Here is a 576,716-nt window from a genome sequence, read left to right as displayed (position 1 = left end):
AGCACCTCAACTAGTCATTTTGTTAAATGAAATGCCTGTTCCCTAGGGTTAAAAAGAAAGAGATGGGCAGTTTTTGCATAGATATCCACACACTTGATTCCCCTCACTCACTTTCCCATTGGTGCTTTCTGTCTGGAACTTGCTTTCTCTCTCCTGGACCATTACAATTCAGCACAGTCAACTAGTTGTATATAGATACACACACACACACACACACACCCCAACCACCAAGTATTCAGACATCTGTGAATATTAGCTTTGTATAGCTGAGAAAAATTATCTGCACAGTCTATGTTGTTTAATCAACTTAATGTCTCTAGGCAGATTTACCTTCCCACATTGCTATGGGTGAGAGATCCTGTGTAAAAGTATAAAATGAACTCTCCTGGAACTCAAAGAAGTTAGAACTGGAAGAAATTCAGAAGTTCTCTGGTTCAATCTTCTCCTTTTACACATAAAAACTGAGGCTGTGAGAGATGAACTGATTTGTCCTAGGTCTCCTAGCTCTTTCGTGTCTGTTGAGGGTTAGGAGACTTGATTACAATCTCAAAATGAGTCAACAGGTAATATGTTTACTTCAAAAAATGGATTTAAAAAATAGACTTCATGATAAACAGTAAGGATTTACTTATAGCACAGGGAACTATATTCAATATCATGTGATAAACTATAATGGAAAAGAATCAGGGAAAAAAAGGATATAGATATATGCACATATATACATGTATAACCAAATCATTTTGCTGTACACCTGAAAATAACATAATATTGTAAACCGACTATATATACTTCAATTTAAAAAAATAGGCTGCATGAATTAACAAAGGCTCCCTTATTGCATCTTAGGTAGGTATATATGAGCCCCAGGAAGTGTAACAAGGACACAGTGGGGATGGGGGGGGGGGTGGGTTGGGATCTGTAGCACAGTATGACATTTTACTAGAACTCTTTGAATCATTTAAATGGATTTCAGATCCTCCCCTTCCTCTCTCAGTTGGCAGGAAAAGAGTTGGGTATAAAACTATTCCATATTCCAACTCAAAATTATCCACCTGAAGGCATCTCCTTGGCCATGGTGAGGTTATACAAAGTAGTGGGTTGCCTGCAGCCTCTGCAGAAGAATAATGCCTCTTGGAAGTGGCAAGCAATAAGTAGTTTAAAAACTTTTAAAAAGAGACATATAAACATACATACTTGAAGCTATACAAGGAATCTGCTTAAAACATGGATTCCTGTAGAGAATGGAATTAGTAGATAGTATTGGAAGGATACTTACTTTTATATTGTGCTCTTTGATTTTTAACCACAGAAAATGAATTACTTTGAATCAAGAAATAATTGATAAACTTAAACTTTCTAGTTGGGATACCTGGAGGATAAAGGGCAATAGTACTGGTTGTTTTAGTCTCCACCAATCGATTTAATTCCCAAGTAATCAATTCTTAATATTTACCTTTTAGTTAAAGCAGATCTTTAAAAAAAATAATCCTTTAAAAAAAAAGAATTCCCCCTAACCCCAAACCTAAATCATATCCTGAGAGATTGTAACCACTGGACACTACCTGGATATAACAATTACAAAAGTTCATCCCTACACATATAATGCTAAGATTTGGATTATCCAATTCTAGCTCTAAGACACGCAGTGTGATTCTTTGCAGGTGTTTGTTTGTGTCTTTGATTGTTTGCTTTGGTGTGAATCATCTTCAGATAAGCAGACTATGTGATAAACATTTTCAATTGAATAGTTGCTCTTTGTCTGAATCTCTTCTGCAATATTGGGCCAAAGGAACTATCTACCTTAATACCTTAAGAACTATATACCCTGCTTACCCACATTTATTCCCCTGAGATATCATGCATCACTCTCAACACAATGGGACATTCTTTCTGAGGTAGTACTAACTGATGCTCCAGATACCATCAGTTACTGTGATCCCTCACTCTTCCCTCTCTCCTCACTCTTCCCCCCTCTCTGTCCATCTCTCTATATGTATCTACATCTATGTCATACACACATGCTTCACTAGTTAGTGATAGTTTTATCCTTCTAAGATCAGATCTCTCATTCTGTAGAAAAGTCTTTAATCAACCTCTTTGAAAAAATCTCACTTCTCAATGCTATGGTTTACAGTTCTGAATTTTCTCACCCATCTGTAGGGGTGTAGGTTTAGGAATGCTTTTAGGGTTAAATAATTCACAGCTTCCACACCACCCACCTGGGCCCCCAACCCTTTTCCTATCCTAAGTAGCCTGAGCATACTTGCCAGAGACAGTATTAGATATCTGAGATGAACATCAAAGCAACATAGCTTCTGTATCTTTGTGCTAAGCCAAAACTGATACTAAATTCTGTAATTAGAGACTACAAAGGGCTCCTTCCCAGCACAGCCTCATAGAACCCAATTTAACACTGTAAGGACACTAATAAATGGTTGTATCACTCCACACCTAAACGCATTTTCCTCTCCATTCTCTTTGCTCTTATTCGGCATCGCTGATGTTAGAACTAAAATATCTTCAAGTGTGCTGTATCTTACCTGGACAATGGATAGGCTCACATTAGTGAAGAGCACAAGATTAATTTTTTGGAAGCCACCTTGTGTGTTACCCACACCCTACACACACATATACACTATTACAAGCTAGTATCAGCTTGTAATAAAATAAATAAAAATAAATAAATTTTAAAAACACCTTGGAGTCTGGCAAAGTCAGTACAGTCAATCCACTTGTTTTATTGATGTAGAAGCATGAGTTTTTTCCACCTCGCTCTAAATGTTTCTAAGAAACAGTAGCTCTGCCCTTCTTTAGTGCCTGTGGTGGCAGGATAATTCTCCAGAAATACTTTGAAGCCTTAGGCTCCCTTTAATCACATGGCTTTTGCCATTCTTAATAATTTCAATGAAAGAAAAATCCTAGCAAGAATATTTATGTGTTAATTCCCAAGTAACTAAACTGTACTTCATCTATAGGTCAAATTCTATTATGACAGAAACTACTTAAATAAATTTTTCCATATAAAAACAATACCCAGCTGATTACGTATTTCATCAAAAGTATAGTATAAGGACCACAGCCAGACTTATGTAGAGTTCACTGTAATAGGACCTGATTTATTGTGAGTCTGTAAATACTCTCATTCACATAAGCTATTTATAAGCAATCCTCTGTTTTCTGTATTGATGGTTTCTCTACCAGGGATAGATGACATCAAAATTATTATTCTCTTTGTGCAGTTCGGAAACACATAAAATTCATTGCTTTTAATCAAGTCATTTCCAATTCACAGACTCTTATTTGCTGTGAGTCCTATTGGTCATTAGTATAAATTAAGATGGGTCTACAATTGTAATGATCCATGCTTTATTAACCTCCTCCCTTTATCAAGCACTGTGATTTAAGAGATATCAGTTCAGCATACACATTCTGCAAAATTAACATTAGTCACTCTGGAAATAATTATGAAAGAAAGCATTTTGACAACAGAGAAAGAAATCCTGAGCCATATAGTACCATTAGCCATTTGTAAACTTAAAACTTATGTAAAGATAAAAGAGTAGAGCTCCATATGCAAATATGTATGCATCTATCCAGGAATATACGACTGTACTTGTGTTGGATTTAATTATTCCATACACTGGATTCTAAGCATATAAAAGGTCTGGGAGTAGGTTTTAAATGGAGGTAGCATGGCTTAATGGACTAAGCTCTAGGACTTAATGGAATCAGCAAGTGAATTTTAAAACCTGGTCTGCTACTAAAAGGTTATATAAACTTTAGGAGTCACTTAAATTTTTAGTACTTTCAGGCTCATTACTTCCAGTCAGGAACATCTGAAATATTGTCTGCCAAAATACACCCTGTTATCAGTTAAAAATTTACTAGTAGATGTTTCTGTCTTTACATGTGTCCTTTACTTATATTTTCATATTGATATTTTCTCTTTACCTACATACTTAAAGGACATAATTGTTAAACGAGATTTTACTTTTTACTTCTATTGCCTCTCCCACAGTACTTTTGTAAACCAATGGTTGTTGATGAGAGACAATAACCCTCTTTTTTTCGCTTAGACAACGGTAAACATTGAATCACTTAGATATTTATACTGAAAATAGTACAAAAAGGTAGATGTGGTCTGCCTCTTCAAGAAAATTCCGTTTTGACATTCTACCAGTCACATTTCCTGGTGTACTAATAATTAGCATAGAGAAATCATTGAGAAATGAACATAATCCTTAGGCAAGTTCTAATCATCTTGTCTCTGGATAGCAGTTTTGTAATCATATATGATTCTTCACATTCTCTGTCCCTTGGATTTATGTTAACTTAAGTCATTTAAACCATTACTCCTACCAATAGATCTCCTAGACTAAAATAATAAAAGGTGAACATTGTAGCGTGTGAATACAGACATCATAAATAAGACATCTCTTTCTTTGTTTATTTATAATTAATCCTCCAAAATATCCATCCAATACAGTTCTAGCAGCCCTTCTCACATTGTGACTTGTCTCCTGGAGTATGCAATTCCAATGGAGAGGTTATGCACTGGCTTAAACAGTTTCTCTGCTATTTACTCCATCATTTATTCTGCTAGACTGGTGATACAGAGGTGATAAGAACAGGAGGAAATCCTCATCTATTGGGAAAATAAACACAACACTAAAGTACTTTCAAAGATCCAGGTACTTTGTTGAGTGATTTAAGTGCTTTACAAGGATCTTCTCAGTTTATCCTCATAATAACCCTATTGGGAAAGGCACTATAATTGTCTGACACTTTGCAAATAAGGAAACTGAGGCAAAGGATAAATTATTTGTCTAAAATTATACGCTAGAAAGTGGCTAACCACGGATTTAAACACGTGTAATCCAGCTAAATATATGATTTGGAAACCCAAATTGAAGCCTGCTGGTTGGAACAATGATGCTTAACTGTAACAAACCATATTTATTCTCAGATAATCAAGTCTTTGCATTCCAAATGCCTCCTTAGTTCTGATGTAGGTCTAAATCAATTTTCTACAAAACCCACCTTGCCTAGGCAGTATTATCCTGTGGATCAATTCTCTATTAATGTGAACAAATCCATGTCCCATGTAGAGGGAGAAGATTTGAGGAAAAAGAAGGAGAAGGCAGCAAGCATTTATTGAATACTTACCTTTTGAAGGCACTAGGAAGCTATGTCAGCAAACACTTAAAACAACTCTAATTATAGGGACTGTCAACTCCATTTTACTGATGAAGAATCTAAATTGCCAAGAGGTTGATTAACTCCCAAAGATTATTCTGGTCAGAATCCAAGCGTACATATTTAAGATTTGGAAATATTCATGTTCTTTTCATCACATAAATAAAAACCCTAGACCCAACATCATTCCTTTCCACTTCCACCCCCAACATACAGAGTTAAAGCTATTTTTTCTTTTTAAACTTAAGTTTTATTTTGTAGGTTCAATAGAATTATTCCTAAGGAAAAATTTCACTGCTTAAGATGTAGTCTAGTTATAGAACAGGCTAAGATGCAGGTTGGGGATCAAAAAGAGTTCATTTGACCATATAATCCCTATTATCTATTAAAACAGATTACATAAATTGCACTCAATAAGACAAAGCCTTACCATTATTTGATCTGCAACAACACATGTTCACCCTTCAAAACACAAAAAGATGGCATAGGCTTTGGCAGAATTATGTGCAGATACCATAGCTAATCCCTTGAAAGAAATCCAAACTGATCACAAAGCATTTTAGAAGACCATAACAAAAAAAGAAAAGAAAAGAAAAGAGAATCAGCAACGTTAAGGGAGATGAAAAATATACATGCTGATCAAATTAGTCTTGGAATCCAGTACTTAGGTGATAAAATAGTTTTATTCTAGAGACTCTCGGGAAATAAATGGATAGCAAAGGTTAATATAAATGCAGCACCTATTAACAGAAAAGAACAACACCAGCCCTAAAGGTAGTCAGTCTTTCAACTGTATTTGAGTAAGGCTGTTCCTGTAAGTCCATGCCCTTAGTAACACTGTGCAATATTCTTATGTGCTTCCAGTGCTTAATGGGAACAAATTGAGAACTGGAAAGATCTGCCAACTCCTGGATTTGCAGAGTAACATAACTTTAAACCAGACAGCTGGAAATGGAAACTTAGCTGGAGCTTTGCACTGGTAACCATGAATCAGAGACATTGTCTTTGGTAGAGTGACAAGCATAAGCATGACTTTGAGTATACTAGATATCAAGATCCTAAGAATACAAGAACTCCTTTGCTTTGGTAAAACATAGCTAAACAAAAGGCTGCCTGAAACCTAATTTTTGTCAGGACCATAAGCAGAAATTCCTCAAATCCCAAACAGTCCTCATTTAAAGTTGGAAAAACCAGTAATGCCCCTAGAAACTAGGCAAAGCCATAAGCCATGCATAAAGTCAAAGATGGCAAGATAACCCCACTTGAGATTCAAAATTCACAATCAGAAATCACGCAATCTGTGGGCCTAAAGCATCCTTATGCAGTCTAGAGAGATGCAGGGATGTCAATAAAGCAGGTACATCAACCGAGAGTTGATATATGTGCCAAAAGTTTCCAGATAACAATATGGGACAATGGCCTTGGGATACATTGTGGGAATATAGATTTTGGCAACTGGTGATTTAACATGTCCTTGCCTTCTTGTTCCTGATAACACTTCTTTTTGTTAAACAACACCTGACATATTGTCAAGGAAAAGGCACCAGGCTCCCCAGTGCAGAGAACCTCCCAGGGTAATTATACTGTCACAAAAAATAAGTTGGCCCTTCTTGCTAAGGAAAATGGTATCAGAGACAACATATGTGGCTGAAAGCACACTGGGCTAGGAGAGAAGAGACCTACAGCTATACCACAACCCACTACAAATTAATGGATTTCTTCATTGGTAACTGCATCAGTGGTGTTAAATGACTGTATACCTGTAACCTTTCAGGAAACAAAACATGACAAAAAATAAACACATACATGCACAGAAGCGTGCACACACACACACACACATACATACATACACATGAATATATGGGAATTGCTGCTTCAGGGAAACAAAGATGAAGGGGCTGTCTTTCACATGCTCCTCTACAGTTGGTCTCTAAAACCCCTCTATAGAGACCCTGTGCCAGCTAAAAGCTATTTGAAGTTGCTAAGATGATTTTCAAATGTGTTACCAGAAGACAGTGGGATGTTAACAATAAGAAACCATTTCTTAAATTTGACTTTGAAACCCCAACTACACTGTGTTTCAATAGTATTTTCTGGAAAATAGTATGGGAAAATCTCTGAACTCCTTAGGACGTTTTAATTTATTTTTTTAACATCTTTATTGGAGTATAATTGCTTTACAATGGTGTGTTAGTTTCTGCTGTATAACAAAGTGAATCAGCTGTACATATACATATATCCCCATATCCCTTCCTTCTTGCATCTCCCTCCCACCTTCCTTATCCCACCCCTCTAGGTGGTCACAAAGCACCAAGCTGATCTCCCTGTGCTATGCAGCTGTTTCCCACTAGCTATCTATTTTACATTTGGTAGTGTATATATGTCCAGGCCACTCTCTCATTACGTCCCAGCTTAACTTTCCCACTTCCCGTGTCCTCAAGTCCATTCTCTACATCTGCGTCTTTATTCCTGTCCTGCCCCTAGGTTAATCAGAATCTTTTTTTTTTTTTTTTTACATTCCATATATATGATGTGTTAGCATACGGTATTTGTTTTTCTCTTTCTGACTTACTTCACTCTGAATGACACACTCTAGGTCCATCCACCTCACTACAAATAATTCATTTCTTTTTATGGCTGAGTAATATTCTATTGCATATATGTGCCACATCTTCTTTATTCATTCATCTGTTGATGGACACTTTAGGTTGCTTCCATGTCCTGGCTATTGCAAATACTACTGCAATGAACATTGTGGTACATGACTCTTTTTGAATTATGGTTTTCTCAGGGTATATGCCCAGTAGTGGGATTGCTGGGTCATATGGTAGTTCTATTTGTAGTTTTTTTAAGGAACCTCCATACTGTTCTCCATAGTGGTTGTATCAATTTACATTCCCACCAGGAGGGCCAGAGGATTCCCTTTTTTCCACACCTTCACCAGCATTTATTGTTTGTAGATTTTTTGATGATGACCATTCTGACTGGTGTGAGGAGATACCACATTGTAGTTTTGATTTGCATTTCTCTAATGATTAGTATATTGAGCATCCTTTCATCCATTTGTTGGCAATCTGTATATCTCTTTTGGAGAAAAGGACTTCTGCCCATTTGGGGATTGAGTTGTTTTTTTCTATGATATTGAGATGCATGAGCTGCTTCTATATTTTGCAGTTTAATCCTTTGTCTTTTGTTTGATTTGCAAATATTTTCCCCCACTCTAAGGGTTGTCTTTTCACCTTGTTTATGGCTTCCTTTGCTGTGCAAAAACTATTAAGTTTCATTAGGCCCCATTTGTTTATTTTTGTTTTTATTTCCATTTCTCTAGGAGGTGGGTCAAAAAGCATCTTGCTGTGATTTATGTCATAGAGTGTTCTGCCTATGTTTCCTCTAAGAGTTTTATAGTGTCTGGCCTTACATTTAGGTCTTTAATCCATTTTGAGTTTATTTTTGTGTATGGTGTTAGGGAGTGTTCTAATTTCATTCTTTTACATGTAGATGTCCAGTTTTCCCAGCACCACGTATTGACGAGTGTGTCTTTTCTCCATTGTATATCCTTGCCTCCTTTATCATAAATAAGGTGACCATATGTGTGTGGGTTTATCTCTGGGCTTTCTATCCTGTTCCATTGATCTATATTTCTGTTTTTGTGCAAGGACCATACTGTCTTGATTACTATAGCTTTGTAGTATAGTCTGAAGTCAGGGAGCCTGATTCCTCCAGCTCCATTTTTCTTTCTCAAGATTGCTTTGGCTATTCGGGGTCTTTTGTGTCTCCATACAAATTGAGCAACTTTTTCTTCTACTTCTGTGAAAAAATGCCATTGGTAGTTGGATAGGGATTGCACTGAATCTGTAGATTGCTTTGGGTAGTATAGTCATTTTCACAAGGTTGATTCTTCCAATCCAAGAACATGGTATATCTCTCCATCTGTTTGTATCGTCTTTAATTTCTTTCATCAGTGTTTTATAGTTTTCTGCATACAGGTCTTTTGTCTCCTTAGGTAGGTTTATTCCTAAGTATTTTATTCTTTTTGTTGCAATGGTAAATGAGAGTGCTGCCTCAATTTCTCTTTCAGATATTTCATCATTAGTGTATAAGAATGCAAGAGATTTCTGGGCATTAATTTTGTTTCCTGCTACTCTACGAAATTCATTGATTAGCTGATAGCTCTCTGGTAGTATCTTTAGTTTTCTGGTAGCATCTTCAGGATTCTCTATGTATGGTATTGTGTCATCTGCAAACAGTGACAGCTTTACTTCTTCTTTTCCAATTTGGATTCCTTTTCTTTTTCTTCTCTGATTGCTATGGCTAAAACTTCCAAAACTATGTTGAATAACAGCAGTGACAGTAGGCAACCTTGTCTTGTTCCTGATCTTAGAGGAAATGCTTTCAGTTTTTCACCATTGAGAACGATGTTGGTTGTGGGTTTGTCATATATGGCCTGTATCATGTTGAGGCAAGTTCCCTCTATGCCTACTTTCTGGAGGGTTTCTATCATAAATGGGTGTTGAATTTTGTTGAAAGCTTTTTCTGCATCTATTGAGATTATCATATGGTTTTTATCCTTCAATTTGTTAATATGGTTTATCACATTGATTTATTTGCATATATTGAAGAATGTTTGCATTCCTGGATAAACCCCACTTGATCATGGTGTATGAACCTTTTAATGTGTTGTTGGATTCTGTTTCCTAGTATTTTGTTGAGGATTTTTACATCTATGTTCATCAGTGATATTGGCCTATAGTTTTCTTTTTTGTGACATCTTTGTCTGGTTTTGGTATCAGGGTGATGGTGGCCTCATAGAATCAGTTTGGGAGTGTTCCTCCCTCTGCTATATTTTGTAAGAGTTTGAGAAGGATAGGTGTTAGCTCTTCTCTAAATGTTTGATAGAATTCGCCTGTGAAGCCATCTTTTCCTGGGCTTTTGTTTGCTGTAAGATTTTCACAGTTACAATTTCAGTACTTGTGATTATTCTGTTTATATTTTCTATTTCTCCCTGGTTCAGTCTCAGAAGGTTGTGTTTTTCTAAGAATTTGTGCATTTCTTACAGGTTGCCCATTTTATTGCCATAGAGTTGCTTGTAGTAATCTCTCATGATACTCTGTATTTCTGCAGTGTCAGTTGTTACTTCTTCTTTTTCATTTCTAATTCTGTTGATTTGAGTCTTCTCCCTTTTGTTCCTTCTGTTCTTGATGAGTCTGGCTAATGGTTTATCAATTTTGTTTATCTTTTCAAAGAACCAGCTTTTAGTTTTATTGATCTTTGCTATCGTTTCCTTCACTTCTTTTTCGTTTATTTCTGATATGATCCTCATGATTACTTTCCTTCTGCTAACTCTGGGGGTTTTTTGTTCTTTCTCTAATTGCTTTAGGTGTAAGGTTAGGTTGTTTATTTTTTATTTTTCTTGTTTCTTGCGGTAGGATTGTATTGCTGTAAACTTCCCTCTTAGAACTGCTTTTGCTGCATCCCATAGGTTTTGGGTCATCATGTTTTCATTGTCATTTGTTTCTAGGTATTTTCTGATTTCCTCTGTGATTCCTTAATGACCTCTTGGTTATTTAGTAGTGTATTGTTTAGCCTCCATGTATTTGTATTTTTTACAGTTTTTTTCCCATAATTGATATCCAGTCTTATAACATTGTGGTCAGAAAAGGTACTTGATATGATTTCAATTTTCTTAAATTTACCAAGGCTTGATTTGTGACCCGAGATATGATCTATCCTGGAGAATGTTCCATGAGCACTTGAGAAGAACATGTATTCTGTTGTTTTTGGATGGACTGTCCTATAAATATCAATTAAGTCCAACTTGTAATGTATCATTTAAAGCTTGTGCTTCCTTATTTATTTTCATTTTGGATGATATTTCCATTGGTGAAAGTGGGGTGTTAAAGTCCCCTACTATGACTGTGTTACTGTCAATATCCCCTTTTATGGCTGCTGGCATTTGCCTTATGTACTGAGGTGTTCCTATTTTGGGTGCATAAATATTTACAATTGTTATATCTTCTTTTGGATTGATCCCTCGATCATTATGTAGTGTCCTTCATTGTCTCTTGTAATAGTCTATATTTTAAAGCCTATTTTGTCTGATATGAGAATTGCTACTCCAGCTTTCTTTTGATTTCCATTTGCATGGAATATCTCTTTCTATCCCCTCACTTTCAGTCTGTATGTGTCCCTAGGTCTGAAGTGGGTCTGCTGTAGACAGCATATATATGGGTCTTGTTTTTGTATCCATTCAGCCAGTCTATGTCTTTTGGTTGGAGCATTTAATCCATTTACATTTAAGGTAATCACCGATATGTATGTTCCTATTACAATTTTCTTAATTGTTTTGGGTTTGTTATTGCAGGTCTTTTCCTTCTCTTGTGTCTCCTGCCTAGAGAAGTTCCTGTAGCATTTGTTGTAAAGCTGGTTTGGTGGTGCTGAATTCTGTTAAATTTTGCTTGGCTGTAAAGATTTTAATTTCTCCCTCAAATCTGAATGAGATTCTTCATAGTTAGAGTAATCTTGGTCATAGATTTTTCCCTTTCATCATTTTAAATATGTCCTGCCACTCCCTTCTCGCTTGCAGAGTTTCTGCTGAAAGATCAACTGTTAACCTTATAGGGGCTCCTTTGTATGTCATTTGTTACTTTTCCGTTGTTGCTTTTAATATTTTTTATTTGTATTTAATTTTTGATAGTTTGATTAATATGTGTCTTGGCATGTTGCTCCTTGAATTTATCCTTTATGGGACTCTGTGAGCTTCCTGTACTTGACTATTTATTTTCCCATGTTAAGGAAGTTTTCAACTATAAATTTTCAAATATTTTCTCGGACGCTTTCTTTTTCTCTTCTTCTTCTGGGGCCCCTATAATTCGAATGCTGGTGCATTTAATGTTGTCCCAGAGGTCTCTGAGACTGTCCTCAATTCTTTTCGTTCTTTTTTCTTTATTCTGCTCTGCAGTAGTTATTTCCATTATTTTATCTTCCAGGTCACTTCTCCATTCTTCTGCCTCAGTTATTCTATTGATTCCTTCTAGAGAATTTTTAAATTCATTTATTGTGTTGTTCATCATTATTTCTTTGCTCTTTAGTTCTTCTAGGTCCTTGTTAAACATTTCTTGTATTTTCTCCATTCTATTTTCAAGATTTTGGATCATCTTTACTATCATTACTCTGAATTCTTTTTCAGGTAGACTGCCTATTTCCTCTTCATTTGTTTGGTCTGGTGGGTTTTTACTATGCTACTTCATCTGCTGCATATTTCTCTGTCTTCTCATTTTGCTTAACTTACTGTGTTTGGGGTCTCCTTTCCGCAGGCTGGAGCTTCGTAGTTCCCGTTTTTTTTTTTTGGTGTCTGCCCCCAGTGGGTGAGTTTGGTTCAGTGGCTTGTGTAGGTTTCCTGGTGGAGGGGACTGGTGCCTCTGTTCTGGTGGGTGGGACTGGATCTTGTCTTCCTGGTGGGCAGGGCTATGTCTGGTGGTGTGTTTTGGTGTGTCTGTGAACTTATTATGATTTTAGCAGCCTCTCTGCTAATGGGTATGGTTGTGTTTCTGTCTTGCTAGTTGATTGGCATGGGGCATGCAGCAGTGGAGCTTGCTGGCCGTTGAGTGGAGCTTGGTCTTAGCATTGAGATGGAGATCTCTGAGAGAGCTCTCGTCAATTGATACTACTTGGAGCCAGGAGGTCTCTCGTGGTCCAATGTCCTGAACTTGGTTCTCCCACCTCAGAGGCTCAGGCCTGACACCTGGCCAGAGCCCCAAGACCCTGTTAGCCACCCAGATGTGTTACAGGGTCTTTCTTCTCCTAGGGACTTGGCCAGCATTTCAGGCAATGGGTTCTAAGCCCCAAAATTGCCCCTATTTGACACAGGAGAGGTTTCAATATTTTCTTGGAGTTGGATTTGCTCTCTTGTACTTCTCCCATTGCCACAAAAAATTCTTCCCTGAGTAGCTGCTGCTCGTTTATCCTTAATTCCCCAATTGAACACACTTGAAGGAGACCTGAGCCCAGCTTACAGTAGCTGGAAGGAGCCAAAACCAGTCTCTCCTTAGGACATTTTAATCTAATTCTATTGATTTCATGTTTGCTAGAGGAATCATAAAATTTCACTGATTTATTAGAGGAAAATGAGTAGAAGCACATACTAATTGAGACATAACTCTGAGTATGAGTGAATTAGATGCAGGATTCAATCTTTATGAAAAGGAAAATAATTAAGAGAAAGTAGTAAAATAGGGTTAAGAAGAAAAGAATATAATAACTTGTGTATAATGTCAACTTTTCTAAGAGAAGCAAAGTCAGATATCACCCTCTCTTGGGTAAAGTCACCTCAGGGTGGGGCGGATATTGTAGTATTTCATAAGTGAATCAGTGAGTTTCTAGCAAGGTGAAATCCCTTCACCTGAAATTGGAGACCTGTATCTCACCTGTGCAAACATACTGACTCAAGATAGTTATGGTAAAGACTATGTAAACAATGAGAATGCCTGTAGGGGTTCACTATTCTCAAACAATTAGAGAAAATTTAAAAATTACAACAGTTCTTTTCAGAAAAGTAAAAAGAAAATATTCCTTTTGCAATATCCGGGACCTCAAATTGAACAGTTATGAGCCACTGTTTTTTATATACAAAGAAGAGAAATCATGAGACTGTCCTAGTAGTGTGAGACTCATGAAATATGATCTACAAAATAACAGAATGGTAAATACAATAACAGGATAAACCCTGATCTGAGAAAACTAAGTAATTACATTATGATGGGCAATTTATGAAATTAGAAAAGAAAGAGAAAAAAATGCAAATTCAGAATAATTTCATTAGCAAAAGGTAACTAATCCCCAAAGAAACACGTCAATTATATCCTTGGTTCTGTCAGATTTGGGGCAAACTTAAATGGAGTAAATAACATGATATTCCAAAAATGATTTGAACTAAATTTCAACCTTTGCCTAGGTGTTGATCTTCTCATTAAACTAGCAAAGCTGTTTTTTTTTTTTTTAACTGAATGTCCAGAGGAAGTTTATTACTATTTTCAGTATGTGAAAATATGACTAAAAAGAAGTCCTGTTCCCTACTCAAGCCACATGCCTTATAATTACCAATTCATTAATTTATCCTTATTACTGTCATTCTCATTTTGTGTGTGAAGAAACTAAGAGACAAAGGTTTCAGTTCACTTGTTTAGTACAGCATATGGTATATATGATGACAAAAGAAAGGCATTCCAAAAACAAAAAGAAGCAGATTCACAGATATAGAGAACAAAGTAGTAAGCAGTAGGAGTGGGAAGTGGGGAGGGGCAATATAAGGGTGGGAGGAAAAAAGGGTCCCTATGGGATTATATGAAATTTTGTGTGTGAAACTTTTGAAAATTGTAAAACACTATAGAATTTAAAGACTCTATCATTTAATTTAAAAAAAAAAAAAGAAAGGCATTCCAGAGAAGGTAAAACATGAATTGCATATTGGAAAACATGAAGGAGCTAGCCTAGACAAAGGGATAGGTATGAGGAAGCCTTTCCCGGCAGATGGAGCTGCTTCTAGACAGAGGGAGAGAGAATGATACATTTCAGAGACTGAGTTTTTTTGGAGAACGAACATGAAGATGTAGCAACAGAAGAAGGTTTAGGGAGTCAGGCTGGTTCTGTGTCATGTAGTATCTTGAAGGCCATGCTTGGAAACGTATACTTTTCCCACAGACCACTGAGGAAACATCAAAGGATTTTAAATAAGGATATTTGCATTTCCAAATAATCTTTCTGGTAAAATGCTGAAAAGGATTTGGAAGACAATTCTGAAATTAGGGCATTCCATTATAGGATTCTTTCCTTTTTTTTCCAGCTTCACTGAGATATAATTGACATATAACATGATATAAGTTTAAGGGACACCAAGTGAGGACTTGACACATCTCCATCACCTCACATAATTGCCTCTGCCTGTGTGTGTATGTTTATATGTGTGGTGAGAACACTTAAGATCTATTCTCTTAGCAGCTTTCAAGTACATAATAAATTATTGTTAACTACATTCGCCATACTGTACAGTAGATCCCCAGGACTTATTCAACTTATAATTGAAAGTCTGTACCCAATACCCAACATCTTCCCATTTTCCCCCAGTCCCTGGCAATCACCATTTGATTCTCTGTTTCTATGAATTCAGCTTTTTTAAATTCCACATATAAGTAAGATTATACATTATTTGTCTCTCTCTGTCTGACTTTTTTCACTTAGCATAATATCCTCAACATCCAAACATGTTCTTGCAAATGACAGATTTTATTCTTTTTAATGGTTGAACAATATAACACATATATATACAAACACACACACACACACACACACACACACACACACACACACGCACCATTTTCTTTATCCATTCATCTGTCGAACACTTAGGTTGTTCCCGTTTTGGCTATTGTAAATAATGCAGGTGCACAGCTGGAGGGGCTAGCCCCAAGTGCATGCATAGCTGCGGGTCTCAGCTATGGGGATCTAAGGCCGGCAGTTTGCACTCACACAGCAGTCCACTCCTACTGTGTGGATGATACTGGTAGCCCCCACCTTCTTCCTTGTTCCAAGCCATCTCTATATGTCTCAGCTTTGCTGGTATCTGGGAATGGCAAAACTGAAGAGGGACCTTCAGGTACTGCCCTGAAAGGCTGGGAAGTTGTTTGTTTACCACCCACTCCCATTTTCAGAGAGGAGAACTCTTTCCAGCAGAGGAGTTCCTTCTTGGTGCTGCGCAGTGCCAGTCAGGGAAATGGAATGATACAGGCAAAATAAAGATGTTTTTCCTTACCATTTTGTGCAGTTATTTTCAGGGTTTTTTGTTCCACCGTGTTGCTGAAGTTTCTTAAATGGACTCCTAAGCTGTCCCAGAGCTACTTTTGTTTGTAGATAGCTGTCTGACTATTGACCTTTGTGTGGGGACAGAGTCTGCGGTCTCATGAGTCTCCATTTTGGTGACCTCACTCCATATCATATTTATTGATTTGCATATGTTAAACCATTTTTGCATCCCAGAAATAAATCCCACTTGATCATGGGTTATGATCTTTTGAATGTGCTGCTGAATTCGGTTTGCTAATATTATGTTGACAAATTTTACATCTATATTCATCAGGGATATTGGTCTGCAATTTACTTTTCTGGTAGTATCCTTATCTGACTTTGGTAACAGGATAATGCTGGACTCATAAAATGAGTTTAGGAATGTTCCTTCCTTTTCAATTCTTTGGAGGAGTTTGAGAAGAATTGGTGTTAACTCTTCTTCAAACATTTGGTAGAATTTAACCTAGAAACCATCTGGTCCTGGGTTTTTCTTTGTTGAGAAATTTTTGATAAATGATTCGATCTCCCTACTCATTAGTCTGTACAGATTTACTATTCCTTCATGATTCAGGCTGGTAAGTTGTATGTTTTTCAGAATGTATCAATTTCTTCTAGGTTATCTAATTTGTTGGCATAAAATTTTTCGTAGTAGTCTCTTTTGATCCTTTGTATTTCTGTGGTTTCATTTGTAATGTTTGCTCTTTCATTTCTGATTTTATTTGTCTTTTTTTCCCTTTTTTCTTACTTAGCTAAAGTTTTGTCAATAGTGTTTATTTTTTCCAAAAACCAGGTCTTAGTTTCATTGATTTGGGGGGGGGGGTCTCTATTTCATTTATTTATTTTGCACTTCTTGAAATGCTGCAGGATGGTTATGTAAAGGAGGTATAGTGCAGGTACTTCTCAAAGATACATATGGTCTGTTTGGAAAGGACACATCCACACAATATAAGGAACTGATTAAAAAGGACAGGATATGAATTAATGTGTGGTTGCTGATGAAGGAAGGCATGAGATTAAGCTTCAAAACAGAATGTAATGTTTACACATAGTGTGATTAATTTTCTTTCATGTCTCATTGTCAGAATGTTTCCTTCAATCTAGGGATAGAAGAACAGGCTATACAAGCTATATATAAGCCCTCTCTGTGCCACTCCTGGGAATAGACAGCAAAAAAAAAAAAAAAAAAAAAAAAAAAAGTTACACAAGCATTTCTCAAAGCCTGGTTTACAAAATACATGATGCTTTTCATGGAAAAGTTTTTAGATATTCACAAAGGACTTAAGAATCTTGAAGACAATGAGAAATTCTATGATAAAAACTCCTGCTTAACTTGTTTTAATGTAGCATTTCACAAAATTGTTTAACCACAGAAAAAGTTATCTATTAATGTCAGTTAATATGACCTATATTGTCATCGGATTATTATGGTATTAATATGAGTAATCTTTGGAATGCACTTTGAGAAATTCTAACTTCTATTACTTAGAAGTGCTTAAAGGGACCTTTTAAAGAGAAAAGGAAAGCCTGTGGCCAACATGATGCAGTTTTTCCTGAGTCAAACTGATCAGTGGGAGTACTGAAAGATCCTACATAAAATGGTCTTTAAGACTAGAAAAATAATAAAGCCATTGACCCTGTAACCATACATCTCAAGAGGAGACATATGGGAACTATGTTTACGCAGATAGAAACACTGGTCATGGAGTAACTTAGAAGTCAGTATATAACAGAGAAACTGAAGTCAGGATATATTATTCCAGTGTTCAAAATACAACGGTCAACAGACAAAAAGACAAATTACAGTATCTGGGTGAGACAGAGCAGCATGCCTCTTACTAGGCAATGTTGCAGAAGGAATATCTGTACTAATGGAAAAGTCAGAAACAGGATGGTGAAAAGAGCAATGTAGTAGCAACATCACCAGCCCAGTTAGGCCTTTTTATTTAAAAAAAAAAAAGAATAGAGACTTAAGGGAATACAGAAAGACTGTGATGAAATCCAACCTTGTGCTGAAGAAAACGTTTCATAGCACACATTACAACCATCAGACACATTTCTACTAGCAGGAGGGGATGGCCTACCTGAATACTAAGAGAATGAAAATAGAAAAAATGTTTCCTCTTCAGAACCTGTAGCTCAAAGAGTTTATCTATTAATCATGAAAGGAATAGTGATTAAATAGGTGTCAAACAAGTATCAGTTACTTAACAGGGATAAATTATACGCAAACCTGTACTGTTCAGCTATTAACTGAGATTATTTTCTCATTCATTCATAATTTGTTATTATTTATTGACCAATAGTATTCTAAAGTAATTCAAATTTAGGTTGTTTTTAAAATGGAAATGTTTGAACTTGGGTGAAGTCAAGTCATGATCTTGGTGCCTGGGTCAAAACTATTCTTGACTATATCTAAGAGATGAGAGTTAATCAGGTAATGAGACTGTGTGTACTTTCCTACCTGCTACATAATTGTGTTTCATATTTTACCTTCAAACAGATGACAGTATTGATCCATCTTCAATTAAGGATGAGTTCAGAGGTATTTACAAGGTGTTTTCCTTGTGCTGAGTTTTGGTTTTATACATGTGGAATATGATATATACAATCTAGCTATACTATTAAAAACAGAGTTATGTCCTAATTATTAGTACAGTGCTCTAAAACAACCATGGGCCAACATGAGAGTTGTCCTTTTAAGGAAAAGTTACACTTTCTAGGAAATATTCGTTGATCTTTTGTTTTTCTTTGATTATTTTTTTCAGTTACACCTGTTATGAAATGGAGAAGGAAATGTTATGCTTGCATTTTTTTAAAAATTTCAATCTGGCTAAATGTATCTAAAATATTCATAAAATTAAGCTTTTTCAGGATAAAAAAAAAGACATGGTTTTCTAAATTGTTTATAAGCGTGACTCTAAGCTGATGGAGATATTTTGAGCACAAGGTGCAGCAGAATTTTAAATATCTTCCTCTCACTCCTCATCAGTGTCTATATGATTTCTAATCATTCCTCTACACATCAGCTGTGATGAGAATGAATCCAGGTGTGATGAACATGATGTTCTTGTTATTCTGAAGGACGTTTATTTTTATTTATGCCATTGTGTTTAGGCTTCTCAAGCAATATTTAGAACAAATAGGCACACAAAGCTTCTAAGTTACACCTTCTACTAGCTCCATTTGTAGGGTGGGGGCAGAATCTCTTCTTGTTTGGATAAAAGTTTCCAGCTGGAATAGGATGAGTGAGGCCAGGACACTAATTCCCAAATTGCCCTTAGTCTGATATGGCATAAGGGAGTATTTTCTAAGCAGTAGTTTCATCTGAAGTTCCAGAAAAATTGAAAAGAAGAAAATACATATTTCCCAATGTCAACTTCTGTTACAAGAAAAACTTTTCAACCACAGATGTTGATCCATAGATAGAGTTGTTACGGCAAGAGGAACTTTCCATAATTATAGGTAATCACGCAAACCCCTTGGAACACAGATTCCTCTTCATTTTTTGTTCCTGAGATTACAGAGTCTTGGGAAAGGGGGTATTTTCACTTATTGAGCTAACAGCAGATCTTCTGAAAACCTTAGCGTAAGTTTTTTATTAGGCATATATTTGCTGACTAAACAAGTGATTCTTATTTCCACAGGATAATAATTTTTGAAGTTCAATTCATCCACATGTCTAATGCTTCACATTTGTTGCTGTGCAAATAAGAAAATATGAAGAACTAACTAAAGAAACAAAGCTTAATGTTAGGAGCCCACTTGATCACACCCAGGAAATGGTTATATTTGTTTGGCACTTATTAAAGCTGCATATTTAAGTCTATTAAGATGCATTTCATTACCTCTGCCAAATGCAAATAGGCTTTCAACCTTTCCAGAGCATCAGGATTTATTGTACAGTTCAAAGAATGATTGTATCTGCCTTCTGGGCTTGGTGTAGTCTAATTTCATAATATATATACAAATAGGATTTGTTCTCTGAGAAACATTGGGACAATTTCAGAGCTGTAAGTCAGGTGCTTGATGAGCTCCTGAAAATATTTGTTTAGTATTCTGAATAATACATATAATTTACAGTGTTATCCTGAGATAACAAGGAAATGTTATTTCAAATAACAGCTTACTTAGTAAACATGGGTGCCAGTGGAGATACTACCCAGCTATCACAAGACAACATACATTCACTTTAGGTAAGCCCATATCAATAACGCATATCCCAAGAAAATTATGAATATTCCTGTGAATTGGCTGACATTCTGCTCAAATAAGATTTCTCTAGCAGCTACAAAATTGTAAATGGATTAATGCAACTTAATTGCTTTGAAAATGCTTTACTGCATTGATAAAAATTACATTTCACTTGAAGTGAAGCCAGGGAAAAAATAATTCTTAAAGGCCACCAGCAAAGTGTAATCAAAATACATTTGAAATAATTATAATGTAAAGCATTAACAATATTTCCACTTTCATCAGAAGTTACTATAAAAATATTACACAAATCAATATTCACTTGAATTTTTAAACTTCATCTTTAAAAAATTTATACACTCCCACAAAAAATAAGGTATCTGTCTGCTCTGCATGTATCTCTTCCTACAGAATGACAGGCAGGCAAGATTGAAGAAGGTTGTAAGTCTTTTTAGTTTTCAAACTTGCCCAAGGCTTCAACATTCTGGAAACAACTGCATAGAATGACTAAATTCCTCCTTCAACACGCTCCAATCTCCTACTGGAACACAGGCCAATAAATATCTTCTCTTAAAATTGATATCAGTTATGTGAAAATTATTTCCAAGATTTGAAAATGGTTGTTGCTATCTTTGAGTCTCAACACTGACAAAGCAAAATGTGTCATTCATTCCACTGGTATGTACCAGGTGTACTCTACATTCTGGGTATGTAGCAGAGAACATATAAGAAGAGCCCTACTTTTACCCAGTTTCATTCTCATGGGGGTAAGAGATAGTCAGATTATAAGAAAACAAATAAACAAGATAATTTCATCTTCCTTAGCCTTAGCTTACCCACTGTAAAATTACTCATCAATTCAGCCAGTCATTGAAGATTTATTGAGTCTATAATTGGTGGGCACTGCTCCAGTAGTTGTAAATAAACACAAAAATCCAGGTCCTCATGCACTTACATTCTAATGAGAGGAGATAGATAATAAGCCAAATAAGCAGGTAAAACATATATTATGTTAGATGCTAAAATGTACCACAGAGAGAAAATAGCCAAGGATAGTGCATAAAGTAGGTTACAGCAATGGAGGCAGGGTATCAGGTTTCAATTTAAACTCAGATAGTCAAGAAATTACCCTCTGTGAATGTATTAGGAGAGCAGAATTCTGAAGGAGGTGAGAGAGCAGTACCTGGGAATCACCTGGGGGCGATGAATTACTGGTACCTGGGTTATTCCAAGGATAGTAAGAAACTCAGCATGATAGGACTGAGCAATCAAGGAGAATCATAGTAGAGGAAGAGGTGAAAGAGATAACAGCATGGTTTGGAGGGAGTGAACTGATGGTTTTAAACCTTGTAGACCATTCTAAGGACTTTGGCTTTTAATCTGACAAGACACTGGAGCATTCTGGGTAATAGATTTCAAATGACCTGATATGTTTTAATAGGAGAGAGTCAAGACAAACAATTAGGATGCTATTGCAATTAATTGGATGAGAGATGAACATGAGACATTACTGTTATTCCACCAAGAGTGTAGCAGTGGAGGTGGTGAGGAGTAGCTGGATTTTGAAGGTAGAGTCTATAGGATATATTGGTGGTTTGGATTTGGGATGTAAGAGAGACAGAAGAATCAAGGATGACCCCATGATTATTAGGCTGGGCCATAGAAAGAATGGAGTTGCCATTAACTAGGATGGAGAATCAGGGGAAGAACTGACTTTGGAGGAAAGGTCAAGAGTTCTGTTATGGATATGTAGTTTTAAGATGCTTACTAAACATCTAGGACATCTAAGTATGGAGATAATTAAGAAAACTGGAGCTCAGGGGAGAGCTCCACGTTGGAGGTATACATCTGGAAGTCATGACATTTAAAATTATGAGGATGAATAAGAAAAGTATGATAGTCTCATTCAACTACACCTTAGGGTATTTCTAAAGAAAGTACTCTTTTAGACATTTATACTGGACCTAACACAAAGTTAAGCCTTTAATAAATGTTAGCTATTATTATTATTTATGATTCTGCTTTGTATCAACTACTTCTTATTCATACTTTCCATAAAAGTTAGTAACTACCAGAAACCACAGTGTCAAGTCTGATTAAAATGTGCTTATACCCTTGGAATTGAGGTCATACATCACAGATTATACAGGGTTAGAATATAGGTAGAAATAGAAAACAACATCCCTAGAATAGTATGAGGGTGCAACACTATACACAGATGGCGGTTTCATGGATATTAACCCTGGAGTATAAACTTCTGATAAGAAATAAGTAAAGGTACAAATCAAATTAAGCACCCCCCACCCAAAAAAAGTAGTTTTATGTTGCTCTGTTACATGGGAATTTAGACTCAAAAGCAACTCAGAAGCAACTTCATTGGCATACAAAAATCATGAAAAAGTAAACTTGGACATATTCTGGATTATCAGATATAGAAAGTGTGTTGGGGGTACGCTGTGTTACCTTTTCTTTGTTTAGCTTTTCACTGGAAGAATTCTTCTATTTAATTAGTAAGGATAAGACACACTTAAGCATTTTCCAGTTATTTCAAAATATGACATGTCTTAAAATTGTTTTGAATTATAACCCTATTGAGCTATACTTAAAAAACAAGAGGGGGTTTCCCTGGTGGCGCAGTGGTTGAGAGTCCGCCTGCCGATGCAGGGGACACGGGTTCGTGCCCCGGTCCGGGAGGATCCCACATGCCGCGGAGCGGCTGGGCCCGTGAGCCATGGCCGCCAGGCCTGCGTGTCCGGAGCCTGTGCTCCGCAATGGGAGAGGCCACAACAGTGAGAGGCCCGCGTACCGCAAAAAAAAAAGAAAAAAAAACAAGAGGGAATATTAAAGAGCAACAAGTGTTCCCACAATAACATTATGTTGATCTTAAAGAATAGGCTTTATGGGTAGCAAGTGATCAAGAGTGATTTAAGTGCCATTCCCAAGGAAATACAGAATCTGTAGTCACATTTCCTGATCTTTTCATATTTTTGCCTTTATGGTTCAACCAAATTTGGCAAAGCAGATGATTCACACTCAAAAACACATTTTAAAATCAATATCAGTAGTTTTTCTTATCAGTTTTCTCATTTGAATCACTGTTAAATTGTAAAGCAGAGTAAAAATTAGTATTTTCTTGATCAGTCATTGTTTCCATAAAAGTTCCAACATGCAAAGTATAAACACTGAAGGGCGTGGTTATGAAAAAACCCTTACAGACCATTGCACTATCAGCATACTCGCACTAAAAAGTCCATTAACAAACATAACTGAGAGCATTAAACATTACAAAACATGTTACAAAAGCACCTATACCTTAACAGATATTGAAAAGCTGCATCTATTATGTCACCTAGTGGATAAAAAGAAAATAGCAAGACTACTCCCTATGTATTTGTGGGCAGCAAAATCAGGTCTCATTTCTGAGTGTATTACGGTACCTGAATAGAAAATTTGTAGAAGCAACTGGATGGTGGATATAGTGGCTTCTTGTTCTCAGGAGAAGGAGGTCATTATTCAAACATAAAGTTATCTCCAGTACTGAGAAAGAGAAAAATCGAGAATCAGGTGATTAGTCTTAAGAAGGATTTTGTTTTTCATAAAAGCCAATCCAAGTCCTATCCAAAGAGAAATGTGATATCAATATTAATAGAAGATATGATGTCCAAGCTGCTTCTAATTTTAGTTCTATGTGAGTTGACCCAAAGAGAATATCATTTTTACTTTCAGCAAATAAAGTTATCATTTCCCTAAGAAATGGGGAAATAAAGCCAAATCTTAAAATAGCAAAATCATAGACAGACATGTTTAGAGGTTTCAAAAACCAGCTTGTAAGGGAATTTTTAGACTATTCAAAATCCAATTACTCCCAGGAACAAATGTGATTGAAATACTTTGCCATAGAGAAAAGAGAAGGTACCTGATCAATGCCAAATATAAACTTAATTGATAGTCACAATTTTAAACCCCAAGACTGAACAATTGGTTAAGAATTTATATTCATATTGGGCACATTTTTAAAAATTGAGGTGTAACTGACTACAATATTATATCAGTTTCAGGTGTATAATATAATGATTTTGTATTTGCATATCTTGCAAAACGATCACCACAATAAGTCTACTTAACACCTGTCACCATACATAGCTACAGATTCTTTTTCTTGTGATGAGAACTTTGAGCACATTTTTTAGCAGTACTTGACTCTATAAGTTTTCAACCCTATGCTTTCCAACAGAAGTATATGATCCAGATATGGAGCTTACAACTTAACAGCACAATCCTCAGAACTGAGAGATACATCATGCAGTTTTATTTTTCTTTTTAAGTAATAATAATAATAAAAAGACTAGTTGTTGTTGGAGGAGAGTTTTACTTACTGGAGCAACAAACACAAACTTAAAGAAAAAAAGCTCGCATATTCTTATAGTGTCAAAAGAGGGCAGAAGTTTATATTCTAATCAATTTGTATGAACTTTTCTCTTCACCCCACTAATGAATACTTATGTGGCAGAAAAGCAAACATGAAATCTGTCAACAATTTTAACATGATTAGTTAAGGAGAACTGCTGCTAGGTCTCCTTACACTGATCTGAAGCATTGATATAGTTAGAGTGGGCAAGCTTGTCAACCAGGTCATCTGCCTTAGGCATGAACCTGGCATACAGCATTTTTGATAATCTTTTACTCGATTCCAACTGTCAAGCAACGCTAATGCTATTTTTCTTAGGTGTCAGTGTAATTGCTCCTGACTGAGAAGTGACTTCGTTTCTTGGTGTTCCACGTGTCTGTAGCTTCTTGCCCAAGGGACTTGTCCCAGGCTTCGTTCATGTCATGTTCCATTAGCTATGGTTCACTAGGAGTAGACTTAAATAGCCTATTTTTTCTACAAATGGATAAAGTAAAAGAATTGCATTTTCAATTAGTCACAAAGATTTTTCATGTAGGTGGCTATGTGTGAGGACTTTTGTACATGTGCACATAAATGGGCACCTGTTGTTTTTTTCGTCAATCTTTACTGATAAAAACAGGCAAGTGGTAGTGATAAGCACTTCAATATTATCATGAGCCTGGGATCCCTGGTAGTCCAGCAACAAGACTTCTGATTTTTCAATACCAAATAAAGGCTAGCAGATACTGCTATAAGTATTAAGGCAAAAATCTAGAAGCACTGCAATATTACATTTACACAGATTTAATCATGCCATTTTTGTAATAGTAATGAATGGAAAATAAGTATAAAGAACCTGTTAAATATTTAAAATATGAGAAAGGTCTAAATTTATTTAAATATAAAAATATTCATAATATATTATTAAATTAATAAGCAAATAACAAGCATGTATAATATGACTTCAAAAGGAAAATGATAAAGGAGCCCTGGGAGCAAAGGGTGGGGCTGGGAATTTACTAGAAGGAAAAGCTACCTATTTCACTGAGCAGCAGTGAAATCATTTTTCTCTGCTCTACCAATAGTGAATTAGAAATGTTCCTCAGGAAGAACACCAGAATAACCACCAACTGCTGAACAATCATCGACAGGAAGACACTGGAACTCACCAAAAAAGACACCCCACATCCAAAGACAAAGGAGAAGCCACAGTGAGACGACAGGAGGGGAGCAATCACAATAAAATCAAATCCCATAACTGCTGGGTGGGTGACTCACAAACTGGAGAACACTTATACCACAGAAGTCCAATCACTGTAGTGAAGGTTCTGAGCCCCACGTCAGGCTTCCCAATCTGGGGGTCTGGGAACAGGAGGAGGAATTCCTAGAGAATCAGACTTTGAAGGCTAACAGGATTTGACTGACAGAACTGCGGGAAAAAGACACTCCACTCTTGGAGGGCATACATAAAGTACTGTGTGCATCGGGACACAGGGGAAGGAGCAGTGATCCCATAAGAGACTGAACCAGATCTACCTGCCAGTGTTGGAGGGTCTCCTGCAGAGGTGGGGGTGGCTGTGGCTCACCATGAGGACAAGGACACTGGCAGCAGAAGTTCTGGGAATTACTCCTTGGCATGAGCCCTCCCAGAGTCCTCCATTAGCCCCACCAAAGAGCCTGGGGAAGGCTCTAGTGTTGGGTTGCCTCAGGCCAAACAACGAACAGGTAGGGAACGCAGCCCCACCCATCAGCAGACAAGTGGATTAAAGTTTTACTGAGCTCTGCCCATCAGAGTGACAGCCAGCTCTACCCACCACCAGTCCCTCCCATCAGGAAACTTGCAAAACCTTTTAGATAGCCTCATCCAACAGAGGGCAGACAGCAGAAGTAAGAAGAACTAAAATCCTGCAAGAAACATAGACAAGATGAAAAGGCAGAGGGCTACATACCAGAGGAAGGAACAAGATAAAACCCCAGAAAAACAGCTAAATGAAGTGAAGAAAGGCAACCTTCCAGAAAAGGAATTCAGAATAGTGATAGTGAAGATAATCCAGGACCTCGGAAAGAGAAAGGAGGCAAAGATAGAGGAGATGCAAGAAATGTTTAACAAAGATCTAGAAGAATTAAAGAACAAACAAACAGAGATGAACAACACAATAACTGAAATGAGAAATACACTAGAAGGAATCAATAGCAGAATCACTGAGGCCGAAGAACGGATAAGTGACCTGGAACAAAATGCTGGAATTCACTGCTATGGAACAGAATAAAGAAAAAAGAATGAAAGGAAATGAAGACAGCCGAAGAGACCTCTGGGACAACATTAAACACAACGATGTTCGCATTATAGGGGTCCCAGAAGAAGAGGAGGGAGAGCAAGGACCCAAGAAAATATCTGAAAAGATTAAAGTCGAAAACTTCCCTAACATGGGAAAGGATATGGCCACCCAAGTCCAGGAAGTGCACAGTCCCATACAGGATAAACCCAAGGAGAAAGACACTGAGACACATAGTAGTCAAATTGGCAAAAATTACAGACAAAGAAAAATTACTGAAAGCAGTAAGGGAAAAATGACAAATAATATACAAGGGAACTTCCATAAGGTTAACAGCTGATTTCTCAGCAGAAACTCTACAAGCCAGAAGGGAGTGGCATGATATACTTAAAGTGATGAAAGGGAAGAAACTACAACCAAGATTACTCAGCAAGGATCTCATTCAGATTCGATGGAGAAATCAAAAGCTTTACAGACAAGCAAAAGCAAAGAGAATTCAGCACCACCATACCAGCTCTACAACAAATGCTAAAGAAACTTCTCTAAGTGGGAAACAGAAGAGAAGAAAAGGACCTACAAAAACAAACCCAAAAGAATTAAGAAAATGGTCATAGGAACATACATATCGATAATTACCTTAAACATGAATGATTTAAATACCCAAACCAAAAGACACAGGTTTGCTGAATGAACATAAAAACAACACCCATATATATGCTGTCTACAAGAGACCACCTTCAGACCTAGGAACACATACAGACTGAAAGTGAGGGGATGGAAAAAGATATTCCATGCAAATGGAAATCAAAAGAAAGCTGGAGTAGCAATACTCGTATCAGATAAAATAGACTTTAAAATAAAGAATGTTCCAAGAGACAAGGAACGACACTACATAATGATCAAGGGATCAATCCAAGAAGAAGATATAACAATTACAAATATATATGCACCCAACATAGGAGCACCTCAATACATAAGGCAACTGCTAACAGCTATAAAAGAAGAAATTGACAGTAACACAATAATAGTGGGGGACTTTAACACCTCACTTACACCGATGGACAGATCATCCAAACAGATCATTAATAAGGAAACACATGCTTTAAATGACACAATAGACCAGATAGATTTGATATTTATAGGACATTCCATCCAAAAACAGATTACACTTTCTTCTCAAGTGCGCACAGAATATTCTCCAGGATAGATCACATATTGTGTCACAAATCAAGCCTCAGTAAATTTAAGAAAATTGAAATCTTATCAAGCATCTTTTCTGACCAAAGCGCTATGAGATTAGAAATCAATTACAGGGAAAAAAACATAAAAGCACAAACACATGGAGGCGAAACAATACATTACTACATAAGCAAGAGATCACTGAAGAAATCAAAGAGGAAATCAAAAACCACCTAGAGAGAAATGATAATGAAAACAGGACAATCCAAAAGCTATGGGATGCAGCAAAAGCAGTTCTAACAGGGAATTTTATAGCTACACAAGTCTACCTCAAGAAACAAGAAAAATCTCAAATAAACAATCTAACCTTATACCTAAAGGAACTAGAGAAAGGAGAACAAACAAAACCCAAAGTTAGCAGAAGGAAAGAAATCATAAAGATCAGAGAAGAAATAAATGAAACAGAAACAAAGAAAACAATAGCAAAGATCAACAAAACTAAAACCTGGTTCTTTGAGAAGATAAACAAAATTGATAAACCATTAGCCAGACTCATCAAGAAAAAGAGGGAGAGGACTCAAATCAATAAAATTAGAAATGAAAAAGGAGAAGTTACAACAGACACTGCAGAATTACAAAGCATCCTAAGAGACTACTACAAGCAACTCTATGCCAATGAAATGGACAACCTGGAAGAAATGGACAAATTCTTAGAAAGGTATAACCTTCCAAGACTGAACCAGGAAGAAATAGAAAATATGAACAGACCAATCACAAATAATGAAATTGAAACTGTGATTAAAAATCTTCCAACAAACAAAAGTCCAGGATCAGATGGCTTCACAGGTGATTCTAAAAAACATTTAGAGAAGTGCTAACACCCATCCTTCTTAAACTCTTCCAAAAAATGCAGAGGAAGGAACATTCCCAAACTCATTCTATGAGGCCACCATTACCCTGATACCAAAGCCAGACCAAGATATAAAAAAAGAAATTTACAGACCAATATCACTGATGAATATACATGCAAAAATCCTGAACAAAATACTGGCAAACAGAATGCAGCAACACATTAAAAGGATCATACACCATGATCAAGTGGGATTTATCCCAAGGATGCAAGGATTCCTCAATATATTCAAATCAATCAATGTGATACACCATATTAAGAAATTGAAGAATAAAAGCCATATGATCATCTAAATAAATGCAGGAAAAGCTTTTGACAAAATTCAACACCTATTTATGATAAAAAATCTCCAGAAAGTGGGCGTACAGGGAACCTAGCTCAACATAATAAAGGCCATATACGACAAACCCACAGCAAACATCATTCTCAATGGTGAAATACTGAAAGCATTTCCTCTAAGATCAGGAACGAGACAAGGATGTCCACTCTCGCCACTATTATTCAACATAGTTTTGGAAGCCTGAGCCACGGCAATTAGAGAAGAAAAAGAAATAAAAGGAATACAAATTGGAAAAGAAGAAGTAAAACTGTCACTGTTTGCAGATGACATGATACTATACATAGAAAATCCTAAAGATGCCATCAGAAAACTACTAGACCTAATCAATGAATTTGGTAAGGTTGCAGGATACAAAATTAATGCACAGAAATCTCTTGCATTCCTATACACTAATGATGAAAAATCTGACAGAGAAATTAAGGAAACACTCCCATTTACCATTGCAACAAAAAGAATAAAATACCTAGGAATAAACCTTCCTAGGGAGACTAAAGACCTGTATGCAGAAAGCTATAAGACACTGTTGAAAGAAATGAAAGATGATACCAACAGATGGAGAGATATACCATGTTCTTGGATTGGAAGAATCAATACTATGAAAATGACTATACTACCCAAAATAATCTACAGATTCAATGCAATCCCTATCAAATTTATAAAACTAGAACAAAAAATCTTAAAATTTGTATGGAGACACAAAAGACCCCGAATAGCCAAAGCAGTCATGAGGGAAAAAAGCGGAGCTGGAGGAATCAGACTCCCTGACTTCAGACTATACTACAAAGCTACAGTAATCAAGACAATATGATACTGGCACAAAAACAGAAATATAGATCAATGGAACAGGATAGAAAGCCCAGAGATAAACCCACACACCTATGGTCAACTAATCCATGACAAAGGAGGAAAGCATATACAATGGATAAAAGACAGTCTCTTCAGTAAGTGGTGCTGGGGAAACTGGAAAGCTACATGTAAAAGAATGAAATTAGAACACTCCCAAACACCATACAAAAAAGTAAACTCAAAATGGATTAGAGACCTAAATGTAAGACTGGACACTATAAAACTCTTAGAGGAAAACAGGAAGAACAGTCTTTGACATAAATCCCAGCAAGATCTTTTTTGATCCACCTTCTAGAGTAATGGAAATAAAAACAAAAATAAACAAATGGGACCTAATGAATATTAAAAGCTTTTGCAAAGCAAAGGAAACTACAAACAAGATGAAAAGACAACCCTCAGAATGGGAAAAAAATGTTTGCAAATGAATCAACAGACAAAGGATTAATCTCCAAAATATATAAACAGCTCATGCAGCTCAATAGTAAAAAAACAAACAGCCCAATCAAAAAATGGGCAGAAGACCTAAATACACATTTCTCCAAAGAGGATATACAGATGGCCAAGAAGCACATGAAAAGGTACTCAACATCACTAGTCATTAGAGAAATGCAAATCAAAACTAAAGTGAGGTATCACCTCACACCAGTTAGAATGGGTATCATCAGAATCTACAAACAACAAATGCTGGAGAGGCTGTGGAGAAAAGGGAACCCTCTTGCACTGTTGGTGGGAATGCAAATTGATACAGCCACTATGGAGAACAGTATGGAGGTTCCTTATAAAACTAAAAATAGAATTACCATATGACCCAGCAATCCCACTACTGGGCACATAACCTGAGAAAACCATAATTCAAAAAGACACATGCACCCCAATGTTCATTGCAGCACTCTTTACAATAGCCAGGTCATGGAAGCAACCTAAATGCCCATCGACAGATGAACAGATAAAGAAGATGTGGTACATATATACAGTGGAATATTACTCAGCCATAAAACGGAACGAAACTGGGTCATTTGTAGAGACGTGGATGAATCTAGAGACTGCCATACAGAGTGAAGTTAAGTCAGAAAGAGAAAAACAAATATCACATATTAACGCTTATATATGGAACCTAGAAAAATGGTACAGATGAACCTGGTTGCAGGGCAGAAGTTGAGACACAGATGTAGAGAACAATCGTACGGACACCAAGGGGGGAAAGCAGTGGCAGGTGGGGTTGGTGGTGTGATGAATTGGGAGTTTGGGATTGACATGTATATACTGATGTGTATGAAATGGATGACTAATAATAACCTGCTATATAAAAAAATAAATAAAATTCAAAAATTAAAAAAAAAGGAAAATTAAGACCCAAAGGAGCTGTCAGGCACAAAAGTTTATATACCATTTGAAACAAAGAATAATAAATTATGGAAATGTAACAAGACAAAGTGGTTTGGGCTAGGGGCAGTAAATTATGGGACAGTGACTAGGAAATATACGGGGAAAAGTAATGGAAGACAAGGGTTATTTTACTGGGTTTGTACAGATCCATTTGGTGTCAACTCCTAGTCTCTGGTGATAAGAATTTCTCTTTCTGGTACAGAGAGGTACTCTTTCTCATGGGAAATGTTATGACCTGCTTTTAGCTGGAAAGAGGGAGGTCAGAGAGCCCTTCCTGTATCTGCTCTTCCTCAAGTAACTTCAGCTCAAAATTCAATATGCCAAAGGGGGTGACATGCTCTGAACCCCTTCAGGATAAAAATATCTGAAAAGCACACGAAAAAATTATCAGTAGGATTAGGATAGAAGAATTCATTTTTTTTCAATTCAAACTCATATTTAATTTTAATTACATACATATGCAGTAAAAAATAATTATTATTCTCCAATATTTACTTTCCCTTTCTTCCTGCTCCTTTACCCAGTTCTAATAAGGCTCACAGGAGGCTGGCTAGGGACTATATTTCCCAGTCTCTCTTGCAACTAACTAGGATCATGTGATAAGTTCCTACAATGAAAAATGAGCAGAAATCAGGCATACAATTGCCTGGGCATTTTCTTATAACAAAATTGCTTGTTTTGTATCCTGATCTTTTCCCCTTCCAACAGGCTGTAGAATGGACTTTAGCCAGCTTTGGCCTGCAGTGAAGATAGCACCAAGGTGATAGTGCATTGTGAAGCTGAACTGAGCACAATGGAGCTAGGCATCTGCTTTTTATCTTCTTCAGGTCACTTGGAACAGTTGTTCTCTGAGGGAGAAATAAATACCTGTCTTTTGTGAGCTCTTACATTTTGAAATCTTTTTACAGCATCTTGGCCTATCCCCAAGCAACAACAGCAAGCATTTATTGTGTTTTAAATATAGTCTAAATTTTAAAAGTTTGAGATCAATGGAACAAGTATATTTTAAATTAAGATAAAGTGTCAATCCCATTACTTATTTACCCAGTGTGCATATGTCAATAACATTTGAAACTTCTATTTTAGAATGGCATAGTCACTTCATTGATTTTTATAACTCCTGTAATTTAATTCCCAAATTGTTCCTAATATAATTATGTAAAAAAATTGACCCATTGTATGTCCAAAGGAAAAGGCTAGTTCTTTTCATTTTATTTCAGAGATTTGTTTTGATATTCACATTTCTTCATTTTCCTAGACAACCTCTCACAGGATTATATTTCATTTTGACCGCTATGATATTGTTACTTGTTTACTTCTCATCAAATAATGGACTTTGGTATCTGATTAGCTTTATTCTATTCTTGAAAGAAGAATGTTATCCTCAGGCTAACATATCTTACTGATAGCTGTCAGAAAAATAACCTTTGACACCTTCTCAATACTGCTCTAACAACTTCCACAAAACATACTGCAAACAAGGCTAGCTGGATTCAAAAGTGGCATTCATAACAAATTAAAGTCTCCCAATAATTATGGCCTACAACTCTATAACATTCTTAAATTTGCAGGAAATGTACATGGCTTGTGAATCACTTAATAATCAGCCAATATAAAAGCTTTCACATCTTGTGTCACTATTAAAATGATTAGTATAGTGTCGTTACTTCCATTCAATTCTTCTAAACCATGAAATATTTTCTATCCTGAAACTTCTATACAGTGATTTCAGAGTTTTTAACATCAACATTTAGAAACACAACTGACTGTTTTTCAAACTCAGTATTCTGTAACCAAATAGATTATTGCTATGATTATTCTCATATTTATAATATGTTTACTTATAGGGGATTCTACATCTAAAAGTAAAGTTTTTCCTGAGAGTATTTACATAAGACATCTCTACCCTTATTTGGTCATCAATTTTATTATAAACTTACATCATTGTGAGAACTAAGATATCTCATATTAATGGGCTGCTATAGGGGATTGACTCCCTTTATGCTTAAATGATACCACCTGGTCCCTAAAATTCATTTTGGCTTTTTTGAGGTTATTGGTGTTGAGTTTATTTTGGAACTCTCATAAGTAATTTTTTTTAAATTGACAAGACAAGATCCTCCAAAGCCAGGCAAAGCCTAGTATGTGTTATGTAATGATGAAACATACATGAAGGCTATTGCACAACTCTAAATTTAGATGATGCCCAGAACCAAGGTATGATCAATGAAGATGAAAGGGAAGGTGCAGATGTGAGAAACACTAATAGAATCCATAATGATGGGTAACTAATTGAATATGGGTAATGAGATTAAAAACCGGTCAAGAAGGCTATGAGGCCTTAAGTTTGGCAAACTTAGATAATGGGGGAGATGTAAAATAAGCATTTGATGAATGAAAGTAAAAGCCATGTCTACCTTGGTTCGTAAATGGCAGGCAGAGCAGGACTGTTGCAGGAGTTCAATAAATTTGGGAATACTGTTAATGATAATAGATATTCAAATTCTTATGTTTAATTTACTTGGAATCATTCTTGTAGAAGGCACATCAAAGACTCTGACTTTGAGGCATGCCTTTCTTTCTGTTATAATTAACTGCTGCAGAAAAAATGGGGGTGATAGGCATTTAATATAAATTTTGAAAATCTATTTCCAACAAGAGATTTAAGAAAATTGCAATTCTACAATATTTACTTGAACATTTAGTTCTGGAGTTTGGGCTGGAGTTGTCCTTAAGGGGAAATTATAATTAATGAAGAACTCTAATAGAGCAGGGATTACATCAATTATTATAGGAGAAGTAACAACAGTGAACCATTGTTTTCAAATAAAATTTAGATCACTTTAGAGATACACAGAAAAAATAATTGGATCAGATAGCATTTCTGAGGAAAATTATGCTCTGTTGTTTACCCAACAGAGGTCCACTGTCTTGAGTCATGGAAATGTTTGTCACTGATCTATGAAGACATAAATACAGAGATTCAAAGACTTTAGAAACTTTTACAACCATTTAAAAATGTGTTTTGAATATCATAATGAATGTATAAGGCTTTTTATATTTATTTCATACTTCTAACAATTTATGTTTTTATATTGCAATGTTGGACTATGACTGAATAGAAACTTCCAAAAAACTGGTCCTTCATCACAGAGAGGTTGAGAAGCTCTGTATTAGAGGATGGGTAATGTTTCTATATAAATACGGAGGGCATTCCAAGGTTTTCACAAAGCAAAGTATTTCACATGTTCTAGGATCAGAAAGCAGCCTAGTTTCACTGAAGTACAGTGTGTATAAAGGTTTAAAGGTAGAGAAGGTTGTATGTTAACTTTAGATAACTTAGGAAGTCTTGAATGCTATAGTTTAATTAAAGAGAACTTTCCCAAGGTTTCATTTACTGAATGCTCATTTGATTAAGCATGAAGATCAGGCTGATGCTAAACACAACTGCAACACATCATTTTTCTATTAAAGGCACTTTGGTTTCATTAATGAGCATGTGTTATTTTCAAGTCACTCTCCAAATTTATTCCTTATTCATTTTCTCCCATTGGGTGGGGTACCATAATCACAAGGTCTTCTCAGTATTAATTTTTAAAAAAAGAATCCCCTGAATTAATGTTAATAAAGGATATATTTTTTAAAGGCAGTATAACTTGCATAGAAATATAAAATGAACATGTGCAAAATATTGTTTTACCTCATTAATTAATGAGGGAACCAGTAAGATGTTACAATTGGTTCAAAGGAGAATTCAAATAACTCACACATATAAAGTCAATCAAGAATACTAAAATAAACTTGCAAATATATATAAATCTGATGAATATCCATGAGGTAATAATCTACTGGACAAAATTCACTTTCATCTCTATGGATAAGAATTATTTGCATTACTAATAGCTCAAAGAGTATGAAAGGATCAGAACCAGATAGAATCAGATAACCAGGAAAGGTGATCTACCCAGAACAGTAAGTAATTTTTGATTTTTGTTCATTTTAATGCCTTTGGCAATTTTCCCCTACAATCCTATCAACTGAAACTTTCTATTTTTGTATGTTGTGTTTCGTTGCCATTGCTATTATTATTTCAATTTATCCTAAAGTAAGAAGAGGAGACTTATAGTCAAGCTTCCTTAAAAGTGGGGTTTCAGGGTTTCCCTGGTGGTGCAGTGGTTAAGAATCCTCCTACCACTGCAGGGGACATGGGTTCACACCCTGGTCTGGGAAGATCCTATATGCCACAGAGTAACAAAGCTCATGCGCCACAACTACTGAGCCTACGCTCTAGAACCCGCGAGCCACAACTACTGAGCCCATGTGCCACAACTACTGAAGCCTGCACGCCTGGAGCCCGTGCTCCACAACGAGAAGCCACTGCAGTGAGAAACCTGCACAACACAAAGAAGAGTAGCCCCTGCTCGCCCCAACTAGAGAAAGCCCACACGCAGCAACAAAGACCCAAAACAACCAAAAATAAAAATTAATGTTTTTTTTTAAAGTGGGGTTTCAAATCAACTGCTTTTCAAAAAGTTTAGCTGCCCGGCATTTGAGAAAAGGATGCGCTAAATCACTGTAGTTTCTATGCCTAACATCTTTTGGTGGCACTTATAAGTAGCCATGTGCTGTTTGTACAGTTTTCTTCCAATTCTCCATTCAGAAAATTCTTTTTTTTATCCACCACCATTTACTGGCACTTAAAAGATCATGTCTGTTTCAGAAAATCTGCTTGACAGCCTGTGGTTTACAAGAGAAATTTGGTAGACATTCTGTTATAACATGGCAGAAGAGAGTAGAGTGAGCATGTAGCATCTCGGATTAATAAATGGGAGTGTCAGCATGGAGTGGGATGTTTAAGCAGCAAACGGTTCCTATGGAGGAAGCCCATACCTTACTATGTCTACTCTACCTTACACTGTTGATTTAAAGCCCAGATGGAAGAGAGCCTCGGGTTGATTGGTACCCTCTAAAAAGGAGCTAGTGGTTTCCAAAAAGGCCCTATTAGGCAGGCATCAATTCTTCCTAGAAACCTGAAACGGATATCACAAGCCTAAGGGGCTTTCCAGTTTACACCTCTGAGACATGTTGGTTGATTAAGTTTGAGGGTCTTGTGTGAAGTGCTTTGGGGGAGTCCACACTGTGAGACTGGCAATACAATACTTCTTTTTGTGATTAACTTCCCCAGTGTTCTCAACTCAAAACCCTGCACTTGTACTCACTTCACTTAAAATTTTACAAAAGCCAGAACCCCTGAGACCTCATTGGCTTCTATAGAAATTCGTCTGTGCTGCCAAATATTTATCTTCTTTAAGAGAGGCCTATATCTTCCCACCTAGCTCCCTTTTGGAATACTGTCCAGCTGTGTATCAGACCTCATACGCTATCCTTCCGATAGCTAAGATAAATCTGACTCTGTGCATACAATCATTATGATTCAAATAATTGCATGCTTGGCTTAGTAGTGGGTGCCAGCCACAAATGTGATAATTTCTTCTTCCCACAACCTCACACAAAGAGGTAATTTGTTCCATGCCCCCAGCAACAGGTAAACGGCACAAAACATGAGCAATGCCTGCATAGAGAGAAAGGCACATTTTACAGATAAAATGGGTGACAGAGAAATGATCCATATGCACAATTACTAAATTTGCATTAATCATATTGGGATGGATGCTCTCATTGTATGAGTCTTGGGAAACCTGGCAGAGGAAAGCTGTTGCCTAGAGGATAAAAATAGCTTTATTCTTGCCGTCATAAGCCTGAGCTCTGGGGGATTCAATTCCCTTGCCAACTTTTTGAAACTCCAGCCCAAGGCACTAGAGTGTCACGTAAAGCCCTCCACTTCTTAATCAAACTCCAAGTTTTTCTTTTTCCAATACTTAGGTTTTATTTGCTCGCAAACAAAAGTGTCAAACTTGCCTTTCTCATGGCAATTATGTGCTGTTCTTATACCGGTATGAGAAAAAGTATCCCACAGGTAAATACATAGAAGGTGAAATACAGCTATTAGTATAGAAAGAAAGATTTTAGTCTTCTTACAAACCATTCATTCTGCTTCAAAAATAGTCAGGAAGAAATGGTCACTCCTTGAATGCCACTGAAACCAATTCTTAAGCCACTGATGAAAATGAAAGATCTGTGCCAGGAAGGTTGTACAAAGAAAACTATATATCTCAGCTGCACTACACCTACAGATGAACATTGAGAGGCTTGGAGGAAAACAAATTAAAACATAATAAATGGTGAATTACGGAACCAATCAGTACTTACATATTCTTAAGAATGGAGGTTATATCGTTAACTTTTTGTTCCAGTCCATGCCCACAAATTCAGACTGTCACTCTTGAATAGCTGCTTTCCATCACTCCCACAAACACTAAAAGCCTCTTCATGCCGCATTATGATCAGCCCCCATACACATACCCCTTTAAGATTTCTCTTGCCTCTACCTCCTATATCTGCATGTACCATCTTTGTAAGCACTGCTATAAAACCTTTCCATTGGACCCTGGACTTGCTCTAGAGACATGTTCTTGAAGCACGTTTTCAAACTCATCCGTCTGCTACTGAGGCCACTCTCACTTGCAAAATGAACTCTGGGTCTTCATTCTGTCTGTAGATGACATCTGGAGTAGGCCAAGGGAATGTGGAGTGCACCTACAGCATCTGTTATCTCTCCCAACTCTAGTGAGCTCTGTCTATCACTTCCATCTTTCAAAGCTTTTTTTTTTTCTCTCCATGAAACTAAGCAAGACAAGCAACATGCCCTGGTGGCAAGAGTTGTGAAGTGGGGAAATACCAATATTTTACAGAAAATAGGGGACTGCTAGCCATCTGTGGTAGGCAGAATAATGGCTCCAAGTCAACCTAATTGTCAAAGCTGAGGTCCACTATGAGGGAGCCCAGCTGAAATCAGCAAAGCTGCCTACCCAACTAGAAGAGGACACAGGTAGGTGACAGGGCCCAGGCAAACCCAGAAGAACTGCCTAGCAAAACCTCACCTGAATTGTCAAACTATAAAACCATGATCTACATGCACATTGTTTCCAGTAACTAAATATTGGGGTGATGTTTTGTACAGAAATAGCTAATTCCACACTAGTACCTCCATTATCTGCCTTCACAGACAGTTTGCATGCCTGGATATTTGTACGCCTAGATTCTTTTTTTTTTTTTTTTTTACATCTTTATTGGAGTATAATTGCTTTACAATGGTGTGTTAGTTTCTGCTTTATAACAAAGTGAATCAGTTATACATATACATATGTTCCCATATCTCTTCCCTCTTGCATCTCCCTCCCTCCCACCCTCCCTATCCCAGCCCCCTAGGTGGTCACAAAGCACTGAGCTGATCTCCCTGTGCTATGTGGCTGCTTCCAACTAGCTATCTATGTTACGTTTGGTAGTGTATATATGTCCATGCCTCTCTCTCACTTTGTCACAGCTTATCCGTCCCCCTCCCCATATCCTCAAGTCCATTCTCTAGTAGGTCTGTGTCTTTATTCCTGTCTTACCCCTAGGCTCTTCATGACATTATTTTTTCTTAAATTCCATATATATGTGTTAGCATACAGTATTTGTCTTTCTCTTTCTGACTTACTTCACTCTGTACGACAGACTCTAGGTCTATCCACCTCATTACAAATAGCTCAATTTCATTTCTTTTTATGGCTGAGTAATATTCCATTGTATATATGTGCCACATCTTCTTTAACCATTCATCCGATGATGGACACTTAGGTTGTTTCCATGTCTGGGCTATTGTAAATAGAGCTGCAATGAACATTTTGGTACATGACTCTTTTTGAATTATGGTTTTCTCGGGGTACATGCCCAGTAGTGGGATTGCTGGGTCATATGGTAGTTCTATTTGTAGTTTTCTAAGGAACCTCCATACTGTTCTCCAAAGTGGCTGAAGCAATTCACATTCCCACCAGCAGTGCAAGAGGGTTCCCTTTTCTCCACACCCTCTCCAGCATTTATTGTTTCTAGATTTATTTGATGATGGCCATTCTGACTGGTGTGAGATGATATCTCATTGTAGTTTTGATTTGCATCTCTCTAATCATTAATGATGTGAGCATTCTTTCATGTGTTTATTAGCAGTCTATATATCTTCTTTGGAGAAATGTCTATTTAGGTCTTCTGCCCATTTTTGGATTGGGTTGTTTGTTTTTTTGTTATTGAGCTGCATGAGCTGCTTATAAATTTTGGAGATTAATCCTTTGTCAGTTGCTTCATTTGTAAATATTTTCTCCCATTCTGAGGGTTGTCTTTTGGTCTCGTTTATGGTTTCCTTTGCTGTGCAAAAGCTCTGAAGTTTCATTAGGTCCCATTTGTTTATTTTTGTTTTTATTTCCATTTTTCTAGGAGGTGGGTCAAAAAGGATCCTGCTGTGATTTACGTCATAGAGTGTTCTGCCTATGTTTTCCTTTAAGAGTTTGATAGTTTCTGGCCTTATATTTAGGTCTTTAATCCATTTTGAGCTTATTTTTGTGTATGGTGTTAGGGAGTGATCGAATCTCATACTTTTAAATGTACCTGTCCAGTTTTCCCAGCAATACTTAGTGAAGAGGCTGTCCTTTCTCCACTGTACATTCCTGCCTCCTTTATCAAAGATAAGGTGACCATATGTGCGTGGGTTTATCTCTGGGCTTTCCATTCTGTTCCATTGATCTATCTTTCTGTTTTTGTGCCAGTACCATACTGTCTTGATTACTGTAGCTTTGTAGTATAGTCTGAGACAGGGAGCCTGATTCCACCAGCTCCGTTTTTCGTTCTCAAGATTGCTTTGGCTATTCGGGGTCTTTTGTGTTTCCATACAAATTGTGAAATTTTTTGTTCTAGTTCTGTGAAAAATGCCAGTGGTAGTTTGATAGCAATTGCATTGAATCTATTGCTTTCGGTAGTAGAGTCATTTTCACAATGTTGATTCTTCCAATCCAAGAACATGGTATATCTCTCCATCTATTCGTATCATCTTTAATTTCTTTCATCAGTGTTTTATAATTTTCTGCATAAAAGTCTTTTGTCTCCTTAGGTAGGTTTATCCCTAGATATTTTATTCTTTTTGTTGCAGTGGTAAATGGGAGCGTTTTCTTGATTTCAGTTTCAGACTTTTCATCATTAGTGTATAGGAATACCAGAGATTTCTGTGCATTAACCTTGTATCCTGCTACTTTACCAAATTCATTGATTAGCTCTAGTAGTTTTCTGGTGGCATCTTTAGGATTCTCAATGTATAGTATCATGTCACCTGTAAACAGTGACAGCTTTACTTCTTCTTTTCTGATTTGGATTTCTTTTATTTCCTTTTCTTGTCTGATTGCTGGGGCTAAAATTTCCAAAACTATGTTGAATAAGAGTGGTGAGAGTGGGCAACCTTGTCTTGTTCCTGATCTTAGTGGAAATGCTTTCAGTTTTTCACTATTGAGGACGATGTTGGCTGTGGGTTTGTAATATATGGCCTTTATTATGTTGGGGAAAGTTCCCTCTATGCCTACTTTCTGCAGGGTTTTTATCATAAATGGTGTTGAATTTTGTCGAAAGTTTCCTCTGCATCTATTGAGATGATCATATGGTTTTTCTCCTTCAATTTGTTAATATGGTGTATCACGTTGATTCATTTGCATACATTGAAGAATTCTTGCATTCCTGGAATAAATTCCACTTGATCATGGTGTATGATCCTTTTAATGTGCTGTTCGATTCTGTTTGCTAGTATTTTGTTAAGGATTTTTGCATCTATGTTCATCAGTGATATTGGTCTGTAGTTTTCTTTCTTTGTGACATCCTTCTCTGGTTTTGGTATCAGGGTGATGGTGGCCTCGTAGAATAAGTTTGGGAGTGTTCCTCCCTCTGCTATATTTTGGAAGAGTTTGAGAAGGATAGGTGTTAGCTCTTCTCTAAATGTTTGATAGAATTCACCTGTGAAGCCATCTGGTCCTGGGCTTTTGCTTCTTGGAAGATTTTTAATCACAGTTTCAATTTCAGTCCTTGTGATTAGTCTGTTCGTATTTTCTATTTCTTCCTGATTCAGTCTTGGCAGGTTGTGCATTTCTAAGAATTTGTCCATTTCTTCCAGGTTGTCCATTTTATTGGCATAGAGTTGCTTGTAGTAATCTCTCATGATCTTTTGTATTTCTGCACTGTCAGCTGTTAACTTCTCCTTTTTCATTTCTAATTCTATTGATTTGAGTCTTCTCCCTTTTTTTCTTGATGAGTCTGGCTAATGGTTTATCAATTTTGTTTATCTTCTCAAAGAACCAGCTTTTAGTTTTATTGATCTTTGCTATTGTTTCCCTCATTTCTTTTTCATTTATTCTGATCTGATCTTTATGATTTCTTTCCTTCTGCTAACTTTTGGGTTTTTTTTGTTCTTCTTTCTCTAATTGCTTTAGGTGCAAGGTTAGATTGTTTATTCGAGATGTTTCCTGCTTCTTAAGGTAGGATTATATTGCTATAAACTTCCCTCTTAGGACTCCTTTTGCTGCATCCCATAGGTTTTGGGTCATCGTGTCTCCATTGTCATTAGTTTCTAGGTATTTTTTGATTTCCTCTATGATTTCTTCAATGATCACTTCGTTATTAAGTAGTGTATTGTTTAGTCTCCACGTGTTTGTATTTTTTACTGATCGTTTCCTGTAATTGATTATCTAGTCTCATGGCGTTGTGGTCGGAAAAGATACTTGATACAATTTCAATTTTTTAAAATTTACCAAGGCTTGATTTGTGACCCAAGATACGATCTATCCTGGAGAATGTTCCATGAGCATTTGAGAAAAATGTGTATTCTGTTGTTTTTGGATGGAATGTCCTATAAATATCAATTAAGTCCATCTTGTTTAATGTATCATTTAAAGCTTGTGTTTCCTTATTTATTTTCATTTTGGATGATCTTTCCATTGGTGAAAGTGGGGTGTTAAAGTCCCCTACTATGAATGTGTTACCGTTGATTTCCCCTTTTATGGTTGTTAGTATTTGCCTTTTGTATTGAGGTGCTCCTATGTTGGGTGCATAAATATTTACAATTGTTATATCTTCTTGGATCGATCCCTTGATCATTATGTAGTGTCCTTCTTTGTCTCTTCTAATAGTCTTTATTTTAAAGTCTATTTTTTCTGATATGAGAATTGCTACTCCAGCTCCTTTTGGTTTCCATTTGCATGGAATATATTTTTCCATCTCCTTATATTCAGTCTATATGTGTCTCTAGGTCTGAAGTGGTTCTCTTGTAGACAGCTTATATATGGGTCTTGTTTTTGTATCCATTCAGCCAATCTGTGTCTTTTGGTGGGAGCATTTTCTCCATTTACATTTAAGGTAATTATTGGTATGTATGTTCCTATTCCCATTTTCTAAATTGTCTTGGGTTCATTATTGTAGGTCTTTTCCTTCTTTTGTGATTCTTGCCTAGAGAAGTTCCTTTAGCATTTGTTGTAAAGCTGGTTTGGTGGTGCTGAACTCTCTCAGCTTTTGCTTGTCTGTAAAGGTTTTAATTTCTCCATCAAATCTGAATGAGATCCTTGCTGGGTAGAGTAATCTTGGTTGCAGGTTTTTCTCCTTCATCACTTTAAATATGTCCTGCCAGTCCCTTCTGGCTTGCAGAGTTTCTACTGAAAGATCAGCTGTTAACCTTATGGGGATTCCCTTGTGTGTTATTTGTTGTTTTTTCCCTTGCTGCTTTTAATGTTTTCTTTGTATTTTATTTTTGACAGTTTGATTAATATGTGTCTTGGCGTATTTCTCCTCGGATTTATCCTGTATGGGACTCTCTGTGCTTCCTGGACTTGATTAACTATTTCCTTTCCCATATTAGGGAAGTTTTCAACTATAATCTCTTCAAATATTTTCTCAGTCCCTTTCTTTTTCTCTTCTTCTTCCAGAACCCCTATAATTCGAATGTTGGTGTGTTTAATGTTGTCCCAGAGGTCTCTAAGACTGTCCTCAGTTCTTTTCATTTTTTTTTGTTGTTTGTTTATTCTGCTCTGCAGTAGTTATTTCCACTATTTTATCTTCCAGGTCACTTATCCGTTTTTCTGCCTCAGTTATTCTGCTATTGATCCCATCTAGAGTATTTTTCATTTCATTTATTGTGTTGTTCATCGTTGCTTGTTTCATCTTTAGTTCTTCTAGGTCCTTGTTAAATGTTTCTTGCATTTTGTCTATTCTATTTCCAGGATTTTGGATCATCTTTACTATCATTATTCTGAATTCTTTTTCAGGTAGACTGCCTATTTCCTCTTCATTTGTTAGGTCTGGTGGGTTTTTATCTTGCTCTTTCATCTGCTGTGTGTTTTTCTGTCTTCTCATTTTGCTTATCTTACTCTGTTTGGGGTCTCCTTTTTGCAGGCTGCAGGTAAGTAGTTCCCATTGTTTTTGGTGTCTGTCCCCAGTGGCTAAAGTTGGTTCAGTGGGTTGTGTATGCTTCCTGGTGGAGGAGACTAGTGCCTGTGTTCTGGTGGATGAGGCTGGATCTTGTCTTTCTGGTGGGCAGGTCCACATCTGGTTGTGTGTTTTGGGGTGTCTGTGGAGTTATGATTTTAGGCAGCCTCTCTGCTAATGGGTGGGGTTGTGTTCCTGTCTTGCTAGTTGTTTGGCATAGGGTGTCCAGCACTGTAGCTTGCTGGTCGTTGAGTAAAGCTGGGTGCTGGTGTTGAGATGGAGATCTCTGGGAGATTTTTGCCCTTTGATATTATGTGGAGCTGGGAGGTCTCTTCTGGACCAGTGTCCTGTAGTTGGCTCTCCCACCTCAGAGGTACAGCACTGAGTCCTGGCTGGAGCACCAAGAGCCTTTCATCCACATGGCTCAGAATAAAAGGGAGAAAAAGAAGAAAGAAAGAAAGAAAGAAAGAAAGAAAGAAAGAAAGAAAGAAAGAAAGAAAGAAAGAAAGAAAGAGAGGGAGAGAAAGAAAGAAAGAGAAAGAAAGAAAAAGAAAGAAAGAAAGAGAAAGAAAAAGAAAGAAAGAGAAAGAAAGAAAGAAAGAAGGAAAGGAAGGAAGGAAGAGAGAGAGGGAGGGAAGCAAGGAGGGAGGGAGGAAGGGAGGGAGGGAGGAAGGGAGGGAGGGAGGAAGGAAGCAAGAAAGGAAGGAAGGAAGGAAGGAAGGAAGAGAGAGAGGGAGGGAGGGAGGGAAGGAGGGAGGGAGGAAGGGAGGGAGGGAGGGAGGAAGGAAGCAAGAAAGGAAGGAAGGAAGGAAGGAGAGAAAGAAAAGGAAAGAAAGGAAGGAAGGGAGGAAGGAAGGGAGGGAGGGAGGAAGGAAGGAAGAAAAGAAAGAAAGAAAGAAAGAAAGAGGGAGGGAGGGAGGGAGGAAGGAAGGAAGGAAGGAAGAAAGGGAGGAAGGAAGGAAAAAAAGAAAGAAAGATAAAATAAAATAAAGATAAAGTTATTAAAATAAAAAATAATTATTAAGAAAAAATAATTTTTTTTAAAGAAAAACGGACGGATAGCACCCTAGGACAAATGGTGGAAGCAAAGCTATACAGACACAATCTCACACAGAAGCATACACATACACACTCACAAAAAGAGGAAAAGGGGAAAAAAATCATGAATCTTGCTCTCAAAGTCCACCTCTTCAATTTGGGATGATTCGTTGTCTATTCATATATTCCACAGATGCAGGGTACATCAAGTTGATTGTGGAGCTTTAATCCGCTGCTCCTGAGGCTGCTGGGAGAGACTTCCTTTTCTCTTCTTTGTTCTCACAGCTCCCGGGTCTCAGCTTTGGATTTTGCCCCGCCTCTGCGTGTAGGTCGCCAGAGGGCGTCTGTTCTTTGCTCAGACAGGATGGGGTTAAAGGATCAGCTGCTTCAGGGACTCTGGCTCACTCAGGCCGGGGGGGGGGGGGCGGGGAGGGAGGGGTACATAGTGCGGGACAAGCCTGCGGCGGCAGAGACCAGCATCACGTTGCACCAGCCTGAGGCGCGCCGTGTGTTCTCCTGGGGAAATTGTCCCTGGATCCCGGGACCCTGGCAATTGCGCGCTGCACAGGCTCCCCGTAAGGGGGGTGTGGATAGGGACCTGTGCTCGCACACAGGCTTCTTGGTGGTGGCAGCAGCAGCCTTAGCATCTCATGCCCATCTCTGGGGTCTGCGCTTTTAGCCGCGGCTCGTGCCAATCTCTGGAGCTCCTTCAAGCAGCGCTCTTAATCCCCTCTCCTTGCGCACCAGGAAACAAAGAGAGAAGAAAAACTCTCTTGCCTCTTCGGCAGGTCCAGGCTTTTTCCCAGACTCCCTCCCGGCTAGCTGTGGTGCACTAACCCCCTGCATGCTGTGTTCACACTGCCAACCCCAGTCCTCTCCCAGTCAGCGCCTGAAGCCCAAGCCTCAGCCCCCAGCCCCGCTCACCCCGGCAGGTGAGCAGACAAGCCTCTCGGGCTGGTGAGTGCCCGTCAGCATCGATCCTCTGTGCAGGAATCTCTCCACTTTGCCCTCCGCACCCCTGTGCCTGCGTTCTCCTCCGCGGCTCCGAAGCTTCCCCCTCCGCCACCCACAGTCTCTGCCCGCGAAGGGGCTTCCTAGTGTGTGGAAACCTTTCCTCCTTCACAGCTCCCTCCCACTGGTACAGGTCCCGTCCCTATCCTTTTGTCTCTGTTTATTCTTTTTTCTTTTGCCCTACCCAGGTATGTGGGGAGTTTCTTGCATTTTGTGAGGTCTGAGGTCTTCTGCCAGCATTCACTAGGTGCTCTGTAGGAGTTGTTCCACGTGTAGATGTATTTCTGGTGTATCTGTGGGGAGGAAGGTGATCTCCGCGTCTTACTCTTCCGCCATCTTCCGCTCGTCCCCCTGTCTAGATTCTTACATTCATTGATTCCGTCACAAGCAAGCTCTGTGACCTCTATCAACTCATTTAGCTCTCAGTCTTTTCATCTGTAAAATGAGATGTTGCTACCGTTTGATAAACAATACCACATTTAGCTTTATGGATCCTTCAAGGATAAAAAGAGAAAAGGATTTCAAAATATTCCTTCCATTAAGACCAACAAACAAAGACAATGGCTGGCATGTCATCCACAAATTACCATTCATATTTGACTGCGAGAATGAATTTTAGCAACTCTGAAATCAAAATTAAGTCCTGAGTTGAATATATACATTCACCTTTCCTCTTCTCATTCATTTAAGAGCAGAGCAGAAGAAACTGCAGGATATAGTCCAGTAACAATAAAAGTAAACAGTAAATAATAAATAGACAGGAGTGTTTGAATTACCAAGCAATAAGCCCCATTATTAGCCCCTACTCAAAAACTAACACACTGCTCTCTGTTTCTATATAACTTAGTGACTTTGATTTGTATTGGGAAAGATGAATCTAGAAAATAGCTCTGTGCCTTCTGAAATAGACCCAGTCACCGTAACAAAATTTTGAATATTTACTTTAAATGTAAGACAAACAGAACTCTGTGTGTGTGTGTGTGTGTGTGTGTGTGTGTGTGTTATCAATTTATTTCCTCTCAGTTTCAAATCCATACTCTTTAACTCTTCTTTGTGTTGTTGACATTGGACTCTAAAATTTTCCCCATGCCAGCTGGCACAATGTCAGGCTTTGTCAATAGAGGGAGCTGAAGGGATGCAGCAAGACCAAAACAGAAGGAGCTCCTCTTCCGGATTTAGTAGGTTCTTATGTTGCAGCTCCCAGTAGATGGGTATGCAAGAGGCCCAGCGGCAGTCACTCTCTGGCAAGTTCCTCGGCCATGGTGGATTGCTCCTATGGGCTAACTCAGTCCATGGACACTGCAACAAGTTTCTCTGTCCCCATCTGACTGTTTTCTGTGGATGGACTCAAGTTCTTACTATTTGCATTCACTACGGTACATGAAACAACACGTGTATAATGTCATTTTGATCCTTTTTGACTAGCAGTCATTATATCAAAAAATTATCATATAAAAATTCATGAAAGTTAACAATTCATGCATCATTTCTAAAGTTTCAGAAATATGATTTCTGGGTCCACGAAGTGGGAAGCTTAAGTGTACTATCAAAAAATAAGCAAATTAAGAGAGTCACATTCAGGCTGATGTTTTTTTCTGGAGACTATAAGTTCACTGATTACAGTCAGAGGAAAGTCAGTAGACTTATTCTTTGTATGTAAAATATCAGTCATGGTTTTAGGAAGGTATCAATCTAAAATATCAGTAGTACAAACACTTAGTCTTACAAACATTGTGAAATTTTGCTAAAGAGAACTGAAACTTATAGCGGACATAGACTGGAAGAAGTTAATCATTTGGCTTATAGTTTCTTTTAGGCCAGGTTCCCCAGAAGCAGACCTTAAGAAGATTCTTTTGCTAGTGTTGTAGTAAGGAAATAATCCCAGGAGAAATCACTAAGAGAAGTTTATTGGGAACACAAGACAGAGAAAGGGAAGAAGGTAACCAAGAATGTAATTGCAGACAATGTCCCAGAAGGGTACCTGCAGCCTGCTACTACAGAACTCTGCAGTATTATGTTTCAGAACTGTCCCAAACTGAGGTGAGGGAGCTGGGTTGTCATACTTTCACAAGACTGGTCACTAGCTAAGGGCCTGCTAGAGTAAAGTCCCCTTCCAGTCATTCTGGGCTCTCTGCCCAAGTGATCAGAGTAGCTCTAGTAAGCTGAGGGCTGGCCTCTGTAGAAGACAAAAAAGCACACCAGAGCAGGGGGCTGCAGGTGTGGATGGAGTTAAGGATGAATCCCAGGGCATCTAAGGAGAGCAATAAGAGAATGTGATACTTAATAAAAGAATTCTCTCCTTTTCAGCATTTTTATTTCAGATGATTGTCAGAACTATCCTGAATGATTTGCAAAAGAGAAAAGATCTGGAATCAAAGATTTTATCAAAAGATCAGGCATGGTGTCCAGTAGTAATAACCAGAGATGGATTTAGTAATCCCACGATAGTCAAGACCACTCTTTTGTAAAATAAACAGAAATGGTCTAAGGAAATACAATATAAGAAATTTAAAGATTACATGAAGTTCTGTTTAAGTATAATCATTGGAGACTGTAGAGGTGAAGGTATTCTCCAGGGACCTCTAAGGTTTCTTTTCTTCTTAACAGTGTCACTTTATGTATTTGTTTGAGACTCCAAGCTGAACTCAAAGATTTAGGTATGCTTGCCAATTTGGGTTCAGAATATTTCTCTTTGCTTCTATGCAGCCTGAATCTGAATCGTACACATTCTCTGATGGTATATAAATACTGAAAGTAAAAAAGTGGAGAGAAAACTGCTAAGCCAGAGAATACAAAGAATGCAGGAAAAACATGGGTTGTTAAAGGTTGCAACTAAAAAGAAATTTGGCAACTGATAAAATTATTACATGAAAAATTTGAATTCCACCCTCATGGGAAAAAAATACAAGGACAAGCAAGATGACTTCAGGATGGCTTAATTGACTAAGGAGCTGCTTATGGATTAGAGAGCACCAGTATCCATAGTTATGTCAGGTTATGATATATCACTCATATCCAGAAAGTATATTTACCTGGAAATAAATCTTAGCTTTCAGTGACATTCTGAGAGGGTGGGATACACAAAAAATGCCTGGACTGATGTGTTACATTGTCAAATGGTTTTGTTTCTGGCAGATTTCCCCCTACATAAGGCAAATATGCCTGGGTTCAATCTTTGGCAAAGAATGAAAAATACAAACCAGATTCCACTCCTTTTCAAAAGAAATAGGATATAACAAGATTAATCAGATAAGTCACAATAATCAGGAAAACTCATCCTCAAATTAACAAACCTAAAATTATAAAGAATGTCAGTATCCTAAAAAATAAAGGAGGTATGAATAAGAAGAGATAAGAACAGCTAATAGAGACTTTAGTCATACTGAAATCAGACATCTCTATTCCTTCTTTCTCTCTCTCTCTCTCTCCCCCTTCCTCTTTCTCTCTTTCTCCCCCTCCTCCACCACTCCTCCTTTTTCTAATGAGGAATAAAAGACATATAATAAAGTGTACTAATCCTTAGCATACAGTTCAATGACGGACTTCACACACACACACACACACACACACACACACACACACACATACACACACACACACACACGTATATGGATCATTTCCAGCAAACTCCCAATTAAATCCAAGTAGCATATTCTAATTCCTATCATCATACATAAATTTTTTCTACCTTTCAACTACTCATAAGTAGATTTTTACAGTATGTATTTTTGCACATAACACTTTGTCCATGTTGTTGCACGTAGCAGAAGTTTATTCTTTTTCATAGTTGTGTGTGTTACGTTGTGTGAATAGCCTACCTTTTAAATATCATTTCTATTGTGAAGGAAATTATAGCTTGTTTCTTTCGGGGAGCTATTATGAATGCTGCAGCAGAATACTTTTATACATGTTAAATGGTGAACATTAAGACTCATTTCTGGAGGTAAGGATATACAGTGGAGAAAAGACAGTCTCTTCAATGAGTGGTGCTGGGAAAACTGGACAGCTACATGTAAAAGAATGAAATTAGAACACTCCTTAACACCATATCCAAAAATAAACTCAAAATGGATTAAAGACCTAAATGTAAGACTGAACACTATAAAACTCTTAGAGGAAAACATAGGAAGAACACTCTTTGACATAAATCACAGCAAGATCTTTTTTGACCCACCTCCCAGAGTAATGGAAATAAAAATAAACAAATGGGACCTAATGAAACTTAAAAGCTTTTTCACAGCAAAGGAAACTATAAACAAGATGAAAAGACAGCCCTCAGAATGGGAGAAAATATTTGCAAACGAATCAACAAAGGATTAATCTCCAAAATATATAAACAGCTCATGCAGCTCAATATTTAAAAAAAAAAAAAAAAACATCAAAAAATGGGCAGAAGACCTAAATAGACATTTCTCCAAAGAAGAAATACAGACAGCCAAGAGGCACGTGAAAAGCTACTCAACATCACTAATTATTAGAGAAATGCAAATCAAAGCTACAGTGAGGTATCACCTCACACCAATTAGAATGGGCATCATCAGAAAATCTACAAACAACAAATGCTGGAGCGGGTGTGGAGAAAAGGGAACCCTCTTGCACTGCTAGTGGGAATGTAAATTGATACAGCCACTATGGAGAACAGTATGGAAGCTCCTTAAAAAACTAAAAATAGAATTACCATATGACACAGCAATCTCACTACTGGGCATATACCCAGAGAAAATCATAATTCAAAAAGACACATGCAGGGCTTCCCTGGTGGCGCAGCGGCTGAGAGTCCGCCTGCCGATGCAGGGGACACGGGTTCGTGCCCCGGTCCGGGAAGATCCCACATGCCATGGAGTGGCTGGGCCCGTGAGCCATGGCCGCTGAGCTTGTGTGTCCGGAGCCTGTACTCCGCAACGGGAGAGGCCACAACAGTGAGAGGCCCACATACTGCAAAAAAAAAAAAAAAAAAAAAAAAAAAAAAAGACACATGCAGCCCAATGTTCACTGCAGCACTATTTACAATAGCCAGGTCATGGAAGCAACCTAAATACCCATCGACAGACGAATGGATATAGAAGATGTGGTACATATATACAATGGAATATTACTCAGCCATAAGAGGGAACGAAATTGGGTCATTTGTAGAGACGTGGATGGACCTAGAGACTGTCATACAGAGTGAAACAAGTAAGAAAGAGAAAAACTAATATCGTATATTAACACATATATGTGGAATCTAGAAAAATGGTAATGATGAACTGGTTTGCAAGGCAGAAATAGAGACACAGATGTAGAGAACAAATGTATGGACATGAAGAGGGGGAAGCGGGGGGTGGGAGGTGGTGGGATGAATTGGGAGATTGGGATTGACATGTATACACTAATATGTATAAAATAGATAACTAATAAGAACCTTCTGTATAAAAAATAAATAAAATAAAATAAAATAAAAAGACTCATTTCTGTTTGGTATGTGCCCAGGAGTGGAACTGCTAGAACAGAGGGCATGATGTTTGGCTTTGTAGATACAGTTTCCAAAGAGCCTGTTCCAATTTATATTTCCAGTAGCATTGTATCATTGTTTCAAATGCTCCACATTCTTCCTAGCACTTGATATTGCTCTCCATTTAATTTAATCATTCTGGTGAGTTTAAGTGGTATAGGTTTGTGTTTATACTTCCAAAATGACTGATGATATTACCTGCTTTTTTGTGTTTGATATCTCCTTTCATGAAGTGTCTGCTCATGACTTCTGCTCATTTTTTTAAATTTTAATTTATTTTTTATTGAACTATATTTGGTTTAATGTTGTGTTAATTTCTGCTGTGCAGCAAAGTGATTCAGTTATATATATATATATATATATATTATTTTTTAAATATTATTTTCCATTATGGTTTATCATAGGATATTGAAAATAGTTCCCTGTGTTATACAGTAGGACCTTGTTGTTTATCCATTCTATATATAATAGCTTACATCTGCTAACTCTAGCCTCCCACTCCACCCCTCCCTCAAATCCCTCCCCTTTGGCAACCACAAGTCTGTTCTCTATAACCATGAGTCTGTTTCTGTTTCATAGATAGGCTCATTTCTGTCATACTTTAGATTTCACATATAAGTGATATTATATGGTATTTGTCTTTCTCCTTCTGACTTCCTTCACTTAGTATGATAATCTCTAGTTACATCTATGTTGCTACAAATGGCATTATTTCATTCTCTTTTAATGTATGAGTAATATTCCAGTATGGACCACATCTTTATCCATTCATCCATCAATGGACATTTAGGTTGCTTCCATGTCTTGGCTATTGTGAATAGTGCTGCTGTGAACATAGGGGTGCATGTATCTTTTTGAATTATATTTTTGTTTGGACATATACCCAGGAGTGGGATTGCTGGATCATATGATATTCCTACTTTTAGTTATCTGAGGAACCTCCATACTGTTTTCCATAGTGGCTGCACCAATTTACATTCCTACCAACAGTGTAGGAGAGTTCCTTTTTCTCCATACCCTCTCCAGCATTTGTTCTTTGTAGAGTTTTTAATGATGTTCATTCTAACTGGTGTGAGGTGGTACCTCATTGTAGTTTTTATTTGCATTTCTCTAATAATTAGCAATGTTGAGCATCTTCTCATATGCCTATTGTCCATCTGTATTTCTTCTTTGGAGAAATATCTCTTTAGGTCTTCAAAATTCAACATCCATTTATGATAAAAACTCTTACCAAAGTGGGTATAGAGGGAACATATCTCAACATAATAAAAGTTATTTATGACAAACCCACAGTCAATATAATACTCAACAGTGAAAAGCTGAAAGCCTTCCTGCTAAAATCTGGAACAAGACAAGATGCCCACTCTCACCTCTTTTAATTCTACATAGTATTGGAAGTCCTAGCCATAGCAATCAGACAATAAAAAGAAATAAAATGTATCCAAATTGGAAGGCAAGAGGTAAAATTGTCCTTATATGCAGATGACATGATACTAAAGACTCCATACAAAAACTACCAGAATTGATAAATGAATTCAGCAAGGTAGCAGGATACAAGATTAACATACAGAAATCAGTTGCATTTCTTTACACTAATTCCTATCATTTAAACTAACAATTAAATATCAGAAAAAGAATGTAAAAATAACAATTACACTAACAATTAAATATCAGAAAAAGAATGTAAAAATATAATACCTTTTAAAATTACACTCCCAAAAATAAAATACTTAGGAGTAAACCTGACCATGGAGGTGAAAGATTTATACACTGAGAACTATCAAATATTAATAAAGGAAATTCAAACTGGTATAAAGAAATGGAAAGATATCCTATGCTCTTGGATTGGAAGAATAAATATTGTTAAAATGGCCATACTACCCAAAGCAATCTACAGATTTAATGTGATCGCTATCAAATTACCCATGACATTTTTCACAGACCTAGAACAAATAATCGTAAAATTTATATGAAGCCATAAAAGACCCAGAATTGCCAAAGCAATCCTGAAGAAAAAGAACAAAGCAGGAGGCATAACCCTCTCAGACTTCAGAAAATACTACAGCCACAGTAATCAAAATGACATGGTATTGGCACAAAAACATATATATGGATCAATGGAACAGAATAGAAAGCCCAGAAATAAACCCACACATTTACAGTCAATTAATCTTCGACAAAGGAGGCAAGAATATACAATGGGGAAAAGACAGTCTCTTCAGCAAGTGGTGTTGGGAAAGTTGGACAGCCACATGTAAATCAATGAAGTTAGAACACACCCTCTCACCACACACAAAAATAAACTCAAAATGACTTAAAGATTTAAGCATAAGACATGACACCATAAAATTCCTAGAAGAGATCATAGGCAAAACATTCTCTAACATAAATCCTACCAATGTTTTCTTAGGGCAGTCTCCCAAGGCAACAGAAATAAAAACAAAAATAAACAAATGGGACTTAATCAAACTTACAAGCCGTTGCACAGCAAAGGAAACCACAAGCAAAATGAAAAGACAACCTACAGAATGGGCAAAAATATTTGCAAACGATGCAATCTACAAGGGCTTAATTTCCAAAATATATAAATAGCTCACACAACTCAACAACAAAAAACCACACAATCAAAAAATGGGCAGAAGACTTTTGCTCATTTGTAAGCTGGGTAGTCTATGTCTTTCTTAGTAATGTGAAGTAGTTCTTTATATATTCTGAATATAAATCCTTTTCCAGATATATTTTTACAGACATCTTCTCCCATTATATGGTTTGCTGTTTTCATTCTTTCAGCAGTTTCTTTGGAAGAACAGAATTCTTCATTTTAATAAGATTTTATTTTCTTTTATGAATACTAAATATATTGTGCTGTTTATGAAAGCATTGCCTACTGAAAAATCATGAAGTTATACCTCGATAATTTCTATAAGCCTTGTAGTATTTTTTTCACATTTAGATCTATAATCTATCTAGAAACATTTTTTTTGTATATGGTTCAGGTTCTGGTTTTTCCGTATGGACATTTAGTTGATGAAAAACCACTTATTAGAAAAACTTTTTTCTTCTCCACTGATTGTATTGGCAAGTTTGTCACAAATCAGGGTATTATTATACTCATAGATTTCTTTCTTCATTCTAAGCTGTTCTATTGATTTGTCTTTTCTTGCATGGTATCATACTGGCTTAATTACTACAGTTTTATAATGTTCTTATATTCTGTGTTTTATGTTCTCAAATTTTTCTTCAATATTGCATTAGCTAATCTAGATTACCTGAGTTTAAACATTCATTTTAGAATAAACTTGTCAATGTCCACAAAAAAAGTAATGCTGGGGTTTTACCTAGGATTATCTGAAATCTATAGATAAATTTAAGGATACACATCTTAACAATATTTCCTCTTCTGATTCATGAATGTGGTATAGATCTTCATCTGTTTAGTTCTTGAATTTCTCCTAGCAATATTTTATAGATTGAAGTATACAGATTGTGCACATTCTTTATTAGATTTACTCTTAGATGTTTTATGCTTTTTGCTGCTATTAGAGATGGAGGGTGTTTTTCAAATGTCATTAAAATCATAATTTATATGTAAATACAGTTGATTTCTAAATATCAACTTTGTATCTAGCAACATTTTTAAATTCACTCTAACGTAGTTTTCCTCTTTTCCACATTCTTCCTTTCTCTTTCTTTTTTAATGTAAGACCCCTTCATTTGAAAAAAGAATTTTTGTAGCCCTGTTCAATGCTACTCACATATTTTTATACGATCCTTTCCACAGTTCTGTGATGATAATCAAGGATAAATCATTTAGATTTATGTCAATTGCTAAAATAAGACCATATTAAAGTGTTATTTGGAATATTTTCATCTATCTGAAAAGTTAATCCTTTCTATAAAAATGAGAGTAAAGGAGTCTTCTAAAAGTGTTGTCATCAGTGTATAGAAAAGAGAGATAAGAATGAAATTTTAAGTCATTACTATAAACAAATCAGTGTCCACACACACAATGCCAAGAATAGGACTGAGGTAATTTGGGGATGATTTAGATAATGAAAAATTTAATCGATTTTCTTTCTCCTTTGTATGTGGATCAAATTTTCTAGTGAGGATTCTGTATGTATTTAAATTTAGTACATAAGTTTATTCTTTAATTTGACAAACATTTATTATGTACCTACTAAGTACCAAATACAAGAAATAAGGAAGGATTTTTCAGTCTAGTGAGAGATATACAACTACTGAGGCAATAAAAATTCGGTGATTGTTTTCTTGATAGGAAGAAAGGAATTGATGCTTCTCAGTTTGGGAGGCTTCTCAGAGGCTTTCGGGCTTCCCTGGTGGCGCAGTGGTTGAGAGTCTGCCTGCCGATGCAGGGGACACGGGTTCGTGCCCCGGTCCGGGAAGATCCCACGTGCCGCGGAGCGGCTGGGCCCGTGAGCCATGGCGGCTGAGCCTGCGGCTGTGCTCCGAAACGGGAGACGCCACAACAGTGAGAGGCCCGAGTACTGCAAAAAACAAAAAAACAAAAAAAAAAAAAAACAGAGGCTTTGAAGGTACTGCCCTGTCTCTACAAGTTATTTATTCTCAGGAAGAGAATATCAAACCTGCTCCAATTCTTTTCAGAAAAAATGCTTCTTGCATGAGTTTTATTTTTAGAACCATATGCCAAAATAACTTTAATCTTCTGAGTCATTCTTAAAACTTTAAAAAATTTAAATTCTGAAGTATTCTCTTTGGAAAAAATAAGGATGGGATGGCAAGATGCTGGGCCATAAAGAGAACCTTCAGATAGGGCAGTCGGGGAGACAAATGAGAAATATTGCACAACTCAAACTTTATTGACCCAACAGATGTTTAGGAATTGTTCTTTAACCTTTCCATCAGTTTACAAGCCTTCACTGAAATATGAATATATCCAGAGAATTGAAACAAGATTTTTTAAAGTGCTGTCCATTGAAATTCATATTTAGAGAAATTTCTCAGATTCTAGGGCAGCTACTTTCCAGTGTGAATTATTATTATTTTTTTTTCCCTCTGAATGACACAATATTTTCTGCACACCTAGTTTTAAACTGTGAGAAAAAACATGAATACTATTTTATGCTAAATGTAACAAAAAGATAGCTATTTTCTATTTCAACATTAGATGTTTGCTTATAGTATGTCAAGTGTTTTGAGCAGTAAACCTGCACTCCTGAAACTGAAAAGTACTACCATCTCCTGGGTATTCATGAAAACTGCATAAATGATTACAGTGCTAGTTGTAACAACTCCTAATATGTTCACTACAAACTTGAAGATTCCTCTGCTGGGAGCTCTCACCCCAGTGAGCAAAGAGGCAAAATTCAAAATCTTTATTGAGGCTTTTCCAACTTTTTCAATCGGTCCATAAAGTAAAGTGAAATGATTCCACAAGTTTCAACTAAACAAATACTTCCAAGCAAATCAGTATAAAAGGATCATTTTTAATCCTGAGACATTTTCAGGTCATGTAAAAATTGTTTGTCAAATATAATTGTTCTTTGTCCCTTTTTAAACATCATGATGTTTGGCTTTGAAATGTATTTGACTATAGTAAAATTAACAGTACACAGCAATTTATATGTAGATTCTAAATTGGTGAGTACAAAGATTCAGAACCTCAAAGAGAGCCTGCAAAATATAATTATAAACTGGAACAGAAAGAATCCTCGGTTTCTGCAACCTACTTAGAGATATTCCTAGTAGAAATATAGTATAGAATATTGCAAATATTCCCATGACTACTGTCAGGAATTCACTAAAGTTTCTAAGCCTCCTTTTCCCACTGGGGAAGAAATAATTGTTCTTCAGACATAAATTATTCACAGAAAAATAATACTCCTTTATTTTATGTGCTGTTTAAAATCTTACAAAGCACTTAAATATGTGTTTAAATGTTAAACTAAATATTTATATACACATATATGTAAATATATATAATAATCATATGTAATACATCATAGATACATATATACATATATAAAATTTGGAACTCAGAACAAAATTATGTGATTGAGTTCACATTCTCACAGTAATGAGATTGATATTATTAATCACATCTTTTTATGAGGAATCTAAGGCTTACAATAATAAATTATCCAAAGTAACATAATTAGTAAATGATAGACCTGGATGCAAAGTAAATTCTTTATAGAGTTGATGTCCTATGAACTTTCCGGGCACCAAGAGAGGAAAATCTCCTAGAATTATTATTTTAAAAAGCACCGTAGAACCTAAATATTGAATACCAGAATGCAATACTTTGGGTTTCCGATTGCTGAAATGTCCCTGTGAGGGTCACCTCTTTTTCTACATCCTTACCAATCACGGCTCCAGCCTGAAGTGATTAGTCAGAAAGGTAAATGCAATAAATTAATTCTTAAACCACCAGGTGTAACTGCATAAGTGACTATTTTCAGAGGTTAATTTTCTCTCCTGAGGAAAGACTAGAATCCCAGAAGGAATTTGGACACCCTAATATATCATGGATTAAGCTCATGCCTTTGAAACTGCAGTGATTTATTCTATCCAAAGATAAGATAAATGGAAGAATACCAGAGGAAACAAAAATAGAAATTGGATTTACCATTTCTTTTTCCTAAATGAAAGGATTTACTCAGGAAGCTTTTTACCTAATCATCTCCCATTGAAAAATGTAAATCTCCTAAGTACTGCAATAGGAGTCATCTTCAAAGAATTCCAAATATGCCCTGGTTTCAAGGCATACCATTAATTTTACATTATTCATCATCTTCAATGTCAAAAGTTGTATTCTCATCTATTAGATCATCAGCTAGATGACAATTATTACTCAGCCATTATTCACTTCAGAACACATGCAACTATCTTTCCCAGCTGGCCAAAACGAAATCTAAGACATCTGAAAAAAAAATGCTGCAGCAGCAATGTATTTGAAAATGTACCAACAGTTTCAGAATTCATAAATTGTGAAATGATTGTGGTAATGGCCAGGATGAAGTGTAGCCTATAGCTTGCAATGGTAATAACTAAAACTCTAGAGGGAATACAAAGAGAAACTATGAAAGGCTCTAAAAAGAAACAGTAACAGACAGATTGAGGATGGAGGTCAAAACTTGAAGAGGGGCTTCCCTGGTGGCACAGCGGTTGAGAGTCCGCCTGCCGATGCAGGGGACGCAGGTTCGTGCCCCGGTCTGGGAGGATCCCACATGCCGCGGAGCGGCTGGGGCCGTGAGCCATGGCTGCTGAGCCTGCGCGTCCGGAGCCTGTGTTCCGCAACGGGAGAGGCCACAACAGTGAGAGGCCCGCGTACCGCAACAAAAATAAATAAATAAATTTAAAAAACTTGAAGAGAATCCAACGTAGTGGTGAGTTAATAGCTTTTTTCCCCCCTTTTTTATCTCCCATAATTGATCTGAGAGCAAGCTGGGCCCCATAACTGCATAGAAGCCATGGACAGTAAAATCTCCCAGAGAAGCCCCATTAAAAATGGGACTGTGAAAAGGAAACTCTTCAGCTGGAGAATGCAAGAGGAATCCCTAGTGGGATTTTATTGTTGTTGACTTGTTTTGGGTTTGTTTCTTTCCTGGACCTGCTCTGAAGTCAGCCAATATTAACTGGTTACAGCAGCAGAGAAACCTAAAATCTTAAGAGAAATGGATCATTCATACATTGCTGGTGGGAATGTAAAATGGTACAACCACTCTGGAAATCAGTATGGTAGTTTCTTAAACAAAACTAAACTTGTATTTACCATACAACTCAGCATTTGCACTCTTGAGTAATTATCCCAGAGAAATGAACACTTATGTTCATACAAAACCTTGTACAGGAATACTCAAAGCAGCTATATTCATAACAGCCAGAAATTGGAAACAATCCAACTCTTCAATGGATCAATAGTTAAACTGTGTTTTATCCTTACCAAGAATACTACTTAGTATTAAAAAAGGTTAAAAGCAATGATAAATGCAACAACCTGAATGAAACTCAAGGGAATTATGCTGGGTGAAAAAGACAATCTCAAAAAGTCACACACTATAAGATTCCACTTATGCAATGTTTCTTAAATCACAAATTATAGAAATGGAGAACAGATTAGCAGTTGATAGAGGTTAGAAAGCAGGTTAGTAAGGGGACTGGAAAAGGTGACTGTGATTATAAAAGGGGTAGATGACAGATCCTTGTGACAGAATTGTTCTGTATCTTGAGTATTATGGTAGTCATACAAATCTACACGTGATAAAATTGCACAGAACTACATTCACAAATTAGTGTATGTAAAACTAGTGAAATCTGGTATTGTCAGTAGACTGCATCAATTTCCTAATTGTGATACTTTACTCTAGATATACAAGATGTTACTATTGGGGAAAACTTAGTGAAAGGTATATAACATTTCTCTGTATTATTTCTTATACTTGCATCTCAATATACAATTACCTCAAAATAAAAAGTAAAAAAACCCACAAAACCCTGAGAGAAATCCTGTCTAGGCACATATAGCTAAAAATATCCCTTTGAACACTGCCTTTGCTGCATCCCATACATTTTCATTTTTATTCATACTAAACTATTTCCTAATTTCCCTTGTATTTTTTTTTCTTTGACCCATTGATTGTTTAAGAGTATGTCATTTAACAGAATCACAGATATAGAGAACAGACTGGTGGTTGCCAAGGGGCAGGGGCTTGTGGAGGGATGGAGTGGGATGCTGGGGTTAGCAGATGTAAGCTTTCATATATAGAATGGATAAACAACAAGATCCTACTGTATAGCACGGACAACTATATTCAATATCCTATGATAAACCACAATGGAAAAGAATATTTAAAAAAAGCATGTATATATATATATATATATATATGTATAACTGAATTACTTTGCTGTATAGCAGTAATTAACACAACACTGTAAATCAACAATACTTCAATTAAAAAATAACAAAAGAAAATTAAGAGTGTGTTAAATTCCACATATTTTAAAATTTTCCTGTTTTTCTTCTGCTATTGATTTCTAGCTTCATTCCATTACAGCCAGAGAAGATACACTGTATGCGTTCAATCTTTTAAAATTTATTAAGACTTGTTTTGTGGCTTAATATTTAATCTAACTTTAACATTATATTTGAAGCAACTTTCTTGTGGCAGCATATATTTGATCCAATGTGACAATCTCTGTCTCTTAATTGGTGTGTATTTCATGCACTTACATTTATTACAAGCCAACCTTCTAATTTATATGGAATTACAAGAGCCCCAAAGAGCTGAAACAATGTTTAAACAGAAGGATAAAGTTGGAGGACTCATGCTTCCCAACTTCAGAACTCACTACAAAACTATGATAATCAGAATAGAGTGGTACTGGAATAAGGATAGGTATATAAACCAATGGAATAGAGTTGAACCTGTACTTTTATAACTAGTTTTTGACAGAATTGCCAAGTCCATTCAATGGAGAAAGAACAGTCTCTTCAATAGATGATGCTGAGACAACTGAATTTTCACATGGAAAATAATAAATTTGGACCTCTACATCAAAGCATATACAAAAATTAACTAAAATTTAATCAATAACCTAAATATAAGAACCAAAACCATAAAACACTTAGAAGAAAACATAGAGGTAAATCCTCATGACTTTGGATTTGGCAATGGATTCTTAGATAGAACACCAAAAGCATGAGGAACAAAATTTAAAAAATAGATAATTTGAACTTTATAATAATTTAACGCTTTTGTGTATCAAAATGCATTATCAAAAACTGTAAAAAGACTATGTAAAGAAAGGAAGAAAATGTTGCAAATCATATATCTGAAAAGGATTTAATACCCATAATATATAAGGAAATTCTATAACTCAAGAATAACAGAAACAAACAACCAAATTAAAAAAATGGGCAAAGGACTTCCATAGTCATTTGCCCAAAGAAGATATATAGATGGTCAATAAGCACATGAAAAGATGCTCAACATAATTAATCATGAGAGAAATGTAAATCAAAACCATGATTAAATAGTACTTTACACATACTAGGATAGCTATAATCCAAAAAAAAAACAAAAGAAAAGAAAGGAAAAGAAAAAAAGTGTTGGTGAGAATGTAGAACGTTGGTGAGAAGGTAGAAATTAGAATCCTTGTACATTACTAGTAAGAATGTACAGTAAAGAAGAGCTACTCTGGAAAACAGTCTGACGATTCTTCAGAAAGATAAACACAGAATGACCTCATAATATAGCAATTTTGTTCCTAGGTATATACCCCAAAGAATTGAAAGCAGAGACTCATACCTATATTTGTACACCAATGCTCATTCCAGTATTATTCACAATAGCCAAAAGCTGGAAATGAGCAAAACATCCATCAACAGATGAATAAACAAAATGTGGCATACACCTACAATGGAATATTATTCAGCCATAAAAGAGAATGAAGTTCTGATAAATGCTACAACATGGATGAAACTTGGAAACATTATACTAAGTGAAATCGGCCATACACAAAAGGACAAATGTTGTACAATTCCACTTGTATAAACTATCTATAACAAGCAAATTCCTAGAGACAGAAAGAGATCAGAGGTTACTTGGAGCCGGGAAGAGAGGGAAATAGGGAGTTATTGCTTAATAGTTATAGAGTTTCTGTTTGGGGTGATGAAAAAGTTTGGGAAATGAATAATGGTGATGGTTGCACAGTATTGTAAATATAATTAATGCCATTGCATTGTACACTTAAAAATGATTAAATGGCAAATTTTATTATATAAATATACATTTTTATAGGATTGGAGGACAGATCTGTAGTTATTTGGGTTTGGGGATGGGGAAATGGCGTGTTTACAAAGGGTCAGCATGGGGGACTTCTTTGGGGTGATGGATCTTTTCTGTATATTGATTGTTGGTGATACACAACTCTATGCATTTGTCCTTACTCATAGAATTGTATACCAAAACACGTGAATTGCATTGTGTGTAAATTTAAAAATTTAATCCATTCCCCAAAATAAAAATACCTTAGAAATAGTTTCCAGAAATAGAACCCTTCTGCCCACTAAAATAGTCACTTGATAGGCTCCAATAATTTCCAAAGAACTTCCAATTTTTGTATGATATTCTTTTTATTTTACTGGGACTGTTTCCTTATACTTTAAAAATATTTCCAAATTATATTAAAAAAGAAAACCTGTAAATGCTTCATTTGTGGGGACCTTCGCTATCCACCCAGGTTATAATCAAAATTTACAGAACATGCACCAGTGTAGCATTCATGAAAATTGAACAAGAATATTATTAAGTACCTCATCAAGTAGATGGTATTTCATGATTTTCTGATGGACCAGGTTGGCTCAATCTTTAAGAATTGACAGGCCAAGTCTATCATCATATTTAAACCTTTACTTTGCCTCAGGTTCAGTTCTGTTCCTGATAAAGGACAATGGCTATTGGTCCTCTGAGCTCTGCCATTAATCATTTCTGAAGTCACGCCACTAAAATCTTTCGTAATTTTCATAAGATTGAAGAAGTGCTTTTTTTTCACTAAGATAAAACACTTGCTATCTTCTTTACTCTGTTTCTTCCTGAAGATTCATGAATCACATTATCTGTAACTATTTCTGATTTTCCATATTAGAAGTAATCATTTTTCTTCCAATGTATTTTTAATAAGTCCAATAGTGAAGAGTATTATCATTTCAGTTCTTTCAAAATGTCTAAAGTGAACAGTGGCTATACTTGTCATAACTGTCTCTAAGACTTTGCATTCTTTACCTATGAGTTCATATGCTAGTAACTTCCAAGATAGTCCTTTTTCAGGGAATCATTTCAAATTCCATCTTTCAATTCCACTAACTCCCCTTGCCTGTACTACTGATGCAGAATCCCTCTATAACTGCCACCTTGTATTTGATGAATACCAAGATGTGAAAAAGCTCAGGATCAACACAACCGATTCTTTATTAACAATGATACCTGATCTCCCAAAACAAAAAATAAAACTGTTTTATAACTCACAGAATTGCATTGAAGTCACAAATGTTCCTTTCAATGCGATATGGAAACAAGAATTTCATCATTGGTCTCACAATAAACATACAAATGAGATTTGTAGTTGTATGTCTGAGCTTGGATGATCTCTAGTAAGTAGGCCATCTTTATGGAAATCCCACTGAAAAGAAAACTCATGTGTATTCCTTTCCTGTATATAAGGTTGCTTTTATTTGAAACATTGTTCACCGAGCTGAAACTCTGTGCACTGTGATTTATTGTATATCATATCTGGATTTTACAGTTATAATCTAATGGTAATAGAGGCAGAGTTATCTACATGCACTAAAGGCCTTGTAATATTTTCCTCTGTCTTCTGAGGCAAGGCCTATTACAATGTATTTACATCTTATATTTGAAAACTTTTCAGTTATGCATTACATATTTATGGGTTTTAAATTATCCACATCTACTTGAAATAATGTTGACAAATCTTATGTTTCCTTTTGGGTCCTTAATAGAGCTTCTTCCTCCCCACCATCAGGGTTTAAACAAAGGTTTATGGGTAAAAACGATACTTACATTCTTTCTGCATTTGTCATCCATGGACACACATATACCAAGGTACTATAAGGTATAGAGATAAAATAAAAGAAGGTTTATCGGGAAAACTCACAAGCAGAGATACAGCAGAGTTCATGACTCCTCCATCCTCTTGGATCAAGTAGAGAGGCATGCTTGGGTAGAGCACAGCTGGAGAGCCTTTAAGCTTAGCTTCTGATACCCGGCTGTTTTACTATTGAGCTAATTCAAAACTACTGTGGGAGTAGCCTGCTAAGCTATCAAAAGAGTGTGGGAGTGGTGGGAGGGGGAGAACGAGCCTCAGACTCATCCAAATTTGTCTCTCCTCAGCCCACCCCCTAGCCCTTGGTGGCTCATTAAGTACGAGTCTTTTCATTAGCTCTCATGGATTCTGGGTAACAGTGATTCTTGCATAATTACCTAGTAGGTCTCTTGCAGCTGAGAAAGATAGCAAGCCATGGCTTGAAACAATTGTGAAAAACCATTTTGGCCTTTTCATCCATATCTAAAATAGGAAATCTACATGCACCAAACTTTCTGAGGTCAGAGGAACTTGTGCCTGTCTAGTTGAGGTCTGCTACTCCTCTTTGTTTATGTTAGGCTGTATATCCACTTTTAATTAAAAATAAGTTCTTCAGAGACTCAGAAATCACCCTTTTGTTATCAAAAGCAACTTCTGGGCATAGAAGAAGGTAGTTGTATAGCTATAAGAGGCAGAGCCACTATCTAGATTCATATCTCTCCAGATGTCCTTAATCTTGGCAACATACACTATTCATCCACTCACCAAAGTCATAAACCATCCATCCATACAGCATTGCCAAAGCAAACACAAATTTTGAAAATACTGAACATGGCTAAAATGTTCCTCCTCAAACTCTTACTAACTCATGACTTCGAGGTGCACTGCTGCTCAGCCAGGCAAACTAGATATAAAAGCATAGGTACAACTTTTAAAGAGCGGCAGGCAGCCGGCCCAGCCTCATAGATATAGTTAATGGAGAGGCTAGAATAGGGGCAAATAGAGGATACTCTGAGTGTCAAAACTTTTCCCATTGAGCATCCCCATCCATTATGGTGGTTCTATGCCACTTGTTAAAGTACAGGAGAAATACTTTATTCAATGGGAGTCATTACAATGGGTGTAGGGACCACTGCCATGGGGTCTTGTAGTGGGGAGAGAAACTGAACTCAACTCCAAATACAGCATTGGCAAGTGGGAATTTATAGCCAAGGAGCAGGGTGCAGGTCAGTGGATAGAAAGTTACTAAGAGAAAATATTAGGAGTAAGGGGGGATTCTGGCTAACCCAACTAACAAAATTCTTGTTGAAGGCAGGCCAAGGTGATTGGACATTACCTGGGGAATGGCAGAGGATAAGAAACCTGATTATTTGTCGAGGGTAATAGGATATGGAAAAAACTTTTTTAACCTGTAGAAGTAAACTTTTAATGGCTGGTTAATTATATCACTGCATTTTCTTTACACTATAGTACCTACTTAAGCACTTAAAAATGGAATGTGTATAATGATTAAATTAAGACACAATAAATTGACTATATATTTGTTTTTTGTATTAATAAAGGTCATAACCATACTGTTGATATGTAACTGTTATAACAAGACAGTTAAACTTGTGAGTCTATAACAGAAGTTGATAAAGACCATGTTAAAACACTAGGACTAACAGGTTGTGGTTGTAAGTAGCAACAAACATATTCACTCAGATCTGGAGTATTTTAAGTTTTATAGTTGGTGAGTTAAACCAAATTAGCAGGATTCTTTCTAAAATTGGACAGTGCAGAGACGAACGTGGAAGGTCTGGTTGAAAAGTTCAGGGGAGCCTGAGAAGAGTCTGGATCAGGAAGGATTCTATGTCATGTACCATGCATCAATGTAGATGTTTATTTTAGTCAATTTCAGGGATGCTACTCCATGGAGAACTAAAATTTTGTCCATACATAAAACTACTAATGCTGTGGTTTACCAACAACTTACTCCCATTATGTTTGGCAGATGGCTAAGGCATTCCATAGGGTTTACCCACCTCAGAGGAGGGCTGTTTTTTTTAATCAGTGATTCATCCTTCTCTTGCGAGGTGACATTATTTCCACACCACAACCTTGATAAACTTTAAGCAGTTCTGAGCCATTCAAATACTAGAGAAGCCACCAACAAGACTCACAATGTGTACATCTGATCCATAGGTTCAGGTACCCATGCGCTCCGTATTAATTAAAGGTAGGATAACACAAAAAACGAGCACAGTCCAGAAACCCCACCTTTACCAGGGCCCTCCCCCCAACAAAATAATTAACAACTAGATATAATAAAATAAGATTTCTTCATAATTCTCTTAAATTCAAGAATCCAGGTTTCACATCAAACCATTGGGTTGTTTACATTTTTCACGGCACAAATAGCCAAATAAATTCCAGGTATTGATATAAATCAATCGACCTGGATGCACTGCTGAGCAGCCCCTATCTTAGGTTATTCCAAGTATTTTTACTCTCTAGGAGAAGTGTATACATTTCTACCCCCAAGTACTGCTAATTTTTGTAATATTCTTAAATCTCTTTTAGGCCCCCTCATCCTCAAAGACAATCACTGGCCCCGAGCACAACTTCCCTCTGTAACTGTGTCAGTTTTCTGGTTTTTAGTCCACTTACAGGGAATGGGACTCTTCCTACTACCCAGCCTACCCCACCCCATTCCCAGCCCTGCCTTCTTCCCACTGGTTATTAACACCCTTGTTACTGTGTTTTATTTCTTTCCCAGGAAATCCATCATTCTGAGATTTCGGATCATTAATTTTGCTGTCATCTTTCCAACCACTGCATAGACTTGAACAGACACTACAAAGAACTTATTGTCTTTAGAACTTGGAACACCTAGGGCAACTCACCAATCTGGGTCTGTAGCCTATTCAGTCGCCAGCCCTCCCACTTTCCTTCCTCTAGGCAGGTGTATTGCCAAAGGAAAACTGCTACTTCCAAGAACAGCCCAGAATGCAGTGGTGTTTGTCCCTTCGTGGTTACCTGTTATTATGCAAAAAAATCATTGACCCACCACTCCAAATGTAAAATCAAGCTTCTTAGAGGAAAACTGAAGGCATTGATGGGGGAATGTATGTCATCTGTGTTTGCTAATTGGATTTACTCAAAGGAAAAGTAAACTCTCCCTTAGCTTCATAACAGGAGGTAGTTTTACAACTTAGAGCAAGGTATCCCCCTAAATTAAGCTCTTACTCTCCCACAGAGACTGGGAGACAGAGACACTCTCTGCCTTTGTGATTACATTTCAAAGGAGTGGCTCCCAGGTCCTTGAGAAAGACCATGCTGGGCTGTAAAACCGGCAAGAAGCTTTTAGAAGATTTACACTTCAAAGGGGTATGAAAATAATTTATAATTATTCATTTTCTAAAGTAAATGTTCCAAGAAAAGGGAGATCAGGGGCTTAGAGACTGGAAGAAACTTGTCTAAAGTTTAGTCATGCTGAGGGAAATGTTAAGGTCTTCTTGGTTACCAGGTATCCTGCCTGGACGTTATGGTCACCAACCTGGGAGCCAGAAATGAAGGAAGACTTGACTTTAAGCTCCAGCTCTGATCTATTCAAGTAAACATCTATTCATGTAAACATAATTCTGAGAAATACTGCACATGGAGCCAGGAACACTACACCTAAGAAATAAAGTCAGTATAAAAAAAAGTAATTTAGAATTGGAGATCCAAAACTTATCCACTTTGAGTAGAAAATGGAACGTGAGTCAGGCAAGGGAGCCAAATGTCAATGCGACGTCTCCTGGCTCAAGACACTAGGTTCTTCTGCCATCCACAGAACACCTCGTTCACAGCATATTTTTCAAAGACTCTGCCAACAAAGTACTCTCTTTCTAGGGATGTAGTAGTCTACTCACCCAACAGCTGCATGCTCTCTGATATGAGTGTTCTTTACCTGAAAAACCCTTTCAAACATACTTTAAGTTGCTCATCTAATTCATCCTGTTTGATGTCCTCAATTTACTGAGTCTCACACATATTTTGCAAAGCTACCAAGTCTTAGAGACTGATGCTTTTTTTCCTAGGCTACCCAGGAGACAAGCACAAGTCAACAGGGCATTTGCATGGAGTTTCCAGAGTTACTGGGGAAAACAAAAGTAGCAAACAGGTACAAGAAGTCAAGCAGAAAGTGAAAGAGAGATGCCAAACACCTCCCTTTCCTCTACCGCATTCACTAGTATACCTGGAATTAAGTCAGTTGACTGGTTTGCCATTTTTCACTACAAATATATTAAAAATATTTAATCTCAAAAGGAATGTTGAAATAGCTATTCTCCCTGCTTTCAATCCCCTCTCAATGCTGCCACTTAGCTTTTTAAAACTCAGAAATAATCTCTCAATCATTTCCTTAAAACTTAAGTGGTTCTTCCCAACTTCAGAAAAATGTCACTACCAAACTCCTTCACCTAACAAAAGGGATAACATGCCCCAAATATATTTCTTCTTCCCCTTTTCACCCCAGTGGGACCTTGTGTACTGCTGCCATGTGAAAGGCACCCGCTGGAATTGTGCACTATAGTGAAAATTTCCAACACATTCCTTTCAGCTATTTCCCAACTGACACTGCACTTCCATCCTACAGAAGACATTAATCATGAACTAATATGATATTTGCAGCAAAGGGATGGAACTTCCACTGTTAGAGTCAAAGTCTCTCTTCTGATCCCTCTTAAGAGTAGAACATAACCTCTTTAGGGACTGGATATATTACACTCATCTTTTGTCCACACTGCCTACGGTATAGAGCCTGGCTCATGGTTGACCCTCAATAAGGGTGTGCCAAATAAATGAAATAAATTAACTGTGAATGAATGAGCGGATAAATGACACTATGGAACAACTAGTTAGAATTAACTTAAAGCTCTGGAACAGAGAAATGCAAATGTGTACTCTAAGGGATCAGATTAATGAAGTTAACTGGTATTAATGAACCACAGATTCACCCTACACAGACAAACAAAACACTTATATGTATCCATGGAAAAAATGACACAATACCAAGGATTCTTTTATCTTATTCTACTTTGGGAAGCAGGAAAGTACATTCCATTTCTTGAAATCACTTTCCCTGACAATTTTTTTTCAGTCAGTTGTATTGATTGATCTTCATCAGTTTTAGCCTTGAAATGATAAAAAGGGTGGAATATAAACAAAGAGCTGCCTGCACAATATTTAGGTGGAGAACATTCATCAGTGTGAACAGCTCTAACTTAAAAGCAGTAAGAAGAGTATTCCCCCAATTCCCAAGTATAGTTCTCAGCTTTAATGAAAAAGAGACAATTAGAACAAAGGCACTTGCTCACTTCAAGTCACAATTCATCAAGCTGTCAAAGACAATAAAATGCTACACACCTAATCTTTCCTGTTAACCATAATGTAGGCAATGCAATTACATTGTTGCAGCAAATTGGCAAGAATTAGAGGAAGAATTAATGTAAAAACCTTGTGAAATTTTCTGTTCCAGTAAATGGTGTCATTCATATTTAAAAATCTGGTAAAGAAATAAGTATTAAGTGAATTAGCAATAAATACTTCTTTTTAGGCCCATTTTCTTGTTCAAAAGTATTAGAGATTTTTTTAACTATATAAGCAAGGAAAAATTAATTCATACCACCAAAGCCATCTAATTTTAATAAAAACAAAAGACAATTTTAGGTGAAATGGAATGTAGCAATACAAACACTCAGTAATACATAGACATGCAAGAGGACAGATAAATTTAATCTCAAAAATGGTCAAAATGCTTTCAGTGGACTTCTTTCATAAACAGTAGATCCATATGCACACAGAAGAGGAAACTAAGCTGATTACGAAATTATATGGTTAACTATAAAGAGTATTTTCTAAATGACTCTCTATTTTCCAAACTCAGCTCGTGGCACTATAAGAAATACAGAAAAATAAAGCAAAGCCCCCACCCTTTAAAGGTACAAACGTTAATTGAGGACTATAAATGCCAGCCCAAGGATTAAAAAGATGCAGAGAAGTCGTGTCTGATCTAGAGGAGCTCACAATCCCCTGAGGAATGCTGTGGATAAACTAATCATTGCTGTTTATACTTTACTGTTCATGTATGCCAAGAAAATGGAGGACATGTATTTGTCATGTCAATCTTATCTTGCTTCAAAAGTCTCCACCTTGGTGCATAACAGTGATGAGATTGGTTCTTCAAGTTTGCTTGACAGTCTCATTTTAACTTATTAATTATTCAGCTAACGCAAAGTTTAACCCCTATCATGCTGTTTCTCCTACTTCCACTTCTGTTTCTTAAGAAACCAATGCGTATATTGAGGGGTGGAGCTTGCAAGATTCCCAAGATTTGGACACTCTCTCCAATCTGCATCTTGTCTTCTGAATCCTGGCTGCTCTGTGCTGTGGGTTCACCAAGCTCAGTTCCCCTTTGCTTTCTCATCAACACCTTGATCCTTGTTGCCATTTGGGCTCTCCCTATGTTCTTCTTATAGCCTTGGCCGTGTGTGTACTTTGTCCCACCAGATCAAGCTTTCCTAAACACCCTCCCCCAAGCTCATAAGCCAGCAGTATCAGTCACCTTCATCCTTCCAAAATCATGGAGGGATGTTTCTATTTATCCCTTCTGCACACACACCCAAACTGTCACTAGCTCCAGCTCTCTCTGTCTCTGTCTCTCTCTGCTTGTTCAAATAGAACATACATCCATTTCTACTCTGATGTAGCTACCCCATGTTGAATTCTCATTTTAAATTCCAAATAGGAAATAGAACAAAAAAGCACTCCTTCCCTTTTTTTTCCCCTCAACAAAATGCTCTCTTACCTCTCTCCTATCTATACTATAAAACCTATACTTCTTTAGAGGAAAAGAAGATCTCTCTTATACTATTTTCTGTCACCAGATACATACCATATGTTATATTTTTCTTATGTTTCTTCCAGGGGGCATAAAGCCACATGCTTTAGCCCTAATTATGGACAGATTTTAAGAAGAGGAAATAATTCTTTCCAGTAAGCAAAATACATAAATTCCTCACAAGTTTTATCCCTGTAGACCATAATTTTATTGCAATATGGTATAGGAAGATAATGTTAACACTGTGAAAGCATAAATAAGAAAGATTAGCTTAATTTAAGAGACTAAAGAAGGTTTGGAAAAGAGGGCAGTTGATTACAATGGTAAAGATAAGTTGAATTTTCAAAAGTTGAAATGACCAACACTAAAAACCAAAAGATCTACTTACATTTATACAAATGTATTTATTGACCAACAAAACATAAGAGTTCTGTCGTATGTGCTGTCCAGAGGCACCTCTTCAAGAATGAACTTGCTGTTAAGCTACAGCATATTGAGCAAGTAGCCTTCAGCTCTCAGCTCCTTCAGGGTGTGCCCCAGTTTCAGAAGTAACACCGTTTTGAGCGCATATTTATTGCTGAGCAAGGTGAGGGTATGAAGTCCCAGGAATTTTGGCCTGATATGACACTCTGATGAGCATTACTCACTCTAGAACTCCCTGCCAATTCATCTAGTGCTTTATGGGGCCCACACTGCAATTCAACTCTTTCAAGGTCAAGTTTTGCCTCCTCCTTTTCCTTTCACAGAAGTTGATCCTTAATAAACACTTTGCACCCCAAGCTCTATCTCACCTCCTGGAGAACCCAGAAGTACAGTCTATGAAAGTAGGCCAAAAGATGGAGCTTTGGGGCTAGATGACTCAGCAACCTGTAGGCAATGAGGGTGCCATCACTAGTGGTAGGTCAAGAACATTCCTCCAACAAGGTGGCAGTCAATGTTTTACCAGTGGTGAATCAGAAGGGTATCCCAGGGAAGGGGGAATAAATTAGCACAGGTAAAGATCAGGCATTGCAACTTACAGAGAAACTTGTAGATGTAAAGATAACAGGATAGGCTGGCTATGGCTAAGAGCCTTCATGCTCCATTTGGAAAGATAACAAGCAGCAGAGGTAACAAGGAACCAAAAACCAAGTATGAAAGCCAGAGGTCTGCGCGGCTGCCCACAAAGATGCTCTTATCATCTGTATGACATGATAGAAAAAGCCAAAGACAAGTCCAGGACCTAATAGACCAAGTGGTTAAGTGTCCAATAACAAACAAGGTGAAATGCCAAACTGAGGCAAGTCAGTTACACCATGGACAGGGCTCTGAATAGGAAATCCTAGGATGCTGACACGTGAGATGGAGCTGCTGTCTGAGTATATATGAAGTAGATCCTATGGTGCAAGAGGTACACTGGGATAGATGTGATGTGGCCCAGATCCTCCATAAAGTCATGAGCTGATGTGGGAAGTATGCTCTGCAGACACCCTCCAGTTATCATCCACACTGGCTGCTAAGTGAGGAGCGGTATAAAGTTTAGACAGTTCAGCCTGATGCACATCACTCTGACAAGTGAACTTGCTCCAGAGCCCCTTGTTGGTTTGTTCTAAGTGTCTAGTTTGTTTTACCTTCTCCTTTGCCCAAGCTTGCCTCTTTCCCTTTCCTTTCACAGAGTTCTCTCTCTCATATACATCTTGAATCCCAAACTCCATCTTAAAGACTGCTTCCAGAGACACCATATTGTAACTCAAATTGTTCAAAGAGAAATTATAGTACCAGTATTAACATACAATTAGAAGGTATTTGTTGGGGGGCAGGTTGTTGCCTATAGATAATTGTTAATGACTATTTGATAGAAAGTATTTGAGGTGAATTTTTGCACTTCTAAGAGAATTTTTGTCATCTGTAAAACTATCCAATTCCTTGTAGGTTCTCAATCTCGGAAATTTCCCTGGTGAAATCTGAAACTGCCCTCCTCACCCCAGACAAGGAAGGCATGGAGACTTAAGAAACAGGCAGCCACTCCAGATTGGTAGGCGGCAGTTTTAACAAGCACAGGAACTTACTTACAGGACTTGTCTTGGGTGGCAGCAAGATGAGTAGATCTCCACACCTGCCAGGATCTTAGTTTATGTAGAGGCCTTAACTGGGTTCACTAACATATACTGTCCAGATGGTCTCAGCGCACATTGTTCTCTCGAGGCCTCATCCATGAAAATAGCTCCCGCTGTAGAAACGTTACCGACCTTCCCGAGTGGAGCCCCACCAAGGGTCCACCTAACCGGTGTCATTGGAACCAATAGAATGAGACTGAGTTCGGTTCAGAAGCAAAGGAAAGCTTTGTTTTTTGATCAAAGAATGGAGAGGCGCAAGCTCACGATCTGGAGCATATGCTCTCTGCCGGGCTCCGGGCTCTATGGGCGGGGCTGCTTTATCTGCAGGGATGAGACGCAGTTCTCGCGAGTCCTGCACAGTCGTGTCGCTCACAGCACCTTATAATGAAGCGCCTGGAGCGGTGTCTCTGCACACGGCCCGCCCTCCGCCGCCGTCTCAATTGGCGGTGTTGTGCGCAGTGCTTCTGCGCATGGCCCACCAAGTCCATGCATCAGGTGCAGTGGTTCTGCCCTGGAAACTCTGATCCAACGTGTTAGGTGCACGGCTTCTATACACAGCCTCCTACAGGCAAGTGAAACTAGACTAAGCACTAAGAGAAGAGGTTAGACCTTATCACCTAGAGTCCATCTTATTTTTCCCAGGGACCCCAGTGGACTTTGCTGGTGACAGAAGTGGCAGGCAGAATATACATTTCAAGGATGGGAGAGGGTGACGAGTCTCTGATGGGCCAGGTCCAGCTGGTGGGTCAACCACAGTCAGGTCCTCCCAACGACCTCATCCAACATTCCAACGCTCTTATGATCTCACCCACCTCCTTCTTCCTTAACGTGCCCCAAGAGGTCAGCAAGGGGTTTCACTAGCCTGGAGGTAGCTCGTTTGGCAGCCATCTGGCTGCAGTGGAAGCAGATGCCCAAGCAACAATCTAAGCACATGCGAGAGCAAACGCAGATTAAGATAATGATTTCTGATATAAGTAACAAATTTTTCAACCGAAAGGCCCATGATCCAAAACCACTGATTTACTAACTCCTCTATGCCTTCTCTGCCCCAGGCCGGGGTGGGGCAGGGTGAGGAGTTTTGGGGAGCTGGATCACTTAGAGCGTTCACTTGTATCCAGATTAATCAGGTATGAACATACGCTGTTTGGATAATGGCATAGATGCCTCCCTGTGAGGCAGTAATAATGTCCCAGGCCATTCTGTTTTGGGGGACAGCTTTTCTCATTAGAGACGTTTCAGTGTTCATTAAGGACAGGCTTTGCCAGCTATCATTTGAGGCAGGCTGGGTGAATTTAGTAAGGACTTCTATGTGTGCTATAACATCCTCCAGGCCCATGAAAGTACCAGTGGAAAACACATTACTTTCTCAAGTCCGTAGTCTTGAAACAGCAGTTAGCGTGGGAATGGTGGGCAGAAGGTACATTCCAAGGACAGAGGAGGGGGTAAGGAGCCTCCTATTGCCTGGGTCCATCCCACAGGTCAACATGCAGTCACGCCCTCTTGATGACTTCCTCAAACATTTTTCCAAGCCCCCAAAACAAAATATTGTACCATGAACTTCCATTTCAATTGTCCTTTATGGAGTGCTTCTGTCTTTGGTTCAGTCTTACTATTCTGTGCTCATTCTTAGTCTGAAAATTGGCAAACATTTGGATTCTCTCGTGTACCTGAACTAAGTACCATAAAGTTCACCTTTGTAACATATATAATGGATATGAATTGACTGAGATAGAGTCATATAAAGAGTATGAAGAGTAATAATAATTATCTCAGAGCCATTCAGTCTAAACATCTTATTTAGGGTCCAACAAAGGAAGTCATGAAATTGGACAATATGAGGAAGGGAATCAATGTAGAAAGAAAAAAGAGGACGTCTATGGACTTTCAGCATTAAAATGTCAGGGAGATAAAGAGGAACTGAGGATGAGCCGCCAATGAGGGAAAAGAGAAGCAATGGAGAATGCATGCCATGGGACCTGTGAACAAAACTCCTTATGAAGGAGGGAAGAATCAACTGTGTAAAATCCTTCTGAGAGATAAATTAAGATGAGAATACAATAGTAACTGGATTTTGGAGTGTGGAGATCATTGGTGGCCTTAACAGAGGGTTTTTATGGTGTGACAGGGTCAACATACTGATTGAAATGGGTGTAAGAGAGAATAAGAGAATACAAAATAAGGTTACATCTGTAAACAATGCCTTTTAGAATTTTTGTTACAAACAGGGCAGAGAAGTTGGAAAGTTGCTGAAGATAAAATGCGGAAAAACATTTTTTAAAAGAACGGATGAAAAGATGCAATTAAAAGGACTCTAGGCTCCCTTTTAACTTCAAGATTCAACATCATGATCATGTGAAGAACAGCAATGCAAATGCATTATTCTGCCTTACTGGGTCAATATTTTTTTCCATATAGAGCTCTTACCAAAGATTTAACACGTAAATGTCATTAAAAAGTATTCCTGGGCTTCCCTGGTGGGGCAGTGGTTGAGAGTCCACCTTTCGATGCAGGGGACACGGGTTCGTGCCCGGGTCTAGGAGGATCCCACATGCCGCGGAGCGGCTGGGCCCGTGAGCCATGGCCGCTGAGCCTGCGCGACCGGAGCCTGTGCTCTGCAACAGGAGAGGCCGCGGCAGTGAAAGGCCCGCGTACAGCAAAAAAAAAAAAAAAAAAGTATTCCTATTTTTCAGTCAAGTACTTTAAATTATGATCCACTCTCTTAAACACCTGCTCACTTCAAAACAGCTCATTGTTAAACACCCAAGTTAACTTACAATCTCTTAACAGGTTAAACACGAGCACTTAACTCCTAAAGTATATTAGCTACAAATTGAACATTAAGTAAAAAGCACTCAAGGCTATTTAAGGCTTTAGTGCCTTCTTATAAAGGTATGGTATTTGCAATTAGATATGATTTCCATTAGTTATTATGGAAATAATCCACAGAACAATGTTCCTAATTGGTATTATAATAAAATGCTTCTCTTTGGAGCAAGAGTGGAATCAAGGCAAAGATGTGGATTAAAGTAAATGGCTCCCTTACCTTCCGGGACCATTTACTTTTGTCTCTGGTTATTTGGCCAGGAATAAGCAGGGACCCTGGAATGCAGGTTATATTTAGTTGACCCTCTCTATCAGTAGCTGTTTGCTTTGGGAGGCAGGTGAGTGTCTGAATATCAGCTGCACCCACTGCCAGAGTAAGCAGACATCTAAGTACTCCTTTGGCTCCTGGCAGTAATTGCATTACCACTTTCCAATTCCTTGCCCTGCTGTCCAGAGATGAGTTCTAAATGCCCAGGGCTCAAGGTGAAGAGACAGAAGCTAAGGCAAAGAGTTATCCCAATATCCAGTGAATTTGTATTGTTAACAATTTAACTTTTCAAAGGATTTTAGAGTAAAGCAATCAGCTCTCTGCTGGAGTTGGGCAGGACATAAGGCTGAGACTGCTGAATCAATATGTGGAAACCTGACTGACAACTCAGGTAATTTGGTGCAGGAGTTTGGACAACAACTGGAGATAAATTACTTAACACAGTCAGGAACCAAAATTGTGTTCAGAAAGAGACGTATTTTCCTGAGAGAAGTGAGGAGAATTGTACTGACAGGGAACTGATGGGAAGTAATTATTTCATATGCAACTGTATAAGTTCTGATGAATATCTTTGAATTGTCTTTGTGGAAGGGTAGGGAAGTATTGCGAAATATATGTAAATTAAACTGTGATACAAATTCCTCCTCTTTAAAGTACGTAACTTTAGAACAGTTAGGGCTGAAATATAGAAAGATGCTTATTTTGTGGAGAGAAAACTGCAGTATAAAAAGTCGTATTTTTATCTCTCTAAATCATGACGCAATCCTTTTAGAATTCAATTTGACTTATGACAAACTGTGTAAAATACTTTATATAAAGTTTATTTGTATTTTTAACTAGCTTGTATTGGTGTGCTAAAGAAAGTTTCTTCCCCTCCTCCCACATTAATACCCCCCTATAATGTAATATACTCAGTAGTTGCAAAATCCAAGATGAATAGATCTAGCTACCTTACCAACCCTAGAATATGTGCAGTGAAAAAGGGAAGGAGGATGCAGAGAAGGGCAAACTCAATTGATTATTCACTGCTGTAGTCACTGCCAATCAAGAGGATCCTCCTGTTTTCACACGTGTGAGCAAACAATGTTTGAAAGCGTTATTTCATTTCTGAATTGCTTCAGTAAAGACTCTTAAGTGCCTTCCAGGGTGTAGCCGAGATTTGTTTTTGGCTTTTCAGAGTTCAATTCCCCTTTCTAATACAATCTATATATCCTTTTGAGGAATTACCTTCTCCAGTATGTTCTGCTGTTGCCATATTCAATAGATGACATGCTATATGAGCTAGGCCAATCAGATGCTTCCTCTTGAGCAGAAGGACAAAGATACCAGATGTAATTGGAACCTATCCCATTCTAACAACCATGACTCACCCAGATTATTACTCTTCCTAGGCTCTTCTTGTTCTGGCTTCCTAGCCTCTGGGACTACTTGACCTACTCATTTCCATGTGTCCCATGAATTTTTTAACCTCCATTATTTCCTCAATCAATTCTCTTTTGCTTAATTTAACCAGAGTTGATTTCTGTTGTTTGCAGTTAAATATCCAAAAATTTATACACAGGATAATAACTGGCTGGCCCCAATGCTGATAATTCTACTGGGTATTGTGCCACCATCCTAGCTCTCCATGAACATACATGGGTGTGTGTGTATAAGAAATCTCAATGTGAGCTGTTCAACACATGTTACATCTTGGCCACTTCTTTTAATGTCTTTAGCAATTTGTGCATATGGCTATGATACCAAAACTGATCTTTTTCCTTGGCATTCTTTCTTGATGAAATTGATCAACAAGGGTACAATACCAAATACCTAGGAATTAGCCTTTATACCTCCCTCCCCTTCACTACCTTTATCCAGTACCTTACCAAGTCTTAATGATTATAATTTCTAAATACTTCTCAGGTCTGTACATATAACTCCATCTCTACCACCACTGTTCTGGATGATTATCATTTCTCTCCTGAGCTACTGCAAGAGCTGCATGAAAGGTGTGCTTGTAATTATTTGTGTCCCTTTACAATCTATTCTCCACATAAAGCCGGCAGAATAACCTTAATGAAATAATAATTTAAACATTTCACACTCTGCTTTAAACACTTCAGTAGCTTCCCAGAACTCTTAGGACAATGTCCAAAATCCTTAATATATCCTTCAAGCCAAGTATTCTGACATTCCTCACTCAGCCCCTTACTTCACATAAAATGTGTAACCTGGTCACACTGATCTTTCAGCTCCAGGAAGGAGCTATGTTTCCTCCCATTACAGGGTCTCTGTACTTACCTCTACGCATTTTGCCTTTTCTAATTAAATCTTAAGAATCCTTCAGATTAGCATCCTTCAGATAGTGTTTCATGTCCCCAGAAACACTTCTCATCCTCACTAACTAGATCAAATCCCTCTAGTATAGACTCTTCAGAATCATAAACCTTTCTTGACACCACTTATCTCAGACACACTTGCATTGTAGGATTATATGATTATCACTTTTCCCCCTCTCCCAACAATGAAATCTAAGCTACATGAGAGCAGGGACAAAATCAATGGTTTTCATCATTGTTTCACCAGAACTAAGTGCAGTGTCTGACAGATGTTAGGCACTTGGTAATGGATGAATAAGGCCAATATTCTCTGTGAAAATATGAATTCCTTGAATTCTCTGTGGAATTATGAACTAGTGTCTGACACAAGTGCTCAAAAACTGATTGGGTTCTTCCACACTCGGGTTCAGTAAAGGAACTGCTGACCTTAACAACTGATGAAGGTTATAAACATTTTCTTTATCACTCAAGGTCAGGTACACATTTTGATCATAATCTGATATTGCATAATTTTAAAAAAATTATTCTCAGACTCCCTTTGAACAATCAGATTCAACATGCCAGGCATGGTAGTAGATCATCTTTCATCAACAGTCCATGATATTGTTTTTTGATAGAGAACATTTCACAAGAACTGAAATCATGTACTTCCAAAGAACATTTAACTTTTCCATTAACAGAGTACTTTATTTGAAATGCTTATTAATAAACTCAAGATATTTAAACAAAACCCTAAATTAAATATCAACCCAAAGCCAATTAACTCTCACACATGTGCCTTTGATTTTCTGGTGACAACCTAAAGTATAGATTCAGACTCAAATCCAATACCAAAGTCCATGATCCTCCCAAGGACTTAATGAGACTCATTTGGTCTGCTCTCATATTTACAGGGTTTCCCCTGGTTCTCAGATGCTGACTAGTGTTGGCAATTGTTTCTGACTGAAGATGAGCCACTTTTCCTATATAAGTGTTCCATTCTGAAAGTGTTCCAGATGTTCCATTCTGGAAAAAAATATTGAATCTTATGCCTAAGGGGCATAAGCATGCTTTCAGAAAACAACTATATCATCACTCCCATCTCTTGTCAATTCAAACCTGTTCTGTTGAACTACTTACTTCTAACCTTTAGATGAAATAGAATGCAACATATGCCTTTTCTCATTACTCTTAGATAATAAAATGGTTTTACTCTGGAAGTGTTGACAGTCATCTTCTGACATTTGAAGCTGAAGAAGGAAGCCAAAACCAAGAGAAAGAAGTTGAAAAATAGAACATTTAGTCCATGGTGAAATTTTTTAGCCGAAGATCACATTGTGCTCAGATCTATTCAATTATGTGAGCCAATAATGTTCCTCTTTTACTTACTTCAGTTTGGTGTTTTAGTTCTATGCATAACTGACATATGATCTGCCAAGTATGCCCAAGAAAGATCTCCCCCAGGTGGCTAACTGCTCGCTGGTACATGGTACTTAGAGATATCTTACTCCCAACTCCAAAAACACAAATCCACTCACTGAGGAAACAAAGACAGTGCTATCTGTTCTAAAAACTCAAAGAAGACCACTAGAGGTAACAGAGTTTTCTGTTCTTATTTCTTCACTTCCTCAACCTTGACAGTGAGGAGATCTTTTGATGCTGCCCTGTGATTATTTTGAAACGCTTAGGCCTACTCCTCCAAAGACATAAGGACATAATTGCTATCAGCTACATGCAAACCTACCCAGGATTTCCTACATGACATTGATGTTACAGCTCCTTGTCAAGATGAAACCCACATCCTAATATCCTGGCGAAGAGGGCACAGACAATTGGAAAAAATGTAGAAGAAACTAAGGCGTTGAGGATGAGGAACAGGAGGATGAGGAGAGAAAGAAGAGATGTCAGAGAAAGAGATGGTTTCCAAATGCCCATTTAACCTAGGCACGCCCTGTGTAGACTGAAAGGTGACAGTGTGAAAAGGAAAGAATATTTTTTATCATCTATCAGCCTCCATGTGCTTTCCTTTTTATGAAAAATGAGATTGTATTCCCTCCGCTAACAGATTGCTCATACAAAGCCTTTCAAATTGTACAAGATAGAGCAAAGCAGTTAGAAAATGAACACTCCTGGAACTTGTTTAAATATTTCTTCTCCATTCTTTCAGCCTTAAGTCCCATTTTTGGCTCCCCTTGGGGGTGGCTTTCCTCTCATATAATAAATCAACAACTATATCTAAATGCCATATATATACACACAAACATATATATGTAATTTTCTCCGGTGAAACCTTAAAATGGAAAGAAAAATAGCAGGTGTGCATATATATACATGCACATACATACATATATATACATATATGTTTACTTTTTCCAGTTGTCCATCATAAAATCTGTGCCAGAATCTGTACTTGGTCCAGCATATGAAGGACCCACTTCTCTATGCTTTGGATAAATTTCTTCTTGTTCATCTACTTTTGTAACACTTCCTCTCTACCCCTCCCTGCCTCTCAGAATTGCTGTGCAATTGGAAACTGTACTAGAAAGTGTACCAAGTTAGCACTTCATTGTTGCTTTTAAATACAATAATTATTTATGAATAAAATTACTATACATGCATAGAGTGAGCATTATATAGCTCAAGATTTTACAGATTCTAAAGCAACTCCTTCCCAAGTAGCAGTAGAGATGTAAATTAATTTCAAATACAGATACCACAAATTCAAAAAAACTTGGAGTGGGAAAAAGAGCAATGGGGATATATTGTCTGCCCTGTGTCTAGAAGGCAGTTGTTTTCTCCCCATTTGCCAAGGAGAGAAGTGAACTGAAAAGAAGTGCTTACCCAAAGCTGCCACAGTTATGTTAATGCTTTTGGAATTTTTCCAAAGATTTTAACCAAATATTCAATCCATAACAAGTATTCCCCGTGGCACCGTTGAAGCATGCTGCAGTTACACATTATAAATGAAAGCCAAATCACACACTTATGTAAAATGACTGGTACAGCAGAAAAACAAGTTATGTATTTAATAAGCAATCTCAAGCTTGTAATGTAGTGAAACCCACTTGTAATTTCTTTCAAAGTTTTTTTTTTTTTCCCTGCACACACTATTCATTTCTGAAGCTCTCTACAAGGCTTTTATAAAAATCAACCTAGCCAATATACCATCACTTCAATTTTCTTTGCCCATTGCTTTGAAAAACTGTACTCCCATTCACGAATATTAGTCATATCAAAATGCATGAAATGTGGTTGTACGGCATTCCTTGAAGCATGGTTTTTACTTATAAAATATGTATGTTAAAAAAAGAAGCCTTCAACACGTGCTTACACTCCATGTAGTAGACATGCTTTCTGTATTTATAACCTGTGGGATACTTTTACATACAAAAGCCATTCATCTGAATTTTGTCTACCAAATGAAGGTTGTTATAGTTCCTCACATTGACATTACCCATAATTCTGATTGCCTTAATGAAGTAGCATAATGGGCATTTTTGCCAATTAAACATAAGGCTTTTGTTAAAAATGAAAATACTGGACATAGCAGTCAATTCTGAAACAGACTAACCTGAAATTCTGCCAGCATATTTAAGCTGTCCATTTAAAGATGAAACTATCCATTTTTGCTTTCAGCAGGCCCTTTACTAGCTGGGTTCCCTCTCTACTGAATTTCTTCATTAATTTCTATGACATTTTACTTTCCTTTAATTAGATAATTATCTAATTCTATTTGAGCTATTTGTAAATGTGTTTTCATGCATCCAACTCCTCAGAACACATGGTTTTCTATCAGACAGGGAAAAAATATTATATTTATAATTAGTTACCCCATGGAACAGTGTTATAAGAAATTTTTCTCTGATCAACTTTGATTGAAAAGAAAGAAAGTCAGTATTTTGCCAGTGAGTGCATATTGGCTTAGGTTTTCAGTGTATTTTTGATTTATTTTTAACCTTGGCTTTCTGTTTGAGCCAGAAAAGATCATCTTCTTCTGAGGATTTTTCTCCTCTTTTGCTGATTAGCTATAGAATAAGGAGAAGCACCTGAGGGGCCACATGAAGAAGGATGCTAAGCGGTTTACAAGTCTCAGTAATTAATGACTATTTTTATCACAAAGAATATAGACTGGCTTCTTCCATCTATCTAAAACTCAATGTAAGCCCCTATAAGCCTCAATGCAGCATAATTGGTGCAACAGAGCTGAAAATGAGATGGAGGATATAATGCAGCTTCCTGCCTTTAGCTGAAATGGAACAGTAGAAGCCCCTGGCGGCCTCCAATGTGTTTGCCACTAAGATTTAAAGACAGCCAGCTGTTTAGTGTTCCTTGTAAAGCCCACATCACTGTTTATGTCCTTAAATAGAGTTCAAATGTTTTAAATAATGATATTTATGACAATGATTTACTATGGTAAACAATGTACTTCTCAGCCTTTTGGCTCTAATTGGGTGTTTTCTCTGATTAGGAGTAATCATAGACTGTGTACTTGTATTAGTTTTTATTCTGACCACACTGTGCTTAAAATGTGCTCTCAAACCTCTTGGGATGAACAAACGGGTTTTGCTTTCTCAGTGCTGTTATTAAAAAAACCCACTCTGCTGTAAATCATAATATGCTAATAATAGGTCTGAGGACTCAACTGGGAAAATGCAAAAAGCTTCACATTCCTGAAGGCATGCTAAGTGAGACCACAATAAGTGCTGGATAATGTGTTTGTTTTAGATGTGTGACCATCCCCTCTATAGCCTGGATAGCACTGTTTTGTCCAAACCAGCCATAATCACAAAATAAGCTCTTGGTAGTTTTCTACAATATGACTGGAAAGAACACTGGAAACAAAAAAAGCAAACAAAGGGAGGGGCTGGGAATACCTTCCAGAAGATTCTAAGACAAGCCAGGGTTATTTTCAGCCACCTCCTTGAATAGCACCTAAGCATTTCACTCATGTTCTTCCTCACAATGCTGGCACCACCTACTGTAAAAACAGAAAGACCGGTTTCTTCAAAAAAAGGCTATATTTGGAGGCCCATTAACAGCATCCTCTATGAGTATTATATAACAGCTGAATGCCACCTCTCTGTGGATATCAAAAATTAGAAGGTTTTTCTAAAAGCATCTCTTGAGGATATGCCAGAGGTATCCAGAATTGAAAAGATTCATTGTAGAAGCCAAATGGAATCGGATTAATCAGGAATATGGTTAGAGTTAACACAATAACAGAGATAAATCCAATGGACAGAGAAACCAGTTGGAGTTCAAATCTTTTAAGAATTACTATAGGGACTTCCCTGGTGGCGTAGTGGTTAAGAATCTGCCTGCCAATGCAGGGGACACGGGTTTGATCCCTGATCCGGGAAGATCCCACGTGCTGCGGAACAACTAAGCCCGTGCGCCACAACTACGGAGCCTGTGCTCTAGAGCCGGCAAGCCACAACTACTGAGGCCCCGTGCCACAACTACTGAAGCCTGCATGCCTAGAGCCCGTGCTCTGCAAGAAGTCACCACAATCAGAAGCCCACGCACCGCAACGAAGACCCAACGCAGCCAAAAATAAATTAATTAATTAAATTTTTTAAAAAAACATTACTATATAGAGCAGGGGTCCCCAACCCCCAGGCTGCAGACCAGTACCAGTCTGTGGCCTGTTAGGAACTGGGCCACACAGCAGGAGGTGAGCAGCAGGCTAGCGAGCGAAGATTCATCTGCCACTCCCCATCGCTCTCATTACCGCCTGAACCATCCCCTCCCCCATGCCCCGTCTGTGGAAAAACTGTCTTCTATCAAACCAGTCTCTGGTGCCAAAAAGGTTGGGGACCGCTGCTGTAGATGATAAAATTCTGTTAGGATGAGAGTCTAAAATACTACCTATTCCATTACCCCATGACATATAACAGGAGGGTTTCACTGTGAGACAGTCTCCTGAAAGACACTGTGTACTCCCCAGTTCACTGCTGCAGGAGTGCTTAGTAGGGAAACAAGTTCATAAGGAGCTGTGAGGAAGGTCCAAGAACAACTCCAACTATTGAATGAAAAACAGAAATGAAACAAAAGGAAAATCTGAATTTACTCATTGCAAACAAAACATTCATCATAAAAGAACAGATTGGGTATTTATCTCTTATTTTATGTTGACTCTTCTCACAAGGTTAAAAACTTTGGTAATCTGAATTGTACAGTTTCCTATGATAAAGATATGAGCACACCAAATGTTATTCCCTTTAAACATAAAGCTGAATCAAGTTACAGCATCTAGGCAATATTACAGAGGTGATGCAGCATAATGCTCAAGATTGCTAGACTCCAGACCTAAATTGCCTGGAAGTGATTCTTATTTCTGCCAGTTTTCAGCCGTGTAACCTTGGGCAAGTCCTTCACTTAATCTGTAAAATGGGGATAATAGTACAAACTACCTCAACAGATTATTGGGATGATTAAATGAGTTAATATATAGAAACACAGTACTATTTAATAAATAAGTAAATAGAAGCCCAAATATGTACATCACTTTTCCAAGATCACATACTTAGGAAATAGTGAGGGCAGGACAAGTATCCTGTGATTCTGACCTGTACGTCACTGAGACGCCCACACTGGCTTGATGAAAGTACTGATGATTTTGGTGAGAGTGATTCTGGTGATGGGAGTACAAGTAAATGTAGGAACAAGTAATTAGGAGAGGAAGATGCAACCTAGATTCTGAATAAGCAAAATGAAGGAGGAACACTGAAAGGATTAGAAGATCAAAGGAAGGTGATGAAATATTCCACAGCGGTGTCTGTCTGCCCAGGTGCTTGATTGGAACTATTATATATTAGATGAGGCGCTTATACTAAAATGGATGTGAACAACTGGTTCAGGTGAACAATATACAACTTATATTTGTACTTAGTTTTTTCCTGCCCTACACATCTATGCTATCTTTCATGCATGGTCCTGAAAAACTGCTAATTCCTCAGTCTCATCCAACTAGGGAATACAATCCTGTGACGGGCTAGTCACTCTCCTTCAAACACACCTGGATTCCTTTTAAGAAGATTTTCAATATTATAAAGAAGTGGATATTACAGTTGCCTTCTTCATAATTGTTTAGTTTCATGAGCTCTACATACTGTCAAAAAGCTACTGGCTATTCTGTATAAGAATTCTGATTACATTGAACATAATGCCATATATTTGATTTATTTGCCCTTCCAAAAAATCATTTCCATCAAACACTGTCTGTGACAGAAGTACCTCTTCTACTGTTTATATTCTCCAATATCACATGGAATGTTTTGAAATTTTTTTTTCAAAGTTTGGTACTTCTGCATCCAATTTAAAATGATTTCCTCACTGGATAACCTTGGCTACATCTGGCTCAGAACAATTCTTCACATTTTCTATAGGATTATCATACTATTACATGGTTCTATTGCTACAATGCTATTGCATTAAACTAATAATGCACCCCAGAGAGCATTCTAGATTATACATTTTTTAGGCAAGAAAATAAATAAATATTTTCCCGACCACTCTAGAATTGAATATTCTCATAAATTTACCTGTACACTAAGCTTTAGTTTTGCTTACATCTTCTTGAGCCTCACACTTTCTGTAAAGAGATTGTGACTTACTCTGGTTACTACAGAATTAGAATCAAAGGTGGGTGTTAATAATTTGTTAAGGCAAATATCTGCTCAATAATAGAGAATTTTAAAAATAGATAAAATAAAAATACAATGGTCCCTAATTGATATAGATACACAAATGCCTTAAAAGAAGGGAGTTGTCTGCTGTTTGAAATATTTAGAAGAAGGAACAAATCTATCACCAATACTGTAGAGAAGATTCCTGAGTCAAATGCAAAGTTAGACTTAGGGTCCTCTGAGATTCCATAATCCTAAACCAACTCACAGTAGATCTATCACAAGAGGTGGGAACAATTTTCAAGAAAAGAAGTCATAATTCTTAGTATATTTTCTATTTGATGTTTGGAAATTAATTTATTGTATTATTGTTTTAAGGCAATAGCTATGGACTCTGGAGTACTATAGACTTGGCTCTGAATGCCAGCTTTGACATTTATTAGTATGTAGAATCAGGCAGTTTACTTAACCTCTTGGAAGTGCTTTTTTTATTTTTTTTAATTTTTTTTTTTGCGGTACGCGGGCCTCTCACTCCTGTGGCCTCTTCCGTTGCGGAGCACAGGCTCCGGACACGCAGGCCCAGCAGCCATGGATCACGGGCCCAGCCACTCCGCGGCATATGGGATCCTCCCGAAGACATGAATTTGAATTTTGTATTCTCATTGCCTGGAGTTTACCCTTTTGGCAGAGAATACTACATATCTGCTATTTGGAAACATTAATTTTTCCTCTTCTTTTCAACACTGATCAATACAATCAATAGAAATTATAAATATAATAAGTTTTTATTGCTCACTGTCTTTTTTTAACATCTTTATTGGAGTATAATTGTACTCACTGTCTTAATAAATAAAAAATAACTGATGTCTGATGGTAATTTATAAATTAAGATTAAGTTGATTTCCTCAACAAATAACTCGTGATGTATTTAAAATTCGTATTTTAAAAGGACACAATCCCCAGCTTAAACCAATTATTCATTAAGTCGTGTTTTGTTATTTTTGTTGGGTTTCCTGGTTTCTTAATTTTCCATTTAGTGTTTAGGATCTCAGTGCTGATTTTTCTCCTTGCATTTCTTTAGAACCTTCATTTTGGGTAGCCAACATTTATTTCTATACTCAACACCAAACAGGTTCCTTCCAATGAACACTTCTACTACCCTTCCACTGTCCCCCAATTTCCTTCAGATTCTCCATCAAAGGTAATGATCTCTAAATTTATAGCTACTGAAAAAGGTAACTGCCAAACAAGAAAAACACAGTGCTAGATTCATTTTGAAGTGCTTTCAGAGGATGTCAAGATAAAGGAGTTGGATGACATAAGCAAACGAAATATTAACAGATCAAGAAGTCATAATTGAATCACAGGAATGAATATATTGATCTGATAAAAAATGGTTTAATCATTTTATAAATGAATTGGTTTTATGGACAACTTTGGCACAATTGCATTTTTATAACTTTTAAAAACATCCTCAGTGATATGGCTGTTTAAAAGTTTTATTTCTATTGATTTATATGTTTTATAATAGCAGCTATGTATAGTGCCCTCACTCCATGCTGAGAATTGTATTAGCATTAAAAGGTTATTTTACTCAATCCTTATACTAACCCTATGTAATAGGTATTATTAATCTCATTTTACCAATTAAAAAAAGCACTTCCGAGCTTCCCTGGTGGCGCAGCGGTTGGGAGTCCGCCTGCCGATGTGGGGGACGCGGGTTCGTGCCCCAGTCCGGGGGGATCCCACATGCCGCAGAGCGGCTGGGCCCGTGAGCCATGGCCGCTGAGCCAGCGCGTCCGGAGCCTGTGCTCAGCAAAGGGAGAGGCCACGGCCGGTGAGAGGCCTGCATACCGCAAAAAAAAAAAAAAAAAAAAAATTCTTGTCTTCTTTATATTCTCCAAAATTCATTTCCCTCAGAGTTTAAGTCACCAAACATTATTAAAGAAGAAACAATTTGCTCTCTTTGATCCCCTAGGTTGCTAAGTTGCTTCAGTAATCCATTGACAATAGTCATCGTCTAACATAGCTCTTTTGTTCTTCTACTGTATTCTCTCTCCATTGGTACCTGAAGATTCAAAAACCAAAATAAAAATAACAGCAATAGTTCCAGCCTTTCCCTATCCCCTTCCCACTAAAAATACTTCTGGCTCTGCCTGCTAAGTTTCTGCCTTTTCCCCAAACAATGAGGAGCATTCTGGAATTTGAAGCAGATGTTTGCATTATTGTGATGCATTATTATGGGAAAGACTGCGGAAGAAGTTACACTAGAGACTAGAAGTTTGGGGAAGGCATTTTTTAGTAGATTTAGATGTTAGAGTTTGATACTGGGTTTGTTGTAGGTGAAGAGAAGAGTAATATTACAATGAACCTCTTCTTGTGGAGTTTGAAACATGTAATCAACTTAATTCATTTGCACATTTGCACATTTCTTTTTAGTGGCCAGTCTTTGTTTTTTCTTGACCAACACAAGGCTAAGACTGGATGCTTGAATCATGGCTATATTATCTACACAATGAATTTTTTTAACCAGTTTATTGAATCCTTAGAATTGCAAATGAAGAAAACCATAAACAATGCAAAAGATGAAGCATATTGGGTATTGTTTTCAGTAAAGCTTGCCCAGCGCAGAATTCACCACCATTTACCTGGTAGTAGTACCCATCTGTGTGGTAATGCTGTTATAATGGTGCTTGGAAATTAAGTATAACGTACAGGCTGATCACATGAGGTCTATTTAGATCTATCTCGGGGGCTAGGTTTTGAATCAGGGTTAGTAGGCATTTGTGTTGAAGGCAAAACTGAAAAGTCATAATGAAAAGAATTTACGTTAAGTATAAGAAGGCCAAATTGCATCTGCAAGTTCAATTGAGCCCCAAGGTGCTGCACATAATTTGCTTTGCCTACTGACTCCAGTCACGTCAGTATCCACAATAAATCATAAGGTTGTAATCCATGAAGTTCTGCCTGGCCTACTGGTTGGTATATCTGCCTGGAAGGAAAACCCAAGAACGGAGGAATGGAGAAATCTCTCTTCCGAGGCCTTGTAAAGTAGCCTGGGATGACAGTGATTGTGGCAGCCCAAACTTTCTATCACCTAAAAGGGTAGTGAGAGTAGAAGCATCATGAGGATTATATTCCAAGCTTTCACTTTATCATCTCCTTTAACCCGTGTAACAACTAAATGCAATATGAACTATGTTTTATGTTTTATAGATAAAGAAACTAGGACTCTCAGAGTTATATGCTCCAAATCACTCAGCTAGTTTAAGGCCAGAATTTGAACCAAATATAACAAGTGCTTTTTATTCATATTACCCCACATCCTTTCAGATTTCTTCCCCTTCTTTCATTGTTTTTCCATCTATAAGAATATGCCTTCCGGGACTTCCTTGGTGGTCCAGTGGTAAAGAATCTGCTTTTCAATGCAGAGCACATGGGTTCAATCCCTGGTCAGGGAACTAAGATCCCACATGCCGGGGCAACTAAGCTGCACGCCACAACTACTGAGCTCACACGCCTCAACGAGAGAGCCCGTGTGCCGCAAACTACAGAGTCCGTGTGCCCTGAAGCCTGAGTGCCACAGAGAGAGAAAACCCGCACGCCACAACTAGAGAGATGCCTGCATGCTGCAACGAAAGATCCCACATGCCTCAACGAAAATCCTGTGTGCCACAATGAAAACCCAAAGTAGCCAAATAAATAAATAAATAAATAAAAAGAATATGCATTCCTAGACTTTATACTCTTTTTTGTTTTTCTATCAAAATTATTGTAAAAAAAAAGGGCAGCAATATTATTATTTAAATAATATGCCTCAGAATAATTCACTGAAAAAAAGTCTGAAACCTTGGTTGATATAAAACAAATTATTCTATAAGGCTTTTGTCCTAAATTTAAATAGTCAAATAACTTAAAAATTAATATTTTTCGCCAAGATTGCAATGCCATTAATGAAGATCCTAAATAGATGCAAGTTTTCTAAGTGGCTTCGAAGCCATTAAGGAAATATTAAAATATCTTTAATAGGTATCAGTGTTATGTATATCTTACTGCATTATAATATCTGGAACAATGTTCAGTTTATTTATGGTGCATGTTTATGTTACTCTCAGCCAATCCCCTGCATGTGACATAAATTAATTTAATAGAATAGAATAGAATTTATTATTTATTTAATAGAATTGTCTTTATTCAAAGCTATAGGGTCACTGGGTTTCTCCACTGCTTTTCTGTACTAAAATATTATCTTTTACAGTCCTAGAGATTATGGTACACAGTGAGAAGAGAGATATTCTTTCTACCAGGGTTGTAAAGTTTCCAAATATAAATTGAAGTAGAATCTGCATAAATATTTAAATGTTCCTTGGCCTGTTATTATCATTGTGTTCATAGTATGAGACTCATCTATGAAAGGAAGGCTGAATTTAAATTCTCTAACAAGATAATTACCCATTGCATCTAATTTTGAGGGTAAATTATTAAAGAAACTGTGTCTGCACGAATATTCGAACTGTGAAAAGTTACATGGTCATGATTCTGAAATAATCCTGGTGGGTGAATGTGGATATACCAGGATTCTCTGGTGATGTTTTTAAGAGATTCTGAATGGGTCTGAACTCAGGCTTTTAAAGAATTTCGAATCTGTATCTACTCCTGGTGCTGCCTGCCAGCTCCAGTTTCTTTACTTTAAAGAGCTAATCTCCTTTTAAGGAAGGGCATTAGCTCACCAAAAAGGAAATGGTGTGCTTGTAATGACAAATGACATGACTCTTCTCTTCTATTTGATAGAAGGGCACTTGTTCTGTCTAAATCGTATATTCTTTTGTAAACAGACTCTCCAGCCCTCTAGCTAGAGAAATCAATGCCCTGTGCAGACGGTGCCAGACCTTTATTCAGAAATGCATGCACTTGATTCATATTAAAGTTCTGATATTTAACCTTCTGTCTAAACCTTAAATCAGGACCCTAGGGCAACGTCAAATATCTTCATCTTTTTAAATTTAAAAATTTGTTTCAAACTATAGAAGAGAAATTAAAATCTCAGAATGATTTGAGTCTGTGAGCATAAAAATAGCCCTCTAGCATAGGATGCATTTATAACGAGAGTCATAATCTAAGGATCAGTCTCTCAAAATGAGAATGAGAATCAAAAAGAATTAGAGGAAAAAAGTTGTGTCTGTGGAAAGACATATATAAAGCCCTATGAATATAAAAACCAAGCCAAGCCAATTAAAATTCAAGCGTATTTAAATACAACTCTATACCCTGTTCTCCAACATACATACAAATATACACATAAAAAATATAATGTAACCTAAAATTATGCTATTTAGAATTTTTTTAAAAGTAATTACAGGACTTAACTCATATAGCAGCTAGGGAAATTATCACAGGTTGTAGCTACTGCCGCCATAAGAATTGGTTTCAATTCAGCCTTTAATGAGATCAGCTATTTCTATTCATTTTCATGGGTACCTACTTCTATAATGACAAGGATTAATTTGAAGTTCCTAGAAATGCATCACCTAGCTCACGTTGGAGGGTAGCTAGTCTGTGGGCCATAAATATAAATTCTTCAAGTAGTGGGTTGACTATTTCATTAAAACTGATGATGTTTTAGTATTTCATATGCAGAGCCATGCAAAGGTGGTATAAAGCAAGGTTTTAATATAGAAGGTATTTAAGGAGGAAAAGCTGTCACGGAAAGGTGATTGTTAGTTACTCACAGATGCACGAGTCGGGGTAGGGGGATACTTCCTTTGTCAAGCAAGTGCAAAATAATCTCTGAATTTCAGGTGTCTCTTATGGCTAAAACGGGCCTGCAAAACATATCACCACATTCAACATAGCCAATACAAAGGCAGGGGAAGGCTTCTGTGGCATGGCTACCCTTCAAATGTCAATGGTATTAATTTACTTCACTTTTCTTTAAGTAAAGATAATAATGATTGGAGGGTAATATTTGAGGTTTGGGAGAAGATAGTGCACACAGTATGATTACTCAGCCTCCTGTAGTTTAGCCCCTGTTTGTAAGTCAGTATTTCCCAGTATTCTTCTCTAACACTGTAACCAATGCCATTCAGAGAGACAGTGCTGGCAATGGCAGGCTACTGTCATGCTCAGCGTGAGGGAAGCTGCAAAACCGGCATCAGGTCCATAAAGCACAAGTTCATTAAATTCCCTGAGAAGCCCACAATGACTCAGACACTTTGTGTTATGTAAGTTATGCACATGTAATAACCAAGCAAGCAATTTAGCCTCCGTTTGATCAATTCACTGAGGAGAGAAAAATAAAAGAGAGCCATTGTGGTTTCATATGAAATCAGGGGCAATCACTGTCCTGGACTTCTCAATAAGAGTGTTATAGACATGTTTTCCAGATTCTATTCTTCCAGAAAAAGAAGAGTTGACTAGTATTTTTGAGAGTTAAACATTAAAAAACATTTAAAATATCAAGAATTATTTGTAAAATAGTAATAATCCACCTACTTTTAAGTGGAAATTTTATAGAAAATGATAAAACGTTTATTTCTTTCAAAATTCTTTCCAGAAGCTGTTCTGAATCTTAACATAGTGTTCATCATCTTGCAAGTGAATAATAACATATAATGATTCTTAGCCCTGCTGCAGAAATCCCACTTTGGGACCAGTATCCTCTGTGACATCTATAAACCAATGACAAGACAAGATCACCAATAATGATGTCCTGGACACCAATCAGCCACAATGTAGTGAGCCCGTCTGGGGTATTGTCCTCCCCTGCACCAGACAGGTGAAGAAGGGAGCTCATAATTGATGTATGAACCCTTCTGTTGTACCTAACAGAGGAAGAGTGTTTATCTTCCTAAATATCTGTTAGACTCCTGTCACTTAGATATATAATACTCCAAGAAGACGAAAGGAAGAGGAAAAAAGGAAGTTAAAAAAATGTATCTTTCGAGTCATTGTGCTAAGGAGTGTCAGGTCAGGGGTTACTGCCAAGTCTGAATAGCTCTTCAGTGAATATGTTTATGTAAAATGAAAACCACAAATTAATTCAGAGAGAAGAAACAAATGAAAAAAATTCCAGGTTCATTATTTCCATAATACAGCCCAAACCACTGGTTAACTTCTTTCACTCTCAAGTTTTGACTCGTTGGTTTTGTTACTATCCTGCTAATCCAAGGCACAACTGATAGACTATCATATGGAAAGGAAGAGCATTCATTTTTTTCTCAGCTTTATTAAGGTATAATATCATCTTCTCTTAAATATCTAAACTAGTATGGATCTTAACCTCTAAAAGAAAACACTGATTCCTTATCACTCTGATCCTTAGTTCCATCCATAAAATTGGATGAATAATTCAGCGGGTGGCTGCATAGATTAAGTGAAGTAACATATGTAAAGTGGCTAGGGCTTTGCAAGCACTCAATAAGTATTAAATATTATTTTTATTCCTATAGGCGTGCAATATTTCAGTTGATTTTCAGTAAACATCAACTTTTCCTTAATTCAGACTATGAGCAAGTGTTAGTTACAGTTTGAAAAAAGTGAAACAGAAGATTAAAAGAAACTGAAGATCTGGATAACTATTATTCACTATAATTGAATTTCCATTTGTGATTAAACTTCAGCTTCTTCATAACTGAAAAGATACTAGAATAGTAGGTCATAACATTTGTTGTGAATATTTCCACATGTAAAAAGACTGATTATTTCTGACTGCAAGGCCCCAGAGTACTTACACTGCACTTCACAATTAAGATCCCAATATCAGTTCCCAATTTCATACGTGAAAACAGCAGAAGACTGGACAATTTGAAATTCAGTGTGTGAACTGCATTTTTGTTTTCTTACGTAGCTCATTTTCTCATACAGTTAATCATTGATTTAGCAATATATTTGGGCACCTACTATGTGCCGAATATATAATGCTAGTACTAGCAAGAAATATTAGAGTTAATAAGACAAGATAGAGCTTACAACTGACACACACACTAAACACACACCTTTGCAATCAATTGAAAAACAAATATTGAACAAGAAAATCAACCACAGGTCCTAGAGTTGAGTGGGGTTTTGACAAGTAGAGCTAAAGGAGAAGAGAATTATGGGCAGAAAGAATAGCACAAACGAACGTCCGGATAATGGAAACACAAGATCTGATTTATCCTTTCTTTGTCTGCCAAAATCCCACTCTTTCTCCAAAGTGAAATACAATATTTAAACTGACTGCTTATCCCTTCCCGTATCTTCTTAATTGTTCTTCTTCCATAACATCTTTCATTTTGCTTTAGTAAGTTACACTCTCAAGATCAGGAACATCTGGAATCAAGAATATTTAATTCTCTAGGATCTTATATGGTACCTGGAACATTAGTCACTAAAAAAATGTTCATTCTATAATATAGAAAATGAGGGAAAATGAGAAGCTGTGATATGTGATTTATAATAAGAAATATATATTTGGTCTTCATCCCCATTTTTGGCTCCTAAAATCCTTGGAATTTCCTAAGTGAGGAGAGTGGAAAAGGTATCTTTTTTTATGTTAATGAGGTGACTTTTGGGCCCCACCTAGGGATGGGGGTAGGTTGACAGGAGAACCAACCATGTAACTTGAGGCTTGGGATTTTCAGTCCCACACACCCCTCCCCACCCCGCCTACCCCTCACCCCTCCGGACCTCTGGGAACAGGAGAAGGCTGGAGACTGAGTTCAAGCACCAATGGCCAGTGATATAATCAATTATCCCTATGTAATGAAGCCTCCATAAAAAACTGAAAGGAGGGTCAGAGAGCGTCTGGGTTGGTGCACACACGGAGATCAGGGAGAGTGGCACCGTCAGAGAGTATGGAGGCTCCATGCCCTTTCCCCATACCCTGTCCTACACATCTCTTTCACCTGGCTGTTCCTGTGTTATATCTTTTTTAGAATTAACTGGTAATCTAGTAATTAAAATGTTTCTCTGAGTTCTGTGACTGCTCTAGCAAATTAATAGAACCCAAGGAGGAGGTCATGAGAACCTCTAATCAATAGAGTCAGAAGCACCTGGGCTTTCGACTGGCATCTGAAGTGGGGAGAGAAGGGGTAGAGTCTTGAGGGACTGAACCCTCACTCTGTGGGATCTGATGCTATCTGGGTAGAGAGTATCAGAATTGAGTTGAATTGTAGGACATCCAGCCAGTGTCTGGAGAATACTTGGTGCTGTGCGGGAACCACATCCCCCCGACCCCACACACACCCATTGGAATTGGTACCAGAATCTATTTAGATGTCTAGAATTTAAGTTTCAGTGACTGAGTAGAAAGAGGTCAGAAGCGTGGAGTCCCTGAATAAGGAGGTAATTTAAGTTATTTGAGAAGAAGAGAATTATGATGATTTTAGTTTTGATGACAATTAAAGAGCCAAGTGAAGGTTCCGGCCAATTTTTGCATATACAGGACTAGAATTAAAAAGGTAGCCAGGACTGTAGAAAAATATTTGAGAGTTGTCCACATAGTGGTAACTGTATATAAAAAAAAGATGAGGAGTGTGCTAACAAAGAAAGCCTGAAGGACAACTATTTGGGGGACAGAAAGAACATGAGAATACAGAAAATTGAGAAAAATTAGAAAGAGAGCTAGGAGAGCTTATTGTCAGAGGATTCCATGGAGAACAAAACAGTCAAAAAGAAAGGAGAAAGATCAAGAAAAACTGAGAAAGAGTTATTAGAGTTGTGATTTCTGTGTTCACTGGATACCAGCAAAAATTATTTGGAGACAGAATGGAAGTCATTTTATCAGAAGGCATTTTTCTTCTCATGCTGGGTATACTTACATCTAAAACATGATATCGCAGAACAGAGTCTATAAAAAGTAATATGATATATCAATAGCTTTATGAGGAATGAAAAGAAAGTGTTTATTCAAAGCAATTTCAATATATTACTGTGATTTGCACATAGTAACATCATTTTAGGAGTGCATCAGATGAAGTTTTTGTACTTAGGACTTTATAATACAGTATTTTTTTAAAGCCTACCATTATTAACATTTCTGAGAGTTAGAAAAATTTACACCAACTATCACAATTAAACTACAATAAGAAATCAGTCCTGATGCAGAAATAAGAAGCCCGAATGCTATTTTGGAATCAGTAGTTAACTATTTTTATGAGGGAAAGTGGATGTACTTATACAATACAGTAGGAGGAGAATCAGACTACCTAGAGGTAGTTTAGCCTGCAGGTAGCCTGAATGTTTTGCATTTTAGAAATTGTGTATAGGTTGTGAGGACAGGAGTGTAAAAAGTGAGGAAATGAAAATAGATGACCAGCTACCCAGAGAATCTGCCTGATTCAGTTTGTAATTAGATGTTTAGATTATCACTCTTAATCTTTAAATTATTTCAATTCTGTTGAGAGTGGAAGTGAAATTACAAATTGTAGAATCTTGTTAGCTGAGCTAGTTTAAGACACAATAAATTCATACTGAGGGTGAACCTTCTTTCTATATCATATAAATATGCAAAGAAAACATTTCCCATAGTAATATGAAAGTTAGTATATTTTCATGGTGGAATTAATTTAGTAATCCAGATTCATGTCTTATGAAACCATATGGAAGTCAGTGTATTATCCTTTTCCCCTTTGGAGTAGGTATTCATTCAATCATCCACTCATTTACCCATTCAAATAATAATTGAATGCTTACTATACATCAGGCACTGTGGTAGGCACTGGTCATCCAATCATGAATAAGATCCATCCCTTTCTCTCAAGAGCCAAAAACCTAGAAGTGCTTTCTAGATGCTTCAAAATTTGTTAAAGAAAATTAATAGAGCAACTTTTAAAATCCAATATATATGCCATACAACTACCACTTAAATATCTCACTATATTAACCAACATTCTTTATTTGCCCTATATCATAGCCAATGTCCATAGCATACTGAATGCTCAAAAACAGGATCTCTCTTATACTCTCTAATACTTTTCCTTCCACTAGTAGAAGGTTTTCATGTTTTTGTTTTTTTCATCAAGCCTACAGTTTGGATTTGCTCCCAAACGTGTTTATATAAGTTATGCTCATGATCGTAATTATGCAATTCAATTAAATATTGCTTAAGCTGATTAAATACAGTTGTGAAAGTGTTTCTTTGATGCTGTTTCTAAGTTGAATGCTTTGTTAAGACAATAAAAATAGGTTACCAACAGGGCTGAATTAGTTTAGGAGACACAACTTTAAACAATTAAAGGGAAAAAACCTTAAACGTCTTAAAGGCTTCTCTACCTAGGTTAGATTACTTTGCAATGGTCTTTAAGTTCTTGGTCCACTTAAAAAAGAAAACAAAACTGACTTTCATACAAGATCTATTATGTGTATGATTTATGTGGAAAGATGAACTGTAATCATTGGGCCCATCCTTTAGGGAAAAAAAAACAAAAAATAACTTTGGTCTTATATTTAAAAAATAGTTAATGAACATTATTTGTAGGTTTTAGGCTAATAGAAAACCTTTAATGCATGCGTATAACATTATTTTGTGATTCCTCACTGTAACCAACTTTTTCAATTAATTGATCTACTACCAACCTTACCTGCATGTGATAGAAGGCTTTTTGCTGTGCTAGCTACAGACTACAATTCCAAAGACACATGGATGTGGCATAATAGTGTTGCATACTAATGGCTTATGTATAGATAGATATCATTTTGTTATTCTGAAACAGAGAAGATGTCTTCTGTTTCTCAATTTTAAAAAGGAATACTTTATTTAAAGGAACAGTTTTTATTGGGAAATACAAGAAGTTAGAACTTCATAGCCCTAAGGTGCTATTCTATGCTTTCTTCTTAGAGGCACAACAGTTCTCCCAGTTGATGGATAAAAAGTCCACAAAAGGGAGCCATGAGTTGGGTAGCATGTCCCTGGAAAGGAACGAGATATAACAGTTTGAAAATTGAGTTTTCTATCAAAAATGTTGAGTTATTTAATTCTCAGTGATTCAGTGTACTGATAAATATTATTTTTACTTGGAATGCATATCCTTGAATGTTATGTTGTAAAAATGTCCGGAAAATGGGATCTGAACAAAGCCATTTTTCTTCCATTACATACTAACAGAACAAAGAAAAACAAATGTGTTTACATACCCTATGCTTTATTAAACTACAAGGACTTCAGTTGTTGCCTGTGGGATTTTTATGAGAAACTTTTCTTACTTTGCTCACTCACGTGCAGGCCATTTAATGGTCTTGCTTAGCTCACACTCATTAGCAGACTTAATGATTTAGTGGATTACAACATAAAAACTAAAATAACAACAGATTAAACTATCCAAAAAAAGAAGAAAATTCCTCAGAAGGTTTTCTCTTGTGAATCTCTCTGGAAAAGCTAGAAGTCCTATTGTATTCAGTCTTTAGTCTAGAAAAGATATGTAATTCAAATTATGACTTCTCTGTACCATTTTTACTTCCTTGTTTTATCCCAGTTGCTGACTTCAATGAAATTGACATCTTGTTTAGCCATCTCCTCCATTTTACCCTTAAATCCAAATGTTCACCAAGTTTGCTTCTTCCTTTTTCACCTTCACAATTCTCAAAGCCACCCACCAAGTCAACGACCTCCTTAGCTGACACGTGGATTCACTTTAACTCGTGTTTCCTTTTGCTGTCCACACTGCACAGCACTTCCAGATGAATCTTCCTCAAACATGGTTTGTAACACTTAATTCTCCTGCTTCAGAATAAATAAAGCAATCTATTGACAACATCGTTTATCTAAATGTCTCTTCTTGTTATTCCAAGTCTTCTATAATCTGCTCCCACTCAATCTGATATTTAGTCTCTTCTAATCTATTTTTAATTAGCTGGGGGTTTGAATATATAACTCCTTAACCTCAGCATAAATCCCATAGCTTATATCAAGGGTCTATAAACTATAAGCTGTGGACCAAATCTTCTCTATCACCTTGTTTTTATACAATCCATGGGCTAAGTATGATTTCTACATTTTTAAACAGCTGGGAAAAATTAAAGGAATTCTATTTCACGATATGTGAAAATTATATCAAATTCAAATTTCAATGTCTATAAGTAAAGCTGTATTGGAACATAGCCATGCTCATTTGTTTATATATTGTCTATGGCTGACTTCACACTAGAAAGCTGAGTTGAATAATTGCAACAGAAACCACATGGCCTACAAAGTCTAAAATATTTACTATCTGACCCTTTACAGAAATATATATATTTCTCTATATATATTCATTTCCCTTTATTCAAAGCAATATATGCTAGCCATGTTATACTCTACTTCATAAGCAATTTTAAACATGAATCTCTTTTTGCAAACTTAGAAAAACATTTTCATCAAAATGCTACTTGGGGTGTAGTGAAAAATAACAGCAGGAGAAGACGGGAAGGCAAGAGGCAACATAAGCATGGAGAAAGTGGAGAATTTAGTGAAAGAAAAAGGTAAGTAAGGAGGGCAACAGGGAGCAGATTGTACAGACATAGAGGGAGAAAAACAGAATCAGAATTAAGTAAAAGTTAGAGCAATATCCCCAGTCAAGCCAACTCCTGCCATGCTGCCCTTTCTCCCTATTAAAAAGAAAAATAATTAGCTCTTACTTAAAAGATTTAGTTATTTATCAGTTAAGCCTCACAACAAACTGCAATTAAGGCAATAATCTTATTCTAAGTTACGAGATGAAGGGTGTGAGACCTACAGATGTTGACCAAGTGACAGACCTGTAACTGTAACTTAGATATGATACCAACGCCCATTGTTATAACACCGCACTGCCTTTCGTTATTCTTCAAGAGTTGTTCCTATTCAGGAGTGTATGTTTAGTTCTTTAGAAAATCATGCATTTTTAAAATTACTATGGAATACTATCAAATCTAAACTCAGCTTGCCTCTTACACTTAATAACTTCTTGTAAAATCCAGGTGTTGATTTTTACCTAAGAGGCTCCTGTGAGAAAGAGTAATCAAGAATTTTGTTGACCCAGGGAAATAAGCTACACTGGTAGGTTTCAAGGCTATTGACCAATGATTAAATATCATCCTAATAGTGAATATTTATTGACCTCTTACTATGTTTCGGTCATACCTTTCTCACAATAATCTTAAAAGTTATGTACAATTAATATCCCTATCTGCATCATCACAGAAAAGTTTTGAGTAAATTGCCCAAAGTTACAGAGCTCAGCAGAAGCTGGGATATGAACTTAAATGGACTAATACTAGAGCCATAAGATTAACAATTATGCCAGGTTGAGAAAATCTTTAAAAGATTTAAATATATGAGACTCATGAAAACCTAAATGTATGAGACTTACATTAGTGGTTTCTATTTTTTTAAAAAAATGAATTACCTTGCTTTGATAAGGCAACAATTTGAATTTATAAGACTACTGAAGTGTTATCTTTGAAGTCAAAGCAGCACAGCATCATGATGAACAAACACTCACATGCGCCTGTGCATGCATACACGCACAATTACAAACACAGTGGTAAGAAGTGCTACTGTGGTCGGGAAGATCCCAAATGGCATTAGGCTTATCAACTTAACAGTAAACAGGAACTCCTCTGTGATGAATAGCATGCTTGGACCATAGTGTGGAGTTGCTTTAAGTTCAAGAAGTGTCTCTCCTTCAGGCAACACTCCAAGCCAGCTTTCCTCATGATCAGATCTTGGGACTGTTAATATAAAATGTTTGCTATCGTTACTGGGCTGTGAATGGTGCATAATGAACAGTCTGCCCCAGGGGGCCACAGTTCATGTAGCCCCCAAACACTGATGAGGCCAGAGATTGAGATGTCTGTTCAATCTTATTACTATTTTTAAGTCGATTTCAAGATAAAAAAGTTCTCTGGAATGAGGCGGAGGAACCTCACTGCTGCTGGCATAACCTTTTGCTGGTACATTGTCTTGGATGTTTCATCATCATAATACAGTGTATTTCACAGGAACTGTACTATTTTAAAAGATAAATGCTAAAACTATAATGTAATATTTAGATACTCTTTTCCTGGAGGTCAATGTAAGGACACTGAGTAATTATATCATAACATGAGATACTTAATTACAGAGGTGCATATATATTACCTCTACTAGATAAAGCCATTTTTATTACAGCAATTTCTCATTTTTTAGAAACACTTTTTCCCCATTTAGGAAGTCTGACACTGGAATACATCTTAACATCACAAAAGCAGATATAAATGTGTACATTTAGGGAGGTGATACCCTACCCCAAATGTTGATTTGACATCTTAAACTAGAGGGTCTCTTAAAAAGGAAAAAATAATGCAATGATTTAATATCGGTATGGTATCAAATTATTTGTTTTTAATTTAAGAAAGCATTTTCAGGGTTTTCCAGGGCTGTTAAAAAGTGAACATATTTGTCCGGATCACATGGAATGCTCACCACCCTCTCCTGACAAAGTAAAGCATTAACAGTGGCAGCAACCATTAACATTCTTGTCTCTCTTACTGCTAAAACCAGCACCCTGCGACATAGTGAGAATTGAAAATTCCTGACCTTCAACTCGGTTGATTGGAAAGCTTTCATTAGAAGTTGGTTCTCTTATGGCCCCATAATCTATATTTTAAAGCTTATTATCCACTGTTTTAGCCATTGATAAGCTGACAGCTGTAAAACATTCATGAAAACACACTTGCAATCTTGATAAATGCCTCCACTGTGTAATCTATTGCAGCAGTGATATGTATTACAATTATTTCTTAAAGTACCCCAAATTGACAAATTCACCTTGTTTATACACACATACATAATGATGTAGTACTAGACCTAGATTTAGAATGATGCCCTTTTCTTTTATTATCAGGGAATTTTGCCTTCCCTACTCCTATAATTATTTAACATGAACAACTTTCTTTTTCCATCCATCAAACAGCAGTGCTCACCAGGAATACAAATAACCAGAAGACAGTTAGCCTTAATAGTCAACAAAATGTTAATCATTATATATACTATGGTACATTTACCAACCTGTAATGTATTGTTTTCCTTTTCTCATATAGTGTGAAGAAATTTGCAGGCTTGCCTAAAAGGTTTCTTACAACGTAACTATCAAAATGATTGTATAAGTAAAAAATAGAAGCAAACTTGTTTTTATTTAAAATTAAAAGTACAAAATTTAAAATATCCTGTGTAGATCCAGTAATAACTGAAATGTTCTCCTTTTACTTGAGTCTTCATTTGATTGAATATATTAAACATACAAATATCAGGACTTTAGATTATAGAAAATGTGTCTGAAAATACTTTCCAAAATATACCCCTGTAGACCTCTAGATGGCAAGCTTTAGTAAATTTTTAAAACTGGGCTGAATTCAGTTTCTTACCAACTCTGTCTAATCCACCTATTGAAATAATTTTCTGTTAATAAGCTACTCAGAGGTATTTGTGCTCTTATGAAACAATGCATGAAAAGAGAAAATTATATTTTTTTCTGAAATTTAATCCTCTTCTTTGGGATAACCTAATCGTATCTACATGGTGTACTAGCATCTTCTAGCAGTGTCGTTTTGGTGTATGGGATGTTCTGGAAAAGTTTTACTTGATAGATGATTTCAAGTGGTTTCTAAAATCAACTATTTATTTATAATTATAAAGATTAGCTACAGCTTTTATTTTAGGAATTTCAGAAACCTTATAGAATGACTTTTTAAAAGTCCTTTGAGAAACGTAAAGTATGAAATATGTGTGCATTTGTCATTAGAATTTCAATCATGCCCTTTACAAAACAAATACTAACAGAACAAATTTCCAAAGCATGAATCTTTTTGTGATACATCATTCATGTCTGTTTAATTCTATAATCACTGCTATTCCTTTAGTCAAGTTAAAAATATTTGTTTTGAATGCCAACTATATTCAAGAGTTGTCACGGGATGAACTGAAAAAAATTAGTAAGAGAGTTGATAATTAACATATATGCAAGTGGCGTTGAAAAGGACAAATTTACTTTGCATATAATATTATTAGCAAGAATGCTGAAATATGAACTCCAGTTATAGCTAGGATACATATGTTAAATCTTCAATGAGGACTTGAACTAATATCAATATCACTGGCTATGAGAAAATCCATTACGTAGTGTGCTGGATATTATAGATCCGTTTCTGAAAGGTAGCTCGTCCTCAAACACATAGTAACTATAGAAAGAATACTTAGCATCATGTCATACTGGCTACTGACCACAGCTGGGAATCTGCTCCAATTGGCATAAGCATCTGACAAAAGCTGGGACCAAGTTCTTTTCAAATTCCAGATTCGGGTCACTAGGATGGGTCCCTGATCCAAGATGAACCAAAAAGAGTCTTTCCCTAAAGATTATAAAACTAGAAAAAGGGGAACAAATCTCTCTCTACTAGCCGAAGCTATAATATAGAGAGATAGAGAGATAGAGACAGAGATAGATATATGTAGAGATAGAGATTGAGATAGAGATAAACATAGAGATAGAGATATCTACAGTTGGTGAGTTAGAGGCAACCACTTTTGCTTCAGATTGGAGGAGCCTAAATGGGAAAGAGTTCTGAGGGATTAACCACTGATTCCAGTTATTCGTGAGGCTGAGATATTTTCTTATCTTCCCAGTCTGTGAGACAGCCTAGAAGCCAGTCATTAAGTTCCCATTTTACTTCAGCTTGTTCAAGTTGTATTTGAACACTTAAAACCAACAGAATCTTAACTAATACATTTTGTTCTTTTGATAAAATAGTATCTTCTGTAGTTGTATTCCGAAGGTAAATCATTTTAGAGCTAAATCAAGCAGCTAGGTTTTTAATTCTTATTTATGTACATACTAACTGAGAGTGTAGACATCTTCTAAAATGTGACAGAACCAAGATATACCTTCTTATAAAATCCAAGTACATTAAATATTATTTATGGACAATAAGTAGAATAGTACATTTAACTTAGAAGACTTCAATACAAAGAAAACTTTGTGACCATAGAAATGTAAGAAGAACCCAAATGAATAAAGATAAGATTTTCTTTCATTCATAATTATAAGTGTAAATGAGTTTTTTGGGGGGATATATACATGTATCATCCAAGAAATGAAAAGATCGAGAATTTTTATAGCTCCTGTAAAATATTTTGATCTAGATTGTGCATGTTAAACTGAAATGAGGTACAGAGGTGAAGCCCTGGCTTGAGCTCATCACAAACCGGTGCCCTTTCACAAAATCCTTACAACTCAGTGTCACATTCTTTTCAGACAACAGACCTCCTTGTTTTCAACACAAAACCTTGAGATTTGCTCTGTAAATGCTTTTTAGATGAGCATGGATTTTCTCCTAATTTTGGATGGTGGAAAATACAGATGATTTCCACTAGGGGCTCCTAAAGTCCTACAACATGGAGAACACCTGCCTGAAGATTAAGTCAATTCACAGAGAGAAGCAGATCAGGTAAAGAGAGATGCAGCAAGGGTATCTCACTTGAGCACATAGATCCAGTCATGCTGAGTCAGTCCAGCCCCGTGACGTTACATTCATGTACACTAATAATTTCTCATTTTTATCAAACCAGCTTGTATATGGATTCATTAGGAACCAAAGGAGTCTTAAAAATAGCGTCAAACCCCACTTTTTTGACTCATGTATTTCAGTGGAATCTCTTATTCCTCTCCAAAGGGTAGAATCAGAGCTAGAGGATAAGAGAATCTTTAGTTTCATACAGGAAACTTAAAATGTTGATAGCTAGATAGAATGACATACCTAAAAGCAGCCAAAAGATTCATCAGATCACATATCCAGATGTCTGCGCTCAGGAAAATGTTATTTACATATAGTGATTGACAGAATAAGGTTTTCAAAAAGTTTGAGAAGCTAAAAGAAAAAGTGGGTCAAACTTAAAACATGAAATATCAAAGAGATTTATCTTTTTAACAGAAGATTAGTGAGTCCCACCTAACAGATCTTTGCAGGTGAAAAATATAAGAGGTTTTTGATTATTGCAGAGATGTCCAAAGTGGCTAATGTGACTTAACTGAATAATAACATTATAATAATGCCTTTAAGAGGAATATTTTGACTGTTTTTCCTTGGTTTTCTTTATTCTGTAACAAAATTTTGCTAAATTCTGAGTACAAAAATATGCATAAATTGAACACTTGTAAGAAGAGTATAATTGAAAGATTATATCCTGATAGTCAGCTAAAAACTGGAGTAATTCAGTTTAGAAAAGAGAAAATTCTGGGAAAAGATTAAAAAAAAAGATGTGATGTCAAAAAGCCTGAAGTTCTTGACCTGTCAGTTGCTAGAGAAACTGTCTTGGATAAACTGCCTGATATCGGTAAGTTTCAGTTTCCTCATCCCTAAAATTGGATTGATGTAGTAGATAACTATGTGCCTGTCTTCCCAACAGCTTTTCTTGGAAACTATCCACTATTTACTTGGGAACTATGATCAACCTTGTTTGTTTGCAACCTTGGAAATTTTCAGGGTGAGATATGAAGCTGGTCCCCATACACAAAGGGCAGGAAGAGGCTGAAGAAAGAGGCAGACCACTCCAGATTAGGAGGTGGTAGTTTTAAGGGAACTTACAAGGCTGGTCTTGGGTGATGGCAAGAAGAGTTGATTTCTGTATAACTCTGCTCAGTATTCTGTAACAACCTAATTGGGAAAAGAATTTGAAAAGTCATTGATACATGTATATGTATAACTGGATCACTTTGTTGTACACCTGAAACTAACACAATACTGTTAATCAACCATACTCCAACATAAAATAAAAAGTTAAAAAAAACACTGAATCAAAACTACAAAAAACATTTTTTTTAATTAAAACTAAAAAAAAAAAAAAGAAGAAGAGTAGATTTCTGCACCTGCCCACCAGAATCTTAAGAGTTTATACAGCGGCCTTAGCTAGGTTTAGTCCCCTTTTCAGTCCAGATGGTCTCAACAACATCTTACTCTCTCGAGGCTATGTCTCTGAAACAGGTCCTAGTGTGGGAACTGTGGACATAACATCTTCTCAACCCAGCCCTTGATAGGAAGAGAAGTTTTTACGATGATATGCTCTTTCTTACTCAGATGCTCTTCCTGGAGGAGCGCCGTGTACCCTGCTAGGAGCACTGAATAGTGAGCTCAACAGGAAGCCTCCTATCGCCTCCAAGAGCCCTCACCTGGAAGCAATCTCAGCCTGCAGCATACCTGGGGCATGGGAAGCAGCCAACCCATCAGGGATGGTAGGGAAAGGTGGGGCAGGTGTGAGCTGTTGTTCAGGTTTTAAGGCTTTGCACAGGCTGACCAACACAGCCTTGGGTGGATGGTCTTTTCAGGTGGGTCCCGGCAGCAATGAAGTCAAACCACACCACACTGCTTCCCAGCTCCTGTTACCACACACTTTAGGGGTAGCCTTTCGGCTTTTTCAGCTCCCTCTCTGTCTTGGGCCTTTCCCACAGCCTGTACCCATCCCCAGGATTTGTCAGTTTTCCCCAGATCAGCAATGGATTTTCCAACATCATAAATATCTTGTCCCACAACTGGGCTCAGAATGGATATCAGCTTTCCATACCAGGTGCTGGGGGTGAATTGGAATATTTTGTCCTTCATTCCTGCGGCAAATGTGGCACACTTAGGGCCTTTAACAATGAGCATAGATGGCCTGTTTCATTTCCAACTCCTAAGAATTTTTGGTGCTTCCTCTATAGATTGCCAAGGCCCCATGCACCTACAGAGATCCCCCTCACTGGGCCAAGCTTCCCTGTAGGATCGAATAGTCCAATCTACAAGGGAGTGAGTACCTTGAACCTCCCGAGTGCCATGCAGTCTCTGCCAGAGGACAGGGAGTGTGGGGTGATGTGCTTTGGCTTTCCTTTGTACCAGAGATCAGACGTCACAGGTGCTCTGTCCATTTCACTGTCGATCACAACATCCTCCTCTTCACTCTCCTCACTTTCCCAGGGATTCCACCTCTTACTGTCCTAACCAGGCTTTGTCACAAACAACTGGACCTTACTCCTCAGCAGTCTGCACCCTCCCAGCTTTGCAAAACACACACTAAGGTGTCCAACTTGTTATCCTGCTCTCCCACCTTGTCCGCCAGCCCCAATGCGAGCAGAGCAGTGGACACCCGCATATCCTTCTCTAACCTCAGCTCTCTGCCAGCTCTCTAACTGGACCTCAGCCTCTAGTTGGACATCGGTGGCCACAGTAGAGGCCAGTCCACTGTGGGGGCCATTTGTTTCCCTTCTTTGCCACAGCATGCTCTGTGCAGTTCCTCAGACAAGGATGTTAGACCAGCTGGCGATTTCAGGGCATCCGCAGACTCACAGAGTGGTCCACAAACATCTAACACAGAGGTCAATGGCCAAATCATGATTTCCCTGGAGGATGCCTCTTTCCTGTCAAAAGCTAATAAAAAAAACAGCAGTAAAACCAATGAATTGCTTAAGTAGTAATTAGTAAAAGTTTGTTGTTCACACACCAAAAAGAAACTATTTGCAAACTGGGAGCACTCAAACCAAAACATGGAATGAAGCTCAGAGGTGTATTGTCATAACACAGCTTATATAGTGCGAAAGCAGTTAAGTGTTTATTCTTTATAGGGATTGGTTATGTTACAATTTTCTTAAATAAATGGGAATTGGTTAGTGGTTACCACATTTCGACTTTGAGGAACGTCTTAAGTTCTGCTTATAATTTTCAGAGGCACAAGCAAGAAGTGGCCCAGGACAGGTTAACCTTGCTTGTCTGGTAAAATAAGCTAGATTAAAGCTTTGCTTGTATGACTAACTAGTTTTGTCTGCTCAGGGAATTTTCAAGTCTGGTGTCCATTCGCGCTTGACTTTAATGTTCCCAAGACCCATTTATTTGGTCTCTCAGTTGGCTCGCCAATCATCAGTTCTCGACCTCTGGAATTTCCCTAGTGAAATCTGAAACTGGCCTCCATACACAGAGGGCAAGGAGAGACTGAAGAAAGAGGTAGAGGACTTCAGATTGGTAGAGGGCATTTTTTTTGTTTTTTGTTTTTTTGCTTTTTCTGCATCTATTGAGATGATCATATGGTTTTTATTCTTCAATTTGTTAATATGGTGTATCACATTGACTGATTTGCATATATTGAAGAATCCTTGCATCCCTGGGATAAATCCCACTTGATCATGGTGTATGATCCTTTTAATGTGTTGTTGGACTCTGTTTGTTAGTATTTTGTTGAGGATTTTTGCATCTATGTTCATCAGTGATATTGGGCTGTAATTTTCTTTTTTTGTAGAATCTTTGTCTGGTTTAGGTATAAGGGTGATTGATGGTGGCCTCGTAGAATGAGTTTGGGAGTGTTCCATCCTCTGCAATTTTTTGGAAGAGTTTGAGAAGGATGGGTGTTAGCTCTTCTCTAAATGTTTGATAAAATTCACCTGTGAAGCCATCTGTTCCTGGACTTTTGTTTGTTGCAAGGTTTTTAATCACAGTTTCAATTTCAATACTTGTGATTAGTCCGTTCATATTTTTTATTTCATCCTGGTTCAGTCTTGGAAGGTTATACCTTTCTAAGAATTTGTCCATTTCTTCCAGGTTGTCCATTTTATTGGCATAGAGTTGCTTGTAGTAGTCTCTTAGGATGCTTTGTACTTCTGTGGTGTCTGTTGTAACTTCTTTTTCATTTCTAATTTTATTGGAGTCCTCTCTCTCTTTTTCTTGATGAGTCTGCCTAATGGTTTATCAATTTTGTTTATCTTCTCAAAGAACCAGCTTTTAGTGTTATTGATCTTTGCTATTGTTTTCTTTGTTTCTATTTCATTTATTTCTGCTCTGATCTTTAAGATTTCTTTCCTTCTGCTAACTTTGGGTTTTGTTTGTTCTTCTTTCTCTAGTTCCTTTAGGTGTAAGGTTAGATTGTTTATTTGAGATTTTTCTTGTTTCTTGAGATAGGCTTGTATAGCTATAAACTTCCCTCTTAGAACTGCTTTTGCTGCATCCCATAGCTTTTGGATTATCCTGTTTTCATTATCATTTCTCTCTAGGTGGTTTTTGATTTCCTCTTTGATTTCTTCAGTGATCTCTTGGTTATGTAGTAACGTATTGTTTACCTGCATTTGTGTGTGCTTTTTATGTTTTGTTCCCTGTAATTAATTTCTAACCTCATAGCATTGTGTTCAAAAAAGATGCTTGATATGATTTCAATTTTCTTAAATTTACTGAGGTTTGATTTGTAACCCAAGATGTGATCTAGCCTGGAGAATGTTCCATGCACACTTGAGAAAAAACTGTAATCTGCTGTTTTTGGATGGAATGTCCTATAAATATCAATTAAATCTATCTGGTTTATTGTGTCATTTAAAGCTTGTGTTTCCTTATTTATTTTCATTTTGGATGATCTGTCCATTGGTGTAAGTGAGGTGTTAAAGTCCCCCACTATGATTGTGTTACTATCGATTTCCTCTTTTATAGCTGTTAGCAGTTGCCTTATATATTGAGGTGCTCCTATGTTGGGTGCATATATATTTATAATTGTTATATCCTCTTCTTGGATTGATCCCTTGATCATTATGTAGTGTCCTTCCTTGTCTCTTGTAACATTCTTTATTTTAAAGTCTATTTTATCTGATATGAGTATTGCTACTCCAGGTTTCTTCTGATTTCCATTTGCATGGAATCTTTTTCCATCCCCTCACTTTCAGTCTGTATGTGTCCCTAGGTCTGAAGTAGGCTCTTGTACTCTTGTAGACAGCATATATATGGGTCTTGTTTTTGTATCCATTCAGCAATCGTGTATCTTTTGGTTGGAGCATTTAATCCATTCACGTTTAAGCTAATTATTGATATGTATGTTCCTATGACCATTTTCTTAATTGTTTTGGGTTTGTTTTTGAATGCCCTTCTCTTCCCACTTAGAGAAGTTCCTTTAGCATTTGTTGTAGAGCTGGTTTGGTGCTGCTGAATACTCTTAGCCTTTGCATGTCTGTAAAGCTTTTGATTTCTCCATCGAATCTGCATGAGATCCTTGGCGGGTAGAGTAATCTTGGTTGTAGGTTCTTCCCTTTCATCACTTTAAGTATATCATGCCACTCCCTTCTGGCTTGTAGAGTTTCTGCTGAGAAATCAGCTGTTAACCTTATGGGAGTTCCCTTGTATGTTATTTGTCGTTTTTCCCTTGCTGCTTTCAATAATTTTTCTTTGTCTTTAATTTTTGCCAATTTGATTACTATGTATCTCGGCATGTTTCTCCTTGGGTTTATCCTGTATGGGACTCTCTGTGCTTCCTGGGCTTGGGTGGCTATTTTCTTTCCCATGTTAGGGAAGTTTTCAACTATAATCTCTTCAAATATTTTCTCTGACCCTTTCTCTCTCTCTTCTCCTTCTGGGACCCCTATAATGCGAATGTTTTTGCATTTAATGTTGTCCCAGAGGTCTCTTAGGCTGTCTTCATTTCTTTTCATTCTTTTTTCATTATTCTGTTCCACAGCAGTGAATTCCACAATTCTGTCTTCCAGGTCACTTATCCGTTCTTCTGCCTCAGTTATTCTGCTATTGATTCCTTCTCGTGTAGGTTTCATTTCAGTTATTGTATCGTTCATCTCTGTTTGTTCTTTAATTCTTCTAGGTCTTTGTTAAACATTTCTTTCATCTTCTCGATCCTTGCTCCATTCTTTTTCCAAGGTCCTGGGTCATCTTCACTATCATTCTGAATTCTTTTTCTGGTAGGTTGCCTATCTCCACTGCATTTAGATGTTTTTCTGAGGTTTTATCTTGTTCCTTCATCTGGTACATAGCCCTCTGCCTTTTCATCTTGTCTATCTCTCTGTGAATGTGGGTTTTTTTCCCACAGGCTGCAGGATTATAGTTCTTCTTGCTTCTGCTCTCTGCCCTCTGGTGGATGAGGCTATCTAAGAGGCTTGTGCAACTTTCCTGATGGTGGGGACTGGTGGTGGGTAGCGCTGACTCGGTAGAGGGCAGTTTTAATAAGCAAGGAAACTTACTTACGAGGCTTGTCTTGAGCAGCGGCAAGAAGACTAGATTTCTGCACCCATCTGCCAGAATCTTAAGAGTTTATATAGAGGCCTTAGCTAGGTTTAGACACCTATTTTGTTCAGATGGTCACAATATCTTACTCTCTCAAGGCTGTGTTCTTGAAAGAGCTCTTAGTGTGGGGATGATGGACTGATGTACAGGATGTACATTCCAAGGACAGGAGAGCAGGTAAGGAGCCTCCCACTCCCAGGGTCCAGCTCAAGCATCAGCCAGCAGTCACATGCTCTTGATTGCCTCCTCCAACAAACCTCTAACCGTATTTGGTTGTAGCAGGTTCAGAAACCTCATGCCGATTAGTCCACTAGGCCCTTCATGGGATTGGTGAGCCAGAGAGGGGTCAGACAGTCTTCAATAGCCAAAGGTGGGAGATGACAGTTAAGGAGCTGCTATTGATGATAGTTACTGCCAAGGAAAGGCAGACTGCAATAGGAAAGAAGCTGATAAGCAGAGAGACTGACAGTTAAGAAGTAGAGAGTCATGTCGTTTTGCTCACTGAGTCATTCTAAGTTCAGCTCTCGAATACTATTTGCTTTGTTGTTCAACTTTTCCTTGCAATCACTTGCCAGTACATTTCTCTTTTTTTTTACATCATCTTTGAAATTGGTATCACTTGCTGCCAAGGAAACTCCTAATCTGATTAACTTTTCTAATTTTATGTATATATATTTTTAATAAAGAAATAAGATACTGGACATAACAGGACTTTGAAAACTTTAAAGCACTACCCAAATATAATACAGTGTTACCTTGTTTATTATATACAACCAACCGCAAATGTTTGAGGGACTGTCATGAAAAAGAAGGATTTCTTTTTATAAGTAGTTTCAAATGGAAATACCAGGGAAAATAAGATTTGGCAAAATTTAAAAGGAGGAAGATTTCAGCTCAATATAAGAAAGAGGGTTTTAAAAACTGGAGTCTTCTAGTTTTCTTGCATTCAACCCTAAAATTCTGTGACACTAAATACCTCCATGATTCTATTCCAAAGGCTACACCCATTCTAGTCAATGGCAACATTCCCTCAGCTCTATATTACTTTGGATAAAAAGCTATCCTTTCAAGTTTTCTACGACTTTTGTTTAATACATACATGCATACATACATACACATATATAAATATAAATTTTACATATATTTTAATTTTCTCTCTATATGTGTATATAGTTTCTAAACCAGTAACTCTCAGAAAACTGAAGTCACTGATTGTTATTTTCTCTCCAGCAACTACTCCCATTTCTTTTAGCAAGAATAAATAGTTAAGATTTAAGGGAACCATTCATCCCCATTCTTTGTCCATATTTTTTCATTGAAGCTGAATGTTGGGCTGGGATTGTTCAGGACTAGAGGATATGACCTCAATTAAGCCCATCAGTGTATTGAATTTCCTGCCCATAAAAATTGCTTAAGGGACAGGCACATAAACTAAGCTGGCTTAATTAGTGTCAAATCAGAAAGTTGCTCTGGACCAATTAAATGGCGCATCAGGAACTTTGCTGGGAATTCTGAAACAAAGATCCTTTCTTCAGTTGTAGGAATTTGACTCTGGAATCTGCCAGCAACCTTCATGTGTTTATGGGGGAAACAATCACAGAATAGGTTCTAATACATTAGAAACAGAGTGGAGAAATAACACTGTGTCCTTGATGACCAGGTTGAGTCACTGGATTAAATCTAATATTAAACCTTTTAAAAAGATGAACTTTTTATTTCCTTTTAGTGTTTAAGACAGTTTGAGCTCAACTGTCTTTAACTTGTAACTGAATGCATTTTAAGTAATGCAAGTGAGAGGAGTGATGAATGAAGGGTACCAGAATAGGCCACACCAAATTATGCCTCTCTGGCATATGGACTGTTTTGAGGTAATGGCCATTGAGAACTAGCAGATGCTGGTAAAGGACCCTTAACAACTCTTATCAATAGGGAAAACTTAAATCTGTATAATAAACCTTACTAAACAACCCTTGTTTACCATACTTTTCTGTCACCTTCTCATAACTTGTTCCCGCCTCTCAGAAGCCCCAAACCCTAAGATGGTATATGGGTCCAAGTTCTAACCAGCCCTTTAGGTTACTCATCATTGGCTGCTCCCATGGGTGTGCAGGATACACATGTTAATAAACTTCTGTTTGTTTTCCTTTTGTTAATCTGTCTTTTTACAGTCTAATTTACAGGGCCCTGCCAGAGATGGGCAAAGGAAAAATATTTTTTCCTCCCCTAAATGGACAACACTGTTCCCACTATGTTTGTTCAAACTCCACATACCTGCACAATCTGACATTATACCCTAGTGACAATATTCACACAATCCACCAAGGTAAGGACTGAGATGGCAAAATTTTAAAAATAAAAATTAAAAAGGTTTGAGTTATTAAAAATCACAATTCAACTGAGTAAATTTGAAGCTCTCATTGGTCTTATTAGGCAATTCATGAATTGGGCAGCATCCCATCTAGCAACTGAAAGGGCAGTCTAAGGTGTTCTACAAATGGAAGAATTTTATAGGAAGAAGCGTGGGGCCAAGGAGTTATTAGCAAAAAAAAAAAAAAAAGGATTTTTTTTTTTTAAGCCAGGATATCTTTTTGGGGGGAGGGGGAGGAAACAGCAAGGGTTTTATCACTGAAATTGCCTCTTCTTCCTATGGGGGATAGAGTGGTCCCACATGGCAGATTATCTCATTGGTGCTGACCAGAAAATTCCAGACTGGTTGATTAAAATGACATATTTGGTGAAGGTCGAAACTGCTGTTAGGTTAGGTTTTAAATCTAGGTTTGGTGCCTTGGGTTTCAGCACAAGTGACGCCATTTTGGGCCTGTGGTTTTTCTCTTTAACAGCATAAGATATTTACTCACATGACCATGGATTATGAATTGCCTACTAAATGTGACTGAGAATAATTCTGTAAAGTCTGGAGCTGTAGGCAAAATTATGTCATACAGAAAGTGTGTCTTCAGGACTACATTCCTCCCCTCTCACTATGAACCTACACCCTCTCCTCCAAAGAAACATGTACAGAATATTTATCTTTGCTCTCCAGTAACTACACATATATATGGAATACTTCCTGGATTCCAACATCTTTTTTTTTTTTTCTCTGCAATAACTACATTTGGAAGCGTATTGGAGTAGGAAGGACTTCATATTTTTCAACTCCCAGAGTTATTTGTGTTCCAAGAGAGCATGCCTGTGTAAGCCAACAGGAGTTGAACTCTTGTAACAAATGTTTCTAAGAACCGTTATAACAGAATATAACAGAAACTCCTATAGTAAATATGAACCCCACAGCCCACAAACTCTGGTGCTAAAAAAAAAACAAAAACATAAAACAATTTTTTTAATTACTTAATTTAATGTCTATCTCAAGTCCTCATTCTGCCTCATGACAGAAAACAGCCTATCTTAGCTTACTCTCTGCCTTCTATTCTTGCTCCCTTCCAGGTGGAGACAGTAGGAGGGTAGTAGATGCTGAGTCTAATTTGGAAATATTATCAAGAATAAAAAACCTGTATCAAAATAATTTCTGCTACACTGCTTTATCAGTAAAGTTCTAAGAATTCTAAATTAATCGGATTGTTGTATCTAATGGAATTTGATCTTAACCCAATCTTCTACCTAAAGCCTCACTTTACCAAAATAATATTGGTTTTTGAATAGAATTGGAAAGATACTTCTTAAGACAGCAGAATAAGTGGCTAATGGTGAAATCGCTAACATCAGTGATTAGAAGCCAGGGGACAGACTATTCACCCTATGCTAAAGAAATAATTCAAAAGAGGGGAGAGAAGTGAATGGTTTTCAAAGAAAATGTCTGAGAACCAGAATTTGCATAGTTTCCAGAAAACAGGTCTGATAAAGCAAGAATAGAAGATAATGAGCTAGGACATTTACTCCTCTCCAGCAAGTCTGCAACCTCATCAAGATCAAACATAACCTGGCCTGGCTAGAAGTCAATTGGTAAAATAAATTATCAAAAATATAATTAAGTAAGCAGAGAGGCCTAGGCAAGCTTCTTAGACTTTTTAATATCAAAGCTGTAAAAATGAAGCTTCCTGGGGTCATTCCATCAAAATCACTAACAAAGCCTACATCTGGCTTGACTCTGACCAGCGATCTTGCCTCAGAATCAATTAGGGCAATTACAAACTAGTGGAGCACAAGGGCTCATCTGTGGTTAATTGAGTAAAACATACTTCATCAACTTTCTGAGTAAGAAGTACATAGAAAATCAGAATCCCTCATGTCCACTGGTGCTTGCTCTGTCCTGTTACTTAAAATCTGGCTCTTTTATGGATATGAAGGGAAAATGTTTGAAGGAGGACAAAAAGATGGTATTTATAACCCTTCCTATCACCAATAAACAATTTCCAATATATCCGAAGACTATCTTTGTGCCCTAGAGAGAGCACAAACATGTACAACCAAAAACAATCAAACAAAAGCAGCTAAACCTCAAGATCTGGAATCAAATTGGCGGAGTAGAACCATGTGCTCTCTCCCTCTTGCGAGAACACCAGAATCACAACCAGCTGCTGAACAATCATCAACAGGAAGACACTGGAACTCACCAAAAAAGATACCCACACCCAAAGACAAAGGTGAAGCCACAATGAGATGGTAGGAGGGGCGCAATCACAATAAAAACAAATCCCATAACTGCTGAGTGGGTGACTCACGAACTGAACACTTTACCACAGAAGTCAACCCACTGAGTGAAGGTTCTGAGCCCCACATCAGGCTTCCGAAAATGGGGGCCCAGCAATGGGAGGAAGAATTTCTAGAGAATCAGAATTTGAAGGCTAGCAGGATTTTTTTTTTTTTTTTTTTTTTTGCAGTACACGGGCCTCTCACTGTTGTGGCCTCTCCAGTTGCAGAGCACAGGCTCCGGATGCGCAGGCTCAGCGGCCATGGCTCACGGGCCCAGCCGCTCCACGGCATGTGGGATCTTCCCGGACCGGGGCACGAACCCGTGTCCCCTGCATCAGCAGGTGGACTCTCAACCACTGCGCCACCAGGGAAGCCCGGCTAGCAGGATTTGATTGCAGGATTCTGACAGGACAGAGGGAAATAGAGACTCTACTCTTGGAGGAAACACACAAAGTAGTATGTGCATCAGGACCCAGGGGAAGGAGCAGTGATGCCAGGAGAGACTGAACCAGACATACCTGCTAGTGTTGGAGGGTCTTCTACAGAGGTGGTGGGTGGCTATGGCTCACCGTGAGGACAAGGACACTGGCAACAGAAATTCTGGGAAGTACTCCTTGGCGTGAGCCCTCCCAGAGTCCGCCATTAGCCCCACCAAAGAGCCTTGGTTGGCTCCAGTGTTGGGTTACTTCAGGCCAAACAACCAACAGGGAGAGAACACAGCCCCACCCACCAGTAGTCAAGTGGATTAAAGTTTTACTCAGCTCTGCCCACCAGAGCAACAGCCAGCTCTACCACCAGTCCCTCCCATCAGGAAACTTGCACAAGCCTCTTAAATAGCCTCACCCACGAGAGGGCAGAGAGCAGAAGCAAGAAGAACTACAATCCTGCAGCCTGTGGAACAAAAACCACATTTACAGAAAGATAGACAAGATGAAAAGGCAGAGGGCTATGTACCAGATAAAGGAACAAGTTTTAACCACAGGAAAACAACTAAATGAAGTGGAGATAGACAACCTTCCAGAAAAAGAATTCAGAATAATTATAGTGAAAATGATCCAGGACCTTGGAAAAAGAATGGACCAAAGATCAAGAAGATGAAAGAAATGTTTAACAAAGACCTAGAAGAATTAAAGAACAAACAAACAGAGATGAACAATACAACAAATGAAATGAAAACTACACAGAGGGAATCAATGGCAGAATAACTGAGGCAGAAGAACGGATAAGTGACCTGGAAGACAGAATTGTGGAATTCACTGCTATGGAACAGAATAATGAAAAAAGAATGAAAAGAAATGAAGACAGCCTAAGAGACCTCTGGGACAACATTAAACGCAACAATATTTGCATTATAGGGGTGCAGAAGGAGAAGAGAGAGAGGAAGGTTCAGAGAAAATATTTGAAGAGAATATAGTCAAAAACTTCCCTAACATGGGAAAGAAAATAGCCACCCAAGTCCAGGAAGCGCAGAGAGTCCCATACAGGATAAACCCAAGGAGAAACATGCCGAGATACATAGTAATCAAATTGGCAAAAATTAAAGACAAAGAAAAATTATTGAAAGCAGCAAGGGAAAAACGACAAATAACATACAAGGGAACTCCCATAAGGTTAACAGCTGATTTCTCAGCAGAAACTCTACAAGCCAGAAGGGAGTGGCATGATATACTTAAAGTGATGAAAGGGAAGAACCTACAACCAAGATTACTCTACCCGCCAAGGATCTCATGCAGATTCGATGGAGAAATCAAAAGCTTTACAGACAAGCAAAGGCTAAGAGTATTCAGCAGCACCAAACCAGCTCTACAACAAATACTAAAGGAACTTCTCTAAGTGGGAAGAGAAGGGCATTGAAAAACAAACCCAAAACAATTAAGAAAATGGTCATAGGAACATACATATCAAAAATTAGCTTAAACGTGAATGGATTAAATGCTCCAACCAAAAGATACACGATTGCTGAATGGATACAAAAACAAGACCCATATATATGCTGTCTACAAGAGTACAAGAGCCTACTTCAGACCTAGGGACACATACAGACTGAAAGTGAAGGGATGGAAAAAGATATTCCATGCAAATGGAAATCAGAAGAAACCTGGAGTAGCAATACTCATATCAGATAAAATAGACTTTAAAATAAAGAATGTTACAAGAGACAAGGATGGACACTACATAATGATCAAGGGATCAATCCAAGAAGAAGATATAACAATTATAAATATATATGCACCCAACATAGGAGCACCTCAATATATAAGGCAACTGCTAACAGCTGTTAAAAGAGGAAATTGACAGTAACACAATAATAGTGGGGGACTATAACACCACACTTACACCAACGGACAGATCATCCAAAATGAAAATAAATAAGGAAACACAAGCTTTAAATGACACAATAAACCAGATAGATTTAATTGATATTCATAGGACATTCCATCCAAAAACAGCAGATTACACTTTCTTCACAAGTGTGCATGGAACGTTCTCCAGAATAAATCACATCCTGAGTCACAAATCAAGCCTCAGTAAATTTAAAAAATTTGAAATCATATCAAGCATCTTTTCTGACCACAATGCTATGAGATTAGAAATCATTTACGTGGGAAAAAATGTAAAAAACACAAAAACATGGAGGCTAAACAATACGTTACTAAATGACCAAGAGATCACTGAAGAAATCAAAGAGGAAAGCAAAACATACCTAGAGACAAATGACAATGAAAACAAGACGACACAAAACATATGGGATGCAGCAAAAGCAGTTCTAAGAGGGAAGTTTATAGCTATACAAGCCTACCTCAGGAAACAAGAAAAATCTCAAATAATCTAACATTACACCTAAAGGAACTACAGAAAGAGGAACAAACAAAACCCAAAGTTAGCAGAAGGAAAGAAATCATAAAGATCAGAGCAGAAATAAATGAAATAGAAACAAAGAAAACAATAGCAAAGATCAATAAAACTAAAAGCTAGTTCTTTGAGAAGATAAACAAAATGGATAAACCATTAGCCAGATGTATCAAGGAAAAGAGGGAGAGGATTCAAATCAATAAAATTAAAAATGAAAAAGGAGAAGTTACAACAGACACTGCAGAAATACAAAGCATATTAAGAGACAACTACAAGTAACTCTAGTCCAATAAAATGGACAACCTGGAAGAAATGGACAAATTCTTAGAAAGGTATAACCTTCCAAGACTGAACCAGGAAGAAATAGAAAATATGAACAGACCAATCACAAGTATTGAAATTGAAACTGTGAATAAAAATCCTCCAACAACAACAACAAAAAAATTCTCCAACAAACAAAAGTCCAGGAACAGATGGCTTCACATGTGAATTCTATCAAACATTTAGAGAAGAGCTAACACCCATCCTTCTCAAACTCTTCCAAAAAATTGCAGAGGAAGGAACACTCCCAAACTCATTCTATGAGGCCAGCATCACGTTGATACCAAAGGCAGATCCAGATACTACAAAAAAAGAAATTTACAGACCAATATCACTGATGAATATAGATGCAAAAATCCTCAACAAAATACTAGCAGGGTCCAACAACACATTAAAAGGATCATACACCATGATCAAGTGGGATTTATCCCAGGAATGCAAGGATTCTTCAATACACGCCAATCAATCAATGTGATACACCATATTAACAAATTGAAGAATAAAAACCATATGGTCATCTCAATAGATGCAGAGAAAGCTTTTGACAAAATTCAACCCATTTAAGATAAAAACTCTCCAGAAAGTGGGCATAGAGGGAACCTACCTCAACATAATAAAGGCCATATACGACAAACCCACAGCAAACATCATTCTCAATGGTGAAATATTGAAAACATTTCCTCTATGATCAAGAACATGACTAGGATGTCCACTCTCACTACTATTATTCAACATAGTTTCGGAAGTCCTAGCCATGGCAATCAGAGAAGAAAAAGAAATAAAAGGAATACAAATTGGAAAAGAAGAAGTAAAACTGTCACTGTTTGCAGATGACATGATACTATACATAGAGAATCCTAAAGATGCCACCAGAAAACTACTAGACCTAATCAATGAATTTGGTAAAGTTGCAGGATACAAAATTAATGCACAGAAATCTCTTGCATTCCTCTACACAAATGATGAAAAATGTGAAAGAGAAATTAAGGAAACACTCCCATTTACCATTTCAATAAAAAGAATATAATACCTAGGAATAAACCTTCCTAGGGAGACAAAAGACCTGTATGCAGAAAACTATAAGACACTGATGAAAGAAATGAAAGATGATACCAACAGATGGAGAGATATACCATGTTCTTGGATTGGAAGAATCAATATTGTGAAAATGACTATACTACCCAAAGCAATCTACAGATTCAATACAATCCCTATCAAATTACCAGTGGCATTTTTTTTAAGAACTAGAAGAAAAAAATCTTAAAATTTCTATAGAGACACAAAATACCCCGAATAGTCAAAGCAGTCTTAAGGGAAAAAAGTGGAGCTGGAGGGGCTTCCCTGGTGGCGCAGTGGTTGAGAGTCTGCCTGCCGATGCAGGGGACACGGTTTTGTGCCCCAGTCCGGGAGGATCCCACATGACACGGAGCGGCTGGGCCTGTGAGCCATGGCCACTGAGCCTGCGCATCCGGAGCCTGTGCTCTGCAACGGGAGAGGCCACAACAGTGAGAGGCCCGTGTACCGCAAAAAAAAAAAAAAAAAGTGGAGCAGGAGGAATCAGACTCCCTGACTTCAGACTATACTACAAAGCTACAGTAATCAAGACAATATGGTACTGGCACCAAAACAGAAATATAGATCAATGGAACGAGATAGAAAGTCCAGAGATAAACCCACGCACCTATGGTCAACTAATCTATGACAAAGGAGGCAAGGATATACAATGGAGAAAAGACAGTCCATTCAATAAGTGGTGCTGGGAAAACTGGACAGCTACATGTAAAATAATGAAATTAAAACACTCCATAACACCATACACAAAAATAAACTCAAAATGGATTAGAGTACCTAAATGTAAGACTGGACAGTATAAAACTCTTAGAGGAAAACATAGGAAGAACACTCTTTGACATAAATCACAGCAAGATCATTTTTGATCCACCTCCTAGAGTAATGGAAATAAAAACAAAAATAAACAAATGGGACCTAATGAAAATTAAAAGCTTTTGCACAGCAAAGGAAACCATAAACAAGATGAAAAGACAACCCTCCGAATGGGAAAAAATATTTGCAAATGAATCACCGGAGAAAGTAGTAATCTTCCAAATATATAAACAGCTCATGCAGCTCAATATTAAAAAAAACAACCCAATCCAAAAATGGGCAGAAGACCTAAATAGACCTTTCTCCAAAGAAGACATATATATGGCCAAGAAGCATATGAAAAGCTGCTCAACATCACTAATTATTAGAGAAATGGAAATCAAAACTAAAATGAGGTATCACTGCACAGCAGTTAGAATGGGCACCATCAGAAAATCTACAAACAACAAATGCTGGAGCGGGTGTGGAGAAAAGGGAGCCCTTTTTCACTGTTGCTGGAAATGTAAATTGATACAGCCACCATGGAGAACAGTATGGAGGTTCCTTAAAAAACTAAAAATAGAATTACCATATGATCCAGCAATCCCACTACTGGACATATACCCAGAGAAAATCACAATTCAAAAAGACACATGCACCCCAATGTTCATTGCAGCACTATTTACAATAGCCAGGTCATGGAAGCAACCTAAATGCCCATCGACAGACGAATGGATAAAGAAGATATGGTACCTATATGCAATGGAATATCACTCAGCCATGAAAAGGAACGAAATTGGGTTGTTTTTTGAGACGTGGATGGATCTAGAGACTGTCATACAGAGTGAAGTAAGTCAGAAAGAGAAAAACAAATATCGTATATTAACGCATATATGTGGAACCTAGAAAAATGGTACAGAGGAACCGGTTTGCAGGGCAGAAATTGAGACACAGATGTAGAGAACAAATGTATGGACACCAAGGGGGGGAAGCGGTGGGTGGGTGGTGGTGTGATGAATTGGGCGATTGGGTTTGACATGTGTACACTGATGTGTATAAAATGGATGACTAATAAGAACATGCTGTATTAAAATATATATATATATAATTTAAAAATTCAAGAACAACAAAAAAAAAGCAGCTAAACCTGGAAGTTGCATTGGTCAATAAGCTGAACATGAGCTTTGATCCAAAATCCTAGCTCTTAAAATGTTCTGCAAGGATGTAATTTTATTTTCACTCTCTTGTGATGATACATTCTGAAAATTAAGTTTAAAAAATACTCCCAGATTAACTTAGCTCAGTACTCCCTTTTCTTTTCAACCTATTCCAAGAGACAAGTGCCAGCTCTAGCAAGACAGTAGAAAATACAGCTCATGCTGGAATCCAGCATTTTCCAAACAACATTCAGAGTCAATCAATCTCCAATGCATCTAATTTTTTGAAGACAGCTCTGTTACAGAAAGAATAGCCAAAAAACCACTTCTACTGGGCATGGGGGTGGGGAAGACACTACAAGTTACTTACCAGAGAATTGGGGCCAACCATCAAAGTATATAGGTTTCTATTGAGCAATGAAATTTCTAACCTAAGCTCTATGAGGAGTGAGTCCCTTATATCTATGGAAAGACTACCTTCTAATTCTAATCTAAAGCACCGGGTGAATAAGCAAGAACTATTTTAAAGAATCCAAACAGCTCATTTCCTCCTCCTGCTGGGTACACTTTTAACAAGTTGGCATTAGCACACAACTTCCTCTGAATGGAAGAGAACAAAGAGAAAGAATAAACGAGATATAAAACAGAAAACAAAAATGCCCTAGGGTTGTTCTGAACTCCAGCGGCTCAGACTAGGTGAATGGTGCTTCATCAGCACAGTGGGAAGTTCCCAAGCAGGCAGACCCCATGCCCTAGAAAATGCCTCTGATGTGGATCTGTAATCAAACTAAACAAAGAATTTTAAAGAGAGGATGAAAAAAAAAGTGGCATGTTTTTGTGGGAAGAATATTATGTTGCCTCGCCTTCTCTGGAATTGGTACTCTGGCACCACGCAACTGTCTGGAGTGTTCTTTCCCAGCAAAACAAGGCTCAAATTATTTATGTTTTCATTGTGTCACATTACATGAGGCTACAATGCAAAATAATCAACAAAAAGAAGCCTCAGGTGACACAGATGGTAGCACCAATTGTTTAAGAAAAAATACCTGATCACAAGCTTTGCATTAAAACTGCTCTGACAAATGAAATCATCATAAGAAGAAAATAGCACTTTGATTGAATAATAATTCTGAGTAAATGTCAACTTCGCCTATATCCATTTGGCATTAAAGATGGCTTTGGAATAAAATGAGAAGGACACCGTTTCTTGTTCCACATGAATAGAGATTAAGTAGTGTAAGATCTTTTGAGAAGCAAGGAGAGAGAATTCCCACAGGGTTTGGATGGGCTCAGATTTTTAAATACGAGGGTACATGTGTGTGCAGCCTATAAACAAAAAATCAAATCCTTCACACATGCACTGTTCTGAAGTGTTCAATCTCTGAGATATGTGGGAATTGAGGCCAAACAAGCTAGTAGAATAGCAGAGAAGAGAAGATACTAACCGAAGTTTAAATATATTTTCCCATATTTTATTGCCTACATAGAGGTGTCAGTGTATACAAAAATAACAGATACATAGAGCATTTAGATAACCTTTTCTGAAATGTCTGTGATCTCATGTTGAGAGTGTTGTTTGTACAGCCTTAATATTTAAGATGTCTCTGCAGCTCTTAAGCTTCTTGCCCCTTATACTCAACAATGATAGAGATGAGAGTGAGTATCAAATACAGCTGTCAAGTTTGATATGTAACCCAGGGTCCCTGTACAGCCTTGGGTTCGAGTGGCTGTAAACCTGGCATCTACAGTCATAGGCACTCGGGCAGGTCTTACCTCTGGGCTTGACATTGCCCTTGCACACCCAAGGTAGTTTCTCCATTCTTTTTTCTGTCTGCTTCTAGAGAGCTAAGCCAAAGATTTCTCTTTTGTGAGTCTTTAGGTTTCGTCATCTACCATTCTCAGCTGACCCCCTTTCTCATGCTATCCATAAGCTATTTTGTCATCTTGCTGTCTTCCCTCCCTTGCACGTGCCTTGCCTTGTGAAGCTCACTTACAGCTGTACACTTTCCATGCTGGTTGGCAGGCTGAGTGGTAGGATTTCATTTTTAGTGATTGTTGTGGTACTTGATGTCCCTTCTGATGTAAATAGAGCTCCACAGTTTCCAGGGAAAAAATGGAGGGTTCTATGTAAAGCCTTGTGAGTAATGGTAGAAAGCTTAAAGGAGATTTATGATTAGTCCCATCCCGGATGTCTTCCCCAAGTATACCCAGAGTGAAAAGCTGGCACCCTGACCTGCTCGATTGCCTCATTTTTCACCGTGTGGAAGGGTGGTCTTGGAAAAGGGGGTGATGCTTAATAACCCCCCATGGATTCCCAGGCTATTTTAGCACCCCCAACACAGGCTGGGTCTCTTTTCTCACTTATCACTATTAACCTTTGTCAGAAAGCTTACAAGCCGGCAGCATGTACCGACAGCTTTCATTTCTGCATCTCCAAGGACTACCTTTAGCATTACAAATGGTCATCACAGGTGTAAGCTGATGCTGTTATTTTGATCTCCTTCCAAACAAAGACGTTCTCCTAAGGATCTCTGCTGTGTGTGGCTGGCTCCATATTTCCAGTGAGTTATCGTGTATGCAGAATGGTTTCTGAGTGTTGTAAAGATGTCCATAATTTTTTGAGCTGAAAGAGCTTCCCCAGAGGCCAAATTTATATTCTGATAACATAATCCTCATGTCTCATCTCCCTAAGCAGGGCTTCAGGAAAAGATGATCCTGAAGCCAAATCTACAAACTATTCCTACTTCTACACCATTAGTAATAGGAAATGACTCTAACACAGCTCCTCAATTGTCACCCACAAGGCTACATCCTCATGTACTAGTTTTGCATCAGAATTAATTCTATTCATATCCACATCTGTTTAGAAGTACCTCAGTTCAGGTCTGCTAATAATTGAAAATATGTCTATACGAAGTTTTCAGAGATATATCCAGACAATTCATGTAACTTCTTGTATTTCTCTCCTATCAAGAGAAAACTGCCTCTACTTGCAGGCTAAAACTACCAGGGACTCTGGAAGACTTCTTTAGCACTGCACAGTAGCTGATTGAAAGCAGTTTATTCAGGGATTGTGCCAGTGCTTGAGAGAGGTGGCAAGTCCCAACAGTTGCTACGTACAGCTTTTTGACTCTTCTTTACAGACGGTGATGACAGTCATGCTGCATCCTGAGATGCGTTACCAGTGCTTTATGGGAAGAATCCTAGAAGATGTCTGAGGAGCTCCTTCTTCTTCAGAAAACCTTGGCAATGAATATGGCAAAATCCAAGGACTTCACTATTAGTCATCTGCCTGTCCCGTCAAGTTCTGGCAAAGCTGAATATTTTCCTTAGCACCTTCTTGAGTATTCTGTGTAATAGAAAGTCTTATGCATAATGGTAGAAGGCAATAAGGATACTGATAAACTATTACTCTCAAGGATTTCCTCTCCAAAGGCCCTCACAGTGAAAGAGTAGAACCCATATACTTGCTGTCATTTGATCCATAAGACACTCCATAGTACCACCAACAAATGGGGAGCCCAAAAGAGGTATGAACATAGGCAAAAAACAGAAATGACAAAAATGCAGTAGGTCTGAAGGTTAGTCCAGGCTACTTTAATCCCTGAGGGTCTATCAAGCTGACTTCCCCTTGGGAATGTTTTCTGGATAGCTCTGAAAGGAAGTGAACTTTGCAAGAAGAGTCTCAACATGAATATTCTGGGGCTTGGTTATTAGCTTCATCGTGAATAGGCTTTACCTTCTCGGATCCTACTTTTCTATATTTTATTAGGATATCTCACGTGACCATCTCAGAAAATCTGCTATTGCCCCTTTTATAAGTGTCCAAGTGTGGCTTACAATTTAGGACTCTTCCTACTTCTGAATTCAAAAGACCCCATGCTGTTGAGCAAAATGATAAACCATTAATATTTTTATAATTCTTCACAGACGTACAGAACCATACATCATGGATAAGATGAACATAGCATAACACTCATCAAGAGAAAGAACAATGAAAAAATTTATTAGACAAGGTTCTATTTGCATACAGGAACAATAACATTTATTGAGCACTTACTCCACATGAGGCACAGTTTTTTATATGCATTTTACATATATCACATATTTAATACTCATAACAAAACTTATGCAGTATATGCTATTATTTTCTACGTTTTATAGATGAGAAAACTGAAGCATGACACGAATCGGTAATCTGATCAATGTAAAATTATTGGTAAGTGGCAAAAATGAGGTTAAAGCCAAGCAGTCTGGCTTTGTAGCACACTACCTTAACCATCAGTCCATACTGCCTATGGTCAACACTAATCATTGCTTTGCTCTTACAAGGGGAACTGCTTGATTAAGATCACTAATGATCATGCATGTATCAATTCTGTATTGTGACAATGCTGCATAATAAAGCACTCAAAACTTCAGTGGCCTATACCAGTGAGCATTTATTTATCATGCATCACTGGGATTCAGCTGACCTAGGCTAGGCTTAGCTGGGCTTGGCTGGAATCATTCATTTTTCTGCAGAGTGGTTCTGCTTTGCATGCCTCTCCACCAGTCTCTGCTTGCATCTTGTTTACCAATATTCCATTGGCCCAGTGCAAGCCACATGGCAGAGTTCAAGAGTCAGAGTGCAAGGGCCCTACCAAAGGTGTATGGCAATGGACACAGGGAGAGGTAGAACTGGGTCATTCTAGAGACTGTCATACAGAGTGAAGTAAGTCAGAAAGAGAAAAACAAATACCGTATGCTAACACATATATATGGAATGTAAAAAAAAAAAAAAAAAGGTTCTGAAGAACCTAGGGGCAGGACAGGAATAAAGACGCAGACGTAGAGGATGGACTTGAGGACACGAGGAAGGGTAAGCTGGGATGAAGTGAGAGAGTGGCATGGACATATATACACTACCAAATGTAAAACAGATAGCTAGTGGGAAGCAGCTGCAAAGCACAGGGAAATCAGCTCAGTTCTTTGTGACCACCTAGAGGGGTGGGATAGGGAGGGTGGGAGGGAGGAGATATGGGGATACACGTATACATATAGCTGATTCACTTTGTTATACAGCAGAAACTAACACACCACTGTAAAGCAATTATACGCCAATAAAGATGTTAAAAAAAAATTGGGTCATTATGTAAGCCTACTATAATTAGTAACAAGGAATGTAAATTGAGTTGGAAGCCAAATTTTACTATATTTATTCATCCTTTTATCCATGCATTCAGTAAACTCTCTTGAGTTTCACATATAAGCACTGCCCTTACATCTTTAGTCATACCAAGATAAAATTCAGAGTTGCTCCTTCAAAAAGACTTGTAATTTCGTTGATGAGATAGACAAACCAACAGTTACCATACATCATGGTATTGCAAAGAATGTTATGAGAGCAAAGACTAGAGCTCCAAAGAAGGGTTGTATTCAATAAGGAGAAAGGATAAAGGGGAGGAGTGACTCCCCTAAGATAATGTTCAGGCTAAACTTTTATGTGTAGGTAGTTCAGATAATAGCAAATGTGCCTGCATTACATGCAGCAGGATATCAAGAGATGAAAATGGAAGTGAGATCATGAAGGGATTTGCATGTCACACTAAATAGCCCAAATTCTATCCTGAAGGCAACAGAAGGCTATGAAAGATTTAAGCAAATTATCAAACTTTGTAAAAATGTCTATACAATGCCTGACAATTTTCTGATGGGTAATTTACAAGTTGATATATAGGTAGGTAAGTGGTATTAGACAGAGATAATCCTTCTATAATGTTCCTTTATTTTGAAGTCCCCAAAGACACTTTCTTATTGATGTTCCAAAGTGTGATTAGTCTTTGAATGACTGGTTCACACTTACTAATAAACATGTAAGATAAATATCGAAGAATCAATTTATTTATATGCACTGAGAAATATAACTTTTACACAACCTATAAGTATTTGAGTCAGTAGGGTTGGCACATTGCTTCCCCAGGGCCAAACTATGTGGTCATGCAATAAACATTAACCAAAGTCTGTTTTAATAATTTACTGTGAAATATTATAGTGACAAGGACCATAAAACAGAGAGGCAAACGTGGAAATTAGATTTCTTGGTGAGCATGGAATCAAATCAATGGGAGTTAGATGAATTGAATGTTTAATGGCAACAGGTAAGAATACCTGTTGGTCATTTTCACAATAGAGTTGCACTTTCCATTCAGATCAGAAAGACCTAAGATCCGTCCCCTGGCTCCAAATCTTAAGGGCCAACCTTGCCAGTGGGACATAAGTAACTTGATGTCTAATGACTAGGCTCCCTTCTTCCTTTCATGATCATTACCTTTTGCCCAAAGTCTTGGTTTCTTTTCCTGCATTTCCACAGTTGACTGATGCCCCTTCTGTGTGGCACCTTTTTTCTTTAAATATGTTAAAACTTCAACCAGAAGCCATCTGGTCTGTCACAAGTCTGCTGATCTATAATCTAATATTGATTTTACCATTTATCTCCCACAGAGCCAATTATTTCCTTCACTGTCAACATTCCTAGTGGGCTTCTTATTGTAGCCTCTTAATACTAAAGAAAAAAAAACAAAGACACTAGAATGTGTAGTCAACAACTATTATACAAACATACCTATGCAGTCAGTTAAAAAAAAAAACAGACATTTTTGGTTATTTAATGATGTAGTTCCACTGGTGAGTTTTGACCTGTAATAAAAGCATATGGGTTTCCCTAAGTTATTTAGATCAATATATTCATGAAAACATGTTTTTTTATTCACTGGGAATTTTAACTTCAAGTAATGCATCTTTCTAATTATACAGTAAAGGGCAACAGACACCTCCAGGTAATCTTTGAAATAGGAGAAGAAACGATTTGTTCTCTGATTTTCCATTCTCCTTTCTTGTGCTCTTTATTACCATGAGCAAAGTATTTGAATGAAACAGAATTTTTGTTTACAGATGATTATCTTCTGTTAATGTCAAAAAAGCCTCCATGGGCTTCCCTGGTGGCGCAGTGGTTGAGAGTCCGCCTGCCGATGCAGGGGACATGGGTTCGTGCCCCGGTCCGGGAAGATCCCACATGCCGCGGAGCGGCTGGACCCGTGAGCCATGGCCGCTGAGCCTGCGCGTCTGGAGCCTGTGCTCCGCAACGGGAGAGGCCACAACAGTGAGAGGCCCGCGTACCGCAAAAAAAAAAAAGCCTCCTGACTCCTAAATAATAGTGTGATTACATTATGTATATTTTCTTGGCAAATGAGTGAAGTAAAAGGAAATAAAGTAAGCAATCTCCAAATTGCTCACTGATACTGGGCATTTATGGCTTCAACTATGTTCCTATGAGATAAGCAATTAAAATATGGTATTGCATGCACCCATAATATACAAGTCACGCAGGAAAGTCAGAAAAAGTTCACAACTATATAGAAATACTGCTGCTTATGTGTGTCTGTTTCTTTTTATTTATTTTTTTTTACATATGATTTAGGGATTGGAGAATGGAGGATTACTACATTTATCAAAATGCTTTTATTTGCTAGTAGTAGAAAACACAACTCAGGCTTAATTAATAAAGATAATTTATTGCTTTTGTGGCTGAAAAGTCTTTCAAATAGTGCTTGAACCACAGCTCAAAAGGTATTGCCCAGGACTTTTATTCTTTTTGCATGTCTCAACCCCTCTTTCTGGGCATTTCCCTCATTCATTAGAGGCTTCTCTCCTTATACTCCACGATAGATGGCAGTGGTTTCCAAACAATCATACTTCTGCATTCCTATCCAGCAGAGGAAAGCATTTCTGCCACAGTATCCAAACAAATGCCCTGATACTCATTCTGATTAGACCAGTTAAACCACAAACCCATCTCTGAACAAATCACCATGACCAGGGAGCCACCTCTGTACCTGGCAATGAAGTTAGCTTCCTGCACCACATGCCCTCCTGAGATTAGGGAGGAGATGTTCATTAAAATCAAGGTAGTGCACCAAGAAAAAGGAAATAAACTTAGGAGTCAAGTAACTGACTTTACAGTTTGGCTTTAACATCAAACAAAACACATTAAAAATTATTCCTATTTGCAGTAACATATTTGGTCAAGATGAATAGGGCACACAGAAAAATAATTTCACTGAAAAAAAAAGAAAAAAAATCACCTACGAAAAGGATTAATGGTAATAATGACAGACTTCATTGAATGAGATTGGGGTATTTGATATTTACCTTCCTCCACAACAGAACTCTACAACCATTTCCATTTGCCTTTTGGATATCCCAAAGTACCACTGCTAATCAAAAACTGCTGTAAGCCGCTAAGTTCAACTTCCCCTTCTATCTTCTAAGCAGCCACAAAACCCACTGTCCAGTGTTGTTTATTATCTTCTGTCATCATTCTTCTCTATATCAGTAGGAGGAACAATCGCATATCCCTGACAAGGAACACATAGCTAACTCAATTCCAGGGTGCTTTGCTTGAGATCCAGTTAGGAGATCTGGTCATTTAGAAACTAGAAAGCAACTATCACATGCAAATTGAGACATATATTGCTGTGTTGCAATGCTCTGCCTGTTTGGTGTTTTTCTCTACATTTTACCTTGTTTTAAATTGTTTCCATTGACAGATTTAAACCTTAGTTTTTTTCCCAAAAGAGTTACTAATTATCCTTACGTAGTGACTAAACCAAAGTCTTTTCCATCTTCAGGGCTATTTAAACCTGCTATATCTTTTTTTTCTATTTGCCAGAAAGCACTTATTCTATTTCACGTGGAACAGAAGGCTTACTGGCTCCTGTAAAAGTAAATACTTTTGCATGTCATCTAAAAACAAGGCAAAGTGACTTGACAGGTCTTTCCGCTTTACCCCCTTTCAGGATGGATTGACATTTTCCAGGTACTATCAGCCCTGAGCAGTGGGAAAATTTCAAGATGTCCACTTCATAGAATCTAGACTTCAATGAACTAAACCATCAAACTGTTTTGTGCATTAAATTAAGTGTGCATTGGTAATGAATATTTTTCCAGTCAAGGCTGGTGTTATAAGGATTTAAGATGCAGAAGCTCAGCAATAAAGTGTATATACAGCTAACAGCCTCGGAAAAGAACTGATTGAATGTGGGTTTAAAATCAAGTTTTACACAATCTTATGAGTGCTTTAATGAATTATCAGGTATTTTATTCTAACGAAAACTTGACTCTTATGCTAATCGGCCAAGGAAAGGTGTATTTGCTTTAGGTTAATACTTCTATATAATAGAACTTAACTTAGTTTCAAGAGCTCCTAGTTTAATTATTTACAGCTTGTACATAATAAAAGGAAAACACATATTGTGAGTTACTGTTAACTATTTGAACTAGTAGGATATTCTATTGCTTAATCACAACATAAAACTCCTCATCCGTAAGTATTTGTTATCAACACAGTTGACTTCCAAAGAGTTGTTGACATTAAATAATATTTATTTAATTGTGTATATTAGATAAAAACTTGAGATAAAGAAAAAGGCAATAAGGGGAAACCGATGTTCCACAGTACATTTTCATAATTATTATTCAAATTCTTTCATTGGCTCCCTATGTCCTTCCTACTAAAGCTGCCCTCAATATTCCTAACTCAGAAAAGAAGTCACTGCCCACAGCCTGATCTTTCTGACTTCACCTACTGATGATGCAGTGCCCCACATTTCTCCCTACAGGACTGAGGCCCTCATTTCCAACCACTGAGAGTCTAGACTGCTGGCAATTTTCAGCTGAGTCTCTCTCCAAAATTTCCTGAATCCTGTTGTTCTCAAACTTTAATACGTATTTGAATCATTGGGAGAGCTTAGAGCACAGACGGCTGTGCCCTCAGACTTCTGATTTAGTAAGGGATCCAATATTCTACCTTTTTAACAAGCACCAGGATGATGAACCACACTTTGAGAACCACTGCCCTAAGTTGAAAAGAGCTGCCTCACACAAGGTCACATCTCCCTCCCTGGAAGCAGCCCAGATCCATTGGGAGTAAAAAAGTTAGAATTTCTCGCGTCCAAGGAACAAATCTAAAGGGTCATCTTAGCTCCAGACATCCTGGTGGGATTGGCTGTGGCATTTATCACTGCATAGTGTTTCAGTAATTCCGTTTGTCCAATCCTATGTCCATTCTTGTCCTACAGCTGTGGATCCTATGTGTAATGCAAGGCCCAAATTGATCTACTTAAAATTCCTGTCTTGTTAATGGCTCTTCAGTATGCCTAGAATGCCATCCAAACTTGTATCTATCTTTTGCATTCTTCCCAATTCTGGATTACTTAGCTTCTACTGTCGAATGTTGCTGGAGAAAAAATGTACAAATTCATAATGTCCTGCTCCAAATTAGCCCTCCACACTGCCCGATAGTACTAGAATGTGTGGAGGTAATATTTTCTCTCTGTTTCCACATGAACTATCTTTTTCGCTTTCTTTCTACCTCCCACTCCACCATTTCCTAATATACTCTCAGGTGGCCTTTTCATCACCTTACCTAATGGCACAAAGCAGATGCCAAAGTTACCCTCCACAGTCCTTTTCCCTTATTCCTAATATCTCATCCAATATCAGGTCCTGATGATTCTATCTAGAAAATATTGCGCAAATTGTCTACATCTCTTCTTCCCAATTATCCATTCATGCCTCAATGCAGGCAAATATTATTTCTCATTCTGGTAACATTAAAGCCTTCTTGATTAGACCCAGGTTTTTGTTACCTCCCAACCATTCTCTACCTTGGCAGTGTTTCTAAAACAAAAACTTGATTTCATTTCTCCCTTTTAATACATTCTTTCCACACTCTTCTACCATAAACATCCTGATGACCCACCTCACCCCTTCTCCACTCCACATATATACATAACCATCTGAGAATAAAGCTTGAAATTCTTAACTTGGCTTACAAGACTGTTCATGATCCAACCCATGCTTATATCTCTTGCCTCATCCTGTGTTCCTACATATAATAAAATATGCTCCAGTACTTCTCTGGTGGTGTAGTGGTTAAGAATTCGCCTGCCAATGCAGGGAACACAAGTTCGATCCCTGGTCCGGGAAGATCCCACATGCCACAGAGCAACTAAACCCGTGTGCCACAACTACTGAGCCTGCGCTCTAGAGCCCACAAGCCACAACTACCGAGCCTGAGTGCCACAACTACTGAAGCCCGTGCGTCTAGAGCCTGTGTTCCGCAACAAGAGAAGCCACCGCAATGAGAAGCCTGCGCACCTCAACGAAGAGTAGCTCCCACTCGCCACAACTAGAGAGAAAGCCCGCGCGCAGCAACGAAGACACAACGCAGCTAGATAGATAGATAAATAAATATATACACACATAAATAAATAAATATGCTCCAGTTATGCTAAACAACTTGAAGATCCTAAGCCTTGCATAGGTCACTCATCCAGTAAAATGTGTCTGAGTCCCCAAGGCTAGGAACATTAAAAAAAAAAATCATGGCAACAAATTTTAAACCTTTCCAATCCTTGAGATATACCCTCAGACGCTGAGAGGTTGGTCATGAAATCCCAGGTTGAGAAACACTGTTATAGATGCAATCCTCTAATATAAAAGCAAAAGAATTGTAGAATTTTAGGGCTAGAATGACATTAAACAAAAGCAAGCCCAACTCAATTGTTCTCCAAATAGGGAAAATGGTGCTCAGAGAAGTTAAATCATTTCAAGTGGCTATTATAGGAGTCGGAATAGAATGGGACGAGGGTGGGAAAAGTTAAAGAAATCTATTAAATACCAAAGAAAATTTTTAAAGTGGTTGTGAGGTGTCACCATCAATTTTGAAATCCAGATGTGTAGATGTGGGACAGGGGACAGACTGAGAGGACAGATGCCACACTGGTCTCCAAGGCAGACATGGTTCCTTCCAGAAGGCATTGTTGCCAGTGCCTCCTGGTTGAAGTCAATGAAGACTTAGAATGAGAAGAGGTATTGTACTTACATCTTCATCCCTTTGAGCATGCTGGGTATAGTGCTAATAGGTAACGTCTCAGTAAGAAATGCATTTTATATTGTTAACTGGTAGACAGACACGAAGCAAAATACTTTTGCACACAACTAAATAATAACAATTTTCACAAAGCAAACTCTGATGTCTTCTATTTTGTTTCATTCTACATCATTAAGATAAGGGCTAACTGTGACCTGCTTAATTGTTTTCACAGTCCGTTAATGGGTTGTAACTCATAGTTTGAAAAATAATGTAGCCATGATTTCTCATTATTTAGTCTGAATTTGAGCTCTTCTTCATGTCCTTTCATCCATAACAGCAATAATACTTCATAATATCCCTATTATATTTTGCCTTCTTGGTAAATTGCATTTATCTCCCAGCAATCTTTCTTATTAAGATTAAGCCATGCAGTAGGTATAAGAAGGAGATATATATATATATATATATATATATATATATATATATATATATATATATATATATATATATTTTAGTCAGCTCAGGCTGCCACAACAAAATACCATAGATTGGGTGGCTTAAACAACAGAAATATATTTTCTCACATTCTGGAGGCTGGAAGTCTGAGATTGGGGTGCCAGCATGATCAGGTTCTGGTGAGAGCTTTCTTCTTGGCATTTAGACAGCCACCTTCTTGATATGTGCCCCGATGGTAAAGAGAGAAAGAAAGTAAGCTTTCTGTGTTTCTTCTTAGAAGGACACTTCTAAGAAGAAGTGACGCAAAAGCCCCACAATAATGGCTTCATCTAAACATAATTACCTCTCAAAGGCCCATCTCCAAATACCATCCATATGAGCTTCAATGTATGAATTTTGGGCAGACATAATTCAGTCCAAAGCTTAATGTAATGCAATGTTCTTTCAAAAAGAAAGAGTCTTCTATGCCTGGTGGAAAGGAAGACGTGAGGAAAGTGGAAGTGAAAGGTGAAAAAAAAATCCTATTTACCTTGGAACCAAAATTCTAGGATAGTCTGTTAGAAACATCCATAGAGAAGGATGAAGGGGATGAAGGGGAAGAAGGACGAAGAAGGGCTTACTCCTCGTTTTTAAGTTGTAACTTACAAAATTTCAAAACCCTTTGGAGAAGCAGCCTGACAACACAAGGTAGCTACCATAAAGTGCTGATGACACAGGCAGAGAACAGATCATGAGACTGTGATCTCTTCGTTCTCTACAGTCTGGGAAATGTATGTAAGAAATCCAGAAGTTTTTATGTGACATATTACAGAGTGTGTGGTAACAGCCGAAAGTCAGAGAATTTGATATCACAATGTCAGAAATTTTTGCTAGGATTTCTGCTAGGATTAACTGAGGTGTGTGTCCTGGGTAGGAAATGGCCAGCATCTCAGGAATTTTCTTGAGCAGAGAGAGATGACACTGACACTTCACGAAAGATACAAGGACGGAAACCAAGGCCTGAAACCAGGCAAGATGATCTATACCTTGACTGGAGATACTCAGAAGCAAACCAGATAAGAATAACGTAACAGTATGTGTGTGGTCTATGTGCCTAAAACCAGAGAGCGGAGTAGGAGAGGTGGGATGGAGACAAAAAGTCTGGATATGGACCACAATGATATAGAGAAAAACTGAAACAAATTGTTGTTAAACTGGAATAGATTGTGATATATTTAATTGCTAAGTTTGTGACTTAAAACGTGACACTATTATACTTCACTTTTCTTTTACACTCACTCTCCATTAAAATATTCTGACTTGTCATTTTAACTTAAGAAAAGCATAAGGTTATTTCTAAAAATATAACATAGGCTATCATAAGAAGCTTGGGTCAAAAACAATGTGATTGCATGCTAATATTTTTGGGACCAAGTAGTTAACTCCTCACTTTCATTTACTTCAAAAATGATAATAGATTGATCTATGCCATGCATCAATATCAGGAGTGTCACACACATTTGTGCAAAGTTCCCATTTATAAAACTAGTGTTCTTTGTACCATTTTATATAAAAACTACTCTATTCTTGGGAGTCCTCCAAACTATGTGAAAAGAAAAATGTGTAACAAAGGTTCAATCCAAGATAAATAGTGAGCCATTTCTGGATAAATGTGTAACTAAGAATAGAATGAACTCCACTGGCCAGGGCCCACCATTATACTACAGCCATTGGTGCTACACTTAGCTATTTCTAAGTGATCACTGACTTTTACTGTACACCCACTGTGTACTTATCACTGTGGTAAGTAGGCACTGAGGACACCAATTGAAAAGGACAGAATTCCTACCCTATCAGAGCTGATGGCTTAATCCCCAAAAGAGAAAAGAGGGACAGCTTCACAGAGATGATAACTGGACTAAATCTTATAGGGAGGAATATTGTGTTATGTTTTTTAAAGAAATATTGATTTTTTAATACTTAAGAGACCTGAATGAATCTAGTAAAAAATATTAGAATGGAGTAAGTTGGGGTCACAAAAAATCTGGAGATTAAATTTTGAGAACTTACCTCATGATTTCTTGGGTTGGGTTCTATGACAAATAAGCCATTTAAGGATAACTTTTAAAATCCATGCAATAGTTATTTATTTTGAGGAGACTGCAATATACATTTGTAAATATGAACAAATACTAATGGTCCTAATATTACCAGAATGACTACTTGTGGCTGGGAATAAAATATCTAGCAACAACATTATGTACCAATTCAAATATTTTTGTATTTCAAAATATTTAGACAGGTGAAGATGAAGTAACCTGAAAAACTCCTTGATGACTCAAAAATGGCTCAAGTGATGGTGATGAAATGAGATTTTAAATGCATATCTTGACCCAAGTTAGGTCAAACTCACTTTCTCAAGAATTTAAAATTGGAAGAGTTTCCAATGGGCTTTGGGTGCTGAACCCTGCAAAACGTGTAAAATTAGAACTGGAACAGTCATGTTTGCCCACCAGCTTTGTTGGACAAGCAGAAAGTCCAATTGCAGAAGAGTAAAGAACAGAGGGAAAGAGAATTAAAGGCCACGTGAACCCAACTGGAGGAAGGGAGAGACAGGGGTAAGTAGGTTACCCTGGTTTCTGGGTTGTCTTGACTGCTCTGGTTTGGGTACTCTTCATTTTAGTCCCTTGCAAAGCCTGGCTGAATTTCTTATCCTTGGATTTTCTGAAATATGCCAAGATTGTCCCAGGTTTTGCCTAGATAATTATGAGTGGATTTTTTTACATCCAAGCAAATGATTGACACACTGTGCCTTTAAAAAAAAAATTAAAAGGTAGCCTAAGATCAAGAAAAAAAGACAATAAATTATTTAAAGCATAATGTACAACATCTCTATCATTTTTACTATTGACTCCACTGAATGAAAAGCAATAGAACATAAATAAATTCAAATGCTGCCTTTCTATTCCTCTAGGGTACACAGTAGAACTAAAATTATATGTAATCTTAGCTGAATGAGATGACTCCGTAATTTTATCCACAATATGCAGTTTAGAGAAAAAAATGTATTCGTTTTATCATTTCCATGTTTATTCTTTTGTTAAGTAGATTAAACTAAAATTCTCAGGGTGATCCTAGAATTTCATTTGAGATTTCGCTTTCCATCTGGAAAGAAGGCTAAGAGAACAGTAATTGATTCTATTTATTTCCAAATAAATAGCCATTTATTTCCAAACACCCAAATATATTGAGAGACTAATTGAAGTTTTTTAATTATCCAGATGTTAGGCACATGTAAACTTTAAAAATAGGAAAAGGAACTGCTACTTGATAAGCCATAGGTTAGGGCAGCATTAGGAATAGAAAAAACTTTAAAGAGATGAGTGTAGCTTTAATGACATCAACTACATTTTCTTATTGAGTGGCTACTCTCACCATCCTATTCTATTATTCGATAACTTTATAGAGGCTCTCCTTGCTACTGGCCCCCTCTAAATTTCTTTTCTTATTAACTCTTCAGAAATTCATTCACACAAAAGGGATTGATAGTTGCTCAGTGTTAGCTTTCCCAGGAGAACTGTCACTTTAAGCCTTTAATTAAACAGCATAATCTTTTACTGCAGGATTTTTCAAAATGTAGTCAATAGAAAGGGAGTATTTGAGGAACAAGGAAGTTTCCCTGATGCCTCTTATCATACCAGGCAGGTAGCCGTCCACTCCAACCCTCTCCTTAACAAGTCAGGTCTTGTTTGGCAAAAAAGTATAATATTCAGCAGAAGTAATTATCATACTAATTCTGCCTTATCATTGTAACTGTTATCATTGCTATTCTCATTCATGAGTGAACTTTTTAACTTGAAAGTTTATATATTCTTCCCAAAAGAGAAAAAGAAAACAAAAAAGGAGAATTAACTCAATGAAGAATTAAGCAGATGATACTGAGGAGATATGGCACTAATAGCAATTTTTACAAACATATATAACATAAAATAATTATACAAACAGTAACAAAAATAGAAGACATTAACTTATTCAACCTGATTTCTTGCATGTTGATCTCTTGCAAAGTTCCATGAAAATTTGCAATACAAGCCCTTAAGGCAAATAATGCTGGTAGAGTTCTATGGCGGTGAATAGGTTGCCTACATATTACATCATATTTGTGTAGCAATAGGGATGGACTCTAATTCATAATTAAGTCAAGGGAGGAGCTTATATTCCCTGAACCAAGAGAGCTCAGGTGGCAGGTCATGTCATTGGTCAATACACTAAATAGCTGTAACCACAAGAAGGACCCCTGATCATGACAGGGAGAGGGATGATGCTTCATAACGGTACAGTGAGAAAAACCCACGGCCTAAGAGCTGAGGTCTGTCTCACAAGTCTGATATCTGTTTCATCCCAAGTGCAATGGGCAACATTAACCCCCACATCAGCAGCTCCTATTATTCTATGATTATTCTAAATAAGTAATTCCCCAGTAGGACAGGTATGTGGGAAATCTGGCCATTTGCCTTTGCTTTTATAAAAATATAAAATACAATATAGAGATTTAATATGTGGATAACTGTATTAATTCATCAAGTACTTACTATTCACTCATCTCCCAACAAATAATTTTGGGGGATAGCTGTGTCAGAAGCTGTGTTACAAACAACACATACCCAGAACTGGGACCCAGGACAGAGCACAGGAATGGGCTTTAGAATTCAGATGACTGGGTTAAAATCCCAGTGCTACTTAGTGATCAGCAGTATGACTTGCGCAAGCTACACATACTCTCTAAGCCACATTTTTTGTTCCACAAGATGGATATGTTTGCAAGTTTGTCATGTGGATTAATGAAAATATACAGATAACACCTTACATTAGTATAATGGCTACAGTATTCTATTTTGGTCAATTTGTTTATAACACTTTGCTTTGAAAAAAAATTCTGATAATCAGGATATGTAAATAGATTCTTAATTTCAGAAACATAAATGATCAGGCAACAAATTATAGGAATATTAGTACCAAATTTAAAAAAAACTCTTTAGTAAAACATGGGGGGTGCCTTTGGTTGAAATAGTCTATTAGAGCATGGATGCATAAAACTAAGAGAGTATTTGTAAATAGCTTCTTCCAAAAGAATGATTATTCACACTGATAATCATTCATTGTTAGGCCATTTGTCAGTGGGAAATATATCAGTTCCCAATGCTTAAAAAAAAAAAAGCAACCCAAAATTTTAAAAAGGGCTTCTTGAGAAGTCTCCTCACCTACAATTTCATAGAACACATCTAAATAAGTCACTAATGTGTGTGGGTTGCTAGGGAATGCTGTAGCTTAAAGCACTTACGTTATAGCTTTGAAAACATGGGTCCATGTGGAAATGAAATTGTAAGAATTAAATGGTCAAATCCATCCACAAACACATGTTTTGAAGATCCTGCATACTGTCATAGACTGAATCGAATCTTCCATTTGTAAACTGTAATCCCCAGGTGACTTCTGCCAGAGAGAGATGCCCACGATAGACCCAAGAGGACGCTCACCACTGGAACAGGAATAGTCTTCCCCATACCTTTCTGTAGTTGCAGGTTGAAGATCCTGAAATTTAGCAAACAAACCAAACGCTTCCAGTCCAGTGTTCTGAACTCAGAGATTGCTCCAGGGATGTTAAGTAAGAAAGGAACTAAACTGATTTATTCTGAAGGAATTCACTAGCTAAAAGTATTCCTATTCCTACTTCTTCTTGAACAATTTACTTCCCAAAACGATTGCAATACAATGAAGTTAATTTGGAGTATATGCATGGACAAGCATAAAGGAAAATGCATTTTTTTAAGAAAAAAATGAATTGCCCTGGCCGCCTGCTTTTATGAGCCAAACTTACTCCAAAAACTGGTCCAGGATGTTGCTAGCATCCAGTGGGTACACAGTCAGATATTTCCAATACAATTCACACTAATATTAAAAGTTCAATATATACAGGTGCTTTGGGGAAAATTAATAATTTAAATAATTGGAAGACATCATCCTCAACTAAGTACACTCAACTCTGCATCAACAGGATGTGGGACCCACAGATATCAAGGAATGATTTGTACTACGTCATTTTACATATGGGACTTGAGCATCTGCGGATTTTGGTATCCAAGGTGGGTCCTGGAACCAAGGCACTGTGGATGCTGAGGGATGACTGCACCAAGTTTAAAGGCATCAATCACTCAATCCCAAGCGTCTGATGCTTTAAATATATGATCTTTTTTCATCTCTGCCCGAATTCCATTTTACAGATGAGGAAACTAATACACAGAGACTCTTATTTACCCCAGGAAGCAGTGCTGGGATGCCAGTGTGCCAGTAGGGTCATACTTTTGAATCAGTCATCTTAAAAAGGGTGTAGGTGGAAATTAAAGGACGATTGAAGAGATACATAAAATACATTCACACAACGTAATAACAGAGAAAAAAAGATTTTTCCCATTACTGAGACAGAATAAAGAAAAATAATCTAATAAGTAGCTTCTAACCTGCTGGTGAAAAACAAAATAGGACTGAAGTAGTTGAGCTTGCATATGAAGGTACATACATTGTAAAGGGATAATTATTACTTTTAAATACCAGTTTTACCTTGAGGCATTGTCATCTATGCTACTTCCTTCCTTAAATGAAGATGGTTATTTACCTTCCCCTAAATTAAAATAAGGTTCATAGAAGGAATACATTTTTGAAATTAAGATCTATGATAAAGAATAGATTTTATAGAGCTTCCATAGATTTGCCATCGTTTTAGAGTACACAACTGAATCAGGTGAAGACTTAGAAAAAATACACCCCAGGGAGATATTCAGTATTGGCTAAAGAAACACATTCTGCTTTAATGTTTTGTTGTTGTTGTCGATTTCATCACTTTTTTCTAAAATGCTATGATCAAGCCCTTGGAAATCCAGGCTTCTCGATTTTTTTCATGGATTCTACGGGACTGCAGAATAATTTAAGCTTTCCATCTGAGTTAGGATCTTTACTTCTGCAGTTCATCAACCTCATCTGTCACGTATATGTCATGAAATGAGAAAAGCCTTAGAAGGCAGGAAGAAATTAAAAACAAATTAATGTGGGAAGATGATATAAATCAAGTGGTAAAGCCAAGAGTGAATTATCAAAAGATTTTTCATCAGGAGTGAATACATTTTCCTTTCTCAAGAAGAACCCATTACGTGTTTTTGTTTGCACTATTATACATCAAGTGGAATATTAAAGAAATAGATTTATTAGGATTTAGAATGTGTTTTACTCTGAAAGAAAGAGGAAAGAATAGCGGTCCTTCAAATTTAATTTGAAAACGCTTAAACCATGAAAGTCTACATAGGCCCTGGTTAGTAATGAATGCTAAGAAACACAAATACTATTTTTAACTTAAAACACATGAACAAATCCTCTCCCCTTAGAAAAAAAAATACCAAAACAATATCAAGTTAGAATAAGCATTATTTATTCTATCTAAAATCCTTAGAGTTGATTCAGTCAGCTATGACAGTTTGAGGTTTTTTATGGCAAATCATGCTCTGTTTACTGAGAGGGCAAAGAAACAAATCAAGGGTTGCTTGTGTTCTCTAAGCTTGTTTTTCTTCTGAGTTAAAAGGATTGGCTTTACCAATGGGTTTTGAAAGATAAGTCTATATAAAACAGAGCTCTCAATAAGGAGTTTGAGATTGCCAAGCAATTTGAGAGAACATAAAGGTGGATAGAAATTCAAAGATAAAGAAAAATTAGCTTTTCTGTGGTAAGCTACTTGTAACTTGCCTAATCATTCATCACACCTGTTATTTTATTAGAGAAACATAAGCAGCCATATTGGAGTCTACCTGGAGAAGTGTGTGTGTGTGTGTGTGTGTGTGTGTGTGTGTGTGTGTGTGTGTGTGTGTGTGTGTGTGTGTGTGAAAGAGAGGCAAAGAGACTTGTAGGGAGAAGAACTGTCTAGGCATTTAATTTGGCTTAAGAAAGGTATGTGGTAAGACTGGGGGGACTGATTATTGCAGTTGGAGAGGTGAACCATTATTGCAATAGGGAGAACATTCTGGACCAGAGATCTGCTAGTGTCTCAACAGTTAAGCAGGAAAGGACCTTTCCTTTCTAGCGAGGACTAAACAAGGCTAGGAAAAAACAGGTGTGGGCAAGTGGGATAAAGGGTAGCCTGATGGGACAACAGATCAAAGAATGTTCTACTGTGAAGCCCCCCTGTTCTTGACAGGGGCTCTTAAGGAGGGGTTGTATGTTGGCTCAGGCTGAAGGCGATCAAAATTCAACAACCTGGGGAATGGAGAGAAAATTAACTTTGAGTGTTCTGATTAATCAGTAGGAATAATCAGTTTAGCAAATCACTTATGAGGCAAAGAATAGAAATTTGGAGAGCCTGTGTCTGACTTGTCATAGGTAAATAAGATGCATCTGTGAGTTGTATTTAAATCACATGCAGCAGGGTGGTTCTCTGCAGTACGCTCTTTGCTAGAACACAAGAGTGGGGGATTTCTTTAACCTTCACTGTTTCTCTGCATCAAAGGGCCAGGACAAAATTCAACAGTCAGACTTAATGTCACCCCCAGCTCTGAGCCTTTCTTCTTGCTCTTGCCCTAAAAAAAAAATTTCCCTTACCCTCTTCTGCTACAAAGATCCTGGAAGAAACAGTTTGCTGTCTCAAGTGCTAAGGCAAGGGCAAGGATGGGGAAGGAAGATGATGTTGGGAAATCTTTAAAGAGGCCCTTGGACAACAACATCTGAGCTAAGGATGGCCTCCTAAAATGATCGTGGTCCCTCCAACAAGATAAAAAGCACCTAGAAGGGACATGTCATTTCATCAAACCCCTTCAGCTGACTTGGGGGGAGTCACTGCTGGAGTGTATCGTTTGTTTCCAGAGCTCTGAGCATGGGAGGCGCTACATGCAGCCTCTGGGCAGATGCAGGCTGGCAGAAGAGACTGCAGTGTACAACGAGTTAAGATATGTTTAAGTCCTCCTCCAGGCACATACTGGTGACTGGGCCTGGCTTGAACAAGAACAAAAAGGTCACATATGACCGCAGATCTCATCAGGGTGAGAAAGTATAGACCAGTGATTTTATTATGCCCCAGAGGCTCAGAGTCAGGAGGTATGTGAAATTAAGCGGGTGGTGATTTGTTTTCCCTCCTGGGAAATACATGCTGCATAAACTTGAATAAAGTTCATAAACCTTTGAACTCCTATGTCTTACTTTCTTAATCAAGAACACTACTTACAACTTTGATGACATAAGTTTATCCCGTGAATTCATAGGCCAATGAGAGCTTGAGAAAAAAGTTCTTCAAGATAGAACACCAAGTATCGTTACTGTTATACATACTACTACCATTAAAAGCAGCAACATACACCGTAAATTATATCATTAATTCCATAAGGGTGAAAAGAAATTAGTTCTGCTCATAAGTTACAAAATGCTGATAACTCTCATTCAATTTCACGATTTAGGAGCATTTAGAACTTTTATCATTATTGTGATAAATTAGAAGTGGGAATGTAGCCTATGTTTTCTCTAATTTTGTAGTAATAATGTCGTTTCTGACATACGTTGTCTCTGTCATCAAGGTAATATGATTTGCTTCTTAATTACGTTTCTGGGTGAAGGTAAAATAACAAAGAACCACACCAGTGAATTCATCTTTTAGTAGATGTTACAGTGATCTTTGGTTAATGCTAAAGAGATGGAGAGGAAAGAGGCTCAGGAAAGCAGATTAGACTCTCCTTTTCTCTGACTTGCCCTAGCTTACAGAATGTTACTATTCTGCATTCCATATATTAAATATAATTACATTTTAGTGTCATCCCCATTTCTCATAATGTTGAAGTGTTCATTGTAGCTTACCAAGAAGCCTTAAATCTGGTTGTATGGGAAGTTGGAATGAACAGAATTATTCCAATCCTGCTTTCTGTATCTCATTATCAAGGCTTCATTTAACCACTCTCCTAGAGGAGGGGCAGTTGCACTTAAATTATACCACCAACTAATGGAGACCAACTAGAGAGATGCCAAAAGTCTCATGCACAGTAATTTTTAGACGTTTGCTGTTATCCTTTATTCAGCAATATCCACCATACCTATCTTGGCATTTGGTGAATTATTCTGAATCTGAAGCTTCATTTTCTCTCCTAATCATCACACTCCACGGTCCAGGTAAGTTCTGTCATCCTGCAGTTCTGTGGCCTCTAAAAGCAGCCACCTCTTTGTACTGCTTCCACCATAGATTCAAGCAATAAGGTAACAGCAATAGAAAAAGCCCTTCTTCCTCCTCACTCCCAAACAGGAAGAGCCAGCTGAGGGCAATGCTGTTCAGCAGGATGTCCTCAACTGACACTCCAAAAACATTTATGTAGCACTGAACGAGATGTGAATAGAAATAAAGATAAGTAAAGGAAGGGCCCAAGCCCTGCAGAAGCTGACAATGTATTAATGCACTTGGGAGGATTCTGATAAGTTTATTCACACTAAACTGTTACAAGCTGACAAGTGTTAATTCCATCAGGTGCTATTGCAACAGGTTCCTTAGCAACCCAGTTCCTCCTTCCTTGGTTGGGCTGTAGCAGTGGGAGAAGCTGGTGACTGGGTATTGTTGTGTGGGAACAGCTTCTGAGGAAATCTGTCAGAGAATTATAAAGTTGCCCAACAGAGGCTCCAGAGAACAGGCTGTCATCCTACTTCATCCTGGACCTTTTAGAGAATGGGTTCCCTGAAATGTCCCTTAACAGATTCTCTGCCAAGCAAGAGGGCAAGTGTGCAGAGCTAACCTTGGAGCCAGAAGTCTCAAGAGACTCGTTTTCTGATTAAGGATTTTATTCCCTTTAAAAGCACTATAATGTAGCTTGAAAAACTACTTTCCTTTAAGAGCTTGTTTCACAGCCTGATGTACTTTGTGGGGTAATGGCCTCAGAATTTAGGTTCAACTGGCAGTAATCCTAAAGGGCACTATATCAAGTGTTCAGAGCATTAGGAATTTTAGGCTGGAAATAAAGTGGCCTCCTGAGTGAATTTCACATTTCAGTGAGTGGATAGAGGAGATTTGTCCTGAAAACAGGTTTTGGGGAAAAAAGTCTAGACAGTCTTTTAATAGGAGATTCGGTATTTCTATCTATGGATATACAGATATAAAAATATATGGATATAAGATATATTTTATAACTATATATCCTATAATACCATCTATGTACATATGAATACACAATTTCTTGTATTCAATCTGTGGTTATTCAACAGTAAAAAAATGAAAACCAGGGGCCAACCTACTTACACAAAAATTTATAGGATAGTTCTTTAATTTGGTCTATAATCATAAAACAATAAACTTTATTTTTTGTAAATGAAAACTAGGGGCCGGACCACTAATAGCAATTTAGCTGAAAGATCATGATGACCTGTTTTATCACTTAGGCAGGTCATTGAATACGTTTAGGTTTAAAATATACAAGGGCTGCCCTGAAGGTCAAGGCCTTGGCCAGTTAGCTTGGAACAAGGCTTCTTTTATCTGTGAACATATAGATCCAATAGACTATTGTTAGCAATGCATGGTATCATGTGTTCCTCTACCCTAATCCCGAAGTGTAATTTATAAAAATTAAGTAGGGAGGAAAACAAGAGCATGCGGTTTTCTATAATTTGTGTATTTTGTAACTTGTCATGAAATTTTTCACATACTTGCTACTATGTAATATCCAGTAGAAGACAGGAGATGCTCACTTCTCAGCGGCTCAGCTAGGAGACAAAATATTGCAGTTGGCTAGGGACATTGCCTGTCATCTCAAGTACAAAAGAGTGAGATGGATCATCTCAGGAGCAGAGACCGGATGTGTTGGAGGAAATTGAGGAAGTATGAACCGCTCTGTCTTGAAGAGGGCTAGGATGGGAGTGGCAGCCATTTCCAGTTCTGCTTGGAGCCTTCACCATCATGGGGTTAGAATCTAACGTACAACACGGTGACTACAGTTGGTGACACTGTATTGTATAATTAAAATTTTCTAAGAGAGTAGAAGTTAAATGTTCTCATAAAAAAACTAAATATGTGAGGTGATACATGTGTTAATTAACTTGATAAGAGGAATTGTTTCATACTGCTATATACATATATCAAATCTTCACATTGTACACCTCATACATCTTACAACTTTGTCAATTATACATCAGTAAAAAATTTAAAAAATAAACCATTGTGGTCCATATCTGAATCTTAAGGTTATCTGGAGGAGGAAATTTTAAAAATTTTGTTAGAAAAAAATCTTCTGACTGGCACCTGTCTCTTCAAGTTCTGAAGGTTTCATTCAGTCTTAGAAAAAAAAAAAAAAAAGGTATTAATTAATCAGAGCCTGAGAAGAAGGAAAGGGCTCTGACCTCAATCAAGCACCTCCATATGACATATGACAATAACATATGACAAAATTAATAGCACATGGTAGGCACTCAGTAAATGTATTTACAGAATAACGATACTAGTAATAATAGACAATGCCTGAAGAATTTACTGTGTACTAAACACCTGGCTAAACACTGTACTCAGGAAATTCCAGCTGAAACACACGTTTTTTCATGACTCAGTGGACAGCAACACCTGACCTGGCTTAAAGTCATTTGATGGAAAAACATTACCTGAACTGCTATGCAGCTGTTTCTCAGCTTTTTTTTTATTCAACTTAGTGTGAATATCCATATACTTTCCTGCAGAAATGTTAATATGTTTGTCTATACTGCTCAAACTCTGTCATGGGTATTGTATAATATATTACATATACTCCATTTAGCCTTTCTTTAAAAAATAAAAATGTCTTAATTCTAGGGTACATCCAGTCTCAAGGGCTTTAGACAAGGGTTGTAGACACTAAGTCCTTCCAATAACCTTTGATTTGGTATTACTACTATATTTATTTTATGGTTGAGAAACTGAAGCACAGAGAGATTAAATAGCTTTTCTAAGGTCACACAGCTGGTGATGACTGGAGTTAGGACCTGAATTTAGGCAGCTTGTCACCAAGACCTATAATCTCTACCCACTGTTTCATACTACTTCTTATATGGATAATGACACATAATAGAGAAACAATCAAGTTTAGTGATAGGATAATGGAATGCCTGCATGTAACCTATAAGAAAATATTTTATAAACAAGCAAAAACGCTTTCTGTTTCATTTTGGACAACTAGTCCAATGAATTGACTAAGAGCTACAGGAACTAGAAAGCAATATTGCATAAAAGAGAACAGAACAAGGCCACTTTGTCAGTGGCAGGTCCTGGGAAACTCAGGACATCAAAGAAGAAGCAATTATCAGGGGGAGATCTTAGGAATCTTTGTGTTAGATGCCTGGAAGAACCCCAAGGCAGCCACAAAAAAGCAGGGACCAAAGAAATCAGGAGAACCACAGACCACAGAGGTCCAAGAGGTGACTGAGAATCTCTGCTTCCTCTTTTCCTTCACCTGGACACTCCATTGGGATTACAAGGGTTGCACCCAGTTTGCTACTAGAAGCCCTTCCTCTTATTTCCCTCTGACAGGTGAACCATCTGTGAAGGCTAGTGCAGAGGTACTGGGGAAAAGAGAGAGAGAAACAGCTTGCATGAGGGTGAGTATTCATCTCGATAACATCTCATTGAAAAATTATCTTCAGGTTTATAATATTTAGAAATATACTTAAAATAATAAGAAAGAGGTAAAGAGATGTAAAGTGATGTTTTCAACAACAAAGGAGAGGGAAAGGGGCCCTCTGCAAAATAACTGGCTAATATGAAAGGGGCCAAAGGACTGTAAACAGATGCTGAGGGCAAGCAAGGAGGAGGTTGAAAAAACACACACTAATGGCCATAAGAGAAATGAGTTTTCCAGAAAGTTCTGTCATATCATGATGCATTCTGGAGTTAGAAGGGGCTAAGGTGAAGTAACTATACAAGTAAGTAGAGGATAATTAAGTTGGCTGGTCTCTGAGCTAAATGCTGGCCAAGTAGAATGGATTGCTTAATCCACCATCTGGAGTGGTGTCCAATTTATCCCCGGACTCTCAGGCCTTGACTATGAAATTAGGAAGGCAAGTTCTTAAAACTAAACAAAGATGGTTATTGAAGTGTGTGATGATTCATTTTCTAGCATGTCTCTATTAGGCAGTGGTATTAGAAAATAACACTTAGAGTATCCTGAGGACAGTGACATATTGTCGTAGCCACATTGATCCACAGAAATGTAAAGCCATTTTTCCCAGAGGTCAAATGGTGATGTTAAAACAAGCTTGCTTAATCTTGAGGTAATGTTGGAGATAATTTACATGTGGACTTCAGGTGATTTGTATCAGAGACTAAAAAACTATTAAAAAGATTTAAACTCTCCTCCCCTTTTACCCATATAAATGACCCTTCTCCAAAGAACTCTGATGAGGTTCTAACAGCAAGTTCTTACAAGGCTGACAAATCAGCTAAATGGACTTTTTTAATCACTATAAAAATGAAGCATACTTTCAGAGATCAGAATGCCAATTATTTTATCTAAAATTTCTTTCAGAGAAATTACATTATAAATTAGTGAACCCAGCCTAGAACTGCTTATAGCACAGCAATGCATCCACACGACTATCATTAGTGGCCAGGAAACGCTATTGAAAAGTCAAAAGATATACATTGTGTGATATCCAACCACATGTGTCAAAAGTTTTTTCTTTCTTTTTTTTTTTTTAAATCTTTTGGCCACACCATGCAGCATGTGGAATCTTAGTTCCCCGACTAAGGAATCGAACCTGTGCCCCCTGCAACAGGAACACGGAGTCTTAACCATTGGACTGCCAGGGAAGTCCTGTGTCAGAAGTTTTGATAAGACAGACATGATAAGGCTTCAGTGTTTTCTGATAAACTTTGAGGAATCACTTTATATTCAAGACTCCTTGAGTTATGTTGCAAGAAGAAACTGTGTCTTTGTTCCCTGGGACAGAAGGTAAAGGGTAGAATGAAAAGTTATGAAATGAGACTTCTTTTAAAAATAAGGACTTCAGCCTGGTCATCTAATTCAACTCTGATATCTCTGAACTGTAGTAACAGTCTCTTGTTTTTGTCTTCTCAGCGTGTATTTTCCTTTCTTTTTTTGGCAATTAAGAACTCTATTTTTCTTTGCAAAGTAATTCAGGTAAATCTGGCCCCATTCCATCCTGCTCTGAGGGGTGGGAAGTAGCTATACCCAGCCAAACACATTTACAACGAATAGCTCAAGGACCGTTATATGACCCTAGTTGAGCCAGGGAGTTAAGCCCTAGACTCTTTTAGAAATCCATGGAAAGAGAAGCTAAGTTAATAAGCCAAGAGCTGCCAACAGCCTCTGTATGGTGAGAGCCTGCCTGAGAATGAAGCCAACATAGAGAATAAAAGATGGGAAGAGGGGTGGGGGACAGGGGTGAGACCGAGGAACACTTGTTGATACTCTTTGGATATAACTCTTCCTAAAGCTGGCTCTCTTATTTCTGGATTTTTCTGTTATATAAACTAATAATACCTTTTGTATTTATTATTATTTTAAGCAAGCTTATAATTGCGAGCCTGTCACTTGAAGTTTAAAGATTCAAATTTGTAAAAACTGGTACTTGCAAGTGGGGTAAAGTATAAATTTTTGAATTGACTGAGTCAAAGTGGGATATGAGAAAGCTTGAATCTGTCTACCCCAGGAGATCACTGATGTTACCTATTATGCACTAACGAAGTAAATAGTCAAATTATCTCTTGCTATATTTTAGGAGTCTGGTGATGTGCCCACTGTAATTGGAATTTTAGGTTACTAGGTATAAAAATGTAAAGACAGCTAAATCTTTTATCCTATGTCCTTAAAGAAAGACCAAGCATGTGTCCAAATGTGGCACACCAGAAAGCAGGAATGAGGAAAAATATACTGTTCTTGTTTGTTTGCTTGTTGCTATGAAGCTACAGTAATCAAGATAGGGCAATGTTGGTAGAATGATAGACAAATAGATTAGTGGAAGAGAAAAGAAAATCCAGAAATAGACTGCTTTCTCACAAGGCACAGTCAACCAATTCAATAGGAAATGAAAAGTCTTATCAACAAATGATCTGAAAAAATGGAATAAAAGTATGAAAAAATATTAACTTTATTCATTATCTCACAATAAAAATTAATTCAAGATGTTCATAGACCTAGAGCATTAAACCAAAACTATAACATTTCTAGAGATAAACATGGACAAATATTTCCTGGAACCTTGGGTAAATAAAAATTTCTGAGAAAAGGCGAAACAAGCATTGACAAGAGAGAAAAAACACAATACATTGGACTTTAAGTTAAAAATGTCTGTTCATCAAGAAAATGAAAAGGCTGGAAAAATATTGGTAATACGTATACCTAACAAATGACTTGAATCCAGAATATCTAAACTCCTACAGCTCAATAACAGAAAAACAAAATATTAAATGGGTAAAATATTGAAAGATACTTCACAAAAGAATAAGCACATGGAAAGATCCTCGATATCATTAGTCACCAGAGAAATGCAAATTAAAACCACAATGAGATACCACGTCACATCAATTAGAAAAATCTTGAAGGAATTGATCAGACCAAACGCTGGCAAGGATGTAGAGCAGCTAGAACACTCACACATGGCTGGTGACAGGGTAAAACAGTAGAACCACCTTGGAAATATGTTTGGCATTTCCTATAAAGCTAAACATTAATTTACCTATGCCAAAGAAATTCCTTCTGTAGATACTTACCAAGAGAAATAAAAAAAATCTATTTTATACACAAAAGCTCATAAAGTTTATAGCAGTTTTAGTCAACTGTATCCCCAAAGTGGAAACAGGTTAAGTGTTGCTTAGCAGGAATACATAAAAACAATGTGTGGTATAGTCATATATTAGAATACTATTCAACAATAATATTAATATTAAAAAATAAACAACTGATACACTCAACACAATGAATGAATCCCTTAAAAATACTATGTTGAGCAAAGAAAAACGAGACACAAAAGATTACATACAATACAGTTCCATTTCTGTAAAGTTCAGGAGTAGATAGTTGCTCTGAAGCACACCCATCATGGCACTTAGCTTAACCCTAACCCTATCCCTAATAATATCACTTGCATTTCAGGCTCAACTATATCCAAGGGCTTTCTTTTTTCTTCCCAAATTAAAATATCTTCCTGCACCAATTCACTTACTCTCCCAACTGTCTTACCTTAGATAGAAAAAGGAGAAAAGGAAACAGAAAACTGTGGTTGATATACTCTTTTTGACTTAGATTCTATAAGATGGGTAGCAATGAAGAGCCATCATTCTGCAGTGAGGAGACAGAGCTTTTGGGGTGTAGTAGTAAACACTTAATGCTTTTATTATTTCTGACTTAGATAAATTGGCAAGAGAAGAAGACTATAAAAATACTAACTTATCCATTGTAAAGCAATTATACCCCAATAAAGATGTTAAAAAAAAAAATAAAGTACTAACTTATGATGGTAAGGTTAGAACAGTGGTTGCTTATGTCAGGTAGGGATTAATTTGAAGAGAACTGAAGGTATTCGTGACCTTGAGCGGGGGGTTGAATACATGGGAGTATACATTTTCAAAATTCATTGAACTATGTAGCTAAGATCTTTGCATTTCCTTATATTTAAGTTTTTCTTCAGTGAAAAATAAAAATGTATGTGCTTAACAATATTTTTTTTAAGTGTCAAAAAAACCAAAAAGACCTTAAGGCCATGGATTGCCATTTGTGACTAGTAATCTACGATGCCTACAAATCAAGTAATCAAATTTTATAGGATTGGAAAAGCTGAATTTTTCTCTGTGAAAAATATAGTTAGTCCTGGCAGGAATCAGGAGTAAGATTGAAACCAAAGAAGCCAGAGCTCGAGTCCTCATGCCATTTCTCTGTTTCCTTCCTGCTCGAGAAGATGGGGGATTACCACATTCACATTTCTGATGGAAAAGGCTTTCAACCTAAAATTACACTCAGTAAACTGGTTAATAAAGTGAGCAAGTAGAAAAGAACCATTTTCAGACATGGAAGAAGTCAAACAATCTAATTCTGAAGCGGCCTTTCATAGGAAGCTCTTTCAAGATGTGCTTCAAGCAAGGAAGGAAATAGATGAAGAGATAAGAAGGCAGAGCTCTTAAGAACAGGGGATCTCACACAAAATCAAGGAAGGAATACAAAGGACACCTCAGAATGACTATTCTGTACCAGGTACAGATGGTGTCCAGTCTGTAGGGGTCAGGTCACATCACCAAAGAGCACGTTATTCAATATAGGCAACCGTTCAGGTTGGAGATAACCGCAGACCCCCCAGAAAACCTCTAACGTGATCTCCAAGAGAGCCAGCCTGCCAATACCTACCACATAGGAGATACCAGTGACTGAAATACAAAAGTATCAATGACATAAGACCTTTGCCACTTTTGCCCTAAGCTCTTCACCCCTTTCATCCCCCCCTAACCAAGAAGCCAGGAAGTATGGAGGATGGGAGAGAGTTGGGGGGACAGTGAAAGGACAGATCCTATGATACTCCAGTGCAGGTCTCTGAGCCTAGTTCAGGACAGCCTGACCTTGGAGGAGGCGGAAAACTATCAACTAGAGATGATACTGAAGGTTTAAGTTGGAGTGGTCTGGACATGTACCTAAAAAGAAGTCACAGTTTGCTTTTTCTTAGGGGAAGGTGAAGGAGATCTGACAGAGCAGGTTTAAACACAGTAATGGGAAAATAATTACCTTTTCCCCTTGTTTTTACTCCACTGAGTTAACTGTTCAATAATCTACTTACAGTATCTACTACCTGCCTGTCATAATGACTGAAGATTGGGCTTTCCATTTTTCTGTTACCACCACCCATATTCCATTCCCAGTAACTGAATGGAGTTATTTTACAGTATTTGATTCAGCATATTTACTGTTTGTCTCACTGTGATTATGTAAATATTTTCTATTGTGGATCCACAAAGACAACTACGATCACACTTCTTAATGTTACAAAACTTTCCATTTTCCCCAGTTACATCTTGGCTTAGTTTTGCAAGACTCAACTGAGAATTTTTAGCATAATAAAGATCTTTAATAATAATATTTGGAAATGTGTGTATATTTGCTAAAATGCTAGGTAGACAGTAAGTTACATGTATTTGTATTGCTTGTTTGTTTGTCTTTGAAATAAAGGTGTTGTATATTCTGAGATACTGTTGTTCAATCCTAGCATTTTGATTGTTCTTTGCTTAAGCTTAACTTCTGGCCATTTGTGTTGTTTTATGGAGAGAAATTGAGTGAGTCTTCTTACGTAGGCTACACATGTGCTTAATCAGTTCTGCATTTACTTATTTTTTGTAGACACAAAAACAGATAGATGAGAGAGAAAGAGAGAGAGAGAGACAGAGATAGAAACAGACATACATATTTATATATAGGAATAAACATATAAATATTCCTTATGTATGTAATATTACTTGTAAAATTGAAATAATGTTACTTTATAGGATTGTTGAGGATTTACTGAAATAATTTATATAAAGAATAGTGCCTGTCGGGCTTCCCTGGTGGCGCAGTGGTTGAGAGTCCACCTGCCGATGCAGGGGACACGGGTTCGTGCCCCGGTCCAGGAAGATCCCACATGGCGCGGAGCAGCTGGGTCCGTGAGCCATGGCCGCTGAGCCTGCACGTCCGGAGTCTGTGCTCCGCAACGGGAGAGACCACAACAGTGAGAGGCCCGCGTACCGCCAAAAAAAAAAAAAAAAAAAAAAAAGAATAGTGCCTGTCAAATAACATGCTCAATAAACATTGTTTATTATTTTCAGAATAATATATAAAAATTATTCTCTAATCCCTTAGCATAGTCAAAAATATGGATGCATTCCAATTATTTAAAGAGTGGAGAGCACAATACTGAGGTTTAAGAGACCTAATTTTTAGTCCAGCCTTCTGTAACCTTCTCTGTGACTTTTACCAAAATGTTCTACTTCTATGGGCCCAAATTTCTTCCCCTATAAAACTAAAAGGTCTGTTATATACTTTCTCTTTAGAGTCTACTTCAGCCTTATACTTAGACAAAAAGTAAGTTAAGAAATGCATTTTCAGGCTTCCCTGGTGGCGCAGCGGCTGAGAGTCCGCCTGCCGATGCAGGGGACACGGGTTCGTGCCCCGGTCCGCGAAGATTACACATGCCGCGGAGCGGCTAGGCCCGTGAGCCATGGCCGCTAAGCCTGCGCGTCCGGAGCCTGTGCTCCGCAACGGGAGAGGCCACAACAGTAAGAGGACCGCGTACCACAAAAAAAAAAGAAAGAAGGAAAGAAATGCATTTTCTATAGCCAATCGTTCGATAGACTTGGGCAAGACAAGTTGAGCAGTAATTTGAAATTGTTATGTTAACAAGTACTTACTGAACACTTCCTATGAGCATGACGTACTGGCTCATGGCTGGGACCCAAAGGGATTTCTGCAAATTTGGAGACCATATCATGAATAAAATTCTGTATTTATTGATAACATATTTTTACAGTTACAACTATAGCACTTTATCTGTATAGCTATAACAATTTCTTTCTATAGGTCTATCACCTACGACTTAGACGGTTAAAGGACTCAGTGCTAAATTCTAGAATGTGCTTTTTTCCCCTGTGACATTTAGATCCAAGTCTGTCAATGGCCAACTCTGCAGAAGCTGAAAAACTGCTCTGCAACACTGCCAGCTCCTGCTTCAAGGCTGATTTCTAGCAGATGTCTTACCCTTGTCCATCCCCCCTCTTTATTTCAGCTGCCATCCTTTGCACTAACAAAAGGAGTCTTTTGGCCATCTGATATACCTGCAGGAAGCTACGCAGCCCAGTGCATGAGAGCACATCTGGATTAAGATTGCCTTTTTCCCCTGACATACAAACACAAAGTACCTCATTGCAGCTTGCATGCTCTGTTTCCAAGTTGCTTGCAAGGGGCCTGGCAATTTGACAGATTTAATACAATGACATTCTGATCACAGAACCACTGGACTGACGTTAAGGCATTAGGATGGATGTAAGTTGTCACCCTTAAACACTTCACAACCGACTGTGCAAAAATTTTTACCTGGGATGAACAAAGTGTTCAAGAGTGTTCAGGAGTTGAAGAGTGTGAAACACTCAGAGTAAACCACATTTGCTCCCTTTGGAATAATATTATACCTGCAGTCAGGATTCTGATTAGGACTGACATCAAATTCCCATTTTTAGGAAGGTCTCATTATCATCACCAACTGTGGCCAAAAAGGTAAAATAACATATGTTTATTTCATAAGGTAAATAATTTCATCTGGTAAATGCTGTATTCTCACACAGCTTCACAATAAGTACAAAGCTAAATAAAAATGGAAATTATTTTGCAAGCTTTCCTACAACTTAAAAAAAATGAAAGAAAGATACTTTGGGACTTATTTTCGAGATACATACAGATTCTTGAAATTCTTTATTCTTTTATCAGTTCTGTTGCCCAAGGGGAAATCTGTACGACAGGCATCGTATGTCTTTAATAATGAAGCAAATGTAGCTCAAATCTTTCTAGCAGCTAAGAAACCCAATTGTGTGTAGGAAATGCCAGAAGAGTTTGTTTTACTAGAGCTATAAATTCAGCAACATTCAAGGGTTAGGCTCATTTCAATCCAAGGCAGAAAGGCTAAACTGATGAAAACATTTAAAAGGATAATCCATATGGACTGAGTCTGAGGGAAATTTCCCATGAAGCAAATACCTTCCTTATAAACCAGAGCTCTAGAATCTTCCCCCTCCTTTTTTGTGTTTAGAGGCTCAAACTTTATGAGACTTCTCAAAACAAAGTTTCATCCTTCTTGAAAAAGGAAAATTGAGATATTTATTTTAAGTACTTCCGGCATAATTTCTCCAAGTGAAATGTTTTCTCTATGATCCTATTTAAAAATATCCATTTGCAGTTAAAAACTGCAAAACTGGAGTTAGCAAATTAAGATAGTAAAGATTTGTTTCTAATGACACTGTTACACAAAACAGTACATTATATGCCTTAGCTGATGGATGAATAATGGCTAAAAGCCGCTATTAAGCAAAGTAAATACATTAAAGATAACTATAAAAATAACTGTATTTAAAGCATCAAGAAAACATTTTAGGCATCATTTCCATATGGTCTTCTTGGTGCTTCAAATTGATGTCATAATAAATACTATCCATTGAGACTCAAGATAAAGTCAATTGAAAGTACTGCAGATTTTAAAAATATTTAGTCAATAGTTCATTTTTCTTTCAAAAACCCATTCAGCGGAATAAATGTGTAATTTTAGAGACAGGAAAGGAACATGTTTACTTAGATGTTTTCACATAGGAAACCCCAGCACTACAAAAACATTGTACTGATAACAGACCAGCTCCGTCCTTAGCTAGGCACAACTAAGGAACACCACTGAAGCTGGTGTGCGCTAGGTAAACTGAAGAATCATGTCATCTTGACTAATGAGCTTTTTAGCTGAAGACTCATCACAGATCTAAAATTTATATGTCACGTGGCAACAAGCCTACTTCAGGGCGAAATCAAATTAACTGAATGTAAATATTGTTCAAAACAATCCCATTAATTTTAAGAGATTTAACAGAAGAATTCCTTCCACACACAAGTGAGCTCTTTATTTTGTAATTAGAAAACGGTGCGAAAGTTCTTCCTGATCCTGTCTTGATTTGTACAGTCCAAACAAAAGAACTCAATGTTCTGTTCCAGAACTTGGTATGTTAGACAAATTTCTTACTAAAAAGTCTTGACTTCTTTAAACACGGTTCTAAAAAGTGTGCCTATTTGACTTTCTAATCCAAAACAGGTTAGAAGCAGAAAATCAGAAGGGGGCATGACTATATTGGCAGGCCATCAAAGAGCAGCAAGAAATGACAGCTGAAAGGCTGGTGGAGAGGGACAAGTCAGAGAAACCATAAAATACACAAAGTAATTATAAAAAGTAAATACAACAAACTGACCCAAGACTTTAAAAGGCATAGCATCTTGAGGCAAACGTCTCCTCAAATAATTACTTTATTATACACTACAAATTGATATGCACAATGATGACACAGAGTCATTAAGAAACATTGTTATGTGCTCTCCTCCAATAAGACAGGAAGTATTTAACACATCATACAAACATTCCCATAAAAACACTTAGTTTATTTTAAAAATAAAGCATGAGTATTCTGGGTAGCCCCTTTTGTGGAATATCTCATCCCAATGATGTCAGACCTCTGAAGCCTAACTGTGTTAATGTCAGACTATATGTGATACACAATATGACTGCCAGATGCTGACCGATAGTTTAGGTAATAAAATGTAAACAAACAATTTATTTTTAACCTTAACAGTAACCTATTGCTACATAGTCTTCATGATAATACCACTTAATGTTACTAAACAAAATAGTTCTCTGAGTGGATATTTTAAAACTTATTCTCCATTCCCCTTTGGTTGAGCATTTATATCGGTTGTAATGATATTGTAATTAGAGTTTCATGTCTCAGGATGTTTTGCAGTATAAATAACAGAAGAAAAGGCTACAAATAAATTTGTTTACCCAGTGGATACCCAGTGGCAGAACGAACTTCAGTTCTCTTTAATACAATGGTGCTGGTTTCATTTCTCTGCAGTTCCTCAGCTGTGCCCTTCACGGGTTTAGCCACAGGACCAGCTTCCTTTATGGTCACAAAATGCCGCTAGCAGTACCAGGCTTCACATGTCCACAAATCAAGATGTGCGGCAGAGCAGAGAATTTTTTTCCCCCTGATTTCTCTCTCACAAAAACTCAGAAGACTTCTTTCCTGTCATCCCCAGAAAAACTCTCCAAGTTCACCCTCATGAATTATTTTAATCCTGGTACCTGAGCCCTGTGGCTGGCAGAAGGCCATTCACTGATTGACTTAGGTCTGAGTCAGTGAACTAATCACTGTGGGATTTCCCTGAGACAATCAAGCCCAGGCCTGGAGGTTGCATTGGATCTCACCTTGACTGTGGAGGAGTCGACAACTATCTGAAGATTGGGTAATTATGAGGATGAGGGAAAAATATCTTTCATTTAGATTCCTTCTTTAGTATAGTTTGTCATACATAATACAAATATTTTGATTTCATAATTTAAACTGTTTTGGCCACAATGATTGGAACACATTTGAATTTGTTTAAGCAAGTGAGGAAATATTTCGGAGTATGTTAGATATACTTATTGTCTTATTTTTCCAGGACAGTACCCTTTCCCAGTATTGAGGAAAGTGTTTTGAAGGCAGCAGGCTTTTTTGTTGTTTACATGCTTGTACTTTCTTGGCAACAGTGACTGGTTGAAGGATGAGCATCTGATACAAGCATAGCCTATCATAGTTCTCTGTACCCTTGCTCAGTTGTGATTCATCCAGGGCACAGTCCCATGGTCCACGGCAGATTAGGCTACTTTCCAAAAAGCTTTATAAGTGGGAATCGTGGGAGCTGGGGGGGGTGGCCGAAAACTGATTTTGTTTCACCTTGAAAAACTGTACCCAGAGCTGCTGGTGACCCCGTTCCACCCTTGTGGAGAAAGCAGGTTTCAGAGACGCCAAGACACAAAGAACAGAAAGAAAAGGTGGAACAAACAAGTCCCAAAGGCATCGACAAAGGTTCTCTCCTCTACCAAACTCTACTCAGGCTGTCCTTAACTTTCTCAATTAGGTCTCTACTCTTAGACTTCCATGTTTGTCTCTGTATTGCCCAGTTTTAGCGAGAACCCTGCTAAGTTGGTTTAGCTAGAATTCTTCATCCTCCATATCCGATCACCTTTGATATCTCATTGGGTTCCTCATCCTTCATCATCCCTCAGTTGATGTTGGATCACCCTACCCCGCCTTCAGCAAGACTTCTGTAGGGTGGTTTGGGCAGAATTTCCCCTTACCACTGTTGTTTCCATATAATTTTCCGTACAATGACCCACATCCTGCTCTTGGTGGTGAATTCCCACCTACCCCTGCTGTATTTGGAGTTGAGCCCAGCCTTTCTCTCCCACTGCAAGACCCTAGTGCCATGGTTTCTACTTCTATCCTTTGAAAAAAGTCTTCTTTACCATCATTAACAAGTGTCATTGAATATTTTTTTTTTAACTACATGCATGCACCTGGTTCTAGCTGTGTCCAGTAACATGCAGGCCCTTCCAATGTATTGGGGTAGGAAGTTTCCAGAAAGTTTGTCCCCAATTACTTTTATAGGTATCTGATGCTTATTGCCAATTTGCTTTCACAAAATGTTGTCCTAGTGTATAACATATTCATCATAAATCTGTGTGCATTTGTTATTTAATAAATTGTACAATGAATACTTCTGAATTACATATACTGTAGTATCACAGAAAAGCAGCAGAAGTAAGAGGAAATCTGCTATAGTGGAAGGACTATAGTCTTCAGGGTCAAGCAACCCTGAATTCAAAACTCTACTCCTCCTGTTCACCAACCATATAATTTTTGGATAGTTACCTAAGTTTCAGTCACTTTAGTTACAAAAATAAGCATATAATGCCTAGCCAGTGTCCTATTAAAAACCCAGCATTTAGGGCTTCCCTGGTGGCACAGTGGTTGAGAGTCCGCCTGCCGATGCAGGGGACACGGGTTTGTGCCCCGGTCCGGGAAGATACCACATGCCGCGGAGCGGCTGGGCCCGTGAGCCATGGCCGCTGAGCCTGCGCGTCCGGAACCTGTGCTCCGTAGCAGGAGAGGCCACAACAGTGAGAGGCCCCCGTACCGCAAAAAACAAAAACAAAAACAAAAACCCCAGCATTTAATAAATATCTTTTTCTTTTTTCCCTGGAAGAAAAAGATATCTCCTCTTCTTAACTACAAATTGCTTGATCTAGGGAAACTCACATTATCCACATCTCTGTACATCATTATCTTAACTAAGAAATTTAAAAATCTCTTTAAAAGCTAATTTTTATAACCAATTTAATATCTTCAGATTTATAAATATTGTTATATCTAAATCAAATTAAAATGAATAATTTATAACTATGCAAAAAGGAAAGTATTTTTTTCTGGGAAAATTATTACTTAGAGAATAAGTATATAGTACCTGTCTCCATGGAATTTCTAACTTCTTGACACTGTTCAATTGCTTTTTGAACCATTCATGAGGCTGACTTTATTTGGCTGGTGTCATTAAGCCAAATGAAAGGTGACAAAACTGCATGAAGCTTTGGTATTTCTGAGAAATCCATCTCTGATCTTTACATTGTCTGCTTCTTCCTTTGGTAACACTTTGTTTCAATAAATGTATGTCTTGGGGAATTTAAGGGTACATTTAGAAAAATGGAAAATCTACCTGTGTGAAATCACTGGCTTTGTGAGGTTCCTAATTATATACTCAAAACATATACAACCATGTATAGTTCATGTGTTAATGAACTTTTATAGTAAAATCATGAATCTGCATGCCTTATCAGCATTTCTATATTGATAGCCATTTCTTTGTAGACTTTTCCAACTTAATTTGCAAGCTATATGGGAAATATTCATTAGTATAAATTCTTGAAGTTTGAATTATTTTTAAGGATTTAATGAATCATGTCAGCAAGTTCACTTTAATTCAGAGAGAATATTTTATTGCTTAGCCTTAAATTTTAAATTTACATGTATGCTCACTTCAGGAAACACCTCAATTATTTAAAGCTTTCCTTAACATATGCAGATATAAAACAATAGTTTTTTTGAACCTGGAAATGTTTTTACATCAGAAGAGATCAGAAAAAAATGGATAAGAGTAGAAACACTGCTGGTTTTCATTTCCTTACATGCATTTGTCAGCTAAAGGTTACTTTTCAGGTCAAGAAAACTTGTATGCTAATCCCTTCTGATGAGAGAATCAAGGAAACATGTTGGGATTTTGGCTTTCTTAAGTAAAAGAATATTGTAATTCTCAGAATGGTACAGACAAGTATAAATATGATGCTACATTTGAAGTGCCTTTCTTATCTTTATATTTTCATTTCGTATAATGTGTAATCCACAAATAAATATGCACATAGGACCTAACACTTATCTTTATTTTTTTCATTTATCTAAAATTTTGCTAAACAGCGGAGCAAAGTTTGCAAGTGCTAAATCCCTTTGTAATGCTTGCACTGCAACATGTAATCTGGAAAACCTTGGGACATTTTTATTTTAGGGGGAAAAGGAAAATATATTGCATAAAACTAGAGATTCATGGGGCAGAAACTTAAGTAAAAGATGTTTGAGGAAATGAGGATTGGTTTACAGTAAAATAAGCAAATTGATTCCTCTTTTATTTAATCTGTGTTGTCCCCTGGAAAGAAACACGCACTAATGTATACACATCAACATGCATACACACAGGGCTCACTGTAATTAGAGAAACAGCCATTGGTAGTTTGCTGCTTTTTGTTTTTTGGTTTTTTCAGATAGTGGGTAAAGATACTAAAAGTCGAAAACATTCAGCTTTATTTTCTTCTCTAGATGTATTCTTGGATATAAGGATTCCACTGAGGTTAAAGATCATGTCTATTCTTTTTTTTTTCCTCATATATCTTTTAATAACAGTAAATGAAGGAAACATTTAACAGCAAGTCCCAGGGTGAGGGCTCCTTTTGATTCAGCGATCTTCAACAACAGAAACACCTCAGACTAAAATTCAGAATGCTAAGTACACAAATTAATGACCAGTTATTTCCAAAGGTAACCACAGAAACCATTTTGGTAGAGTCAAAAGGTTTTACAAAACAGAGAAAACATTACAAAATGTCCCAAATTGGTGTGGGGCACAGAGCACCCAAGAGCCAGCTTGGCAAAAATAACTCTTCCTTGCAGCTGTTTCGGGGGATCACAAGACCGGTTCGAAAGGAAGCCACTGTGGGAGCAGGTGATGGAAGGGGTCTGCCCAGAGCATAGCAATCCCACCCTGGGAATGAGGAAGGATTAGGGTGCGGGAGGGCGCGACGACAGAGGCACTGCGAATTTCCTAGCAGAAAACATCACAAGTCAGACCATCTGATTCTCTCTACCACACTAACACCCATAGAAACGAAGAATTCTTTCAAATATAATACAAAACCAACACCGAAAGAAAGCAGGTTTCCAAAACAACAGCTTGGCTTGAAATGACTCTTTTCGTTTTGTTTCTTCCTGCCACAAGTAGCAAACCAGTGTACAAAAATGTCACAAGAGCAGCAACAAGCACACAAGTGGCTCACTCTATATACAGAAGAGGAAGGCTCGCACATTCTCACAGACCCTAACCACCCCACAAAGGGCAGGGCAGGGTGTGCAATGAGGACACTCCTTCCCAGTAGTCCGGGGCCTTGCCTGCGGGACACCTTCCCTTATGCCTGCTCCCAATTTACCAAAACCAGCACCGGTGGCCACGCCCACCCTTCTTTTCCCCTTGCCCACCTGCCCATCTCCCCTTCAGATGACTCGGGATTGACGTCTACAAATCCTAGGAAGTCTCTTTGGTTGGGAAAGGGGGAAAGGGTCTTCCGCCAGCCCCGCTGACAACCTGCTCTCTGTGCGCAGCTGTGAGTCCACTTCACAAAACATGCAAGTTATCAACGGGCACAAACGGCAAAACCCTGATGGAGGCTACAGCCAAAGGGATCATCGGAGAGCTGGACTTGAGGTAGCGGATGGGAAAGGGCCCCAACCGCCCCACACATCCTGACCACCCTGCACGCAGCTTCTGTGAATGCTGAGAAGTCCCAGGACAAAGAGAGAAGTCTGACTTGGGGAGACTGAGTCTGTGGCTGCCTCGCAAGCTGACAGAGGAACACGTCACTGGGCCTCCAGGAAGAAGATGGGCCAGATCATCATAGAGAACCAAATACCAGGGGGATGGGGGGCTACAAGCACGCGTGACCATCTCTGTTATTTTGAGTTGATGACACAAGTTGGCCAGCCGAACAGAAACTTCTCAGTGGCCCGGATCCTCAGCCGAGGCTGTCTGGGCGCTGGAGGGAACACTCCTTTACCTTGCCGGGGCCGTTTTGAAAGAGACTTTCCAGTTTTACTAACACTCTCCCAGACACACACGGAGCTCCCACACGCTGGCAAATGGCACGTGGCAATTTGGCCAGGTTGGTTGAGGAAGCTCCTTGGCACTGACAGGAAAGCCCTGGGGAGGCGCTGGGAAGCCCAGGCCCACAGGTGCGGGGGCCACCTTCCCAGGCAGGTCACCGTGGGTCTGGCCAGGTTACCTCTCTGCATGGGCCTGGCCCAAGGTAAGAGCCAGGTGCAGACCAATTCACACGCCTGCTGCTGCCCAATACCTCAAACACAGGCCAAGACTCTCCGGGGAGGAGGTTCGTTCTCTGTTCCCTCCCCGCACATGTTTCTAAGCCAATCCAGCCCCCAGAAGCCCCGCATTTCCCCTTCCCTTCCCCGGACAGGTGCATCTGCCTCCGGCCTGGCCAAGCCAGGCACATGGCTTCCACTTACTTCTTTCCTTCCAAGCAGCAGAAAAGTGCCAGCCAGCATGGGGCGCTGAGTTGTAGCCAGGGCAGAAGCGAGCTTTTGGAGGCACGCTAGTGCGGGGAAAGCTCGGGGCGACTAGCACCCCGCGCCAGGCCCGGAGACAGGGAGGAAGAGAGCCGCAGAACTGCTCTGCCACCGAGCCCTTGGCGGCGGAGCGTCTCTCCCACCCAGGCTGCTGGCCCCTAGCTGCGGCAGACTCCGCGTTCTGGCAGCGGGCAGGCCAGGCCAGGCCCCCAAGCGCTCCTCCCGAAACCTCCGTCTAACCTTCCGGCGCGTAAAGAGGCCTGAGGGTTACTGAGGTCTCGCGAGGTTCCTCATCAGCCACGCCTACATGCAGCCGGTGGGCGGGGCAAGTCCAGGCACTGCAGTGGTGCCTCTCTGGGAGGGCATCCCTCCAAGAACGAGGGAAATGAAGGTTGTGCGTCGCGAGTTGCCCCTGGGGAGTCAGCGAGCTCGGTGTTCTCCCTCCTGCAATCCCACACCCCAGGGAGTGATGGCCTCAATACAGCGCGCCTCTGCAAAGGGGCAGGACTGCCACAGTTGCTTCCCTGGGCGTTGCCATCCTCGGGGAGACTCTTCTCCACTCTGCTGCCTCCTGTTAAGTCCACTGGCCGAAATCACGACCCCCTAGTCACTGAAACTCAGTCTAGGTCTGATACAGTTAACAAGTGAAATACTGCACAGGCCCTGGGCAACTGGGTTGCCTACAGTGGGAGGGGGAGGGGGGCCCATCACGGGAGGCCACGGAACTAGCTTTTCTGTTCTTAAATCTAGTCTTAGTAAGAGCCAACAAGAGCATGGCCATTTTTATATTGTATCTCAAGTGGGTAAGAGGAGGTGGTAGATTATGGCATAAATTCAGTTTTGGAGTTTTGCTTTGTGGTATCACGGGAGGTTTGCAAGGGAGTTGAGGATATGTTATGTATTTCTGGTGAAAGCAGAAGTAGTTGATGATCATTAGGAAATTACTGGCCTTAGGAATGCAGGTGTGAGAGAGATTGAAAGAATGAGAGATTGTGGTCATACAAAGGTATGCTGGAGGGGCTTCCCTGGTGGTGCAGTGGTTGAGAGTCCACCTGCCAATGCAGGGGACACGGGGTCGTGCCCCGGTCCGGGAAGATCCCACATGCCGCGGAGCCTGTGCGTCCGGAGCCTGTGCTCCGCAACGGGAGAGGCCACAACAATGAGAGGCCAGTGCACCGCAAAAAAAAAAAAAAGGTATGCTGGAGTTCAAAATTTCAGAGAAGCAGCAGACCCTCATGTCAGATCTCAGTGTAAGGGAAGCGATGTCTAAGGTATCAATGCTTCCACATTTTTCGAGAGTAATAGATGATTGGAGAAGACAGCTGTGGGATAGAGGGATAGAGTGTGGCAGGAAACTCAAAGAAAGAAGGGGTTTTGCACAAGGGTAAAAGAATCAACATTGGGCAACTGCAGTGCTTTATGTCTTAAATGAAAAAGATTTGATCCCTGTTTAACAGTCATGAAGGGCAGTCTGTAAAACATAATGGGTACTCATTCCCTTGGCTCAGAGCAGCATCAGGTGAGGCCACTTTCCTGTTATTTGCTAGCCTCCTACATACTGGCTGGACATTGATACATTACCTTTTAATGAATAAATTTATTGAACAGTCAAGGTGGCAGAGCTAAGGAAACACACTGAACGTTTTTATTATTCATAGATATTTGGTCATTTGTAAGGTTGGCGTATTGCTGACTGTATTTTCACTTCCATTTTCTTCAGCTAAGTCATAGTGCTCAGTTGTTTCTTCCTTAAAATGTCTTTTATATTTATAAATTCTTCTCCATTCCATTTTTCTCAGCAGTAGTTCTGAGTTGGAAATCTCTATTTTCTCTAACTCTTGCCTCTCTCCTGTTTCAATCATCTTAATGCATCAATCGGATTAATCTTTGCAGAAGAATGATGTCAGTATCTAATTCCACTGCTCAAGAACATACACTGTATTGATTCTCCATTAGGTACATTATTCAGTTGTATTAAGTCCTTTGTTAATCTACATCTTCAGCCTTGTTCCCCACCACGCCCCACTAAGAATGGTCTATTCTCTTCTGGCTGTTGCCCTCCTGTGTCCTCTAACACATGATATTCATGCTCACATTTTTGTCTTCACTAATGCTATTTCATCTGCTTCAATTGACTGTGCTTCTTCCATCAGTGAGTCTGAATTCTGCCCTGTATTGTGGGCAAATTATAATCCATTTTCCAAAAACAAAAATTATCATTTTAAATATTCCATCTTACCACGACTTTTCCCTTCTCTCAATTTTAAACATTTAGCCATTCTCTTGTTTTATTTTTCCAAATAGATTCGAAGCTATTTGAGGGGAAGTGTCATATTATATATTTCTTGCCCACCGCCATAGTGCTCAGAAACACGATATTGGGAATCTATGATAAATCACACACAGATGGCATTGTGCTGTCAGTACACTATTAGAACACAGTATGTTTCTTGAATGATTGCCTTGGCATTTTTAAAAGAATGTCACCAAGTGTTGACTATTTTTTACATTGCTCAGTTCTATTTTGCATCAGAATTTGCCAAAAGTACTGCTAGAATCAGCTTGTAATAAACTCATCACTAAAATTATCAAGGCCAGAGCATAAATGGACTTTGATTATAGGTGGATGTTAACTTTCAAAGAGTAAGCTGTGACTATTCAATTCATAAATCTCCATTAAACGACACTCAGTGACCTTAGGTTTAAGCCCCAAGAGAGCCAATTCAATTTGTACTTCATAACCTAGGAACGCCAGATGCTAGTCTACTCAGTTCTGCGGCAGAAAGATATTTAGAAGCATCTGAAGGTCAATCATGAGGAAAAGCTCAAAAAAAAAAAAAAGAATAATTTAAAGTGACGCATAACACACCATTTTGTTTCAGTTAATTCTATTTTCTACCTCTTTACTGTAAGACAGGCCAAACATAAGAAATTCTAATTCTTTTCATAACCCAGAAAACATTTTTATAAAGAATTAAGTGTGAAAGTGACTTAGGTTTAAAAGTAATGAAATTATTCCTATGCCTCAAATTTGTATTGTAGAAAATTCAGGTAAACTAAATTTCTGCAGTCAGAGGAGGGAAAGTCAGACAACAACATATTTTGGGGTAGATGACAATCCTGTGTAAGTGTTACATGGCTTTTGTCCTGGTTGTTGCTACTGTTTCCTCTATTGTCTTCAGAAGTTAAAGTCATGAGTAAACATTCTTGTTTCCCCACCTGCAAAATAAAATAGCTAAATCATATCAGCCCTCCCAGTTTGAAACACTGCATAATTAAAATTAGATTATCATTTCAGTACATCAGAGTTGGTGAACTACATTGCATGAGCCTTTTGTAAGCAAAATATCAAGGGGATAAATGATACGTTTCGGAGAAAATTCTCTCTTCTTTGGCAAAGACTATTTGTTCACACAAAAATTAATTGAGCATACTCTCTGTGTCAGTATACGATACACTACATTGTGAATTTTAAAAAAGAGCCATAGTGTATAAGGAATTGAGCTTCAAGGTTGTATAATAATATGGTTAGGGAGACAAAACACACATATATAAAATGCTCATAGCAATGAAATACAACCCCTGAAAAAGATAAGTCACTGGGAAATGTTAAAAGCTATGAGTTCAGAAGAACGGGAAATCAGAGGGTCAAGAAATAAAGTTCATTTCAGCTGTTGCATTAAAAACCAATACACACCTGCATGCTAGATGCTTTTCTTACATTGTCTCCTTTAGGGAAATTCAAAGTGGATTTTGAACCAGCAGACTTTGGGTACAAAAGGAGGGATGGAAATCAGAAGTCTGAAGGCAGGATGACAGAAGCATGGACTGGCTAGCAGGAGCAAACTGAAGTTTGGAAATCAGGTGGATGGGAAATCAATCTGGGGGTGTACACAGAAATTTAAACACTCTCAACCCCCTCAGTATGGACAAAGTATTGTCCTCCCGAGACCCCTTCACCAGCTCATCAGCTTTGCAGGGTTTTTTGTTTTGTTTATTTGTTTTGTTTTTTTTTTACTTAAGACTGCATTAATGCATTTATTTTTTATATTTTTAAATTTTAAAATAATAACACACAGAAAAGTTGCAAGTACAATATAAACATTTTCCCCCTGAAGATTTGATCTGATGCCCCATCACCCCTAAATAAACGAGTGTATGTTTACTACAAACAAGAACATTATCCTATAAACCACAATAAAGCCATTAAAATCAGGAAATTGAAACTTTGCTGTTTAAAGAAACCTTTTTGAATTTCAAAAGCATCTTACAGTGAGGACCAGTTCCTTGTGGTTTGAGTCAGCACATAACTAGCAATTGTGATGTCAGAAGCACTTTTGAACCAAACTTTTGACTAAGTATGAACTGCTGTGCTTCACTGTGATGAACTCAGAAGTTTAGAGCCTGCACTTAAACAAATATGTTACATGTACATATTCACATATAGATTCACTTGTTAGCCATAGCTTGCTTATGCCAAGCTCTCTTGGCTGGCTACATCAGCATGCGTATCATTTCTTCTTCCACTGCCTCCTCAGACTGCTATGGACAGATTTCATTTCCTAGGCCAAAAGTCATATTGGTGAATAGAGTTGTTAAATCCAAAAAATTACTGTTATAACAACTTTAGCAAGTGTACAGAGTCTTCAGGTTGATTGTGACTATATTTACACCTTTCTTGAACATATCAAGATTCTAGTTCTTGATTTTAACATTTAATTCTGACATAAGTTAAGGAAAGCTCTTCGACCAATCTCCAGTTTAGGAGTTGATCCTATCCGTAAAAGAATTAACTCTCTTTATGCACATTAGCTCAAAACTTAATCCATCTTAGGTTTCCCCTCTTGAGCAAGGATTTTCTTTTTCTAGGTGGTTCCAAAGCACTTGATAGAACTGATGTATGTATACCCACACCAAACTCACAACATGAACAGATTACACTCATTCCCAGTTCATAGTTTATCAAACACCATACCCCAATGGAAATAATTATATAGAAGGAAAGATACTTGTAACTTGTTTCTTCCAGCTCATTCCCCAAAAGACACAAAGTTATTAGGTTTTATTTCTTTAAAAGAAAGGGGGGGCAAAATCTCCCTTTCACACAGTACGTTTTTTTCTTAAAGCTGTGGGAAAATCTATTTGATATAAAAGAAACAAAAATGAGTTACACTGAATAATGTCAGAAATAAATCCCATAGAAAAAAAGCTTCCTGAGAAAAACCCAAAGATCTAACAGTCTGACATAATTCTTTGAAAAGGAGATAAACATGCAGGGCTTGAAGAGGCACCCTAGAGTTTGAATGTAATTATGTATTTGAACTTGAGGATAAAGTATTTGACATTGGTGAACATTCACTGAACACCTGTAAAGACAATTTTTTAAGAATTGCTTGCCACTCCTTAATAAACTTGAACTTTTCAATCATCCTGTCCTCCAATCCCTATATATTCACAATTTTTTCAACCTGGTTTTACTCTCCTCATTCAGACATCCTTTTTAACAGTGCCTTTTCTAACACTCAGAGATCACTTTTTTGCTTAACTTTCTGCTATATCACTGTCCTAGAAATACTATCATTCCTTTTCTCCCATCCAGCTTTCAGGTTGATAAGAATTGTAACAGAAAAAAAATAATAAAAAATTCATCTTATCAATGGGTCAAATTCACATGCTCTAACCTATCAGAAGAAGTTAAACATCTACTAGGAAATTCTTCTAGATATGTTTAATCAGCTCCTGGAATACATATTAAAAACCGTTCTCAGGTTTTGCAAGTTTTCAACTTGATTCTGCAGTCTTACTCTTCAAGGTGAAAAGAGATGCTAGTAAAGTGTCCACCAGTTTCTTTCCTTTTCACCTAAAAATCTTATTTGATATCTCCTTCCTCTTTCCTGTCTCTGGAAGAATTGCCCAAATCACACTCAGCCTGTTCTCTCGACTCCAGTCCTTTCCACTTCTGAACTTACATCTTCAATTTTTATCTCTCTACTCACTGGCTCCTTCTCTGGCACTAAATATACACTCTCCTTTCCTAATGTTACCAAACCAGGCACATTTGTCAGACACACAGGAAGCCAAACACTGAGATGCAGAGGTTTGCAGCAGAGAAAGAGTTTGTTCCTGAGGCAGCCAAGCAAGGAGACCAGAGGACAAGTCTCAAACTGCCTCCCCAAAGACAAGAGGCTTGGGATATTTATGGGACAGAGAAGCAGGGTGGTCTGAGGCATGGAGAAAGATGACTGGAGGCAAAGAAAAGTTGAAGTAGTCAGTATTCTGAGCAGGCATATCTGAGTTACATGCTTCTTCGTGGGATGAATGCTCAGAAAATGGTGGCATTAGTATGATCTAAGGGTGGAGTTTTGACCCTCTGAAGTCAAAAGGTCATTCATTGGGCCCTTGTGCAAGCCCAGTTGAATGGTTGGTGGTCTCCATTGGTTTGAACTGGGCAAGACTAGCTCCAGGCTCCTGAAAAACTATTTAAGCAACTGTTACTATAGCGACCCATATATCAGAGGTGTTATCTATAAGGGGTGGTTAAAGGAGTCGTGTGATATATTGTCTAAGCTCTGTGAAGCTTAGAGGATATGCATTTTGCAAGAACAATTAAAGCAAAGTTAGGGACTTCCGTGGTGGTCCAGTGGTTAAGACTCTGCACTTCCACCCACCCCCACCCCCAAAAAAGAGCAAGCTTAGTCAGTAAGAGCAGGTTGTAGGATATTATTTATTGAGCAAGTTACAGTTTAAGGATCTAACTGATGATTGCCCTCAGTTTCACTAAGAAAGGGGATTATGCTTTTTACCTCCAGGTGTATTATCAAGCTTTTCTTTGTTTTTCTAACAAACCCACATTGGCCAGTCATTAGCTGTCTACTGCCCACTCACCAAATCTTCCCAGTCTCCTTCTCCTCCAACCTCCCAGCATTCTGTTGAGTTTTCCCTTAAAGAATCACCATTGACAATCTAAATGCAAGATCAAATCATGGCTTTTCACTTAGGACTTGTCTTACTCCTCAGCAACATTTCTTACCATTACCTACCTTTTGTCATTGCTGCTGTTACTTTTGTTCTAAAATCCCACTTCCTTTTGTCACATAACTTTGCATTTTCTGGATTCCCTTATGTCTCTCGAGATACTACTACCTATCCTTCTCTTGGTTTGTTATTACACACACCAAATACATGTGAGTTCTTAAAAAGGTCTGAGTTCAGAAATTTTGACTCCTAACTCCATTTACCATCACTTTATGGATGGTGTTCAAATTTATATCTCTGGTTCCTAAATTTCCTGAGGTAGAGACTGAAATTTTAACAGCTGCTAGACATTTCCACATGGATTAACCTCAGTACCTAAAACATAAGGGGTTCAAAGTCAATAACCTCATTTTTTCTCAATTTCTCTATTGTTTATGTCACTTACTCATGTTATCATTTTTCCTCTTTAAATTTTTAAAGTTATCAGTGGCTTTCATTTTCTTTTCAACTCTCACACCCCACACTATCACAGGACTCCAGCCAAACAGTCCTTCCTTTCCAATGTTCCAACATACAAGAATTTTAGTCACCATGTTTTAGTTAAATAATACCATTTCAAAACAACACAATTCAAATTACACTTACCATAACGTTTTAACCGAGTAATTGCAAAAAGTGAATTCTTTCATAGCTCTTCAGTCTAGAGGCAGACAGCAGAAGCAAGAAGAACTACAGTCCTGCAGCCTGTGGAACAAAAACCACATTCACAGAAAGATAGACAAGATGAAAAGGCAGAGGACTATGTACCTGATGAAGGAACAAGATAAAACTCCATAAAAACAATTAAATGAAGTAGAGATAGGCAACCTTCCAGAAAAAGAATTCAGAATAGTGACAGTGAAGGTGATCCAGGGCCTTGGAAAAAGAATGGAGGTAAATATCACGAAAATGCAAGAAATGTTTAACAAAGACCTAGAAGAATTAACGAACGAACAAACAGATATGAACAATACAATAACTGAAATGAAAAATACACTAGAAGGAATCAATAGCAGAATAACTGAGGCAGAAGAATGGATAAGTGACATGGAAGACAGAATGGTGGAATTCACTGCCACAGAACAGAATAAAGAAAAAAGAATGAAAAGCAATGAAGACAGCCTGAGACCTCTGGGACAACATTAAACACACCAACATTTGCATTATAGGGACCACAGAAGGAGAAGAGAGAGAGAAAGGACCCAACAAAATATTTGAAGAGATTATAGTCGAAAACTTCCCTCACATGGGAAAGGAAATAGCCACCCAAGTCCAGGAAGCACAGAGTCTCAGGCAGGATAAACCCAAGGAGAAACATGCGGAGACACATAGTAATCAAATTGACAGGAATTAAAGACAAAGAAAAATTATTAAAAGCAACACGGAAAACAACAAATAACATACCAGGGAAATCCCATAAGGTTAACAGCTGACTTCTCAGCAGAAACTCTACAAGTCAGAAGGGAGTGGCATGATATACTTAAAGTGATGAAAGGGAAGAAACTACAACCAAGGTTACTGAACCCAGCAAGGATCTCATTCAGATTCAATGGAGAAATCAGGAGCTTTACAGACAAGCAAAAGCTAAGAGAATTCAGCACCACCAAACTATCTTTACAACAAATGCTAAAGGAACTTCTCTAAGTGGGAACCATAAGAGAAGAAAAGGACCTACAAAAACAATTAAGAAAATGGTAATAGGAACATAGATATCGATAATTATCTTAAATGTGAATGGATTAAGTGCTCCAACCAAAAGTCACAGGCTCGCTGAATGGATACAAAAAACCCCCGCATATATTATGCTGTCTACAAGAGACCATTTCAGACCTAGGGACACATACAGACTGAAAGTGAGGGGATGGAAAAAGATATTCCATGCAAATGGAAATCAAAAGAAAGCTGGAGTAGCAATACTTATATCAGATAAAATAGACTTTAAAATAAAGAATGTTACAAGAGACAAGGAAGGACACTACATAATGATCAAGGGATCAATCCAAGAAGAAGATATAACAATTATAAATATATATGCAACCAACATAGGAGCACCTCAATACATAAGGCAAATGCTAACAGCTATAAAGGAGGAAATCAACAGTAACACAAGAATAGTGGGAGACTTTAACACCTCACACCAATGGACAGATCATCCAGACAGAAAATTAATTAGAAAACACAAGCTTTAAATGACACAATAGACCAGATAGATTTAATTGATATTTATAGGACACTCCATCCGAAAACAGCAGATTACACTTCTTCTCAAGTGCACAGGGAACATTCTACAGGATAAATCACATCTTGGGTCACAAATGAAGCCTCGGTAAATTTAAGAAAATTGAAATCATATCAAGCATGTTTCCTGACCGCAATGCTATGAGATTAGAAATCAATTACAGGGAAAGAAATGTAAAAAACACAAACACATGGAGGCTAAACAATATGTTACTAAATAACCAAGAGATCACTGAAGAAATCAGAGAGGAAATCAAAAAATACCTAGAGAAAAATGACAATGAAAACATGACAATCCAAAACCTACGGGATGCAGCAAAAGCAGCTCTAAGAAGGGAGTTTACAGGAATACAATCCTACTTCAAGAAACAAGAAAAATTTCAAATAAACAATCTAACGTTACACTTAAAGGAACTAGAGAAAGAAGAACAAACAAAACCCAAAGTTAGCAGAAGGAAAGAAATCATAAAGATCGGAGCAGAAATAAATGAAATAGAAACAATAGCAAAGATCAATAAAACTAAAAGCTGGTTCTTTGAGAAGATAAACAAAATTGATAAACATTTAGCCAGACTAATCAAGAAAAACAGGGAGAAGACTCAAATCAATAAAATTAGAAATGAAAAAGGAGAAGTTTCCATAGACACCTCAGAAATACAAAGCTTCCTAAGAGACTACTACAAGCAACTCTATGCCAATAAACTGGACAACCTGGAAAAAAATGGACAAATTCTTAGAAAGGTATAACCTTCCAAGACTGAACCAGAAAGAAATAGAAAATATGAACAGACCAATCACAAGTATTGAAATTGAAACTGTGATTAAAAATCCTCCAACAAAACAAAACTCCAGGACCAGATGGCTTCACGGATAAATTCTATCAAACATTTAGAGAAGTGCTAACACCCATCCTTCTCAAACTCTTCCAAAAAATTGCAGAGGAAGGAACACTCTCAAACTCATTCTACGAGGCCACCATCAACCTGATACCAAAACCAGACAAATATATCCCCCTAAAAGAAAATTACAGACCAATATCACTGATGAATATAGATGCAAAAAGTCCTCAACAAAATACTAGCAAACAGAATCCAACAACATATTAAAAGGATCATACACCATGACCAAGTGGGATATATCCCAGGGATGCAAGGATTCTTCAATATATGCAAATCAATCAATGTGGTACACCATTTTAAAAACTGAAGAATAAAAAGCATATGATCATCTCAATAGATGCAGAAAAAGCTTTTGACAAAATTCAACACCGATTTATGATAAAAACTCTCCAGAAAGTGGGCATAGAGGGAACCTACCTCAACATAATAAAGGCTATAAATGAAAAACTCAAAACGAACATCATTCTCAATGGTGAAAAACTGAAAGCATGTCCTCTAAGATCAGGAACAAGACAAGGATGTACACTCTCGCCACTATTTTTCAACATAGTTTTGGAAGTCATAGCCACAACAATCAGAGAAGACAAAGAAATAAAAGGAATACAAAACAGAAAAGAAGAAATAAAACTGTCATTCTTTGCAGATGACATGATACTATACATAGAAAATCCTAAAAATGCCACCAGAAAACAACTAGGGCTAATCAATGAATTTGGTAAAGTTGCAGGATATAAAACTAATGCACAGAAATCTCTTGCATTCCTATACACTAATAGCAAAAGATCAGAAAGAGAAATTCAGGAGACAATCCCATTCACCATTGCAGCATAAAGAATAAAATACATAGGAATAAACCTATCTAAGGATGTAAAAGATCTGTACTCAAAAAAGTATAAGACACTGATGAAAGAAATCAAAGATGACACAAAAAGGTGGAAAGATATACCATGTTCTTGAATTGGAAGAATCAACATTGTGAAAATGACTATACTACTCAAAGCAATCTACAGATTCAATGCAATCCCTATCAATTTACCAATGGCAGTTTTTTTAGAAATAGAACAAAAAATCTTAAAATTTGTATGGTGACACAAAAGACCCCGAATACCCAAAGCAGTGTTGAGGGGAAAAAAATGGAGCTGGAGGAATCAGGCTCCTTGCCTTCATACTATACTGCAAAGCTACAGTAATCAAGACAGTATGGTACTGGCACAAAAACAGAAAGATAGATCAATGGAACAGGATAGAAAGCCCAGAGATAAACACACGCACCTACTGTCAACTAATCTATAACAAAGGAGGCAAAGATATATAATGGAGAAAAGACAGTCTCTTCAATAAGTGGTGCTGGGAAAAACTGGACAGCTACATGTAAAAGAATGAAATTAGAACACTCCCTAACACCATACACAAAAATAAACTCAAAATAGATTAGAGACCTAAATATAAGACTGGACACTATAAAACTCTTAGAGGAAAACATTGGAAGAACACTCTTTGATATAAATCACAGCAAGATCTTTTCTGATGCACCTCCTAGAGTAATGGAAATAGAAACAAAAATAAAGAAATGGGACCTAATGAACATTAAAAGCTTTTGCACAGCAAACGAAACTATAAACAAGAGAAAGACAACCCTCAGAATGGGAGAAAATATTTGCAAACGAATCAACAAAGGATTAATCTCCAAAATATATAAACAGCTCATTCAGCTCAATATCAAAAAAAGAAACGACCCAATCAAAAAATGGGCAGAAGACCTAAATAGACATTTCTCTAAAGAAGACATACAGATGGCCAAGAGGCACAGGAAAAGCTGCTCAACATCACTAATTATTAGAGAAATGCAAAGCAAAGCTCCAGTGAGGTATCACCTCACACCAGTTAGAATGGGCATCATCAGAAAATCTACAAACAACAAATGCTGGAGAGGGTGTGGAGAAAGGGGAACCCTCCTGCATTGTTGGTGGGAATGCAAATTGATACAGCCACTATGGAGAACAGTATGGAGGTTCCTTAAAAAATGAAAAATAGAATTACCGTATGACCCAGCAATCCCACTACTGGGCATATACCCAGAGAAAACCATATTTCAAAAAGACACATGAACCCCAGTGTTCATTGCAGCAGTATTTACCATAACCAGGTCATGGAAGCAACCTAAATGTCCATCGATAGATGAATGGATATAGAAGATGTGGTATATATATACAATGGAATATTAGTCAGCCATAAAAAGGCACAAAATTGGGTCATTTGTAGAGATGTGGATGGACCTAGAGACTGTCATACAGAGTGAAGTAAGTCAGAAAGAGAAAAACAAATATCATGTATTAATGCATATTTGTGGAATCTAGAAAAATGATATAGATGAACCGGTTTGCAAGGCAGAAATAGAAACACAGATGTAGAGAACAAACGTATGGACATGAAGGGGGGAAAGTGGGGCATGGGGGTGGGGGTGGTGGGATGAACTGGGAAATGGGGTTTGACATATATACACCAATATGTATAAAATAGATAACAAGAACCTGCTGTACAAAAAAAAGAAAAGAAAAGAATAAAAAAATGCTGGCTGTGGGAATGTTGACAACTCCAACGTGGAAGAAACTCTAGATATGGGGCTAGATAGTCACTAGTTCACTGAATATGGGCTTATTGACACAAATGAGGAAAGCAGTTGCCACAGCAAGGATACAGCTTTCCTAGAAGTGATGCTGGCAAAACTACATTAAAGGAATTCTCAAAGGTATTTCATGGAACTGAAAATCCAAACTATAGAATGTTGGAAGCCGATCTAAGCTCAGAAAGGAGTGCAATTCACCAAGGCATATAAAAGATGTTTCCTCTGTATAGGAAGTTATATGACAAGAAGGCAAGCACTAATCAAGCTACTGTTGAAATGTTTTATACACAGAAACCAAGCACTTTAATTGTTTGCATTTCAAATGTCTTAAATTACTGTGTGCTAAATAAATATTAGTCTTGCTATTGTTTAAATTTTCCTTTACATTTATAATCTACAGTAAGAGGGATTTTAATGCTTTGATAAACATTTTAAAGGTTGTAAAACAATTGTAATTTTCTTTTTGATTATTGAGATTCTTTTGTATGGTTCAGCTTTCACAGTAATTTTATGATACCTCATCACTGTGCAAAACAAGGACTAGGTGTACTATTAATTCAGCTTCAGCATCTTCAATGTGTCCTCTGCTGCATTTTGGGTGTTCTTAATCAGGAACTTCCTTACTCTTTTTTTTTTTTTTTTTTTTTTGCGCTACGCGGGCCTCTCACTGTTGCGGCTTCTCCCATTGCGGAGCACAGGCTCTGGACGCACAGGCTCAGCGGCCATGGCTCACGGGCCCCACGCTCCGCGGCATGTGGGATCTTCCCGGACCAGGGCACGAACCCGTGTTCCCTGCATCGGCAGGCAGACTCTCAACCACTGCGCCACCAGAGAAGCCCGCCTTACTCTTCTTAGATGAAGGATATCTGCAGATGGCAGAAGGGGAGTTTTCCCAGGAGCTTCTAGGCAGTCTCCTGAGAATTACCCACTTTGGTGCTGTAGGCAGCTCTGATAATCAAGAGCAGCTTTCAGCAGTATCTGGGCCCTATCCTCCTGAGAATCACTGCCTTCGGTGCTGTAGAGAGCTAAGTTTATTAGCAGTGGCAAGTCTTATACTTTTGGGTCTGCTGAAAGTCAGAAGTAAGCTTCCTCACCTTTACTTTACCAGCCCTTGCATGTCCCTAATAATAAATCACTTTGTAATATTTGTAGTGATGTCTGTCTTCCTATCTGCCCCTGATTAATACAATATTTCGCACCAGAAGAATTTCCGAGGTAAGAGCCATCTAAAGATGAGTCTTTATATTGGTTATCTCACCTAGTGAGATGTGAAGACAGTAGTGAGTTTATTAGTGATAAATGAGATGGTAGTCCATAAGACAAGGTGAAAAAGTGTATAGGTCAGGATGCAACCCGGAAGAAGAGAGGCCATTATGAGTATTTAAAACACAGGGACTTAAAAGCAGGAATTTGGTTACACTGTTTATGAAAAAGGCTAGAATGCATTTGGGGGCGGTTGATACATCTTTTTACCTGTGTAGTTCTACTGAAACTACTCTGGCTTCAGGCCAATCCCATCTCTGGAGTAGCAATTTCATTCAGCTTTACAACTGATCTCCCGGCTACTGACATTTATCCCCTACAAAGTACATTTTAGAGCACCTTTCTGAGTTACAGCTCTTATGGGCACCATAACATAATGGGGGAAATTGGCTAATGTCCTATAGACTCATGGTCAAGTCCTAACCTGCAGTGAGATCATGGGCAAAAGGCTCCTGAGTCAAAATTTTCCAGCAAATACAATGAAGGGATTGGGGTAAATGGTAGATTTCACATCTTGTTAGCCTTAGAACATTTTGTTCAAAGAAGTGCTATGTGGACTTAGATAAAAGTAGAGTTGCTCTGAATGAGGAATTGTGGTGCTGTGTAGACTTACCCAGTCAGCAGCCCCGAATGCTTTGCCCCAGCCCCCTACTCACCAAGTAGTTCTCATGGGGATTCCCCAAATAGCAAATTATGAAAATCATTAGAGGAGTGGATTTTGAGGTCCATTCAGCTCTAAATATTATTTTTCTCCTACTTTGTAAATAATCCTTAATGACTGTATAATCAGTAAAATCCAGCCTTCTTAGTTTAGATATTGAAGGTCATTTATAAACTGGTTCTAACATCATTCCACCATCAAATCTCTTTTCCTTCACAGAGTCTGACTCTGAACTACTAATTCATGTTGAATGAATTAATAGGTGTTCAGAGAGCATTCAGTGTAATTTCTTAATTCTAATATAACAATATGCCTTCTTTCTATATATATATGACCTAATTCACCTACTTACTTTAACCTTACACATGCAAAGCCTAATTCTTTTTTTTTTTTTTTTTTTTTTTTTTTTTTTTTTTTTTTTTTTTTTTGCGGTACGCGGGCCTCTCACTGTTGTGGCCTCTCCCGTTGCGGAGCACAGGCTCCAGACGCGCAGGCTCAGTGGCCATGGCTCACGGGCCCAGCCGCTCCGCGGCATGTGGGATCTTCCCGGACCGGGGCACGAACCCGCGTCCCCTGCATCAGCCCTCTCAACCACTGCGCCACCAGGGAAGCCCTAATTCTTGATTTTTTTAATCAGTTAGATCGTTTAGTTTCATTGGTAAGTAAATCATTTAGGATTGGATTTGCTGCATTAACAGAAAATCCTAAACATTTTAGTACATTTATAAGGGCTTTTTTTTTTTTTTTTACATAAAATAAATCCACAGTAAAGGCAGGCCACTGTTGTATGATTGATCCATAATCACTGGAAATCTAGCATCTTCTATCTTTCCTATCTGCCATCGAGCATATTAAAATTTCTCATGACCTAACATGAAGGCAGACCTCCAGCCATTTTATCTGCATACCAACCAGCTGAAGGAAAAGGTAAAGGCTATTGTTAGTAAATGCCCTAGTTTTCTATTTTACCTTTTAAGGAGTCTTCCTGGAAGTTCTACCTAACTTCTTTCTTTGCTCGGAATTTAGTCACGTGGATGGAAAAAGGATGTCTTTTGGCACCTGAATAATTGTTCTATTATTGTAGAAGACAGAAAAATGGACATTGGATAGGAAACTTGTACACTCTGCCATGACAGCAAATCTATTCGCTCCTTTGAGACTAACAGCATACTAAATTGTGAAATTCTATTACTTATTTATCTTTACATTCCTAGAACCTGGCACAGTATCTCAATACATGAATTAATAATAATGAATGAATAACAACCTTATCTTACTTTAAACTGGCATTTGGCTAGCCTTCCAGAATGTCAAGAAGGGGCCTACATCATACTTGTTCTAGGAATGTGAGAAGTACTAGAAATAACTGGCCAGTGAGGACAGAAATGATTTGTATTTGGGAATTCTTCAAAAGAAACTACGTGAATATTACTGACTTTGTTTCTGTAACTGCCTGTCAATAAATATACATATCTCTCTATATATTTAACCCAAGTTTAGTTCTTAGTTTTGTCCAATATTTAGTTTATCTTAAATTTTTATATTACTTTCAGATTTCTAATATAACAAATCTTTAGTATCTATTTATAAAGGAATAGAAATATAATAAAAGATGTAAGAATTTATTGTTTTGTCATACAAAACAAAAAAATCATTTTTTTCATATATACTTTAAGATGTTTCACATATTATAATGCGATTTAACATCCTGCTGTCACAATATTGGGAAGAAATCTTCATGACTCTAGATAATCCAAGTTTTAGGCTAATGAAATATCAAGGGAAGCTCCTGTACTTCTCATTAGATCTAAGTAGTTCCTCAGCAACTAGTCACAATATGGAAACACAAAGCTACAGACTATGCCATCATGACAACCAAAGCTGTATTTTTAAATTTTGCCTATCTCTCTATCTATCTACCTATCTATCTATCTTCTATCCTATCATTCATATACCTACTTCCTTACTCCAAAAATGATTTAGATGCATTACAAATATATACTACAATAAGGGATATAAAAACAAAATTTAAAAGTAAGAATAATGAGAGCAAAGGAAGATTGTGGTAACAACAACAAAAAGCAGATCAACCCAGAAATTAGGTAATTAAATGAAATGCATAACATGAAATTATACTCATTTTATAGAAGTTGGACTTCAATCTGGTTCTAAGATTTCTTATAACCTTGGGAAACTCAGGCCAGAGAACTTTGAGATCAGTATTTGGGGATCCAGTTAAACAGCTATCAGGAGAATTCTGAACCTAGGGAAATTAGATTGTCCACTGACAATTAAATTATGAGATTAAGAAGTGGTTTTAATGCAAATATTGACTCCTAGATAAGCTGACCTTGAAGGAAAGTGAACTGAACACACACACACACACACACACACACACACACAGACACAGAGAATAGTTTGAAAGAAGAGTTATTGGTCATGGAAGCATAGAAAAAGAAGAGCAAGTTATCTTCAAGTTAGTGTATCATAACTATGTTTAAGCAAACATAGTGGGTTTTTTTTCCCAAAATGTTTATCGATGTTCCTTGTGGATGAGAACTGAGTTAAACAATGTTAAATAAGTTCTGGAAACACTGGTTAAATGTTAGACCAGTTTCCTTACTATAGGAATTCCCAGGGTCTTTAATATTTAATTTGCATTATGAGTCCGTAAGGGGGAATAAAGCATATAAGATTTCCCAAACTCAGTTGACAATTATGACAGATGCTATGCTATATTTTTATTGCACTGTTTCCCCTTCCTGCAAAAAGAAAGATCTAGCCTCCCCTGCAGTTAGGTCAGAAGAGTGTGACTGAATTCTGGCTAAGAAGGTGAAACAGGAAGGGTGTAAGCCAGCTCCATCCTGGATGTACTCTTGTAATTCTACAGTTTTCTCTTCCATTGTGACTTTGGAGGTCACATATTCCAGATGGCATAACTGCAAGATGGAGAGGGGTCACCTAGTCTGCACTGAAATGAGATATGAAAGGAAAATACTCTAGTTTTGTCCAGTTGTTAAGAGTTTAGGACTTACCTGTAATTTCAGCCTCACTTTGCATAGCCTGAGGATTGTAGGCAAGCTCCTAATTTTTGGAGAATATTTACAAATATAATTTCTTAACATGAAATGTTGTACCAAGGTAAATGGCTGAAAAACATATGCCTGAGTATCTGAATGAATTATTTTGCCTATGGGATGGATTACTAGTAAGTCAAACGTGGAACAAGTTTTACGAAAAAACCCCAAGTCTTGGTTTCCAAATGTTTTATTTGCTCACTTGCAGGCCACTACTCAAATAATTAAGTATAGTATCTCAGTAATCCAACACAGATCAACAAGACATACGTTTTAGACATTTGCTTTCATGTAGTCATGATTTTAGAGCTTTGCTTTGTCTGTTGGTCAGGGAAGGAGACGGGGAAAGGATGGTTGGTTATCATTATTTCAGCCACTTTAGAAAATTGCTTTCAAGCTCTTAGCCTGCAAAGTTCAGTCTCCTTTCAGTTTTGGTTTGTCTCCCTGGAACACTGGGTGTGATTTGTTGTAACACTACATTTCCTCTGTAAAGGAGATTTGTCTGTTCAGGCATCTCCTTTGACACAACTAAAAAAATATATTAACTAAACTCTACATTTTATTTGAATTTCACCAGTTTTTCCCTAATGTTTCTTTTCTGTTCCAGAAGCCATCTTGGACACCACATCCCATTTAGTTGTCATGCCTCTTTAGCCAGCTCTGGGCTTTGACAGATTCTTAGACATATCTTGTCTGGCATTTCCTTGTCTGGGTATGTGTCTCTATGATGGTTACTCTTGTCAACTTGGCTAGATTATAGTACCCCGTTATATAATGACAAGCTAACTTAAGTGTTACAGTGAAGGTATTTTGTAGATATGGCGGTTAACATCTACAGATGGTCCCAGTTTTAGGATGCTTCGACTTAACGACTTTTTGACTTACAATGGAATGAAAGCAATACACATTCAGCAGAAACTGTACTTTGAATTTGATCCTTTCCTGGGCTAGTGATAAGTGGTAAGATACACTGTTGGGATGCTGGGCAGCAGCAGCAAGCTCCGTGCCCAGTCTGACATGATCATGAGGGCAAACCACTGACATACTTAGCACCATTCTATCTTTCACTTTCAGTACAGCATTCCATAAATTACATGAGATAGTCAACACCTGATTATAAAATAGGCTTGGTGTTAGATGATTTTGCCCAACTGTAGGCAAATAGTAAGTGTTCTGAGCACCTTTAAGGTAGGCTGGGCAAACTGAACTGTGATGTTCAGTTTGTTAGATGTATTAAACACATTTTGACTTGCAATCTTTTTAACTTAAGATGGTTTTATTGGGCTGTAACTCCATTGTAAGTAGAGGAAGACCCTTATGATGACTTGATTTTACAGATTACTCTTGATAATGTGGGTGGGACCTCACCCAATCAGTTGAAGGCCTTAGGAGCAAAAAACTGAGGTTTTCCAGAGAAGGAATTTTGCCTCAAGATGGCCATATAAGCTCTTATCTGAGTTTCAAGTTTTGCTAGCCTGACCTACAGATTTTGGACTTGCCAGTCCCCATAATTATGTGAGCCAATTCCTTAAAGTAAATCTCTTTATATTTGCCTTATATATATTATATAAAGAGATATGCACACATATATAAAATCTTATACACACATACAAAATCCTATATGTGTAATCTCTTGATATATGATCTCCATATTGTATGTATGTACACAATGTATATGTATACACACATGTATATGTATTATATATACAACCCTTCATTTGTGTGTGTGTGTGTGTGTGTGTGTGTGTGTGTGTGTGTGTGTGTGTATGTGTGATATTTTTCTCATGGTTAGACTAGAATTATAGGTTTGGGGGATTGTATTTTTGCCATTCTCATCACTCTCATCACATCATTTCGAGAGTATATGTTATCAACGTGTCTTACTGATGATGCTAACCATGACCACCTGGCTGAGGTAGTTTTCCAGATTTTTCCACTGCAAAGTCATTATTCTCTTTTACCTACTCTGCTCTTTAGAAGGTGGTCACTAAGTGCAGCCCACACTCACAGAGGGAGTTGGGGGTAAGGAGAGTTAAGCTCTACCTTCTTAAGGGGGAGTGTCTGTGAAAATCTTCATCATTCTCCTGTACGGGAGATTTATCCCTTCTCCCCATTTATTTATTTACTCAATCATTTATATCAGAATGAATTCATAGGTATTTATTTTATACGTTACACAATAACACAATATTTATTTTATTGCTCAAATTATTTCAGGTATGACCATTGTGTGCCTTTCAATTAATCCCTGTTTCCCTTTGACACATTCCATTCTTTTGATTTGGGGGCATCTCCCTACTTTCTGGCACTATAAGAAGCCCCAGGCTTATCTTGTATATTCCCTACCCAGTCCTAAAATCAGCTATTTCTCCAAGGAATCCTGGTTCATTCTTTTAGAAAATAACACTAGAAACAAGGACCTGGAAGCTGGGTTCAAGCTCTTTTAAATTTTTGTTTCTATGCAACACATGACAAAAACTTGAATACTATCTGGAACTTGAATACTATCTTGCCACAGAGTGTGGGGCATTACATGCCCTAGTTTGGCTTCAAATGCCATCCACTTCCCCCAGTGAAGACATGCAAATCCAACTAAAGACAAACAAGAGAATTCCTTGGTGGTCCAGTGGTTAGGACTCTGTACTTCCACTGTGGGGGGCCTGGGTTTGATCCTAGGTTGGGGAACTAAGATCCCACAAGCCATGAGGCCAAAAAAAAGACAAACAAACAATACAAATGAGGGCGTCAAATTTTTACCCTTGATCCAGAGATCATCAGTGATCCATGATGGAAGACAGCAGAGTGAGTTGGATGGGCATGAGCCTGGACCCAAACAAGGATAATAATCATCATTTTTCAGAGTTCAGGAGACTCAGTGATAATGTGCATTAAGTGTCAGCACAGGGCATAGTAACAAGAAAGCACTCAACACATGGTAGCCAATGCAGTATGTCTTTAAAAAAAAAAAAAATATATATATATATATATATATATATAGAGAGAGAGAGAGAGAGAGAGAGAGAGAGAGAGAGAGAGAGAGAGATTGACATATAGATATGTATATCTGCTTGTAATTAGTAGAATTAGGCATACTACTGCTGTTTCTATATAGCTGAGTGATGCTCACTTATCATAAGAAAGATTAAAGGGGATAGGGAGTGACTCTGTGTGTATGTGTTGGAGGAGGGATCTCTGTATCATATGATTGGTTTTAATCAATAGTTGACAACATGGCTAGAGGCATCTGTGAAATGAAATTACATGCAGTGTTTTTCATTATTTATATTACTGGAGTGAATGGAAGGTGACACTACAAACTCAGTTAAAAAGAATCCTTAGTGGATATAAATAAAGAAGCAATAAAACTATTTCATTTCCACCCTCCTCTCTTTCTAGAGGAAAAATAAAAGACTTATAGCCAAATAGGCTGAGGTGAGAAATTCCCTAAAAGGATTAAGACACATATATTGCATTTTATTGCAAGATCTGCAAACTCCTTCGAATCCAAATGAAATCACTCTTGTTCAGATTGATGCTCTTAATATGGCCATATAAATTTTGGAATCAGTGAACTTTGTCAGTTTTCAGCTTACTTACAAATTATATGTATGTCTGTGTGTATTCACACACCCATGCATATACTATAAATACATGTATGTCAGAAGGGTTTTATTCATACATTTACAGCTGTTTCCCATATTAACTTAGACAAGTATGCACAAATAATTTGAACACTTACCTCGTTTAATTTATATCCTTGTGCAGCAAAGTAATTTGGCATGATAGCTATTTTGTTAGTTTTCTGCTTTCCATTGTCTCTTTGTAAGTACCAGACAACTGTGGAAATTACAGATTGGTGGCTGATAACTTTCTGCTTTCTTCAAGAAATTACTTTTGTGCAAATATTTACGTAATAAAGATGTGTGTTTCTAATGACAGTACAGACTTTCAATCCAAAAAATGATGGGCCAAACTGTTTCTAAACTATGAGCTCTCTTTTGCAGTTCTTAAGTTTCCTCTGCATTTATTCCTCCTGCCAGCAGTGTATACTGGGCTGTGAGCAGAAGGGGAAGAAGGGGGCTTCCCTGGTGGCACAGTGGTTGAGAATCTGCCTGCTAATGCAGGGGACACGGGTTCGAGCCCTGGTCTTGGAGGATCCCACATGCCACGGAGCAACTAGGCCCATGAGCCACAACTACTGAAGCCTGCGCATCTGGAGCTTGTGCTCCGCAACAAGAGAGGCCATGATAGTGAGAGGCCCACACACCGCGATGAAGAGTGGCTCCTGCTTACTACAACTAGAGAAAGCCCTTGCACAGAAATGAAGACCCAACACAGCAAAAATAAATAAATTAATTAATAAACTCCTACCCCCAACATCTTAAAAAAAAAAAAAGAAGGAAGAAGGAAAGAGAGACCCTCAACACCTGGTTGCTGTGTCTCCCTGGAGGGCACCTGTGGCTATTTCACTTTGTGTACGGTTTACCCTGATCTACTGGTTACCATTAAGAGGTTGCTAACTTTTCTTCATAAGGCTGGGTTACTTAAGAGCAGAGTCTGAGAGTAGCTGGGACAGTCCACTGACTGCATGAGAAGGAATTCACTGGGACTTTCTAGTGCCTTCAGAGCAGAAGCTAAAATTAAAAAATAAAAGCAGTGGTGGAGTAGGTCTGACGTTTCGGGCATCTGCAGTGGTGGTGGAAATGCGAAATCCCCTTCTCTGTAAAGCAGCCCACACCCCCTGCCTGGGACAGTACTGATAACAGTGCAGAAGCCTCGAAGGACAGACAAGTGGCAGGTGATGGGGACAGTGTGTTCCTGACAACAAACTTGGAAAATGTCTACAAATGCTGACTCACCATCCACGTAGCTATCGATCAAACAACAGCCGTTTATAAAACCAATGACGATGCTCTTTTTTACTAATTGTCTCAAAACCATGGAAAAGTCACTGAGTGCTTTCTAAAATGAGGCACTGGGAATTAAGAGCTATAACTTGAACTCAGGTCTTCTAACCATTATATCACACACTTCCTTTAAAGCTCAGTGCAGGTTTCTAAGTGAAACAGTCTATGCAACAGTCTTGTATGAGGGTCAAAGACCTCTCTCTGGTACAGCAGAAATGACAAAAAACCCTGTAAGTAATAAGTAAACTTGTGAATGACACGCCCTTTGGTATAAGCAGATCTATCACAAAATCCCTTTATTTCATGTAAATAAACATCACATTCTCTGCACAGTTTTTGCCAAGAGTTAAAATCCAGATGTAATATTTTAAATTATGGAGACAAAAATACTTATAACTACTGTATCTTAATTCCTCATACTACCAATTAAGAAATTCTGCCCTAAAGTATGAATGTTTCTCTGCAATTCTCTACAAATCACCACTAATAAGATAATAGAGCAGAAAAATTAGTAGGGAGTTCGTATGATTTTTCTCCCCCTGAAGGCTGGCTTTAGTGGGAAAATTTGTCTACATTTCAAGCCTCACGCATTGTGAATGATAAATGAACTCTATTGCGTAAAGGACATGACATTGCTGTGCCTTAGATTTCTATTTTCTTTCATCAGAATATTCTACCTAGCAAAGTTCATAGCTCAGTGCTTGTCTCCCTATAAGGAATGTGTAGATTAATGAAACCCCACCACTGTAAAGAACCGTAGTTAAGGGCATGATTCAAAACAGGCAAAAAGAAATAATATGAGAGGTGTAAGGCCAGGCAGAAAACTGCTTCCCTGTTTTGCTTTCTATCAGGTATGTCTGCTCTGGTTCATTCTAAACAGGAAGAGCAATAGCAAACCTATTTTATGATGCTTTCATCACCTGATTCAATGGCTGCAGGACCAGAGACAGTGAAAAGATATTTGCCCTGAAGCTGCAAGCAGAACACTAGAGGAAAACACATTACCCTTCATCGTTTCCCCCAGATCTATCTGCTCTCTCTCCTGTATTATTTGAAGAATAGGCTCCTTATCCAGACAGCCTCCTGTATGAGCCCGCATAGCAACGGCTATAACCCTGATGGGTGACAAATGTTGAGTTGATATTGCTAAGGGGAGTGTGGAGTCAAGAGGAAAAAATACATGCATTCTTTTACAGTTGCTACCATAAAAGTCAGTTTATTGTCACTGGTTATTTTTTGATCTTGAGGAACATGGTGGCTAAATCCCTCATTTTATGTTAGAGATGAATACATCAGCTAAGAGCAGGGCAAAGTGAGAAACATCAAAGGTACAGAAAAGAAAATATGAAAGGAGGTGACCCTCAGAGTTCAAGTGCTATAAAGTGAGAGACATTCCAGGAAAAATGTTTACAGTGCAAGTTTTGATTATTAAAAACTATGGTATTTTCTGAGTAAGCTAATATTAAACTAAAACATCAAGCATCATTAGCATGAGGGGTAAATTCTCTTTTGGATAATAGAGCAATTACTAATATTTGCTAATATTAAAAAATGATGGGAAGATATCTGTACTCATCCGTGTTTTCTAGAACATAAAAAATTAAAACAGTAAAAATATTTATCCTAAAAAAGCCAACAAGGATAGATCACTCTCATTTTTGATGTTGGTAATCAACACAGCAGAGGAAAAAGCCATTATTATAAGGCAGACAGAGTAAAATTTTGCATCTCTCTGTTGTGATTATTGAAAATGTTTAACCAGTAAAAAGAAAAAACTTCCCACTGGACTACATGATGATGAGAATGTTACTGAATCAAAAATGAAGATGTAAAGTGAAATATAGCACAAATATTAAACTGTTCTATAAAGGCTGTTTGATACAACAGGGAAGAAAAATCCAACTATTACATTCTACTTGGACTCGATATTTTATTTCTTTGCATGTATTTTTATGTTTCACACCTAAAACATCTGTTTATTGTTCTTGTGGCAGGGGAACACTTGACAAAGGCAATTAACTTACATTACATTGTTAAATTCGAACTTTACACTGTGAAATCTAAAGACCATAATAGTAAGGTCAATCAACATAATGAAAATATAGCATATAACTACTCTGGTCTTTTTACTTTCCACAGAGGTTGAAGTCAAAAAAACAAACAAACAAAAAAATGAGTTCTAGGTGTGAAGTAATCTGTCATTTTGTAAAGAGTCATGATAGAAAATTAGCATATCTCTTTATACATAAGAAATGCAAAGGTAAGAAATTATAAACTAGAACACAAAACATCATGGTTGTACGTCATGTTATTATCAATAACAGGCACAGTACACAAATCATGGCAGTGCTAAAACGTTAATAACACATCTGTAAGGGCAAAAGCATTACAGAAGGCTTTCAGTAGTCTTTCCTAATGTGTGTCATCATCATCTGGCATCACTGTCAGGAAATCAAACTATTACTGTACTTTTGAAATTAAGGCAAATAACATGTGTCAGACCTAGATGCAAGGCTTTACTCAGGTTATAAGAAAGATGGTTAATATGCAGGCTTAGCTATAAAAGGAAGTCTCTTTTGCTAATCTCTTCCATTACTGAAGCAGTTTTTAATAGACTTTCATGTACTCCTTATTAGTCATGATAATCAAGCTAAAAACAAACAAAAAAGAAGCAGTCAGTATTAATGTAAAGGAAAATATTAAATCTTTTAAAAAGTGACAGATACTTTATGCCTCATAAGTGCATCATAATTTCTCAGTTATGAATGAATTACCTGTGGCCTGCTATTTAATAAACCAAGGGGTAATTTCATGATGGAGTATCCCATGGAGTTGAGATAGTTAATTCAGCTTCTAAAAGCGTTGAGGTTTAGAGCTCAAAAGTAGCTTAGATATCTGAGTTATTTAGTATAATTTCAACTTACCAAATAGTACCTAAAGAAAAAAATAGTATTAATCCCCACGCCTAGTCCATCGTGCGATGTGCACATATGTGGGGAAGGTCTCAGAGTTGAGAGAGGCATTTTAATATTCACTTTAAATCAATCCCCATAACATCACAGCAAAATAAACATTATCAAAGGCAATTTTGCAATTTTTTTTTATTGACTAAAAGTAAAAGATAGTTTCTGAAATGTTACAATTACCAAGAAATGAAGATATTAGCATCTACCAAGATACTAAGTGAACAAGAGATCACAAGATAAAACTTATGCAAAAAAAGGCATGGATGAGTTCACAGGCAACAACTTTTATCTTTGACACAATCCTTAGTTTTATATTATTATTATATACTTATTACAGTATTTCTAAACACAATTTGAAAAAGGAGAGTAACAATCTTGGTATTTTGTAATTTAGATCAAGAGATACCAGAACAAATAAAGTCACCAGATAGCGCCTTAAAAAAGATGCTGTATACATTCAACAGAAATAATCAAACATGGCACATGATTCAAATCTGAACTTAAAAGGACTAAATAACTGGCTTGTAAGGCAAAATTGTTTGAAGACATGATATATCACACTTCATTTGAGGATCCTAGCTGTTCAGATGGCTGGAAAATATAGTCTAGGATCTCCAAAATTCCAACAAATATGTTCCCCTCTCCTCCTTAAAGAAAAGTTTGACATTCATTTTCATAAACCAGTATTGAATTTCAGACATCTGACATTTAGGCTAGACAAATATATTTTGAAAAGCTTACACATTACAAGCTCTGGGACAACAAGCGTGGGAAAACAAAGTGCACATCTTTCTTTGCTGGAGCTGAAATCAGATCTCTTCAGTTGGGCAGGTCCACATTCTGAAGGACGAGGGCCACTCGGTTTGGAATGTACACCTAAGACAACACAATAGAGTCAGTGCATTTGAAAGAAAAACTGGGAGTGATGTCATCATGTCAGAGTGACTGAGGCATGATGCAGTTTCACATTTGCCTAAATTACAGTTACCTTTACAATTCTACTGGCTCTGAGGAGACTCAAATCCCACAGTTCCAACAGTTCTGGCATCAATGTAAGACTCCTTTAAAACACAGTTCCAACAGTTCTGGCATCAATGTAAGACGCCTTTAAAACAGTCACCGCTAGAGGGCTCCATACGCTTTACAAAAACCAATGCTCCTCAGACACTAGGGACAGAAATAGCCCTCGCTGCTCCTTTTAGGCGCTATCAGGTGGTGAAGGAAGGCTGCCCTCCAGTTCACAATGTTATTCTATTCAGGGGAATAAAAGTAACATACAAAAGATTGCTCACATCAAGTCACTTTTATTATCGTTCTGGTTTGTGTTTTCTCCTGTTATTTTAAGAACAAAACCTTAATGGTAACAGTAAAAGGTATCCTAAGTGTATTTTAGGCCCCGATCCAATTTAAATCAATCAAGAAGCTTGCCACTGCACCGAAAATACAATCCACATTCTTTGCCTGCCCCGCGGAGTCCTGACTCAGCTCCTTCTTGAAAATGTACAGCTCCCATCTCAGATCTGCTCTTCACTTACCCCTTCTCCCCTCACCAGGCTCTGGCCACAGGGCCCTTTCTGTTCCTTGAACACTCCACATCCTTCCCTTCCTCTTGGTCTTGGCCCCTGCCTGCCCCTCTGTTCAGAACACTCTTTACCTGGCTAGTTCCCTATCTCTTAGATCTTGAAAAATCCCAGTTCCACGGAGACGTATTCCTTGATAACTCTATATCTGATGGTATCTCCATGCCATTTCCTATCACAGCATCATTTTTGTTTTTTTCTGAACACTTAACAATTTGTAATTCTTTTTCAAGTTTATGATCAGTCCTTCCCACTAGACCATGAGGTTTACCAGGGTATAGGCCATATATCTTCATATTTCTAACTTTTAGTAGGTGCCAATGGACAAAGTAGGTGCCAATGATGACTAAATAAAAGAATGAATGATGGAGTAAGTAATAGAGGGATCAATATGTGCATATTTCACAAGATATTCTTTAATACATTTAAATCTAAAATAATTTTCATAAAGCTGAGAACTGATTTGAACTGCTTGATGCTTATCTATGTGCTGTTTTACACATATTTAATTACACATATTTAATTACTATTAACAAAGCAAACAGTAAAAATAATATTACAGATTGTTGTCTTCATTGTGACAGTATCTCTCCATTTCTGACTTTGTGAATATTTTACTATTTTCAGTCACTTTAACTGAAAGCTTGACTGATGGTTAAAAAAAATAAAAGAAAAAGGCTTTTATAGTTTAGAACTGGAATGAAAAATGCAAAGCAAACAGGGCTTTAGGGAAAAAAAATTAAAGAACAGAACAGCTGATTTTCATTGACTGAGACCACTGTATGTCCAATGCATGTCAACTCTGCAAATGAACACAATGTTTTCCCTTGAGGTTTCTGTGATAAAGACCTCTTACAACTGTTTAAAAAAAATAAGATACACCAATACAGCTGGTTAGCTTTGAACATTAAAGATTAAAGCAGTTTTTAAATGATGGAATTTTGAGAAATTTATATTATGAATGTAACAACTAGGGAACAGTTTTTCTAATTTTGAATCAAAAGTAACAGTGATTTAGGAAAAGAACATGGTCATCTGAGAAAAATTTCACAAATGCTAACAGTTTACTGGATTACTCAATGTCTCACAGTCTGATTTGCAATCCAGTACTTCCAAAAGATAATATTACATCCTTGCAGTTGTTAAGTGTGGGGAACCCACGTATTTCAATGCCATAATCAGTTTCCCTACAATTTACACAGTTTTTAATGTCATATAAAACCACATCATGATTTGATTGCTAATATAATCTCTTCCATTCAATAGTTTCTTTGACTGTGATAGGTAAGATGTTATAAGATTGGTTCAACAAAAGGAAGCTGGAGGTACTCATGAACAAAGCAGGACTATTACCAATGGTCCCGACAAATCCAGTCCAAAGGATGCCCTATTTCCACAATGACACTACAGACTAAAGCAACAACAGACCAAAGCAAAAGAGGAGAAATAAAAGAAATCAACAATCAGATTCAATCATTTCTCTCTCCAGGTCTTCTCAAAACAGGCATGAATCAAGAGACAGTTGTCCTGCCCTTCTAAAGGAATTTGCTATGTATTTATTCTAGCTGTTTAGTTTGGGGAATCATAGTAACTAGGTGTAACTAATCAGTGGGACAGCAGGTTATAATCAGAATGGTTCTGATTTGTTCTGTCAGGGCCATTCTAAAACTGAAGACCAATCTAAATTTCTCAGCAGCACCGGAAACTGGAGAAAAGAATTTCAGTTCCCTTTACCTTAAAAACATGTCTCTGATATTATTTGGTCCTATATGCAGATAAAAATATTCTGATTAGCCCAAGTCTCCTAAGAAGCAATAAAACACACAAGTCAGGCCTAGGACAAAAAATGATAGGTCCGTGCTCAGTGTGGCACAGTGATATAGCAGGACACATCACCTCAATCTCTTACTGGATCTTATGCACTTTTGATATTTACTCTGATTCATAACCTCACACCGATTTCATTAATGAAATATGAATAACTATAGGTTGATAATTTAGAAGCAGTCTTACTCTCTGGTATTCTAGCTAGCCCAAATTTAAGTGTAAAACAAACTGGATGACATGAGAACTTCAAGGTTTGCAGTAAATGCATTGAGTTTCCTATTTTGTCATTTAATGGTTAAAAAAATCCTCCAAGAATTCTCTCTCAATGATGCTGGCCATTTTATGTAAGGACCTTTATGGTGCCAATTCCAGCCACACTTAGAGACCTCTTAATACTATCTGCTCAAAAACCATCAGTTGATAATTGTACAATATCATTAATGGGAATATTGTGTAATTATATTTTTTCACTGCATTGTTAATTACCAGAATGTGTTCATGTTGCTTTAGAGCCCCTGCAGTATAAACGACATGAAAGAATTTCCCCAAGCAATGGATTTTTCTTAACTATGGCTATTTATGGATTTTGGACTTTTCTTCTTTACTAGGGTTCTGAGTATATAAATCAGTGTTCTTAGTAGTTAGGAAACGACTACAAATTATACTAAAGGACTTAAGATAATTAGAGCTAATCCTTATGATGAGACAATTACAGACGTGAACAATTTGGGGACTCTATAATTTAGTGCTAATATTGGCTCTGTAAATCTCAACTTACAATTTTAATTCTATAAATAGTTTTGATTCATACGGCAAAAGAAATATGAACATATTTTAAGTAGATTTAAACATAAATGCTTATATTTAAATACGAACAACTCATATTTAAGTATATGTATATAGAAACCATTTAGTACACACATCACAAATAAAATATGCTGATAAACATGTTCACTAGGCTCACTTACTAACCATTAGGCCGTAAACATTTTGTAGCTAGAATCACATGAAGAACATGTGAGACAGCGTAATGTAGAGCCATGAATTTCATTGTTTCTAGCTATTTTTATAGTCCATTCTTCACAAGGAATCAGAATGTCACATTATAATCCAGTTCATTTATTAAGAGAGTCAAAATGCATGCTAATCTATCCAGTTATTTTGACTACCTTAATGACTTAATCACTATGCAAACCATTAGTATGGCTCAAAAAATAACTGACCACACAATAATCTACTATATTATGTCATTCAGACAAAGTATTATGTTCTTCTAGGGTCAAAATTGAGTTACACAATTTAATTACACAAATTAATTACATAATTTTTGCAAACAGTATGGCAAAAATTTGAAAACAGAAAATTTGAAAATAACTTTAAATAAAAAATACTTAGGGCTTCCCTGGTGGCGCAGTGGTTGAGAGTCCCCCTGCCGACAGAGGGGACACGGGTTCGTGCCCCAGTCCGGGAAGATCCCACATGCCGCGGAGCGGCTGGGCCCGTGAGCCATGGCCACTGAGCCTGCGCGTCCGGAGCCTGTGCTCCGCAACGGGAGAGGCCACAACAGTGAGAGGCCCGCGTACCGCAAAACAAAACAAAACAAAACAAAACAAAACAAAACAAAACAAAACAAAAAAATTTAAAAGGCAAGTTTTGAAATGTTCTTAGAAATTGTAAAAGTTAGCAATAGCACATAATCAGAGTGATAACATCATTTGATGAAAAGGGCATTAGACCCTTAACAATCTATATATATACACTTGTCATAAAAAATCAAAAATTATTTTGAAAAATAAGGGTGACATATATAATAATTTCAATTTTTACATACATGCTTTAGTTCACAAAATATTTTCTAAGAAAAAAATCTTATTAATGTAGAAGTATATATTATCTCATTTAATTTAGAATATGAAAAAGAGTAAACTTTAAGAATCAAAATTGATTTTGTCTGAAAAAAAAAACCTAAACATTTTCATAATTCTGGACAGAGCAAAAAACATTTCCCAACTTAATTTATATTTTCAATGCCTACAACTGAGGGACAATAAGAAAGATACCTCTATGCCAAATGCCCTATTTAAACTAGAAGTCTACCTTTGAATCACCAAATTTAGAATGGGAATAAACAGATCTACTTCCTAAGGATAAGGAGATTAATTGGCAAAGTAATAGATGCTAAAACTATTGCTTTATTCACAGTTCACCATTAAGACTGCTTAAGTTATTGTAAAGGAATCTAATTCATTTCAGGTTCAATAATCTCTGCTCTTCCATTTGTGCCATGGAATTTGAATTTATGAATCAGAAAAGAGACAGAGAGCACCCCTGCCCCTCCTCATGCACTGATTAAGATATAGGTTAATATAAGTTCCTATATCAGGAACCAAAATATAGAGAAATCATCATGCTAAAATGGAGTTCCAAAAACTGTCAGTAAAGAAGAATGGAAAAGTTCTGCCCTATAGCTTCTTGGCATTTGTGAGATACTCCGACCTTAGCATATACGTTTCAACAGTAGTACACATGCAGTTCTCCTCTGGCTTAACAGTTGCAACTGATGGAGCATATAAAGAAGACACTGGGATGGTACCTGGTGATGCTGCAGCATATATGGCTATTTTAAGATTCCTTTGAGCTCTGTTTGTTGCTATCTTTGAAAACAGATTTGACACTTAATCAGCAGATCCCTTGGATTATTGAGCTTGCAAATTAAGCTTTGGCAAATACAGTGTACTAGTTATGATGGACAGAAATTTCATGGAAAAGAAAAAAAATTACATTTTTTCTCCCCTTCCCTCTTTATTCTAGGCATGTGGGAGGCAGAAGGTGGTTGAATGAGACCTAGAGCACTTAGGGTCATGTTCAAGAAACCTGATTGGATCCCAGCGCATATTGATCAGTTTAATAAAGAGTTCCATTATGATGATGCATTCTTATATTAGGTATGTATATTAATGTCATTTTTTTCTTTGGCTCTTTGAAGGATAACTCTGGTAAGAATGAATCTGTTTTATTGGATTTTCAGGTCTACTTGGGCTCCCTTATTCTTTTAAAAAAATTTTATTTTATTATTATTTGTTTGTTTTTTGCGGTACACGGGCCTCTCACTGTTGTGGCCTCTCCCATTGCGGAGCACAGGCTCCGGACGCACAGGCTCAGCGGCCATGGCTCACGGGCCTAGATGCTCCGCAGCATGTGGGATCTTCCCGGACTGGGGCACGAACCTGTGTCCCCTGCATCGGCAGGGGGACTCTCAACCACTGCACCACCAGGGAAGCCCCCCCAAAATTTTATTATATTATTTTATTGCATTAATATAAATTATTACAAAAATCACAATGTCATATACAAAAATATATGAAATACTATAATGAATATTTTAGGTACACACACCTTGCTTAAGAAATCATCCCTAACCAACAACCAATTTTTTTTTTAATTGAATTACAGTTGATTAATTGGGTTCCCTTATTTTTACATTAAAACCAGTGATCACTTCATCTGGAGTCTAAAGACTTATTTAAAATGAGTCATTCCTAGATTGGTTCAAGATGGTGGAGTAGAAGGACATGCACTCACTCCCTCCTCCAAGAGCACTGGAACCACAACTAATTGCTAAACAATCATCAATAGAAAGACACTGGAACTCACCAAAAAAGATACCCAACATCCAGAGATGAAGGAGAAGCTGCAATGAAATGGTAGGAGGGGTGCAATCATGATAAAATCAAATCCCATAACTGCTGGGTGGGCAACTCACAAACTGGAGAACAATTAAACCACAGAAGTTCACCTACTGGAGTGAAGGTTCTGAGCCCCACATCAGGCTTCCCAACCTGGGGTCCAGCAATGGGAGGAGGAATCCCCAGAGAACTGGACTTTGAAGGCCAGTGGGATTTGACTGCAAGACTTCGACAGGACGGGGGGAAACAGAGACTCCACACTTAGAGGGCACACACAAAGTAGTGTGCACACCAGGACCCGAGGGAAAGAGCAGTGACCCCATAGGAGTCTAAACCAGACCTACCTGCTAGTGTCGGAGGGTCTCCTGCAGAGGCAGGGGATGGCTGTGGCTCACCACAGGGACAAGGACACTGGCAGCAGAAGTTCTGGGAAGTATTCATTGGCTTGAGGCCTCTGAGAATCCACCATTAGCCCCACCAAAGAGCCTGCAGGCTCCAGTGCTGGGTCGCCTCTGGCCAAACAACAACCAGGGAAGGAACACAGCCCCAACCACAGGTGGATTACAGTTTTACTGAGCTCTACCCACCAGAGCAACACCCAGCTCAACCCACCACAGGTCCCTCCCATCAGGAAGCCTGCACAAGCCTCTTAGAGAGCCTCATCCACCAGAGGGCAGACAGCAGAAGCAAGAAGAACTACAATCCTGCAGCCTGCGGAACGAAAACCACAATCACAGAAAGACAGACAAAATGAAAAGGCAGAGGACTATGTCCAAGATGAAGGAACAAGATAAAACCCCAGAAAAACAACTAAATGAAGTAGAGATAGGCAACCTTCCAGAAGAATAATTCAGAATAATAATAGTGAAGATGATCTAGGACCTAGGAAAAAGAATGGAGGCAAGGATTGAGAAGATGCAAGAAATGCTTAACAAAGACCTGGAAGAATTAAAGAACAAACAAACAGAGATGAACAATACAATAACTGAAATGAAAAATACACTACAGGGAATCAATAGCAGAATAACTGAGGCAGAAGAACAGGTAAGTGACCTGGAAGACAGAATGGTGGCATTCACTGCCATGGAACAGAATAAAGAAAAAAGAATGAAAAGAAATGAAGACAGTCTAAGAGACCTCTGGGACAACATTAAATGCACAAACATTCACATTATAGGGGCCGCAGAAGGAGAAGAGAGAGAGAGAGAAAGGACCCGAGAAAACATTTCAAGACACTATAATTGAAAACTTCCGTCACATGGGGAAGTAAATAGCCACCCAAGTCCAGGAAGTGCAGAGAGTCCCAGGCAGGATAACTCCAAGGAGAAATACACCAAGGCATATAGTAATCAAATTCACAAAAATTAAAGACGAAGGAAAATTAAAAGCAACAAGGGAAGAACGACAACTAATGTACAAGGGACTCCCATAAGGTTAACAGCTGATTTCTTAGCAGAAACTTTTCAAGCCAGAAAGGACTGGTACAATATATTTAAAGTGATGAAAGGGAATAACCTACAACCAAGAATACTCTACCCAGCATGGATCTCATTGAGATTGGATGGTGAAATCAAAAGCTTTACAGACAAGCCAAAGCTAAGAGAATTCAGCACCACCAAACCAGCTCTAAAACAAATGCTGAAGGAACTTCTCAAAGTCAGAAACACAAGAGAAGACAAGGACCTAAAAACCAAACCCAAAACAATTAAGAAAATGGTAATAGGTACATACATATCGATAATTACCTTAAATATGAATGGATTAAATGCTCCAACCAAAAGACACAGGCTTGCTGAATGGATACAAAAACAAGACCCATACCTTATGCTGTCTACAGGAGACCCATTTCAGACCTAGGGACACATACAGACTGAAAGTGAGGGGATGGAAAAAGATATTCCATGCAAATGGAAATTAGAAGAAACCTGGAGTAGCAATACTCATATCAGATAAAATAGACTTTAAAATAAAGAATGTTACAAGAGACAAGAAAGGACACTACATAATGATCAAGGGATCAATCCAAGAAGAATATATAATAATTATAAATATATATGCACCCAACATAGGAGCACCTCAATACATAAGGCAACTGCTAACAGCTATAAAAGAGGAAATCGACAGTAACACAATAATAGTGGGGGACTTTAACACCTCACTTATACCAATGGACAGATCATCCAAAATGAAAATAAATAAGGAAACAGAAGCTTTAAATGACACAATAAACCAGATGGATTTAATTGATATTTATAGGGCATTCCATCTGAAAACCACAGATTACACTTTCTTCTCAAGTGCACATGGAACATTCTCCAGGATAGATCATATCTTGGGTCACAAATGAAGCCTTGGTAAATTGAAGAAAATTGAAATTGTATTAAACATCTTTTCTGACCACAATGCTATGAGATTACAAATAAATTACAGGAAAAAAACCGTAAAAAAACAAACATATGGAGGCTAAGCAATACGCTACTAAGTAACCAAGACATCACTGAAGAAATCAAAGAGGAAATCAAAAAATACCTAGAGACAAATGACAAGGAAAACACAACGACCCAAAATCTATGGGTTGCAGCAAAAGCAGTTCTAAGATGGAAGTTTAGAGCAATAAAATCCTACCTGAAAAACAAGAAAATTTTCAAATAAACAATTTAACCTTACACCTAAAGGAACTACAGAAAGAACAAACAAAGCCCCCAAATTAGTAGAAGGATAGAAATCATAAAGATCAGAGCAGAAATAAATGAAATAGAAACAAAAGAAACAATAGCAAAGATCAATAAAACTAAAAGGTGGTTCTCTGAGAAGATGAACAAAATTGATAAACCTTTAGCCAGACTCATCAAGAAAAACAGGGAGGAGACTCAAATCAATAAAATTAGAAATGAAAAAGGACAAGTTAAAATGGACACTGCAGAAATACAAAGCTTCGTAAGAGACTACTACAAGCAATTCTATACCAATAAAATGGACAACCTGGAAGAAATGGACAAATTCTTAGAAAGGTATAACCTTCCAAGACTGAACCAGGAAGAAATAGAAAATATGAACAGACCAATCACAAGTGATGAAATTGAAACTGTGATTAAAAATCTTCCAACAAACAAATGTCCAGAACCAGATGGCTTCACAGGTGAATTCTATCAAACATTTAGAGAAGAGCTAACACCCATCCTTCTCAAACTCTTCCAAAAAATTGCAGAGGAAGAAACACTCCCAAACTCATTCTATGAGGCCACCATCACCCTGATACCAAAGCCAGATCAAGATACTACAAAAAAAGAAAATTACAGACCAATATCACTGATGAGTATAGATGCAAAAATCCTCAACAAAATCCTAGCAAACAGAATCCAGCAACACATTAAAAGGATGATACACCATGATCAAGTGGGATTTATCCAAGGGATGCAAGGATTCTTCAATCTATGCAAATCAATCAATGTGATACACTATATTAACAAATCGAAGGAGAAAAACAATATGATCATCTCAATAGATGCAGAAAAAGCTTTTGACAAAATTTAACACCAATTTACGGTCAAAACTCCAGAAAGTGGGCATAGAGGGAACCTACCTCAACATAATAAAGGCTATATATGACAAACCCACAGCAAACACCATTCTCAATGGTGAAAAACTGAAAGCATTTCCTCTAAGATCAGGAAAGAGACAAGGATGTCCACTCTCACCACTATTATTCAACATAGTTTTGGAAGTCCTAGCCATGTGAATCAGAGAAAACAAAGAAATAAAAGGAATACAAAATGGAAAAGAAGAAGTAAAACTGTCACTCCTTTCAGATGACATGATACTATACATAGAAAATCCTAAAGATGCCACCAGAAAACTACTAGAGCTAATCAACGAATTTGGTAAAGTTGCAGGATATAAAACCAATGCACAGAAATCTCTTGCATTCCTAGACAGTAACAACAAAAGATCACAAAGAAAAATTCAGTAACCAATCCTACTCACCATTGCAACAGAAAGAATAAAATAGCTAGGAATAAACCTATCTAAGAAAGTAAAAGACCTGTACTCAGAAAAGTATGACACTGGTGAAAGAAATCAAAGATAACACAAACTGATGGAGAGATATACCATGTTCTTGGATTGGAAGAATCAATATTGTGAAAATGACTATACTACCCAAAGCAATCTACAGATTCAATGCAATCCCTATCAAATTACCAATGGCATTTTTTACAGAGCTAGAACAAAAAATCTTAAAATTTGAGTGGAGACACAAAAGACCCTGAATAGGCAAAGCAATCTTGAGAAAAAAAAAAAAAAAATGGAGCTAGAGGAATCAGGTTTCCTGCCTTTATACTATACTACAAAGCTACAGTAATCAAGACAACATTGTACTGGCAGAAAAACAGAAATATAGATCAATGGAACAGGATAGAAAGCCCAGAGATTAACTCACACACCTATGGTCAACTAATCTATGAAAAAGGAGGCAAGGATATACAGTGGAGAAAAGACAGTCTCTTCCATAAGTGGTGCTGAGAAAACTGGACAGCTACAAGTAAAAGAATGAAATTAGAACACTCCCTAACACCATACACAAAAATAAACTCAAAATGGATTAAGGACTTAAGTGTAAAACCAGACACTATAAAACTCTTAGAGGAAAACATAGGAAGAACACTCTTTGACATAAATCACAGCAAGATCTTTTTTGACCCACCTCCTAGAATAATGGAAATAGAAACAAAAATAAACACATGGACCTAATGAAAGTTAAAAACTGTTGCACAGCAAAGGAAACCATAAACAAGACAACCCTCAGAATGGGAGAAAATATTTGCAAATGAATCAACGGACAAAGGATTAATCTCCAAAATATATAAACAACTCATGCAGCTCAATATTAAAAAAACAAACCACCCAATCCAAAAATGGGCAGAAGACCTGAACAGACATTTCTCCAAAGAAGATATACAGATGACTAAGAGGCACAAGAAAAGCTGTTCAACATCACTAATTATTAGAGAAATGCAAATCAAAACTACAATGAGGTATCACCTCACACTGGTTAGAATGGGCATCATCAGAAAATCTACAAACAATAAATGCTTGAGAGGGTGTGGAGAAAACGGAACCCTCTTGCACTGCTGGTGGGAATGTAAATTGATACAGCCACTATGGAGAACAGATGGAGGTTCCTTAAAAAACTAAAAATAGAATTACCATATGACTCAGCAATCCCACTACCGGGCATATATCCTGAGAAAACCATAATTCAAAAAGACACATGCACCCCAATGTTTATTGCAGCACTATTTACAATAGCTAGGTCATGGAAGCAACCTAAATGTCCATTGACAGACAAATGGATAAAGAAGATGTGGTACATTGGTACAATGGAATATTACTCAGCCATAAAAAGTCACGAAATTGGATCATTTGTAGAGGTGTGGCTGGACCTAGAGACTGTCATACAGTGAAGTAAGTCAGAAAAAGAAAAGCAAATATTGTATATTAACGCATATATGTGGAATCTAGAAAAATGGTACAGATGAACCTGTTTGCAAAGCAGAAATAGAGACACAGATGTAGAGAACAAATGTAAGGACACCAAGGGGGAAAAGCAGGGGGTAAGTGTTGGGGGGTGTGATGAACTCAGTGATTGGGATGGACATATATACACTTATATGTATAAAATAGATAACTAATAAGGACCTGCTGTATAGCACAGGTAACTCCACTTTGCTGTACAGTAGAAACTAGCACAACACTGGGAAACAACTATACCCCAATAAAAAAACATAAAAAAATTAAAGAATAAAATAAATGGAGTCATTCCTAAAGCATCAGTAGTTATCGAAAACAAGATGCTGCTGCTGAGAAGACAGGACCAATCTTTACCTTTTGACCGAGTTGGATCAGAATTCTATTATAGGCAGTGTTCTATTTCCCATGTGCTTGCAGTGCTGTATTCCTCTACCTCTTATGGAGACTTATCTGACCTTCTCCATTCCACCTGCTAATTTAGAACTGCACAGTCCATATTTGGAAGATCAATTCAATTAGTGCTTGAAAAGTAATCTCTTGACTGTTGCTGCCACTGGTTACTTGGCTTGTTTTAATTATATAGAATATCTTTGCTCTTAAAAAATCAAAAGGATGTCAAGATATTTTTTGCCCACCCTCAAAGGTTGCAAGCCCTCGCCTAAGATAATAATTTTTCCAAAATTGGGAGAATATCCTCAAAGCACCTAGTGTCTTGACACGCTTAAAATACCTAAATAATTATTGAATAGCCACAACAATAGTAACTTTTGAATACATGTGCAGTACCATTTTGCAGCTTCCCCAAAGCTTGGCTGTGTTAATTAATTTAGGCCCCGCAAGAACCTCTTGCTGTAGGCAGGATGCTATTATTAATCCTCACTATGCAGACAGGGAAACCGAGTCACAAAAAGATCAAATTACTCAAGTTCTCATAGCTGGTAAATGATCCCAAATTCCCTGCCATGACATGTTGTGGTCTTTTTTACTATATTACCAGGCTTCCCTTCCCAATAGAGCCCTCTTTGGATACACGAACCTTTAGGAAAGTTGGCTATATAACATTTTTTTTGTGTGTGTTATGTGGGCCTCTCACTGTCGTGGCCTCTCTCGTTGCAGAACACAGGCTCCGGACGTGCCGGCCCAGCGGCCATGGCTCACGGGCCCAGCCGCTCCGCGGCATGTGGGATCCTCCCGGACCGGGGCACGAACCCGTGTCCCCTGCATCGGCAGGCGGACTCTCAACCACTGCGCCACCAGGGAAGCCCGGCTATATAACATTTTTGCTATCTGAAACTTTCAAAACCCTTTCAGTCTAGTTCAACTGGTTCAAGTTCAGCTTTATCACAAGTGGGTGCTACTTCTCCATGACTCCTCTTTATGAGCTGTCACCTTCCCTAACCCCTCAGGGGTCTCTAACTCTTTTGGTTATTTCAGAGCTTTAAGACCGTTTTCTTGTTCATGTCAGAAACTATTTGTATCAGTCTTATTTTACATGTCAAAACTGAATGTTCTGACAAACTACGGCAATCATTCTTTGGAGATAGAATCCACTAGCAGCTTTGAGCCCTCCCTCTTGAAAATACATATGAATCTAGATCTCTATCTAAGCCATATCAACATCATCAACACCCCACCTCAACACACACATAGGGTAACACCTAGGTTTCCTAAGGCTACTGACTTTCCTCAGAGCTGATAATCAACAACTTAATCTTGCTCATCCCTGCTCGTTTTATTTATTTTATGCCACTGTCTTTGACATATATAATATGGCAGCTTACAAAGTAAGGTGCTGGTACCACCCTAAGAGTTGGGGATATAGTAGAAAAATGGAGGAGCCAGGGGTACCAAACAGAGTCTCATGCTTGACTTTTACCCAAACTTAAAAAAAAATGAGAGAATTTAACAGCAATAATAAAGCCATACATTTGTGGGATACATCCTGGCCTCACATAAGTGAAACAAATCTTTCCTTTTTTTTTCCTTCTTTTTCTTTATTGGAGTATAATTGCTTTACAATGTTGTGTTAGTTTCTGTCGCACGTTGAAGTGAATCAGCCATACGCATACATACATCCCCTCCCTCTTAGACCTCCCTCCCCCCCACCATCCCACCCAACGAGGCCATCACAGAGCACCAAGCTAAGCTCCCGATGCTATACAGCAGGTTCCCACTAGCTATCTATTTTATGCATGGTAGTGTATTTATGTCAAACCTTACCTCCCAATTCATCCACCCTCCCCTTACCCCCTCCGTGTCCACACGTCCATTCTCTATGTCTGCCTTTCTATTCCTGCCCTGCAAATAGGTTCATCTGTGCCATTTTTCTAGATTCCACATACATGCGTTAATATACGATATTTGTTTTTCTCTTTCTGACTTAAATCTTAATCCGAGACCTTTTATTGTGAAACAAACAAAAAAATGCAGATCTGAGACAGAGAGAAGAGGGAAGAGGAAGAAAGATAGATATATAACTAGTCAGGAAAAGGAAAACATACATAATGCAGATGTGGACTTGGCCATAAATTAAACGAAGAATTCCTCCAAATCTGCAGAGCTTCTAAATTCTACATTAATTTTTTTTATTGATATAGTTGATTTATAATATTAGTTTTAGGTGTACAACATAGTGATTCAAAATTTTTATATATTATACTCCATTTATAGTTATTATAAAATATTGGCTATATTCTCTGTGCTGTACAATATATCCTTGCAGCTTATTTATTTTATACATAGGAGTTTGTACTTCTTAATCCCTCCCCCTATCCTGCTGTTACCCCCTTCCCTCCCCACACTGGTAACCACTAGTTTGTTCCGTATATCTGTGACTCTATTTCTGTTTTGTTATATTCATTTGTTTGTTTATTTTTCAGATTCCACATATAAGTGATAACAAATGGTATCTGTCTTTCTCTGTCTGACTTACTTCACCAAGCATAATACCCTCCAGGTCCATCCATATTGTTGCAAATGGCAAAATTTTATCTACATTTTTAAAATAAATTAAATTTAGTAGTCTAAAGCAATATTCTTTCATTGTGTCAACATCACAAAGTAAAAGTTAGTTAATATAATACAACACTCTCCTCAGTAATATAAGGAAACCAGAGAATTTTATAACTAGAATGAATTCAGTCATCAATAACTACATGAAAGAAAAAGATGTATATACAGATTCTTTTAAGGTGTTTTAAATTAAACTTCATTAGATAACCAATAATGTAGAAATCTGCTTAATGTAAAATATTACAGAGAAAGCAAGAACAGAAAGAAAGTAAATTGTATAAAAATAGAAATATTCATAACAGAAAACTAAAATGTGCCTTCCTTTTATTTTTTGAGAAATAATTTTTAATCCTATTAATATTCAAATTTCCTCAATTGTCAGCTAAATATTCTGTATTATTTGTTTTTCCAAAACCCAGTTCAGTCTAGCACCACACATTGCATCTATTTTTTTAGTGCAATCCTATTACCCTACTCTCTGCCTTGTCTCCAAGTTGCTTACTTGTTGAAGAGTTGTTTCCTTGGACAAAAACACATCATTTTGAAAATACAGAATTAAATTTAAATGAAATGAAAATACCTTAAAAATCTTACTTACCAAAAGAGAATAAGGACAGTTGTTATGTTCAAAAGGTTTAGAAAAGAAATCGGTATTGTGGTCCAGTCTCTGGTGTCCTCCATATTCTGCTGCATCTGAATCTAGCACAATTTTGTACGTACAACTCTTAAGGAACCACAACGGTTTAGGAGTTGAATGAGACATTATAAAACATTTCTGAGACAGGACTTAAAAGTGAGTATTTTGAAAACTGTTTAATGATGATTTGTGCTATGTTCTCATTTCTTCTCTAAGATTTCTGAGTTTGAGTTTATCATGTTTGAAAGGGGCTTTATAGGCTATCTAGTCTGCACACCCGTGGGATCCTTGTTATCCTTTTATCACAGCTCGTCACATGATCATCCATACCTATTAACGAAGAATCTACTTTCCTCTTCATGTAACTAATTCCATTTGTTAGAAATTCTTCTCCATATTAAACAGAATTTTGATTTCTTGGGACTTTTTCTACCCAGAAAAGCCATAAAGAATAAGTTCAAAATACAGTAATTTTCAAATATTTAACAATAGCTATTTTGTCTCCATGTGTCCTCTGCATACATAACTAAATACTTACTAAATGTAATCCCAGAACCTTTGATCATTACTCATTTGATATGGCTTTTTACTATTTCCCTATCTCTGAATTCATTGCAGTTTGCCAGATCCTGGTTGATAAAGTGAGGAACACAGAAGAGAACTAAAGGTCCATGTGTGGCCTGAAGACCAAGTAGGCTCATTCTTTCCCCTTGGTTACAAGCAGCATGCTTCTATTAATGCACAAGATCATGCAAACATACTATCCATCATGCCACAGGTGGATTCATGTTGCAATCATGTGATCTGCTACAACTTAACATCTGATTTTTCACAATGAGCTATTATGCATGTTAGCATTATTGTATTTATAACAAAATAAGAGCTATGGTTATTATGTTCAAACTTATGCTCAGAAAGTCTAGAAATGATACTTGATTAAAAAATCCACAAGTAAATATAAATGGGTACCTAGAAATTTAAGTTTCTTCTAGCCTAAGGAGGGAGACAGATAGGTGTCTAGGTGCTTTGTATTTTCTTTTCCTCGTATATAAATATTTAATCTCAGAAACATTTGTACCTTTTCATTACAGCTAAAGTTATCACATTAAAAGTACATGGGAAAAAAAAAAGTACATGTGGATAACAAACTATGACCATATTTTCATGCCTAGGGGACTTCTGTGTGGGTAAGAGATGCAGATGGACGCACCACAGGAACTTTTGCTGGGAGTGGTGGCGCCATTTCAGTCAATCCAGGTCAGCCTACTCTGATGCAAATTTAGACTAATACCGTAATCAGCATGTTACTGTGTTTAAAAGAGAGGGAGAGGGAGGGGGAGAAAGACTGAGTTCAAAAGGTGACTACTGGGCACAAGCTCATTCTAAAGTCACTCAGTAGAGCTGCACATGATTTGAGCATATGGATTTATTTAATGGGGAAATACACACAGTGAAAATAAATCATTAGGGGCATGGTAAATAAATGAAGCATTGTGGAATGAAAGGAACTACTAAAATAAAAGTTTAGTTTTGGTTCTTCATCCTAGTTCATTAAATACTTGCACAGTCTTCAAAAAGCATTAAATAAAAACAAAAAGAGTACAATACAGTTTAGAGAATAATGACCTAGAATCCTTTCTAAAACACTGGAAATACAGTATCAATTATTAAATTATTGGTTAACAGCATAGATTATTGGTAGTTGTGACTGAAGACAGCAAGTATACCATGAAAAGCACCGATTCCTAACCTGTGGGTTGATAATCACTGGTCATTGTGTTATAAGGGTCTCACAGAATGAGTAATTATGTTATTAAAAGGGACTGGGATGGATTCTATATGTACATTGTCTGAAGACTAAATTATGTTATTATACCCATTTGGTACTGTATTTCAAAGAATATGCACTTTTTTGATTAATGAGATATAAATTCATTTAAAAAATCACAGAATTTGTAGTAAGTTTTTTGATATATTTTCTCAATCAAGGATACTGAAAGAACAATTGTTATATAAGAAGCAATTTTTTTTGACATTGAAAGGGGTCATCACACTGAAAATGGTTAGAATCTACTCACTTAATCTATAATTTATACCTATAAAGAAAAAGCTTACAAAAGCCATAAAGTTTCAAAATATCAGTTTAGACATATTTCTCTGATCTATAATTTAAAGAAAAAAATTTTGTTGTGGCCGCTTTCGGAATTCCCCAGCCCTGTGTCTCTATTACCCAGGGAATACAGCCATGTCCTTTAGAAAACACATCCCTTAAACTCCAGAAATTCCAACAATTTAAAACACTAGATTAAAAGTAATGATTGTGAAAGAGCTTTATAATTGTAAATTACTACAACATACTACTCAAGTGTCAACTTAAAAAAATGCACAATGTTAGAGTTGCTAGTTAAGTTTTATTTGGGGCAAAATGAGGACTGTAGTCTGGGAGACAGCGCCCCAGATAGCTCTGAGAAACTGCTCCAAAGAGGCAGGGGGGAAGGTCAGTATATATATGGTTTTGGTGACGGGGGAGTACATGCAATCAAGCGCATATTTTTTACAGAAGTTTTCTACTAGTCTCGTGCAGGTTACTGCTAGTCACAGGAGCAGACGTCACGATGAAGGATTTTAGTGCTTTTCTATATATGAGGAGATACAAGAATTGGGCTCATAAAATTGCTCCTGAAAATATCTAACTATCTGAAGGCCTGATCTGCCAGTTTTTCCCAGAGCACAGAGTGCCTCATTTCTGCTCTCCACCCTGAACTCCTTTCAGGGGGTGTTGAAAGTCAGCAGATGCAGCAGCTCATGATTTAATCCTTGTAGACGTAGATGGCAAGTGCCAATGGAAAATGCCAATTCATAGTTGACACAAAAATCAGGCAACCCCGTCTTTTAGGAACACTGCTTAACATAAACATTTTTAAAGAGGTTTTATGCGCAATTGGATTTTTGTTTTTCTCTTCTCTCACTCAGGCATTCCCTCACTCCCTATTTCTCATGTACATGTGAGCACACACAAACAGACACACAGATACACACATGCACATGACGTGGGACCCACACAGCACCAATATCCCTACAAAGCCCTGTCTTCCACTAAAGAACATCCCTCTGAAAATATAACTCAGAGCCAATTTACACTTAAACTACCTTCTTCATGTGGTTTCCAGTTCCACAGTGGATAAAACAAATTTAGCAGGACATCTCAACACCTTCACATCTCTTTAATTCATAGCTACCTCCCTACACCTAGCAGACTGCCTTCTCATAATAGCTTCTCAATACATCTTTCAAACTGATATTCAGGATGACAATTCTGATTCACCAAGAAAGGCCAAATTACATGTCTTATTTTTTATATTCGAGGGAAGTAGGAGAAATTATTTTCCCATTCACTTAATACACACAATGTAGGAGGCACTGTACAAGATATTAAAAAAAAATGACTAAGATGTGGTTTTAGTTCACATGCAACTCACAGCCTATTAAGGGGAGATTAGAAATGAATATGAATGTCTATAAATAAAACAGAAAGCAATATGCAATGAGAGGTAGAGCCAAGGAGGGAAGGTAGGATTGACAGTCTATATAAACAAAAACTTTTGAAGGCTAGGCTAGACTGTTAAGATTTATTTTGTAATTAAGTATGAGAACATTGAAGGTTTGTGAGAAAGGTTATGACAATCAAAAAAATTAACCTGGGGCTTCCCTGGTGGCGCAGTGGTTGAGAGTCCGCCTGCCGATGCAGGGGACACGGGTTCGTGCCCCGGTCCGGGAAGATCCCACATGCCGCGGAGCGGCTAGGTCCGTGAGCCATGGCCGCTAAGCCTGCGCGTCCGGAGCCTGTGCTCCGCAATGGGAGAGGCCACAACAGTGAGAGGCACGTGTACCGCAAAAAAAAAAAAAAAAAAAAAAAAAAAAATTAACCTGAAGGTTGAGGGTAGAATAGGATGAACAAAGGAAAGACTAAGTCAGAGAAACCAGCCAGGGACCTAACTGGTTCACGGATAGTAGTATGGCTAAACTTGGATAATGCAAATGGAGAGACATACATAAACCAATGAGATTTTGGATGTGCAACTAATGGTACTCAAATGTAAGGAAACTGATGCTCAATTTGGGGAAACACTTGGAAGGGGAGAATAGTTGTGCCCAAAGACACACAATAAGTTTAGTGGCAGAGCTGGGATGTAGACACAAGTCAAATTCAGATCTAATTACCCTACTCTCCTCAAGTGGATGCCTATTTTATGCCAAGAATCAGGCAAAGTGTTTTCGCAGGCAATTTCTTGTTTAATTCTAAATTTAGATTCTAAGCATAAAGAGGTTGGAATGAACATGACATGAAGAATAAAAACAAGGAAAATAGATAAAGTGATATCCATCTGAGTGTTTAATTAAATTTAAAAGATTGGTGTTAAAGGACTGTAATTCTTAACATTACTTAAGGAGTCTGGATATCTGAGGTTTATTGCATTTGTTCTAGATCAATTTCTTGTTTAGTTGGTTCATTTGGTCACTTGATTGGGGAACACAAAATTATTGAACTGAAAAAATGTACCTTGCTCAATTTGGGAAAATACAGCAGGGAAAGAATGATAGAATTTTTATAGAGATTTTCTTTTAAAAAAGGAGATCAAATAGATCCCTATCCATTTGGTCATCATTTTAAAATATTATTTCTTCTTATTTTAAATTCAAGAGCTTCCTAAGTATTTGATATATCTATCAACAGGTTGAAGTAGATAAGAAGTTTTAAGCATTATTTTATCATGTGTTCTTAAATTTGAACCAAGGAAGAGCCATGTTCTGAAGACCTGTACTAATAAGATTAAAGAACAGTGAAGACATGAAGACTCTTAAATTCAATGGCTCTTCAAATACTTCAAAAGTTGCTGTGTTTGCTCAGCCACTTGATAAAGTGTCTGTTCAAAGTATAAGGATTTTGATGTAAGAAGTACTATCGTTTAAATCATTCTGCACTATACTCACTTCACTCCTGCTGAAGAAACTAAGGACATTTATTGTAAGGTACAAACCCTGAGGTTTCAGACTGAGTGACAATAAAAGGGGTTCTCTAGTGACTAGGTGGCCATAAAGATGGCAAAGCTGGTAAGTTACCATATATCTTTAAATCTAAGACACCTTCAATTTTAAGATGAATTATTTTATACACCTCCAATAAAGAGAAAAATATCACTACCATGATAATCACTGTAAGATACATCCCAATTGAAGACATGTTAAAATGTGAAAAAAATGTACACTTAGAATATATGAATTTGGTACGTTATTTTTAGATCTGATTCTTTAATCAACCCACCCATAGTATTATGATTGCAATAACTTTTGGGAGTTAAGTGACCCCAGGAGAGAGAATCTGTATCAAAGGCAGAAAACAGTAGGTACGAAATTCTAAGGAACTGTGAACAAACATCTGGCAGTATAAGAACAGGTGGTAGAAAACAAAAATAATTTCATGTTTTTAACAGTCTAAAGATAACCACCCAGCACAGGACTTGCCTCAATGTTCTAACATAATGCTCCCCTTTCTATGTTTCATGAATTGAATTGTATTTATTGCCAGCCCTAATTCACAAAATCTTAGGTTATGGCTGTATAGCGTCTCAAATAGATCTGTCTCTCTATTTTATAAATATAGTTAAATTATACATCATTTATTGTCCTGAACTACAGAAATGGTCATAAATGACAACCTTTAGTTGCTCTCTCTGCTCTCTTTCCAAATATAGAAGTAGCAAAAACTTGTAATGTGTTGCTGTATGTTTTATGAATGTATGTGTGTTAGAGTGAGGCAGGTGTGCGTGTGTGTGTGTGTGTGTGTGTGTGTGTGTGTGTATCTGATTTAGGCATTTCTATCTTTAGCTCTGTCATCTAGAATATACGATGATTTAAAAATTCACCAATGGAAATGGAAATGATATTTTCATTATTTGTTTGAAACTATTATAGGGCGATGGACATTTATGAGTATATTACTTTCAATAGACAATATCCATTTAGTTTTTTGCTCTACCTAACTTTAAAAAAAAAACTCCCCCAATATTATACTATTTCTAAAATAAAATTAAAAGAGGGTAAAATAAAAATAAATAGGAAATTTACTACTGAATGTAGTCAAAGTATATTTTAAATATAATGAAAGGCAAGTGGAAATTCCCTTTAAGGGTACAATATATTTTTTAAAATTTTTATTAGTTTACATTAAAATTTTATTGTCCTTGAAAAAAGCAACAACTTCAACGCATGAGCTACACGTGCATTCAAGTTTGTGAACAATGTTTTCATTAAAAGTTTAAATGACAATCACATGTTTTAATTAAGTGAAAAACAAAAGTATATTTCTAGTATAATTTAGAATGTGCTTGTTTCATCAGTAGGTTTCTGATTTTAGCCTAAAAAATAAACTCCAACTCCTGCAAGCTTACTTCCTTAACTATACATTCTTAGAAATTGTACAATGCAGAATAACAATAAAGTAAACTCAAAGGATGAGGGGGTCAAATATAATCTACCATGTTAATTAACGGATTGCTATGCTTTTTGAAATGCATTTTCAAGCAAATTATTAGTTCATTCTTAGGCACCAAATTGAATAATATAAAATATTGAGCACTACATATTTCTCTATGCAAATAGAAATATTATTCTAAATACTTAACAGAATTCTTTGACTAACCTAATTAGGAACTTTTCTTTGTCCTAGAAGATTATATAACTTGAACTAAAAAATGTCACTGTTTCTCAGTAACTCAAGAAAGGAAAATAAGGAAAAAATATGCCCACACTTCTAGACTAACCTCCCTCTAAAACTGTTGGTCTTTGTCTGTGACATTAAAGATTATTACCCAAAGAACTTATAAATTCAATTATTTGATGAAGCAATAGCAATTATTTAGAACTGCAAAAGAAAAAACAACCAATTTTTATACATCTTTTAAACACATACTTTGTCATCAAAATGAGTTTTGACCATGCAGATGCAACATTTTTTACAAACATATTGTGCTTGTGCTTTTGAACTCAAAATAATTTTGACATAGGCTATAAAGAAACGTCTTCACCCAAACTTACTCTAATACATCCTTTAATAGAGTCCTATGCAATGTATATATAAATGGAAAATATAATTGGAACCTTCAAAGTTCCTGAAAAATAACGACAATTAGCGTAAGCATCATCTAAGCTATTTCATGCAGACAGACAAGAATAGGAGAAAGCATCCTAAAACAGTAAAATACAGTGGGTGCATGGCTTTGGGGTCCAACAATTGCATTCTAAACTCGATTCTGCCAATTACCAACTGTGTGTCTTCCAGCAAGTTACTGAATTTCCTGGAGGCTCAGTTTCTCACTGGTAAAATGGAGGTAATATATCAGAGGGTTGCTGCAAGGATTCACAGAAGCAATGTACATCAAGTGCTTAACACAGTGCCCAGTGCTGGGAAAAATGCTCAAGTTATTAGCTGCTCTTTATATTATTATTATAGACCCTGGACCATTTAAACTGCTGTCTAAAGTGATGAAAAATGTAAAAGTAGGTTGATTTACTTTCTTACTTTTTACGCCCAACTTGGCCTTTGCTTCCTTTGTGACCTTTTTTTCCATTCCTTTCTCCCATGTCTTTGTTCTCACTAGAATCTAAACACTTTTCCTGTTATTTAAACAAGCTGAACACTGAAGTTTGATTGGACAGTACATTGAACTATTTGAGGACTACACACTTTTTAAAATTTTATGATTTTTTTTTTTTTTCGGTACGTGGGCCTCTCACTGTTGTGGCCTCTCCCGTTGCGCAGCACAGGCTCTGGACGCGCAGGCTCAGCGGCCATGGCTCACTGCCCCAGCCGCTCCGCGGCATGTGGGATCTTCCCGGACCGGGGCACAAACCCGTGTCCCCTGCATCGGCAGGCGGACTCTCAACCACTGCGCCACCAGGGAAGCCCTAACATTTTATGGATTTTTAAAAATGCTCCTCATGCTTCTGAGAAAGATTGAGAAGCCTACTCTGAACATCCTAACTGAAAATTAAACACTTCCCCACACGCTCTTGCATTTGTCCTGATTTTTCAACACAGCATTATCAACTTTTATCATCCTATAAATTTAATTATTATATTTTCTCTCTTCCTTTAATTAAAATAAACCTCTATAAGAGAAATATGTCTTTCCCCATCCCCCCTCTTCCCCTCTACCTGGGACCTAGATTAGTACCTGGAATATTTATTGAGTGGATCTTCTTTTCATTATTTTCCTATGGTAGTATCCTCCTTGGGTTTTGATCTATGCATGCTCTTGCTAAACTTTAAGAAATAATTTAACACTACTTTAGTCATAAAAGAACAACCTTGATTTTCTTCCCTCATTTTATAGAGTTAATATTCCAGATCCGTACAATGTAACGTCTAACACAATCCCATTTCATTATCTATAAAGTTTTACTTGGACATTTTAAAAGATTTTTTTCCTTCTTTCTGGAACAGTCACAACAGTTAAACAGATGCATGTCAGCTTGAAGCAATTAATTCTCAAGTGAATAACTCTGATTGGTATGAGCCCTGGAGACAGACATTTTATATAATTCTTAGTTGAAGTGGATAAATGATTACATGTTTACTAAAGTCGACATATACTCAAAGACTTGTATTTTCAACTTGACTGCTTAGCCTTCTTTATACAGATGACTGAAGTTAAGCATTGAACATCAAAATGACTGTGAAAAATCATATATATATGATTTTATACATAATTTGGCAAGGCCAGGATATGCACTTAGGTATAATATTTTCTACACTCTACCACCATCTGCCAGTTAAAGTCTGCAAAGTAAATGAACATTAAAATACTTAAACATTTGAAAGCTTACTCTTTTAGTGTTGGTAGTAGAAACATCCTTTTTCTTTATTTGAAGTCAAAATTTATTAGGAGTAATGGATAGTCTATATTCATCTTTCTCTTTTAACTTTTAAGACCAAATAGAAAATCTAATACTTTAGGGCTTACTCAGTGCTTCAGAAAGGTAAATGAGAAGGGGCTGAGCTAGCTTTCCTTGAGAAACTGTCAAGTAAAGCTTACAGGAGTATGTGTGTATGTGTGTGTGTGTGTGTGTGTGTGTGTGTGTGTGTGCGTGCGCGCGCACATGCATCATTACTCCCAGTCATTCCTGAGCACTTCTGGGCACACAGTCAGTAACTATCAAAACTTTACCTAGGTTGATGATTGTGAGAAAAAAGATTCAAAGTAAACATTTCTCCACAGGCACCAAAAAAATTGAGTGAGAGAGCTTTAAACACACATACACATGTGATTGCTAATATATATTTTTTCCAGGGGTATAATAAATCTAGTATAGTAGTTTGCAATTATCTTGAAAACAATCATATTGGTTTAATCTTACTAGGTAGATGTGGAAAAGAATTACACAAGAAAAGAGTAAAGCTGCTAAGTTATTTCTGAAAAGTGCATTTTTGTACAATTCAAAACAAAATGAACCAATGTTTTGGCTATGATAGTCAAATATAAAGATGATTTACGTAATTGAAATGAGCAAAAATTCTGGCACATTTTGGATCAAATTCTATGTAGACTTAATTATTTATTTTTATAGTTATTTCACAAATGTTGAGTTTTATTTAGACTATCCAAATATTATTAAAATTCCAAAGTGATGTGACTACTATGGTCATAAAAGAGTTAACCAAATCCAGTAAGACAATTCTGTATATCCCTTAGGTAAGTTGTCTGAAGCTGTCAACAAACAAAATATCACCAGGAATAAATTTCCTACATTCAAAATTATTAAGGCAAGAAAAGGAAATATATACAATTAAATGAAAGAAAGCTGATGATAGCAGGATGCTTCTCTTTCACCTCTTTGTAAAGTGTTCTTTATTCTATGGGATTTTTAGTCCCCAGACTCTTTATCCTCTAACATCCTTCAGCACCTAGCATGACACTTTCTCAATCTGCACTTGAAGCTGAAATATACTTAGATTTATATCCTGGTTTAACAAATATTTGAGCAGTCATCTTTTTCCTTAGAAAATCATTTTATCCCTTTAAAGTGAATATGTTTATTTTAAAAATACTCCAGCTAAATTGATCTGTGTTTGTGTCAGAAACTAGGACAGTGTAACACTGCAAAAAATGACATTTAGTCAGAGACACCATTAACTTCTACAAAGAGAAGCAGAGAAAACAAATAAAATTATAAGTAGTTAGTGAGACACACTTTACTTATTTTAATGGTGTTTCTACAGGGCAATAAAAGGTGAATTATCTGGTGCCCAAGTAAAAAACTGTGCTGAACTTACAGGAACTAGACTTAAATCACATTTATTCACTTACTAAGAATATGATCTTGTGAAAGTTATAAATCTTTCTAATGCTTATATTTAATTTGAGGATAAAAATACTTGCCTGACCCCATCACTAAGATGATGTGAGGGCAAGATGAGTCAATATAAATAAAAGTATTCATACACTGTCAAGTGTTATGCAATTTAACTTTTGGTACTAATTTGGAAACCATCTCTAAAATACATCTGATCCAACCAATTCTATTTAATTGAATAGAACCAGGTCATGCTACAGTTCTTCTATCTTTCAAAAAGCTATGATTCCAGACTGCTCAGTATTTCCTAACAGTCATTAAACATCACAAAATTTCACTTAGTGAATAGGGGAAGACCATGGTAGAAGGGGCAATTAGGGATCATCTTCACAGAGCTACAGTTGAAGTTATGAGCATGTGTGAGTTCTTCAAGGGAAAAGAGCAAGAAAAAAGAATAAATGATTGGGTTTGGATCTGAGGGGAAAAAAGACAACACAAAGAGTGATTAGAGAAGAAAGGGAAATCAAGATAGTGGTGCAGCATGTGGAGAAAGTGGAGGTAAGGAAGAAAGGTGGGCCAATGGCACAAGAATGAGGAAAAGATATAGCAGGGAGCAGAAGACTTTACGACCATCGCAGCTAACAGGTACTGAGCTTATAGTATGTGCTGGACACTGTTGCCAAGCCTTTTACATGCCATCAATTCATTTAATTCTGACAATAATTCTACAAGTAGGTGTTTTAAAAATGAGAAAACTAGGAAACAAAGAAATTACTTTCATGAGTAAGTGGAAGAGATGGAACTTGAACTCTCAGATGGTCTTATTCCAGAGCTAATGCTCTTAACCACTATCCTAGGAAAAAGAGCAAATTTCTCAATGTTTACAAATATAAGACCCAGAAATACCTACTGCCATACACGTTACATGAGCCTTTGTGAGATAAGAATGTTAGGGTAAGAGAACAAACTGAAGAAAGGAATGTGTCAGAATCAGAAAAGAATGCTACCACAGAGAAACTTACTTTCCTTTTGTTTTCCTTAGGCTGAACAAAAAGGAAGAGCGTTAGAAGGGAAGGTAGTAGAGTGAAATTGACTATTTCCCTAAGTAATAAAGAGCTTATGGGGAAAAAATTACAGTAATGGTTATAATTTTACAGACAAAGAAAATAATCTTCTGTTTAAATTAATGTTCCTATCATAAATGTTAATTGTGTGCCAATAAAAGGTAATATGACTGCACTTAAGTTATATATTAAATAATTTTACTTAATAACATAATAAAGAATGCTTTCCTTATTCAACAGTTGGTATCATGTAACTACCGAAAGGATTAATTAGTTCCACAGATAAATTTCACAAATAAAATAGGGATTAATTAGGCATTTTGCCATCATTTAGGATAACAGATACCACATTAATAGAATTAGAGATGGTTCTTACACATGGTTATAACTGAAACCACTGTTTCCAAGAACACATTGTTCATGGCTTTACTTTTTCCACTTTTCTCTGGAGAGACACAACTTTCTTTTGGTTGTAGCACCCATATATCCTTAAGAGCCCTTAAACATTTATAATGAACCAGTAATTAGATAATGGCTTAATTTTAAGAAATCTTCTGGAATATTCAGGTACCATTTTCAAATACAGATGAAACACTGAGCCCTCAATTTGACCCTGTGAGATTCTGTGGGAGTTAGAACAGCTTAACAGAAAATGATGAAAATAAAAATATCTCACTTATAGAAGATCCAAACAGCTTTCTCGCAGGCAGGAGATGTTCACTGAAAAAAAAAAATAAAAGGGGCAGGGGTGGGCTAATTTCTACAGAGATGCAGAAGGAAAAAGTAATTTAACATTCAATATATTAGAAATTTATTTTAGATACTGAATGCTCTATTTTAAAAAAGCTGGCATCAGATATAAAGGTGATATGTATAATTTATTTTTCAAAATAAAAGAGAAAAATCCGTTCTGGACTAATTAAATAAAGGACAATTTAAAAAGAAAGTTTAGATATGAAATCTTTCAGGCCAGTGTTTTCATTGTGGATTTTTCCTTCCTCTACAGTTTGCAATGCTATTCCCTAGGAAAGGAAAAAGTTTACTAAATGAGATAGTGAATGTAAAGTGCTTGCAGCATGCAAAGCATATGTTTGTAAATAGATGGTAGGTCTTATTATGAAAGTCTGTTCAGCAAGTATTCTGACAGCAGATTCCACAATTTTAAATTCTACAAAATCATGATGTATGTTATTGATAATATTTTATCAATTTTTCCTTTCTACCATTTAATTAAACATCTGCTCTAAGGGAAAAGCAATAGATTATAGAAATCTTTGTGTTTTAATTACTTAATTTTGAACAACTTTAAGGGCTCTTCCACCATTAGGAAACTGTATCCTCCATCTATCCAGCCATCCATCCATACATCCATCCATCCATCAATCAACAATTTAGCTTTATGTTTACCTAATATATTCCAAGTAAAGATATAATTGTTAATATAAGAAAGACAGTCTTACCATGTATCTTGGAGTCAATTGCCATATAATAGTACCTCTTTTCACAAATTGGTAAAAATACTTATGCTAGGAACAAATGTTTTCCTCCCATTAATGACACAACTAGTAGGTGAGAATGTCCTGTTTTTATAGCATACAATAATATTTCTGATTTCTGTTTTCTCCAGAAAGACAAGAAATAGAGGAGAGAAATCTTGACTGAGCTATTGTTAGATGAATTTCTGGAACAAGAGGAGACTATCACTGAGCAACTGAGCTATGAACCAAAATCAGAAATGCTGTTGAATGACACTGAATAGCAGTCAGCTATTAAAAAAAAAAAAAACTAAAAACGTTTGTGTGTAGTAAGGGCCCACTCATTATTCATTACTACCTATGGTCCTCTGAATATATATTAAACCAATCTAAAAGTGTTACAGCAGTTGCAAAATATTTTCCTTACTTTGTGATTCATCTCAAATTCCTGAGTAGAAAATGAAGCTAAATCATAGGCTCTTTATTGCCAGTGGAGGTGGGGGGTACACGTTTGTCATTATCATTACATCACAGGGGTTTTTGGACAGCGTTTAACAATGAAAAATTACCAAAAGTACCTCTAGGTAATGAGGTAATGTTTAAAAGTATTACTTTCACCTTGAAACTAAAGAAGGCTAACCAAGGCCATGAGTGTACATCCATTTTGAAGCTACAGAAACAAAAGGAGGACTTACGTTAAATATAAAATTGTTAGTAGGATTACCTGTCCCCATTCGCATAAAAAGAGCTTCATCACTAAATGGACACAGAGTAAAAGCGCTTTTGTGCTCTCTCTCTCTCACACATATGCGCATGAGGAAAAGAAACATGCTTGCATCTGTTCAAAGTCACTATGTAGATCTTTTATGAGAAACCCTTGGACTTGTTTTTTTTTCTTCCTTTAATTTTTTACCAAAACATCTAAGCCTGGAAAACTAAAAAGTTAAGCTCTACATTTTTAGTCCAGAAATTAACCTTTACATATAAAATCTTGATAGAATGTGGCAACTAGCTAATCCTAAATTAAGTCCTTTGTTTTTATTTGCTGCATAAAGCCTAGATTCTAACAAACACAGACTGTTACATAACCACGCTTCAAAGGCTTCTGTAAACTAAGCAACTCACAACAACATCTCTGCCTTCGGCGATCACACTTCAGTGAATCATCCAAGTGACCTTATATGCTCATAAGAAACTCTGTGTGCAGGTTGCAAATGTCAGTGTCTGAATTTACATTTTAAAAAGTACATCTTTCAGCAGTTTAATGAAAATATTGCAAAGATCTTGAGTCAAATCCAACTATTTACTCATCCGTTCCCTTAGCTTTAAATATTTTTGGCCTGGATTCACATATTCTTCACAAGCTATAATTTATGACGATTCCTCTTAACATTTCAATATCGTAAGAGTTTGAAAAGCCATTTGGAAAGGGGGCTGTAATAACACTATTATTCTCACCCCACCTCAAAAGCATGCTGACAAATAATTTGAAAACGTTTGTTACTAGTGTTATTTACGCTCTCAGAGTGATAAGAATCTGTACATACCAAGACACATACCTTATAAATGAGCTGTGAGGGCTTAACATTCACATAAATATTTTACAGTAAACTTAATTGATGTGAAGCATCAGAAGGTTTCACTTTGAGCAAAGAACTATGGCACATTTATATTCTCCAGAATGCAGAGAAATCACAATAATTGACCTGAAGCAATTACTTCATGTTTTGCTTTAAAAAATATATATTTTTTAGTTTTTTCTTTTGGATGATGGCGACAGGGGTCACGAGGAAGAATATGTGGGGAAAAATTTGTAGAGCGTGATGGTGAGGTACTGAGGGAACCTGACGAGACTGAAGTCTGTGCCATGAAATTGTGTATAATTTTCTCATGCTACCTATTTTCCCAGAACTATAGCAAAATCCTTTTGAACATTACAGAAATAAGTCATCATCTCTAATACCACTATTGCTACCACCAGCAACTAAATGTACGCACCCATGAATGGCAGAAAGGGGCACCGTGGTCTAATAGAAAGAACATGGGCTTTGTAACACACTGCTCAACCTTCACCAGCCTGTGCTGGAGGGAAGTTGAAGAGTTACTTAAAGGCCTAGTTTCCTGATCTGGTCACATGAATCTAATACAACCTACCTTACGGGGCACCTGGGAATGTTAAGCTACATACTTAATAAAAATGGCTAGCAAACAGAAGGTCCTCAAAAGAGGGACCCTTCACCCATGCTCTCCCCTACGTCACTCAAAATGAGGCAGCATCATTTGTTTTATTCAAAATGGATTAGAAAGAGTAGTTTGTCCTTAGGGGCTCAGCAATTTTCCTTTTGATTCAATGCTGATTTGATAATGGTCTAAGTGAAGAAATGTGACCACAGAAATACAATAATGATTCTGATACTATAAAGGGCATTATGTTTCTTGCTTTCTCTCCAGCTAAACAATGTAAAATCATAAGCAAATACACCACATCAGGAGAATGCATTTTATCTTCCTGAGCATGTAACCTGCCAGTACATTGGGTCTCAGTTCTGCATCACCCACATTGCTATCCACTGTAGGAAAGAACGCTGGTGATTATTACACTGCAGATTAGTGGCTAAAAAGACAAATGGGAGACAGTGCCCAGGCAAAGGGTTTTTATTGTTGCTATTTCTTGTTTTCTAGAATATGGCTACAGATTCCTTTTGTAGAAATAATACGATGTCCTTTAGCAATCACCGTGAAGACCAGGTTCAAAACCTTAGTAATACAAAGCAGACAACCCTCTCAGCTTTCCAAATTTATCATCTTATTTTGAAGTGACAGCTAAAAGCATCCTTAAAGTGTTGCTTCTATTCTGCCTGGCATTGCCCCCAAAATAGCTCCCCTTACAACAGTTTCTTGGGAAGACAGTCAGCACATATGCTACACAGATCTGAGTGAAAGTTGATGTCTTGCTATTTGATATACAGGATACACAGGTTAAAAAAATGGAACTGCGCAAGAATTCAGACATGCTGCCTATTGCAGGTTTATATTTCATAGTGACAGAGGAAGTTCAAATGACTTCTTTAGAAACTTTAAATTTGTTCTGGTACCAAATCCTGCTTTTCTGGGAATTAAAAATTTGATGAATTTCCTGACTTGATTAATACATCCAATCTTGCCTCTGTGGATCCTTCACAGAGAAAAATCTGTATTCAATTCACTGGCTCAGTAGTTGGAAATACCAGTGTCATAGAAGAACACTTTGGTAAAGTCAGAAACTACAGCATAGAAATCCCAATGTTTTCGTACTTTCTATACCTGAAATGATTCTATAATGCTGAACTACAATGTTGTTTAAAGGTATAAGAACAAAGTCAGAAAGATGAAAGACCAAAAAGAAATGAGACTTGTAAAATGCTAAGGATAGTAAAAAGGACTGTTAAAGCTAAGCTAGAAACAACAAGAATCTGAAAGAAGAGATCTATCTATTGCTTAGGGGAGATGGTATGATCATAACATTAATACTCTCATGCTCTTTTATCTTCTCTATTAATAGTTTAGAGACAAAAAATAATGTTTTTTTATGTTCAATGTTAAATTTGGGATTTTAGTTAAAGTAGCTGAATAAATAAAGAATAAGGGAGATAGGACACATAAAGATAGGACACATAAAGAAAAGCTAAAGCTTTTTATTTGAAAGTGAATACAGTATGAGTGAAAAATGTGATGGCTGCCAGAAAAGCTGATGTAACTTTAACTCCATTAATGAGACAGCAGTCTCAAGATAAGAGGAGGTAATGGGGCACTCAATATCATACTTGCCAGACCATATCTGGAATATTCTGCTGTTAGTTCTGGAGACACAATGAAGAGGAGTGTGAACAATGCTCGGTGGATTTTGATAAGAGAGACATGATGGTAACAGGTCTGGAAAGTATCACAAGAATCTATTAAAGAAACCAGAGGTATATTTGGTCTGGAAGAGGGTAGACTAAGGAGAGGTGGTACTGTGAGGAACAAGTTAAATGCCTTTTTGATTTGAATAGCTGGCATATAGAACAGGCATTGGCCCCAGAGTACAGAATTAATGCACTTACATTTAAGGCTATATTAAAAACAAACAAACAAACTTGAATTGTTTACCTTGTGAAATAGTGAGATTCCTAAGATGGAAAGTGTTCTAATGACTGCTATGATTTGTGGAGGAGTATATAGGTGGGATTTCTGCACCGAACTGGGTCATTGGAGTATAAAGCATTTCAAACACTGGAAGTTTTTATGATTTCAAGCTAGGAGTTAGGGCTGGCAGTAGTAATATAGCTAATTAGAAAATATGGTTTAAGGTATGTTGGAAATGCTCTACTACTGCCTTCCTTTCCTCAAAAAAAAAAACACATCCTCATTATAAAAAAAAATATTCTACTAGATATCTAGTCCATTAGGTCTTCCATACTTTTGAGTATTCAAAGAGACTGTTATTAAAATGCAAATGTCCTTGGAGGAAGCAATAACATATGGGAATTAGTTACAGCTTGTTTACAGAAAGACAGGAATGAGAAAGGCAGCAAGAGTAAATAAGGTCCAAGTGGGCACAAGTCTGTAGAAGACAAAATCCTTGTAGTAAAAGAACCAAACAATATTTCTTCAAGGTTCTCTTAGAGACGCAACAGATGACTAAGGCTGCAACTATGACTTCTATAAAGATATGGCCCAATTTCCCAAGATCTGTATATCATTACAACATTTAATGAGTACATTTTCTGAAATGAGTCATTAATATAAAGCATTCAGTATTTATCAGTATAGAAATTTTCTGTATAACAGGTGCCTATGGGCATTTAAACAAATGGCTAAATTTCGAAAGATTCAATTTGTGGCAAGGTTTACCAAAACCAAACTAGACTTTCATGTACAGTGTAACTTTGTATCATTAAACAAAATTAACTTTTGGGGTGAATTTTACTTAGTAAAATATACTATGTTATTATATATATTTTCATTTAATAATATTGTTAAATTACACAGACTTCAGATAGGGGATCAATGTAGCTTGAGCCAAGATTTTTCTCCTAGACATCATCATTGAAATTCCATGTATTTCCATTTGTCAGTGATGCTAAATTAAGTTCATATTTTCTATTCCCCAAACTGGTTACTCCTCCTCCTTGCTTTGCTATCCTCAGTAATAATGCTACTACCATTCTTCTCACTCTTCAAAGTGAAACCTTGTATCTTCTTTTCTACATACAACCCGTGTCCAAACAATTGCTGAGTCCTTTCACTGCAAGAAAGTGCTTCATATACCTCTTTCTATCCTATGGACATTACTTTAGTTCATACCCTAATTCTCTTTTATGTGTACTTGAATTTTTCATAATTGATACCTGTACTTCCAACCTCTCTCCTCATAAAGGCTCTCTAACACCCTGGGTACATGAGAACTTTTCCAAATGCATACATTCTTATCAAGTAGCTCCCTAGCCCAAACCCTTCAGTGACTCACTATGAAACTATAGAAAAAAAGCCTAAACTAATTAATAAGGCATTAAAATATTCTATTATGTGATGGCAATCTGTCTTTTTAGTTTTATCTCTGAGTACTTTTCCTTCTGGTCCTCATTCTCCAGTTAATCTATGGTACTATCCATTATCTAAGGATAGTCTCTGATTTCCAACAGCTTGAACGGCCTTCCTCAATTTTTTCTACAATTTTATCCATTTCTCAAGGTCCACGCTTAAAGGTCTTTTCTTAATCAATCCATCAATCCACCAATCATCTCTCTCTCTCTCCTCCCCGATCCAGGCTTAAAAGTCTTTTCCTTTTCAATCAATCAATTAATCAATCTCTGTTTCTTTCTCTCTCTCTCTCTCTCATATTTACTTATTTTTCTTTTACTTATCCTCTGTTAAACATGAGGATAAGTTTGTGGAACATTCCTGCCCCATCCCCTTTACTGCATTATGCCTTACATCCTAAATTGGTTTTGTACGTCTCTTCTTCCCCACTTAGGGTCAAGGGCAGTACTTAACTAACAAACACTGCAATAGATCACAAGTGTTCTGTAATTGCATTTTGATCTGATAAAAATCAAAATTATGTCTTGATTATATGACATTATTAGATATAGCAGGATTTAGTCTAGGGGTATTACTTTTAGCAGTTTGTAGCTGAGAAGGCTTATGTATGAGTTGCTACATGTCTAGCATCTGTTTGCATTTCTTCATGGAGATGGTGAGAACATTTGCCTCCTGAACAGTACAGCTCTTCTTTAGTGCAGACAACCTCATTACACTGATTTCCATTATCTGAGCATTCTCTGTATTAACTGGGGGGCATATTTAGGCTATTAGTCACAGCAGTAGCCTTCCCTCCCAAATGCTCTGATGTCCTGTGGGATGGTGATCTGGGAGGGTTGGGGTAGAAGACAGGGAACATCTTTCACGACCCTCAATGTCACTGAGCAGCACAGATGCCACAGGCTACTTATCAGATAGTATGGCCCTTTACTCCTAACTGCCAAGAAACATTCTGTCTGGGCAGCCACTTCACCAAGGAGGCCACTTCCTGGAGACTCAGGGGTAATTCCTGATTAAGCTACTAATGATGATAGCATTCTCCTCCCTAGACACCTCTCTGGGGATATGTGACTGAATTCTGGTCAATGGGATACAAAAGGAAATTTGCTAAAGTGACTTCATTCTTGAAAAAAGACACAAATCTCTTTGCCTTTTGTTGTGTCTGAAGGTGACATTTGGAACCATGGCTGTTGTCTTGCAACTCTACCAGGTGCCAGCCTTTGGACACTGCTGGCACCCTGAGAGTTAAAAGCAGAAAGGCCAATGGACCAGGGAACTTGATGATATTGTCACAGTGCTGGGGTCCCCCTACCTCAGGGCTTTCATTGTTTGGCAAAATGCATTTTCCTTATTGTTTGAGCCAGTCAAAAAGGGGGTTTCTCTTACTGTAGCTAGAGACACCCTGACACGTAGGACTTCATGTTGGCGTCCGGCATCTCACTCAGGTGGCTGACATTAATCATTGTTAGGGCTTCAGGGGAAGAACACATTATTTCTACTGCCTGTTTAAAAATCTGTGCTGGTTTGTTGCTAGATCCTGAATCTGTCACTTTTTTCCATGGATTGGGTAAGCCATAATCTCTTTAAAATACACAGCAGGTTTCACTTTGTCACAATGATCACACTTACAATTATTAATGTTTGTCTTCTTCACTAGTTTAAAAGCTCGATGAGGGCAGTGACTGAATCTGCCAGGAAAATTCCTGTACTTCCAGCACCTAGCACAGGGCTGGCATGCAGGTGTTCAATAGATAGATGCTTAGTAAATATCTGTGAAATGAATGAATGGATGAGTAAATGAATGTTCAGACTATATCAAAACATTTTCCCTATTATTTCCTTTGCTTCCACCTCCCATGCCCTGATTCCTTACCAATTCAGGCCCACAAAAGCGAGCTATGTCTTGTATTTTAGGAGACGGGAAAAAGAAAGGGGAAGGAAGCTATCTTTACAGCTACTGTCTACTTGCTCACTCAGTGGAGAAGGGGAAAGGAGACAATTCTCAGGGGCAACTTACAAAATATTTTCATAAAGAGAAACAACAATTATCTCCTATACTATTAATAGTATATTAATAGTACATTAATCCTATACTACATATTGGATTAAAATATTACTTAAGAAAATATTAAAAATCATACTTTTTAGAGCCAGAATGGAGTTTAGGGTTAACTTAGTGTACCTGAATTAAGCAAAGATTTATCAACTATTTTAAGTCCCTCATTTTTCAGATGAAGAAACTGAGAGCTACCGTCACCAAGATCAGCATTAGTTTTTCTGACGCTCTATGATGCAATAAAAAAACTGAATGCAGACAGTCATATTCATTGGCAACAAAAAGGATATTTTCCTGGCACTGTCGTTCCAAGTCGGTAATCAGTGTAGCTGTTGCTTGGATGAAAGTTGAAAACGAAAAGAAGGCCTGCTCTCTCAAAAGCAATGATCTTATTGGTTTCATGCTGTTCACTAACATAAGCCTGCAAGAATTAAAACACATAATACATTTAAATAATACCCAGATGCTGCTACAAGTAAATTCTTTACAAAAAAGTTGTTTTTGTCTTTATTAACAGCCTTGTTAGTTATTAAGCCAAAAATGAAAATTCTAGCATGTTATATTTTTTGAACATGTTGCAATCATGCCGTATCAAACTCTAGGCCAACAGCAGTCTCAAAAAATTGCTTAAGGAGTATAAAAGCTCACCAGCAACTTGCCAACTTCAAACAAAGCACAGACAGAGGATTAGGGTTTTGGCTTAGGTTTTAGCTAAAAATATAGCACCTGTGCTATACATAAAGCATGTGTGTGTGTGTGTGTGTGTGTGTGTGTGTGTGTGTGTGTGTGTGTGTGTGTGTGTGTGTGTGTGTGTATTAGATCTACTTATAAGTGAATTTTCTTTAAGACTTTTGTTTTACTCCTTAATGAGGTAAGGTATATAAAATTACTTTTCAAAATATGATGTAACATTGTTATTATATCCAGATTTCTGAAGTTGTAGTTTTCTGAAAAACTTTACATTATTGCACGACTTTGTCAGATTCAAAAACAACCAAGAGTCCTTCACAGTATACTTTTTTTTTTGCCTAATAATAGAGAAAGTCTGAAAAGGAATTACAACATCTACAAGCTCTCTTATTTTATACACCACATTTTACAGTAGGTAGTGAGAAGGCTTTGTTTTCTCAACCCTACCCTCTTCCAGCCCCAGCTTTGATAGGACTTTTTCCATGCACGTCAGCAGCGCCACTCTTGGTAATTTAGAAATGTGAGCTAAGGCTCTAGAGCAAACAGCATGCCTTTTGGTATTCAACATTGTTCCTATTGAAAAGGCGCATCATTTTGCTCTCTCTTCTGGAAACAGCACTACTAATAAATGCGATTAGGGCATTTGTGTCATGTAGCCAATCTTACTGAAAATATAAGTACCTTTGTCCAACCATTAAAAAAAAATCAGAGACACCAAAGTAAAAACACATCAACAGTAATTTCAAACAGCACCAGTAGAAAGTAAATGGATTATAAGTAACACATATTATATGCTAATTTTTGCAAGAGAAAAAAAAACACTGTATAAAATCTGAACCTGTTAATTACATTTTCTAAAACTTATTGAAAACTGAGACTTTTTCAGGCTCATGAAAAATACAAAACAGCATGGAGGTATAATGGCATCTATTGAAATGACAAGTTAGAGACCAGTAAAGGAAGGAAAAAAAAAGGAATAAAGAAATCTCCATGTTGTCAAAGCAGTTTCTTTATGACAGCATAATTATTTATATAAAGAAAAATAGTCAAAACAATTAAGATATTTCCACAGCAATTTCCAAAGTGGATGCCATGCAGAGCTTTTGTCATTTATTTTAACCAACTGAAATAAAAATTACTAAATTTAAACAACGACAAGCTAACCAGGAATGTAAGCAGGGAATTATGTTTAAGATTTTCATTATCTATTGGGGAGACTTCAGTAACATGTTTTGACAACCTGAAGTATGTCACAGGGCACTACACACTGAATAATAAAATGCTGTTTAAAAGATCTGCATATAGATTTAAATCAATTGCCATTCTAAGCATGTGACTAAAACATAACATTTAGAGTAAAGAGCTTACCTGTGGAGCTGAAAGCCAATGACATCTTTCTTCCAATTTATTCATATCCCTGTCAAAGTTATTTAGGAACTTATAGCGGAGAAGGTCATCATCAGTTAAATGAAACTGCCTTCTTGCATAATGGTAGCTCTCATTATTTCCTTTCCTTGGGAAGTCTAACCATTCAGGATGCCCAAATTCATTACCTGCATTTGAAAACAAACATAAACATCACCCGGTAATATTAGCATTTCTTATTAAGATGACTAAATAATTGTATGTTTTAAAGTCTTTGAAATCAGTTTAGGTTATAATTTACTATAGCTGTGCCCTATAAATGATGCACAGCCCTGGCTTAGAAACAGCATAGTCTAGCATTCAGTACCAGCAGCATTTGGACTCAAAAGCCCAGGGCACAGTTGTAGCCTGGTCACACATTCCTTGTTCTACATCTCATTTTCCTCATGCACAAACTGAGAACAGTATCTCTGTCATACTTATTTCATCTCTGAAATAATCTCTGAAATCTCGGAGTAATTTTTGAGATCTCTATTTCTATAATCTCTGAAACCTGTACAACGCTTTGCAATTTCCAAAGGCTGTATGTACATTATTTTTTGATCCTCGAAGGAACTCTCTATAATATCCATTTCACAGATGAGAAATCCAAAACTCTATAGACAGTTAAGGGATTTGCCCAACCTCACATGGATAATAACTAGAAAAGCAACCATTAAAATTTAGTTCTTCTCATTAAAATCCAAAGTTCTTTCTACCTCATCACATCAGGCAAGTACGTTTTAAACTTCAGGTGCTACAGAAACCCAAGTCATCACTTTTATTATTCATTTTCCCCATCCCTTTCTCAGATCCATGTGCCACCATTAGATGTATATCTTTAATTTAAATGTGTGTGTGTGTGTGTGTGTGTGTGTGTGTGTGTACGGCTGAGACACTTAGTTGGGAACCCATTTGATATTATTTCTCATTATAATGATGAGAACCAGAAACCTGATACACTTTAAACATGAAATAAAATAATAACACCTACATATACATTCTTCCTTCTGAAAATCAAATTTAGATATTAGTGGTCTAATAGACTGGCTCCTATTGTTTTTCTCAGGTTAGATTTCTATTTTATGGCTTCTTTTTTTCCTCCTAAAAATTAAACACTACTTTCCAAAATTTACTTACATTTGCCACTTTAATGCTGCACTTTTCTAAGCCACAGGTTTCTCCTTTGAGTTGGAAAGTACCGTAGCTGATACAAGTGTGTCCTACTTTAAAGTAAATAGTTGCTAAGTGAAGTAAGTCAGACAGAAAAAGACAAATACCGTATGATCTAACTGATAGGTGGAGTCTAAAAACAACAATAACAACAACCAACCAGCAAACAAAGAACAAGTGCATGGAGACAGAGAACAGATCAGTAGTTGCCTGAGGTAGGGGTGGGGGGTTGGGCAAATGGGTGAAGAGGGTCAAAAGACATAAATTTCCAGTTATAAAATAAAAATTAAAAAATATGGGGATGTAATGTACAGCATGGTGACGATAGTTGATAATACGGCATTGCATATTTGAAAGTTAGCTAGGAGAGAGGATCTTGAGAGTTGTCATCACAAGAAAAAAAAATTTTGTAACTATGTAGGGTGATGGATCTTAACTGGACTGACTGGATGATCATTTTGCAATATATACAAATACTGAGTCATTGTGTTGTACATCTGAAACTAATGTAACGTTATGTCAGTTATACTTCAATAAAAAAGAAAGGCAGAAAAGAAGCTAGCATATTAATATTCTAATAAATAAAAACTAACAAGCTATGATGTAATTCAAAATGATTTACTGTAGAGTTGCTTTAAATGGTAAACTCTGCTAAGAAACACTGCAATTTACATTTAACTTTTCAGGACTATAGTCATCAAAATAAAAATAACATCCAAATATATCTGTAGCAGCTTCATAAAAATTACGGTGTCTGCAAAACTTTTCCTTAATTTGAGTATTTCAGTCTAAACAATACTTCTTATATTGTTGTCTGCTATGTGACAGAGGAGGGAACCAGATTTCTAACTCTGCGGGCCTTTATTTACTTTATGGTGTCTTAAAGTGATATGGGAACTTCCCTCTGCTACATTTAGGAGTCCTGCCTAGGTCTGGAGCCTGATTCACATCAGCCCATAGTGAACCCATGGCATAGCTTGCTCCATCATCCATTCAACCAGCAAAAAGATGCACCTCCAGAATTGTAGTCCAGCATATTCATTGCTGATACTGAAGGTACTGTCTGGAGAAAATTGTATGTCCTAGTACTAGTGGGATTTCAACTAGTTGGGAATTTAGGAGAGACCAGAAATGCAATAGGGTAGCTAAAGTATAGTAGCCTACAAACCGGATCCAAGCTCTCTATAGGCAAAAATACTTTTATTTTGGTATGACCATGAATCTCTGAGTTGACTCCAGTATTAATAAGCAATTTCTTTAGCCTTTCTGGGGGAAGACTGTTATATCACTGTCATCATGATTATCATAGTAGAATCAGCAACAAAAGCTTAATGTTGGCTTATTATTTGCCAGGCACTATTCTAAGCATTACACATGAATTAATTCCTTTCATTTTCAACAACCCTGAAGTAGTTACTATTATTGTCCCAGTTTTATAGGTAAGGAAACTGAGGCACAGAGAGTTATTAAGTAGTGGGGCCTATTAGCCCAGACAGTTCGATTTTAGCACCCTCACCCTTGGTTACCACTCTCCCGTATTGCTTAGAAGCAGATACCATGGAAATACAGTGCAAACATTGACCAAATTCTCATATGTGGACAGAGATTCCAAGATAATGGAATGATGTGCAAATGTGTTGAGTGAGAAGGTGAGATGTAGTAAGGAGTTTGGTTTAGCCATGAAATAGGGCTTGTGGTAAGGAGAAGAGGTGAGACAGGCAGGATGAAGCTAGATTAGGATGGGCCTTACAATCTTTAAACCTTAAGCTACTTTTAAGTAGGGGGATGCAAAGCTCAAATGTGTTTTTATTAAAGTATCTCTGGTAAATACAATGTGGAGGAGACACTGGATATTGGAAATAGCTGAATGGTAGGAAAGCTAACATGGAATTCAAAGTATAAGATAAGAAATAACCAGGGGAGTTCCCTCGTGGTCCAGTGGACTCTGTGCCTTCCCTGCCAAGGGCCTAGTTTTGATCCCTGGTTGGGGAACTAAGATCCCACTAGTCGCACTGCGTGGCCAAAAAAAAAAAAAAAAAAAAAAAAAAAAAGAGATGACCAGATGCAGTGGGAATGGAGAAAAGAATGGCATTTTTGAGGTGGAAATAACAGGATTTGATGACTGCCTGCTGCATGGATTTTAATTCCAATGAGGACATTTATGAGAAACATGAATTTAGGCAATTGAATCTCTCCGGGACTCAGTTTCCTCATCTGTAAAATAGGATAACAAGTTTCATAAAAGCTCTTTTAAGGTTCAAACGAGGTACGTTAAGGCACTTGGTACAGGGTCTGGCGGCTAAAGCTTTCAATGTTTGGCAGCTTTTACATTACACACTCATTTCTGATGGTGCTCAGAAAAGAATGACATAAAAGCCAATAAGTGAGAGTTACTATAAACCTAAAATTTCTGGCTCCCATCATTCTGAGGAGGGAACTAACCAGCCCAACTCTGCAGCAGACACACAAGCAACCAGGATGAATTCAAGGCAGCTATTTGGCCCTTCTTCACTTGGTTTCATGGTACAAAATTATTCTTCTCTTTAAAGTGTGGAAGTTCTATGCTGATGCGTTTATTCATATATTTTATAATACAAACACATTTCCCTAAGCCAAGCATTAATGTTCTTTGAATTATCTATTTTAGATCTTAAAATGCAGAATTGACTGTGAAAGTAATTTTTCTACAAGACACCCAGATTGATAGGGAAAATCAGGTTGCTATGTTAGGAATCCCCTCTCTACACTCTTCCTTCATTATTCCCACTACATGTTCATCCTGCAACCTCTGAACAAGCTCTCAGGGGTTATTTATAGTTATACTATATATTATACACACATATATGCTATATATTGTATATATTATGCTATATAGTATATATTTTTATAGTATATGTATAGTATACAGATGATTCTATTCCACCTAAGTTGAAATTTAATCCTCAGTATGATGATCTTAGGATGTGGGACCTTTGGAAGGTGTTTAGGTCATGCGGGTAGAGCCCTTATGAAAGTGATTAGCACTTTCATAAATACTAGACTCCACTGAGCTCCCTTTCTCCTTCCACCACAAAAAGATATCACTAGAAGTCTATGACCTGGAAAAGGTCCCTCTCTCAACCATGCTGGCACTCTGATCTCAGACCCCCAGTCTCCAGAAATTGTGAGAAATAAACTTTTATTGTTTATAAGCTACCTGGTCTTTGGCATTTCATTATAGCAGCCCAAGCGAAATGACATCACTGTTTCCCTGTTGATAAATATTTTATTTATTTTTATTTATATCTATAGCAATAGCTATATATATATCTCTATCTACATCCATACCTATACTTATATACATATCCATCTATCTATTTATCTATCTTACCTACCTACCTACCTACTTAACAACTAGTTTTTGAAAAAAGGTAGATATATTATATATTATTTTGACTTTTAATATAAACACTTTTCATGTTAATAAGTATATTATCACCATGATGGTATTCCATTTTGTACATAAAATGCAATTTTATTTAACTATTTTCCTCATGTTAGTCATTTTGGCTTTTTCTAATATTCTGGCATTATAAAAAAAGACCAGTCTTATAAATGCATCTCTGTACACTTGTCTGATATTTCCCTAACATCAACTGAATAAGTAAAATACTGGTTCAAAAGGTAAATAGCAGATAGGATTCTAAGAGAAAACATTTCCCAAGTTTTGAACATTGTTAATTATTTGAAGACACAGGCACAAGGTAGTAAATTGTTTCTCAAAATAATGTTTAACACACACGCAAATTATATTCCTTAATGTATATGTTTAAGTTTCTACTTTAAAAGTACTCTTTATTACTTAAATTTAAGACTTCATTTTAGTGCCTTCTAACATACATTGATCTTAAACATTCATTTATCTTTTCAATAACATCTAAAACTATTAACTATTAAGAAGAAAATTTATTACATGAGGGCAAATTAAGTACTTGGAAAAAATATAAGAAAGAAATGAAAGTGGTAAAAATGTTTGGTATCATAATCCAATTTAGGATTTTGTATGTCACTACTTTAAGGAACATTCCAATAAGCATACTTACATAATATGGAATATGAAATTAAACTTCTGAGTTAGAAAAAAGAACTGTTTAAAAAAATATGACATGAAGAAGACCCTATTCTATTAGAGAATAATTTATTAATCTCTATTACAGACTAATTTAGATTCTCTGAAAAATCTCCTGGAGAGGCTTCTTTTTAAATTGAAAGATAGAAAGTTGCATACAACAAAGAAATAGACAGAAAAATTCCATTAGTGATTGCAGACAAAACATTTTACAGAGTGGCTTTTGAATGTTATCTCTGTTGTAAATGATCTGACAAGGGGCAAATTAAGTTTAATATAGACAAATGCAACATTAAATTCATATTTGGTTCAAAACTGTAAACACAAGCATAAAATAAATGGAAGCAAATCGCAGAAAGACTTTCAAAGTGACCTTGGATAACAGTGAACCATTCTCAGACTGAAAAGAGAAAAGTGGAAAATGCCCGTTAGTATCTTACACTAGTTCTCAGCTCACAAACCTAATGAAGAAAAATATTATCATTAAAACAAGTTAAGAATGTTCTTCTCAGCTATGGTCTACAGATTACTTAGGAAATGTGGCAGCATTTGAGACAGTACAGTGAAACATGCTCACCCAAATAAGCTTATAAGTAAGGCCTGCTGTATATAAAGATGGATAAGAAATCTAAATTTATTCAGGTAATGGCAAAGAAGGTAATTGACTTGTTTTAGTACAGATAACTTGATGGAATGGGGAACACATGATCTGAATCAGCATTTTAATATAACCAAATTAAAAAATATGTGTGTATATATATTTCTAAATTATATATAAATATGTTATGTTTACATGCATACATAATATATGTATACATTCCTCAGTGAAAGCAACAGGCATTTACAACCTGGGGTTCATGCTTTCCTACAGACTCCTGATATTTTATGCAAAATGTTGTATGTATGTTCATCTGTGCATTTTTCTGAGGAGGGAAAGGTGTTCTTCAGATGCTCCAGGCGTCTGAGTCTTAAAAAGAGTAAGAGCTACTCACTGTATTAGAATGTTAGGAACTAGAAGAATGAAACACAAGTAAGGGTTTCTAAGCTACATAAAAAAGAAAAAAAAGTAGAAGCCTAAATTGAGGAAAGCATTTTAAAAATCTTCGGCTGGTTTACTCAACAGATAAGAGGCTTAGAAAAGTCACATTTAAACTAACTCTAGTGCAGAGAGGCAATGAGTGTGACTCCTGAGAACAAGACTTCCAAGTCCAAAATATGCATTACAAGTAACCTGGCACTAATCATCAAAACATGCTCTTTCTGCTCGTTAAATTATAATTATGATCACTAAGGTAATACATAGGATGGTACTCGTTTCAAAACGAAGGGAGGATGGTAATTTTTTGAGCTGCCACTTGGGACATTTTGTAAGAAAACTCACAGTTAAGGCCATGATTCATTGCATTCAATATAGTAACAGAAGTGGATGCTTCCAGAAATGAGAAGGCTGAAAGCTTTAGCTAAACAACTTTAAAACAAACACAGGGAAGCAAGTGACTAACATTGCTATGGTTAATTAATGCTTCTAGAAAATTCTACGCTGTTCCTTTTCTCCCTTTCAATTTCGTCTGTAAACAGCACCATTCATGCCTGGTTAATTGTGAAAAATCTCTAAGCGCGGAATTCCTATTGGGATTTCTTTTCCTGTAATTAATTTTTTGCTGTTTGATGTAAAGGTCCAAACTATAAATTGACAAGAAGCCAGCTGTTGCAGTGATGAAATTCGAGACAATACAACTAATGAAAAAAGCCCCAGCTCTGTTAGCTGAACATTTTGATTAGCCGGTTTGTATGTTTTGTTTCTCTAAACTGTAATACATACTAATTTTACCTAGGAATTAATTAAAGTCTATCACAGCCTCCATGCTGTGGATGTTATGTAACTCTTTGTTGATACCAAGTTTATGTATATATGAGAATAAGGTACAGTTTTAATGAGAATATAAAAAACTTTAGCTCCTACTTTTTTTTTTTTTGCAGTACGCGGGCCTCTCACTGTCGTGGCCTCTCCCGTTGCGGAGCACAGGCTCCGGATGCGCAGGCCTAGCGGCCATGGCTCACGGGCCTATCCGCTCTGAGGCATGTGGGATCTTCCCGGACCGGGGCATGAACCCGTGTCCCCTGCATCGGCAGGCGGATTCTCAACCACTGCGCCACCAGGGAAGCCCTACTTCTCTTAACTGTACTGAAGACTAACTCTTTTTAAAAGGAAGTATCTATTTTAAAATCAAATGCTTCTGTCTTTCTCAAGGCCATCAAGTTACCAGAAGGTGAGACACAGAATAAAATATTTTTCTATATTAGGGAGTGTGATTTCTCTTTTTAGAAAAATAAACTTGCTATCTACTGCTCCATCCCACCTTTGACACTGATCACTATGGCTCCGGGCAGGGGCTACACTACACTTCTCTTCTTCATTCTCCACAGCATGTTCCCGTGTATTATACCTACAACAGGGACTCCTTAAATATTTGTTAAGGTTGGATGTTTCCCTCTACAACTGATAAAGGTCTAACATCATCTCTTTTGAGGTACAGAAACAAAATATGACAGACTCAGAAGAGGAGATAAAAACAGGACGAACAAAACTCAGCAGTGCTTCTGGGATTTACCCTTAAAGTCTATCACAGCCTCCACTCTGCGGATTTTAGGTAACTCTTTGTTGATATCAAGTGTATCTATATATACACATATAATGTGTATAAATATATGTATGTGTGTATGTATATATGGTAAGTCCTAAAGAAAATATTTTTAAAAACCAAACAAACTTTAATGCCCATTCCTCTTACCTGTACCGAAGACTATTTTAAAATCAAATGCTACGGTCTCTGGGTGCTCTCTGGAGCCTCCCTCGTGTACACTCTTCCTTCAAAAGGTGCAAGTCAGTGATTATATTCTGAGCCTCATGACTCCCTATATTGACCATATGCTCAACTATAACACAAAATTCTAATTTTAAAACTACTGAAGTGTATCCTGTGTATCAGATAACGTGCTCAGTGTACATCAGCATGGTCCCTTTCCTCATAGAGCTTACAATCGAATGAGGAAGAAAGACAAATATAAAAATACACACACACATATATATATGTTTATATATATAAACAAATATAAAAATACATATTTCCTTAAAGAGAGGAAGTTGGGGAGAAGGCTCAGAAAAGGCTTATAGGATCAGTATGAGTTGAAATAACAAAAAACTGTAGGGGAGGAAAGGAGAGAATGGCAGCAAACCTCCTCCAAGAGCAAATATAAATGCCCAGAGATGACAGTTAGGGAGGACGGACTGAAAATTATGTCAATATACAGGGAAGGGGGAAGAGTCAGTCTTAGGAACTCAATCTTGGAATTCTAGAATTTCCCTTGGTATTAAAAACAAAACAAAACAAAAATCTTTGCATACTAGGCATGTATATAGCTTTTAGAAACATACCGGGTAACTGATGCCACGGAAGTGGATGAAATTGCCTGGGGAGAATACTCAGGGAATAGAGGCAGAAAAGAGAGTATAATGGGACAAAGCCAGAGGCACACTCATACGGCTAGTTGGGGTAGAGGAAGGGGGGCCTGGAAAAGCTGGCAGAGGAAGGGCCAGAGACAGAAGAGAAAAACCATGGCGGGTAGGAGACGGGAGACTGAGCCCTGAGAAGTAGTGCTTCCTAGAGGAAACAGTGCTCAACAGTATTAAGCGCTGGCGAGCTGAACTAAAACCTGAAGGCCTATAATAGACTGAGTAACAAGAGAGGGCACTGATGAAAGACAGCAATAGCAGTGATATCTGAGGGTATAACCAAAGAACTGAAAACAATACTGTGAGAAATGAATGCTTTATTTTTTTCTATTTGTTTATTCTATGATTTTCTGACAGGTAGTATATTTAACTAAACACCTGGGAAAGAATGGCTCACCTTAGTATGTAAGCTTTGCACTCGTAAATTTTAAATTCTGAGGCAGTTTATGGTATATATGTGTATGTATATATATTTCCTATTTTAAGACATTTAAAAAAAAGGGTTAGTATACTACTAGGTTTCCTTAAAATTCCTATAACAAATTTACAAACTAATATTTTGAACAAAAGACATGATAACTTCCAGTCCTTCATCCCCTAGATAAAGGGCATGGTGGCCTGAATCAAGCACTATAGCTTCTGTCTTCCTCCATCTAATAATACTGTCATGACTATCGTTCATGCCTCTGACACTGTGACAGCTTAAAGGGGCCAGAAATAATGCTTCTGTTGGAGCTGTGGTAGTGAGGCTGGTCAATACTCTCATTCTGTCCTGCTCTCCCCAGACTTCCCCCTGATTAATTATGCATAAAAAGTCTTGAGGCAATAGCCAAATGAGCTCTGGGCACTTGGGAAAACAATTTTCAACTTGAACTATGCTTGGACCATGGCCAAACCAATCAATACCTTTACTTATCTACATGATTACAATTGCTTTGGGTGATAAGTTCCCATCAATAAAGCACAGAATAGGGGGTGAACACTTGCTTACCTCAAGTGTTTCGATAAGAAGATTATCAAAATAAAACAAGCGAACAAACAAAAAATTCTCTTAACTATCAATGTCCGTAAGTACAAAATCAGATTAACTTTATATTACCTACAAGTGTGGTAGAATAAACGTAGACACTTTTATAAACCAGTCGTTTTAAATGCTGAAGAATTACCATTATTATATTCATGGGTAATTATATATTTCTTAATGCTTTCCTTTAAATCACGAAAATGGAAAAATGCTTTAAATAAATGAAATGTAATCATAAAACTATATTAAAATAATAAAAGCAATAGTAATTACTTGAGAGCCCTCTAGATACACAGACTCTGTGCTATAATTTTTAGCAGTTATTTCAGATAACAGTTGCAAAAACCCCTCAATATGGGAGGGGGCATTATTCCTATCTTCAGATAATAGATCAGGAAGGTAATATAACTATCTAAGGTTATAAGGTATAAAATATCAAAGTTAGTATTCAAACCTATATCATCTGTATTCTTTCCATTGTATCTGGCATTAGGTACTTAATTTGAACAACATTAGCTGGAAACCTACTATGAATGTACAGGCATTAGGGAAGGTAATGAAAGAGCTATAAAAAGGTGTAAAGGTATATATTTCCAATTCCACTCTCAAGTGTACAAATAAATTATACCTATTACTGACCTGTGCTCCGTTTGTGCCTTGTGTGTTCTGTTACTCCTGCTGTTACTACTCCAAGTGATAGCTGTTTGGTCTCCATGAGGCTTTTTTTAACTTCTGCAGGAAGGTTTTGGTGCTTGTGCTTCCACTAGTACTTAGATGTAAATTTTTCCCTTGTTAAAACAATTACTTAAATAGTGTAAAAATTTTTTTTTTTTTTTTTTTTCGCTTGTCTCAGACTGGGGATAGACATCCTATATCCTAGTTATCCTATATTTTTATTTATTATCCCTACTGCCTAATCTAATAACAGGCACAGAGTACCCATTCAAGGATTTATTAAACCTGTGTTGAAAGAAAAAAAATGAAGGAAACCTGCTTCCCTTAGTAGGCTATAGGTTGCTTATGGAAAGTTCTGCCTTACTTTTTGATTATACAGTTCACAGCACAGGAACTCAGATAAAGAAAGTATCTAACAATTTTTTTTAACTGATTGCAAAATTGGTCTTTATAAGACCATAAGAAAAACAGACAAAAGTGCTTTGGGATGGAAAGGGGATGGATAAAGAGGAGCATATCCGTGTCACCAGGGAGGGGAAGATGTATACCAGAAGATAACTTCAGCTCTCTGTTTCTCAGAGGCCTCCTCTGGCGTTCTTCTCTGACTGCCATGCCAATAGGAGGCAGAATTTCGAATTGTTCATGTTGCTCTATATACTTTGACATACATTCCATCTTCGTGGCACAATTTTGTTTTAAAATAAATAAAAGTATCACCAAACAAGGATAAGACAATGAACAAAACAAACGAGACTGAACTGAGAATGTGTTATTTTTATGCAAACACAATTTTTAAGAGCTAGATAATATTTTCTTGAGAAAATTGATAGCAACAGTAATGGACTTTTGCCATTCATTACAAAACCATTTTGATGCTACATGAAGCAGAGGACTCACGATACTCTTTGACAGGGAGTGAAGTGGGAATAAGGGAGAAATTGTGGGGGGAAAAAAGGGGTTCTTTAATAAAATCCTAACTGAATTCAGATTTTTCTGCAAGTAGTTAACAAATGTCTTAGAAAATGATTTGCTAATGGACAGCCTTGTAAAAAGTGTAAAAGTTTTGCATGCGAACAGGGCACCCACTGAAAGACTCCACACCTTTCTAGGTGGTAGAAAACAAGCGAGGAAGACAGTAATGTAAAAACAAAGAATATATTGGCTGATTATAAAATTGATTATACTTGTGGCTTTGTGGCTATTCTAACTTTAGGTTTAGACTCAAAAGTTTAGTAGTGGAGTCACACTGTACTATTTTCCCCTAAAATTTGCCTATAATTTAGGATATGTTACCACCAAGTCAGGGTCAGTTCCCTGTGGTCACACGAAACATACATAGTAATAGGGATTAACACACTTCCCTAATGAATTATTAAGAGCTAAGCAGATGCATTTAGAAGGGAAGCATATAACCACAGGAAATAAGATTGGAAAGAAAATGTTCATTTAAATCCTCTATACTTCATAATCAACATCCATTTAACTCAATCCTGGTACCATTCCCAGGCTAGATGAATATTTCTGTAAGAATCTAATGCTCTTTCAAGGCACAGCCTGGATATAGCTTTTCTGAGGTTCAATCTCCCGCAGCCTTTCTTCTGTAGGCAGCAACTCTAACTCCCTAGTAGAGAGATTTAACTACCTGCTTATAACTTAATCAAAGAACCAGTATCAGTTTGCCTTTGGATGATGCTTCTATCCCTCCAAGTTCCTGCCAACAGCTAGTTATCCTTCTCTACTTCCCTGCTGTCAGCTCTTGCTTTCCTCTCAGGCCGCTGGTGCCCAAGAAATGAGAAAAAAGTTCCCTAGCAGCACGGTGGCTTGTGGGAAACACTGTGAACTTCTTCCCCCAGCAAGAAGAAAGGTTCTCAGTAATTGTACTTGCTTGCTTCAGGTGTCTCCCTTTGCTCTGAATAAAATGGATTTCGAATTTTAAAAATGTCATGGCAAGTTTATGAATTAGCCTATCAACTGGCTTTGAAGGCAATTAAATGGGAGGGTTCAAAAACACAAACAATCTATGTCTTTAAAATAATAATATTTAAAATATTATGCACAAGTCTCCTAGAGAGGTTTGATGCGACGTAAACAACTGCCATCACCACCCTCCACACAGGTGAACCTTACAATCTTCCATAAGGCTGAGTCAGTCTCTACACTTCCATAAAAGTTTACGTTCTAATAAGAGAAAGGGTTTGGTAAAGAAAAGAACACGGAAATGAAGCAACACAACTAGTGATTTAATCAGTTGTGTGCTTAACTTTCATGGTATCCAGCCATTTCATTAAACTATTCCATGTGGAAATGCTCATCACTATTATTTGTCCCTGAATGAGTAGAGTTTCTTTGTTCGCCTTTAAGCTTTATCTCCCAATATACAGAACTTGCTTCAGGCAAACCAGATGACCCACAGTAATATGATACGGCCCATCTTTCCTGCTTCCACATCTTCTCTCCAGTTAGTCCTTGGCTTGTAATGCCTGTTACAAGTCAAAAAGGCAAACGCCTCCAGAAATTCTGTCCATTCTTCAACAACCAGCTTAAACATCATCTTCTATGTCAGAGACAAATCTCCTTCAGTCTAAGAAACTTACCTATTTTTTTTTTTTAGCTAGATAAACTGATGTCAAGAAAAGATACATTTCCTAACTTCCCTTTATGGCTCTCCTTTATGGCGCTGTGTCTAAGTTTTGTCCAAAGATATACAAGCAGAATTGTTTATGTGAAGATTCTTTCTGAAGAGCTGACTCAACTGGTGGATATTCACTTCTGGTTCCTCTTCCTTCTTCCTTATGTAGAGAGTGTTTGGGTACTTATCTGGATGACGTGGGAAGGGCAGCATTTCAGGTTTGTGACTTTTACTTTATACAATGAAATGTTTTGTACATATAGATACACAATTAAGTAAATTTAATGTAACTGTACCAAAAAACCTAAGGGTATGAAGAATATCTAAGTCAACTTCCATTCTTCAGGTTAGAAATTATATGTATAGTACAGAGGGAAACAATATGAACTATGCTATTATAGAACACATATCTTAATCTGAAATGAACATACTGTATTAATTTTTAAATAATATAAAGAAAGCTATTCAGAAATAAATGCTATAGCTTGCCTAAAGAGTAAAGAAATATAGCAACAGTAATGGACTTTTATTACAAGAGACTCTAAGAGACTCCAAGACTCCAAGAGACTCTAATTACACTAAAAATATATTAAAATAAGCATCCAGAATCATGGCTCAACAGTCCCTCACAAATTGGTACATGAATGTATATAAATACTGTGTCAAAGTTATCCCAAAACTTCTTGAAACTTTACGGAAAGTCATTGTGTCTTTTTCAGAGGGGAAAAGGAAACTTTTAACGTTCCAAATGACAGATGTCAAGACTCATGAAATACCTAAATATTCATAACTTAGCAGACATTCTAAACAACCATCCAGGGATATATACATATTTGCTTTAATGTTATTCCTGGGACCCATTTTAAACAAAAAACCGTATAGGAACAGTGGGAGCACAGAGTGAAAACATACTAAGAGGTAAACTCTACTAACTGACTTATATAACCACAAATTCCATTGCAGTTTTACGCTTTCAGATAATTTTCTGACTATAACCTAGCGAGTCTTCAGTAAATAAAGAATTTCTCTTACAGAAATTAGAAAATAGGCAAAAATTATGTGTATACAGTGAGTAAAACATGGGATATAGAAACAAATGACATGAATTTTAGTACTCTGTCACAATGTATAACCTCAAGTTGTATAATTTTTCATTATTTGTAATATAGTTAGAACTTACACTTACTAAACACTTATTACATGCAAGGCATAATTCCAAAGACAACATCACTAAATATTTTAATTCTTACAAGTGCCCAGTAAGATAGGTATCATTATAATCCCCATTTATGACATGATGAAGGTGAAGTTCCAAAAAAATTAAGTAATGTGCCACAGATGATGCAGCTAGGAAGTAAAGCAGCCAGGATCAGAATGTGGGCAGACTGTCTCCAAACTTGAATTCATAACCATTGTGTTATACTGCCTCAGAATGAAAATTATAAAAAGAATACTGACTTTGCAGGTTGGTTGTACTAAGTGAAGTTATGCATGCAATAATGCTTTATAAACTTTAGAAGTTTAAAGAAATGCAATATTAATAGAAAAATGGCATAGGAGTACAGGAAAAAGAAAATGAAGAATAAGGATGCTGTGACTTGGTTACTGGCTGAATGTTACAGACAAGGAAAAGGAAGGAGCAACTGAAATGACTCGAGTTCACCCATGGTTACTAGAAGAGAGATGATGATACTTATAATAATAATAATTTTTGAAAGGCACCACAATTTGTAGGGAGGATGATTACAGTTTTGGATTCAGTGGCTTCAGGAGCCAACAAGATACCATGTAGAGATCTCAGGCAGGCAGTTTCCAAATTTATATTTGTAGTTTAGAACAAAAGGTTCGATTCTGAGATGCAGATGGGGGGCGATTATTTGAATTAAAGAGATGGACAAAGCCTAAAAGTAGATGAGCTCTCTGAGAAAGAAAGAGTAGGGAAAAAGTAAAAGAGGCCCAGGACAACCCCTGAGGAAATATGTACGTTGTAAAGAGAAACAAGATGAAAAGGAGACTGTGAAGGAAACAGGGTCATAGTTGATAGAACAAGGAAGGCAGGGAGGGAAGACATGAGGCATATCAAAGAGAACCAGGTGATCAAGGGAGTTCAGGGAGTAGGTGCAGAGACCAGCAGGTCAATGATGGCCTTAGAAACCAGAGTTTCCAGACTGTAGAGACGGCAGTGGGAGGCCTACAAGGGTTTGAGTGGGCAAAAGAGTATGAGAAGGAGGGGTTAACACACATGACTACATAATGAAGTTTGCCAAAGTAGAGAGAAATAGATAAAAATACTAGTTAGTTTCACAGATTAGTAACCTATTTCTCAATTTGAAAAATGTACATTTTAAAGCAATGATTCAAGAGTTTTTGATAGTTTCTCAGATTCATTTCCTAGTTATTTTATAATTATCAAAATAATTAAAACAAATGTGTATAAAAATCATGGTGAAAAGAACTGTTTCCAGTCCAATGCTTACTGTTGATATTGTATGTTTAGCCACAGCATAAAAGGAGACATTTATTGTTTTATTTAAGTACAGTTGAAAAACAAAAACAATTTAGGTGTTACTAAAGTATATACCATCAAATTGCAGGGGAAATGCTGCTTGGTATAAAATATCTTGTGATAAGGGTCAGAAAACAGCAACCTTTTTTTCTAATTAAAATCCAAAAATTCTGTTTTTCTATCAGTAAGTCATAATAATTATATCCGCCTTTTCCAATTAACCTCCTCAAGACAAAACAAATATTAAAATATTCCTGACTCATAAGGAAACAAGTGTTTTATGTACTCATGGTTAGTTACATAGATAGAAACTGATTTTAGGAAACAAAACTATTAATAAAATTGGATTTCAGTATACTAAATACTAATGTGCATAATGATTATATTATTTTCTTATCCAAGAAAATAAATAATTTTCATAATATGCATATAGCAATATAGAGATATTAGAACTTTTTTCCAATTTAAACTTATGACCTTAAAGTCAACTGATTAAATATGAACAGATATCCTTGTATTTTACTAAAAATATGATGGGTGTCTATAGGAAAAAAAATTAGAATGTAAAAGTTTCAGCTCTTTATCTTAAGTTGTCTGGCCTTTGATGTTATATTTGCTCAGGCAACCATTGCCCTCATTTAGTCGAGGGCAGCATATATTGGCAAGGGAAAAAGAAAAAAAGTGGATAAGAATAAAAGAATTAAGTTGGAAGTAGGCTGGCGGTAACTGAAAATATTTTTTTCACTTTCAAACATATTTAAAACTTAAATCCCGTCTTTTTTAGCTACTTGAGAAATATCTTCCAAGGGAATAAGAACTCTCATCAATACCACTGTTAGGAAGAATATGAGGCCAATGTCTTTGTCTCATTTTACAAAAAGAACATTTAGTTACATGGGAATGGCCGAGCCAGGACTTTTTAAGTGTCTACTCTAAAAGTAGAATCTACACATCAAACTAGAAAACTGAAACAAATATCCTTGAGATACTATTGATACTTTGAGATAAACAGAATCTAGTGGGTGACACTTGAACAGAAGGCCTAGAGTTACGATGAATAATACAGTGTTTTTTGACCTTTTTGTCATTATTGCCCCCTGACCTATGACACACACACAGACACACACACACAAGCCTTTTAAGACATTTTTTCCTAATTGCTTCCACCCTGTGAAATTTAAATACTGCAGATCTACTGCAGATCTGTTTAAATATGCTATGATGCTCTGGAGGGCAATAACGATTATAATATATAAGTTTTGTTTGCCCTCCCTTAAGGATCAATTTTCACCCCTATTGGGGTGATAGCACCCTCTTGAGAATGCAGGAATAAGGCATGTTTGTGAAACCAGGAAGATAGGCATGTTGCTGAAAATAAATGCATGCATACTTCTCCGTGTAGAGAAGGCACATGCTGTATGAATCAGGTAGTCAAAGAATTGTTTGATTATACATGTTCCAAGAGTATATAAAAAGAGCATATCTGGTCCACGTGATCACTGCCCCCTGGATTTTATTCCCATCAGGCTCATTTTAGGAGCTGTCAGAAAAGTCTGGCTCTCACTTTGTTATACAGCAGAAACTAACACAACATTGTAAAAAAAAAAAAAGAGAAGAAGAAGAAAGAAAAAAAAGAAAAGTCTGGCTCTAAAAATATTGGGAGTGACTAACAAATATCATAACAGCAGCTTTTCGGACAGCCTCTTCAATAAATGGTGCTGGGAAAACTGGACAGGTACGTGTAAAAGTATGGGATTAAATCACTCCCTAACACCATACACAAAAATAAGCTCAAAATGGATTAAAGACCTAAATGTAAGGCCAGAAACTATCAAACTCTTAGAGGAAAACATAGGCAGAACACTCTATGACATAAATCACAGCAAGATCCTTTTTGACCCACCTCCTAGAGAAATGGAAATAAAAACAAAAATAAACAAATGGGACCTAATGAAACTTCAAAGCTTTTCCACAGCAAAGGAAACCATAAACAAGACCAAAAGACAACCCTCAGAATGGGAGAAAATATTTGCAAATGAAGCAACTGACAAAGGATTAATCTCCAAAATTTATAAGCAGCTCATGCAGCTCAATAACAAAGAAACAAACAAATCAATCCAAAAATGGGCAGAAGACCTAAATAGACATTTCCCCAAAGAAGATATACAGACTGCCAACAAACACATGAAAGAATGCCAACATCATTAATCATTAGAGAAATGCAAATCAAAACTACAATGAGATATCATCTGACACCAGTCAGAATGGCCATCATCAAAAAATCTAGAAACAATAAATGCTGGAGAGGGTGTGGAGAAAAGGGAACACTCTTGCACTGCTGGTGGGAATGTGAATTGGTACAGCCACTATGGAGAACAGTATGGAGCTTCCTTATAAAACTAAAAATAGAACTACCATATGACCCAGCAATCCCACTACTGGGCATATACCCTAAGAAAACCAAAATTCAAAAAGAGTCATGTACCAAAATGTTCATTGCAGCTCTATTTACAGTAGCCCGGAGATGGAAACAACCTAAGTGTCCATCATTGGATAAATGGATAAAGAAGATGTGGCACATATATACAATGGAATATTACTCAGCCATAAAAAGAAACAAAATTGAGCTATTTGTAATGAGGTGGATAGACCTAGAGTCTGTCATATAGAGTGAAGTAAGTCAGAAAGAGAGAGACAAATACTGTATGCTAACACATATATATGGAATTTAAGAAAAAAAAAATGTCGTGAAGAACCTAGCGGTAAGACACAAATAAAGACACAGACCTACTGGAGAATGGACTTGAGGATATGGGGAGGGGGAAGGGTAAGCTGTGATAAAGTGAGAGAGAGGCACGGACATACATACACTACCAAATGTAAGGTAGATAGCTAGCATAGCATAGGGAGATCAGCTCGGTGCTTTGTGACCGCCTGGTGGGGTGGGATAGGGAGGGTGCGAGGGAGGGAGACGCAAGAGGGAAGAGATATGGGAACATATGTATATGTATAACTGATTCACTTTGTTATAAAGCAGAAACTGACACACCATTGTAAAGCAATTATACTCCAATAAAGATAAAAAAGAAAAATAACAGCAGCTTTCCAACCTTGCAAGCAAAAGAACATGTTTGACTATTTTTATTTATTTATTCTGCTAATATTTCTTTGGCCTCATTTATAGGAGAGTCCATATACACACAGAATTTAAAAGTCTCCTAATTAAATGAGAGAGCCCTATCAGTTCACATAGCTTTCAGAAGACCTTGCTTTAATAAATAAAATGCCTTTCAAAAAGTCAATAAATGAATTTTTCAAAATGTACCAGGGTTATAAATGTTTATTTGCTCAACATGTAATAATCAAACTCTGTCATACTACTATTTTAAAGTCTATAGCTAGGCATAAAATAAGCTGATCTTTAAAACAATATGTTAAATGCACAGCATTTTTACATTATAGTAAAGAAAAAGAAAAGAAAATATAAAATGTGGAATGAATTGTTAACTACATAATGTAATTGATATTTTTTATTAAACTATAGATAATATATTGGAATAATCCAAGATATCTGAATGTCTTCTCATTTGTGGAAAGGTGTTATCAAGTATAACATGAAACTTTCACTTATGACTTTTATATAATCATAATGTATGTAAGATTAAAGCATTGAAAAGGTGTGGATTATATAGGTTTTCAAACTTCCATTTTTGTCATCTTTTCATCCCCAAATGGTCATCTCAGCACATCTCAAAATGGAACCTCTGAATGATGGTGGTTTTGTGTATGTTGGTGAAGCTCAAACACCTATCATTAGTTTTTTGGGTTTTTTTTTATTCCTTCACATTCCAAGTGTCTTTATTTTAATCACAGGCACCCCCTCCAGCTTTATTAAGATATAATTGACATATAACATTGTATTAGTTTAAGGTGTACAATGTGTTGATTTGATGTACTTATATATGCAAAATGATTACCACCAGAGCTTTTAATACCTCCATTGGGTCACATAATTAAGATTTTATTTTTGTAGTGAGAACATTTAAGATCTACTCTCTAAGAAACTTTCAAGTATATGGTACACTATTATTAACTGTAATCACCATGCTGTACATTTCCAGACTTGTCTTATAACTGAAATTTTGTACCCTCTGACTAATATCTCCCCATCTCCCTGCCCCTACCCAGTCATTAGTTTTTTTTTTGCTTTATCACTGTCCTTTATTTTTTTTAACTTTTAATTTTATTTTATTTACATTTTTCATTTTATTTATTATTTTAAAAAATAAATTTATTTATTTTAGGCTGCGTTGGGTCTTCATTGCTGTGTGCAGGCTTTCTCTAGTTGTGGTGAACAGGGGCTACTACTCTTCGTTGCGGTGCATGGGCTTCTCTTGTTGCGGGGCACTGGGTCTAGGGGCGTAGGCTTCAGTAGTTGTGGCACTCCAGCTCTAGGGCACAGGCTCAGCAGTTGTGGCGCAGGGGCTTAGTTGCTCCGCGGCCTGTGGGATCTTCGTGGACCAGGGCTCCAACCAGTGTCCCCTGCATTGGCAGGCGGATTCTTAACCACTGCACCACCAGGGAAGTCCCATTAGTTCTTTTAAAAAGTAATTCATAAGGGTCTATTAGACAATGGCGTACAAACAAAGATGCAGAGCAGTTTCTGGATTGTTTCTCTCAAGCTATAAAATTCCTCTATAAAAACTGAAAGTTGACATTTTTAAAGTTTAATAGTATAAGCTTTTTAGTTAATTTTCAATACATTTCCTGAATATGTTTTTAAAGGGCAGATAACTATTGTATTGTAGACTTTCTATAATATAGTTATGAACTGTTTAGGCTTTAAAAGTTATGCTATCGGACTTCCCTGGTGGCGCATTGAGAGTCCACCTGCCGATGCAGGGGACACGGGTTCGTGCCCCGTCCGGGAAGATCCCGCATGCCGCGGAGCGGCTGGGCCCGTGAGCCATGGCCGCTGAGCCTGCGCGTCCGGAGCCCGTGCTCCCTAACGGGAGAGGCCACAAGAGTGAGAGGCCCGCGTACCGCAAAAAAAAAAAAAAGTTATGCTATCATTCTTTTTAATTTATAATTTATGCTTCTACAGGTACAACTTACTTTAAGCAACTTAATGATATGAAAATGTTTTCATGAAAGACAAATCAGGTGGTAATTCTTTGCTATATTACAGAATTCTTTAAAATAACACATTTTCAATTGCATCTCAAATTATTCATTTTCAAACTCTAAATTAAAGAAAACTTTTCCAAATGATAGTTATTTCATAATGTGAGTTATACCTATACTACCTATATTTTTAAAACTGCTTAAATCAAGCACCTGGATCATTTTTGAATTATGAAATAAAATGCAGAGGTTGATTCAAACTTGCACAAAGAAACGTATCTTTTATATGACCTACATAGACCAAAAATTTCAAGTACTATTACTTGATTACTTTGGATATAAATATACAGTAAGAATAATTTACCTAAATAATATAATGATAGTTTTATCCTTATATTACATAACTTAGGTGGAATTAACAATTAAATTTCTCTTTCATTTTGAGGCAATAATCAGAGGAATCCTAGTATTTGTATGGCTCTGGAAAATGGCAGTTCTATTTTCCTCATAATCTTCAGAAAAATCTTTTTTTTTAATGAAGTAAATGATTTTGAACCCATCCACAAGAGATACATCCAATTTATTGACTGATGTGAATAGTGTGGAAAGAACTGAGACCTACAGTTTTAAACCAATTTTAAAGAACTCCAGTGACAGAAGATCTTGCAGTGCTATATTTAGTGTGAGGTCACTGCCCCCTTAAATCTATCTCTCACATTTTTAGTCCAGTAACATATCTAAACTGTGGATCTGACAATGTCAATCTCCTGTAAAAACCCTTCAATAGCTCTCTATGACTTGGCCTCTCTCTCATCATTCATGTCCTAAATTAATATGTCCCTCATTCTGTTTCACCTTCTTAGCTTTTCATAGTCACCATTCCAGTGAGGGACACTCATAGAGGATCAGGATAGAAAGGAATGGGGCACTTTAAACTGAACTCCCTTTCTGTAGGACACCCTCCCTTATAGCCCACTACTTCCACCCCCGTCCCCCGAGTATCAGTTTAGTGTTCTTCCCTGGGGTACTCACACTGCTCAATGCGGATCTTGAAGGTGACATTTATCACCCAACACACTACGGCTATCTGGCTTTGTCAGTCTCCTTCCTGGACACTCCGCTCCGTGAGCTAATGCCTACGTCTTCTCTTTGTAAGATAGGTCCTAGGCTGGTACCTGACCTGGCAGTAGGTGCTGAATCACTGTAGAATGAAGGAAGCATAGGGGACTAACAAGTCATTTGTAAGACTGGCTTGAAATTTGAGAATAAGTTACTTTCTCCCTTGATTTGTTTCAGATTGCTGCACAATATAAAATTTGGTTTGTTATTTTCCGCTTTGACTTACCTCCTCTGGAGGGATGTCTATAGCTAGAGATTTACCAACATCACTGACAATCTAAGCATACATTTTAGGTAAAATAATAATAGAGTTGGCTCTCCGTATCCCAGGATGCAAAAACCACTGATACAAAAGACTGTACTGCGTGACTGATTTTATGTAAGGGACCTGAACATCCTTGGATTTTGCTATCCTGGAGGGTCCTGGAAGCAATCCCTGCCCCGTCACGGGAACTGAGGGCTGACTATATTGGCTCATATGAAGTAGTGTGAGGCAGACAGAGCTGTGCTCAAATTCTGGCTCTTGTATTGATCTGAACAAGCCACTTAACCTTTCATGTCCTTTACGTGTGAAATGAAGGCAATCATTCCTACCTTTCAGGATGGCAACACAGGTTTAAATGAGATATTATATGTAAAGCACTTATTGTACTGCCTTGCTCAGGGTAAATATTCAAGATATTGGAGCTAGTTTAAGACTACCTTGTTCAAAGACTGTCAAATGAAGACAAGTCACCCAAATAATATGCATGCCCCCAATCCCTCAAGGAAAATATATTCCCAAAGAGAAACCTGTGTCTCTCCAGTGAGAAAGGAAAAAGAAAAGTTACTATATTTCCCAAGGAATTTAATCACTCTACTACTAACTGAGATGAGTGTGTATATTTCACCATCCTGCTTTGTTTGGGGGAGTGAGGTGGGGTGGAGAGTTAAAACTCAGATAATGATCTCAAGTTTTAGAGGCAAAGAAATTCACCTTCTAAATCCTATCTCCTGTTGGCAAGTTGCTCAGGAGAAACGCTGTCAGAGCAGATTATTTGTGTTTAGAGCAGTCACCATCACATCCCAAGAGATGACAGCCATACATAGCTCACCAGCTCTGGTAATATATAATCAATCACCTTTTGCATCCTATGGTTATAAGGATTTTTACAGCCTGCTTGAATAATACTGGAAAAGTCAGCCATTCAGTCTTTTAGCTAAAATAAACTCTCTGATCAATCCTGCTTGGAAGGAAGATCTGGGGGTTTCTTGGTAACCTCTAGAAGCCTATGAAAAGCTCTAAAAGGCTGTGAGCCAAATAACAAGACTTACTATCTAGTAAAAGTGGAGAGAAGAGAATTAGTAAAAGAGAGAAATGATTCAAGAGCCTAACGCCACAGCAGAAATACTGTGACGTGTAAAGAAAATCCATACCATGGGACCAGTGGGGGAGAGTGGGATGCTTATTCATTTATTGGCATATCCTTTAGGCAGATTCCACCAGTAAGATGAGGTTATCACCCAGGTGGGCCTTTGGGATTGGATCAGGGGGAGGTTTAAAGATATAACTCTAAATTAGGAATCCAGGGCTAGGTATGATGTCCATTATATATTAATTTATCTTTACTCACATGTCTTAGGATAATACCTTATTTTTTTCCCTTCTTAGGAAGATGAGCAATTTGACAGAGGATCCTGGACCTAGATGACTCCCTGAATTTAGAGGATTCTTCTGTGGGACACTGAAGCTCATAAAGTGAGGCTTTGAAGTTCTTTTAAAATGCTAGGTAACAAAGTAATAAGGAAGGTTTGATGAAATTTCTATCTTTCTAAATAATGTTAAATTACATAGTTCCTCCATTCTGCAAACTCCACCATCTACAACTCAACAATGGAGCTAGAGAAGTTTATATACTAAACTTTTAACCCAGGGCTATGTGGATAGTGAGTTCATTCAATGTTATATATACATACATGCATACGTACACATACATATACACACACAGTATACATACAATGTGTATTTATGTGTGTGTTTTTGTGTGTGTAGTAGCCTAAGAGCAAATAATTCAGATATTAACTTTAGAAAAAAATTGTGCTCTTTTCACTGGGACTTATTTTAAGGTCCAGGCCCATTTTATTGTTTTGTTACATTAGGAAATCTGCTATGCAGCCTACATGTTGAACTTCCTATTTGTGATTATCTCACCTTGAGGAGAGAGAGATGAAAAGAAAAATACGTGTCTCCCATATGTGGGAATTTTCTTTCTTTATAAAGATATGATCATATACCTTCTCACTGAGAAAAGTCAGTGCCCTAGATGGTAAGTTTTGGCTTAAAATCCATAACACATGAGGAATAATATTCCATTGATTAGCATGTTCTGCACAGAAGAACAATCTTATTTTCCCAGCAAGCCTCTCTAATGAAATAAACATTTGAACCAACAGTAATAATTAATATCTCTACTTTCTGATGCAGTTTTAGAGCAATAAACCAAAGAGAGAAAAAAAAAATTCTTGTTTCTGGTGTAAAAGGCTTAGAGGCAAATGACCAGAGAGCAGCAGACCTTGCTTAGATGGATAAAGACTGGGGTCCTGCAGTGGGTCTCATCTTATTGCTTTAACCATTTCTTTGGAACTTCAGTAGGACGTCAGCCCAGCTGAACAGTAGTTTAGGGAGAATCATTTACACCACACCCAATAACACCACTGACAACCACACAGACCCCAAAAGAAGAAATGCAGGGACTTATACAGATATCCTACCCTAAGATCAAGACGGGAAGAATTAAGGACACATAGGTTCAGTTGCTTCTGTTTTCCTCTCAACATCCAGATTACTAGTAGACCCTTTTCCTATGTGTAAAGGGTGTGATGTATTCAACTTGAACAATGTGAGTGGGCTAGAGAAAAATGTGGATAAATTGCATCAGAAACATTCTTCACTAGGTTAAGATGAACTTCTCTAAAGTGACTCTTCTCCCAGGTTATAATCGTCGGCAAGGATTTGAAGGTTCTTGTGTGAAAATTAACCTGTCAGAAAGAACACTTCTGGTACTGAGCGGGGTATTTAAATCACGTCGGGAAAGGGACAGGTGAGTCCCTCAGCTAGCCCCCAGTGATCCCAGCACAGTCTGGACCTGTCTTTGGCCCAACTTTCATTTTTGCATTTCCTTCCCATCAGTGGATCTCTATGTTCTATCTCCACAAGTTAATCACTTGGTGAGATTTTTTTTTAAAAACCACTAGTGTCACAGCCTCACGATCGCTGACTCTGGCGTGAAAGGTTGATGAGGCTCAGGGTTCAGTATTTTAAAGATCCCCAGGTAACTGCAGCAGTACTTCCTTCTTAGCCCCATGCTGTACTCATGTTCTCATTAAATGCCAGCCAAAATTGGTTATCAGTGTGCTGTGAATCAAATCAGGGCCATTACTTTTAAGTCTATGCCATTTAAAATAGATTCTATTTGTGTCTCTGAGCATTTTAACAGGGCTTCAAGCCATTTACAGCTGCTCATATTGAGAATTTTGCAGTTTTTCACAGCTCAGTTTTACAGACTTCTCCTAGCTGTGTCACATTCAGTAAACTTGCCTCAACAAGCTAAGAGAAAATGCCAAAAACCAGCACTCCTACTGTTCGGCAGAGTGCATTTTGTCCTCTTATAACTGCTTCAATTCCAGCACTTAGCAGGAAGACATTTAAATTTTTATTGTATTCCTATCTATCAGAAAAAAGAAGAATTTACAAGTTTGACACTAAACAATCACAGATGGAAGATGTGAAGTAGGATCACACATTTTACACTAAAGTATAATGCAGCTATCACTAAATGCAGACCGACACAAAATCCATCCAACTTTCCCTGTGGCTTTAGGGAGAATGTAACATATTCATTAAAGAATGTCCCACAGAATTTCAAATGTCAAAATACAATATAATCATATTGAGAAAATCCTTCAAATTTAGTAATGGAAATTTCATAATACTGCTGAGAGAGAAAATTGCCAGTTTGTAATTATGCCTCTTTCTCCGCAGGTACCACTCATTACAGAAACTAGGAAAACATCATGGTAATGAGATTCCTAAACAAGAAAGTAATAAAAACAGATGTATGCATACCAGATGACCATGCTGTTAATAAAAGACAGTTTACTCCATTGTCATGATTTTAGTTTGTTTATAAATAGAGAAAACAATATAAGAAAAGTACAAAAGCCTTCTCATTTAAATTCTATCTGTTGATAAAAATCTATTCGAGAAAGCTTCTCAATACCAACCAGGAAAACTCCAGAAGCAGCCCCATTCCTGTTTGCCTTGTTTGCTATGGGAAGTCCAAGTCCAGCTTCCTGGTCCTTCATTGGCCCTTCACTGACAGTTGGACTCACAACATACCCATCTGTCCCAACTTCCCTTCCTTGTACTGTGCCCTCTATGATTTCTGTTCTAGAACCAGAGAACTTTCCTATATCTTTTACATCCTCTTGGAATTCTCTCTTTACTTCCTAGCCTTAAGGAATCTTTAAAAAATTCCAAAGCCCAGGCTATAGCAAAGGCCAAGTCAATCACAATTTCTAGTATTTTTTGAAACTCTCCAGGTCATTCCAGTGTGCAATTTTGAGAATCAGTGATTTATGGGTTCTCTATTACATCAGCTATTTTCTAATACTTTCAAAATCCTTCCCTCTTTTGACAGATGCCTGACAAAATTCCAACCCTTGATCAACCATGGACTACTAGGAAAAAAAAAAATGTCACACAACAAAGAGGTTGATTTGGCTTATAATCTTGATTACAAATCTCAAATGAGCATTCAGTATTACCTAGATATCCTACTACAGTTCTCTAGTATTTTCACACCTGAAGATGTCCATTTCATACTTCTACTTTTTTTCTCAAAAGTCTCTTACTCCTTCCACTCTCAAATGATGACCTCACTGATAATATAAAAGTTATCAAGCATGAACTTCTTTGCCTTCACACAACTCTACTTACATCCAGAAATTGACATGAAAACAATTGGTTTAACTGAATGAATGAATAAATAAATGAGGGAACAAATCAATGAGTCCCAATGATTCCAGATTACTTCTGACATTTCAGTTTTATGCAGTAACAGCTGATGTCATGGGGAATATGTATTTTATGACTGCAACATGAGTTTTCAGTTTTCTGGACTACCATGCCATATTATAGTAGTGAAACATTGTTAGTTTTGTTGATTTTAACCCTGCTAGTTCAGTACTTTTTAAATGAGAAATTGGAATCACTTATGTTTTGACATAGACCCAGAGAGTTACATGCAGCATTAAAATTTCTAATGGAATGAAGGTGTACTCATTTAGAAAATGTATTCTATAACATAGAGTCCCCAGGAGGAAAAAGAAAATGGTAACCGGGAAAGCAAAGCTTCTGTTGCAAGAATGATTCTCACTTTAGTTCAAAGACTTTCTGAACAAGTGGAACATGAACATGACAGTATTGAAAGTGATTCAGATCACTCTGCATCTGAATCTCTATCTATATATGATGAAACTCAAGAAAATGAAGTCAAGTTGCTTAAAAAGATTTTCTTCAAGTTATAAGACACTTGGTTACATGAAAATGAACATATTTGGAGTTAGCTGTCCAATGTAACCTTCTCCTACCATTGCCCAGCCTAGGATAGGATTACAAAGAGCTTTCTGAAGAGCCAGAAAATTTTTCACAGAAACTGACTTGGAACTAACTCGATGATGACAACACTTTAATTCACGTTATTTTTGAAATTCAAATCTTTAAAAATGATTAAATAATATTATTTAGTTTTTGACTTTGAGATTAAATTTTCATCCTTTTGTTTGGATAGCTGATTCTTAAGATTATACATGTCTGCCAATATTTTAAATCAGCAAGATATGTGCTTAATATTTAGATTTTAATTTATACTTTACTTGATATTTTAAAATATGTACATGTTTATATTTTAAATGAGTTAAATACTTAGGTTCTTCTCTTTTTCTAGAATTCTAAGCAGTCTTTAATAAAGAATACCATCAATGCATTATTTTGGTATTTCAGTTGACTCTTGAAAAATGACAAAGTTTATCCACTAGTAACTTATAGTTAGCCCTCCATATGCTTAGTGCCTCCACATCTGTAGATCCAACCAACCACTTAGTTTGTAGTACTGTAGTACTAAATACTGAAAAATATTCATGTATGAGTGGACACTTGCGGTTCAAAATTGCATTGTTCAAGGGTCAACTGTATCTGGAATTAATACTGCAGCATCAGTATTGGTGTTTTTTTCCCAGTACACAATTACTGGACATAGTAGCCCATTTGCCTGCCTGGCCACACCTCTCTACAGCAGTTCCTGACAAGTCACATGACAAGGTCATGCAACTACTCCCTCTGCCTCAGTAAGCTGGGTTAGGAAAAGGTAGCACTTCCAAGATAACCAGAGAACCACCAGAAAATGGGGCAAAATATATCATTAACCACAGTTTCTTCTTCTTTGAATTGCTTTAGCAGTTTATCTACATACAAGTATAGGTACAGTGAGAAAGTACTGTGGGTTCAGTTCCAGACTACCTCAATAATGTGAATATTGCAATACAGTGAGTCACACAAATTGTTTGGTTTCTCAGTGCATATAAAAGTTACATTTACACTATACTATAGTCTATAGTAATAGCATTATTTCTAAAAACAATGTACATATCTTAATTTAAAAAATAGTGTATTGCTGGGCTTCCCCAGTGGCCCAGTGGTTGAGAGTCCACCTGCCGATGCAGGGGACACAGGTTCGTGCCCTGGTCCGGGAGGATCGCACATGCCACGAGTGGCTAGGCCCGTGAGCCATGGCCGCTGGGCCTGCGCGTCTGGAGCCTGTGCTCTGCAACGGGAGAGGCCACAACAGTGAGAGGCTCATGTACCACAAAAAAAAAAAAAAAAAAAAAAAAAGTAGTGTATTACTAAAAAGTGCTAACCATCATCTGAACCTTTGGCAAGCTGCAGTAGTAACATTAAAGCAAATCAAAACCACAATGAGATATCACCAAACACCTGTCAGAATGGCTATCATCAAAAAGTCTACAAATAACAAATGTTGGAGAGGATGTGGAGAAAAGGGAACCTTAGTACACTGCTGGTGGGGATGTAAATTGGTGAAGCCACTATGGAAAACAGTATGGAGGTTCCTCCAAAAACTAAAAATAGAATTACCATACGATCCAGCAATTCCAATCCTGGGAATATATCTGAAGAAAATGAAAACACTAATTCGAAAAGATAACATGCACCCCAATGTTCATAGCAGCATTGTTTATAACAGCCAAGATATGGAAGCAACCTTAGTGTCCATCAACAGATGAATGGATAAAGAAGATGTGATACAAAAAATATATATATATACACACACAATGGAATATTAGTCAGACATAAAAAAGAATGAAATTCTGCCATTTGCAACAATGTGAATGGACCTAGAAGGTATTATGCTTAGTGAAATGTCAGACAGAGAAAGACAAATACTCTGTTATCACTTATATATGGAATCTAAAAAACCAACAAATGAATATAAAAAAACAGAAACAGACTCATAAATTAGTGGTTACCAGTGGGGAAATGGAAGGGGTGGGGCAAAATAAGGGTAGGAGATTAAGAGATACGTATTAAATAAATAAGCTACAAGGATATACTGTACAGCTCAGGGAAATATAGCCACATTTTGTAATAAGTTTAAATAGAGTATAATCTGTAAAAATATTGAATCACTATGTTATATACCTGAAACTAATGTAATACTGTAAATCAGCTACACTTCAATTAAAAAAAGAGCACTGATCACAGATCACCATAACAAATATAATAATAATGAAAAAGTATGAAATGCTGCGAGAATTATGAAAATGGGATAGATACAGGAAGTGAGCAAAGGCTGTTGTAAAAATTGTGCCCATAGACTTGCTCAACGCAAGGTTGCCACAAACCTTCAATTTGTAAAAAACACAGTATCTGTGAAGTACAATGAAGTGAAGCGCAGTGAAACAAGGTATGCCTGCAACATATATTCACTGAGGTCATCCTATGTGTAAAGCAGATGTTTTTCATTCTATATTTATTTTTAACCAACAATTAAACATTAAATAACCACTGATTACAAAAATAGCATAGACATATCCACATAGATTATCAATAATCACATGTCTTATTTTTCTAATCTGTCTCCTTTTAGTTATATTACAAATAGATAAAAAAATAAACCATAAAGCTATTAAACCATCAGTCAATACCAGGCCTTTCTTACTGAAGAGTTCATGATGCTTTAAAGTGATTGAAAACCACATTTTTTCATTAAACTTGCCAATCAATGAATGATCTCTAAATTGATTTCTTCGGGCCCCAGTTTTTTCATTTATTTGAAATTTAATATTCCCAACTGACTTTAATCTCACTCCACTGCTTCAGTCCTACTCCTTCTTAGACTTTCCCTAAGTTTGTCATATGGCTTTCTTGTGCCTTTCTATTTTTCTATGTTTGCCTGGCTGAAGCAGCTGATAAATTCCACCAACAACCTAATCTCTTAACCCAGTTTCCTACACATTTACATGACATTCTCTGCTTATCTCTATCACTGTATCTAGTGAATGTACTAGGACAGAGATACTTGTCTGCTTACTTGTCTGGATCCCCTTTTGGGTTCTGAGACCTTGAGGGCAAGAACTCTTTTTCACCCAGGAATATCCACCACTTAGCAATACCTGGTACATAGTAGATACATATAAATGTCTGAAGCATGAAGGAATGTTATCAATTGTGTTAAAACACATTCTAGAATGTGTTATAAATATATTGTGTATAGTTTAAATTGATATATATGTCAAATTCACTAACTTTTTAAACTGAAGTTGCTTTATATCAATCTACATCTCTCTCTCGCTCCCTCCCTTCCCCCCTCTTTCTGTGTAAAATAAATCTCGGCACAGGTATTCCAGAAAAATATATTAAGTTTTTTTTTTTTTTTTTGCAGTCCGCAGGCCTCTCACTGTTGTGGCCTCCCCCGTTGTGGAACACAGGCTCCGGACGCGCAGGCTCAGCGGCCATGGCTCACGGGCCCAGCCGCTCCGCGGCATGTAGGATCTTCCCGGACCGGGGCACCAACCCGTGTCCCCTGCATCGGCAGGCGGACTCTCAACCACTGTGCCACCAGGGAAGCCCTATATTAAGTTTTATGCAATGCTCACACACACTCATACACAGATACCATATAATATATAATAAATGTTAACTGATTAATATCATATTGGCTTATCCTAGAAATGAGAATCAAGGCAAACATCACACCTCTTCATACGTGAAAGTTAAGTAAGATGTTTTAGCAGCAGCATTCAGCAGACATCACTATGAATTAAAAAAAATACGTAATCTTAACTCTTAGTGAGATTTACTATAGAAATGGCTTAACTTCTGTATAATTAACCACATAATACCACCTAGGAAAATGTCATTTGATTTTTAACAAAGAATTACTGCCTTTACTGATGTTTTCAAGAGGAAATGAATTAAATATTTTAAGAAACTTTTACATTAAACAATATACCATCATATAAGATTCTAAAGAAACACTCTTGGATGGAATTGAAACATCAGCGTTCAGGACCCATATATTCAATGGAATAGCTAGTAATATTAAAAATAGTAATAGTAAATTTAACTTCAAGTGAAATTAAATTTAAAGAAACATTAACTATGAGTTATGTGCCTGGCAATATTCTAAGTCTTGTGTACGTATTAAATCATTTCACCCTGAAAACAATCTTCTGAGGCAGGCATTACTCCATTCTACCACTGAGCAAACAAAGGCACAGAGTAATGATGCCCCTTACCCAGCTCACACAGCTAAGCTTGTATTCCCATCGAGATCGCTTTCTTAACCACTATGCTCTACCTTTTCTTTAAAAGATATTTATTAACCATATTTTGGTAGCTAATCTATACACTGATCTAATAATAATTTTCATTTCTAATTTTTTCACATTGTAAATAGAAGAAAAAGACAATCAGCTGCTGTCATTTTCTAGTTGTACAATATTAGGTGTGTCCCTTTTCCTCTCTGAGTTGTAGCTTTAGTAAAATGGGACTTGGAACATCTACCTAGATACCTGAATATTCTTCTTTCACCCCATGTTTCTTTGCAAGCCAGACAGTATTAAAAAAAAAAAAAAAAACTTTTATGAAGATTGAGTAAGATGAGGCATATGAAAATGTTTTAGAAAATATAGTATGCTATGTCAAATATAAATTTACTTTTGTTAATATTTATTATAACTCTTATGATCAATGATATAAAAGTAATTTAACTATCCCTGCTCCCCTCTTCTATATTTGATTCTTTCATATGATGATATGGTGGAAGAATAGGAAATATAAACCTATTTATTCATAATCAATTAAAATAACCTAGCAAATTAAAAATTAAAAAAACCTTGCAAATATTCCCCTGGCTTTAACCAGAGTGAAAGAACTTTTTTAAACTCAAGATTATGAGTATATAAGACAAAAACAAATAAAATAAAACAAATCAGCCAAACTGGTATCATTGTGAGAGAATTCATATTGATCTTAATTATTTTTGATAAACAGAACACATATCTAAATGCCTGATGAATTTAGGTAAATAGATTTAAATGAAAAACTACAAAAGTATGTTGTTTTCTTACTTCTTTTAAATCATTCTTTCTCTACTAGAGGGAAATAAAAATAAAATTCCAAAAGCTAGTAAGTTTTAAAATGCCTAAAACATGAGTAAACAACCAGATTGCTCCTTAGTCTTGAATTTCTTAAATTGATCTTTTTAAAAATTAATTTCTTACATGCCACTTGAAAAAAAAATAACTTTCCTTAAAACTACAACTGGGGCTTCCCTGGTGGCGCAGTGGTTGAGAGTCCGCCTGCCGATGCAGGGGACACAGTTTCGTGCCCCGGTCCGGGAAAATCCCACATGCCGCGGAGCGGCTGGGCCCGTGAGCCATGGCCGCTGAGCCTGCGCGTCCGGAGCCTGTGCTCCGCAACGGGAGAGGCCACAACAGTGAGAGGCCCTCGTACCGCACACAAAACAAAACAAAACAAAACTACAACTGGTGATTGCAGCTAATGAACTACTGCTAAAAATAATTACAAGGTAATTATATATATGCATATATGTATATATATAAATATATAAAATAATCCTTTTTTGGAAAAATGTGCAAGCCTTGTGATGTGCTAGATACTGTGCTAATTGCTACTAGTTCATGAAGATATAATAGTGAATAAGATACAGACGACCCCTATTTTCATTCAGTTTTAAATGTATCAAGGCAGCTATATATTTAATAGTTTTTGAAAATGTAATTTTGTTATGTGCCACAAAAGGTAGGTATAGGGTAATATAAAAATGTATAATAGGTAAAACTAGTGAAGTTTGAGGCTTTAGAAAAGACTGCCCTAAGGAAAAAAGATTTGCAAATGAAGGATTGTCAGGTATGGCAGGGGGTATCTGAGTAGAGTGATTTCAGAGGGGAGAACAGAAAAATATACAGAATTCATAGTGGAAGGAAGTTGGTACATTCATTGAACTGAAAGAAGGCTTGCTTGACTGGAGCAGAGCCATCAATGGGGAGACCCATGGGAGACCATTCATGCAAGGCCTAGAGGTCAGCTGGAGGACACTGCAGCCATTGAAGCCATTCAGCAGGAGAGTGCCATGATCAGAAAGTGGAAAAAAAATATTTAAAGTCATGATAGCTTACAGGGAAATATTAAATTTCATAAAACAACATCAATAATCAGAAATTATAGAGACTTTGGAGATTACTGGTTTCAAGGTTAGTAGAGAAATGCTAGATTTAGATAAGACATTGAGACAGAAGGATTTTTAAAAAGTGCTATATTGGAGTTAAACATTATAAGCCTTTTGAAGGACAAATGTAAGAAGAAAACTTCAAAAGATCTTTGAGTCCTGTATCAAAGAATAATTTCAAAATTATATTTGATACCACAAATATGGTCAATTTACAGACCTTATAGAGAGATGCTAGAAATAATTATGTTTATTTAGTTGTGTTACTATTGAAAGTTCCATGGGAAGAGTTTCCAAAACAGAATAGCGTCTTAGCCATCCTCAGGTTGAATATATACAGTTAAGAGTATATTAATATAAACATTTCACAAAATTTATGAAGTTACTGGAGATTTGTTAAGATCTTAGCTGTCCATGATCCATTTTTACCCTCAGGGAAAATATTGACCAAGACTCAATTCTCATTATGAACTTTCATCAGACCTTTTTTTTTTTTTTTTTTTTTTTTTTTGCGGTACTCAGGCCTCTCACTGTTGTGGTCTCTCCCGTTGAGGAGCACAGGCTCCGGACGCGCAGGCTCAGCGGCCATGGCTCACGGGCCCAGCCGCTCCGCGGCATGTGGGATCTTCCTGGACCGGGGCACGAACCCGTGTCCCCTGCATCGGCAGGCGGACTCTCAACCACTGTTCCACCAGGGGAGCCGCATCAGACCTTTTTTAATCTGAAAGTTATCAATATTAAATTAACTAGGGCCATTAATTCTCTGTCATCTGCAGATAGTTTTATTTTACTCTGATGCTCTGTTGCATGCTATGGGCTAGAATTGTCTTCAGCAAAGGACAGTCTCAGGAAAAGGACTCTATCAGGTACTTCAAACTACTGACACTCTCAACTCTTCGCTATAGGCTTCTGAGCTGATACTGCTTACACAACTTCCAGACTAAAGCAGTAAGCTAAGTCAGGATTACTAGAATTCTCGGATGCAGTTGGGCTTCAAGAATTAATGACAGGACGAACAGCATGAAATCAGAGGTCTTCTTTGATTTTATTTCTCTAACAGGAAAGTTGTTTTAGTTTCCACATATATAAGGAAGCTCTTTCATTTTCTTTTTAATCTATCTATATACACTGCAACAATTTAATAAACCCTGCTTTTGTAAATGAAATAAAACATTAAAAACTCTCTCACTTTACATGGTGACATAGCTGTTTACCTAAGTTCATTGACTCCACCTTTTCATCAAGATATAATTGAATAAACTGTGCGACTAAGGCCTTACTGGAAAAGCCATACTCATGAATGATGTTCATTGTGTGAAAGAGGACTAATTGCCTTTTAGGAACTGAGGCCGGTTTTACTTATGAATACAATGCCTGCAAAGTACACCCAGGAAGCCCAGCCTGGTGCCTGAAAGACAAAGTGCCGTCTCACAGGTCATAAGGGCCACTTCCTGACAGGTTGGGAATATTAACAAATGTTGGTGATCCTGAGAGGAGAGGGATGCACTGAAAGGTACAGGTTGTATGGGTGAAATCTGGTGTATGGTTTATTGGGTCTGGCTTCCTAATCTCAAGTTAGCAAACAGTAGAGGCTTTTAAAAGTCCAAGCTGAGATTTTTTTTTTTTTTTGCGATACGCGGGCCTCTCACTGTTGTGGCCTCTCCCGTTGCGGAGCACAGGCTCCGGATGCGCAGGCTCAGCAGCCATGGCTCACGGACCCAGCCGCTCCAAGGCATGTGGGATCTCCCCGGACCGGGAAGATCCGGGAAGATCTGCATCGGCAGGCGGACTCTCAACCACTGCGCCATCAGGGAAGTCCCAATCTGAGATTTTTTAATAAAAATTTCCAGATAGAAATGAACTAATCTGAAGCTCTACAGCTTTTATTGTAGAAAAATGTCAGTCTCCCATATGCATTTTCCAATCTTTCTAGCTCTCTCTAACCTAAAAACTGGTGAAATGTCCTAAAAATCAAATGGTCATGGTTGACGAAATAGAACTGAAAATGGTATTAGTTGATTTTTATGTTTTATCATTCAAGATCCTTCAGACAACAATGACCTTTGAATATTCATATTTTCCTATTTTTTAAAATAAATACATTTTTTTTCCATCACAGTATCTTGGGCGTTGGCTTCCACATTTATAATACAAGTATACTGGTATACAATTACCTCAAAGAAGACCAATAATATTAGCTCAATATGCTATGACATGACAATTATATCCTTCTTATGTTCAATGTATTACAAACACTATTTAATAAACTCAATGATTAAATTCAGAATAATAATTCTGTTTAAAAAAGTTCACTCCACTTATTGACAACAATATTAAATAAAATATCAGCCATTAGATTACTTTTGCATCATGTATTAGTATAACAATAATCTTAAAGCAATTTAATTTTCACAGTTTACGCTGTAAAAATAAATGACAGTGCTTTAAAGAAATAAAGTTATAATTTTCTATTTTAAACCTGAACAACCAAACCAAAATATTCTGCATAACTTATGTCATATATAATATTAGTTAACATTTTAAACACAGATTGGATATATGTTCAGCTCATACTTACCCATGAAATTGAGATAGCCTTCTCCGCCGAGTGCATGAGTAATGAGTCGAATCATTTTATGAAGCTGTATTCCACGATCAATAACTGGAGTAAACGGGGTTAGAACACTCATGTTGGTATACATTTCAGCATCCATCAACCAAAATGCCAGCGTCTTATCCCCAACGAGTGCCTATAAAAATAAAAGTCACTGAGATAAATGCAAATAATAGGTACTAAGCAGCTGTGATTTATACTAGAATGACATGCAATTATACAGAATGGAAACAATGCAGAAGAGGTGTGTGAATTAGTATTAATTTCATGTATTTTCCAACAGTCACTATGCTGAAGGTGAGCTGGTGAAATACATGAGAGATCTCATGTACCTATGTTTCTTTCATTTTTAAAATAGCTTGGTGAAAAACTCATGATAAGCTACCTGAATATTTGTTATAATAAGCTGATGCTTCACATTTTTTGAAGTTAGAATAAACATGTATTTTAATGTTGAGAATACTAACAGATATTTTTTCTTTTTCTTAGGATTTGAACAATGAATTTTTTAATTGAATGAATTCTTTAAATTCTATAGTGCTTTACAATTTTCAAAAGTTTCACATACATGATTTCATATAATCCCATAATCTTACATTAAACTATTAGAATACTAATAGATTTTTAAAAATATCTTGCATATCATGATTTTATTGTTTTGAAAGAATGGAAGAGTTTCCTAAAAGTAATTTATATGTATATGCATTTATATTTATATAGATGTATTTATATATATATAATATGTATATAAATACATTACAATGGACCCTCTCCCCTTCAGCAGCAAATTGACAACTTTTTCTTAAAATGTAAAATTTGCTTTCTCATTATATTTGCCATCTAATCTAAAATTAGTTTGTTTTATATGAAAATATAATAGTTGACAAATGGGGCAGGTTAACTCAGAAACACCCTGAGCAGCAGAAGAGGCCTCTTAACGATCTGAATTATTTATGGTTAAAAACAGCTAACTCTCGCCCCGTCAGTGCTCACCCTTCCCCCTCCCCATAACCTCAAGTACGTTCTCTAGGAGGTCTGCGTCTTTATTCCTGCCTTACCCCTAGGTTCTTCATGACATTTTTTTTTTTTCTTAAATTCCATATATATGTGTTAGCATACGAGAGAGTCATGGACATATACACACTAACAAACGTAGTAAGATAGATAGCTAGTGGGAAGCAGCCGCATGGCACAGGGATATTGGCTCAGTGCTTTGTGACAGCCTGGAGGGGTGGGATAGGGAGGGTGGGAGGGAGGGAGACGCAAGAGGGAAGAGATATGGGAACATATGTATATGTATAACTGATTCACTTTGTTATAAAGCAGAAACTAACACACCATTGTAAAGCAATTATACCCCAATAAAGATGTTAAAAAAAATTAAAAAAAATAAAAAAAATAAATAAACAGTTCAATGTTGAGGTTAAATTTTCCTATTAAAAAAAAAAAAACAGCTAACTAATGCCAAGTGTTATTTATTGACAAAAAATTATATATAGTGAAACACAGAGACTAAACCATAATCTCCTCACCCTATTACTGTATGATTATTTTCATTTTTAAAAAAATATTTTTACTTATAAACCTATTTTAATCTCTAAGCTATTTTCACATATATATTCATATTTATAATTTTTTATCAGGTTTAAAATTCAGTATACATTTGCTTTTATAGAAAGAACTAGGCAATCTGCATCTTTTTGTACATTCCCAACAATTTATAATACAAGGCAGAATTATGTGGATCTTTAAAGCATGAAATAATTCTTGGTAAATCCATACTGTTTCTGTACATTTGGGGAGAAAAATTATGAAATTAACCTACCAGTTTCATCTTCAATTTGTTTATTCCACTCATTTATTTATTCTTGTGTTCATTCATATAAAATACACATATATTGGGAGCTCAAAACATGCTATAACTGCTAGGAGTTTGTAATGGAAAGATATCATTTATGCATGCATTTTAATTTTCATATTGTTATGTATTTGGCAAGGGATTCCCCCAATCTTAAATTAATACTACTCATTTCTTATTTTGTTATGTTTTGGTTCTGGTTTCTTCATAGGTATTTATTTGATCTTGCTCCACAGCCAATTTAAGTTGAAAAGAAAGTACTGCTCCAACTAGGAAGATGCAAAACTTAATATATGTCTACTTTATGAGTGAGCAAACATTCTGTACAGGCCAAACAGTACATAGTGTAGGCATTGTGGGCTCCTTCCTCAGTCTCAACTACTTAAATATACCATTATGGCTCAAAAGCAGCCATAGACAATAGGTGAGTGAATGAACATGGCTGTGTTCCAATTACCTTTACAAAAACAAGCAGCAGACAGAATCTGGCCCATGGGCCTTGGTAGCTGACCTCTGGTCTACTTATACTTTCTTAATAGTTCAAAGGAGACACCTGAAAAACTACTGTCTACCTTAAATTGTCAATTTCTGCTGAAATACCGAGGAGCTAATTGTTTTAACTTTAATTTTCTGAATACATATACTGCAAATAATTTCAGACAGTTTTACTGTCTTTTTAATGTATAAGGAGTTCATTTTATGTTGTTTATGCTGGTTCATAGGCTTTATATAACTGAATGGCCTTTTCCTGCATTTATTTATGTTTATTGAGTGACTACGAGGAATAGCACAGTGCTAAGGCTGGAAATACAAAGGTATCAGAAGCAAATTTTCTGCTTAAAATGTGATGAGAAAGTGAAGAATGGGGAAACTATTTTTTCCCTATACACCTGGATGAAGGCTTCAAGGAGAGTATGTCTGAGCCAGGGCATTAGGTATTCACACGAGCTTCCCAGGTGACGTAGGCATTTGCAGGTGTGTGGGGAAAAGTACAAGATTGGAGCAAGGTTGACCTACTCAGGAATGGGTGGAAATTTAACAGTATTGAAGAATAGAACTCTTGGAGGGTTGAGCAGAGAATAAACTTTGGCATGAGCCAGGATATGACAGGCTGTGAATGAGAAGCTTTAACCAAAAGATCTGGGTTGACAAAATTAGCTTTGCCCTTTGGAAAATACCTCAGACTACATTACAGAGGATGGACTAAAATCAAGAGGGACAGAGGTCAGGGCGATCAATCAGCAAAAGATTTCAGTGACTGAGGGAAAAAATGATGAAAGCTTGTGAAAAGGCATAAAAGAAAACCTTTAGAAGGAAACCTAAAATGGAAATTAAAATTAACCTGGATTAGCACCAACATGCCTCTTGTGACAACAAAGGAAAACATGTAAGATAACACTTGAAACTGTCATTCACAATCATTTAATTACAGTTTGGCAGGGTAAACGTGGTACTGCATTTTGAAGCTGGAATTTATGGATCTACAAAATAATTTTTAAATGTTTTTCAAGTATGAATAGTTGTCACATAAAATAGACAGATAACACATTACATTAACTGTATTAAACTATAGAAATTTGTACTGTGATATGTTTATAATTAGGTATGTTAATAAATACAGACAGAGACAGAATGGTTTATACACATATTAATTTACCTGATCATGGCTCTCTGCATAAGCAATGCACTTTTCAAGGTAGCGTCTGTTTGTGAGTGTATACACTATATTGCCCATATTCCAATCTTCATCTTTATATTCTTTAAGTAACTAAATAAAAGACAAAAAATAATTCCAATACACCATTATCATCCTTACTTTAAATCCCAGTCTGAGGGTATACAGCATATCAATCCAAATTATTTGAGATGCAGATATAAGCACAGCCACAGAGCAAAAATATCTTTGTCAAAACTTTTACTGAAATCACAGCTTTTATACAGACTATCCAAATGACAGTGGTGTTGCATGTGTGTGTGCATGTGTTTTTCTGCAGATGATTTGATCACTGCATTTTAGGATTTTTGTAAACTTTTTCCTCTGTAATAGCTGCTACCTCTTGATTAATGACCACAGTGAAGTGTTGTGCAGTATGTCTTTCCGGAACTTCCACAAGGTAGAGATATACTTGCTACATTTTTAGGTTTGAATGAAAAAAAAAATTAGCAAGAATAATGTCTTGTTCCATTCTTAAAAAAAAAAATTAAAACAACTGTTATTTCAAAGTATAAAGCCTAATTATCATGAATAATTATCATCTTAACAGACCACACATTTTTGTTTCCACTTCAGCTGCTACTCAGTCTCCAGTGTGGCTTCTATGCCACTAACACCTCTTCAGTGCAAATGACCTTGCCAAAATCTCAGACTATGATTGTCTCCTAGGTCAGTAATTGCTCTTTCTTAGGCAAATGCTTGCAGTACATGATGATAATGCTGACCCTACCCCTTCCATGAAATGCTTTCCTTCTTAGTCTACCATTGCAAAACTCTTGACTGTTTTGTTTTGTTTTGCAACCACTCTAGACATCCTGTAAAATCCCTTCCTCTGCCTATCCTATAAAAGCTGGTGCTTCTCAGAGTTAATAGCGTAAAAATAGCCTGTCCTTTTACTCAACGCATTCTTTCTAAGTGGGTACATTTCTCTTGTCCAAAAGTGTCAAAGGCACGCTGATAGAAGCAGAATTCTAAAATGGCCCCTATGATTCCGGCTCCCTCAGATTCACATCTTTGTATAATCCTTAACCTGGAGTGTGGGAGGGTCCTTTGAATACAATGGGTGTCCTTAGAAGAAACTGTGAGATAATAACAGTAATGTTTTAAGTTGCTAAATTTGTGGTAGTTTGTTACACAACAATAGAAAATTAATGAAGATTTTGGTACAAGAAATGGGGTTCCAGCCTGCCTGTATCTTCCTTTGCAAGTTTTTTTTTTTTTTTTTTGGCTCAGTGGAATTCAGAGGTGCTTAGCCATCCTGCATAATTGCACTGTGAATCACTGAGAACCAGAGGACAGGCTGTATTAGGCAGATTAATGGCCACCCACAGGTGTTTACATCCTAATATCCAGAGTCTGTGAATATGTCACCTTACATGGCAAAAAGGACTTTAGAGATATGTCGAAGTTAAGGACATTGAAATGGGTAGATTATCCTGGATTATCTGGATGGACTGAATGTAGTTGCAGGCATCTTTCTTAAAAGATGCCTGAATTGTCAGAGTAAGAGAGAGATTTGAAGATGCTACCCTGCTGGCTTTGAGGATGGGGGAAGGGACCATGGACCAAGGAATACAGGAATACAGGTCCATGCTTTTACAGGCTTTTAGAAGCTAGAAGAGTCAAGGAAACAGAGCCTCCAGAAGGAATGCATCCTTACTAATGCCTTGATTTTAGCTTAGTAAGACCCATTTCAGATTTGTGACTATATGACAGTAAATTTGTGTTATTTTAAGACACTAAGTTTGTGGTACTTAGATACAGCAACAATTTGAAACTAATGTATAGACCTATACAAATATGCTCAATTAAGTTCAACTACTGTGTAAAAACAATTCAATGGAAGTAGGTTCAATGGACTTTTCAACAAATCATGATGAATGAGTTAGACATCTATAGGCAAAAGAAAAACAGAAAAAAACCCTTACATGTTGACTGAACAAAAACTAACTCAAATGGACTATGGGTTTAAATATAAAAGTAAAACTATAAAATGTTTAATAGAAAACATAGGCGAGTCAAAGAATTCTTAGGCTTGTCACCAAAAGAGATCTCTAAAAGGAAAAAAAAAATAAATTGGCCTTCATCAAATTTAAAGGAAACAAAGAACTTTTTGTTCTGTGCAAGTCCACATGAAGAGGATGAAAAGACAAGCAAAGACTGGGATAAAATATTTGTCAACCACATACCCCCCCACAAAAGAGTTGAATCTAGACTATATAAAGAACTCTCAAAACTCCACAGTAAATAAATGATCCAATTAGAAAATGGTCAAAAGACATGAACAGACATTTCACCAAAGAGGATATACAGAAGGCAAATTAGCACAGGAAAAGATGTTCATCATCATCAGTCATTAAGGAAAGACAAAGTAAACCCATAGTGAGGTACTTCTGCACATCTGTTAGAATGATTCAAATAAAAAACAGTACAATAGCAAATGTTATTGTTCAATGATGTACAGAAATTGGATCTCACCAAAGTGGCTGGTGGGAATCTAAAATAGTACAGCTACTCAGAAAAATACTTTGGCAGTTTTTTAACAAATTAACATCCAACCACTATAAGACCCAGTAATTGTACTTTGGGGCATTTATCCTAGAATAATGAAAATTTATGGTCATACAAAAATATGTACACAAATGTTTATAGCAGCTTTCTTTACAAGAGCCAAAACCTAGAAACAATCTAGATGTCTTTTAATGGACAAATAATTAAACTGTGATACATCCATGCCATGGAATACCATTTAACAATGAAAAGGAATACACTGAAGTAGAGTCACAGATATAGAAAACAAACTTCAAGTTACCAGGGGATAAGCGAGGGAGGGAGGGATAAATTGGGAAATTGGGACTGACATATATACACTACTATATATAAAATAGATAACTAATGAGAACCTACTGTATAGCACATGGTACTCTACTCGGTACTCTGTAATGGCCTATATGGGAAACGAATCTAAGAAAAGAGCGGATATATGTATAACTGATTCACTTTGCTGTACACCTGAAACTAACACAACATTGTAAATCAACTATACTCCAATAAAAATTGTTTTTTTAAAGTTGAAAAGGAATAGACTACTGATACATGCAAGAACCTGGATGAAATCCCCAGAGAATTCGATTGAGTGAAAAATGGCAATTCCAAAAGGTTACATACTGTATAATTCCATTTATATAACATTCTTGAAATGAAAAAATTATAGAAATGGAGATCAGATTAGTGGTGGTCAAAAGTTAAGGAGTGACTATGGGAAGAGGGAAGTGCGTGTGGTTATAAAGGCAACATTTGGGAAACTTGTGGTAGTGGAAGTGTTCTATATCTTGACTATTCCATATCACTATCCTGGTTGTGATATTGTACTATAGCTTTGCAAGATGTTACCATTGGGGAATACTGTTTAAGAATTCACACCAGATCTTACTGTATTATTTCTTACAACTGCATGGAAATCTACAACTATCTTAATATAAAAAGTGTAATTAAAAAAACTATATATAATGAAAAATACCAGATGCTCAATAAATATTTGGTGGAATTAATAAATGAATGAATTCAATTAAATACCTATATTACCTTTACATGAACACATCAGTTATTAGATAATAAAAATGATCAAATAAAATGAAAGAAGATACAGCAAATTTGGCATATTTTAGATAGGCAAATATTTGTTCAGTAAATGACTAAACTAATATGATATCCCAAACTACTGATTTTGAGCTCTACAAGTAGCAAATGGTAAATAATTTGTTTCTGAACAACAGAAACATGAATGAAATCTAGCATTCTAATCTAACGCATACTCTATGTGTAGATAAAATGCGTGACACATACATTCTGAGTAGTTGTCATTTCTATCAATACTCGTGTGTTTTATTGACATTTGAAGGGATGATAATCATTTATGGAATTTTTTTTAAATGCACAAATTATAAAAGGACTGGAAAGTCACTGAGTTTTTAAAAAAATATTATTTTAACTATCTCGTCTTATTAACTAAGGCTCCCACTTTGGTGATGAAAAAAGATGTTAAGTAATTACATAAAACAGAAGATGATATCTGTCTTCAGAGGCTTTACAAACTACAAAGACAAGATGGCCATATCCTAAACAGAGGACAATACATTTTTTTCTAATTATATGACGTACTGCATAGTATAGTATCTTGAGCATACAAGGTACTGAAATGTTTAGTAAGTTAAATTTTTTTAAAAACCTGACATGATTGCTCAGAGAAGGAAATATCCTACTGTGAGCCATGACTGACTGGAAAATAATTCTAGGTTGATGTACACCTTGAAATATCCTGGAATTTGCCCAAAGACTGATGAAGGCTTTTCAGTAAAAAAAAAAGTAAGATTTGGCACTTGTGAGGGGAAAAAAGTCTGTGTGGAAGATTAGAAATAATAAAAGATGGTGGGTGGATAAAGAACCTTCAACTAAGGTAAGAAACTTGAAGACCACAGCATTCTTTTAAGGTAACAAATACAAAGCAACTTTCCCAGGTATTAAAGTTGGAACACACATTTGTTTGTTCCTTTGATTTTTAAGTCTAATCGCCTCTGTAAAACCCTTGCTTTTCGACCTGACAATGTTTACAAAATCATTATAGATGGAGAAGCGGAAGTTGTGCTGGTAGAGTTTTAATGTCACAGCTGTGCACTGCCCAAATTGCCTAGGGATACAGAAAAGGCAATTAAGAGATGATTACAATAACTATTTCCTTCAGAGTAGGCTTTATGTTTTTTCTGTGCAAAGTTAAGCTCTTCTACCGTTGTGATCTCATGGCACCTGTTCATGTCTGTACTAAAGGGCTTAACAGAAAGCAATGATTATTTGATACGTATCTGACTCCTTATACATATTCAGCCTATGATTAAAGACTTGGACACTCAGAAATGTTCTACATCAAATCTATGTAACAACTTTAGTCTTTTAGACAAACATAAAATGAAACAAAATATAATCCAAACTACTTGAACTGTCATTAAATTTAATAAAATTGTATTAGAAATCATATGCAAGGTGTCATGTACAATTATTCATTCCTAGTGCCTAACACATGGTAAGGGCTTTTAAATGCTAAATGAAGGAATGGATAAATCCAAATCTGTTGAGAAAAAAACCATACTATGAAGCAAGTACTGGGAATTAAGGAGTGACTTCTACATTAATTGATGATTTGCAGGCAGAAATGGATGCGTTGATGAAGTTTAATGTGTTTTAAATATAGAACACCAAACTTTCATATAATTGCATTGATAAGGCAAAATTCCATTTACACAGATAACATTATAACAATCATATTTTCTCTGTGCCTGTATAATGCAAGTGTGAATACTTTACATTAGAACTTTTAGAAGTTTGAGAGGCACCTTATTAAAAAGCACAAGAAGCAACACCCTAATGAGAGAATACTTCAATTATATCTGTAACTACTGATCACAACCAAGAAATAAATCAAAGAAATAATAAATAAACCAACATAGTATCCGCAGGAAAAATTTTTTTTACATGAAACCTTACCTGGATCCATTTATCTGGAACTGCCATGGCTAATCGATAATCAAAGCCAGCCCCTCCCAGGGAAATTGGAAAACACAGAGCGGGCATTCCTGATACATCCTAAAATAAAGAGCATCAGAATTATCAGTTCATATTGCTTAAACTTTTACTATATATTCTTCTGACAGTAAAATCCAGGCCAAGAAATACAAACAATAAATAGGGGCGAATACTCTTGGAGTACTTTGGTAGCATAACTGTAAAAGTAGATAAAATTGTGATAATGTATCTCATTTCCCAATAAGATTTTGTGTAATGCTTTTCATTTCAGGACAAATTTGATCTCTTTTCCTTAGTAGCACATAGAGAACACAAAATAGTAAAAGTGTTATTGTTGAAACATAGCTTCTTATACTAATTTTTGAGTACTATATTTATTAACTACTTCTTTCATCAAACATAAAAATACATGTGCCATATATCTGTTATTCTTGTTCTCTTTGTATACAGCATGGACATATAGTGTATTTTGTGAGAACTTAGCTTCTGATGAAATGGAAAGTAGAGTTAGCACACTAAGAGCGAAGAAGCAAGATGGCTTTCACTATAGTCAGTTACACTTGGAAATGGTCTTTGAGGTTATCTAGTGGATTCTCTTCATTTAGAAGATACAGAAATCGAGGCTTATTGAAGTGAAGGGATCACTAAAGACATGTTTCTCCATGGTAGAGCCAGGACTCAGACATCTGGCCTTTTGACAGGGTCTTCCTACTGTCATGACACCACTAGATTATCAGTAATCAAATAAATATACAATCAAACAGATAAGTAAAAAAATAATGGTACAAGGACCCAAATGCAACAAAATACATTATTATAACAACTGTGGTAAAATATGGGACAAGTACTAGTAATTCTAACTCCACAATATCTTTCCAATAAATTCTTTTCCTTTGCTCCATTTCTACAGACACTATCTTATTTAACCTACATTACTGTTTGCTTCAACCACTATGTTTCCAAACAAAGTTCCCCATCTCCAGTTTCTCTTTACCCTAATTGCTGCTGAAGAGTCTGCTCCTATCACTGCTTGCCGATAGCTTTCAATAGCCAACAATAAAAAACTCAAATTCTTCAATTTAAGATATAATTCAACAATTATACTTTAAGTGTTGACAATATAGTTCACTATTTGACTATCGGCTTCCTCATTCACTGTTAAAATTTAAGATCCATGGAGCAGGACTTTTGTTGCTGTTGCTGTTGCCATTGTCCACTGACATATGCCAGGAATCTAGAATAGTAGAAGAGTCGCTGGCATAAGGCAGGAACTCAGTAACTCCCTGCTGAGTGAATGCATGAAGGTGCTGCCAAGGATTTCAAGATACATAAGACATAATACTTGACTTGCTGGATTCATGAACTAGGACCTAAATGAACATGCACACACATACACTTATCACGAAATGACAACGTGCGTGGCTGTCATAATTGTTAGCTGAAGTACACAGAAAGTGCAAGGAAGAGACCTCTATCTTTCCATCGTTATTTTTACTATTTCATTTCAAATATTCAATACCTCATCCACTTTGAAACATTTACTCTTCCCTGTACTTGTCACAAGCTTTTCTGTGTGTGTCATCGCCCAAATTCTTTGGATCATTTTCCTTACTTCCTATGAAAGACTATACTCTGAGCTATACTCTGACTATACATACTCTGAGTTCTCTGAGACTTAACTGCCTCTTCTTCCACAACACCTCATCCTCAAACTTGTCCCACAGAAAAGCTGGAAAAAAAGAAACATATGACCTCTCTGGACTTCCAAAATATGTATTAACTGTTTTCTAATGGAAGAGAGCTACAGTTAAATATAGTACATGGTGGAATATATCCATAAGAAAGTATTCGTCAATAATATCTTATTTCTACATACTTCCTTATAGTTTATAAAAGTGAAAAAAGATGAATTAAAAAAAGTGAAAAAGGATGAATGTTTAACAGAAAAGAAACCATTTTAAAGAATTATATTTATCAAAATATGTCACATTTTCACAGATATGATAGGTATTCAGTTCAATTCCTTATAAACACTGGCTGAATATGTATTAATCTCAGGCACCTGTGTTAGGCACTGGAATTACGGACACAATGCCTTCCCAAAAGAATTTTCGTAAGACCCAGAGTTTTCCTAAGACTAGTGATAAGATGACATTAAAGATCAAAATAATTTTTCTCAAGAAAACATTAAGGTACAGTCTATATTCAGTCTACAGGTAGTTTTAGCAAATAGTTTGAAAGGAAATAGAATCTGCTAAGAAAAATATTTGGACACCAATTGGTCGTAACTCCTAAATCTGACTACTAGAAGGCTGCCCCATTAATGCATATGAGATATTTCTAGCTCTCTTCTGGAAGTACAGAGTTAATGACTATTCTTATAAAATCTTAAAAGAAAAAAAAAAAGTAAACATAATGGTCACTAAAATAAATATGCTTTAAATATAAAGGAGTTGATGCTTACTGACATAGGATATTAAAATGATCATGTATGTTTCAAATGAAGTTAAAATAGTTTTAATTCTTTAATATCTAAAGATGACTCATGACTATTCCAGAGGGGTAAAAAGCCTCAGTTATGAAAAAAATATTTTTAATTAATACAGCAATTATAACCATGTATAATAGTTGATATACAGAAAAAAGTCTTCAATTTTAATAACTATTATTATAAATAAATTCAAATTTCTACTACAGGACTTTATTATAACATTGCATTATTTATTCATTACACCACATTCCTTTCTTAAAAAAAAAAGTTCATGAGGATCAATTCCACATTTTGAAGAGACTCCCACTAGACAGAAAAGTGATGTATTGAAATTGAAGTAGTTTTCAATTTAAGTAGAATAAATTGAAGATACATCTTGTTTTAAAAATATCTAAAACCAAGTAATATAAAGTAGGCTAAAGTCCCCAAGTTTCCTTGGTAGAAACACTGATAATCAGACAAGAGCTCCCTAGATGATGAAACTATTTTACTTGAAATGAATGGAAAGATCAATGTAACAATTTTAAGTTTCATGTATTAAATAATTACTTCTTTTTCTTCAGTACCCACTTCTGATTTGTGCTGTCATTAATTGTTTGTAGTAATTTGTTATATATAATGTCTCGGCTTCAAATTGCCATAAATATAATTGACAAAACTAATTATTTTTTTTGATGTTTAACAGATAATATTAAAATATATAAAGACAAAATAAAAGTTTAAAAGTACTAATTTACATTAAAAAATATTCAGCACAGAAAGTGTTAGCATAAGTACTAAAAAGACTTATAATTTATGACCAAATATAGGTAGGTAGAGATTGTGAAACAATACAGAGTATCAAAATGGCATTGTAATTTTGGGGTTTTTAAATTTTATATGAAAATTTACTCCAGGAATTTAGGATCTATTGCTCTATTCCTAGAAGATATTTAGGAGGCAAAAGGTCTCTGTTCTCGATCCAGAGATAAACCAGGAAATCATATCACCTAGTTTGAGATTTGGAGTTTTGAGAAATGATGTATAGAAAAAAGGCTATACAAATAATAAACACTACAGGAAGGAGACTGTCACTACTGCATATCATTCCAATGAACAAAATGCCAAAAATGTGAAAATACACCTTAACTCTGACTCTTTCAATAGCCTTACTACTTTTATATGCCAACCACTACACTTTGTATAGAACAGTTTTAACACACTGAGTTCAATTTTAATAATAATTCCTAGTTAGAGGACTCACAAAACCAGAGGGACTTTACTACTAAATATAAATTAGCATAAGCATTTAACAAACTTCTTAATTTATCAAATTTATCACCAAGAGGGGAATTGTCAATTATGCATATATCGAATTATATCATTACAGTGCAGCTTTGGGACAGTTAATCATGAACCTTCAGTAATCATGAATAACTAGTGAACATTTGGCAATTTCAGAGCAATAACGTAAACAAGAAAGGTAATAGCATCAGAACAAGAGAGGTTTCAGAGAAGCTCGCAGGCAGTGATCCATGCCATCTCTAATGATTAAACCAGAAAGGAAAAAAAAATTAAACAGCCAGACACATATTAATATTCAATTCTTTTCTGTGCTGAAGGTCACATGGCAAAAGGACCTGTCCACTGATTAGGGTATTTTACTTTCTAACCACTGGCAGTTTCTTTTTTAACAATGGAATAATGACAAGTAATTAGGGTACATTATCTGATAATAGGAAAACAGTGAATTCTGAATAATGTGCCATCCACACAAGGTAGCTGCACTATAGTCAGGGTATAATTGCACTTATGCAATTACTGACAACATAGAGATCATTCAAATATTGTATGCTGATAAAATGTTCTATTTTAAAGGGGGTCAGAGGGTAGACATCATTATAGCTTTACCTCAGCTATTGTTATAGAATCTGGATACAGCGTGTGAACCAAATGATTTGCCAACATGATATAAGTCAAAGCGTCTTCATCTACTTCTAGTCCAAAATACTCATGGTAGTCACCGGAAAAATTCTGACCTAGAGAACAGAAAACCAATATGGATGCATCATCTTAGCATGCAAGTCTTAACTCTGCACAAATGCCTCCACCAATTAGATGGTTGATATCAGTTTTGTTATCATAGCAAAATGTCATGAGCCAGCAATTATATGATTTAACTTACAAAAGTACTCCATATCTACATTCAAAGTTCAGACAATCTTGAAATTCAATTTTTGTTTTACAAACACAAACAAAACCCCTGTGATTTAAAATTTTAATTTAATTTGAACTGAATTTTACAGGAGAAAAATGAAGTAAAATGATACCAAAGAGGGCTTCCCTGGTGGCGCAGTGGTTGGGAATATGCCTGCCAATGCAGGGGACACGGGTTCAATCCCTGGTCCGGGAAGATCCCACATGCTGTGGAGCAACTAAGCCCGTGTGCCACAACTACTGAGCCTGCGCTCTGGAGCCCGCAAGCCACAACTACTGAGCCTGAGTGCCACAACTACTAAACCCTGCGTGCCTAGAACTCGTGCTCTGCAATGGGAGAGGCCACGCAATGAGAAGCCCATGCACCGCAACTAAGAGCAGCCCCTGCTCGTCACAACTAGAGAGGGCCCGAATGCAGCAACGAAGACCCAACACAGCCAAAAAATAAATAAATAAAAGAAATAAATTAAAAATTAAAAAATGAGACCAAAGAGATTCATAAATTTTGTTTTAGATACATTTTTTGTCACACTAAGAGATCTTAATGTTAGCTAGCTCCTATTCAATCCCTCTGAAGAAAAGGGAGGATTTTGTCTGTCGGTGGGCATTTAGGTTGCTTCCACGACCTGGCTATTGTAAACGGCGTTGCAATGAACATTGGGGTGCATGTATCATTTTGAATTATGGTTTTCTCTGGGTATATGCTCAGTAGTGGGATTGCTGGGTCATATGGTAATTCTATTTTTAGTTTTTTAAGGAACCTCCATACTGTTCTCCATAGTGGCTGTATCAATTTACATTCCCACCAGCAGTGAAAGAGGGTTCCCTTTTCTCCACACCCTCTCCAGCATTTGCTGTTTGTAGATTTTCTGATAATGCCCATTCTAACTGGTGTGAGGTGATACCTCATTGTAGTTTTGATTTGCATTTCTCTAATAATTAGTGATGATGAACAGCTTTTCATGTGCATCTTGGCCATTTGTATACTTTCTTTGGAGAAATGTCTGTTTAGGTCTTCTTACCATTTTTGAATTGGGTTGTTTTTTTAATGTTGAGCTGAATGAGCTGTTTATATATTTTGGAGATTACTCCTTTGTCCATTGATTCATTTGCAAATATTTTTTCCCATTCTGAGGGTTGTCTTTTTGTCTTGTTTATAGTTTCCTTTCTTGTGCAAAAGCTTTGAAGTTTCATTAGGTCCCATTTGTTTATTTTTGTTTTTATTTTCATTACTCTAGGAGGTGGATCAAAAAAGATCTTGCTGTGATTTACGTCAAATAGTGTTCTTCCTATGTTTTCCTCTAAGAGTTTCATAGTGCCCAGTCTTATGTTTAGGTCTCTAATCCATTTTGAGTTTATTGTTGTATATGGTGTTGGGGAGTGCTCTAATTTCATTCTTTTACATGTAGCTGTCCACTTTCCCCAGCACCACTTATTGAAGAGACTGCCTTTTCTCCACTGTATATCCTTGCCTCCTTTGCCATAGATTAGTTGACCATAGGTGCGTGGGTTTATCTCTGGGCTTTCCATCCCATTCCACTGATCTATATTTCTGGTTCTGTGCCAGTATCATATTGTCTTGATTACTGTAGCTTTGTAGTATAGTCTGAAGTCAGGGAGCCTGATTGCTCCAGCTCCATTTTTTTCCCTAAAGACTGCTTTGGCTATCTGGGGTCTTTTGTGTCTCCATACAAATTTTAAGATTTTTTTGTTCTAGTTCTGTAAAAAATGCCATTGGTAATTTGAAAGGGATTGCATTGAATCTGTAGATTGCTTTGGTAGTATAGTCATTTTCACAATATTGATTCTTCCAAACCAAGAACATGGTATATCTCTCTATCTGTTTGTATCATCTTTAATTTCTTTCATCAGTGTCTTATAATTTTCTGCATACAGGTCTTTTGTCTCCTTAGGTAGGTTTATTCCTAGGTATTTTATTCTTTTTGTTGCAATGGCAAATGGCAGTGTTTCCTTAATTTCTCTTTCACATTTTTCATCATTAGTGTATAGGAATTCAACGGATTTCTGTGCATTGATTTTGTATCCTGCAACTTTTCCAAATTCATTGATTAGGTCTAGTAGTTTTCTGGTGGCATCTTTAGGATTCTCTATGTAGAGTATCATGTCATCTGCAAACAGTGACAGTTTTACTTCTTCTTTTCCATTCTGTATTTCTTTTTCTTCACTGATTACCGTGGCTAGGACTTCCAAAACTATGTTGAATAAGAGTGGTGAGAGTGGACATCCTTGTCTAGTTCCTGATCTTAGAGGAAATGCTTTCAGTTTTTCACCATTGAGAATGATGTGTGCTGTGGGTTTGTCATATATGGCCTTTACTATGTTGAGGTAGGTTCCTTGTATGCCCACTTGCTGGAGATTTTTTATCATAAATGGGTGTTGAATATTTTCAAAAGCTTTTTCTGCATCTATTGAGATGATCATATGGTTTTTCTTCTTCAATTTGTTAATATGGTGTACTCCTTTGATTGATTTTCATGCACTGAGGAATCCTTGCATCCCTGGGATAAATCCCACTTGATCATGGTGTATGATCATTTTAATGTGCTGTTGGATTCTGTCTGCTAGTATTTTATTGAGGGTTTTTGCATCTATATTCATCAGTGATATTGGTCTGTAATTTTCTTTTTTTGTAGTATCTTTGTCTGGTTTTGGTATCAGCGTGATGGTGGCCTCATAGAATGAGTTTGGGAGTGTTCCTTCCTCTGCAATTTTTTGGAAGAGTTTGAGAAGGATGGGTGTTAGCTCTTCTCTACATGTTTAGTAGAATTCACCTATGAAGCCATCTGGTCCTGGACTTTTGTTTCTTGCAAGATATTTAATCACAGTTTCAATTTCATTACTTGTGATTGGTCTGTTCATATTTTCTATTTCTTCCTGGTTCAGTCTTGGAAGGTTATACCTTTCTAAGAATTTGTCCATTTCTTCGGGGTTGTCCATTTTATTGGCATAGAGTTGCTTGTAATAGTCTCATAGGATGCTTTGTATTTCTCTGGTGTCTGTTGTAACTTGTCCTTTTTCATTTCAAATTTTAATGATTTGAGTCTTCTCCCTCTTTTTCTTGATGAGTCTGGCGAATGGTTTATCAATTTTGTTTATCTTCTCAAAGAACAAGCTTTTAGTTTTATTGATCTTTCCTATTGTTTTCCTTCTTTCTATTTCATTTATTTCTGCTCTGATCTTTATGATTTCTTTCCTTCTGCTAACTTTAGGTTTTGTTTGTTCTTCTTTCTCTAGTTCCTTTAGGTGTAAGGTTACATTGTTTATTTGAGATTTTTCTTGTTTCTTGAGGTAGACTTGTATAGCTATAAACTTCCCTCTTAGAACTGCTTTTGCTTCATCCGATACATTTTGGATCGTTGTGTTTTCATTGTCGTTTGTCTCTAGGTATTTTTTGATTTCCTGTTTGATTTCTTCAGTGATCTCTTGGCTATTTAGTAACGTATTGTTTAGCCTCCACGTGTTTGTGTTTTTTATGTTTTTTTCTCTTTAGTTCATTTCTAATCTCATAGCGTTGTGGTCAGAAAAGATGCTTAAAATGATTTCAATATTCTTAAATTTACTGAGGCTTGATTTGTGACCCAATATGTGATCTATCCTGGAGAATGTTCTGCGTGCACTTTAGAAGCAAGTGTAATCTGTTGTTTTTGGATGGAATGTCCTATAAATATCAATTAAATCTCTCTGGTCTATTGTGTCATTTAAAGCTTGTGTTTCCTTAATTTTCTGTTTGTGTGATCTGTCCATTGGTGTTGAGGTGTTAAAGTCCCCCACTATTATTGTGTTACTGTCAAATTCCTCTTTTATAGCTGTTAGCAGTTGCCTTATGTATTGAGGTGCTCCTATGTTGGGTTCATATACATTTATAATTGTTATATCTTCTTCTTGGATTGATCCCTTGATCATTATGTAGTGTCCTTCCTTGTCTCTTGTAACATTCTTTATTTTAAAGTCTATTTTATCTGATATGAGTATTGCTACTCCAGGTTTCTTCTGATTTCCATTTGCATGGAATATCTTTTTCCATCCCCTCACTTTCGGTCTGTATGTGTCCCTAGGTCTGAAGTGGGTCTCTTGTAGACAGCTTATATGGGTCTTGTTTTTGTATCCATTCAGCAATCCTGTGTCTTTCGGTTGGAGCTTTTAATCCATTCACATTTAAGGTAATTATTGATATGTATGTTCCTATTACCATTTACTTAATGGTTTTGGGTTTGTTTTTTGTAGGTCCTTTTCTTTTCTTGCTCTTCCTACTTACAGAAGTTTTATACCATTTGTTCTAGAGCTGGTTTGGTGGTGCTGAATACTCTTAGCTTTTGCTTGTCTGTAAAGCTTTTGATTTCTCCATCGAATCTGAATGAGATCCTTGTCGGGTAGAATAATCTTGGTTGTAGGTTCTTCCCTTTCATCACTTTAAATATGTCATGGCACTCCCTTCTGACTTGTAGAGTTTCTGCTGAGAAATCAGCTGTTCACCTTATAGGAGTTCCCTTGTATGTTATTTGTCGTTTTTCCCTTGCTGCTTTCAATAATTTTTCTTTGTCTTCAATTTTTGCCAATTTGATTACTATGTGTCTCAGTGTGTTTCTCCTTGGGTTTATCCTGTATGGGATTCTCTGTGCCTCCTGGACTTGGGTGGCTATTTCCTTTCTCATGTTAGCTATGTTTTCGACTATAATCACTTCAAATATTTTGTTGGGTCCATTCTCTCTGTCTTCTCCTTCTGGGACCCCTATAATGCCAATGTTGCTGCGTTTAATGTTGTCCCAGAGGTCTCTTAGACTGTCATCATGTCTTTTCATTGTTTTCTCTTTATTCTCTTCTGCAGCAGTGAATACCAGTATTCTGTCTTCCAGGTCACTTATCCGATCTTCTGCCTCAGTGATTCTGCTATTGACTCCTTCTAGTGTATTTTTCATTTCAGTTATTACATTGTTCATCTCTGTTTGTTTGTTCTTTAATTCTTCTAGGTCTTTTTTTTTTTTTTTTTTTTTTTTTTGGGGTATGCGGGCCTCTCACTGTTGTGGCCTCTCCCGTTGTGGAGCACAGGCTCCGGACGCACAGGCTCAGTGGCCATGGCTCATGGGCCTAGCCGCTCCGCAGCACGTGGGATCTTCCCGCACCGGGGCATGAACGGGCGTCTCCTGCGTCAACCACTGTGCCACCAGGGAAGACCCCTCTTCTAGGTTTTTGTTAAACATTTCTTGCTTCTCAATCTCTGCCTCCATTATTTTTCCTAGTTCCTGGATTATCTTCACTATCACTATTCTGAATTCTTTTTCTGGAAGGTTGCCTATCTCCTCTTCATTTAGTTGGTTTCTGGGGTTTTATCTTGTTCCTTCAACTGGTACATAGCCCTCTGCCTTTTCATCCTGTCTATCTTTCTGTGAATGTGGTTTTTGTTCCACAGGCTGCAGGATTGTAGTTCTTCTTGCTTCTGCTCTCTGCCCTCTGTTGGATTAGGCTATCTAAGAGGCTTGTGCATGTTTCCTGATGGGAGGGACTGGCGGTGGGTAGAGATGGCTGTTGTTCTGGTGGGCAGAATTCAATAAAACTTGAATCCCCTTGTCTGCTAATGGGTGGGGCTGGGTTCCTTCCCTGTTGTTTGTTTGGCCTCAGGCGACCCAACTCTGAGGCCTTCCCGGGCTTTTTGTTGGTACTAATGGTGGACTCTGGGAGGGCTCACACCAAGGAGTACTTCCCAGAACTTCTGTTACCAGTGTCCTTATCCTTGTGGTGAGCCACAGCCACACCCCGCCTCTGCAGGAGTCCCTCCAAGGCTAGCAGGTAGGTCTGGTTCAGTCTCCTATGGAGTCACTGCTCCTTCCCTTGGGTTCCGATGCGCACACTACTTTGTGTGTGCCCTCCAAGAGTGGAGTCTCTGTTTTCCCCAGTCCTGTCGAAGTTCTCTAATCAAATCTTGCTATCCTTCAAAGTCTGATTCTCTACAAATTTCTCCTCCCGTTCCCAGACCCCCAGGTTGGAAAGCCTGACGTGGGGCTCAAAACCTTCACTCCAGTTGGTAGACTTCTGTGGTATAAGTGTTCTCCAGTTTGTGATTCACCCACCCAGCAGTTATGGGATTTGATTTTATTGTGATTGCACCCCTCCCATCATCTCATTGTGGCTTCTCCTTTGTCTTTGGATGTGGGGTATCTTTTTTCATGAGTTCCAGTGTTTTCCTGTCGATGATTGTTCAGCAGTTAGTTGTGATTCCAGTGTTCTAGCAAGACGGAGTGAGAGCACGTCCTTCTACTCCGCCATCTTGAAGAATGTCTACTGTCTCAGTATTTGTTATTATCCTCATCTCAAAGTGGGAAAGCATGCTAAGTAACTCAGAATGTTTTTCTTTACCATTTCTTGGGCCCTGTACCCATAAAAAGCATATCCCATATCCATGGATTTCAGTTCATTTCACCAATTCCACAATTCCTTGGATAATACCTAGCCCTCAGCACAGCGAGGTTCTGCTGGGGCATGTAGGTGTTTTAATCTAGGAGAGGATATTTTTGAATTTTGTATTGCTTGCCTTTTTCATCCCCTAAGTCAGCTTCTCTCCAAAGTGGAAGATATCAATGAAATCTGTCATGTCTTATAGATTCAACTTCTTCCCTAGGAATGTTTCATGTGGCCAGCATCTTGACTGAGAGCAGTTAACAGCACACTTTGAATATAGCATCTTTTCTTGGCACCCACTTTTTGATTTATACTCTAAAGTCAATTTTTTGGATTGGTTGTTGCCAGTAAATATTTGGTCATTAAAAAAATAATAATTATTCTCCATGTTATCAATTGAAGGATTAGGATTCTGTGATCCCACTTCTCTGTACAACTTTTTAACTGAAGATCTTTGATCCATATTTTTAATTACAGATTAATTTACAATTTAATTTTAACTGAGCACATCTATATTTAAAATATACATATTTTCTTCAATTTTTAATATGCAAAGGAACCCATACATTAACAAATGTTCTCATTTATTATTTTTGTTATTTATTTTTCATTACAAATGCTGTCATGTTCACAGCCTGAGGGTGCTGTAATAAATGGTATCCTTAAAAAGCATTTTTAAAAGAATGCTACATATTAAAGAGAGCATATTATTAAATAGATATATTTCAAAGAAAATCATTATATTTTATTTACTTATAAAATGTATTTGACCCAATCTCTTGCCAAAAAGGGATCAGAGAAAAGACATACACAATGGAACTAATAAAAAATCAATCCAATAATAATGGCTACTGCAGTGACATAACTGAACCCCAAGCCTGGTTGTAATCTTCCAGTAAAAAATAAAATAAAATCATTAGTTACATCTGTAATGTATCAGGTTACCTACCTATTCCATGGTGATGATACAGCATGGATGTAACACCATCAAAACGAAATCCATCAAATCCGTATTCTTCCAACCACCATCTTATGTTTGACAGAAGAAATCTTAAAACTTCCCAGCTAAAATATTAGATAAATATATATTTAAGCATAATGTATATAGTATTTTCCTTAATTCTTATACATCCTTTGCTAAGAGTAATAATTAAAATCAAAATCTCTCTCTTAGGAATCATGATGTTCAAAGAAATATATCACATAAACAACAGAAAACTACTAAGATTTACCTCATTTGTTTGATGAAATTCATTCTAATAGGAAAATGTGCTAAATTTCTTTAGCTGCAAAAGCACTCAATATCTGAGAAAAACCTAAGGAAAAAATGTGTCAGTCTGGTCCAAAGTGCAGGGACTCTGTCTTGTTCAATGAAAACATACAGTGATTACTACACAGTATTAGTTACTAAAAAAAGGAAAAAAAAAAGAAAAAAAAACAAAAACACAAAGTCTGTCACTTATCTCTGAATTTTCATCACGATTTTTCATGTAATATAACCACAGTTACGTAGTTTCTCCTTTCAGAAAATATAATTTCATTATCAATAGAAAACTGCTTTCAGCCTTCAGTGTTTGCTTAAAATATTTCCTTATTCTACAGTTTAAAACAGATATAGTTCAGAATAAAAAGTAAAATAAAAAAGAGAGTTTTAAAATCAACCATATGATAAGCAGTATTATACTTACTGGACTTGTTTTGTGAGGGTAAAAGAAGGAGACCTAATTACTAGAATATACATGTTTAATAAAGTAAAAAGTTCTACAAGTTAAAGAGTCTTATATCCATAAAAACAGAAAGAAAACAAAGAACTGTTATAACTCAATTAAAAACACCACATGAAACAAGGCTATTTTGGACAATTGAAAAGAAGGCATCATCAATTAGTATTTTTTTTTTAGTCATACAGTTATGGTTGAGTTCTCTATCTCATTATAACTACGGTCTTAAGACTCTAATACCTCATTTAGTTTAATGACAAAGCAGTAATAGTGTACATAATTCCTTAACCCATTTGAAATTTATGTACTTTTTTTAACCTTCAATATATTAAAGAGCCATCTGACATAAGTGGAGATTAAGTCATCACAATCAACTCCAGAATTGTAAATCAAAACTTTGGGGCAAGATGAGTATCGTTGGTAATTAACTGCTTTAAATAAGTTACTTTGAGTTTTGAAAACTTACTCAAAGTTAAGAAATGAAAAAAAAAAACAGAAATCCAAGCAATCCAGTTGATATGAAAGGGAGCCCAGAGGTTCTAGATTGTTAGGTCCAAGCCATGATGAAGGCAGAATATACCAATGTTTCTATTAATGCATATTCATTTAGGGTTTAAAGAGAAAAAATTCTGTTTAACAAAAAGAAATGAATAGATCAAAATTGCTCTATTTTTTTGAAGTTTCTTTAAAATTAATAAACTTTATTTTTTAGAGCAGTTTTGGGTTCACTGAAAAATTTAAAGGAAGCATGCCTATACTTTTTTTTTAACAAGGTTGCTATATGAATATTTCAGAAAGAATAAATTTGCATATCAATAATCCTTTCTAAACAATATTTTGAAAAGGTCATACTTTTCTCATTTGATTGGTAATGTATATTTTACTTCTGAAAGGCAAACTGAAAGTTATTTTTAGCCCAAAATACCTCAGAGTAGGACCAAAACCTGTTTAAAAACTAAATATCTTGGGTAGATGTATGAAGATATGAATATGTAAACCAGAGTTCACAGACTGTCCCTGGGCCTGATCTGACATGTATTACTGTTTTGTTTACCTTGCAGAAGGCAGTAGACCCTTGAACAACACAGGTTCGAACTACACAGGTCCACTTATATTTTTTTTCAATAAATATACAGTCATCCCTCCATATTCTTGGATTAGCATCCTTGGATACAAAGCGACCACAGTATTCATTATACTATGCCACTTTATATAAGGGACTTGAGCATCTGTGGATTTTGGTATATGGTGGGGTTCCTGGAACCAATCTTCTGGAGATGTTGAGGGACAACTGTACTTTCAATTTTCAGTTTGAATTTCTGAAGATGGAACATGTACTTTCTGGTTCCTCCCAGTACCTGCAATGCCACATTTTCATACCAACCCTATTGACTCATTTACATCACCATCTTGGGCTGGTGGACATTTACTGTCAATTTCTAACATAAATATTAGACATTTATGTTAGGCAGGTAAACACATTCAAATGTGAAAACTGCATCCTAATATCTACAGAGATAAAATAAGAGAAAAGAAGAAAAAAAGCCAATGATATTGCAATTCAATAAAAAGCAGAAAAGAAGGTGATGTGAATCTAATTATTAAAAAGAAAATACTGTGCAATATCACATACTTGATTAAGGGCGGAGTTACTAAATGTCCTACTGATTCCTGTTATTACAATATTTAAACTATCTTCTTCTTGACCAAAAGGAGTTATAAAACTATATTTAACATACTTGGCTGTAACTATGTGAGTAGACAGATTCTTGGTATGAGTAAATAGAAAAAGAATTTCCTGTGATAATCAGAAAAGAAACAATAATGAAAATGGAGCATATAATTAAAAAGTTCAAATGGGTTAAAAAAATACTAAATTCTATCCTATGGACCTCTAAAATTCTCTTAACCTGAAACAAAGTCTAAACAACATAAAAATTCTTTAAAAAAATCACCACAAGATTAAACAGATAGGAACAAATCAAATTTGTAGTGCTTTCAAAATAATCCATTTTATTATATTTTATGAATATGTAAATCATTAATAAAACAAAAAATAGATGTGTAGTCTGTGGAGATAGAAAAGAGATTCAATTGACCCTTGAACAATATGGGTGTGGGTCCACTAATATGTGGATATTTTTCGATAAATACAGTATCTGTATTTTCATTTTTCAGGTCTTTAAATTAGCGAACTGTGGGGAAAAGTTTGTGTTCAATTAGAGATCACAATATGTGGAATCAAAAGAACTATAGTTTGAGTCCTGATTCTAATGCAAACTGTTTCAGCTTGAGTGAGTCATTTATCAATTACTTTGTTTTTGAGGCAGAGATAGCAGATGTGTATTTCAACTGAGCAGGGGTAGGTGCATCTAAACCCCAAGTTGTTCAACGGTCAACTGGACACAAAATTTTACAGGGGAGTAAACTATCTAGAATGAAAATAGTAAAGAAACAAACTCTAGAACATTTTGTTTTTTTAACAAAATTTTGGGAAATACATTCAGGAAAAAAATCACATCTAAAATTTTCAAGTTAGTAGCAGTAAATAGAAAGCAAAAGTTAAAAGTATTAATTATCTGGTTATACATATTTTTTAAAACTAGATTATTTTAAAAAGTTAGTAAAAAAATTGATCTTATAAAGGTAACATTTTATAAATAAATAGCCTTTGTTGTTCAAGAAAAAATAAACTACCAGTGCAGGAAATAAGGGGAAAGACAGACTCATAATTATGTTCCCAATATTTCTGTAGTCCAAATTTTCTCTTATCATTTTAGCATGATAAATCCAGACAGATAAATTCACTCTATAAACTCAGTGTCCTAATAAAACTAATTTAAAACACAGGTTGCTTGCACTCAGATCACAAAAATTGGGGCTTTCAAGACCTAACAAGACAGAGAACCAGGAAGACTGAGGTCTGAGTCCCTAAATAACCAGACCGTACATGTGAGTAATTGCATGGACACAATCCAGAACTCAAAGTTGAAAAACAGCAGGTTTTAGAGGGTTTACAGTATCACTGGAATAAAGATGTAGCTTTCTTTTTTTTTTCTTACACTACGTAAACATCTAACTTAATGTTAACAATGTATTTAATTATGATATAAATATATTTATCCCAGGTCACTGAAGTTAAATTACAAGAGGAAAGCTGTGCCGGGAGCCCTCCAGACAACATCCAGATTTAGTGATTCATTAGGGGACCTACAGGAGTAAGCATATAGTCATGCTCATGGCTATGATTTATTACATACAGTAAAAGGATAGAAAGCAAAATCGGTAAAGAAAAAGGTGCATGGGGCAAAGTTCAAAGGAGTCTAGGTGTAAACTTCCAAGAGTCGCCCTCTCCTGATAGAGTCACACTTAATTCCTCTGACAACAAACTCACAACACTTGTGAAATGTCATCTACCAGGGAAGCTCGTGAGAGACTCAGTTCTCAGGAGTTTTACTGGGGGCTGGTGAAATCTTAAATATATGTTAAAAATCTAAATCTAAGGGACCTCCAGTTGAGGTACTCTGTTTTGCACCCTACTTTTCAGCAGTCACATGTACGATGCAATTATTAAGCTTATACATGAATGAAATCGTTCACTGAATCTAAGCTTTGCCTTATAAATAGAACACCAGAACAAACTTAAGGAATATATACCAGTGAAAATATAGATTTCTGGAAGACGTCTATTACTAATCCTACTATCATAAATTTCAAATTCAGCACCCATAAATTGCATTTTTCCTTCTTTGAGGGGCTGAGAAGAAGAGTTAGGATATATTCCAAATTATGACTGAATTACAAATATTACTCAATGTGCTCTGTAGTAATAAATGAACTGAATCATCTCAATTGAATGGTTTGCCTTGAGTCAAAGTAGGAAAACGTCTGGCAAAGGGTACGATAGAAAAGGCAATTTACTTTTTCTACTTCAAAATGTCATCAGACAGCCCATGACACAGTTAATATATCCAGTTGATTAGAGTCCCATAAAAATATAAAGCAGAATTTAAGAGTACAGTTTTACTTTGGTTTGTTACAGCAGACAAGGTGGGGCTTTGATTTTAAGATTATTCCACTGACACAAGGCTTTTAAAGTCTGTCCTTAAAAACCACAAAGTAGCCTAGTTTCCAAACAACTGGAAGAATTTGATGCTAACAAATATATACTTAGGGACCAGCTTGAATGTATTTGAGAAGTAACCTTTTTTAGTTATTAGCTTTCTATCTTAAACCAATTAACACATAAATTAGAAACAAATACTATGTCATATATACTGCCTAAGATCGATTGATTAGCTTACTCATATATTTTATGAAGCAAAAACAAAATCCCTAAAATCCAGAAAAAGATAATGAAATGCACTGACTTTCCTGTGAATCATAAACCACTAAAAATGTTGAAATCACAGGTGTCTGATATAGAAACTGAATATGTCAATGAAACATATATAAATTTAAGGATTTCTGGCAATCAAAATAATCAGTCTAATTGGTTTGGATGTCTGAAATATTCAACCTGTAATCAAGGAATGATGATTTATTAAGATAATTTTGTCACACACATAATTCTAATATTAAGGTTTTTAGGAAATATCCCTAAAATCAAAAACTGTTGATTTGTCTCACATTCTGCCAATGAACTTTATAATGAAATAAAACATAGTCAAATTTTCTTGGCAAGCAAGTATAATCAGATGTAACCACACTTATTAGATGAAGTTACATTTTGTAATTCAAAACTATTTGCCTAATGTATTTATTTGTGGCCCTGAATAACTTCTAGAATTTTCAAAATCAGCCACTTAGACCACTGGATGTTACTAACCCCACTAATATTGCATACAAATAAATAGGAGACATTTTTAAGCAGTGGTCAAATATCAAAATATGAAGAAAAATTATATATTCCTCTTAGCTATTACAAAGTCTTTGAAGCTGAATGGCTATTAAAACATACATCATAAAACCATAAAGCAAAAGTTACATGTTTTGATCTGGGTATTTCAACTGAGGCAGCAGATTAACCTTAAACAAAGAAAGTACTTTGAGACTTTTTCTTTTATAGAAAAATATGGCATGTCAAATAGAAGGATAGAGTCTTGAATCACAATAACATTTTTTTAAAAGGAAGATACTCTTTTTAAAGGAAACTAACATTTTTTTAAAGGAAGATACTAAAAAGCAGGTAACGTCTTACTACGTACTCTATTTTTAAAAATAAAAAAACCTCATCTATCAGTATAATTTTACTATAACTAGTCAATAAAGGGAAAATGCTATAGTTTTGCTTTTTACTTTGTCAACAGAAATTATACTGTCAGTCAATTGGAATTGATTGAGAAAAATTTTAAACATCAAAAAGTGCAAAAAGTGCTTACTCATATCTCGTACAACATAATAGTGTCATCTATAACAAAATGTATCTAGGTCTTTAGACAGTATATTGAGGCGACTGTATATATTAATTTCAAACAAAATTAGATAGCAATAAGCACACAACTTAATGAGACAAAGTATTAATTCAACTACTAAAAATCTGTAATAATATAAATTTCAGAAATGGGTTTTTATTATAAAATATGATTTTGAAGTTTTCTTTTCAATATCACGTTGTTTTTTTTATTTCAACCTGTACAACTTTATTTTATTTAAATTAATATACTGTTTAATCATATTATATCCACTGAGCCCTGGTTATCTACATTCATTATTACAATAAAACATTTTCTTCCCCTTAAGGCCTAAATTGTACTTAGCTTATTAAATATTGAATTAAAATTACCTCCATTTATATTATCTGTAAGTTTAATCAGGTATTCTCCAGGAAATAAGTAGGAAAGGATGGCATATTACACTTTCATATGCTAAATGTTTCCAATTATACTTTTCCTAAAAAAAAAAAAATACTCGAGAAATGTTCAAGTCTCTCTTTTCTCTAAATTTATATTCTTAACAAGCTTGGTTACCTTCTCAAGTAAGATGAGAAAAATGCAAACTTCGAGGGGAGTGTGTTTGTCCCTGTGTATGTGTGTGCATAGGGGTGGGGAGCAGAGTGGTAAGGGACCAGCAGTGAAAGCAAAAGTGAAAGATTTTCAGTCTGATACAAAAAAAGAGATAAATCTAAAATAACTAATAACCCACTCTGATAATGATTAATTACTCTGAATGATTAAGAAATTAATAAGTTTTCATACTATTTATTTTTATTTATTTATTTATTTTGCGGTACGCGGGCCTCTCACTGTTGTGGCCTCTCCCGTTGCGGAGCACAGGCTCCGGATGCGCAGGCTCAGCGGCCACGGCTCACAGGCCCAGCCGCTCCACGGCATGTGGGATCTTCACGGACCGGGGCACGAACCTGTGTCCCCTGCATCGGCAGGCGGACTCTCAACCACTGCGCCACCAGGGAAGCCCCATACTATTTATTTTTAAATCAGTTTATATTTCTTTGCTTTCTCATAAAGATTGTTACCAAAGGTGATTTTTCAAAGCATTAGAGCTTATCAAATATACTATTAAAATTTGGACAAAACTTAGATCTTTTTCAAAGTAGAGGGTGCAAAAAAGCTGAGCATCTCAAGGTCCAGAAAGCAGAAAGCCAAGCTAAATCATCCTCTATAATGAAACATAGGGGAGGTATTGTATGAAATTATTACATATCTCATCTGAACAAGGCGTTGCTCTTCTACAGAACAAATCACTATAGGTTAGCTAATTACATATACATACATACAGGTACACAGATACACATCCATCTTTTCCAAACAAGGTTAAAAATTCAACCTTACCTATAGAATGAAAATAATTATTGCTCCAGATCAAAACTCACAGTGACTTAAACATATAGAGATATACATTATTGGCAAATATTAAACTATAATTGGTAATCAGATTTTAAAAGCTTATTTTAATGGTAAAAGTTTGGAAACATTAACTATTTACATATTTCTCATTTTTCAATTTTTCTCTTCTGATTGATTTATTTCTAATAGATTAACTTGATATTTAAGTGAACTATTATAATATTTCTATTGTAGAAAAATAACTCATAAACTTGATAATTTTCCATCACTGTATTAAAATTTGTAACTAGATATATAATGTTTATTTACTTATATTTAACCAGCTTCATTTCAAAAGACTGACTTGAGGTTAACTTAAAGATAAATACATCTAGGCAGCATCAAAAATAAATGAGAAAAATACAAGTGAAGGAGAACAAAGATCTGTAGATAAACAAGTATAAAGCATCTGGGAATTAATTTTCTTTTCTAGTCCAAAATAATTATGATTTTATAGACTATATTGACTACAAGAGGATTTTCCTTGACTACCAATCGTAAATAATTAATATTTTAAGACAACATTCAAGAAAAATACTATTATAGTTTATATAAAGTTACAGATATTTAGAATACTAAGGAAGTTGCAATGCAACAATGTACTCTGAGACCAGAAATGGATAAGCACTCTGGGGAGGAGATGAGTTGGGGAATACCAGTTGTATAGGGATAGAGATAAGGCAAGGGAAAAAAGCAGCACCTAGTTCTTCAGAAAATGTTATGTGCATGCCTGTGTGTGCTTTGTGTGTGTGTGTGTGTGTGTGTGTATGTGTGTGTGTGTGTTCTGGGGGTGGGAAATTGAGGAAAACTGTATGGGAAGCTGCTATTAATCATATTTAAATTTCAACTATCACTCCTTCAGCAGTTTTCAAATTTGCACTAACCTTGTTAAATAAGATATAGTTCTTTAATGTCTATTTGTACACATTCCTACAAACAAAGGGAATTAGCATTTAGCAGGCTGGCTAGAATAGAACAGAATGGAGAATATAGTTGTTATATAGAAAAGAAAAAGAAATTCAAATTCATTGAATGTCTACTGGCTTCTAGAATTCACACATTACATAGTCTTGCTTAACAAGGCTGTAATGTCAAGTGTGTTTCATGGTTGGAGAATCTGAGAGTTTAAAAAGTTCAGGGTCACCCAGCTAATAAGTACAGGTGGAACTCAACCTTTTGAGTCCAAAACCTCAACCCTTAAGTATAACTGGATAGTGCTACATTCAGCATGACCATGTGTAAGTTAATTTTTGTTTTTGGCAATTTCCTTGGTACAATAATTTTTTAAAACCACATACTCATAGCTCCAACATGTGGTCATGTCAGTTGTATGAACTTGGGCAAGGTACTTAACTTCTCTAAGCCTCAGTTTTCTCAACTGTAAAATGGAAGATAATTTCAGCACACTCCTGAAAGAGGATTAAATAGGATAATGTGTATGATGTGGTTAGCAGTGTTTGATATATAGTAAGGATTGATTAAGGGGGGCATCTATTGGATAATAAACAGATTTTAAATGTATTTGTTTACATGTAAATTAAATTGGAATAGACCAATGTGTTATAATACTTATAATTCTTTTATATTGAAAATAAATATTCTTAAAGATAAGCACGTTTTGGCTAATATCAAAACAAAATGAGCCTGTTTTTTTTTCTAGTTGATTCAGCAGTTGAGTTGTTACACATTCCTTAGAGGATTCCGACTTCCATGGCCACCATCTTGAGCCTTATTTTTTAATTCTGCGTTTATTTTTTCTGGAGTAGTGTGGTGTTTACTTATTGGTGCATTCAACAAATATTTCTTGAGTACCTGCTTTGTGCCAGGCTCAATGCTAGGTGCTGGGGTTATAGTCATGAATAGAAAACATACAACACCCATTTTCATGGAGCTTAGAGACTAACGGGAGAGAGAGACATTTTACAAATAATAACACAAATGCATTTAATTACAATAGTGATTAATAACACAAAGAAAAGTATGGTAGTATGACACTATAATGAGAAAGGATCTGTTAATCTAGTGTGGAAAATATGAAGCTAGGCTACTCAAAAAAGTGATATTAAAGGTGGAGGTCTACAGGATAAATTGGACAATATATCATTCAAACTTACTGGAAATCACCATAAATTTAATTCAGGAAAGCTGTCAATCCATTTCTGACAGGCATAGCAAGAATACCTTTGTATTACATACTATCAGTTCTATAATGTAATCTTTAACATGTGACCTCCTTTAAAAATCAATTCTAATACAGTCAACACAATCAGATTTTGTGGAAAGCTATTTATTAAATTAGCCATCAAATAAACAGGTGAGAGCATGAAAAAATAAGAGATGAACATTTTTTATGTGATAATTTTGTGTGGTTGAACCTCTCATATAATACTCAGCTATTCACTTCTGAAATGTTTGAATTGCATTTCTCCAGAATTTTTCTATTTTATTTATTTGTTTGTTTATTTATTTAGCTTGGTCAATAAGTTTATTATTGTCTTTATCTGAAAAACCTTCATAGAAAATTGTGGTTTGGTTTATCAGCTCCCAGCGGCTCACTCCTGAGCTCTGAGCACGCTTGCCTTCTTCTGAGCTACTCCATCTTTCTTCTGGGCATTTGACATTCTGAGATGGTTCTACTTCTTCTTTTAACCTTCTTTCTTGGGCTTCTTCTCATAGACTGGATTCTCTCCTACAGCAGCATGAGCTTTCTTATAATCTCCTCCATCGTGTCTAGAGTCACATTGTTCTTTATGTATTGAGAGAATTATTTCCTGGAAGCATCTTCACCTTCTTCAATCAGGTAACACAGACAATCCGCAATGTTCTGACTCATGATGTGCTTCCAGTGTACTTCTGCAATGGATTCCTTGCTTTCTGAATCATAACCAGAGTCTTTTGGTACTGTGAGGGACAGAGAAGCCTCCATTCACAGCTCCCTTCAGGGTCCCCAAACCTTTATTTCAAGTAGTAGTTCCGGCAAGCCCTGCATCCAAACAGCAGGTGAAGGCACCAGGTTGACCATCAGTGCTTTCTGCAATGTATCCATGAGAGTTCATGAACATAAGCTGCACAAACTATCATATCTCCTTCTATATGGAATAAGCAATCTGACAAATGATATCTCTCTCGGTTATACGAACTATCATCCTACATTTGGGTTTCTTGTACTTATTTTTACCCTGGATTACCATGCATTTCTGAGCACAGTCATCAGCTTTAACCTCTCGTCTTCTTCCAAATTTCACTTGGTATCTCTTGAAGTAGGCCTTATTCTTGATAACTTTAATAAACCCCATCCTGCAGAACAGAGACCTGTGCCCACTGCTAGCCACAGACCTGCAGATCCAGCACCTCTGAGGGTGGCAGTGGGGTGGGAGTGGAGAAGTGGCCGCAGCCCGAACTCAGGCACAGTAATTAGCCAGAATTTTTCTCTTTAAGGAGAATACCTTTGGGATAATTTTCTTTCTAGCAAGATACGTCTCTGGAAAATTCCCACTTCATGCTATAGTCTCTTTCCCAATTAAGGCTCACGCTTTTCTTGAATCCTGTCCCAACTATTGCCCCCTTCAGCTGAGACTTTGCTCTTTCTATCAGTCTTAAGAAGCCATTCCCTTTTTCCCTTGCTCTCTGTGGCTCCTTAATTCCTAAACTAGCTCTCCATATGATCTCTTCTTCTCTTTCCCTTCCTTTTTCTTTTCTAACCTCTTTTTCTCTCTTCCTTTTCTCTCTTGTCAGCCTCTCTTCCTTTTAAATTGTCATTGATAAGGCAAAAGTGAAAGCCTATCAAAAAACTATCTGTTGCTTGAAATCATTAACTAAATAAATATATTTACTAATTTTGAAAAAATAAAGAAAGCAAGTGCCTTGGTTTGATGCAATTTACGAGAAAATTGTCAGACTTCACTTAATGAACATCAAGGAAGCATTTGTAACACACACACACAAAAATAGCACTGAGTTAGGAGTCAAGAAAACTATTCCATCTGATGTTGTAAAAATCAGTATAAGCACATAACCTCTCTGAACCTCAGAGTGATAAGCTTTGACAAGAAGTTATTAGATTATTTGTTCTCCTTCTAACTTAGGATTTAATAAACCTTTTATTAAAGTGAAAGATTAATTCAAGATCAAAAATTTTCTGAGCTTAAGGATACAGAGTAAATAATTTGAATCACTCCACTATATGCTAACATAATCCAGACCTAAAGGTTTATTACATCAAATAATGTGTTTTAGGCAATAATAGAATTCTAGATGATAGGGGAAAATAAACACACATACTCAAAAACACAACCATTCAGCCTCCCTCCCGAAAAAAAAAACAAATATAAGAACTATTACCCATTCTTCTCCTATCCAAACTCTACCTATTACTCAAGTCTCAGCATAAGCTTTGCAGAATCTTCCTGACAATTCCTTAATTAGTGTAAAAGAAAATAAGAGATAAACTGGTTCATGTAACCAGTCTTCCCAACACAACAATAAATGTCTATGTGGTAGTAATCATGTCCTATACCTTTTTAAAATTAATTTTAAACAAATTGACCTGAACTGAATTAATAAGGTACATAGAAAGCCAAGAAACTCAAATAAAATCCAACATTAACTCTGAAGTAGTTAAAAAAACCCAAAAAACCTAGTATACATTACTTAGGAAACTATGTTTTCAGAGTCATTGAAATAGGAAATGGAAATTAAGAACAAAACTCTTGACTACACTGGCATAAATGTAACTTAAATATACTTTTGTAGGTACTTCAGATACCTACAAAAGTGGCTATGTAATTAGTATGATGTAGGCATTTAGGAAGATATTTTCACGAAGAAAACTAAATAAGAAATTATTTACTTGGGATGCTCAAATAAGATTATCCTCTTCCTTTTTCCCCACAGTTTACAATCTTTGTTTAGGGGCCTTTTACATGTTTACCACTATGAAAAGTAAAATCATTAAACTCCTCACTAATCATATTTCCTTATTAATGCATGAATTTGTTTAAGTTTTAACACACATGGGCATTCATCTGAACATATACCCCAATTAAAAATATATATATATATCCAGCCTCTAGTTAGAACAAATTCAGATTGGCCTCCACGTATAGCCTACATTGGAATAAAAATGCTTATGATTAAATATTGAAAATTTCCCCAAATGTTAGATAAATCTCTGGTGACGACAATAAAAGAAAGAAACCACAAAAACATCAGTATCCTTAAGGAATCATCAGCTTCTTTTTGTTTGCTCCAGTTATAAATTTTGCATTTGCACATTGCTGCCTAGATTTTCAAAGTGTTCTGCAATGATTAATTTAACAATCTACCCATATTGCTGTAATATAGCCAAGAACTTTTACATATGTATAATTTATAATATTCATATCAAGGACAGATTAGTGGGCAAAATAGAACCTCCAATAACCAGGACTGTTATTAACGCAGAAATGGGCAAGCATCACCAAAATATGACTACTCAAAAAACAGACTTCTCAAACTTAGGCAATTTTATCCCCAAGGATATACAGAAATACACATAAACAGTGGTGCATCTTCATGAGAGTCAATTTGACCTGATTACTGTGAAGTAAACAAAATGAATTTCTAAAAATTCTAGTAATTATAAATATATATTGAATGCTTATTAAATGCTGGACCTTGTACAAAGAGCTTTGTGTGAATTATTCCATGGAATTCCCACAATAACCCTCAGAAGTGTGCACTACGACAGGGATTGGCAAACTTTTTTTGTAAAGGGCCAAGTATAAACATTTTACACTCTGTGGGCCACGCACAGTCTATGTCACAATGATTCAGCTCTGCGGTTGTAGGTTGTAAGAGATCACAGACAATATGTAAAGGAGTAAGCATGACTGTAGTTCAATAAAACTTTATTAACAAAAACAGATAGCAGCCAGATTTGGCTCGCAGGCCATAGTTTGCTAATCCCTGCAATTAAAACTCACATTTTGGGCTTCCCTGGTGGAGCAGTGGTTGAAAGTCCGCCTGTCAATGCAAGGGACACGGGTTCGTACCCCGGTCCAGGAGGATCCCACATGCCACGGAGCGGCTGGGCCCGTGAGCCATGGCTGCTGAGCCTGCACGTCCGGAGCCTGTGCTCCACAATGGGAGAGGCCACAACAGTGAGAGGCCTGTGTACCACAAAAAAACCCCTCACATTTTACCAGTGTCCATATGTAACTTTCACGGGGCCACACAGCTGGCCAGTGCTGAAGTCAGAATTTGAACTCAGGTTTCTTACTGCAGGATCAAAGTAGCTTGCTACTATGCACATCTGCCTCTTGACAGCAACTTAAAGAGCTAACTGTAGTAAAATAAACACAAATATATTCTGAAGTAAAAGGCAAACTGACAAATTTGTAAAAGATAAAACAATAGATTAGAAGAAACTTCACATCTGTGATGGATGCAGGTCCTGGGGAATAAAAGCTTAGGCTCCTCAGAATATCAGATATCTGGTGAAAATTTTGAGAATTTAGCCTATGCTTACAAAATTAACTTTTTCTTTTTTTAAACACATGGGCCTAGAGATTTATTTGGGGGAGGTTATTTTTTTAAAGAAGATGTTGGGGGTAGGAGTTTATTAATTAATTTATTGATTTTTGCTGCGTTGGGTCTTTGTTTCTGTGTGAGGGCTTTCTCTAGTTGTGGCAAGCGGGGGTCACTCTTCATCGCAGTGCGTGGGCCTCTCACTATCGCGGCCTCTCTTGTTGCGGAGCACAGGCTCCAGACGCGCAGGCTCAGTAGTTGTGGCTCACGGGCCTAGTTGCTCCGCGGCATGTGGGATCCTCACAGACCAGGGCTCGAACCCGTGTCCACTGCATTGGCAGGCAGATTCTCAACTACTGCGCCACCAGGGAAGCCCCAAAATTAACTTTTTTAAAAGGTCCCCAAATTATCTTAAATTTCCATGGTTTCAGGATTCTTTTTCATATATAAAGACATAGGATGAATTGTCAAAGTCATCCGCCCAGAGTTTTATATATATAGTTATCAATGCCCAGGCACTTTGCAAACGTACAGCGTGCCGTCAGGTTGAGATTAATGACCCACTTTCAGGTCAAAATCCTGCCCAGTCAGAGTGACCTGGCCCTATTAAATAAGTCCCATCTCACCTGGGATAAAATCCACTCTATAGTCCTGGCTACAAGGTCTGATACAATCAAGCACCAGTCTAATACTGTGATTTCCTCCCTTCCACTAAGTGCCAGCTACAGTGGCCTTCTTTCTGTTCCTCAAGCACAATCAAGCTCATCTTAACCATATGGACTTCGCATCTCTGCCTGGAATTCTCTGCCCGAGTTGAACCCAAGCTCAGATGTCAAGCAGATTTTAATCAAATATGACCTCTGAGAGGCTTTCTCTGGACACCCAGGGATCATATATAAGAAACTATGTCTTAAGCAAGGAATGTTATAGTCATGTTCATCTATGATTAGTTTTATATTAGCCCCTCAAGTCCCTTGGAACTAAGTCTACTACTTTTTCCAAAATCAGTTTTTGTTGCTGAAAATCACTAATTCGGATACCAGCTGAATATCAGCAGGTCACTACTTATACAACCACCAATGGTTTTCTGGATCAGTGGTAAACTCTCCCATGCCAAACTATTTTTTTACAGTAAGAGGGAATCTGCAACCTAAACACTATGGTCTATTCCTCTATTATACAAAGATTATGGGATATATCACATTAAAAACAAACAAAACAAAACAAACCCAAAAACAAAACAAAAAAAACGTTTGCACAGTATGAAAGGAAAGTAAGGAGAGACACTATCTAGTTAAATCCACTGTGCTTCTGCTGAAAATTGTTCTTGAGAGAGATTTTTATTTAAGAAATATAAATTCTACATGTTACTGTTTGATTAAATCAGGCATTTAGGAAAAAGCTGCTTATTTGGGCTATACCATCTTCTCCCTTTCATAAAATCCCTCCCAAACTACATTTTCAATACCTTTTTCAACCTGCACTGAAGGCCACTGAATAGGTTTGAGACATTTGCTTTTTCATTGGCATGTAGAACTGTCATTGTGAACAGTTCCAACTACAATACTCAATGACGCCCAAACAATGAGCAACACGCGATAACTGTCAGAGTCATGATGTATCTGCTAACTCCTGAGGATGATTCCCTCTCCCCTTTGGCTGCTGGCAGTTTGCATTCTGGGGAGATAAAGAAAGAACAGGAAACTATCCTTTACTGAGAATAGATAATGGGTCAAATGCTTTATCCATATAGTCATGTTTAATTTTTTCTTTACACTTACACTAAGGGTTATCACCCTCTAATTACAGATGAAGAAACTGAAACAAGAGATTTTACATGATTCTTCCAAAATCACCTGAACAGATAAGTGAAGGATTGGGACACTGGTACAGATCTGCCTGACTTTCCCCCATCCAAAACATCTCTCAAAGCCAAAAAAAACTTTAAAGTCAGATTTTATCCACAGACACAGCAAATGTACAGATGATTATAGCCCTTATGTTTCCCTGCCTCCCAAATTATTTTCTAATTTTTGTTCCCTCCTCTTTTGTTTTGTTTTTGTTTTTTGCTTTCTCTTGTTATCATCCGTATTATTGGTATATTAGCGAAGTTTATAAAATTTCGGATGTATCACAGGAAGTTCATGGAGTTTGCAGCAATGCGGCACTTCCCTAGACATCTTAACTGGCCTTTTTCTAGAGCCCTCTTGCACACAGGTGGTTTGTTTTAATTTATCAATTACCATCACAATGTATTTCATTGTCGCTATTGTTGATTGCTAATGGTCAAACCGACTTTGGAAAGAATTATAATATTAGAATATTTTAAAGCAGATGTTGGAGACTGTAAATATGTAAATTGCTCACAACAGAGCCACAAATAGCTCATATTTGGCATTCTGACTTGTCACTAACATAAATATGTGATTCAGATTCATTCACAGCCAGTTACATGAGGAGTAAATGAAGAAAAAAAGAGAAAAAAGGGTATAAAAATTTAATATAGATGTAAATGTGCGCAGAGAATGAAAGAGGCACATAAACAAGTAGAAAGGTCCAGAAAAATAATGGCTATACACAAAAATGAGTATTGCTCTGAAGTATATATCCTTCTTATCATAATTTGCTGAGTTTTTTCCAACTATTATGACACCCCATGTTATATGTCTGACCCACTGGTTCAAAATGGCCTTCTCTTCACTACAGCAACAGCAGTACTAAGCCAGCAAGAGCAAGCCTGTTCATGATCCTTCCGCAGCTCTCCACCACCACTCAAGGATGCAATTCCTTGACCTTTGATAGAGCAAGCTAATCAAAGAATAATTTCACATCTCCTTAGTTTCACAGATACTTGTTAGTCTTTGGCAATAGTTGATTTTATGAAAAGTGTGTCTCTTAAAGACGAAAGGGGAATATCTAGTTGAAGACAATTGCATTTTTGTGAATATTTGTCACATTTACAGATAAAAGGCCTACACTTGTTTCTCGTAACTCATAAACACTTCATAAAGAAAGGCCCCTTTGAAGGTTTATGATCATATTACAGCAAGAGAGAAAATATAATTTCAATTAATCGGGGTGGCCTATATATTTCTACTGTGGTTTTTAAGATACAAAAGTTTAAAAGTGGCCCAGTAACCTCTGAAGCGCTGTCATCACAATGGCTGGCTGAAGGAAAATACAATAGCTCTTTGAAGCTCCAAGGCTTGTTGATAACACCTGTGATTGCAGGTGGCTCTTCTCGAAAAGAAAAGCACCACCTTCCTCTTCAATTGTGACCACTGTGTTCCACAGTGGGTCAGAGGTGACCAGGGTGCTTTCAAATTCAGTTTTAGACTTCTGAAGAACTGGATTGTGAGCACTGACAAGTACCCAATTTAGCCTGTTAGAAACATAAAAATGGTCTGCTTTCCCTCCTTTAACATATATTTTCATTCACTAAGTATAGCAGGACATTTAATCTAGTGACTTTCGGAATCCAATTTAAATTTAAACGATAGATTGTAAGATTTTTGACTAGACATATATTGAGGCTTAAAAAAATAGTAATCTTCACAATACACTCGAGGGAGAGTAAATGAGGTAAAACAAACAAAAAAAGGAAAAAAATATATCACTGAGTGATTTTTTTCCCCATTACCTTATATACACATTATTTACAAGTCTAAAAGACAGAATAGAACCAAACCTTAGTACGCTAGAAGTCTTTTGACACAATTGTACTTTTGAGGTATAAAATAAATAGAAAATAACAAAGATACAATGCATGTCTATACTGGGCAATGGCTAAGAAATTTCTGACTAAAATATAATATGATATAGTCAGAACCCATCGTTATATTACATTCAGAATTCCAAATATAAGAGGGATATAGACAAATTCATGTTTGCTAATAAATAAGACTTCAAAACCACGTAATGCAATAGGAAAAATAATCGGGGAGAAAATGTAAATACACACTCTGGAAATAGAAAGAGCTCCAGGTTATAATACTCAAAGGCACACTATGTAGAAAAGTGATTGGATCTGTCTTCTGAGTGTCCATGGGTTACAAATTGATAGATTTTTAACTTAATGTAACAAAGAATTTTCTAATGGGGAAACCTGTCCAAATATGGAACGGGCTACCTCATGAGATGGGTTTCACACTACTGAAGATATCTAAGGGCAAGCAGAATCAGGGATGTTGAAGCAAAGATTAAAGATTAAACTATGTTACTGAGGTAACTTCAAACACTTGAGTCTATGAATTTTCTAGTAAGAGAATTGTCTACAATGAGAGAGAGCCCAGATTGATAAAAAGAGAAAAATAAATACCAACATACAAGTAACATTAGCTAATAGCAGAAATAAATGTAACTAACACATAGTTTCTAAATGCTTCTTTGATGACGAGTTAGGGAGTACAATCAAGGTGACAAGTTTGAATTGTCAAAACCAGGATGTACTGAAGAAATCTGAGAAAAATCTCAAGAAAAAAACATTGATCTGCATTGGGCTTAGTAAAAAACAAACATTATTACAAAGCTTAATAAAATGCATTCATCAGTACTAATCCAGCACTAATGGGAAGAAAGAAACACTAGTTGGTAAACCCAAGCTTTCCACTTATTACAGGGGTAGTAACACCAGTCAGGCAGGAATGGTCCATAAGACATTTACTTTACCAAGATTACATATTGTCTAAGACCATGTAATGTTTATAGTGTTAACTCTATGCTCATTTAAAAATCCTTAAAATTACTTATTTGAACTAAAAAACTATTTGGAACAAAACAAAGGTGACTTCTTTACTGAACACAAGGATTCCAACTAACTTTTAAGGCATATACTCCATCTAACATTATTAGATCAGTTTTTTTTGTTGTTGTTAATATGAGTTTATCGTGAGTGCGGCCTCTATAGCTCAGTCTAAACTGGGGCGGGGGGGTGGAATTCTGAACTCTAAAGTTGAGTATCAGCTCTGAGTCACAGTGATTTTAATTGGCATTGATGTTCTAAGACTGCATGAGCAGCAGATATCCTGATTTGACTAAATCTAGACTTAAAAAAATCTATTTGAAAAGTTATTACCTATGTCAATATGCTTCTGAAAATGAAGCTTACTTTCAAATGCCCATGAGCGGTAATAGTTAAATGACTATTAACATTTTCATATGATTTCTTCAAGCCACTTTGTTTCTGATATAAAGAGGATTTTAAAAAATCTTAATTAAAACTTCTGATTTTGAGATAAATGTAGATTACCACACAGTTACATGAAATAATACAGGCAGATCCTGTGTAGACTTTATCTGTTTACTCAAATGGTAACATTTGAAAAGCTATGGAACAATATCCCAGCCAAGGTACTGGCACTGATACAGTTAAGATACACAATGACATCACAGGCGGCTCTCCTGATTCCCTTTTATAATCACATCCACTTGCCTCCTGCCTTCCCACCACTATCCTTAACCCCTGGTTACCACTAATTTTTCTGTTTCTTTATTTTGTCACTACAAGAATAATACATAAAAGTAGTTGAATCATATGTATGTCCTCTTTTGAGACAGGGTTTTTCCTGTCAGCATAATCATCTGAAAATTAATCCAAGTTGTTTTGTGGATCAATATTGTTACTTTTTATTGCTAAGTAGTATTCCATGGTATGGGTGTACCACAATTTGTTTAACCATTCATCTATTGAAACATACCTGGCTTGCTTCAAGGTACTAGTTATGAATAAAGCTGCTACGAACATTCATGCAGATGTCTTTGTGTGTGGGGAGAAAAAGTTTTAATTTGGGGGGATAAATACCCAGAGTGTGACTGTTGGGTTGTATGGTAGGTTTACAAATACCTCATTGTTTCACAGAGTGAAACACTTTACATTCACAGACTGTAAAATTTTACATTCCCACCAGGAATGATCCAGTCTCCCTGAATCCTCACCAGCATTCAGTATAGTCACTGCATTTTATTAAAATAAATGAAATGGCTAAAGCCATTTCAACAGATGGGTGGTGATAATTCCTTGTAGTTTTAGTTTGCATTTCCTTAACTAACAATGTTGAATATATTTTCTTTCATCTGTTTATTAGGCATCTATATACACTGTTCATGTCTTCTGACCATTTTCTAACCGGGTTTTTGTTTTGTGTTTCTCTTTTTCCTTTTTTTTAATGTGGAGTTTTGAGACATCTTTATATACAGTTGAATTTGAACACAGGTATTTTTCAATAATAAATACCACAGTACTACACGTTCTGTGTTTGGTTGAATCTGCAGATATCAAGGAACCTTAAAATACAGAGGGCAAACTATAAGTCAAATGCAGATTAACACCAGCGTTGTTCAAGGATCAACTGTATTCTAAACTTGAGACCTTTGTTGGATATGTGGTTTGCAAACATCTTCCTCCAGTCGGTAGCTTTTCTTTTCATCATCTTAACAGAGGCTTTATATCATAATTTTAATAAAGTTCAATTTGTAAATTTTTCCTTGTATTGATTGTGCTTTTGAGTTTAAGAACTCTTTGACTACTCCTACATTCTGAAATTTTTTCTAAAAGTTTTCCAGTTTTACATTTTATATGTTAGTTCATGATCTATTTTAAATTTTATATAACGTATAAAATTTAGTTTGAGGTTAATTTTTAGCCCATGGATGTCCAACTGCTCCAACATCATGAATTGAAAAGGAAATCCTTCCTCCTTTGAAATGTTTTTCTACTTTTGTCAAAAATTAGTTGGGCATATTTGTGTAGGCCTATTTCTAGGTTCTCTATTCTGTTACATCAATTTGTATCTATCCCTCCACTGATACAACATAGTCTTGATTAATGCAGCTATATAATGTCTTAAACTCAGGAAATCTGATTCCTACCACTTTCTCTTTTACAAGATTGTTTTAGCTATTTAAAACAATTGCTTTGCCTTTCCATATAATTTTAGAACAATCTTCTCTATGTCTTAAAAAAAAACTTGCTGGAATTTTAATAGGAATTGTCTTAAACTGCTTTTTATTTGGGAGAAATGACATCTTCACTATGTTGAGTCTTCTAATCTGTGAGCACAGTATGCATCTTCATTTATTTAGATATTCTCACCTCTTTCACTGGTGTTTTATAGTTTTCAGCATACAGTCCTGTTTAAATTTTATTATATTTATAAATAAATATTTATTTTGAGAGAGAAAAAAGGGAGGGAAGAAGGGAGAGAGGAAGAGAAGAAGGGAGGAAGGGAGGGAGGGAAGAAGGGGGCACAATTAAAAATGACATATTTTTAAAAAAAATTTTATGGTCCCATGTTCATTGCTAGTACATAGAAATATAATTGATTTTTGTACATGTTTCTTGCATCTTGCAATCTTGCTAAACTTACTTCCTAGATCTTGTTTTTTGATTGTTTGAATTCCTTGGAATTTTCTACATAGATCATCATATTATCCATAAATAGGGACAATTTTATTTCTTCTATTCCAGTCTTAACGTCTTTTCTTTCCCTTCTTTTGCTTTATTTCATTAGCTAGAACTTTCAACACTATGTTAAATAGGAATGGTGAGAGCACACACATTTGCCTTGTTCTCAAACTTAGGGGGAAAGTATTTAGTTTCTGGCCATTAAGTACATTATTAGATGTAGGGTTTTTTTTTTTTGTTTTGTTTTGCGGTACGCGGGCCTCTCACTGTTGTGGCCTCTCCCGTTGCGGAGCACAGGCTCTGGATGCGCAGGCTCAGCGGCCATGGCTCACGGGCCCAGCCGCACCGTGGCATGTGGGATCTTCCCGGACCAGGGCACGAACCCATGTCCCCTGCATCGGCAGGCGGACTCTCAACCACTCGCCACCAGGGAAGCCCTTCCTTAGCTATTCTTTGAGGATAGGTCTGCTGGCCACAAATTCTCTTCGTTATCTTTCATTTGAGAATGTCTTAATTTACCTGTCATTCCTGAAGGATATTTTTGCTGGTTTCTAGTTAATAACTTGCAATAAATATCTTTAAGCACATAGTATTTTCTTTTTAATACACAGTAGGCCTATAGTCTTAGAATAAAGTACCTTAAGTGAAATAACTCAATGATCATGCTATAGCATTTTTTAACATAAGTGCTGACAAACTGTTTTCCAAAAGGACTGCAGAAAATTATACACCAAGAAAAATAGTGCATAGAAGTGATCCCTACTCGTAGAGAGAGGATGGACTACTAAGACCCTTCCAACTTCATGATTCCAACTGATACCATTGACGAGGCTCATTTATCATGGTAATTTTTAGACATGACTGTATTAGTCAGGGTTCTCCAACGAAACAGAGCAAACAGGATGTATACATATATGAGGCGACTTCTTATAGAGATCAGTTCAAACAGTTATAGAGGCAGAGAAGTACCACAATCTAGCTTTCTGCCTGCTGGAGAATCAGGAAAGCCGGGGATATAATTCAGTTCAAGGTTAGCCGATGATGTAACTCCCAGTAGGAGGCCTAAGGCCTAAGAACCAGGGTGCCACTGGTATAAGCCTCAGAGTTGGAAGGGCCAAGAACCAGAAGCTCCAATGTTCAAAGACAGAAAAAGATGAACTTCCCAGCTCAAGAAGGGAGAGAGAGAAAGAGGAAATTCACCAGTCCTTCAACTTTTTGTTCCATCGGGGTCAACAAACTGGATGGGGCCTGGCCACATTGGTGAGGGTGGTCTCTTTATTCAGTCACTGAATCAAATGCTAAATCTGTTCCAGAAACACATCCACAGACATACCCAGAAATAAATGTTTACCAGCTATTTGGCATCCCTTAGCCCAGTCAAGCTGACACAAAAAATTAACCATCACAATAACAAGGAAGAATCAACTTTGAAGGGCAGTGAGAAGTTTCTTTTGCCTTTGACATTCTCAATCAATACTTGTTTATTCCCACACCAGTTCACCTGGGCATTTTTGCTTCACTTCTCTTCCCCAGGTCAGAAACTTCATTGATGATGCATATCCTACACTGAACTTTCTTTTCTATAAAGAGCTTAGGGATGAGTTTAGGCAACACTACACTTTACAACTGTCCTTGAGAAAGTAGAACTACTGACTTCTATAGTTAGTTGAAAAGCTATGACTAGACCCAGAGATACTGGTGTTCTATTAATGATTTTTACCTTTAAATAAATGGACTCATCAGGCACTTTGGGGGACTGAAAAACTTCTACATGCCTAGAAACACCTTAACTAGTGTACTCTTGGAAATCTCTGAACTTGTTGTATATGAGATACTTTTTAAAGATTACCCTTTAAATTATGTCAAAATAATGAGAATATACAGAAAATAATTTTATTTATCATTTTGTCATAAATTGCAAGGAAAATATAATTTTCATCCATTTAGTTTTCAAAAGAGATCACAAGTAGTAAGATCATTAATAATCATAATTTACACATTGGTCTCTGCCCTATAAAAAGAAGCAGAAATAACCATATTATGCAGATGTTCAGCAGCATGGCTGAACTAGACCTGTAAAATTGATTCTATAGAAAATATATCCTTCACATTATCCATAACTATATGAATTTGACTCAAGTTTATTGTGCAAATATATCTATACATACATTCATATTTTAAAAGTCTATCATTTTTCCATATAAATTTACAAAGACCACAGTGGTTTTATGGTCTTCTATATTTGCCCATACTGAAATCAGAATAAAGAGAAACCTATATCTGACATACATTAAATGTATGTTATTATGCTAATTAAATAAAATTGACAGATTGCTTATTTCTGTACTTAAGTGCATATTTCTGTATTTTTATATTTATATAAAATTATTTATAAATCAAAATAATCATAGCAGTTAATTATATGCCATGATAGATATATGATAGATAATGGGATGGCAGATTGGAACTTATAAGTTATTTAACACAATACATTTCATGTGGGGTGGGTAAGATAAGTATTTGATAAAATTGTGACTGTGAGGAATGGAGAAAAATTATAAAGCTAATAATTATATATATAACTGTTTGAAAATTATCCTCTAGGTTAGAGACATCCACATTTAAAAATTCTTTAGGGAGTTAATTAAAATAGAAAAAGTCATCACTTCTCAAAAATATGACCAAGAGATTTAATTTTGGCTTTGCATGCTTATTTTGACATTTTTAAATGCATTTTAATATGAGGAAACAAAACATCATTTTCTACTTAAAGTTTTTCTTTTTGCTTTATTTCAGAGGTCTCAGAGTAAAACCTTTTCATAATAAGTAAAACAGCATAATATTAAAATGTCCTCACCATTAAGATATATGCAAATTTATAAAATGAAGTATCTCCATACTTAGGAAGAACTGGATTTTGTGTCAGTTGGTATATCAGAAAATAGATCATGATTTCCTACTAAAAATACTGCTTTAACAAATTACTTAGGGCACAAATAAAATTAAAACTGAATGATATAAAACATATCAATTAAAAAGGCTTTACTATGTGGCAACATGGGAAGTTAAAAATATTTTTGAAATAGAAATAATTTTTAACATCAAAAGCCAAAGGAAGTGGCAGAACATTCTGCATGAAAATATCTCATGAAATGTAGAGAATACTCTCTCAGGATAAACATTTTTGTTTTAGGTACAATTCTAATAGATAATAAGCATTAATTAGAGAGCCAACACATGCTGTTGAAGTAAAATCAAAAGGCAGGTCACTGAAATGACATGTTGTCTAGTAGGAAAGACTAACATGGGGGATTTTTTCCATGTAATATATATATATATATATATATATATATATACATACACACACATATATACACATACATACATTATTAGACCTATTTAAATGCAGTATTTAAGTAAGAAGGGGAAGTCCAGCTTAAGTCTATTGGAATGAGACAGGCAAGAAGACATTTAAAGCAGCAGGGACAAGGATGGAGATGGTAGAGTTTTTATGAAGGTTTCCTACAAGAGGAGATAGATATTTGGTCTTGAAATATAAGATAGTGTATAAAGCAAAGTAGAGGAGGGAAGGCATTCCAAAGGAGAAAGAATGGCATGGGTAAAGACACAAAGACTTGGTATGTGTGAGAAACTCTACATTGTAGAATTTAGAGAAGTAGAAAGTGATCAGATACTTGAGCTCCTAGTTTGCCAAGAACTTGGAAGTTATCCTTAAGACCAATTACTTTGAAAATATGATTCTTGTTCCCATAGAGCTTCAGTGAAGATGCCTCAGTGCTGAGTGGACAGCACACATGGGATTGCTAGAGGCAGCTGGGAAACCCCTACCCTGGTGCCTCAAGGCAGAGAAAGGATTAACCCACCGTGACTATTGCCTATTGTTCTTTAAGTCTGTGTGCTTTCTCCCAGAAATTGGCTAAGGGTATACAATGAAGAAGTGCAGCCACATCCCTGTTTCAAGTACTTTTTAAAAATAATGCCATCTCTTTTAATATGTATGTTTCTTAAAATTTAGAATTGGATCCTTTTGTATATCAAAAAGTTATAACTAAATGTATTCATGGACCCATAGTTTCAGCCCTGGGGAAAACATACAAGGAGTTAGGCTTGTATGTTGTGACTGTTGTGACTACCCCACCCACCATCCCCAAAGCAAGTGCACATGCACATATTTTTACAACCACTAGACATTCCCTGAGATAGCTGAAAACTGGATAGTACCCTTGTGCTGCCTACTGCCAATTGCAATTCTAACTAGCTAGTGCACAATGTCATTTTTTGTGCTCAAGGCCTTTCAGGCAATCAGGGAACCCACCTTCAGTCAGTGGACTAGGAACAGTAAGGATAATCTCTGAGAAATATTTGGGACCATATTTGAGATGGCATAACTGACTTGTGAAACCCTGTTTTATGTCCTTGGTTCTCATATTTCTATCTCACATGATCAAGAAAGTATCAATCTATGACATAGTCTATAAGGAGGAGGCAGCCTTAAGTGTGAGTAACTCTACAATAGACATTGGATCTCCATTGTCACCAGAGCCATTAGCATTCATCTGTTTAGAAAACAACTGTCATAGGCTATAGTTTACCACCGAATGATTTACACTTGTCAGTCACACACAAAATTTACATTTGAGAAAGCTTACTCCAGCAATACTATGAAGAATATATTTGGTGATGAGTTGAGTATATTTGAATCAATTGTCACGCAAGCTTACTTAGCTTATAATTAATTATACCTCCTGCTGTGACTAGTTACTATTTAACAGATTTGACCTGGAAAACTGTGATTCTTTAAACTGACTATTTTTGTTGTTGTCAACCTTCTGGAAATGTTAACTATATGAAAATTCAAGGAAAATGGAGGTAGAAAAATTGCCATTCAAGCATTTATTGATTGCCCTTCTCCAGTCTTGAAAACAGCTTCCAGTGGAATTTCAGGGAAGTCTCGTAGTCCTAGCAGAACTTAGTCAAATCCAGCTTTCTGCTTGGTCCACAGGCAGGTGGGCCCACAAAATCACTCAGGAATCCCATCATATTTCCTTACCGATGAAACAACTCTCCCACTCTCTCAGATGACAATTCTACACCTCCTCTCATCTGAAATTTCCAACACCTCTCTCTTAACTTTTCACCTTCAGTTGACTGCCTTGACTTTAAAAATAAATGAAAAAATAGAAGCAATTACAGAACATCATCAACACCCAATCAAATCTACCACCCTCTCTACTTAAAACTCATATATCTGTCTCCTTATTATATCAGATAAATTGTCCCTGAACTTTTCCAAGAAATTTCCAAGAAAATTTCCAAGAAATTTTGTTTAGTTAATTAATTAATTAATTTAATTAATTAGCTAATTCAGCACCTGTGTGTGCCAGACTTTTTTTTTTTTTGCAGTACGCGGGCCTCTCACTGTTGTGGCCTCTCCCGTTGCGGAGCACAGGCTCTGGACGCGCAGGCTCAGCGGCCATGGCTCACGGGCCCAGCCGCTCCATGGCATGTGGGATCTTCCCGGACTGGGGCACGAACCCGCGTCCCCTGCATCGGCAGGCGGATTCTCAACCACTGCGCCACCAGGGAAGCCCCCGGACTTATTTTTAATACATGATTCTAAGCAGCAGATTACTTTATCATTAACATGTGTCCATAAAGCCCCCTGTCCCTATCATTCATTTTAAAAAGCAGAGACACTCAGAAGTTCATTGTATATACATATGCAGTATATATACACACATATACATAGTACATGTATATATTTCCTAAAGACGTTTTACAGACATTTCTAGTATAGAAAAAGTACTTCATTTCTATTTTTAAAGCAAAACTTCCTTTGCTTTAAAACTAATTTACCTGCACAGCATAGAAATCTATATTCTTGCCCCATTTTCTATCAATTTTAGTTGTGTTGAGATTATAAACTATAGTTAACAGCAAGAAACAAAAACATTAAATAATCTATGATTAATCTGTATAAAACTTTGAACTTTAGATGTGTCTGTACACATACGTATATAAACATGTATATAAATAAGAAAACTCAAATCTAGTGCATATTGATATAAACTAGTTAATATCTACACAGTAATATAATTTATAAACACGCACAACACAAGAATCAGAATTCTACTTTCTGCAGGATGTTAATAAATCCTGCAGAAAGAGTGTATAAAAGGACCAAGCTTCCCTCTGGCTTGTTCCCAGCTTCTATGAATTGCCTGGGTTTACGCTCAAATGGTCTCAAAGGTTTACATTTCTTAAGACAAATTTTTAGTTGCAGCCAGTTTTTTCTACATGCTGAAATTATCAGTAGAGCAGGGAAATAAGCCATAATGAGAGAAAACCAAAGCTGTGCCCTCACCTGATACAGACCCGAATCCTCCCCAGCCTCAGAACCTTGCTCTCCCTTGTATTAAAAAAAAAAGTGGGTGGAGGGAGGAGAAGGGAAGAGGAGGGGAGGGGAGGGGAGGAAGAAAGATCACAAAGAAAAACCGGAATGCTTCACTCCTGCCTTGATGGGAGAAATTCTTAGGTCTTCATCAATTCACAGATGACTATCTAATCTAGACACCGAGGATAGCATCTCCTCAGAGTATTTGGTTCTGAGTGAAGTTCTTACTTTTGCACTGCCTCTATTTTAATATTTTACACCTTGTCTGCTTGTGGCAAGTGGAGTCTATATATTAAGACTTCTAAAAAGAACATAGAGACAATTTTCCCTTAGCTCTTTGCAGAATTGATAAGCATGAATAAAAAAGTAAAATCCATGATTTTTTTATTGTTGGGTATCTCCTTTTAAATATCACAAAATTTAAATTGCCAAATGTACAGCTGAGATCTATGAGACAGACAGAGAAAGAGAAAGAGAAAGGGAGAGAGAGACAGGGAAAGAGAAGAGAGAGAGACAGAGAGAGGACAAAGAGAAAAAGTAGGAGAATAACAAAGGCAGCCAGATGAATCTTTGATGGACTGATGGGGGAAGACTGATAATAGTATTTTGTTTAAGTTAGTGTAAATCCTGAAGTAGGTTGTGCTATTACTTACTGCTTGAGAAAATGGTAAAAAAAGCTTCATTTCTCTAAAATGTAAACTACAAGTAAATGGTACTATATGTTGATGGGAGCTTGAGAGTGATCAAGAAGAGATGAAAATGAAAGATTTCAATAAAATAATTAAAATGGTGACAAGCACTACTCTGTAAGGAACAGCCCATAGCTTGGATGCCAAAGCAAACCCACCCTAGTTCCATCCACTAACTACCACAAGTTAATGTCACTATACCTTTAGTATTTAAGGGTTTAGTGAAAATTTTTAGCTTCTTACAAGGACACAAATTTCAAATAAGATATTCTTTACAAAAATGTAAAACCACCATTAACAGTGTTTATAATATGGAATTTACATACGCACACTCAACAAAATATCTCCTAAAGATGAGATCAAAAGAAAAATAAACCTCGATGTTAGGATTTCTTAAAAAATCTCTTCTAAGTGCATTGAAGTGCCTCAAGGTCAAAGACATTTGAGAAATGAAGTATTATTGTGCAGCACTTACTTGGAGATTCAAAATACACAATAGCTAATTAAAGATTCCAAGAATTTCAACTATAAAGAAATGTGTTGAACTTGATTTAATTCAGGGTTTTCCAAATTTATTTGAGCACTGAACACTCTTCATGTGACACACATGGATATCCTCCTGAACTTTCCTCCCTGGTGGATCATTTTCTATAGTAGTTACATGGAACAAACTGCTGTGACAGATCTGGATGCCACTGTTACTTCATGAATTAACTGAAATACCATTTGCTATATCTGGGAATAAAAGGACCTGAACTATTCAGTAAGTAAGACTCTGTAGAGATAACGAGTTTCATTTTTTACTCAGTTGAACAAATATTTGACAGTCTACTCTCTGGTAGGCTCTGAAATACTGTGCTAAACAATAGGGTTACAAGATGTATAAGACCTATATTCTAAATTTGGGAGCCTTAGAAAACATAAATGTATTCATTCATTTCTTTATCCATTCAACAAATTTGTGTTTAAGTAAGTCAAGCACTGTTCTAGCCTTGAGGGATAAAGGCAGAAACAAGACAACACTGCCTTTGCTTTGCTGAAGCTTGTATTTTTGCCTGGTGTAGAGGAGAAAAGTAAACTAAATAATAATGCAATCCAAAAAACGGTATAGTAAAATACACATTAACATGTAAGAGAGCAGACAGTGGAGGTAGATAATCAAATAGAGCGTTTAACGCAGGGCAGAGGTAGGAAAGAGGATCTGGATTTGAGAAATAATTTGGTAGTAATATAAAGAGGAACTGTAATGGTTAGATGGATGTAAGTTCAGAGTTTGTATAATACATAAATTTGAGATTAACAAAGAAGTTGTGGAACAAACCATGGAAGTTATAAGAAATAATAACTAATTCTTATTATGTGCCAGGAACTGTTCTAAGAACTGCACGTATTTTTTGTGTGTGTGTGGTACGCGGGCCTCTCACTGTTGTGGCCTCTCCCGTTGCGGAGCACAGGCTCCGAACACGCAGGCTCAGCGGCCATGGCTCACGGGCCCAGCCGCTCCGCGGCATATGGGATCTTCCCAGACCGGGGCACGAACCCGTGTCCCCTGCATCGGCAGGCGGACTCTCAACCACTTCGCCACCAGGGAAGCCCAGTAAGCTCCATTTTAATCATCGTTTTAGAAATGGATATGAGTACTAGAATATTTTAAATTATGTATGTGGCTTGCATTATATTTCTTTTGGACAGTGTTGTTCTATATGTTTCTCAGCAGGACTATTAGGTTCCTAGTTTACACACTTATTTTGTGCACACCTCACATATAATTTCCCGTTTTTCCTTCTGACCCCACCAGCCAGCAGCCTGGCAGCGCAGCAGTCTCCTGTACCAGGTGGTCAGCAGGGACAGCAGTACTGAGTGCCTCTCTCGCCACCTCTATGACCTGACAGTGTTCATCCCTTCATTTTATCACTAAACTCCCCGAATTCTCTTCTTTTACAGGAGATCTTAGATACCTCACTTCCGGAAAGTGCTGGGAAAAGATAAAGAGATGGGCAATTTCTAATAGCCTTTCAGATATAACCACACAAGCTGGTCGATGAGCCCATGGCAGAAACAAGGAGGAAAAACCGAAAGTCGAGCAAAGCCCGTGCCAGATTATTATAAGGCAATGCTTAATAATAACACTTTGTCAGAAGGAAGATATCAGGAGGACATGCTAGTCCAGCCTGGGCTCCAAACAACAAACATAAAGGTGTGATCTCCTTACTCACAATCATTGTCACAACATCAATGGCCATGTGAAATAGAAAGAAGAGACAGGAGATGGTAAGAACTAAGTGGGCCCTTCCTGCCTGAGCTAATCTAGGTACTGTTATAGCAAACAGCTTAGCCATTATACTGAAAAATTTGTCCCCTAACTCCATTATTGGGAAAGACTGAACAATCTGATTTAGAACCTACGTCCTGAGACTAAAATTCTGTTTCCCTCTCACAACAAAGTACCATAAGATATTATCCTAAGAAATAGATCAGAAGGCCCTGGATTTAAAAGGCAAAAGAATCAGGGTAGTTAATCCAATAACTGTTTAATAAAATGCCTTCCGCACCTGAAAATTTTAAAAATAATAACAAGTAGAGGGATGCTTTGCTTATTCTGCATTGGAGGGGAACAAAGTACTCCACATAAATAAAATCTTCGCAGTAACGCTATTAAAAAATAGTTGACAGATAACTTTAACTTAATTGTTAAAATAGCCTTTAAAAATCTAACATTTTTAACGAAAATACTTTGAAATAACATTTTACTTTTTCCTAGTGCCTAAAAAGACATTTTTGAACATGACTTAAAGTTTTTTTCATGACTCACATTCATTATGATCAATTATTATACTATAGTGCAGTCTAATGATGCCCAGAGCGACAGAGTGTGGAACTGTTTGCTGCTGCACCTGAGGGGCCTCACATCGCTGTGCTTTCAGTTCTGGTTTCTGGCCTTGATGGGCTTTCTCCCTCTACCATTTCTCTTGGCTGTGATTTCTCAATACTGTTAGATGTTGATCACGCTAGGTCATTTCCACAAACGTTCCTAATTTGGGGCTTCTACCAAGAAAACAGTTGAATGTGCTTTTAAAAAAGAGTGTGAGACCACAACAAGTAAAGATTCACAGCGATTATGGCACATATTTGGCTCACGAAAAGTATTGTTATTGCTTGTCTTCAAGCCTCTAAGTATGTTTCAGAGGAATAGGTCGGCTGGTTAATCTACCCACAAGAAGACTGTGACAATGATATGGCAATGTTGGTAACAATGGCGATTATCATGACTACAAGCCAGGCACCAGGATAAGTGTGTCACTAAATCTTCACAATCACAGGAGGGAGATACAATTAGAATCTTATTTTACAGATGGGGAAACTAAACTTAGAAAGATTAACTAATCTGGTTGTGGTTACACTCTAAGCGGTGGAACTAGTATTTGAGCCCAGGCTGCTACCTAAAGCCCAGGCCTCTACCCATTCTCTATTATGCCCCCAAAAGTCAGTAACTACATTTATAGAAATTACTTACAACTTAGATGCAAGGCATTACAATAAATAAAGGTTACTGAATTTTAACTCTGTAGATTTCTTCACTAAATGTGAATTTTGATTTATTGAGCCTGATCTTAAAAGGCATTTATTTTGTTGATTCATCTGCTACTTAAAATAAAGTAGATGTCAACATAATTCTGCTGAGAGACAGTGTCATACTACCAGTTTAGGTTTATAAAATTCCCATTTATAATACAAAGAAAGTTGAATTACAATGTTGTGTTTAAACTATAAAAGTATCATTGTCCTATTATCCTATCTGACTCAGTACCTAATTTACTACCTAATTTTGGAAGTTTCATAGAATCTGATACTCTCTTAACCCAAGGTACATCTCAGTGTCCAGAGATAGCCCTAGAGGCCCAGAGATTATATCAATCCCAAATGTGTGTTCCTTTGGTCTGAACAATAATTTCAAAATTTTAAATTAATTGCAGACATTTAAAAATGGGGATATTTCATATAAAATGTGGACTTCTGACTTCTCTCAAAGAACTGGAAGATGTGGCTTCACATGGTAACAACCAGCAGGAACTTGTGAGTGGGAGCCCCTTCTAACAAGACCTGTTTGCTCTGGGTTGCCAAGACCACCACCTGGCCTGCTTCCCTCAGTTACCTGCCTGGTTTGTGAGTTAAGCCCTGCTTTCATCTTTAGTAAAAATCTGAAAGTACAACTCCAAACTCTTCATAATATTCTATATTTAGCTTGTCATGCATTTTCAATGATGTTATTTTATATAGTTTTAATAACTGCCCTGTGGTACATTATGAGCTCTTCATCCATGAAACCAAGATTTAAGTGTTAAACAGCTTGGTAAGATCAGAGAGGTAAAGGTCATGTAATTCTAAAACCACTTATTTTATATTATGTCAGATCTTTTATATCTTAACTATATGTAGTATTTATTATTATCATCATCATTTTGGCTGGAAGTATCTTTGATAGCTTTCTTCACTGAATTCAGTTCTAAAGAACAGGTAACCACACCAAGTCAACACTTTGCAGTGTCACTTTCATGGCAAACAAATTTGATGGTGAAAAGTTTATGAGACAGAGAGAAAGAGAAACACAGACTGCTTTACTTAAAATATTTTCTATAAGAAACAATAAATATTAACTTTACTTCCACATTTAATACATAAACAACAAATATATGACTAAAATTTAAAAAATAAGTATCTTTTTCAAATGTAACATGGTGATAATTGCAATAGAAAAAAAATAGGTAGGGACAGGAGATAGGAAATGGCAGAAGACTGAAGGAGATATTTTATTTCAGGTTGTCAGAGAAGCAAGTTCAATAAGGTAGGTAGGCACCTAATACCTCCAAATTGAATGATCCTTAATAAAGATTATCACTATAGTCATCATGACCATCATCCCTCACAAAGATCAGATGAACCCACCGAACAGCTAGTTGGCCTCATTTGCCATCCTTTACACAGTGCTGAGAATAGAGCTTAAGTCTTAGAAAAGTTGGCTATTATGCTGTTTTGTTTCCTAAAGCACTGGGAGAAAATGTTAACTATAACTGCCCCTGAGTTTTAGTGATGCTTTCAGCAGATAGAGAATTTTGAAAGGCTACACAGGCAAAGGTCTAATCTTGGGGAGATATTTTAAGCTGAAAAAAGACAATGAAATAAATCCTGAGGCTGATGGCTTGTCTTACTAACAGTGAAAGAAAAAGAAGCAGAATGAAGACCAAATAGAGATATCTCACCACCACAAGACGGGGATGGGAAATTCAGAAGTTTGAGAAAAATATGCCTGATCACTAGTCCAAATGAATTGGGGGGGGGGGAGGAGACCCTCAAAAATAAATAATTTTTATGTTACTTATAAATTATGTGCCCTTCCAAAATTTTAAGATACCTATATTTTCTGAAAATAATTGGCTCACTATAACATAGGTTATTTATCTGCAGCATAACACTAAGGAAATCATTCAGCTAGGGAACCATGAAATATCTCTTCATAACCTCAAAACTGCTAGTCCATAACCTAGAGAACAGACATGCTTAAACAAGTTGTTTTGTTACACACAGATAAAAAGAGAAAAATGGATTTTTTTTCACATTTTACCTGCTTGTTTAAAAAGGTCATAAGAAAAACCCAGATATTATTATTATAGACTCAACAAAATTCGCAGACTTAAATAAACAACCACTGAATAGGGACCTTTGGACCATTTTCACAAGCATGTACCATTGCCTGAAGTTAAAAATGCTGCTTTTGAAGCCATGCTCGACATTTTCAAATTTAAGGTAAATTACCAAGTAAGAAGAGTGCTACTTTAGAGTGAGTTTGCGTTTGAGAAGGTGAATGTTACAGGTGAGTAAGACCTAAATACTCAAGATATTTTCACGATATCCCTGTGCACTTAAAGTTTAGACTTGTGGGAATAAACGAGGTAGATAATACCAGGAACAAAGTTTACACAAAGACTGTAAATCCTTACTCCAGTGCTGTGCTGTGCAGCAATGGAAACCTTTCTGCCAGGCTGAATAATCTCATAAACCCTGTAAGAGAAGTAGTATTTCTACCACTCAAACTCAAATCCAGACAGATTAGATTGATATAGCAACTTCTTTAATCGCCTTTACAAAAGAAAATTAGCCTGTCTGAATTTTGAATCTAACTCTACCTTCTTTGAAATAGATTTAACCATTTGCCTCAATCAAGCTGAAATAAGGTTCTGGTTTAAACAAGGAAAAATTACTAAAAGGAAGAGAGAAAATTCTGTAAAAGAAGAAAACAGAAAGACTTTTTATGGGACATCCAGCATTATTAACAATCTTACTGTGAAATTTTAATATTCTTAATGAATAGGCTATGTAAGTTATTCTTAGTTTATTTTTAATTGTCCGACTCCCTTTGGAATAGTTAACTGTTTGCTAAATCTATGTCTGAAATTGTCTTTTAATCTTTCATCATTTGCTTTTTATTAAGCAAATAGGAAAGGTATTTGTCTAAAATGATACTGTATTACTTCAATTAAAAAAAAATTCAGTGTTCTGAAGTCTATCCAAAGAAATTAAAACATATACTTTCTCTTAGGGTTTTGTGCTAGTTTAAATATACAGAAAATATCGTCTCCCTAAAGATATGACATAGGGTAAATGCTCAATAAGTTTATTCAATAAATTTATGAATGAATTGATCACAAAAAAAGTTTCTTCTTTAAAAAAAAAACTTTGACGTTAACCTTAATTTACCTAAGCACTTATTTGTAAACTTTTTTGACTGTTTGCCTTATCAGCACACTCCTCCATATGTGTATTTATTTTTTAATTGTATATATACCACTTTAGTAATATATTAATAGATCCACAAAAAGAAACTAAAAATAAAGATAAAATAATCAAGGTCTGGTTAAACTTAAAATTGCTTTGATAGGTGATTTTAATGCTCGTCCTGGCTATAATAGTTCACTAAAATACATAGATATAAATGAAAGAAGAGAATCAATGGCTATCTTTATTAAGTTATAAAACTTTTTTTTTCCCAACTCCTTCCACTATCTACCATCTTTCATGAAATATGGATTGTATATTTCATTTTCCCTGAAGTTAGTTAGGTGATCTTGCCAATTAACCACAAGGTGATTAATTTATATTTATAATTATATTTATAAGCATAACCAATGGGCTTAAGACAAACTATAATTGGAACAATTTTAGAAACTTGGCAAAAAATGCTCCAAGATTCATGTGTATGCAAATAAAAGAATTTTTATGACTGAAATCATTTGTGGCAATAAAATCACGAAGATGGAAACTTTTTCTTGATATTTTCCCCAAATGGTTTCCCCATAGCTAAACTTTCTTTGAAAGCAGTTACTTCAAGTTAACTGTTAAAATGTCACCTATACCCTGAAGGGAGTGAGTTTTTTGTATTTGTTTTATCCCAAATTTCTGATAAGCATATGCACAGAAATTTCAAGCATATATATCTAGCAATGTGTCCTAGATGAATCTAAAACTTTTCCAGATAATACCTGTTTTCAACAGAAGTTGAACACATTTACCCTTTTTATGCTATTTTTCTGTGTTATTGTGGCCATTTCTACTATAGCAAAAAAGAGTGATTATTTCACCCAATGGCCTGTTGCTTTTTGTTTTTTGCTTTTAAGAAATCATAAAGCAGCATATGACTTTAAAGCTCTCTTAAAAATAATATTTTAGAGGTTTCTATTCATGTCCTGGATGCTTAGTTTTTAAATATCCTGCTAATCATAATGGTGTCATATATTCATTAATTAATATATCAATGAACAATAATTCTTAAATTAAGGTTCATCATTAATAATTGATTGTTGTGATGTAATATCATATAAATATATGCCAAAATTTTCTTTAGAATTTTAGTACCTATGTTTATGAAGGCTTATCCAAGGAATGTAAGATTGGCTTGACAGGGCTTCCCTGGTGGCGCAGTGGTTGAGAGTCCACCTGCCGATGCAGGGGACACGGGTTCGTGCCCCGGTCCGGGAAGGTCCTACATGCCGCGGAGCGGCTGGGCCCGTGAGCCATGGTCGCTGAGCCTGCGCGCCCGGAGCCTCTGCTCCGCAACGGGAGATGCCACAACAGTGAGAGGCCCGAATACCGCAAAAAAAAAAAAAAAAAAAAAATATTGGCTTGAAATTCAAAATCAATAAATGCAACTCACTATATTGACAAACTAAAAAAGAAACATCACATAAGATATCACAGAATATTTAAGATTCAAATATCCACTCTCAGAAGGGAAGGCCCCATGAATTTCCTTCCACATTCTAACTTGTGGAAAAGACCTAGCAAGAGTAAGAAGATCCACATATTATAGTGTATGTACTAAAGGATATTTTATTCCATGTGGTTATGACCTTAAAAAATCAAACTGGATTCATTTTTTGTTTCTGAAAGGAACTCTAATAACTCAAGATAAGAGTATCTTCCTGCCTAATAGTTGTCACACTACAAACTCATGCTGACAGAATATGATTACACTACTTTTGTACCCAAATGTAAGGTTCGGGGGGTCGGGGAAATGAGCATGAGCTCTACTATGCTATCTCCTTTGAGATTCATATCTTATCCTTGAAGGAAATACTCAACAAAGAAACTGTTCTCATTCGAAGCTTTAGTAAAGGTTACGGTATAATAATTGTGAGGCTCCACAAATTGTGCAGTTGTCTTGTTATTTTATCAAGTGCATTTACATAGTGCCAGACACATATGCAAAATACAATTTAAAACTGAGACCATTAAATTATATCCATTATTTCTCACTCTAGAAACTTCTGAAACTTATGGGTGACAGATTTGTCAAGAAGTTCTCTTTACCAACTAAAGAAAGAACAACCCGACCTCTGTTATGAACTGTCATTAGTAATTTAGCAGAGCTAGAAGGCAGTTCAGCCGAGTAGACAGAAAATTAAAACATGGGCAGCTCCTGATTGGAAATTTATTCATAACAGGTAATGAAATAGCACAGTCAGGATCTCTGGTATTACTCAGAGTGAGAGATTTAATTCTGATAACTCTGATGATGACACTTGAATCAGAGATTATAAATGGTGACAGGTTGTGACATACAGATAGAATGAAATGAGCATCAGCAACATATCTCTACAGAAGCTGATTCTATATAAGATCAACATTTTCTTAATTTCAAAAATTATTACAAGTTTTCAAAAAAGAGGTTTATTAGGGCCTTAGGCAAACCCTGTACCATTTTTATATCTACTTTTCAATGGAGTATAATATTAATCAACATATCAAAGGCAAGGGGTGAAGTATAAATTGTTGTTTATATCTTAAAACATGAAGTATAGATTGTTGTTTCTGATTTCATCTGGATAAGGAACAAGCCCAAAATTATAGACGAATAGCTATCCTAGGTATAGAGTAATAGTAAAGGTTTGGGTTTTCCTGTGTTTATATGCATGAAAAGAATACACATTAAGTGCAGCCACATAAAAATAATGTTATTTGTAAAGAATAATAATTTTTATTTTGCATTTTCTATGCCTTTTTATATTTTCTAATTAACAAAAATGGCATTATTAGTTTTATAATGATTAGTATATTTTTTGAAAGTTGCCTATTTCAGACAAACTCTCTACCACAGAAATACAGCTGAGAAAAATAACAATATTTCCACATAGGTATTTCAATACATCTCTTTTGAATTTGTGAATTGGCATATTTACTGTGTATGGTTAAAACTTGTTAGATGTGGGGATTTTAAAACTTAGCCCTAAAATTCTTTAATACTCCTGTCAGTGAAATAAAAGGGTCTATGCCCCTTGAATCTGTAACTGGACAATAGCTTATAGCAGAAATGATGCCATGTCAGTTTCCAGACCCAGACCGTAACATGGAAGAGAAGAAATGTCACACTGACCTATGCCCCAATTGCAGATCTGGAAGTAAAATAAACAACTGCTGTTGTCCGAAGTCACTAAATTTTGAGCTGGTTTGTTAAGCAGCAATAAATAACCAAAACAGCATCGGACTTTCATCATGAACGCTGATTATAAAAATGGTTTTCGCATTACACCAAAACAATGTTATATTACATATGCTATAACTAGTCAGAATAGAAGGAAGAAAATGTAAAAAAAAAGAAAAATGCAGTACACTTTCATCAGGCTAACATAAATTTTATCAATAAAGTTTTTAATAAATTACAACACAGTATTGAGAAAATAATTCAAAGAATTTTAGAATCTTTAGTATGTTATAAGTTGAAAAACCTAAATATTACAGAATTATTTGCTTAAATTTGGTGATTTAACTTTTTAAATTTGGTTTTGTAGGATTTATCTATATTGTTTAATGATATTGTAACTAAAAGTATAAACCTATATAGAAATACTAATTCTATAAAAATTAGAGAATTTAAATATTGTCAAATAGAACCACATATTGAATAGTAGAAATACATTTTAAATGGAACTATATTTACGGAGGTCTAAGCCTACATGACATAATGCAGCCCCGAAAAGTCATGATAAAAAAATAACAAGCTAAAATCATACTACATGTTATTTACCAAAAGTAAGCACCTTAGAAAGATTAATAGTTAATTCAATAAAAAAGAAACTAAGTATTGGGTTGGCCAAAAAGTTCATTCGGGTTTTTCGGTAACATGGAAAAACCCAAACAAACTTTTTGGCCAACGCAATATTAAATATGCCTTAATTTCGGTAATATAAACAATAGAATTGTTTTAAGACAATTATGTATAATTCCCTTTCCTTAGAAAACTGAATAACTTTAAATGGACTTTGAGAGCTCAGGATACAGAAAAATACCCTATAATAAATATTTTAATAAAATAAAGAATCATTTTATAACATAAAAATCCACCTACTTCATGCATTTCTTTTCAAGACACAGTTCCACAGCAGAATAGTTTCAAAACATAAAAATTTAACAATTTTGTGTATTTCTTTCATAAAACACAGTTCTACAGGATAGAGTCAACATTATTCATCCAGATATGAACCAGAAGGTTCAATTAATTGTATTTCTTGTCCACAAGCTACTTTGACAAGATTTACTCAATAATGAAATTGTTAAGAATCATATCATAGAATTAGCACAGGTTCAGTCCCTTTTACTCGTTATAAATCTACAGTATAAAAAGCAATATTCAAAAGGTGACACAAATACAAAATACCTTTACAGAGGGAATTGTATTAATCCCCAAACTCTGCCTCCTCTTATAATGAAAACCTGAGAACCAGAATGATTAATCGATTTGTACCAGAGTGAAACTAGGCCTGGAACCCTGCCACCTGCTTCTAACTCTTGTGTCTTTTCTCATATATTATGCTGCTTCATCTGGCACGAGTGATTCCTATACAGCTATGAAATATAAAATAATGCATGATAATAAGAAAAGAGTGAAGCAAAACAACTTCCTCCATATAAAAGTCATCTAAAAAAAAAAGTCATCTAATTTATGCTGAAACATTAGAATTTTTCATTTTATCAAATTCCTTGCTGAAGCATTTTTCTACACTGTTTTCCAGATATGTGCATATTTATTTATGGTACAACATCCAACAGAAAATTCATTAAACTCTTTCAGAAATAATATAAAAATTAGTTATACATTACTTGACACTCTGCTACTTTTAATATGCCTGAAATCATATTTTCATTATATTTTCACTTATGATAAAAAATGGATACAAGCTGATAGTATTTTTTATTTTACAACATTTTTGCCATATTTTGGAATTTAGATTTAATCACCTAAAACACCCTTCTAATTAGATGGGAAGTCAGAGATGTATTTAATCTTAAGGAATTGTTTTAGCACTAAGCCTTAGTTTATTATCTGTGAGATGGTCATAACAATAGTACTTACCACATGTAAGTAGAATGGTTGTGCAGAATAAATAAAATATGTAGCTAATATATCTAAATCCTTGGCACCATACCTGACATATTACATACTAATAAATGTTAGTTGTTATTATAGCTTAGCTGCAACCAAAAACATGGTAATATTAAGATTTAGCTGCGATCAAAAACATGGTAATATTAAGATAGCAAAACATAAAGTATGATTTTTAAAAAATGGCCTACTTAAAACAATGTGTATTCTTCTATTAAAAGGTGATTTGCTATGTTTAATTCAAACTGATAAAGTACTTTTTAGATATCAAAAAATTATTCACATTAACCTTTTAAGGGGCAATATAACCAATATATGTTAAATAGCGTATGATTTGTAAAACCGAAATTTAGTGCAACTTACCATTAATACATGTGCTAATCAAAACAAGGTAAATTCTATTAGTATGTTAAACAGTTCTCATAAATTTTTTTAAAAAATTAAGAAATTAAATACCAGTGAGAGAGTATACATACAATGAATTTAGTAAAATTCCTTGAATTATTATTATTTTTTATTTTTTTGCAGTACACGGGCCTCTCACTGTTGTGGTCTCTCCCGTTGCGGAGCACAGGCTCCAGATGCGCAGGCTCAGCAGCCATGGCTCACGGGCCTAGGCACTCCGCGGCATGTGGGATCCTCCCAGACCGGGGCACGAACCCATGTACCCTGCATCGGCAGGCAGACTCTCAACCACTGTGCCACCAGGGAAGCCCCCTTGAATTATTTTTTAAACAAATAAGACATTTCCATATTCTATGTACGTACCTGGAGTAGGCAAACAATCGACTATCCCAAAGATTATGATTCCCTCTAGGTCCGTAATGAAAGTAACAGGACTCTGTCCCATCAAACATATTCAATCCATCTTCTGAATTTTTTGAGGCATGGCTGTGTACCACATCTAAGAGGACTGTAATACCCATTGAGTGAGCTGTGTCAACCAGTTCTTTCAGCTCTTCAGGCGTTCCAAAACGGCTTAAGGTAAAGGAGACAGCAAAAACAAGATCACATCATATTTAAACCAAACAGCCAATCATTTACTGAGAATCAATTGTTTTACCAGCACAATACTAGATACTTCAAACGTACAAATGTAGTATGATATAATACTTAGATATAAATCAAAGTTGCTTAATAGTTGTTATTAGGCATTTTTAAAAGCATTCAATAAAAAAATAAATCTGGCTGTTAATTGTAGATTTATAGCACAATGAAAATTCACATTTTGAGTAGGTAGATAGTAAAATTCCGCTTCTCTATACTCAGAGCTTCTGATTTCCATCGCCAAGCCTAGCTAGTTTGAGGGGTATGGTCATTCCTGTCCACATACCTGGCCATCCCTTTAAGCATGCATGGTTGGGATTGTGAGGGCTCTTAGAATACTTCTTTGAATATCCTTGGTGCCTTAATTGAGGCCATTTCTCCTGTACTACTTATTCCCAGATTGGAATGCCTCAAGTACCAGCGGGTCCTGTCATCACCCAAGCCGGAAAGATGGGCAGCTCACATGCACGTGGGTTTGTGTTAAAAACAGTTTTCTAGTCAGCGTGAAATAGGAAACAAAAATCACTCCCAAGAGGAAGGCCTTTCTTAACCTATATAAAAATCTCAATACTGCAGTCTTCCATAGCATCAACTTTTGCTTTTAAATAAAAAATCACCCTGGTGATGAATTGTTTACTATCTCTCTTCCTCACTAGACTATATGTCCCTTGAGGGCAGGGGCTCTGACCATCTGGTTTCCCACGCTACAGTACAGTGCTTAGTATGCAGTGGAGCTCCTGATAGCAGATTCCATGGAGCAGCGAGCAAATACTCTAGTGTGGCTGGAGTGGAATAATCAAGAAAGAGATGAGCTCAGAGAGTTGGCCAAGAACCAGATCACATGTGGCCTCATGGATCAATGTAAGGCATTTGGCTTTTATTCCGAAAGGGACAGGGAATCATCAGAGTTCTGAGCAAGAGAGTGACATGATCTGACTTTCATTTTAAAAAGATGACTTTACATACTGTGCAGAAAGTGGTCCACATGTGTGGCGGAGAGAAAGCTAGGGAAGGAGGACAAGAGGATAGAGTGACCAGTTACAGACCTAATGAAATAATGCAGGTGAGAAACAGCAACTTGGACCATGGTGGTAGCAGTTGAAGCAGCCAGACTGGGGATATATTTTGAAGTTGCCAGTGGCTAGGTTTTCTGATAGCTAGAGTATAGGGGTGGGGACATAAAGGGAAAAGTCAAGTATAAGGCAGATGGCTTAAACAATTGGAAGATGGAGATGTCATTTATTATGTTAGTGAAGATAGCAAGAGAAGAAGGTTAGAAGATAAGATCAGATATTTAATCTGGAACAGGTTAAGAATGAGATATGTATTACATACCCAAACCTCAAATAGGCACTGTTTGGAGTTCACAACAGAGGTGAGGACTGGAGAACTAAATTTGGCAGTTGGCATATAAAGTATATTTGAGGAGACTGGTTCAAGATGGTGGAGTACAAGGACGTGCTCTCACTCCCTCTTGCAAGAGCACCAGAATCACAACTAACTGCTGAACAATTATTGACAGGAAGATACTGGAACACACCAAAAAAGATACGCCACATTCAAAGACAAAGGAGAAGCCACAATGAGATGGTAGGAGGGGCGCAATCCAAATAAAATCAAATCCCATAACTGCTGGGTGGGTGACTCACAAACTGGATGACACGTATACCACAGAAGTCCACCCACTGGGGTAAAGGTTCTGAGCCCCATGTCAGGCTTCCCAACCTGGGGGTGCAGCAATGGGAGGAGCAATTCCTAGAGGATCAGACTTTGAAGGCTAGTAGGATTGGACTGCAGGACTTCAACAGGAATGGGGAAAACAGAGACTCCACTCCTGGAGGGCACACACAAAGTAGTTTGCACGTTGGGACCCAGGGGAAGGAACAGTGACCCCACAGGACACTAAACCAGACCTACCTGCTAGTGTTGGAGGGTCTCCTGCAAGAGGCAGAGGGTAGCTGTGGCTCACCATGAGGACAAGGACACAGGCAACAGAAATTCTGGGAAGTACTCCTTGGTGTGAGCCCTCCCAGAGTCCACCATTAGCCCCACCAAAGAGCCCAGGTAGTCTCCAGTGTTGGGTTGCCTCAGGCCAAACAACGAACAGGGAGGGAACCAGCTCCACCCAACAGCAGACAAGCCAATTAAAGTTTTACTGAGCTCTGACCACCAGAACAACAGCCAGCTCTACCCACCACCAGTCCTTCCCATCAGGAAACATGCACAAGCCCGTTAGATAGCCTAATCCAACAGAGGGCAGAGAGCAGAAGCAAGAAGAACTACAATCCCGCAGCCTGTGGAACAAAAACCACATTCACAGAAAGAGAGACAAGATGAAAAGTCAGAGGGCTATGTACCAGATGAAGGAACAAGATAAAAACCCAGAAAAGCAACTAACTGCAGTGGAGATAGGTAACCTTCTAGAAAGACAATTCAAACTAATGATAGCGAAGATTATCCAGGACCTCGGAAAAAGAATGGAGGCAAAGATTGAGAAGATGCAAGAAATGTTTAACAAAGACCTAGAAGAATTAAAGAACAAACCAACAGGGATGAACAATACAATAACTGAAATGAAAAAATACACTGGAAGGAATCAGTAGCACAATAACTGAGGCAGAAGAAAAGATAAGTGACCTGGAAGACAGAAAGGTGGAATTCACTGCTGCAGAACAGAATAAAGAAAAAAGAATGAAAAGAAATGAAGACAGCTTAAGAGACCTCTGGGACAAAATTAAACACAACAATATTCGCATTATAGGGGTCCAGAGGGAGAAGAGAGAGAGAAGGGACCCGAGAAAATATTTGAAGAGATTATAGTTGAAAACTTCCCTAACATGGGAAAGGAAAGAGCCACTCAACTCCAGGAAGTGCAGACAGTCCCATACAGGATAAACCAAGGAGAAACACACTGAGAAACATAGTAGTCAAATTGGCAAAAATTAAAGACAAAGAAAAATTATTGAAAGCAGCAAGGGAAAAAAGACAAATAACACACAAGGGAACTCCCATAAAGTTATTAACAGCTGATTTCTCAGCAGAAACTCTACAAGTCAGAAGAGAGTGGCATGACATATTGAAAGTGATGCAAGGGAAGAACCTACAACCAAGATTACTCTACCCAGCAAGAATCTCATTCAGATTCAATCGAGAAATCAAAACCTTTACAGCGAAGCAAAAGCTAAGAGAATTCAGCACCACCAAACCAGCTCTACAGCAAATGCAAAAGGAACTTCTCTAAGTGGTAAACACAAGAGAAGAAAAGGACCTACAAAAACAAACCCAAAACAATTAAGAAAATGGTCATAGGAACATACATATCAATGATTACCTTAAATGTGAATGGATTAAATGCTCCAACCAAAGGCCACAGGCTCGCTGAATGGATCCAAAAACAAGACCCATATATATGCTGTCTACAAGAGACCCACTTCAAACGTAGGGATACATACAGACTGAAAGTGAGGGGATGGAAAAACATATTCCATGCAAATGGAAATCAAAAGAAAGCCAGAGTAGCAATACTCATATCAAATAAAATAGACTTTAAAATAAAGAATGTTACAAGAGACAAGGAAGGACACTACATAATGATCAAGGGATCAATCCAATTAGAAGATATAACAATTATAAATATACATGCACCCAAAATAGGAGCACCTCAATACATAAGGCAACTGCTAACAGCTATAAAAGAGGAAATCGACAGTAACACAATAGTGGGGGACTTTAACACCTCTCTTACACCAATGAACAGATCATCCAGACAGAAAATTAATAAGGAAACACAAGCTTTAAATGATACAATAGACCAGATAGATTTAATTGATATTTGTAGGACATTCCATCCAAAAACAGCAGATTACACTTTCTATTCAAGTGCACACGGAACATTCTCCAGGACAGATCACATCTTGGGTCACAAATCAAGCCTCAGTAAATTTAAGAAAATTGAAATCAGATCAAGAATTTTTTCTGACCACAATGCTATGAGATTAGAAATAAATTACAGAGAAAAAAACGTAAAAAACACAAACACATAGAGACTAAACAATAGGTTACTACATAACCAAGAGATCACTGAAGAAATCAAAGAGGTAATCAAAAAATACCAAGAGACAAATGACAACAAAACATGATGACCCAAAAGCTATGGGATGCAGCAATAGCAGTTCTAAGATGGCAGTTTACAGCAATACAAGCCTACCTCAAGAAACAAGAAAAATCTCAAATAAACAATCTAACCTTACACCTAAAGGAACCAGACAAAGAAGAACAAACAAAACCCAAAGTTAGCAGAAGGAAAGAAATCATAAAGATCAGAGCAGAAATAAACGAAACAGAAACAATGAAAACAATAGCAAATATCAATAAAACTAAAAGCTGGCTCTTTGAGAAGATAAAAAAAAAAAAAGATAAACCATTTGCCAGACTCATCAAGAAAAAGAGGGAGAGGGCTCAAATCAATGAAATTAGAAATGAAAAAGGAGAAGTTACAACAGACACCACAGAAATACAAAAGAATCATAAGAGACTACTACAAGCAACTCTATGCCAATAAAATGGACAACCTGGAAGAAATGGACAAATTCTTAGAAAGGTATAACGTTCCCAGACCGAACCAGCAAGAAACAGAAAATATGAACAGACCAATCACAAGTAATGAAATTGAAACTGTGATTAAAAATCTTCAAACAAACACAAGTCCAGGACCAGATGGCTTCACAGGTGAATTCTACCAAACACAGAGAAGAGCTAACACCTATCCTTCTCAAACTCTTCCAAAAAATTGCAGAGGAAGGAACACTCCCAAACTCATTCTATGAGGCCACTATCACCCTGATACCAAAACCAGACAAAGATACCACAAAAATAGAAAATTACAGAATATCACTGATGAATATAGATGCAAAAATCCTCAAGAAAATACTAGCAAACTGAATCCAACAATACATTAAAAGGATCATACACCATGATCAAGTGGGATTTATCCCAGGGATGCAAGGATTCTTCAATATACACAATCAATCAATGTGATACACCATATTAACAAGTTGAAAAATAAAAACCATATGATCATTTCAATCGATGCAGGAAAAGCTCTTGACAAAATTCAACACTCATTTATGATAAAAACTCTCCAGAAAGTGGGCACAGAGGGAACCTCAACATAATAAAGGCCATATATGACAAACCCACAGCAAACATCATTCTCAATGGTGAACAACTGAAAGCATTTCTTCTAAGATCAGGAGCAAACAAGGATGTCCACTCTCACCACTATTTTTCAACATAGTTTTGGAAGTCCTAGCCATGGTAATCAGAGAAGACAAAGAAATAAAAGGAATACAAATTGGAAAAGAAGAAGTAAAACTGTCACTGTTTGCCCATGACATGATACTATACATGAAGAATCCTAAAGATACCACCAGGAAACTACTAGAGCTAATCAATAAATTTGGTAAAGCTGCAGGATACAAAATTAATGCACAGAAATATCTTCCATTCCTATACACTAATGATGAAAAATCTGAAATAGAAATTAAGGAAACACTCCCATTTGCCATTGCAAGAAAAAGAATAAAATACCTAGGAATAAACCTACCTAGGGAGGCAAAAGATCTGTATGCAGAAAAGTATAAAACACTAATGAAAGAAATTAAAGATGATACAAACAGATGGAGAGATATACCATGTTCTTGGATTTGAAGAATCAATATTGTGAAAATCACTATACTACCCAAAGCAATCTACAGATTCAATGCAATCCCTATCAAATTACCACTGGCATTTTTTATAGAACTAGAACAAAAACTATTAAAATTTGTATGGAGACACAAAAGACCCCAAATAGCCAAAGCAGTCTTGGAGGAATCAGACTCCCTGACTTCAGACTACACTACAAATTTACAGTAATCAAGACAATATGGTACTGGCACAAAAAAAGAAATATAGCTCAATGGAATGGGATAGAAAGCCCAGAGATGAACCCAGGCAACTATGGTCAACTAATCTATGACAAAGGAGGCAAGGATATACAATGGAGAAAAGACAGTCCCTTCAATAAGTCATGCTGGGAAACTGGATAGCTACATGTAAAAGAATGAAATTAGAACACTCCCTAACACCATACATAAAAATAAACTCAAAATGAATTAGAGGGCTTCCCTGGTGGCGCAGTGGTTGAGAGTCTGCCTGCCGATGCAGGGGACATGGGTTCGTGTCCTGGTCCGGGAGGATCCCGCATGCCGTGGAGCGGCTGGGCCCGTGAGCCATGACCGCTGGGCCTGCGCGTCTGGAGCCTGTGCTCCGCAACGGGAGAGGCCAAAACAGTGAGAGGCCCACATACCACAAAAAAAATAAATAAATAAAATAAAATAAAAAATGGATTAGAGACCTAAATGTAAAACCAGACACTATAAAACTCTTAGAGGAAAACATAGGAAGAACACTCTTTGACATAAATCACAGCAAGATCTTTTTTGATCCACCTCCTAGAGTAATGGAAATAAAAACAAAAATAAACAAATGGGACATAATGAAAGTTAAAAGCTTTTGCACAGCAAAGGAAACTATAAACAAGATGAAAAGACAACCCTCAGAATGGGAGAAAATATTTGCAAACGAATCAACAGAGAAACATTTAATCTCCAAAATATATAAACAGCTCATGCAGCTAAGTATTAAAAAAACAAACAACCCAATCCAAAAATGGGCAGAAGACCTAAATAGATATTTCTTCAAAGAAGACATACAGATGGCCAAGAAGCAAATGAAAAGCTGCTCAACATCATGAATCATTAGAGACATGCAAATCAAAACTACAATGAGGTATCACCTCACACCAGTTAGAATGGGCATTATCAGAAAATCTACAAACAACAAATGCTGGAGAGGGTGTGGAGAAAAGGGAACCCTCTTACACTGTTGGTGGGAATGTAACTTGATACAACCACTATGGAGAACAGTATGGAGGTTCCTTAAAAAACAAAAAATAGCATTACCATATGACCCAGCAATCCCACTACTGGGCATATATCCAGAGAAAACCATAATTCAAAAAGACATATGCACCCCAATGTTCACTGCAGCACTCTTTACAATAGCCAGGTCATGGAAGCAACCTAAATGCCCATCGACAGACGAATGGATAAAGAAGATGTGGTACATATATACAATGGAATATTACTCAGCCATAAAAAGGAACGAAATTGGGTCATTTGCAGAGACGTGGGTGCATCTAGAGACTGTCATACATAGTGAAGTAAGTCAGAAAGAGAAAAACAAATATAGTATATTAACGCACACATGTGGAACTTAAAAAATGGTACAGATGAACTGGTTTGCAGGGCAGATATTGAGACACAGATGTAGAGAACAAACGTATGGACACCAAGGGGGGAAAGCAGCCAGCGGGGTGGTGTGATTAATTGGGCAATTGTGATTGACATATATACACTAATATGTATAAAATGGATAACTAATAAGAACCTGCTGTATAAAAAAATAAATAAAATAAAATTCAAAATAAAATAAAGTGTATTTGAGTCATCAGAATGGATGAGACCTTAAAGGTCCTTCATATAGATACAGGAAGGAATGAAGCCAAGGGCTGAACACTGGAATGGCCCATCTTTATTGGTGAGAAAGAGCAAATGAAGTAAAGAAGAAGCAACAAAACATTTGAGAAAAACAATAGGAAAGTTTAATATTCTGAAAGCCAAGAGAAGAAAAAAGTTGCAAGAAGGTAGGAGTAATCAATTGTGCCAAATGCTGCTGACAAGTAAGCTAAGAACTGATGATTGACTTTACAATGCAGAGGGCAACAGTATCCTAGACAGGAGCAGTTTCAGCAAAGTGGTGGAGAGTGTACTTGGAATGAGTTCAAGAAAGAAGAGGAGTGGAGGAATTAGAGACAGCAAGGACAGATGACTCGTTCAAGGAGAAGTCCTATGAAGAGAAACAGGTGAAGGGACCAGTATCTTTTCTGTATGTCTGGAATGCTATCTACCTACTCCCACTTCACTCCTCCCCCCAGGTAACTCTTTTTTTTAGATTTGAAAACTGTTTATCTCTTAATCATGTTTTAGATCTCAGTTGTAACATCAGTTCAGATCTAATCTAAACTGATTAGACCCCTGATTCTATGTTATTGGAGAAATCTGCCATCTTCTTCTTATCTTTTATTACATGTGGAAATCGTAATATGTATGATTATTGGATTTATGTCTGTATGCCACCACCCTGTAAGCTCCATGTGGCAGAGACAATGTTGGACTTGTTCAACTTATGGTTATTCGGGTCAGTACCTCTCTGCATAGGACCCCTTGATGTCTTTCTGCCCAGAGAGCAATATTCCTTGGATTTCACCCTGGGAAGAAGGACAGTCCTTCCGTGGGTATATATCCCACCAAGGGCCTCCTCAGTTACCTTCCTATATAAGTCAATCTCTTTCCAGAAAAGGATATGAGCTCTAGCAATAATGGCTTCCATAAGTCAGGATTTTCTGACTGAAGCTTAGGCCTCCGAACATATCACAATTTCAGCAGGCTAACTGGATATTCTGTACCAGAAATCATTTTGTGAAAAGCAATGTTAAATCAGGCCAGACTCTAAGGCTTGATGAGATGAGAGTCTATGATCTTAATAAAAGAAAATGCTCAGCTTCTATTAGCTCTGTTAACCCTAAAATAGGTTATAAGACATCACACAAAATATAGAAATTCATTTCATTTTTTAAATGTTTTGTTCAAACAAGAATGGATATAATTTCTTTCATTTTACCTTGAAGCTGCAAAGAAGCTTGTGATTTGGTAACCAAAACTGGCATAGTAAGCATGTTCCATGATCGCCATCATCTGAATGCAATTGTATCCTGTATAAGCAAAGGTCAAATAGAGATTAAGAGCCACATTTTTAAAAAGTAATGAAAACAATATATAAACACAGCACCCTGTTCAAAAGGCATTACATTTTACATATAATCTAGAAGATTTGGTCATTTTGAAAAGTTCTACTACTTTAACATCTTTGCTTGTCTGACCTTCTAACATAAAATCAGACAGTTAGTTCTTGAGGGTTATAGTCTAGCTATTTGAAATGTCTTCATTTTAATAAGTAATAAGTGATATGCAAATATACTTAATTTGGCTTTAGAATATTAAGATGGCAATCTGCATATGCTAAACTTCAGTTGCACTTGTAATATTCATATCGAAGATTGTGAAAGCCAAATAAAAGTAACTGATTGGAGGCCATGTACTTTTAATTTCATCTTTTTCTTTATATTTCTCTTTTTTCTAACATGAGATATGCCATACCACTGAATCCATTTTTCTACAAGGTAGCTTTTATAAAGCCAGCATTAATGCTTCCATTTTCCACTGTTTCTAGGACCTATAAAATTACTCCACAGTCATTCATGGGCACACATGTGTGCGTGCGTGCACACACACACACGTATACACACACACACGTACACCCACATACATCCTTCCTTTCTCTATCTGAAAATGTTTTGCTTTAACACTAAATAAATTGACTCAAATGAACTGACTCAAAAAGATAGGTATGTATTTTTAAAAATCCTTAACACAAATATATTTATTAATGTGTTTTTAATGAAAGCAAATAATCAGAGTAGAAGAAACTTTGGTCTTTTAAAAAACTAAAAAAATCATTTTCTTCAAAGTAAAATACAGTAAAATTTTCAAATATGATTTAATTGCCTTCTGCAACATGAAAAGAAAATATTCCTATTCTGTTCTCAAAGTCTAATTCATGTCAATATAATTTCTTGTGCACATATTTTAGTACATAATTAATATTGGAACAATTACGATTCACGTTCAGAACTGAGGATTTGTAAGTTTAAAGGATAACATAAACTCCATGATTCAGAATCTGTTGAAAAGTTATTACTGTTGGCTTTACTATTAAAAAAAGAAACAAATTAACTCTATCAGGCCTGGTAGAAATATGTATATAAACTACTGCTCAATAATATAAACCAAGTATAATACTTAGTCACAAAATACAGAGTTTGTAGTTTATTTCTCTATTATGTAATCAATATTATTCTTCTGACCAAGTAACAATTTATAGCTTTTATTATACATTTTATGTCATTAACCATTCCTAAACTTACTTATGGTCAGAGTACTGGGCTAGGTAATTCAAACACAAAGATGAATAAGAAAATCCTTGTTCTGCTGAAACTTCTGCAAGATCCAGGTCATAAACAATTTATTACAGTATGAAATGAGAGACCATCTCAAGTATAACAATATTAATATAATATTTATTAAATATAATTTATATTAAATTATCCAAACATTTAATTAATTTTGGTTTCTGGAAACTGACCTCACCATCTCAGGTAATCAAGATCCCTATATAACTAAAAATTTCAACCATGAGAAACTTTTCCTCTAGCCAAAATGTGGACTGCCTACCAGAAGCAGACTAATTAAATGTAGTTTATCTTCCTGCCTAGCCACTGTAGCAGGTGCTAATATGCTGAGAAATGATAAAAAGCATTACCTATAAAAAGAAAATAACAGATCTAAAGCATTCTGAATCAATAATTCAACAGTACACTACTCACTCTCCTGCTTGTTCCCATGAAGACAGGGTTTGTGTCATTAGAGTCCAATACAAACACCTAGACCAATGTGACTCACACAGAAAGATGCACCACAAATATCTGTCTAATAAGTCATCCAGACAGGAGCTATATATACAATGACTCTGAAACAAAATGAGTTCTAGTCACCTTACAAATGTAAGATTTTTTTCCCTAACAGACTAAAATGAACAGGCTATAACCAATGACCACTTAAATTGATAAGAAATCTCTCCTGTAGGGCTTCCCTGGTGGTGCAGTGGTTGAGAGTCCGCCTGCCGATGCAGGGGACATGCGTTCGTGCCCCGGTCTGGGAAGATCCCACATGCCGCGGAGCGGCTGGGCCCGTGAGCCATGGCCCCTGAGCCTGCATGTCCGGAGCCTGTGCTCCACAACTGGAGAGGCCACAACAGTGAGAGGCCCGCGTACCGCAAAAAAAAAACAAAAACAAAACTCTCCTGTAGAAAAGTAATTATGCTTACATATTTATCTATAATTTTGGAAGCCATCATTTCACATTAAAATTGAAATTGGAATAATATCTTGAATTCTTATGTTCTATCTTATTCCATTTCTCTTTTCTATGCTATCACTATTACAGGGCAATTTGAGAAGCCTAAAATAACATGCATTTCTATTACATATTTAATCTCTTAACACAATAAAAGAGACACTTGTAATTAGCTTCTCTAGTAAGAGAACAGACTCATTAAAATTTTATCTGAATAAAAATCAGAGTTATTACTTACCAAGGTCTTTGATTCTTGGTAGTATATTGCATGTAAAATGTTTATAAGAAGCTATTTTTCCTTCATAGGAAGAAATTCCCACATGAGATTCATAAATTCGTAGACCTCTTGGCTTCTTTGGTTTGGAATGCTTAAACTACAGAATATTAAAATTACATATAGAATTAAGCCAAAACTGCAGGTATGACACTAACAGATTAAGCATGTTAAATGAAATGATGAATTAACTCAGTCAAACACTTTGAAACTACTTTCACGTATAAAAGGCACTGGCTGCCTCCATTAAACTTTCTTTTGAAAAAAAAAATCCTTTTTAGGATCATGGTAATAGACCTATTTGAAAAGAGTAGTCATGCGATGGCTCATGCCTTATCACTGAGTGAAGATGTATTTTGAGCCTAAGCCTTAGAGAAAACATAAGAACTGTGAAATGCATACATAATTATTAAATGCAAAGCATTTATCAACAAGCTTCGATAACTTAAAGGACAGAAAAGTGAGCTCCACGATACCTATAACTCTTATCAATAAGACAGGCTTAAAAAATTACCCTGATTAATACATTCATGAGATGTCTTGACTATTCGTTGTTCCTAAGGACACTGATCCTGCTTCAAGTCCATGACAGTGAGAAATATTACACCACTGGAGAGTCTTTGATTAATCAGAAATTGTAGTTAAAATTTTTAAAAATCAGTATCCCTTATAGGTCAGTACATAGAGATTTAGTGTTCTTCCCCCGCCCACAACTTCAGAAACACACGATAAAACAAAAACTCACTTTTATATTTTATTGGCTACACATGATGGAGATATATATATATATATATATATATATATATATATATATATAGCAAATGAGTACATTATGATGTAAAATATTAAACCGGTGGTGAAGAGAGAAGTTGAACATTACAATAAAAGTTATAAAAGTAAAAATTAATTTTCCTAGAAATATTGGAACATGCATTTATTTAAAGAGTTGTTGTTCTCACTTTATATGGGTGTTCTGGATTCCAGTGTATCCAATCATAATTCACATTATCACTGTCACGAGTCACGTACTTCGCCCACGGTGAAATACGATACAAGATCTCTCCACTTTTACTTCTAATAACAACCTAAAAAGAGAACAAGATATTATTGCCTTAAAATACTTTCAAAACTCTAAGATAACACATGATACTCTATGAGCACTGTGACAAGTAAGAAAAGGAGGAATGATCTTAAGAACCGAAACTGCCTTCCAGATGTGTGACCTTAAGGATGTTTAAATTCTATGGACCTTGCTCTCCTCATCTGCCATGGTATATGATCCCTAAAGTCATTTCCAGCTTGAATATTTTATGATTCTCTGGCAATTTTCATCATTGCCAACCAACCATTATAGTAGTTAATTAAAGTAAGCATACAGTAGATAGGAAAAAGACATGAATATTATTGGAAGCTACCGTCAATAAATCAATCAACAGAAGGAACTGATCCTAGTATATTTTTTAAAAAGTCATGAGTTATATCACCATCTCTTCCTTTTCCTTTTCATAGCAATTAATGATAACATGGGTTTTGAGTAATAACTGTATTATAATACACACAAACACACACACTACCCTACAAACATTTTCCACTTCTCAATTTCTTCTACACCTTATTCCAAGTATGCTTTACCATATGAAACCAAACATTTTCCTTTTTAACCATTTGTTCCTATATTTACCAATAGTATCACTATTGCTATCAGTATAAAAAATAACAATAAAAATGCAAGGCTTCCCTGGTGGCGCAGTGGTTGACAGTCCGCCTGCCGATGCAGGGGACATGGGTTCGTGCCCCGGTCCGGGAAGATCCCACATGCCGTAGAGCGGCTGGGCCCGTGAACCATGGCCGCTGAGCCTGCACATCCGGAGCCTGTGCTCCGCAGCGGGAGAGAGGCCACAACAGTGAGAGGCCCGCGTACCGCAAAAAAAAAAAAAAAAAAAAAAAAAATGCAGAGGCAACTTTTATGGAATCCACAAGTTTAGACTTAGCACTGAATAGAGGGCTTTGAATTTATCAGCATGGTTAAATGGTGAACAGAGCTTCCAGGTATAGCTTTTTAAAGTTTTTTTTTTTTAATTAATTAAACCTTCTAAGAGTAGGTAGAGTGTGACAAAAAATGTTCAGATCAGTAGCTGATCTGAATGCTGAATGATCAATATGCTCTCAGCATTGAGAAAGAATATATTCTTTGGTCTCCTTTAATAGAGAAAAGCTCAAGTATGCATAATTCTTGGTCATTAAATATTTGTAGAATGTTTTATAGTTTAGAAAGGGCTTTCATAGTCATATCTCACTTGATTCCAGAGAATCTTTTTTTTTTTTTTTGCTGTACGCGGGCCTCTCACTGCTGTGGCCTCTCGCGCTGCAGAGCACAGGCTCCGGACGCGCGGGCTCAGCGGCCATGGCTCATGGGCCCAGCCGCTCCGCGGCATGTGGGATCTTCCCGGACCGGGACACAAACGCGTGTCCCCTGCATCGGCAGGCGGACTCTCAACCACTGAGCCACCAGGGAAGCCCCCAGAGAATCTTTATAACCCAAATATTAAGTGAGTAGCCAGAAGTCCCAAAGTCACCAACTGGCAGAACCAAAAGCTAAGCAGAGCTTCTGATACTCACTTCCTTTTTCTTAACAGGCTTTAATGGCACTTCCTTCATATACAGAAAAAGAATAAATCATGATTTAAGGAGGAGGGGACAGGTCAGTGGTGAAAAGGAACATCTAACTTACATGAGTTCAATTCTATCTCCTTAGTTGTGCCTCCCACTTATTAAAGCCCATCACAACTAAGTGTTTCTATTATTCAAATAGTAATCCCAAAACATGAATGAATAGGATCAACCCAGTCCCGGAGTATTTTATCCCCCAAAATATGTCCCTTAAGTCACATAACTTTCTAGTATAATACACACAGTGATATATTCGAGAAAAGGCTTTTTATTCACTCATCAACCCAGGACAGGTAATGGGGAAATAAAATACCAGAAATCAGTTTTCAATGGATAGCACCCTGCCTAATCCATCCACCTATCTTCTCTCTTTTTTGCAAATGGCTCTACAACCCCTCCAAAGGATGATCATGAACCAATAAGTATTTTTCAAGGTGTCTGCTGGCAGAGAGAATATTTGAAACTTTAAGCAAAGAACATGAAGAATTTCCTTATGCTGAATATAATTTCCACATTCTTTGGAACATTAACTTATTTATCTTGCTGTACACATGAATGTCTTCAGAGGGTACTGAGTGATGGAAGTTGGAAGGAACAGTCCTTCTATGGGTCTTTCTCACTCCTTCATGTTTTGCTGGGTACAGCAAGAATATAAGGTCCTACTGATGACAGAGGCCATTTCTCAGAGTTGTGATTGTAGCAAGCAACCCTGAGGAATGAGATAATGTCTCCCTTGAAGACAATGGACAGCTTTCCTTACTGCTTGCTATAAAAGAAATCATTCCCCAAGGTAAATAGTCCTCACCTATGAGGCAAACTAGCTGTGTGCATAGCATCTATCTAGACCCTATAGTGTCACCCCTATAAGACTTAGAAAGCAAGGGGAACTAATGCAAGTATGATGCACATCCTGTGCCATGAGTAATAAAGTCATTTATCTCGGACTCAGGAGTCCTGTGTTTTCAGCCAGAATCCACGAAACAGTAACAGGTTAACTTATGAGCTTGAAGGTACGGCAAAATCAAATCCTACACCTGACAATGGATGACTTACTCATTTCGAATGACTTCAATATTTTTGTTACCAAAAGTTCTATTTCTTCGTTTCTATTAGTGTTTTATATTAGACATTTTTGTTCATCATTTTTATTAATTTTGCTTCTTGGGGTGGAAACTTTTAATTATCTAATTCCTTCCTTTTTTCTTAGCAATAAAATCAGAGCCTGGATCCTTGAATGATACGTAAAACAAAGCTTCCCACCACATCTAGAACACTTCACTGTAATCATTACATAAATGGTAAATTCACTTCTCTATTCTTTAGGCTCCTGAATTTTGAATGTATTTTTGCTATAGCAGTTTAGCTTTTACTAATAAACACACTTGCCAACAGTACCCACCTTACCTCACCTTTGATTTACTGTTCCTAAGTTGCTGTGATAACAAATAAGAGTATTATAGTAAATCTAAATAACCCAAAATTGAGAGACCTTCCAATGAGTAAAAAATATAACCTTCTGGACTAAATTTTGCTCCTGAAACGTTTTAGGGGGGAGAAAGGGGAGAGATGAGTGTACTTACTGAATTTGTGCTCTCTTGAGTTCAGATTCAGATTTTTTAGATAAAACTTTATATCATTTAATTTACAACCTCAAAATAGAACATGTTATATAGCAAATTGAAAAGAAAGCTCTAGCTTGATTGATCTTTCAATGATAGTAAGTCTAATAGCTGATGGGTAGAAGAATTCACTTGGTACTAGCAAACTGAAAGTCTCATACACTACTAGTATGAGTATAAAATAGTATGAACATTCTAAATAGCAATTTGGCAATACGATCAAAAATTCAAAAAAAAGTAATTCTCAATGACTCAGCAATTCTAATTATAGATGTTTGCCCTGTAGAAATAATCAGAGAAGTGCCCAAAGAACTATATTCTTATCTATTAATCTTAGTGTTACTTTTATTAGCAAAAAGTGAATGACTGAATAGTGTATGCTTGTTAAAAATTATACCACTGAATTATATTGAAGGTTGCAAGAAAATTCTTTCAAGTTATAAAAAAGAATGTATTGCATCTTCCTAATGTACATATATACAAATGGTTGCCTATGGATAGAGAAATTATTAATAGCTTTTATTTTCCAGTTGTATCTTTCTATATTGTTATCAATTCATTTCACTTGTAGAGCTTCTATAAATCAGAAAAAAAAAAAGTATTCTGATAAGGATTGCAAATAGATGAATTATACAATTGTGTACATATTTGTGGACCTGTGCTACCAAGTTCCATATATATGTGTGTATATACATACACTTTAAATATATCGACACAGTGTTAAACATAAAACTTTAAAAAGTATATTAGGGAATTCCCTGGTGGTCCAGTGGTTAGGACTCCATGCTTTCACTGCTGAAGGCTCAGGTTCAATACCTGGCAAGGGAACTCAGATCCCACAAGTCGTGCGGCCAAAAAAACTAAAAAGTATATTAATATCACCACATATCACTCCAATAAAAAATATATATAAAATCACTTTAAAGAAATATACTAATGAAAATAATATCATGATGAACTTTTGTAGGGCAAATTGATAATTTGTATAATTATAACATTTTATAACATGGTAAAAATGTCATTAGGCTCCTTTTCTAATGAGCCAAATTATCTCTTTGACTTATGGGAGGTTAACATCAAAAGACATTATTAAATTAAATAAAGAAGTGAATAAAATAAACCTCTACCTGTGCAAAAGTCAAATTGACTTAGTGAACTGTATGAAGTCAAATTTTATTTAGAAAATTACATTTAAAACTCAAATATACAATATAAGAAACAGTTTGGTAAAATAGTGAAGACCTAAAAAATTGTGTTTGTGTGTGTATATTCATTCAATCTAGAAATATCTTTTGAAATGGTTCTTGTCAAAGACTATTGTTCCTTTGGACCAAAAAATCACTGAGATAAGACGCTCCTCAGGTGGCCAACAATTTTATATGAAAACAGTGGATGTGTTCAGCTGGTTAGAAGTGGTAGGATACTCTGGAAAATGGTATTGCATGTAACTCTGGGTTTCAAGACTGAACGTGTAGAAGACGAAGAGAAAAGGCACAGATATTGAAAAATATAATTTGATTTGCCCAGATTATACTACCAAAATCACAACAACATGCTATGAAGGAAAAAAATTATTAATAAAGATAACTATTTAGTAGGGTACAGGTCAAAATAAATAAGCAATAAAAGTGATTTCTAATTTATGAAGCAATGTTATATCCTCCTCTTTTAAATTACCTCTAATTTATATAATAATATCTAACGTAATTGATACTATATGTAATATGTATATAAGTATATAATATGTAAAATATATAATTGATATTATATACATATTTTTTAAACAATGGGTACAGTCATACCAACATGCAACGCTAAATATCATTATTCTGTTGTGTGTGTTTAAAATGTGACAAAAAATACGTGTGTGTATATAGAGAAAGAAATACATACGTATAGAACGTATAATACTTTTAAGTAATTTTTAGAAGTGAGTGGGACAAAAATAAAACAGAGCATTAGAAAAAGTAATCACAAGTTTATAATTAAGTAGAAAAATAAGTGATATTCCAGAGGAGAATCTGATGGTTCTACCAATGACCAGAATCCTGAAGAAATAAATATGTGCTTTTAATATTTACAATTAACATAGCATAAACATTATTTTTAATGCATAGATATAAATATTAAAACTTTAAAATACCTTAATATAATTTAAAAAGAAGTTCTTAAATCTCATTTTAATTCAACTAAAATTTTATGACTAACCTTTGTTAAAAACTAGGACATAGGGCTTCCCTGGTGGCGCAGTGGTTGAGAGTCCGCCTGCCGATGCGGGGGACACGGGTTCGTGCCCCGGTCCGGGAAGATCCCACATGCCACGGAGCGGCTGGGCCCATGAGCCATGGCCACTGAGACTGCGCGTCCAGAGCCTGTGCTCCACAACGGGAGAGGTCACAGCAGTGAGAGGCCCACGTACCGCAAAAAACAAAACAAAACAAAACAAAAGGACATAGGGAATTCGCTGGTGGTCCAGTGGTTAGGACTCCATGCTTCCACTGCAGGGGGAACTAAGATCTCGCATGACACAGCACAGCCCAAAAAATTTAAAAATTAAAAAAAAAAAATAGGACGTACGAGTATAAATTTTTTTCAGTTTTGTTTGTTTGTTATCCTTGCTTGGGCCAATTTTAAGATTCAGTAAGGTTACTTAAGAAAGAATCTCTTTATCATCTTGAGAGGCTGAAAAATGGCCTCTCATTTCATATGTTCATATCCTACTTCTCTAGAATCTGTGAATGATAATTTATATAGCAAAAGATGGGTCTTTGCAGATGTAATTAAAGTAAAGATCTTAAAATGGAAAGATTGTTCAGATTTTCCAGGAGGGCAATCACATATATCCTTATAAGAAGGAGGCTGAGGGATATTCTACACATAGACAGGACAGAAAAAAGCAATGTAACCAAAGAGGCAAAGACTGGAGTGATGCAGACACTAGCCAAGGAATGTCAGCAGCCACCAGAAGCTGGAAATAGAAAGGAACAGATTCTCCCCAGATGGAGTATGTTTCTGCCAACACCTTGATTTCAGCCCAGTGATACCAATTTTTAACTTCTGGCTTCCAAAACTGCGACAGAAAAAATTTCTGTTGTTTAAAAGACACCAAATCTGTGCAACCACCATAGGAAACGATATAGAAATAAAGAAAAAAAATGGAGGCAATCACTCTACTAAGAATAAAATGTAATGTACTTAAATTTAGTTAAATCTTGTCAGTGTCAGAAAGAGTTGAAAAAGTTATCTTAATGAGTAGTCTAAATAACACATTTTATCTCTTATTAACTTCCTACTCCCAAAAAGTAGACCAACATATACCAATGCATTTCAGTGACCTTCATTAAACAAAGTAAGTCCTTGACAATTCTCAGGAAAAGCAAACTCATTCAGAATAAACGTTGCTGAGCTTCAGAACTGATAGGAGGGCCTTCAAAAAAGTGAATTTGTAATAGGCAGTTTTTACTGCTAGCCTACTCTCATGTAATTATTTTCAGGGGTTGAACAAAAAAGAGTCAGTCTTTACATGATGCAAATAAAAGTTCTAAATTTTCCATAAGGAGAAGCTAAGGAGCTATTTTTTCTACCTAATACCTGATGTCCATCAGCAGAAGAATGGATAAAGAAGATGTGGTACGTATATACAACGGAATATTACTCAGCCATAAAAAGGAACAAACTTGCGCAATTTGCAGAGACATGAACAGACCTGGAGACTGTCATACAGAGTGAAGTAAGTCAGAAAGAGAAAAACAAACATCGTATAATATCACTTATATGTAGAATCTAGAAAAACGATACAGATGAACTTATTTGCAAAGCAGAAATAGACACAGATGTAGAGAATGGATGTATGGCTACCAGCGGGGAAAGGGAGGTGGGATGAACTGGGAGAATGGGATTGACATATATACACTACTATGTATAAAATTGATAACTAATGAGAACCCACTGTATTGCACAGGAAACTATATGCAGTGCTCTGTGGTGACGTAAATGGGAAGGAAATCCAAAAAAGAGGGGATATATGTATACATATAGCTGACTCACTTTGCTTCACAGCAGAAACTAACACAACATTGCAAAACAACTAAACTCCAATAAAAATTAATTTTAAAAAACAGAGATGGGGTTATTTAAATAAATAGATGATCAGTTGTCAATAATAATACTAATTTTTCATTCTGCATTTTCTAATTAGGAATATCAGAAACACTATCTGATATTAAAAGGCTATTTATTTCATTGTGAACTTGAGTTTATATTTCAATTAATGAGAAAAGAAAACCAAGAAACCAATAAAAGTATCATGGCAGTTTTCTAATAATAATAAGGTCCTGATATACGAATGACCACTTTGTGGATATACTTTCTTAAAACTACATATAATTGATCGGTAAAATTATATAAACTGGGGTTATATATGAGCTATAATTGACATTACCATTATTTAGATATTGAACCTGCTATAGTAACCAAATAAAATTACTCTGTCTCTTGAAAATTTTAAAATTTCATTTAATTTTTTCTAGATATTAAAGTTCATACATTTTGGAGGTCTCCATCTTTGTTTCATAATCTACTTCATAATTTTCAATTAAACAAACAACCTGACACAAGCCATGTGCATATAAAGTTATCATAAAAAGTTGTCACATCCTGGTGATGTCCTTTACATCTACAACGTTCAGGGATTGAGGGAAGTGAAAAAGAGATTAAGTGATTAGATTAAGCCCCCTAAGCTCTTTGGATACTGGACACTATCCAAAAGAAGAGAAAGAAAAGGCAATATCCTTGCTAGTAGCTTGATGAAGAAAAGAAACAAATCAGTTGAACTTCAAAAGCAATAACCTATTGATGAAAAAAAAAAATAACCTATTGATGAATTTTCACTGGCTCCCATTATTTTTGCTTTGTATAAAATTTCTTATTTTAAAACATGCCATCACAATTCAGGTTTTTTTTTTTCTTTAATAAGAAATTTTCCAAGGTTAAATCCTAAAACAACAGCTTGATTAGGAAGAGTTAAAGGATTTCACTAACAAAAACGAAGCCACTAATTAAAGAAAAAAAACTTTCCTTACAAGAAAAGATTAAGTATACTAGCTATGAAAAATAAATTTGTAACATGACAAAAAGTATCATACCAAATTATATCAAACTTTTGCATAAAGGACACCAATGTATGGAATAAAAAGAGATTAATTTTGAGGTATAGTACTCATGGCTACTTTACTCCTGATTTAACAACAATAAGAATTACAGAGATATAAACATTCACTTCTGTAATACTTACACAAGGGAGAGAAAAAACTGCAGAATATTGCCAAAAAGAAATAAATGAAGATCAGTAGCTGCTTCTTCTAAAAGCAGGTCCTTATTTAGAATGATTTAGAGAGACAGATGCTCCTGTACCTATAAAAAGCAGTATTACTCCCATAGGGTTCCATCCCAGTTCCCCAACCTTCTAGTCTAGTTAAGAAGTATTAAAACTATAATATTTTTTCTGTTTCTGTCTTTTGACTGAGGAAAATCTTTAACGAAATAAAGAAACAACTAAGTAGAACTGATAAAGTGTTTGCTTCATTTCAAGTACATTACCTGAACAAAAATCTTATAAAGTGAGGTCACTACAAAAAGACAAAATCCAAAGGGATTATGTGAGATTTAGGATGCAGGCATTGAAAATGATATCCCTGAGCAAGTGAGAATAACTACTCCTAAGTGAAAAGAATAGGAACAATGCTGAAATTTTGTAATCAGGTAAAGATTGATTAGGTGTCTTAGATGAGAAAACAGATGAATTACACATGATATAAAAATATAGGATTTAAACTTCCAAGATATTGGAAGATCAATATAGTAATAAAAGAAAAAAGCTATGAAAAGGGGGAAAAATCAGTGAGTTTTCATTACTGAAGAAGTGTGCTTCAAAGAGACTCATCCATGTGCAGTGAAGGCTAGAATTCTATTAAGTAAATAGAGTTATGATCTGGTATAACACCAACAAAAAAAATCTTAAAAAGTATTTTTAGAAGCGCTAGATGGGAGAGGTACTATCATAAGATGAGTTAAAACTCTCTTTAAAATATTTCATTAGGTATAATTATAAAAGTCTATATGGTGATAAATTGAATCATTTGAAAAAAAGAATATGATTCTTAAGCAATCACTCTAAGTGCCATTGCAATGAAGTAAAATATAAAATGTGAGGGCTGGGGAGAAATAATTTACCTCTTAAGGGAAATGTAGAGAAATTCCAGGAACTAGATACAGAATATGTAATTCTAAAAAATCATAAGATCTTTTGCGAAAACATGTAATTATATATTTAATATACATTGAGATTATCTCTAAGAATATAATTGACAACTATTAAATAAAGAAAACAGTTAATAATGAAAAGAATTCAGAGTTACACTTAAATATTCTTTATAAATTAATGTTTCATAATACAGAGTGCAACACTATCACTCTTTTCTTCCACAAACGTCACATATTTCTCCAGGTGCAGGTGGTATTAGGGGAAGAACTACAAATAGGTATGTATGAATTAGGAAACACATAGTACACACATCGTATGAGAAATTGATTAGGCAGACAGTATAATGGGAAATAGAACATGACTACATGTGAGATATGAAACTCAACATATGCATTTGGATAATTTCTTGTTAACTGATAGACAGTGACAATGGGAAGAAGTAGTGGTAAATAATAGGAGTCTTCACAATAGAGCTATTTACTTTAAACCTTCGTAGCTGAAGTGTATTTAAATTATTAAACATAGATATTTCCATCTTACGTAGATAGCGAAGGCACAGAACAGCAAATGAACTTGGTGATCTCCAAGTGTGACAAGCTCTCTGGAGAAGCAGGGAAATTTCTCTGACAGTGCAGTCAATAAAGCACACAGGTCAGGGAATTACCCACCTGACTTCTGCATAAGGCTCAGAGAATAACCATGTGCTGAGGTGCAGTGACCTATGGTTCACTGTTTTCAAATATGTACATATATATTTCATAAAATAAATATTATATATAATATATATGTGTATGTATATATGTTACACACACACACACACACACACACACACACACACACACACACACACATATATATATATCCATGAGACTTTTTTTTTCCCAATCGGGGGCATACTGAGTCACTTGGGGAAATTTATAGCTTATTGGCATATTTGAAAGATGTTAAGATGAACAGACTGAAGAGTGAAAAAACAGAAAACAAACCTTAAATTGAAGAGGGTTAAAATTCATATTGACATTTAACACACACTTAACTGTGCTACTCAATAAAAGAATTCAGCTTAAATGTAAATACTTAAATCATAAAAGATTATATAGTATGTACTTTATCACAAGAAAAAGGTCCTGTAGGCATACCATTATTCATTATTATTTGAATTCATTATTATTACTTGGCCAAAGTGCAAATACTTCTATTAAATATAGCCAAAAATAATACCCATCTAACAGTCACAAAATGTAATTTTCTTCCTTTTTCTGGCACAGCATTAAAAGATCAAATACTAAACAAAAGCTCTCTTCTAAAAAAAATTAATGCCTACATAATTTAGAAGAAAAAAGCATGAAATACTTTTGTTAAAAAAAATACTCCTAAAGAAAAATGAAAGTGTTCAGTTCTCCAGATTTTATAATCATATTTAAAATCTACTATGCCCACACTGAAGGACAAAGGAAGACTGTAAAATAAATGCAAGATATTTCACAGTACATGGATATAAGAAAGAGAGTCTGCCAATACATTTAAAGTATTTCTAGAATCAATGTTCACATAAAGAGTGCAATATTTATGGACAGTCTAATCTTCTAGATACCTGTGATTCACTTCAATAAGCACTAAAACAGAAAGAGAAAAAGAATATGTTTTATAGTTATCTTTCTAAAATGTATTATACATTCCCTTGTGACCTTAACAGAGGGAACTAAACACTTGTAGAAACTGATTTGTATACGCTGAACTGTGACATGGTTGGAATATGAACATTTCCCCCTGAATTCAGTAAAGAGAATATTAGACTTTTATATGTGTCTTTGACAGCAGTTTTCAACTCTGGATGTGCAATGAGAACCACCTGAGGAATATTTTAAAATAAAGATGCCCGAGTCCTATTTCTATCCACTATCACCACCCTACCTGTCACCCTTGATTCTGATTCTGTGAGCTGCAGTCTAGTAGCTTAGGAGATAAAAGCTAGACCTGAGAAAGCAAAAGACAAAGTAGCTACAGGGACCAGTGCTCCAATAATAAAGAATAGATTTTTATTTTTAAAAAGTTATCATGCAGGAAAGGAAACTAACATTAAAGTTACAGGGACTGTATTTTCTAAACCTTGATAATAATAAAAACCTTTGCAAAAGACAAGGCATATTTTGCAATAAAATTTATCTCAATCTCTACTTTGAATTTTTAATTTATTTCTTATACAGTAATAATTTATAATTTGCTTTCATTCTTCCTAGTCTAATCTCTCTAATTATTCTCAAACAATCATTCTGTAAACTTTCAATCATGAAAGGCAACCAAGCTAGCTCAAAATTTATTCATTTGTGGTCCTGAGTACACCCGTGAATGTCCTTACTGATTTACTTATCAAAAATTTTCCCCTGCACTTAAGAAGGCCTCATAAAAGAGTATGGTGAATCTATTCAAGTTTCTGATCTTACCCTATAGTTTAACCCATCATTTAAAATATTTCACAATTTCTATGCTATATATCACATAAATCATTTTGCAAAACAATATTTATCATGGCTACTTTAAATGCCATTACTAAAATTGGATGATTGTCTTTTCAATACTATGTTCTTAGGAATTCCATTTATAACCTTTATTGCAAAGTTGTAGATGATATTGGCTCTTCAGTCAGTCAAACCACTTTCTGGCATTTCTTCCTATTATAGAAAGGATGGAAAGTTTAAAGTCACATTTTTCACATTCCCTTGCAGCTAGGTTTCTGCATCTAGTAGAGGCACCCATGCAAGATCTGGAAGGAAGAAACTAGTACTTCAGTTAAATCATATGGAGATCAATCTTTTTTGCCTAAGAACCCTGAATGATGCTTAATCTAACAAAATGGCATTATCTCCATAGGCATGAGCAGTAGAAAACTCAAAAGATGATTGACATGCCACAATTAATCAGCTCACATGCTCAATTTCCATTTGTACTTCCCTATATATAATTACATATACATTCAGAATCAGCTTTTTCATGAGAAATAATCACAAAAAAGTGTTTACCTGGGGAAAATTCTTTTCATTCTACATTTGGTTTCAAACTAAAATTTTAAATTTTATAAGCAGAGTTGATATGATTATCATGCAAAAAGAAACAGATGTTGGCAATACATAGGAATCCTCAGAGGAAATAAAGAAAATGTTGGGGGTGGGTGGAGGATAATTTGAAACTAAACTGGCATTTGAAGCAGTACTCATCATAAAAAATACGAGAAAGATGCTTTGCCCTAAAGTAGGACATCATTTGAAAAGAACACACCAAATTTGGATTATGAGATATTGCAGAGGCAAAGTAAGTTTGAAAAATGAAATGGAAAAGCAGGCTCATATAAGGAAAAGTTGGAGGTAGAACCTGGAAAGTGGAGGCCTAAAGAACTGGAGGAGAATGGACCAGATTTCAAGATTAGATGGGTGAAAATAGAAAACTCCTAAGAGGTTTCTAAAAAGTACCAGCACTGTGAAAACAAATAGTTATAGGTATGCCAAAACCTGGGCCTAAAATGACCAAAAAAAAAAAAAAAAAAAAAGCTTTGAAAAGAAAAAGAAAGCACCTACAGGATTAATTCTTCAGATGTTAGAATTACTTTTGATAGAATTATTAATTTAAAAATGAGTTCATGTCTCAGGAACAAATGGAAAGGATTGATGCTCAGCTGAGAAACAACTGTTTATGACACAGCTTATCGTTGCTCTAAGAAAAGACCATGCCTACAGAATAGCTTATAACTGCTTTAATCATCAACCAAATACTTATTAAAGTTTGGGATTGACATGTACACACTTCTATATTTAAAACAGATAACCAACAAGGACCTACTGTAGAGCACAAGGAACTTTGCTCAGTACTCTGTAATAACCTAAATGGGAAAAGAATTTGAAAAAGAATAGATACAGGCATACATAATACTGAATCACTTTGCTGCACAACTGAAACTAGCACAACGTTGTTAATCAACTACACTCCAATATAAAATGAGAAATTTTTTTAGAAGTACCCACAGTAAAATTACCTATTTGTTTCAAGATTTACAAGTGAGTAAGGTGTACTTTCATGTTTAACTTACAGATTCATTTGTAAGAATGATGAAAATATTTGCATGAACAGAGGTTTGCAAAAATCACCCACTAATTAGCAGTGCAAGACATCATGGATTATTATTTCATTATTATCATCTCTTCAAACCTCTCAACATAACTGTTGAGAGTCACATAAATGTGACTTCTTAAATTAATGAAATAGAATTAATTTGTCATAATAAACTAACAATATTTAGCATAATGATAGAGAAAATCCAGTTTAATACAAATATGCATATGTCAATGACATTGTTACTTCCAAAGGCAACAAAAGCCATTACCTGTATATTCTTCAATTCATACTATTTCATTAAATTCTGATTTGTATATGAAATAAAGCCTATTCTGAGAGTTAAATTCAGAGGCAGTTCACAACCATGTTTCATAATAGTAATATATATATTTATATATACACACATATATGAACATGTATTGTTGTATGAGCTCCATTTAGATTCCATAGGCTGAAGTAGTATTTTCAACCTCTTAGAAAAGCTGATTAAATAATTAAGTTCTAAAAGTAATTTATGAAAATTAAACAAACAAATGAAAACTATCAAATTGATGTTAGACATGAGACTTTTTAAAGTAAAAGAACCTATTTTGACTCTTGCAAACCTTTTTTTAAATAACATTTATATAGTCATCTTGGGATATGGTAATGATTAACTGAAAATCTTTAAATCCAAAGTACTTCTTCAGAGTCTGTAGACAAAGTTACAAAGGATTACACAATGAAATCTAAGACCATGTCCAGCAAGATACTGAACACCACTGAACAATTTACAGGTAAATTTAGAGCATTTTTAAGGCTCAGCTGCAAACAGCAAGAGGGTAGAAAACAAAAATGCTATTCTAAACAATGGTAGTAAAGGCAGAACCCTGATCTTAATATCTCAAGAAAGCACAAAATTATTATAAAATTACTTTCATTATAAAAAGAAACAGATTTGTGTGATATCCATTAAGTACATTAATATGATTTTACTTCTTTTTATAATAGTTATGCCAAGGTAGAATGCTTAGTCAGGGTAAATATCAATTTCTAGCTTATGTATATATCAGTCTATATGAGTATGGAGTTTATTTAAGTAAGTCAAACAATAATGTACTTTTTGAGATTTGCATGATATATTGAGTGGGGGAAAAAAAGGAAATTGAGGACCAGCAGGCATAGAATAATCACACTTTTATTATTTTTTCTTAAATAGCATATAAATACAGAGAGGCAGAGAGATAAGGAGAAAGACAGTCTATCAATGCCTAGAAACAGATCAGGAAGAATACTCACAAAAACTAAAACAGTGGATGGTAGGAGGGAGAGCTAGGCTGTTATTTTGAGAAATGTTACTTTGCTGTTTTCTTTCCATATTTCTTAATTGTTTTAACTCCTGTTTTTTTTAAAATACATTATAAATCATGTTTAATAATTACAAAGAAAAGTAAAAATAACTCTTCTTTAAATAAAAATGAAAGCATTTCAAATATCAAAATAAAGTTTTCCTGGGTTGCAACTCATATCATACGACCTGTACTGAGTTCTTAAGCCTCAACAAATATATATGTGCATATGTATATGGAAGTTTAATGTTTTTATTAATGTTCTAAAATTCCAAAGGAAAACCACTCCAAAGAAAAATGTTCTTTTTACATTTATATGCTCAAGAAATTATGTAAACTGAAAATCTGTAAAGAATAATTTCTTAATCAAAATGCCATGCCTCGGCTTTCCAAAAGAGGGAGCTATAACTCCACTGCCACAAATGTATCAGTTGGATACATAAGTCATATATTCAAACACAATTTATTGAGTTACTGACATAAAATAATTTTAAGAAAAATAACTTAAATTACGTGTTTATTTTAGCCTTATGATTTTAATTGCCTAAAGAGTACAGTAAAATCTATGAAAAATATCATGATCCACAATAATAAAATGGAAGCTGCTCCAACTCTTTTATGGATCTCTCAACTGGAGAATAAAAATATGACAGAAGTCTCACGATGTTTAGATTTTGAAAAAAAACAGATTCAGAGACCACAGATGTTATGGTTACTAAAAACTGTGGTTCTGATTATTATATGAAAATAAGATTTAGTATTGTTCAAAAAAAAAACCTAGAGACAGAATGCTACCCATTTCCTGCAGTGATTATTAAAAATATGAATATTAAATACTGTACCTGGGAGCTTCCTATTGAAAACAATGTTTACAAAACTGACTTTATAAATTAAATCAAATCTTTAAAAATGCATTGCATCTTTTGGAAAAAAATAAGAATATAATCTAGTTTCTAAATTAAGAAAGAGAAAATTAATCAATGGATTAAAAAGCTCAAAGCAAAAGAAATATTTGTGCTGTATTATGACCAAAGAAAATACACGAATGACAAAAGGGGAGACATCAGCATCGAATCCAAGAAATGAATTCAACTTGATAAAGCAATGGTATCACTCTCTGGACAAGTATATTGTAAAAAGAATGCAAAACTGCTCTAGGTTAAATACATACACATATACATTTAAATATAAAATGCAAGCAAGCAAAAACAGTTGAAAACATGGCACCTATTTATTCAGGATTCTATTTACCATGTTTATTTTATCTACTCTCTATGTAATTACATTTAAAAATAGATGGTTTGTTTCTATTAATCAGCATGTGGCCAAATCACCAAGTTTCCACACATTTAAAATAAAGTTTGATTGAGCTGATTAACTACAGTTCTCCCAACTTCAACATAAGTCAATATATCGCAGAGGATAAAATAGAAGGTAAACTTCACAGTTTGATTATTGTTTCAGTCATTTATGACATCGAACAAGATACTTAATCTAGCCAACATCCACTTTCTTCAGCTAAAACTGGGAATAATGATAGTATCTATACCTCACAGGACTGTTAAGCAAGGGTTAAAATAGAACAAGCTGTTAAGCAAATAAAATGCTTAAAATAGTACCTTTAATATACTGAACACTCAAAATAATAATTTTTTAATTCAAACTGAAATGCTCTAAAAATTTAAACTCAAAAAGAACAATAGTATCCCTGGAAGACTATTCATAGTCAATGAAAATACTGCAAATAAAAACATCTCTCTTGATAATGTTTTCTTATTTATACCTTAAGCAAGTAACAGATCATTTATTTTGCGACAAGCATTAAGGAGCTGGTATTTTGTAGGCTCAGATCTTACTAACATGAAAAGATGCATAATCTTGGGCAAGCTATAACTTCCTTAAAATTTAATTTTCTGAACTAAAACAAGAATATTGGACAAGGATGATCTAGAAGTTTCCTTCTCGCTTGCAAACTCAAGGATGCTCATTATGAAAACAACATTGTGTGTATGGGTACATACATTTACACATATGTACAAATAGAGACACAGAGAGAAACAGGATAACAGAGAATAATAAAAAAAAACAGCATACGTTAAGTTCTGAGGCTATGTGAAAACTGATGTTCAATCATAATGTTATTTCAACAAGGAAGGAACTTCTAAGCCATTTTGAAGAAGGAAATGGATTTGGAAAGGCAGAATACAGAAAATGGGACATTCTAGGAAGTGAATGGAATAAAGTAGATATCCAGAGATGGAAAAAACAAATTCAAGGAGAGTAACAAAACCCGATTCTAGAGGATTACATGAATCTCCAAATAAAAAACAGGCACACTGAAGAGAAGAAAGTTTAAAACAACAACAATTATTCGATTAATAAAGAAAATAGAAATGCCACACTGAGGAGTTTAGGATTAACAGCTAAAAACGTGCCAAGTACAAGATAAAAATAATAATGATTTACATCATTAGATCATTTTCATCCTTTAAATGTATCTTCATGAAGTCATTAGTTGTGACATATAAAATATATATGTGTATATATTGAACAAGTAAACTGAGGAACCAAGAAAGAAAATCAGTGAACTAATTACTAATGGTTAAACTATAACCCAAAACACCTGACCCCTGGCCCAATGCTATTTCTATGAGGCCAGTGAATTCCAAATTCACCCACCAAATCAGGAGCTGTTTAAAAGCACAGAGCCCTATTTCTGTGATGGCAATACAAAGCTATCTTTGAAAACTACTGTCTTGTGTGGTGGAAATGCCACAGCAGTAATTTAGACAAAAGGCAACACAGGTCTGAGCTACCAATGAAAATAATAATATTCAAGAAATCCTACAGAGGTAGACTCAGCTAAATTTCTCAACTGAATGTGAAGGTAATAGAGACAAAAGTAAAAGAACTATAAATTTACAGGAGACCAGAGGATGGCAGATGCTTTGAGAGTGGTAAATAAGCTGGAAGTTTACACTGGTTTGCAAATGAGAAAATGAGCTTCGATTCTTCATATTAAATGTCAGTTGTACACTCGGATCTTGTCAGATTTTGAGATTCACACATATAACTGAAAGATATATGTATTTTTTTGCAATATGTTCAGAGATTTTTTTCTGTTAAAATTAAACAACTTAAAAACTACATATGATATCTGAGTGTATATATATGAATATATTTTATGTTTATATGAAGGTCTACCTTCCCTCATGCCCCAAGCCCAAGCCCACAAGAACACAGGCACTGTTGAAACGCAGAGCTAAAAGTTAAACTATATTGATTTCATCATTTATTTTTCTAGGAAAATAAAAATCTTATTTTAAACTAATTAGGCCAGTAAAACTACCAATGTCCTTAATTTCAAATATTTGTTACCTTCAAAGTTTAGTGTAATTTAAATTATCCTTCAAGTAAGTCTAGTAGAAGCTCTCTCTTCATAAATAAGGAAGGATCATTTATAAACAATATAAAACACTTAGTCTAAGAAAAGCAAATATTTGCTTGGTAGTATACAATTTATGAATGTGAATTACCCTGTAATAAGGCTAAAACATATTAAAGGTATGGATCCTTTTGCAAAGGAATCTCTCTTTCAGAATACATTCCCATTACCCATTAGCCTAAGAAATTTGTTTTATCTGTATATTACTTATAAATTATGATAAATTAAAATATATTTTAGGAAAATTTCAGTGTAGTGTGTTTGAGCAATTACATGAAACACAAAATAAGTGTACTAAGTGGTAAGTCTATATATGGTTGACAAACTTCAAGAGTTATAAGCAGAAACAGCCAAATTTGTTCCTGTGACTTGTTGGAGTTCACTGAAAAGACTATGGGAATTGTGTTCACCAAAATATGGAAGACTCACTTGGTTAACAGATGGACAAAAGCATGTGTAAAGTATGAGAACAGTATCTAAGTTCATTCCGGTGCTCACAGTTTAATACGTTTCCTATGATATGTGTTTTTAACATTGATTAGATCTTATTGATTATTCACAGATAGTCCATGTATTTGATTAGTCTCAAAACAACTAACTTTTCTTATTTCCAACATTTCCTTTCTTCATTAAGGATTCTCTATCCATCTTCACTGTGGTAGTTTTATTTTGGCTGACAATCTCCTTGATCTCTCTCATAACATTTCATTAAGATTTCTTTTAATGTTGTACAGAGATTTTATACATAGTTCCAAGATTCTTAAAATGTAAACTTTGAGTTAAGAAAATGAATGTTCAAAAGCACATAAAATTCTTTACATAAATAAGTGCTGGGCAAAGCACACACTTTCTATAAACACTCTAGTGAATTTTCAGACATTGGTGGAGTAATCCCATGAACACACCAGCTGAATCTCAGGAAACAGAGCATTTTGTAGGGAGGGAGATAATGCTGATTTACAGACTCATCAGATACTGGCTTATTATGCAAATTTTTAAAATATTTGGCCTGTGCTCACGAAGTCTACAAAGATGTGAGAATTAAAGGCTAAATAAACATGGCCTCTGCACATATGCATGGAAAAGAAAATAGTTGAGATTACAGAGCATTAACTAAGTACCAGACATTGTTGTGAGTGCTTTTACCCTCCCATCAATTCTAGGGGGTAAGTATGATTATTATTCCCAGTTTAGAAGAAGCTACTGAGGTAAGAGAATGATTAGCCAAAGTTCACGCCATTAGCAGGTGTTGGAAACAGCAAGTGAACACAGGTAGTCTGGTTGGAGTCCATGCTTGTATTTATTATGCTATTATCACCAGTCAAGGGAACATGGAGATACATATCCTCTGAAATATAAGTAGTATCGGCACCAACATAATGTCAAAGCCATCTAATAGGCAGAGTGCACAGGAGTAATGTTACGTGGTATCAAGTACATATTAGATATTCAAGTGAGACATGGTACTGCACTGAATAGTGTTATTGGGTAGTACACTCAAAGGAGGTTTGTTCTATCAGATGTATTATGAGAGAACAAAAATTTAAATAATGAAATATGTACTGTGAGAGAATAAAAACAATCATTATATTTCTTATTTATTGTAAATATGAAAAATCAGAAAGATGAAATCTATTTGAGTACTCTTTCTTTGAAATTTTTTGAAATGTATTAGATTTTTTTTTTTTTTAATACAGACTGGGGGATAGTCAAAAGGCTCAGCTATGTAACTTACTCAAAGCCATAAACGGCATATAATGAACTTATATATTCCAAAGTCTTTTTTATCCAACTCACTATACAAAATAATTTTTCATGACACCCAGCTAACAAGTTAGTAGATGGACTCTAAATAGCCAAGACATGGAAGCATCCTAAATGTCCATCGACAGAGGAGTACGTAAAGAAGATGTGGTACATATATACAATAGAATATTACTTAGCCATAAAAAAGAATGAAATAATGCCATCTGCAGCAACATGGATGGACCTAGAGATTGTCATACTGAGTGAAGTAAGTCAGACAAAGAGAGATATCGCATGATAACACTTATACGCAGATCTAAAAAGAAATGATACAAATGAACGTATTTACAAAACAGAAACAGACTCACAGACTTAGAGAATGAACTTATGGTTACCAGTGGTGGGGGCTGTGGGGAAGGGTGGAGGGAAGGGATAGTTAGGGAGTGGGGATCGACATGTACTCACTGCTATATTTAAAAAGTATAACAAACAAGAACCTACTGTATAGCACAGGGAACTCTGCTCAATGTTATGTGGCAGCCTGGATGGGAGGGGAGTCTGGGGGAGAATGGATACATGTATATGTATGGTTGAGTCGCTTTGCTGTGCACCTGAAACTATCACAACATTGTTAATTGGCTATACTCCAATATAAAATAAAAAGTTAAAAAAATTAAAAATAAAATTAGTAAACATTGACATGGTTATTCCAACTTCATCTCCAATGCTTTGCATCTAAGAAAATTGCTGTACCAGGACTCCTAGAACTGACTTAATATAAAGTGACTACATGAATTCATATATCCTAATCTTGTATTGGGGTAGAAGGGCTGAGAAAGGTCTCCATGACTTATTTCTCTGCTCAGCAAAGTAAAATATAAAGTCTTGTTCAAGTACCCCTTTATTGCACCTGGCCCATATTCTTCCTTGTTAGAATTAAAACAGCTGTATACAACTAGTCAAAATAAAACAAACATGTTCTTGCAAGGGACCTCCTCAAGATCTACAAATTAAAACAAAACAAAACAAACAAAACAAGGAAAGAAAAGAAAAAGAAACAAGATTTGAGGACACAGTTTTGTTTTTTAAAGCATTATCAACTAATGGATGTACTAAGAAATAACAGAGTCCTCTGAACTGTTCTCAAATTATAGTCCCTGAACCAGCAACACTGGCATCATCTGGGAACTTGTGAAAATTCAAAATTTCAAACTCATCCCAGACCTACTGGATCAGACACTCTGGGGTGTGTCTTTTAACAAGGCTGGCAGGTGTTTCTGATACGAGCTAAAGTTTGAGAACCAGTGCTTCGGGATACTGCTACACAGAGTTTTTTGGACATGCGAGTCCAAAAACATGGGGAATGAAGGGTTTATGAATAAAGCCAAAATCTACAGTATGATCGCCACAGCGGATGGCTGTGGATCACGCAACTTAGTGAAACTGAGTTGGGAGAAGGGTAAGATCCCTAGAGCAGAGGAGGTAAAGGAACAGAGAGGCCAAAACCAGCATGCTGACGGGTCTCCTACGAGGATATGAAAATTACCAAAAGTATTTTTGTTTAAAATATTCTCTCAAGGATATAACTGAAACATTTTAAGGTGCTTCTGTCCTCCCCATATTTAATAATTTTATCCTAAAATATCTTTTAGAAAAGATAGATTTTGAGAATATAATTATTTTAATAAGATTCCATTTACTAATGGTTGCACTTAAAATGTTTAACCAACTTACTAGTTTTAAAAAGCAGTCTTCTTTCTAAAGCTCTTCTAATACTGTGTAAAATATCTTGAAAATCACTTTCATTAATTATTACAACTTTACACATAAATGCTGGCTCACACCCTTTCCTTCTTATCTGATGTTCCTACAGAACATTTTTTTAAAAAGAGTGAAGATTTAAGTATGCGTATTCAAAAATGCTCGCCACCAACACAAAAAATAAATGATTAGAGCCAATACCAATTTAGCATTTTTAAGAAGAGAAGGGAAATCATTCTTCTTGAACCCTAATTTAAATTTAGGTATCTCAACAGTACCCATCCAGCTGTCCTATGAATTCTCCGTCACAGAGGTGGTTGGTTTACATTCTCAATTGTGCTATTCAAGAAAACCAGGTTAGAGCCTAGTTGCTGTCAGTTGCTGATTCTGCTCAGTATGCTTTTACATCTCACACTGCTATATTTACATGCAGTGCTTTCATTAAAATCCTGCTCTTATTTTGTGCAGAAATTGTTGTCAAACTAAAAATAGCATTAAAAGTGAGACTGGCACTTCATGATAATTTGGTCATCCTTCCAAAAATGGCAAAATTTTAAGCCTCACATAATATCTAATAAATTCCAGATTGCTTTAGGATTTTACTTTCATTTTATTTGTTTAATGTTGGTGTTTGCAATGATCTAAAAGCATACCATTATGATTGCACTCTATGAATAATACTAGTTACATCCTTGAGTGTATATTATTAATATTATCAGCTATATCCTCCAAATTTTCTTTCCTTTATTATTAAGAACACCACACTTTTTCTGTTATAATGAATTAAATCATAAAAGTTTTAAAACAATGTGTTTCTATAGCATAACAAATTAAAAAAAAGGATACATTACTTACAGTTGTTCTGAGAAGTATAAAAAAAGTGAGTTTCTAGCACAAGGTTAATTCTTCCTTAAAAAGTTCCTTTTAAATGGCTATAGCAGTAAATGCTAATTGTATTCCAAAATCAACCCTCTATTTTCCTTTAAATAAGACAGAACCTGCTGAATTTTAGCTGGACAAATGGCCCCAAAGCTAAAGCCACATTTCTCAACATTCCTTGCAGCTAGGATAGCCAATGTAACAAAGATCTGGCCAAAAGGATGTATATATAAATGATGTGTTCACATCCTTAAAAGAGAATGCCTTGACCTTGTTTTCCTCTTTCTGCAAGAAACACAGAGAGATGGTGAGTGTTGTTTATCATACAGATAACATACTTGGAGATAGAAGACCAATGGGATGTAAGGAACCTGGTCTGAACATACACATGTAGCAGAAGCAGCCTGTCCACAAAGCACTTACTGATTTAGACTTTTACTTCAAAGAGAAACAATCATCTATCTTTATTCAAACACTGTTATTTTGGTCCTTGACAAAATAAAATATATATACGTGTATAAAATAAAATATACACGTGTGCATGTGTGTACAAATGTGTTTGTGTATACTTAAATATATATATTACATATAGCATATGTTCTATTGAATATTCCTAAAAATTAAACAATGTCAAATTTGGTTCTGTGTGCTCCCAAATGCATTACTGTCTTTGCTACTTGCTCATAGGAAAACATGTATTCTAAAAAAACATATTAGGATTTGCAAAGGTTTATCATTTTAGCCAAAGGCTATGCTTGGTGGTGTTTTTAAACAGTTATCAAGAAATCACAGGAGCTGTAATTAAACTAATATATTATAGCAACATAACATAATGTTAAGAACACAACCTCTATAGCCAGATTTCCTGGGTTTGAATCCCAGCTCTGCCAGATATCAGCTAGCTATGTGACTTTGAGCAAATTATGTCATCTCTCTGTGCCTCAGTTCCTCATCTGAAAAAATGGGGAAGATTGATAATAGGACTTTCCCAATAGGGCTGTTATGAGGGCTAAATAAATTAATATTTGTAATATTTAAAATAGTAACTGGCACATAGTAAGGGCTATCCGATAAAGGAAAGAAAGAAAGGAAGCCTTTTACAAGGAACAAACCGGATTATATTTATAGCCTAGTTTAGGCTATAACTTCTGGATAGTCAATCACTGCATATTTTAAATTATGAAATTATTTTACGTACTGCATTTTTAAAAGAAGGTAAACAGAGAAAAAACATAGGAGAAAAGAAAGAAATCAACAGGTTTGCGGGGTTTTTTTCCCTTGTACTTGTCTCTGAAGGTGACCTCTTTGGGAAACGTATGTTATTTGTTCTCTGAGCTGTGTATGATTAGTTTCTTCATCATACACAGACAAATTAGGAAGGCTGCTGTGGTGCCCAGAAATCATCTGTTAAACAAAGTCAAAATTAATGATAAAATTGAGTTCCCTTTGTGTTTGATTTTCATCTATCTGTACTCAATTATAAACGAGCTATCAAAGAAAGCTACCCATTAGCTCTTAATTCATAATGACTCCAGAAAGCAATCCCTACACTGCCATTGATATCTCACCAACAATCTCCTATTCTCTGCAGGGCTTTAGATGAAAATGAAAAGGGAAAACAAAACTACATAATCCAAGCAGCTCCTAATCGTGAGCCCTACCATGGAAAACTAGGAAATCAGGCTTAATATATGCAAGGTGTAATAAGTTTTCATCTACATATGTGAAAGAGACATTTGAACTATTTTTTCTTTCACCATAATCTATTGTGCCTTAAATAAAACAGTCATAACAGCAACAGTGCATCCCAGATTTCTATTTCATTGTGTCAAAAGCAAATATTCTTCAAAGTTAGAGAAAGCTTTCCATGAGGAAAAAGTCTAAAACAGAGATGATATGTGCTTTATGCAGAGAGAAGTAACATCTAGTTATTTATTTGGGGTAAGAGTGACATCATCCCATAAGTGGACTTTTCTCTCTTCATAGTACTCATCTAAATGCCTAAACACTCTGACCTCTGGCACATCCCATAGTAAATCCATTCTGTAGCCTCCTAACTAACTGGTTCTGAACTATATAAGGAAAAAGAATTAGGCATTGTCCATTTATTCATAGGTGATTTAAAGAAATATTAAAACAGATTTGAATCCTGATTTGAAATAATTCCCTGCCCTTATTCACAGATTTATGTACATTTAATTTATATTCTTCTTACTTCCAAAAAAAGAAAAAAAGACTACTCACAATTTTAAAATATAATATACTTAAAAATAAAATGAGAAGAAAAAATCAGCAGTTACAATGAAAGTGGTCAGAAGGAGAGAAGGGCTGGAGGGCAAGGAGATAAGATCATGGTCTAGGACTGGAGCTGGATGGTTATTGCAAGTGTACAATTCACTTAAGTTTTAAGTCTTCTGACAGACAACAGAAAGAGGTGGGGGGGAACCATAAGATGAAAATAAGCATTTCAAATCTTCAGGAGAAAGGCAAACTTTTTTTCTAATATTAAGTTCTCTAGACAGTGACTCACAAGAATCTTTGTTTTAAAAGTAACATAGAAAATGCTAAAGACTCATTAAAACAAACTGTGATTTCCAGACCAATATTTGCTTACTTCAGTTATTTTGTTTGCTTGTCTTTAACCCTGGTATCAACAGCATTCCTCATATAAACAGCAATTCTACAGGCTGAAGATGCCTAAACTTATAGAAAATTTAAAATTACTGAAACACACTTTATAAATTTCTTTCACTTTCTGTATAATGTGCATATGCAAAAATATTTCCAACTGTAGCAAGTGTACTTACCTAATGATTCCTAACCCTTTCATCCATGCAGTCAATAAACATTTATTGAATAGCTTCTATGAATCAGATATTACTAGGTTCCAGAGACACAAAGATGACCAAGACACTGACCCTGTCCTCAAAAAGGTCACACTCTAAAAGTACATATCATCACAGTGAGTATAGTGGAAACAGGCTCTAGAGAGGCTTATGGCAGAAGGGATATTTGGTAAGTAGAAAGTGGTGTTCGGGATTATGAAAAACTTCACCAAAAATAAATGGCATATAAACTCTATATCAAAGACTAGGAGTTTGTCAGATTACTAAAATAGGGGAAAGCCATTCCACATAAAAGAGATGCTGTCTTTGCATTTGCTGAGATATGACCAGAACAGCATTTAAGCAACAGCAAGTAATTTAGTATGGACAGTATACCTTATTGTTATGGACTGAATGTTTGTGCCCCCTGCAAAATTTATATGTTGAAACCCACCCCCCCCCCCAGTGTAATAGTACTAGGAGGTAGGGCCTTTGGGAGGTAATTAGCATTAGAATGAGATCAAGAGGGTGGAGCTCACAGGAATGGAATTAGTGCCCTTATTAAAGTCACTAGAGAGTTTGCTTCCTCTCTCTGCTCTCCACCATGTGAAGAGACATTACCAATGAGAAGCTGGCAGTCAGAAAAGAGCCCTCACTAGAATTCTACCAGGCTGGCACTCTGACCTCATACTTCCAGCCTCCAGAACTGGGAGAAATACATTTCTGTTGTTCATAAGGTGCCTAGGCTATGATACTTTATTATAGCAGCCCAAACAGACTAAGACAAGGATAAAGACAAAGCCGGAGAGGAACCCAATGGCCAGGGCATGGAGGGCTTTGTATGGTAAGCTAAGGAGTATGGAATTCAGCCTAGAGGTCATTGTTCTTCAATTCTTTTAAAACAAAGAAATCATTATTTAGACATAAACATACATGGGAGCCCAACTATAAAACAGAAAAGGAATCTCCTTATTTCAGATGAGTGCTGGAGAATCTGAAAACTGACCTGGTCAGCTTCTTATCGCACAGTTTGAAAACCCTGTCTATAACCAAATCAGGTGTGGGGAGAGTTTATCACAAAGGTTTATAGTCAGAAGGATAACATGAGAAGATTTCAAATTTTACAATGATGACTATGGCTCTAATATGAAAATGGATGGGGGGAAAATGAGAACCAAGGAGAAGATGATTTATGAGGGTAAGACCATTTCAAGAAAAGAGTAATGAATGAAATCCTGTATTAGGACAGCGAATAGTGAAATTTTTAGAACATGAAGGATAAAGAGGAAATCCAAGTGACTACCAGGAGAAAGGGCTGATTACATACAAAGGAATAAAAATCAAATTATCAGGATTTTATCAGCAACACTGGATATAAGACAAAACCAGAAATATAAAATCCTAGACAAATACATAAGATCTCAAGTCATCACTAAAAGAATTTCTACAGGATGTGCCTTAAGAAAAGAAAGTGCTAACAAGTAAGCTGCAAATGCAATGATTTATGACAAGTTTGAGTTGGCAGGTGGTACACAGCAAAAGAATGTATTTTACCCATGACATAACTAGAAATGATCACTCAGGAACTGCAGAAGATTCAGATCCTATCACAGGCCATGACACAGTAGAAATCATCTATAAATTTATATGAAATACTAATGTGAATATGTGGTTCAAATGATTCATAATGGTAAATGAGATTTATATTGCTACATTCATAGGTCTTAAATTTAAATTATCATCACCAGCTACTTGGACCATTTTACTTTATTTTTTATTAAATCAGAGTAGGAGAGGATAGAAAACAATGAATTGGAAGTGAGGGTATAGACAGAGAAGATGTACATGATAGTAAAGTTCTTCTTTCTAGGAATCTTTATGACATAAAAGAAAAAGAAAGAACATTCAGGATCCATTAACAGTGACTATTTTTTGTTCATTGATAATAAGATTACTTCAGCATTTTTATATGCTCTGGAAGAGAGAGAATGAACATTTCTGAGGGAAAAAAAAATAAGATCATTAAGGGTCAAAAAACACCACAGGTTAAAGAATAAATTGTTCATTTTTTTTAATTATTGAGGTTTTTCTTAAAGTAAGAAATGTAGGATTTAAGAAAAAGCAAAAAATAATCTCTGTCAAAATTTAGCAATTGTAGGACCCTGCACGCTTTTAGAGTAAAATTTCCTAAAATAGATTCATTATTCCATTTAGTCTCCTTACACATGTGACATCTTCATAAGTCAATACAAGTCAAACTGACCACTGTCTCTCATATAGAATTGGCTAATTCCTGTATAATCTTGCTTAACTTTATTTTCTTTTATTCTCTAATAGACCCCTGACAACCTATTCATTAATCTAATCCATTAACTCCTTCAAGACCAAGCTTAAAATGCATCTCTTTCCATAATCATTCCCTAACTAACTATTCAACCTGTGACCTTTATTCTTTTCCATCTTTCCGGTTTCCTAAGAATCTATCTCTAATCCTTGTCCTCTCTCCCTGTCATCTTCGTTCTTGGGTCCCCTCTTAGCCCTATTAATATTTAACCAAAAATGAAAGGAACTAACAAATATAAAAAAGAAACAACCACATATTCTATTTACTTATTCTTACTTTCCTGTTATAAACCTCTCAAAAATAAATAAGCTTCTTCCTCTACTCCCTTACCAGCCACAGAATGCTCAAGTGACTCATTTGTTTATGGTGAGTTTGGTGAGTGGGTGAGTATTGCCCACTTTCTCCAAGTGGGCAATAAATTCAAAGTGCAGGCATTTTATTTTTTATTTCTTCACATACATCCAGGGAAAACAGTGCAATACGTCGAGTGCAGAAAATATAAAACTAAATATGTGCTAACTAAGATATTAAGAAAGAAAAAGAGTAAAATCTGATAAATTAATGTGGAGCACTCTCAAAATAGAAGGAAACACTCACACTTTCTACCTCACCCACCCTCTAGGCAAACAGAGTTATGCTAAATATTGGTAAAAAGACTGCTTTGGAAATTTACAGATTTATTTTGTGTTTCCTGCCAACATTCTAGAGAGCTTCAGAAAAAAACAAAAGAAAAATGAATCAATTAAAAAGTCTTTATTCTCATCTACAGAGGAAGACCATTTCTTAGTACGTTATTTAGGTTCATTAACATTCATGGTGTATTTTGCAAACACAGAATTATAAGCTCTGTGGTAAAGGAAAGTGCATCTAATTTGACCTACACATTCTCCCACAATTAGATGTTTCAGGGTCTTAAAGGTTGATTAAGTTGAACCAGGTAACAAGTGAAGTGAGTAAAGGATTTTCTGTGGGTCATAGAGAAGAAAATCTTTATCACATATAATAATATGTAAAGACACCACAAGCGAGAAATAATCAGTCTGACCAAAATTTTATAATCATGGCATGCGATAAGAATGTAATACTCAAATGAGGCCCCAGAATTATAAAATATTCTTCTATCTGGAAGATGTATTTTTTTTCTGCTTTCTTTTAAATACGGGGGTTTAAGAAGTGTAATCAAAATAACAAACCTACCAAACTTCTGTTAAAATAAACAACAGCAAAGGAATACAAAAATTATTAACAGAGAAAGACAGAAAAGGAGGCAACAAGAGAACAGAAATTTCAACAAGTTTTTGGAACTTAGAAAGTAGTTGGAGTGGTAAGGAAGTAAGTAGACAGGAAAAAATTAAAATCTGCTATTGCAGAGGAAGAAACTGAAGAGAGCTGGTCAGTTTGCTTCACAGAAGCCCTAGGAAACTCAGCATCTGGAGGCTTCTAGTACTATGGCAGAAGGTAAGATGCAGTGTTAAACAAGGGCACTGTAGGCTCTTCAGCAGAGCCTTCCCCTAACCCATACAGATAAACGTGTATTCCTCCAAAATGCTACCTCTCACCCCTCAAATGGGAGATCAGAGGTTCACTCTCTGAAAAACACTGAACTAGGAAGGCTCCAAGTTCAGAGACAATGAGCATAGCAAATGGCAGGTGTGAATCATATGGTTAAAAATAGAGGGATTCAGTCTTACTGAAAGTTGGGACCCTTATGTACTTTCCCTGTCCTTATGCAAGGATGCCAGTAGCCACATAAAACTTCCTCCACTCCATACCCTTTAAACCCATCCCTTGTAAGAGACTGGAAGATTCACCTCTGCAAAAACTAAATGACCTCAGAGAAAAACTTTCACTTCCTTCCATCAATATAAAGGCTATCTCACTTTCTGACTACCCAACAGTGAAGATCACCAGGAACAAAGCACACCAAAAACAGAATTTTCAATTGTCTTTTCCTAACTCATTCTAAAATGATATTATCATGGATCACCAGCCATTTCAAGAGAGCCTGCAACACAAAAGACAAGGGACTAAAAAAAAACCAAAAACACACAGGAAAAGAAAATCTGAAAGAAACAGTGAGGGGGTGGGGGAACAAGAAGAAAACTTGGGAGAAAAAATAAAACATCTATAATACTTTCAAAAAGATAAAACTATCTTTGAATATTTAACAATGACAGAATCTACACAAAAGGTAGACAACACAGGCATTTTATTAGAAATGTTTTTAATGTGATTACTAAAATAATACAGTTGGAAGATAACTTCTCAAAATGGAACAGAAAGTCAGAATGATGGGGAACTTGACAAAAAGATAAGAAAATCTAGGAGATTCAATATCGAAATACTAGAATATCCTAAAACAGTTAACAGAAAATGTGGAGAGAAGGAAATAGATGAAGAAATGACACAAGAAAATAGTCCAGAAATATAGGATGAAGTGCTTATGAGATTAACCTTCTTAAGCAAATATGCAGATACTAATTTTTCAACATGCCACATCCCTGCCCAGTGGCATCCTTCTGCCTAGCAATCTCATTCTAGCCCTCAATAACTAGTTTCACTTTATGTAATCAATCTGATCTCTTATTCTCTAAAACGCAAACTCTTTCCACAAACTTTCTATCTCCTTTCTATTCTCAGGGAAGGTCACTTCAATATTCAGCACACTGAAAAATGGAGACAGTAGTCCCCACACAAAAAAGCAAAAGCAATTATGGTATAAAATAATTAGTTAGACCTGAGACAAGGCTCAAGTTCTACTTCCTCTGTATCACTTGTTTTTTCCTTTTTCTCTCTATGAACCCTTAGCTTGACCAGCAGTGTAGCACAATGGTTAGGACCATGGACTTTGCTATTAGACAAGCCTGAATTCAAGTCCAGGCAATACCATCTACTTAACCTCTCTAAATGTCAGTTTACTCATCTATGAAATGAATATATAATAACAGTATTTTATCTCACAGTGTTACCGTGAGGATTAAATTAAATATGAATGTAAAATAATCTCTAATTTCTTTCATGTGTCTCATCTGAGAAAACTGCAAATGTAGGTATTAAGTTCCATGACCCTTTTCTACCAATCAATTGTATAACATCTAAATATAATTCAGAAAGCAATATGATCTGCTCTGAACCAAACTGTGCCCCCCACCAAGTTCATATGTTGAAGCCCTAACCCCACTGTGATGGTAGTTGGAGACAGGACATTTGGGAGATAATTAGGTTTAAATGAGGTCATGAGCATGGGGCCTGTTGATAAGATTAGTGCCATGTGAGTGCCATCTGTAAGCGAGGAAAAGAACTCACTGGAACTCAACCATGCTGGCTGATCTCAGACTTCCAGCCTCCAGAACTGTGAGAAATTTAATTTCTGTTGTTTAAGCCACCCACAGTACAGTATTTTGTTATTGTAGCTCTAGATGATTAATACATGATCCTTCAAAAAGGTTAAAAGTCTGGTATCAAAAAACCTTTATCCTAGTCCATTTTGTTACTGATTTGGCAAGGAAAAGTTAAAGTGCATAAACATCCTAAACACTTAAAAGAAGACAATTTTAATTGCCATTGCTAGTCATATGGATATTAATAGGAATGATTTTTTTTAAAAGAGAAGAAAATGGAAATCAGAAGAAAAGAAAGGAATTCTTCAGTTTGCCCCCAACCCACCTTTCAAGTTCACTTTCCCCGACCTCTCACTTTTCCTGACGTGGGGTCTTTCACTGACCTCCTCACCTTATTACTTTTCTTTTTAAATATTTTGTTTAGTAAACTCACTTAAAAACATGGAAAGGAGACATTTACGTGACCATATAAGCAATGGGCTATCTTCTTCCAAAGTGTTCAGTTGAAAAGACCAGGTATTTGGAAAGAAAATAAAGCTATTATTTCAATGGTAGGTAATATTCTTTTTTGAGAATGGTTACCAGATAATTCGTAAGAGAAACATCCACAAGTGAGTTATAAAGGTCAATCCCTTGTGGGATGAAATAAGTTTTCAAGTTCAATTTAAGACAAGATTTTTAATTACCAAGGTAGACTACCTAGAGACAATTTCAGATTGAAAGGCCAAAAACCTTAAGTTAGTTGATTTTTAATAGAGAATTTAACCCCAGCCCCCCCCCCAAAGAAAATCTGATAAATCATTTCCCATAAGTGAAAAACTAATTATATCACCATATTGACATTATAATAGCATCTAAATGTTTCCTCAAAATTTGAAACATCTAAACACTATGAGTGATACTTTGGGCCTAAATTTCCAGTAAATTTACCCTCACTGAAATCTTTAGAGAATAATAATGAAGAAAGATTACACAACAGTTGATTGATATTTTTTGAATGTTTACTGTTAGATATAGATTTTTTTTAAGTAAAAAGGTAAAAGATGCTTTAAAAAAATTTTTTTTTATTATTTCATTTCATCCAGGTCAAATGAATTTATGAAGAAAAGCATAGTATAGTACATAGCATAGTGTTGAAAGCACCTTAGTCCATTTGGGCTGCTATAACAAAATATCAGGGACTGAGTGGCTTACAAACAACAGAAATTGATTTCTCACAGTTCTGGAAGCTGGAAGTTCAAGATCAGCTGCCAGCATGGTCTGGTGTTGGCTCTTCTCCAGGTTGCAGAGTTCTTGTTGTATCTTCATGTGGTGAAAGGGGCTAGGGATCTCTCTGGAGTTTCTTTTTTAAGGCCACTAATCCTATTTGAAGGTCTATACGCTCATGATTTATGCACCTCTCAAAGTCCTATGTACTAGTACCATCACATCAGGAATTAGTATCTCAACATATGATTTGGGGGGAGGACACAAACACTCAGACCATAGGAGAAAATATAAAAGTTTTAGAGTTGGATGGGAGAGGCAAATGCCTATAATTATTAACTGTATATGTTAATAAGCATTCATTCCTAGTAATCATTTTTTCCCAATGTATAAAAACAACACATGAAAATTAACTCATTCACTGTATATAACAAAACAGAAAGAGACTGATGGATATAGAGAACAAACTAGTGGTTACCAGTAGGGAGAGGATAGGAGAGAGGGGGAAAATAGAAGTATGGGATTAAGAGATACAAAATACTACTTATAAAATAGATAAGCAACAAGGATATATTGCATAGCACAAGGAAATATAGCCATTGTTTTGTAATAAACTTAAATGGAATATAATCTATAAAAATACTGAATCACTATGTTGTATACCTGAAACTAATATAATATTGGAAATCAACTATACTTCAATTTTAAAAACTGTAAAAAATTAATTAATTCACCTGCCATTTAATGCAAAGAGTAGGTAATTGGAGCCCATAAAATTTTCTAATTTAAGAAGACAAAAAAATTTCTGCAGCACTTTAAAAAACTGGAAATTTCAATTCTTAAAAACAAAATATAACAAAACAAATGTCCAAAAGACCTAAAGCAACAATGAAATCAGTACTATAATAGTAGCCTTGCTTCACAGTTTCCTAAAATCAGGACTTACAGACCATAGAAAAATCAAGCTCTATGGTTTACTCCTTCAAAGATTGGGCCTAAAAATGGCTTTAACATTCAATAAACATTTTTTGAGTGCCTACTCTGTGCCAGGCACTCTTCTAAGAATTGAAAACATACAGTATTAGCAAACAGAACAGCAAAGGCCCCTGCTCTCGTGAAGCTTATACTGACTTGGAAAAGGGATTATATATATTAAATTTAAATCCCTCTTATTGTATACTGTAGCTACTTTTTCTCCTTTTCACTTCAGATTTAGGAGAACCTTGGCGGCTATCCCATATAAAAATGTCTCTTTATTCCAGACAATATGCTCTTCTGGTAACTCTATTATGTGTGGCAATATTTCAGTATTGTCAGGTACACTTATAATTTCATTATTTGTAAAAAACTGCAAAACAAACATACAACACATTTTTTATTTTAAATATACTTTAAGTAGCGCTGGTTAATATTGTTAAATAACAAATGCCAATAAAAATATAATTCAGTTACAGAATCTATCATGAAAAATGCTATGAATGCTATCACACGTTCAAGGAAGGGAAAGAGATACAAGGGACATGGAAATATTATATAATTATATGAGCATGGGCTAAAATCAAGTAAATGTTAAAGGATTTAGATCGCTTCTCATGTAATCAAATCTGTGACAGGTAATCCAGACTTTGGGACCCATCCTTCAAGCCTCCCTTGAGGAGACAGAAGAGGGCAGCTGTGCTGGCTCTGCACACCCTAAATGCAGAGCTGCATGGTCAGCCAAAGCAGAGGGGAAGTAGAGGACAGGCAGGCCCCTAGGCTAATCCAAGGAGAACAGGAGAAGCAACAGCCCTGATATCAAAGAGCAGAAAGAGGTCAAGAAAATCGTATCCCCAAAAGGCATGCGTCTCCAACACAGCCTCCCACATTTATGTGGCTCATCACAAAGTCAATTGCATCAAGTCTGTCTCTACAGGTAAAAATTCTCTGCCCGGCTGACTTGAAGACAGGTTTCTTTTTTTTTTTTTTTTTTTTAATCAAACTTTCTGTTTTCCAGACTAAACTTTTGCAGTTATTCAGTGATCCTTCTATAAGGTTTCCAAAGTTGATAATAATACAACTAGTAAGTTCAGTACCTTACCAACCAAACAATTCCAGTCTAACACATTTCAATTTGTGATGACTTCTCTTAAATTTTCCTCTGTTTAAAAATTTACACTGTTTCTCCCATAATTATCATGCATCACTTTACATTTTAATAGTTTAAATCAAACCTTTCAAACAGGGCAAAAAGAAAATAGTAAGTTCAAATGAAAACAGGAGGGAGGAAAGTACCTTTAATTTGGATCCATGAGGTACTAGGACCGATCTATTCTGCTTTGGTGGGATATACAGCTCCCATTTTCCAAAATCCAGTTTTTTATATGGGTATGCAAATGGATTCCAATCATCTGAAAAAATAAAGATGATCAATTAACAATAGCATTATAGGACTAATACTCAATAAATTTCAATCAAAGTATAATATACTGCCTACTTATACAGAATCAAATTGCCTAAAAAACATTGTTTTCTAAGGTACTAAACAAAATACTCTACTAGTCATTTAGAAAAAGCAGGTTATGCTTAACTTATTTTTTAAAAGCATATTTGAAAGTTTGCCTTTTGCAAACTTTAAAGATTAAAGATTACAAACACATTTTCCATTGTACTTTCAACTCTATTACTTCTATCAATAAATAGAATGATGGGTGCTTTTTTAAGAAACACCATCAACAAAGGGAGATAATATGAAAAAAATAGAAATGCATTCTAGGCAACTAGATAAAATACATGTTATGGTAGAAAAAAAATGGTGAAAAATTATTAAAATCATATTACCCAAATCCACAAGTATGTGATAGAGCTGAGTTAAAATCTAAAGAAACGCCTCAAGCAAGAAAGGTAGAAGGTTATAAACTACAAGAGGCAAAGGAGAGGTGGACTACAGATGCTGAAGAAAAGCCAAAATGGACACATAGAAATCTAACATGTAATAGAGGTGGCATTCAAAATCAGTGAGTAGGGCTTCCCTGGTGGCACAGTGGTTGAGAGTCCTCCTGCCGATGCAGGGGACACGGGTTCGTGCCCCAGTCCGGGAAGATCCCATATGCTGTGGAGCAACTGGGCCCGTGAGCCATGGCTGCTGAGCCTGCGCGTCCGGAGCCTGTGCTCCGCAATGGGAGAGGCCACAACAGTGAGAGGCCCGTGTACCGCAAAAAACAAAAACAAAAACAAAACAAACAAACAAAAATCAGTGAGTAAAGGACACACTGTATAATAAGTGGTGCTGGGACAATTGGTGATCCTTATGAAAAAAAAATGAAGTGGATCTCTACCAATAATATTACTGAAGAATCATTTGAACATAGATTAATGTTTAAATATGATAGACAAAATGATAAAATGCTTAGAAGAAAATACAGGAAAAGATGTTTATAATCTTGGGTTTAAAAGTGTTTTTTAGACAAAATACATACATATACACACACATACACGTACATACAAAACCTTAAGGAAAAGCCTGATAAATTTGACTACAAAAATTATAGACTTATCTTCCTTCATACATAGATAGATAGATAGACAGAATGACAAGACAAGCTACCAACTGGGAGAATACATTTGTAATGAACATACCAAGAAAGAGCATCCAAAATATATCAATATCTATAAATCAATGAGAAAAAAAATACAGACCAATAGAAAAATCAACAAAGATATTCAGGGGAGGACATATGAATGGTCAATAAACATACATAATGATGCTCAAGCTCACTCATAATTAAGGAAACAGATTAAAACAACAGTGAGATGTCATTTCTCATCCACTGGATTAGCAAAAACTAAAAGTTTGAAAATATCAAGTAGTCAGCAAGGATACAAAATAACACTGCAGCTGAGGGTACAAACTGGTAAAACAATTTGGCATTACATAGCAAAGTTGAAGCTATGTTAACTCTGGGGTCTAACAATCCTACTCCTAGGTAATACCCTAGGGAAATTCTCACAAATGGTCACAAGAAAATATTCAAAGATGTTCACTGAAGAATTGCTTGCAATAGCAAAAAATGGAAGCCACTGAAAGTTAAATCAGCCACAAAATGGGTAAATATATCATGTTATAATTAAACAGGATGTTATATAACACTATAAACTGATTGGATTAAATATTCAATATATAGGAATAGGTAAAACATTGAAGTTCATTTTAAAGGTGTATAGAAATACCATTAATGTAAAGTTCAAAAAATATGCAAAACAGTATTATATAACATTGATACATACATATGTAGTAAAAATATCAAAAGAAAAATAAGAATGACAAACATCAAATTCTATTGTGATTTCCACTGGGTAGAGGAAAGGGAACACAGGAAGTTTTAATAATATCTGTAATGTTTTATTTTTTAAGGTAGGTGGTGTACACAGAGATGCTTATTACGTTTTCCCCTATTTGTTTATGCCTAAAATATTTCACTGTTTAAAGAAAACTTAAGCCCCTGTGATGCTATGCACTATAGTGCTATGAAATTAGATTCTCAATTAAGGAGATAATAAAAACACCAAGAAGCTTGTTTTATGCTATGATTTCTTCTTTTAGATGCCAATACTTTCACCACATTAGGCTTAAGGTTTTTCACTCTCAGCCAGTCTGAATGTCATGGGTAGAGTGGGGGTAAGAAACAACATGTAAATAAAGGTCCTTTTAAACATTTTTCTACTCCCCATCAGAAGACAATCTGAAAATATCTAAAGGCGGTTTTATCTTCAGGAACAGCTCAACAAGCTCTGTGTTACTATATTCTCCTGCCCCTAAAACATCAAATACATCTCACCTGTTTATGATGTGACATTCCTTTACCAAAGGAAAGAATTTAGGGCATAATTAGAGAGAAGGAAAACAGCTTGAAATATGAGGATCTAGGTAGTGTAACACTTTATACATTTACTGAATTTCTTTTTAAGCTAATCATTTAAGACAATAAAATTAAGACCAGCAGCAGATCTTTTCCTGGTTAGATTTGAAAATAAAGGGTACAGTTCATTAGTTCATTCATTCATTCATTCATTAAATATGTACTGAGTGGTTAATGTAGGCCCTGCTCTATGCCAAACTGAAAATTAGGGTTCAGAATGACATTCAGATTTCATCCGGAAAAGGTTAAACTGAGTAACAGTACACCAAAACGAAGAGTAAAATATATAATATAGGATCCTCTAAACATTCAACTATAAATAAGACTGTTACTTTGAAAGTGAAACTTCAATTATATGGGAAATTTTCTTATGCAGATTTACTTAAAAGCTGTTTTCAATAATGTAAAAATAAATGTGGTTTTGAATATTAGTTTTTGAATATCAGTTGAAATAGTTCTTCAGCTTGCAGTCACTTGAGTTTTAAGATCTGTTTAAACAGGTAATGTTATAATATTTGTATAAAGAAAAAATATTTTTACTGAATCACATTTCTCCTTTCATAGTGTCTTAGAGACACTAACACAAATGCTGATTATTTCTAATCCTACACTGTAAAAAATGTTTTTTCTATCATTTTCAAGAGTTTCATTTCATTACCACACCTCCTCTTCATGGAAATCCTGGTGTTAACTTCTACTACACGTACATTTTTCTTGCTGAACTCCAATCTTCAAAGAAAAATTTGGAACATCTTCACATATGCTCCCAAAGAAAATCCATCTACCAACCATCATAAGCAATGTAGAATATACTAAAGGTTTCAAAGGGAGAGAGAGGGGAAGGTTTGCAAGGGGCGTACATACATCAAACAACTTGAGATTTTTGCATTGGACAGCTGTCTCCCACATAAATCCCTCTTCAGCCACACCCACTAGTCTTTTAGCTCCTTGATTCCTTCTCCAATCAGTGTTCAGCCCTAAATTTTCCTTACTCTTCCCCCTTTATTAAATACTATTGCTTCTTTCCATTTGAAAGATGGGCACCAACCAAACTAACCACCTCTACTGTACTGCAGGCATATGAAAGATTTTATTCTAATAAAACCAGTTTATCCCTAAAATTGTTTTCTAAAAATAGCTAATAAGATGAGCTTTATTCTACAGGATACAGATATCTAAGGTCCAGGTACAGAATAGTCAGAAAAGTCATTGGATTTGGATCTGTTCTCATAAACTTAAGTCCTTGGTTAAGAAAGAAGGAACTACCATTAAGGTATATTTAGGTATGACTGTGGGAACTAATTGTGGAAGTACCCAATTAAAAATAAGTAAATAAAAATTAAACATTCAATGATTGGTGTAAAAATATTAAACAAAAGTGAATGTTTTGTTTTTAAATGGAATTTTTTTTAGAAAAACACAGAAGGCAAAATAATAAGAGATGAAAGATACATTTTGAGAGATTTTTTTTTTTTTTTTTTGCAGTACGCGGGCCTCTCACTGTTGTGGCCTCTCCCGTTGCGGAGCACAGGCTCCGGATGCGCAGGCTCAGCGGCCCTGGCTCACGGGCCCAGCCGCTCTGTGGCATGTGGGATCTTCCCGGACCGGGGCACAAACCCGTGTCCCCTGCATCGGCAGGCGGACTCTCAACCACTGTGCCACTAGGGAAGCCCGGGAATTTAAGTCTTAAGTGTCATGAGACTTTATTCCTGAAAATAACTGAAAGTAAAGTAATATTAATAATGATAAATGGTTCTAAGGCATATTAGATATATCTAAAGTGCATACTTTTAGAGCCAGATTACTCATTTTTCATTTTAATCCTCCATGACTTTATATCCTGAATCTACAAGGTAGAACTAATTTTAATTAAGCACTTAATGCAAATAGTTTGTATCTCTATGTAGGCCTCAGGACAGGACCAAAAATATCCTATCATCACCTGTGACAATTATTTGTTTCTCTATCACACACAGAACTACATATTGGGAGTTCTGTAGTTCAGTGATTCTCAAGCTTTAGTTCACATCAGAATCACTTGTTAAAGCAGATTGGGCTGATTAAAACAGACTGTTGGGCTCCACCCTCAGAGTTCTTTGATTCAATATATCTGAAATATGGTCTAATAATGTTGTCTAACGTCTAACGAGTCCCTACGTGATGTTGCTGCTCGCTAAGGGACCACGTTGAGAATCAACTTCCTGGCTCGACGGCTGACTTCAGGTGTTCTCTGCTCATAGCTTTGTGAGTAATGTTCTAGATTAGATTAGATTTATAGATTACCAAATAATGTTCCAAGTCAGTAGCTCAAGGAAATTCTGAAATAGAAATTATCACTAATAATCCCTCAAGGTAAATCTTACTCACATGAAATTTAGGATTTAGAATTTGGGATTCACTAGGCTTGTAAAGCTCAGAAGGATGACCAGTGAGATGAAGATTACAGAACAGACCTGATATATTAAGGAATCTGAATGTGTCAGTGTGAGGAAACAAAAATTTGAACATTAAAAGAAAACATATATTAAGACCAATATTCAATATACTGCTATAAGTGTCTACAGAAAATGTTTCTTATAATATTCTCACTAATAGATTGCATGGTTAAAAAGTACAGGCCACTGTGATCAGAAAATGAATATAAATTTGAAGGCTTCTACCTAGAAAAGTAACATTAAAATTTTTAAGTGTTAACATTTTAACTCATCTTCTTTTCTGTGTGTCATTTCCTGCCATAACCTAGACATTGCTAGGCTCAAGGATGAGGTACCCCTAAAGCAATGTGTGCTTATTATTCTAGTCTTGGTGTTTTAAGAACATGTTTCCTGCTTGCATAAATTATTTTATTAAAACATTTTCTAAGACTTTCGATGATTATCAAGTTTGAATAACCTGACACAGTTTAAAAGCAAACATTTAAATAAGTATTTTATTACTAACAGACTGAAATTCATCATCATATTTTACAATGCAAAAGATTCTATTTTTCCATAGACTCAAAACCAGCAGACAAATTTAAATCGAGATATGGAAAAGAAACGATGTGTTATGCGCAGTTTAACATGAACTGCAAACACACATTCGGCACAGGCAATCAAACGCTAACTAAGGTCACTGCCATCAGGCACACAGACTCTGTATTATCTCAAGCCCAACAACCTTTCTTTTTCTAATGTAATAATCCTCACATAAAATTCTTAAATGTCAGCCTTCTTCAAATATTCCCAAACTCTTTAACTCACAGTAAAGTATTTCTCTTCATCAGGACTTAGCCACCTCATTTCTGTAGAGTTTCTCAGTTTAATATATATATTCCTTACGCATGGTTGAAATGGTCCCAACTTACTATGTAGAACCACACCTTTGATGAAGATGCCAATGTGCTGAACAATGTGGTCCGTACTTGGGTCAACCCCTGCCATAAGCAGGCTTCACTGAGCTAGTGAAGTAAGGTCCCTGTTGGATGTGGCAGATCTAATATCAGATCTAATACAAGCCCAGTACTGGCCTATATGGCAGATGTCAGTCACCTCCTATCTGAGTCGATATCCCTTACATCATAAATTATTAAATATTTGGAATATCACCTCCTTAAAACAAGTAAACACCCTACCTCATCAAACAATGTTGTTTAATTGTTTCAAGCTTCATATTATTCAGAGTTTACATAGCTTTATAATGCAAAGTTGGCTTGTCATGATGGAAGTTTGGGGACTTCTCTCATGTCAAGGAAGCATCCAGTCTGTTTCCAAGAAGTCATAAGATCCAGAACAGGAACCTCCTATGGCATTGCCCTTACCCAGAATTATGGAAGGACCACACAATTTTTGGAGGTGGAGAACAGCAGTCCTGACATATAACCCTGTGCTTTTTGATTACCTTCTCTTTTTCCCCTCCAGATAATTCTTCTCCTCATATGGTTACTTAAGAATCATCAAATTTCTGCTAGAAGATAGCACCCTGGAAATAAACTTAAGACCTCCAGCATTACTTCTTAGGGAAAACTGCTCTTAAAATACATTAGTTTAGGAGAGCTGTGGTTTTCAAGAACAAAATCTAGAGTATGTCAGAATGCCACTAACTTCAGAACCAATGGGATGCTAATATCGTTTTAAAGAACAATATGCTCAGTCCTATGATATGCAGCTTTCTGGAAATTAGGGAACAAATTAAATAACCTAGAGTTTCACTCACTAAACTGTTCTTAAAGGCATGCGTAGAAGAAACGTTCTCCGTGACCAAAAAAAAAAAGTGTGCCAAAAGTGACTTTAAATAGAATTAACTATGTGTCTTTATTATAGGAATAGTATCTATATTATGATACTTTTATGAAGGAAAGGGGGTGGTAAATGAATATACAGTTGGCCCTCCATATCAGAGAGTTCCATATCCACAGATTCAACCAAACGTGAATCAAAAATATTAGGGGAAAAATTCCAGAAAGTTCCAAAAAGCAAAACTTGACTTTACTATGTACTGCCAAATATTTACATAGCATTTACTTTGTATTTATAACTATTTACATAGCATTTATGTGGTATTAAGTATTATAAGTAATCTAGAGATGATTTAAAGAATACAGGAGGATGTGCATAAGTTAAACGCAATACTACATCATTTTATATAAGGGATTTGAGCATCCTCAGATTTTGGTATTTGCAGGTGTGGGAGGTCCCAGAACCAATCCACCAAAGACTGAAGGATGACTGTATGTAGTCACCTATGATTTCAAAAAGCATGAAAATAGAACCCAAAAAGTGAAGAGAAATGATTATGTATATGAAGAGGGAAAACACAGATTAGTTTTGTAGGATTGTACCTTGCTTTATTTTGACTATAAGACCAGGTAAACAATTTATAAAATTAGAAAATTTAATAAGTCAAAAAGAGGGGAAAATAAGAAAAAAAAAAGTCTCTTAAAATGGAAATAAACTGAACCTGTGTGATGGAATTTGCAGATGGGGGTTTTGGGAGGTAGTTAGGTTATGAGGGTAGAATCCTCATGAATGGGGTTAGTGTCTTTACAAAAGAAATCCCAGAGAGATCACTCCTGCATTCCACCAGGTGAGGATTTCACAAAGAAAGGACTGCAGTCTATGAATGAGGAAGAGAGCTCTCATCAGATACTGAATCCGCTGGCACTTTGATCTTGGACTTCCCAGCCACCAGAACTGTGAGAAATCAATTTCTTTTGTTTATAAGCCACCCAGGCTGTAGTTTTTTGTTATAGCACCCTGAACAGACTAAGACAAAGCTCATCTCTACTTTTCTGTATAATAGGAAATTTCCATAACAAAATTGTAAAAACTATGTTATGAGGTCTCTGTGAACAAATACTTGTCCAAATCTCTTTCCTTGCTATCAGTTGTAAAAAGTGATCTTATCAGCCAAAGAGTGTAAGATTTTAATTTATTTACGGTTTTAAACAGATTAACAAACTGCTTTCTGGATAAGCAGTTGCAGTTCATACTCCCACCAGCAGCATATGAGAATTGTCAACTATCCGTATCCTCATCAACACCAGAGATTATCCGGTAGGCGGGTAGGCGGGCCTCTCACTGTTGTGGCCTCTCCCGTTGCGGAGCACAGGCTCCGGATGCGCAGGCTCAGCGGCCATGGCTCACGGGCCTATCCGCTCCGTGGCATGTGGGATCTTCCCAGACCGGGGCACGAACCCGCGTCCCCTGCATCGGCAGGAGGACTCTCAACCACTGCACCACCAGGGAAGCCCGGAGATTATCATTTTAATAACAAGGCATGCCTGCCTTGTTCAACCAGGGTTCGCTAAGAGAATTAAGTTCGAATGCCCTACGGATCCATTGTATGCAATAAATTAACTTCTCTTCAATGCATCTTAGAATAGTACCTGTATGTACTACACTTGGAAGAATTTAGAAAATAGGCATTCAAATAATTTTCTGTGTTCTGTGGATCAGATTCAGAACCAGCATGAGAAAAGTTGCCTCTCTTTATTGTCCTAGCTGGAAGAGATAGCTTTGATACACAGTGTTTTCATTTCTTTTCAAAGCACGTTATAACTATAACTTCTTATATTTTCTTTAATCCTATTTTTATTTGGGAGAAATTGAGTAGTGGGTATTTTATTTTAAACTTTTTCGTTTAGTTCTAGTTTTATTGAACGGAATATAATAATGTGGTGTCCTTTATGGTCTAATACAGTGGTAACCAATCCAGTTATTTATTTACCAATCTATTTATTTTTAGCAGTATAAACCATTCAATTATCTCAAAATAGATTTTATGAAGGACTCCAGCATAGAAACTATACAAAACATGTAAAAAAGCAAAGCTGCTTTGCTTGAAGTGCCCCTACCTACCTAAACCCCCATCCTCACCTCTTTCTCTCCCTCTCAGAGCCTACCACTCAGAACTCAGTTCTAAAAAGTGCTCCAGTGTATGATCTATCTTTGCAGATCTTCCATAGATCCTTAAAATGTGTCATTTCTTTTTTTTTAATTCTCCATTTAATTTTAGTTTACTTCATCCACGACAAGTTAAGAATATGCTAAATTATATCATGACGATTGGTTCTAAAAATTTACTCAATTTCTAACAATTCTTGCCATCTACACTTGACCAAAAGTAAATGTTATTTGGGACTTAAGGATAAAAGCATTTATCACTGCTGTGACTTATATTACTGATCTCTGTGCCATTTTATCTGGTTTGTTTTTGGTCTGGATTTGACTCCTTTTATTTTATAATCTTTCAGTGAAAGTAAAGCAGAGAGAAACTAATGGTTAAAGCCAAGAAGAGGTACATTATTTGCTTAGAAAGAATGCAGAACAGGACAAAATAGGAAGGGGAAAGAATGGGAGAGAGGTACTAATGCAATATGGTCAATCATCAGAGGAAGGCATCCCATGTGCCAAGAAGGGTTCTCAATTATGTTTTAACTGGCTAGTACATTGAACTGTATCCCTCCATGTCAGCAAACATCTGGAGCTTAGTTGGAGGACTCTTACAGCACGTACTCCAGTTCATCCATTATATCACTACCGACTGCAATTTAATCTATTTATGACTCCCCTGAAGTCATAAATTTGATTTGACTTTAGGACTCTTCTCTACACCCTAAAACACAATCTTTCATCTTAAGATGTTCCACTTGAACCAGTCCCTGCTGTGAGGGCATGGGAGGGGCCTATAGTAATCAGGAAAGCAATTATATAGATTTCCCTGCTAACCCTATAGCCACTTATGAAAATATTTCAATGAAAGTAAAATAATATTTTCTAACATGGCTAGCAATGTAACAGAAGTAAACCAATGTGTCAATGGTCAATTGATTTTCAACAAGGGTGACCAAGACCACTCAATGGGGGAAAAATAGTCTTTTCAACAAATAATGCTAGGACAACTAGATCTCCACACAGAAAAAGATATATCTGGACTCCTATCTTAAACCATATACAAAACTAACTCAAATGGATCAAGTACTTAAATGTAAGAGCTAAAACTATACAACTCAATGTAAAACAGTGCTGACACCTTGGAAAACAGTCTGGGTGTTCCCCAAAATGCCAGAGTTACCATTTTGACCCAGCAATCCCACTCCTAGTTATAAACCCTAAAGCAATGAAAACATATGTCCACACAAAAACTTGTATATGAATGTTCATAGCAGCATTACTTATGATAGTCAAAAGGTGAAAACCACACAAATACCCATCAACTAACAAATGAATATACAAAATGATGCATATCCGTACAATGCAATATTATTTGGCTATAACAATGAATGAAGTACTGATACATACTATAAGATGGAAGCTTGAAAACATTATGCTACGTGAAAACTCGCTTTTTTTTTTTCACTTTTTTTTTTCGCTTTTTTTCCACCACATATTATCTGATTCAAAAATCCAGGATAAGAAAATTTCTAGAGACACAGTAAGTGGTTTCCTAAGCCTAGGGGAGGGATGGGAAGATTGTGAGATGATAGCTAAAGGGTACAGGGTTCCTTTGAGATAATGAAAATATTCTGAAATTCATTGTGGTTATGGTTGTAGAACTCTGTTTTAATATACTAAAAACCATGAAATTGTACACTTTAAATAGGTTAGTTGTATGGTATGTGAATTGTATGTCAATAAAGCTGTTAAAAAATAAAAGTATTTTAAAGGTCAGGTAGTCGTTATCTGTTCATTTCTATTGAGCTTTTGCGCTAGACTAAAATCAGGTTCTATCAGAGATATTGTAAAGGGAAAGACCACAAAGGGAGACACATATAAAAATTTAATACTGAAAGATAGCTCGGTCAATAAGTAGACTAAAGAGTCTAGGTGGATAGTTGAAGACTTTCAAGAGAAAATAATTAATTGTTTCAAGGCTTTGAAAAAGTAGAACTTGACCATATTAGAAGCTGGGGCGGGGGGGAAATAGGCTTTTAAGCAAAGAAAAATGTATATCTTCTCCTTTTGGAGCCCAGATTTTTAGTAGTTTTGTGAGTGATTACCAACCGAACTGCTGCTGCTAATGTTAGAATTTACCTTGGACGCTGAAAGAGACCCATAAGGAACAGAAATCTAAAACTATCATACAATCCACTCCCTTACGAAGGAAAAAAAAAAAAAGGTTTGAGCAGAGGCTGTCTCAAGACTAATGACATAAGGGAGGGTTTTATTATGATAGAAGAACTAATGAAAGTCATTAAAATAACAAAAAATAGGATGATTTGGTGACACTGATGGCAGCAGCAGTAGTTATGGACCGTCCTGTGAGGAAAAGGTGTTTTGTTTTTTTCTTGTTCAAAGCTAATTTCTTGATTTTTGTTCTTTCTTTTTGTCTGTTTTCAAATATTTTCTCACACTCTGAGGTTTTCAAACATTCTCTCTCTTCAGGCTCTTTAATCTCAGCATCCAAATATGATGGAGTGATGTATCTGCTAATTCTGAAGTAACATCAATGACAATGAAGAAAACCTCTCCTTTGGTCCAAGTCATCCTTTGGTTCTCCTGCCACTGACAGCCCAATTTCTTGACTCCTATCTCCACTTCCTTATATCTCTTCATTCCCTAAAATATTTCTGAAATACTCTGGCAAAGGTCACCAGTGACCTCCAACTTTCCAATCCCAATTGTTCTTTTCAGACTTCAATTTATATGAGCTTTCAGTGACACTTGAAACTCTTGGTCACTCCACCTTCGGTGTCAGTTATACCCATCTCAGTTGGTTCTCTTAAACCACTCAGTGAAGATGGGGAGGAAAAAAAGGGAATGCACTTGAAAGCTATTTCAGAGTTAAAATTGATAAGAAGCAGTGTTTTAGTTATTAAGGGTGACAGACAGTGGTTACTTGGGTGGTTACTGAAAAAGGATAGGGAATACAGAACTAGGAGAAAAGAGAATTTACAGGAACTGTAAACGGTCAACACCATCTACTACTGCAGAAAAGTCAAGTAAGGAAAAGATACCTAAATTGAGAGGCTGGGATATTTAATGGGAAAACACATGTGACTGAGTGTACTATTATTTCTATTATTATTATTTCTATTACTTCTCTGCCATATTTTTTTCTTACCACAAAAGAAAAGTGTACTCTCTGAAGAATGAAAACCAAAAAACATGAATAAAAAAGACACTGAAGCACTCATAAACCGAACCTCCTCTACACTAACACCTTACTTTAAAATTTCTCATTTTTTTTACTATATACGTATTTATATGCACAGACATGTGCATTTCCATAATGTACATTATATACAAAAGTATGTATATACATATATAAATTTTTAAACTTACAGTTTTGTATCCTTTTCTACATACTATATGATCAGCATTACTCCTGTCAGTACATATTCATTTACGACGGTAGTTCCCCAACATGGCTGCTTTTAAAAGTTAGAAGTCAATAGACTCCACCCCAGGTCCTTGAATCAGATCCAGGAGTAGATCTGTACTTTTATAAAGCTTCCTAATTTTGTGCTATGCACACACAGGTTTAGTAAACAATAATCTACAATATCATTCTAGAAATCTGACAGCAAATTAAGGGAGGGATCTTCTTTAGTTTTCCAATTTATTTAAGGAAGGAAAGGAGGGAGCAACTTTATATACAGAGAAAAAGCAAGCAGCAAAGGGAGAGCCTGACAGGAGAAAGAAGAGGTAAATAGACAGATTTACCATGTTAAGGAAGAGAAGAGAAAATGATTCAATGCATATATTCGTGACATCAATTTCTTCTACTAACTTTTGAAAGCATGTGGCAAGGATAAATATAGATACAGAGATCTTTTTAGGGAAATGGTTTGGAAGTTGAAATATTCCTTTCTGCTGTCTTCTATTTTCTCTGAAAAGTAAGAGCAAGTATTATACTAATGGAAAATGAAGAGACAGTGAAATAAGGGATTATGCAGGGAGTGGTGAAACTGAAGTAGCTACTGTGGAAGATGTAAGAAAGAGATGACTAGGGATGTGCAAGTGATTTCTGTAAAGTGTTAATGGCCATGAACCCACAGAAGCAGCAGTTCATATGGCTGTGTGATTTTCCTCATGGTGGCCAGAAGCTGTGCATGAGCAGAGAAATTAAACAATTTGATGCGAGCAACACTGCAGATTTACAGGGCGAGTGTGGTAGAAGCGCTAATGTTCAAAGGAGATGGAACTTTCAGGAAGAGAGAGGTTGGAGAGCTGGAGAGCTTAGAGCAAGGGATCTAGAATAGATATCAATGAGCCACAGACATGTCAGAGAGCATCATGGATCTAGACGTCACATTCAGTCTGGAATAACTGGTATCATGGAGTCGAGAATAGGGAAATGCTGCTACAGCAATCTTTGTACCTTTTACACAATAAGTTTTGCTAATGCTTTGCAACAATTCCCCTGTCCCTCATCAGTAGTCTCATTCCCCCCCCAACAAAAAAAAAATCTTGCTTGCTACCCTTCACCCTTCCTAAGCATATCAAGACCTCTAAAAAACAGAGCCACCTGAGCAGATTCATATATATATGACTGAGAAATAAATGCTTACTTTTGTAACACACTGAGTTGGGGATAGTGTGTTACACAGCACTACTGTTGCTATAGCTGACTTGTGCACCAAGTAAGAGTGAGCACTACCCCTCTGAACTTCCCACAAATAGTCTAAACCTGTATCTATTATTACCTGCATCTATTACTATAAACCTGTTACCATTTATTATATGTGTCAATACGGATTTCCTTGTTTTTGACTATAAGCTAGCTGAAGGTATAGATCAACCAAGTATTCCTCATCTTTGTATGCCAACAGCCAGTACATTACTCCCATAGAAGTACTCAGCAAGTTTTTACTGGAAGAATAAACTTATAACTTTTTATGCCAAATCAAGATCACAAGACAATTTGGAAACTGGAAATTTAGCAAAGAACAAAATTAACCAAAAAAACTCATTCCTTTTTAGTTTTGCAAGGGAACATAAATAGTATTCTCCAATAAGACTTCATTATACACTAAGATTATAAAAAATTAACTCTACATTTAGCAAATAATATAAACCATTAAAAAGCACACAAAAAAACCTAGGTAATTCCTTTTTATTATTCTTCCCAATTAATATGGGTCACTAACTAAATAGCTTAAAAGAAAAACTATAGTAATTAAAAGAAAAAAATGTATTTACTTCTACTTAAGGTAGATCTTGATTATTTTCCTTTATGTGCTAAATTCCAGAAGTATTATATATAGTTTGTATAATATATAAATACATTTCAAAAGGTCACTTTTTTTGAGTGGTGACACTTAATTATATGTTAGATTAATTATATATTATATATAAAGTAAAAAAGGTTACAAAATTATAAGTTTTAAAAAGTGTTGGAGTTCCCTGGTGGTCCGGTGGCAAGTACTTGGCACTTTTACAGCTGGGGCCTGGGTTCAATCCCAGTTGGGGAACTAAGATCCTGCAAGCCACATGGTTCAGCCAAAGAAAAAGTATGCATATATATTATATATAATATATAAATTATATGTAATTAATCTAATATATATATAATTAAATATCACCACTCAAAAACAGTGATCCACTAAAATGCTCCGTATGCTATTAACCTAAAGATTCACAAAATACCTAATTATCCACATATAAACACATGTAGTATCTAAAAAAGACCTCTACATGTTATTTCTACATTTATAACACACATAAGAAATAATTCATTAAGGCTGTGCTCCTTCTTTTCTGAAACCCAAAATACAAGAAAATTGAATCACTTTGAAATGAACCAATCTGTTTATTAGCTCTGTGGGGTGTAAGAAAACTTCAATTGCTACTCTATGTCATACTGATATAGGCATAAACTCTCAGGTTAAACTTCTCTCAGTAGTACAAGTTTCAATTTGGATTTTAAAATGCTTGAGGGCATCAATTTTCACATCTTTCCCCACTCCCATTTCAGAAATCTGAGACCCAATTTCAGAAAAATACGGACAAGTTATATGGAGGTTTAACATGTTCAAGAATAAACATAACTGCCATTAAGGAAATGCCACATTAAAATAAAGAACATTTAAATCATTTATTATTATCAGGCTTTCTGGCTTCTAATATAATAGCCATTTATCTAAATTCAAAAGAATAATCATGTTTTTCTTAACAACTGCACTTAGATTCAAAAATTCTACAATTTAGAGAGGACCTTCAAGATGGTGGGGGAGTAAGACATGGAGATTACCTTCCTCCCCACAAATACAACAAAAATACATCTACATATGGAACAACTCCTACAGAACACCTACTGAATGCTGGCAGAAGACCTCAGACTTTCCAAAAGCAGTGTGGCTGGCAGGGTCTTGGTGCTCTGGCCAGGTGTCAGGCCTGAGCATCTGAGGTGGGAGAGCTGAGTTTAGGACATCAGACCAGCAGAAACCTCCTGTCCCCACAAAATTTCAAACAGCGAACCCTCTCCCAGAGAACTCCACCTCAACACTAAGAACCACTTCCACTCAATGACCAGCAAGCTACAGAGCTAGAAACCGAAAACCAAACAACTAGCAAGACAGGAACACAACCCTACCCATTAGCAGAGAGGCTGCCTAAAACCATAATCAGTTCACAGACAACCCAAAACACACCACCAGACTGGTCCTGCCCACCAGAAAGACAAGATGCAGCCTCATCTACCAGAAAACAGGCACCAGTCCCCTCCACAAGGAAGCCTACACAACCCACTGAACCAAACTTACCGCCTAAGGGCAGACACCTGCAGCCTGCAAAAAGGAGACCCCAAACACAGTAAGTTAAGCAAAATGAGAAGACAGAGAAATACATATAAGATGAAGGAGCAAGGTAAAAACCAACCAGACCAAACAAATGAAGTTGAAATCGGCAGTTTATCTGAAAAAGAATTCAGAGTAATGATAGTAAAGATGTCCAATATCTTGGAAATAGAATGGAGAAAATATAAGAAATGTTTAACAATGACCTAGAACAACTAAACAGAAAACAAACAATGATGAACAACACAATAAATGAAACTAAAAATTACCTGGAAGGAATCAATAGCAGAATAACTGAGCAAGAAGAATGGATAAGAAACCTGAAAGCTAAAATAGTGGAAATAACTACCACAAAGAGGAATAAAGAAAAAGGAATGAAAAGAATTGAGGACAGTCTCAGAGACATCTGGGACAACATTAAACGCACCAACTTTTGAATTATAGGGGTCCCAGAAGAAGAAGAGAAAAAGAAAGGGACTGAGAAAATATTTGAAGACATTATAGTTGAAAAAAATCCCTAATATGGAAAAGGAAATAGTCAATCAAGTCCAGGAAACGCAGAGTCCCACAGAAGATAAATCTAAGGAGAAACACACCAAGACACATATTAATCAAACTATCAAAAATTAAATACAAAGTAAAAATATTAAAAGCAGCAAGAGAAAAGCAACAAATAACATACAAGGGAATCACCATTGGTTAACATCTAATCTTTCAGCAGAAACTCTGCAAGCCATAAGGGAGTGGCAGGACATATTTAAAGTGATGAAAGGGAAAAACCTACAACCAAGATTACTCTACCCAGCAAGGATCTCACTCAGATTCAACAGAGAAATTAAAACCGTTACAGACAAGCAAAGGCTAAGAGAATTCAGCACCACCAAACCAGCTTTAGAACAAATGCTAAAGGAACTTCTCTAGGCAGGGAACACAAGAGAAGGGAAAGACCTACAATAACAAACCCAAAACAATTAAGAAAATGGGAATAGGAACATACATATCAATAATTACCATAATGTAAATGGATTAAATGCTCCAACCAAAAGACAAAGACTGGCTGAATGTATACAAAAGCAAGACCCGTATATATGCTGTATACAAGAGACCCACCTCAGACCTAGGGACACATACAGACTGAAAGTGAGGGGATGGAAAAAGATATTCCATGCAAATGGAAATCAAAAGAAAGCTGGAGTGCAATTCTCATATCAGACAAAATAGACTTTAAAATAAAGACTATTACAAGAGACAAAGAAGGACACTACACAATGATCAAGGGATCAATCCAAGAAGAAGATATAACAATTGTAAATATTTAGGCACCCAACATAGAAACACCTCAATACATAAGGCAAATGCTAAGAGCCATAAAAGGGGAAATCGACAGTAACACAATCATAGAAGGGGACTTTAACACCCCACTTTCACCAATGGACAGACCATCCAAAATGAAAATTAGTAAGTAAACATAAGCTTTAAATGATACATTAAACAAGATGGACTTAAATTTACAGGACATTCCATCCAAAAATAACAGAATACACTTTCTTCTCAAATGCTCATGGAATATTTCCCAGTATAGATCATATCTTGGGTCACAAATCAAGCCTTGGTAAATTTAAGAACACTGAAATCATATCAAGTATCTTTTCTGACCACAACGCTATGACACTAGATATCAGTTACAGGAAAAAATCTGTAAAAAATACAAACACATGGTGTAATGTAGTAGTAGTAGTGTAGTGCAGTGTAAACAATACACTACTAAATAACCAAGAGATCAATGAAGAAATCAAAGAGGAAGTAAAAAAATAACTAGAAGCAAATGACAATGAAAACATGACGACCCAAAACCTAGGGGATGCAGCAAAAGCAGTTCTAAGAGGGAAGTTTATAGCAATACAATCCCACCTCAAGAAACAAGAAATATCTCAAATAAACAACCTAACCTTACACCTAAAGCAATTAGAGAAAGAAGAACAAAAAAAACCCAAAGTTACCAGAAGAAAAGAAATCATAAAGATCAGATCAGAAATAAATGAAAAAGAAATGAAGGAAACAATAGCAAAGATCAATAAAACTAAAAGCTGGTTCTTGAGAAGATAAACAAAATTGATAAACCATTAGCCACATTCATCAAGAAAAAAAGGGAGACGACTCAAATCAATACAATTAGAAATGAAAAAGAAGTAACAACTGACACTGCAGAAATACAAAGGATCATGAGAGATTACTAGAAGCGACCATAGGCCAATAAAATGGACAAAATGGAAGACATGGACAAATTCTTAGAAAAGCACAACCTTCCAAGACTGAACCAGGAAGAAATAGAAAATGTAAAAAAAACAATCAAAAGCACTGATATTGAAACTCTGATTAAAAATCTTCCAACAAAAGCCCAGGACTATGTGGCCTCACAGGCAAATTCTATCAAACATTTAAAGAAGAGCTAACACCTATCCTTCTCAAACCCTTCCAAAATACAGCAGAGGGAAGAACACTCCCAAATGCATTCTATGAGGCGACCATCACCCTGATACCAAAACAAGACAAAGACATCACAAGAAAAGAAAACTGCAGGCCAATATCACTGATGAACATAGACCCAAAAATCTTCAACAAAACACTAGCAAACAGAATTCAACAGCACATTAAAAGGAAAATACACCATGATTAAGTGGGGTTTATCCCAGGAATGCAAGGATTCTTCAATATACACAAATCAATCAATGTGATAAACCATATTAACATATTGAACAAGAAAAATCATATGATCATCTCCATAGATACAGAAAAAGCTTTTGAGAAGATTCAACACTGATTTATCATAAAAAAACCTCCAGAAAGTAGGCATAGAGGGAATTTTCCTCAACATAATAAAGGCCATATATGACAAACCCACAGCAAACATCATTCTCAATGTTGAAAAACTGAGTATTTCCTCTAAGATCAGGAGCAAACAAGGATGTCCACTCTCACCACTATTATTCAACATAGTTTTGGAAGTCCTAGGCACAGCAATCAGAGAAGACAAAGAAATAAAAGGAATACAAATTGGAAAAGAAGAAGTAAAACTGTCACTGTTTGCAGATGACATAATACTATACATAGAGAATCCTAAAGATGCCACCAGAAAACTGCTAGAGCTAATCAATGAATTTGGTAAAGTTGCAGGATACAAAATTAAAGCACAGAAATCTCTTGCATTTCTATACACTAATGATGAAAAATCTGAAAGAGAAATTAAGGAAACACTGCCATTTACCATTGCAACAAAAAGAATAAAACACCTAGCAATAAACCTACCTAGGGAGACAAAAGACCTGTATTCAGTAAACTCTAAGACATTGATGAAAGAAATTAAAGATGATACCAACAGATGGAGAGAGATACCATGTTCTTGGATTGGAAGAATCAACATTGTGAAAATGACTATACTACCCAAAGCAATCTACAGATTGACTGCAATCTCTATCAAACTACCAATGGCATTTTGCACAGAACTAGAACAAAAAATTTCACAATTTGTATGGAAACACAAAAGACCCCGAATAGCCCAAGCAATCTTGAGAAAGAAAAATGGAACTGGAGGAATCAGACTCCCTGGCTTCAGACTATACTACAAAGCTACAGTAATCAAGACAGTATGGTACTGGCACAAAAACAGAAATTAATATTAATGGAAGGGGATAGAAAGCCCAGAGATAAGCCCACGCACATATGGGCACCTTATATTTGATAAAGAAGGCAAGAATATACAATGGAGAAAAGACAGCCTCTTCAATAAGTGGTGCTGGGAAAACTGAACAGCTACATGTAAAAGAATGAAATTAGAACACTCCCTAACATCATACACAAAAATAAACTCAAAATGGATTAAAGACCTAAATGTAAGGCCAGAGACTATAAAATTCTTATAGGAAAACATAGGCAGAACACTCTATGACATAAATCACAGCAAGATCCTTTTTGACCCACCTCCTAGAGAAATGGAAATAAAAATAAACAAATGGGACCTAATGAAACTTAAAAGCTTTTGCACAGCAAAGGAAACCATAAACAAGACAAAAAGACAACCCTCAGAATGGGAGAAGATATTTGCAAATGAAGCAACTGACAAAGGATTAATTTCCAAAATTTACGAGCAGCTCATGCAGCTCCATATCAAAAAAACAACCCAATCTAAAAATGGGCAGAAGACCTAAATAGACATTTCTCCAAAGAAAATATACAGATTGCTAACAAACACATGAAAAGGATTCTCAACATCACTAATCATTAGAGAAGTGCAAATCAAAACTACAATGAGGTATCACCCCACACCAGTCAGAATGGCCATCATCAAAAAATCTACATGTCTACCTAGAGGGGTGGGATAGGGAGGGTGGGAGGGAGATGCAAGTGGGAAGAGAAATGGGAATATATGTATATGTATAGCTGATTCATGTTATACAGCAGAAAGTAACACACCATTGTAAAGTAATAATACTTCAATAAAGATGTTAAAAAAAAAGAGTATTTGTTAAGTGAATGAATACATACAATAGTGAAAGAAAAAAATAAACTTATACCTAAAGGAAAATACAAAAAAAAAATCTACAAACAATGAATGCTGGAGAGGGTGTGGAGAAAAGGGAACCCTCTTGCACTGTTGGTGGGAATGTAAATTGATACAACCACTATGGAGAACAGTGTGGATGTTCTTTAAAAAACTAAAGATAGAATTCCATATGATCCAGCAATCCCACTACTGGGCATATACCCTGAGAAAACCATAATTCAAAAAGAGTCATGTACCACAATGTACACTGCAGCTCTATTTACAATAGCCAGGACATGGAAGCAACCTAAATGTCCATCAGCAGAGGAACGGATAACGGAGATGTGGCACTTATATACAATGGAATTATTCAGCCATAAAAAGAAATGAAATTGAGTTATTTGTAGTGAGGTGGATGGACCTAGAGTCTGTCATACAGAGTGAAGTAAGTCAGAAAGAGAAAAACAAATACCGTATGCTAACATATATATATGGAATCTATAAAAAAAAATGGTTCTGATGAACCTAGGGGCAGGACAGGAATAAAAACACAGACTTAGAGAATGGACTTGAGGACACGGGGAGGTGGAAGGGTAAACTGGGACGAAGTGAGAGAGTAGCATTGACATATACACACTACAAAATGTAAAATAGATAGCTAGTGGGAAGCAGCCGCATAGCACAGGGAGATCAGCTCGGTGCTTTGGGACCACCTAGAGGGGTGGGATAGGGAGGATGGGAGGGAGGGAGACGCAAGAGGGAAGAGATATGGGGTATATGTATATGTATAGCTGATTCACTTTGTTATACAGCAGAAACTAACACACCATTGTAAAGCAATTATACTACAAAAAAGATGTTAAAAAAAAAAAAACTCTACAATTTAAAACCAACTCATTAAAATGTTTGTCACTTTAAACACCTCCAAATAGAGCCAGCAAGGAGCCCTCTCATCCTTAAACACTCTCTCCCATCACTGAGGGACTAGGCCACTCACTGTACCAGTTTTTGAACACACTAAGCTCCTTCCATTCTCTCTTGACAATTAGCTATCTGTCCACTACACAAACCCTTTAAATGTATACTCTGGAGACAGAGAACTATCTGCTTTTTCTGTGGCTGCCTCTGTCTCCCCTATGCACTGGGAGAAGATCTCCACTACTATGGGGACTGCCGGCCTACTTGAGACTATGTGGGGTCAAGCTCTTTGTTACCAGGCAGACGCTCAATACCAGTCAAGGTCATATCTACATCCCTTCAGTGCATACTTTCTCTCCAAATTTCTCTTATTAAGATTCCCAGAGAAACGAATGAACTAGATCTCAGATGAAGCACTATCAATCAAATAAGACAATAAGAGCTAATACAGAAATAGCAACCAAAAAGTCATAAGGTGGATATACCTCCAGCTTTAATGCTGGATCAGGCATATAGCAGAAAATCAATAGTGTGCATTAAACAAACAGTTACCAGAACTACTCCTTATTTTATACTTATATGTAATATGCATTTTAAACTATAATCATGATATGGTTCACCATAAAGTATGTATTAACCATTTGCTAATAATTCATTGTCTTTGTTATCATTACTACTCATCCTAACAGAATGAATATCTCATAAGAGTAGCATAATCATGAATCACATTTTTAAATGATGACAACCATAGAGTGTTCTGCCTATTTTCAAAAAAAGGTTAAACCACCTGTGATTCTCTTTATTGTCTTTCTTTCCTATACTAGACATTACAATCATAGTTTGTAAGCATGATGAAGTCCTACTAAATAACTCAGTTGATCACCTAAGATCGTACACTCAAAAGTCTGGCGGTTTTCCTTCAGTATCTATTTCAATATATTATATACATGAGTTATCTTTGAAGTCAGTCCATTTCTTTTAATTTTCCTGTCTCACAACTCGAAGGTAAACAATGTACATCATTTTATTACGTATATATCTATTGTATCACACACATACATATATGTGTGAATATATGTACATATACACAAACTCAACACTGATGTCTTATAGTTTAGATATAAAATTATCTCAAAAGTATAAATCAGCTTCCATTTTGGAACAATACACCACCAATGAGCCTAGCAAGAGAGTCCACACGTTCAAAATGTAATCCAGCAAAGACATGTTTTGACAAATTAGACAAAAACGTTCATATTTTCCATTTAACCTTTTTAAAAATGCTGGACAAAAGCTAAAAAGGAGTTAGTGAAGAAGTGTTTATTGTAAATGTACTAGGTGTCAGGCACCGTGCTAAGAGCTCTCACATATACACGATTTCATCCACTCTTACTTGCTTTACAGCACCATACATAGCAGGCTCTTCCTATATGGCTGATGTTGAAGGCTTAAATCAAAATAAAGTCCAGATGAGGATAATTCATTTGCTTGCAACAATGAATTCCCATTTTCTGTATGCCTAACATGACCATGATTTCTTACTAAGCCTCTGAGAATGAATGAATCTCAATCATTGAGAAAAGATTAACAACTCTGTAATGTTGCAATTACCTTCTGGGTAATGATGGCATATTTACAGGAGGTTTCAGTTTGTGATTACCTCACCCTGTGGAGAGGAGGAAAAAAGAACAAATATGGACCATTTTCTATAGCAACTTTTCCTTTAAAAAGGAAATGAAAGTTATAGTCAATAGACTTACCTTTTGACAGAGTTTATTTTGATTTAATATGTACAATTAATCTGAGATACTTTTGTGCTAGTCAGCATGACCTAGCCATTAAAAAAAAAAAAAAAAAGTTGTAACTGCCAAGAAGGATAAAGCTATAAAGCAATTAAGGTTATACTACTACTCATCTGAGTAGGTCTTAGGAGAAAGTAAGCCAGTAAAAGATAAAATGCCTCTTCTGACTTAGTAACCCTTAGAAAAAAAGGATCAGCTATGTTGATTGATTGACAGGAGCCACAGGCTGATCACAGACTAGAGCTGCAGCAACTGGTATCAACTCTCTCCCCCAACTCTACTCCTCTGACTTTTCTCAAGAAGGAGAAACTTCATGACCCAAAACACAGCCCAAACCTCAGCATCTGCTCAGAACAAGGGACCCCCATGTCCTGAAACTACAAAATGCAGTTCCAGGGCTAGAATGGTCAAGATTAGTAGCCAACTACACATTCTTCTTATTCAACTTACTTTTTCTTAATGCCTTGGGCTGAGAGTGCACAGTTAGATAGGACACAGAATAATCTTGGAGCACCCTCATTTCCTCTAATGAACCTAAAACCAATTCTGTAGTAGTAGAGTTTACAAATCTAGCCAACACATGCACCCAATATATATTCTTATTTATGTTTGCTTTTCTACTTTGACAACTTCATTCTTCATATGCTTTAACTTCCAGAAGAGTACTACCCATTGGACAGAATTATAAATGAGATAACAATCCATCAGGTGATAACATTAAAACATTAGGAAATACAATTTATAAGGATTGAGGAGTTGTGCTGTTGAGGTGTTCAGAGAATTCAGAAGGCAGACCCCACTTTTGTTCTCAGGTTTTAGTTTGGTTTGATAAGTTTGGTTACTTTTTCCATCAGGAGAAGAGTAAACCATACTTGGATCCAATATACTAAGTTATTAAATTCTTTCAGAGACTTTCTTTATACGTTCACTGTAATAGTTCAATTAAAATGTACCTTTTTGGGGCTAAACTTTATAAAGAATCCCTATTAAAGGCAAGTCCTGAATACAAGTTAAATACAAGCTAACCATAAATTTAATTTAAGGTTTTAAACCTATTTCTAACTTAAAGAAAGGTTAAAGCAATCTACTTTTAATTAAATATATCTATGGCCAACCTAATTCCAAATCTTAAGGTTCTGCAACCCAATTTCTCATGATAAGAATATTACTAAAACTCATCTGCATTGAATGACAATCTTCCATTCCTCTCTGCTCTCTGAATCCATTATCTCTCTCATGGGAATGAATGCTTTGCTATGACTGATGATGAATAAGATATATAGGACAAATGATGCACTTTTTCATTTAAAAGACTAAAAAGGAAATTCACTTTAGTCTCCTTTCTGCCTAGTTTCATTAAAATCTAAATACAGCTATTCTAAGAGATTTTTTCTAACTCAGTTCAGTTTGACAAAAAACGCCTCATGTATCATTTAAATCAATTACAGATTATCTGGAAATACACCTCAGAAGTTTCATTTTGACACTTTTTGGTTTAAAAATAAACACACAAAATGTCACCAAGATAAATAAGCAATCAGAAAATCCTTAAAAAAAAATAGTATCGAGAAAGAGTATATTGTTTATAATTATTACTAAATTATATTTTAAGAGTTGTTTCAACTTTAGATGGTATTAAAGAAAATATCTTTATATAATTCTTTATTTTTAAAATATCTTTATATTTTATAAATATATCTTTATTTTTTTTTACCTGAAAAATTATACAGCAATGGCCACAATGCTTAGAATAACATTGAAATCTCTATTTAATTTTATTACTAGATGAGCTTAGGCAACCACTGCCATTAAAGAGAAGACCATCCATTTCGCCTGCTGGATGAAAATTATTGTCCCTCTTTATCATTGCTGAATTTCCATGACCTTAGCACAGTTTCTGGCACATAGAAGATGCTCAATAAATACTGCTACCTAAGGTAAGGGAAGCCTGAGGGATGAAGGAGAAGTTGTTGAATGTAAACTATAGATTTTCACATGCTGTTCTAACTTCAAGGATTTGAAACAAATCTACTTTCTAAAAAATCACCATATGCCCATGCACAACTGTATATTTAATGAATTAGTACATTATTTTGGAAATACTACAACTTTAACAGAGTAAGCACCTTATTTTAAAATTATATTCTATTACTCCAGGGGGAAATAAAAGAAAGAAACACTTTGATTTTACTTGCCCAGAGTTTAGATGTACTGGTAATCATATACACATTATTTTATGATACTTTAGAAGTCTCTGATAAATTGCTACAAAGTTAACTGTTTGCTTTAAGTGGATTAAGAAATGAAGTTCCATCTTCTTTTCCTTAAGAACCCAGACCCTTTTATAAACCTGAAACTCTTACACTTCTTAATATTAGTTACTAGCCTTGCTCAGGATTAATAAGATCAAAGATATATCCAAGGAAAAGGAGGAAGGGAGGGAAGCAAGAAAAAGGGCAGGAAGGAGGGAGGGAAAGGGAACAAGTAAGAAAGGAAAGGAGAGGGCCTCCCTGGTGGCGCAGTGGTTGAGAGTCCGCCTGCCGACGCAGGGGACACAGGTTCGCGCACCGATCCGGGAAGATGCCACATGACGCGGAGCGGCTGGGCCCATGAGCCATGGCTGCTGAGCCTGTGTGTCCGGAGCCTGTGCTCTGCAACGGGAGAGGCCACAACAGTGAGAGGCCCGCGTACCGCAAAAAAAAAAAGAAAGAAGGGAAAAAGAAACCAGTGCAAAAATATTTTCTTCCTTGAATAGAAATGTACATAATACACTGATGTAGTTATTTATGATGTATTTATTTAAAGAAGTTTGGGTTCACTTATAAGAAAATAGGGTAAAAAATGCCTCTAGTGATTTGTGTACCCTCTAAATCATGTGAAGAGAAACCCGGGAAGTTGTTCTGATTATTCCCCATTTCTCCATGCTAGGAACTGCCTTAAGATCCCTCTGAGTTTCTCAAATCTGCTTTTTGAGACCCTGGAGGCTGACATCAACGGACAGTAACCCAGGACTCCCCTGCCCTCCAGCTTCAGGCTGGGTCTGACCAATGGGAGACGCTGGCATAAGAGAAACAGTGAGATATTTAGCATCTCCTTCCATCCCTGCTTCTTTCAGGCCTTTCTTTCTGGCCACAGATTCTGTAACTGGGCTCCTCTTTGAGGGCTCCAGCTCTAACTATGCTCCAGTAACCATTCCCTTCTTTCCCAGACCTATGCCCGAAGGTAGAAACAACAGCTTCTGATTCTGGTTGTTCCCTTAACCCTCACCAGCCTTCTCTGAAGAGTCCTTCATGAAACTATCTCCAGTGAAACCCCTGAGTGTGCCATCTGTGCCCTGCTGCTCCCTAATACAGAGGCAAAAATCCTGTGACTCTAAAGAAAAATTCTTCAACAGAATCAAGTCTTCAGATCACTAAAGATGACACTCACATTCACTGGAGCTAAGCACACTTAGCAGTGGGCCAAGACATCAGAAATAAAGAAAGCAAGTTAGAACTGCTGGGGTTAAAAACAAATAAGCACACAAACAAATAAACAAATTCCTATAAAGTGCCCAGAACTGTCAATCTGCACATGGTTCATTCACTTTCAGTCCTGATGGAGTTCTGTTCTCTCCCACTTCCCCCTTATTGGGATGAACACGTTTGAACAAACACAACTTCACGTTTCCATACATAAAGCGATGTCTAGATTAAGCATACATCAGCCTGGCCTATCTGTTTCATCAATTGGCAAGTATATCATACACATTTATCACAACAGAGATACAATTCACTTACATTTTAATGAGTAATTTTTAATTAAAATGGTCATGGTTACTCACATAATGATAGCCTTTTAAGAAAATCTTCCAAAATTTTCCTTATTATTTTTACAGAAACATTGTAAGCACCAAGTATGTAATGATGCTTCTATAGGTTAATTCAAAAAGTTAAAAACTAATGAATGGTTCTTACATTACAGTAAATATTGTTTGTTGCAGAGTCAACTAGAAAACTAGGACTACAGATATTGTTCACAGTCTAATACCATGACCCTGGGCCACTACATTTAGTCTGCCCAGGCTGCTATGACAAAATGCCACAGACTCGATGGTCCAAACTACAGATATTTATTTCTCACAGTTCTGGAGACTGGGAAGTCCAGGATCAAGGTGCCAGAAGATTTGATTCCTGGTGAGGACCCTCTTCCTGGCTTGCAGACTGTCACCTTCTCATTGTGTCCTCACATGACAGAGAGATAGAGAGCAAACTCTGATCTCTCTTCCTATTCTATTAAGGATATTAATCCCATCATAGGGTCCCCATGACCTCCTCTAAGCCTAATTACCTCCCAAAGACCTCATCTCCAAATACCATCGCATTGGGTGTTAGAACATATCGACTGTGGGGTAGGGGGGGCCATAAACATTCAGTCTTTAACAGCCACCTAAAGGAGACTCTTTCCAGCATTATGTTTAAATTCAGCCTTACTTTTTTCTTCTACTGAAAACTTTTACTCATGCCCTAAAATTTTCTAAGCTCACAAACGTTCTCTCCATTCTGCCATTTTCCTCCCAGGAAACTCCTCCCAGGGAATTTCTTCATGGGACGTCTCTTTTCACTCTCTTCCTAATTGTTCTCTAGGGCTGTTGCACAACCCGACTACTACTCTTCCACTTTACTCTCTCCTGAGCTCAGGTGACGGATTCCTGCATCCCAGGTCTTCCTCTGTCTTGGTGTATTCCTTCCTTTTGCTGGCATCCATACATAACCTCCTTAGGAAGAATTTTTTGAAGATAATGCTTCCTGAATTCCTAAATATCTGAAAATATCTGCCTAGACTCCTGAGTGATAAATTGGACAGGGAGTAGGAATCAAATATCCTCCACCCAAGAAATCTGAAGTAATTATTTCACTGTTCTCTACTTTCCCCTGTAAGTGATGAGCCTGTCTGATACTTTCCCAGAAGACATGTGTTTTTTTTTCCTTCCAGAAGATTCTCTTAAAAAAAAAATGAGTTTCTGCTTTGCGTTGCACCCTGCCTACTATGTGCTAGGGTGCATAGGGTGCACATTAGTAGTGCTGTGACTTCCCCAACAAAGATAGAGGGGGGAAGATGAAAAGGAAGGATATATAAAACTACAGCGGCTGCTAGCTTATAAACAAAAAAAGAAAAAAAGAAGGCAATGCATCATCCACATTAAACTCTACCCCCAAGAAACTATGATTCAGAAAGTGTGTTATTCACCCTGGAATCTTTACTTTACCAACACCCAAGCTACTCTGCTTCTAGAGTTACATGGAACACACAGTGGGGGGCAGGGGAATCATGATGAAGACAAAACTGTTCTTCAGCAGAGGGAACATCAAAAAGGCTGTTTAAAGTAAAGCATAACTAATTTGCTACAATGTAGGAAAAGAATATAACAATATCTTTCACTGCTGAGTTTTCCAGAATTCTGAATAACTTAAATTCTATAGTACATATTTCTTTACCATAAAAAGACTTAAAAATTCACAAAGTTGGTAAAGCTAACTCTAAAAAAAGTATTGAAAATACTTTAACAGATGCAGAGCCACTGAGCTAAACTATTACAAGGATGTTTTAGAATACCTAAACTACAACGTGAAGGGTGTCTTGTAGACCTGCATAACTCAGCAGGCCTAATGGAAGGGAAATACTATTCCAGTGATGAGAATCCAGAATGGAACCCACCCTACTTATTTCACAGAGGGACTTAATACAGGGAATTGGTTACACAGGTAACAGATGAAATGAGAATTCAAATATAGGACAATTAAGTAACCCAGGGATTAGCAATAATAGGAATCTGGTAATCCCCCTAAGGAAGAGGCAGAATTGACTGGAACCCAGAAGCCAGGACCATCTAGCAGAAGCTGGAAATAAGGCAAGCCTTCCCTGCAAGAACTGAGCTCACAGAAAGAAAAGCAAAAAGAACGACAACACACCTGCTGCAGGAGACAAGGCTAGCCTCACTTTCGACAGAGGGCGGGCAAGGGAGTAAGGGAGAATTCCCTGGCTTCTCCCTCCTCCCATCCTCAAGTTTCCCCCACTAGCGCCTCCAACTAAACCAACTCTACAGAAACAGAGTTCACAGGAGTGTAGGAAATGTGATGCAGAGCAGAGCAGAAAAGGGTGTGTGAAAGGATATTAGGGCAAACAAACAAATGACCAGCACAGCCAAATAGCTGAATTTGGTAAGAGTATCAATAACCAAGGCAACCCAGACAATTAAAAGCACATGTTCACATAAAATCCGGTACACAAAATTTCATAAAAGCATTATTCACAATAATAGCTTTTATTCACAATAGCTAAAAAGCAGAAACAACCTAAATGTCCATCTGCTCAGGAATGGATAAACATAATGTGGTATATTTACACAATAGAATATTATCCAGCCATAAAAAGGAATGAAGGACTGACTGTTACATACTACAAAATGAATGACCCTTGCAAACAGTATAATAAGTGAAAGAAGCCATAAACAAAAGGCAACATACTGTATGATTCCATTTATAATGAAATGCCCAGAATAGGCAAATCCACAGAGACAGAAAATAGATTAGTGGTTGCCAAAAAATAGAGGAAAGAGAAGAATTGGGACTAAATGATAATACATATGAGGTTTCTGTCTGGAGTGATGGAAATGTTCTGAAATTAGCAACAATGGTTAAACACCATAGTGACTATACTAAACACCATTGAAGTATACAATTTGAAATGGTGAATGTTATGTTATGTGAATTACATCTCAACTTTTAAAATGTTAAAAAAGAAAGAAAGAAAACAAATAACTAAGAAGTGAGAGTATATCATAAGCCTTCAAGATTTAGGTCAAAAGACATTAGTCCTCTTGGTTGTTGGGCAGTGACACTGCACCACGGTAAAACTACTGAAGGTCACTGATACTTGCTGAGAAAATGAGGTATTATTTTCAGGTTCCTAATCTCTAAATAATACATCTGAAGTCCTTCTGCCACTGATTTACAAGCAAAACTAAGACAGCTAAGTCATTTTTTCAGGAACCCATCATAAGAGGTGGGTCTCTGACAGTCAAAATTAAAATGAATACTTTCACAGTTTCACATGAGGAATTGCAAAGCTACAAAGAAGCAAAAATTTCCTTTTTTTTTTTCAATATCTATTCAAGCTTAAAAACACATCCAACTTTTTTTAATATTGGATGATTAAATAGAGAGGGATTGAAAAAGTAAAGAATACAAGCTAGTAATAGTGAAAAGAGGGAAAGGATGTAAGGAGAGAGCTACAGATTCAAAGCCTGACAGTAAAACAGACAAAGCTTCAAGACTCATCAGTGAATTCCAGCTGACCTGCTTGGGACAACTGTCTGGATAAGTAAAACAAACAGTGCTATAAACCTTTTACAGATTTACTACATTTCTGTAAACCACCCCCCTACAGTGCAAAATGATATTCAGTTATGTTATCTGTGGCATAAGAAAGAAAATCACAACAAATTAAATTGGAGTTGCCTTAAATGCCTATCTCAAGTGACAGCTTCTTAGAGTAATACAATTTGAACTTAAAATAGTTTGGTTGTGATCAAGATACAAAGAATGTTGATATATGTTATAGTCAGTCACACTTAGGGCTAGATGTGACTCATAAAACAGAACAACACTTCTCTTATCACTAACTTGATAAGAGAATAATGTGAATAATGTTCCTTCTTTGTATAAGTAAATGCTGAGCTTAATAAAGTCACTTTAATGGATAAAATTATGAAAATGTCAAAAGACAAGTGCTGAAGAACAACCATAAACAAAATAATTTTATAGACACTAAGTACAAGTGAAACACCAAAACTGAAACCTAACAAAAAGTACTGTATTATCCAAACAGCATAAATTTTTAACAGGATACTTACAAAAAAAGCAACACGAGGCTAGAAAATTATTAGTTATGTCACACAGTTCAAAATCTACTTTCTAGCATTAAGGTTTCTAACAGCCTCCCTAAAGTCCCAGGAAGTAAAGATGCTTCCCTATAAAAATAATCCCATTAGGCATTATCGCAAAGCTCTCTGATCCAGCACAACTGGGGCCAGAAGTTGGTTCATATATTGAAAATATTGGTTAAAGCAGAGAATGATTATATGTATAGTAAAAATTATATATATATTAAAAATGTTGCTTTAACTTAAAACACAAATATAAATATTCACTCACCTTCTGATGTAAGATTACAGCCATTTTTTAAGTTTAGGTCCTTTGATTAGGATTTTGTATCATCTTTCTTATACAAACCTATACCTACAATGCAATATTTATAATTTCCAATTTCCTTTGGATTAAAACAGATTGAAAGCTAAAAGGTGTATGCAAAATAATTGGCATCTGAAATCGTTAGATTTATATCATTTTTTTGCAGTTCACTTGTGCATGCTTAACTCATAATAACTTTCCAACTTATCCTTACTGAGATTTTTCCGAATACTTAATAATTTTCTTTGCTGCCACACTCACAGTTCATCACTTTACATAATACTATATTACAGAATTCTAATGAAAAGAATGGGCATTCATAGGATTGGAGGCAGATGGGAAACTGGCTCATTACAAGCACACAAAGCAATTGGCAGGAGCAGAATTGCATACATGAAGTAGACCACAGTTTACTCCCCATGGCTGCTCAGTATCCTGTGGGAAGCAGGCAGTATCATTTACAGTGAGCCTGTCAAGCAGAAATAAATTCAGTAAGTCTAATAAGTAGACAATGGTTAAGTAAACCTCCACTGTACATCTATTCCACTGAAAGTGAATAATCCGTCAGTGAACACAGATAAAAGGGGTCAGAGAATCAATATCAGATTGGAAAGCTAGAGAAAGTTCTAACAACTTTCTATAGAAATGCCTATTGGCTGATTAGTTATTTTAAGCTCACATCCATCAAAAAGACTATTTCTCAGCACTGGTGCTGGTTTGGTTAACAACCCTAAAGCCTTCTACCTCTACCTTGTAGTTTGCCACCCCATCACCAAAATAAACAGTATCAGGGGTCCCCAGACACCCTGGAAATTCACTTTCTAGAAACATCACCATCTCCAATAAGCCAAACTGAAGGAAGCCACATAACAAAAATGCATTCACAGAGGACCCATGGGGAGTCGAAAATGTTTACATTGCAGAAGATTCCTTGAAGTTCCATTTGAATCCAAAGGTCAATAGACATTCCAAAGAAAACTTCTCAACAATCTACTGGAAGCATTACCCTACCTGGCACCAACTCCCCTCTGCTCCCACAGAAAAGTTTATAAGATATCAAAAACTCTGGAAAGTTTACACTTTATATTATGAAGATGTGTTATTTGCCATGGGGATAATTTATATTATTATTCCCAATTTTTCATAAGCCTCCATAAAATCAAATTCTGCTTCCAGTATCACCAACATAAGGCTTGATCAAATTATTTGGTTAATGAAATGGAAGTACAAATCACATCTGCCAATTCTGAGCTGAATCTTTCAGAGCCACGACAGGTTCCCTCCACTGCTCTTTCTCTCTGTCACGAGATCGGCACATCTCACACAGGGGCTGCTCCATCACCCTGGATCCTGGAAAGAATTTGACACTTGGGACAGAGCCACAGCTGACAACCACAACCAACATGAGCAAGAAGTACCCTTTGTTATTGTAAGCCATTAAAATGTTGGAGTTTTTTGTAACAAGCCATACCGCAGTGAAAGCTAACACAACAACCATCGATTTTGTTGAAGGAAGAGAATACAAAGGAGGTTGACATCAGTGCTATACCTTCCAACCATAAATGACTTCTAAACCAATAAATAATGATCACTAATTTTCAGATCAGTGTTTCTCAAACTATCTATGATGATGGACCAGTTACCTTTCCTTTTTAAATTTTCCAATCTATTATAGACCAGTACTTACAGAAAATATTAAAAAATGAATTATTAGAAAATCGAAAGAAAAGACTTTCAAAATATAAGCCCCAATATTTATATTATTATTATTAGATTCAACAGAAATAAAACTACTCTTTCAAACTGCTATTAAAGTTTCTAAATACTTACTCCTGGGCTTCCCTGGTGGTGCAGTGGTTGAGAATCTGCCTGCCAATGCAGGAGACACGGGTTCGAGCCCTGGTCTGGGAAGATCCCACATGCCGCGGAGCAACTAGGCCCGTGAGCCACAACTACTGAGCCTGCGCGTCTGGAGCCTGTGCTCCGCAGCGGGAGGGGCCGCGATAGTGAGAGGCCCACGCACCGCGATGAAAAGTGGCCCCCGCCTGCCACAACTAGAGAAAGCCCTCGCACAGAAACAAAGACCCAACACAGCCAAAAATAAATACTCACTTCCAATTTCTGACAATATATTATTATTGCAAACCAATTACAGTGCACAGAACCACACTGCTCCACAGAGCACACTTCGAGGAGCACTGTTTCAGAACATGTGAAATTAAGAAATATAAAGGCTTTTGTGATGATGTAAACTTCTTGGCAATTGTATAAATGGAAATTAAATTGTAGACAAATTTTGCCCAGAAAAGAGGTAAAATTTTTCCTTAGCATCTTTCCCACTCTGCAAAAATATCTGTGGTTCCATTTTTCTATAGGCATAAAAATCAGGGGTTTTTTTTCACCTTGTTTTTTCAGTCTATCAATGATAGACATTTAGATTATTTGAAAAGTGCCTAGCTCCCAGACTTAGTAATTTTAAATGAAATGTTTTCAGTTATAACGAATAGGAACCCAATTATTTTATATTGACATATGTAGTTTACTGCCTTTCTCTCTACTTATTATTATCTAGCTACTGAAAAGCAGCTAGTTTTCTCCAATTATTTAGCAACCTGCAATAAACATGATTTAGTTCTAAAACCCCAAGTATATTTTAAATCACATTTAATTTTCTAAAGAATGAATCTTTCCTTTATTAAAGATGATTCAAAGTTTCAGAAATTAATCTCAAGCCTTTAAAGTAGTTTCGGGCTGGCCCAGAAATACTTTTTGGGTGCTAAGATTCCAATCTTGATGAATGTCATTATATATCCACCGTCCTGGGTTGCTGCAGCAGCTGCTAGCTGCTTAAAGAGCGAGTTTTTTTAAAAACGACTGAAAGGAAAAGAAATGATTGTTTCATTTTCTCTCAGATGAAGAAAAATATGTGAAATATATTTAAAGTGAAAGTGCTTTCTAAGTTTTAAAAATATGGATGGCAAAAGCCAGAGCCACCTCAGTTTGGGCAAAACAGAGACTACATCATTTGACTTTTGCAAGGCTCAACTGCCTTTTGAAATTAATAGTATTTTTTTTAATAAGAAAAAGAAAGACTTTTGCAAATTAGAGTACTTTTTCAATCTTGTCAATTAAGATTTCTATAGCATTGAGTAATGTATAAAATTACAATTTGCAATCTAGTTAGTATCTAGAGCAACCCAGTTAGGCAGGTAAGAGGAATATCATCACCTTTAACCCCACTAAGCCAGATGAAGAGCCATGTTTAGAGAGCTCCACTGTGGGTTCAAACTCTAAACCCCATTCTTTTTTTTTTCTACACTCCAATACATGGTAATTTCCTTCTTAAAGATCATTTATATTTGACAACAATAAGCATTTGTACCTAAAATATTTTCAGGTCAGTTGGCAAAAAAATACGCTAGAACAGCATACATTTACCAGCAGTATTATATGTATAGGAAAGTATAGTGCAATTTCTAATGATTAGAAGAGAAGAGAGATATCACAATATGCTAACATATTTTGATTACTGGTATAATTTTCTATAATACAGAATTAAAGTCTAGACAGTCTTTAATTTTCATTTCTTCTGAAAAATTATCGAAATAGGTGGTTAATCATTTAGATAAAAATTGAATTAAGAACATTTCCTTTTACTGTTTTCCTGTTACTGTAAATATAAGTAACAATTTATTCCTTAGCAGAAATAAGATTTTTGTTGTTGGTTTTTGAAGATGTGTTTTATATTATCTTTGGAGGTGTAGGGAGGAGGTAGATACAAAAGCAATGTTTTAAATTATATATGTATACACTTCCATGATAAAAATATAAGTAAAATGATGTTACTTTTTACAACTCTGCCTATAGGTAAAGAAGCAATAGGGCTTTTTAGGTGATATTTCAAGTACATATATAGAAGTTAAGCTTACTGTTACATTAAATGACAAAGTAAGGAATTCTTAAAAATAACCCATGTTACAGTTAGAGATTATTTCCATAGAATCTTTTAAGTTTACTGCTGTTTCAACTTAGCTGATAAATATGAAGTTATATGAATACAGTTAAATGGTTTTAAAAACGTTTTAATATCATTAGCAAAACCACCTAGAATACTTTTTATTAATCCTCATTTGCACTTTCTAATTTTAAAAAATCAACTGTAATTTTTTAGCTAATTAACACAAACTGTATTTTCCCTTCAGTTTAGTACAAATCTATACATTGGAAGACTAACTATAAAATCTAACACATTTTTGATGCTGAGAAAAACCTCAACAAAGAAAAATAACTTTCTTCTTGCTCATCTCTTCATAGCCATAAGAAATAGATTTTTTTTAAATAAGGGAAAAAATATAGAATTCCTTAATTGTATTTTTTAAAAAAGACATGTTTAGTTCAGTAATTATGGGTATATTTTCAGCTATGCTGTCATTATCATCAAAATTCTATATTCTACAAAGTTACATTAAATTAACACTCAGGTATAACATTCTTTTCCAAAGAACTATTATTTTAAATGAATTTTTAACCCAGAATGTTGGCTCTACTCTCAATTCGAAAGTTGTTTTTCTTTCTTTATGTTTTTAAGCCAAAGCTGTTTAGTGAGAAAAGTTTGAGATCCCATATATAAGGAGATCCTGAGACCCTATAACAGGGCAAAAAAAAAAAAAAAAATCCCTTCATCTAGATAAGTAAATAAATTAAAATTTTCCCAACATACTGCCTGTTAATTATTTTAACAGTTAACTGTATTCTATCATACTTCCTATTTTCTATCACAATTTCATTTATCTTAGTCATTCCTATCTCTCCAGCAAAAATAAAGGCCCATTGATTAAATCTGATATTCTTTGTGCCCTTAGACACTAAATAAATATTGCTTGATTGAAAATAATTGACTGAATGTTGTTTCAAGGATATGGAGAGATTTTAAATTATGTGATATACCTTCACAAAGAATAGGATTTTCAAAAATCAAATTAAATTGAAAAAAAAAAGTTAACAGAGGATAATTTTACATAAAATAGGGACTAGATAATTTTGAGTTTTCTCTTTACAAAAGATTTTATAAATTGTTATACTTTTAATATTTAAACATTAAATCCTAAATCCTTAAAATTTTTAAATACAGTTTCCAAACACATATATGGTCCAACTGGATTTACAAGGAACAACTTTTAATAAATCAGCATTAGTCATTATGATAGCTACCAAATCTAGTTTCATACAGTCCCTTTCCCATATTTTTATATTTCTAAAACCTATTTAGTAGGTTCAATCATAAATATGGAGGAGAGGTAATCAAATGCAAGTACTAAATTTTAACTGAGGTTCTTATAGCAGTTTTGGTATCTGTATGTAAAACTTTAACTTGAACACTCTCAAGCAATACCTCTCAATAAATGGCAATAAAAAGAACTAATAAAATAGAATGCCAAAAAGTGCCTTGATTATAGGTTGATATCAAAGTGGTCTATTAATATAAAACTAGTGGTCAAGGCAGTCACTTAGAGAAGATGGGGAAATAGTCACGTTTATGTATGAGAAAAAATTATAACAATTTTAACAACAATTTAAGTGAAAAGACTCCTAGTCTCAAAATATATTTCATAATAATCACCAGGCCAAGCTATCTGAATCAGCAGACACACGATCTTTTTCAAAACTTTCCCTAAAGTTTTCAGTAACTCTAGAAACAGGCAGCTGGCATCATCTAATTTGGGGGACTACACAAAGAATAATTTTAAGTCCTTAGACCTGCTTTTTCCAATAAGGGAGCCACCAGACAAAGGTGGCTACTTGTGCTTAAGATTAGGTTAGTGCAACTGAGAAACTAAATTTAAAGTTTTATTTAATTTTAATTACTTTATTAAATGTAAATTTTAAAACTATTATTCATTTGAGTTGCTAGAACTTTTAACAATGGTTGGAAAAACTTGGGTATGTACTTTTAAACTGAAAATTTTATTAAATCTAAATATTGATCAAGTATTTCCAATGGAAAAATACCAGATTTAGAAAGTACAGTACAAAAGAATGAAAATATCTCACTAACAAATTTTATATTGATTACATGTTAAAATATGTTTTGATATATTGGGTTAAATAAAAATCTATCATTATTAAAATTCATTCAGCTGTTCTCCTTTATTTTTTTAATATAGCCACTAAATTTTTTGAATTATATAAATGGTGTCCATTATATTTCTATTGGACAGTGCTGCCTTAGACAATATAAATAAAATCAAAACTTTTTTTAAAGTCAGTTTCCTTAAGGTATAATTTACACGCAGTAAAATTCACTCTTTTACATGTACAGTTCTATAAATTCTGACAAATGTATACAGTCATGTAACCACCACAATCAAGACATAATACATTTTCATCACCCCAGAAAGTCCCCTTATGTTTCTCTGTAATCAGCTCAAAACTCCTACCCCTAAACCGTGACAACTCAGTTTTCTGTCCCTACAGTTTTGCTCTTTGCAGAACAGTACAGCATGTAGACTTCCTGAGTCCAGGAAAATCAAACTTTAAAGACCATGCTACCCTATGGTACTAAAGGATTATTATTGATATTTCCTTTCCTTGTATTACGAACATTTTACCAAGGCCTATTTTGCCAGTTATTCCATTTTCAAAACTGAAAATGAAAGCTTTCTTCCTTGTCACTATTACAGTAATTTATTTATACTTATAGAATAAAACTGAGCACACTGTATTTTAGTTATTTACATACAGGTTTCCCTCCACTAGACTGTATGATGGAACCCTGACTTCTAGAACCACTGTGCTTTCCATAGAGTTAACTGCCTAGTGAAATTAATGGTGCAGATGACAAGGCTGAGAAGGTATTCCCCATATTGTGTTATAAAAAAGGAAAAGGAAAAAACAAAGAACTGACTGATGAAGCAGTTTACCCTCTAGATTAACTGTCTACTTTTATTGTGGTCTCAAAAAAAGATATTAGAGGATCCAAGTACTACGATGCCAAATAACCAGGAGCAAGTGCTAGTGGAGATTGAACCTACACCAATATTTTTACCTAGATTGCTGTTAGTTTTGTCAGAGCTTGCTAACAAAGTTGAATAGATTTGGAGTACTCTGTCTAACACTATTTTTCTCATAAACTCTGTTATTTCTGGTACATGATTTTAAGAACATAAAGTTTTTAAGAAACACATGTATCTTATTACAGCAGAAACACCTTTACCGCATGAAGGTAAAGACTGAAGAAATTCTATGGAAAAGTATAATATTTGTAATCAATAATATTCATAAAAGTTAAATATATGAAATATAACATCTATGTTTTAAATAAATAAATAAAATATTACAACTGAGTTTAATCGTTCTAAAATACTTACTGAAGTCTCCAGTAAGAAAAACTCCCTCTGCTCCCGGGGCCCATTCTTTGCAGTATAAACCACCATCAGCACATCTGTGGACGCCAAATGATTCATAACCTCTGGAAAACTTATCAATACCACCTTCATTCTCTCCAATGTTGTTCAAAGTCTTGCTAAACAGCTTATACCTTTGAAAAAGTGCAAAAGAAAGGAAATTGAAAAATTAAATCATCTTCCAGAAAAGCTACTGTAATTAAGAAGTTGCTTTACTCTCATTCAGAAAAAGAAAAAAGAAGACATCATTAAAGAGGAATGATGTGAATAATTTCATTTATTGGTAGAAGTTACCTGGTAGGATAAAATCATTTTTATCTCAAATAAACTGAACTAATCCAACTAACATTTTTTTTTGTAATTTCAAGCATTTTGGTATAAGAGAGAAAATATGATGGCTATGTTATTCCATGAATATTTTAATATCAGCACTATAGCAACTTCTATGTCAAGACAGTATAATGAAGGAGCATTCCTACATCTCTCCTCAAACTCCTAAAAAAAAAAAAATGAAGGAAAAATAGCTAAAAACCAGTAAGAAAAATAAAATTACTCTATAGCAGGTTTGGCACACTTTTCCTGTTAAGGGGCAGATAGTAAATAGGCTTTGCCAGCCATATGGTCTCTATCACAACTACTCAACTATGTCTCTGAAGCATGAAATTGGCCACAGACAATATGCAAATGGATGGGTGTAGCTGTGTTTCTTTTTGTTTTTTTACATCTTTATTGGAGTATAATTGCTTTACAGTGGTGTGTTAGTTTCTGCTTTATAACAAAGTGAATCAGTTATACATATACATATGTTCCCATATCTCTTCCCTCTTGCGTCTCCCTCCCTCCCACCCTCCCAATCCCACCCCTCTAGGTGGTCCCAAAGCACCGAGCTGATCTCCCTGTGCTATGCGGCTGCTTCCCACTAGCTATCTATTTTACATTTGGTAGTGTATATATGTCCATGCCACTCTCTCGCTTTGTCACAGCTTACCCTTCCCCCTCCCCATATCCTCAAGTCCATTCTCTAGTAGGTCTGTGTCTTTATTCCTGTCTTATCCCTAGGTTCTTCATGACATTTTTTTTTTCTTAAATTCCATATATATGTGTTAGCATACAGTATTTGTCTTTCTCTTTCTGACTTACTTCACTCTGTATGACAGACTCTAGGTCCATCCACCTCATTACAAATAGCTCAATTTCATTTATTTTTATGGCTGAGTAATATTCCATTGTATATATGTGCCACATCTTCTTTATCCATTCATCCAATGATGGACACTTAGGTTGTTTCCATCTCCGGGCTATTGTAAATAGAGCTGCAATGAATATTTTGGTACATGACTCTTTTTGAATTATGGTTTTCTCAGGGTATATGCCCAGTAGTGGGATTGCTGAGTCATATGGTAGTTTTATTTGTAGTTTCTTAAGGAACCTCCATACTGTTCTCCATAGTGGCTGTACCAATTCACATTCCCACCAGCAGTGCAAGAGGGTTCCCTTTTCTCCACACCCTCTCCAGCATTTACTGTTTCTAGATTTTTTGATGATGGCCATTCTGACTGGTGTGAGATGATATCTCATTGTAGTTTTGATTTGCATTTCTCTAATGATTAATGATGTTGAGCATTCTTTCATGTGTTTCTTGGAAATCTGTATATCTTCTTTGGAGAAATGTCTATTTAGGTCTTCTGCCCATTTTTGGATTGGGTTGTTTGTTTTTTTGTTATTGAGCTGCATGAGCTGCTTATAAATTTTGGAGATTAATCCTTTGTCAGTTGCTTCATTTGCAAATATTTTCTCCCATTCTGAGGGTTGTCTTTTGGTCTTGTTTATGGTTTCCTTTGCTGTGCAAAAGCTTTGAAGTTTCATTAGGTCCCATTTGTTTATTTTTGTTTTTTTTTCCATTTCTCTAAGAGGTGGGTCAAAAAGGATCTTGCTGTGATTTATGTCATAGAGTGTTCTGCCTATGTTTTCCTCTAAGAGTTGGATAGTTTCTGGCCTTACATTTAGGTCTTTATTCCATTTTGAGCTTATTTTTGTGTATGGTGTTACGGAGACACTTTATTTACAAAAACAGATGGTGGGGCCAAATTTGGCCTCTGGGCTGTAGTTTGCCTAGCCATGTCCTATAAAGCATGGAAAGAACATACATTACATCAAACTACAGAAGCTAACAGCCACGAGAAGAAATCAAAGATTGCTTTCCAAGCAGGACCAGGAATAACACATGGCTGCTCCTGAACCTCTCCCAGATTCCCAGAGTCCATATTCAGGGCTGGTACACAAAAACATACTACTACTTGCACTTATTAGCCCCAGGTCTGGGGAGAAGCAAAGTAGGACAAAACTGGTAAAACTAGAGAAATGAAGCCTGTGGCAGGTGCTCTATGTCAGAAGTGAAAGTTCCAGAACTATGCAATGAATTGAGCAATGTCCATAAACTTCCCTGCGTACTCAATACCCTGAGGGGTAATCAATAAAAGTCCCAGAAAGATGGCATGAATCCAAGTAGGGAATATACAGGGAATATACAAAATGTAAGAAGCTAACTAATGAAGAACACCTCAACTGAGCTGAATGGAAAAAGACTCTTTCCACAAATGTTTCATGCTGTACTTCAACTTAAATAAAAATGAATTGAATTAAAATAAGAGCTGAGAGATTATATGACAGAACAACAGAATGAGAAGGAAAATGAAACTGCAGACCCAAAGAAATAAACAGAGTATCAAAACATAGCATTAGAAAATAATAATTAAATTAGAATTGGCAAGGAACAAAGTGTACATATAACCAAGGGCGGAAAGCGGGGCATGGGGGGTGGTGGTGGGATGAATTGGGAGATTGGGATTGACATATATACACTAATATGTATAAAATAGATAACTAATAAGAACCTGCTGTATAAATAAAATAATAAAATAAAATTCAAAAATTCAAAAAAATAATTTAAAAATCCCTATTTTTAAAGTTAAAAAAAAAATACTATACAATGGACATCCCCAATAATTGAGTATGAGAGTTACTGTTTCTCTACATTCTTGGCAATGTTAGTCTTATTAATCCATCTGATATTTTTTAACTCTCTGGTTGGTAAAAATATCTTATTGTGTTTTAGTGCTTGCATTTTCCTAAATTATTATTAAGGTTGAATGGCTTTTCTTAAATTTATTAGCTATTTGTGCTTCTTTTTCAGTGAGATGAGTGCAGGCTAGTATTTACTAATGGTATAACTCTGGATGAATTCCTAAATTTCTTTGTGCCTCATTTTCTTGCCTGCAAAATGGAGATGCTAAGTGTATTTGATCAAAAGGGTTATTACACAAATTAGCTGAGTTTGTACATGTAAAGTCCTTAGGCTATTGCCTGGCAAATAATATTCTCTCAATCAATATTACCTATATCTTTGTCCTTTATTTTTCCATCTTAGGTTGCTTTATTTTTTGATTTGCAAATGCTCTTTATATATTATAGAAGGTCATCTGTTTTCTGAAACACACTTATTGCAAATATTTTCTTCCAGTTGGTTTCCTTCTAGCTTTACTTATGGTATATTTCATCTTAAAGAATTTAAAAATTCTTTCTAATCTATCCATCTTTAAGGAGTTTTATATAGAATATATATAGCATTATATTTTGCTTAAAAGGTATTCCTAATCATAAGATTAAAATAATTCTCCCATATTTTCTTCCACTATACTTATATTTTTTGGTGTTTAGTGCTTAAATTGCCTTGGAATTTATTTTTGTATGTGGAATGATGTAGGAATTTGAGTTTTCTTCCAAAGTGCGAGAATAATTTTCCCAGTGCTCTTTATTTCATATATTCTGCCCTTTCTCCACTGATTGAGATGCCTGATTGACTTTATGTATTAAATTCACATATATAGAAGGCATTTTTATTTATTCCTCTTTCTTTGTTCTTTTCTGTATCTGGAGGAAGAATACCACACAATTTTAATTAACATAACTACATATAATAGTATATTTAATATTTGGTCATACAATTTCACATTTTAATTTTTCTGTACATTTTCTTGGATATTTTAAAAACTTTTTTCCTTTATATGAACTGTACAATCAGTATGTCAAGTTTATTCAGATTATTTTACTATACAGATTAATTTGGAGAGAACTGCTACATACAAAATATTGAGTCCTTTAGCACATTTATCATTAGGTTAATCTTAGCATTTTGCTGTTATCATGATAAGATGCTCCTTGTCTACTACATTTTCTAAGTGGCTATTGTTGACAAATAAAGATGCTAGCGGTTTATTATAAAAAAGAATTATTAGGTAAGTGAACTGAAAATTGATATAATTAGAGAAAAAAGACAAAGAAATTGAAAATATTAAAGAAAAGAGATATGCAAAACTAACAAAAATTATCAAAATAAGGATAGCTGGTGACTCTGAAGAACAAAACTAAATAAAATGAATATAAAAGACATAAAACTGGACAGTTTTTCTACAGAATTAAATCTGCATTTTAAAAAGAACACATTATGTTTTAAGAAAAAATTGGAAAACAAACGCACAAACACGCACGCACAGCATCTCCCAGTTTAAGCTACTGAAATTCAAAGGAGAAAGAAATAATTCTATGGACAACTGGTACAAAAAAATAAGGGGAGGCGGGCATTTTTTTTTTTGCAAAGGAGCATTACATTAAAGACCAAAACATAACAAATCCAAGCCCACACAATTCTGAGAGGGAAAAGTAGTAATCTAAGGATATTATATGAGGGCTTCCCTGGTGGCGCAGTGGTTGAGAGTCCACCTGCGGATGCAGGGGACGTGGGTTCGTGTCCCGGTCTGGGAAGATCCCACATGCCGCGGAGCGCCTGGGCCCGTGAGCCATGGCCGCTGAACCTGCGCGTCCGGAGCCTGTGCTCCGCAATGGGAGAGGCCACAACGTGAGAGGCCCGCATATCACAAAAAAAAAAAAAAAAAAAGTCAGTTTAAGGATATTATATGAGACACATGCCTACTCGAGCTTAAGGAATTCCTTAAATATTGCCAAATTAAAAAAATAATTTTAAGTCTATGACATTAATGAACCATTGTTGAAGAAAAGAAAAAAAAAACTTTCCATAAAAATTAGTCAATTAAAAGACTAAAAACACACACAGAGGAATGGACAGTCATTGCAGCAGTGTGGTTGAGCCCTAAGTCTTTAAATATAGAACAAAGTTTAATCAATTGTGCAATTATGTGAATGTGATAACAAGAAAAGAATCTCAATGGACAAGTGAAAACTTGACTTATAAAAAAAACAAGAGGTAAGTGAAAGGGAGATGGAATAAAGCATGAGTGGTCAGACCCCTATTTTTTTTTATAACAGAGTCACTCAACACTGACTAAAATTTAAGATTGTCATCATTATACTCTTTAATCTCTTCATTAATCTTAGATAGCCACTTTAAAGAAAGTCGTAATGTGAATTTCAGCCACTTCTTTCATTTTATTTCAGTCTATTTGTTTAAAATTAAAACACATCTATTTTCCTCATGTTTTATTATATTATTTCTATCAAGCTATTTCTCTATCCTTCTACCTATATATAAGCATATAAAAAATATCAAGAATGATGTTCCTTTAATATCAGTGATGATTTTTTTGGTGGGGTTTCTATTTACTTTCTCCCCTGCATTGTTCTAATTATTTATAACAAAGAAACACCATTTAAACAAAATAAATGTTTTTTTCTGAAACTACAAAATTTTTAGATCATTAAAATATCTACATAATCCTATAAAATATTCCACAAGAATTTTAATACGTATGTAAAACTATGTTTATAAAATTTGGGGAATTCAAATAGTTTGAAATAGATCAGTGGGACAAAACTGAGTTCTTGAAATAGACTTGAACATATAAAGAAATTAAATACATCATAAAAGGACATTTCAAATAAATAAGAAAAGAATGGCTTACCTATTAAAATATTGGAATCTAAGTTTAAAAATTGGACCTCTAAAACCAAAATAACTTTGAAAGATCAAAGTTATAAATATTTAATTTAAAAAAAACCCTACAGTTCACAGAAAAAGAAGTACAAATGGCCAGTAAACATATTGAAAAGATGCTCAAATTCATAGATAATTGAAGAAGTGCAAACCTAAATTTCAAAATTCCATTTTCCACCTAAAAGACCAGTAAACATGTGATAGTCTGTGCAGACAGAATGCAGGTCCAGGAAAAAGGCATTCCCAAATACTCTTTAATGAAATATAAATTAGATAACTATTTGGCATCAGCTATGAAAATTTCAAAATTACACTATTCAACTAAGTAATTCCATTTCTAGAAATTTACCCCTAGGATATATCACACAAAGAAGCAAAGACGTGTGTATAATGATAATCATTATGGCATTATTTAAAATACCAAACCATGGAAAATACCTACCTGTTCAACAAGGGAGGCTGGTCGAATTAACTGTGGAACATGCAAACAACAAATTACATGAGATCCATTACGAAGAATGAGATAGAACGAAATGTGGTGGTGTGGAAAAATGTCCCAAGAGCGATGGCTTAGGGAAAGAAGCTGCAAAGCAGTTTTCTACAAACCATCTATTTGTATAAAGAATATTCATATAGGTACAGATGGCATGTAGATGGTATTTTCACAGAGTCCCTTCCTCTGCACCAGCGGTTGAATTCCAGTGGCCTGAGGTGAACAGGAGCCTTAAGCCCCCCTAGCCTCACCACACTCACCACATTTGCTTCAAAGACAAGAAGAGGTACAGCACAGAATCTGATCGGTGTAGTGCAATGCCTACGGGAGTGGTAGGTGTGAGTGGAATATTTCATATATGACCCCCTTTTGTATAGTATATATATACCCAACACACACAAATACACATGTCCACCTGTGAGCACACATGCCCATGGTTTCATAAAAATTCAGATTACATTTAATCTATTATTTGAAACAAATTAGCTTTTATTGAAATGATACAACCCCAGTCTCACTGGCAGTCTTTACTCTAGTCTTTACACAAACTGAACCACCAACAGAAGCCAGGAAGGTATTATAAATATGAGGAGCTGCTCCCACATGAGGAACACAAAAGGGCAAGCCTGATGATAAAAGAATGACCAATGAGGTTAGCCTTTGAGTATGGAAAACAACGCAGAGAAGAACTCTAAGTGAGATGGAGAGCACAAAGCCCAGCGAAAAGTGACAGTGTCTATTTAAAAGCTAGAGCCTATTATTACCAAGCATTTGCCAAATCAAGTAAGAATGAAAAAATTCCAGATTTTTCTATGAACTGTCCCTAATTTAACACTGGCAACTGTTTCAAAAATACTTCAAATACTGATCTGGACCAAAAAAGAAAAAAAGGCAAAAAACCCCTCAATCTACAGATCTAATGAAAGACTAGTACTGCAAACTCTCTCATACTCTCCAACTTCTATGAGAAAATGATTGTTCCTCTTATAGATATTATTCAGCTATAACTCTTGGTGTATGGAAACTCTAATCCATATTAGACAATATAAGTAACAACATTCAATAAAATGATCAAACAGGAACAGTCAACAAAATAAATCTGGACTTAGGGTAAAAAAAATACATACACATACATTATCATAATATAAGAAAAATTACTGATTCTTTTTAAAAAGACATCAACTTTGGGAGGGCAAATAAATGTGGCAATAATTTTACTGTCAATGTGGTTATAATATCTTTAAAACACAATTTTAGATTTATTTAAAGTTTAAGTTTAAAAAATAATCATTCTTAAGACGTTTCATAAGACATGTACAAATGTCCCATTTACTAAAATTGAACAGAAACAGGATTATAGTATGATATAATTCTAACTAAATATCTTGACTTCCTCAAGGTCAGCCCTGTAGCTTCTGATACAGAAATACACATTCCACTTTGAAATCACTGTGGCTCAAAAAAGAAAATGCCTGAGGATATAGCAAGCTCATCGTCCCTTTGCCCTCTCCTACTACAGTCATCTCTCTCAATATTTTGCTATGAATTTATAGAATATTTAAAAACTGGGTCAAATTCTTGGTAACCAGAACATAAAACGAAGTTAGTATTGCAACTAGCATTTTGTACAGATATAAAAATATTATCACATTTGATTGATGTTTTTAATCCTCTTTTTACAAAGAAAGAAATAGAGGCACAGATAAATATGTAAGTTGCCCAAGGTCAAGAAGGTAAAAAGCAGTAGAGATGTAGTATTATTCATCACAAAAGGTATACTTTAAGGAAATCAAGAGACAAAGTCTCAAATTAAAAGTCACATCTTCCTTTTAAAGAAAGCCCTATAAGTTTTATTCATAAGGCTATTAATCTTATAATTAAGAGAAACAGCTAAGGCTCTAGAAACAAACAGTTCAGGTTCAAATCTTAACTCTATTACATACTATATGTGACCTTGAACAAGTCACTTAGCCTCTTGTTTAGATTTTTAATACTTGTTTAGATTTTAATGTGCACATTAATTATTAGCAAACATCAAGGACTGTTTCTCCTTAAATTCCAAAAGTGTGTGAGAACACATTTTTTCCTGCTATGAAAAATTACAAATATAGACATACTAACACATATCAGGTATTCCAGATTAACTTGAATGTATGGGTTATAAAAAGTGTTGAAGAAAATTAAGTAAATTGGATTGACTAGGGGAAAAAATAGTTACTTTAGGGAAGCAGGAAAGTATTAGTCTGGGAAAAAAATGAAACAGCCTACAGTCTTTGCTCTCCTGTAAGACAGTTCATCCTAGATCCGTACCGAAACTCTGATTTCAGGCAAGGTTGTGAACACAGGAGATATGTCAGGGGAGATGGAGCATACCTTATCTGGAAATATCTAGGATGTATAATTCTTTCTCAAGTGCTTCTGAGTGGGCCTGAAACACAAGGAACCCATGGGGGAAATTCCTTCCTTGCTAGCTTAATTCTTAAGATTTTATATTGTCATCTGCTTCCTAGAGGAGACTTGGAATAGAGGCAAGCAAAAGCACAGAAATAAAAGCTCAACAGGAATTTTTAATAACTAAAAAAGGGGAAAATAAAGGAGAGGGGAATGGAATTTTTTTTGAAACAAAAACTGCTTTTTAAATCGGCCTTTAAAAAGACCTCAAGGTGACTGGCAGAAACTTTCTTCTTGAAGCACAAAATATGTGTAATATACAAACTTATCTATATATTAAACCCGTCAAGTGAAGAGTAGGCATTTGAGACTTAAAAGTGAATAGTTTAGGGCTTCCCTGATGGTGCAGTGGTTGAGAGTCCACCTGCCGATGCAGGGAATGCGGGTTCGTGCCCCGGTCCGGGAAGATCCCACATGCTGCAGAGCGGCTGGGCCCGTGAGCCATGGCCGCTGAGCCTGGGCGTCTGGAGCCTGTGCTCCGCAACGGAAGAGGCCACAACAGTGAGAGGCCCGAGTACCGCCAAAAAAAAAAAAAAAAAAAGTGAATAGTTTATGTTCCTCAATCACGGATAAGTATTCAACAACAAAAAAAACCCACAACATATTTATTACAGGATAAAAATACTTACTGTGTGCCAATAATTCAAGGTCCTTCCCTCAATAAGTTCATCAGTCTAATAGAAGACTGTTCAACTCAGGACAATAGGGCTGAGATAAGCAAATGTTAACAGAAGAATTAGCAAGACAACAGAAAGAACTGATGGGAGAAGATTAGAAAAGGCTTTAAAAAGTGGCTGGCATTTGTGCTATATCTTGAAGGATGAGTAGTATATTCTGACAGTTGGAGACAAGAATAAGAAGAGCATTAAATGTGTAAAATTTAAGGTGGTTCTTGTGGGCTACATATTAGCTATATGTAGCTGGACAGGAGGATGGCTAGAAATGTAGTGGCAAATCAAGATGGAAAAGATGGTTTTCAGCTAGATAATAAATAAAAAATGAAAACCTTTAGGACTTTAAAGAGGAGATAACTGATACATAGAGAGTTTTTAAAGGGAGCAGTTTGAAGGATCAATTTTAGCAGGCAGAGTATAGATATTATTGAAGTCTTTACTAAATAGACTGAACATTAAAATACAGGGGTTTGTGGACTTGTTATGCAGGATTGATCAATGAAAATAATTTAAAAATTGACATTATAGTAGACATGGTTTCTCATTTTTGAATGCCGTTCCTTATATTTAAATGTTTAAATGTACTAGTCGACAAATAAATGTATAAAATTTCATTTAAAATTTTAGTGACATTTCCAATCTGTGTTCAATTTAACATACACTCTAAACTTCATCTATCAGGAAACAGTAAAATTGGGGTCATTTAAGTAAAAGTGACAAGCAAGTAGTGGTAAAATCCATCCATTTATTCCACAAATATTACTAAGCATCTACTATATGTCCAGTGCTATGCTAGTCACTGAGAACAGAGAAGAAAGAGTCCATGCCTTCAAGACATTCTTTGTTATGTGTGGGAGATAGAAGAGCAAAAAAAGAGTGAGAGGGCTTCCCTGGTGGCGCAGTGGTTGAGAGTCCGCCTGCCGATGCAGGGGACACGGATTCGGGAGGATCCCACATGCCGCGGAGCGGCTGGGCTCGTGAGCCATGGCCGCTGAGCCTGCGCGTCCGGAGCCTGTGCTCCGCAACGGGAGAGGCCACAACAGTGAGACGCCCGCGTACCGCAAAAAAAAAAAAAAAAAAAAAAAAAAGCGTGAAAAAGCACCGTGTAAGGCGTTGATAAAGGCTTATAACCAGAAAATAGAAGTAGCTAGAATGTATATTCCCCAAAGACAGGGAAAATTATCTGTTTAGCACATTCATATATATACCCAAGCACCTTAAATACTGGCACATATTAAGTACTTAACAAATAAATATTTAGTGATCACCTATTACTTGCCAGACAGTGGTGAGGCAATGGTGACAGGACGGTTAGATTTAGGTTTAATATTAAGATCATTACATCTGAATTTGAATTCCAATCCTACCTCTTACCAGCTGTAACTTAGACTCAATTTCCCTATCTAAGAATAACAGAATATATTTCATAAGATAATCAAATGAGATAATATACCTAAAATGCTTAGCATAACACCTTTCACATGAAATAAGCACACTATTAGGACAATAAATCTATTCAATATGATTGTTGGATTTGAGGACAACATAGAAAATCAATAGCCTCTTCAAATATAAGAAAGATACAATCTGCCCTAAATGTACGAAACTCACATATTCACTTAGTCCCACCACGGTCCTGGCTTTGTACCCTCATTTGACCGGCCCTATGAAGGCTGTGACTTGCAAGCAGCTCCTGAAAGAAGCCAGACACTACAACATTGATGTGTGGAGAAATAAAGGCTAAACTTTTAAAGGGATAAACTTTGACCAATAAGAGATAGAAAATGGGAAGCAGTCTGCAGATAAATCCCTCACTCTTGCTCCTGTAGGTCCTGTGTGACTAAACAACCAGCTTTATAAGAAAATGTATTATCTCACGTAAGACACTGATTCATTGACTTGAATGTTATCAAAAGTTCAAACGTATGGATCTACAAAAGTAAAAAGGAGGGCTTCCCTGGTGGCGCAGTGGTTGAGAGTCTGCCTGCCGATGCAGGGGACATGGGTTCGTGCCCCGGTCCGGGAAGATCCCACATGCCGCGGAGCGGCTGGGCCCGTGAGCCATGGCCGCTGACCCTGCGCGTCCGGAGCCTGTGCTCCGCAACCAGAGAAGCCACAACAGTGAGAGGCCCGCGTACCGCAAACAAACAAACAAAAAAAGAAGTGGAAAGGAAACCAGGGGATGTGATGAACCAATCAAGACACCAACTGCTGCCAAAATGAATGGAAGACAATTCACTCCCATCATCTCATTTCTACGCAAACTGATAGTAACATGCATGTCTGTGGTTTTGAACTCAAGCAGTTTTTCTTACTATTATAACCCTTACCAATGCCTATGTTCATAAGATTCGGGACTAGATGTTAATGAAATGAGTTCTTTCACATATAGAGTTAATCTAAGACTAATTTGTATGGGCCATGTTCTATGTTCCAGGCATGATGACATACTATAGAAAGGACAGATTTTAAAAATAAAAGGTTAGGTTCTATTGCTAGGCCCATTAGCAAAGTGACCTTAGATTTTCCCCTTAATGATCTCAGAGTTTCAGCCTCCTCATTTATAAAACAGAAAGAGAATACCATTGATGTCAGGACTATTGTGCTTATACATAACTAGCCCACCAAAAATAAATTATGTCATGTCTCATCTTTCCTTTTTTTAAACAAGAAATTAAGATATTTCTAAGTAGAAAAAAAAAAAACCTTGAATAAATTGGAATAGTTATGTTAATTATAATACAATAATAAAATCTAAATTCAATTACAAGCAAACATTAAGCCTGTTACTAATTTTAACCTTTTTTAAAAACCTTTTTCATTTTGTACCATCTCTAAAACACAATCAAATGCACTATGGACAATCTGATAACTACTATCCTCAGAGCATATTTAAGAGCAAACATTTGAATTCTTATTTTCTGATGTTTTAGAATAAAAACTATTTAAATAACAATTTTGTTCTTACTTGGCCTAAAGTTAAATGTAATTTGGCTACTTTGTATTTCAAATTAATAATATATATATATAGAAATTATGATTATGTAGAGATCATTAAATCTTTCCTTTTTGGGAGGAGGAGAATGAGGTCAATTTAAAACTGTTAAAAGTTAACTTTAAAAGTGAGAGTGGCTACTATTTAAAATTGTGTCCTGGAAGTAAATAATGGCTGTTATTTATTAAATGTTCTTTCCTAATTCTGGTACTGGGCCATAGAGGTGAAGGCGTGGAGGGAGGTCACTGCTGAGATCCTTCCAAATCTAAATCCTACGAAACCCAAACCATGAAATGTTCTCAATCAATTAATGGAAAATTACAAATACTTCACTTGGTGGTATTACTTAGAAAGCCTTATACAACTCCTTATTTATTTTAACAATAAAGTACTTATTTCTAGAGTTCAACACTTAGGATAATGGAAATGACATTTAATGACACAACATAAAGAACCTACTATATAGCCATTAATGTAAACATATTTTGACTTCTTAACATATTAATTAATTAGAATAAATTAACAAAATGTAGCTAGAAATTAATTTTAATCACTGCGTTTTGTCTCTTGGCTGCAAACAAATTAATAATATATTGCCCTTGCAGTTTACCAGGGTATGATTAATGGTCAATATTAAAATTTCTGGGGTCTTCTGGCAATGTGAAAACCTGACTGCCTAACTAGAAAAAGAAAGCCATCTGAATGTAATAAATCAGAATTACTGAAGGTAAGCCCTGTGAGATGGCCCATCTGGTCAGGCCTGAAGTGTCAAGTACTGTCCCAAGCACTTTAAGCAGCCAGCCTCTTTATCAGCCGCTCTCTTTCCAGTCACGCTCCTGTTCACGTCTTTGCTACATGCTCTGCTGATTACCTTGGAAAAGGGCAATGCTGTAACTGTTCAACTGACCTTTCAGTTTATTTTCTCTCGTGTAATATGAAACATGAGCTAACACAGTCTTAGTCTACTGATTTTTAGGAGAAATCTAACTTAATGTTTTAACAGTTCTTAGCTCAAATAACACTCTGCTCTGTGGTCAGCTTTCTCTTTGGGGAAAAATTACATGGCAAAGACCAGAGGTTTGGGCTAGAGGTCCTCCATGATGTAGACCACAATCTGCACAAGAGCTATACTCCTGAGTATGCGTGGTTAACTAAACTGCTGAGAAGCAATTCCAGTCTTTTAAATCACCAAGAGAATCTTGTTCTTAATATGATTCATTGTATCAATAGATTAAAAGCAATGATGGGGGCTTCCCTGGTGGCGCAGTGGTTGAGAGTCTGCCTGACGATGCAGGGGACACGGGTTCGTGCCCCGGTCTGGGAAGATACCACATGTCACGGAGCGGCTGGGCCTGTGAGCCATGGCTGCTGAGCCTGCACGTCCGGAGCCTGTGCTCTGCAATGGGAGAGGCCACAACAGTGAGAGGCCCGCGTACCGCCAAAAAAAAAAAAAAAAAGCAATGATGGTTATGTGAATGTCACTGTTACTCAAACATTGTCAAAAATTCTATACTCCGCAAAGTAGAGAGGGAGGTGAAGGAGTCAAAATATACAACTTCTAGACCATCTTTAAGGTACTAGCTATGTGAACTTAAGGAGGATAACCACCCAAAGCTTTAGCTTCCTCTTCTGTAAAATGAAGAAGCTAAATTGAAAGGTACCATCCAGGTCTAAGAACCTATAATCCGTACTCTAGCCTTCTTTGATTCAAAGTTGGGTCCTAATTCTTCCAACCAAGAAAGGAAAAAATTGCACCCCAAAACAAAGGTTATTTTGGATGTCTCACACACACACACCAAAGAGTGTATATTTTACTGTGCACAAGTAGCATACTTTTAAATACACCATTTTGCTTAAAATAAAATGCAGTGTATAAACCACTATGAAACATAAAATGCAAAGCAAATAAAAAAAGAAAATAGTCTGTCAGCCAACTGAAAAAATTATAATGAATTATAAATATCACAAATCATAAATGATAATGACTAATACCTCATGGAATACTTACTATGCTATAGGCACTGTTAAATATTAACTATTTAAGCCCTCACAATAACCCAATGTGGAGGGTACTGTTATCATTCTCATGGTACAGATGAAGAAACAGGAGGTTAAAAAATTTTGCCCAAGGCCACACAGTTATTAAGTGGGTGAAGCTGGAATACATATCCAAGAGTTTCCTTCCAGAGTATTTTTACTTAAGCATTACTCATAATAGCACCCAATACGTTTTGCAGTTTACAGTTTTTCAGTTGATTTGGACTTCTATACTAAATTTAATTTATTACTTAGTATTTGTTAAATAATTTTCATATGCTAAATTTTTGATGGAAAAAACCTTTTATTATAGGTTAGAGTGATACAAATGTTCAAAAATAAAGTCATCAGAAAACTCACTTGAAAAAAATTAAAACTTGTTATATTTACACTAACTAAACAAATCCACAAAGCATTTTTTTCTATTTTATTTTGTAAAATCTAACAAAAGGCAGAAATCACATTGGTACTGATTCTAATTACCCAGAGAATTTTACTTGGAGGGCAGGTGTACCTGTCACAATGAACCTGAAGTAACTGAGTTAAAGCAAAATATGCAAACATGTACTATTTATACCTCTTATACACAGTTTCAAACTGGATGGTTATTATATCAATTATAAGATAAAAACTAATGGACACTAATTTTTTTTCTCTGAAAATCACCAAAGATCAGAAACCTTATAATATGGTAATTAGCAAATCAAAAAACCCAATCACACATTTGAATTTATTAAATATAGCCAGATAGCTATGAACTTTATCCTTGTGAATGTTTTTATATTAGAGACAGGATAAATGAATCAATTTTCACTTTGACAATGGCATGGGACACAGTATACTAATATATATCAAAGAATCCAAGGAGATATATATATTTCCAACAAAAACTTCACATCCTTTGGACTAAATAGCCATGAAATATCAAAGGTTTATCAAACACTCTGACAAGATTTTTGCCTTTACTGAGGGAGATAAAGGTTTAAAAATTCTGTCAGCTACAAAACCAAAAGATTAAAGAGCTTTCATAGTGACTCCTAACATGTTGGCAAGACCTCTTTTAAGTTATAAAAATCCAAGTTTCATATCTATATCCATCTATCTATCCATCTATCTATCTATCTGTGTGTATACACACACACACACACACACACACACACACACACACACACATCTTTTTTACATCCACTGACCTAACACAGACCAGACATAATAGGTCTGAAAGCAAAGAACAGCTTGGCAAGTGGAGTAGTCTGCTATATTGTCTGCATGTCTCAGTTTATTATTTTTCCGAATTACACATTTTATTCTTTTAAATATTTACCCAAATTGAGATTGAGATAAAGTATTTAAATTTTACTAAGCAACAATACTCTGTAGGTTTTGTAATGAGGTATGGATGTAAAACAACATTTTTAAATTTCACTTACCATATTATCTAGAGTCTCTGTGCCAAATTAAACTACTATACAAGGACCATAATGCTATAAGCAGATTTGAAAGAAAACCCAAAGCTAAATTCCATTCAAGTATAGCTAAATCTGTTTGCTAATAAGGCCACCCTGATGCTTAATTTAATAGCCTATTCAACATCAGTAAAATGGATACTTTAAATTCATCTAGAACTCATATTGCTTATGGGCCACAATATTCTAGTTCAGTGCTCCCAAAATGCTCTGGTCAGATCACATAGTTGTACTGATAATTAAAGCCTATTCATAATCAAAATTGCTGGAATTGAGAACTCAAATAGATTCCTCATCACTCATAGACCACCCTTCCCTAAGGCTGGGTTCACAAAGAGTTTTGGCCAAACTGTCCCAATGATATATTCAAACAGTATTATACATTTCTTTGCTGACATCTTCTCCCACCAGATTAAAGATGACATAAAGCCAAGGATCATCTTTTGTTTAATTTTACATCCTCAACATCTATTACAGTGTCCATTAAGGAACAGGACTATTGGGCACCTTCAAGATGGTGGAAGAGTAAGACGTGGAGATCACTTTCCTCCCACAAATACATGACAAATACATCTACGTGTGTAACAACTCCTACAGAACACCTACTGAACGCTGGCAAAAGACCTCAGACTTCTCAAAAGGCAAGAAACTCCCCACAAACCTGGGTAGGGCAAAAGAAAAAAGGAAAAACAGAGACAAAAGAATAGGGACAGAACCTGCACCTCAGGGAGGGAGCTGTGAAGGATGAAAAGTTTCCACACACTAGAAGCCCCTTCACGGGCGGAGACTGCGGGTGGCGGACGGGGGAACCTTCGGAGCCACAGAGGAGAGCGCAGCAACAGGAGTGTGAAGGGCAAAGCAGAGAAATTCCCACACAGAGGATCGGTGCCAACCAGCACTCACCAGACTGAGAGGCTTGTCTGCTCACCCGCCGGGGCGGGCGGGGGCTGAGAGCTGAGAGGCTCGGGCTTCGGTCGGAGCGCAGGGAGAGGACTGGGGGTGGCGGCGTGAACGCAGCCTGAAGGGGGCTAGTATGCCACAGCTAACTGGGAGGGAGTCCAGGAAAAAGTCTGTAACGGCCTAAGAGGCAAGAGATCATCATTTTGGGGTGTGCGAGGAGAGGGGATTCAGAGAACCACCTAAACGAGCTCCAGAGACGGGCGCGAGCTGTATCAGTGTGGACACTAGAGACTGGCATGAAATGCTAAGGCTGCTGCTGCAGCAACCAAGAATACTATGTGCAAGCACAGGTCACTATCCACACCCCCCCCCAGGGATTCTGTGCAGCCGGCCACTGCCAGGGTCCTGTGATCCAGGGACGACTTCCCTGGGAGAACACACAGCATGGCTCAGGCTGTTGCAATGTCATGCCGGCCTCTGCCACCGCAGGCTTGCCCCACATTCCGTAGCCCTCCCTCCCCCCAGCCTGCGTGAGCCAAAGCTCCCTAATCAGCCGCTCATTTAACCCCATCCCGTCTGGGTGGGGAACAGACGCCCTCTGGCGACATACACACAGAGGCGGGGCCAAATCCAAAGCTGAACCCCAGGAACAGTGCTAACAAAAAAGAGAAAGGGAAATTTCTCCCAGCAGCCTCAGGAGCAGTGGATTAAATCTCTGCAATCAACTTGAAGTACCCTGCATCTCTGGAATAACTGAATAGAAACGAATCATCCCGAAATTGAGGCGGTGGATTTGGGAACAACAGTAGACTTGGGGTTTGCTTTCTGCACTTAATTGGTTTCTGATTTTATGTTTATCTAAGTTTAGTATTTAGAGTTTATTATCATTAGGTTGCACTCCTCCTTTTCAAATTTTTATATACATATATGCATTTTTTTTCCTTTTTCTCTTATTGTGAGTATGTATGTGATGCTTCTTTGTGTGATTTTGTCTGAATAGCTTTGCTGTTACCATTTGTCCTAGGGTTCTGACTGTCCATTTTTTCTTTTTTTTTCTTTTTTTTAGTATAGCTTTTAGCACTTGTTATCATTGGTGGATTTGTTTTTAGGTTTAGTTTCTTTCTTTCTCACTTTCTTTTTTTTATTACTTACTTATTTTTTTATTGTTAATAATTTTTTTCTATTTTAATAAATTTATTTTATTAATGCTCTTCTTTCTTTCTTTCTTTCTTTCTTTCTCTCTTTCCTTTCTTTCTTTCTTTCTTCCTTTCTTTCTTTTCTGTCTCCCTTTTCTTCTGAGCCGTGTGGGTGACAGGGACTTGGTGCTCTGGCTGGGTATCAGGCCTGAGCCTCTGAGGTGGGAGAGCTGAGTTCACGACATTGGCCCACCAGACACCTCCCGGCCCCACATAATATCAAACGGTGAAAGCTCTCCAAGAGATCTCTATCTCAACACTAAGACCCAGCTCCACTCAATGACCAGCAAGCTTCAGTGCTAGACACCATATGCCAAACAACTAGCAAGACAGGAACACAAACCCACCCAATAGCAGAAAGGATGCCTAAAATCATAAGTTCACAGATATCCCAAAACACAACACCAGACATGGTCCTGCCGACCAGAAACACAAGAGCCAGCCTCACCCACCAGAAAACAGGCACCAGTCTCCTCCACTAGGAAGCCTACACAACTCACTGAACCAACCTTACCCACTGGGAGCAGACACAACAACAATGGGAACTACGAACCTACAGCCTGAGAAACGTAGATCCCAAACAGAGTAAGCTAAGCAAAATGAGAAGACAGAGAAATACACAGCAGATGAAGGAGCAAGGTACAAACCCACCAGACCAAACAAATGAAGAGGAAATAGGCAGTCTACCTGAAAAAATAATTCAGAGTAACAATAGTAAAGACAATCCAAAACCTTGGAAATAGAATGGAGAAAATACAAGAAACGCTTAACAAGGACCTAGAAGAAATAAAGAGCAAACAAACAATGATGAACAACACAATAAATGAAATTAAAAATTCTCTAGAAGGAAACAATAGCAGAAAAATGGAGGCAGAAGAACGGATAAGTGACCTGGAAAATAAAAGAGTGGAAATAACTACCGCAAATCAGAATAAAGAAAAAAGAATGAAAAGAATTGAGGACAATCTCAGAGACCTCTGGGACAACATTAAAATTACTAACATTCGAATTATAGGGGTACCAGAAGCAGAAGAGAAAAAAAAAAAAAAAAGGGACTGAGAAAATATTTGCAGAGATTATAGTTGAAAACTTCCCTAATAGGGGAAAGGAAATAGTTAATCAACTCCAGGAAGTACAGAGAGTCCCATACAGGATAAATCCAAGGAGAAACACGCCAAGACACATATTAATCAAACTATCAAAAATTAAATACAAAGAAAAAATATTAAAACCAGCAAAGGAAAAGCAACAATTAACATACAAGGGAATCCCCATAAGGTTAACAACTGATCTTTCAGCAGAAACTCTACAAGCCAGAATGGACTGGCAGGACATATTTAAAGTGATGAAAAGGGAAAAACTACAACTGAGATTAATCTAGACAGCAAGGATCTCATTCAGATTTGATGGAGAAATTAAAACCTTTACAGACAAGCAAAAGCTAAGAGAATTCAGCACCACCAAACAAGCTCTACAACAAATACTAAAGGAACTTCTCTAGGCAGGAAACACAAGAGAAGGAAAAGACCTACAATAACAAATGCAAAACAAGAAAATGGGAATAGGAACATACATATAGATAATTACCTTAAATGTGAATGGATTAAATCCTCCAAACAAAAGACAAAGACTGGTTGAATGGATACAAAAACAAGACCAGTACATATGCTGTGTACAAGAGACCCACTTCAGACCTAGGGACACATACAGACAGAAAGTGAGGGGATGGAAAAAGATATTCCATGCAAATAGAAATCAAAAGAAAGCTGGAGTAGCAATTCTCGTATCAGACAAAATAGACTTTAAAATAATGACTATTAGAAGACACAAAGAAGGACACTACATAATGATCAAGGGACCAATCCAAGAAGATAGAACAATTGTAAATATTTATGCACCCAACATATAGGAGCACCTCAATACATAAGGCAAATGCTAACAGCCATAAAAGGGGAAATCACAGTAGGGGACTTTAACACCACACTTTCACCAATGGACAGATCATCCAAAACAAAAATAAATAAGGAAACACAAGCTTTAAATGATACATTAAACAAGATGGACTTAATTGATATCTATAGGACACTCCATCCAAAAACAACAGATTACACTTTCTTCTCAAGTGTTCATGGAACATTCTACAGGACAGATCATATCTTGGGTCACAAATCAAGCCTTCATAAATCTAGGAAACCTGAAATTGTACCAAGTATATTTTCCGACCACAACACTATGAGACTAGATATCAATTACTGGAAAAAAAAACCTGTAAAAAACACAAACACATGGAGGCTAAACAATACACTACTAAATAATGAAGAGATCACTGAAGAAATCAAAGAGGAAATCAAAAAATACCTAGAAACAAATGACAATGAAAACACGACAACCCAAAACCTATGGGATGCAGCAAAAGCAGTTCTAAGAAGGAAGTTTATAAAATCCTACCTCAAGAAACAAGAAACATCTCAGATAAACAACCTAACCTCACACAAAAGCAATTAGAAAAAGAACAAAAAAAACCCAAAGTTACCAGAAGAAAAGAAATCATAAAGATCAGATCAGAAATAAATGAAAAAGAAATGAAGGAAACAATAGCAAAGATCAATAAAACTAAAAGCTGGTTCTTTGAGAAGATAAAAAAGATTGATAAACCATTAGCCACACTCATCAAGAAAAAAAGGGAGAAGACTCAAATCAATAGAATTAGAAATGAAAAAGAAGTAACAACTGACACTGCAGAAATGCAAAAGATCATGAGAGATTACTACAAGCAACTATATGCCAATAAAATGGACAACCTGGAAGAAATGGACAAATTCTTAGAAAAGTACAACCTTCCGAGAGTGAACCAGGAAGAAATAGAATATATAAACAGACCAGTCACAAGCACTGAAATTGAAACTGTGATTAGAAATCTTCCAACAAACAAAAGCCCTGACCAGATGGCTTCACAGGCGAATTCTATCAAACATTTAGAGAAGAGCTAACACCTATCCTTCTCAAACTCTTCCAAAATATAGCAGAGGGAGGAACACTCCCAAACTCATTCTACGAAGACACCATAACCCTGATACCAAAACCAGACAAAGATGCCACAAAAAAAGAAAACTACAGGCCAATATCACTGACGAACATAGATGAAAAAATCCTCAACAAAATACTAGCAAACAGAATCCAACAGCACATTAAAAGGGTCACATACCATGATCAAGTGGGGTTAATCCCAGGAATGCAAGGATTCTTCAATATACACAAATCAATCAATGTGATACACCATATTAAAAAACTGAAGGAGAAAAACCATATGATCATCTCAATAGATGCAGAAAAAGCTTTTGACAAAATTCAACACCCACTTATGATAAGAACCCGCCAGAAAGTAGGCATAGAGGAAACTTACCTCAACATAATAAAGGTCATATATGACAAACCCACAGCCAACATCATTCTCAATGGTTAAAAACTGAAACCATTTCCACTAAGATCAGGAACAAGAGAAGGTTGCCAACTCTCACCACTATTATTCAACATAGTTTTGGAAGTTTTAGCCACAGCAATCAGAGAAGAAAAATAAAAGGAATCCAAATCAGAAAAGAACAGGTAAAACTGTCACTGTTTGCAGATGACATGATAGTATACGTAGAGAATACTAAAGATGTTACCACAAAACTACTAGAGCTAATCAATGAATTTGGTAAAGTAGCAGGATACAAAATTAATATACAAAAATCTCTTGCATTCCTATACACTAATGATGAAAAATCTGAAACAGATATTAAGGAAACACTCCCATTTTCCATTGCAACAAAAAGAATAAAATACCTAGCAATAAACCTACCTAAGGAGACAAAAGACCTGTATGCAGAAAACTATAAAACTCTGATGAAAGAAATTAAAGATGATACAAACAGATGGAGAGATATACCACGTTCTTGGATTGGAAGAATCAACATTGTGAAAATGAATCTACTACCCAAAGCAATCTACAGATTCAATGCAATACCTATGAAACTACCAATGGCATTTTTCATAGAACTAGAACAAAAAATTTCACAATTTGTGTGGAAACAGAAAAGACCCCGAATAGCCAAAGCAATCTTGAAAAAGAAACATGGAGCTGGAGGAATCAGTCTCCCGGATTTCAGATTACACTACAAAGCTAAAGTAATCAAGACAGTATGGTACAGGCACAAAAAAAGTAATATAAATCAGTGGAACAGGATAGAAAACCCAGAGATAAACCCACACACATATGGTCACCTTATTTTTGATAAAGGAGGCAAGAATATACAATGGAAAGAAGACAGCCTCTTCAATAAGTGGTGCTGGGAAAATTGGACAGCTACATGTAAAAGAATGAAATTAGAACACTCCCTAACACCATACACAAAAATAAACTCAAAATGGATTAAAGACCTACATATAATGCCAGACACTATAAAACTCTTAGAGGAAAACATAGGCAGAAACATAGGCAGAACACATATGACATAAATCACAGCAAGATCCTTTTTGACCTACCTCCTAGAGAAGTGGAAATAAAAACAAAAATAAACAAATGGGACCTAATGCAACTTAAAATCTTTTGCACAGCAAAGAAAACCATAAACAAGACAAAAAGACAACGCTCAGAATGGAAGAAAATATTTGCAAATTAAGCAAGTGACAAAGGATTAATCTCCAAAATTTACAAGCAGCTCATGTAGCTCAGTATCAAAAAAACACAAACAACCCAATCCAATAATGTGCAGAAGACCTAAATAGACATTTCTCCAAAGAAGATATACAGATTGCCAACACACACATGAAAAGATGCTCAACATCACTAATCATTAGAGAAATGCAAATCAAAACTAGGGTGAGGTATCACCTCACACCAGTCAGAATGGCTATCATCAAAAAGTCTACAAACAATAAATGCTGGAGAGGGTGTGGAGAAAAGGGAACCCTCTTGCACTGTTGGTGGGAATGTAAATTGATACAGCCACTATGGAGAACAGTATGGAAGTTCCTTAAAAAACTAAAAATAGAGCTACCATATGACCCAGCAATCCCACTACTGGGCATATACCCTGAGAAAACCATAATTCAAAAAGAGTTATGTACCACAATGTTCACTGCAACTCTATTTACAATAGCCAGGACATGGAAGCAACCTACGTGTCCATCGAGGGATGAATGGATAAAGATGTGGCACATATGTACAATGGAATATTACTCAGCAATAAAAAGAAACGAAATTGAGTTATTTGTAGCGAGGTGGATGGACCTAGAGTCTGTCATACAAAGTGAAGTAAGTCAGAAAGAGAAAAACAAATACCATATGCTAACACACATATATGGAATCTAAAAAAAAAAAAAAAAGTTCTGAAAAACCTAGGGTTAGGACAGGAATAAAGATGCAGACGTAAAGAATGGACTTGAGGACATGGGGAGTGGGAAGGGTAAGTGGGACAAAGTGAGAGAGTGACATGGACTTGTATATACTATCAAATGCAACACAGATAGCTAGTGGGAAGCAGCTGCATAGCACCGCAAGATCAGCTCCGTGCTGTGTGACCACCTAGAGGGGTGGGATATGGAGGGTGGGAGGGAGACAGAAGAGGGAGGAGATATGGGGATATATGTATATGTATAGCTGATTCACTCTGTTATACAGCAGGAACTAACACGCCATTGTAAAGCAATTATACTCCAATAAAGATGTTAAAAAAAAAAAAAGAAATAGGGACTGAACAAATGGTTCCCTATGTTTTACGATGGGACATCTCTAATAGTACAAAACGTCAACAACCTGGGGTGATTTTAATGGTATTTGCTACCTATTGCATAGCACTTACTATGTACCTAGTATTGTGTTACGTGCTGTACAAACAATATCTTATTTAATAATCACAATTCTATGTGTTGAAAATTCTATACTTATTACACAAATAAGGAACCCAAGGATCAGAGACCTTAAGTAACTTGATCAGGATGGCTCAGCAAGTTATTGGAAGAACCATAATTTTAAGAGATCGAATTCTACATTAAGGTATCTTAAAAATGGTTATAACATAATAATAACTTATAACAATGGTTAATATATTGCCTATACATTCAAATCAATTTCAAATCCCCTTTAAGAATTCCCAAAGTTCATGTGGAATACTTTAGCTATAAGTATTAATATTCATGCATAATACCTTTAAATTTTTGAGCACCCCCATGCATATCACAGATATGATTTTAATGAATATGTATGCTATACAGTCCATGAAATATTAAGAAATGTTAAATTATAATTAAGAAGTGTTAAGTCTATATTCATTCATAAAAATGCTCACTATACCTTGTTAAGTGAAAAGGAATCAAGTTTAAAATGTGTTTTTTTGTTTAATTATGAATGTACATTAATGTATAGAAAAGTACCTCAAAGATTATACAGCAAAACATTACCCATGATCTCCAAATAATGAGGTTATGAATGATTTTTCTGAATTTTTACCTTTATGTTTTTCAACTATAAACATGTAAAGGCAACAGAATATGAAGTAAATTATGAAAGAATCTATAATATAATTATTATTTTAAAGTTTATTGTTTAAAAGTTCTAAGATAGAGCATATGTAATCCAACTGTCTACTTTAACAAAAGTTTGAAAGAATATTGTTGGAAAGCAAATGAAAGAGGGACAGGGGGACAACCAAATAATGAAAACTTAAATCTCATTAGCTCTTCTACTATTCAAATCACTATAATAGAAGGTATAACTCCCCTGACTCAACAATACGATCTGCTACCACTAATAGCTCTGCTGAAATGAAGTGTCTGAAGCCCTTTAACGCCTTGAAGCTGACTCCACCTATACATATTTTTCCCACCCCCTCTAATCCATTTATTAATTCATTCAAAAAATGTTTAGGCTCCCTCTCTATATAATGATCTCATACATGAATATATATACTCTCCTACTTTAAATGTCCAACACCTAATCAGGTACCTAACAACAACAGGCACTCCTGAATAAAATATCTCTTGAACTAAATAGAAAAAGAATAAAGTTTGGTGCCTGTCTTCAAGAAAATCCCAGTTTGGTAGGGCTCCCTAGCATTATTTGCTTGCAGCATCATTTCTTCAAGGATATAACCTATCACAATCTTCCTGACACTTCCATACTCACTCTCAAAATGTCAACCCCACCCCATCCCAGAAACTAATACAAATCCTCAGTGTTAAATAAATGTAATTTTTAAAATGAAGACTGCAATATCAAAAGTGCCATATTTAAATAAAAACTACCACCTACAGGATAAAAAAAAAAATAAACCATTCAATTTTTCACCTTATTTTTTTCCTTAAAAAACAGTGCAATACATCTTAAATTACTTCACTGCCTGTTGCACAGAGAGTCCCAATGATAGATCTATTTTATTATTGTTTGCTTCAATACCTATTTCCCTCCTTTCTTCTGGCTTCCAGCAACATTCTCAAAACCATGCTTACAAACAATAAATACTAAAAGCAGTGGCACTGAAGCACGACATACTCATTCTCTTCGAAGACTGGTTACTACCAGAGCACAAAAGTCCAGATCTGCACCCTCATGAGTAACATTATTTCTATTTAAAACTCCCAGAGAAGACAGAGGCAGCCATGTAATTATGTATCTGCAGCTACTCAATCTGCCCAGCCTCCTGCTTATTAGACAGTGTGCAGGACTATGGAAAACATTAGTCAATCGGTCTCACAGGTCTCACAAATCAACTCCAAAATCAAAGCCGGAGCTTTGGTTGTGTGTTTGCTTGCTTTGCTTTCTTTGTTTTATTTCTCATCCCGGGAAAACACTACGTTTCAAATTCCCTCCCTTTAACTCGCTACTAGAATGAACACCTAAACAATAATTGTACCCCATCAAGAACTGGGCAGCTCAACAACTGCTGAGAAAAGTATGTTTGACATTTTTCTCCACAAGACTCCATTCTCAGTTCCTGTACCAGTTCAGTGAACATGGCTATAATTGAGAGAAGTCCAAATGCCAGGAAAGAGTCATCCTTCAGGAAATATATATGTATATATTTAACATATTTTATACAGCTCACTTTAAGTGAAACTAGATTTTTTTTTCCAAATTCATATCAAAAAAGTAGTATTTGGCAGCATTTTCTTATTAACATTCTAAATTTTAAAATGAGATGCTTCCAAGTATGATAATAAGTAAATTATGATATGGTTCACTAATTATTTCCTATAGTTCTGTGGTATCAAGATGTAACTTAAAATTCTAATTTTTAACCAAAATCTCCCACTCTCCAAGATTTTTTTAGTAAATAAAAAGAATCAAAGATTTTTCAGGACAGAAAAAAATATTTTCTCTTGTTCAAGGGGGAAAAAAAGCTAAAAATCCTCAACCAATTACAAAATAAGTATTCCAAAATAAAATTCTATGTCCAGTTTCCACAGCTCCTCTACATAGTTCCAAAACCCCTTTGTAGTCCCAACACCTCAGGTTAGCAAACAGTGATTTAATGATTTCATATGTATATGTGAAAATGAGGTATCTTCCACCGAAAGAAAAGCAGCTCATTCATTGGAAGCAAAAATTTATTTTTTTGAGGATAAAAAATACAAATCTAAAATTTGAAAAAAGTGAAAAATCCCTTCATATCCAAATACTCTAAAACCAATACTAATACTAACTTTAGGTACTTGAGTCACATAAATTCTCTAAAGCCTAGGAATGCATTTTAACTTTAATTTCCGAAAAGTATTTCTATAAGTGTTATTCCTCCTGCATCCAACTCAACTGGATTACAATCAAGATTTTTAAGATACTGGCTGAAATACCTGTTACTGGACCTAATTTACTGGCAATAAGGCCCAGAAATAGCCATAAAAATTTTTTTCACATCACTATTATGCACATCAAACTGTTTTAAATGTCTCCTGGTGGGTACGCTGCTTTTTAATTAAACATCAAGAAGATGGTTTTTTTTGCCTCTTTAAAGGAATAAGATGGACCATATCAAGAATTCAAATTTACCTGATGTTCCAGTTTTGGGAAAATCCAAATATATTTATTTTTCATAAGATCATATTTCTCCTATCAGGATATATGATATCTAGCGACACATCTCCCTTCAGAATATTTTTTGTACTAAAAGTGACCTCAGGATTCTCCTGAGACACATCAGGATTGAGAATACATATGAGAAATGCCCTTCTCCAAAGGAGGCAGCCTTCAGTTTCTTTTTAAGAACAATGAGATGTTCATCTCAGGACATGAAGAGGCAGAGATGGCTCAAAGAGTTATATATAGATGTTGCTAAGCAACCTTGGGGCTTTACATGAGTTATGTTTCAAGCTTGTATCAACTAGAGGGATTATTCCAAATGTCCCAGTGGTATTCCCCAGAGCTGATGATGCTCACTTAGTTTTCGGCACCAAAGTGATGTTGCACAGCTAGGATAGTTGGCTATGCCTTGGCGACTTCAGTGAGAAGTGGCAAGGGAGATGAAGGGGTATCGGTGGGGGATTTCTGGTCCCCTTTGTTCTCTTCCCTAAGGCAGAAATGGATGCCCATGGTGATATCCAAATCAACCATATTATTAAATTGAGGCACTTCAACGGGCAGGATACTTGGTATTCTTCAATAAAAATATGAAAACACAAACCATGCTGAATTCCCTGGGCAAAATGCTCAAATCAGAATTCTTCAAATGTCACACATCTTTTCCCTTGATGCAATATGTGTAACATCTCCCAAAAGGAAACCCACAGATCTTATCATTATTTGAGAACAAACAAAAGTCACAAATTAGAACTCTATTATGAGAAACAGGGGAAAAAATCATTAACTATGTGGTGAGTGTTAGAGAATCTTTAAGCCAATAGATGGGAATTTGACCAAGGCATCCCCAGAAAAATAAACTACTTTTTATGATGAGTTATCAGTCCAGACATGTTAATTTTCTATACGTAAATGTTTAGAGATGAGTAATTTTTGAATCACCTGCCATTGCATAATCATTGCATAACACAAAGCCAAATATCTCCAATTTAGTTCTTCATTTGATGAGACACTTTAACAATTTTTAAGCTAAAGTACAAAAGGGAATATGAATGTCAATATAAAATGAGACTCCTACCAAAAATAGGAAAAAAAGGAGGCAGTATATTTTTAAATATCTTTCGGAAGATAAATTCATGCTGAATAAATTGAAGTGACATTTGTTTTCTCATAAATTTCAGCCTGTCCTGATAGCCTCTGAAGTAACAGATTCTTAAATGTAGCCTTTTTTCACTAAAACTGACACCTAGCCAGAATTGTCCAGGGATAAGATTATTTTTAAAGATGCTCATAGGATAAATAGACTCATATTAACTAATTATATAGAATTATCAATTAACCTCCCAGTTAACACAGAGTTACCAATAAAAATTAGTTTCCTGGCAGTATCTGTTTTATTTGTGTATAGATTAGCTGTTAAATCACAAATATTATAAAACATTGCAAATGAGCCAAAAGATATAATAATACTAAGGGGAAAAAGGAATGATATCAAAACTTTCTGAATTTAAAATGTCTCACTGAGCAAGAATCTGCCTCATATAAAATATAGAAACAAAGACATCGGTCACCCTAAAGATAGTTAAATGTATTCAAAGTAATTTAAACTTTAGGAAAAAAATACAAAATTTAGTAATTTATGAAGTAGAAACTCTATAGGTGGGGGAGAGGAGGAACTATAACAATGCAATAGAAATCGATTTATCCCAATTACATTCATATGCTTTATGACTACCTTGGCCATAGACCTATCTCATCATAGATAGTTCATGGAAATAATATAAAATCACCTCACCCAATTTTTCCTCTAAAGAGAAGAAACAGGCAGGTATTAAAAGAAAAGAAACTGGAAATAGTAAATCTGGCTATCAGTGAATTACCAGTCTAGTCTCAAGCTAACACCTTTAGTTTAGCCATATACTGCAATAGAATCTACAATAGAAATACATCCTAATTAATACTTGGCCATCTAAAGAAAAAATAAAAAAGGAAGGAAGGACGGGAGGAAGAGAGGAAGGAAGGAAGGGAGGGAGGGAGGGAGGGAAGAAATAAATGTTCCAAAGAAAATGGCACAATATGAAAAACCACTATTATGAAATTAATTCTAAATCGAATCTTTACTGATTCCCTCTTAAACAAAAAGATATATAATAACAAAAGAAGTGATTAAATGTTTATCATTAAAAATGTGAGGAAATTCTTTAAAGTGTTCAAAATATGTAGAGTATCTTCCATTTTTCCCCTCCAAATTCACCATCCAACATTTTCCACCCTAACTTCAAGAAGCTGATGTATGTGGGCTACATTAAAGGGAACCCATGCCCTTCTCAGCGGACAACTGCTCTCCAATTGAAAAGCAGTTCCAGCTTACTGCTAAGTACCAGTAGAAATTAACCACCTGCCCATTAACATCAAGTGACTATGAGATTTGAACTGCCCATGTTGAATTGGATGTTATCTGTTCCACCAAACCTTTAAAACGGACATGCAGAAAGGAATTCCATTACAAAACAGAAGTGGTAATACACAAGACCAAACTCAAGCAGGTCCTGAAAGCAAAAGTAAACTAAACTACACAAACAAGTAACTCAGACTACCAAGGCACTTGCTGCTACTATGTTACTGCCTCTCTCTAATTCCACACGTTTGGCCTCAATGGGAGCTCCGAATGGCTAAGAAACAGAGGAAAATGCGTAAGCCTGCATAATGGATGCATCTGAACAGTATGCTTGCGTAGTTAGAAGTATACTACAAATCCACTCAGTGGTAACCTTCTAAGTGAGCGAACTGGGTTGTACATCTGGTTTTCCACTTGGAGTGGAACAAGAAGTAACAAGAAGTATAGTTCGACATTGACTTACAAGCTAGCAACTACTACATGGTCTGGCCAGCAACGTATAAACTTGGAAACACAGAAATTTAAAATTGGTGACAGAGAGGTATGTTGACTGACCTCTAGGAATAGGTACAAGAGTATGTTGATATCCTGTCCCATGTAAATACCCATCATAGAACGTGCATGAAGGGGTAGGCTCTTAAACATCAAGTGAACAAGTTGACCCATTCAGCGGATGTCAGTCAGCCATTTTCCCCAGTGAATACAGCCCTTGCTCATGTACAAAGTTGCTAGAGTGGCAGGAATGTATGCTATACATGGATTCAACAACATGGTCTTCCCCTCATCAAAGCTAATCTGGCTACCACCTATGCTGAGTATGCAGCCAGCCAAGAGCAAGCTGGCCCCATAAGCCCCTAGAATGTTACCATTCTCTGGGCTGATCAACTAACTACTTGGTAGCAGAGTTGATTTCACTGGACAAGGAGGTGCAGCACATTCTGTGTATAGATTTGTCTTTGATGTTTCCACTAGTATCACCATTCATGAACTTATACTTTATCAACTGCCATATTGGATGACACAATAGTGCCTCTGACCAGAGCGCATATTATACAGATAATGAGCTTACACTTAGGCGATTCACTTGTAGTACTACCAGATGTTTCATCACCCCAAACATCCTTTTCCACCCTTTATAAAATGGTACAGTGGCCTGCTGAAGGCTCAGTTATGATGACATTTGGTAGGCAATGGACTGAGAGCTTGAGGTACTGTGCTGTGAGATACAGTATATGCTTTAAATTAGCAGCCAAGATATAGTGTTATTTCCCCATAGGCAGAATACAGGTCCAGGAATCAAATAGAGGAGGTGAGGTGTAGCCCCTCTCAGTATCATATCTGACAAGGTACAGGAAGAATTTTGCTTCACACTGGGATTTTAGGCTCTGTGTTTAGAGGTACCAGTTCTCAAGGAGGAAATTCTTCCACTAAGAAATATGGTTATATTTTCAACTAATTGAAAGCTAAGACTACTCTCTAGCCATTCTGTGGTCTTCGTGCTACCGAGCCATGGGAAGAAGAGGAGGAAATTGAGATACAGTTTCACAATGAAGGTCAAGGAATATACTGGGAAGCCTCATAGTCCCAGTAAGGGACAACCCAATAAAAACAAAACCACCGAGGACTCAGATCCTACAAAAATGAACCTCATAAAGGTTCCCATAAAGGTTCTTCTTGCAAATAACCCCATCTAGCCAAGGTGGAGGGTGAGGGTTAGTAGAAGGAGGCATCTATGATTACAATGGGACCTGGAGCAGCTATGTTTTGTACCACTTAATCATATATTTTCTTTCTTCTTTCCTCTGTGCTATCTTATTTGAAGAATATTAGTGATAGTCAATGCTTTATATTTCAGTGAGGATACGACCAGTTTGACATCACCTGATGATAAAATATCTAACAGGACTTTGTGCATTGCCTGTGTTGGAATCACAAACTTGTTACCTTAAAAAAAAATAAGAGTGTAGGCCCAGAGGCAAAAAGGGCAGACTATGCCAGACTTCTTACATTTGTCCCTGCGGGCCCATTCTCCATCATTCTGCACACTGTTCTCTGCCCCAAAAATATGACCTGTATGGACTATATCAGCAGACTTCTGGTGTCCAGTGGGTCTGGCCATTGAAGAGATCCAGGAAGACATCACAAAGAGAAAGGTGAGTAAATCAGGATACTTGTTCTCCAGGTTTCCTCCTTGTAATTGAGTTGACTCTGTCCCTGGACCAAAGACCACTGAGCTTCTCAAAACAGATGACTCTACATGATATTCTCCTTTGTGATTATACTAACTGCCCCTTCCATTATTCCTTTAGGGCTACAGATGGTAACTCAGAAGCTAAGTCCCTGGTCACTGTATTATCCACTGTGGTTTCCCTACTACCGTATCTTTATAAATAAATCATCCTTAGATTATACTGTTTTGATTGCCATCTGTTTCCTGCGGCAGCCCCGACAGATATAAGTCTAAAAACTTACCTTTATCCCCAAATAAACTAATTTTTTTACGTTTATCCCCAAATAAACTAATTTTTATTTCTAATCACTCTACAGGAAATAATAGGAAGAACAAAAACAAAACAATAACATACAAAAAACTTTTTAGGTATTCTGCTCATAGCACCATGATGACAACTGTATGATTTATTTGTTTATTACTATAGCCCAGCACCTAACACAATGTCTGACATACAGTCAGCATTAAAACATTGCTTTTAAATCAATGACTATACATAAACACTATGAGAATTGCAGGGATCCAAGTCAATAAGTAAAATGAGATAGAAAGCCTGCTATTAATCAACATAATTATCACTCACAAACAGGACATTAGACTACAACACAGCACCTTTTATATTAGGCAAATGTACACAGCAAGCCCATTTCTATCCAAAATAATAACTAAAATCGCAGATTCCACTATATTAAAAAATATTCCAAATAAATGTGGTCATTGTTCCTACCATCTATGAGATTTAAACACATTTAAATCTGCAAGCTACAAATAGTGACACCCAAGTTCTAGTACTGTTCCTGTAACTAGATGACAGCCACAGCCCAGGTCACTTAAATTCTTCCCTATTGTTGATGCCAAAAAACCTCATAAACATCCTTAATTCCTCTCTTTATCTCATATCCAATCCATTAGGAGGTGCTTTTGACTCAATTTTTATAATAAATCTAAAATGCAATCACTTTTTACCACCTCCATTGCCACAATACAGGTCAAACCACCATCATCTCTCACCCGGATTATGCAAGAGCCAAAACTCATCTTCGTGCTTACATCTTTGCTTCCTACAATCTTTTACAATACAGCCACTCAGAGTAATTGTAATGATTAATTTGATAAGTCAACTTCAATGAACCATGGGGTACCCAAATATCTGCCTAACATTATTTCTAAGTGTCTGTGAGAATGTTTCCAGATGAGATTAACATTTGAACCAGTAGACTTAGTAAAACAGATTGCCCCCCACAATGTGAGTAGGCATCGAATGATCCTTTGAGAGAGTGAATAGAACAAAAACGCGGAGGAAGGGAGAATTCACTCTCTCTGCCTGACTGCAGAGCTAGGGCATCGGTCTTCTGCCTTAGGACTAAGACATAACATCCGCACTCCTGGTTCTCAGGCCTTTGGAGTTGGACTAGAACTTATCCCATCTGTTCTCCTGGTTCTTAGAACATTGTACTTGGACTGGAACTAAAACATCAGCTTTCCTGGGCCTCCAGCTTGCAGACAGCAGATCGGGGGACTTCTCAACCTATATAATCACATAAGCAATCTCCTCAAAATAAATCTTCATGTGTGTGTTTGTGTATGTTGATCTGTTTCTCTACAGAGCTCTGAGTAATACAGTAATCATTTTAAATCATAAGAAAGATCATGTAATTTCTCTGCTTAAAACTCTCCAGTGGCTCTCTATCTCACTCACACTAAAAGCCAACCAGTCTTTACAGTAATCCACAAGCAAGCACTTGTATATTCTGAGACTTAAGCAGTTTTCTTTCTTATGCCATTTCTTTCTGCTCTGTCCCTAACTCACTATTCCAAACAAACTCTTCTTTTTCCACTTTCCTGAATACTCCAGACAAATCCCTGCCTAAGGGCTTCTGCAATGGCCATTTCCTCTGTCTGGAAAGTTCTTCCACAGATATCTGCACAACTAATTCCCCTTCAGGTCTTTGCCCAAATGCCAGATTCTCCCAATAGTTCTGACCTTGAAAAAAATGCCTGTTCAAAACTTCCCCTTCATTCCAGTGTCCCTTATATTTCTCCCTGTTTTCTTTTTGCCATAGCATTTATCATCCAATATGTGTTAGGTTTATTATGTATCACTTGTCTCCTGCTGTGAGAGAGTAAGCTCCTCAAACTTATGGATTTTAGTCTGTTTTGTTCACTCTTAGATTCCAAATCCCTGTAACGGTAATTGATGGATAGTAGACTCTAAATAAATTGCTGAAATGGATTCTATTTCCTTACTTGAACAAAGGGTAAGAGTTGGACAAATTTGCCTCTCTTACCTATAAAAGTATTTATTTTCTGTAGTCATCTGTTACTTTACTAAATATAAGTAAGATTTTACTCATTAATAGCATTAGGTATAATCAAGTATAAAATATTTGAGGATAGAAATATCCTGATTTATTTCTAAAGTTTTCCAAACTAACTTTTATTCTCATTTTTACATACAAGTCATTAAACAATAGAGTTTTATTTGTAAACACCACAGTAATTTTTTCATATGGGTGAGTATATGTATAAAATAAATACACTATATTCCATAAAGTTTTTTTTCTAGTAGACAAAATAACAAAAAATAACCACTATTCAAAAACAAAGTTCAGTCAAAAAGCTACAGTAATTTGTATTTCAGAGGTCTGCTACTGTGTAATTTGTTCAAAGTGAATTTCCTCTTTTCAAATTAATATGAAGTTCTTTGTTTTTCTTTATTTAAATACCATTCATTTGGAGAATGAAAAAAAAACCCTATAGACTCAAAGATGTGTTAAACCAATATTTGAACACTGTATTTAGATAAGTTTTGCAGAATTACCAGATTAAAGCACAGAGTTCACCGTCTACTTTCTGGTATGTATGAGTCTCACTAAGGCATCTAGACTACTTGTTATTCCTTGCTCATCAGATACAAAAAGCATGATGGCTTTAGTACAGTATACTAGCCCATGATGATGTTCTCTAGATATTCAGATGATTAAGTTCTGTATTAGTCTAGATTCTCCAGAGATACAGAACCAATAGGAGATATATAGATATTTATTAAAGAGACTTTATTAAAGGAATTGACTTACATGGTTATGTGGTTATGGAGACAGAGAAGGCGCAAGATCTACACTCAGCAAGCTGGAGACACAGGAAAGGCAATGATTTAGTTCCAGTTTGAACCTGCAGGCCTGAGAACCAAGAGGGCTGGCAGTGTAAGTTTCAGTCAAAGTCTGAAGGCAGGAGAGAATCAATATCCCAGCTCTAAGACAGTCAGGAAAAGACAGGGAATTCTCCCTTACTCTATGTCTTTTTGTTACTCTATGTCTTTTTGTTCTATTCAGGCCTTCAGTGGATTAGATTAGACCCACCCACATTAGGGATGGCAATCTGCTTTACTCAATCTACCAATTCCAACATTAATCTCATCCAGAAATACCCTCACAGACACACCTAGAGCAATGTTTAGCCAAATATAAGGGCATCCCGCGGCCCAGTCAAGTGGATACATAAAATTAACAATCACAAGGTACCTATGAACCATATTATTACAGAGATCAAGAAACTGCCATTGCCCCTCCTGTAAATATATGAAGGTGTTAGCCCTTCTCTGTGGCTTGAAGGCCATCTGCCGTCTGATTGTCCTAATTGGTAAAGGAAAAAAAAAAAAATGCCAGATCAATTGCTGCATACCAGGTACCAAAGACTATATTGATACTACATTTTAGAAAGCAAAGCAATTGGGGCTTCCCTGGTGGTGCAGTGGTTGAGAGTCCGCCTGCCGATGCAGGGGACACAGGTTCGTGCCCTGGTCTGGGAAGATCCCACGTGCCGCGGAGTGGCTGGGCCCCTGAGCCATGGCTGCTGAGCCTGCGCATGCGGAGCCTGTGCTCCGCAACGGGAGAGGCCACAACAGTGGGAGGGCCGCATACCGCAAAAAAAAAAGAAAGCAAAGCAAGCAATTGGAGTCACTCTGATTAGGTTTCCCTTAGTCTATATTTATTCTCCAGGACCCATCTGTCAAATCAGCAAACCAAAAGGGAATGTTACAGAAATCTCCATTTTTGCATCCTTCAAGTCTTTGAAGGTGGCCCTACTCACTGCAATGTTCCCAGGGATGTAGTACTGCTTAGGGTTTTCTCTTTTGTTAGGAGGGGCAGTTCCAGAGGCTTCAACTTAGTCCTTCCTAAATAGTCCTCATTCCATAAGAAGTCAGTGTGAAAACTGTGCCAATTTCCGTGTCTGTTGCAACTATGCACTCAGGAAAGTTAAGTATCCACAGGATTAGTCTGACAAGACATTGGAGCTACACTGATGAAGATTAAGTGACCTCCATAAGCCTCAACTCTGACTGATGTGCCACTGTGGCATTTACGTCCCCAAGATAAATCGCAAAACCTGTTTTTATTAATTCTCAGAAGTCTGGGCTTTTTCCTGGCAAACAGCAGATGCCTTTGGGAAAAGCTTGAAAGATTTAAAGTATATATTTGTGGTAGCATTTTATGTCGCTTCTTAAGGGAAATCAGCCTTTAATCAGGAGAAGCTATTCTCCCTGTTTCAGTAACACAAGTCAAGTTTCTATTCAGCATATCTAAAACTTCCCCAATTATACAGATTAAATAAAAATTCAGTAATCAGCCAATGTATCACAGTCCTAAGGACATGATGATCAATCAGCCATACCACAGAACCCTGCATTTCAAAACACTGACTGCTCTTCCACACTTGAAGCCTATTATTGGAACAGAGGAGGACCCTGTGGGACTCCTGGGCATGAAAGCCTTTCTGTGTCCCCTGTTTCTTGTTGGTAGGGAATAGCCTTCAGTCTCCATGACCTTCCCTGAGTTTCCAAAAGGCAGGTCCAAACAGTAGCTAATCAGGGAAGGGAGGGGTTGCAGAGACAAGGGAAGAGCATCCAAGAAACAATAGTGCAGCCTTGGGGCAGGGTCCTGGTCCATCTCAAGGGATACACATAAAAATATCTTTGAGCTCTTTTACAGAACTAAAACCCCCAACAAATGGAAGATGTTAGTATTCACTCCAGAGAAGGTCATAGTTTGATAACCTCAAGAGGTTCATCAGGAGACCACCTGAGGCCCTGCACACACCCTGATCCTTATCAGCAACTCTGCCCTTGAACCACTGCTATAAAACTCCTCACCAAATCCTCCCAGGTTGGGACACACAGTTTTTCAGGGCAGGAGCCTGCTGTGTCTCCCTTTGTCTAGCAAAGCAATAAAGCTATTCTTTTCTACTTCACCCAACACTCTGTCTCCAAGATTCAATTCAGCACCAGTGCACAGAGGCCAAGTTTTCAGCATCATTATGGCAACTATAGGCACTTTTTTTTTTTTTTTTTCAGTACGCGGACCCTCTCACTGCCGCGGCCTCTCCCGCTGCGGAGCACAGGATCCGGACGCGCAGGCCCAACAGCCATGGCTCACTGGTCCAGCTGCTCCGCGGCACGTGGGATCCTCCCGCACCGGGGCACGAACCCGTGTCCCCTGCATCGGCAGGCGGACTCCCAACCACTGCGCCACCAGGGAAGCCCCTATAGCTGCTTTATTAATGAAGCCTAAGCAATGCCAAAGCACTTCGTTACCACTCCAGAATCCTATGATCCCCACTGAAATCCATGGCAGCATACCCAATGGCATTTCCCAGCCTAGAGCTACCACAGAGGTCTCATCAATACATTTCTTAATTTTTTTTTTTTTTTTTTGCAGTACGCGGGCCTCTCACTGTTGCGGCCTCTCCCGTTGTGGAGCACAGGCTCCGGAGTGCAGGCTCAGCGGCCATGGCTCACAGGCCCAGCCGCTCCGCGGCATGTGGGATCTTCCCAGACCGGGGCACAAACCCGTGTCCCCTGCATCGGCAGGCGGACTCTCAACCACTGCGCCACCAGGGAAGCCCCATTTCTTAATTCTTAATTAACGTGACCCCTCTAGAATCTCAGGGCAGAGTGAGAAGGTGGATGACAAGACCATCCATGATAAACCTACTCTACTATTCCCAACTTCCTATGGCTCTTCCTTCCTCCACAGCCTGAGTGTTCAGGCATCTCAACCGCATTAAATGTTAGCCATTGTTGAGTTCAGGTTCTAGTCAAATAATCAAGCAAACTATCGAAGCCATTTCCAGAAGCTCAACTGACACATTAAATCCAGATTACTAAGAACACTCATATCGATAAATCTGGCTCTGTCTGAATTAAGTATATTCATATCAGTATGTTCCATCCCCCTTAGTCTACTTTTCTTAGAATTCAACCCAGTACATTACTTCCAGATTGCTGCTGATACAAATTAGCTTGCTTACCTGATATGCCAATCATCCCTGTAAAAGGCTAGGATGTGAAAGGCTAGGCTCAGTTATGGTCCTGAAGAAACTGAAAGAAATAAAGGTAGATCCTGAAGAGAATAGTATCCCTTTCCCTGTAAAACTTATAAATGATCTCCATACCTCTGGTTTATTTGTATTCATTTTCATACTTGGCAATCTCTTGAATCAGTATTTTTCTTTTCCATTTATACAACTACCATCCCATTCTAAGCTACTGTAATCACCCAGAGTGCTGAAATTGCCTCCTAACACTATGAAAATGTAATTGTTACATACCATTCAGCCAAGGAAACTGTAATGAAAACATGAAGACATCGAAGGTTATAAAAAGGCCTTACTTTCTCAGAAAAATCATTCTTGCAGATACATGGAAAATAGAAGGCAGGGGGAGGGAGAGGCGGAGGCAGGTAGAGAGTAGAAGCAGGAAGGTTAGTTCCAAATCGGATCAGACATTGATAATGGCTTGGACTAGAGCGTTAGCACCAGAGATGTAAAACAACTGCAAGATTCCATAGGACATATTTTAGGGGATAGGGGAGGTAGGAAAGAAAGGATTCAATGATAATAGCAGATTTCTACTGAATAGATATGTAGTGCCATTTACCTAAAAGAAAGAGATAGTCATCTCCAAGTGTGAATTTAAAGGTCAGAGAAAGGATCTGGGTATAGATACAAATTTTGAAATAAATGAATATATACATGATATTCAAAGCAGCACTACTCAAAAATGTGATCCATGGACCAGAGCTGAGCCACCTACTGTTTATCACTGGTCCACAACAAGAAAAGTACCAAACTGAGGTTAAGAACTTAGAAACTTTTATAGCAATTGTATACAGTAGTTGTATATCTTTTGAATATAACTTAAAAACTAGGCTTTTATTTTGAATGTCTTTTTATAATTTAATTATTCTAATAACTCTTGATGAATTTTATAAAAGTATCAGACCCTGGTAGATAATCAATTGAAAAAAAAAGAAGACCCACCATTTACCGTAAATTGGACAGCACTGATTTAAAGCTATGGTAGTAGAAGCAACCACTTGAGGAGAGAATCCTAGAGAAAAATTCTAACTATGATTATGTATTTGATCCTTGTTGCCTTCATCATCCTTTAGCATCATAAAAATTGTATACCCTGGAACGTAATTCCCAAGATTGCTTTATCATCCATGTCTCCTTATTACCATCAATAATATTTTACTAAGCATACTTCTTGCCAAGCAGTCGTTATATGGATTATCTCATTTCAAAATCTCAATAAAGCTAGTATTATAATCCCTATATTAAAGATTTTAAAAATTGAGTCTAGGGAAGTTAAATAACTTATCCATGTCACATAACTAATAAGTCAGGGAGCTGAAATTCGAACACAGACCAACTGACCCAAGGCTCAGCTTTTAATCACTGCAAATATACATATATTGTCAACTTATCAATCAGCCAGTTTATATGCTTTAAGGAAAATATTTCATGTGAAATCAAAACTTCTGTGTATATAACTTCCAGATCTAGGAATTTTTTTATATCTTGGTTATCAAGTAACTTCTGTTTACTAACAATTATCACTGGATTACTCTTATTACCTCCAAGGAGGCAATAACTGCTCAAGAACAAAAGATAGGGGCACACCTCCTAAAATCAAATATACTGCCTGGTAAAAACTGAGTGAGCTAAGGCCTACTTCATGAGAGTTTGGATCTAAGAATCTAACTTTCTGTAACAGAAAAATAAAGTTTACTCTGCCCATCAACTTAGGCAACACAATAATGTGGTCGCACTGATTCTGCAGCTGACTTGATTTTTATTGAGAGTGTTTTCATTATCAACTTGGGTCTTTTCCATGAGGCTTCACAAACAGATTAAGCCAACATAACCTTGGTTTGTCTTCATTTGAAGACTAATTTATATACTCTACTTCTTTTTTTAGATTTTTTTATTTTTTAAAAATTTTTATTGAATTATGGTTGATTTACAATGTTGTGTATATATTCTACTTCTTTAGAAAAATATTTCTGCCAATTTTATTTTTAACCATAAACTTATATCGAAACATTACATAAATTAGGTATGGCTTTTGCTTAAGTTTCTAAATTTCCTTTCTATAGATCATAATAAATAAGATTACAAATTAACTATTACATATTATAGTATTTATTTAACCCTACACTTTTCCATTTTTTTGGTCTAATTCACACCTGAATTTCATCTTACCTCCAAGAAAATGTGATATTAAATAATATTAACAATGGCTACTACTTACTTCAGTGTTTAGTATCTGACAGACAACATGCTGAACACCTTTAAATACATATTCCCACTAACATTTATCCTTGGAACAACTCTGGCACATAAGTATTTTTTGCCTTATTTTCACATATGAGAAAACTGTGGCTAAGTGAAATTTAAAATCTTCCAATGCAGAGCCAAAATTTAAACCTAATCTCACCTCAAAATCCATGTTCTTAGTTATCATCTGCACTTTCTTCCCTTTGTAAAATGTACAAAACTCCCTTTGTAATGATCACTTCTAGAGAGCAGCTTACTAACATATATTCTCTTGCATTAATTTTCTCCAGTGGATTACAATAAAATCATTTCCTTTTCTGGATTTGTGGACACATAAGTATTAGATGCTGGATGAAAATTCAGGTGGCAAAACGAATTATTTTCTAATTGAAAGTCTAAATCATGATTCGGTTGTGGTGAATTCCTCACATGTTAATTCTGTTCCACAGACAAAATACCTTTGAGAGACATATGGAAGGTGCTTTGAAGCAAGCAATACAACTTCTACTGAAACGACCACATGATCACTAGAATATCTGTTAATTTTAACATGGGATATTTTAGCACAATGTGAAGATTACTAGACTGAGTTAATGCCCTTACAAAGAGAAATTCTACCATCTTAGTTAAGCCACTCAAAGTAGCAACAGCACAAGCTCCTTAACTGTAAAGTAGAGATAAAGGCACAAAATTAAACTTAGCTGAAAAATGTGCAAGAATTTGACTAGCAGTGATGCATTTTATGCATTCCAAGCACTACAGAGAAAAACAAGAAATTCTGATTCATATAATAAAAGACTGAGTTTCTTGAAAACATCGGTAAATATGTTTAGGCAACTAATGTGAAAGAAAAAATAAAAGGAAGAAAGAAAAGAAAGAAAGGAGGAAGGAAAGAAAGAAGGGAGGGAAGAAAGGAGGCAGGGAGGGAAAGAAAGGAAGAAAAAAAACTGATGTTCTTGGGTGGAGGTAAGTAGACAGTCAACATAGTCAACAACTTCATGCATTCTTTGGCCTTGCTATTCAAATTTTGGTCCAGCAGCATCACCTGGGAACTTGTTCAAAATGCACATTGAACAAGCCCAGCCTCAGACCCACTGTATCTGCATTTTAACAAGATCCACAGATGATCCAGAGGCAGGATTCTTGGCTATTTGTATTGTTACAGAAAGAAAGCAAAATCTGATAATGACTTTAGGTATCACATCATTTTCAATACCAGACCTTATCTTGTGGCCTTTGGCTAGGGACTGCAGCAATTTCCCTCAATTACAGTTATCTTCTGCCTAGTGTATTTACAGTTCACCACTGAACAACTCAGGGAGGTTAGGGTTGCCCACCCTCTGCACCTGGGAAAGTCAGAATGTGACTTACAGTTGGCTCTCCCTATATGCGGTTTCTCTGTATACAGGGTTCCTTCATGTACTCAACAAACCTCGGATTGCATAGTAATGTAGTATTTATTAGTGAAAAATACCATGTGCGAGTCGACCAGTACAAACCCGTATTCTTCAAGGATCGACTGTACTTAAAAGTTAGGTGGTCTCCAACAAGTGACCAGGTAGTTCATGACTTTATGTTTTTGTGGAGGTTTTTTTTCTGTTTTGTTTTTGCTTAAGAACCGACATTACACATGAGTGGACACCAGTTTAAAAAAAAATTCTCCCATTCACAGATGAAACCCTCATGAATTCTCAAATGGCTGATCTTGGATCAGCCTGTAAACACCACCATTTAAATGTACGTAATATATGAGTAAATATATGTAATATATAATACTAAGTTATTATCACCTATCCTCAATATCACTTGACTTCTAATTGGCTGACCAGCCAGAAAATCAATTAAGGGGCACAGAACAGAAATGGAACCAGGGAAAGCAAATGGGGGAAAGAAAACAGGACAAAAGGCTCAGTTACCACAAAAACATGGCTAATAATTAATAAGTGTGTATTTGTCTCTGAAATTACCAGTTAGCTTTTATTAATATAATACAGAAATTATGTTGTAGGAGCTCTACTCTTCATGATTTCATTCACTCAGGAAACAAACACTTCCTTCTCTAATAGACTAACATACACCAATTCTACTACATTGTACTATGCAGAAACATGGCAAGACAACATAAAGAAATCTAGTATAAGTTATTTGCATCCTTTCATTCTTTATAAGTATGCCTGCAGATTTCCGATGACCAGGCAAGATGGAAGATGAAAAGAAATGGCTTAGAGTCTTATCAAAAACATTATTAAAATGAATGCTTAATTGTTGGTATGACAACCACTTGTACCAGTTCAGTCTGGAGTAAGCAATGTATTTATTGTTAGTTCTTGTAAGAAAATCTAAAATGCAGTAAATTCTCTTAAAAACTTTTTTTTTGTTTCTCAGCTCTTACATGAACCTCACATACAACGCTCTTATTTTTCTCCAAAAAAAAAAAAAAATCATTGGGCTTCCCTGGTGGCGCAGTGGTTGAGAGTCCGCCTGCCGATGCAGGGGACATGGGTTTGTGCCCAGGTCCGGGAAGATCCCACATGCCGCGGAGCGGCTGGGCCCGTGAGCCATGGCAGCTGAGCCTGCGCGTCCGGAGCCTGTGCTCCGCAACGGGAGAGGCCACAACAGTGAGAGGCCCGCGTACGGCAAAAAAAAAAAAAAAAAAAAAAAAAAAAAAAAATTATAATTATTTCAACTTGGGTAAATAGTCTATTTTTTCCCATGCTACCCAATGAATGACTTATATCTGTCTATAACCAGGCCTCAGCCTTAATTTCCAGGAACCCTGGAACATTTAATGGCTCCAGTCTTTGGGTAAACTTGTACTATTTCTTTCTTTTTTTTTTTTAACATCTCTATTGGAGTATAATTGCTTTACATAAAGCTAATTCACTTTGTTATACAGCAGAAACTATTTCTTTTTTACCTTTCACAGTACTTAAATTTAATGACCCCCAAAATCCACTACTGCCTAATTTCAATCATGTAGTCCTCATTATTGAAAGTGATTTTACTATTAAATGAACACAAGTCTGATGGCTTCATTAGGAAATCACAATGAGCTTCTACTGTATTGCCTAAGAGTGTTGGAAAACACACACACACACACAAACACACAATTTCTTTAAAATATAAAAACTAGTTTTTTCTAGAAGAAACCATCACAAACAGTCAGAGCTAGAAAAAGTTAGAGAACCATTAAAGACTGAATGTTTGTGTGCCGCCCAAATTCATATGTTGAAATCCTAACCCCAGTGTGATGGCATCAGGAGGTGGAGCCTCTGGGATGTGATTAGGTCAGGAGAGTGGAGCCCTCACGAATAGGATTACTTTCCTTATAAGAAGAGCCTGGAGAGAGCTTGCTTCCTCTCTCCCTCTCCTCTCTCTGCCAGGTGCGAATACAAGGAGATGACAGACATCTCCAAACCAGGAAGTGTTCTCACCACTGAATCTGTTAGTGCCTTGATCTTGACCTTTCCAGCCTCCAGAACTGTGAGAAATAAATTTCTGCGGTTTAAACCACCCAATCTATGGTACTCTGTTATAGCAGTCCAAACTGACCAAAGCAGGAATCAACCAGACAAACCTGACTAGTCACTGGATAGAGGTCCAGGCCACCCATTATTCAGCCAAGATATCTCACACACAGACACACACACACAGACATACACACACACAAACACACACAGAAAATGCCAAGTGACTAGGATTCAGTTAGTTAAAAAAAATAGAGCATAAAGTCAACAAAAGTCATACAGCAACCCAATCTGGCTTTTTGTGGCTTATTCACATTGTTACTATTTCCTAGGAGAAAACTGAATCTTAATCAAACAGCAGAGTAAAATAAAATAAAACCACAATGGCATTAATAAATAGAAATTAACGATATATCTATATGAAAAGATTGCCTTGATGCCATAAAATTCAAGTGCCCAAAATTTTAATATTATCATTGTGTTTTCAGCCTGAACTTTGCATTAGTACAAAAATGATTGCTAATAATGTATAATAATCAGTAGCATTACAAGTTTGAGAAATATTTCGTTCAATAAAATGTTTGATTTTTTTTTTTAAGCCAAAGAAAAAGTATTCAGACCTAGAGTGAATCACGATGTGATAGAGCCTCGGTTGTATTTAAAAGTGTAAATTCTATTTTAAGCTTTTCCACTACACTTGAGAAAGAGCAACGACAATATTCCCAAATGTCAACACAGATGGAAGTTGAGAGGAACAGCAATGAAATCTAAAATGCAAACCATAACCCAAAAAAGAAGTATTCTTCCTTTCTCATTTTTAACACTATGCTGACTACCTCAAAGAGAGGAAAATTCCCATTTTCTGCCACGTTTGTAAACAGATATCAGCACAATGAATGGGAAAACTTTTATTTCAACTCTGACAACACATGATATAAAAGCCATTTTTATGCACACACAAACGCACACATATATATGATATATACAAATGTATAATACATATTTATAGCATGGCCAGAGTTCTAATTTTATTTTAACCCTAAATCTCTCTATATATATAATTCTAGAATCTCTTGAAAGCCTTCATAGTATTATAAATGTTTCAAACTCTACCTCAGTGTAAGCCATTATTGGCTAATGATAAGAGAACAATGGCTTTCTCTTGTATACCTCTGTTGACCAGACTTTCTCCATTAAAAACCTAAATCCCTCAAGAGTATTTCCTTTTTACAGAATTCAGAACCAAAAGCAGCTTCAAGAGCCTCAGGTTAGAATGCTGTCTTACCTCAAGCAAAAATCAAGCCTAATTCATGATCATTTGGGAAGGCAATCCAGGTAATTTGTTTCATTCACTGTTAAGATACTACCTTAAAAAGGAATTTGCTGCCTATTAAATGAAACTGAATATCTTTTATTTATCTGTAAAAGTAAAACAATCTCTTATTCTAGCGTGAATACTGTTGTTCAAGAAAATTTTGTGGATGACTTTAAAAGCTCAGGTGGAAAGTTAGAATTCTATTCATTAAGAAAGCGAAGTCTGGCTTACAATCTAGAAAACTAAAACAGATTTGAAACAAAAACAAGGTATGTCATCTCCTTAGTATAAAAATGAAATAATAATTTTGTGAACCACAGTAAAATCAACAAATAGGAGGCACTGGCATCTCAGCATTGCTATGCAGTAAACACACAAAAAAAGACATTCCTAGCACATCCATATAGAATGTTAACAGTGAAGGTGAATGAAGCCAGCAAGGATAGAAATTACTAGTGGCCTGGCTGGAAAAGCATGCTGGGCCTGAGGCAAAAGAAGTTTTTTAAATAGGAGAGTGTTTTGAAATAGAAAGCATGTTAAACAGAATTGCCTGAGGACTGCTAGGAAATGAAAAATTACGCTAGCTGCATTGGGAACAGCAACCTGATAAAAGCACAATGCACAAATTACAATCTTCTTCACAAGTAGTATTAGACACAAGAAAGGTTAAGCTGTATGTGAGAAAGGTTTTGCCCACCACAGGCCACTACATGACAGAAGAATTACTTTCAAACATTTCTAGAGACCCTCCAACAACTATGGTAATAAATATTTCTATATTTCTAATATCACAGAACAAGCTGGACTAGACTCCCAGTCAATATCTATTTGCAAAGCACCCTTTGAGTGCAAACCTCTACTCTAAGCTCTATGGAAAACACTGAAAGACAATAATGTGTTCCATAAATATATTCTTCTCTTCTTAAATTCAAAATCCAGCATCCCAGGGATGCTGGGTGAGTCAGCATGTTCTGAGCAGCTACAGTGTGGAAAACACAAGACTGGAGTGAGAAGGAAAACAGTATTCCACAAGAAGAATCTGACTGACCACTCATGAGGGCAAATACTTTAATAAACAGTAATGTTTTTGCTATTATTATAAGGGTAATTATTAAGTATGCAAAGTGAGTAGGGACAAAATGAATGAAAAGTATAAATGCTGAAGAAACTATCATTTAGAGGAAATTAAAGCAAGTCGTGAAGAAAAGGGCATAAAACACAAAACATATATGTGTTCGTGCACACACACACCCACTCACAATATTGTCATTAGTTTGAAGAACAATCCTTCCAACCCTCCTCCTTTATAAGCAGAGAGCAACTCAGGAATAATGCAAGTCATAATGAGTCACTACACATAAGCAAGATTCTTGGGACAAGGAAATTAGGAACAGCTGTCACTTGGGCTGAGTCAAAGTGAGGTTGGCATATCCCAAAAGGTCTAGGACTATCAGAGCATAGACCAGCCACCTGATCTCAGTTACTTTATCAAGAAAGACTAGATTTACTTTGGCTGACACAGGTTTTTGTTTTGTTTTATGTTTGTCTGTGCTGTTTGTCATGGGACAGAAGTAATGCATTTAGCATATGAAAATATGACACAAATAAGAATCACCTAAACGAATAGGGCAAGGTGGACAAGCCATGCCAAATAATCTGGGGAACGTGGCTACCTAGACACCCCCAGGTTAATTAAGTATGTGGCATATCTCCATATCTACATTTAAGACACCATCCATTTATCTTTTTTCAAGCATAAAAAAAGTCACCAGTCAATAATTTCTTACTCGCTCTCTCAGGCAAAATCAGAATCTCTCCAGGTCTACTTGCTTCTGTTATCATGAACACAGGGCTGACTGTACCTTTCTCCCTCCTTAATCTTCCCCTTCAATGTCTTTATGGGTCATGCCACCTCTTACCATAAAAGCTCCTCTTTGAAATATACAATCTAAGGCTGCACTCTCTAATACGGTAGCCACTAGCCACGTGGTTACTGAGCACTTGAAATATGGCTAGTCCCAAATGAGATGTGCTGTAAATGCAAAATACACATCAGATTCCAAAGACTTAGTATGAAAAACAAATGTAAAATATCTCAGTAATTTTTTAATGCTGAAACAGCAATATTTTGAATACACTGGATTAAATAGTATATATTACAAAAAATAATTTTATCTGTTTCTTTTTACCTTTTTTAATGTGGCAAATAGAAAATTTTTAATTACATATATGGCTCATATTATATTTCTACTGGATAATGATGATCTAGGTGAGACATTTAGTGGGGGGTCAGGTGGAGTCATTCAGTGTTCATTTGCATTTCTGCCACCTTCCTGACTGGGTGATACTCATCAGAATGTCCCCCTGACTCATTCAGGAATAGGTATCCTTAGCTTACGCAGGAACTGCCTCATTGCCTCAAAAAATAGTCCACAATCCCTTCCAAAAGGAGCTTATCTGCTATAAAGAAACATACCGATATGTTATCAAATATGATTTATAAACTATTTTAGAGGGTTCAGTTCTTACACAATGTGGCAATTCTTACACAAGAACATTTTGCAAATGAACCATTTTTGCAAATAAACTTCCACTTAGAAGCAACAAAAAACGTGTCAAATCAAATTATAACTTGTTATGCAGTCACCCCTCAGTATCCACGGGGGATTGGTTCCAGGATTGATGCAGATATTTAAGCCCATGGATGCTCAAGTCCTTTATATAAAATGGCATAGCATGTAATATTTGCATACAACCTACACACATCCTCCTATATACTTTATTTTTTTCTTTGAATTTTATTTTATTTATTTTTTTTATATAGCAGGTTCTTATTAGTTATCTGTTTTATACATATTAGTGTATATATGTCAATCCCAATCTCCCAATTCATCCCACCACCACCCCACATCCTCCCATATACTTTAAATCACCTCTAGATTATTTATAATACCTAATACAATGTAAATGTTATGTAAATACTTGTAAATACAATGTAAATGCTACGTAAATAGTTGCTAGTGCAAGGCAAGTTCAAGTTTTGCTTTCTGGAACTTTCTGGAATTTTTTATTCCCGAATATTTTCGAGCCATGGCTGGTTGAATCCTCATAAGTGGAACCTGAGAATCGGAAGGCCAACTGTAGTTTTAATAAAGATTAATATCTCAGCTATCATATCCTTTGACTCTTTCCAAAAAAGAGTCTCACAGAATTTGTCCACATTCTTCAAGACTCAGTCTTCCCTTTATAAAGAAATAATTTTAAGAATTTAAGGCAATTCAAATGAACTCCTTTGTGCTATATACTCCCCTTCCTTAACAGAATAAGACATGCTTTTATCTGTCTTACAATGAATTTTATGCACAAATATCTACTATAATTGTGTTTACTTGTAATCTCCCCAATTAGAGCTCCCATCGAGTAGGAAGCCTATCTTATATTTGTTCTGCTATCACATAGAAAAATGCCTGAGACAAAGAGGATGTCAAAAATTGGTTTGTTAAATAGCAAATTATGCTGACAGCCTGTAACTCAGATGCCCATGTATACCCTGGAACAACATATGTGGAGAATAATTTTTCCTATGTGATCACCTTCTATATATTATCCTAAAGACCCATATGCAACAGTGAAACTCACAGTGAAGATGTAAGAAAAGTAACTTTGATATTAAAATAAAACCACTTTTATCTAAAATAAGTTAGAAAATCATGTGACCATTAAAAACTTAAATGATATGGTTAACTATACTGGTATATATGGATTATTATTCTTAAAAAATTAGAATATTTACTTATAACTAATTTGGCCCATTACTAACTCAGTTTCTTTGTTTATAGATCTTTATTGGAATATAATTGCTTCACAATACTGTGTTAGGTTCTGTTGTACAACAAAGTGAATCAGCCATATGCATACATATATCCACGTATCCCCTCCCTCTTGAGCCTCCCTCCCACTCTCCCTATCCCACCACACTAGGTCATCTCAAAGCACCAAGGTGATATCCCTATGCTATGCTGCTACTTCCTACTACCTACTTTACAATCGGTGGTGTATATATGTCGATGCTACTCTCACTTTGCCCCAGCTTCCCCCTGGGGGAAGCATAACACATAACACATATATATGTGTTAGCATATGGTATTTGTTTTGCTCTTTCTGACTTACTTCACTCTGTATGACAGACTCTAGGTCCACCCACCTCACTACAAAAAACTCAATTTCATTTCTCTTTATGGCTGAGTAATATTCCATTGTAAATATGTACCATATCTTCTTTATCCATTCATCTGTCGATGGACACTTAGGTTGCTTTCAGGTCCTGGCTATTGTAAATAGAGCTGCAATGAACACTGTAGTACATGACTCTTTTTGAATTATGGTTTTCCCAGGGTATATGCCCAGTAGTGGATTACTGGGTCATATGGTAGTTATATTTTTAGTTTTTTAAGGAACCAACATACTGTTCTCCATACTGGCTATATCAATTTACATTCCCACCAACAGGGCAAGAGGGTTCCCATTTCTCCACACCCTCTCCAGCATTTAACTGTTTGTAGACTTTTTGATGATGGCCATTCTGACTGGTGTGGGGTGATACCTCATTGTGGTTTTGATTTGCATTTCTCTAATGATTAGTGATGTTGAGCATTCTTTCATGTGTTTGTTGGCAATCTGTACATCTTCTTCGGAGAAATGTCTATTTAGGTCTTCTGCCCATTTTTGGATTGGCTTGGTTGTTTTTTTGATATTGAGCTGCCTGAGCTGCTTGTAAATTTTGGAGATTAATCCTTTGTCAGTTGCTTCATTTGTAAATATTTTCTCCCATTCTGAGCGTTGTCTTTTCACCTTGTTTATGGTTTCCTTTGCTGTGCAAAAGATTTTAAGTTGCATTAGGTCCCATTTGTTTATTTTTGTTTTTATTTCCATTTCTCTAGGAGGTGGGTCAAAAAGGATATTGCTGTGATTTATGTCATAGAGTGTTCTGCCTATGTTTTCCTCTAAGAGTTTTATAGTGTCTGGCCTTACATTTAGGTCTTTAATTCATTTTGAGTTTATTTTTGTGTATGGTATTAGGGAGTGTTCTAATTTCATTCTTTTACATGTAGTTGTTCAGTTTTCCCAGCACCACTTATTGAACAGGCTGTCTTTTCTCTATTGTATGTTCTTGCCTCCTTTGTCATAAATTACGTGACCATATGTGTGTGGGTTTATCTCTGGGCTTTCTATACTGTACCACTGATCTAGATTTCCGCTTTTGTGCCAGTACCATACTGTCTTGATTGCTGTAGCTTTGTAGTATAGTTTGAAATCAGGGAGTCTGATTCCTCCAGCTCCATTTTTCTTTTTCAAGATTGCTTTGGCTGTTTGGGGTCTTTTGTGTTTCCATACGAATTGTAAAATTTTTTGTTCTAATTCTGTGAAGAATGCCACTGGTAGTTTGATAGGGATTGCATTGAATCTGTAGATTGATTTGGGTAGTATAGTCATTTTCACAATATTGATTCTTCCAATCCAAGAACATGGTATATTTCTCCATCTGTTTATGTCATCTTTGATTTCTTTCATCAGTGTTTATAGTTTTCTGAGTACAAGTCTTTAACCTCCTTAGGTAGGTTTATCCTTAGGTTTTTTTTTTTTTGTTTTTATTGTGGTTTTTTTTTTTTTTTGCGGTATGCGGGCCTCTCACTGCTGTGGCCTCTCCCGTTGCGGAGCGCAGCCTCAGCGGCCATGGCTTATGGGCCCAGCCGCTCCATGGCATGTGGGATCTTCCTGGACCGGGGCACGAACCCATGTCCCCTGCATCAGCAGGCAGACTCTCAACCACTGTGCCACCAGGGAAGCCCCCTAGGTATTTTATTCTCTATGTTCCAATGGTAAATGGGAGTGTTTCCTTAATTTCTCTTTCTGATTTCTCATTGTTACCATATAGGAATGCCAGAGAGTACAAAATTAATGCACTAACTCAGTTTTGAACTGAAGTTGGGATGATGCCATGCCTTGCTCCTCAAAACATCATCTGGGAAACAGCAGCATCAGCATCACCTGGGAGCTTCTTAAAAATGCAGAATCTCAGACCCAATGCACGTAAAATGATATTTACATAAATTGTAATAAAAATTGTTATTGTGATGATGATGATGATTTATTATCAGTAGAGTTGTCAGAAGTCTCTTTTGGATGTTTAGTACCTCAGACCCATCATAGCTAGTAATCACTGAAGAATGAACAAGTCCTCAAAAGTTCCACTTTACTTTTCTGTTTAAAGTGGGTAAATTTTCCAAATTTTGCCAAATACATGTACTAACAACTTTCATCTCATAACATCTAACCACTTGTTTGGAAATTGATATGCTCGGATTTCTAATTATTAATAGCACAATGAATCCTGACAAACATCAAAGTAAATATTAAGACTGAAATAAAACCAAAGGCTAATTTCAGTTAGATAAAAAGCAACTAATCTTGGGAAATATTAGCATTACCTTTGTTAAGATTTAACAAACTCACTTCTACAAATGAGAGTATAACATGAAAAGTTTTTGGAGATTTACCTGTCATTTAAGTCAAGTAAACAGACACACTGAATGAATAAAATATTATTTTTCAAAGCAATATTTTTAATAATGTAGAACTGAAGAATATATGATACTAACAAATGAGTGGGTTCTAAGTAGAAGACATGAAATAAGGAAAACCTTGGAAAGTCAAATTAAAGTTACAAATTCAATCTGTATAGATTAATATCTATATATGTTTAGAATACAAATCAATAAAATAATGCTATAACATGATAAAAATATATAAATTACAAACCAGAAAAACTCTTAAGTAACTACTTGAAAATAAGTTATTGTATCTTTCACAAATATTTTTCTCCAGCTTCCTGAAGTTTGAGAGGCTGCTTTATGATAATAACCAAAAGTTAAAATAAGATCTTAGAAATAAGAAAACTGACAGGTTAATTAGTTCCCACTGCTTTCAATAATCTATAGTATACATAAAAATTGTCATTGTTCATATATTTCAGTGAGACCTGACTAAAGGCTTATTTTTTATTTTGATCAGGTGGCTCCCCAATATAAGTCTGTCATAGTTTATGATCTTTAAAAAAAAATCAAATATCCTTAGACAATAAAAAAAACCCTTCAACTTAAACCTTAAGCAAAAATTAACTCAAAATGGATGATAGACGTATATGTAAAATGTAAAACAATAAAACTTCGAGGAGAAAACATTAGAGGAAATCTTCAGATCCTAGAGCTAGACAAAGAGCTCTTATACATGACAACAAAAGTATAAACCATACACCAAAAAAAATCAATAAATTTCATCAAAATTTAAAACATTTGTTCTATGAAAGACCCTGTTAAGAAGATGAAAAGGCAAGCTACAGACTAGGACAAAATATTTGCAAAACAAATATCTGACAGAGTGGGGCTTCCCTGGTGGTGCAGTGGTTAAGAATCCACCTGCCAATGAAGGGGACACAGGTTCAGCCCTGCTCCAGGAAGATCCCACATGCTCCAGAGCAACTAAGCCCATGCACCACAACTACTGAGCCTGAGCTCTAGAGCCCGTGAGCCACAGCTACTGAGCCCGTGTGCCACAACTACTGAAACCTGCATGCCTAGAGCCTGTGCTCCACAACAAGAGAAGCCACCACAATGAGAAACCTGCACACCACAACGAAGAGTAGCCCCCGCTCGCTGCAACCAGAGAAAAGCCTACACGCAGCAACGAACACCCAACACGGCTAAAAAAGACAAAATAAAATAAAATTAATTAATTAATTTCAAAATATATCTGACAAAGGACTTGTATCTAGAGTATGTAAAGAAATCTCAAAACTCAAAGGTAAAAAAAAGAAAAATCAATCCAGTTAGAAAATGGACAAAAGACATGAACTGAACATTTCACCAAAGAGGATATAAAGATGTCAAATAACACTGTAAAAGACTTTCAACATAATTAGCTATAAGAAAAATGCAAATTAAAACCACATTGGCTTATCACTACACACTTACTATAACAGCTAACACTTTAAGAAATGTATTACCAAATGCTGGGAAGGATGCAGATAAGATAGATCCCTCATACATTTGGGAATGCAAAATGGTACAGATACCATGAAAAACTGTTTAGCAATTTCATACAAAACTAAACACACATTTGTCATAGGACCCCAAAATTACACTTCTAGGAACTTCTCCCAAAGAAATAACACCTATATATAATAAACATAGCTTCACTGCAATATTTTTAATAGCCAAAAACTGGAAACAATCCAAATGTCCTTCAACAGGTGAATGGATAAACTGTGGCACATCCATTCAATGGAATAGTATTCAGTAACAAAAAGGAATGAACTATTGATATATGCAATTTGAATAGATCTCAAAGGCATATACTGAGTGAAAAAAAAAAAAAAAAGCCAATCCATGCTGGAGAGGGTGTAGAGAAGAGGGAACCCTCCTATACTGTTGGCGGGAATGTAAACTGGTACAGCCATTATGGAGAACAGTATGCAGATTCCTTAAAAAACTAAAAATAGAGCTACTATATGATCCAGCAATCCCACTCCTGGGCATATAACCAGAGAAAACCATAATTTGAAAAGATACATGCACCCCAATGTTCACTGCAGCACTATTTACAATAGCCAGGACATGGAAGCAACCTAAATGTCCATCAACAAAGGAATGGATAAAGAACATGTGGTACATATATACAGTGGAATATTACTCAGCCATAAAAAAGAACGAAATAATGCCATTTGCAGCAACATGGATGGACCTAGAGATTATCATACTAAGTGAAGTCAGAAAGAGAAAGACAAATATCATATGATATCACTTGTATGTGGAATCTTAAAAAAGGGTACACATGAACTTATCTACAAAACAGCAATACAGTGACAGATGTAGAAAATAAACTTATGGTTACCGGGTTGGGGGGGGCAGGTTGTGTGTGGTAAGGGGGAGAGGGATAAATTGGGAGATTGGGATTGACACAAACACACTACTATGTATAGAATAGGTAACTAGTAAGGACCTACTGTATAGCACATGGAACTCAGTACTCTGCAATGGCCTATATGGGGAAGAATCTAAAACAGAGTGGATATATGTATATGTATAACAGATTCACTTTGCTGTACACCTGAAACTAACACAACATTGTAAATCAACTATACCCCAATAAATTTTTTTTAAAAGCCAATCTTCAAAGATTACATATTTGCTGATTTAATTTATATAACATTCAAAAAATGAAAAAATATTATAGAAATGTAAAACAGATCAGTAATTCCCAGAGTTTAGGGATAGAGGGAGTGGGAATAGTATAAGTATAAAGGAATTCAGAATTCCTTTGTGGTGATGGAATGGTTCTGTATCTTCACTGTAGTGGCAGTTACATTAATATATACTTGTGATAAAACTGCAAAGAAGTGCAAGGAAAGACTGTTGAAAACTGAATAAGGTCTCCAGAGTGTATCAATGTCAATTTCCTGGTTTTGAAACTGCCCTACAGTTAAGCAAGATATTACCACTGGGGCAAGCTTGGCTAATAGTACAGGGGCCTTCTCTGTACTATTTTTGCAACTTCCTGTAGTTTATAATTATTTCAAAATAATTTTTTAAATCTAGTCTAACACAATTTGCAATTCTCTAAATTCACTATATTTTTTAATGTCCTCTAAAGGTACCTTAAATCTGCTACAACCAAACTTCAGTTTTGATAACACTCTTGTTTCTCTGTATTTCCTGCTTATGTGTTGAATTTGTGAGTAGAGGTTTCCCTAATACCGCATGGATAGCAGATAGTTTTCAGTAAAAGGCATTTTAGGGAACTGAACAAAAAGAGATCCATTCGCTTCACTACGCTGCTGTGCTTCACTAGCAAGCACAACTTGCACAACCAAAAGAGCACTGCCAACTGAAATGGTCAAGGGGATGGAAGACTCCCACATGGAAACAAAAAAATGCACAAATAAGCAAACAAAAATATGAGAGATTGTTAATGCTGAAAAATGAGAACTGGAGGGGGAAAAAATGCTTGGAAATGATGAATATGAATTTTTTTGTGAATCTCTAGAATCCTGGAATAATCACCAATCCTCTTGAGAAAAGATTGTAAAACAGTGAAAAAGCAATGGTAACTCACACATTAGTTACTCATGTCCTCCAAACAGTAGCCTAAAATATCATTTTAGGTCATGGATAATAGACCTATAACCTCTTAGGAAAAAAAGAAACTAATATGACCCCACACACATTATTGACCTATTCTGACATCAAAGAGGAATCATTATGCTGTCTTTACAGTCAAAAGAGGAAAAAAAGAGGAATCTCATTCTTCCACAAATTGTTCTTTGGTCTACTGTCAAAGATGAAATACTGGGCTCCTCTGTGATGATAAAAATCTTATATTGATATGGTAAGTCTGTAGCAGGTATGTTCTGAAGAACAAAGCTTACACATCTTAATCTTTTAAAAGAATAAAAAAGTGTAATGTGAAAGCCCATAAACTTGCATGTAGTTAGGTAACAAAAGACAATTCATGTTTTAAAGACTGAGCATCAACTGTCATCCTTATTTTAGTTCTTTTCTTCTTTCTAACCCCACAAATACAATATTCTCCAAATAACTTAAAAATAAAGCAGATCTTTTTTTTTTTTTTTCTTTTGCGGTACGCGGGCCTCTCACTGTTGTGGCCTCTCCCGTTGTGGAGCACAAGCTCCGGACGCGCAGGCTCAGCGGCCATGGCTCACGGGCCTATCCGCTCCGTGGCACGTGGGATCTTCCCGGACCGGGGCACGAACCCGTGTCCCCTGCATCGGCAGGCCGACTCTCAACCACTGCGCCACCAGGGAAGCCCAGCAGATCATTTTTGAATGAGCCCAAGAGAACATGAAAAAGATTAGTAGTAACTGAAAAACTCATTTCCTCTCAAAACTTCCTATTTTTAAGAGTAAAATATCTATGAAATTAAAAAGAGAAGACAGAGGTGCTCCCCAAATCGTTGGGCCAGGGGCCTGAAGCGAAACCAGACAGGCTCATTTTGGACTAGAGCAAGCAAAAGTGTCTGTATTTGTCCCAAGAAAAGAATCCAGAGAAATACAGAAATCCAGAAATACAAGGTAGAGCAGAGTGAAAGCCATGCCCCAGAGTTTGGTGATACTGAGGGATGTGGCTGAAGACTTCTCTCAGAAGTGGAAATGCCTGGATTCTGCTCTGAAAGATTTGTACACAGCTATGATATTGGGGAACTACAGCATGGTATCACTGGGACTTTTTATCTTTAGCCAGACATTGTCGCCTCATTGGAGCAAAGGAAAGAGCCCAGGCAAACTGTGACAGATGAGACAAAAAGGCATTTCTCAGGAAGATACGCGTACAACTGAAAGCCTTGATTATGCAGGCTCACTTTCAGCTAAGGATGGCCATGCCATGGGACAGCTCTGATGAAAAATTTGTAAACTGAAAGAATGAGATGGAGTTTACAAGTAAACTAATTTATGCTTGGCTAAAATGGACATAGTGAGTTAGCTTGTACTCCTACTAGGAAGACAGATATGGGCCCTAGATATGCCCAGCCATCTTCTAAACGTTAGAATCAAGACCATATGTTAAGGATAGTAGAACCAAAAGATAAATGATGAGTCAATGCTAAGGCCCAAACCACTTACCCCCACTTTGTGAGAAATACAAACCTCTATTTCCATAACTCACAGTTTGCGGGATTTTCCGTTCTTTGAGGGTATGTTCGGTTTCTGTTACGTACACCTAAACGCGTAACTGATTTTGTTTTGTTTTGTTTTGTTTTTGCTGTACGCGGGCCTCTCACTGTCGCGGCCTCTCCCGCTGCGGAGCACAGGCTCCGGACGCGCAGGCCCAGCGGCCACGGCTCACGGGCCCAGCTGCTCCGCGGCATGCGGGATCCTCCTGGACCGGGGCACGAACCTGCGTCCCCTGCATCGGCAGGCAGACTCTCAACCACTGCGCCACCAGGGAAGCCCTGATTATCACATTTTAGATTACAGACCTAGAGCACATACCCAGAAACTGTTTAATTGTAATTTATCCTTCAATGGATCTACTAAAATACACATGAGTATTCCATTCCTTTGTTTTATGTGTCTCATTGCAAATTCAGACATACTGAAAAGAACTGAAATCATCAAATAAAAAAAGAGAGGATAAAAAAGACAAGGCAAGACATGGGATTTAAATTTTTTTTCTTATTAATAGACCATAAGTTCAGACTCCACTAGATAATTCTTTCATTTGTAAACTTCTAAGCTGCTATTATGTATTTTTTCTTCTTATTTTCAAAGTCATTCCTGCTATTAGTAAACTCGGTATGACCATTCCTCCAAGCATCCAGAGTTCAGGAGGAAGAAAATCCCTGCAGCTGTTTGATGTCCAAGAACATGAACACTTAGCAGTCAGATGAAAGAAGAGAAAAGACAGAAACGGAAGATCAAGAGAAGAGTGATTTGGGGTTTCTGCAGGGTAGCATTTACCTCTCTCAATAAAGGGAGCTTTGTGCTCATTACGTCCCAGAATTCATCTTGCCTTCAGCTTGTAGTAAACTGGCAACTGCCTTATCATTTCCTGTCCAAATTAAAGATCAAAATTTAAACATATTCTTTTCTTTCTCCACTAGATTATGATTAAAATTACCACCTCCTCACCTCATTCACACAAATGCACTACTAGGAAAGAGAAGGAACCCCTTAAAGTAAAGATGCTGTTAAGCAGCAAAATGAAGAGTTGTGGGGAATTTCCGGTCAGGTTATTTATCTGAAGGTTGATTTCAGGATACAGGATTAAAGAAGCGATATCTTTACATATATTCCTCATCCTCAAGAAACCCCTATAAGGTGGGTTCAATCCATATTTTTCAAAAAAAGAAACTGAGGTTCACAGAGGTTGACTAAGTTGCCCTCAAATTCGAAGCTGTTTAGCATTTACAACACCTAAAATTCAAGCTTCATCTTGCTCTTGTGCTTTGCAACATGGACACTCAGCCATATGTTTATTTTTTTTTTTCCATTTCACATGTGAAGAAGCTAAACTTAGGATCTCAGCTATTATCTTTTAAACATCAAAAATCGATCAGGTAAGTCACCATAACTTAATGTCAATTGTATAATAAATTAATGAATGTAGATTGTATAACAACGTGTGTTTAATGTGGAATTTTGCCTTCTGTTGATGTACTAGGTTCTTGCTACCCTAAACACAAAACAGAACAGGGGCTGCTCTTGGATCTTGAGCACAAAAAAAAAAAAAAAAAGACCTGGATTCTAAACAGTAGTGAGTATCTACTGATGAGTGGACATCACTACATGAAGAGAATCTACTCTTCTGTAAAACAGTAAAGTTACTTTAGAATGAAAGGTAGCTGAGAGCAGCAATTCTCTCCACTGAAAACCCTTTCATATTTTCCTTTAATATCTATAAATGTATAATTGAAGTTTTACACATGCTTTTAAATAGCAGCAGCATGATATGCTTATCAATCTAAAACGATAGCACATTTCACAGGGTCTGTGCTATCATCTCACTGACTAACTAGGGCCAGCCTGGTGGGAGCTGAACTGAATCCTCTAAGAAGTTACCACACACAGTCATTTCTCAGGAGATGGTGCAGCAGGCACCAGAGCCTAAACTAAACCAAATGCTCCATGGAGTCATTTTAAGGCAGTTTGAAAATGAGAAGAGGTCACAGCCTCTTGCCCATCACTGTAAAGAATTCAGGAGTGACTCTGGAGTTAGTACAGACCTCAGCTGCAAGGTGCAAAGGAATCTGCTACTAGTACAGAAGAGCAGGCCAGGTATGACTTATAATTTTTGGATTCTTCTTTGCCTTCTAGAATCATTGACATTTGACTTTCTTCAGAGCCTACAACTTGGCCAGGCACTGAGAGAAAAGTGCACCATTCAACTACAATATAAAATTTCTGCACCACGAGAATCAGTTTGGTGTGGTTGCTATTACATGAAATCTAAACATTCTAATTCTGATTAGATACCAGTGTAAAAGCTATTTTCATTTCTAACAAAATAGAGATGTGCACTGTAATTGTGATACTTAACACACTTGAGCTCACAAAAACCTGTCTTCCTATTCTTGAGCATGCAATTTGACCTGAGGCTCTCTTCAAACTGAATATTCCTTCAGTGATTAAACCCTTAGTCTCTGTGGAATATGGAAATATCTAATTAATAACAAATTTCTTTATTTTCTCTGGTTATTTTTAGCTTTTTCCTTGAACATACACTCCCCTACCCGAGACTGCCACACATAACTCCTGACAACTACTGCTTCTTCTTCTGTCCATCCTAGTATTCCTAACATTTTTAGCTTAAGGTGAGCTTACCTGAGACTTACTGGTGTAGAAAAGAGAAAAACAAAAGTCAAAAGACATTCATTCAGTCATCTATTCATTCAAACACTGTACCGTTTCCTGTAGGCCAGGTACAGTTTTACAGACTGAGAATATAACAGTGAGCAAACAACACAGACAATGTGCCTACCCCTAGGAGCAAATAACCTAGTGGGAGATACAAAAGAGCAGAAAGACAACTACATGATTATTGATGATCACCCTTACAATACAGGTTTTCAAGGTGGTGGGTAAGAGGTGCAAAGAAGGTGTGAGGATGGGAAGAAGTCAGGGAAGGCATTTAATATATCTCTAGGCTGTGTCCTGAAGTACGTACAGGCACTAACAAGACAGAAGCAAAGTATGCATCAAGCAGAAGAAATAACATGTACAAAAGCCATAGCTGGACCCATGGCTAGACCAAAACAGGTGGCATCCAAGACTAGATAATATTCTGGCACACTTCAAATTGATCTTTAAACATTTGGTAAAGATCTATCTTATGGGGTAGAGAAAAATTATTTTCTATTAATAAAAATTAAATATAGAAATGGGTTCCCTTTTTAATTCATTTCTACTAAGCCAAAAGCATCATTCTTCTGGTAAAGATCAGAAAATGTTTCTAGTTCTTGACCTCTCCTGCCTTTTACTCAGTGATCCTTCTAGACTCCTTACTTCTCACAAGCCTACACAAAATAAAAAATGAAAATCTTCAATATTTAAGAAAGGACTACATGTGTAAAATAGGTATCATGTTTCCAATTTATTCTAGTGATATTTTAGTGCCCCTTATAGAATAGCCCCCAGATATCCTAGCTACCTCTTTACACTTAGCCCCCTTCTGATTAGGTGGTACAGAGTGAGAAGGACGATCCAAAGATGAGGCTAAAAAGGTAGACAGGAACCAGATAATACAGAGTTTTGTAGGTCACAAGAAAGAGACTACACTGTACCTTAAAAGCCATGGAATTGTTGAGAAGATTTGAAAAGGGAGAACTGTGAGGCTGTTTTTATAAACCAGGCTAGAGATGCTAGCAACTTGAGTAGTAGAAGAGCAGTAGGAATACAGTGTGGCATATACTTGAAAAGTAGTTAGGAGCTACTACTGACTAGACTTAGAGATAAAAAGAAGGGGAGAGGAGTAATTAAGGATAAGTCTTAAGTTTTAGGCTTGAGTAGTTGGTAGAGGAGGATAACACACACTGAGATAAGGTATAAAAGGACAATCAGGCTTGGGATGAAAAACCCTAAGTTCAGTTTTATACACATTGAGTTTTATACTTACAGTACATCAAAATGCAGATATTTATAAATAAGACCAGGAGACTAAGACCAGGGGAGATTTAGGGTGAAGATAGATGTGGGCAGCCTCAGTACATAGATGGAATTCATGGGATGGATGAGAATACTTAGGGAAAGTATGTGTATAAAACAGAAATACATAAAGGAACCTAGGGAAGAGCCCTGAGAATCTCTTATACTAATGGTCTGAAAGAGGCTGAGGAGAAACCACCAGAGATAATGGAAGAAAAGCAAGAGTACACATCATGGCTTCAAGGATCTAATAAGTGGTCCAAAATGTCCAATGCTAGAAGTAAAGAGAAAGAAAGAGGTATTCACTAAATTACCAAGAAGTCATTTTTTGTGAATTTGCTGAAACAATTTTATTAAAGAAAGATTAATCCCAGCTGCAGCAAGCCATGTGAACAACTCATCACAACCGAATCTCGGATTCTTCATCTGTAAAACAGGAAAAACAAAAATACCCACCCTTCCTACCTTGTAGTTTTGTTATTAGGGTTAAATTAAATACTATAACATATGTAAAAGTTACTATATAAACAGAGGGTATAGACAAGTGTTACTGTAACTGTGTTGTTCATCCTCCTGTTCACAAATGTCAGTTTTCTCTTTCACCCACGTGGTTGATAAGTCACATTTGACTTACACTGGCCAATATGTGTATCAGCATAAGTGGCTGATTGCTAGGCAAAAGCTGTAAGAAATAGTGCCTAGTTCAAAATGTTCTCTGTTCCTTGCCCCTGCCACTGTAGAAGCATGTTTCAAAATGATGACTTCATCAGCCTAGATCCTTGAATGACTGCCATGAGGAGAGCCTGACTCATGCTGACATGTAGCATGGGGACAAATAATGTTTTTTTAAAAACACTACGATGTTGGAATTATGATACAGCAACTAATTGCAGCACAAATAACAGGTGAAAAAAGCAGGAAAGCCAAGAGGAAAATCCTATCTTAGGAGGTAATCAATGAGACATCACAGGGCCTGTCACCCACGCTAATGTCTAATTTTTATTTTACGGCACAGAGTAATTCACTAACCCTCACGCTTGACTCAACATTCCTACAGTTACAGAAAAGGTAAACAAGAACAAAGGTACATAATGGAATTTCTAATGAAGACACAGTGTTTGGGAAAGAATAAGACAGTCCATCAATGAGAAACCGCCTCCCCTATCACCATTATACTGTTGCTATTTGTACCCTAAATTTTCTTCACTCCTTAGTAAGCATACTTTGCATCTACGTTTGACTGGTTGTATATTTGTGTTAGGCCAAAGACACACTGCCTAAGTGGGTTATTAGAAATGAATGGAAAATAGGAAAAGTAATCAGGACCACACTTAAGGAAGGAGAAATTCTTTTATTCTTCAAATGCTAACAGTAAAAGTTACTCCTGCCAAACGCCAAATTACTATTTGATATGCCTAAAGGGAACATGTGTGCTGGAAAATGGCAATTACTCAGAACCAAGGCCAGAAGTAGAATCCAGGTCAGAGTGAGGCACAAGGACCCACTGGACCAGCCTTTTCATCAAGAACACTGGAGTGCTCCCACTTCTTTATTCTGGCCTTTGTCCCTCTCATTAGTTCTGACAAACCATGAAAGAGGATCAAAACTGCTTCAATCCCAACGGAGCTGAAGTGAATTACATGAAAGAAACACTTAACAAGGGAGGTTTGTCTACTTGTAATCATTTTTTTAAAACAGAGAGGGGAGAAACGGAGACAAAACACTTCCACAACTCTGCTTTTAGAAATGTCTTACGTGTCATTTTACAAAGCATCCAAGTAAATTAGTGTCATCAAAAAAGTCGGATCACCATCTTTTGCTCTAAAATTTTTTACTATTTCTAAATCAAATCCAATCCTGAACAATGAAGATTATACACTAAATTTCTTTGAAAGCACATATTGTAAACACTGAAGGCAATTTCACAAGGCTGCTCCCCAAATGACTTACATAAAGGCCCAACATCTGATTAACTTAGCAACAGCTCAAGGTGACTCCTTTGAGGACCCATGCATTAGGATATACAAGCTCTGGAATGAAGTGTTGTATTCAACTTTGTGTCCCTTACTTTTTGTTCCTAAAGGACCCTTAATAAACAGTTGCTGAATTGAGTACAGGTAATAAGTGACAATGCCAGGTCATGAACCTAAGACTTTTATTTTCCCAAACTCCAAATCAACCATGTTTCATTACCCCCAATGCTGCTTCTTGCCAAGTAACTACTAGAAGTTTTCTATTACTTGAAACTGTGACTAGGTATTCTGTTGCCATGGTAATTTTCAAGTGGCTCTGCTAAAAGGGCAGAAACCATTAAATCACAATGTGCTTATCTCACAAATATAACTACTATAACTAACATAACAACTATTTTAGTCTTAAAAATTATACCTTTTAAGTTCAGCTGACTACTGCAATTATTATCCTAGCAACTTCAGCATGATAGGAGACAAGCTAAAAGTAAAGCATACTAAGTGGGCCTCTAGAAGTCTGGCTTTCCTCGCCTTTCTCCAGCTTCAGGATGGCAATGCCAAACACGGGTTAGTACTCGTCAATGATGGCCCAAGGGGTAAAAAACAAAGACCAAGATAAGCTTAATCTTCTCTGAGAGGGAGAATATTAACAAGGAAAGAAAAGCTGCCTGAAAGAATCCTATATAAAATAACAGTATTTGCTATAAAATAAGCGAGAAGGCTTTAAAAACGCAATTACACAGGCGAGGTGTTATGCACCCGCTAATTCACAGGACCACTCTGGTCCGTGGAACGGTCAGAAAACCTGCAGTGCAGTTGCCTAACTCCGCACCAGCACCTGAGGAAACGGGTGCTGGCAGCCAAAGCACACACCCAGTGGCGCAAAACTGCCGATTCGAAGGGAGGGGAAAGGGATGAGGAAAGTTTATTCAGCGATTCTGCCTCTAGTCCATCGACAAGAGTTGTCAACCCACAAGTCCGGAAGCCATTCAACCCAATTACCGGACTCAAGTCGTCGCCCAAGCCCGGAAGTTGCTACCACCAAGGTGGGGGGCGGGGACGGCGGGGGTGGAGCCGGCGAGGGGCGGGGCCCGCACGTCCGAGAGCCAACAGGCGTTCCCAGCCGCAAGCTCGCGGCTGGAAGGCGGGCTGCTGGGTTCTGTGGAGGAGGTGGGGGTGGGCAGTGGGGTGTGGGGCGGGGTGAGTCGGGGGACAGTACCAAGGTATGGCTGTACCTGCGCTGGAAGTCCGGAGCGAAGGGCTTCAGGTACGGGTCTATTTCTAGAAGTCGGGCTAGTTCGGGCACGTCCGCTAAGGCAGCGGCCAGCGCCTCCTCAGAGCATTCGGACCGAGCCTCCCGAGCCGGGTGACCCGCCGGAGCCGCCATCTTCCGCCGCAGCCCGAGTAGCCGAGGCCCGAGAGGGTCGAGTGGAGGGGGAGCGGGAGCTCTAGCCGGGAGAACGCCCAGGCGAGCCTAGGCAAGCCGCAGGAGGGCCAGTCCCTTTATAGCCGGAGAGGACGGCCGCCTGTCCCACTTCTCCCCCCGCCGGCAGGGAGGAGCAGGACCCGGAGTGATCCCCGGACGCACGTCCCGAGAGGGGAGGAGGCGCCAGGCCTCTCCGCCTACTCACGCGGCTCGCACTGGGAGGCCGCGGAGACCTGCCCCTTCCTCCCCCTGCGTCTCTGCCCCGGTGCCCAGGACACCCCAGGAGGCGGTCCTGAGCGGACCTCGCTCAGCCTTGACCACTCTTACCCTGCCCCATTCTTGGCTGCGGAGAACCGCCGTGCCACTCCCCAACCCCCCCAGTTTTTCTTTCTTTGAACAAGTCTCACTGGCGGCATGCCCTTCAAATGGATATATGGTTTTCTTGGAAGGGACTTCTCTAAGTTCTGAGAGAATCCTGTAATCGTCCCAGAGATACTCTGGTGTTCTGGTGTTATTCTCTGGGTTACCAACGACTGAGAATTGGAATTATGAAAACTTTTACCATTCCCCATAACCTCAAAAAGAAAGAAAGAAAAAGGCCCTTTTGCCTTTTAAAATAATTGCTGTAAACAAACGTTTCAACAATTAAACTATTCTTAATGAGACAAACGATACAGGGAAGAGCATTAGAATTCAGCTGTACCACTTACTAACGAAGTGATAAGGCCTAAGAATGGGGGTCGCTAGGTAGTCTACCCCACTTGGAACTTATACTCTTTCATTCCCATTAACTGACGGGTTTCTAGCTCACAGATCCTTTTTAAAGAGTACAGAATTGTGCACCGAGACAATTGGGCCCAGCAACGCAGGAGTTTCCAAGCTACTTTGTACTTAGAAACTGGAGAGGCTTGGAGTATATCTGTCCCAGTTAAGTTCGAGGTGTGGACAGTCCAAGGGGCTATGGAGAAGGACGTGTTGATCAGTCATGGACCTTGAATTTTAAAATGTTCAAAACATTTTTTGTGAAGGAGTTAATAAGGACTTGATGAAAGATATCTAGGAACAGAGGGCCTCAAAGTGAAAGAGTGGAGGACTTGGAAAACCTTCAGAAAGGCATGTCGTATTTCCCATAAAGATGACAACATGCAAACATTTGTAAATTATAAAACAACAGTTGAAACTCAGAAGCAGGATACCCAATAGACCCACAGACCTGTATCTCCAATCCTAAACTTTTCTCATAAATCCTGCCTATTGAAATCTGTGTTTAGCTGGTTAAGAGTCCTAAACCAAGTATCTCCAAGACATACCCTAAGTCAGTCTTCTCATCCTTTCTGCTGTCACTCTTAATGCAGGCAGCCTTCCTCTCTCATTTGGACTAACATATCTAAGGGCTTCCCCTTTCTCTTTTTCACCTCCAATCCATTCTCTAGTGTTTCTCAAGCTTTAATGTGCATATGAATCACCTAGGGATCTTGTTAAAAGAACAGACTTTCAGTTCTGAGTGGTGCCTCATATTCTATAATTTTAACAAGCTCAGGGGTGATGCTGCCTCTGCAGGTTGGAAGCACAGTTTGAACCATAAGGCTCTATGCAAGGAATAAATCATACAATTTAAATGGCATGCTTGGTTCACCTGGAGTTAAAAATAAACTCCCTACTCTTCCCTAACAAGGCTTCCATAATCTGGTCCCTGCCTACCTTTCCACTGCTTATCATTCTCTGGCTTTACTATTCTGTAGTCACACTGACTTTCCTGAAACTCACTAAGCACTTTGTAGCCTCTGAGACTTTACTTGCCCTTCTCTCTATTGAGAGTTCACTTCCCATAGCTGTTTCCTTCCCAGCGTTCATTGAGGTCTCACCATAAATGTCGACTCATCTCTGAGAAGCCTCTAATTCCACTATCTAAATATCTCAATATCTTCTCTCCTATGCAACAGTTAACAAAATTTGTGTATCTTTTTGTCTTTTATTTATTGATCTCCCACTTTAGAATGTAAACTCCAAGAGAGCAGGGACCCATTCTACCTTGTTCACTATTGAAAAAGTATTCATTGAAATCCCATGAGCCAGCCAGTTTCCTAGGTACTGGGGATTAGTGATGAATAATACAAGTCCCAGGTGTCATAAAGCTCACAGAATAGGTAAATCTGTAGAGACAGAAAGTAGAGTATTGGTTTCCCAGGGCTGAAGGAAATAGAGAATGACTGCTAATGGGGAGAGGGTTTCTTTTAGGGTTGATGATAATTTTCTAGAATTGATTGTGGTCATGGTTGCAGAGCTCTGAGGCTAGACTCAAAACTATTGGAATTGTACACTTTAAGTAGGTGCATGGCATGTGGATTATAGCACAGTAAAGGTGTTTTTAAAATACCAAAAAAGAACTTTTAAAGTATAAATAATATGAAATATACTCTTTAAAACTAACAGATAACCCTGTTGAAAATTACTAGGAGAAAAAAAAGAAAAACAGAGATCTGTGACCAAACTCTAGAGAGAGAAGTAGAAAGTAAGTAACTTTAAATAAAAACCAGCAGTGATGATAAAGGAGAATGTGGTTTCTGAGAAGACAAAGGAGAAATTCCAGAAAGAACAGAGTGATAATAACCCTTTTATCTTTAATAATGTCATTGATAACCCAGGTTCCTTGGTTCTTTCATTTCCTCATTGTGTAGGCTTTGATCTCAATTTTGTCTCCTCATTGTTATAAAATGGCTGCCACAGCTCTAAGTGGCACTTCTTCATAAGGCCACATTTAAAGAAAAGGAAAATGTTTATACCGTGCATCTTTGCCTAAGGGAAAACTCCTTCATAGCTCTGGCTAGAGCTAGGTCACATACCCACCCCTACACCACTGACATAGAGGACTATGACTACCATGCTTGGTTTAAATTAATTGTGATTCACTACTTGAATTGGGTCCACCTTCCCTTACTGCATTGCTGCCCAACATCTTGATAAAATGGTGATTCAACTGACATGGAAAAGCAGGATGGATAATCATGTCTGCCACATTTTCCTTTGCTACCCATCCTAGATTCCACTGCCCATGAAACTTGCCAGTGTTATTAACTATCTTGTATCCTTACCATACTTACATGGCAAAACCTCAACCTACAGTTGTTGACTTTGCCTTCCCCATACCTACATCCAGACTGCTTCTGGGGAATACCAAAAAACAAACAAAACTCCATAACTGTAGAAACAAAAACCCTTCCTCATGCAAGGCAATCACAATTTTACAGGCCATACACTGCATAAGGTATGCCCAACCAAGAGGGCAAATGAAGGTATTTGCCCTGAGGAAGAAGAGGCATTTCCTTTGCATGAAGGTGCCTCTCCCTCCTCAAGCTATGAAACCTTAGGAGTGTGCCCACCAACAGGAGGCACTTCTTCCTAAATCACAAAGGTGAGTGGCAGCCCTGCCCTCAATTCTCTTCCTCTCCCTTGACCATAACACTCTTTCTTCATTGACAAGTGCTTGAGAGACTGTCTCATTTATTGTTTGACACACTGTGGGCTCACTTATGTTTCTACTATATTGAAACTCCTCTTTCCAAAACATGCAAAATCACCTAGCTGCTAAACCCAATGGGCAGTTTTCAGTTTTCCTATTTAATCTGAAGATTTGGAACTGTGGATCATTTTTTTCTCATCTATTGAGAAAGAAAAGTGTAGAAAGTTGTGACAGAATTTGAGCTAATAAAGATCTTTAGCCACTGTGAGATATGAGAAAGAAAACAAGTCAAGCACAAGAGGATTCCTGAATAATGATGAGAGCACAACAGAGGCTGGATATCGGACACCTGAAATAGTGCCACATGGCCCAACCATTAGTTTTTGTTCATTGCTTGCTAAGCTGGGTGTGTGAGCTCAAAAAAATAAGTTTGAATGAAGCTAGAGTTGGACACTTACAAGATGAGAATAGTAGAAGATTAGTAGGGCTGAGAAACTTGTGCTGGTGACCATGTCACATAAAACTTAGCCATGGAATTCAGTTAGTAAGGGTGGTTAAAACAATAAGGGAATTAAAAGATCTTTGTTAGTGCTAGATACTGATTTAGCAAGGATAAGAAAAGTGGTTGACAAAAAGTGGTTGAAAGTTGTTTGTGGTTAGATAAGAGCAGTGACTGGACTTATCCAGACTGCCTGAGTTCTCATCAGAGCAACCCCACGTAAAACTTGGCAAATTACTTTGCCTCTCTATGCCTTCATTTTCTCTTTTTTTCTAAATTTTATTGGAGTATAGTTGATTTACAATGTTGTGTTAGTTTCAGGTGTACAGCAAAGTGATCCAGTTATATACATACATATATTCATTCTTTTTTAGATTCTTTTTTTGTATAGATTGTAACAGAATATTGAGTAGAGTTCCCTCTTGATATACAGTAGGTTCTTGTTGGTTATCCATCTTATATATAGTAGTCTGTGTGTGGTCATCCCAAGCTCCGGATTTATCCCTCACCCCTCCACATTTCCCCTTTGATAACCATAAGTTTGCTTTCGATATCTGTTAAGTCTGTTTCTGTTTTGTAAATAAGTTCATTTGTATCATTCTTTTAAATTAGATTCCACATATGAGTGATATCATATGATTTTTGTCTTACTCTCTCTAACTTCCCTTCTCTCTAGGTCCATCCCCTATACCTTCATTTTCTTAATTGCAAAGTATAGTGAGGATTAAATAAGAATAGTTAATTATTTAATGAGTTCTTAGGATAGTGTCTATCATATAGTAAGCACTATATGTGTTCGCTATAATTATTACTGTTATTATTAATGGATAATATACTTACTTTAGGAGGAAAGTATGGCTTTTCCATCCCTATATCCATAACACACATTCCAATTTCTCCATATTAATATTTAACTTATTCATTGATTCTGGATATGGAATACTTAAACATGGAGGAAACATGAGGATGGGTAGTTTTATTTATTTTACAAATTAAATATTTGAATGCCTACTATTTGTAAGGCATTATAGTAAAGCATTATGATCACGTAAAGAACTTTGATATAATCCATTAAGATATTCACAATATTAGACAATTCATACATGAAAATTTAAACAATGACAGCTCAAATAGTATACAGTTGTACTCATACCATATTTTAAAATTTAATGAAATTTTAAAGTCCTATTATTTGTCTTCCTTCCTCTTGCTCTTTCTCCCTCTGCCCCTCAGTACTATAAGTATTATCTTCTTTGAAGTAATGGAATTTAATTAGATATATATTCCTTGAAATTTCTCCATTGAAATATTCTAAAACTTGATAAGGCAATGGTTACACAATTCTATAAATTTATAAAAATATCATTGAATTATACATTTAAAAAGGTGAATTTTATGGTGTATAAATTACAACTCATAAAGGTAGTTTAACAGTTTATCTTGCATAAGACTGTAACTAAGACTCTCCATTGAAAAGGTGGATCGAATGGCTGGCAAGTATCGGTATCCCAGTCTCTAAACTGACATCCACTTATTTCTGGATTAAATTCAGCAGAGGCAATGGCCAGCCAAACGTCCCCTTTACCACCTGCCAAGCCTCTCAGGGGACCCTGGAGGAAGAGAAGTTCATTCTGTCTTCAGACTCATTCACCCTCTCACCTCTCTACTTAGATGGCCAAGTGGTGAGTGTTCAATGTGATGGTGATTGTTACCACCTGGAAACCAGAGTGAGGCGAACAACTTTTCCGGAGATGGTATTTAATTGTTTTTAGGTGATAATCATTTTTCAATTACTTTTGTCCTAAGTTGTATGAGAACCAGTAACATAAAGGTGAAAGGCTCTAATTTTTGTGGCAGATCCTCTGAGCATCTGGTCCTCTCCATTAGAATTTAAGCAATTTCGTTTTACCTCAGACCTACTCAAGAAAAACAGTCATTTTTATTTCATTCAAAGTACAGGCATCCTTTCTGCCTTTATGTTATCTCTAGTGATTATTTTATATCTGAAAATTTCAGTACTTCTCAATTGTTTCTTATTTGAAAGTTTTGCAAACTTTCAGGTGCAAGATCTTGTAAGAAAGAATCAGGTAGCTGAGCTTATCGTAATGGAGTCATTCTGAAAAGATTGCAGCGATTCTTCAGAATAATAGTTAATAACACACTGCTTTCTACAGTCTAGGAGAACTATTTTATACTGCCTTTCAGGAAGGTGACTATGAAGGATAAATGCAAGTTTTTTTTAAAGACTTAAAAATTAAACAAAAAAAATTAAAACAATGTATCTGTCAACTTTACCTAAATGAAACTCAGGTCTCTGGCAAACCTTGCCAGTCCAGAACCAAGCAGAGAGCCAGAAAATGGGGTAGCGGGGCGGGGGCAGGGGCTTTTTATCATATAAAATTTGTCACAAAGCCCATGGGTTAAAGCCTCTTGTAATATGCTTATAGGAAGTTACCTCCTACCCCCATCACCTATTATATATAGTAGCTTGAATGGTGGTCGCCCAAAAGATATGCCCATGTTCTAATCCTTAGAACCTGTGAATGTTACCTTATTTGGGGAAGGTCTTTGCAGATACAATTAGATTAAGGATCTTGAGGAGATCATCCTGGATAATCTGGATGGGTCCTAAATCCAATGAGAGTGTCCTTAGAAGAGAACTGCAGAGGAGATAATCACAGAGAAGAGAAGGCAATGTGACTGTGAAGGCAGAGATTTGAGTGATACAGCCACAAGTCAGGGAATACCAACAGGCACCAGAAGGTGGAAAAGGCAAGGAACAGATTCTTCCCAGAGCGTTCAGAGGAAATATGACCTTGCCAACACCTTGATTTCAGACTTCTGGGCTCCAGAACTGTGAGAGAATAAATTTCTGTTGTTTTAACTCACCTAGTTTCTGGTAATTGGTCTTGACAGCCTTAGGATACTGATAGACCTATTCAGTTTTTTTAAAATGAGTTCTCAATGATTGCAGATGGGAAGCCGCAAATCACATGGCTGAGGGATTGCTTTAGAACAATAATTGGCTTATATATATACCACCTATTCAAAAATAGGATTTGAGGTAGTTAATAAAAATACTTGTGTTAAATGAAACAATACTTGACAAAAGCAAAAAAACAACAAATCAGAACAGAAAAAATCCATGACATTTGAGCTCAGACCTTAGTTCTTAGGTTCCTAGAAGTAGCAAAAGCAAAGAAGGAAAGATGTTAGGTATTTATAATTCCATAAAGTTTGAATTGTTTTTACTAGTTAGAAATCTATAAATGATGTGTATTGAGTAACATTTTGAATAATATACTTGGAATCCAATTTTAGATTAACTACAAAGGGCTTTCCTAGATAGTTTTTTCCTATGGATAGCAGTATGTTATTGTTGTAATGAGCATAGACCTTGGAAATAGGCTGCCTGGGTTTAGATCTCTGCCAGTCACTTGCTGTGTGACCATGGCAAGTTAATCTCTTTGTGCCTTAATTTCCATTTCTGTAAAATGGGAATGATAATAGTGTCTGCTTTCATATTGAGAAGATTAAATGGCTCAATACATATAAGGTATTTAGAACATAGCATATAATAATCATTCAATAAATGCTAGCATTTATATTTCTTCAAAGGCAAAACAATAGCAAAGGACAGTGATGTGTTCCATATACAAACTTTGCAATAATCTAGATTAGTACAAAGGTTCTGGTGGACACTAACACTGAACTGAGGTTTTCTAAAGAAACTCTCTAACCAGGAACCAGTGTGTTCCTTGGATCAATGTTAGTAAACAAATGCTTGTTACCAATCCATAAAGAAAGATATAGGAATTGAGAGAAAGTGCTTAAAAACTTCAGTGTCAATTTGAATAATTTTATATCTGAAATATATAATATAAAAAATGTGGGCTTGTATTTGACATTTTATAATTTTTATTTCTCTAAAAAAATGATTTTAATTTTATTTTATGAAACTAGTGATACATGACTGATTGTGGGGGAAATAACTTTTCCTTCATCACTTGTAGTTTGATAAGCTTTGTGCTAGACAGAACCAGAACTCTTCACAGAAAATTTGTTATCTGCAAGTACCCTGATGAGTACAAGCTAGATACTCCCAAATTCTCATTTTTTAAAAAAAGGGATTATACTGACTTGGAACGTTTTAAAAATAATTAGAATTTATGTTTTACATGTTCAAGGTCAAAGCTAAATTATTCACATAGGGCCTTTTCAGAGATGCTGACCTATTCAAATTGCATTGTAAGATGACCATGCCAAGTTATTGAAGGACAAATTGTAAAGGGTGGGGAGGTTGGCTAGGATACTACCCTGTTACATATTCTTTAGGTAGAAATGTCTTTGGAGTTGCATATGTTGAGCCCACTGACAATAAAGAAACAGGCAAAGGATGGCTCAAAAGACTATAAAATGCCTATTTACTAAAGCAAAATAATCTGGATGCTTTAACCATAAACCTAGTCATACCATATTCTGCTATAGGACATAAAGTTTTAACCTGAGAATAATAATTTCTCATATTTTGGACTTTGAACATATTTGAATTCTAGACTCAAACTCCGTCATTTATGAGCCATATGACCTTGGGCAAGTCACTCTCAAAACTTCAGTTTCATCTTCTATAGTATAGATTGTAGTAAAGCATATCATTGGGAAGATATGACATTACAGTATGATAATATCAAGACCATCACTGGAAAGGTACTGGCCCAAGTCAACTCAATTAATTTAGGAGGAGAAGGCAAAATTGAGCTATTATGACTATATCTAATAAAAGTTACAGCAGGTAGCCTTCCCAACTCTTCCTTCAGCCCAATAGAAGGACTCTCCTAATTGCCCCACCCAAAGGACAAAGAGCTCTGATAATATTGGGGTGGGTGAGTTATAATTATGATAGATTATAATGCTTTAGGATACTGCTTGTGTAAAAATTAATGACAGTCATCTTCAAAATTAGCCTTTGCAACATTACATTTCTAAATTCCATATAGTATATAATTGTGTCTTTTTTTTCCCAAGGAAGTTCTCTTTAAAACTAAATTATAGAGAAAAAAGAAGCTGACATAAATTAACTTTGGAAAACACTGTTTTGACTATATACTGTAAGGGAAAATAAAGAACTATACATAAACACTGTAATCTAATTGGTAAATTTATTTTTCACAAGGGTATGGGCTAGGAATTCTGCAATTCTGCTAGGCTACTCTGCATGTCCCACAATTGAAAAAAATAAGTAAATAAATTGTAGACAATGGAAGCCAGGTTTCTGGCTGTCAGAGAATGAGGTTATAAATAAGCAATGGGGGAAAGATAGCATAGACCCTGTGGTGCTAGAGTCAGAGATAGGAATATGAACTCAGGTACACACACACACACACACACACACATACACACAGAAATATCAATACCAAAGAATGTGTATACATTGGTTTGTATAATACATATATTTCTTAGCTCTGTCTGCTGAGAGGATAGGGAAGCAGTGACACCCCAGTAACAACAAGCATACCCAGCACCCAGATCTTAGTTTCTAAACACCATTCCCCAATAAAAAGAACCAGGGCTCCTTGAAGAAATGACTGATTCAAGGAGTGGCTAGGGGAAATTCAAGATAAGCCTGGAGCATTTTATAGTGCCAGAAAGTAAAACAATGATTTTTAAAAAAAGAATATGGGGGCATGTCAAAAGGACCACAGGAGCCTCAAGTCGTCCTCAGAAAGAGTCCTCAAATGATCAAAGCAGGAATCATTTGAGCAATAAAATAAATAAGAGTAGTACTGGACTCTTAATAGTAGTAGTATTTATAACCCAAAAGAGCAAAGTAAATATCAATGAGTATACCCAAATGTATATAATTGATTGAACAAATATGTAAACGGGGGAGAAGGGAAAAATCTTCCTTCAGAAAAGTTCCAAATAATTTATATAGAGCCTCCTTACTCTAGGCAGTGGGGCTTAATTCTCCTCCACTGAAACGTGAGCTGGATTTAGTTACTTGCTTCCGAATTATAGAATATGGAAAGCAGAAGAATAGGAAATTTATAGTGGAGAAACCTGTCAGACTCCATCTTAACTAAGCAATCAAAGTTAACACCACAAGTGACAAGACATGTTGATATGAGGTACCCCTTGATATGATTTGATAAGAAGCATACTTCACCTCTGAGAGTCTTTCCCAAAATCCACTGAGAATTCCTAATTATGAGAAAATATCAGTCAAAACCAGATTGAAAGATGCTCTACAAAATACCTGACCAAGTACTCTTAAAAATCGTCTGGGTCATGAAGTACAAGAAAAGACTGGGAAACTGTCACCAACTGAAGCATACATGATGACTAAAAGTAAAGTGGTGTCCTAGAATGGATTCTGGAATAAAACAAGATGAAATATTAATAAAATATCCAGTTCAGTTAATAGTATTATACCAAAGTTAATTTCTTAGGATTGATAAATGTCCGGAAGCTGGTTAAAGGTATATGGGACTTCTTTGTGCTGTCTTTGCAACTTTTCTATAAATCTAAAATTATTTGAAAATAACTGTTTTTATGTTTATAATGTTAACTAAGATAAAATATTAATATTTGTTGATTTTGGAGAGAAAATACGTGCAGGTTTCAAAAACTATTTTTCTATGATTTTAATTTTTTCTAAAAGAAAAATTATTGCAATATTCATTTCCCCCCCTTTTTCCCCAGCGGTGTTTAGTGCTTACACAAACCTTAATGTTAATAAAAATATATGCTAATATTTTAGTAATATCATAGTTAATCAAAAATTTCTGACTCTTATTGGAATTAAGTGTAATAGATTCTCTGAGCTTAACTCTTTGAGTTTACAAGGCTGCCACTTAGTTATCTGGTGGCATAGTGTTCTGAGAAATTTAAAGGAACTGCTACAAGTACCTAATTAATCCTTACAAAGTTGAGATAATCTGATTCATTAAAAGAACAATGTGTGCCTGTCACTGAACTAGAAATTTTTAATTGCCATCTGTACTTTGCTGATAACTTGATCTTCAGTGAAAAAAAGTGTCTTTATGTGATGTACCACAAAGTTTAAAGTACAGAACTTTAGGAAATACAGAAAATCACAGATAAATGGCCTAGATTTTAAGAATTTTTCTCCTTTTGAGATCATTTTCCCTATACTATTATATTTTTAAAATAATTTAATAGCAACTCCTCATTCTACTTGTCTTTCTAACTAGTTATTTCATTTTAGTAGCTAATACAAAAATTTCACACAACGCTGAGAAGCGTAGGCCATTGAATACTTGGAAATTTCTTTTCAGTTTGTTAATTCTTCCACTATTTGCTTCCGTCTATTTTCATTCAAATGTTTCCATCTTTTCTAGAAATGTCTTCTATTTTTCAAGATTTTCTTTTCTTTTATGCTCTTTTCTTTCTATTAGCAGTTGTAATAATGCCTTTAAAACTTGAAATGACTCACAGTATTCAAAGACAATGCAGTGAAACACAGGTTATTAACTTGATATTGGTATTAAAGGATTTTTTTTTTAACAAAGATTCTGTCCTTACATAAAATTGACAATCTAGGTATAAACTTACCAATGTCAAAACTTCTTTTGAGAACTTTCTTGAGATAATCAATCTTGCAGATATCCCTGCTTGCCTACATTTATGAACACTTCCTAAATTAACTATTATGTGGGAAGGTAACATTTCCTAGACCAACCATATTAAATTATTTCAGGAGAGCGTTTATCATTTTACCCGACTCACTGTTCTACTAGTTATACTGTACTTCTGAGCTAAAAAAACTGTTTGACAGAGAAAGGTTGAAACTTTTCCTTAGTAGGATGAGGTCAGAAAATCTAAGAATAGCTCCAATATAAAAGGATTGTAGAGATGGGATTTGAGGTACACATTTCTGTGAAGTTATCACTACTTATTAAATGACAGATATTCGTGCAGTATCTAGGTTTGTTTTTTTCTTTTTCTTTTTTTGTGAACAGTATTTGGAATAGAATTTCTTGCTCATTAAAATCGATACTTCTCCAGAGTATGGGGAATGTAGTTTAAATTAAAAAGATATATATATGTATGTGTATGTATAAAGAAACTTTGATTCAATATTTTACCATAAGCTGAATTTTCTACAAAAGAACTATGCATAGAGTTTCTTAATCTTCCTATCACCCACCTCCATTGTTAAGATCAGCTGGGACTTCAGCTTCAGGTCAGATGGAGTAACAAGTACTGGATTTACTGTCTTATATGAAACAATAACAACAAAAATATCAAATCAAGGTGCTGGGCATCAGGCAACCAAAGAAAGTGATCCCTGAGAGATGAAAAACAAATGAGGTGAGCCCTATAAATGTCCTAGCTTACTGCCACAAGAGAATTTCCAAGCCACAGTTCAGGGATGAGGAACATAGGCAGAATGTGGCCTGAGGAAGTGGAAGCTGAGGTCCGGAGAGAACAAGAAGGCTAGAGTTCATAGGACAACACCATAAAGGAGAGGACTGCACAGAGAAATAACCTAGAGTCATTCACATGGTCCCTGCTGAGTATTCCACAGAGTACTGGTCAGCCTTTTCATTTGAGGAAACTGCTAGAGACTGTGAAATAACCATTCAAAAGAATTAAAGAGAACAGTGCTTAACATTCACACAGGGCCAGGAAAAATACTGGTTCCCTTCAGCCAGACTAGAAAAACTCATAATTCATGTGGCATTGTGTAGAGTACTCAGGAAAACCTTGTCTCAGTAGTGGGGGATAATTAGCTCTATGCTGGGTGCTTTTCTGGAGCCAACTAACAACTCCTAAAAGCAAGACCCTAAGGATCTGTTTCCAAGTAACTTAACTGCATGTATGAAGGAAGCTTAGGAATATTTATAGGAATAAGAAAACATCCTCTCAACAAGTGAAGTTTACAAGTTCTGGCATTCAATCAAAGATTTGCAGACGTGCAATGAAGCAGGAAGACATGACGCGTATTGAGGAGAATAATCAATCAACCAAAAATGACTTAAAACTGACACAGGTGTTAGAATTAGCAGACCCAAGGACAAAATAGCAGTTATTATACCTGGAATACTTATGTCTAAAGAGTTAAGTAGAAATATTGAAGATATGAGAAAGACCCACTCAAACTTCTTGAGATAAAAACTGCACTGTTTAAAATGAAAATTTAAGGTATTAAAGAAATAGCAATAGAAAATATGCAAAATTTAAAACAGAAAGAATAATTTTAAAAAAGAGAACGCAAAGAACACCAGTGAGCCGTGGAACAATTTTAAGCAAACTTTTATATATGTAATTAGATCCCTGAAGAAGTGAAAAGAGAAGGAGCATACAAAAAAATTTGAAGAAACAATGACCAAAATTTTCAGAATTTTATGAAAAGTAAGCACCCACATTCTAAGAAGCTAAATGAGACTTAAGCACAAAAAATGTGAAGAAAACTACACCAACACACTTTATAATGAAATTCCTTTAAACCAGTCTCAAAAAGGGAAAAATTTTCAAAGCAGCCACAGGAAAAAAGGCATATTGTGTACAGACAAACAAAAATAAGGAAGACAGCAGATTTCTCATTGGAAAAACTCAAAAAGTAGAGCAACATTTTTAAAGATGTGAAAGAAAGATTGACAACCTAGAGTTTAGTATTCAGTGAACATGTTCAAAAATGAAAGCAATAAAAGATAGTTCATACATACAAAAGATGAAAGAATTCATTTTGAGAAGACCTATACTACAAGAAATTTAAAATTTGTCAAGCAGATGAAAAATGATGCCAGATGAAAATATGCATCTAAAGAAATGAAGAGCATCAGGAAAAATAGCTACATGGGTAAAAAATATGAATTTTTTCCTATAATTTAAATTTTATTCAAAAGATAACTGACTGTTTAAACAAAATAGTTGCAATGTATTGTGTTTTATAGCAAGTAAAATGAGTTTAAAAATAGTATAAAGACTAAGAAGTAAAAACAAAAGTAAACTATCTTCAACTTACATATGGTGTATAAAATCACTTGATGTCATAAAGTGATAAGTTAAAGATGTATACAAAAAAATATTAATACAATTAGTAAAATAACAAAGCAAAGAGGTATAACTAATAATCCAACAAAGGAGATGAAATGGAATTGCTAAAAAAAATACTCAATTCAAAAGTGGGCAGAAAAAGGAGGGAAGCTGAACAAAGAACAGGAGGAACAAGAAGAAAACAAATAAGAGATAATAGACTTAAACCTAACCATACCAATAATCATATTATATATAATAGGTCCAGATATTTCAGTTAAAAGGGGATTGTCAGATTGGATAAGACAAAAAGACCCAACTCAATGCTGCCTACAATAAATTCAATTTAAATATAAATATACAAAAGAGATGCTACGCTAACACTATTCAAAAGGAAGCTGGAGTAGCCATACTAATATCAGACAAAATGGATTTTGAGGCAAATAATATCACCAGGGACAGAGAATATTATTTCATAATGATAAAGGGGTCTATTTATCAGGAAGACATAATAATCCTAAATCTTTGTCCATCTATAAACAGATTTTCAAAACACATAAAGCAAAAACTGATAGAACTGCACGAAGAAATAGACAAATCCACTATTATAGTTGGAAATTTCAATATTCTTCTCTCAATATATGATAGAATAGACAGATAATCAATAACAATATAGAATATTTGAACATTATCAACACATTTAGCTTAGTGGACACCACTAAAGCACTCCATCAAACAACAGTAGAATGAACACTGAGTACACATGGAAAATTTACCAGGAATTTATTTATATAGACAATAAAATGTCTCAATCGCTTTAAATGGATTAAATTATAAAGAATGTGCTCTCTGACCACAATTGAATTAAATGAGAAAACAATAAGAGATACCTGGAAAATCCCAAAATGGTTGATAATAAATAACACACTTCTAAATAAGACATGGATTAAAAAAGAAATCAAAATAGAATTAGAAAATATTTTAGACTAAATGAAAATAAAAGAACAATATGACAGAAATTTAGTGGGATGCCACTAAAGCAGTAATTAGGGGAAAATGTATAGCACTTAAAATCTGTATTGTAGAAGAAGAAATTCTCAAGTCAGTAACCTCAGCTTCCACTTTAAGAAGTTAGAAAAAGAAAAGCTAACTAAGCCAAAGTATGTAGAAGAAATTAAAAGATCATAACAGGAGTCAATGAAATAGAAAACGAAATTAATGGAGAAAACCAAAGAAACCAAAACCTAATTTATTGAAAAGATTGATAAAATTGGTAATTTTTAGAAAATTAGCAAATTCATTCCAACAATATATAATAAGGTTTGTACATCATGAGCAAATAGGGCTTATTTAAGGAATGAAAGGTTGGTTTATCATTTAAAAATTAATCAATATAATTTATCATACTGAAAATCTAAAATGAAAAGTCATGTGATTATTCTCCATAAACACAGAAAAAGAATTTGACAAAATCCAATATCCATTACTGACAATAATTCTAAGCCAACTATAAAGAGGAGGGACCTTCCTCAACCTGATAAATACCATCTATAAAAATCCTTCAGCTAACATACTTAGTGGTGAAAGACTAAATGTTTCCCTTTAAAATCAGCAACAACACAAAGATGTCCACTCTCACCACTTTCATTCAATATTGTACCAAAAATTCTGGACAGTTCTATCAAGGAATATAAATACATAAATAATCCTTCTAAACTGGAAAGGAAGAAGAAAGTCTGTCCTTATTCAAAAATGATGTGATTGTCTATGTAGATAATTGAATGGAAACTTCAAAAAAGCTACTAGAACTAATAAGTGAGTTTAGTGAAATTACAGAATATCAGATCAAAACACAAAAATTAATTATATTTCTGGACACTAGCAACTCATGAGAGAGAATTAAATTTTTCTAACTTGCAACTACAATAGCATCAAAAAATATGAATTACTTAGGGATAAATTTGGCAAAAGTTGTACAAGGTCTGTATGCTGAAAACTGCAAAATATTGCTTTAACAAATTAAAGAACAACTAAATGTAGACACATACCGTGTTCAATGATAGGAAGAATCAATATTGTTAAGATGTCAGTTCTCCCATACTAATATATAGAATCAATGCAATCCCAATTAAAATCTCAGCAGACTTCTTTTTCAGAAATTGAAAAATTGATCCTAAAAAATTCATATGGAGATTCAAAGGACTTGGAAGAACCAAAGCAAGATTTAAAAAGAAGAAAAAACATGGAGGACTAATACTACCTGATTTACAATACTTATTATAAAGCTATAGTTATAAAGACAATGTAGTAATGGGGCCAAAAGAGAAATATAGACTATAGGAACAGAATTGACAGTCTAGTAATAGACTCATACCTACGTGGTCAATTGATTTTTGACAAAGGTCCAAAGACAATTCAGTGAGGAAAGAATAATCTTTCAATAAATGATACCTGAACAATTGGATTTCTATATGCAAAGGAAATGAACTTTGATCTATACCTCTCACCAAATACAAAAATCGTCAAATAGGATCAAAAAACTGTTAAACCGAAAACTGTATGAATTGTAGAAAAAAACATAGGAGAAACCCTTCTGACTTGGGTTAGGCAAATACTTGATTCAAAGGTAAAAGCATTGCCCACAGATAAACATATTGATAAATTTAACGTAATACAATTAAAAATGTCTGTTCCTTGAAAGACATTCCTTTTTTAAGAGCATAACTATTCAGCATATTTATTTTATATAACATTTGAAATATAGTCCTCTGCCTTCCTTGTCATTGCTTCTTTTCTTTTTTTTTATTCAAACAGGAAGTCACAAAAATTGTAATCATCCTCATCAGTTCACTCAGTCCCATGTAATTAATTTTTTAAAAATCTTTTGTTAGCACTTTTATGAATTCATCAGTTTTCCATTAGAGTTCTGAAAATGCTTATTTATTCAGTTCAACAGTATAGTCAGTTACCAAAAACCTGTACTCATCAGAGTCTTTTCCATGAATTCCTTGAAGATGAAACCCTTTTATAGGAACATTTTTGCAAAAGCATCAGAGTACACCCAGAACTGTCTGTAAATGACAAAAGACGTAAAAATGACCACAGTTAAAGATTTGATGAAAGTTCATAATAATGCAATTGACAAGGAAATTTAGTTATTTCTGAGATATACATTTTAAAGTGATAACTAGAATTATGACTTATAACATTATACCAGAACATATAAGATTTTTAGAAATTTCATGTAATGTCTGAAACATTTATATTAACATATTTCCATACAAATAACCCAAAGAAAGTTTAGTATTAGTAGGTTTTTTGTTTGGTTGGGTTTTTTTTTATACTGCAGGTTCTTATTAGTCATCAATTTTATACACATCAGTGTATACATGTCAATTCCAATTGCCCAATTCAGCACACCACCATCCCTACCCCACCGTGGTTCTCCCCCTTTGGTGTCCATACACTTGTTCTCTACATCTGTGTCTCAACTTCTGCCCTGCAAACCGGTTCATCTGTACCATTTTTCTAGGTTCCACATACATGTGTTAATATACGATATTTGTTTTTCTATTTCTGACTTACTTCACTTTGTATGACAGTCTCTAGATCCATCCACATCTCAATAAATGACTCAATTTCATTCCTTTTTATGGCTGAGTAATATTCCATTGTATATATGTACCGCATCTTCTTTATCCATTAGTCTGTCGATGGGCATTTAGGTTGCTTCCATGACCTGGCTATTGTAAACAGTGCTGCAATGAACATTGGGGTGCATATGTCTTTCTGAATTATGGTTTTCTCTGGGTATATGCCCAGTAGTGGGATTGCTGGATCATATGGTAATTCTATTTTTCGTTTTATAGGGAACATCCATACTGTTCTCCATAGTGGCTGTATCAATTTACATTCCCACCAACAGTGCAAGAGTGTTTCCTTTTCTCCACACCTTCTCCAGCATTTGTTGTTTGTAGATTTTCTGATGATGCCCATTCTAACTGGTGTGAGGTGATACCTCACTGTAGTTTTCATTTGCATTTCTCTAATAAATAGTGATGTTGAGCAGCTTTTCATGTGCTTCTTGGCCATCTGTATGTCTTCTTTGGAGAAATGTCTGTTTAGGTCTTCTGCCCGTTTTTTGATTGGGTTGTTTGTTTTTTTTAATATTGAGCTGCATGAGCTGTTTATATACTGTGGAGATTAATCCTCTGTCCATTGCTTCATTTGCAAATATTTTTTCCCATTCGGAGGGTTGTCTGTTCGTCTCGTTTATGGTTTCCTTTGCTTTGCAAAACCTTTGAAGTTTCATTAGGTCCCATTTGTTTATTTTTGTTTTTATTTCCATTACTCTAGGAGGTGGATCAAAATAGATCTTGCTGTGATTTATGTGAAAGAGTGTTCTTCCTATGTTTTCCTCTAAGAGTTTTATAGTGTCCGCTCTTACATTTAGGTCTCTAATCCATTTTGAGTTTATTTTTGTGTATGGTGTTAGGGAGTGCTCTAATTTCATTCTTTTACATGTAGCTGTCCAGTTTTCCCAGCACCACTTATTGAAGAGGCTGTCTTTTCTCCATTGTATATCTTTGCCTCCTTTGTCAAAGATTAGTTGATCATAGGTACATGGGTTTATCTCTGGGCTTACTATCTTGTTCCATTTATCTATGTTTCTGTTTTTGTGCCACTACCATACTGTCTTGATCACTGTAGCTTTGTAGTGTAGTCTAAAGTCAGGGAGTCTGATTCCTCCAGCTCCGTTTTTTTTCCCTCAAGACTGCTTTGGCTATTCAGGGTCTTTTGTGTCTCCATACAAATTTTGAGATGATTTGTTCTAGTTCCGTAAAAAATGCTATTGGTAATTTGATAGGGACTGCATTGAATCTGTAGATTGCTTTGGGTAATATAGTCATTTTCACAATACTGATTCTTTCAATTCAATACCATAGTATATCTCTCCATCTGTTGGTATCATCTTAATTTCTTTCATCAGTGTCTTATAGTTTTCTGCAAACAGGTCTTTCGTTTCCCTAGGTAGGTTTTTTCCTAGGCATTTTATCCTTTTTCTTGCAATGGTAAATGGGAGTGTTTCCATAATTTCTCTTTCAGGTTTTTCATAATTAGTGTATAGGAATGCCAGAGATTTTTGTGCATTAATTTTGTATCCTGCAACTTTACCAAATTCATTGATTAGCTCTAGCAGTTCTCTGGTGGCATCTTTAGGATTCTCCATATATAGTATCATGGCATCTGCCAACAGTGACAGTTTTACTTCTTTTCTGATTTGGTTTCCTTTTATTTCCTTTTCTTCTCTGATTGCTGTGGCTAGGACTTCCAAAACTATGTTGGGTAACAGTGGTAAGACTGGACATCCTTGTCTCATTCCTGATCTTAGAGAAAATGCTTTCAGTTTTACACCATTCAGAATAATGTTTGCTATGGGTTTCTCATATATGGCCTTTATTATGTTGAGGTAGGTTCCCTCTATGCCCACTTTCTAGAGAGTTTTTATCATAAATCGGTGTTGAATTTTGTCAAAAGCCTTTTCTGCATCTATTGAGATGATCATATGGTTTTTATTCTTCAGTTTGTTAATATGGTATATCACATTGATTGATTTGTGTATATTGAAGAATCCTTGAATTCCTGGGATAAATCCCACTTGATCATGGTGTATGATCCTTTTAATGTGTTGTTGGACTCTGTTTGCTAGTATTTTTGTTGAGGATTTTTGCATCTATGTTCATCAGTGATATTGGTCTGTAATTTTATTTTTTTGTAGTATTTTTGTCTGGTTTTGGTATAAGGGTGATGGTGGCCTCATAGAATGAGTTTGGGAGTGTTCCTTCCTCTGCAAATTTTTGGAAGCTTTTGAGAAGGTTGGGTGTTAGCTCATCTCTAAATGTTTAATAGAATTCACCTGTGAAGCCATCTGGTCCTGGACTTTTGTTTGTTGGAAGATTTTTAATCACAGTTTCAATTTCATTACTTGTGATTGGTCTGTTCATATTTTCTGTTTTTCCTGCCTCAGTCTTGGAAGGTTATACCTTTCTAAGAATTTGTCCATTTCTTCCAGGTTGTCCATTTTATTGGCATAGAGTTGCTTATAGTAGTCTCTTAGGATACGTTGTATTTATGCAGTGTCTGTTGTAACTTCTCCTTTTTCATTTCTAATTTTACTGATTTGAGTCCTCTCCCTCTTTTTCTTGATGAGTCTGGCTAATGGTTTATCGATTTTGTTTATCTTCTCAAAAGCCAGCTTTTAGTTTTATTGATCTTTGCTATTGTTTTCTTTGTTTCTATTTCATTTATTTGTGCTCCGATCTTTATGATTTATTTCCTTCTGCTAACTTTGGGTTTTGTTTGTTCTTCTTTCTCTTATTCCTTTAGGTGTAAGTTTAGATTGTTTATTTGAGATTTTTCTTGTTTCTTGAGGTAGGCTTGTATTGCTATAAACTTCCCTCTTAGAACTGCTTTTGCTGCATCGCATAGGTTTTGGATCATCATATTTTCATTGTCATTTGTCTCTAGGTATTTTTTGGTTTCCTCTTTGATTTCTTCAGTAATCTCCTGGTTATTTAGTAACATATTGTTTAGTCTCCATGTGTTTCTGTTTTTTACCTTTTTCTCCCTATAATTCATTTCTAATCTCATAGTTTAGTAGTCAGAAAAGATCCTTGATATGATTTCAGTTTTCTTAAGTTTACTAAGGCTTGATTTGTGACCCAAGATTTATCTATCCTGGAGAATGTTCCACGCACACTTGAGAAGAAAGTGTAATATGCTGTTTTTGGATGGAATGTCCTATAAATATCAATTAAATCTATCTGGTCTATTGTGTCACTTAAAGCTTCTGTTTCCTTATTTATGTTTATTTTGGATGATCTGTCCATTGGTGTAAGTGAGGTGTTAAATTCCCCCACTATTATTGTGTTACTGTCGATTTCCTCTTTTATAGCAGTTAGCAGTTGCCTTATGTATTTAGGTGCTCCTATGTTGGTGCATATATGTTTATAATTGTTATATCTTCTTCTTGGATTGATCCCTTGATCATTATGTAGTGTCCTTTCTTGTCTCTTGTAACATTCTTTATTTTAAAGTCTACTTTATCTGATATGAGTATTGCTACTCCAGCTTTCTTTTGATTTCCATTTGCATGGGATATCTTTTTCCATACCCTCACTTTCAGTCTGTATGTGTCCCTAGGTCTGAAGTGGGCCTCTTGTAGACAGCATATATGTGGACGTTGTTTTTGTATCCATTCAGCAATCCTGTGTCTTTTGGTTGGAGCATGTAATGCATTCACATTTAAGGTAATTATCGATATGGGTGTTCCTATGACCATTTTCTTAATTGTTTTGGGTTTGTTTTTGTAGGTTCTTTTCTTCTCTTGTGTTTCCCACTTAGAGAAGTTCCTTTAGCATTTGTTGTAGAGCTGGTTTGGTGGTGCTGAATTCTCTTAGCCTTTGCTAGTCTGTAAAGCTTTTGATTTCTCCATCAAATCTGAATGAGATCCTTGCTGGGTAGAGTAATCTTCGTTGTAGGTTCTTTCCTCTCATCGCTTTAAATATATTGTGCCACTCCCTTCTGATTTGTAGTTTCTGCTGAGAAATCAGCTGTTAACCTTATGGAAGTTCCCTTGTATGTTATTTGTCATTTTTCTCTTGTTGCTTTTAATAATTTTTCTTTGTCTTTACTTTTTGTTAATTTGATTACTATGTGTCTCGGTGTGTTTCTCCTTGGGTTTATCCTGCCTGGGACTCTCTGCGCTTCCTGGACTTGGGTGGTCATTTCCTTTCCCATGTTAGGGCAGTTTTTGACTATAATCTCTTCAGATATCTTCTTGGGTCCTTTCTCTCTCTCATCTCCTTCTGGGACCCCTATAATACGAATGTTTTTGCAATTAATGTTGTCCCAGAGGTCTCTTAGGCTGTCTTCATTACTTTTCATTCTTTTTTCTTTATTCTTTTCCGCAGCAGTGAATTCCACCAATCTGTGTTCCAGGTCACTTATCCCTTCTTCTGCCTCAGTTATTCTGCTACTGATTCCTTCTAGTGTAGCTTTCATTTCAGTTATTGTATTGTTCATCTCTGTTTGTTTGTTCTTTAATTCTTCTAGGTCTTTGTTAAACATTTCTTGCATCTTCTCGATCTTTGTTTCCATTGTTTTTCCAAGGTCCTGGATCATCTTCACTATCATTTTTCTGAATTCTTTTTCTGGAAGGTTGCCTACCTCCACTTCATTTAGTTGTTTTTCTGGGATTTTATCTTGTTCCTTCATCTTGTACATAACCCTCCCCCTTTTCATCTTGTCTATCTTTCTGTGAATGTGGTTTTTGTTCCACAGGCTGCAGGATTGTAGTTCTTCTTGCTTCTGCTCTCTGCCCTCTGGTGGATGGGGCTATCTAAGAGGCTTGATGGGAGGGACTCATGGTGGGTAGACTGTTGCTTTGGTGGGCAGAGCTCAGTAAAACTTTAATCTATTTGACTGTTGATGGATGGGGCTGGGTTCCCTCCCTGTTGGTTTTTTAGCCTGAGGCAACCCAACACTGGAGCCTACCTGGGCTCTTTGGTGGGGTAATGACAGACTCTGGGAGGGCTCAGGCCAAGGAGTGCTTCCCAGAACTTCTGCTGTCAATGTCCTTGACATTGACAATGTCCAGCATGAGCCACAGCCCCCCCTCTCTGCCGCTGCAGGAGAGTCTCCAGCACCAGCAGGTAGGTCTGGTTCAGTCTTCCCTGGGGTCACTGCTCCTTTCCCTGTGTCCTGATGCACACAGTACTTTGTGTCCTCCAAGAGTGTAGTCTCTGTTTCCCCCAGTCCTGTCAAAGTCTTGTAATCAATTCCCACTAGCCTTCAAAGTCTGATTCTCTAGGAATTCCTCCTCCCGTTGCTGGACCCCCAGGTTGGGAAGCCTGACATGGGGCTCAGAACCTTCACTCCAGTGGGTAGGCTTCTGTGGTATTAGTGTTCTCCAGTCTGTGAGTCTCCCACCCAGCAGTTATGGGATTTGATTTTACTGTGATTGCCCCCCTCCTACCATATCATTTGGCTTCTCCTTTGTCTTTGCATGTGGGGTATCTTTTTTGGTAAGTTCCGATGTCTTCCTGTCGATGATTGTCCAGCAGCTAGTTGTGATTCTGGTGTTCTCACAAAAGGGAGTGAGAGCATGTCCTTCTACTCTGCCATCTTGGTTCCTCTTTGAAAGACATTCTTAAAAGAATGAAGTGACAAGACACAGGCTGAGAGAAAATATTTGCAAAGCATTTATCTGATAAAGGACTTCATCCAGAATATATAAAGAACTTTCAAAACTCAATTATAAGATAGTTTGACTTTGCAGCCCACTCTCTGCTCTCCTGGACAGTACAAAGTGTGTTTTGGAGTCATCAAGTATACCAACTAAGCTGCAGTGATAAGTTTATATAGGGAAACTAGAATGCAACATCTAATTAAAGCATAAGGCATGCTGGAACCAGGAAGTAACACTGAAAATGGTGGAGAAAAGTGATCCAGGATCAGATGGGTCAAGGGAAATTGTTCTAGTTAGATTGTGCAAATAGCTTGACCGGTCTAGCAAGGCTGTTCAAGGTTCAGGGTCTACAGGTTGCAGCATATATTTTAGTCCTGGCGTGTGTGAGGAATGGTGCCATTCAGTGGACAGTGAGAGGCTTCACATAGAGAGTGTCAATAAAGAGTCAATCAGAGATGCATCATGGCTGTGGGATCTGTGTATTCATCATGCAACCCCAGGCTGTGGAAGTTACAGTATGTAGCTCTACTGGAGTAAAAAGGTTTTTGCTGAGAGAATTTCCTTTAAGGGTCTTATTCCTAAAGGAGACTAAAGTACTCTATGCAGATTTGGGCTCAAGTTTGAAGACTTGAGACAAACCCTCCCTTAGAGGGCAAGTGCAGAAGAGCCAAAAAAGGAGACAGAGGAGACAGAAGTGTTGAAAAAGGCAGAAGAAAAAGAAGAGTATTTACAGATATCAAAGGAAGAGAATGCTTCAAAACAGACTTCATTAAAAATTAAAGAGCAGAGCTTCCCTGGTGGCGCAGTGGTTGAGAGTCTGCCTGCCGATGCAGGGGACATGGGTTCGTGCCCTGGTCCGGGAAGATCCCACATGCTGTGGAGCGGCTGGTCCCGTGAGCCATGGCTGCTGAGCCTGTGCGTCCGGAGCCTGTGCTCCGCAACGGGAGAGGCCATAACAGTGAGAGGCCCGCGTACCGCAAAAAAAAAAAAAAAAAAAAAAAAAAAAAAAATATATATATATATATATATATATATATATATATAGTCATAAGAAGAATTTATCCACAAAAAATTATATACATTCTTGTGATTATACTATCTTATTGCCCTCAATCTTCTTTACCTTCACCTTGGTCTTCCACTCTAGCAATAGAGAGTAGGGAAGACACAAAAATAAACATTCCCACAAATATTTATGTAATCACAATAAAATCTGGTCAACTAAAGCTCTTCAAACAAGCAAACCTGGTAAATTAATCAGTTAGTAAATTGGATTCTGGCAAATTGTGTTCTCTGCCTGCCCTTGGGTTCCTTGAGATTCCTTTGTATCCTTGTAAGAAATTTCCTCTCTTTTTATTTAAACTAGTTTAAGGTTAGTTTTTATTGCTTTCAAAAAAACCCTTGACTATCACACACTGTCACATATGGCTGCTTTCCATATGCATGTAAACATGTTTCATATCTTCCCTTTAACTGTCAAACTTCTTAAATGAGTTTATATTCTATAATCCCATTACCTCCCTTCTCAGTTATTCCTGGTGCTTTCTACCTAGGCTACACTGTCAAAACTAGTCTTTCCATGGCTGCCAGTGAGTACCATGTCAATAACTCCAGTAGAATAATTCTAGTTTTTATGTACCTTGATTTTTCAGTAGCATTTGACATTGTTGATTTTCACTCTGGAAATGCTTTCTTTGGTTTCTTTAACAATTTTTCTTTTTTTTAGATTTTCCTTCTACTGATTGTCTGTACCTTTTTGATCTCCTCTGTCACCTCTCTCTTTATTACTTGATCCTTAATGTCAGAGTTCCTCTGGAATTTTTCCCATTTTTGTTGTTCTCCCCCTCTTTTTGTTTGGTTTGTTTTTTGTTCTTGTTTTCAGAAATGGTATCACTACCTACCCAGTTGTTCGAGAGAGAAAATTGGCATTCATGCAGTCATCCTTGATGGCTTCTTTTTCTTCATTGAGCATATAAATCTTAAAAAGTCAACCTCCAAATTGCTCTCAAATTTATCCACTTTTCCCCTGCTTTCCTGTGGGTGCCAAGCACCCTTCTCTATTCCCAGCATGGTGGTCCCCACTGGTCTACTCCAATGGCTTTCTCAGTGGTCTCTTGCATTCAGTCAATCCCTTCTTTAATCTATTCTTTACTCTCAGCTAGAATATTAAAAAAGTAAAAAGTAAAAGCATAAAATGGGTTAAGTCTTTCTTAAGACCATTTAATATATTTCAGTGTCTTTTAGAATAAAATCCAAGCTACTTAAATGGCTTACAGGGCCTCCCACAATGGGGGTGGTCCTCACCTATCATCTCAATCTTGTCTCTTACATACCTTCTTATATTTCTTTCACAGTTAGTTTCTTCTAGCTTTAGTGAGGTACTGTTAACACTCTGGCCTCTGGGCCCTCAAAAAGACTGACTTTTCCCTGAGCCTGGAAGTTCTGCCCCATTCCCTACTTTCACCAAGTTACTATGCACCCATCTTTGAGGTTTCAAATAAGATGTCATCTCCTTGACCCAACCCTAGGTTGTCAAACACTAGATTGGATCCCATAATATCCTGCATATCTCTTTTATAATGCCTACTACACATATAATTACTTATTTAATGCCTATACTCTCTGCCTTACTATAAATTCCATGAGAGCAAAACCTAAATCTATTTTATTGCTATCTCCCTAACACCAAGCCCAGGCCAGGCTGATAACAGATGCTAAAAAAGATTATGAATGAGTAAATGAATGGCTTTTTTTCGAGAATCTACTGTATGACTATTATAAAGTTTTCTTTGAGATGAAGCAAAAGCTCTCCCTAAATCTAGGCTAGTCCTTCGTATTAATAACTTTAAGTTCTAACTATACACTGTGGATAGATGGAAGATCCACCTTCCCCAAAATATCTTACCTGGTAACCTGTCATAATTTCTCTCCTTTGTTATTTGTTCTAAAACTGCCCTGCCTCTACCCAACTCACTTAAAGTCCCTAATTATAGGATAAAAAAAATATATTAATTGCTTTCCCAAAGGTCAGTGTTAAAAATCTTGCTATTTTTTCAGGAAAAAAAATACAAATAACTGAGTCCACTGGGGTAAACCTTTGTCAGTCACAGACATACCTTACTAAAAGTGACTTTTGATTGATAGTGACTTGTAAAATAATGTACTACCTTGTAAGGAACATTTGTGGGAAGGCAATATAGAGATTTCTTTGTGATTAGTTCTTATTTGTGTGTGTGTGTGTGTGCTCTAAGGGATTAGTTTTTTCTTTTTAAAAATTTTTAACATAAAGCTCTTCTTTCCTCCTCTGCAATTCTTGAGTACCACTGAGCATATTTTGATTATTTTTGGTGCCATTGTTTGATAGTCTTCTTTCTTTAGGTACAATTCTCTGACATACACTGCTTGACAGAAAAAAGTATCTACAAGAATTTCCTGAGAAGACATTCATATGCAGCATGTGTTAGATTTTTCATTTTCATTTGGCATTTTCCAACTCAACTAATTATGTTATCAGTCAATGTACACATTAAAAAAGAAAGTTCTAAGTAAGAAAAAAGCACAAAAAACCTTGAAGTCCTGCTGCCTAACTTGAGAGATATTCCTGACATCTTTAAATAGAAGAAAATTATATTGGTGCTTTTACATATCTGCATATTGCGTGTTTCTCTGTCTGTCTCTCTCCACCTCCACCCTCTTTCTTTCTATATCTATTTCTCTAAAGACTTCTTTCTCAAGAATACAGGGTCTTTACTGATCCACTCAATGGTAATGGTTGCTACAGAGTTTATTGGCCTTTTCTGGGTTGTTGCTAGCTGTGGAGGTCTTGACACATTGCATCTCTCCATCAAATATATCTATTACTTACATTTCTCATTCTCTTTCTTAGGCTATAAGGTATGCAAAAATTCTGCCAAATGTAAAAATGAATGGCCAGTTGTGACATGAATTGAGAATGTGGCAATGAACATATACTGCCAGTACATACTTACAAGCAAATACAGTGCTCCCCTTCCCGTATCCACCAGGGGATTGGTTCCAGGACCACTACCTCCTCACCCTTGATAGCAAAATACACGGATTCTCAAGTTCCTTATATAAAATGGTGTACTACAGTTGGCCCCCTATATTGTGGGTTCTGCATCTGCAGACTTAACCAACTGCAGATCAAAAATCGAAAATCGAAAATCAGTGGGAGGTTGGTTGAGTCTGTGGATGCGGAACAAGCAAATACAGAAGGCCGATTGTAACTGTATTTCATCATCTATTCCAATCGACTGTATTTTAATCAGTCAGTCAGCCATTGATTATAAGGCACATCATTATATGCATCACTAAGAAAGAGAACATATTTCCATTTAAATTTGACACATCATCACTTGTAAGATGAACCTCCATTTCATAGATGAAAGACATGGAGAAGGAGGGCACCACAGATTGATGAAATGTAGTGAACGTATGTATGTTGATGTGCCTCTTCCTCTTGTACTTCTAGTGTCAACTACCAAGCATATTACATTGATATTTTACTTACCTGCCTTCTTTCACTCTTCTTTTTTCAAATCAAATTTACGTGCAAGTAGTTTTGCTGATATAGCCTTGATTTTAGGATGCAGTTTAAGGCCTGTGCTTGGGTTCTCTCCAACGTATGTCATGGAAAATATTTGTTCTTGCATGTTTCAGAAAGCTCCAGAGTAAGTCAGAGGAATTGAGAGAGGTAGAAAACAGCTTGTTCTTCTTCCCAACCACATCAGATTAACCATTGAGCATAAGCTTTCAAAAGAGACTCTATGTTAGGGCTGCAGGACATCAAGAAGAAAGTGATGGTGTACATTGTCCATTATCTCTAATGTTCCATAATTGGTTCCAAAGCATGATACTCTCAAAGTGTTTTCCTCTGCCTCATGGTGGATTTGGCTGGTGATTGCTTTGCTGATCATGATTCTTGGACCTTGGATCTGCTGCTTGCCTGCAGTTTATTTGCCTTTTTCTAACTCTTTTCAAGAAGAAAAGAGGGATCACCCTGCAGGGATACCACTTCATGACTGGGATAGCAGTATTTAATTTTTGTATATAGTTTTAACTCTAACTTCTCTGGTTGGCAGAGTGAGCTGCTCCTCACAGATGCATCTCCCAGAATGTTTTAATGAGAAATGAGAGGAGAGAGAATTTATTCTCATTGACTTCTTTACTCCTAAGTAGCCTTTCCTGAACGTGGAGACTTAAATTTTATTTGTTGCCTCAATTGATGTATTTTAGCCAGTGAAGCAAAGTTTAGCAATTTTCTTTGTAATTAGTACTAGCCAACCCATACAAGGGTGTTAGTTTATCTTTTTTTTTTTTTTGCGGTACGCGGGCCTCTCACTGTTGTGGCCTCTCCCGTTGCACAGCACAGGCTCTGGACGCGCAGGCTCAGCGGCCACGGCTCACGGGCCCAGCCGCTATGCGGCATGTGGGATCTTCCCGGACCGGGGCACGAACCCGTGTCCTCTGCATCCGCAGGCGGACTCTCAACCACTGCGCCACCAGGGAAGCCCCAGTTTATCTTTTTGTTTTTTTAAATCAAAGTGATTTTCATCCATAACAACTTGGTGTATATATATATTCTCTTTTTCTCATCTCCATCAATGAAATAACAAAAAAGTTTTTAAATTCCTTGGACAAATGGAAATTTTAAATTTCAAATCTGTTGGCATCAACAAAGATGTTAAATATTGTCATTAAATTTTGTAGTTTGATATTTTTATTCTAGCACAAACTTAGTAGGAATGTTAAACAAAAAAATGATTTAATGTGTGGCTAATTTTTATTAGAAATAAGCAAGGTGATACATACGTTCAGCTTTTTTGAAAAAATCATTTAAAAAAATAAATTCATTTTTGTCTGTGCTGGGTCTTTATTTCTGTGCGCGGGCTTTCTCTAGTTGCAGTGAGCAGGGGCTACTCTTCATTGCGGTGCACAGGCTTCTCATTGTGGTAGCTTCTCTTGTTGCAGAGCGTGGGGTCTAGGCGCGTGGGCTTCAGTAGTTGCAGCATGTGGGCTCAGTAGTTGTGGCTCACGGGCTCCAGAGCGCAGGCTCAGTAGTTGTGGCACATAGGCTTAGTTACTCTGCCTCACGTGGGATCTTCCCGGACCAGGGATAGAACCCATGTCCCCTGCGTTGGCAGGAGGATTCTTAACCACTGTGCCACCAGGGAAATCCTTGAAAAATTCATTTTAATGGCAATTATTAGTCAAGATTCTTACCTACTTCAGAAAAATTTCTTGTGACATCTCTTTCAATTTGCTAGGCTAACATAATAGGACTAAGCTTACCTTCAGTCAGCTTTTGGATCTTTTACTTGGCCATCCTGGAACCCAAACGAGTTTTTAAGTATAGCACCACCTCCACATTAGTTTCCTGGATTTGCATGAATTGATGTGTCATTGCACCTATTTCTCAAACTGTGTTTTTTCCATTTTTGAAAAGTAGTGTTCTTGGCCAGCACTGTATGATATAGACTAATGATAGGACTCTCCATCCTCTGACTGCTGTATATGTAACATAGCTCTTAATTGGCAAAGTCTGCTTTTGACAATTGAAAACATAAGCATAACAGAGAGGATAATGATACACACAAATCAATTAAACTGATTTGAGCCTGCAATGTTGGTGCATCATTTAGTTTTGCAGACAGGTATCCTTAATCAGACAGTATAGGAGATATCTCCGGTCCCAGAGAACTTTTATTAAATCACTGAACCTCAAATACACTTTAGCTTTACATTCATTTTAATAGTCAGAGGTGATGCTTGGATTTAAAGAGTACTAACATTCAGTTGTAATTTTCTCAGTAATTTTAAAGTGCTTTGTGGTTTTTGCTTTTGAACAGAGGAAAGAAATATATCAGAGCTGTCACAAATCTTTCATACCCTGATATCCTACTCCCCCTTCAATCCACAGATCTTTTATTAAATTCCACCATGCCTCTGCGGGAAATGTGAATAGTCATTGAAACTCGTTCTAAGCCAGGATTTGAAAGCTGATACACTGAAAAATGTACTCAGTGTATGTTAAATGAACACCAAACTCCCTGACAATGAGAGGACTAATATAAGACTATGACACAGTTAAATTTAGAAATAAGATTAAAAATAGTCCCTGGGTTTTCATTTCAAGGTCATTCACAGACACAATTCTCATAGTCCTGTGGAATTCCATCCCGGTTAGATTCCATTTCACATGTGGAGTAGTCTTTTGTCTTTTCAGCCTATTATGACTTTTGAAGAAATACAAGAAAGGTAACTAATATATATTAAGTATCCACTATATTACTGAGATTATGCACAATGCTTTCCTTTATATCCGATAATGATGATGATGGTGATGATGATGATATTACCTGATGTTTTTTGGACCTAAGTGTGCTAAGTATTGATAATATCCATTCTTACTCATACTTTTTCCCATCAAAAGACTGTGAATTTTGCAAATGAAGAAATTGATGTTTACAGAGGTTTCATAATTTGTTGAAAGTGGCTGCCACTTTTACTAAATGTAAAGTAAGATTTGGAACTCAAGTTTCTTTGTCTCCAAAGCCCATATTCTGAAAAAAATGTGAATGCAAAAGTTTGGGATTCAGACTGTCTTAATGTTTTTCATTCATGAATTGCTGATAATAATAATAATACCTACACCAGAGGATTGTTGTGAGAATACAATTAGTGAATACATATAAAGTTTTCATAATAATTGTACATGGCATATGGTAAATATTTAAGAAACATTAGCTGTTAATACTTCTGTTTAATAATAAAAATAATTATTAGGTTGTTATATTCCAAAAGACAGCAATCTTTTCTTCATATATCTTATTTTATTATTGTAATACAATAGAATACAAAACACTAAAAAAAAGTATCTATAAACATTCTCCTTTCATTCTATCTTCCCAATACATTAAAATGGCAAAGTTTGAAATATTTATGCAAAGTATTATCTAATTAAATATTTCTGGGATCTATGACCTATTTTGTAAAATCAGCATGTCAAAGATAAGGATATTTCAAAGCCAACATTTACTAAAAGCTTTAATATTTGATCCTCAACCACTGTTTCATTTTCAAAATGTTCATCATCCTAGAGAAATGGGAAATTGAATATAAAGCATTGTGTGAAACTAACTTTGTTTTTGGTTGTTCCCACCACACAGATAATGTTCAAAGGTTCAGACACTGCTGTATTTTTGAAACAGCCCTAAAATCCTTTTCTTTCATATCCTTAATGGACTGGGAAAATTTTTCCTGTATTTGAGACTTAAGTTTGTTTCTGTTTATTAGTAATACATTATCTAGTGACAGCCAGTCAATAAGCATTTTGGCAGGACACCTGTCCTTAAAATGGCTAAGTTTTCAGCAAGGCCTTGATGAAACAACTTTGAAGGCTGAGATCATTCTCAGTTTAAGACAGTGATAACAGCATGTATGGTTATTCCCTTCTCCAGAAATTCGTTTCCCAGTGAGACAGATAGCTTGCCAAGAGCTCACCACTCTTGCTGAAGTGTTTTTGTAACTGGCATCACTCAACAAAATAGCAGTTTTACCCAAGCTTACAATTAGTAGAAGGCTTTTGAAGTACACTGAAACCATAGCAAGGAATACCAGCAGAAGCTGGCTCTTAAGAAGGCTTCTTTCACTCTTCTAGGCCAACAAAAATGGCCTTTTAATATTACTTTTTAGTCATGGTTGTGTTTCAGATGAGTTATTCAATCAATAATAGTTGCCTTTGAAACAGTTAGGTTGATGCTGTATGTACAGTGTGGAAATCATTAGTGCAGTTCACCAGCTGTTTCTGATCTTTGGCTGCCTGGTAGGATTTTCTTTTCTGATTTCCTCTTTACTTGGCTTCCTCAGGTGAGTCCATGTGACTAGTTCTGGCCAAAGGAGTCATGAACAGAAGCAACATGGGTCACTTCTGGGCCAAAACATTTAACTGACAGAGTGAGACTTTCATGAACTGTCTTTCCTGCTGTCACAGTGATTGGAAGCATTCCAGATAGTGGTTGCAACATCCATCAGTCTGGTCTCTGAAAGACAATGAAGAACAATACCCTCAAATGATCTGCACCAGATGTACAGAGTGAGCAAAACAATAAACATTTGTTATGTTAGCCACTGAGACATTTAGGGTTGTTTGTTACCACAGCATAACCAAGCCTATCCTGAGGGATTCATGCAATAAGAATTACAAAAATTTGTGGCCATTCAAAGAGCAAACTGGAAGAGGCAAGCTGGCATTTTTAGCAAGTTACTTTTACAGTCTTTAATGACATACTTATACTTGTTGCAACAGGCAGTCAAATTTGTTTCATGGGAAGTTAGATCCTAAAACTGGAGCTGTGATTTCTGAAGTCAATACCGAATACCTAAGTAGTCATCATGAAGCAAATACTCACTATGAATTTTTGCAATATCTTAAACTTTATTTTAAATATACATGTGATTGTAACATGTATATGTATATATATATATCTGCTTAGAGTGAAGAACTAGAGTAATTGTCTCATAAATCAGTTATTACTTATGTTCATTCAAAATATTATTACTTTAGATCATTTTTCATGATAGGCTACATTGTAAAAATGTATTATATTCTCAAAGTGAAAAAACGAAACATAATAATTAGAGACAAATTTCTCATCTATGCAGTATTCTATTGCACAGGGGCACCAAACTTTGGTTGCTCTCCTTGCTTTGATCAGAAGTACTTGTCTCAAACTTCTTTATTTCCTGTAATAAGCCAATTGTATATCATCATTCATCACATATCTAAATCTTGCATGGATTATTTTGTATTTTTACTGTACACTACTTTCTAAGGGTAACAAATTGCCTATGTTTAGAACTCACTAGGAATATCAGTGCTTAAAAAAGTGTCTTAAATTTCCTTTTCTAAATGTTTTATAACATTAAAGTTAGTGGAAACATCAAAGTTCAGCGTATTAAAACTTCCCTGTTTTAATGTGTTTCAATCTTATTTTCTCTTTTTTTCAGTTTTTCCAGGTGTAACCACACCAGTAATTTTAGTCCATTCTATTATGGTATCACTTTTAATCCCCCATTATTTTCAGTATCCATCTTAGGTACTTCTCCAACATTGTGCTGTCACACATTCAAAACGTAAACAATGACCAGGTGTCAGAAACTGCATCTTACAATGATGCATGATTATGTTACACTGAGAATAAAGACCTAGATTGTTATTTCTAAAAGAACTCATAGGGCTTCCCTGGTGGCGGAGTGGTTGAGAGTCCGCCTGCCGATGCAGAGGACACGGGTTCGTGCCCCGGTCCGGGAAGATCCCACATGCCGCAGAGCGGCTAGGCCCGTGAGCCATGGCTGCTGAGCCTGTGCTGCGCAACGGGAGAGGCCACAACAGTGAGAGGCCCGCGTACCGCAAAAAATAACTAAATAAATAAAAGAACTCATATTTGTTAATCTTACAGTTTTATAAGGCCTATTGATTTAAGCAGTATTTTCATAATAACCTAAACTGAACTTTCCCTCAGAAAATATTTTAAAAGTTTTTAATTGTCCTTTTTCATCCATGCAATAACATGCTATTTTTGTCTGCAAAATGGTATAAAAACAAATTTCCTGTATTAATGGATTTCAGAATATACTAAAGCTCATAACAAGGCACACTCTATGAAACAAACCATCTTTTGTTAAGAAATGAAATCACTCCATCTTGGATGATTCAAAATAAGGTGTGTGAAATTAATTTATTGAACAAGTAAAATTTGAAGTAAGGTACTGAAATTTAGTTCTTTCATGGAAGGGTAGACAGTGATTTCTTTCAGAATATGTGTCTGACTTTGATTAAAAGTCTTCTGTTATGCTGCACAGATGAAAGAACAAACTATATTTGTTTTAAATGATAGCACTGGATTCTGAAACTGAGCCCAGAAGATTAGATGCAGATTTTAAAGGATAGTACACATCTGTGCACTATTGCAGGTTCTTAAAACTCCACACCACAAGGTCAGATGAAAATACCAATGACCATTTGCTGTTCATTCTTTTGTGACAAAACAGATTGGCAATAGCTAATATTTCTACAATTTGTCCCTAGGCAAATTTAAAAGCATATGTTAACTTCAACACAAAAGCTATGTTGAAACATTGACTCATTTCTACTTTTGCCTGTTCATTAAAACACACACACGCACACACACACATCTACCCACCTTTATTATTTTTGAGTATACTTAAATAATCAGTGTGTATAAGAAATGGTACCCAATGTATACTCAGTTAGGATTTTGGAAAGTTGAAGCAACATAGTCCTAAATTACATACAACAAAAACTTTGTCATATGTTTTGAGTTGGATGAATTATCTTTTGTTTATATAGTATATGCCAAAAATAACAAAAAGAAGCAACTCAGGAAAGTCCAAGGTAATCAGCCATATATGACAACATTATCATGGATAATCTACAAATTAGAAAATTTATGTACAAGTAGTCGTAAGTATAACTTTAATCCACCTGTTTTGAAATAATTTTGAGGCATCTTCTAATAAAAGCACAGGTACATGAAATATAAAACCATTAGTCCAAAATTAAAACATAAAGCTCAAATTATAAAGATGAGGATGGGGTAATTAAACAGAAGACAACCTCTGTTAACTAACCTCCATTTAATACCTTACCCAAATAAAAAGCCTTGTGTATCAATGAAAAGATTAACAAACAAATTAATATTTATGTGCTTTCAGTTTAAAGAATATGTTTATATGTATGTAATTTTTAATAATTTCCATGTTTTTCAGAAATTTTAGATAAACAACCAATTAGATCCCAATTGTGTAAGGATAACAAGGTAGCTAGTGCATTAAGAAACAATTAGAGAGGAAAATAGTAGCAGCTAGGCATAAATCGTAGTTCCAAGCAGAAGTGGATTTGCCATGTAGCTAATAAAGGTTAAGCTTCAAGGCTCTGAACTTACACGAGCCCCTTCCATATCCCTGCACTTAATTTTTTTTTTTTTTTTTTTTTTTTTTTTTTTTTTTTTGGCGGTACGTGGGGCTCTCACTGTTGTGGCCTCTCCCGATGCGGAGCACAGGCTCCGGACACCCAGGCTCAACGGCCATGGCTCATGGGCCCAGCCGCTCCGCGGCATGTGGGATCTTCCCAGACCGGGGCACGAACCCGTGTCCCCTGCATCGGCAGGCGGACTCTCAACCACTGCGCCACCAGGGAAGCCCCCTGCACTTAATTTTGTGTTCATAATTTTGAATTCTCTTTTCTTAGGGCTACCAAAATTATATAGACCTGTGGCCGCATAAATCTTGGTTCCTGGCTCCAAGTTTCTTGTCAGTTAGGGAAAAATGTAGTTGATCATACAATGCTCAGTGTTTAATAATAGGGAATTTGCCAGTTCATCAGGAATAATAGACATTTTTTTCCAGTTGATATGCTCATAGAGAAATTTACTATTAAATATATTGAAAAAATAAGTCCCTTGGCAATGATGTTACAATATGGCAATATATCACAGAAAAATGAAGTGTTATTCTACATACAGTGTTCCTTTATATAAGCAGCAAAGACATGCTATTAAAGCATATTTCACACACTGGTTTTTTGTTTTCAGGATGGCACAAAGGGGTCCTGGAGTCAAGTTTGCTGGGAAAGTTTGTTATGGGATGGAGGGTGGAGAAGAATAATAGCAGCCTCAAGGGGAGGAGAGAGAGAATAGAATAGAAAGAAGATGAACTAAAAGAACAGGCATATCATGTACAGAAAGGCTATTATCCAGCTACAGTAGAATAGAATGATGAACCGTCTTGTGGAACCACAAAATTCAATGACTTGTGTAGAATTTTCCATTGCCACCATGTATAAAATGAAAGCAATAAAATCAAAGCATTATTAGTAATGAAGAAACTGTATTTTCAATGCCACTAACTGAAAAGATGATATAAAGGTAATTGGTCATGAGAATGTTTAGCATTAGTAATGGATTTTAAAAATTGCTTTACCATAATTAAATTACAAAAGTCACTGTTTCATTGCAGGGCATTCCAATATACCATATTAAAGAAAACAATAACTGTTTCAAACACAGTATGGATATTATTTTCCAACAATAAGCATTGAAATTAGGACTTGTTCATTGCTATATTACTGGCATATTGAAGGTGCCTGACATATACCAGATTCTCAGTAAATATTTTTTAATAAGTTAAAAATTCACATGAAACACTTATGAAACTCTAGAATTTTAAAGTATTATTTTAAGAAAGGCATAATATAGGTATTAATATACTTACTGTATACAGTAATTATGAAAAAGGACTCATTGTACAATAAACTATATACACATACTAAAATTCACAACTTTACATTATGAATTTAATATATTGCAAACTATTAGCTAATCATTGTAAACATAAATTACACTCTGCAACCAATAATTTGCTTAGGGAATGCTGGGAGTGAAAGGTGATTTCGATTATTTATATCACTTTAAAAAACTATCTAGGGAAATTTATAATCTGCCTTCATTTTCTCATGTAGCAAATAGAAATACTTAGAATTATTCACTAGACTGTAGAAAAGCAGTAAAATTTTGTGGTTTTTTGTGGTACGCGGGCCTCTCACTGTTGTTGTGGGCTCTCCCGCCGCGGAGCACAGGCTCCGGACGCGCAGGCTCAGCGGCCATGGCTCAGGGGCCCAGCCACTCCGCGGCACGTGGGATCCTCCCAGACCGGGGCGCAAACCCGCGTCCCCTGCATCGGCAGGCGGACCTTCAACCACTGCGCCACCAGGGAAGCCCTGGATAATTTTTATAGAATTAACAATTGAGCAATGTATTGATAATATTTAAGAGCTTCATCAAAGGCTTTAGGTGGGAGACTCTGAAGAAATCTTTCTTAATGAGTTTAACTTTATTTTTCTTTGTACCTTTGTACTCCCAAAGAATAGCCTTGAAGGCTAAAAGAACTCAAAAAAAGAACTAAAACTACTTCCTCAGAAGTGTGTTTAGAAAGAAGAAATATAATGGCACATACTCTTCAATCCTGGCAATAATTAGTGTTTATATGTGTATTATATAGTATTGTTTATTTAACTACTCCCCGACAGAGTCAGTTTCTTATCATCTATTCTCTACTTGAGTCTTTGTCTAGTGCCAGCAGCTTGGGACTCTGCCATATACATTATGAAATAAATTAAAGGTAGGGTTATTTAGATTGTTTTGAATGAAAAATGCAGAAACTCAGAGACTTTTAGTTAAGATAATTATTTCCTATTTAAGTTTTTATACAATAAAAATATACTTTTCCATCTACCCTTTTTTCCCTTCAGGCTAGAGATAACCTCTCGATGATACACCAAGAAAGAGAAAAAAAAAAATGGTGTATTTCTCACTGGTATGTCCCTTTTACTGATTAAAACAATATGTCAATATGTGTGTCTGAGTGGTAAAAACACATTAATAAATTACTACCTGAGTCAGCCATTTGGACCTTTGCATTTAGTTACACCATTACTGAATTTACAGTTTGCCAAAATAACTCCTATGTGTACATCAGTTAATTTACTATAATTTTATAATTTTGAGTTATGGAGTATCATATGATCTTTAAGTTATGTAAGTAGAATGTACCTATTTTTGAGTAACTAATAATTAAAACTTTGGAACATATTTTAAGATGAAAATTCTAATCCCCTTTATTTTAAGAAATATTACAGATGTTTAGATACAAGAATATTGCAATAACAAGAGGATTTGTGATATTTGATATAAAATATTTCCGGTTTAAAACAGAGACAGAAGTAGAGGTGTATCATCCTATCCATTATTTGGGACAGAATTGTTAAAAATCTTACAGGGCAGGATTGGGCTCTTAAAGAGAATTATCAGCTAAAGTAAAGTGCTACTTAGGTACAAGGAAAAGGGCACAAAAACACAAGAGCAAGTATACATAGGGCAGGTAGCACACATGTTAGAAATAATCTAGGGGCTAAAAGTAGGCACTTTCCTGAAGCAGATACAGAATTAATCAAAAGATTGACGTCTAATTACAGGAAAGTCCTGGGCTAACAAATATAGAGGGCTAAGAAAATCAACATTTAATCTGAAAGGGTTAAACCTGGCTATGATTATCTTGAAATTGAAATGGAAATGTTCCTTTCTGGCTGTAATGAATCAGCTTAAAATTCTGAAGTTGTTCAGGACCAAGGACAAATGCAATTCAATACAGCCTCATAGATTTTCTCATCCCACTTGTCTGAGAATCATATATAGTCATATAGCTGGAAATGACTTTAGAAATTATCCATCCCAACTCTTTTACTTTACAGGTAAGAAAACTGAGGCACAGAGTCATTACTAACTTATCCAGTCACCCTGTTAGAAAGGGGTAAGGTTCAGTTTAGAACCTAAGTTTGCTTATACCTGGTACAGTATTCTCTGAGACATACAAATATATAAATTTACATGCACAGAAGATTTTGGCTGTTTTTATATTAAGAAGTTAATTTATATTTAACTTTTGTGTATGTATTTCTAAGGGTGTGTGTGTAGAGGTTAATAGTCTAAATGAACAGAAAAACCTTTTTCTAAATAGCCCAGATTGTCTCAGACCAAAATGTTCCCTTCCTAGTTTTGGTATGTTTATTTGGAAATGGCCAGAAGGAAGCTGACCAAATTTAAAATATCTCCTCAGATCTTTTTTTCTTTTGTTTAGCAATGTTTAAAGAAAATTTTAAAATATATTCTAAATAGTCACTTGCTATTTTAATCTCTTTATTCTTCAATTTTCCAGTCTAGTATCTGAGAACTCTTCTATATTTGTCTTTTTTTTTTACGTTGGTCTGTGTTTTTGTATTGTCATTAATTTAAAAATGTAAAAAGTTTTGCTAAATTGGTTTGTTTTTTTATTTGAAGGTTTGGTCAAGAAGAATTTGAAATTATAAAAAGTATACTATTGTTGAGATTTTATGAGAAAGCATCAATTAAGGGAAAAGTTGTATTATTGTTAGAGAATATTTTGTCTACTTTAGGCAGAGAGACTAAGAGGAACTAAAGCAAAGGCTAAGTTCAACTAATAGTATAAGATCCAGAGGCTTATTTTATGACCTATATAGTCACTGAAATAATAAGCTAAATTAGAAAATGGAAAGATGAATCCTAATTTGGGAACAGTATTTTTTTAAAAAAACAAAACCTTGTGAATAAGGAATATTACAACCTCTTGATATAGTGGAAAGATAATGAATTTTGGAGTCTGAATGCAGATGTTAGCTTGACTCTCTCTACATAATGTTGGGAAATTTTCTTAGCCTCCTATCAATCCCAGTTTCTCTCTTTGAAAAATAAGAATATGCTTTTGGATAGCATTAAATCACACAAGTAGACATATTCATCCTCCCTGATGAGGATTCTAAATAGCTGAAATGTAAATATCTGTCCTTGTCTCCATTCCTCCTCCTAGAGCCAGCTATCAACACTCAGGCCAATCCTTTAAGGTCTTTGGCTTTGATCCAATTTGCCATGAACTCTGGTGCAAGGTTCCAGAGAATTTATAAAGATATGGTATCCAGAGTTCCCTTTCACCAGTCTGTCTAGCTCTTGGAGTTTGTGATAAACTCCCAGAGCCAGGTTACTAACTCTTATTTCAGACATAGTGTTCTCCAGAAAGGAATCTGGGAGAATCTTAGGGATTTTAGATCTAATCTTGGACTAAATGTTGTCCAAAAACTTCTGCCTATTTCTGTGTGGATCTCTAGGTTATTTTATCCTTCAGCACCTGCTACCTCATCCTACTTTTCTGTGGGGTTTTTGGAAGGAAGTTGACTGTTGAAATTTGCCTGGCTATTGAAAAAGAAGTTTTCTTTCATTTTGCACTGGGTATACCATTTCTAATTTGGACTAAGCTGTTTCTACATGTCAAACTACCACACTTTAACCTAATCTAAAGTAAAGGGACCCCATGTGGAGATCACAGACATATTTTTCCATAGATTATAATAAAGTTAAACATAAAAAATAAACAAAAAATTTTAAAACACCCTCCCTTTTCTTAATGTATATGGTCTGGGAAAAATCAAGCAACAACATTAATAAGAAGGAGATAGGAGAATTTGGTTTTGCTGTGTTTCTTTTAAAACTTTATTCAGAGTTTGGCAGGACCAGTTGACCATTTGTACTCAGGTAGGTTCATCTGTGAGAGGGTATTCTTCACAAGTGGGGTTGCATAAAAAGATGAGACTTGGGCTTCCCTGGTGGTGCAGTGTTTTGAGAGTCCGCCTGCCGTTGCAGGGGACACGGGTTCGTGCCCCGGTCTGGGAAGCTCCCACATGCCGCGCAACGGCTAGGCCCATGAGCCATGGCCACTGAGCCTGCGCGTCCAGAGCCTGTGCTCCGCAATGGGAGAGGCCACAACAGTGAGAGGCCCGCATACTGCAAAAAAAAAAAAAAAAAAAAGATGAGACTTGAATTTACACTTCAACTTCAAAGTCTAAATATTAGTTTATGTTATATTTTCTAACCTGCTCAGGGTGAATTTATATGTGCAAGTGCAATGGAGCTTGGCTCCCTAACGTCAAAAAACGTTCAGTTTTACTTTCTTGTGAAATGTACACATGAAACATATTTCCATTTATTCATTCCACTAGTAGTCTGTGATGTAAAGTTACATATTTTAGCAAAGAAACAAATTACTTTCTGAAATCTTAATTAGAAGCTAATACTTGAATTTGATCACTGTCTTTACATCTCTACATCCTACCACAACACTCAAACATGTATACATTAAATCCAAGGAAAATTGTGAAAACATCTACCATTCGAGTTAAAGAAAAGCAAAAGGAAACTATTTTAAAAATCTGTACTTTAGGACTTCCCTGGTGGCGCAGTTGTTAAGAATCTGCCTGCTGATGCAGGGGACACGGGTTTGAGCCCTGGTTTGGGAGGATCCCACATGCTGTGGAGCAACTAAGCCCATGTGCCACAACTACTGAGCCTGCACCCTAGAGCCTGCAAGCCACAACTACTGAGCCCATGGGCCACAACTGCTGAAGCCCACGCGCCTAGAGCCTGTGCTCCACAACAAGAGAAGCACCACAATGAGAAGCCCGTGCACCACAACAAAGAGTAGCCCCCGCTCGCTGCAACTAGAGAAAGTCCGCATGCAGCAATGAAGACCCAACGCAGCCAAAAGTAAATAAATTAAAAAATTAAATTAATTTTTAAAAAGTGTATACTTTAGCACAAAGAAGAGGAAAAGCTATAATATTTAATTTTTGCTTCTGTGTACCTTGCTGTCATATCAGTTATTATCTTGAGACAATTTGGGACAAAAATCTGTGTGATTTCCTTTGCTTGCAGATTGCATACCTACATAATCGCATTAACATTTCCCTGTAGGTCTCAGTTTGCTTCTTGAACTTCAGAGCTGTAATTGTTGAAAAGGGTTTTTTATTTTTTCTTATATTCAGCCAAAATCTGCTTCCTGGAATCTCTACCGATTAGTACTCCTGAAAGTCCCTGGGTTCTGGGAGTCAGTAAGACTGGGGTCACATTACATCATCTCTGGCAATATATGAGACTTACCTGATAGTTTTGAACCTTAGTTTCCTTATCTGTAAAATGGGAGTAGCAGCATACACATAGTGTTTGAGTGTGGAATATAATAAGAGCTTTCTACTTATCAGTTTATCCTGCCTGCTCCTTTCTCCCCCTTCCTCAAGAAGGATCTTGTATCACTGAAGAGACAAGATGGGAATGGTTGAAACACTTAATGAACAATATGTCAGTATGTAATTAAGCATTAAATCACTACTGTGTCTAAATATACATGTGATTTGTGGTACACATTTAATATGCATAATGTGAATTTAAATTAGAACTCAATATTTTTCAAAAACATTATAATAATTTTCGCCTGCAATACTTGCATGTCCTTCTGTTTTCTCTTTCTCTGTTTATGGCCATCTCTGTTAACTGCTTCTCCCACATTCTCATGCCCATATCCAATCAGCTACCAAATCCTATTGATTCTATTCTTGTGTTGTTGCACATTTGACCCCATATATTTTTTTCCCACTTCCTGCTCTAGCCCTGGCCCTCCTTAACTTTTGCCTGTACCATCATATTTCATTCCCAACTGGTCTTCTTGGTCCAGTTATTTCCTTCTTCAATTCATTCAATAGATTCCAGCTGGTTTAATCTTCCCGAGCAGAGCTCTGATCAAGAAATTTCCTTGTTCAAATATTCTCAATTTCATACTTCTTGGAAAATGAAGTTCAAGCACCTTTTTTTGGAAATTAAGACTGTATATGACCAAACTTCACCTTGACTTACTCCTGTCTTACTCCTCACTACCCTGCTTGACAAACCCTAAAGCCTTGCCAAATTTTATACTTGCTGTTTTCCTTTTGCACTTTCCAACTCTTGTCTTTGAATAGTGCTTAACTTTAGTCTTGAATTACCCTTCCCTTTTTCCAGAATGTTTACCATCTTTAGTTGCTTACAACAGATACTACCTATGTCTCTCTCTTATTTGTGCTCCAACAGTTCATTGTGGCCATTTTAAAATGCTCGTATTATTTTGCCCTATTAACATGAACATGTTTAATCTCCTCATCTGTATTATAAACTGCCTGAAAGCTGTCTTTATATCTAGCTCTTTAGCTAGCAAAGTTTTTAACTTTTAGATACAGAATATTTCTTTTGAAGACTCAGTAGGTCACTGTGAGTTGGAACGGCAGAGTTTGTTTCATATAGGAGGACAGTCTTTGAATTTGGGCAGAAGAGAATTTACGAAAAGACTTTTCATGACAGAAGTTTGTAAAATAGAAGACAATCACCGAGTAAAGATTTGTGTTGAGGGTAGAGTTGGAAGTACTTCCAAGTAATTATAAAGATGTCTCATTGTAGAAATCTCAAAAAAAGACAGAAGAGTTTTAAAAGGTATAGGATGGGAAAGTAGAAAGAACATTACATCAGGAGGCAGGAGACTAGTCACAGTTTTACTTCTGATAGTTGTGAGAATTTTATAGACCTCAGTTACCATTGTGTGAAATTAACAGAAAAGATTCAGTGGTTTCTAATCTTTTCTAGCTTTAAAATTCTATACCTATAAAGAAATAATGGCTACTCTATGTTTTTGAGCAATTAGTGGCATATAAAAGCTGTACTTACGGAAGATAGGAAAAAGATCAAAGAGGTTTAAAAAAACTTTATAAATACAAAATTTTACCTAGTTTATTATTTTATATAAGTAAAAATAGTTAATAATTTTTGTAGAAATCTGTAGTTATATAGAGTTAAGGTTAGTGTATGTATATCCTCATATTGTCACTTTATCATTTACTATTTGAATGTTTGAAAATCAATAGAATAGAACCACAATAGTCTGGAGGGATTACAACTGTTGTCCAGGCCCACACTCAAACCATCCCAGACAAATGAGATTCTATCTTTGGTTTTAAATACCTCAAGGCAAATGGCAGTCTTTTCCTAGCTCAAATAGATCCAATTACCTCTAATGACCCTGTTACAGTTTATTGAGTGTCTGTGATACAGGTGCTTTTGCTGAAGCCTAAAGTAAAATTTTACAACCTTTTGTGAAATCTCCTGGGCAAAATGAATAAAAATTACTGAGACTTTTTTTCTACAAAAAGTATTTTTTCATCTGAATATTTATTGAGCACCTACTGTGTGAAAGAGGATGTGGTAGGCCCAACACAGAAGATAAAGATGAGTAAGATAGCCTTTGATCTCAGGGAGATTATACTTTGCTAAGATACAACAAACATGTGAAATAGATTGAACTTCTGAAGGGCTGACTCATGGCAGGTATTCAATAAATGACTGGTTTTTGTTTTGTTTTGTTTTTTTACGGTACGCGGGCCTCTCACTGTTGTGGCCTCTCCTGTTGCTGAGCACAGGCTCAGTGTCCATGGCTCACGGGCCTAGCTGCTCCGCGGCATGTGGAATCTTCCCAGACCGGGGCACGAACCCGTATCCCTTGCATTGGCAGGCGGACTCTCAACCACTGCGCCACCAGGGAAGCCCAATATATAACTGTTGACAAACCAAATAAGGTAGAGGTTAAAATATGTTATGTACTACCAGAGAGATACAAAAAGCAATGGGAACTCAATATCTTAGGGTTACCAGAAAAAGTTTCTCAGGACAGTTGTATTTGGGCCTTGAAATTAAGTTCTTAATATGAGTAAATGTTGGAAGGTCAGCAGGGTTTTGAATAATAGGAGAGAAAAATCCCAGAAAAAATTTAAAAGGCAGGTTAGCCTAGAGTAAAATTTGAAAACAAGGAATGGCCTAATTTGGCTGTATTATAAGGGAATATTGGAGAATAAAGTTAGAATGGTAAATGGCTAAAAAGATCTTCATTCTGTGGGCAACTTGGGAGTTATCAAGTATTTTTAAGTAAGGAAGTATTACATGAGATCTTTGCTTTCTCTTTTAGCCACTATACTTTAATATGACTATAGTGATTTTTAAATTGCACCTTCAATGCTTAGAAGTGCATGTACTGAAAATACAAAACAAAAAATCACATATCAGCCTTTTTATTTCTCACCACTCTGGGCAGCAGTGTCAAGAATCAAACGGATTGTTGGTTGAAGTTCTCACTGAGCCCTAGAAGGGGGTGTCAGGGAAGTAGTCGTATGTGGTGACGATTATGGACTTCACATTCCAGTGCATATGAATTTTTATTAACATTAGATTTACTATCATTATAAAATAAAGCAGGCCTAAATAACATAATTTTATAATCGAACATCATAAAATCATATTTTAAAAGTATATTTCCCTAACATAACAGAAATGCTAGATTTCTATTATTGGGTGCTTCTTGCCCTAAAATTATGCCAGAAAAAAATTATTTTGTTATGCCCAATCATCAAGAGGGAAAGGTATGTTTTTCAGACAATGTCATCATTAAATAACTTAATTTTTCAAGTGATGCTGGATGTTATATTCATTTGGTTCTGGGAGATATAATCTAAATGCATCCCTATGTTAACAATCCGATTACATGTTAAATGTGTGTTTAACCTCAACGCTTACTATAAACTGACAAATTCTAGCTAAATTTTCAACTTTAAATTCTTATTATAAGTGGATCATTTCACCTTACTGATCAAGAGTTTTTTCCTCAAGGTGTGCACGTATATTTTCCAAATTTAAAGTAATGAACATCTATTGTAAAATATTATGGAAATATTATGAAATATCTTCATTCTCCCTATCATTGAATTATACACTCAAACCCTTTGCCAGGTAACATTTTCTTATCTTCTACTAGGGTAGGTGGAGTATATTTTCCAACCACGTAGATGTTGGGCTTGGTCATGTGACCTGCTTTAGCCAATGGAATATGAGCAACCATATTACAGGAAGAGTGGTTTTGAATGTAGCAGTGTGGGTAAGCATGTGTTCTTGAGCTTCTGCTGTCCACCGTGAGAGGACTATGCCCTGATTAGTCTCTGGTTCTAGAGGAATGAAGACAGGTGGAGCAGAGTTGAACCTGATCTTCTGGAGTCCAATCCAGACTAACCGAGCCCTGGTAAGCCCAGCTGAAATATGCAGATCTGCAGCCAACCCGTAGTTTGATGAGTGAGGAAAAAACTGTTTGTTTTTATAAGCCACTGAGACTTTGTGGTTGTTTATTATTCTTATTCAGCATAATTGTAGCTGTCATTGACTAGTACATGTATTACTTTATAATATTTTGATAGTTATGTTTCCCAAATAATGGTAAGAAATAAATGGAGTGTTAAGACCATGAGATTTATTGTAATAAATTAAATGTTAAATAAATGTCTCAATATAAATAGGTCTCAGTGATGGTAATAAAATTTTCGTTACTAAAAATATCATCTCTGGAAACCACTTTTAGTCTCATGAGGCCCACAAGAAAGTTCAAACTGAAAAGGGGATCAGGCTACACAGTTTTCATATAGGAGAGCTGAAAATCATTTGAAAGTACTACTCCTCAAACTACATTTTATAAAGTTTCCCTTTTTATCTTAAAGCACAGCATTAAAAAATTGCTTATCTCTTTAGATCATTTGTCAGCTGCACATTGTCATCTCTTTATAATTTAGTTATTAGGGACCGTGATGCAGGGCATGAATTACCTTTGTTCTAATAGAGACTTGCTTAGAATCAGTGGCCAAAATATGTAAATTATACACAAAAGTTTTGTAACCTTAAAACTATGTACAAATGTTTGACAGGAAAAAGTTCCAATGTCATATGAGGATATGCTTATGAATCATAGACCCAGTTAAATAAATTCCTCAATTTTAATGGATGGCCTACACCATTCAAATAAGCTCATCTAAAAATTTTTAGCACGAATACATATATATGAAAAAATATGTATTTATAAAGTTGTGTAATTATTGAGTGAATATTTCCATTTCAGAGACATCTTGTCAAAAGCCAAGAACTATGAGTAAGTGGATGAAAATACTTTGCTTCGTAAACAAGTTGGCCTATTTTATTTGGCCTACTTTTTTAGGAAGGCAATTTCCTTTTACAACAATTGTTGAACAATTAAAATATTTCACAATAAGATGCAAAAAATAGGGATATTAAGACCATTTCCTTTCAATGAGACTAAAACCATTTTTTTACATATTTGTCTATCAATGCATAATAGACCTATCAAGTAGATGCTTTATTATGCATCTCTAATTCACATTTCTCAATTTTAGGAAGAATATATTTTTGAAAATGATATGTAGGAATGAAAGATTTTTGTTTGATAAGATTTCCACATTAAAGTTTGGTATAATGTAGAACTGATTTAATAAAAGCTATATTTAGTTAGTTGGTTAATTCTTAGATGGAAAAAGAAATAATTATAGCTAGACATTTCACTTTTTAAAGCATATAGAGTTTTTATTTTGAATATCATAATTACTTTGTTGGGTTTTTTTTTCAGGATCATAATAAGTTACCTCTATCCATCCTCCAATTAAGCACAGATATTTACTTAATTTTGGAATTGGTTACACATATTTTTAAAAAGTAAAGCTCTCAGCATCTAAAACAACATAATTAGGGACAAGAAAGATAAACTCAACTAATGAACATAGTGTTGAGAATAGAATTTTGAAAAATTAAATGATCTCTTGCTTTGCATGTCAGTGAAAACCTTTTGTTATTTTCTGGCAGGTATCTGGATAGACAGACGCTTTCCCATGTATTGACAGAACTGTGCAAAGCCCAATTAGTTCTTCAGCTTTACCAACATCTGTTCTTTCCTGAGAAGTAATTCCAAACAATTCCTAAGCAAGCAGAAAGTTATTCATGTTATAAAAAGTTTAAGAATACTTTAGCTTAGTTTTATTTTTTATTTTTTTAAATTAATTAATTAATTTTTGCCTGTGTTGGGTCTTCATTGCTGTGCGCGGGCTTCCTCTAGTTGCGGTGAGCGGGGGCTACTCTTCGTTGTGGTGCATGGGCTTCTCATTGCAGTGGCTTCTCTTGTTGCAGAGCGTGGGCTCTAGGCACGTGGGCTTCAGTAGTTGTGGCAAACGGGCTCAGGAGTTGTAGCTTGCAGGCTCTAGAGCGCAGGCTCAGTAATTGTGGTGCATGGGCTTAGTTGCTCCGCGGCATGTGGTATGTTCCTGGACCAGGGCTTGAACCCTTGTCCCCTGCACTGGAGGGTGGATTCTTAACCACTGTGCCACCAGGGAAGTCCCTAGCTTAGTTTTATTTTTAAAGACAGACAGAGAATGTCACAAACACCAGCTTTAGATAAAATCTACAGTACATTAGGCCTGGTGCTTCACCCACATTAAAAAGATCAATAACCAAGGTAATGGAGAGGAAGTGTATGTACAAAAGAGGAAAGCAGAAGGGAAATAAAATATTAGAAATGTATGAACAAGTGTACATTTTAGATTGCAAGTAAATTTGGCATTTAATTTATATAGTACCTGTATTGTGCTGTATTATTTCAAGGCTAATAGTCATCTCCTCAACTATGGTGTAAACTCCTTGAAACAGGCTTTGTGTTTTATAGTCCCTCTGTATTTCTTTTTTTTTTTTTCCTCTGTATTTCTTAACACAGGGCCAAGCCTAGTGCTAAAGACCCAATAAATAATTGTTGATAAATTGATTAAGCTCGTAATTCAAATTTGACAGGACACTGCAATGTTAGAATGTTCACTGCAAACAACACAGCCATTAGGGATTCAAACTGAGGTTATGTACAGCTTTTAGTTACCTCACCCTTTTTTATTTCTAATTTTAAGATTGCATTAAGTGCTACTGACTGAAATTTCTAAGACAATTTTCACTGCAGTTTAAAAAATATTTCTTGCCCATTTAAGTGTGCGCTTAAGTGTGTATTTAAGTGTGTACTTCTCTTTGTCTTCTCCTCTTCCTTTGGTTTTGTGCAAAAAGGAAAGGTACATTATATGCTCTTTTAGAATTGCTTTCTTCACTTTCAGACACACACTAAAATCCGATGAAGTGAGAAGACTACCTTTTTTGACAGTCCTTTCATCTTCACTCTCCAGCTAAAGTTTGAGAGAAAGAATTATTGAAATTCAGTAAAGAATTATGGCAATCCCAGCCTTCACTCCCCTTGATGCCCCATAGGAAGAGTGGTAAGTCAAAGACAGTTATAATGGCACACAGTTTTCATTATTACATGTTTCAAAGTTAGGGGAGAGAAGAGGATATATCCTCTCTCAGACCCAGATCGGGTCACAAAGTTCCAAATAGTGATATGGTTATGGAAGGACTATCCTGTCTTCTATGGACCACATAGTATTCTTAGAAAAATTCCTAGAAGACCACTGACTTTTAGTTCTGTGTATTTAAGTGTCATTCCTTTGTTTTAGACATAGGTAATTGAATCTGTCTGTAACTCAGTTTGTGTCAGATTACTTTTCTGGAGTTGAGTGGGTATCAGAACCCAGCTCTTCTCTCATTGGGGCCTGTGGTGGTAGCTGTAATGCCCTTTTGAGACAAAGAAGGTGGCTTAAGCTATGCTTTCTAAGTTGGGAATTTTTTCTTTTAATTTTTAAAAAAATTTATTTTATTTATTTATTTATGGCTGCACTGGGTCTTTGTTGCTGCTCACGGGCTTTCTCTAGTTGCAGCAAGTGGGGGCTACTCTTCTTTGCGGTGTGTGGGCTTCTCCTTGTGGTGTCTTTTTGCAGTTGCAGAGCATGGGCTATAGGTGCACGGGCCTCAGTAGTTGTGGCACATGGGCTCAGTAGTTGTGGCTCATGGGCTCTAGAGTGCAGGGTCAGTAGTTGTGGCACATATGTTTAGTTGCTCCACGGCATGTGGGATCTTCCTGGACCAGGGCTCGAACACGTGTCCCCTGAATTGGCAGGTGGATTCTTAACCACTGCACCACCAGGGAAGTCCAAAGTTGTGAATTATTTTTACACAGTCTTGTGATGAGGAGTATGATCTTTACAAAAAGAGTAATAATTTTTACTAAACAAAATATCTGGATGTATTACTGGAGAAGGGTATCTGGTGATTGTGTTGCTGGTTATATACGATTCTAACCGAGGGGTATTGTTTTGAGAAAACTACTGCTAATAGACGCTGGACAAAGATTTTCAGGCCACTAATCATTGAAAAGCTGCCAAGATTTCAATGTGTAGTAAGTGCCATATTAACTAATATTCTTGTTTACATGTGAATTTCACATAGCTTATCTTTTGGCTCATTGGACATAGGTCAGTGAAAAGAGTGCATAGTTAGCACTAGGAAGCTTTCCACCCTTTATGTCTTTAAGCTCAGTGAATCACTCTAACATCCAAATTGTCAATGCACTATTTATACTGTTTAATCAGGAATATAATTTCAAAACATCGAGTTTGCAGCACAACCATAGCATTGCAATTTAGCACTCATTTTGTTAATGTGCTTTGTATCCCATTGAAGTCTCATCTTTGTAACCCAGTGCCATATGTTACTGGTCTAGAGTAAAACTCTTAAGCAAGACAACATAAAAAAGAGTAAAATTACCGTGTGACATGTGCTATTGGTTACCTACCAACAACCAGTCCCCTCTTCTTCTTCTTAATGAATCCCTAATTTTGTTCAAGTTTGGGAAAAATATGCTCAGGGAAGATGAGCCCCAGTCCCAGCCAAGGGTAGAAAAGATGAAGGATATAGGTCATAATCTCATTACCCTTTCACCAGGGATTCATTTGGAGTTTGTATGTAACTCAGTTCTTGCCAATAGGACCTGAAAGAAAATCTATTGTAAGGCTTCTGGGAAAGGTTTCTTCCTGATAAAAGAAATATACATGAGGAGAAAAACACCTCAATCCCCTTTCCTTTCCAGCCTTCCTATGTCATTATGAGGATTTAATGCATAGAGTTGCTGCTGCCTAGGGGCTAGGGATGAGGGAGATTGATGACATGCAGAACATAGCAAAGCCGAAGGTTAGAAAGAGCTTACGTACCTTAAGGCATTGTTAGGCTGCTGAGCCAATTCTTAGATCTGCTTCTCTCTGGACTTCTTGCTGAATGTCATAATAAGTGTCCTTATTGTTTAAGCTGCATTTAGCACGGTCTTCTGTTACTTACAGACAAAAGCATTCCAACTGATAAAAGAAGTTAGTTAAAAGAATGCAGTTCATACCAGTGTGGTTGTTTCTCTCACAGGCAAAGGCAAGGCAAAGAAAAAAAGGGCATTACTTGTTTACTAATGAGCTTTTTGTAGATCTGGTAGTTTAGAGCTTGAAATGCATTTCCCCCATAGAAATGTTATAAATGGTGTCTGGGTTCCCAAGGTAAGCCCATAAGGCCTATTTAATCCAATAATGCCACAAAATCTGTACAGTTGAGTAGAATTGAATCACCTTGGAAAACAGTGTTTCCTTTGGGACAAAAATGAATTCAGGAAAAAAAAAATGAAATTCAGAGATTCAGCTTGGCAAAACAGAAAATCATCACCCCAACAGCAATAAGACTGAGGACTCTCCTCCTCTTAAGGACTAGGCAGTGGGAATAGTTATTAACCCATATCCCAAAAGGCAATGGTAATACCTGTTGCCTGGGAGTCAGCCTGAGAGAGGTCAAAGGCTACACAGTGATACAGGAGCAGGATAGAAGCTTAGAAGGGGTAGGGTTACATATTTTCTTTCCCCTTTACCCCCTAGTTTCAGGAGTTTACCTGCCTGTCTCTATTTCTATACCACTATACCTACTGTTTCTAATAAGACAATTCTCTCCCTCTCTTTTCCCTGAAACATTCATAACTTGTGTCACATTGAGGCAGAACAAATAGTATTATGTAAATATCGCTGCTTACCTGGTTTGGTTTATTCTGAACACCAGTGAGAGATATTGGCCACTACTTAAAATATCTAGATATAAAAATAGCTGTTGGGGGGCGGTATTTAACTTGGGATGAAATGGCAAGACACTCTGTTGATTTTAAATTAATCTGTGCTTTGTTCTCCCCAGTAAAGTTGGAAGAGGTGAGAAGTCTTATAGCTCACTTCTCCCTAAAACTCGAGAATGTTGCCAGATTTTGTGTTCCAAGCTCTGAACTTCTTGCCTTGTGGAGTTTTTGACCACCATATGGGCAGGGCCATGTGCTGAAGTGCTTAGGACCCCAAAGGCAACTCCTACTCCCACTCTACTCTTTGTTGGTTTGTTTTCTCTTTAAGCCTAAATTTGTGCAAGGAAAAGGCAGACAAACTGAGAAGGAGAAAGACTTTTCAGGAGTTTTCTCAGAAAATTAGGAAGTAAATGATGATATGGGAGGCTTTTGTTGAATGATAGAAACCTGAGGCCTTTACCACCCTCAAGGCTTGAGATGTGTCAAGATCTCTGATGGGATATTTGGAGTGGGGGATAGATTATTTCTTGTGATAGACAATAAAAATTACTAAAATGATTACAATTGACCTTTCAACAACATGGGGGCTAGGGGTGCTAACCGTCTCCATGGTAAAAAATTTGACCATAACTTTTAGTTGGCCCTCTCTACCCAGTGTTCATATCAGCAGTTCTCATCTGAGAATTCAAACAACCACTCTTCACCTAGTATTATACTATTTACTATTGAAAAAATATCCCCATATGAGAGGACTCACACAAGTACAAACCTGTGTTGTTCAATGGTCAACTGTATAATGAAACTATGTACAGCTGACCACATGTAAATTACTCATAAAGGGTATGTATCTGATATGTCTCTGAGGACTTCTCTGATTTTTGACATTAATCACTGAGTCCTTGTGAATATAAGAATGATTTCTAGTATACCTCACTGAACGTCTCCTTTATGCATAACCCAGTATCACGTGGGTTCCTTAGGAACACCACTCCTTTGAGGATTACTAGAGATTTTTAACTGATGATAACCACAAGAAGTAAGAGGTAGGGATTAAGTAAATGGTTCCTCCCTTGCTATTTCAACATTCTTTTTCTTTACTTAGACCTTCACTTCTATCCCCTGTGTCTTAGTCCATTCAGTATGTTATAACCAAAATACCATAGGCTGCATGGCTTACAAACTGTGAGAGAAAGTTATCTCTCACAGTTCTGGAGGCTTGAAGTATGAGATCAGGGTTCCAGAACAGTTGAGTTCCGGTGAGAGCCCTCTTCTGGGTTGCAGACTGCCAACTTCTCCTTGTGTCCTGTCCTTGAGTAGAGGAAGCAAGTTCTCTCATGACTCTTACAAGGGCACTGATCCCATTCATGAGGGCTCTACCCTCATGACCTTACTTAATCCTAATTACCTTCTAAAGGCCATGCTCCTAAAGTCATCACATTAGAGGGTAGGGTTTTACCATATGAATTTTGGGGGGACACAAACATTCAGTGTATAACGCCCTATAATTCCAGGAGCAGTGTGTCCTCTGCCACTAAAGAAAGAGACAGGAATTAGTTCCTTAGAGTTTTGAAAACTGATGAAAAAGAGTACTCTGTTACATCTTATAGAATTATACTTTATGCAAAAAGCTCAAGAAATACATTCTCACCAAAATACATGAGAAAATATTAGATGGGGGGAAGATCCCTAGTGAGGCTTCTCCAGGATCCCAGTTTCCTTATAGGAAACATAGTTGGATTCCTTGCTGGGTCCAAGGTGGAGCCTGCAAGGCTGGGGAAGTCCTCAGTGGGGATTTACCAATTGTAACAGTGTAATAGTTTTCTATTGCTATGTAACAAATTGTTTCAGACTCAGTTGCTTAAAACAACATATATTTCTCATTTCACAGTTTCTGTGAGTCAGGAGTCTGGGCAAAGTTTAATAGGTCCTCTGCTTAGGGTTTCATAAGGCTGCAATCAAGGTGTCCAGTGGTCTGAATTCTCATTTGGGGAAGCATCCACTTTGAAGCTCATTTAGCTTGTTGGCAGAATTCATTTTCTTATAGCTGTATGACTGAGGCTGGCTTTGCCACCCGCAGGTCCTAGAGGATACTTGCAGTCCCTAGAGGCTCTCCACCCCAAGTAGTCCCTACCCCCAGTTCCTTGCCACATAGACTTCCTCAACATGCTGCTTACTTCATCAAGCCAGCAAGGAGACTTTCTTCGGTCTGCTAAAATGGAATCTTGTGTAATGTGATACAATCATGACAGCGACGTCTTAACACTTTTACCATATTCCGTTGGTTAGACTATGATACACATGTTCTAACACATTCACAGGGGAGGTTCCATAAAGGCATGGACACAAGCAGACATCAGGAAGTGGAAATTATTGAGGGTCATATTAGGGTCTGTCCACCACACCAAGGTCCTTAAACTCTAACCACACCCTAAAACTCTGAAATAATTACTTTATATGACTGTAAAAATTCTCTTTAGCATTTCTCCTAGATCTGGATTCTGGGTTCAATTTCTTACTATGTCATTAGCATCATCTCATACCATCATATTTCAACAATATAATCCTGTACACAAATACAAATTAGACCAGGAGGATATTAGTCTTGCAAGGCTTTGCCACCACCCACAAGTCAGCCCTGCTTCTGAAAGCCAGGTGGAAAGAGGGAATACCCGAAGGGTCCAGTCAGCTCACTGCATTTTTTACTGACATAGAGTTACTATTGAATATTCTTGTTTTTCTAGTGAAGGTGCATTAGATGGTTCAGATCTTTATGCAGACTATGCTGGTGCTCCATATTTGAGCCCCAAGGTTACAGCTTTCTGACACTCTTTCTAGAGTCATAGAGCAGGACAACCGTAGCCTTCTCTCCTTAAGAAATCCCACTGATCCCGGGTCAATACTATAGTCTCTCTCCCCCCAGTCCAACACCCCCCCACCCCCACCCCAGCAAATTCCCCTTAGGGTCTCTGGGATGTCAGCAGAATTTAGTCAGGTGTACTTCTCTCCACTGAAGAGCTTTCCTTAATTTCCAATCTCAGGGAAAAGTGGTTGAGATTTTGCCTCCTCCATTCACCAAGGGTTCCTTATGCAAATTGGTGCACCCACTTCTGAGGCTCCGATTACCAAGAGTTAGGTGCAGCCCTGCTAAATCTACCAGAAGGTTTGTTCAGTGAGGAATGATTTTATGCCTTACATTTTCATAACTGCACAGAGTAGAGAAGAATGCCTTTAAGATGAATTTTTTTACCTCTTCCTAAACAGAGAAGCAGCTGGTACTCTGCTCTGTAAAACAAATTAAAGCCCTGCCTCACCAGTCATTCCAGGCACCCATTACACTGGTATTTTATTATACACGTCTTCAAAGCAGTCTTTAAGTACTGAGTCTTTATCAGTTGAATACTATGGGACGTTTTACTCTTCTCCGTTATGCTCTGCCAGATGCTGGCTGGAACTGTGTGATTCTGCAATTCTCTTGTCCTTCCATTCCCAGAAATCTTTGTCTGCTTTCTTATGCATGTTGTGCCTATAGGAGTAAGTGTTTCAAGGTCTCTTTGTTGGGAAAAGCCTAAACTGAAAACAGCTGCCCCACTGGGCAGAAACAAGGAGGCCATGGCATTTCCTATGTAGCATGTTAAACAGTAATTTCACATGTTATTGTTTAACTTTTTCACACAGCCCCAATATCATGTGTGTTACTCAAGCACATGGGAATTTTGAGATTTTTCTAGAGCCTTTAACAGTGAATAAGTACAAGGAAGTAGGAAATGGAGGTTAGGTAAAATTTTTTCCCTGCTTTGCTATTTATACTTTGCTTTCTACCTATGCCTCTCCGTGAAAACCCATAGAGACCCAAATTTTTCCCTATTTGAATCTATGGAAGATATGAACATTAATGATAATTTTTGAGTACTAAAGTTAGATGAGGTTAAATTTCAGAAAAATCTTGACTGATATCTTCTTAGACATTTTATTATAGCAGAGAAGATCTAGTACCTTGAGGTGAAGAAAAAAAAAGGATAGGAAAGTGGGACAAGTGTCTGAGTTTGGGAGGTTACCCCTTTCCTCATAAGAGCAGTGCGTGAGCACTGAGAGACTGGGATTATCGAACGTAAACAGTTATTATTTGTGTCTTCCTTGCAACTGTTAAGTCTCATATTGTTGGGTGAACCTGGGCATAAGAGACAGTAACAGGAAGTAATAGTTGAGTGGAGCAGAAATAGAAATCAAGAGAAAAATCCTAAAGCCGCAACAGAGAAAAAAGGAGAGATTGAAAGTTCCTGTAGGTACTGCTCTTCACATGTGAGATAGCTGTTATGATATAGCTAATTATATATAAGACATTCACACACACACACGCACACACACACACACACACACGCGCGCGCGCACACACACACACACACGCACACACACACCCGTTGGAGACTGCCGAGGTATTATTTTGGCTGACATAGCTAATGCAACTCGTAATGATCAGGGTTTTTAGTTACAGATGACAGAACTCTAGCTAATGAAAGCAGAAAGTGATTTATTAAAAGATAATGGTAGCTCCTAAATCACTGGGAGGGCTGAAAAAAAAAAAAAGAGAGACTCAATGCTGAATGCTATGACAACTCCCACAACCATACCATAGAAATGGAGTACCCAGACAGCTGTTGCCTCTTCTATAATCAGAAATTTCCTGAATCAGGAAGCTGCTCTTATAACCACTTGCTCCAGAATAGCCAGCTCTGCCAGAAACCATATCAGTAATAACGGCAGACCAGTGATATGGATATTATACTGCCTGTTTTTCCATGTGACTAAGTTCTAAATTAGGAGCTTTTGCCAGTATGACTGGATGGGTAAACCTAATTCACATCTTGAAGCTTAGTCACAAGGAAACCTGGGAAATATTGTTTTTTCTAATTCTCTCAGCATCTGCATGCTAGGAATTAGAACAAGTGTTGATCAAGACACTACTGTATTCTGCTACTCTATTGAACTTAGTAGATAACAAAGACTCCTTATTCAAAATGGAGGAATGGCTGGTGAAATTTAAGTAAAAAGATGACAACAAAACAAAACAAAGTAAGCTCTAAAGTGACCTCCCAGTATTCACATCCTTGTATATACCTCTCCCATATTTAATCATTGCTGGTCAGTAAGATCAAGAGAATATGGTGTGTTACTTCTAAGACCATGTCATAAAGACACTGCAGTTTCTGCCTTGATCTCTTGGATTGCTTGCTCTGCGGAAAACCAACCTCCACATTGTAAGACACACAAACAGCTCCTTGGAGAAATCCATCTGGAGAGGAGTCAACTTACCCACGTCAACTTGCTAGCCATGTGAGTGAGCCATCATGGAGGTGGGTTACCAGCCTCAGTCAGGCCTCTGGATAGCCCCAGCTGACATCTGACCGAAACTTCAAGATTCTGAGCTAAAACACCCAATCCAGCTTTCGTGAAGTCCTGACAGAAATGGTGAGATAAATAGATGATGGCATAGCAACCATATATTATTAATATATATATTTTTTATTATTAATATTTTAAACCACAACATCTTGGGGTGATTTGTTACCTAGCTAAAGATAAGTAATACAAGCATTTTACATAGTGAGGTCAGGAAAGCCTCCCTAAAGAGATGATATTTGATATAAACTGAATGAAAAGTAACTAGCTATTTGATACTTAGGAAGTTAAGTGTTCCAGGCAGAAACAATAGCAGGTAATGGCCCTAAGGTTGGGAAGAACTTGGCTTTTCAAGGAACAGAGGAAGATGTGTATGTGTAGAGCATAATGTGTGTGATTGGGGGAGGATGAAATGGGAAGAGGTAAGTAGGAGCCAGGTTCTTTAAAATATTGTAGCTCATAGTAAGGAATTTGGATATATTTTTTTAAGTGCAATAGGAGCTATTAAAAAGTTTTAATCATCTTAGTGACATGAGGCAAGAATGGAAGGTAAAGGAGTTGAGACTTCCTGATACACTCAACCAAGAAGTTTTCTTGTGATAGAGGAGCATATATTTGATCAAGCAAGGTTTTTTCTTTTTTAAAATGGGTACAATTAAGGCCTGTTTGTATGCTGATGCAAATGGTTTTAGAGTGAGGGAGAAATTAATGGTGCAGGAGATCAAAGGGATAATTGCAGAACAATTGCCTTTGCATAGACAAGGGGGATGAATTGGGTTGACAACAGGAGAGGCTGTTAACTCAGTAAGAGCAAAGATAGAAATGAGGCCAAATACACAGGGACATTGGCAATTAGACTGGGGAATCTATAAAAATGAGGTGATTTTGTCAGATTGCCTCTATTTTCTCAATAAAAAAATAGAGACATTTTATTTTCTCAATAAAATGTTTGGTTTGATTATGAGTTTAAAGTGGGGATAGAGGAAGTTTGAATAAAGATGAAATAGATATTTGTGTTGCATGTCTGAATAAGTGGAACACAGTTGGAATTTCTGTTTCTTTGCACTTCTAGGGGAAACAACAAAAACAAGAAAGAGTAAAACAAGTTGTTATATTTAGTCCAGAAAAGCATGGCTGGTGGCACGGGAGGATAAAAGGGAAAGAAGAGAGTGAACTAAAAGAGAAGCTGATCTTATTTTATTCCCCTTAGATTCTAGAATTTTAGACTTAAAGGGAAGCTTAGATGAGTATATTTAGACAAGGGCACAGTCTTTGCAATGTTCCCTTGTCCTTTCAGTTCTTTTTTGTTTGGTTGTTCCACGTATTTATATTTATAAAATGAATTGATAATTTCTGTTTTTATCACTCGTGGAACCAATATGGTCATAACTAAAAAGTTGGGACTTTCACTCCGACAATAGGCACCAATGATTATCTGGTTGGATTTACTCATTCACCAAAATTGACTAAATGGCTACTTTGTCCACTGCAGTGTTCTAGGTCTAGGTGATAGGAAACAGCAGTGAGTGAAGAAGACAGACAAGCTCTCAGTCCTCCTGGGTCCTTTATCTACCATGGAGATAATCCATACACTACTATGCACTGTGGCCTTCATTTACCCTGTAGATAATCAGGAATGTTTTCAATCTTTTAAAATAAAACACTTTTACTATAAAACATGCTTCTAAGGTGCACCTATAGTTTAGTGTTAAGTGTGTGGTCTCTGAGCCTTACAGGGTTTGAATCCCTTAATCTCTCTGTGCTTTGTTTTCTCATCTCTACGGTTGGAACAATGATAGAACACATTTGATTCATTTCTTGACATAATTAAATGAACTTTTACACATGAAATGCTTAGTGCAGAGCCTGGTACATAGTAAGTGTTATATAAGTAGTTCTTATTAATTAATATGAATGTATCTTCTTCGTATTAATTGAAAAGACTCAGGCTTCTCAGGTACATTTGAATCTTGGTTTAAACCAGACATAATTTAGAAACTAAATGATCTGACATAACACCCTCCCCACTCACACAATTGCATAAGGACTTCAAAAGCAGATATTTGTGTGTGTGTGTGTATATATATATTTGCACATTTCACTGCTCCTGTGGAAATTATATATTCACTAGAGGAATCAAATACTGGTTATGACATTACTTTTATTCTGATGAAGTTTATTTTCACATTACAACTTTAGAACTCTATTTTACAACTTAATACTAAAATTTCAGTTAGTGCTGGAACTAAAAACATCGAATCAAAATCAAACAACCCAAGACTGGTTCAAGATGGTGGAGGAGAAGAACATGTGCTCACTCCCTCTTGCGAGAACACCGGAATCACAACTAACTGCTGAACAATTGTTGACAGGAAGACATTGGAAATCACCAAAAAAGATACCCCACATCCAAAGACAAAGGAGAAGCTACAATGAGATGGTAGGAGGATGCAATCACAATAAAATCAATTCCCATAACTGCTGGGTGGGTGACTCACAAACTGGACAACACTTATACCACAGAAGCCCACCCACTGGAGTGAAGGTTCTGAGCCCCACGTCAGGCTTCCCAACCTGGGGGTCTGGCAACAAGAGGAGGAATTCCTAGAGAATCAGACTTTGAAGACTAGTGGGATTTGATTGCAGGACTTCAACAGGACTAGGGGAAACAGAGACTCCACTCTTGGAGGGCACACACAAAGTAGTGTGTCCATTGGAACACAGGGAAAGGAGCAGTGGCCCCATAGGAGACTGAACCAGACCTATCTGCTATTGTTTGAGGGTCTCCTGCAGAGGCGGGGGATGGCTGTGGTTCATCGTTAGGACAAGGACACTGGCAGCAGAAGTTCTGGGAAGTACTCCTTGGTGTGAGCCCTCCCAGAGTCCGCCATTAGCCCCACCAAAGAGCCAGGTAGGCTCCAGTGTTGCATCGCCTCAGACGAAACAACCAACAGGGAGGGAACCCAGCCCCACCCATTAGCAGACAAGGGGATTAAAGTCTTACTGAGTTCTGCCCACCAGAGCAACAGCCAGCTCTACCCACCACCAGTCCCTCCCATCAGGAAACTTGCACAAGCCTCTTAGACAGCCTAATCAACCAGAGGGCAGAGAGCAGAAGCAAGAATAACTACAGTCCTGCAGCCTGTGGAACAAAAACCACATTCACAGAAACATAGACAAGATGAAAAGGCAGAGGACTATGTACCAGATAAAGGAACAAGATAAAACCCCAGAAAAACAACTAAATGAAGTGGAGATAGGCACCCTTCCAGAAAAATAATTCAGAATAATGATAGTGAAGATGATCCAGGACCTCGGAAAAAGATCGAGGCAAAGATCGAGAAGACGCAAGAAGTGTTTAACAAAGACCTAGAAGAATTAAAGAAAAAACGCCTAGAAGAATTAAAGAACAAACAAACAGAAATGAACAATACAATAACTGAAATGAAAAATACACTAGAAGGAATCAGTAGCAGAATAACTGAGGCAGAAGAACGGATAAGTGACCTGGAGCACAGAATGGTGGAATTCACTGCTATGGAACAGAATAAAGAAAAAAGAATGAAAAGAAATTAACACAGCTGAAGGGACCTCTGGGACAACATTAAACGCAACACATGCGCATTATAGGGGTCCCAGAAGGAGAAGAGAGAGATAAGGGACCCGAGAAAATATTTGAAGAGATTATAGTCAAAAACTTCCCTAACATGGGAAAGGAAAGAGCCACCCAAGTCCAGGAAGCACAGAGAGTCCCAGGCAGGATAAACCCAGGGAGAAACACTCCAAGACACATAGTAATCAAACTGGCAAAAATTAAAGACAAAGAAAAATTACTGAAAGCAGCAAGGGAAAAATGACTAATAACATACAAGGAAACTCCCATAAAGTTAACAGCTGATTTCTCAGCAGAAACTCTAGAAGCCAGACAGGAGTGGCATGACATATTTAAAGTGATCAAAGGGAAGAACCTATAACCAACATTACTCTACCCAGCAAGGATCTCATTCAGATTCAATGGAGAAATCAAAAGCTTTACAGACAAGCAAAAGCTAAGAGAATTCAGCACCACCAAACCAGCTCTACAACAAATGCTAAAGGAACTTCTCTAAGTGAGAAACACAAGAGAAGAAAAGGACCTACAAAAACAAACCCATAACAATTAAGAAAACGGTCAAAGGAACATACATATCAATAATTAGCTTAAACATGAATGGATTAAATGCTCCAACCAAAAGACACAGGCTGGCTGAATGGATACAAAAACAAGATGAATATATATGCTGTCTACAAGAGAACCACTTCAGACCTAGGAACACATACAGACTGAAAGTAAGGGGATGGAAAAAGATATTCCATGCAAATGGAAATCAAAAGAAAGCTGGAGTAGCAATTCTCATATAAGATAATATAGACTTTAAAATAAAGAATGTTACAAGAGACAAGGAAGGACACTACATAATGATCAAGGGATCAATCCAAGAAGAAGATATAACAATTATAAATATATATACACCCAACACAGGAGCACCTATATACATAAGGCGACTGCTAACAGCTATAAAAGAGGAAATCGACAGTAACACAATAGTAGTGGGGGACGTTAACACCTCACTTACACCAATGGACATATCATCTAGACAGAAAATTAATAAGGAAAAACAAGCTTTAATGACACAATAGACCAGATAGCTTTAATTGATATTTGTAGGACATTCCATCCAAAAACAGCAGATTACACTTTGTTCTTGAGTGCACACGGAACCTTCTCCAGGATAGATCACAACTTGGGTCACAATCAAGCCTCAGTAAATTTAAGAAAATTGAAATCATTTTAAGCATCTTTTCTGACCACAACGCTATGAGATTAGAAATCAATTGCAGGGAAAAAAACATAAAAAACACAAACACATGGAGGCTAAACAATACATTAGTAAATAACCAAGAGACCACTGAAGAAATCAAACAATACCTAGGGACAAATTATAACAAAAACAGGACGATCCTAAACCTATGGGATGCAGCAAAAGCAGTTCTAAAAGGGAAGTTTATAGCAATACAAGCCTACCTCAAGAAACAAGAAAAATCTCAAATAAACAATTTAACCTTACCCTTAGAGGAACTAGAACAAGAAAAACAAACAAACAAAACCCAAAGTTAGTAGAAGGAATGAAATCATAAAGATCAGAGCAGAAATAAATGAAATAGAAACAAAGAAAACAATAGCAAAGATCAATAAAACTAAAAGCTGATTCTTTGAGAAGATAAATTAAATTGATAAACCATTAGCCAGACTCATCAAGAAAAAGAGGGAGAGGACTCAAATCAATAAAATTAGAAATGAAAAAGGAGAAGTTACAACAGACACCACAGAAATACAAAGCATCCTAAGAGACTACTAAAAGCAACTCTATGACAATAAAATGGACAACCTGGAAGAAATGGACAAATTCTTAGAAAGGTACAAACTTCCAAAACTGAACCAGGAAGGAACAGAAAATATGAACAGACCAATCACAAGCACTGAAATTGAAACTGTGATTAAAAATCCTCCAACAAACACAAGTCCAGGACCAGATGGCTTCACAGGTGAATTCTATCAAACATTTAGAAAAGAGCTAACACCCATCCTTCTCAAACTCTTCCAAAGTATTGCAGAGGAAGGAACACTCCCAAACTCATTCTATGAGGCCACCATCACCCTTATGCCAAAACCAGACAAAGATACTACAAAAAAAATTTTTTTTGACCAATATCACTGATGAACATAGATGCAAAAATCCTCAACAAAATACTAGCAAACAGAATCCAACAACACATTAAAAGGATCATACATGACAATCAAGTGGGATTTATCCCAGGGATGCAAGGATTCTTCAGTATACCCAAATCAATCAATGTGATACACCATATCAACAATTTGAAGAAGAAAAATCATATGATCATCTCAATTGATTAAGATAAAGCTTTTGACAAAATTCAACACCCATTTATGATAAAACCTCTCCATAAAGTGGGCATAGGGCTTCCCTGGTGGCACAGTGGTTGAGAGTCTGCCTGCCGATGCAGGGACACGGGTTCGTGCCCCAGTCTGGGAAGATCCCACATGCCGTGGAGCGGCTGGGCCCGTGAGCCATGGCCACTGAGCCTGTGCTCAGCAATGGGAGAGGCCACAACAGTGAGAGGCCTGTGTAATGCAAAAAAAAAAAAAAAGAAAAAGAAAGTGGGCATGGAGGGAACCTACATCGACATAATAAAGGCCATATATTAACAAACCCACAGCAAACATCATTCTCAATGTTGAAAAACAATGTTGAAAACATTTCCTCTAAGATCAGGAACAAGACAAGGATGTCCCATCTCACCACCATTATTCAAGATAGTTTTGGAAGTCCTAGCCATGGCAATCAGAGAAGACAAAGAAATAAAAGGAATACAAATTGGAAAAGAAGAAGTAAAACTGTCACTGTTTGCAGATGACATGGTGTACTATACATAGAGAATCCTAAAGATGCCACCAGCAAACTACTACAGCTAATCAATGAATTTGGTAAAGTTGCTGGATACTAAATTAATGCACAGAAATTTCTTGCATTCCTATACACTAATGATGAAAAATCTGAAGAGAAATTAGGGAAACACTCCCATTTACCACTGCAACAAAAAGAATAAAATACCTAGGAATAAACCTACCTAAGGAGGCAAAAGACCTATATGCAGAAAACTATAAGACAGTGATGAAAGAAATTAAAGATGATACAAATAAATGGAGAGAGATACCATGTTCTTGGACTGGAAGAATCAATATTGTGAAAATGAATATACTACCCAAAGCAATCTACAGATTCAATGCAATCCCTATCATATTACCAGTGACATTTTTTACGGAACTAGAAAAAAAAATCTTTAAATTTGTATGGAAACACAAAAGACCCCGAAAAGCCAAAGCAGTCTTGAGGGAAAAATCAAAGCTGGAGGAATCAGACTCCCTGACTTCAGACAAAGCTATACTACAAAGTAATCAAGACAATATGGTACTGGCACAAAAACAGAAATATAGATCAGTGGAACAGGATAGAAAGCCCAGATATAAACCCACGCACCTAAGTGGTGCTGGGAAAACTGGACAGCTACATGTAAAAGAATGAAATTAGAAGACTCCCTAACACCATACACAAAAATAAACTCAAAATGGATTAGAGACCTAAATGTTAGACCGGACACTATAAAACTCTTAGAGGAAAACATAGGAAGAACACTCTTTTACATAAATCACAGCAAGATCATTTTTGATCCACCTCCTAGAGTAATGGAAATAAAAACAAAAATAAACAAATGGGACATAATGAAACTTCAAAGCTTTTGCAAAGCAAAGGAAACTACAAACAAGATGAAAAGATAACCCTCAGAATGGGAGAAAATATTTGCAAATGAATCAATGGGCAAAGGATTAATCTGCAAAATATATAAACAGCTCATGCAGCTCAATATTAAAAAAGCAAACAACCCAATCCAAAAATGGGCAGAAGACCTAAATAGACGTTTCTCCAAAGTAGACATACAGATGGCCAAGAAGCACATGAAAAGCTCTTCGGCATCACTAATTATTAGGGAAATGAAAATCAAAATTACAATGAGGTATCACCTCACACCAGTTAGAATGGGCATCATCAGAAAATCTACAAACAACAAATGCTAGAGAGGGTGTGGAGAAAAGGGAACCCTCTTGCACTGTTGGTGGAAATGTAAATTGATACAGCCACTATGGAGAACAGTATGGAGGTTCCTTAAACAACTAAAAATAGAATTACCATATGACCCAGCAATCCCACTACTGGGCATATACCCTGAGAAAACCATAATTCAAAAAGACACATGCACCCCAATGTTCATTGCAGCACTGTTTACAATAGCCAGGTCATGGAAGCAACCTAAATGCCCATCAACAGACGAATGGATAAAGAAGATGTGGTACATATATACAATGGAATATCACTCAGCCATAAAAAGGAACAAAATTGGGTCATTTGTTGAGACGTGGATGGATCTAGAGACTGTCATACAGAGTGAAGTAAGTCAGAAATAGAAAAACAAATATTGTATATTAACGCATGTGTGTGGAACCTAGAAAAATGGTACAGATGAACCGGTTTGCAGGGCAGAAAATAGAGACACAGATATAGAGAGCAAACGTATGGACACCAACGGGGGAAAGTGGTGAGGGTGGGATGAATTGGGAGATTGGGGTTGACATGTATACATTAATTTGTATCAAAATGGATAACTAATAAGAACCTGCTGTATAAAAAAATAAATAAAATTCTCAAATTCAAAAAAAAAGAAAAGAAATTAAGCATAAAACTTGATAATTTATCTTGTAAAATATTAAACTGAATTTCAAAATGTTTGTTTATTGAGAAAAAAATCACTATTTTTTCACATTTCTAGCTAGGGTCTTTGGCTGTGAGAGTATATATCTATATCTATGTATAGATATAATTGTATATATATTTCATTACATTTGTAATTCATTATATACAGATAAATTTTCTTGTAGACAGAATGGACTGATTAACTTTTAATTAATATTGAGGAGAAGAGTATTTGAGCTATTTAAACAAATTACTTTTCAGACTATTGTCCAAAATTAAGAAAGATTTAAACAATTCTACTGTAAACCATTTTCCCTATTTTTTTTTTCAATTTAATGATAAATCAGATTTACTATAATAAGTAAGATCACTCTATGCTTCATACTGAGAAATCTAAAATCTAAAAACTGAAAGGTGAATAGTTCAGGGCTCTAAAATAAGTATAATCAGTAAAAACTGTACTCCAGTTTTATTATTTCTGAATCTCTTTCATGAGTATCTGTGTCTCCTGATGTTCCTGTGATATTGTTATTGATGTCCAGGCCTAGACTCTTTCATTGAAAAGTATAATATCTGTTATAAAATCTATGTTTATTTTTATACATGCTTTTGACAATATTGTTTAGGTTCTTATGTTTTCAATTAAAGATACTACTTTGCTAAGTATAAAAAAAAAAGACTGTGTATCTGGCTGTCAATGGATAATATGTTAAATAAATATCTGTATATCTGCTGCAAAAAAAAAGAAATAAACAACCCCCACAATCAATGGCTGCATAATTTAACGTATATGTTGTTCTACAAAAGCAAATAGCATGAACATCAGGAAGTCTCCCCATTAACACCATCCTTCCAAGTATAACTGCTTCACTCATATTTATGCATTTACATCCCTACCCATGATAAACAGGTATAAGTTGTTTCTATTTAAGCCTGTACAGATCAATTATTTAGCTTTTTGCAGGTTCACAATTACCTTGAGGAAGAAAGATGAGTTTATGAACGCTTCTAAGGAATTTATGGAAAAAAGCAAAAAAAAAAAAAAAAAAAAAGGTGCCCAAGTTGCCTTTCATTTTTAGAGTGCTTATTTTTTTCTCTATATTTAAAGCCTGCATTATGCCATCAATCATTCTGTAAATTAAACCTTTTGATTCCTAGTAGCATTATGCAAAGCTAGCTTATTGTACCTATTTGCAAATACACTATATTAGTGAATGCTTTCTTTTTCTTTTCCCAAATTGCCAAAATGTGTCACAACATACAAAGAACATCTTAAATGTTACCAAAATAGGAAGTTTTGTGTAAGCTGTGATAAACACAATATATGGTATAGTCAGTCGCTCCAGGTGCCCAAAGAGATGCAGAACATGAAATGAAAAAAAAAAAACAAAAAAGTGAAAGCAGTCTGAAAAAGTTAAAAGCACAAAGCACAATATATAAATATTATGGAAAAGTCACCTAGGTGCACCTACTTATTGAAGGACAACTACTGAACATGAAGGAAGTTTGATGAAACTAGGCTTTAGGGAATTTTTCACAATCCCACCCTTTTCTAGCTCCAAAAGTAACTTCACACTTCAGATCTCTTAGGTCCTATAAGGTGGGCAAGAGACTTTATGGGACAGATTTTCAGAAACAGAACAGAGGAAATGGGGTAAAGCTGAGTTGCTTAGATATTTTGGACTATTATGTCACAAATTTTGAATTATGGTGGCATAACCCTTCCTCTTTTATTCTATTAATTGTATTTAAATAATTGTATTTATTTGGGACAACACAAAGTCTCAGTGATAGGGCAGAACCTGAGGAGGGGAGATGGACTTTACATAGCTAAGATATTTCTATATCTCCTTTCCTAGGCATTAACCACTATCTTTAGTAAATAGAAAATTTTAATTTAAAAAAAAAATGACTTGAAAAGGCATTAATACTATTTGTGCATAGGGAGTGGAGGTCTGCAAGGGGCCAGGGGATCAAGGAGTAAAAGAAAAAGGGAGCTGAGTGTGGACAAGAAAATAATGCTCTTTCCTCTAAGAATTTAAGAAGGAAATTTAGGATTTAGGTTATGTTACCCATTCTAAAGCATTGTTCGTTTAAAGGTGCATTGGTGGAGTCAGTATACTCTGAAATACAAACGCATTGTACAGACACAGAAAATATCTATGAGAAAATACCTAAGAAGCGTTATCAGACAGCTATTATTAAAATAAAAATGCAATTCTGGGCTTCCCTGATGGCGCAGTGGTTGAGAGTCCGCCTGCCGATGCAGGGGACACAGGTTCGTGCCCCGGTCCCGGAAGATCCCACGTGCCGCGGAGCGGCTGGGCCCGTGGGCCATGGCTGCTGGGCCTGCGCGTCCAGAGCCTGTGCTCCGCAACGGGGTAGGCCACAGCAGTGAGAGGCCCGCGTACTGCAAAGGGGAAAAAAAAAAAAAAGAGAAAAAAAGAGGTTTGGATTATTTATTCATGAAAGTCAGGAACAATCTAATATTCAATATCCCTATCTATCTATCTATCTATCTATCTATCTATCCTCCTGGGTGGTTTGTTCATTCGCTCTACAGTATTTACATTTCTATAGCCTTTTGGAATTTTCATAGCACATCTCCTCTTTATCTCACCTCCTTTAACTCTCAGAGACACTGATGTCCTTTTTTGAGAAGAGTGTGAGAGGAAAATATTTAAGCTCAGGATATGAGATTTACATTACACAACGGAAAAGTGTGATGATAAAAATATAAATTCATAAACAAATTACTGATGGTTTTAGGATCTTCAGATTTTTTTTTTTTTTTTTTTGCGGTACGCGGGCCTCTCACTGTTGTGGCCTCTCCCGTTGCGGAGCACAGGCTCCGGACGCGCAGGCTCAGCGGCCATGGCTCACGGGCCCAGCCGCTCCGCGGCATGTGGGATATTCCCGGACCGGGGCACAAACCCGTCCCCTGCATCGGCAGGCGGACTCTCAACCACTGCGCCACTAGGGAAGCCCCCACCTTTTTTTTTTTTACAGACTGTGTGTATGTGTGATTTCAGTATAGTTTTAACAATTGTATTGCACATGTTCAAATCTAATTGTCTTTAAAAAGTTGCTTTTGTCTACAGAGAAAAAAAAGCATGTCGGGATGAAAATAGATACTGGGTATAGGTGTTACTTGGGTTCCACAAGTGAACTTGGGGTCCTTTATATTAATATACTTGTCCAATACTAACTTAAGGGAGATACACAAATTCACACTGCAGAAAAAGCTGCTTTCAATGAGGTCTATACAGTTGATGGATAGAATGCAAAGGAAAGAGATTTTAGTCTCTGGGGCACAGTTTGTAGAGATTTTGATCCCCACAGTCCTGGTTCTGGCCTTACGAGTTCTCCAGCGGGCCACAGCAGCACCGCCAACAGCCCCCAGCTGGTCTTTTTTTGGTCTTGAACCGTATCTGTCTGTTTACCTTAAAGTATAGTGTACAGCACAAATATTACCGTTTTAAGATAGGAAAACATCGCCCTAAGGAGCTATGACTTTCTAGGTCTGAGAATTGCTTTGCGTTTCTCTCCGTAAAGAAATAGACTTTGATTGTACTCTTTGTCATTTCTATGCCTACATCTATTTCTATCTTTATTTTAATCTATATCTATGTATCCTACGAATATTTCTTGAGCACACACAATATACCATACAGAGTACAAAATAATCAAAATCTGATTTTGATGAATGCTATGCAGACAAGGAAAATATAAAGTGGAAACATAATTTGCAACAAATAATGACTAGAAAGTTTGTCTGAGTTATACAATATTTGTTTGTTATGAAGTGAATCTTTTGATTCTTTTTTTTCAAAAATGCATCTCTTCTTTCTTTCTGTGCTGTAATCTAGGTAAGTTTAATTTCCTTGCCCTTCCTCTTCTAAATGTGAAAATTTATTTCTTGTTCATGTTTATGAAACTGGAGAACAGGAACTGGATTATCTGTTACTCTTAATATTATTGGTTTAAGAGATCCTCATCTTGTTATTTCTAAGGAAAGAATTAAAATATCTTAGTATTTCTGTTTGTGAAGATTTAAAAGCTATTTCCCTTGAATGCTGTTATATACGACAAAGGAGCTAACTGCTTAATTCCAGGGGTCTGTTATTATTTGTAAACTGGTTCTTAAATAAGGATACTTACAGATGCCTCTTGCTCCAGATGGTACCATTTAACTGCCTGTGTTACTCATGAGTGGTTTTCTGCTTTAGCGTTAAACAAATACTTAACACAGCAATCCTGTTATCAAGAATTCTCTCTTAAAATTGGGACAGAATCCTAAAGTGCTGCATGAAGTGGCAGCACAAGCAATTTCCTTCAGCATGGAACATATGGGTTAAAAATAAATGGAGCATGAATGTACCGGTGGGGATAAAAAAGAACTGTAGCCAAGTGGAAAGAGAAAATGTCTCTGGATTTAGCCTGAAGATCTGAGTGCAAATCCTTGCTCTGCTACTTATTAGCTTGGTGATCTTGACAGGTCTCAAAAAGGTAAGGATGAGGTCATCCCTTTCACAGGATTTGTTTGGGGACTAAATAAGACAGTATTGTCCAACACTATCTCTGGTGAATGTTAATAGATATTACCAGGAAAAAAGAAAAAGTGGCTATGGTTGCACCCATCTGAGAAATGTCAAGTTAAACCAGGAAACAGGTTTCTTCAGTGAAAAGACTTCTCAGTCTTTAAGATGCTAATATGTTTTGTGAATTTCCAAAAAGATATAATGTGTCATTATGTTTCCTAAATTTATTTTATTCCCAGCCAGCACTCTTGTTGGAAAGATATTCCCCGGAACACATTTTGCGAAACGTTACTCTACTCTTTAAAGTGCTTTTCAAGTGTAAGCTGTTAAAAATTTAGTTGTTGACAGTAGACGGTAATCTGGGACCTGTACATTACTAATTTGTGTTCTGAAGACCTTTCTTATCTGATTCTTAAAATTAATCCATTATAAATAACATTTTAAAATAAATGGGAAATTATGGTACACTGTACATCAGATATTTAAAAATAAACAAACAAAAAGCAAAAGAAATAAAAACAAATTGGGGTCCACACGTTCAGAGACCACTAGCTATACTTCTCAGTTTTATATTTAAAACATAACCAGATAGATATTTTGCCTCTTTTATGGGATTTTTACTGGAATTTTATTAGTACAGCTTAAACTGAAGCTCTGTGAAAATTTTACTGCTATTTTGCATTAGTAATACCTGAAAAATATAAGAGTATTGGAGAAACAGCGTAAGTACTGGATAAATCTTAATTGAAATCCTAAAGGCCACTAACTTACTCTGTGATGGCTATAATTTATCAATACATACCACTCCAGTTTCAATTTTCTCATAAAGTCGGTATAGTAATACCAACCTTTCAGAATATTTGGGAAGCACAAAGGAAATCATCAGATGAAATCTACTGACGTGCAACTGTTACTTCTGAATGATAACAGAAAGTCATGTATTTGTCTATTTAATTGAAGATGTATGTAGGACTGAGAAGTAGTATATGATCACAAATCCCAGTTTTTAAAAATTGGAAACAGAAATCTTTATTGAAACAACTTTAATGTAAGTGATGATGCAGTTAAATTTCAATTTATATGGCAAAGAATAAAATGAAACATTTAATCTGTGCTACATATATGTATCTATGGGAATCTTACCTTAAGTATTTCTCTGATATTTCTTCCCTATGCTCTTTTGCATGCTCATGGTTACTTAGCTCTTATACTGGGATTTGAATTTTGATAATTTTCCTTTTAAAATTCTAAGCTATCTTATTGTCTCTTTTTATTTTATGTTTGTGATGGTTTCAGGAATAATGCAAAGTATATTAATTATTCTCATCTTAAAATTATTGTCTGCATTTTGAATTAAGTGCTGCCTCATCATTGGCACGTATGAAAATCATTGTGAGCATTGGTTCAGATTACCGGGGCTTCACTGAGGTAACTAGAGCTGGACTTAGAGCTGGATTGGTGTGTTTAAAGACCTATATGGCACATATATACAATGGAATATTACTCAGAAATGAAATTGACTTATTTGTAGTGAAATGGATGGACCCAGAATCTGTCATACAGAGTGAAGTAAGTCAGAAAGAGAAAAACAAATACCGTATGCTAACGCATATATATGGAATCTAAAAAAAAAAATGGTAATGATGAACCTAGTTGCAGGGCAGGAATAAAGAGGTAAACATAGAGAATGGATTTGAGGACATGGAGTGGGAGGGCGAAGCTGGGGCAAAGTGAGAGTAGCATCAACATATATACACTACCGAATGTAAAATAGTTGGCTGGTGGGAAGCAGCAGCATAGCACAGGGAGATTGGCTCCGTGCTTTGCGACAACCTCTAGGGGTGGGATAGGGAGGATGGGAGGGAGGCTCAAGAGGGAGGGGATATGGGAACGTGTGTATACATATGGCTGATTCGCTTTGTTGTGCAACAGAAACTAACACAGTATTGTGAAGCAATTATACTCCAATAAAGAGTGTACTAAAAAAAAAAAAAGATAAACAATAAGGTCCTACTGTATAGCACAGGGAATTATATTCAATATCTTCTAATAAACTATAATGGAAAATAATCTGAAAATGAATATATATATATATATATATCTGAATCACTTTGCTGTACACCAGAAACTAACACAATATTGTAAAGCAGCTCTATGTCAATAAAAAAATAAAGTACAAAAAAAAAAAAAAAAGACCTATACAGAGGTTGCCTTCGGAGCTCAAGTATTTGTCTATTAGCAACTGAAACTCACCTAGATTAAAACACAGCACCCGCTCTGGTGTCTCCAGTAGTGATGCGAGATTCTCCTCTTCTTTTTAGAAACCTGCCCTAATGCTTATCCTGGGGACGAATATTGTGGCAAATCTGAGAACAGGAGGCTGGAGTGGTTATTCTTAGCCCCGTGACTAATTTACACCACCAGTTGCCCCAGTGTTCCTGTTTCTTAGATTAGATATTCTGGAGTTCTGATGGAAATACTCCCTTCAGAGCAAGTCTCTGTTTTTCCTGTATTGTATTAAAGGTTACTCAGGTCTGTTAAACTTCCCCATCTATCTCCAATTGTTCGGTGCATTCAGAAGTTCTTTAACTTTTTGGTCAATACTATAAATTTATTTTAATTTTCCAATTGCTGTTTCTTTCTCTCCAATAGGATTTTTGGGAGATGAGAGGGAGAGGTAAAGTCCATTCTGTGCCAGTCACCTATATTTAAATGGAAAACCTTAAAATGATTTATAATTCTTTCTATTATCACTTCCTTTGAGCCTGTACATGGTCACAATGAGAATTTTCCTTCTCATTCTCCTTTTTGAACATATTTGACTATAGTCACCAAGAATCGTATTTCTCAGCTTTTGACTTGGCTTAATACCTCAAAAAGAAATTTCTCTTCAGAGCTGAATATGCATCATTCACTCATTCATCAAATATTTGTTGAGCACCTCAGATACCAGGTGATGAAGAAATACAGGCACTGCCTTGCCAGCACAGAGCTATACTCACTCCTTTTCTGCAAACACAGAGCAGATTTTCTTTATTTTTTTTCCTTGAGAAGAGTAAACCTGTCTTTACCTTTCTGGCTATTTAACCTATTGGCACAGCACATGTTTAGTTTTTGATTAAATAATTACTTACTTTTTGTGAAATAAACATCTTCATTGTAACTAGGCAACTGAAAAGAATATTTAAGGTTAAATATTAAGCTTCAAATACAACCAAAAATTAAACTGACGTCTTAATTTTACCGTCAATACTGTGTATATTCTAGAGACATTCTAATAAAATTGTTGCCATTATATGTATAACTAATTCAGTTTGTTATAAAGCAGAAACTAACACACCATTGTAAAGCAATTATACCCCAATAAAGATGTTAAAAAAAAAAAAAAAACACACACACACAGGGAACTCTACTCAATGCTCTGCGGTGAAATCCAAAAAAGACGGATATGTGTATACATATAGCTGATCCACTTTGCTATACAGTAGAAACTAACACAACATTGTAAAGCAGCTATACTCCAATAAAAAAAAAAGTAATCACACACACACAAAAAATTGTTGCCATTATGTAGGATATAACTGATAGCCTTTAATGGAAGTGGCTGTCTTTAAATTATCTGAATGTATTTTTTATGGTCTTCCAAGACATGTAGAATTAAAATGCATTGTTTATATTGAAGAAGGAACTTCCTGATACTAAAATGGGATGAGTTTCTGAGCTTGACTATGGAATCCCTTCTTTGCAGAGTTTATGGAACAATCTGTGTTCTCATGGCTTTGGAAATTTAAATGTGGTTGTCTTTGAAGGCCAGAGACTAGACAAAGTACCCTGCTTAAGGTCCCTTTCAATCTTATGACCTGTTGCTATCTCAGCCTAGTAAGTGAAATGTTTGTAAAAATGCCCAAATGCACATGAAACTACACTGTGCCTATGCAAATGAGTATATTGGAGAAGAGATGGCATGTCATCCTGGAGGTCTCTGCCTCTCAAACTGGGGCATGTGTGACCCCAGGGGTACAGAGTGTTATGCTGGGGTCTATGTGAAGCTGTTAGAATACACATGGTCCATCTTTATGCCATGTCCATAATCTTAAAAATATTAGAGAAAAATATTTTGAAATTTTATTTTATTTTTATTATAATAAATATGGATGTATAATAGAGTACAAATCACAAATTTTTGCACTGATTGAAAAAAAATAAGACATAAGTCCTCAAAATGATCTTGGACTACTTTGGATTATTCCTCCAGTGCCTCCCCAGGGGTACTCATTCACTCCCCTCTGCTATATTTTGGTGACAATGCTTGCAGGGCTCTTCTGTACATGAAAATGTATGGCCTAAAATACTGGTTTCATTACCCATGTCATTATCACAGCTTGAGTAACAATTTTTTTTTTTTTAGTGGTTAATTTATCTAGATTCAATGAACATTTGCTTTGAGACTAGCAGATTAGAACTTGGTATTTTTAAAAAAGTTGTTAAAAGAGAATGATAGGCTAGCCTCATGATGATATCTGTATCTACATCTCTTTATATATATATATATATTGGTTATTTAATTTGACATATTAAAACATTATTAATGTCTTATTGAAAGGTAAATGTCAAAATGCATCAAGCATGCAAAACCTTTACATGTTATGCTATTTGTGGTTGGTTACCAGCCTAGCACCCATAGCTCCTCTTCACTCTAATTGTACTTTTTTGGCGGGGGGGGAGGATTCTCTAAATTATCATCTCAAGCCTTTCAAAGCTGAATCTCTAAATGGTACTAAAATACTCTGGAAATCACAACAAGTTTGAGATAAAGTACATGCATATTCAAATTACTCAAATGACACCTTTATTTTTAGTTAATTTTCATTTATGGATACCTCTTAATTTTCTATCAAAACCTAGATAGAGCCATGAATTCTGTCAATTTTTTTCCATTTCTGGCATCTATTTTAGAGGTCTCTGCAAATTGATAAATCTGTATATATGGCTTCCCCTAGTTAATTTCACACGTTTTTCTCCCCCTGAACATCCTTAACATTTAAGTCCAGAGCTGGGGCCAGGGCCAGACTCTGAGGCGAGAGTAGGCATATTATTTTTCTTGCTTCTTCTGTTTCTCCTTTCCCTTCTCATTAGAAGACTACATGGGGAAAAATGTTTATTCTCCTTCTAGCTTTCCTTTTATACCTCTGGGGAACATCAGACTGATGGGATCTAAGCCAGTCCTGATATTTCTAAACTTCTGCCAACAGTAAAAACTCTGAGATTTACACTGTCCTGTCCAGTTCATTTTCAAGCAACGCTGCACCCAGGTGGCTCAGTAAGAACAATTTCATGAATGAATTTTGTCATTTTTTTATTTGAAATCATGAATCAAGAACCTATACAAACATCTGATAAATAACCGTTTAAACTTTAGAGTTGGAATGCATCGTTTTCTAACCAGAGCAATTCTGGATGGCTTCTACAAAACAGCTATTTAAGGTCATTCATCCTCTTCTTAGACATTTTCAGTAAAAAGTGTCTTTTCGGATACTTTCAGTGAAAATTCATTGCTGGAATTTCACATTGCCAAATTTCACTGTTAAAAAGTGTGGTCTTGGGCTTCCCTGGTGGCGCAGCGGTTGAGAGCCCGCCTGCCGATGCAGGCGACACGGGTTCGTGCCCCGGTATGGGAAGATCCCACATGCCGCGGAGCGGCTGGGCCCGTGAGCCATGGCCGCTGAGCCTGCGCGTCCGGAGCCTGTGCTCCACAACGGGAGAGGCCACAACAGTGAGAGGCCCGCATACCGCAAAAAAAAAAAAAAAAAAAAAAAAAAAAAAAAAGTGTGGTCTTAAAATTGATCCTAAATCTGCCATTTTATATTTTGCATACACTAGTCCTGGTGATGCCTTCTGGAATAAAATACTAAATTCTTACTCTTCTCCATGGTGTTTCTTCAAGTATTTGAAGGAATCATATCTTCCATTAATCTAGTACTTTGCAGGAGCTGGCTTATACCAGGTCACAAGTGCTAATTAAGATTTTCAGGAAGTTTGCAAACTGGTTGTTAAACTAGCCACTATTAAAAATTAAATTATATAAACTTGAAGTTAAAGAAACTATATTAAAAGAACATAAATACAGCTTATCACTTGTTTTACTATTATGTGTGATTGAGGTTATTTACGCCTATAACTGCATGATAGAAATACTATATATTGTTGTAATAGTGCATATATCTTCCCAACCCTGCATTCAGTGATACCAGTGATACTATCAAGTGTTAGATTGAAATTGTCCATGGTGGGAGTATTTACACTATAGAAATGAACAAATGCTAACCATTAGGGCTTTTTTTCTGGAGAGCTTTTTATCAAACATTTATACCACACTACTGCTGCCTCATCTCTGATGCAGCCTTAAAATTTTATGCAGTTCCTATCGTCTTATAACCTCTCAAAAATTAGTTCTATATAATTTTATGAGCAACTTTGCTCTCTCACTCACCTTCTTCCAGGTGCCCATTAGTTTCTATTAGCATCCAGAACCTAACACAAATGCCCAATAGAGGAATTCCTACCAATTATTAGGATATTATTATTTTTTACATGGCCTAAGAAACATAGTTTTTATTGTTTGTAAACAGTGGCCAGGCATTATCCATAGAAAAAAGGCCAAAATTATGTCACCCCACCTACAAGACAGGATTTTTGTGGGGATCTAATAATATAAATAAAAAAGCACCATAAAAAACACCATAGTGTGTAACAGAAATATAAACAATTATTAGACTTTATTAATAGCAAGAGTGTGAAGGTCACAGAAAGTAATATTTCCACTATATACTTCATACTTCAATGATCAGAATAAATATCAATTATTAGTCTTAGTGCCTCATTTTAATAACAACATGTATAGATTAGGGTAAGTTTCAGGAAGTTGTCTAGAATGATATGGAGTCTGGTTTTGATTTTGTTCTTCTATTACAGGCTTAGCTTTCTAACTATGTTTTGGTTAAACTAATACTAATATTTGTTTGCATTCCCAGGTGATTCACTAAAATTTTTACAGATTATCTCATAACTAAATAACATGCATTGATAATTGAGAGTGAGTTCAATAATAAGACAACTTTCTATGAATTTAAAAAATTCAGAGATTATAAATAAAACATTCTTAAAGTTAGGTTAGTTTTCATCTTCATATTTTTAAGATAATCTTCCATGTTTCCAGGGAAAAAAGAAAACTCCAACTTTTTATAAATGTGGAAGCCCAGAATTTTTGTAGCAGAATGAAACACATCAAAACTTATTCTTTAAAGTGCCATCATATTCAATAAATATAACCAAATATAAATTTGGCTGTATACAGAAGGGATTGTGTGATGTGCAACAACCTAGAGTAATACATCACAGGAAAATAAAGACATGGAACCAGGGGCAGAAAAGAAATGAAGAAGGTAGGGCAAAAGGTATTGGGAGTTGGGGGAATGAGGCCACAAAGATAGATTAGGCTGAGAGTGGTGAAGATGTCAAAAATGTCATTAAAGATGAGAGAACATACTTTTTATTCAGCAGGAGTCACTGGAGATGTTTTTAAAAACTGAGTAACCTGAAGCAATTATATTTTACAAGATAACATGGGCAGTGTTGGGGTCTGTATTAGAGAAGAGAAAAACTAAAGGAAACACGGCCAGTAATGAGTACATTACAATTCAATAGCTAGATCAAATTGTATAGAAGTTTTAAGAAGTGACAGTGAGAACAATGCAGATTTGTCAATCTACATAAAGATGGTACCATAAAATATAAATAAACAAGCATACAAACAAACAAATAAAATCACCCAGAGAGTAAGTATAGTGAAAATATACCTTGGTTAGAATCTTAGTATGAACAGAAAAAATATTCCAGAAGAAGAGGGTCTACAATTTCAAATGTCAAGAGTGAGAAGCCAAGTAGCACATATTTTTTTAATAGTATTCTGCATAAGCGTCTTCATTAATATGCTGTATTATTTTAATTAATGTTTTGAGTTGATTCCTTTATTTAAACTTACTTTAAAAAACTATGTACAGTTGACCCTTGAACAATACCAGAGTTAGGGGCACCAATCCTCCCTGCAATCAAAAATCCGAGTGTAATTTATAGTTGGCCCTCCATGTCCACAGTTCTATCAATACAGTTTGTTCTGTATCTGCATTTTCTCATCCAGGGCTTCAACCAACTGTGGTTTGTATAGTACTGTAGTATTTACTATTGAAAAAGTCCGCATATAAGTGGACCTGCACAGTTCAAACTTGTGTCGTTCAAGAGTCAACTGTATTCCTACTATAAACAGAAAAACCATAAATGGAAGGTAACTGTAAAATAGAAAACGGATAATACCAAATAAGAGATTATATATCACTGAAATTGAATTTTATATAATCATGCGCTACATTTTAAAAAATACAGGACTAGGAAAAGCTTATATACATATATAATGAAGACTTAAACGAGTTGAGTTTGGAGGAAGAGAATTAGATTGAGGAGACAACTGATAGTTTGTGAGCCGACTGGCTATACTGGCTTGTCCTTGAAGTGAACTGTAGGATTGAGGATAGAGGATGTAACTTTTTTTTTTTTTAATTTTATTTATTTATTTATTTATGGCTGTGTTGGGTCTTCGTTTCTGTGTGAGGGCTTTCTCTAGTTGCGGCAAGTGGGGGCCACTCTTCATCGTGGTGCGTGGGCCTCTCACTATCGCGGCCTCTCTTGTTGCGGAGCACAGGCTCCAGACACGCAGGCTCAGTAGTTGTGGCTCACGGGCCTAGTTGCTCCGCAGCATGTGGGATCCTCCCAGACCAGGGCTCGAACCCGTGTCCCCTGCATTGGCAGGCAGATTCTCAACCACTGCGCCACCAGGGAAGCCCGAGGATGTAACTTTGACTGAGAAGAACTGAGTGCTTCCTGATGCTTCAGCTGGAATTTGGATATTTTCATCAGCACATCTCCTTTCAAACATGTTGCAGAATTTTGCATTGCATATAATTATATCTCTAATAACATAATTTTTCATCAGCAGTGGGAGATTTGTCTTCCTGCAAAGTATGTTTCTCTGAACAAGAAATGAAAGTGTGTTCCAATAGAAGACTAAACAAGTAAATCTATAGTGTAAAGCAATAGTTCTAGATTTGACAAAACCATATTGAAAGAAATTGGCTTTCTTTATTTAGTGTTGGCAGATGCAATTAGAGTAAAAGAATTTTTTTTTTTCAAATCACCTTTTCTCTCTTTAAATCCAAGTTGCTTTCTGTGGGGAAATAACCTCTTTTTATGGCTCTTTGTACAGTTAAAGGAAGAAGGGATCTTTCATGGCAAAAGGATATGCTGGAATGTACATGTCCTTCCAAATGTTAAAAACTTGTTTAGATTTGCAAAGAAATTGTCTTCATACAATGAAAATCTCTCAGGAAGTCCAACTGCTTATTTATTTGTTCTTTCAAGCAAAACAAATCATCATTAAAAAGGTTCAGCTTCCAATTAAGACCTTTTCGAAGCTTTGAGGGACTTGCTCACAGAAGTTCAAATCCCTTAGAAAATGGCTCATTGCTGCCTCAGAGAAAGAGAAAAATAGCTACTGATGAGATTCAAATCATTCTCTATCTTTTCTTTCATTAATTTTAAACATAATTCATAGGCCATTATGCTCTGGAAATCAAAAGAATTATTCCTTATTGTAGCCCACCGTTTTTCATCATTATACACACACAATGTCCAATTTCACCCCACTCATTCAAAATGGCGCTTAAAGCAGGCAGAAAAGATTAACTCCAATACTTATATTTGGCTTTAATTCATAGCTTTCTAAAGAGTTTTACAAGTCTAAATATGTATTTACACAATGAATATGATGAGTCATTTCTAAAATGTAAACATACTAGTTTAAAAAATTGCTTAAATTTGTATTTCTGCCTGAGCTTCTCTCAGAATATTCCTATGAGATTCACAGCAATAACTCCCTAATATTTGAATCACACCACTTCTCAGTACATTGCGAATAATAAAAAAAAGAATGAGCAAGGAGTATGGATACCTCTCAAAGTAATCAAAATATTTTAATCCTTCATCTTTTCTGGTGTTCGAGAGCCATAGAGGCACTGCCCTTCATTTCAGATGGAATCACATTCAAGCTAATCTGACTAAGCTTTAAATGGTATTAGCAGGTTGCTGCTTAAAATCCTCTAATGATCAAACAACTGGGCAGATGTTTCAGAGAATAATAGTATTCACTTTCTATAAAGGAAAATACAGCTTAACACGTTGGCTTTTGTTCTTGGCTAGAAGACATTTCACTACATCATCAGTCTCTCTTTGCTTTTAAACAGTCTTCACATTAGAAAGCATTCCAAATGTTATTTTCTGTTGCTAGTGAGGGTACTGATGAGTACCGTTTGGAGGCCAGTTTCAGTGTCATCCTATGTCTGAGGTTGGTTATCTCTGCCCTGAAGTGCCACTGCCAGTTTCAGCCTTGGTCCAAGATGATGCAGAAGTGAATTAGGACAGCAGGGTTTGTAGATATGGACATAGAAAAAAAAAGGAAGTAGAGTATTAAAACTTATTTGCACTTCAATTTCTATGTTATTAATTATACCTATTTCTACTATAGGGAAGTCTAGTCTAAACATTATTCCAAGCAAACTATTTTGTAAATGCTGCCTGCTTTATCTCTCTTTTGAGTATTTTCTTAGAAGTTTTATAAATATCTATTTAACCGATCTGACCTTGGAAGACTCCCCAACTCCTACTCTCTCCTCCACCACCACTCCCCATTTATAACATCGGACACAGCCTGGTTTATCTAGGAAACAGACTTTGAAATGCGAAACTTGTAGAGGAAGTTTACTGGGGAATGTTTTCTAGATAAATAGGTATCGGAGAGCAAATGAAGCACTGGGAAGAAGAAGCTGAACTGAGAAACAATCACAACAAAGGCCTCAGCGAGCCTCATGGAAGCTCTGGAGATGGGATATCCCTTTAGACCTGTCTGCATGGAGGCAGAGGAGGATCAACTAATGCCTTGGTTCAAAGCCTGAGGATTCAGTGTTTAGGATTCTACAATCATCAAAGCAGACCTGGTAGCAAATGTCAAATTTGGGTATGAATTATATCAGAAAATATTTTTGCAGAAATATTTATGTTGATGCTTATAGGATCTCAGGCCTTTACCTAAGTGTCAGGAGGGTGAGAAATTTCATAATTAAGTATTTATTGAGGGCCTATGAACCAGATATATGATATAAATATCATCTCAATTAATCATGAAAGCCAAACATTTTATTTTTTCCTGTTTTATAGATGAGGAAATTGATCTTACGTGTGATCAAGTGAATTGTTAAGGTTCATACAGTTAGCAGGATTGCATGCAAACCTATGTGTACATGCTTAGTGGTTGCACTGTACTGTTTTATAGGCTTTGGGGAGGGAATTTGTTTGGGAGGCAGGTGCAAACTAGAACTGATCTAATTGTGCAGCAAGAGTCAACAATCAAGGTAAGGGTTCAAATGGCATATTAGGGATCTCCAGAGAAACAGAACCAATAGGAGGGAGGGAGGGAGGGAGGGAGAGAGAAAGAGAGAGAGAGAGAGAGAGAGAGAGAGAGAGAGAGAGAGAGAGAGAGAGAAAGCAATTATGGAAGCTGAAAAATCCCACAAATTGCAAGCTGAAGACTCAAGAAAGCCAATGGTGTAATTTAGTACAAGTCAGAAGACCTGAAAACCAAGATAGCCAATGGTGTAAATCCCAGTCTAAGGGCAGGAGAAGATGAGTTAACATGTTCCAGCTCAAGCAGCAAGGCAGGAAAAAGGGATGAATTCCTCCATCCTCTGCCTTTTGTTCTATTCAGACCCTCAGTGGATTGGTGATGCCCACACATACTGGGGAGGGCAATCTACTGAGTTCCCTGTTTCAAATGCTAATGTCATCTGGAAACACCCTCACCGACACACCCATAAATAATGTTTGATCTGGGCACCCCTTGGTTAGTCAAGGTGGCAAACTAAATTAACCATCACAAATGGCAAAGCCATTCATATTTGGAAATATCCATTCTTTTAAGCCTGTAGTTTCCATGGTAATTGATGATAAACACTTAAAATCTTAATGTGCTTTAAGAAAATTAAGACATTTTATGATATTAAGGATAATAATGCCAACTAAAAAGAATCAATTACCTGATATGTTCCAGTATTTTGTTAATTATTTTAGACACGTCATTTTACAACATAAATACAGTTATTATTCCCATGTTTTAGGTGAGAAATGTAGAGAAGTTAAGTAACTTTCCCAAGGCCACATTACTAGTGAGTGACAAGTCTGGGATTAAAATTCAGACTATTTTACTCTAAAATCTGAGCTCTGAGCCACTGCTCTACAGGGCTTCTCAGTGATCTTTCTGAAATGTAGAAATGTCAAGACATAAAATTGTTCACATGTTGGTTTATCATGGAAATGTCAGTCGGCTCCTTCTGGAATCACTATAATTTTTGGAAGAAATGCTTATTCTTCCTTCCTGTATGGGATGATTCTTTTGTCAACTTACTTAGTTTGGGAATGCCATTCCTTAGAAACCTTTCCTGTACCAGGTTAGAGCTGGCCAAAAAAGAAACGTGTATGATATTTAGGAGGTGGAAGTGAAGTAGCAGGCAATGTTCTCCCAGTTTGTCATGGTGAGTTGTGGGGACAGATAGTCACAGAGGTATTGGCACATCCAGGTTGTCTTCTCTCTCCTACACTTTCCAGCTCTTCTTCCTGACTGTTGACCCTGCTGACCAATAGCAACTTCAGTAACCTCATCAGTTTCTTGGATGTGTACTCAGAAAAACGAGAGCTTCTCATAGACTTCTCTACTAACTACCTTTTCATGGTCTTGTTTCATGAGAGACCATGTGCCTGGACTCTCAAATCAATCAGTTGGTGATTCTTTTGATCCCCCAACTTTCTCTTTGGGGTCTTCATACCCCAGTATTCCCCACATTTTTGTGAGGTCTAATTCCTATAATAAATTCCTTATCCCATGTCTATAATTGTTCTGCTTCTCTTTCTGAATGCTGAGTGATACAGAAATTAGTATATGGAAGTAGGTGCTACCATAACAAAAACCTGAATCGTAAAACTTTGGGGGCAAGGAGTGAGACTTAAAAATATTTATAGAAAATTGACAGTTTTTAAGTGAATTTTACTAGAAAACATACATACAATGAAGTCAGACCCAAAAGGAAAGACAGTTCAAAATGAAAAAGAGCCAATGGGCTCCAAATTTCTATAGGAAAGAAGCAGGCTGAGAGAACTTCTCAGATGAAAATATGGGCAATTTTTTTTATATGTGAGAGGGAGTTGCCAAGCTCCCAGGGAATGAACCCAGCTGAGATCAATGGATTGTTCCATTGGGAGAGCAGAATTGATTCATTGTCTCCTCTTCCCTGAACAGAAGTGTCTATTGTGGTTGTTTTCTCCCTGTCTCATCATTGAATGTTGATTATGCAAGGTCAGATAACTTGTATCTTTAAGTTCAAAGTTTTTTAGGTTAAAAGAAGTTGCATCCGACGAGTCTCAATGTGTATCTGGGCCTAAGTTAAATGATGAGATCTTGCACTTTGGTCCAGAGCCTGATGCCATGATTGGATAAAACTTTGGGGTTCTTATTTGGAGATGAGCGCATTTTGCACATGGGAGAAATGGAAATTTTGGCCGGGAAACAATTTCTCCCAAGCCTAGACATGCTGTTTCTCTCATTAAGAAATAGAGATCAGGGCTTCCCTGGTGGCACATTGGTTAAGAATCCGCCTGCCAACGCAGGGTCATGGGTTCGAGCCCTGGTCTGGGAAGATCCCACATGCCATGGAGCAACTAAGCCCATGTGCCACAACTACTCAGCCTGTGTGTCACAACTACTGAAGCCCATGTGCCTAGAGCCCGTGCTCCACAACAAGAGAAGCCACCACAATAAGAAGCCCGTGCACTGCAACAAAGAGTAGCCCCTGCTTGCCACAACTAGAGAAAGCCCACGCACAGCAACGAAGACCAAATGCAGCCAAAAATAATAAATAAATAAATAAAGAATGATTAAAAAAATAGTGATCATTCTTGGATCGGGGCTGACCTTGTGACCTCCTTCAGTCAATAGAATGCAGAGGAAATGATTCTGTGCCAGTTTTGGACCCAGCGCTTCATGGGCCTGGCATCTTCTATGTTGAGTTCTTAGAGCCCTGAACCATTATGTAAGATACTATGGTTTCACTCTGATGAAGAGAGAAGCTCAGTACTTCCTAGCTGTTCTGGTCAGCCCAGCAACTATGCAAATGGAGTTATCTTGGACATTCCAGCCCCAGCAAAGCCCCTGGCAGAATGCAGCTTCATGAGTGACCCCAGGCAGGTGGAGCTGAAAAACAGCCTGGTTGACCCGTCAATCCACTGAATTGTGAGAAATAAGAAATTGTTACTGTTTTAAGCCAGCAACTTTTGAAGTAGTTTGTTATGCAGTAATTAATAACTGAAAGAGTTACAAATATATGAATTAAAGAACAAAGGAGCAAATGAATGATTAGAACAAAAGCCTTTGTAAATGGAAGTAGATTGTATTACCTAGGATATCACTGGGTGTGTTATCACAAGGTGTGTTACTCTTTCCTTCCACCTAGTACCTTTTGTGAAGCTTTACACCTATGATTGCCTGTGGGCACCAAGTTGCTAAAAAGGTTCTACATCTTTGTGTTTATTGAGATAAAAGCGAGGAAGAAAAAAAAAGTGGTGTTGGCTAGCCCCCAAAAGTTCTGACCAGGATAGCTTTCTCCTTTTCTGTCTCTTTTCAGGACAATATCATGCCCATTACTTTAAAAACAAACAAACAAACAAAAACCCTTTATTTCTACCAAATATTGAAGCTATTAAAAAAATTGAGATAAGGAAACCTAAAACAATAATGAAAAGACACGGAAAGTAAAATTTTTATGTAATGGAAGAAAAGTGGTTCTAAGACAATAGCTAAAACAAATTCAAAGGATTTAATACACTAAACTATCAAAATATTGAAGGACTTCACATCAACATGTTGTGAATAAACTAAATAAAAAGCATGGAATAGAGGCAAAATGATGGAGACAGCTTACTTCAAAATAGAAGATCAGCTACAGCTTGGCTGAGGATTTTGCATTTGAAACTGGTTGAATAGTATCTTAGTATCTCAGTGACTAGAGTATGTAAGTGATAGAGATAAGGAAATAGGAGGGAAATAGATAGACTTTATAGATACTACTAAAAAAGCAATAATGAGGAATGATTTAACAAAATTCAAAGGTTTCAGATCATTTGAGAGCCTGAAACAGCAGATGGTAAATATAGTTCAATTCTGGCAAACATAAAAAAAAAAGATGCATAGCAATAGAGAACTACAAAAGAAGGCTCTGGAAACACATTTTGATGGACTAATCACCTAGTACGCCAACCAGAAAATATTTGAAAACTTTTAACTATCAGCTTAGTGCAAAGAAATAGTCTTCTAAGATGCAGGCCAGAATAAAAAAAGTGCTTCAGGTTTTTAGTCTTAACTGTTGAGGGAGGGGTGGGGAAGTGGGAATGAGAAAAAAAAATACTTAGAAGTGGGAAAAGATAAAGATACTTTAGAAAAAAAAAAAGATTCTTTAGGAAACACGAGATTCTTAGTCACAAACTTCAGGGTATTTAATTTTCTCCATAGAAATAAAAAAGCATTTTGGTAGGTGTGTTAATTTATTTAATAGGGTATATTTTAGTACCTTATGTAAGAAAGTGTCTGAAAATAGCCAAGGGAGCTTTTTTCCAAGTGGAAATGGATTATATAGTCTGTAAACTACTAGTTGTTTACACTGATGGTCTTTGTGACAGAGGAGGATTCACATACTTTTTTTTTTTTTTTTTGTGGTACACGGACCTCTCACTGTTGTGGCCTCTCCCGTTGCGAGGCATGTGGGATCTTCCCGGACCGGGGCATGAACCCATGTCCCCTGCATCGGCAGGCGGACTCTCAACCACTGCGCCACCATGGAAGCCCGGATTCATATTCATTTATATGACCAAATTGGCTGGAAGATTTCAAGACATCTGTTTTTATGTGGTTTCCATTTTTAGACAGGCACTTCTCATAGAGGAAGCTTAAGTGGAACTTTAAAGCCTTCACTCCCTTCCTGTTAATAACAAAAATTTCTCTTTAGGTTGTTCCCCCAGGTTTCACAATTTTCTCAGGGACAGCAGAATTAGTTCCTCTAACTATAGCAATTTCAATATGTTATTAGTTTGAAAATCACTTTTTTTTTCTTATTACCCTCAACAATTATTTTGGAACAAAATGGAGCAAGTTCATCCTATCTTATCTTTCTTTAAAGAAAATTTTGACACTAGCAGGCATGCTAGTTATGTGTTTCTGATTTAACCTGTGCTGTCATAGTGAATTTATGTGTGGTGGTTTTGGGCTGAACTCAAAATTATTCTATGACAAATATCTAGAACCAAGACATTGAGGGGGAAGATAAGTAAAGACATGTCTCCGGCATATGAAAGATTTTAAGCCAGAAAAACTTTAAATGGATGTCTATAGGAGTATCTCTCCAGATAATTAACAATACAATAGTCACCAAAATATGTTACAGATATTTAAAATGGACTCCTGTTTAAAGTCCAGAAATGAAATCTGATGGTCTCCAAAAAACTTCTGTAAACTGATTTGTCTTTTTTAAAAATTTCTTTTGATAACAGTTTAAATGCCACTATAATTATTTTCAAGTTAAGAAGGGGATTGACTTTTTAAACTTTAAGATGAACTTCTCTACTATGACTTACTATATTTTCCAATATGAAGAATTGTAAGTTTTCACAATGAAATCATAAACTTTTAGTGTACATTGATGCTCTGCTTTATTTCTTATCCATCTGCCACAGAGGCATATTCTAGTTGTCATGCTGATAATAGCTAACATGCATACCATGTGCAGTTTTAAGCTTACTATTCATAATAGAAACTGAAACAATATAAATATGTTTTAAAATTTATTCTAGTCTAGTAAAAAATAGAAATGGTCAATAGAAAGAAATCTAATTTTAGATGTTTAAACATGATATATTTGGATTACAAAATAGAGACTATTTACTTAATTAAAAAGATAAAGTTAGGGACTTCCCTGATGGTCCAGTGGTTAAGAATCCGTCTTATAATGCAGGGGACGCTGGTTTGATCCCTGGTCGGGGAACTGAGATCCCACATGCCATGGGGCAACTAAGCCCACATGCCACAACTAGGCAGCCCCGCATGCTGCAACTACAGAGCCCATGTGCTCTAGAGCATACGCACCACAACTAGAGAGAAGCCCATGCACCGCAACGAGCAGCCTGCGTGCTGCAACAGAAGATCCCGCGTGCCGGAACTAAGACCTGACGCAGCCAAAATAAATAAATATAAAACATATATACACTACCAAACGTAAGGTAGATAGCTAGTGGGAAGCAGCCGCATAGCACAGGGAGACCAGCTCGGTGCTTTGTGACCGCCTGGAGGGGTGGGATAGGGAGGGTGGGAGGGAGGGAGATGCAAGAGGGAAGAGATATGAGAACATATGTATATGTATAACTGATTCACTTTGTTATAAAGCAGAAACTAACACACCATTGTAAAGCAATTATACTCCAATAAAGATGTAAAAAAATAAATTAATTAAATAAAGTTAGCTTAAAGTTTTTTGGTGAATTTCTCCTTTCTTCAGTTGGCATGTTGGCACAGGTAAACCTTGCCTTCCCCATTAAAATGACTGTGACCATGACTTCACTAAAGGCAGGATTCCTGTCATTTATTTTTTTATCCTCTGTGCCCAGAACAGCCTTTGCAGGTGGTAGGCTAGCAAATATTTGTAGAAGAAATACATAAATCATCTAGTACTTACCGATGGGTTCAAATAACATTTAAAAATTACAGATAAATAACCAAAAAAAACTCATTAAAAATTTTATTTCACTTAAAATTTTATGTATATTTTACTTTGTGAGAGCAGAGAGAGGATCACAAAGTCCGAAGATGCTGCTAGGCAGCTACATTTTTTAAAAGATCAGGAGTCACTGAATTGGTAGAGTAGCAGAAAGATATATTTAGAAGCAGACTTAAACTATGACAGTTCATGACCTGGTATTTATGAAGGAACACACTTCACATATGGGAATTGACTTTTCCATGACTTGCCTTGCACCTCCTTTGTACAGAACAAACAAAAATGCTTTTGTACATGATATTGTGTCAGGGTTTCTCAATTCGATTCTATGATGTAGTTTTAAAAAGGCTTTTAGTAGTTTTCTACTGCATAAGTAACCATTTCAATTTTGATATAAGCTAAATGTAAACTTGGCATCAACAGTGCATTATATTTCTGAAACCTTATTCTTGATTTTTGTTGTTGTTGTTGTTGTTCCTTATTTCATCATATCCTTAGCAACCATCCCATATACTTTCTTCATGGATCACAATCCTCATGTTCTCTTTGCCTGATGGTAGAAATATCTGGCTGCCTAGCAAAATACATTTTCCTGTTCTTCCATAGTAAACTTGTTGCTGGGCATGTGTCTGCCTAGTTAGAAACCATATTTCTCCCACTCCTTTATAGCTAGATATTGTCCTTAGGCTACGTTTTCACTAATGCAGTGTGACCAGAAGTGAAAGTGACACTTCCACCAGCTATGGGTCTTAAAATATTGGGCATGTGAATTCTTTATACTTTCCCTTTCCCATGAGCTGCAGCATGGTCTTCTGGGATTAAGCTATGGCTATAAAAATGAGAACAACAATTTAAGTGATGGTAGAATCACAATGTAAGGAACTTAAGTCTCTGAATGACTTTGTAGGGCACAACTGCCTGATTATCTGGATCTGTTACATAAGAGAAAATTAAATTTGTATTTTTAAGCCTCTATATTTTGGAGGATTTTTATTACACAGATCAGTTACAACAGTTGTAACTCACCCTAGTCCAGTATGAAACTGAACTATATAGCTCATTATTTTAGATGCTGACACTTCACTTTTGAAAATAAGAATCAGTACATCTAGTTTTATCTTTCTTATAGGTGCATAATATTATAGATGATATGTTCACTTTTCATTTGGTTTGTTATTAGATGCTATATGAATCAGGTATGCAGATTTCATAATTGCTGGCAAAGGGGGTTATCATCCAAAATGGATTCAAACAAGGACTCTTGTTCAGCATAAGAGATTATTCCATGTTTTATATTATTATTTTTTACCTGAAGTATAGTTGATTTACAATATTGTGTTAATTTCAGGTGTGCAGCATAGTGATTCGGTTTTTGGTTTGCAAACTATATTCCATTATAGTATATTACAAGATACTGGGTATAATTCCCTGTACTATACAATAAATCTTTGTTCCTTACCTATTTTATGTATAATAGTTTGTATTTGTTAATCCCATACTCCTAATTTGTCCTTCTCCCCCTCCCTGTCCCTTTTGGTAACCTAAGTTTGTTTTGTATGTCTGTGAGTCTGTTTCCATTTTGTATATAGAGTCATTTGTATTATTTTTCAGATTCCACATTTTTAATATTATTTTTAATGCAAAATTCAGTTGCCATTAAGTATAATTTTGTGTGGTTTGACTGGTACCATTAGCATGTAATTATCTTTAACTAATAAAACTTATTAGCTGTTGTGACTTTGCTTTTAACTGAGTGTACATAAAAGGGCTGGAATGGCTGAATAATGAAAAGTTGAAGAGGTCTAGTGTTTGGTTGAATAATCCAGTAGACATAAATATAATTAACATAGAAAGTAACTTAGCAAAAGGAAGAAAATCTGAGGTCCCTCTTGATCGATGCATATTAGGAATTGTTGAAAAAATACTAGATATACATAAACTGTTTTTCTGTAAAAATTTCCAAAAATCTGAAACTTAGTGCTTCTAGGCATAAACATATTAAAATATCACAAGAAATGTAATCAGTATCTTGTGAAAACTAGTAAGGACAATTTCACTGCTGAGTAGAATATCTGTGACCTGGAAAACAATTTAAGGATTTTAAAAACATGACTCTGTTTTTAATAAGTTCAGGTAAATTGGAAATCAAGTATACAATATGGTTCTTACTTTACCTCTATATCCTGTCTGCAATGCATGAAAAAATCAAAATTATATTTGCAATAATACAACATGAGCCAATCTATGAAATCTAATGTCCCAAAGAAGATTCAGCATGCCTGAACAAGAATACAATGAAGAAAAAGTTACTATAATTATGAAACTTATGACCATTAAGTTATTTATGTTGTATATATTTGTTGCATCTTTTTGTAAACCTTTAAATAAGCAATCTAAGAAAATAATTTTCTGGGAAATGACTGAGATAACCAGAGATAAGAAATTAAAATGAATTATTTGGCAGCTACTGTAGAGTAACATTAGATTCAATTTTACTGTTGAAATTGCCTCTCTATTGTATGCAGTTAGAAAACACTTTCTCAAATGATCAACACCTATTTCCAAAAGTGTAGTTATGGATAATATGCATAGTTACAAATCATCATTCTTCCTTTAAGAATCAATCCAAGGAGAAGTATTCAGACAAATAGATACCTTTTAATAAGTCAGGTTCCAGCTGTGAACTTCAAGGCAATCATAAGAGATAAACATAAAGCATCCTGGCATAATACAAAATAAATAAGTCCTATAAAACAGGAAATTTGCAGAGTTCTAAATCCTCAGGAATCCACAGGATGTCCACAAATGTATTTAGAGGGCAAGACTTTCAAAGCTAACACAAAATTTGACTCATTATCTTTTTGTAATTTAGTATTTCCTATTATAAGAATTCTAAATAGAGGGTAGCTAGAATAGCTGACTTAATCTAAGCTTCTTTTCCATCAAAAGTTCATTACAAGTGCCCTTGGCTCCGTTCTCATCTCCTTCATCCTTGTACATGTCTCCTGCCTGACTTCAAAGAGAACTCTCCACACAGATAGGAAAGGGAGGCAAGAGGATGAGAACAGGGCCACCTCTGTTAAAAGAGAGGCTTAATTAAGTACATATTTGAAGAGTGCCTTTGACATGAAAAAGAAGTAAGAAAATTCAGTACTATTAACTCTGAACTAGAAGTGCTTGGTCCTGGGAGCAAAGCCTTATGGAGATTAGGAAAAAAGTTTATATTCTCCTCCTTCAGGCAAGCAGTTTTCAATGGGGTTCTTTATTGATGTGTCATCCTAAGAGAGTCTGTAAATCTAATATCTGCATGTTGATTGCTGGTTTGTATGGAGAAAGAAGAAGCAGAGAGCAAAAGATACATCTTTCTGAAATCTGAATAAAACTGCAGCATGCATGCTTTAAATGCGCACTCATTTCTTTGCAAATGGACTTACAATACATGTGAAATTTGAAGTAAAACAGTTTGTCTTTATAATAAGAGGAGGATCTATATTTTCATTTGTTACTTAATAGAAATTTAACTGGCATGTTTTATTATCAAAATGACCAATATTAATGTAACAACATCTGAAAATTGGAAGTTTCATCTGAGGCACCATGATTCCACAGATATAAAATTCTAAAGTGAGATGGCAGATCAAAATGCACACAACCCAAGAAAAATAACTCGGTAGAAGACATTAGTACTCCAAATGAAAGGATTGAGAAAGAAAGTGGAGTAAGAGGAGAATTTTTGTGCCAAGATTTCCTTAAAGAGGTGGCACTGGACTCTTAAGTCTCGTCATCCATCCCAAGGGTGTGGAGTGGGAGTCATCCCTCCTCTACCTGACACCTAGAAAGGGGGGCTTCACTGAGAGCATTTGGAAAGCTTGACATATGTTCCCATAATTTGGGGGACTCTTTGGCCTGCTATCTGACAAATGCCCTGACATTCTTCAGGGCAAGGTCATGACCCTCTGAGGTGGCAGGGTCAAGAGAAAGAAGAGGATTCATTTGTGGAATAACTGCATTTTCACTAGTAGAAGGGCAAAAAAATCATGAGCTTTTCCTGTAGACCAGGTGTTGATGAAAAGAGTGGGAATGCCATCCTGGAGACATTTTAAATTCTGTACAACAGGACTTCCAGGATAGACAACAGGATTCTGATAGTCTACATGTTAGGTAGATATTTGAAGGATTAGAGTGAGAGAGAAGCAGGCATCTGGAGAAAAGTTACTGAACAAGAAGTTAACAGGTGTTTAGTCAGAGGAGTCTAGCCTCCAAAAAGTCCTCAAAAGCTTTAAACATCTGCCAGGACAAGTTCCTGCAGTGCTATCTTGTGTTAGGTCCTGTTCAGGTAAGAACTTCCCTGCCTCTACTCCCTTTAATTTAGGAGTGGTATTTACAGGAACAGATAAGTAAAAGAGGAGATGAGTGAGACAGAAAGACCCATTCCTTGTACTCTGTACCCCTGAAATGGCCAGTGTACAGCCAGGCCCTGGCTGAAGAGGGAAGACAGGATGGTGTTTTGATTATTGGGGACTGAACAGTGTAATTTCTGAAACGAGACTGTGTTTGTGATGTGAACTGATTGTAGAAGCTTCAATTATCTAAAACTGACAAATGGGTCATTAGATCTTTGAATATCTCATCTAGTATCAGGTGAAAACTACTCCTAATAGAAAAGAAAAATTAAAGTGGGATGCAAAATTAAAGTTTTGTTTTCAGTTTACCATGTATGTTGTGCTTACTAGATAACAACCATAAGCCTAAAGTCAAATTTTTTAAAAAGAAACTACAGCTAAGAAGCAACTGATTTAAAATGCGACATATCTGCTATTTTGCTATGTAATCAAATTAATCACCATTTGACACAACTTTATTCTTTAAAGTTAAAATACATATTTAAACTCAAAGGGAGAATAGTTGAATAAAAAATTCACTAAGGCCTTCTGCCTTATCCTAAAAGATATTAAGCCAAAAATTCACTTATTTATAATTGTACCTAGAAGGCCAATTATTCAATGTCATACCAATAATTTAAAGACAAATCATGGCATAAACATAGCAACTTTTTAAAGTTTTCTTCAATTTGTAGAAAATAAAAATATATATTAGACAAATGTAAATTGTGGGGACCTGGTAGTCATACCCTAATGGCTCAAGTAGAAAATATACAACCATTCTGTAGAAGTTTGACTAGATGGCCCACTTAGAAAAGGCTTTCAGTGTGTCTATTTATCTGAGCCTTCAATAAGGAAACATCTATTCATGGAAATCTAAATACTTACTAGTTCAGCCACATTGTTTTGGTTGTGAACTCTTAAGTAAACTGAAGTTTCTCTGCTATGATCTGTCAAAGATTGACTTTTTAAAAATGACTTAAATGGATTTAACTTTTTGGAATCAATTTAGGCAATAGCACTTTGATTCTATTAATTAGCTGCCTTGCCAGTAGAAAACTGAGTTTCTATCCTCTGCTTTACAGAGCAAAGCCTAGGACAAAAGACGATACTATTACAGTAGTAGTGAAGAGACAGATAAGGCTTGAGCTGCAAAGAACAGTTTCAAAAAAGTAGTTCTGAGCAATCTTCAGTTACTAAATAAAGTCTGTGAAAATAGTTATTTATGAAACTTGCATTATTTTCTTCTTTTTGAAGTTATTTTAAGGATTGATCTAGAGCTAAAAAAAATGACTGGCAGATGAATCAGTTTTGAGTCTGTTTCTATTCACACTGTCTAGATCAGACCTTCATCTTTCAACTAGATTTTGACAATACCACCTTACATCCCCTTACATCCCTTACTTCAGTGTTGCTCTCCTCTCATGGACCTTCCACTATATTGACAGGTTATATATATATTTTTTTAATCTGTTAACATTTCTCCTTTGTTTAAAATAAATTGTTTGTCTCCTGTTTTCTAAAGGAGTGTTTCTCAACAATTTTTTTCAGCATTAACACACAAGATATATGGCGTTCATATGAGGGACAAATCAACCCAGGCACACGGAGCTTCAGTCTCATTAGCTATTTGCTCTACTTTTTTCTTTCTTTTTTTGCTGCTCATTCAAAAAATCATATTGAAATGCAAGGGACTGAAAGGGATGGTAGAGAGATAAGCTTCTTTTATTATAAAGAATGGTTTGTAACTTCAATTCATTGCTATTATTAACAAATTACTAATACAATAACATATCAAAACCCTACAGTTAAAAATCCACTGGACTGTAGGATAAGTCCAGACTACACAATTTGGTGTCCATAGCTCCAATATTTTCTGCTTCTACCTCAGTCATATCTGTCTCATACAGGGAAATAATACAAAGTACACTGGAGGGGAGAATTTTCCGGGAGGGAGGAACATATAAAGACAGGAGAGGCTAGAGAACAACAGACTTTTTTGAACTTCACAGTTTACCTGAGACTACTCCTGGATCCATGAATTTTCTCATGCATTTTTAGGACTATCTTAACTAGGCTCTGTTGCATAATTGGCAGCCAGCCCTTCAGTTTACAATTCTGATGAAATAATAGAATTTAAATTATGGATCTAGGACATATGAAGTTGCTAAAGTTGTTAGTAAATTTGGAGATTAGAGTTTCATAATTTTAAATTTCATAGTCCTACATTTTTTACTAGCATTATGTGAACTTTTAGAATGGCAGAAAGTCACAATCAAATAACAATATTCCAGTTATTAATATTACATTTGATTACCTTATATGTTTTTAATAAAATCTTGAGAATCCTATACCTATGAGATTTACAAAAGTAAGATTAGTAATTGCATCTGTAGGTAACATAATTCATCAGATCAGATAGTTGGTGAATTCCTGTCTCTAAGATCATTTATCTTTTAACATTCTGTTCTAAACTGAATAAGTGGAATCTTCCATTTTGATAGCAAAATACTTTACCCAGCTAAGGATACAGTGAAACTAGAAAATCCTGTATACAAATTTCTAAGTTATAATTTCAAAAAGCTCACATTCTTAAATTTCACCTGTATCTTTTTGATACAAATTTTCCTTTCTAGATTTAATTTTCTAAGACCTCATTTGACAATTATATGTCTCCTTGAGTCTATATTTTTATGAAGTTTTCTACCTTCATAACTAAATTATGGTTTCTTTAGAGAAAGGAATATGTATTCTATCTTTCTGTGTTCCAACTACATAGCAGAGTGCTTTGGAGATGCGAAGGCAAATTTAGTTTAGTGGAAACTAAGTATGAGAGGAGAATTCACGAGATTATTTTTTAAGTGACTCAACATCATTATTACATAATGAGAATTCTTGTCTTAATTTTCTTGTTGCATCTTGGCATTTCTACATTCATAAATATTATTTACTTACTTATTAATTCACTCATTTATTCATATGTTCTGCTAGGTGTTGCTGATGATTAAGAAAGTCTCTGTGTTCTAGGGACTTATTAGCCAATTGTGAAAAATAAATATATATACAAGTATATTCCACAGGTAAATAAGATGAAGGAAGTTTCTAGGTTCAGTGAAGAAATAATGGAGGAGAATACCATAATTATATTGTGAGTTATAGTAAACTGGAGCCTCGGGTTTCTAACATCTATTTTGTGTGTTTGCCATAGAGATAAGATGTTATTACAAGGTACTTCTTATAACCACAGTTTACAAAGGTCTTGGATTGTGTCCAGCATGGACCTATCAAAGGATGAATTTAGTTCTTTCCCTTCTGCCTTCCTTTAGGCCATATATAATTCTGTCACAGGCCTTGAAACATTTTGATCTTTATTATTTGTTTGTTTAAACATTCTAACTTAACTAAACTAGTACCTCCTAAAGCCAGTGTCTTTATTCACTGTGTAACTAAAGCCTCATACAGAATTGGGCTTATATAAGGCATCCAATGAATATTTGTGGAGTAAATGAAACAAATATGCAGCATATGACAGTTTATAAATCTTCATAAAACACACATATGTGCATACAAGTATGTATGTATACACATAAATGTATATGTATACACGTACATACATACACAAAAATATATATGTGTGTGTATGTATATATATATATATATATATATATATATATATATATATAAAATAGGGACTTCCCAGGTGGTCCAGTGGTTAAGACTTTGCCTTCCAACGCAGGGGGTGCGGGTTTGATCCCTGGTCGGAGTCTAAGATCCCACATGCCTCACAGCCAAAAAACCAAAACATAAAACAGAAGCAATATTGTAACAAATTCAATAAAGACTTTTAAAATGGCCCACATCAAAAAAAAATCTTTAAAAAAAAATAAAACACAAAATTATTATTACTATCTTAATGTGAGGGAGAAAATTGTATGATAAAGCAAAATTTAATCTATGCTACTGATTTTTTTTTTTAATCCTAATAGTGATACTTGTAAAATAGCCAGATCAGGGACTAATACATTTATTTTGTATATTAAGAACTGATGCTCAGAGAGATTGTTATTAGGGCAAGTTCAGGTGTAAAGTCAGAAGTAGCACAGAGGGTTACTGATTCCTAATCAAAGTCCTTCCATTTTACTACGCTAGTAAATGCACTAACACAGGAAATAGGAATAATAACACCTATTTGTTCCTTTCACCCAAGGTTCTCCACATGCCTTGCTAACTGTATCCACAGCCAGAGAAAAGAAAACTCTTATATCTTCAGGATTTTGTTTAATTCATTCTGCAGCCAGTGGCTGAGACCAAAATACAATGCTTCCTTCAGTTTGATCAAAAGATAATATTGGTTATGTGACCTATTAGTGTCTAGAAAAGCTGTGAGTTAAATTTCTGTGCTTCAAAGGATTAAAAGCATTATTTCTGTTTTGAGATGGTATTCGAAAAAAAAAAAAAGATTCTGTATGTAGGAGGTTCATTCAGAACACACTTCTAACATACTTTTAATCTATCTTAAAATAGAAGTCTGTCTAGTTCCTCTGGATCTCTTATAAATTGCTAATGTCAATGCTAAGAATATGTTATTTAGTTGGAACTTTTAAAAAGCAGTACAGTTTGAAAGTTAATGCTTGGGCTTCCCTGGTGGCACAGTGGTTGAGAGTCCGCCTGCCGATGCAGGGGACATGGGTTCGTGCCCTGGTCCGGGAGGATCCCACATGCCGTGGAGCGGCTGGGCCCGTGAGCCATGGCCGCTGGGCCTGTGCGTCCGGAGCCTGTGCTCCACAACGGGAGAGGCCACAACAGTGAGAGGCCCGCGTACCACAAAAAAAAAAAAAAAAAAAGTTAATGCTTATTATTACACAAGACCTCATTTGGATTAATGCAATGCTGATGTTTAAGTGCTTCTATTTTTCATCCTCATATTAGCCTTGGTAGGTCTTATTTATAATAGATGCTTGACATACTATAGCCATTCTTTAATTTAGTTCTTTAGAGTAGGTGATGATTGCAATCAAGTGTTTACAGATAGTATTTCTGGCAATAAGTGTATATGATAAGGTTAAGTAGTAACAGATCTGATTAGAAATAACTATTATAACTCTAAGATTATGGAAAAAGTTTTACATACTTGAAAGTTTGGATTAAACATTCTATGGAGCATGTATATTTAATTAAAATTCTTGCCTTTTGAGTCTTTTACTCAAATTCTCTGTAATATCTGTCTTCATTCAACTATTGCTTTCTTGTTATATAGGGACTTTGGGACAGGCAGACTTAAGATAGATTTTTCTTTTTCAGAAATTATCATTAATGATCAAACACTTGGTTAGATCCCTGAGTAGTTTAACTTGGTTATAATGGCAAAAATAATGAAGTTGTTATTTTCTGGTTCAAGTATTGACACTATTACATTGTCTCAACTATTAAACTATAATACTCTTTGGGAGTCTCCTGTTGGTAATTTGGGATTTACTGCTTGACCTTAAACACCTGGTAACTTTCAGAGCTGATTGCTCCTATGATGCAATTTTTTTTTTTTTTAATCAAGAACATCCATCCCAACACCAGTCCCCTCCTTGCAGTATTTTTCCACTGTGAGCACATTTGGTGAATCAATTAAAAAAACCCCAATTATTGAGTACTTTAAATATAATAAGGGCATTGTGTTAATTGTGAGAATACAAAAAAAAACTATCATATGTCATGTTCTAAAGGAACTTATTATCAGTTAGAATACAGCACATTTTAAATTCAACTATTGTATAAAAATGATTATGGAAAAAAATTAAGGGTCATGTAAATAGAAGAGCAGGAATACATTAAAACAAATACTGGATGTTAGATTGAGAGTCAGTATACTGTACTGGTTTTGAATATTGCCCCTCTATCCAGTCTGTATCAGTTTAAATTTCAACCCAACCAGATAGGAGTTGAGTGACTTTGGGCAAGTTACTTGAACTTTCTGTCAGATATTTATTATACATTATGTCCTCATAGTGATATGACTAGTGATAATAATAGTGTACATGGACTTCAAGTTGTTGTCAGAATTAAATAAGTTAATATATGTAACAGTGCCTGGCACTTAGAAATACTATATGAGTATCAACTATTGTTAGTTGTAGCATTATATTGAAGAATAAATAAGATAATAATGTATATGAAGTGCTTAGCAGAGTGCCTGTCTCATAATAATGAGCTGAAAATGTTGTTTTATTATTATCATCATTATTTTATATGCTTGGTTGCTATGCTATGTTTTGAAGAAAGTAAAAACCAAAGCATACCAAACCAAACAAAAAAATATATGCACTAGGTAAGGACTAATGTATCTGTACAACTACATGTCTAATTGAAAGAGAAATCATGCTATATTGTGACTTGTTTAAGGGATAGGTTTTGAAAGTTATCTGGAAAAGGGAATAGTCTAGGATATTAATATTTGAATAAATCACAGAGTGAGACACATGCAACAAGAATGAATAAAAAACACCATACCTGGTATCATTTCCGTGTTCTGACTGTGAAAAAGGCCGAATCTCAATATTAAACCCCAGTTGCCAAATGCTGTCAAAATAACTGTATTTCTTGCCAGTAAAATGGCATGAAGGCTATTATCGTAGGCTAAGTGCAAATATATATATATATATATATATATATATTCGCTAGAACTTTCCCTACTGAAGTAGCAAGCAAAAATAAACATGTTCCAAATAAGATTGCATGTGTCTGTGCCTCCACAAAGGACTTCAAAGATACAGATACATTCCTGTTAACTTTCCAATCTGGCTTGCAC

General features: G+C 36.3%; 1 protein-coding gene, 1 long non-coding RNA gene and 1 pseudogene across 3 annotated transcripts; 1 reads left to right on the top strand and 2 right to left on the bottom strand.

The window, feature by feature from the left end:
* Nucleotides 1-189,501: 189,501 nt before the first annotated feature.
* Nucleotides 189,502-477,789, bottom strand: GBE1 (1,4-alpha-glucan branching enzyme 1). 2 transcript variants are annotated; one of them, XM_019922679.3, is made up of 16 exons: nucleotides 477,496-477,789; nucleotides 413,279-413,448; nucleotides 374,578-374,693; nucleotides 339,733-339,858; nucleotides 338,738-338,873; nucleotides 336,149-336,239; nucleotides 327,086-327,295; nucleotides 285,756-285,871; nucleotides 278,087-278,214; nucleotides 273,667-273,765; nucleotides 268,072-268,182; nucleotides 264,521-264,692; nucleotides 228,225-228,409; nucleotides 226,457-226,587; nucleotides 205,618-205,735; nucleotides 189,502-190,261 (listed from the first exon to the last, which is right to left on the bottom strand). In XM_019922679.3, exons 1-16 carry the CDS (start codon nucleotides 477,645-477,647, stop codon nucleotides 190,205-190,207), a joined length of 2,118 nt encoding a protein of 705 aa, XP_019778238.1. In that variant the 5' UTR covers nucleotides 477,648-477,789; the 3' UTR covers nucleotides 189,502-190,204. The 2 variants fall into 2 exon arrangements, with proteins under 2 accessions (XP_019778238.1, XP_073660483.1); XM_073804382.1 differs by lacking the exons at nucleotides 189,502-190,261; nucleotides 205,618-205,735; nucleotides 226,457-226,587; nucleotides 228,225-228,409 and adding an exon at nucleotides 248,437-248,486.
* Nucleotides 293,678-308,994, bottom strand: LOC141278602 (large ribosomal subunit protein uL18 pseudogene; annotated as a pseudogene).
* A 157-nt stretch (nucleotides 477,790-477,946) lies between the features above and the next one.
* LOC141278603 (uncharacterized) lies at nucleotides 477,947-515,505 on the top strand. The gene is made up of 3 exons (XR_012331560.1): nucleotides 477,947-480,198; nucleotides 483,198-483,327; nucleotides 515,248-515,505. It is a non-coding gene; the product is annotated as an uncharacterized lncRNA (long non-coding RNA).
* The last annotated feature ends 61,211 nt before the right edge of the window (nucleotides 515,506-576,716 follow it).

The sequence above is a fragment of the Tursiops truncatus genome, chromosome 4 (genome assembly GCF_011762595.2).
Source record: "Tursiops truncatus isolate mTurTru1 chromosome 4, mTurTru1.mat.Y, whole genome shotgun sequence".
NCBI lineage: Eukaryota > Metazoa > Chordata > Mammalia > Artiodactyla > Delphinidae > Tursiops > Tursiops truncatus.
This window is presented reverse-complemented; position numbering and strand designations above follow the sequence as displayed.

What these genes read in the sequence shown, in the direction of transcription:
- GBE1 (XM_019922679.3), bottom strand. Translation starts at nt 477,647, where the DNA reads ATGGCGGCTCCGGCGGGTCACCCGGCTCGGGAGGCTCGGTCCGAATGC. An exon ending in ATTCTATAACAATAGCTGAG is followed by an intron (nt 273,766 to 278,086) that starts GTAAAGCTATAA and finishes TCTTTATTTTAG; the next exon opens with GATGTATCAGGAATGCCCGC. An exon ending in GGAACGACAGTGCCAGGAAA is followed by an intron (nt 205,736 to 226,456) that starts ATATCCTTTTTG and finishes TAAGAGTTGTAC; the next exon opens with GTACAAAATTGTGCTAGATT.